Source organism: Pseudorca crassidens, chromosome 16 (genome assembly GCF_039906515.1).
Source record: "Pseudorca crassidens isolate mPseCra1 chromosome 16, mPseCra1.hap1, whole genome shotgun sequence".
Lineage (NCBI taxonomy): Eukaryota > Metazoa > Chordata > Mammalia > Artiodactyla > Delphinidae > Pseudorca > Pseudorca crassidens.
Window position 1 is genome coordinate 38,323,541 of NC_090311.1, and position 548,483 is coordinate 38,872,023.

At 40.5% G+C, this 548,483-nt stretch overlaps 2 protein-coding genes across 18 annotated transcripts; both read left to right on the forward strand.

Annotated features, from left to right (window-relative positions):
• Window positions 1-93,434: 93,434 nt before the first annotated feature.
• Window positions 93,435-384,070, forward strand: SGMS1 (sphingomyelin synthase 1). Of its 14 annotated transcripts, XM_067710131.1 has the most exons (13): window positions 94,387-94,656; window positions 129,559-129,653; window positions 178,167-178,297; window positions 185,753-185,841; window positions 194,522-194,615; window positions 234,695-234,734; window positions 241,301-241,444; window positions 277,025-277,105; window positions 345,489-346,339; window positions 362,230-362,347; window positions 379,753-379,906; window positions 381,453-381,619; window positions 382,334-384,070. In XM_067710131.1, exons 9-13 carry the CDS (start codon window positions 345,717-345,719, stop codon window positions 382,511-382,513), a joined length of 1,242 nt encoding a protein of 413 aa, XP_067566232.1. In that variant the 5' UTR covers window positions 94,387-94,656; window positions 129,559-129,653; window positions 178,167-178,297; window positions 185,753-185,841; window positions 194,522-194,615; window positions 234,695-234,734; window positions 241,301-241,444; window positions 277,025-277,105; window positions 345,489-345,716; the 3' UTR covers window positions 382,514-384,070. The 14 variants fall into 14 exon arrangements, with proteins under 14 accessions (XP_067566226.1, XP_067566230.1, XP_067566232.1 ...); XM_067710125.1 differs by lacking the exons at window positions 94,387-94,656; window positions 194,522-194,615 and adding an exon at window positions 93,435-93,454; XM_067710122.1 differs by lacking the exon at window positions 194,522-194,615.
• A 58,435-nt stretch (window positions 384,071-442,505) lies between these two features.
• Window positions 442,506-521,927, forward strand: ASAH2 (N-acylsphingosine amidohydrolase 2). Of its 4 annotated transcripts, XM_067710140.1 has the most exons (20): window positions 442,506-442,654; window positions 445,791-445,987; window positions 447,479-447,628; window positions 455,166-455,342; window positions 456,613-456,740; window positions 457,813-457,890; window positions 471,913-472,033; window positions 474,028-474,153; window positions 478,254-478,340; window positions 480,498-480,602; window positions 480,741-480,822; window positions 491,965-492,080; window positions 493,128-493,222; window positions 494,880-494,919; window positions 495,717-495,812; window positions 498,498-498,593; window positions 500,734-500,880; window positions 514,562-514,621; window positions 517,338-517,426; window positions 519,625-521,927. In XM_067710140.1, exons 1-20 carry the CDS (start codon window positions 442,528-442,530, stop codon window positions 519,815-519,817), a joined length of 2,310 nt encoding a protein of 769 aa, XP_067566241.1. In that variant the 5' UTR covers window positions 442,506-442,527; the 3' UTR covers window positions 519,818-521,927. The 4 variants fall into 4 exon arrangements, with proteins under 4 accessions (XP_067566241.1, XP_067566239.1, XP_067566238.1 ...); XM_067710138.1 differs by lacking the exon at window positions 442,506-442,654 and having other exon boundaries at window positions 445,887-445,987; XM_067710137.1 differs by lacking the exons at window positions 442,506-442,654; window positions 445,791-445,987 and adding an exon at window positions 519,266-519,364 and having other exon boundaries at window positions 446,553-447,628.
• The last annotated feature ends 26,556 nt before the right edge of the window (window positions 521,928-548,483 follow it).

Genomic DNA, 548,483 nt, shown 5'->3' on the forward strand with positions numbered 1-548,483 from the left:
CAAGCAAAAAGAAATTCTTCTGTCTTCCAACGAGAGAGTGGGCCACCTCTGTAGGTCCAGAGTGTTCAGGGGAAACTGGGTGATCAAGGTCCTCAAGTGTGTCTAACAGTGTTGGGCTGCACCCCTCAGGCCTACAAGGCCTGTACTTGCCCAGCTTCAAGACTGAAGAAAGAGCTCAGAGTCACCTACAGAGACATCAGTGGTTTAGTGGATGGGGGAGCCTATGTGACTGAAACAAAGTCTTGGTGTGACACCCCATCATCTGCGGCGGAGGGCAGACAGGATATGGTGGCAGTCTTTCCTCCACAGGGTGGGGGTGGGAGGAAGGGAGATTACCAGTTATGGGAGGAATTGATGTCAGGTTGGCTAATTGATTACCAGGGAAACTAGCAGAGGGGCATATCCCTCACTGCCCCTTTGATAAGAATAATCACTAACTGGGGCCTGGGGCAAGTATGTAGGAAGGTCAGTCATATGAATAGGGTATAGGTGAAGCAGGCACTGGTTGAGCAGGGGATGTACAGAGAGCAAGAGAACAGCCATCTTGAGTGACCTGACCAAACACTCCACCTCAACAGACCCTGCACGACCCTTACATCTTGGTCTGCCCCTCTTCCTCCATATCCCTGGGCTCAGGTATGTAGGGGTGAATTGCAGGTGAGTGGCCTGACCATGCAAACAGATATCTGTATCCCAAGTTTCACAGTCCCACTTTTTTCCTATGAGGGCCCTGACTCTGTAAAAGAGACTTGCCCAGGCTGAGAATTCACCTTCTCTGAAGTTCTGCCACTATTAATTAAGGCTTATGCCTGGTCTTCATCTCAGTCTGTCCTCTGGTTGCCAGTGATGAGGTTCTCTTTAAAAGCTGCCAAAAAGGCCCTTTGACTTGCATTTGGATTTCAATTGGTGCTTTATACCTCTGTTCCTGTCACCTACACTGCTCAATACATCAGTGGTGCTTAGCAACAGCCTCCCAATTCCATAATCTCTCAAGTTACTCTTTCTCCTGTACTATCAAATACTAGATACATGGCACAAGTTAATGCATCTCCTTCTACTTATATCCTGTCTGTCACCACAAGTGAAAGTGTTAGCAATTGCACTGTAGCGGTGTGCCACAGACTATCTACACTGAAGAGGTCCTTGTTGAACCAGCTGGCAAATGAGCAAACTCCAAAATTCATCCTTACACTCAGATTTATAGGACTACCAGTATCAACTGTCTTAGGTTGAGCTCTTGAAACAAATTCTTGAGACCAAGATTCCTGTCCAAGTGACTTACTAAGGAAGTGTTCTCCAGAAGAAACCTGAAGGAGAGGGAAGGAAGCAGTCGTATTCCATAGTGGGGAATCAATGGATAATACTAAAACCTGTAAGTCAAGAAATAAAAGTAAAGGCATGTTCTTTAGAGAGTGGAAATAGACACCAACATGACCAGTAAAAGAAATAAAAATTATTGCTTCAAGTGATGGGAGAAGGGATATAAGACTGATGCTTTCCCTAATAAACCATAAGAAAGTATTTGAAATTTTAAATTCTGTGCTTTAAAAAATTTTGATACAAACAAAATCTAACCACTTTACACCCATTAGGATGACTATCATTAAAAAAACAAGGTAACTAGTGTTGGTGAGGATGTGGAGAAATTATGCATTGCTAATGGGAATGTAAAATGTGGAAAAGTTTGGTGGTTCCTTGAAAAGTTAAACATAGAAGTGAAACCGTGCACCTGAGATTGGGACTTGAACCCATATGCTAGGACTCGAACCAGCCAAAACCCATGGTCTTCCAACTGAGATCACACACCTGGTTTCAGGACTTAATGAAGCTCATGTTCTTGATGTCTCATCACAGAAAGAATTCAGTGAGAGACAAAGTGATAGGTAAGATGTGGATTTATGGAGAGAAACACGCTCCACAGACAGAGTATGGGCCATCTCAGAAGGTAAGAAAGGCACCAGGGTATGGGGTTGTCAGTTTTTATAGGGGTGGGTAATTTCATAGGCTAATGAGTGGGAGGAGTATTACAGCTATTTCAGGAAGGAGTGGCGATTTCCAGGAATTGGGCCACCACCCACTTTTTGACCCTTATGCTTGGCCTTGGAACTGTCATGGTACCTGTGGGTGTGTCATTTAGCTTGCTGATGTGTTGCAGTGAGTGTATACTGAGGCTCAAGGTCTAGTGGAAGTTGATTTGTCCGCCATCTTGGACCCATTTGGTTCTAATCAGTTTATGTCATGTTCTCAGTCTATGTCATTCTTTCAAAGGTTGTGACCTGCCCCCTTCTCTCCTGTTTCAGAAGTACCATATGATCCAGCAATTATACTTCTAGGGATGAACCCAAAAGAACTGAAAGTAGAGACTCAAACAGAAATTTCTACACCAGTGATTATAACAGCAGTTTGTAATAGCCAAAAGGTAGAAACAACCAAATGTTCATACACAGATGAATGAATAAGCAAAATGTAGTGTATATACATACAACGGAATTTTTTTTTCCAGAGAAAGAAGGATTTATTTCTTGCAGCAAGTAAGAGGAAAACTTGCTTTCCCAAAGCAGTGTCTCTACAATGGAATATTATTTAGCCTTAAAAAGGAATGAAATTCTGATACACACTGTTAACAAACTCAGATTTGGCTGTTCACTGCTTAAAAGCCAGTACTCGAGAGACAGATGTTGGCTGGAAAAGAAAGGTTGCTTTATTCAAGAGGCCAGCAACCTGAGGAGAAGGTGGACTCTTGTCCAAAAACCAACTCCAAAGATTCTGCTTGACCATGAAAGTTTTTAAAGGAAGAAAGGGGGTCAGAGTCCTCGTTATCTTTGACTGTTTGTTGACTTTCTTCTAATTGGTTGGTGGTGAGATAAGAGGACACTATTCCAGGAATCTTGTGCTTAGCCTGACATTACCATCCTCCACAGGGGTGGGGGCCTTATTTCCTGCAGAAGAACTCAAAGGTGTTGTTATGTATATTCCTTGAGTAGGAACCAGGACCCTGCTCCATGGCTGCACTATTGTTGCTTGACTGCGCCTCCTTTGTTTCTGCATTCCCTCCCTTCCCTGATTAGCAACTGAATCTGCCTTTGGAACTTAGGGATGTGGAATGAAGCCTGTTTCCTACAAAAAAGAAATGGGGTGTGTGTGTGTGTGTGTGTGTGTGTGTGTGTGTGTGTGTGTGTGTGTATAAGGATTTGTACCCGGGAGGGCCCCACAGGGTCCTGCTCTGTTTCAATACTATGCCATGGATGAACCTTGAAAACATTACAATGAGTGAAATAAGCCAGACACAAAAGGTCAAAGATTATATGATTCCACTTATATGATGTACCTAGAATAGGTAAATTCACAGAAATAGAGAGTAGAAGAATAAACGTTACCAGGGGCTGTAGGGAAGGGAGAATGGAGGGGTGTTATTGTTTAATGGATACAGAGTTTCAATTTGGGATTATGAAAAAATTCTAGAAATGGATAGTGGTGACAGTTGCACAACATTGTGAATATATTTAGTGCTACTGAATTATATACTTTAAAATGGTTAAAACTAAATTTTTTTATGTATATTTTAGAAAAGGAAAGGAAAAACTAAATATAAAGACAAAGATGGAATGGTAACAAAATAAAACACTCAATTAAAAAGATTTTAATGGAAACTACTAAAGGATGGAAACAAAATATATAATTTCCAAACCAGTATTAGAGGAAAAAAGAAAAAAAGTGATCAACCTCTTAGAAAACAGGAAAGGAGACTAGAAGAAGCAAAGCAGAAACATGGTTATTAAAGAAAGAAAGAAAATGAAAGAATGAGATCTATCTGAAGTAACTAGGCAAGCCTCTGGAGAGAGGTTTAAGAAGAAAAGGGTTAAGAGGACTGCATGGATAATTGTCTGCAGTCAAATAAAGTGATTCCCAGCAGTGAAAGGTAAGAAGGACTCCAGCACTAAAGGGCCATAATGACCCTGAGAGAAGGTGACAAGAAAATCCCTGTGCATGAGCCCTGGGTACTAGACAGCAGGTGGTGCTATCTGCTCACATAGCAAATTTGCTCTCCAGAGCAGCAACTCAGTGAATGAGAAGGAAATTAAAGTGTAAAGAGCCATTCACTGATATGGGTCTTTTCCAGCTGAGTATTCATAACTTGAGAATTACATATGTTTCAGTATTCAAGACCTCACCCAACATTTCAATATCCAATATATCAACTAATACTTAACTATTGTTAATGATATGCCTCCATTGAGCAAAAGGAATTCTGGAATGAATTAAACCTAATAACCAGGGCCACCATTCAAAAAAAAAATCTGTAAAAGCACCAGATATCTATAAAATTGTTCAACTACCTCTTGGTATTCATTCAACTGAACATCAAATATGCTTTGTCTCAATTCCCAACATTTAAGATAAATTTTTAATTTTATTTTTATTACTTTTTAGTTGTGTTAAATTGTGATATTATATTTTACCATTGTTAAAGATGGAGAGCATTTCAGTAACGTTATAGATTAAATAAATATTTGCTGGCCAGTCTGGAAAGCCAAACAACTATTTAAAGATGAGGAAAAGATACACCAGAATAAACAACTAAATATTAAAAATAGTTCCTGATTACTATTTTTATATATAAGTTTTGTAGAAATATTTGATTATTTCAATTCTCTGTGTATTACTGATCACATTTTAATAGATTGGTTTAAATTCATGTGTATAAAAAAAATTGAAAGGAAAAAAGTAAATTCTCTTTGGGTGGTGAGATTAACTATGTTCTCTAAATAATCTAGAGATTAACTATGTGTTCTAAATAATCTAGAATGAATATGTGTTATTCTTATATTATTAATTAGGTTTGGTTTGGGTTTTGTTTTTTAAATTAGGCCAATATATTTTTTTAAGATTGGACCAGTATTGTCATGAAGGATATAAAATTCAATGGCCAAACAATATCTTAATCTATTTATTATGTGCCCTTACTAGGAACACTGTGAGCAGTTCTAGGTACCTATGATCACTTGACAGTGCCTCTCCTCAGAATAAAAGAATTGTTATGTGAAAAATAAAATATTTTGTCCTTCTAAATTTGGTAATGAGAAGTGATGAAGGGAGATGTGTGCTTGGCAACTAAGGCCTCCTAGAGGAATTTAAAGACATCAGGAAGAAAGATTATAGACTGTGTAGGATAACTCTGGAAAAAGAAGTTTAATAGTGAAAAGAAATATGAATTGTTTTAGAGAGACCATGGATTGAAAACATGGGAAACATGAGAAACAGAAGATGAGGACATGAATGAAGTACCTTGCTTTCAGTATGATGAATGTCCAAGACAGGCAGTATCTCCATCCAGGACAAGGAAGCTACTCAGTCTGGAATAAGGAAGCTAGCTGTAGAGAGAATCATTTAATCATGGAACAGAGTGGAAGACTTGGGATCCTTTTATCTCAAAGGAGCTGGGAGGAATAGCTCTAGAGTTAGATTAAATATATAAATAAGGATGAATCAGACAGACAGTCTAAAACTGAGAGTCATACCTATAAAATACCTGAATACATATTAATATTCACCAAGATAATGTGAAAAATGAGATAATGTCTATAATCATCTGAGCTATATTTGTATGTATGGTATATGGGATGTTGTTGGTTCTGGGCTACACCCTTGAGGCTCTGAGGCTAGCACTGGGAAGAAGGGAAGACTGGAGAAAAAGGGATATGGGAAGTCTTAAGGTTTGTGGGTCTTTGTTACTTGCTGGGATATGCATTAAGTAGTGAGCACTGGCATTAAGTAATGAGAGCACAGAGCTTTAGGGAGTTATTAGCATTGGGAGCCAGATGTATACCCACAGTAAGAGTTCACTGAGGATTTCCACTCTGAGAAAACTGCAGGACAGGTCATTTTCACACTCAAAGTAGCTTTCCTTCTGCACTTAAAGGGATCTTTTATGGAAGAAGATTCTGAAGGAAAGGTGAAAGAGAAAAGATTATGGCCCAGAGGTTTGGAGGAGGAACTCCAAGCCAACATTTCACAAGTCCTGTACCATCTCAGTACCACCACCCTTTTATTCCAGTGGGTAGAAAATTACTTAAAGGGTGGGTGCAGCATAAGCAAATATAATTAGGAGATTATTATCACCATCTTTATTTCATCATATCCCCAAGCATTCTGAGAAGGACAATAGTGGCCACCATCCTTCAACCAAGCAAACTGATGAGGGCAGTAGGACATTGCTTGGGGGGACAGCCTATACATTGGGACTCACTGATGTGAAAGGTAGAGATCTGAGGCATGATCTAAATCTAGACAGCCTTGAAAGGTATAGACAAAGAGGCATATTCTACTCACCAAATCCTAGAATAAGCTGAAGGGGCATCCCTAGAAGTTTGAAAACATTTTTGAGTAAATAAAATGAGAACAGAAAATTTAAGAAACTCCTTACTCCAAGTAGAAGTGCAGGCTGGAAATATGTGTTTATTTAGTGCAGCCTATGTGATAGCACTGGGAATAAAGTCAGTCCCTGCTCTCACAAGGCTCATGGTCTAAACGGGAAGATAGATATGAAAGAATTACATAAGTGTTTAGCTCAGTTGTGAGAAATCAGAAAGAAAGAATTGGACATTGTGATATGAAAGAAAATCTTTATAAAATATAACAACATCCTAAATACATTGCCATTGATTTTCATATTAAAAGGTTTTAATGCCTCCGTTTTTCTCTGTTTTCCAGGTTTACTAGAAGTAGATGTTGTGTGAACTTTTCAGATAAAAGAAATGTTTCAGTATAGATTTATCACTTATGTCTTTTTTCCTTGAAAAGGGTCATTATCAGGCAGGGGATTTAGGACGAAGGAGCTAGAAAATATTTATTAGACTCAGGAACAAGCTATTATTCCAACTGCAAGGTTTCATTATAGACAGTTAACAATATCTGTAAAACCAAAGATGCTGCTTACTTGGCTGGACCCAATCAACATTTGTTTACCACTATTTTAGTTTTTCTTCATGTACACAGGCACTTTATTTCTTAGAGGAAATCAATGCCCATAACCAAAAAATAATTAAATAAATAAATAACTTAATTGTGAAATAGTTCTATTTAAATCAGTCTTTTCTGGTTATTGAACATTTCATATGAATAAATTAATCTTTATGCACATGATTGGCTTATCTGAAATATCTTCCCAATTCTTTAAAATGTCAAAGACATCTTTTTCTAGCATAAAAATACTAAAGGCATTTGCTATTTATTAGCAGAATAGGAAAATTAATCTTAACCTGAGCAAAAGCAAAAATATAATTAGGTGAATCAAGAAAAGTGTGACATCTACCCATGAACTCTTCCTTCTGATAATATATGTGTTTTAAGAAATCATAAGACCAGAGCAAGACAAAAATATGAGAAGATATTAGGCTTCTCCAACTAGTTACTGCTAAGTATTAGGAAATGAATGTGGTTTTTATCTGTGACTCTTTCAAGATCTATATGAAAAGAATTAAAGAAATTATTAGCTATAAAGCTATGTCAGTTATTAATAGCAATTGTCTGTTGTACAGAAAGCAGATAGAAGTGTCGCTCATTGTAATTAGTGATAGATGAAAGACTGATTTTACCTGTTTTTTTCTCATGTTCTCACTCTCCTTTTCTAGCTCTAACCTGCACCTAGTATGGAATTTACCACACTGTACATGCCCCTAGAGATTCTGTTTCACTTCACTTGGAGCCCAGAAATTGTTTGCTTTAAAACATTAAAATTTTTAGAGCTGACGTCCCCAACCTGCTCCTCAACCCTAAACTTGCTGACCTTCTAGCTCTAGGATAAATTTGTTAAAAATGATTATGCATACATTTTAATTTGGGTCTCAGTTTGCTAGGCCAGAAGGTCTTTTGTTTTTTGTTTTTTTTTTTGCGGTACGCGGGCCTCTCACTGTTGTGGCCTCTCTCGTTGCAGAGCACGGGCTCCGGACACGCAGGCTCAGCAGCCATGGCTCACAGGCCCAGCCGCTCCGCGGCATGTGGGATCTTCCCGGACCGGGGCACGAACCCGTGTCCCCTTCATCGGCAGGCGGACTCTCAACCACTGCGCCACCAGGGAAGCCCAGGTCTTTTGTTTTTTATTTTTTGATGTTGAAACTGTTTACCAAGTTTATTACCTTGGAAAGCCTGATCCCGTTGCAAATATTACCCTTTTTTTAAAAAAATGATAAAGATATTTTTCACAGTGGAGACGGCTACTTTACAAGATTCATAATGTATTGGGGGGAAATTTGAGTGTCTGAAGTTTGTTTCATGTATGTGTTTGGCTTTGTGTATTCACCAAATAGTGAATAGCAGGGAAATCTTGCGGGAACCTGGAACACAAGGAGAGTTCAAGGTTAGATTTAGGAATTACTTGCACAAAAGCAAGCATTGGTTTAGACTGACTTGAACCTTGGAGGTCACCTGCAGTTTAAGGTAGGAAAAGGGAAAAGAAGCCACCTAAGCAGACAAAGGAAAAGTGGTCAGTGAGATGGAGAACACAGCAAGATGTAGTTGGCAAAACTGAAACAAGAAAGGTGAGATTTTCTCAAATGACATAAACTGCTCAGCCAGAAGAGTCTGGAGGGAGTTGAATCAGTACAGGGAGAAGTCACCCAACAATTGAATCATCTCTTGAAGCATCCTCCTTTCCTTATTTTTGCATCTAATTGCAAAAATACTATGATGAAACCAGTTACTCTCTGTTCAATTTGCTCTTCTGCCTAAAGGGATGCCTTTGACTTTAAACCTGATACCTGAAGGCCAATTGTTAAGGGTAATTAAATTAATTACCCCCAAAGCACTGATGGTAGATCAGCAATTGGATTAGAGAAAAGTTTACAGTCACTTATCAGGAAGTGAAACACACACACACACACACACACACACACACGCACACACTGTAAGAAGCCTTGCAAGTCCACCTAATTAGAATGAGGGAAACATAGGGTTTAATTCTCAAAGAAGTAAATGGAAACCTCAATCCAAGTCTTCTTTGCCTTTCCAAAGTTTTGTCATTTAGGGGTTGAGAAGCTGAGTTGAGTAAAAGGTTGAGTAGAAAATGAAAAGGAAAGCTAGACACATGTTGGAGAGGCAGGCTCTTCTACAGCTCCAAAAGCCTAGCTGAGGTACCATTTATTGGGCATTTCCTCCGTGCCAGCCACTGGGCTAACGTTTCACATCATTAACCGAAGTGATCCTCACAGGATCCTTGAAGTAGGTAATCTTATCATCTTAATTACAGCTGAGGAGACAGGGTGAGGGAGGCCAAACAGCTTACCCAAGGTTTTCTAGCAGGTTAGCAGCACAGACAGCTTATGTTTTGGGCGATCCTGATGCCTACGGTAGTTAGTGCTATCACTGTTATCACTGTTAGTGCTATCAAATTCGCCTCAAAACTATCTGCTTTCTAGAAGCTCAGGATAGCCATGAGATACCTGCCACCAAAAAGCGTGAAAGTTACAAATTAGCCAGAAATGAAAAGAATAAACTACTGGCACACACAGTGGATTAACCTTAAAAGTATTATACTAAGTGAAAGAAGCCAGACACAAGACTACACATACGATCCCACTTATGTGAAATTCTTGAAAGGCAAATTTTAGAAAAAAGCAAAACTATAATGATAGCAGATCACTGGTTGTCTGGGGCTGGGAGGGGAAAAGGGGACTGTCTGCAAAAGGGTAAGAAAGAACTTTTTGTCATAATGGAAGTATTCTATATCATGCATGTGGTGGTGGTAACAACTGTTTACATTTGTCAAAACTCATGAAACTGTGCATCTAAAATTGGTGAATTTTATTCTGTGTATATTAGGTTTCAATGAAACTAGCCAAAGGTTCTATTTTTAAAAATTTGAAGTATAGTTGACTTATTATATTAGTTTCAGGTGTACCACATAGTGATTTGATATTTTTATAGATTACATATAATAGTTATTATAAAATGTCGACTATATACCCTGTGCTGTACATTACATCCCTTTGGCTTTTATCACTGGTATTTTGTATTTCTTAATCCCCTTTCACCTATTTCACCCCCCCACCCCATCCCTCTCCCCTCTGGCAACCACTAGTTTGTTCTCTGTCTCCTTCTGTTTTGTTATATTTGTTTGTTTTTTAGGTTTCACATATAAGTGAAAACATACATTATTCGTCTTTCTCTGCCTGACTTATTTCATTAAGCATAATACCCTTCAGGTCTATCCATGTTGTTGCAAATGATAAAATTTTATTCTTCGTTATCAATGAATAATATTGATGTCATTATCAATGAATAATATTCCATTTTATATATATATATATATATATATATATATATATATAAAACCACATCGTCTTTATCCATTCATCTGTCAATGGACACTTAGGTTGCTTCTATTTCTTGCTTATTATAAATAATGCTGCTATGAACATGTGTTTTTCTCCTCCTGCCTTTAAAATTCTCTATCATTAACTTTTGCCAATTTACTTATATGTCTTTTTTTTTTTTTTTGCCTTGCCACACATCTTGCAGGATTAGTTCCCCCAACCAGGGATTGAACCCAGGCCACGACAGTGAAAGCCCAGAATCCTAGCCACTATGCCACCAGGGAACTCCCTTAATTTTCTGTCTTGATGTGGATCTTTGGGTTCATCTTGTTTGGGACTCTCTATGCATCTTTTTTTTTTTTTTCTTAGATAAAACACTATAAACCCCTCTTAACAAAATATCTAAAAGCTCACTTTTCTGACAGTAGAAAACCAGTAGGGTGTCTACTGTCAGTGCCAGGAGAGTTAAATTTATATATGAGAATTTGCACATGAGTGGGCTTATTCGTATATAATAAAGAGCCCACGGATGTGGAATCTTTTTTTGTTTGTTTGTTTGTTTTTATTTATTTATTTTGTACAGCACGTTCTTATTAGTCATTCGTTTTATACACATCAGTGTATACATGTCAATCCCAATCTCCCAATTCATCACACCCCCACTCCCACCCCCCACCGCTTTCCCCCCTTGGTGTCCATACGTTTGTTCTCTACATCTGTGTCTCAATTTCTACCTTGCAAACTGGTTCATCTGTACCATTTTTCTAGGTTCCACATATATGCATTAATATACGATATTTGTTTTTCTCTTTCTGACTTACTTCACTCTGTATGACAGTCTCTAGATTCATCGACGTCTCTACAAATGACCCAATTTTGTTCCTTTTTATGGCTGAGTAATATTCCATTGTATGTATGTACCACATCTTCTTTATCCATTCGTCTGTCAGTGGGCATTTAGGTTGCTTCCATGACCTGGCTATTGTAAATAGTGCTGCAATGAACATTGAGGTGCATGTGTCTTTTTGAATTATGGTTTTCTCTGGATATATGCCCAGAAGTGGGATTGCTGGATCATATGGTAATTCTATTTTTAGTTTTGTAAGGAACCTCCATACTGTTCTCCATAGTGGCTGTATCAATTTACATTCCCACCAACAGTGAAGAGGGTTCCCTTTTCTCCACACCCTCTCCAGCATTTGTTGTTTGTACATTTTCTGATGATGCCCATTCTAACTGGTGTGAGGTGATACCTCATTGTAGTTTTGATTTGTATTTCTCTAATAATTAGTGATGTTGAGCAGCTTTTCATGTGCTTCTTGGCCATCTGTATGTCTTCTTTGGAGAAATGTCTATTTAGGTCTTCTGCCCATTTTTGGATTGGGTTATTTGTTTCTTTCATATTGAGCTGCATGAGCTGTTTATATATTTTGGAGATTAATCCTTTGTCCATTGATCCATTTGCAAATATTTTCTCCCATTCTGAGGGCTGTCTTTTCATCTTATTTATGGTTTCCTTTGCTGTGCAAAAGCTTTTAAGTTTCATTAGGTCCCATTTGTTTATTTTTGTTTTTATTTCCATTACTCTAGGAGGTAGATCAAAAAACATGTTGCTGTGATTTATGTGAAACAATGTTCTTCCTATGTTTTCCTCTAAGAGTTTTATAGCGTCCAGTCTTACATTAGGTCTCTAATCCATTTTGAGTTTATTTTTGTGTATGGTGTTAGGGAGTGTTCTAATTTCATTCTCTTACATGCAGCTGTCCAGTTTTCCTAGCACCACTTATTGAAGAGACTGTCTTTTTTCCATTGTATATCCTTGCCTCCTTTGTCATAGATTAGTTGACCATAGGTGTGTAGGTTTATCTCTGGGCCTTCTACCTTGTTCCATTGATCCATGTTTCAGTTTTTGTGCCAGTACCATATTGTCTTGTTTACTGCAGCTTTATAGTATAGTCTGAAGTCATGGAGTCTGATTCCTCCAGCTTCTTTCTTTTCCCTCAAGACTGCTTTGGCTATTCGGGGTCTTTTGTGTCTCCATACAAATTTTAAGATTTTTTGTAAAATAAAAAATGCTATTGGTAATTTGATAGGGATTGCATTGAATCTGTCGATTGCTTTGGATAGTATAGTTATTTCCACAATATTGATTCTTCCAATCCAAGAACATGGTACCTCTCTCCATCTGTTGGTATCATCTTTAATTTCTTACATTAGTGTCTTACAGTTTTCTGCATACAGGTCTTTTGTCTCCCCAGGTAGGTTTATTCCTAGGTATTTTATTCTTTATGTTGCAATGGTAAATGGGAGTGTTTCCTTAATTTCTCTTTCAGATTTTTCATCATTAGTGTATAGGAATGCCAGAGATTTCTGTGCATTAATTTTGTATCCTGCAACTTTACCAAATTCATTGATTAGCTCTAGTAGTTTTCTGGTGGCATCTTTAGGATTCTCTATGTGTAGTATTATGTCATCTGCAAACAGTGACAGTTTTACTTCTTCTTTTCCAATTTGTATTCCTTTTATTTCTTTTTCTTCTCTGATTGCCATGGCTAGGACTTCCAAAACTATGTTGAATAATAGTGGCAAGAGTGGACATCCTTGTCTTGTTCTTGATCTTAGAGGAAATGCTTTCAGTTTTTCATCATTGAGAATGATGTTTGCTGTGGGTTTGTTGTATATGGCCTTTATTATGTTGAGGTAGGTTCACTCTATGCCCACTTTCTGGAGAGTTTTTATCATAAATGGGTGTTGAATTTTGTCAAAAGCTTTATCTGCATCTATTGAGATGATCATATGGTTTTTATTCTTCAATTTGTTAATATGGTGTATCACATTGATTGATTTGCATACATTGAACAATCCTTGAATCCCTGGGATAAATCCCACTTGATCATGGTGTATAATCCTTTTAATGTTTGTTGGATTCTGTTTGCTAGTATTTTGTTGAGGATTTTTGTATCTATATTCATCAGTGATATTGGTCTGTAATTTTGTTTTTTTGTAGTATCTTTCTCTGGTTTTGGTATCAGGGTGATGATGGCCTCATAGAATGAGTTTGCGCGTGTTCCTTCCTTTGAAATTTTTTGGAAGAGTTTGAAAAGGATGGGTGTTAGCTCTTCTCTAAATGTTTGATAGAACTCACCTGTGAAGCCATCTGGTCCTGGACTTTTGTTTATTGGAAGATTTTTCATCACAGTTTCAATTTCATTACTTGTGATCGGTCTGTTCATATTTTCTATTTCTTCCTGGTTCAGTCTTGGAAGGTTATACCTTTCTAAGAATTTGTCCATTTCTTCCAGGTTGTCCATTTTATTGGCATAGAGTTGCTTGCAGTAGTCTCTTAGAATGCTTTGTTTTTCTGTGGGGTCTGTTGTAACTTCTCCTTTTTCATTTCTAATTTTATAGATTTGAGTCCTCTCCCTCTTTTTCTTGATGAGTCTGGCTAATGGTTTATCAATTTTGTTTATCTTCTCAAAGAACCAGCTTTTAGTTTTATTGATCTTTGCTATTGTTTTCTTTGTTTCTATTTCATTTATTTCTGCTCTGATCTTTATGATTTCTTTCCTTCTGCTAATTTTGGGATTTTTTTGTTCTACTTTCTCTAGTTCCTTTAGGTGTAAGGTTAGATTTTTTATTTGAGATTTTTCTTATTTCTTGAGGTAGGCTTGTATAGCTCTAAACTTCCCTCTTAGAACTGAATTTGCTGTATCCAGAGGTTTTGGATCATCGTATTTTCATTGTCATTTGTCTCTAGCTATTTTTTGATTTCCTCTTTGATTTCTCCAGTGATCTCTTGGTTATTGAGTAATGTATTGTTTAGCCTCCATGTATTTGTGTTTTTTATGTTTTTTTCCTTGTAATTGATTTCTAATTTCATAGCTGTGTGCTCAGATAAGTTGCTTGATATGACTTCAGTTTTCTTAAATTTACTGAGGCTTGATTTGTGACCCAAGATGTGATCTATCCTGGAGAATGTTCTGTGCACACTTGAGAAGAAAGTGTAATCTGCTGTTTTTGGCTGGAATGTCCTATAAATATCAATTAAATCGATCTGGTCTGTTGTGTCATTTAAAGCTGTGTTTCCTTATTTATTTTCATTTTTGGATGATCTGTCCATTGGTGTAAGTGAGGTGTTAAAGTCTCCCACTATTATTGTGTTACTGTTGATTTCCTCTTTTATAGCTGTTAGCAGTTGCCTTATGTAACGAGGTGCTCCTATGTTGGGTGCATATGTATTTATAATTGTTATATCTTCTTCTTGGATTGATCCCCTGATCATTATGTAGTGTCCTTCCTTGTCTCTTGTAACATTCTTTATTTTAAAGTCTATTTTATCTGATATGAGTATTGCTACTCCAGCTTTGTTTTGATTTCCATTTGCATGGAATATCTTTTTCTATCCCCTCACTTTCAGTCTGAATGTGTCCCTAGGTCTGAAGTGGGTCTCTTGTAGACAGCATATATGTGGGTCTTGTTTTTGTATCCATTCAGCAAGCCTGTGTCTTTTGGTTGGAGCATTTAATCCATTCACATTTAGGGTAATTATTGATATGTATGTTCCTATGACCATTTTCTTAATTATTTTGGGTTTATTTTTGTAGGTCCTTTTCTTTTCTTGTGTTTCCCACTTAGAGAAGTTCCTTAAGCATTTGTTGTAGAGCTGGTTTTGTGGTGCTGAATTCTCTTAGCTTTTGCTTGTCTGTAAAGCTTTTGATTTCTCCATCGAATCTGAATGATATCCTTGCCCATCCAAGACTATTCTTGGTTGTAGGTTCTTCCCTTTTATCACTTTAAGTATATCATGCCATTCCCTTCTGGCTTATAGAGTTTCTGCTGAGAAATCAGCTGTTAACCTTCTAGGAGTTCCCTTGTATGTTATTTTTCATTTTTCCCTTGCTGCTTTCAATAATTTTTTTTTTCCTTAATTTTTGCCAATTTGATTACTATGTGTCTTGGCATGTTTCTCCTTGGGTTTATCCTGTATGGGTCTCTGTGCTTCCTGGACTTGGGTGGCTATTTCCTTTCCCGTGTTAGGGAAGTTTTCGACTATAATCTCTTCAAATATTTTCTCTGCTCCTTTCTCTCTCTCTTCTCCTTCTGGGATGCCTATAATGAGAATGTTGTTGCATTTAATGTTGTCCCAATTGTCTCTTAGGCTGTTCTTCATTTCCTTTCATTCTTTTTTCTTTATTCTGTTCTGCAGCAGTGAATTCCACCATTCTGTCTTCCAGGTCAGTTATCCGTTCTTCTGCCTCAGTTATTCTGCTACTGATTCCTTCTAGGGTAGTTTTCATTTCAGTTATTGTATTGTTCATCTCTGTTTGTTCTTTAATTCTTCTAGGTCTTTGTTAAACATTTCCTGCATCTTCTCGATCTTTGCCTCCATTCTTTTTCCGAGGTCCTGGATCATCTTCACTATCATTATTCTGAATTCTTTTTCTGGATGGCTGCCTATCTCCACTTCGTTTAGTTGTTTTTCTGGGGTTTTATCTTGTTCCTTCATCTGGTACATAGCCCTCTTCCTTTTCATCTTGTCTATCTTTCTGTGAATGAGGTTTTTGTTCCACAGGCTGCAGGATTGTAGTTCTTCTTGCTTCTTCTGTCTTCCCTCTCTCTCTATGCTTCTTGTACCTAGAAATTGTTTTCTTCTTCAGGTTAGGGAAGTTTTTAGCTATTATTTTATCAAATGCATTTTCTGCCACTATCTCTCTCTTTTCCTTCTGGGACTAGAATGCAAATGTTAGTTCACTTGATATTATCCCCACTTAAAATTTTTTTTTTCTTTTTGCTCTACTGATTGGATGAATTCCACTATTCTGTCTTCCAAGTCACTTATGCATTCTTTTGTATCACTGATCTGCTGTAGATTTCTAGTGTATTTTTTCTTTCAGTTATTGTATTCTTCAGCTCTGACTGGTTCTTTTTTCTTTCTAATTATTTGTTGAAATTCTCACTGTGTTCCTCTGTTCTTTTCTCAAGTTTGGTGAGCATTTTTATGACCATTGCTTTGAATGCTTTATCAGGTAAATTACTTATTTCTGTTTCATTAGGGTCTTTTCTTGGGGTTTTATCTTGTTCTTCCATTTGGAACATATTCCTCTGTCTTCTCATTCTGTTTGACTTTCTCTGTTTGTCTATATGAAATTAGGGGAAACAATTACTTATCCCAGTCTTGAAGGCTTGTTCTTGTGTAAAAGCACCTCTGCGCAGTCTGCATGTGTCCAATGGCATTGGCAGGACGGCTGGAACTAAGGCAAGCATGGGCTGGGGCTTTTTCCATGGTGTGCCAGGGCCATCACCTTGGCACAAGTGGACTGGAGCCAAGGGAGAGGGCTAGAGCTGAAGCGTGGCACAAACCAGGCCTTCTCCTAAGGGTGCAGTGGGGGCCACCTTGGCAGTGGTGTGCTGGAGCTGGTGGGGCTAGAGCTGGAGCCAGGCATGTGCTGAGGTTTTTCCTGGGGCATGTGAATGCTGCCACTTTTGGCGTTGGGAGAGTTGGAGGTGGAGCCTGGTGCGGGCTGGGGGCATGTTGCAGTGCTCTTGGCAGGCCGGGTAGGGCACTAGGTGATTTTCTATCTGCTGTCTCTGCCCTGGGTCTAGGAGCAAATAAGTTTGTGCGTGCACCCATTAAAAGTGCAGTCTGGTTTCCTACAGCACTCTGGTTCTCCCAATCATAAGCCCCACTGATTTTCAAACCCAGTTAAGGGGGCTCATCTTCCTGGTGCTGGACCCCAGGGGCTGTGGGACTTGAACCTTTGCTCCTTAGGGAGGAATTTCACGTTTGTGATATCTCCTTCCTCTTTTGGGTCACCCACTGGGGGCATGGGTCCTGACTCTACTTTTTGTCCCCTCTTACCTGTCTCCATGTGGTTTTTTTCTTTATATCCTTAGCTGTAGAAGAGCTTTTCTGCTAGTCATTGGATTATTCTCAGAGAGAGTTGTTTCATATGTAGTTGTAGTTTTGGTGTTTTCTTGGGAGGAGGTGAGCTCAGTGTCTTCCTACTCTGCCATCTTGATCCTGCCTCCTACCAAATTTTAGTTAATTTGTTTGAAGAGGTGTTGCCTTTAAGTTTTGCTTTTAAATTATTAGTGTTAAATGTTTTAGTAAAGAAGAGTATCTTCGTAATGGAAAACTATTATTTGGAAAACTACAGTGGTACTTCTGGTGACAATTTTGGACAAAAGGTGATCAAGTGAACTCAGGAAGAACAAACTGTAGCTACACACAAATGTAACTATGGTCTCCTGCTAGAAGCAACTTAAAATTTTAGTTCATTCATTCATTCAGCAAATATTATGTTGAACCATTTGAAACTGCCATTTTTGTAGGTCAAATATTATCATATATTAGCAGTTAGCAATAATATAAAGCAACTTCTGTGTGCTTAGGTAATATTGGAAACTGGGAATATAGTGTTGTGTAAAATGGACCAAGGTCCCTGCCTTCATCTTGGTTACATTCTGGTCATCCAAGACATGACTAAGCAAAGAGGTAAATTAACAAAATCATTCTAAACTGTGGTAAGAAATAAACAGCATAAAATGATTGGCACTTCCTTGGGGTAAGGTAAAAGCTACTTTTGATAGTATCAGAAATAGTGAGATAGTAAGAGGAAAATCATTCTAGATAAAGGGTGCAGCAAGTTGAGTATACATAAAGCAGGATAAAAATCCAGACAAGAGCTGTGCTGGATGAGGAGACTTGTTATCAGGGGAGTTCAGAGAAGTAAACAGAAGTAAGCTTTGAGGGCTTTGAGAAGGAGTATGGATTTTATTCAAGTTCAGAAGAAAGTCACTGAGGACCTTTTTTTAAACATAATTCAGTTTAAGATAAAACTTTAGGATAAAGGAAATATTCTATTCTTGATTGTGATGGTTACATGACTATATATATTCGTCAAAATTCATTGAACTGTATACCTGAAGAAAAGGTGAATTGGTGAGCTTTACTTTATGCAAATTATACCTTAATAAACCTAGCCCCCAAAACAAGACAGCTCTGAGCTGAAACACTTAAAATCATTCCTCTGGAAAAGGTTAATGGGAAGAGTTTAGGGCTTGGGTTTGTTTTGGGAGATTGGTTTGTTGAACACTTTGCCTACTTAAACTCTGTGCATGTATATTTTTTAGTAAAATAAAAATTAAATTTAAAAATGATAACTATGGCTACTGCATGGAGAAAAGGTTATAAAACAGCAAGACTAGAGACAGTGAGACCATTTAGGAGACTGTGGTAAGAGATATAATAGTGGCTTAGGCTAGAGAGGTAACAGTGGAACTAAGAGATAACATAAAAGTCTAATTTGGAAGTAGAACTGACAAGACTTGATGTGGGTAGAGGGGATAAGGAAAATGAAATCAAGGACAACTTTTAGAGTGGGGTGTTGGCATGGATGAGGCATGATTGGCAAAAGGGAACAGTTTAATCAAGGTTTTGTTTTGAACTTCTAATATTTGAGATGCCTATTATTTCTCCAAGTGGAGGTATCATGAAGGTAGTTGGACTCATGAGCCTATAGCTGTGGAGGGAAGAGATGAGGACTAGATTTGGGTGTCATTAGTATATACTGATATTAATAGTATATACATATTAGTATATGGTTTTTACAGCCCTGAGCCTGGTGGAATTAGAAGATTCAGGGAAGGAATATAAAAAGAGTAAAGGGGCTTCCCTGGTGGTGCAGTGGTTGAGAGTCCGCCTGCCGATGCAGGGGACACGAGTCCGTGCCCTGGTCCGGGAGGATCCCACGTGCCGCGGAGCGGCTGGGCCCGTGAGCCATGGCCGCTGGGCCTGCGCATCCGGAGCCTGTGCTCCGCAACGGGAGAGGCCACAACAGTGAGAGGCCTGCGTACCGCAAAAAAAAACAAAAAACAAAAAAAGAGTAAAGAATAGGGCCCTGCAGCACTCCAGATTTGAAATTTGGAGAGGCAAGGAAGAGACAACCAAGCAGAGAGAGCCACATGGCCCAAGTGGTATATATATTTAACCCTTTGGGTGTTGAACCTGTGTATTAGCTCAAACTGCCACAACAAAATACAGTAGACTAGGTGGCTTAAACAACAGACATTTATTTTCTCATAATTCTGGAGGCTGGAATTCTGAGATCACGATGACAGAATGGTCAGTTTGTGGTGAGATCTCTCTTTCTGGCTTGTGGATAGCTGCTTTCTCACTATGGTATGTTTTCACATGGTGGAGGCAGTTGGGGGGAAAGAGGGAGGGAATCTTCCTTTTCTTATAAGGCAAAAGTCCTATTAGACCAGGGCCTAGTCTTATGAACTTATTTAATCTTAATTATCTTCTAAAGACTCTATCTCTGGATACACTCACATTGGAGGTTAGGGCTTCGGCATATGAATTTGGGGAGGGGGAGACACAATTCAGTCTGTAGAAACCTGTGAGTAAAGATCATGATGACTTAGGATATAAACCATAGCTACAGTCTTGTCATGTGGCCAAACTGCTATGGCGAAATAACTACATTACAAATGGATCTTTAAATGAGTGTCCAGCAAGTTGTTGCAGCTGCGTGATGAACTATCATCCATGTTTGTTCCCCTTAAAACGGTATCAACCACACTTGTAATAATAGTCATAAAAAATAATATTATTAATTATTATTACTCTGCGGTACTCTTCTAAGCACTTTTGCATGAAGTACCTCAACCTATGCCCCCAACAACTCCATGAGGTAGATATTTTATTTTACAGATAAGGAAACAGAAACCCCAAGAAGTTAACTAACTTGCTGAAGGCCACCATGCTAATAAGTAGAAGAAGGGGATTATACATTCAGACATTTGGCTTTAACAGTCTACACTAGTAACCATTATTCTAGTTCTGATTTTAAGGGATCTACTTAACTTTTACTTAGATTCCATGAATCATTTGGGTTGTACTTAACAAATATCATAGTTTTTTAATCTCCTATGTGTGCTCAAAATTTGGCAAAATTCAGAAGAAAGATATTATTGGGCATTTTGGTGTCAGAAACCATGAGGCTGTTAAATGTGTTGGGGGCTATATAAGTTTTCTAGGGTTGCTATAACAGAGTACCAGAAACTAGATGGCTAGACGTCTGAAATCATGGTGTCAGAAGAGGCATATTCCCTTTGAAACTTGTAGAGGAATTCTTCCTATCTTCTTAACTTCTGGTGATTTGCCAACTATCTCTACTGGCCATTTAGCTAACCCCAACACAGAGTAAGTACATAAGAGGCTATTCCTTATCTTGCAGCTGCATAACTCCAATTTCTCCTCTCGAGTATGACCTCATCTTTTTTTCTTAAAAAAAACGAGATATAATTGACATATAACATTAGTTTCAAGTGTACAACATAATGATTTGATATTTGTATATATTGTGAAATGGTCACAAGTCTAGTAACATCCATCACCACACATGGTTACAAACATTTTTTTCCTTGTGATAAGAACTTTTAAGATTTACTTTCTTAGCAACTTTCAAATATATAATACAGTATGTTAAACTGTGGTCACCATGCTGTATGTTACTTTTACTTTTTAGCTGGAAGTTTATACCTTTAGACCCCCTTCACCCATTTCACCCATCCTCTCCCTGGCTCCTCTGGCAACCACCAATCTGTTCTTTATATATATAATTCGGGTTTTGTTTTGTCTTGGTTTGTTTTTTAGATTCCACATATAAGTGAGATCATAGAGTATTTATCTTTCTCTATCTGACTTATTTCACTTAGCATAATGCCCTCAAGTTCCATCCATGTTGTCACAAATGGCAAGATTTCCTTCTTTTTACAGCTGAATACGTATACATATATAAAACACACATCTTCTTTATTCATTTATCCATTGATGGACACTTAGACTACGTTCATGTATTGGCTATTTTAAATAGTGCTGCAATGAACATGTGGGTGATTATATCTTTTTGAGTTAGTGTTTTCATTTCTAAGTTTTTGAGGAATCTCCATACTGTTGTCCATATTGGGTGCATCAATTTACATTCCCACCAACAGTGAATAAGGGTTCCTTTTTCTCCACATCCTCACCAAACACTTGTTATTTCAAGTCTTTTTGATAATAGCCATTCTAACAGGTGTGAGGTGATAATTCACTGTGGTTTTGATTTGCATTGCCCTGATGATTAGTGATATTGAGCACTTTTTCATGTACCCGTTGGCTATTTGTATGTCTTCTTTGGAAAAATATCTATTCAGATCCTCTGGCCATTTTTTAATCAGTTTGTTTCTTTGCTATTGAGTTGTATGAGCTTTTTATATATTTTAGATATTAATCCCTTATCAGATATACAATTTGTAAATATCTTCTCCCATTTTTTAGGTTGCCTTTTCATTTTGTTAATGGTTTCCTTATCTGTACAGAAGCTTTTTAGCATGATGTAGTCCCACTTTAAAAAAAATTTGCTTTTGTTGCTTTTGGTGTCAGATTCAAAAAATCATTACCAAGATCTATGTCAAGGAACTAACTGCCTATGTTTTCTTCTAGGAGTTTTATGGTTTCAAGTCGTACATTCAAGACTTCAATCCATTTTGAGTTAATTTTTTTGTATGGTGTAAGATAAGGGTCAAGTTTCATTCTTTTGCATATGGCTATCTAGTTTTCCCAACACCATTTACTGAAGAGACTGTCCTTTCCCCATTGTATATCCTTGGCTTCTCTGTCATAAATTAATTGACCATATATGTGTGGGTTTATTTCTGGGCTGTCTGTTCTGTTCCATTGATCTATGTGTCTGTTTTTATGTCAATACCATATACTTTTTATTACTATAGCTTTGAAATATAGTCTGAAATCAGGAAGCATCATGCCTCCAGCTTTGTTCTTCTCTTTCAAAATTGCTTTGGCTATTTGGGGTCTTTATGGTTTCAAACAAATTTTAGGATTGTTTGTTCTATTTCAGTGAAAAATGCCATTGAAATTTTGATAGGAATTGCATTGAATCTGTAGATTGCTTTGGGTAATATGGACATTTTAACAATATTAATTCTTCTAATCCATGAGCATGGAACATATTTCCATTTATTTGTGAGGTATAACTTCATCTCAATTTAACTAATTACATATTTTCAAATAAGGTCACATTCTGGGGTATTTGGGGTTAGGACTTCGACATATCTTTTTGGGGGGGTATGTAATTCAACCCAAGTGGGGGCCTTGTAGATAGAGTTTAAAGTCTTAAAGATAAGCATCTCTCTACATATCTTTAATGCATAATTCCCACTTTTCTCAATCCTAATATCCCTAGAAAAACTTCCTGCCAGCAATGTGCCTTCCTTAGGCTTAAGGATTCTCAATACCAGATGTTAAGTCTACTAGAAAATCTGCAAATAGCAGAGGAGAAAATGCAAAGAAAAAAAGTTCTCAAATGCAGCTTGAAAAATTGCTAGATTTTACTTTAAAATAAAGTAACATTGGAAAATTTTCCCCTAAGTTCTCTAACTTCAAAAATCCTAGTAAACAGTGTTCATAGTCTTGGAGTCTATCATTTCCTATTTTATCCATTCTGAAAATTGAACTATAAAGTCAAATACTAATTATATAAAACATTATTCTCTGCTAATAAATGTTTGGAGCAGTTATGTCACCTCAAATAAACTCAAAGAAAATATTAACTTAAGGTGGCATTTCAAATGAACACAGAAGAGACGGATTACTTAATAAATAGTACAGGGGCATTTGGCTAACCATTTGGAAAAAATAAAGTTAGATGCCTACTTCACAAGTTAAACTCCAGATTTGTTAATGATTTATACATAATTGAATTACAGATAGATTTAAAAAATTAGGTAAAATAAATTATAAAATAACTATGGGAAAATATAAGAAGATATTTACTATATTTTGGAATTGGGAAGTCTTCCTAATTACAAATGCAAAGATATAATCCATAAGAAGAGATATGAATTGGTTTAAAATACACAAAAAAATTAAAACTATTTTTGTATATATTAAACATGGCATAACATGGCAAAAAGAAAGGTATGTACTGTATATGACAAATAATACATTTATGTTTTTTCATATAAAACACAAACTGCTAACAAATTCATTCTCCAGTAGAAAAATGGCAATGAATTTTTTTTTTTTTTTTTTTTTTTTTTTTTTTTTGCTGTACGTGGGCCTCTCACTGTTGTGGCCTCTCCTGTTGCGGAGCACAGGCTCTGGACACGCAGGGTCAGCGGCCATGGCTCACTGGCCCAGCCGCTCCGCGGCATGTGGCATCCTCCCAGACCGGGGCACGAACCCGTGTCCCTTGCATCGGCAGGCGGACTCTCAACCACTGCGCCATCAGGGAAACCCGGCAATGAATTTTAAATCGCAATCTACAAAAGGAGAAATACAAACAGCTTTTAACATATGAAAAGATGTTATTCTTACCTAAAGTAAAAGAAAAACCAATTAAATAGTATCTCTAAAGCCTTTTTCAGTTCTAATACACTATGATTCTGAATACATAGTATTTGGCTGGTACATTTTTGCACAGATTTACTGTTGAATTGATCTTCCAGTACAAAATATTTTAATCCCTAATATAAAGTTTAATTAAATCACTTCAATCTCATTTACCATATATCTGATACAAAAATCTGGGTCTTTTTATTATTTTTAAAAATTTTATTATATTTTTTTATACAGCAGGTTCTTATTAGTTATCTATTTTAAACATACTAGTGTATATATGTCAATTCCAATCTCCCAACACATCCCTCCACCACCATCCCCCGTCCCAGCTTTCCCACCCTTGGTGTCCATACATTTGTTCTCTACATCTGTGTCTCTATTTCTGCCTTGCAAATGGGTTCATCTGTACCATTTTTCTATAGTCCACATGTATGCGTTAATATTCAATATTTGTTTTTCTCTTTCTGACTTACTTCACTCTGTATGACAGTCTCTAGGTCCATCCACATCTTTAAAAATGACCCAACTTCGTTCCCTTTTATGGCTGAATAATATTCCATTGTGTATATGTACCACATCTTTTTTTTTTTTTAACATCTTTATTGGAGTATACTTGCTTTACAATGGTGTGTTAGTTTCTGCTTTATAACAAAGAGAATTAGCTGTACATATACATATATCCCCATATCTCCTCCCTCTTGTGTCTCCCTCCCACCCTCCCTATCCCACCCCTCTAGGTGGTCACAAAGCACCTAGCTGATCTCCCTGCACTATGTGGCTGCTTCCCACTAACTATCTATTCTACATTTGGTAGTGTATATATGTTCATGTCACTCACTTTGTCCCAGCTTACCCTTCTCCCTCCCTGTGTCCTCAAGTCCATTCTCTATGTCTGCATCTTTATTCTTGTCCTGCTCCTACGTTCTTCGGAACCTTTTTTTTTTTTTTTTAGATTCCATATATATGTGTTAGCATATGGTATTTGTTTTTCTCTTTCTGACTTACTTCACTCTGTATGACACACTCTAGGTCCATCCACCTCACTACAAATAATTCAATTTTGTTTCTTTCTATGGCTGAGTAATATTCCATTGTATATATGAGCCACATCTTCTTTATCCATTTATCTGTCGATGGACACTTAGGTTGCTTCCATGTCCTGGTTATTGTAAATAGAGCTGCAATGAACATTTTGGTACATGACTCTTCTCTTATGGTTTTCTCAGGGTATATGCCCAGTAGTGGGATTGCTGGGTCGTATGATAGTTCTATCTTTAGTTTTTTAAAGAACCTCCATACTGCTCTCCATAGTGGCTGTATCAATTTACATTCCCACAAACAGTGCAAGAGGGTTCCCTTTTCTCCACACCCTCTCCAGCATTTGTTGTTTGTAGATTTTCTAATGTTGCCCATTCTGACTGGTGTGAGGTAATACCTCATTGTAGTTTTGATTTGCAGTTCTCTAATAATTAGTGATGTTGAGAATCCTTTCATGTGTTTGTTGGCAATCTGTGTATCTTTTTTGGCGAAATGTCTATTTAGGTCTTCCACCCATTTTTTGATGGGGTTGTTGATTTGTTACTATTGAGCTACATGAGCTATTTATATATTTTGGAGATTAATCCTATGTCTGTTGATTCATTTGCAAATATTTTCTCCCATTCTGAGGGTTGTCTTTTCGTCTTGTTTATAGTTTCCTTTGCTGTGCAAAAGCTTTTAAGTTTCATTAGGTCCCATTTGTTTATTTTTGTTTTTATTTCCATTACTTTAGGAGGTGGGGCAAAAAAGATCTTGCTGTGCTTTATGTCAAAGAGTGTTCTGCCTATGTTTTTCTCTAAGAGTTTATAGTGTCCAGTCTTAAATTTAGGTCTTTAATCCATTTTGAATTTATTCTTGTGTATGGTTTAAGGAGTGTTCTAATTTCATTCTTTTACATGAAGCTGTCCAGTTTTCCCAGCACCATGTATTCCCAGCATTAAAGAGGCTGTCCTTTCTCCGTGGTATATCCCTGCATCCTTTATCAAAGATAAGGTGACCATATGTGTGTGGGTTTATCTCTTGGCTTTCTATCCCATTCCATTGATTTATATTTCTGTTTCTGCACCAGTACCATATTGTGTTGATTACTGTAGCTTTGTAGTATAGTCTGAAGTCAGGGAGCCTGATTCCTCCAGCTCTGTTTTTTTCCCTCAAGATTGCTTTGGCTTTTTGGGGTCCTTTGTGTCTCCATACAAATTTAAGATTTTTTGTTCTAGTTCTGTAAAAAATGCCATTGATAGCTTGATAGGGATTGCATTGAATCTGTAGATTGCTTTGGGTAGTATAGTCATTTTCACAATATTGATTCTTCCAATTCAAGGACATGGTATATCTCTCCATCTGTTTGTGTCATCTTTGATTTCTTTCATCAGTGTCTTATAGTTTTCTGAGTAAGATCTTTTACCTCCTTAGGTAGGTTTATTCCTAGGTATTCAGTTCTTTTCGTTGCAATGGTGAATGTGATTGTTTCCTTAATTTCTCTTTGTGTTCTTTTGTTGTTAGTGTATAGGAATGCCAGAGATTTCTGTGCATTAATTTTGTATCCTGCTGCTTCACCAAATTCATTGATTAGCTGTAGTAGTTTTCTGGTAGCATCTTTCTGGTAGCATTCTCTATGTATAGTATCATGTCATCTGCAAACAGTGTCAGTTTTACTTCTTCTTTTCCAATTTGTATTCCTTTTATTTCTTTTTCTTCTCTGACTGCTGTGGCTAAAACTTCCAAAACTATATTGAATAATAGTGGTGACAGTGGGCAACCTTGTCTTTTTCCTCATCTTAGTGGAAATGTTTTCAGTTTTTCACTGTTGAGAACGATGTTGGCTGTTGGTTTGTCATATATGGCCTTTATTATGTTGAGGTAAGTTCCCTGTATGCCTACTTTCTTGAGGGTTTTTATCATAAATAGGTGTTGAATTTTGTGAAAAGCTTTTTCTGCACCTATTGAGATGATCATATGGTTTTTCTTCTTCAAGTTGTTAATATGGTGTGTCACATTGATTTGCATTTATTGAAAAATCCTTGCATCCCTGGGATAAATCCCACTTGACCATGGTGTATGATCCTTTTAATGTGCTGTTGGATTCTGTTTGCTAGTATTTTGTTGAGGATTTTTGCATCTATGTTCATCAGTGATATCAGCCTGTAGTTTTCTTTTTTTGGGACATCTCTGTCTGGTTTTGGAATCAGGGTGATTGTGGCCTTGTAGAATGAGTTTGGGAGTGTTCCTCCCTCTGCCATATTTTGGAAGAGGTTGATAGGATAGTTGTTAGCTAAGCTCTAAATGTTTGGTTGAATTCACCTGTGAAGCCATCTGGTCCTGGGCTTTTGTTTGTTGGAAGATTTTTAATCACAGTTTCCATTTTAGTGCTTGTGATTGGTCTGTTTATATTTTCTATTTCTTCCTGGTTCAGTCTCAGAAGGTTGTGCTCTTCTAAGAATTTGTCCATTTCTTCCAGGTTGTCCGTTTTATTGGCATATAGTTGCTTGTAGTAATCTCTCATGATCCTTTGTATTTCTGCAGTGTCAGCTATTACTTCTCCTTTTTCGTTTCTAATTTTATTGATTTGAGTCTTCTCCCTTTTATTCTTGATGAGTCTGGCTAATGGTTTATCAGTTTTATCTTTTCAAAAAACCAGCTTTTAGTTTTATTGATCTTTGCTATTGTTTCCTTCATTTCTTTTCTTTCTTTTTTTAAATAAATTTATTTATTTATTTTTGGCTGCATTGGGTCTTCATTGCTGTGCGCAGGCTTTCTCTCGTTGTGGTGAGCGGGGACTACTCTTTGTTGTGGTACACGGTCTTCTCATTGTGGTGGATTCTCTTGTTGCAGAGCACGGGCTCTAGGCACATGGGCTTCAGTAGTTATGGCTCACGGGCTCTAGAGCACAGGCTCAGTAGTTGTGGCGCACAGGCTCAATTGCTCTGTGGCATGTGGGATCTTCTTGGACCAGGGCTTGAACCCATGTCCCCTGCATTGGCAGGCAGATTCTTAACCACTGCACCACCAGGGAAGCCCTCCTTCATTTCTTTTTCATTTATTTCTGATCTGATCTTTATGATTTTTTTCCTTCTGCTCACTTTGGGGTTTTTTTGTTCTTCTTTCTCTAATTGCTTTAGGTGTAAGGTTATGTTGTTATTTGAGATGTTTCTTGTTTCTTGAGGTAGGATTGTATTGCTATAAACTTCCCTCTTAGAACTGCTTTTGCTGTATCCCATAGGTTTGGGGTCATCGTGTTTTCATTGTCATTTGCTTCTAGGTATTTTTTAAGATCCTCTTTGATTTCTTCAGTGATCTCTTGGTTATTTAGTAGCGTGTTGTTTATCCTCCACGTGTTTGCATTATTTACAGTGTTTTTCCTGTAATTGATATCTAGTCTCAAAGTGTTGTGGTCGGAAAAGATACGTGATATGATTTCAATTTTCTTAAATTTACCAAGGCTTGATTTGTGACCCAAGATATGATCTATCCTGGAGAATGTTCCATGAGCACTTGAGAAGAAACTGTATTCTGTTGTTTTTGGATGGAATGTCCTGTAAATATCAATTAAGTCCATCTTGTTTAATGTATCATTTAAAGCATGTGTTTCCTTACTTATTTTCATTTTGGATGATCTGTCCATTGGTGAAAGTGTGGTGTTAAATTCCCCTACTATGATTGTGTTACTGTTGATTTCCCCTTTTATGGCTGTTAGCATTTTCCTTATGTACTGAGGTGCTCCTGTGTTGTGTGCATAAGTAGTTACAATTGTTATATCTTCTTCTTGGATTGACCCCTTGATCATTATGTACTTACAAGTCCTTCTTTGTCTCTTGTAATAGTCTTTATTTTAAAGTCTATTTTATCTGATATGAGTATTGCTACTCCAGCTTTCTTTTGATTTCCATTTGCATGGAATATCTTTTTCCATCCCCTCACTTTCAGTCTGTATGTGTCCCTAGGTCTGAAGTGGGCCTCTTGTAGACAGCATATATATGGGTCTTGTGTTGTATCCATTCAGCCAGTCTATGTCTTTTGGTTGGAGCATTTAATCCATTTACATTTAAGGTAGTTATCAATATGTATATTCCTATTACCATTTTCTTAATAGTTTTGGGTTTGTTATTGTAGGTCTTTTCCTTCTCTTGTGTTTCCTGCCTAGAGAAGTTCCTTTAGCATTTGTTGTAAAGCTGGTTTTGTGGTGCTGAATTCTCTTAGCTTTTGTTTGTCTGTAAAGCTTTTAATTTCTCTGTTGAATCTGAATGAGATCCTTGCTGGGTAGAGTAATCTTGGTTGTAGGTTTTTCCCTTTCATCACTTTAAATATGTCCTGCCACTCCCTTCTGGCTTGCAGAGTTTCTGCTGAAAGATCAGCTGTTAACCTTATGGGGATTCCCTTGTATGTTATTTGTTGCTTTTCCCTTACTGCTTTTAATATATTTTCTTTGTATTTAATTTTTGATAGTTTGATTAATATGTGTCTCGGTGTGTTTCTCCTTGTATTTATCCTGTATGGGACTCTCTGTGCTTCCTGGACTTGAATGACTATTTCCTTTCCCATATTAGGGAATTTTTCAATTATATTCTCCTCAAATATTTTCTCAGTCCCTTCTTTTTTCTCTTCTTCTGGGACCCCTATAATTCGAATGTTGGTGCGTTTAATGTTGTCCCAGAGGTCTTTGAGACTATCCTCAATTCTTTTCATTCTGTTTTCTTTATTCTGCTCTGCAGTAGTTATTCCCACTATTTTATCTTCCAGGTCACTTATCTGTTCTTCTGCCTCACTTTTTCTGCTATTGATTCCTTCTAGAGAATTTTTAATTTCATTTATTGTACTGTTCATCATTGTTTGCTCTTTAGTTCTTCTAGGTCCTTGTTAAACATTTCTTGTATTTTCTCCATTGTATTTCCAAGATTTTGGATCATCTTTACTGTCATTACTCTGAATTCTTTTTCAGGTAGACTGCCTATATCCTCTTCATTTGTTTTGTCTGGTGGGTTTTTATCTTGCTCCTTCATCTGTTGTGTATCTGTCTTCTCATTTTGCTTAACTTACTGTGTTTGGGGTCTCCTTTTCACAGGCTGCAGGTTTGTAATTCCCGTTGTTTTTGGTGTTTGCCCCCAGTGGGTAAGGTTGGTTCAGTGGGTTGTGTAGGCTTCCTGTTAGAGGGGACTGGTGCCTGTGTTCTGGTGGATGAGGCTGGATCTTGTCTTTCTGATTGGCAGGACCACATCCGGTGGTGTGTTTTGGGGGTGTCTGTGAAGTTAGTATGATTTTAAGCAACCTCTCTGCTAATGGATAAGGTTGTGTTCCTGTCTTGCTAGTTGTTTGGCATAGGGTGTCCAGCAGTGTAGCTTGCTGGTCGTTGAGTGGAGGTGAGTCTTAGAGTTGAGATGGAGATCTCTGGGAGAGCTTTCACCATTTGATATTACGTGGGGCCTGGAGGTCTCTGGTGGACCAATATCCTGAACTTGGCTTCTCACCTCAGAGGCTCAAGCCTGGCACCCGGCCCAAGCACTAAGACCTGTCAGCCACACAGCTCAGAAGAAAAGGGAGAACAAAAAAGTAAGAAAGAAGGAAAGAAAGAAAATTATTAAAATAAAAATATATATTATTAAAAATAAAAAAATTAAAAAGTAATAAAAGAAAGAAAGAAGAGAACAACCAAACGAAGAAACAATTCCACGAATGATAACAAGCACTAAACACTATACAAAAAAACAAAACAAACGAAGGAAAAAAACAGACAGAACCCTAGGATAAATGGTAAAAGCAAAGTTATACAGACAAAAATCACACAAAGAAGCATACACATATACACTCATAAGAAGAGAAAAAGGAAAAAATATATATATATATTAAAAAAAGGAAGACAGCAACAAAATCAATAAACAAACCTACCATTGACAATAAACTCTAAATACTAAACTAAGATAAACGTAAAACCAGAAACAAATTCGATGCAGAAACAAACCCCAAGTCTACAGTTGCTCTCAAAATCCACCTCAATTTTGGGATGATTCATTGTCTATTCAGGTATTCCACAGATGCGGGGTACCTCAAGTTGGTTGTAGAGATTTAATCCGCTGTTCCTGAGGCTGCTGGGAGAAATTTCCCTTTCTCTTCTTTGTTTGCACAGCTCCTGGGGTTCAGCTTTGGATTTGGCCCTGCCTCTGAGTGTAGGTCACCTGAGGGTGTCTCTTCCCCGCCCAGACAGGATGGGGTTAATATTAGCTGATTAGGTGGCTCTGGATCACTCAGGCCGGGGGGAGGGGGGGTATGGAATACGAGACAAGCCTGCGATGGCAGAGGCCAGAGTGACATTGCAACAGCCTGAGGTGCATCGTGTGTTCTACCAGGGAAGTTGTCCCTGGATTACCGGACCCTGACAATGGCAGGCTTCTCAGGGTCCCAGGAGCGGAGGTGTGGATAGAGACCTGTGCTTGCACACAGGCTTCCTGGTGGCTGCATCAGCAGCCTTAGCATTTCATGCCTGTCTCTGGTGTCCGTGCTGTTAGCCACAGCTTGTGCTGATCTCTGGAGCTCGTTTAGGTGGTGCTCTGAATCCCCTCTCCTCACATACCCCGAAACAATGGTCTCTTGCCTCTTACACAGGTCCAGAGTTTTTCCTGGACTCCCTCCCGGCTAGCTGTGGCACACTAGCCCCCTTCAGGCTGTGTTCACGCAGCCAACCCCAGTCCTCTCCCTGGGATTCGATCTCTGAAGCTGGAGCCTCAGCTCCCAGCACCCCCCCCAACCCCGGCGGGTGAGCAGACAAGCCTCTCAGGCTGGTGAGTGCTGGTCGGCACCGATTCTCTGTGAGGGAATCTCTCCACTTTGCCCTCTGCACCCCTGTGGCTGCACTCTCCTCCATGGCTCTGAAGCTTCCCCCCCCGCCACCCCCTGTCTCTTTCAGTGAAGGGGCTTCCTAGTGTGTGGACAGTTTTCCTCCTTCACAGCTCCCTCCCAGTGGGGCAGGTCCCATCCCTATTCTTTTGCCTCTGTTTTTTCTTTTGCCTTACCCAGGTACGTGGCGAGTTTCTTGCCTTTTGGGAAGTCTGAGGTCTTCTGCCAGCATTCAGTAGGTGTTCTGTAGGAGCTGTTCCACATGTAGGTGTATTTTTGATGTATTTGTGGGGAGGAAGATGATCTCCACATCCTACTCCTCTGCCTTCTTGAAGGTCCCCCCTCTGTATCTTTTTAAAACCAACTTTATTAGGATCTTTAGGTTGCAAAAGCCAGTATCCCAACTCAAACCTGCTTTAGAAACAAAACCAGTAGATGTCTACCACCTCCACACATTCCTGCACCTTTAACCTCCCTGTGTTTTGAAACTCTAAATGAGCTTTCTTAGAAATATAAGGTCAAATTGACCTAATTCTTCTTTCCAGCTGAGTGTCAGATAGTTAACTTCTCACACTTAGAAGTAGAACAGCTCTAAATAGAATAGACCTGAGGGTCAGCCAGGGCCTCCAGGGACTTCCCAGTTATTTAACCTTCCATTTCTGGAAGTTTCTAGAAGAAAATCCCATTTCTGGCTGAATCTTCCTGTCACATCTTGGCGAAACATGTTAAGAGCAACAACCACGTGTCTGGAATGGCTTATTCCTGTCAAGCTTCCAGGTTGTAGGGCATTGTGGTGGTTATATTTTTGTTTACCCAGCCCTCTCTCCCTCCTCCTCTTGGGTCCCTTGAGTAATCACTCTCTCTCTCTCCATGTTGTCCAGGCAAGCCTGTCAATCACAGCATATTCACCAATACCCCACCCTCTCGCCACTTCCTGCAAAGGATTATGACCCAAGCCTGTCAATCAGTGTGTTTCCCGGGTTAGACTAATGGATGTCAGGAGAGATGCACTCTTCCTCCTAAAGTAGGTAAACTCAGGATGAAAAGTTGGGCTACTGGTGGCCAAAGAAAGTCATTTGCCACAGGAAAAAATAAAACATGAAATATATAGGCAGAGCTAGAGATAATGAGGAAGACAGATCTGGTGACATCATCATTTAGGCCTGTGTAAACAACAGTCCTGAAGCTTATTCTACTTTGGGACTTCCCATGTATATGAACCAATAAATAGCATTTTTTGATTGTTAACTTGAATTGGGTTTCTCTCATTTAAAACCAAACAGCTCTAATTTATGGTACTTCTCACTTATAGGGAAGCTCCCACAGGCCTCAGTTATTCAACCAGTCTTCCTCTTATCTTCCGAGATACTACTCTCTACTCTCTTGGGAGAGTGTGTGTGTGTGTGTGTGTTTGTGTGAGAGGGTGGTGCTTAGGATTATGAAATGATTTTAATAACAAAGAACCTGGTTGTTTGTTTCAAAAATTTTTATTTTTAAAAACACACACACAAATTTCATCTCTGTCGGGCCTACTGATCCATGGATTCACCCTGACACTGAACATTCTTTTCCATTCTAATATTCAGTACAGAACCATTTTCAGTGAACTTGGAGCCACAGGTTCTTTGCTTAAAAAAGATTTTATTCCAGGAAAGTTGTGTTAGTTATCCATTGCCAAATCACAAATTAACCCCAAACTTAACAATTTAAGAAAAGAAACATCATCTCACAATTTCTGTGATCAGGAGTCCAGGAGTGCCTCAACAGGGTGATTGTGCCTCAGTCTCTTACAAGGCTGAAATCAGGGTAACAGCCAGGGCTCAATTCCGGGCAAGAATTCTCTTCTAAGCTCATTCCTATGGCTGTTGGCAGTCCTCAGTTCCTCACAACATGGGCCTCTCCACAGGGTGTCTCACACCATGGCAGCTGGTTTCCCCAATGAGCAATTTAAGAGAAAGCAAAAGAGTGAGCATGGACCCCCAAGACAGAAGCCACAGTCTTTGAATAATCTAATCTCAGGAGTGACATCTATCACTTCTGCCACATCTGTTAGAAATGTGTCACTAAGTCCAGCCCACACTAAGGAAAGGGGAATTAAGCCCTATCTCTTCAAGGAAGGAGTATCAAAGAACTTGTGGACATAGTTTTAAAACCACTGCACAGTGTTAGAAGTACTAACTTCCCCAAAGAGAATCTGAGTTCACTCTAAAATACCATGATCCTTTGCCAAAGACTAGACTGAGAAGTCCTAAGATTGGATGGAGGGAAGTGAGGGAATGCAGCAGGAGCAGGGAGAGAAGGTATTCCAGACAGAAACGTCTTGTCATCCACACACTCCTCAACATACCTAAAACTACCTTTAACCATTTTAAATGGTGAAAGGCTGAGAGCTTTAAGCTTTTAAATTGTGAATTAGAGAGCTCTTAGTAATACAATTCAATAAATCAGGATTAAAACACAGCCAGGAGATTATAGTAGGTAGGAAAATGGTACAGTTATAAAAATCTGCAAATATGTTGATGCTTTGAGTTGCAAAGCACCATCACCTGGCCAGTGGTATAAACAAGAAGGTTCAGAGGAGTAGAAGAGCTAGCCTCAGCTCAGCTGCTCACTCCTCTTGTCACCTATGCTCATACCACACCTGGGACTTCAGGAGTGCTGAGTCTTGTCCCATGTCCATTCATGTCCTGCATTCCTTAAGTATCCCACCTGTTGAGCTCTTCTGTAAACTCCTTAAACAGTATATTATTATTTGGTGATAAACCAAATATGGTTTGATTAACAGTTCTGCTTTTTAAATATTTAAAAATCACAATTTTTATTTTCTCGTTGTTGAATGACATTTGCAGGCAGTTCCCAACTTTAGATGCTTTGAATTCATCACTTGTCTCACTAGACCAGTGGTTCTCAACTTTGGCTACATATTATTATAGAATCACCTGGAAATTCCTTTCCATTCCAGGATTCAACACAGGAAATGAAAGAGAACCAGTTTCAACAAACTAAGAGTAACATTTTTTTCACTAAAAACAGATTTCCTTAGTGGGAAGTCAAGACTGAAAACTAACACTTTAGAATCTTTCTACTCAAAGTGCCCTATGCACCAACAGCATCCTTGTTATGTGGGAGCTTGTTAGAAATGCAGAATCCCAGACCCCACCTCTGAATCAGATCTGCATTTTTAACAAGATTCCCAGGTGATTCATATGCCCATTAAAGTTTTTGTTTTAGTTTTTATCCATTAATTTTATTTTTACTTTTTAAAAATTTTATTTATTTTTGGCTACATTGGGTCCTCGTTGCTGCACGCAGGCTTTCTCTAGTTGTGGTGAGCGGGAGCTGCTCTTCATTGCGGTGCGTGGGCTTCTTATCGCGGTGGCGTCTCTTGTTGCCGGGCACAAACTCTAGGCGTGTGGGCTTCGGTAGTTGAAGCACGTGGGCTCAGTAGTTGTGTCTCGTGAGCTCTAGAGTGCAGGCTCAGTAGTTGTGGTACATGGACTTAGTTGCTCCGTGGCATGTGGGATCTTCCCGGACCAGGGACCGAACCCATGTCCCCTGCGTTGGCAGGCAGATTCTTATCTACTGTGCTACCGGGGAAGTCCTAGCCATTCATTTTATTATGACATATTTCACACAAATAAGCAAGCATATAAAGAACCCCCATATAGCTGACATTTTGTCCTATGCCTTAAGATAAAGACTACAATGAAAAGCAAATTAGAAATAGTTGAGATCCCCTTTATATTCTTTCTAGAGTTTATTCATCTACTTCCCTTCCCAGAGGTGAGGTTGTTCTGAAACCTCCCATCTATGTTTTTATATCTTCATTGTATCTTTTCCTATTGCTTGGTGCTTCCAAACATTATATCTGCATTATTTCTCTATAATTTCTAATTTGTATGCTCGTTTAACATTCTGTGTGGAGAATATCCATGCTGACAGATGTAAATCTAATATAATTATTCAACTATAGTATCATATTCTATTATGTGAGTATACCATATATTATATAATTTATTCTGTATTTTAAATTAATCATTAATCCAAAAATTCAAATGGTTTTTCTTTTTTTTATGTAAGGTTTTTTTTTTTAACATTTATTTACCTATTTATTTGGTTGCGCTGGGTCTTAGTTGCAGCAGGTGGGCTCCTTAGTCACAGCTCGTGGGCTCCTTAGTTGTGGCTCACAGCCTCCTTAGTTGTGGCATGTGAATTCTTAGTTGCAGCATGCATGTGGGATCTAGTTCCCTGACCAGGGATCGAACCCGGGCTCCCTGCATTGGGAGCTTGGAGTCTTAACCACTGCACCACCAAGGAAGTCCCAAATGGTTTTTCATTTTTCACAGTTACAGTGCTGAAATAAACATTCTGGCTTCCTTTTACGCTTGTGAAAGTGCCTGTATAGGTCATATATCTACAGTAGATTTTCAACTTTAGCAATTTTATGAAACTCTGCTCCAAAACCATTGTGCAAATAACACAGCCACCAAATTCCAACATTCTGACCAACACTTAGTATTGTCTATATTTTTTCTCATCTGGAATAAGTGACATACAACATATATATTGATTTGCATTTCCATGATTATAGGTACAATTGATAATAATTTGTTGATTTATTGACCCTTTAGTTTTTGTTTTTCTGCCAAATATTAATCAAATTCTTTGTCCATTTTTTAACATATAAGTATTTAAAACTAAAAAAATTCATCTAAGAAGTGATTTGTCTGTATTCCACAAATTCTGATATATTGTGTTTTCATTTTTATTCAGTTAAAAAGAATGTCTAATTTTTTTTTGCGGTACGCGGGCCTCTCACTGTTGTGGCCTCTCCCGTTGCAGAGCACAGGCTCTGGACGTGCAGGCTCAGCGGCCATGGCTCACGGGCCCAGCCACTCCATGGCATGTGGGATCTTCCCAGACCAGGGTGTGAACCCGTGTCCCCTGCATCAGCAGGCGGACTCTCAACTACTGCGCCACCAGGGAAGCCCGAGAATGTCTAATATGTTTAAGACTTCTTTTTCTTAAGGTGAACAACTGGATGTTTGATACACATATACGATATGAAATCATCACCACCATCAAGTAATAAACATGTCTGAGTCACATAGTTACCATTTTCTTTCTTTTTTTTTGTAGTAAGAACACTTAAGATCTACTCTCTTAGCAAATTTTAAGTATACAATACAGTACTGTTAACTATAGCCACATTGCTGTACATTAGAACTCCAGAACTTATTCATATTGTATAACTGAAATTTTGTGCCCCTTAACCAACATCTTCCTATGTTCCCCTCCCCACCAAGTCCTGGCAACCATTATTTTACTCTCTGCTTCTATGACTTTGACTATTTTAGGTTGCACATATAAGTGAGATCATGCAATATTTATCTTTCTGTGTCTGGCTTAATCTCCTTGGCATGATGTCTTTCACCTTTATTCATGTTGTCGCAAGTGGCAGGATTTCCTTCTTTTTAAAGGCTGAATGATATTCCATGTATATACATATCACATTTTCTTCATCCATTCATCTGTTGATGAACATTTAGTTGGCTTCCATTTCTTGACTATTGTAAATAATGCTGCAATGAATATGGAGATGTATTTATCTCTTCGAGATAAAAATTTCACTTCCTTTGGATATATACCCAAAAGTGGGATTGCTGGATCATATGGTAGTTCTATTTTTATTTTTTTGAAGAACCTCCTTACTGTTTTCCATAATGGCTATATCCATTTACATTCCCACAAACAGTGTACAAGTGTTCCCTTTGCTCCATATCCTCAACATTTATCTTTAGTCTTTTAGCTAGTAGAAATTCTAACAGGTGTGAGGTGATAATTCATTGTGGTTTTGATTTACATTTCCCTGATGATTAGTGATGTTGAGCACCTTTTCATATACCTGTTGGCTATTTGTATGTTTCCTTTGAAAACAATGTCTCTTCAGGTCTTTTGTCTGTTTTTTAACTGGGTTATTTGACTTTTTGCTATTGCTTTGTATGAGTTCCTTAAAATATTTTGGATATTAACTCTTTATCAGATATATTATTTGCAAATATCTTCTCCCATTCCATAGCCTTTTTACTCTGTTAACTGTTTCCTTTGCTGTGCAGAAGCCTTTTAGTTTGATGCAATCCCACTTGTCTATTTTTGCTTTTGTTGCCTTTGCTTTTGGTGTCGTAGTCAAAATAATCATTGCCCAGACCAATGTCAAGATGTTTTCGCTATGTTTTCTTCTCAGGATTTTGTGGATTCAGGTTTTACATTTAAGTCTTTAATCCATTTTGAGTTGATTTTTGTATGTGGTGTGAGATAAGGATCCAATTTCATTCTTCTGTATGTGGATATCCAATTTCCCCAACACTATTTATTGAAGAGACTGTCCTTTCCTCATCATGTATTCCTGACACTCTTGCCAAAGATCAATTGACTATAGATATGTGGATTTATTCTGTGTTCTCTGAACTGTTGCATTGGTCTGTATGTCTGTTTTTATACCAGTTCCATACTATTTTGATTACTGTCACCTAAATGAGAGCCGAGACCCAGAGACACAGCAGCAAACCACAGAGCATTTTTACTAACTTAATAAACATTTGTCATTTAATATAATTTTTCTTTTTTAGTTTTTGTGCAAAGTTATGATATGGTAGATTTTTAAAATGTAACATATATGGTGTCTTTTATTCCCACTGCATAGGACATAGCCTATAACTTTGTTCAATATCATTGTACATATTGTATTTTCCCCTTAATAAAGTACATTATGAATCTTAGAGCATGATCCCTAATTATGATACTTTGGGGAATTTCTAGCCACTTTTAAGCTTTGTACTTTATGGCATAGTTTATGGCATAGTTTACAAGTACACATCATAGCAAAAGAAAAAAGGAAAATTTTCTACACTTCTCTGAATATTTCATAATTCCTATCACCAGGTGCCTTGGATGTAGACAATACAGGCTCAATCAATATGTGTTTCTACATTTTTTGTTTTTTAACTACTTCTATCTCTCAAGTTCTTGAGACCTAATGGAATGCTCTGTCATGATTGCAGGTTTTGGTGCAGAGAAGCAAAGACTTATAAACAGGGATGCTCATGGCAACATAATTTATGATAGCTAAAAATAGAAAGCATTGTAGATTTCAAATGGAGGGTGAATAGTCAAATAAATCACTACATATTCAAGTAGCCAAATATTACACAAGTATCACAAACCATGAATCTAAAGAATAAATAACATCTTAGGGAATATGCTCATGTAAAATGTTAAGTAAAAAAGTTTTTAGAGAGCTTCCCTGGTGGCGCAGTGGTTGAGAGTCCGCCTGCCGATGCAGGGGACACGGGTTCGTGCCCCGGTCCGGGAAGTTCCCACATGCCGCGGAGCGGCTGGGCCCGTGAGCCATGGCCACTGAGCCTGCGCATCCGGAGCCTGTGCTCCGCAACGGGAGAGGCCACAACAGTGAAAGGCCCGCGTCCCGCAAAAAAAAAAAAAAAGTTTTTAGAGATTAAGAAGAAAAAATCAGAGTGTAAAATCACATATACAGCGCAATCTGAATGTCCCGTAACTCCCTGCTACTTTGAGTAGTCTGTGGACTTAGCATCATAGGCATCAGTTGGAGCTTATTAGATAATCAGACTTTAGGCTCCACACCAGACCCACTGAATCAGAATCTTAAGGGGATTATTTGGCACATCAAAGGCTGAGAAACCTCATCCAGGCCTTATTGACTTGGGGAGCAGCATCAAGTCGCTTTAACAATTTGAACCAAAATTCAATGCCTCTTTAGCACCCATCAACCTAACATAAGACCACAGCCCCCTCCAAATACACATCCAGTGTCTCCAAAGGGGCTTCCATAAGTATAGACTCAGGCACTGGGGTGTTGGCTTTACTTCTCCCTCAATATCCCCAAGGGGGAGTGATCTTTGATAATGGTGATAATTTTAAAATTATGTCAGAGAAAGTAGGGGAAGGATGTATTGCAGTCTCTCATTGACTATGCCATTTGTATAATCTCTGCCCATTTGTTTTCCTTTCTGCTCCCTCCTATCCTTCACATGCCTCCTCTCTTACCTAAGAAGGGTCAAGGAGGAGACCCAGCATCCCAGAGTTAGGAGAAATGATTGTGCCCCCATGTGCAATGATGGATACCACCACAGAAAGCAACATGCATGCTATCCCATTCCTTCACACTAGGATACAGGCATCACTATCCCTCTTGACCATTGTCCTAATGGCCACTTTGTAATGGGGCCAACCTTGCTGATGTGGCCCACCCTGGTCCACTGCTAGTCAAAACTCCCCTCCAAGCACTGCCCTCATAGTTAGACCAGTTCACCTTGGGCCTAGGCCATGATTCTCACTGTTTTAGATTGCCATGTGGGGCTCTACAAGGTCACTACCCATATCATGGTTCCTATCTAGGTGCCTCTACTCACTTAGTTGCTGGTGTCCTCAGATAATTCAGTGCAGTGCTCTGGGCCACCATTAGAAGTGCCTATGAACTTTTTGTCCTTTGGGCTGAGGTCACCAGCCTTCTCCACACTGCAAATACCACACGTCTACCAAGAAGGGGAAATGGAAGAGGATATGGGCTTAAGCAGAAATTAGACAAGAGCAAAGGGGTTTAAACATTTCTCCTGAGAGTTTCCTAAGAAAAAGACCTTTCTGGTTATATTCAAGCATGTAGTATGTAATACAATAGAAAAGCAGAATAATGGGATTTAGGAGACCTAGTGTCTTATCCTAGTTCCCTGTGTGACCTTGGGAAAGTCAATCTCAGGTCCTCAATTTCCCTCTTTATAGAATGATGGGTAAAACTATTTGCATAGCCTATCTCCAAGTTCTGGTCAAGTTCAATGAGGTAATATTTGGAAAGAGACTTCAAAATCTATAAGATGTAGTTTTAGTACCAATAATATGCAGCATCATGGTAAGAAAAAAGATAATCTATGCCAAAATTGGCCTCAAAAAATATCATACCTGTTCACCTGGTAGAACCCATGGGTTGGTATTATATATTACAAGGTCAAGAGTAAACTTGGAGACTGGTCTAGATTAAAAATTAAAAGTGCATTAGAAAGTGATACACAACTACTACCTGGTAGGGGAAATTGAGGGCATCCAGAAAGAATAAAATGTTTATTATAGGGGGGAAAAAAGCATTTTGTTCTAAAAGCATACAATAAAAGAATATCCACGTTTTATTTTCTCAAACATCTATGCAACTGTTCAGATCCTAAATATAGGAGGTTTTTGCTTTTCATAATGTATCTTTCAGTCTACACAGGTTTGGAGCAAAATAAACACCATATATAGAGTATAATGGCTTTGTTGATTTGGTTAAATTAGCTGAAGGCATTGTTGACTTCATCATTAAAATTCATTTCTCAATGATTTTTACCTTTATTGACTCTTTCATCAATTCTTCCTCACTTCTGTCCTCATTCTTTTCCTCCTGTCTCTTTCAATTTCCTATCTAAAATGTTCCACAATAATTATTATAAAAGTTGGAGAAAGATGATGAAGTTTTTTATTGGAAAGAGATGAACCTTCCAAACTCATTCTCAGCTCATCATCACAGCACCTAGAATATGGAATGGAAATTTGTATCTTGAGAGTGCCTCGGTGCTTAAGCATGCAGAACAGATGTTTCATTTCACAAGTTTTCCCAATTTATTATACATGATATCTCTATCTGTGTGAGAGGAACACTGCTTTGGGGAATAGGACTTTTCATTTTCCCCAGCAAGCTGATGCATGGAAATGGGCTGTTGAGTCAGCTTCTATTCACCTCAGGAGAGGAGTTTTCTCAAATGCTGTTTATTTTCTTACAAGGACATCAAGGGGAAACATACTCCATACTCTCACCTCTGCACATGTCATTTCCCTACCCAGAATCCATATAATTGGATGCACCCATCTTGCAAGGCATGGCTTAATTTCACATCTTTTGTGAAATTGATGAACCTGCCTCGGAGTGATAGCTCTTTCTTCAAACAGCTAAACAGTATCTGTTGGTGTTATCGTTTTCATAGTTATCATTAGCAACGTAGGAGGGAAAAGGGTGGTATTGGTTAGGGAAGTGATATTATATTCACCTCTTCCTGTTGCACTGTAAGCTCCATGATGGCAGAACCATTTTTATTGCTCTTGGCCACCCCTCACAATGGCTAACACAGTGCATTTCACATGGTTAGTGTTTAAAAAAGACTGTTTAGTCAATTATGTAAAATGGCCTTGCTAAATTTGGTAGCCTAACTTTGCTCTTGCATTAAGGCTAGAAGAGAGGGGGGAAGAAGAAATAAGAAAATAAAAACCAATCCTGAAAGCTAGTGGGACAAAGAATTAGAAAAAAACCACAAAATTTAAATCAGGTAATCCTCAGGTCTGAAAGTCTAGTTTCTCTCCTGGTCTAGACACTCACCCACCTCTGCTTCTCTTAATTCTCTTTCTTCCCTACAGTGATTTTCCAAACAACCCTGAATTAGTCTTCTAATTTCACATACTTAAGAATGTCCAAACCACTTATTCTCAGACACTGCCAGTAGGTGAGTCAATTGATTTAACCCTGAATAGAAAGCAACCAGGGAGTATACACTAAGAGTTCTAAAAATATCATACCCATTGTCTCAGTAATTCTACTTCTGGGACTCTATCCTAACTGTGAACAAAGATGTATGGCTTAAAGTTTTCAATATGGCTTTATTTATACAGAAATAGGAACAATCCAACAGTTCTACAGCAGGGGAAGAGGTGAATAAATTATGACACAAGCCTCTTGCTGAAATGTTTATTAAAAAGTTATTTTAAGTTATGTTTTAAAGACATTTCAACCTATTTCATTTTTAAAATTAAGATACAATGAAATTGACTTTTTGTGTGACCAATTCAATGAATATTCGTGTCTATATAGATTTGTATAACCACCACCAAAATCAAGATAAGAAACAGTTCTATCACTGCAAAAAACTCCCTGCGCTATTCCTTTGTCATCACACCCTTCCCTGCCCCAGTTCCTGACAACCAAGGCTGTTTTCTGTATTTATAGTTTTGTCTTTTCAGGAATGTCATGCAAATGGAATCATCCGTATGCACTTCAGTGTTTTGGGACTGGCTTCTTTCACTCAGCATGACTTTGAGGTTCATCAGCGTTGCTGTGCATATCAATAGTTCTTTTCTTTTTTACTGCTGAGTATTATTCCAAATGCATTGATGTGGCACAGTTTATTTATTTACCCGTTGAAGGACATTTGGGTTGTTTCCAGTGTTTGGTGATGAATACAGCAACTGTACACATTCATGTATAGCTGTGTGGACATAAGTTATTATTTCTCTAGGGTAGATACTTAGGAGTGGGATTACTGGCTCATGTGGTAAGGACTAACTTCATGAGAAACTGTCAATCTGTTTTCCAGAGTTAAAAGCATTTTTAATAATCCAGAGAAGTGCTGATATTATAAATGAGAAAGTAGAAAATGAAATTGTATACACACTATAAAATATGCATAAGAATAAGACTGGAAAGAAATGTATCGAAGTGATAAAAAGTGATTTTCTTGCTGTGATTGGAGTATATGTAGGCTTTTGTTTTCTTCTTTTCTGTGGAAACTCGATGGCTCCTGACATCGCCAGTGAGTAAAAACGTATCCGATTTACAGTAATTACATAAATTCTGGTGCTCAGAGGTCCCACTTCCTCTATTAACTATAAATACCTAGTCTTGTCCAGAGAACTCCCTCCCTAGTTTTTTCTTATAGGAGCAGAGCCATGAAGTCAAGACTGCTTCCTGTATCTCTGAAGCTCCTCTACTGTTATGTCTGAGGGTTCTACTTCCTGCCCCTCTGTTGCCCGTTATGCTGTGCTACCCCCAACTTGAAGGCTGTGCTTCTGGAAGCTTCCTCAGAACTACTGACCTTTGTTGTTCTTTGACCTCGGTTACCAGGAGAGCTCCCGCTGCTTCTCTGGTGGCTCCTAGTGACAGCTTTCCTTCTATCATTCACAGGCATGGTGAAGTGAGGCAGGAGTGGCAGGGGAACAACCTAACACTGCTCCCTCTGACAACTGTCTTGCTGACACTACAGACCCTAGCCCCTCACTCACAGTGTTTTCTCTCAAGGGTCAATGACTTTCCCTCCATTCCAGCCTCTGGGAGAACCTAACACTATCAGGCATGCCTGTCCATGAGTGAAGCCCACTGGATCACGGGCAAAGTTCCCTCCCATGGAACTCCTTACCACAGTTGAAATCACCAGACATGCTTCAGCACCCACAAGCCACCAAAACCAGAAAGGAGCTGCAGGGCATTCCCTGGCAGCACACCACAGACCTCTAGGGGGCACTGTTGTCTCATACCACATGTTTATCTCCACGCAGTTTAACTCACTCTCAGATCTCACCCAGCCAAATTATCACTGCACCAGTATTTTCCAAATATTTAATGAGGATGCACTACTTTTATAATCAGAAAAAATAATAAATTACTAATAAGCTGAAGAAATCAGGGAGTTATTTAAACACCAAAGCAAAATACTCATAGAGGGCATTTCCTAAATTGTAAAATTAGCTTCCACTTTATAGCCTACTTTCTAGACTATCGCTTTCTCTGTTAACTTTTCTCATGATTTGAAGCCCAAAGTTATGTGTCCTCTAGTTAAGTTGCTAGATTATATGACTCTTGTTTTTAATTTTCCATATTTAAAATAGCATTGACCACCTATTTTTAAAGCTTCTAAAATAATTTTGGTATTATCCTCTAAGCTTTTCAGGGGAAACTGAGAGTAATACTTCTTCCCTTTCTGTTGTACAGAGATAGCAGAGAACTAAAGAGATGGATAGTAGTCTTAGTTTTTACAAGAACATCTATATATAAATGCAAAATATTCTTTTAAAATTTTTTAATTGAAGTATAGTTGATATATAATATTATATAAGTTACAGGTGTACAATATAGTGATTCAAAATTTTTAAAGGTTATGCTCCATTTATAATTATTGTAAAATTATAAAATATTGTGTTATACAATATATCCTTGTAGCTTATTTTATGCCTAATAGTTTGTGCCTCTTCATCTCCTACCCCATATTGCCCTTCCCCCTTCCCTCTCCCCACTGGTAACCACTAGTTTGTTCTCTGTATCTGTGGTCTGCTTCTTTTTTGTTATATTAACTAGTTTGTTGTATTTTTTAGATTCCACATATAAGTGGTATCATACAGTATTTGTCTTTCTCTCTCACCGAAGTAAAATGCAAAATATTCTAATAAGTAAAAAGATAATGCTACCAATTTATCCATATAAGAGCATGAGTTTTGAGTCTTTTGAGTTGAACAATTCAAATTAGGTGAGTTCACCTACTCCCTTCCAGTGAACCCCCCCTCCCCCCTGCTAGTGGTGAAGGGGACATGCAGATCTATCAACTGTGTGGCCAGGGAGAAATAGGCTGTACAGAGTTATGGGTTGGATATAAATATAACCAACCCATGCCAGATTCAGAAACCAACCCCACCAGAAGAAAACTTTATTCATTCACCAAGTATTTATAGAATGCCCTCTACTTGCCAAGCACTGTTCCAGGTGCTGGGATATAGGGGAAAACTACATAGACAAAATTCCTGCTCTCACATAGTTCACATTCTGGGCATGGGTAGAAGATAGCTACAAAAGAAAAATAAATAAGAAGAGTATTTATTTGAGAATTAAAATAGGATAGAGACTGACTTGTTGGGGCTACTTTATATTGGGGGGTCAGGGAAGGACTGTTTGAGGAGGTAGTATTTTAGTTGAGATCTGAGTGATAAGGAGCTAGCCTCGAGAGGATTAAGGGGTTTAAGGGAGTGTTTCAGGGAAAGGAAACACCTAATACAAAGGCTGGAACAAATTGAATGGGTTTAAGAAATAAAAGTAGGTAAGAGTGGCTGGAGTAGAATATGGAGGGAAGAAGATGAAGTCAGAAAGGTAGGTGAGAGTCTGGTCAAGTAAGTCTAGTGGGCCAAGGAAAAGAATTTGAATTTTATTTTAGTCCAATGAGAGACGCAGAGGATTTCACATAGAGGAATGAAACGATCTGATACAGGTTTTTAAAAACCACTCTTACTGCCATTAGGAGGGCAAGCTTGGGAGCATGGAGATGATGATTATTATTATTTTAATTGAAGTATAGTTCATTTACAATGTTGTGTTAGTTTCTTGTGTATAGCAAAGGAATTCAGTTATACATATATATACATAATCTTTTTTCATATTCTTTTCCATTATGGTTTATTACAGGATGTTGAGTATAGCTCCCTATACTATACAGTAGGACGTTGTTGTTTATCCATTCTATATATAATAGTTTGCATCTGCTAACCCCAAACTCCCACTCCATCCCTCCCCCACCTCCCTCCCCCTTGGCAACCATGAGTCTGTTCTCTATGCCTGTGAGTCTGTTTCTATTTTGTATATATGTTCATTTGTGTCATATTTCAGATTCCAAATATAAGTGATATCACATGGTATTTGTCTTTTTTTTAATTTTATTTTTTTATTGAAGTATAGTTGATTTACAATGTTGTGTTAGTTTCAGGTGTACAGCAGTGACTCTGTTATATATATATATATATATATATATATATTCTTTTTCAGATTCTTTTCCTTTATAGGTTATTAGTAAATATTGAGTATAGTTCCCTGTGCTATACAATTGGTCCTTGTTGGTTATCTATTTCATATATAGTAGTGTGTATATGTTAATCCCAACTCCTAATTTTTCCCTCCCCCTCTTTTCCCTTTGGGAACCATAAGTTTGTTTTCTATGTCTGTGAGTCTATTTCTGTTTTGTATATAAGTTCATTTGTATCATTTTTTTTAGATTCCCATATAAGCAATATGTGATATTTGTCTTTCTTTGTCTGACTTACTTCACTTAGTAGGATAATCTCTAGGTCCATCCATGTTGCTGCAAATGGCATTATTTCATTCTTTTTTATGGCTGAGTAGCATTCCATTGTGCATATATATCACAACTTCTTTATCCATTCATCTGTTGATGGACATTTAGGCTGCTTCCATGTCTTAGCTATTGTAAATAGTGCTGCAATGAACATTGGGCTGCATGTATCTTTTTGAATTAGAGTTTTTTCTAGGTATATGCCCAGGAGTGGGATTGCTGGATCCTATGGTAACTCTATTTTTAGTTTTTTAAGGAACCACCATACTGTTCTCCATAGTGGCTCCACCAATTTACATTCCCACCAACAGTGTAGGAGGGTTCCCTTTTCTCCACACCCTCTCCAGAATTTATTTTTTGTAGATTTTTTGATGATAGTCATTCTGACCAGTGTGAGGTGGTACCTCATTACAATTTTGACTTGCATTTCTCTAATAATTAATGATGTTGAGCATCTTTTATTGTGCCTGTTGGCCATTTGTATGTCTTCTTTGGAGAAATGTCTATTTAGATCTTCTGCCCATTTTTTGATTGGGTTATTTTTTGTTGTTGTTATTGAGTTATATGAGCTTTGTATATTTTGGAAATTAAGCCTTTGTCAGTTGCATCATTTGCAAATATTTTCTCCCAGTCCATAGATTCTCTTTTTGTTTTGTTTATGGTTTCCTTTGCTGTGAAAAAGTTTATAAGTTAGACTAGGTCCCATTGTTTATTTTTGCTTTTATTTCTACTGCCTTGGGAGACTGACCTAAGAAAACATTGCTACGATTTATGTCAGAGAATGTTTTGCCTATGTTCTCTCCTGGGAATTTTATGGTATCATGTCTTATATTAAGTCCTTAAGCAATTTTGAGTTTATTTTTGTGTCTGGTGTGAGGGAGTGTTCTAACTTCATTGATTTACACGCAGCTGTCCAGCTTTCCCAACACTACTTGCTGAAGAGATTGTCTTTTCTCCATTGTATATTCTTGTCTCCTTTGTCAAAGGTTAATTGACCATAGGTGTGTGGGTTTATTTCTGGGCCCTCTATTCTGTTCCATTGATCTATATGTCTGTTTTTGGGTCAATACCATGCTGTTTTTATTACTATAGCTTTGTAGTATTTGAAGTTTGGGATGGTTATGCCTCCAGCTTTGTTCTTTTTCCTCAGGATTGCTTTGGCAATTCTGGGTCTTTTACAGTTCCATGTAAATTTTAGGATTATTTGTTCTAGTTCTGTGAGAATGTCATAGGTAATTTGATAGGGGTCGCATTAAATCTGTAGATTGCTTATGGTAGTATAGCCATTTTAACAATTCTTCCATTCCAAGAGCATGGGATATCTTTCCATTTCTTTGAATCATCTTCAATTTCCTTTATCAATGTTTTATAGTTCTCAGCATATAAGTCTTTCACCTCCTTGGTCAAGTTTATTCCTAAGTATTTTATTTTATTTTTTTGATGCAAATCTAAAAGGGACTTTTTTTTTTTTAACTTTCCCTTTCTGATATTTCATTGTTAGTGTAAAGAAATGCTATAGATTTCTGTATGTTAACCTTGTATCCTGCTACCTTGCTAAATTCGTTTTTCAGTTGTAATAGTTTTTGTGTGGAGTCTTTAGGGTTTTCTTTGTATAGTATCATGTCATCTGCATATAATGACAGTTTTACCTCTTCCCTTCCAACTTGGATCCCTTTTATTTCTTGTCTGATTGCTGTGGCTAGGACTTCTAATACTATCCTTTTCTTGTTCTAGATTTTAGTGGGAAGGCTTTCAGGTTTTCACCATTGAGTGTTATGTTGGCTCTGGGTTTGACATAAATAGCTTTTATTATATTGGGAAAAGGAGCATGGGGATTATTTAGGCAGCTTTCACAATAACTGAGGCCAGAGGCAATGAATGTATGGAGTAAGAGTGTATCAGTAAAGGAAGATGACAAAGTCACTACATCTTTCAGAGATGGAGCTGTTGGGATTAGCTGATTTATTAGATATATATGGTGGAGGGGGAAGAGGTGGTGAGTCAAAGACTACTCTAAGCTTTTTAGTTTGAACAGGTAAAAGGGTGGTAGTTCCATTTCCTGAGATGAGAAGACTGAGAAGAGCATGTTCCAGAAGGAAAAATTGGTGTTGAACATGTAGGCCTACTAGCCAAGCCTTTGGGTGGCTTCAGGCCTGTCCCGTTGCAGCTGCTAGTTGGAAGGGTATGATGAGGCTGGCAAGCATTCTTCTGAGTAAGCTGATCTGATTTAAGTTTTAATCTAGAAGGGTAAATCCATGGCTGGGTTTAAGATCTGAAGTCAGCAACGTGTCACACCAACAAAGAAATGTTTCTTAAGGGGATCAATAGATATGCCTCTAGAAACAGTAGCTCCTCAAAGTGGCCTAATTCCAAGTAGGTAGCTATTACTCATTTGACTCCCACCTCTTGGCAGAGCTCTCTGATTATTTTTTTAGCTATTTAGAGTTATATCTTATATATATTCACATGAATTGAAAGCACATAGAGACTTCCCTGGTGGTTAAGAATCCACCTGCCAATGCAGGGGACACAGGTTCAAGCCCTGGTCCGGGAAGATCCCCCATGCTGCGGAGCAACTAAGCCCGTGTGCCACAACTACTGAAGCCCACATGCCCAGAGCCTGTGCTCTGCAACAAGAGAAGCTACCGCAGTGAGAAGCCCACACACCACAACGAAGAGTAACCCCCACTCACCACAACTAGAGAAAGCCCACGTGCAGCAACAAAGATCCAAAACAGCCAAAAATAAATAAATTTATATATATAAAAAAGAAAGCACATATATAACGTGAATTCTAAATATTTACTTTAATGTTTCAACATCCCTGTAATTTAAATAAATGAAGCTTTAGGTTTCCATAGAGAGAGCACACATGTTTAAAAGTAAGAAGTCTGAGATGAAGGTTAAAAAATGGTAAAGCTGTAAATAGCTCTTAAAAGCATAATATCTTCAGTCCCCCAAATCTTAAAATATAAGTAAATGCTTTAGCTTTTGACTCCAAAGCTGGAGAATTTTGTGTGCTTTGAAGAATTTTGAAGTGGTATGTTTAATCATAGAGATCTTGAATAGTCATAGTCCTTAATCATACTCGCCTCCTCTTCATTATTGTGAGTGTTTGTTAATCATTCCTTTTAGTGGAAAGGCTGCCACAGCTTCGGTTTCCTTTTGGGGAATTAGACCTTCCCACTTCAGCAAGCTCTTTCTACATTAGGGTCTGCAGGTAGAGTCAGATTCTCACGTTGTTATCAATTCTCCTGCCCGACTGCTGTTCTTTGTCTCTGCATGTTCTCACTCCTCTGATCATTAACCCTTAAGCCAGACTTTTTGAAACTCAGGGGGGGTTCAGAAGACTGAAATTTTTCTTTAAGCAAGAGGTGGGAAACACGAAGAGATCTGTTACCAAGAAAACCTGTCTGGGGATTGCTCAGTTTCAATGCCAACACTGCTGCCCATGCCCTAGACCAGCCACATGATGTCAGCAGCTTGTCTGGATCTGAAACTCTTCAAGTCTCAAAGTCCTTTCTCAGTCTATGCCTGCTGCCTGTGTTCTCGCTCCTGTCCACATCACTGCAGATATCCTCCTCTCTTTCAGTCAGCAACACCCCCCAGGGAAGACTGGCTGTAGGGAAGGGTGCCAGTTTCCCCAGTTGCCCTTTCTATGCTCCTCTGCAAGAGGAGCTTTTAATCCTTTGAAGATTTTTCTGCCAACCATTAGAGGGAAAAAGACCTGGGATAATATAAACAACGAACAAAGAATTTAAAAGGTTTTGAAACATAGAATTTTCAAAGTTGTGTTTTCTCATCTGTATTTCTTGACTTTTTTGAGACGTTTACATAGAATCATCTCTTTTCCTATGTACCTACTTTTGGGTAAAAAGTATTTTCAGAATTTCCCAATTATGTAAAATAGTAATGGAAAACATTTATTGAGCAATTACTATGTGCTTGGCACCATAATGCATCTCTGTACAAATTATCTCATATAATCCTCACAACATCTCAGTGAGATTGATGCTGTCAATCTTCCTGTTTTGGAGAGGAGAAAACTGGGGCCCAGAAAAGTTAAATATACTCCCACGGTTACACAGCTAGTAAGCTGAAGTTTCTAAATTTAAACTACAATTTATCTAATTTGAGAGTTCAAATTTTCAACCACTATAAAATATCTCTAATACATGCAGGAGGCTAAAAGGTGCTATTTTCTGAAACTTCTTTTATTTTCAGTAGCTGGTGCCATATGTTAGTCCATTGAACAAATGTTTTATTGAGTATCATCAACGTGACAGGTAATAGTGTAACCACTGGGGAAACAGGTGAGTGAAAAAACATGGCCCTTGCACTCATAGGACATTTGTTTCTTCTTAGAATCAAATTCCTGCAATAAGTATCAATAGACATTAAAAGGTGTATAACCTGGGGACGTCCCTTGTGGTCCAGTGGTTAGGGATCTGCCTTCCAGTGCAGGGCATGCGGGTTCGATCCCTGGTCGGGGAACTAAGATCCCACATGCCACCGGGCAACTAAGTCCACGTGCTGCAATTACAGAGCCCATGCACTGTGGAGCCCACTCACCACAACTAGCAAGAAGCCTGGGCACCGCAATGAAAGATCCCACATGCCGCAACTAAGACCCGACACAGCCAAAAATTAAAAATAAATAAATAAATATTTTAAAAAGTATTTAAAAAAAGAAAACAAGATGTACAACCTGTAACTAAGAATCCCATTTCTTTATTTTTTCAATTTATTTATTTTAATTTATTTATTTTTGACTGCGTTGGGTCTTTGTTGCTGCATGCAAGCTTTCTGTAGTTGCGGCGAGTGGGGGCTACTCTTCGTTGTGGTGCATGGGATTCTCATGGAGGTGGCTTCTCTTGCTGCGGAGCACGGGCTCTAGGCATGCAGGCTTCAGTAGTTGTGGCGTGTGGGCTCACTAGTTGTGGCGCACGGGCTTAGTTGCTCCACGGCATGTGGGATCTTTCCAGACGAGGGCTCGAACCCGTGTCCCCTGCATTGGCAGGTGGATTCTTAACCACTGAGCCACTAGGGAAGCCCAAGAATCCCATTTCTAAAAATGAAAATAATCTGAAATAGATACAAATAATTATATGTAGAGATATTTATCAGAGCACTATTTGTAATAGTTACAATTGGAAACAACAGATATGTACAGTAGTGGGGGAATCATTAGGTAAACTGTGGTACATCCACACATTAGAATATAATAGTCACTTATAATAATGTTTTCAAAAAGTTTTTTATTATGAACAAACACTTAAATTATCATGTTAAATGAGAAAAGCAAACTACAAAACAATCTGTTTAGTATGCTTTTAAGGATGTAAAATAATATGTATATGACATTGTTTAGGGCAAACCACATGAAATTAACATTTTTGTAGGTCAAAAGGATCATATAGCAGTAATTTCATGATGGAAAAAACATCTGAAAGCAAATAAGCCAAAATATTAATGGTGATTATTCTTTGGTGGTAGGATCATCAGCAATTTTTATTCTCTTCCTTATACTTTTCAGCATTTTCCTATTTTCAACAATGTACATATATTACTTTTCTAATAAAAACATTATTGTATAATAAAAAGAGAACAAATATTCTTCTTTTGGCCACTTTACTAAATCATAATGCTAAATGCACTCTGATTGAGTACCTATAATCCATCATGTCAGTAACTGTAGCAAATGTAACAATGAACTGTAATTCCATTTTATACATACTGCAGTAGAGATTCAGCCTAGAACAATACTTCATAGCAGTCTGAGGCAGGGAACTTGTTCAGATAAAATAAATGCCATACTGTCCACACTTCAGAGTATTGGGAAATGACTGTTTTATACTGACTGCCTTAGAGATAGGTTTCTAGGACCTGACTCATAACATTTCCAAGAAAGCCACCTGAATTTCTTGCTGATGAGCTTAAGTACTTCCAGAGAATTTTTGAAAAAAAAAATCTGTATATAGATATGTATATACATTTCTATATATATGGACCAAAGAAAAGTATGTTATAAAGTTCTAGTTCTTGAGGATAATGGGGACAAATTTTATATGCTAGAAAGAAGGTATCTTTTTTTTTTAATGGATGATCTGAAATAACTTATCAATCCTTCATCAGTTAGTGTTGATGAGCAGTCATATCTGTTATTATAGCCAGGAACAATGGAAAATTAAATATTTAAATAAAATAGGTCATCCTTTCCAAAATTTAATATAGCTGCTCTTTCTACACTTACAATTTTAACTGTAAATTTTACATTATATATACATTTTAGTGAGTGCTTGCTGTGTACCAGACACTGTTGAGACAAGGTATAGATTATTGAACAAGACTGACAGGTCCCTTACAGCCTAGTGGCAGAGACAGACAAACATGCAAATAAATGCAAAATTATCTATTGTGAGAAGTGAGATGAAAGCAAAGAACAGGATGCTGTAAGAAAAAATTAAGATGAGGAAGAATTAGACTGGGAAGAACTTGGAATCTAAATTAACACAGGATAGTCTCTCTGACGAAGGGACATTTAGACAGGAGGATGGGGGGAAGGAGAGCTTCCCAGGGTTAAGAAAAATATGAAGGCCATTACCTGAAAAAGAGCTAAAGGTACTGAGAGATGATGAGTCTGCCTAGGATTTTCTTGAGCAAGGCAGAGAGCATCATCAGATGGTGTTGGTAAGGTAGACCTGGGCCATGTGACTCAGGAGTGTGTAGGTCATGTTAAGGATTTATCCAAAGTAGAATAGAAATCTGCTAAAATATTTTCAACAGAGAATGGTATGATTAATATTTTATTAATATTATTATTAATTAATATTTTGCAAACATCATTCCACTGAAATGTGCTATGGGGTTCTATTGGTTCTATTTTACTGGGTAAAATTCTTGATGTCTGGGGTTTGCTTTAAAATACTGCAGATGAAAAGAAAAAAAGATGACGGTGGGAGGTGGGTGATTAGAGGAAGTAAAATTGTCAAAATGTTGAAAATTGTTGAATCTGGGTGATAGGTTCATGGGAGTTTATTATACATTTCTCTGTATTTTGAGGTATGTTTGAAATTTTTCATGGTAAAAAGTTATTTCAAAAAAAGATAAAGAGGGTGCTTTGGCTCTGAAATCATAATCTCAGTTCTGCCACTGTGTAATTTTTGGAAAACTTCTTTTTCTTCTATAATCCTTAGTTTCCATATGTGTGGAATAGTTATAATGATAGAATCTACTTCCTAGGCTTGTTAAAAGATTATTGCAATAATGGCAGAGTCTGGTTCATAGTCAACACTTGGGAAATGTTAACTATGACTTTATTATTTACTCCAGAAATATTGCTATATTGTTTAAAAAAATTCATCCTGGTGTATGCGTGGAGAATGAATAGGAAAGAAGAATGGTGATTTGAAAAGATCAGTTAAGGGTTATGCTAAGAGTTAAGAGTTCATCTGAGTGACAATAGAGCAATGGAGGAGTGAAGTTTGATGAAAATCAGGGAATCACTGGTGTAAGGATAGTGCTTAAAACCTTGTAAAAGAGCAGGACTGCCTGAGAGAGAGTTCTCAGGGATAACCCCTCTCCCTTTTTTTTTCTTTTGCCACGGACCTCTCTGGCAGTCTTGTGAAGCCTATGGACTCCTCAGAATCCCATCCATGTGTAGGGAAGGCAAAATTTTACCTCAGCTGTCTTAGGGTTTTCTGCTGGGCCTGAGAATTAAACTGACATAAGACAGATTAACAGGAGGAAAGCATATAACTTTATTTAACATAAATTTTATGTGACACTGGAGCCCTCATAAGGAAATGAAGACCCAAAGAAGCAGTTAGGGTTGAACACTTATATACTGAGCTGGACAGAGTAGTGAATTGTGAAAATGTGACAAGGCTGAGGGGCCTTGAGCTAGGGTAGTTAATAGTGGAGAAGGGGCTAGGAAGATGAGGGTTAGTTGATAAGGTTTTTTGTACAGATTTCGCTTGAGTTCGACCCCCCTTCCCTGGTGACAGATAAAAAAGGTTACTTTTTTCCTGGTATAGGGAAGACATCTTCTATATGGGGGTTTTATTCCCTACTTTCAGGAAGAAAAAGGGGGAAGTCAGAGACCCCTTCTTGCACCTCCTATTTTCCAGGTGCCTTTAGCTCAAAATAATCCTTATACCAAAGTGACATATTTTGGGGTGGCATATTCTACCATCCTTCACATACACAAAATGAAATTTAAGGGATGACAAAGAAAACCAATTATATTAGAATACAGTTACCAAAATATTAAAAACAAATTTTAACATAGTAAAATATATTTTTATTAATGTATTAAGTAACACAATCCAGTAGCCTAATAACTACTATAATGTTGAAATGGTGATGAGCATGTATAATATTTCAAGATATATACAACAGCTCTGATGTGATATGAAAATATTTTTGTTTTCCTCAGTGACTGCCACAGATCAGGTTCCCTAGGAAGCAGAATCTAAGCTGGAGATTGGCATTCAGGGAGTTTAGCAGAGAGGGCACCTGGGGAGGGGAAGGGAAGGGAAAGGAAGTTCAGAGCTGTCCTGAAACAGAGGAGAGGGCCAGGCCTGTATATCCCAGCACTGGTCAACCGATGGATGGAAGCAGCCCCAGCAAGGTGATGACCCAGGGTGAGATGGCTCTGCAGCTGAAGCCATCCCTGAAGGGTCTGACAGCTGGAGACACTTTGCCAACAGCTTTCCAGCAGCTGGGGGATAAGTCCTCATTCCTGAAAGAGAATCTGAGTGGCACATCCTAACATCCATCACAGTGGTGGAACTACAGCTACTGCAATTTCTACTGCGCTTTGTTGCCTATATTCATATTTGAAGAAAATAGATTTCAGTTAGAGGTTAGTGAAAATGAACATGTAATTTTTTTAATGCCATCCAAATACATGGACCCAGGTTAAGAACAGTTTTGAATGAGAAAAGAGCTCCCTATTCAGAGGTGCTGTTCAGGCTGTTTTGCTTGCTGGAATAAAGTAAGGCTATCTTCTGCTGTAGGCAAAAATGAGCCTGTTTTCTTCAGTGAGAATGGAGCCCATTCACTAAGAAAGTCAGGCATGAGAGAGCCTGCAGCCCCAGAGGGAGAGACACAGAAACTGAGATGCAGCTGCCTGAGTTTGCTTTAGAGTTCCAGATTTTAATCCCCCATGAGATGGAAATACACCTCCAGTTCTTGGTGTCCAAGAAACACCCCTGCATTTTTTAAGGGCTTAATTTTTTAGATGAGTTTTAGGTTCACAGCAAAATTGAGAGGAAAGTACAGAGATTTTCCATATACTCCCTGTCCCCACACATGCATAGCCTCTCCCATTTTCAACATCACTCACCAGAGTGGTCCATTTTGTTACAATTGATGAGCCTACATTGACAAATCATAATCACCTAAAGCCCACAGTTTACATTATGGTTCACTCTTGGTGTTGTACATTCTATGGATTTGGACATATGTACAGCAACATGTAGCCATCATTATGGTATCATACAAAGTATTTTCACTGCCTAAAAACCCTTCGTTCTACACCTATTCATCCCTCGCCAACAACCCCTGATCTTTTTACTGTCTGCATAGTTTTGCCTTTTCCACAGTGTCATATAGTTGGAATCATACAGTATGTATGTAGCCTTTTCAGATTGCCTGCTTTCACTTAGTAGTATGCATTTAAGCTTCCTCTATATCTTTTCATTTCTTTTTAGCACCCCTATATCTTTATAATGCATTTTTTTCTCACATAAGCTAATTTAAGTAGGTGTCTGCTGCTTCCAAGCTAAAGTACCTTGTTGGAGACAAAGAGATACTTTTTTTCTCCTGGCCAAGCTGTGCGACTTGTGGGATCTTAGTTCCCCGACCAGGGATTGAACCTATGCCTTGTCACTGAAAATGCTGAGTCCTAACCACTGGACCAGCAGGGAATTCCCCACAAAGAGACACTTTTAACTCCCCCTTTCCCAAATTCTTGAAATCTGCAGGAGTTTAGGATGAGGAGCATCTGGCAACAAACATGGGATTGAGAACGGCTGAAGCATTGGTGCCAAGGTGTGTCAAATAAGGCTTTGAAACCTCCATGAAAACATTGACTTTCTCATTGGAAGCCCTTGCTATATTCTATAACCCACCTACAAAAATGACTTTTTTTTAATATTCTGTGATAGACTTCAACATTTTGATGACTGCCACGCTTTAAATGGGCATAAAGATAGCTATTATATTTTTTAATTTGACTGACCAAGGCAGACAGTAATGAAATGGTATTCATGAGAATAGCAATCTTTATTTTTTTTTATTATTATTTTTTTTTTGCGGTACGCAGGCCTCTCACTGTTGTGGCCTCTCCCCTTGCGGAGCACAGGCTCCGGACGCACAGGCTCAGTGGCCATGGCTCACGGGCCCAGCCACTCCATGGCATGTGGGATCTTCCTGGACCGAGGCACGAACCCGTGTCCCCTGCATCGGCAGGCGGACTCTCAACCACTGCGCCACCAGGGAAGCCCAGCAATCTTTATTTTTAAAATCCAAAGGCAGTAAATGATGTGATCTATGTACTTTGCTATTAGGATGACATATAGCATATAAAATATTAAGTATGTCTAATATTTAATTCATTTCAATCATATCAGTCTGTCATTACATAATAAATGAACAAGTAAGTCTACCAGCAGCTCCCCACAAGCATTTCCTATTGAACTCTTAGCTTTTTTATGTAGTCTCGAAATCTGAAAATTGCCTCTAAGCTAGCATAGCTATTCACACAATATATCCACCACCAACAAAGAAATGCCACTGTAACAGTCACTGAATAGTTTTTTTTTATGCAAAACTGATGTTGGTAACAGATTTTTAAGCATGTAATTTGTCTCAACATGTGTCATTTTATTTGTAAAAACTCCTAGGACTAAAAAATGAAGTTTCAAAAAGTTATTTATTTTGTCTCTGTGCAGGGTAGTGTCAACTACAGATTGGCACTCACCATTGGCACTTGCCATCTACCTCTACAAGGATTAAATCATGTGCTGCTGCAGCTGCTGACTTTCAACACCCCCTGAAAGGAGTTCAGGGTGGAGAGCAGAAATGAGGCACTGTGCTCTGGGAAGGACAGGCAGAACAGGTCTTCAGATAGTTACATATTTTCAGGAGCTGATTTTATGAGCCCAATTCTTATCTCCTCATATCTAGAAAAGCACTAAAATCCTTCATGGTGATGACTGCTTCTCATGACTAGCAGAAACTTTCTGCAAAAATATGTGCTTGATTGCTTGTACTCCCCCTTCACCAAAATCACATACATACTAACCTTCCCCTCTACCTCTTTGGAGCAGTTTCTCAGAGATATCTGAGATGCTGTCTTCCAGGCTATAGTCCTCATTTTGCCCCATATAAAACTTAACTCACAACTCTCACGTTGTGCATTTTTTTAAAGTCGGCAGTAGAATAGATGTAAAATAATCAACCAACAGAGTTGTGTGATGGTCTGTTAGATTCAGAATCATACCATTGTTATAAAGGGAAAATAAAAGCTATTTCCCTTGTACCCCACCCCCATCTTAGGAAGAAGTGAAGCATCCCACCCCTAGTAAGAAGAGAAAAACAAATATGCCAAATGGACATAGAATTGTCCATCAGTATCCATGGGGGATTACTTCCAGGACCCCTTGAAGACACTAAAGTCCACGGATGCTCAAGTCCCTTATACAAAATGGTATAGTATTTGCATAGAACCTAGCGTATCATCCTGTATTCTTTAAATCATGTGTGGATTACTTATAATACTGAATACTATGTAAAAATATGTAAATAGTTATAAATACAATATAAACACTATGTAAATAGTTGTCAGCAGGTGGCAAATTCAAGTTTTGCTTTTTTGGAAGTTTCTGGATTTTTTTTTCAAGTATATTCCTTCTTCATTTGGTTGAATCTGCAGATTTGGCACCTACAGATATCGAGGACTGACTGTACTTGGATTTGATTTTATTATTTGGTTTGATGATGTAGCATCTTATAAATGGGAGCAAATTCCTAAAAAAAATTACTCTGCCAGCCCAGTTCAGCTCAGTTCTCCCCCTGCCCATTTTAAACAGTTGAGTTGCCTTACTGCTGGATCTAAGGGGAGTATCTTCTGTGGGCTACCATTAGCCTGCCCCAGCAGATGGATATCTAATTCCTTTCAAACATTTCAATCTCAGCCTCTGTCCTAGGTACAGAAGACCCAATAAGTTAAATGTTATGTTCCTTAAGGGACTCACAGTCAAGTATGAAAAAAGATTATTAGGGAAACAAAGGGTTGAATCTTCTAGTGGTTGTGACAGCAGAAAGGTGTGGTGCAACCAACCTCTGGCCAAAGTGAGCAGGGCAACCAACTTTGGTCAGAGGAATAAGGAAGCTGTTGTGCAGAACCCAAAGGGCTTGTAATTGGTGAAAAAGGAAGCAGGAAGTAGGGCAAAGATGGGTTGTCTAACTTCCCTTGATTCTACTCTCCCCTATGAAGAGAACAACAACCACTCACTCCTTGGGGCCGATCAAAATGTGTTTGCTCTTGAGATAGCTTTCCTCAGTGTCTCTGGGGGAGCCAGGAGACCAGACATGCTGGGACCACTTAATTCTTGCCTCTGCCAGAGCTTTAGCCAGACATCTGGGATTACACCAAACTCTTTCCTTTTGTGTTGATGAAAACAAATTGGTTGTAACACTCTTGAAATTTTACATTGATTAGATACTGTATTTATTGTTTACTGATTTCTTCATCTGTGAAATGGGGATGATGACAGTATCTGCTTCAGAGTTGTTTTAAGATTAAAGATTTTAAGGTTAAAGATTTTGTATATGTACATATTTGAGTATATATATATATATAGAATATATATGTATATATATTATATATACACTCCTTATATATATTATATATTCTTTACAACAATGCCTGCACATAGTAAACACTATCATGTGTTAACTATGTTTATTATATTTGAAATATACTTAATTTTAGCTTTTAGCAATTCAAATTATTGTGTGCTAGAATGTTCAATTAGTCTACGTCCATAGTGAGCTTCATGTGAATATTTGCATTAACGAAGACAATGGGAAACTACATTTCTGGACCACATGCCTTACAGTCCACAGAGTGGATTTTATCATTTTACCCAGGCACTAGTCATGCTTATGTCAAAATTATTTACACTTTGCTAAGTTGAATGTATCACTCCCTGAAGCATCTTCTACCATAGTTTTTTTTAAACTGCTTGTTTATGAGATCAATGAAGAAGGTCTAAATCAGCATTAAAAAAAAGAAATAGGAAAGAGAAGTCAGATTGCATCACACATAGCAATCTAAGTTGTTTTGTGTGATTTCAGTTTTGTTGTGTGTGTCACTATATCTAGGGTCACAAACCCTCTAATGTTTTCTCTCAAAGATAGCCAAAGTCCTGCTTTATCTACAAGTAGTTTCTATGCCAGTGCTTTTCAAACATTTTCTACAAAAGTCATTTATAAAAATTTAAATTCTGATTCGGGGCAGGGCCCAAAAATCTGCCTTTCTAACAAGCTCATAGGTGATACCAAATCTGCTGGTCCATGGATTGCACTTCTGAGCCCAGCTGCATGCTAGAATCACCTCAGTGCTCACCGTGCTTCCTGGTCTATACGTACTCCCCACCCAGTGGCCTCTCGGACCTCATCTACACTTGCTTGTCATACACACGTCCCACTCGAGCTGCTCCAGTCCTCTTGCTTTTCTCAACACACAGGTGTGGTCCTCCTCCCTGGCTTTGCCCTGTTGTTCTGTCTGCTTGGTACACTCCTCCTTTGGTCACCTGAATGGCTCACTACCTTACCTCCTGCCGGTCTTTGCTTCAATGTCATCTCCTCAGTGTGGCCTTCCCTGTTTGACACTGACCCTGGTTCTACCTCAGCATTCCCTCTTTCCTGTCTGATTTTTCTCTGCTAGTCTCATCTCCATCAACATACTTTTATTCTTTTTAAAAATTTATTTATTGCTTTTTCCTTCAGGCTGAAAGCTCCATGAGAATAGAGATTTTGGTCTGTTTTTATACTCTGATCTCTCCCCAGCACCTAGCACACAATACCTAGCACATGATACATATATTTTTTTAAAGAGTTAAATTGTTTATTATTTTTTAACTTTTCCTTTTTTTTGTAGGCTAAGCCCCCAAAGGGCAAGCATCTGAAATGTTTTCTCACCCTTATATGTAAGGAGAACTTGCTTGCAGCCATGTGTGATGGCCAATGCTGGGCTTTCTGATTACTTTATTACATTTTTTGTTGATTCTTTCTGGTGACCTTATTTCTGGGTCCTTCCTCTTCTGCTTGTGTACTATTCAGCCTACTCAGGGAGGTATGAGTCCCTTTAAGGTGCTCGTGTGTAACAAGACAGCTTACTGGGTAGATCTTCTCTAGACACTGGAAATAATTAGTTAATGAATGATCCAGACTAGAACTACATATAATACTGGAAAGAGACTTTAACTCAGGATTTTACAAGATAACTGTTTTAGTCTGTTCAGACTGCTATAGCAAAAATACCATTGGACTTCCCTGGTGGTCCAGTGGTTAAGACTCCGTGCTTCCACTGCAGGGAGCATGGGTTTTTTTGTTTGTTTGTTTTATATTCATAGAAGCTTTATTCAGGATGGCCCAAAAGTAGGAACAACGCAAATGTCCATCAACAGATTAATGGGTAAACAAATTGAGATATATCCAAAGAATGGAATACTACTCAGCAAAAAAAAAAAAAAAAAAGACACATTACTGATACCTGCAACATCATGGATGAATCTCAAAAACATGCCAGTGAAAAAAACCAGACATAGGGCTTCCCTGGTGGCGCAGTGGTTGAGAGTCCGCCTGCTGATGCAGGGGACACAGGTTCGTGCCCCGGTCTGGGAGGATCCCACATGCTGCGGAGCATGGCCTCTGAGCCTGCGCATCCGTGAGCCGGTGAGCCATGGCCTGCGCATCCGGAGCCTGCGCATCCGGAGCCTGTGCTCCGCAACGGGAGAGGCCACAACAGCGAGAGTAAAGCATTCCAATTCACAAAGATTTTACACCTGTGTAAGCCTCACATTAATATTTTGTCACCAAAGCCAAGCAAGTCATTTGGCTTTCCATTGTTCTATAGATGTCCAGAAAATTGAAAATTTATAAAAACCAGCCATAGAATAGAACTCCAAAACTCATGTTATTGTTATATGGTTAGTCATTTTTGGAACTTGGATTGTTAAATGAAAAATCTATTTCTACTAGCATAATATATTGATGTTTGTCTTGCCAATATAATTTAAGATGCAGCTTACTTGATAACAACTAAAATGTGTTCTTACACATTTTATAATAAAACACACTTTTGAATAAAGAGGAAATATCAAAGTCATTATATAACTACCTCAACAGAATTATTATGTTATGTTAGGAAACCATCTGATAAAAGCTTTTAATGACACCAAACCTGGGTAAACTTTTAAACACATTAGAGTTAGTAGTTATATTTCCTCATGAACATTTCTTTATGTTTTACTGTGAGCTATTCTCAGAAGAACACATTTTTTAAAAATTTTTGAATTTTATGTTATTTATTTTTTTATACAGCAGGTTCTTATTAGTCATCAGTTTTATACACAAAAGTGTATACATGTCAATCCCAGTCACCCAATTCATCCCACCCACCCCCCACTGCTTTCCCCCCTTGGTGTCCATACGTTTGTTCTCTACGTCTGTGTCTCAATTTCTGCCCTGCGAACTGGTTCATCTGTACCATCTTTCTAGGTTCCACATATATGCGTTAATATACGATATTTGTTTTTCTCTTTCTGACTTACTTCACTCTGTATGACAGGCTCTAGATCCATCCACATCTCAACAAATGACCTAATTTCATTCCTTTTTATGGATGAGTAATATTCCATTGTATATATGTATGAAAACTTCTCTATCCATTCGTTTGTCCATGGGCATTTAGGTTGTTTCCATGATCTGGCTATTGTAAATAGTGCTGCAATGAACATTGGGGTGCATGTGTCTTTTTTAAATTTTTGAATTTTTTTTTACTTATTTTTTTATACAGCGGGTTCTTATTAGTCATCCATTTTATACATATTAGTGTATATATGTCAATCCCAATCTCCCAATGCATCTCACCACTACCACCACTGCCCCACCCCCTGCTTTCCCCCCTTGGTGTCCATACGTTTGTTCTCCACATCTGTGTCTCAATTTCTGCCCTGAAAACCAGTTCATCTGTACCATTTTTCTAGGTTCCACCTATATACGTTAATATACTATATTTGTTTTTCTCTTTCTGACTTACTTCACTCTGTATGACAGTCTCTAGATTCATCCACGTCTCTACAAATGACCCAATTTCGTTCCTTTTTATGGCTGAGTAATATTCCATTGTATATATGTACCACTACTTCTTTATCCATTCGTCTGTCGGTGGGCATTTAGGTGGCTTCCATGACCTGGCTATTGTAAATAGTGCTGCAATGAACATTAGGGTGCATGTGTCTTTCTGAATTATGGTTTTCTCTGGTATATGCCCAGTAGTGGGATTGCTGGATCATATGGTAATTCTATTTTTAGTTTTGTAAGGAACCTCCATACTGTTCTCCATAGTGGCTGTATCAATTTACATTCCCACCAACACTGCAAGAGGGTTCCCTTTTCTCCACACCCTCTCCAGCATTTGTTTGTACATTTTCTGATGATGCCCATTCTAACTGGTGTGAGGTGATACCTCATTGTAGTTTCGATTTGCATTTCTCTAATAATTAGTGACGTTAGCAGCTTTTCATGTGCTTCTTGGCCATCTGTATGTCTTCTTTGGAGAAATGTCTATTTAGGTCTTCTGCCCATTTTTGAACTGGGTTGTTTGTTTCTGTAATATTGAGCTGCATGAGCTGTTTATATATTTTGGAGATTAATCCTTTGTCTGTTGATTCATTTGCAAATATTTTCTCCCATTCTGAGGGTTGTCTTTTCATCTTGTTTGTAGTTTCCTTTGCTGTGCAAAAGCTTTTAAGTTTCATTAGGTCCCATTTGTTTATTTTTGTTTTTATTTCCATTACTCTAGGAGGTGGATCAAAAAAGATCTTGCTGTGATTTATGTCAAAGAGTGTTCTCCCTATGTTTTTCTCTAAGAGTTTTATAGTGTCCGGTCTTAACATTTAGGTCTCGAATCCATTTTGAGTTTATTTTTGTGTATGATGTTAGGGAGTGTTCTAATTTCATTCTTTTACATGTATCTGTCCAGTTTTCTCAGCACAACTTATTGGAGAGACTATCTTTTCTCCACAGTATATCCTTGCCTCCTTTGTCATAGATTAGTTGACCATAGGTGCATGGGTTTATCACTGGGCTTTCTATCTTGTTCCATTGATCTGTGTTTCTGTTGTTGTGCCAGTACCATATTGTCGTGATTACTGTAACTTTGTAGTATAGTCTGAAGTCAGGGAGTCTGATTCCTCCAGCTCCATTTTTCCCCCTCAAGACTGCTTTGGCTATTCGGGGTCTTTTGTGTCTCCATACAAATTTTAAGATTTTTTGTTCTAGTTGCGTAAAAAATGTCATTGGTAATTTGATAGGGATTGCATTGAATCTATAGATTGCTTTGGGTAGTATAGTCATTTTCACAGTATTGATTCTTCCAATCCAAGTACATGATACATCTCTCCATCTGTTGGTATCATCTTTAATTTCTTACATCAGTGTCTTATGGTTTTCTGCATACAGGTCTTTTGTTTCCCTAGGTAGGTTTATTCCTAGGTATTTTATTCTTTTGGTTGCAATGGTAAATGGAGTTTTCCTTAATTTCTCTTTCAGATTTTCATCATTAGTGTATAGGAATGCAGGAGATTTCTGTGCATAAATTTTGTGTCCTGCAACTTTACCTAATTCATTGATAAGCTCTAGTAATTTTCTGGTGGCATCTTTAGGATTCTCTATGTATAGTATCATGTCATCTGCAAACAGTGACAGTTTTACTTCTTTTCCAGTTTGTATTCCTTTTATTTCTTTTTCTTCTCTGTTTGCCATAGCTAGGACTTCCAAAACTATGTTGAATAATAGTGGTGTGAGTGGACATCCTTTTCTTGTTCCTGATCTTAGAGGCAATGCTTTCAGTTTTTCATCATTGAGAATGATGTTTGCTGTGGGTTTGTCGTATATGGCCTTTATTATGTTGAGGTAGGTTCCCTCTATGCCCACTTTCTGGAGAGTTTTTATCATAAATCGGTGTTGAATTTTGTCAAAAGCTTTATCTGCATCTATTGAGATGATCATATGGTTTTTATTCTTCAATTTGTTAATATGGTGTATCACATTGATTGATTTGCGAATATTGAAAACTCCTTGCATCCCTGGGATAAATCCCACTCGATCATGGTGTATAATCCTTTTAATGTGTTGTTGGATTCTGTTTGCTAGTATTTTGTTGAGGATTTTTGCATCTATATTCATCAGTGATATTGGTCTGTAATTTTGTTTTTTTGTAGTATCTTTCTCTGGTTTTGGTATCAGGGTGATGGTGGCCTCATAGAATGAGTTTGCGAGTGTTCCTTCCTCTGCAATTTTTTGGAAGAGTTTGAAAAGGATGGGTGTTAGCTCTTCTCTAAATGTTTGATAGAACTCACCTGTGAAGCCATCTGGTCCTGGACTTTTGTTTGTTGGAAGATTTTCAATCACAGTTTCAATTTCATTACTTGTGATTGTTCTGTTCATATTTTCTATTTCTTCCTGGTTCAGTCTTGGAAAGTTATACCTTTCTAAGAATTTGTCCATTTCTTCCAGGTTGTCCATTTTATTGGCATAGAGTTGCTTGTAGTAGTCTCTTAGGATGCTTTGTTTTTCTGCAGTGTCTTTTGTAACTTCTCTGTTTTCATTTCTAATTTTATTGATTTGAGTCCTCTCCCTCTTTTTCTTGATGAGTCTAGCTAATTTTTTTTTTTTTTTTTTTTTGGTTACGCGGGCCTCTCACTGTTGTGGCCTCTCCCGTTGTGGAGCACAGGCTCCGGACGCGCAGGCTCAGCGGCCACGGCTCACGGGCCCAGCCGCTTCGTGGCATGTGGGATCTTCCCGGACCGGGGCATGAACCCATGTCCCCTGCATCGGCAGGCGGACTCCCAACCACTGCGCCACCAGGGAAGCCCTAGCTAATGTTTTTATCAATTTTGTTTATCTTCTCAAAGAACCAGCTTTTAGTTTTATTGATCTTTGCTATTGTTTCCTTTGTTTCTATTTCATTTATTTCTGCTCTTTTCTTTATGATTTCTTTCCTTCTGCTAACTTTGGGTTTTGTTTGTTCTTCTTTCTCCAGTTCCTTTAGGTTTAAGGTTAGATTGTTTATGAGATTTTTCTTGTTTCTTGAGGTAGGCTTGTATAGCTCTAAACTTCCCTCTTAGAACTGATTTTGCTGCATCCCATAGGTTTTAGATTGTCGTGTTTTCATTGTCATTTGACTCTAGGTATTTTTTGATTTCCTCTTTTGTTTCTTCAGTGATCTCTTTGTTATTTAATAATGTATTGTTTAGCCTCTATGTGTTTGTGTTTTTTACTTATTTTCCCCTGTAATTCATTTCTAATCACATAGCATTGTGGTCATAAAAGATGCTTGATATGATTTCAATTTTCTTATATTTACTGAGGCTTGATTTGTGACCCAAGATGTGATCTATCCTGGAGAATGTTCTGTGTGCTCTTGAGAAGAAAGTGTAATCTGCTGTTTTTGGATGGAATGTCCTATAAATATCAATTAAATATATGTGGTCTATTGTGTCATTTAATGCTTCTGTTTCCTTATTTATTTTCATTTTGTATGATCTGTCCATTGGTGTAAGTGAGGTGTTAAAATCCCCCACTATTACTGTGTTACTGTCAATTTCCTCTTTTATAGCTGTTAGCAGTTGCCTTATGTAACGAGGTGCTCCTATGTTGGGTGCATATATATTTATAATTGTTGTATCTTCTTCTTGGATTAATCCCTTGATCATTATGTAGGGTCCTTCCTTGTCTCTTGTAACATTCTTTATTTTAAAGTCTATTTTATCTGATATGAGTATTGCTACTCCAGCTTTGTTTTAATTTCCATTTGCATGGAATGTCTTTTTCCATCCCTTCACTTTCAGTCTGAATGTGTCCCTAGGTCTGAAGTGGGTCTCTTGTAGACAGCATATATATGGGTCTTGTTTTTGTATGCATTCAGCAAGCCCGTGTCTTTTGTTTGGAGCATTTAATCCATTCACTTTTAAGGTAATTATCGATATGTATGTTCTTATGACCATTTTCTTAATTGTTTTGAGTTTGTTTCTGTAGGTCCTTTTCTTTTCTTGTGTTTCCCACTTAGAGAAGTTCCTTTAGCATTTGTTGTAAAGCTGGTTTTGTGGTGCTGAATTCTCTTAGCTTTTGCTTGTCTGTAAAGCTTTTGATTTCTCCATCGAATCTGAATGAGATCCTTGCCAGGTGGAGTAACCTTGGTCATAGGTTCTTCCCTTTCATCACTTTAAGTATACCATGCCACTCCCTTCTGGCCTGTAGAGTTTCTGCTGAGAAATCAGCTGTTAACCTTCTAGGAGTTCCCTTGTATGTTATTTGTCATTTTTCCCTTGCTGCTTTCAATAATTTTTCTTTGTCTTTAATTTTTGCCAATTTGATTATTATGTGTCTCGGCATGTTTCTCCTTGGGTTTATCGTGTATGGGACTCACTGCGCTTCCTGGACTTGAGTGGTTATTTCCTTTTCCATGTTAGGGAAGTTTTCGACTATAATCTCTTCAAATATTTTCTCTGGTCCTTTCTCTCTCTCTTCTCCTTCTGGGACCCCTACAATGCAAATGTTGTTGCGTTTAATGTTGCTCCTGAGGTCTCTTATGCTGTCTTCATTTCTTTTCATTCTTTTTTCTTTATCCTGTTCTGCAGCAGTGAATTTCACCATTCTGTCTTCCAGGTCAGTTATCCGTTCTTCTGCCTCAGTTATTCTGCTATTGATTCCTTCTAGTGTAGTTTTCATTTCAGTTATTGTATTGTTCATCTCTGTTTGTTCTTTAATTCTTCTATGTGTTTGTCAAACATTTCTTGCATCTTCTCGATCTTTGCCTTCATTCATTTGCTGAGGTCCTGGATTATCTTCACTATCATTATTCTGAATTCTTTTTCTGGAAGGTTGCCTATCTCCAGTTCATTTAGTTGTTTTTCTTGGGTTTTATCTTGTTCCTTCATCTGGTACATAGCCCTCTGCCTTTTCATCTTGTCTGTCTTTCTGTGAATGTGGTTTTTGTTCCATAGGCTCCAGGGTCGTACTTCTTCTTGCTTTTGCTGTCTGCCCTCTGTTTGATGAGGCTATCTAAGAGGCTTGTGTAAGTTTCCTGATGGGAGGGACTGGTAGTGGGTAGAGCTGACTGTTGCTCTGGTGGGCAGAGCTCAGTAAAACTTTAATCCACTTGACTGCTGATGGGTGGGGCTGGGTTCCCTCCCTGTTGTTTGTTTGGCCTGAGGCAACCCAACACTGGAGCCTACCTGGGCTCTTTGTTGGGGCTAATGACAGACTCTGGGAGGGCTCACACCAAGTACTTCCCAGAACTTCTGCTGCCAGTGTCCTTGTCCCCACCATGAGCAACAGCCACTCCTGCCTCTGCAGGAGACCCTCCAACACTAGCAGGTAGGTCTGGTTCAGTCTCCCCTGTGGTCACTGCTCCTTCCCCTGGGTCCTGATGCGTACACTACTTTGTGTGTGCCCTCCAAGAGTGGAGTCTCTATTTCCCCCAGTCCTGTTGAAGTCCTGCAATCAAATCCCACTAGGCTTCAAAGTCTGATTCTCTAGGAATTCCTCCTCCCATTGCCACACCCCCAGGTTGGGAAGCCTAACGTGGGGCTCAGAACCTTTACTCCAGTGGGTGGACTTCTGTGGTATAAGTGTTCTCCAGTCTGTGAGTCACCCACCCAGCAGTATGGGAGTTGATTTTACTGTGATTGTGCCCCTCCTACCGTCTCATCGTGGCTTCTCCTTTGTATTTGGATGTGGGGTATCTTTTTTTGTTGAGTTCCAGTATCTTCCTGTCGATCATTGTCCAGCAGCTAGTTGTGATTCTGGTGTTCTAACAAGAGGGAGTGAGAGCACGTCCTTCTGTTTTGCCATCTTGGTTCCTTGGGGGTGGGTGGTGCATGGGTTTGATCCCTTTCCGGGAAGTTCCACATGCTGTGTGGTGCAGCAAAACAAACAAAGAAAAAACAAAGAAAGAAACGAAAAACCAAAAAAAAAAAAAAAAGAAAAAAACACCCTAAACTGGGTGGCTTAAACAATCAACATTTATTCCTCACTGTTCTGGAATCTGGGAAGTCCAAGATCAAGGTACCAGCAGATTGGATGTCTGGTAGGGACAAGCTTCCTCATTCATAGAGAACTATATTTTCTCTGTGTTCTCCATGGCAAAAATGATAAGAGAGCTCTCTGGAGTCTCTTTTGAGGTCACCAATCCCATTTTTGCGAGCCCCACCCTCATGATCTAATCACCTCCCAAAGGCCCCACCTCCTAATATCATCACATTGTGGGTTAGATCTTCAACATATGAATTTTGGGAGGATACAAACATTCAGTCCATAACAATGACTAAAGGATTTATCAATAATTACTCTATCTTTGGCTATGATATAGGGAGAGAATTATGTCCAATTTAATAGGAATACAAAACAAGTAGGAGAGTATGGTATAAGTTTTCTATCCTGTGCACTAAGGATCTGCCACAGCAAATCATTTGTGGAAGAAGGAAAGTTATAAAATTATCTTTCTCTCTCTCTTTTTTAAGGAAACTGGGGAAAATCCTTAGTCCAGTGTAGCTAGGAGGATGGGTTTCTGTTCACAGATTTTATGGTCTGGTTTTCTCTTCTGTTGTTCTTGTGTTTTGATTATGCCCGTGTTCCAGGCTGTTGTCTGCTGGGACATTCATTTCCCAATTGCAGGAAGTTCTCTATCCCTACCAATTCAAACTCATTCCCTTCACAGTGTTTTCTCTTTCATGATGTATGCTCTGTGAAATGCCTGCTGCTGATTCTTCATTACCCCAGAATAGGCTTTGCTTTCCTTTCTCCTTGTTCTCTTCAAGTACTCCCCCTAATGCTCAGTGCTAGCTATCTACAGTAAGTCCCCTACATAGGAATGAGTTCTGTTCCAAGAGCACGTTCCTAAGTCCAATTTGTTCGTAAGTGCAATACAGTTAGCCTAGGTACCCAACCAACACAATCGGTTATATAGTACTGTACTATAATAGTTTATAATACATTCACATCTTTGAAAGTTTGCAACTTGAAGGTTTGTATGTAGGGGACTTACTTTGCCTTCTTCTGGGGTTGCTTGTCATGAAGGGGTTAATCCTCCTTGTGTTTGGGATAGGGATTCAGAGTGACTTCCAGACCAGAAGTGGGATTAAAAAAAAAATGTTCTCTGCTAGGCAGAGGAGATCATGGCACTTCTTGGGGGTGTAGGTGTCGGGGGGACACTGGTATGCAAGGCCCAGATCTGTCTTCAGGAAAGACTTATTCCCCCTTAGGAAAGATTAAGTCTCTTTAGGACTTATTCTCCTAGCTGCTAGGAGTGCTGCTGGAAGAATGCTCTCTGGGTCAGCCCCCTTGGGTCTCAGCTGAAGAGAGCCCCTTGCCTGAGGTCATGCTCCCTGCTGGTGGCCTACATCCAGTGGCTGATGGACTAAAGATATAAAGGTTTGGCCCTTTTGCCTTGTCACCTCTGAAGGCTTATCCCATTTTCAGAACTCCCCACAGGATTAGCTCAGGCTTTATTTGGGACTGAATTACAATTGGACTTCTCTCTCTGCCCCACTGGCTTCCTTCCCTTCCCTTGCAACATGCTAATCTCCATCTTAGAGTTGGCTCCTCAGCATTGCATTGTGCTGTTCTATATCTTCTCTGATCTTACTTTTCAACCATTTGTCAGCAAGCCTGACATGTTCTTTCATTCTTATCTTTTTCTGAATTTTCCCCAAGAGAGCCCTGGAAAATGGAGTATCTGAGCAAATAATCAAGAAAGAGATACAAGCATAAGGGAAAATGGGCAAAGCTCAGTATGGGAACTGGAGATTGAGCTCTGGGAAGTAATCTCAGCCAGAAGGCAGAAGTCTATCCACTAGAACTGGGGTAAAGGTGAGGGTTGAAATAGCAATAGCCTTAGTATTGAGTGTGGAGCTTTTTCAATAAACATCCTCTGGCTGGGGTCAGGATTCATCTCAGATATGGGGAGTAGAAGGGTATAAAGGTGGGATAGGAGAAGAAAGGATATTTGGAGCCTAGAATCGGGTCAGTAGGTTAGATATAGAGACAAGAAATTAGGCAAGTTAGACAACATTTACACACACACACACACACACACACACACACACACTTCTGCTTTTGGGAAAAGAACTGAGCTTAAGGAGCACTATATATTTTAATTAGCTCCACTTACCAAGGCATTACCCAGCAAAATTAAAGACTAATTTTTTTTGGTCACTCCGTGTGGCTTTGTGGAATCTTAGTTCCCCTGCCTTAGTTCCATGACCAGGGATTGAACCTGGACCACTGCAGTGAAAGTGCTGAATCCTAACCACTGGACCACCAGGGAATTCCCCCAAAGAATAGTTTTCTTATTTAAAATTCTCCAATAGATTCATTGCATTCATTTTCCATAACATACATTATATATGGGTAACAAATCTCTAGGAAACTCAATGAAAATGTGAAATATAAATAAGACATCTATATTTATGAACACAGGAAGGAAGTGTCAGCCAACACTTGACAGGAAACAAGAAAAGAGATGTTACAGTCCAGAAAAGGAGCATCTAGACCAGTCTGGTGACTTTGCTTAGTTTCTTCAGGATTGGAGAATTTGCATTTTGAACAAGTCCAGCAGATGGTGCTGTGCCAGTAGAGAGCAGAAAAATCATTTAGTTTCCTAAGATGCAATCTATCCTGTTTACAATTTTGAACTGACAAGATTTTTGCCATAGTAAAATTCCAATCCTATGTCTTCAGCTGTTAATATGTATACAGAAGCTTGTGTTTATAGCAAATCCTAATCTTGGTTTCATGAATGGTTGCCTACCTGGGTCATTCTTACTTAATATAGTAGGTTTTTATCTACAAGGCCCCTGATTTTCTCTTGCTATTTCCTCCTGAGATAAAAGGCTGTTCAGTCAGTATTGCAGTAATTGCTATCACCATCACTTGCTCTGTCCTGTGTGCTTGCAAGGTAGCACACCAAAAATTATCTCCAGAAATGCCACTGTTAATGTTTTGTCTGCCTGTGTAAATATACTAAGCTATGTTTATATACTTTGTTATAAAATGTAGTAATATGAATAATGTTATACAGGGAGGAAATAAGTTAGTAAATCACTAAAAGACCACTGTCTTAGTCTACTAGGGTTGCCATAACAAAATACCATAGACTGGGTGGCTTTAACAATAGGCTTTATTTTTCTTACAGTTCTGGATGTTGGAAAGTTCCAGATCAAGGTCCAGCCTTTATTCCTGGCTTGCAGATAGCTGCCTTCTCACTGTGTCCTCACATGGAGGAGAGAAGAAGAAATCTTTCTCTCTCTTCCTTTTCTTATAAGACCACCTATCCTATCAGATGAGGGTCCCACCCTTATGACCTCACTTAACCTTTATTGTCTCCTAAAGGCTCTATCTCCAAATATATTCACCTTGGGGATTAGGGCTTCAACATATAAATTTTGGGGTTATACAATTCAGTCCATAGCAATCACTAACTACAAAAGGACTAAATACCAAGATGTGTCAGTAATGGCAAAATGCAGGTACTGTCATGTATTTTTCATCAGATGGAATACCCATTTTCTTTTAGTCTAAACCTAACCTGTTAAAACAAACATGCAAACAAAACTTTCTGTTTCTTTCTAGAATGACTGAAGATTTTTAGCCACTAAGTAGTTTCCTTTTTTGTTTGTTTTCCAACTTTAAAAAATTTTCAAACCTGAAGAAAAGTTGAAATAATAATATACCCATATATAGGCTTGCCTTTTTGCCACATTCTCTTACATTCCAATCATAGCCTCTTATCTTGGACTGTAAGTTAAAGGACTTTTGAGTCAACTCTCACCTCATACACAATTCAGTCCAAAGGGTCATCCAGCCTCTACTTCTAGATCTCTGGTGATGGGTAACTCGACTACCTTTAAGCCAGCCCCATCTGTTTTTAGAGGCCTCCTGTTGTCAATAAGTTGGTGCTTAGAATAAACTGAAACCTGGCCCTCCATAACTTCCCTCAGCTGGGCTTTATATAACCCTCTAGCCAGACAAACTAACTCTAGTTCCTTTCTCACATCACAGCTTTAAAGCATTTGAAGGCAGTGCTCATGTCCTCTTCCTTACTCTGAGGGAAGAAGGACTTACCAGCCCTGATTCCTTCATCCATGTTTCATTTAGAGTGGTAAAGAGTCCTTACTTGCTTGGGTAGTAGGTTCATATATTTACAAAGTGTCACTCAAAGTTGACAAGACAATGAGGCTTCTTTATTTCTCTAATGGATGTAATTTTCCTCACTGACCATGCCGGATGACTCAGTCTCTTTGGGGTGTATGGACATTGGGAGTCCCCAAGACCACCCTCAGGTTCAATAATTCACTAGAAGATTTGCAGAACTCACTGAACATTGTTATACTCATGATTGTGGTTTATTACAGCAAAAGTTTACAGATTGAAATTGGCCAAGGGAAGCGATGCCTGGGGCAGAGTCCAGGAGAGTTCCAAACACAAACCTTCCAGTTGTGCTCTCCCAGTGGAGTCTCTGACAGTGCTCACTCCTCCTAGCAATGATGTGTAACAATCCACACAGAGTGTTGCCAGCCAGGAAAGCTCACTTGAGCCACAGTAACCAGAGTTTTTATTGGTGCTCAGTTGCATAGATATGTTGACCACCTGTGTCTTATTTTCCAGCATCTCCAGAAGTTGAGCTGTTGAGGTGGCCCAAGGCCCCCAACCATAAATCACATTGTTAGTATAGACTATCTTGTGTGCCCTAAGGCTCCCAGGTAAGCAAAGACACTCTTATCAGGCAGAACATTCCAAGGACTTAGATATTACCTCTCAGAGTAAAGGCCAGACTTCTCTTTGGGCAAAATTATTTTCCAAAGAGGGTAGATGAGCCATTTTTTTCAGTTTCCTCCCTGTTCATTTCCCACTTCTCTGTCAGCATGGTGTCTGGGCATCTGCACCCCACTGTGACAGGAGAGATGGACCTTGATCCAAGTACAGGTCCTTTCCTGACCTGTGCCTCTGCTGCAGGGTAGCTGATCTAGTTAGGTTTCTGGAGCCTTGGAATGGTGATTCTCCAAATGCAATGTTATTCTTTGGCTTAGTTAGACCCACCCTACCCTATATCTGCCAGGATTACAGACCCCACCAAGTATCAGTCAGGTCTCCTCTCTGGCCCCTGGCTGAGAGGCATCTGCCCTCCATCCTCAACGTTAGGGTTACGTCACACCTAACCACCGAGGCCCTACCGTAGCAGGTTCCAAGGCTGCCAATTCTGTTACTTACCTTGTCTCCCACAGGGGATTGGGGGAATTACTGGAACTCTTCCATGACTCTGAAGAGCCAAGGCAGGCATGGGAAAGGCACACAGGCCCTCTCTCTGCTGAACTGTACCTCCTCGCCATCTTCATTGTACGATGGCAGTCCCAGGATGGTAAGGCCATTCTGTATGGCAGTCTCCTCTCAGAGTTCTAAACAGACTGTGGTACCCTCTGCTTCTGTGCCTGGTTCTCCCTCAATTTCTGTTCCATTTCTCCTTCTACCCTCTTTCAGATTGTGACCTGGAGGGGGCATACTTGATTGTCCCTCTTCCTTCTGGTATTTTTCCCACAACCCATCAGGCTAGAAGGAAGGAATTAATTCACATCATGTTTTCCTCTATCCTGATGAAGGATTTCCTCAGGCTATACTAGCTGAATGGCTGTAGGGAACCAGATTTATAAAGGAAGGGAAAGAAAAATATTTTCACAATATTACCTCAGTTATACTTGTATAAAGAGTTTGGCAGCAATGAGGGCCTGGAGTCACTGAAAATAGGCAAACCTATTTCTCTCCCATTTTCCTTTCCCTTTTTCCCATCTTCTTTATTGCCCAAAGAGATCACAAATAGCTTAGCAACTGCAAGGTCATGGTTTTGGAATGGGAGGCAGTTCATGATTCATTGGAATGTCACTTTCCATGGTAATGATAGTAGCTTCCATTTATTTGAATACTATATACCAAGTATTGTACAGACTTCACTTAATTCTCCCCAAAGTGCTATCATTATACTCGTTTTACAGATAAGAAAATGGATTCTCAGAGAAGTTAAATAATTTGCCCAAATTCTTATAGCTAGTGAGTGGTGTCACTAAAGTTTAAACCTAGCATCATCTGACTACAGAGACTGTGCACTAATTAACCACCACTCTGAACTGCCTTTTGATGAGGATTTCACATTTCTGCTTTCCTTGTTATTGCCATATGAGGGCCTTCAGTAAAGTGCAATTGCACTCACAGTTTTGCAAGCTTCCCAGGATCCCTTGGTGATAGAGTGGTAACTGTGGCATTTAAAACCTGGTCTGGTGTTGGCAAGCACCCTGAAAATGATGCTGGGATTACTGAGGGAATCTGCCACTTGGGATTCTACCTTTCTAATCACTTCTTAAGGGAACTTGTAATGAATCTAATTGGAAGCATCTACTTGATTCCCTACAGGATTATGTCACATAAACCAGTAGCAGAAAAGATACTAGTATCAATAAATGAGAAGGAGAGAGAGGAGAAAGTTGAAAACATAGAGCTAAGGGCAGGAAGGCAGGCAGGACACTGACTCTGTAGCTCAGGAGGGAAACCTGAGCACTTTTTGATTACTGCTATATGTGCAAAAGAAATTTATGATTTGGGTATGAGACCTTTGGGTACAGATTTTCCTTTTGACATTTGATAAGCTAAACTATGGGAATTTCTGTGAGTGTTGATTAAAAATGTGCAGTGGTGGTCTATTCATAGGGCAGCCCTGCCGGAGTACTTCAGGCCATACAGAGAATCTAGGCTACGTGACTGTGATCAAGATTGTCCTGAGGCCTCTATTCAGTTATTCATTTACCCATTGAAGAGTTGAGCTGGGCTTGAAGGATGGGTAGGATTTTGATGGGTAGAAATGATGGGGCTGGACATTATATGTAGAGTCAATAGTAAGCAGAGACCGAAAGATGGGAAAATATGGCATGTGTTTGGGGCACGGGGAGTTTTTTCTTCAGTCAGAATTTCAGATGGAGAAGAGAAAGAAAGAGATAAACCCAGAATAGTGGAACAGGATCAAAATGTGTAAAACGATGACTGTGAGGGCGCCAGGAATAGTTCTCAGCGTGAACCTCTGGTAGCACTGGGAAAGTCTAGGAGTAGGAAAAGCAGTGTGTTTCTGAGCTTGGGTGGGGCAAAAAGGAGAACTTCTTTATATTTGCTCCTTCACTGGCTACCGTAACAGGATGATCCTTCAGTCAACTCCTGCCTCATGATTGTCCCACCATGTGTTTTGCCGGTTCCTCCTCTTGGTGAGCCTCAACCATCCACCAGAGTTGTGTCTTTTGTCTTCCTCTCCACTTTTCTGTCCCCTCCCTTTTCATTATGTATCTTGACAATGTCTTTTAATCCTTTGGTTTCAAGTAACATTTCTGGGGAGATGGCCCTCAACATTCTCTAACAAAGAGTAATGTTGTCAGGATGGTGGTAGCAGTGGTCAGATTGCAGAGTTAAGAGAGCGACTCAGAAGTCGGGGCAGTACTGTCAGTGAAGGTAGAAGAGAAAAAGGTAAGTCACCCAATATCTTGGGGTTAGCAGTGTAGAAGGAAGTGAAGTGGAGTCTGGAGGAGGGAGTGAAGCTATAAGGTGCTACAAGGAGGTAATTCGTGTGCAAAGTAAGGGAGAAGGAAGCAAGAGTTGAAATTTATTAAATGATCAGGTTAAAAAGATAGTCTTATCTAAGTAGATTGACACTACTCAAAATTCACTTCTTTAATATCTCCTCAGGTTAAAAGGTCTCTGCCTCTGAGGAAATATCTCCTCAATTCTTTCCAACATGTCATCTCTTAAAGCAAAAACAACAAAAACCTAAAATCCATTTTGTCATACACTTAATAAGTCAATCATCTAGATGTTCAGTCTGTGTGAAATCAAATGTGCAGATGGACTGAATTGATAAATGAACTTTTCCATCCCATCAGTGTCTAATTTGTGTCCTACCATCTCCATGGAATCATCACCACTTCTGTGAATTCATAATACTTGCTGCTTCTCAGAGCTCCAAGATCTCTTTTTTTTTGTCATGCAATCTAAGTGGTAGCCTGAGGAGCACCTTTAAATCCACACACACACACACACACACCCCTCCACACACACACAAACCACACACCCCCACACACAAACCACACACACACACCCCCACGCACACACACCCACGCACACACACACACACACACACACCCAACCCCTCCACACACATGCACACCACACACATGCACACACGCACACGCACATACACACACACCACACACGTGCACACACACCCATGCACACACACCCACACGCGCACACGCACACACACACACACATTCTAAATTTGTTTTTCCTCCTTTTGGCACAACAAGGCATTTGGAAAGGAATTCTTTATTTCTCTTTAAGATGTAAGTATATGTAATGGGTATTTTTTTCCCCAGGCAACAGTGGCTGGGAGTACAAAAAAATCTACTGATTCAATATTATTCTAACTCATTTCCTTCAGGGTATGACTGTTCCTTTTTAACAACCACCACCATTACTATTAATAGAAGATTAATGAAGAAAGTCTTAAAATGCAAATATCCTTGGGAGGGCTTTTATTAAAAATGAACATTCCTATTAAGGAACAAATAAACAATACAGATAAGATTTCTTTTTAAATGTAAGATTTGAGAACAGAGGCTAGTAGTTCTGGAAAGGAGAGAAGAAGCAGAAAGAAAAGCTTAAATCAACTGATTATGCTCCCAGAAGGGTAGGGAAACTACAAACCAATCTCGATTTACTTCCCAGTTTTGCTTAGGGCCATCCATATTAAAGGTAAACATTAAAATTGAGTGCATTTCTATCTCTGTTTTCCTTTCTTTAAATTTGAAACCCAAGTTATCAGATATCTTCACTAAATGTGATGCTCTTTTGTTTTCACTGCTGTAACACAGACAGAGCTATATTTATGGTCTGCCAGTGGATTGGGATATATTGAGTTTAAAATGATTTTCAGAGATATTATAAAATGTGTTGACTGCTTTGAAAAAAACCAAAGCAGCTCTGAACAAAGCCCATGGAAAACTGCTTTATAGTATTTTAAAAAATTCATTTGCTTACAAAGAAATGTTTCTTTTTAAAATTGGAAACTGTATCATATATTTAGTGCTATGCACAGCTAGTTGTTCCTAAAAATAGTGAACTGTTAGCAAATTCATTAATTAGGGTCATGTTAGTAATATCTGTTTGTTTAAAATGAGACATCTATTCATTACTGCCCATTTCATAAAATAGACAGTTCTTTTAATTGCACAAGCATGCAGTAAATTGTAGTCTTGAAATTCCCTACTACAGGTATAATTTAGGTCAATGCTGAGATTATTGTGCTTCACAACTTAGCCACAGCAGAATCCCAATGAATTTGTAACAGACTCCATACACAGGGAACACTATCTCAGATGACAGGGCTTAAAATGACCAGCACTTTTAGGCAACCAGTGTCTTTCACAAACCCTAGGTGAAGAGTGATAGCTAATAGAACTGAAGCAATGAGGCTCAGAAGTTTAAAGAAATGTTTTGGTTGATCAGTTTCCATAATAACCAACATCTTAGCACCTGCTATTCTAATTCTTGTGGGGCATCTCTTACAGTAAAGCCACTTATTTAAATCCTGCTTCTAGACCTTGTCTACAAATATTTTAAAGCTGATGCCTAAATTCCTCTTCCAAGTTTTGATTTTATTGGTCTGGGGTGCAGCCAGGACCTCAAGATTTTTACAAGCTTCCAAACGATTGAAAAAAGCAGCCAAGGATGTGAACTTTAAAGATTTACAGTTCTACAGATTTGGCGGCAACCCCACAGCAGCTGATCATTTCCTTTTATGCCTAGTAATTCCGTTGCGGGTAGCCAGTGCATGATGATGTCTCTCTAGAAAATAAATATCCAAATCTGGTCCTCTCTTGGACTCTCTGAAAGAGAATTTTTGAGAGTGGGCCCTTGGCATGAATACTTCTTACATCTCCCCAAGTGGTTCTTATGTACAGCCAGCATTGCAGATTTCTGTTTGTAGTTTTCTAGAACCAGCCATGTGACACTCCTTCAATGTAGACAATGGAAGAAGCTACATGTGATTTTTAAAAATAAATTTATTTATTTTATGTTATTTTTTAATTTTTGGCTGCATTGGGTCTTTATTGCTGTGTGCAGGCTTTCTCGGGTTGTGGTTAGTGGGGGCTACTCTTCGTTGCAGTGCATGGGCCCATGCTTCTCATTGCAGTGGCTTCTCTTGTCATGGAGCATGGGCTCTAGGCACGCGGGCTTCAGTAGTTGTGGCACGCGGACTCTAGAGCACAGGCTCAGTAATTGTGGCGCATGGGCTTAGTTTCTCCGTGGCATGTGGGATCTTCCCAGACCAGGGCTTGAACCCGTGTCCCCTGCATTGGTAGGTGGATTCTTTACCACTGCGCCACCAGGGAAGTCCCTACATGTTATTTAAAAAAAAAATTATTTATTTGGTTGCACTGGGTCTTAGTTGCGGCTCGCCAGCTCCTTAGTTGCGGCATGTGTGCTCCTTAGTTGCAGCATGCAGTCTCCTTAGTTGTGGCAAGTGAACTCTTAGTTGCGGCATGCATGTCGGATCTAGCTCCCTGACCAGGAATCGAACCCGGGCCCCCCCGCATTGGGACCGCGGAGTCTTAACCACTGCACCACCAGGGAAGTCCCCATGTGATTATTCATTAGAGCATTTTTATTTAAAAATATATTTTTGTTGAATAACAATTTGATTATTGTTTATATTACACATATAATAGGTTATGATTAGAATAGGCTTCTTGCTCTAACTTAATAGTATGTGAGAGGTAAATCCTAGTACCTGGGCAAACTGCACCAAGGTAAAGGAAAGTGGCATCATGAATACATTTTAATTTAACAGTTTTCTTACCTAAACACGAATATCTGTCACCCAGTTGCCAAAACCAGAATTTTTTTTATGGCTGTAGGGTGTCTGCTACTTACTGTAGGTTACTTCAGGCTGCTCACCTGAGGGAAAGTGTTATTTCTCTTGTTAAAATCCACCCCTTGTTAACACTGAGAAGTTCCTGCTTGGTGGTTCCCCTGCTGGAAAAGTTTTTATATTCTCTCAAATGAGCCACACCTTGTCTGCTCTTCTGTACCTCTGGTCCTGAATATTCTTAATGCAGTGGGGCAGGACCCTAATATTTTCACTGTTCCCCCATCTGCATCAGGAGTTCTCTTTCAGTTAACATCCTTGTGATTTGTGGCACAATTTCATTCATAGCTGTCCTTTGGTTAAATAAAGGTTAATATTCCTTTTTTAAAAAAAGATTATTGAAGTATGGTTGGTTTATAATGTATTAATTTCTGCTGTACAGAAAAGTGATTCAGTTATACATATATGTACATTTTTATAAAATATTCTTTTCCATTATGGTATATCATAGGATATTAAATATAGTTCCCTGTGCTATACAGTAGGACCTTATTGTTTATCCATCTTACATATAATAGTCTGCGTCTGCTAACCCCAAACTCCCAATCCTTCCCTCCCCTGGCCCCCTCCCCCTTGGCAACCACAAATCTGTTCTCTATGTCTGTGAGTCTCTTTCTGCTTCATAGATATGTTCATTTGTGTTGTACTTAGATTCCACATATAGGTGATATCATATGGTATTTGTCTTTCTCTTTCTGACTTACTTCACTTAGTATGATAATCTCTATGTCCATCCATGTTGCTACAAATGGCATTATTTCATTCTTTTTTTATGGCTGAGTAATATTCCATTGTATATATGTACCACATCTTCTTTATCCATTCATCTGTCAATGGACACAAAATAATTATTCTTTATTTAAGGATTTTAGACTATCCTCATTCCTAAATAAATTCCCAGATGCTTCTCATACAGATGTTTGGCAAACCACACTTTGAAAAATATTGATTACTCAAAAGGTTGCTCATTGCTAAGGATAAGAACCTTTTTTGGTTATTGGCAACAGTTTTGGGCAAAGAACCTTTGTGCATAGTATATACTGTTTCATGAATAAATATCAGATATTTAAGGCCAATAGTTTTCCCCAAGATCATAAAATTTCCCTTTCCTTCCTCCATCCCTCCCTCCCTCCCTCCCTTCCTTCCTTCTTTCCCTTTTTTTCCTTCCTTCCTTCCTTCCCTTTTTTTCATTAGATGGTTTATAAGAGCTTGCTACAATTTGTAACAGATCTAGATGCTGGGGTTCAAAAGTGAATAAGACAGTCTAACCTGACTACAAGGATCATGTCTTCAATTATGTCTAATGAGTAGAGGCTCAATGGATCTTTTTTGTTTTTTTGGCTTCACCACACAACATGCAGGATCTTAGTTCTCCAACCAGGGGTTGAACCTGGGTCCCAGCAGTGAAAACGCCAACTTCTAACCATTGGATCACCAGGGAATTCCCCACAATGGATGTTTTTGAATGAGTGGATGATAAACAGCAAAGCAAGGAAATGAAGTGGTGAAAAATGGCCACCTCTAGGTTGAAAGATGTCAAGGCTCAGAAAGACCTCCTGATCTCCTCTTGTGCAAGTGCCTAGAGGCACCTTGACTATGTCCTATGACAGAGGCATTGACATCAGAGTATTAGGAACAGCTGTTTTCATAGGCGATGTTTTCAGAGGCATGAGCAAAGGGCTCCATCTGTGGCCCACTGTTCACTCTAAAGCCCAGTACAATTTTTTAAAATAAGTAGAATTCAATGATGTGAATCACAACTATTTAGTCTCAAAGTTAAAGCATTAGAAGGATGGTTATGTTCAAGAAAAGAAAACAATTGGACACTGGACAACTTTGTGATGTTCCTTTTATAAACATATTAGGCAAATAAAGTCTATACTGTGAATCCTTCCCACTGTAGTTGACATCAGCTACCAAGTGGTGGATTAAGTGCCCTTGAATTTGAACAGAATAAGAGCAGATTGATTGCTAAAATGTAGGCCTTGCATAAAATCTTTGGTGCATAGAAATTGTACCTATCACATTTTTCTTTATAGTAAATAATGTATTAGGAACATAAAGTCATCTGTAGATAATAAAACTGCTGTCCAGAGTAACTGTTGCCATTGTACAGTTTGTCAGTATTTTCTGTTGATTTGTGTTATTAGCCAAAAGGAAATATATCCTTCTACCTAGTTTCAGTACTTATTAGATAGCCACTATAGTCAAGACTCTATGGTATTGGCAGAGGAATAGACTATAGATTGATGGAACAGAACAGAAAACCCCGAGTTTGGCTCACAGAAATATGCACAACTGATGTTTTCACATAGGGGTAAAAGAAATTCAATGGAGTAAAGATTACCTCTTCAACAAATGGTGTTGAGCAATTCGTAGGCAAAAAAGTGAACCTTGACCCAAGACTCACACTTTATACAAAAATTAACTCAAAATAATTCACAGATTTAAATGTAAAACATAAAACTATAAAACTTTTAGTAAAACACATAGGAGAAAACCTTCATGATCTAGGACAAGGCAAAGAGTTATTATACTTGACACCAAAAGCATGATTCATGAAAGGAAAAAAATTGGACTTCATCACAATTAGAAAGTTTTGCTCTGCAAGACTCTGTTAAGAGGACGAAAAACAAGTTGCAGAATGGGAAAAGATATTTCCAAAATACATATTCAACAAAAAGAACTAGTATCTGGAATATAAAAATGAACTCTCAAAACCCAATATTAAGATCTAACAACCTAATTAGAAAATAGGCAAAAGACATAAAGAAACTGCACCAAAGAGGATATACGAAAGGCAAGTAAGCACACAAAAGATGTTTGGCTCATTAGCCGTGAGGGAAATGCAAATTAAGACCACACAAGATATTACTACATATCTATCAGAATAGCTTACATTTAAAAATAGTGACATTCATTCTATTACATACAACATTAACTGTCATCCTCCTGGGCAACAGATGCCCTGCCTGGCCCTGTGCTTTTTTGGGTGTGGGGTGAGAAGATATAAATATGAATAAAAGATACTCCTTTGTTGTCAGGAAAAAAAATAGTGACATTACATGCTGATGAGAATGAGGAGAAACTGGATCACACAGTCTTTACTGTTGGGAACGTAAAATGATGCAACTACTCTGGGAACAATTTGATAGTTTATATATGACAGATTCTACATGTTAATATCATACCATCCAGCAATTACACTGTTGAGCTTTTATCTCAGAGAAACGAAGACTTACATTCACACAAAAACCTGTACATAAATGTTTAGCAGCTCTATTTATAACCTCCAAACACTGGAAACAACCTAGATGTCCTTCAATGTATGAACAGTTAAACAAACTGGTACATTCATGGAACACTGCTACTCAGCAAAAAGGGAACAGACTCTTTGATATATGCAACAACCTATATGAATCTCTAGATTATTATGCTGTGAGAAAAAAGGCAATCCCAAAAGGTTAAGTACTATGAGATTCCATTATATAACATTGTTGAAATGACAAGATTATAGAAACGGAGAATATATTAATGATCACCAGGAGTTAAGGAGTTGGAAGGATATGAGGGAATTGGTATGACTATAAAAGGGCATCAAGAGGGATCCTTATGGTGTTGAAAATATTCTGTATCTTGATTGTGTCAATGACAATATCTTGGTTGTGGTATTGCATTATAGTTTTGCAAGATGTTACAATTGGGGAAAACTGGGTAAAGGGGACATGGGACCTCTCTGTATTATTTCCTTTTTTTAATTAATTAATTAATTTTATATTTGGCTGCATTGAGGCTTCGTTGCTGCACACGGGCTTTCTCTAGCTGCAGAGAGCGGGGGCTACTCTTCACTGCGGTGCACAGGCTTCTCATTGTGGTGGCTTCTCTTGTTGTGGAGCACGAGCTCTAGGAGCAGGGGCTTCAGTAGTTGTGGTACAGGGCTCAGTAGTTGTGGCTCACGGGCTCAAGAGCGCAGGCTCAGTAGTTGTGGTGCACAGGCTTAGTTGCTCTGTGACATGTGGGATCTTCCCGGACCAGGGCTCAAACCTGTGTCCCCTGCATTGGCAGGTGGATTCTTAACCACTGTGCCACCATGGAAGCCCCCTGTATTATTTCTTATAACTTTGAGTGAATCTATAATTATTTCAAAATAAAGAAAGCTTAATAATAATACCCAAATCCTACCATATCACCTCTTTTCAGTAACTTCACCATTGTTACAATGTAAAATCAAAATGCTTCAATGGTGCTTGATTAGAACTTGTGTGATCTAGCACAGGGATTCGCAGCCCTAGCAGCCTGTTAGAATTATCCTATGGAGCTTATAAAAAATACTGATTAAAAAAAACGGGGGAGGGGGACTTCCCTGGTGGTCCAGTGGTTAAGACTCCACCTTCCAATGCAGGGGACACCAGTTCCATCCCTGGTTGGGGAACTAAGATCCCACATGCCTCCGGGCAACTAAGCCCTCGAGCTGCAACTACTGAGCCTGCGCTCCACAACTAGAGAGCCGTGTGCCGCAACTACAGAGTCCATGTGCTCTGGGGCCCATGTGCCACAACTAGAGAGAAGCCCATGAACCACAACGAAGAGCCTGAGCACTGCAACGAAAGATCCAGTGTGCTGCAACTAAGACCCGATGCAGCCAAAAATAAATAGATTAAAAAAAATTATTTTTTAATAAAAAAAGAAAAGAAAAAATACTGATGCCTGGGTCCTTCTCCAGCTCAATTAGATCAGGATCTTCAGGGGTAAGTAGACACTAATTAGTGTTTTGTTTGATTAAAGTCTGTCTTACCACCAGACCATAGGCTCCGTGAGGGCAGGAACCAGGCTTGTTTTTGCTGTCAATTGTACCTCCAGCTCCTAAATCAGTGTCTGCCACCTAGGAAGTGCTCAGTAAGCATATGTGAAGTAAAATGAAAGAATGAATGAATAGAGGGAAAACATAAGTATCCTCCTCCCCTCTTTATTATTTTTTTAACATCTTTATTGGAGTATAATTGCTTTATAATGGTGTGTTAGTTTCTGCTTTATAACAAAGTGAATCAGTTATACATATACATATGTTCCCATATCTCTTCCCTCTTGCGTCTCCCTCCCTCCCACCCTCCTATCCCACCCCTCTATGTGGTCACAAAGCACCAAGCTGATCTCCCTGTGCTATGCGGCTGCTTCCCACTAGCTATCTATTTTACGTTTGGTAGTGTATATATGTCCATGCCGCTCTCTCACTTTGTCACAGCTTACCCTTCCCCCTCCCCATATCCTCAAGTCCATTCTCTAGTAGGCTCCTCCCCTCTTTTACTGCCTCTCTAAACCCAGAGAAAGAGAGAAGGAAGGGATAAGGTGCCTTCCCTGGTCTCATCCCCTTTTTTCCAGAGCATCATTACAAAACTGCAGTACAGATCACAACGTTGCTCCAAGAGAGATCTAGCCCATAAGTACAAAATCTGGTAATGATGACAGTGCCTCCTTCTTCACACTCAATCAACAAATTTAATGAAAGTGAAACAGAAGCTGACAACGGGGCTGAAATGACACATAGTCTTACTCATGCAGAAATAATAGAAAACATTTTAAATGCAGCTAAGAAAAGTTAAAGGCACTGGCAAAGAAATGAGAAAAGATTTTAGGGAAGGAGAAAAGCTGCAGGAAAGGAGGCTCCCAGCCTTACGACCTAGTAAGCACATTTACAAAACGTCTTTCTGGTGTGCTGCTCCTCAAGCCAGGGTGGTTCGCTTAATGTTCATGAGCAAGTGAAGTGACACCAACAGACACCAAATGCAGCAAATTCCAAGGTATTCCTCAGGCTTGTACTGATTTTCTCCTATTGCCCCCACCCCAGCATATATATCAACATTTGTAGTGAGAGCACAATGATTGTTTTAAACAATTGCCTTGAGGCATTGCAAATTCTGGAATTTTATACAAATCTCGGTACACAAATCTGCAAACACCAGTGTGTGGGAACTATAACTTTATTTTCGATAACTCCATTTAATTTCTGTTTGTATATCACTGTCTTCACCACCACCACCACCACCACTGCTCATTCTCCCTAGCTGATGGGAAACTTACCTTTTTATTTTTGGAAGGGGGAATGTTTTTCAAGAGCTCCCTGGAATTGTCAGGGTCCAGAGTGGTAGAGCATTTTGGGGTTGTGAGTGTATTGGCTCTTGAGTTCCCTTTCCACGCAGGTAGAAGGAAGCAAGGTCCTTTGTGTCTGGCAGCTCCACTATCTGGACCCGTGCTTTAAGGCTTGCAAATCTTTATTAGGCTGCCTACACTCCCAGCTGCCCAGATGTCTCAGTGGCTCTTCCTTCTCTGATCTTGCTTTTTCCCTGACAGCTGTGCTGGAAAGCTGATATAACACCCTTTTCTCTCTTCTCTTCTCCCTCCATCCAAACAAAATCTCTTTCTAGTTGGGGTGAAAAGAAGCCCCATCCATTTCTCTCTCCATTTCTAAGATGCTAAGACACCTTGTCTCAGTCTTCTGGGGCTCAGACTTCTATAAACAAAAGTCAGGAAGGCTCAGAGTCTCTCTCTTTCCTCACCAGAGGCTGTGAGAGCAGAACTGTCTGCTTAAGTGGGGCTTGGGTTGAGGGAAATGGAAAAGAAGGAAAAGGGGACATACAGTGAAAGAACATAATTATCCCAAAATGTTAACTTGGAGCAATAACTAACATTTATTACATGCTTACACAGTGTTCCAGGTGCTGTATTAACTGGTTTATATGGATTATCAAGTAATCCTCATAACCCAGAAACAAGTTGCTATTGCCCACGTTTTACAGGTGAGAAACTGTGTCTCCAGGTATGGTCTCTTGACCAATGTCACACAGCTAGTTAAGTGGCAGGGCCAGAGCTCAAACTCAGCATCTGATTCCAAAGCCCATTGCCTATGGCCCTGCTCCAATTTCTGGCTTCTGGTTCATGACGTGCATCCCAGAAGGAATTTCTGCTTCAATCTTGCAGTAGCCCCTGAGCGCCGATCCAGCAGACATTAGCTAGAGTACATGCCAATGGCTCCTCTGGGTTCCTTCATTTTTGCCAGTCAGGTTTTCCTGGAAATTTCTCCATTGCTCTTTCCCAGCTCCTAGGTGCCCACCATGCCCAGCCCTCCAAGGTTACTTGGTGGGTGTTTGAATGGTTAGGCTCAGCAGTACTCTGGGAGGGGGCCACCATCCCATGTTGCAACAAGTAATGAAAGTGTGTCCATGTATCTCAAACTTCTATATTAAGAAGCCATGTAAAGAACTATTCCATTTAATAGTAAAATATGCACCATGCACTGAGTGAGGCAGGGCAGCTCCATAACAGGGAGGGTTTTTAGCTCATAGTGAAGCCTATTATATTCATCTTGAGATGGATGAGGGGCTTAAAATGATTAGCTTGCCACATAGGCAAGCATGTTAAAAAAAAACACAAAACTGTCCTGTTTAACCTTGTTTTAGCCCCAGGAATAATAGAGCACCGTGTAACTACCCCTTTCAGTCTTTACAACTACCACTTTTAGTGTCATTGAGATAGCTTAGCCAAAAACACAGATGGGTCACCAAAGTACCTGTACTGAAAACAGGAAAAATGATTGGGGAGGGGAGGGGGCAGCACACAAAAAAGTGAGGGAATATAAAAAGAGAAAATAATTTAAATAGTTATTATAGAAAGACACATTGAAATTTTATGAATTTACTGAGTTTTGTTCTTTTAAATTTCCCCTTCCCATGAAGCCTCCTCTGGTTCAGATGTGATTATTGATTACTGATCCTCTGCCTTTTTTATCTACATGGTGTCTTTCAATCACTTTCAAAACCCTGTGGAGAGATAATATCATCCCTCGTGCAGACATGAAAAAATGTGGCCCCAAGAGGTTAATGAATATTTAGGCAGGTCTTGGGGGCCAGGAAATTATTTTTCTCTCTTTCTCTTATATCATATTGACTCTAGTAGGCCTTTAAAGTGTGGATTTAGAGATTTGAGGAACAGACCACGTATTAAACATGTTATGCCTGTCCATTTTGCCTTTATGTAAAGTTGACCTGGGACAGGAGTAGGAAGCATTATATTTGCAATGTCAGGAGCTTCTCATCCCTTTGGCATTTGAGAATAAATTCTGTAGAGCAATGGTGAACACTGAGAGCTTTAAAAAATCTTGATGCCTGAACTGCACGCTATACCACTTAGATCAGAATCTCTGGGGGGATGGGATCCAGATACCAGTATTTTAAAAACTCCCCAGGTATTTCTCTTCTGCATGCACAGTCAAGAACCAGGGCTCTAAAGCCGTGGTTCTCAAATTTGAATGTGCATCAGAATCACCTGGAAGGCTTGTTAAACAGCTGATGGCTGGGACCCACCCCTAGAACTTCTGTCAGTAGGTCCGGGTAGGGTCCAAGGTTGTGCATTTCTAGTAAGTTCCCAGGTGATTAGGAAGATGTGCTCTGCACTTCAGCTCCTCTTCTGCCTGCCTGTGAGGTTACAAAGGGTTTGTGTCTCAGTCTACTCCATGACTTCCCACACGCTGACTCACCAGACAAGAACACTAGAACACCATCATTTGCTGGGTAAACGCTAAGTGGCCTGTCAGCATCAGAAGTATTTTGAAATAAATCACACAATGAATCCCACTAGGCTTTGAGTGGATTCTAAGGAGTTACAGTTTTCAGGAGGAGAATATTTTTCAAAGGAAATTTACCATACTCAAATTTAGTTATGTCCCTCCTTCTACCAGCATTTCTTCTTCTTCTTCTTTTTAAAAAGTCCTTGCAATAACTCCTCTTTATTATTTTTCATGAAGTCAAGTTACAAATTTTATGGAGCCAGAAGTCAAGGAACAGGTATAAATTTTCAGGTCTATCAGGGTAGGGTTGCCAGATTTAGCAAAATAACAAAAACCAAAACCAAAAAATACATAGGACATCCTGTTAAATTTGAATTTCAGATAAATGATGACTAATTTTAAAATATAAGTATGTTTCATGCAATTTTTGACAATCCTGATGATGGGGCAAATATTAGGATGAGAATGACATATGTGCCTGCTGTGGAGAAAAGGAACATACTCCATCCATTTCTGTTTATGGATACACAGAAATACTTGATCTTGAGCCTTGTCCATCGAGAGCTGAACAATCATTGGCTAAATTAATGCAATATGGATACTTAAGGTATAAGTATAATACATAAAATTGCTGAGTGACTTCAAAGAAGGATATTTGATAACTCAAGATCCCAGGTTTTTTGGATTCTGTTACCCCACTTTTTTTTTTTTTAAGATTTAATTTAACAAAATTTTTTTTTTGGCTGCCTTGGGTCTTTGCTGCTGTGCGCGGGCTTTCTCCAGTTGTGGTGAGTGGGGCTACTCTTTGTTGCGGTGCGCAGGCTTCTCATTGTGGTGGCTTCTCTTTGTTTCGGAGCACGGGCTCTAGGTGCATGGGCTCAGTAATTGTGGCTCACGGGCTCTAGAGCGCAGGCTCAGTAGTTGTGGCGCACAGGCTTAGTTGCTCTGCCGCCTGTGGGATCTTCCCAGACCAGGGCTTGAACCCTTGTCCCCTGTACTGGCAGGCAGATTCTTAACCACTGTACCACCAGGGAAGCCCGATACCTAATGTTTTCATTCTGTTTACCTCTAATTAATTATAAGACACTTAATAGACATATATTCTGATTAAAGACCTAAATAATTTCCATGAAGCCCATGGAAAGCAAAGAGGGGGTGGGTTATATTAGTCTCATTTTAAGAGGTGATAATGAAACCTTGCTTGGAGTCACACAATATTTAAAAAGTTAGGAGTAAATTACAACTCTTGACAATGGTGCTGTGTCTGTCAGATAGTGCAGCATTCTGCTGATGGTATTGATTCATCACACCCTGGTTAGCGCCCAGTCATAAATGTCTAATTTCAAACTCCTCTTTAGATGTACACAGCAGATTGTGAAGGGTGGTTACTAATTAGAGAAGGACAACATAGCAAGGACATTTCCATTCCTAGTGGTTTACCCTTTTTAAACAAAAATGGTACAACAGAAAAGTAAAAAGAAGACTACACAGTTCAAGAAATATTTACTATGGGCTACTTGATGCTAAGTCTGTGCTAGGTGCTATGGAAGATGAAAAATAAATAGATATATTGTCAATGTCATTTAATACGTAAGTTGGAACTTACTTGTAAGTAAGTAAGTAAGACTTACTTGCAGGAAACACACAGAGAACTGTCAAAAAGACATAATGTAACATAAATAAGTGCCAAAATGTGTGTCTAGGAAGTTTCTGTGTCCTGGAAGGCAGAGAAGCTTTTATGAAAACAGGTGGACTTGGGGTGTTGAAATATTAATAGGATTGGTTCTAGTGGACAGTAGGAATCTGGGGAAATAGGCTTCAACTAGACAATGGGGATAATGAACATGGGTAGGGTCAGTCTTGCTACTCCCTGGAAGAGAAATAAACTTGGGAACTCTCAAGTAGTCATTTCCTGCTTTGTGAACGGAAGGTGTTACCCTGAAACTGGGTTTGCCTCTTGGTGGGCATTGAGCCAAAAGACACAACCAAGCCAAAGAGCATGAGGAGGGATTTATTACTTGCAGCAAGTACGGAGAACACCAAGGATCTTTCCCAAAGCAGTGTCACCATGACAGCAAATTGGGGAATTTTTAAGCTAAGGGTACATGCATATTCATGAAGGGTCTTGGGTGGTCCACAGAATCCAAGCTTTAGCTGATTGACGTCATGAAGGTCAGAAAAAGTCAACATCATCATCCCTTAAGGTGCCAGTTGATCTGGTGGTTGAGCGCTTCAGGCTAATTTTTACCATTGAAAGAGAACTGGGAGTCTTTACAAGTGATATATTATCTTTGCTCTTGTTACTTCTCTTGCCTGATGACACTGGTTTGTTTCTGCATTCTTTTGTTACCTTAAGACAATTAATTACTGATACCTGTTCAAGGGTGAGCATTGTGGCCAGGCTTAGATCACAAAATGGCTTAGGTCAAAAATGGCTTCTCTTATGTCAAGAAAGCCATGCCTGGTTTTCCTTCTCCGGGGAATCCCTACCTTATCTGCTTAAAAAGGTGGAAAAAGCCATAGCGTGAGGGAGAGAGTAAACAGCAGTGCAGAGGAAACAGAGGGAGACCTCCTGGGTTCCTGCCAATACTCCAGTTCCTTGTTCTGATCTCTGCCTTAGCCTCAGCAGCATCCCTGATTTACCCCAGTGTCTTCAAATAAATTCCAGTTTTTTGTTGACCAGGGGGAGAACCTAGGCAGTTACTGAAGCCAGGAAACCTCACCATGGCCCTAGGAACAGGCACAGAGGGTTGAGTGTTACCAGATCTAAGCCCCAGGGCAAATACTTGGAATCAGCCATTGTCTGCAAGCTGGCGCTTCTGATCAACCTTTGTTTGGAGACTGGATTGTGGATTGGCCAGATGAGTTTAAAGGGCTAAGAGGGCTCATAAGGTCTTGTTCCTGCTACTCAGGTTTTGTGGTTCTAGATTCTTCCACTGAGACAAATTGCCATGGACACGCAGAAGCCTCCTTGCTTCTTGAATACTATTTGAGTATTGTTTGGTGAGTGATGGATGCTGCTTACAGGTCAACTATCAACTGGATAAAACCACTACATTTTTGATCAGGTAGGTTAGCTTCTAATGGTAGAAGGAATAGCTGTTCTGGCAAGTGAACTGCTTGCCCTTGTATTTGCTCTTAATATTATTTTTAACATATTTTAGTGACAGATTGTGACTTGGAGGTGATTCATTTTTATTTCATAGTTGTCTTGACAACAATGTAACTTATGATATTCTGTGTACTTGAGAATCCTAAAATTTTACAACCAAGCAGTATGATGCTTATTAAAATTTTGATCAGAAAAATACACTGGTAAAATTCTTTAGAGTTGGGTGGATAGAGAAGGACAATTACTTATTTTTCTTAAAAAAAATTTTTTTTTGGTTACAAACAGTAGTGACTTAAGGACCATGACTAAATTGAATATCAAGGAGAGTCAACTATAGTGTTTCTTAAAATCACTTCACCCAGAATTTATTTTTACTGTCTTTCTTTCAATATCATTTTAGATATTTTACTGAGTTTATTATAGCTCTTTCTCTCTGAATTATTTTATGAAATTGGAAGAAATTGGAGTTTTATATTTCGCTTTTTTCCATGTGTCATATTATATACAGTCGTAAAATTACTCATGGAAAGCAATTTAGGAAGCCTTTTATTATGAAACATTTCAAACATACACAGAATTAGGAAAAAAAAACATTACAACGATCACCCTAGAAAACCACTTACAATCAAAAACCGCTAATATTTTACAAAATTCAGTTCAGCTTTACATTTGGGGTGTGGGGCATTTTAAAGTACAGACTCCTTGACGCAAGTCTACCCCAGCTTCCTACTTGAACCTCATTTTCTGAAAGTCCAAAGTCTGGCCATTCTGCATAAACAGCACTTCAGAGAAACCAGTCAGCAGTTTTCTGGCGCTGCCTTAGTTTGAAAAACTTTACATCATGAGAAAGCAAGCCTTTTCTTGCACTTCTTAGGTGTAAACTGACGAAAATTCTCAGTAGAGCTACAATGACTCAAAGAGCTTTGCCCTCTGTACACTCAAAATATGTAGTTGAACTGAATTTCAGTTGTTATTTTTAAAGCCGTAAGTGACAAAGGCACTTTCTTAATCTCCCTGAGAAAAGCAGTATAGTGACATAGGAGTGAAGCAGCCAGAAAAGCCAAAGTGGAGGGTGCGATAAAAAGCCCGCACTGGAGCCCACTGTCTTCACTCTCCTTTGGGATAAAATTTCGATGCCTCGTTTATAAAGTGAGCCGCCCTAAGGCTTAGTTGAAATAAGTAAAATGGTCATCAGAATCAGTGGAGGGTTTGAGGTTGCAGGATCCCTCCTCGCCCCCAGTAGTGTTTCCGATTCTGCAGGGCATTTTGCATTTCTAACAAATTCTCGGGTGATGGTGACCTATCTGGCCCTAAGGCCACAGAGACCCCAAGTGGTTCGTGGCAGGACCTCAATAAATGCTATTAACATCACCATCCAAGCTGTCCACCAGCAGGGGCCATGGGATATTACATCTCAGGGAAGAGCGACGGCCTCTGTCCAGATGATCCTGCCAACACGCCACGTCTCTGCACCGAATAGATTAGAACAGGGAGGAAGTTGGAGCAGCGGTCACTGCCTTACGGAAGGGGACCCCTTTCTCCAACTTCCGCCTCTGGGGAAAAATAGAGGCCATCCGCCCGCGGAGTCCTGCCCTCCCGATTTCGCAGCCGCTGTTTTTAGCCCGCGCGGGAGCCTGTCCTCTCAGAAACCCGGGGCCAGTGCCGCGATTCCCGCTCTCCCGGGCGGGGCGGAGGCAGGTGCGGAGCATATGGAGTCCGGCGGGTGGGCGTGGCGGGGAGCAGAGCTCTCTGCCCCCATCCCGCCAGCTCTCCGGTCCGTTCCGATCGCCCACGGACCGATGGCCGAGCGGAAGATGGCTGCCCGGAGCGCCACGGACAGTCACGTGCCACGGCGATGCCGCTGCACGCCCCCTCCCCCGCTCGCCGAGTCCCGGACCCAGCGGGACGCGCAGCCCCGGGTTGCCTCTCCGCCACCGGGGTACAGAACGGTACGGACACGAAGGGAGGGCCCCGAAGCGGAAAGCCAGTTCTCCCCACGGTCCGCCCCTAACCCGGGCGCTGGGGTCGCGCTTAGAGAGCCGAGAAAAACCTTGCTTCGGGCGACCTGCACCAGGTCGGGCCACTGGGCATGCGCAGTGCTCCGGCCCGGGCACGGCAGCTCTCCAGGTTTTTCCCGCAACTCCGCGGGGCCGGCAGGAGGTGGGGTCGGCAGGAGGTGGGGCTGGCAGGAGGTGGGGCCGGGAAGGGTCGGGGTGGGGCGGCCCTGTAGAGGCCTGAACCTCGCCCTATACGACTGGAGCTATTCGGGCCTTACTCGCCTTGATTCATTGTTTTTGGAGTGAATCTGTGAATAGAGATTTGAAAATGGGCTGTAGAGTCTGCGGTCCGCCCTTTCTACATTTTTTATTAAATTTTTTTTTAAATTTAAAAATATGATCAATTTCGAGTTAATTCCAAGTGCTGCACTCCTAGGCTCGGTGGGGAAGAGACTCGGGTAGCTCGCAAACTCGTGCCCGCGAGCCGGGTCTCCGGAAGGCCGAGTTTGCGTTCTCTGTTCTGACCAGCTCTAGCTCTTCAACTCTCCGGCTCTGCCCCAAATGGTATACTGCCCCCGACCGTAAAATTCGGCTCCCGTCCGGCCTGACTCAACGGCCCCCTAAAAATGTGCAAGCTGGGCCTTTCTCGTCGTTGGGGAACACGTCCGCCTCCCAAGCTTCCAATTACTTGAAAGTAAAATAACAGGGCGCCAAGCCTCGCCAGCCCCTAGGTGCGCAGTCTGGCTCGGGTCCCCCCTGGGTCCTGGGATGAGCTCCCCGCAGACCCCGCCCGCCCCGCCCTCCTGGCCGCAGCGAACACCCGGAGAAGCGGATTTGCGTCGCGCGGGTAGCTGGGCCGGCTCGTGCAGCGGACTGGGCATGCTCGGCAGCCCGGGAGGCTCGCTGTGGCAAGTCGGAAGCGTTCGCACCAGCTAGGCAGCGGCCGGGCAGCGGCGGCGGCGTCGGCGTCGGCGGGGGCCAGGACGGGAGCGGGAAGGGCCGGCCAGGGAAGGCTGCTCTCCCCTTGCGGCCGACGAGCCGGCCTGACAGCGCGTTCCGGGTGTGGAGCCCCAACTCTGCCCTGCCCCGGATTTCATCCCGCAGCGGGGGGCTCGGCGAGCGGAATTCCGGCGGCTGCCGCGACTCCGGTGCAAGTGAGTCGTGGGGCGGCGGGAGAGAGCCGCTCGCCGGGGGCCGATCGGACACCCCCGCTCCCGGGCCTGGGAAAGGTGTGCGGGCAGCCCCGGGGCGAGGGGGCGTGAGCGCAGCCAGCGCCTTGCCTCGCGCGTACCTGGCGGGCAGTCCCCCCACTCCGCCACCGCGCCAGGGGAGGAGTGGGCGCGGGGTGGGGGGCGGTCCCGCGGCCGGGCTCGGGGCTCCGAGCGGGCGGGGAGCCCGCGGGGCTCCCGGACCAAGTTGAGGCAGGGAGAAAGGCGGAGGCGTCAGTGGGCACCTTTTCAGAGGTCTTGCGTGCGGGCTGGAAGGCTGCCTACTGTCGGTTTGGGGCGAGCAGACGGTGGAGGGGCCGAAGAACCGCGAGGCGAGGAGCCTTCGGGCAGTGGCGCGGCGGGGGTCCGGAGACCCGCAGGGTCCGACCCCAAATCACGGGCCTACCCCCACCGCCCGGCTGGCGGCGTGACAGTTGGTACCTCTGGGTCCGATCGCAGCCGGCCAGGCGCCCTGGGTTTCGGGTACCCTCCCCGCCCCGCCTCGATGTCCCCGGACAACATAACAGGTGGGAACCCTTTCCCTGCGGGGCGAGCCCCCCTCCGCAGGCCATTTAACAGCCTCCAGGTTGGGGGTGGCTCTGACACCCTGCGGGGCTGTCCCCACGGGTGAGCGTGTTTACAGGTAAGGCCTGGAGGAGCCATCAGCGCAGCCTGGAACTGGACATTCTCTCCAGGACGCGGCCCTTCACGTGAGTGAGGGGTCTCCGCGGTTCCAAGGCGACGTGTCAAGGGCAGAGCAGCGACAACAGCGGCTGTTTCTCCCACCTTCTTAACCCAGACTCGGGCTTTCTGCTTCTTCTGGTGGACCGGGTAGGGTGTCCTGGTCCAGCTAACGGATTCACACAGGCGCGTTCTGGTTAAAGCTTGTTTCCGTCGTGGGAGTGTCAAGTAAAAATCCGGATGAGGGTTGCCAGGGCCGGAGGGAGTGAAGAGAACCCATGCAGGTGCTTCTCAGATGTTTCTTTTCACCTTCAGATAGTACCGACTTCAGCAGTACACACTTACGAAACCAAGAGTGAAGGCTGTTTTCTGAAAGGGAAGTTTGTTTTCTATGTTATGGGACCTGCTTACTATTCTAGCTCCCTTGACATTTACCTTGCTGGACCTTTAGAGCTGTTTGCAGGTTATTTTGCTTGCGGACTTGGGGGTGTTTGGGGTTGGCTGCCTGGGTGTGGAAGTGGCAAGTGCCCGTCATGGTGTGCTGTGAACTCCCCACGCTTCTTGGCACTGGGGTTTGAACATTCGGGGGGGACCGAGTGGACAGAAAGAGAGGAGTGGGACTGGTGACGTAGCGACGCGATGGGAGTTGCCTAGGGCTGCCCAGACATAACGAGGTTGGTTGGCTGTTTTGGCTTGGCGGAAGGGGAGAGGGCTAGGCGTTTCATTGGTTCGGGGAGGAAGGTGTTCACGGGAGAAGCCTGGCGGGGGATGGGTCCCCGTCTGGTCAGTGCTCCAAGGGAAGCCCAGAGATGTTTGGTGATTCAGCAGGTGGCAGCCTTCCAGCCCTGAAGCCATACCTTGGCCAAGCAAGCCAGCAAGCCAGCGAGCAAGCGGCAGCAGCTTCAGGGGAATCTCCAGGAGACTCTTCTGCCTAGAGCAGCTCACTTTCCTTATCTTGCTTTCTGTTTATGGCAGGAGGCCCTGGGTTTTTGGGTTCCTTCCCTGTCTCTCTTAAACTATCTAGCATGTTTTTGAATCTCTCCAGTTCTCTGACCCGTTGGATAGCAGGAAGTGGCAGCTGCCACCATGCACAGTTTAAGTAATTAATTAATGTGCAGAAAATGATAGCAGTATGTAAAGCAGAGAAAGTCTTTTCCTTCTGTTTCTGCTTCAGAGATTAGAAATTTACATTTTTAGTAAAATAGTAAGATGTATTTCTGCAGTTTTTCATTGCTGGTAGTGAGCTATTTCAAACATCAGAAAGCATTAAAAATTAATTCAAGGGATGGATAAATGACATTAAAGGGACACAGTTATTAAAGAAATGTCTTATTCATTGGAGGATCTCTAGCATCTTGAGCAGTGCCTAACTTGTAGATACTCATTCAACTGAAATTTAAATAATTTTTCGTATTAGAAGCTTGTCAGTAAGTTTTGACGTTTAAAGAACTTTGTATGTTTTCATACGTCAAAATTGCCTATGTTGACCTTAGCTTGAAGCCTCAACCCTTTTACTTTTTTCCTGGTTAAGTCCCTTAATTTTAAAATTGTGACAGATCCTGCATGTCAATGGAAAAAACATAAGCTTGTTTTGCTTACATATCTCATGAAAACCTAGAAGACTCTTACATATGACCATTATACATTTTTTTAAATTAAAAAGTGCTCCGGCTGCATATCAAATACGCTTTTTTTTATAAAACTTCATTTTATACAAAACAGTTCAGGAAAACTGTAGAATTCCTAAGCCTTTATCATCCAATGAAAAGTGCTGCCATAGAAGAGACAAAACAGTGTTTTGGGAATAAAAATTCTGGCTTGTTTGCACAGGGGGATAACCTGGCCCGTCTTTGAGGGAGGCCTGAGTGTTTGTCCAGCTCATTCTGCATTTTACCTTTGCTATTCTGTGCCTTCCTCCAGTTGTTAAGCTCTTTCTTCTTCCCCTAAAGACATACTTTCCTGGCATGGGCTCATTTACTTAAAGCTGCTGCATTTTCTCACATAAATTCTACTAGTGCTGACCTTTCTTTTTTCATCGTCCCATACACTTTTCCACCACTTCATATGATAAACTATTCGATGGTCCTAAAAAGCTGTGGCCAGCGTGACCTTGTGGGGGGCATGACAGATTGTAGTTGGCTCTCTCTTTGCCTTTTTTGTATGGTAGCTGTAGCCACAGCAGTCTCTTCTGGAAGAACTGGTAAGGCATACCTGGTCTTAAAGATTTTGGACTTTTCTGTTAAGGCCCTTGGTCAGGAACATAAATAGTCATTTATCGTCTCCTACCACATCCCAAGAATTTTGGCTGTAAAGTGTGTCACTTTAATAAGCTAGCTACCCAGTCACCAGAGGAGCATATTTAGATGTGGCAGTTAGGAAAAAGCGTTGGATGTCGGGGAGGAGAGGGTGAAGAAAAGGGAAGAGGAGGGTGGGTGGGGCCAAGAAGGTGGCTTGGTTTTGTGACTGTGACTTCTGGTTTCAGTAAAACAGAATCAAATGGCTGATCAACAGGTGTGGCTCGGTCTGTGCTGGAGTGCTCTGCTCCCCTCCCTAGTCCTCTTTCCCTCCACAGATACACACATCACACACACACACACACACACACACACATAGCCACACACAAATCCACAGACCCACACGTGCACACACACTCTGACAAGAGACACAGACACAGACGTAGACACATACACCCTTTGCCAAAAGCTAAGCATCCCAGCTTCTTTTTAAATACTAATATGTCACACAGGGAAAGTCCAGGGCTCAGTAGCAGGTTGAATTCTGGGGGCCTGAAATCACCCCAAGCTTGTATTTCAGGAAGATTCCCCTTCCCTCTCTCGTGGCAAGGTGATCTGCCCCCTTAGCCTGCAAAGCTTCCGAGGGCTTTCACTGGAGCAACCATTGTGTGTAAATATAGGTGAGGTAGTTTTCACCTTTGAGACTTCCTGGTGCTGAGGGTTGAGTTAACATGCTTCAGTTTTTGGCATAAGATCTCCCTGTGCAAAGCCCCTTTCTTGTTTTGTTTTTTCCTTCTTTCCCACTCTCATTCCCCTCTCCGTCAGAGGAACTTCCTCTCTTGTGTCGGATGTTCTTGGGTATGTCTCTGTCCTTGTTAAAGATGTTGTGTTCTTGTGTGCATGTTTTCAGTTCAGGTAAGTAGTGCTGTGCTGCTATGTTTTTATTCGGTTGCTTTTCCATTCAATATTAAAACTTTTTGTTAGGGAAATTTTCAGACATTCATAAAAGTCAAAAGAATTTAATTCAACATTTTATTGGAGAGATCTATGTTAGTATAGGTTTATCCAGTGCATCGCTATGACTGCTGCTTTTTACGGCTGGCCTGCTATGTACCCACTAGTTTTACTTACCCATTTTTCTAATGATGCACACTTAGGTCACCTCCATTCCTGCTACCATGAGCAAAGCTGTGATGAAGGAATATCCTGCAGCATCTCTTAACGATGCCTGTGAGAACATCTCTAGGGTGGTGGTTCTTACAGGGGTCCATACCGAGCAGCATCAGCCTCACCTGGGAACTGTTAGACTTGTAGGTGCTTGGGACCTAACCTAGACCTCCTGAATCAGAAACCCTGGGACAGACCCCATCAATTTGTGTTTTAGCACATCCAGCCCGGAGACTCTGGTGCATAGGAAGGTTTGAGGAACACTGCTCTAAGGGTATCTACCCAAGCGTGGGAGGGCTGGGTAAAAGAGAACAAACACACCTGTTTTTACTAAATACTGCCAAATTAGTCTCCAGTGTTGCTGGACTGGTTGACACTCTCACAGCAGTGCATCAAGTGCTCCTAAATCACCACATCCTCCTTAGTGGTTGATACTAACCATCTCTCTGATTTTACCAGTATTTGATGGCTTCTTATTGTTTTAACGTGAACTTATGTAATTTCTTAATGAATTTGAGCATCTTTTAATATATTTGTTAGCTATTACAATTTCTTTGGCTTTAGTCTGCTTTTCTAATGTATTGATTTGCAGATGTCTTAAATATCCTAGATATTAATCTCATTCTGCTATCTATTAACTTTATCAGTGGTAACTTTCAGAAATTTTAAATTTTGATATAGCCCAATGCCATTAATTTTTGCTTTTTGTAGATTAGGAATCTTAAGGTGTTCTTCCTTACCCCAAGATTACAAATATATTCTGTATTTTCTTCTGCCAACTTGCTGCTTTTACCTTTCACAGTGAGGGCTGTAATCTGTTTGAGGTTCGTCTTAATATACGGTATACGGAAAGAATCTGGTGTTATTTTTTCCTTTCCATTTTGTGAGCCAATTTTCCCAAAATCATTAACCAGTGTATTTTTTTTCTAGTATTTTAGGGATGAATGTGGAGCCACCTCTACCATACATCAGGTTCCCACATGCACATGAGTCTGTTTTTTTCTACTTTATTGAGTTATAATTTATGTATGGTAAACTTCACCTGTACCTTTAAAGTGTACAATCTAATGAATTTTGACAGATGTGCATACCTGTGAAACCACACAGTCAAGATCCAGAGCATTTCCCTCACCCTGAAACTTCCCATTTGCCTTCCATCCCTCCCTTTGTCCCCAGGCCCAGGCAACCACTGGTCTGCTTTCTGCCACAAATTGGTTAGTTTGCATTTTCAGATTTTGAGATTCCTCACAGGGTTTAAGTTCTCTAGTCTGTCCCAGTCATCTGTCTATTTCTGTGCCAAATTATTTTTATTATTATAGCTCTGCAGTGTGTCTTATATGGCAGGGTGAGCCCCTTCTATGCTCTTCTTTTTCAGAACTTAGTTATTTGTGGATCTTTTTTCTTCCATATACATTTTGGAATGCTTGTCAAATTCTCAACAAAGTCTTGGAAATGTGATTGGCACTGCATTGAATGGATAGTCTAACATGGGGGAGAATTGACATTTCTTCCTTCTTAATGTTGTAATTCTATCCATGAACATGGTTGCCCCATCTTTTTTAAATCACATATAATAGAGTTTAAAATTTTCTCTATCACAACATTTTTTACAAAAGTAATGTGTTGTTTCGAGGAGAATTTGAGCTTGGGCTTTTTAGTCTGAACATTAGAGGAAGGCAGAGTGTAGGGGCTTGGGGGACAGATGTTGTTTCAATCTCTGTTCTCCATTCACTGACCTTGAGTGACACTGGGCAAGTTCTCACCTTTGGTGGCCCCAGGTTCCTCGTTCCTCAAGCTAGATCCCAGCAGCCTCCTGTACAAGGCTGCTGAGCTGCTGAGGCCTTTAAATGAGATAATGTAGGAGAGGCAGGGAGTACAAATCTTGAAACATTTGCTGCTCAGTAAATGTTGGTGTAACACCTCCCCTAATGCTGGCTTTCAATAGCAAAAGCTTCATACTTTTATGCTACTTCTTAGAGATTGATAAACAAGTGTCAGAAAAGCAAAGTGAATAAGCCAACCAATTAACTGTGTAACCCTCTCCAATTCTGTACATGTAAGTCCATGCTTCTCCCTAATTTTGTGGGGTTTCACAGAAAGTATGGATACTTCCAAAGAATGTTACAGTCCAGTAGGGAAGAAAAGACCAATGTGTAAGAAACAGAGAACTCTATGTGACGGATGGCTTATAATTAAGGTTAAGTGGTGTGGTACCAGGGGAGTTATGAGTAGGGAGAAATGCTGTTCTGTGAGAGTTTTTTTTTCTTTTAATTGAAGTATAGTTAATCTATCATGTTGTGTTTCAAGTGTACAGCACAGTGATTCAGTTATACATACATATGTATATATATATTTTTTCAGATTGTCTTCCATTATGTTATTACAATATACTGAATATAGCTCCCTGTGTTATACAGAAGATCCTTGTTGTTTACCTACTTTATATATAGTAGTGTTTATATGTTAATCCCAAACTCCTAATTTATCTCCCCCTCTCCTGCCCCCCACTGCTATCCCCTCTGGTAACCGTAAGTTTGTTTTCTATGTCTGTGAGTCTATTTCTGTTTTGTAAATAAGTTCATTTGTATCATTTTTTAAGATTCCACTTATAAATGATGTTATATGATAATTGTCTTTGACTTACTTCACTTAGTATGATAATCTCTAGGTGCATCCATGTTGCTACAAATGGCATTTCATTTTTTTATGGCTAATATTCCACTGAATATATATACACACACACACACACATCACATCTTCTTTACCCATTCATCTGTCAATGGACATTTAGGCTGCTTCCATGTCTTAGCTATTGTGAATAGTGCTGCAGTGAACATTGGGGTACATGTATCTTTTTGAATTAGAGTTTTCTCCGGATATGCCCAGGAGTGGGGTTGCTGGACCATATGGTAACTCTATATTTAGTTTTTTTTTTTTAATAAATTTATTTATTTTTGGCTGTGTTGGGTCTTTGTTGCTGCGTGCCAGCTTTCCCTAGCTGCGGCGAGCGGGGGCTACTCTTTGTTGCAGTGCACGGGCTTCTCATTGCAGTGGCTTCTCTTGTTGCGGAGCACGGGCTCTAGGCGCGTGGGCTTTGGTAGTTGCAGCACGCAGGCTCAGTAGTTGTGGCTCATAGGCTCTAGAGCACAGGCTCAGTAGTTGTGGCACACAGGCTTAGTTGCTCCGCGGCATGGGGGATCTTCCCAGACCAGGGCTTGAACCCGTGTCCGCTGCATTGGCAGGCGGATTCTTAACCACTGTGCCACCAGGGAAGCCCTATATTTAGTTTTTCAAGGAACCTCCATACTGTTCTCCATAGTGGCTCTACCAATTTATATTCCCACCAGCAGTGTAGGAGGGTTCACTTTTCTCCCCATCCTCTCCAGCATTTATTATTTGTGGACTTTTTAATGATGACTGTTCTGACTGGTGTGAGGTCATACCTCATTCTAGTTTTGATTTGCATTTCTCTAATAATTAGCGATATTGAGCATCTTTTCATGTGCTTGTATGTCTGTATGTCTTCTTTGGAGAAATGTCTCTTTAGGTCTTCTGCCCATTTTTTGATAGGGTTGTTTGTTTTTTGATATTAAGCTGTATGAGCTGTTTGTATATTTTGGAAATTAATCCCTTGTTGGTAGCATCCTTTGCAAATATTTTTCTCCTAGTCCATAGGTGCTCTTTTCATTTTGTTTATGGTTTCCTTTGCTGTGCAAAAGCTTTTAAATTTAATTAGGCCCCATTTATTTATTTTTGTTTTATTTCCATTATTCTAGGAGACAGATCCAAAAATATATTGCTGCGATATATGTCAAAGACTGTTTTGCCTATGTTCTCCTCTAGGAGTTTTATAGTCTCTGGTCTCACGTTTAGGTCTTAAATCCATTTTGAGTTTATTTTTGTATATGGTGTTAGAGTATGTTCTAATTTCATTCTGTCACATGTAGCTGTCCAGTCTGTGAGACTTTGACTTGAGTAGAATTAGATTAGGGGGGAGTGAAGGGGCCTGAGAAACCAAGTATCATTAGCATTTCTGTCCAGGGCTTTGGGAGCCTAGTATTGAACTCCATGACAGTGGATTGTGTGCCTAAATTTAAGTGTCTTAAAAATCATTGCTTTGGAAACAGTGACAACAAGTGGCTAGTAGATACCTAGGTAACTAATAGCTCTCTGTCATATAATATAGAGGTTAAGAGCACTGTTCCTGAGTTCAGGTCTTGGCCTTATCATTTAGGAGCTGTAGGACCTTAGAGAAGTTATGTAAACCTTATGTGCCTCAGTTTCCCTAATCCTCATTGGTGGGTCTCATAACAGCAGGTACCTCAGAGGTTGAGGACTGTAAGTTAACCTTTGTCACGTGCTTAGTTCATGGCACAAGGTAATCACAATATAAATGTTAGCTGTTCTTATGACTACTTTTGTTAACATTCATTGCGTTCCTCCCGTTATCTCCCATGAGGTATTTGAGGCCTTATGCCCCGGAGTTGTTGGATGTCCAGAAAGACTGTCAGAGGCACAGTACTGGAGAGAGGATCCTTTTTCTGCAGGTTGCCGGGCATGTGGTGGGTGCTCAGTTGTAGACTGAGCAAGTAAATGCTTGACAGACAATGAAGCCAGGTGCTGTCTCTCGGTCCTGAATGTCCTCAGTCAGGTAGCTAGTGTTGACCTTAAAAATTATGGTTATTTTACTGGCCAAAGTGGGTTTATTTGGGAATAGCAGAGAATTGCAATTCAGGACAAGTAAGCCATGGCAAAAGTCATACGCAAGCCCAACAAACAAAGGAGAGTAATGTTATTTTATAGAGAAAAAGGAGGAAGTTGGAAAGGGTTGTTTTGAAGGAAAGTCCATTGGAAAAAAGGTGAGGGTTGAGGGTGATGATGGTTTCTCCTTGGCTAAATTGCTGGGGTAGTCGATTTCTTGTGGGAGGTGCAGTGTACCTCTTTTCCTCTTGGGGCCTGTAATTGGTGATTCTTTCCCATTGATGATTCTTCTGCTAGGGTGTGTAATTGACAATTCTTCCTGAAATTAATATCCAGTGGTACTGCATGGGTGCTCCCCCTTCAGGCCTTCTGACTCCATTTTAGTCAGGTTTCCCTTTATTAATTTTCACATCAGCATGCAGGAAGCAGGTTTTATTTTGCTGTATTCCTAGTTCTGATTTGACCTTTTGGCAAAGGTGTAGTAATCATAGGGATTCACACTTGTTGAGGATGAACCACATGCCACACTGTCTAAGCCTTTTCCCTTTCGGACAGTCCTGTAAGAGGCATGTTATTATTATCCCTTTTTAGAGGTGAGGAGAGTGGGGCACGAGTAATTTGCCCAACAAAGTAGGAGGGCCCTGAAAGAGTTTAGCGTCTGGAGCCTTTGCCAGTTGACAAAAATTACCAGAGTAAGTGCTGTTGGTGGGGCGCCATTGTAGTTACCTAGGATTGTGAAGCACACATTAGCCCAGCAGGGCATTCCCATGACCTTGGAGGTTTCTCAGCCCCCCTTGATGGTTCTCAGATTTCAACAGATATTAGAATCACCTGGAGTCTTGTTAAAACACCCTGTGCTGGGCCCATCCCCACCAGAGTTTTTGAGGCAAGTAGCTTGGGGTGGGACCTAGTAGTTTACATGTCCCAGGACAAGATGATGCTGATTCTGCTGGCCTAGGACCCCTCTTTGAGAGCCACTTCCATAAGCAGTACTCATGTCACTGAAGAGCCAGCGGCTCCTACTTCTAGTTACAGTCAGGTGAGATGATTTCAGATTGAGAAATTTTAAATACTGTCCACCTCATGAAATAAAAACTGAACTCACATGGTCCTGTTTGTGTATGCCAGCAGAGGGATGTCTGAGTCAGGGCAGCGCAGAAATTGCTTTCTGTCCTTGCCAGTGCTTGTGCCATGGGTTAGATGGGTGATAACCCGGGGTGGAGAGAAAATTTGGAAATGCAAGTCAAGATTTATTAGAAGCATGAACTGCCGTCAAATGCATCCCGCCTTAGGAAGATGACCTGAGTTTGTTTTTGTTTATAAATTTATTTATTTATGGCTGCGTTGGGTCTTTGTTCCTGCGCGCAGGCTTTCTCTAATTGCGTTGAGCGGGGGCTACTCTTTGTTGTGGTGCACGGGCTTCTCATTGCGGTGGCTTCTCGTTGCAGAGCATGAGCTCTAGGCACGCGGGCTTCAGTAGTTGTGGCTCGCAGGCTCTAGAGCTCGGGCTCAGTAGTTGTGGCACACGGGCTTAGTTGCTCCGCGGCATGTGGGATCTTCCCCGACCAGGGCTCGAACCCATGTCCCCTGCATTGGCAGGTGGATTCTTAACCACTGAGCCACCAGGGAAGTCCCGCCTGATTTGTTTTTATTTTGCTATTTTCCACCTTCCCCACTCCCTGCCATAGGCACAAAAAAGGCTTTGTGTCCACTGTTTAACCCCGTAGGAAAATTTAGGCACAGAGAAATTAAAAGTGTATGAAGATACATAGCCTGACAATAGAGAGACAGAAGCTAATCTTATCTGACGGGGCTAATTGTAGTAGAAAACTGTTTGTAGGAAGGCACTTAAAAAAAACAAAGAAAAGAAAAGAAAAAGAAGGGCTGTGTACCTGTCTCTAGCTGTTGTGAGGTAAAATAGCTACCGTGTGTCCAATTATAACACAGCCTCACACACAGGAAGCCCTCACCAAGCGCGGTCCACTGTTACTCCAGCCAAAGTTTTCTGTTGTGCAGTTGAGACTGCACTTCCCCCATCTGAAGAATGTTACACATAAAACTGAGGAATTAGAAATTTTTAGAATTGAAAGGTTTTGTAGGAAATGGGGACTTAGGATTACCTTAGGATTACAAGTCAATTGTATCTAGGAAGAAATGTTCCAGATTTTCCCTGTGCCAGTTGTCACGGCTCTCCTGTGACCCCAGTAGCCGGGATTAGCTTGTGTGCTTGGTGAGGGGACGTGGCAGGGCAGAGAGAATGGGGGAGGGCCAAGGGAAGACTGGGGAGGGCAGACAGGCCTGAGCGTATACGCCAGACCTCCTCAGCCAGGGATTTACAGCGGCAGGGAGTGAACACACGGTGAGGGTCTGTTATGGGCCAGACCCCTGTTAGGCCTGGAGATATAGAGACGAGTGAGATGGGGTCTGGGTTCCTGAGGGGTCAGTGGGGGAGACAGTCATGTCCACGGATAAATGTCATGACCAGGTAGTGGGTGCAGTATGGCAGCTGCACACCAAGCACCCTGGGGTGGGGCGGGAGCGCTGGATGGGGAGGTGGCCTGCTCCCGGCTCCCTGTGTGACAGCGCACACGACAAGGTGACTAACACCATAGGCTGGCACAGGTGGAACTGGAACTCGTGTATTCCGGCTTTGTTTCCTTCTTTCTTTTGGTTTTGGGATTTCCATTTTGAGGGAGAGAATTCTGACCGCAGAGAGGAGTCTGGGCACATGGGCACTGTAAGAATCCAGAGCTGCAAGTGCCCTTCCAAACCACTTCGGAGGTCAGAGGGGCACATTCTAGTTTACTTTTTTTGTCTTTGACAACTGTGGCTAATTTTTCGCTATTTCCTAGGAATGTAAAACCTGCAGAAGATTAATGCCTTTCTATCTTTAAGGTACATCAGCTTTTAAAAGAAAGATTCTTTATTAAAAGCAAGGTTTTATTTGCCCTTAAGTCTTGGCAAAGTGCTAAATTCCACTTTCAGTTTTGTTTCAGTGGTTTGCCACTTCTCACTTTCCTTCTTCCCTCTTCCCCCTCCTTTCCTTAATACCCGTGCAAATACCATGCGAGCTAAGGCATAGTGCCAACACTGTGACCTTGGCAAACTTGGGCCTTGGCTTCCTTATCTGTAAGTGGAGAGTTTGGATTAGCTGACGCGCATAGTCACCTGGTCCCCACATCTGTGAGTCCTGTGACTAGGGGACACCTGTAAAGAGGGGCTCACGAACTCCATTTCATCAGTCGTTTATTCTCCTGTTAATAAAAAAGAATCTTATTTCAGAACCGCCTTCCCCAATCCTGTTAGTTGCACGTCCAAACCACTTTCTAGAAGCAGCAGCAAGTGGTTGATTCTTCACTGTGGTGTTTCCCAGCCTGTGATTGATGCCCCTCCTGGCAGGCTGCTTCTATTACAGGTGCACGGTGTGGGCTGTTCAGTGTTTTAGTCACAGGCGTACTGTGTGGATCCGGGAAGGAGGTTAGGACGGGTGACAGAAGGACAGACCGTAAGGGGCGATCAGCCTGAGGTTGTGCGGTGGGGTGGGTAATGCTCAGGATCCGGAGGGAGCTCCCGAGTCACAGGGCAGGTGAAGGTTAGGGCTGGGAGCAAAGGTCCCGGGAGACGGAGAGAGAGCTCGAGAAACCATCCCTGATGGAGCGGGGGAGGGGCGGCTGAAGGGGATTCCCCCCTCCAGCTGTGGGGGCAGGAGCGGAGGCTGGGGACATCACCAAGGGGAGAGAAAGCGCAGCTGGGGGGAAGGGAGCTGCTTCCCGCAAACACAGGCTGAGGGTTTGGGCTGAAGTCTGAAAAGGGGGTGGGGTGCCCATCGGCCTGAGGCCAGAAGGGAGGAGTTCATTGCTCCTAAGGAAATCAGGAGGGAGAGGGACGGGCTGGGTGGGTGGAAGAGGAGAGGACGGCCCGATGGGCAGCGTGCTGGGATCAAAACGGAGTCGTGAGAGAAACATCTGCGTGGGGCGATCCATGGCCTTCAGCCCGAGCCAGGCTGCTCTTGTCACCTGAGACCGAGAGAGCAAGTGGGGACACGTGTGGCTGTCCTTTTGGACCACTGGCTTTCTCTCGTGTGAAATGGGAATAATCACTACGTCGCAGTGTTGTCCTTCTGAAGGCCCTTGGTACGTGCCTGCGGAGGTGACCTTGGGAGATGGCAGCAGTCTGAGAGGGAGGGGATAGTTTCCAGTTTCCCTTCCGCTCTGTGGCCAGTGTGTTGACCGTTCACTTGACTAGGTGGACCGCGAATGAGACTTTAAGAGATGGTGCCCTGGGACTGTCCATCTGTCCCCAACTTTGTGGCCGTGTGTTGTTGAGATTTTTATCACGTGGTCTCTCATCCGATCCCTTACGTTTCTTCCTGATCTTATCCCAGAGCCTGTCCCTGTTCTCCTGGCTACGAGTTCAGTCTCTGCACCCTAAGATCCCAAGTGCACAGAATGGCCCATGTGTGTCATGGCTCTCTGTGAAAGTCTTCGTGGTGGCCTCAGTCTCCAGCATGCGCCTTCAGACTCACTGGGACCAGCATTTCTGACTTGGATGAGGCTGAGTATACAAGTCTGGACAAAGCAAAGTCTCCATGTGCATGGAGTTTTCTTGGTGATGGGCAGACAGGACAATCAAGTCAACAAATGTGAGGCCCGCCGGGGGTCAGGAGGCAGACCCTCAGCGAGCCTTGTAACAGCTCTGCACCCGCGCACACGGTCGGTCATTTGACATTTGCAGTACTGCTGCTGTTTGTGTAGTGACACCTGAGTTCCTTTGAAAGGCCCTGCAGAGTTAGCAGCAGTTGTGCTGGGCCGAGTTCCAGGTTTCCATCGGGGCCCTGATCATGGCTGGCTTTCCCCTCTCTTTGATTTTAGAGACAGAGACAGGGTGGTGTGAACACCCCCAGGAATATCTCAGGCCTCCTTTTGACCGTTTGTTTGAAGGCCCGATGAGTGGCCCAGGGGGTTCTTACTGGGGTCCATGGATGGGTTTCATGAAGCCATTGAAATCCAGTTTATCATTCTGGGTGTGTGCATTTTTCTGGTGAGAGTGTCTAAAACTTTCATTAAATCCACCAGGAAGAGCTCTGAAATGTTTATTTATTTATTTAGGCCGCACGGCCCGCGGGATCTTGGTTCCCTGACCAGGGATGGAACCTGTGCCCCCTGCAGTGGAACCGCCAGGGAAGTCCCTGAAAGGTTTATTTTTATGAAAGTGGATGAAAAGATAGAATTGGGCCATTGAGAGCTTCTCTTTATTGCTGTCTGTCCCCTTTGTAGAGGAACTAACGTGATGTGATTTGCCTAAAGTGAGGAGGCAGACACAGGCCGAGAGCCTCAGTGCGCTTATCTGGGACTTGCCATTTCTGTGTCTTTTGGTGGGACACGTTCAGTTATTCCTCTGAGAAAAAAGAGAACCAAAATGATAAAGCTGGCATCATGGAAGACCAGCCAACTCAGTGGGAGAGAGCGCGGGAGGTGTATGTGATGCCGCAATGTGGTTTTGTCATCCACTCAGCAGGAGGAGAAGGCTGGGTCTCAGGAAGAGAGCAGAAGATGCTTCTCAGATTTCTGAGTCTGATGGGCACTGACCGTAGGAGAGAGGACAGTCTAGGACTTTGGCTGTTGATGTCAAAGTTACCAGTTTTAGGATATTCCTCTGCTTGAGAAGTCCATAATAGTTTATGTAAATAATAAAGTTCATGACAATTGTCCTTCAAGATGAGGGTATGGAGGGTAGCTTTTAAGAGGGAGGGTGTTGATACCTACTATTTGATCCAGCAGTTCTACTTCTTGGGGTTTATTTTAAGAAATAATTAAGACCATTATTCATCCCAGAGCTGTTTGTCATAGTGAAAAGTTGAAAACCTAAGTATACAACAATTGGGGGTTGGTTAAACAAATGACATATATCCAAATAATGGAATACTTGGCAACCCTAAAAAATAATATCCAGAGGAATATTCCTAGAAAGTTGTTCAAAAAACATTGTTATGTACAAAAAGTTACATACTGCCTTTGTAAAAAATAAATTATTCAGAAAATACTAGTTGGGTGCCTACTATGAGCCAGGAGCTCTGCTGGACGCTGGTGACAGAGTGATGAGCTAAGCAGTTATGTTTCCTGCCCTCAGTTAGCGTACAGTCTACTAGGGAAATAGTCAAGCCATATTGACTTTCTCATAAAGTTTTTTTTTTTTTTTTTTTTTTTCTCATAAAGTTTTATAAATACTCATAGGAGGACTCCAAAAACAGTGACTCCTTAACAGGCACGTTCAACCACCTGTGAAGTCCAATCAGGTATGTCTCTGCATACTTGTTACTGGCTACATCCCTGACCTGAAGACACTGATTTCTTAGAAAGCTTGAAGTAAGTCACTGAGATGTGTTACTGACACTGCCTTACTGTCTGTCTTCCTTTCTCCCCTGCAGTTCGAGGCTCTGTGGGGGGAAGGGTGGTGGAGGCACAGTCATTTTGGGAGTGGGGGATATTCCCGCCCTACTTCCTGGCTTCTGTCCTCAGTGCTGTAGTCATCACAAGCCTTGTCACCAGCTCACCTGGAATTGCCTCTTGTTCACTGTCGCCTCTCGTGGGCCTCACATTGTTCTGACTTGGGCCCCTGACTTGTCATCTGTGGTGTTTGCAGCCACGTGGAGTAGTGCTTCATTCTTAGAAATCATCTAGTTTAAATCCTTTTTTGGAGCCTGGCGAAGCCGGGACTGGAATCTGTGTGTCCTGCCTGCCCGATGGACATCTTTTCCACTAGGCAAGAGCATGGCCATTCCTGGTCACCACAGCGAGGGCTGTTCCAAGCAGGTCTGCGTTAAAAACCACATGCATTTCAAATCGGTGACCCCACAAAACTGCAAGAAAGCTTAATTCCTTCAAAGGCAAAAGGGCAGCAGATTTCTTGAGGAAGAAGAAATGAACCACCGTCTCTGCTAGCGTGGCTGCTTGTCACAGTATGGAGACCAAGTTGAATTGGTGTTGGCAGAGTTTGGCAAGTGTGTATAAGGGCTGTGTTCTTAGCCAAACTTTGGGATCTTCTACCGTGTGCCAGCCATGTTAGCTCCTGGGATCCACACAGGAAGATGACGTGGGGATCTGCTCTCTAGAGCCCCTCTCTAGAGAGAGCAGTGGAGAGATGGGCCCCATGACAATACACTGCAGTCTCATGCTGTGTGTACTAGTGACTGGGACTCGAGAATTTTGGCTAAAATGTTCAGGAAGTCAGTCCCTGGGGAGGGTGGGTTTGATCTGGACCCTGAGGAGGGGTGGGATTGCCAGGGGCACCGCTGACGTCAGAGTCCACGTGAGGGCACCTCCTGTAGACAGGCAGTGCATGGCCTGGGCTGACTGTTCAAGACCTCGCGGCGTTTATTTGCCCTTTAACCTAAATTTTGGCTTTTTTAAAATTTATTTATTTATTTATCTATCTATCTATCGCTATGCTGCGTGCTTGCGGGATAACCACTATTGTTTTTTTTCTTTTTTTTAATTTATTTTATTTTTGCTGCGTTGGGTCTTGGGTCTTCGTTGCTACGCATGGGCTTCCTCTAGTTGCGGCAAGCAGGGGCTACTCCTCGTTTTGGTGCGTGGGCTTCTCATTGCGGTGGCTTCTCTTGTTGCGGAGCACGGGCTCTAGGCACATGGGCTTCAGTAGTTGCAGCACACAGGCTCAGTAGTTGTGGCTCGTGGGCTCAGTAGTTGTGGCTTGCGGACTGTAGAGCGCAGGCTCAGTAGTTATGATGCATGGGCTTAGTTGCTCCATGGCATGTGGGATCTTCCTGGACCAGGGCTTGGACCCATGTCCCCTGCATTGGCAGGCGGATTCTTAACCACTGCACCACCAGGGAAGCCCCACCACTATTGTTTTGATGTATATACCTCCCATCTTTTTTTCTGTAAATACTAGATGTGCACCCAAATAGTAAAATAGTATTATTTTAACCAAATCTTAAAAGGAATAGTATTGCCAAAGCTAAATCTCAGCAGTTCTAGAATTGACTTCTAGGATACAAGTATAAATCTGAAATTTTATAAAAGTTATTAGTAATGCTATTATTAAAATCATAATAGAGTTTGGCATTATGGTATAAGAACTTAATTTCTTAGCATGTATGATCAGTATAGTGAACATTTGTGTTACTGGGTACATATGGACTTTCAGGAGGTGGAGGAGGGAGGAGCAAGGCTTTTATTCATGTATTTTATTATTTTTTAATTTTTTTCATTTATTTGTTTATTTATTTATTTAGGGCTGTGTTGGGTCTTCGTTTCTGTGCGAGGGCTTTCTCTAGTTGTGGCAAGTGGGGGCCACTCTTCATCGCAGTGCACGGGCCTCTCACTATCGCGGCCTCTCCTGTTGCGGAGCACAGGCTCCAGACGCGCAGGCTCAGTAGTTGTGGCTCACGGGCCTAGCTGCTCCGCGGCATGTGGCATCTTCCCGGATCAGGACTCGAACCTGTGTCCCCTGCATTGGCAGGCAGATTCTCAACCACTGCACCACCAAGGAAGCCCTTATTTGTTTTATTATTTATTTATTTTGGTTTTTGAATTATTATTATTATTTTGGCTAGCTGTCAGTATGAGACACTGTAAGTGGTCGTTCGTCTCCAACTTACTAAACTTTTGACCAATAACTGACTTCTCTCCTCTTTAACTCCTGGACCTAAAGATTTCCTTGGTGATGATGATGCAGTTTCGTTTGAAGTTATCCCTCACCCCAGCTTAGTGTGGTGATCAAAGGAGAATATGTCTGGGTAATATCAGAAGCACAAATAAGATCGTTGCCCTTATACAAATTTTTCCCTGATATTTTGGCCTGTGATTGCTGCTTCATGTAACCAGCTGAGAGAATAACACGTCCTTAAGCCTGGGCTCTGGAAGTGTGGCAGTGGAGTAGTGTAATTGGCTTTTAAGATAACAAAGCTGTTTTCCAAATCTCCATCTTCATCTCAGCTTTCACTGCCTGCACACCAATTTCAGCATCTCCCCTGGGGAAGAATGACAAAAGAATCTTTACAGAGGTAATATGTGAGAAATGTTTGCTCCTTCAAGGCACCTCAGTTCCTAACAATTGACTACTTTCGCTACAAGCAACCCTGGGTTGTCAGTAAGCATGCCTTTTGATATTGTTAGTAAGCATGCTATGTCGATGCAGTTATCGGCAAAGTACAGTGTTAGAAGTTTCTTTTATTCAAGCAGCCTTTTCAAATATGTAATAACCAGCCATCCACCCTGTCTTTGAATGTCTCGTGTAAGTACACGACAAAATCCCTTGGGTGTCACATAGTTTGCCTTTGGGTGGAGGAGAGTTTTATTCTGAGTTACATCTGGAATGCTCACCAACATTTGGAAATGAATCTTTGGATATTATCAGAGACTGTTTGAAAGATGTGCCTTGTTCATATGACTGATGTCGCCATGCTGATGTGTAATCTACGTGGTAATGCAATCACTGATCACATTGTCAGTCCAAGGATGCCAGAAATGACATTTGAAGAAAGCATTCTGCTCTTTGGCCTTCCATGTCGAAACCAAAGGTGGGATTTTGGCCAAGTATGGAAACTGGAGACAGTTTCAGTGGATCCTTAAATAAACATAGAAATCTCTATATATTTTATTTTTATAGGTTTAAAATTATAATATTTCTAAGATGTGACTGAGAATATTCCAAATCTATAATTTGCTTTTAAAAAGTACATTTTTCATTTATTATTCTGTTTTAATTATAGTAAAATATACATAACATAAAATTTACCATTTTAACCGTTTTTGAGCATACAATTCAGTCACATTAAGTACATTCACACTGATGTGTGACCGTGATCACCATCCATCTCCGGAAGTTTTTCATCATCCCACGCTGAAACTTTGTGCCCATTAAACGATAGCTCCCCATTCCCTCCCCACTCCAGCCCCTGGCAACACCATTCTGCTTCTTTTGTCTATGAATGGGACTCCTCTAGGGACCTCATTTAAGTGAAATCATACAGTATTTGTCCTTGTATGTGGCATATTTCACTTAGCATAATGTTTTCAGGGTTCATCCATATTGTAGGTTGTATCAGAATTTCCTTTCTTCTTAAGGCTGAACAATATTCCATTGTATGTATATACCACATTTTATTTATTCATTCATCTGTTAGTGGACACTGGGGTTTCTTCTACCTTTTAGTTATTGTGAATAATGCTGCTGCTATGCAGCATTTATTTGAGTTAAACGTCTTTAAATAGGATTTTTTTTTAATAAGGAAAAATCTATGCCTTCTTGTGGTCAGTTTTATCAGAGGGCTGCCATGTCCAAGTTAGGTCCAGGAAATGCCTACCTCACAGACATAAAAACACCCAAGCACTTTCAACAGTGTTCAGCTGAAAGCTTTAGTATTTGCCTGAGGTCAAGAGAGCAGTTTCATAATATTTCTGTGCAGCCTCAGCAGCGAACTTGGCAGCAACCTCGAGTGAGGCCTGTCAGGGTTCTTGGAAAACAGCCTGGTGTTTTCATATCTTTTGCCCTGATAGCTTCTGCCTGTCAGTACGTCAAGAGGGAAAATATGACAATAGCCTTGGTCCCTCAGCTCAGTCTTAGCTGGTGAAATTCTCATCCGAGCCCTTTCTGGATATGCAGATATGATTTACTTCAGCGGTTTGCTCTTCTGTGAGCCTGTTTCCCTGTCTGTCTGGGAGGGGAGCTAAGGGTCTGGGCTACAAGCTGTGTGCAGCCAGCTAGCACTTTTGATTTAAACTTGTATATTTTTCAAATCTGTGTGGCAGGGGAGGCCTGGTGGAGAATACAGAGCGGCAAACTCTCCCCTGACTCCGTGCGTGCAGTGGTCCCTTGGCTTAGTGGTGCATGGTCACACTGCAGTGACGTCTGAGGTACTTTTTTCTGGACATGTGGGAAACTGAGGTTAGCTTTCTGTTTTGTGGTAAGAGAAGTGAAATGTTTTGTTCCTTTACAGACTAGATAAGAATCGAATATGATTAACCGTGGTTTAAACAAGGCCAGTCAAGTCTGTTTGCTTATGCTGCCCACATTTTTTCAAGGCACCTGACATATCTGCAGTGGAGGCCTGTCCATGAGTTTACTGACAGCACCATGGATTATAGTTTTATACTAAAGGTCTCTCTTCTTGCTGTATGATCTTTCTCTTTGTTTAATCAAGTTTTGGCATCTCTCTGGGTCTTTTTACTGATATGTATGTATATAGATTTATAGAGTTGTGGAGTAGATTTTAAAAAGTCCTTGATTTAAATAGGTGTCCTCTGGAACAAAATAACAGACATGTTTGATCCTCAGTCATACGATTTATATATTTAGTTAGTCACTTTTGGCCATCAGTCAAATATTCTGCTTCAGAGAATAACTGATACTATCTGAATAAATTGTTTGATTCAGAATGCAAGATATAATTAGGGATGTGTCTCTTGGAAAAAAGATAATTGGGGTCTTTTTGTATCATTAAAATTTTGAGTGTAGCTAACTAATCTGGCACTGCGTCAGATATCTAGGCAAACAGTTGCCAGTTTACAGTTGAAGTCTGCTTTACATTAGGCACTTGGAGGCCGAGTGGGCCTGCTGTTTCTGAGGTGCAGAATCTGCTGTACTGTGGCCCTCTGGTAAGTCACAGTGGTGGTTCTGCATGGGCCAGAGCAGGTGGTGGTGGGGATGTGGCAGAGATGTGGGGCTCCTGCCTGTGTTCCCCTGATGGACCGGGATACCAAGTGATCTGCGTCTTCACTGCTTCCGCATGCGCTAGCAGAGATAGGGCTCCACTCTCTCGGAGGTTATGATCAAAAGAGGAATACGAGCAAATGTCTGGAGGCTGTTTATACTCAGCGTGCCTGTATGTATCTTCCATCCTCTACTGAGCCCCCTTTCTTTTTCTTTTTTTTTTTTTTTTGGCGGTACGCGGGCCTCTCACTGTTGCGGCCTCTCCCGTTGCGGAGCACAGGCTCCGGACGCGCAGGCTCAGCGGCCATGGCTCACGGGCCCAGCCGCCCCGCGGCATGTGGGATCTTCCCAGGCCGGGGCACGAACCCATGTCCCCTGCATCAGCAGGTGGACTCTCAACCACTGCACCACCAGGGAAGCCCCTGAGCCCCTTTTTATCTGAATCTTCCCTGATCGCTCCACTGAGATGGCCGTTCTGACCTTGCTTCTGACCCTCTGACATCGAAAGCTTCTTCGTGTTCCTCCTTGACTGTCGTGGAGCCCCCTTCTTTCACTTCCTTTTCCCTCTTTGGGTCTTTGGGACTCCCTACATTTCTGGTTCTCTTATCTTGCCAAGAGTTCCTTCTCTGACTCCTTCCCTAGTACCTCTGCCTGATCCGTATGTGTGAATGTTTCTCGAGGTTCAGCCCTCAGTCTGCTTGCTGAGCAGGTCTGTGCAGGCTTGTGCAAGGGGACACTTCCCTTTATTGGAGGCGGGGTGGCGGGGGTTGGATCCACCGGGCAGAAAGGACTCTGATTGCTTACAGTTTGGGAGACGTGGTCAGAGTAGTAGAGGTCCTAAAACTCAGGCTGTGTGGGAAGGAGTGATGGAGAAAGTGCAGAACCTTTTTTGCACTGAGACCTCTATTTTAGGAGTAAACTCTACGAGTCAGAACTATTGATGTATAGATTAAATCTGATCGTTCCTATTTATCTTTCCCATTTTCTGATTTGTATTTCATTTCCAGATTTGTTAATGTGACTCCTACTGAAATAAACAATGGCCTGTATTTCAAATTTTATGCTATTCTTAATGTTTGAAAATTCAGTCAATAATAAAATCTCAACCTGCTCACATAGGCTCTAGTTTGTCCTGTTCCTCTGTAGACACGTAGAGGACAAGTTTTGTATACTCTCCACAGTAACAAATGATTACAGTTAAATAGTATTAGAAATTGACTTTAAGAATTCATTTTTTTCTCTCATAGGTTTGTTGCCAGTTGCTTCTTTAAGATACATTGAAATGTTATGGCTGTTTAATTTAAAATAGTTACACAGCATTTCTTTTATGACTGTAGAGGTCTGCACAGCTTAGTTTTCTCTACCACTCAATTTTATTTATTGCTTTGAGTTAACATTTGGAGGTACTGTTTCTGATACCGTATACCTCAAGACTGTGGTTTCTTGGATTTTTTTCTTTTTTTTTTTAGTTTTCTGAACTGCCTGGTAGATGTCTTCTTTATCAGATTCCCTTGTTTGTGGAGCCCAGAAGTTTATGAAAAATGAGAGAGGGGATATCAGATATTGGAAGGCACACAACATGGTGTAGTGAAAAGGCTTTTGAGTCTTGGCAGAGGTGGGTTTGGGTGCCTGCTCTGTCCATCACTGACAGTGGGATGTTGATCAGATTACTTGAGTTATTTGAATCTTATTCCCTCATGTGTAAAATGGGGATAATAATGCTCATCTCACAGGTTTGTTATGGGGTCATGTCTGTAAATCCCAAGCACCCTGGTCGGCGAGTAAGTGGTAGTGGTTATTACTGGGACTTCCTCTCCCGAGGCTAAAACGTATTGGAAAGTGATTAGATTTCTGTTATTTTCTTTTATCATTTACCATTTCAGAGAATATGGAGGTAGAAATGAGGAAAGTCTAGACTGACTGAGAACCTCATTTTATTCTTGGATTGAATTCTTATCGTCTAAATTTGTACGTTTCTGTCTTTCCCCTGATTGCTTTTTCTGCTGTGGGATATGGTGTTAAAAACAAAATAGGGGGGCTTCCCTGGTGGCGCAGTGCTTGAGGGTCCGCCTGCCGATGCAGGGGACACGGGTTCGTGCCCCGGTCTGGGAAGATCCCACATGCCGTGGAGCGGCTGGGCCCGTGAGCCATGGCCGCTGAGCCTGTGCGTCCGGAGCCTGTGCTCCGTAACGGGAGAGGCCACAACAGTGAGAGGACCGTACCGCAAAAACAAACAAACAAACAAAAAAAACCAAAATAGTTTACAGTAAGATTTTTCTCTATCTAGAATCTTTGTAAATGAATCAGTCCTACTAGCCAGTTCCCTCTCCAGGGAGTGGAGGCTTTACATTTATTTTTTCTCATTTTTAAATGTTTTTATTATGAAAATATTTTGAACATTTAGAAATATAGAGAATAATCTAGTGAACATATATACCCAACCCTCAGTTTTATCAGATGTTTGTGTTTGATGTGTTTTGGTATACATATGTTATTATTATTTTTGAAACAAATATCCCATCTCTACTGGACTGTAAGTTCAGGGACCTTGCTGTCTGGTGCTTAGGACAGTGCTGGGTGAGGGGCAAGCTCCAAATAAACACTGTGTGTTCTTCTCCAGGGCCTTGCCCTCCCTTCTTCCCAGAGGTAACACTGTCACGGATAGGATAGCAAGCCACTGAGGAGGAAAAAGTATCATTCTAGATTCAGTCAGTGATACAAATGTGCGTAAACTCAGGACTGCCCTCGAGGAATTTTTGTACCATGATGTAAGATAAGACAGATGAATTCAGAAATAGCTCCTCTAGAAACCAGAACATTCTCCCTGCATTTGCAGAGCCACAGAGTGGCTGGTTATCAGAAGTAACTGTTGGGATGAACTTTAAGAAGCAGAGATGGGGCTGGGCTTTCTAAGCTGACAGGACAGTTGAGCCAGAGCTCAGCAGTGGCAACAATTCCAGGGATTGGAACTAGGTAGTTCAGGGTGGCCTGGACTCTGTTCTCGGAAGGGAGTAGCAAAAGAAGAATAAAGCGGCCACAGAACAAGACTATTGAGCTCTTATTACATATAACTAATAGTACTAGGTCCTTAATGGGCAGCATAGCATATTAGATGAAAAACCGACCTTCTGGAAGCATACCATCCTGGACTGAAGTTTAGTCCCCTCTTTTTCTGGCTGTGTGGCTGAGGTAAGCCACTTAACCTCTCAGCTTCAGTCCTGATGTGAGGGCTGTTCTCACTTTGGCTACTGAAGGTAAGAGCACTGAATTGAGTTCTTTTTTGTTTTTTTTTTAAACATCTTTATTGGAGTATAATTGCTTTACAATGTTGTGTTAGTTCCTGCTGTATAACAGAGTGAATCAGCTATACATATATCCCCATATCTCCTCCCTCTTGCGTCTCCCTCCCACCCTCCCTATCCCACCCCTCTAGGTGGTCACAAAGCACCGAGCTGATCTCCCTGTGCTATGCGGCAGCTTCCCACTAGCTATCTGTTTTACACTTGGTAGTGTATATATGTCCATGCCACTCTCTCACTTCGTCCCAGCTTACCCTTCCCCCTCCCCGTGTCCTCAAGTCCATTCTCTACGTCTGCGTCTTTACCGAATTGAGTTCTTGCCCAGACATTCCATTCTGTTTTAAGAAGTCATCTTGCCTGTGGGCATTCGAAATAGGCAGCTAAATGATGAGAAGTGTGACTTTTTGGTTGGTCACAAATGTACAGAGTGACCTCACGTACGTTAAGTCACGTACAGAGTGACAGTACAAAGGGAACTCAGCTAGCCTGCCAAATCTGCACTTCTCTAGTACCTTGTGAAAAGACCGTCCTCTTCTAAGTCATCAAGACCAGAACCAGGGAGGCACCGACAATTCCTTCTCCTTTACCCCTGTGTCCCTCCAGTCGCCAAAGCAAGGTCATTTTACCTCTTTATTATCTATTGTATTCATCCACAGTCCCAGGCCCTCATTGCTTCCTGCCTGGATTTCTGTATGTACAGCTCTCCACTTTCTGCCCTGTCTTTATTCCATTCTCCCAACTGTTGTCATAGTCCTTTACCTCAACTGCAAGGATGACCATGTGAGTCCCTGCTTAAATGTGTCAGTGGTTCCCATTGCCCTTAGGAGAAAGCCTGAGCATCATTTGAGCATGAGTCTCCATTGTTTGTCCCTTGTCACCCTCACTTACTCTTTCCCTTCCCTAGTGGGTCCTGCTTCCATGCCTTCTGCCCACTTAGAAGACTTTTCCCCTGCTTGGCTCATCTTGTTTACACTCATGTTTCAAGACTCAACTCAAGCATCACCTCCTCTGTGAGGAGCACCGCCTTCCTAAGCTGCCCAGCGGTCTGGGCTGGGCTTCCCCCCCCTGCCCCGCTGACGCCTGCCTCTGTTATTCCACCAAGCGCACTGGGTTGGGATGGGCCACTTAGCTGTTTCCAGAGTGAATGCGCTTGAGAGCACAGCCTGTTTTGTTAAAAAAAAAAAAAAAAATCTCATGCTTCTTCATGCCTAGCCTGGTGTCTGACACATATGAGACTCTCGAAAAAGATTAGTAGGATATACACGGATAAGAAATTACTTTTTTATCTTCCTGAAACCAGGAAGACTGAAGCTGGGTAACAGAAGCTTTCCTCCTTCCCACCTTTCTGTCTGTATCCATTCCAGCATCTGCTCAACAGCCCAGCTGTGATGGAAGAGAAGCATATGGTTGACTTGAAAGAGGCAGTTGGGATGTGACTGCATGTAAAATATATTCACCTGCCCCCCCACCCCCCCACCCCCGCGCCCCGTACAGGATGGCAGCAATGACACCTCATATTTGTCCTTTTATTTGCATTCTTCTCCTTAAGTGTCGCCACAGACGTGATCTCATCTGGTGCAAGGGGCTGGTAGCCTGAGTGCTGGATGGGAGCTTGCGATAATGCCAGCTTTGTAGATGCAGAAAGGGAGATAAGGGGCGAAGAAATTTGCCCAAAGTTAGTGAGTTGCTAGTGGCGGAAGAGACCAGACTTTGAGCTGAAGACGTCTGCCCTTTCTTCTCTTTTATAACCGGCAGAACTGAGTTGTATCAGATTGATGTTTTCACCTATCATCATTGAAAAGGAAGATGGGCAGAAGAGGTGGTGTAAAAAGTGTTCTGTGTATTAATTTTGCTTGCAGGTGTACTTTTTAACTGTTAATTTCCCTAATCTTCCTTCAGTTCTGGTTAAGTGCTCAGGGTGGTGGTGTCACTGGGTTCATTTGGCTGAAGTAGCTGAGGCCCATTAAGTGGTGTTCTGTGACCTGCTTTGGGCAGAGATGAAATTGCCAAACTTCACTTGGTCAGTTTGGGAATAGTATTGACTTCAAACAATTTTCCTGCTTCACAAGCTAATAAAGTGACAACAATAAAAGCTTAGTCCTTCTTAAATTGTACTCTTTACGTTCTATTAAATCCTTTAAAATGAATTTTTTTTTTCCGTTCTGGAATTGTGGAGTCTTTGCGTAAACTTATGCAGGACAAGAAAATGGCTCTCTAGCATTCAACAGTCACATTGTTAGCTTGCAGGAATTTATACATTTTGAAAATTGCAGCCTCTGAAGTGGGCTGTTGCAGGGAAACCACACCTACATGTTTAAATTAAATTCTGGGCTCCTGAAAGCAAAGATGAAGGCAGAGTGAGATTGAAAATGCAAAGGGAAAAACAATCAGGACTCAACCAAGATATGTTCAGACAGCAAGCAAGTCTTGGACGGTAGTCTTTCGGTTACTTTTTTGTGGCGGGGGGTGGTGGTTACTCTCTCCGTTGATCTCTGGCAAATCTGTCTAGTTTTGTTGTTTTATCAGTCCTCATTCTTCTTGATCACTGAGTTATTCCAGCCCCTCTGCCCGCTGCCTGCATGAAACCTCTCTTCTCTTGGCTTTTATTATACAAGAAATGGTATTCTCAGTCTCCTCCTGTCTCTTCCCTGCTAATGGCTTCTTCTCCCACCATCACTCTACCATCCACACTCATCAGTGGTTTTCACTTTATTTTGGTCCCTGATGGCGTTTGTGTGGGACATAGCGGTTTTTCCATATCTGGGTGTTTCTACTTGTTTGTCCTGCTGTCTTCCCAGACTCAGTAGCTTAAAAACAAATGGACTTTGCAGTGTTTGTGGTGGGAAAGATCATTTGTTTCATTATCTCGTGTTAGAATTAAGTAAATTAAAGCTCAGGGAGGAGACGTGACTGGTGTAATTTCGCACAGCCATCATTTGGCGAAATCAGGCTAGAAACCAAGGTTCTTGACCGTCTGTACATCTCAGAGCCTCTGCGTGGACTTCTTCTCACTCACCGACTCTTCACGGTCTCCTGTACCATTACTGTTTCCTCAGCAAGGAACTTCAGAGCTATTTGACCTTCACATGTCCCCTCCTTCCCCACAAACCAACTTACCAATTCTTTCTCCGATTTAAAATTTTATTCTTTAATAATTAAAGAAATTTACCAACAGTAAAATTCACTTTTTTGGAGCATGTAGTTCTGTGAGTTTTAACACATGCATATAAACAGCATTTAGAATAATCTATCGCCCCTCAAATTGCCTGGTGCTGCCTTTTTGTAGTCAAACTCTCCCCTCCCCCTGACTCCTGGCCACACCGATCTGTTCTCTGTCACTATAGTTTTGCCTTTTCCAGAAAATCATGTAAGTGGGGTTATATGGACCATATCCCTTGGAGACTGACTTCTTTCATTTAGCATAATGCATATGAGATTCATCCATGTTGTATGTATTAATAGTTTGTCCCTTTTTATGACTAAGTAGTATTCCACCACTGTTTGTTTACTCATTACACCAGCACTGTGTGAGAATCTTAGTGGCTCTGCATTTTTGCCAGCATTTTATATTGCCAGTTTTTAAAATTCAACCATTTTGATAGATGTGTAATGGTATCTCATTGTGATTTTAATTTGCATTTATTTCTCTAATGATTAATGATGTTGAACATCTTTTCATGTGCATATTTGATGTTCTTCTGCCTGTTAGGTATATCTGTATTCCTGTCCATCATGATGTTTACTTCACCCACGGTCATTGTCATAACCCTATTCCATGTGGTTATTGTGCCTAGCTTTCTGTGTCAGCATTGTTTCCCAGGTACCCCAGTATGTTCCAAGGTCAAGGCACTGAGCTAGGAACTTTATGTACATAGTCTCATTTTACTCTTACAAAACCCCTGTGAGATAAGTGGTGTCTTCTATTTTTATGGAGGAGGAATAAAGACCCCATGTTCAACAGATATTTATTGAGTACCTACTGTATGCTATGAGCCAGTTATTATACCCATTGACTAGTTCTGTGACTTTGGGCAAGTCATTTAATCGCTGAGTCAATTTTCTTATCTGTTAAATAGGGATCTATATATCACCGTATTTTCTCTCAGGGTGATTGAGCAGAGGTTTTAAAGAAGAACATAGACGGTCTGGCCATGGTATATACTGAGGAAACATTGGCAGTGGTTCTATTGTTCTCTTCAAACACTTCATACTGTCCTGAGGCTGTTTCTGCCCCTTGCTGGCTAACTTCCTCTGGAAAATTGCCCCTTGGCCGGTCTCCTCCTCCACTCTGCATCAATATCAGGACCAACACAAGATTCAGCCTTTTGTTTTTAAGAAATCTGTTTCTCTGGTTGCTCTGTGTAGCTCACTAATGAATTGGCATCAGTTGATCGAGAAAGAGATGGGATTGAACAAATTTTGAAAAGCAGACCTACAGTGCTGCAGTTACTCCTTCATCCCTCCTCTAAAGGCAGAGGACCAGTTACCATGGAGATTACTGGTAGCTAACCTGGGGGCTGTGTTCCTAAATTCACATTTCTTACTTTGAATACCTAACCTGAGGTATGGCAAAAGGGGTACTAGGGAGGGACCTTATCTCTCAGAGCAATGGTGTGTGTAGTGTTGCTGGAATGTTTGAAATTTGTCATTTACTAGTCATTTAATCAAGCTTTTTTTCTTTGTTAGCCAGATAATTGGGGATGATTTCCAGGAAACTGGAAGTACTTTGAAGAGGGGCTGGTGTTTGAAATGAGTGCTTAAGATTCTCTGAAGTCAGTAACAGAAAAGTTAAATGAGCCAAATGCTTTACTCTGAGTCCATTCCAGCTTCAGTGTTTATGTAAGAATGTCTTACTTTTACTAATACCATAAAGGGTTGATCTAGTTGGCAAGGTTATTCTGTTTAGGGTGAGACAGAAAGAGAAAATCATAATATGAGTAAAAAAAAAAAATCATCATGGTACCAAGATGGCATTTTACAAATTGTCATCATCCATCATGGAGTATGAGAGGCTTTGCTTGTGGAAGCAAGGGTGTGCTTAAAACTGGCTCCCTGCTTTTACCTCTTCGGTAGCTAGAGCACGTTTTCAATTGTTAAGCATGTATCCAACGCTTACCATGTTCCAGGTCTATGTTAGGTATTAAGTCTCCTTAATCTTCACAGTAACCATCTGAAATAAAAGATAGCCCCATTTTACAAAACATCGTGTGGAGAGGCCATTTGACTTATCCAGTGTGACCCTGTGAGGAGGTGGCATTGAGCCCTGGTTCTCTGACTGTGCCTGCTGCTCTTATTGGAACCCACTCTGCCTCAATCTGCCTGTCACGGAGGCATGACAGCTGCTGCCTGCTGAGTGCCAAGAAAGCCAGCACACCTTCTCCCACTGTCGCATCTGTTTCTTTCATGGGGGCTGTTTCCAAGACCTAAGGTCAACACTTGCCTACCACAAGCCCTGAGATCGGGTAATTTTATTTTGTCCAGAAGGCCCATTGTAGAAAGAACGTGAACTTTAAGTCAGAGAAAATGTTCAAGTGGTGTCTCCACCATTTTGTCACCATTGCAGGGCCTTCTGGCTGGTCTTGGGGGCCTGAAAAAGCTGCCTAGGGTAGTGGTTAAGAATGTGGATTCTGGAGTAAACTGGTTTCAAATCCTTGTTCTATCAGCTGTGTGACTTATCAGCTGTGTGACTGTGTACAACTTAATTGCTTTCTATGCCTCATTTTCCACCATCTGTGAAATCGGTGTAGCAATAGTTCCTACCTCACAGGGATAAATGATTGTAAAGAGACAAATAAGAACTGTCAAGAGGTTGAGTTGAAATAATCCCATTTTGGTCATCTTGGTCATCTAGTGCAATTGTTTCTTTCAGTGACATGATAACGAGCTTCCTTGAAATTTATAGTAACTTTCTTCTCTCCTTCTTGCCCAAAGTGAAAGAATTTCACATTTTTTTAATTTAATGCCAGCACAAATATTTGCTACCACGATTTTACTAGAAAAACAGATTAAATTATCACAAAATTACTATCTCCACCTAAGAAATTGAATTAGTAAATCTAAACAGGATGTTTTTTTGTCTAGAGAATACCTAAGTGTTTTTTGTAGAATTACTATACATAAAATTAGGTATAGTAAACAACAGTCTCATTTTTTAGGTGAATATATGAAAAACACAACCAATTCTATATTAAAAAAACAACAGCAACACCCTATTTCATTGAAATGATTTGACTCCCCTTCTTTAATCTTGAATTTGGCTGGGTTGCATTTGAATTAACTTTTTTTCCCCTTCAAGTTGACTGCCGTAAGAGGGGACCATAGCTGTGAGTCCACCAGGAGGACAGCAGTCTCTGAATTGAGCGTAGGTCTACAAGTCAAATTTGACTGATAACCCGTGGGCAACGTGGTGCTGGCTGAGTCTGCATCCTTATTCCGAAGTCTGTCCTGATGTCCTGTGACTAATATGTTCCAGCTGTCTGGGTCACTACTTTGGAGTACTATTTATTTGCAGCGGTGATGCTGCAAATAGGAAAAGCTTTCCCTTTTGTTGGTTGAAAGCTTTGCTGGTAATTAGCAAAACAGGCATGCCTCTTATTTGGAGAGAGACTGGAAAAGCGGCTGAAGAGTCAATTGTACGTAACCACTTTGGAAAACGATCTGGCATTACCGAGGAGAGTTGAACGAACATATGTGGTCCCAAGCCCAGCTCTCTTCTCCTAGGTATACGCCCTGGAGAAGTTTGCTGTGTGCACCGGGGGATGAGCAGTAGAATATAAATGCAGCATTATTCATAACAGCAAAAACTGAAAAATCCCCAGATGATCCTTAACAGTAGAACAGAGCAGTAAATTGTGGGTATGTTCACATAGTGAGAACTATATGGTGGTGAAAAATCAGCTACAGTCACATGAGTCAACAGGGATGAACCTCAAAATCAAAATCTTAAGAGGCGAGTCTGGAATACATACAGTCCTGGTTTCCTTTGTATTAGGCTTAAAGCCAGGCAGAACACAACAGCATATTGAGAATACAGATGTGGTAAAACCATACAGAGGAGGAAAGGATTGACTCAAGATTCAGGCCTGTGGTTATCTCTGGTGGGGAGAGTGGAGGGGTTGAGGTACAGGAAGGGGTACACAGGCCTTTTGTTTGTTTGTTTGTTTTAAACAAAAGTCAGAACAGAACCTAGCACCACCAACTGGGTATTAACATACATGGGATTCATTTTATTATTCTTTAAGCTGACATATGTTATTATATTAGTTATCACTGCATAACAAGTTACCTCAAAATTTAGTGGCTTAAAAGTGATAAATCTTCATCATCTCACACAGTGTCTGTGTGGGTCAGGAAACCAGGAGCAGCTTCGCTGGATGGTTCTAACCAGGGGAAGGTCACATGGGGCTGCAGTCAGGATGTCAGTGGAAGCAGCCATCGTCTGAAGGCTTGCCTGGCCTGGAGGATCTGCTTCTCAGAAGCCTTACTCACCTGGCTGTTGCAGGAGGCCTCGGTCCTTACCACGTGGGCCTCCCTCTAGGGCGGCTGGAGTGTCTTCATGACCATGACGTGGCAGCAGGTTTCCCTGCCAAGGCAGTGAGAGGGAAGCTGCTCTTTGGACCTGGCCTTTGAAGTCACACCCCATCCTTTCCCCAATATCCTATTAGCCACACATGCCAGCCCTATTCAGTGTGTGTGTGTGTGTGTGTGTGTGTGTGTGTGTGTGTGTGTGTGTGTGTGTGTGTTGGGGGTACTTCACAAGAGCCTGAGTGCCAAGAGGCAGGGGTCATTGGGGGCCATCTGGGAGGCTGGCTACCATGGTAGGCACTTTTATTTTTTTATTTTTTAAATTAAATTTTTTTTATTGTGTGTGTTTGGTCTTTGTTGCTGCTCACGGGCTTTCTCTAGTTGCGGCAAGTGAAGGCTACTCTTCGTTGCGGTGCGTGGACTTCTTATTGCGGTGGCTTCTCTTGTTGCGGAGCACGGGCTCTAGGCGTGCGGGCTCAGTAGTTGTGGCATGTGGGCCCTAGAGCACGCAGGCTTCAGTAGTTGGCACGGCAGGCTCAGTAGTTGTGGCTCACGGGCCCTAAAGCGCAGGCTCAGTAGTTGCAGTGCATGGTTTTAGTTGCTCCGTGGCATGTGGGATCTTCCCGGACCAGGGATCAAACCCGTGTCCCCTGCGTTGGCAGGCAGATTCTTAACCACTGCGCCACCAGGGAAGTCCAGCACTTTTAAATATATTTCACAATAAAAGTTTTAATTTAGAGACAAACTAAATTGGTCAGCTTATTTTTCTTTAGGAATGATGCAGGCATCCATTTAAATGAAAATTACTAGAGATGCTGAAGGTGTTACCAATCAGTATGGGTTGGAAGAAAAGTCAGTGGTTTAATCTGAGTAACTAAGTGGCGGAGCCTGCCTGACGGGAATGTCCAAGGGGCAGGGAGCGGGTGGAAGGGCAGTGAAGAGAGGAACTTCAGTAACACTCACACCAGGACGTGTGGTATAGAGATGGGATTGTATGTATCTAGACTTCATCCCACCTATACCTAGATCTGGCAAAAATCTGGGGCTCCTGAGTTTGAAGCGAATTCTCCAAAGCAGGGGCTATTGGGAGCTTCCTGGACGCACTGTGATATTAAAACCCCTACCAGCTTCACACGTTGTCCCAAGACCATCTTTAATGAAAAAGGAGATTCCATCCCTCACTCCCTTCCCCCGCATGTAAGGGTGTGGCTGGAAATGAGCTAGGCAAGTAAGGATAGGAGTTTTGGCTTTAAAATTCATGCAATGGGTGCTTCCCTGGTGGTCCAGGGCGGTGAGACTCCACACTCCCAGTGCAGGGGGCCCGGGTTTGATCCCTGGTCGGGGAACTAGATACCGCATGCCGCAACTAAGAGTTCGCATGCTTCAACTAAAAGATCCCACACGCGGCAATGAAGATCCTGAGTGCTGCAACTAAGACCCGGCGCAGCCAAAATAAATAAATAAATAAATATAAAAGAATTCATACAATGATTGCATTCAACTCCATAATGCATATCTGTTTCAATATTAACAGCTTTAATATTACTGATTCACTTGCTTATCTTTCCCTCACCAAAATCCGTGAGTAAAGTTGATGTTTCCAAAGATACATCATGTTTTTTCCCTTGGTTTTGTGTTGCTGTTGGCGTAACTTCTTGATCAGTATTCCTGGGGTCCAAGTGCTCTTGTTGGTGAATCATATCCTATCTTTTTTGTGAGTTGCAACATCCTTGTGAACAGGTGTTCCAACCCACAGGAGAGGTAGCTGCCTGGAGAGGTTTTCTCAATTTTTAATACTTTAAAAAAATAATTTAATACTTAAAAAAAATAATTTATTTATTTTTGGCTACGTTGGGTCTTCCTTCGTTGCTGCGCGCGGGCTTTCTCTTTGTTGCAGTGGCTGCTCTTTGTTGCGGTGTGCGAGCTTCTCACTGCGGTGACTTCTCTTGTTTACGGAGCATGGGCTCTAGGCGCACAGGCTTCAGTAGTTGTGGCACGTGGGCTCAGTAGTTGTGGCTCGTGGGCTCTAGAGCACAGGCTCAGTAGTTGTAGCGCACGGGCTTAGTTGCTCCGCGGCATGTGGGATCTTCCAGGACCAGGGCTCGAACCCGTGTCCCCTGCATTGGCAGGCGGATTCTTAACCACTGTGCTACCAGGGAAGTCCAGAGGTTTTCTCAATTTTTAATCAAGCTAGTGAGCGGAGGAGACAGGACTAAAAGCCAGGTGCAGGGGTCCCTGACTAGCTTTCCTCAGACTTTTGTACACCAGCATCTTCACATGGTAGACATCAAGACCTCTAAACCTTTGCGCATTGCGTGCAGAATTTTGGTGATCAGCAGATGAAGGGCAACTTCAGGCCATCATGCAGGGTAGTTTTGATGCTGCTTCCATCTTTATTGGCAGAGCAGTCAGTGTCTGTGCCATTATATTCTGTTGTATTTTGCCTTTTATAAAAATGAATGGAAAATCTTCAACAGCGAGTGGTAATTGCCTTTCTGTGTGGCAGCGATAAAAATTACCTGGGGTGCCATGTGAGCCTTGTTTTACTTTCTTTGGCCAATAGCGTGCTTTCTTGAGAAAGAAGGGAGAAAAATGAAATACATATATATAAAATGTCAAAAATACATTAAGGGTTATTGTGTTTCAAAGGGAAGTATAATGACTAATAGTCATTATAGTAATTAGTAATCATAATTATAGTATTATTGGTACTATTAAGAATGATTATTAATATATACTCTCAGGGAGTAAACTGCAGTGTGTGCGTGCCCCTCCCCCCCTCCCCGCCCCTTCCCCACAATGACATGCGGCTGTGTTGTTTGGCTGTTTGGCTTTGAGGTTGGTTTTCAGGAGGGTGTCATGTTATGGGGTAGGGAGCGTGGGGACGGCCTGTGAATTTATGTTCCCTTCCTAGCTGATATAAGTACTGTGCTTTCTCCTTTCCTAGTGAGATAAGCCCTGAGCTTGAGGTCAGAAGACCTAAGTAGCAGTTTCATGTCTGATGTTTTGAATGTCCTATATCATCTCTGACACTTAGCTGCCTCCTCTGGAAAATGGAATCAGTAAACACCGCTTGCCTCACAGGGCCGTGAGGTGTGGTGAGGTGTGGTGGAGGCCATCAGGCCCTCGGGCCACTGTGCCCTAGAGTACGTATTATAGTCGAGTGGAGCAGCATGTCTGGTGTGGTTCTGTGAGGGTACATGAGTGCCTTCTAAGTGTAGTCTCAGAATCCAAGGTCAGAGTCAAGCTCCGGTCCTTGAAGCCCCAGTTTTTGTTCACGTGGAAGTTTAGGCTACATCACTGCCCTGAAATTTATGTGAATTAAAAGAAACTTACTGAGGAATTCCTTTGTTCCAGAAGTTCCTTGAGTGGGTCAGGCCAGTGGTTGTTCCCTACATTCAGTACGTGATGGGATTATTTTTTTCTCTTTTCACTTTTCTCCTTGCTTAAAAAACAGTTTCAACAGAATTTTAACCTACAGGCTTGACATATATTAACACTGTCTCAACTGAAATGGCATTAACTTAATAAAAACCTTTGGTGGTAACGTGTTTTGCTTATTCTTGCAGGGCGAGGACAGCATGAACATCCATAAATGTGCCTCTGGGCATATTTAGCCGTTCGTTTTTGATTAGGAAAAAGAAGACGGCCATCCACTTGAAAGGTGAGTAAAGATTTCTGTGCGTCTTTTTATTATAAAAATGTTCAAACATACTGAAGAGTTAAAAAATGGACAGTGAGTTTACATTTAACAGTTGTTAGCATTCTGCCACATTGTGTGTACCTGTGTGTGTGTGTGTAGTAGGTTTCTACTGTTTTCTGCTGAAACATGTGAAAGTAAGTTGAAGAGATCATGACATTTTATCCTCAATTCTTGGGGATGCAGTTCCTAAAAATAAGAATATTCTCCCCTGAGGGACATTTTGGAACATTCATAAACTCCATGACAGAATCATTTAATTAAACACAGTTACAGTTTCCTATTAAAAGATGTAATTTTGAATTTATGTTCCCTTCCTGGCTGATATAAATAAGGTCAGATTTAAAAAATATTTAAACAGTGACTTACTTAATGGACAGACCTATATAGTGAATTTGTTTGATATGGAAAACATCTGGACATGAAGGATTGGAATTTGCACTACACGCGTGTGCCCTGTATAAGAGAGGATTACTGTGCTTTCTCTGTTCCTGGTAATCTGCCCATCTGGCCCGCTGTAGCTGATGTTTATTGTTAGGTCAGAGGATCTGATGACTACTCTTCCCTCCTTCCTGACCAGCATTCACAAGTAGACCAGTCTCTGTGATTTAATGTGATCAAAGGTCTTAATTGATTCTTTTAGCCTGCACTTACAAGGAGAATGGGAAAAGAATATGAGTGGTAATGTCCAGTTGAGGTTAGTGTATTAAGATCAACATTAGAATCAGAATGATTCCCAGCCCCAAAATTTGACTACCTGAGTCGAAACTTTACATAAAGTCTTAAAGATGTGTGTTCAGCTTGGACTGTAGTTGTAAGTATTACCCATGAGGGCCGTTTACACAGTCGGTCATTACAGCTCTGTGGTGCTTGCAGGGTTGCTGTTGCTGTTCTCCATTCTAATCTCAGTTACATTTTGTTTACAGTATCTTCTTCTGGAGGCCCTGAGTGTTGCAGCATTTCTTCATTCATGTTTATCAACTAGATTTACCCATTTAGAGCGTTATTTTAAAAGAAGTCTGTTTAAGTGAGCCATTTAGGGCAGCAGAGTCGTCTTAGTATTTTCATTTCTGATTTAGAACAAAAAGTTAGTGACAGCAGTAAAGTTTCTGAAAGACACTAACTTTCCGAAGACGCTGGGACTGGAATTACAGGTATCTCAAAATGATCTAGTTTGCTTTCTCACTGTTTGGCCTCTGTCTGGTTATGCTTAGAAAAAATGAGGAGGCGTGCCTGGGGCTCCACATGAGGCCAGAGGCTCTGCAGGATGGCGGAAGGGAAGGCATATGGGGCTCTGTGTGCGGCCTTCAGTTGGCTCTCTAGTCCTGGACCACTTAGAAATGGGGGAGTGTTTGTTTCTTAAACATTCTATTGAAATAGAATATATATACAGAAAATACGCATATTGTAAGTGTATAGCTCAATGCAGTTTCCAAACTGAGCTCACTAATGTAACCAGAACCCAGATCAAGAAACAGAACATTCTCCCCACAGCCTCATGCCTCCTCTAGACACTAGATTCCGGACATTACCCACTCGGTGGGTAATTACTCTCTTGACTTCTAGGAGCATAAATTAGTTTGCCTGTCTTTCTGTGTGTGTGTGTGTGTGTGTGTGTGTGTGTGTATGTATAATGCAGATCGTACTCTTCTGTGTCTGACTTTCCTCATTCAACAATGTATTAGAAAGATTCCTCCGTATTGTTGCATGTAGTTGTAGATTGATCATTTTCATTGCTGTAGAGCATACCATTGTGTGAGAATCCAGCAGTTTATTCCTTCTGTTAGATACAGGTGATTTTTCTGGGCTCATCCACTCAGAGCACCCTGTGGCAGAAATGAGGATTAACCAAGGTTTTATCCTCATTGTGGTTACCGTTGAAGTGTCCCGAGTTGTCCAGCCTCTGCCCAGCTTCTGCTGTGATACAAAGGAGGAATCCCGGCAGCCGATAGAAGGTTGAGACACAGTTGGAAGAGATTGGTTTTTCAGTCCTGTAATGATTCCTGTTGCTTTTCCTGTGACTCACCATGTCCCTTTTCTCTTTGTTCTCAGCTGGCACGTTTTTTCCATCCTTTTGTCTGTCATTGTAAGTCTTTCTGCACCCCCTCCAAGGAGACAGTAACTATATCAAACAGTAGGCAATCAGTAAATATTTAAAGTTCATTGGGTGTTGATATTAGGTGTTAGATGAAGGGTGAAGAGTTGCAAGTCATGGGCTTGCTCTTGAGGAGCCTGTGTTGTGGTTACAGTTTCATAGGTACAAGTATGGGCCACATCGCTGGAAACCAGTTGTACTGTAAAGTTCAGGATGTAAACTCAAAGGCTTGCATGGGCCAGGCTTATAACATGACGGAAATTAGTAGGGGGCGGGGTTGCTCAGTAAGGAGTGATGGAGCTGTGGGGAATGAGTATATATGCCCTGCCCAATTTTTGACCCAACAAAACAGAACATGTCTGGCTGAATTTAGCAAATCCACCAATGTCCACCCTTCAGGGAATAGAGTGTTCATTATAAGAAAGTGGTTCCCATGGGATTTGGGTGTTTTTATGGCCAAATTCTGTTTTTATAAATGAAGTTTTATTTGAACACTGTCGTGCTCATTTGTGTATGTATTGTCTATGACCGCTTTTGCGCTACGACAGCAGAGTTGAATAGTTGTGAAAGAGGTTGAGTGGAGCATTTGCAACAGTGACCATATGGGCCACAATGGCTAGAATATTTACCATCTGGCCCTTTGCATAAAAGTTTGTCAACTCCTGCTTTACTTCATCAAAGCAAGGACATAGTGATAATAACCTCTGTAGTCATGAAATAGTGTGAGCCCATTACTTTTAGTGTTAATACCTTTATTTATTCGTTTATTTATCCAACAGATATTTACAGAGTGCCTATTGTACGTCAGGCGTGAAATGGTGATAGTCAGATATGGTTCTTGCCCTTGTGGGCTTTACAGAGACCCCTGTGAACTTGAAGTTCCATTGTAGGGTTGTGCTTTCTGTGAATCAGAACAAAAGTGTAATATGGAAATAGATTTACAAAATCCTCAAATTTAAACTAATATATCGGCTATTTTTGTTAATTTTATAAATTTGATGAACACTTACTCTGTGTAATCTAATGGTTAATTCAGTTATAAAAAAGTATGTTGTATGATATCATATAAATAATTATGTGTTTAGAGGTCCTAATTGTTTACATGTTGTAACAAAGATTGTTTGAAAGCAGCCTGTCTGGATAGGGCTGTGATCTTTGAAGAGCTTACCAAAGCAAGCCAAGCAGACCTTCAGTCTTAGGCCATGATAATAAGAAAAAATAAGCCTCAGCAGAAAGAACAGCACACAAGGTAATAAAGTTTGGAATGTAGTTAAACAAACGTATCTTTGTTGGTATGCTTATCTGCTTGCTTACTCGAGGTCATTAAAGTTTGTTTCTTCTTAATAGGAGGCTGTAGAGTGCAATGTAATGCACATAGAAAATAGAGAAATATTTTTAAATTTTCTCCAAGAAGTGTGAAACTGGTTTTTAACATCATTTTCACTCAATTAGCATTTTTATATATGCTCATCTATGCTTTTCGGGTGGACACTGGGGCTATGACTGACCTGTCACCGTAGTTATTTAGCTGTGTGTAATAATTTGAAGATGTGAAAACGCACAAAGTCCTGACAGTGTTTATACACTGCCTTAGGAGCCATCTGATGTCAAGTGTCACGCTGCTTGCACCTTCTGAGGCTGTGGTCTGGGCGACCAATGTGTGCTTTCCTCTGAAATCTAATTATGAGGATTTGTCTGAAGGAACTATAGGGAAGGAATGTTAGCTGGTGCAATGAACAGTTCAATGAATATGGTTAAAACTAGTACTGATTTCTTCTGTTGGCAAAATTAATAAATAAGGTTAAGGTTTAGTTCCTCTTCTTTATGAGGAAGAAATGATATATACACCCATACACAACTTTCTGCTTCTTGTGTTTAAAATGTTTTTAAAAACCTCAATCTTATTCTTCATTTTAGTAATTTTTTGTAGTGGTTTGGATTTAGGGGTAACTGAAAAATGAGAAGACTGAGAGGAAGTAAATATCACAGTTGTTTTCCTTGCAGAGCTGAAAACTGCAGGCTTAACTGCTTTGGTTAAAAATAAAGTTTTACGAAACAAATTTGATGATAGGCCAGAACACTTGATCTGTGGCATTAAAAAAACTGGATCTTCTATTCTACATAATATGGAGTTCTTCTGTCAAGAACTCCAGCTCCAGGAGTGTTTAATTTGTCAAGGCTAGCTAATTAACATTCACTTTCTCAGTCTCTCAAGTTTTATTTTCGGAGAGGGAAAGGACTGAAGTGCAGCTGAATATAGCTTGATAGAGCGAAACGTGTTTTAGAAAGAGATCAGAATGATTCTCTTGGTTGCAAGTAACAGAAAACCCAATTCAAACTATCTTAAATAAAAAGGTTTATTGGTTCAGGTGGTTGAAAGTCTAGAGATGGATCTGACTTCAGGAAGGGCCAGATTGGGAATCCAAACAATGTTATGAGGATCATTCTTGGCTGCATGTTCTTGGGCTACAGGTGAGACCTCCAGCGGCTTCAGGTTGACGTCGTTGCAGTGACCATCCAAGGCACTGCACAGACGACGTTCTTGTTCTGGTGCCTAGCGCTGGACCAGTCACTGTGGCCAGGGACATGGGCCCATCCTGACTGGATTGCCCAGGTCATATGCTTCACACATAGTGTCTGAGGTGAGCACCTCTTCAAGCACTGATTGATGACAGCGGGGAATGGTTCCCACCAGAAGCACAGAAATTAGGGAGGGTCAGTGGATGCTGAGAGGCAAACTAATAATAATAATAATAAATGTATCTTTTTATGGTTTGCAGAGCATTTTCAGGTGTATTCACTTGTTTGACTTGAAAGAAGCATCAGGGAGGCAGGATAAAGAAGTGATTAAGAACATGGATCCCGGGGCCAGACTGTGTGGGCTCAGTGATTAGCCACATAAGATTTTGACAAATACTTAACCTCTCTGTGCCCTAGTTTCCTCACTGTGCAATGGGGATAAAGGTACCTACCTTATAAGGTTCTGGGAAGGATTAAATTAATGGGTATTTGTAGGGCACTTAGAACAGTACCTGATACATGCTGGTCCCTCTGTCCCTTGTTATTTTTGTTATCTTTGAGACAGCCCTGCGCAGAGTGACAGGTGAGCTTGTGGAAGTCCAGAGTCGCATGGCCTGTAAGGGGGCAGCAACATCAGTCAGGTCTCCTGACTTCTTCCCTGGCCCCACAGTTGCCTTTATGTAATGACTGTGGAGCGTTTGGATTAATAATCAATCAAAGAAGCAGAGAGGGAAAAACTCTTACAAAGTAGGCCTGTTGTTTGGATGTACCTACGTGTACAAGCAGGGCAGCGTTACTTACATATTCTATTTGCAGGCCGATCTTTAGCTTCCCAGGTACAGAGTGCCCCCAGGGATATTTAGAGGACATCAGTGGGAGGACGTTGGCACAGAATTTTTCCACCCTGGTGGGCACAGGCTTGGGACAGTCAGCCGTATCCAGGGTTAGCACTCACTCCGGAGGTGTTTGCTGATTGTTTAATCAGAGCCAGTAATTCTGAGCTTTAGAGGAAACCAAGATTTTTGTGGTTGGGAGGCAATTTGAACCCATCAGTACGGTGTGAGGACGTAATTTTTGACAGAGAGGCTCACACGGCCCCAGAATGCTGCTTCCAAAGGCCTTTAGCCAGTTCTGTCTAGAAAAAGACACCGTTTTCCTCATTAAGAATATATTCCCACAACGGTGAGACAGTTTTGTGGGGAAATTATTCGAATGACTTAATGAAGGAGGCTTGCCCCGGGGACTCAGACTTTGGTGTGACCCAGACATCTAAGGAGGGTCATGTTGCTTTCCGAGGAGTAGACAATGATTTCTTTGTACTGACTGTGGACTCAAGACGCTGTGTTACTGTGGATTATCTTTAACATCCCACCCCAAATATGCAGCTCTACATGAGAAGAAAAACTTAGCGGAAACCACAATTTTGGCTCTCCCTACAGTGCTTCTGAGGAAGAAGGGTGCGCTTCGGCATTCCCAAAGCTTGCTTCGTGGGCGAACCCATCCGCTTCCCTGCATGGAAAACTCTGCCCTGCAGTGAGCGGCCTGTCCTCCCTTGCTGCCCCTGTGCCTGGTATGTGGGAGGTGCTCAGATAGTTCTTGAATGAACAAACCTATTTGAACTATGCCTTTGTCTTCATTTTCAGTTTCTTTTGACAAGAAATTGTTTACCGTGTAGATGTCTTCAGGAATTTCGGCTCTGAGTCTGACATTACCTTCTGTGTGAACACACCGCATTATGTTCTTTCTTCAGATGAAGGTGGTGGTGTTTGAGTATTGATTCCAACACCTGCTTTTACAATGGTGTTTATACTCCAGATAACACCTATTCAGAGAGTAAAGGGATCAGCTACTAATTCTGTAGAAACGACCCTTGGTTTGCTAAATGCTTGTGGGAATCATAAAAGGTTCTTAGATTTAATCCCACTTACTTTGTTCTTAGGTCCTTGGGAGCTTTTTGTCTTGTTTAGTAGTCTGGGATTGAATATTAATAGATTCTTCCTTGTCTTTAACCTGACCCTGTTTTATAGCTGAAAAAACAAGGGCAACCTTGTTTCCTGTAAGTCAACAACAAAAGTAATAACATTATTATTCATTGTGTGATGGGTACTGCCCTGAGTTCTTTTATTGATTATCCTGTTGAATAGTCTCAACAACTGCGTGACCACTATTTTGTAGATGATGAAACGGAGGCAGAGCCGGAATGTGGCTGAGTGGCCCCAGGTCTGCTTGTAGCACTCAACACACGCTGTACTGCCCATTGGCATGGGTCACTGTCCAGGCCAGGGGCTCTCAAACTGCCTGCATATTGGAATCACCCTTAGGGCTATAAAAGCACTCCGTGTCCAGGTACCCCCTCCCCCGCTCATGTTTTTATTTACTTGGTCTAGGATCTCAGGTGAAGGTGCTGTGCGTTCAGGATTGAGAACCTTTGAGCCAGAGCAGTGGTTCTTAAAATTTGGTCCCCAGAACAGTGGCATCAGCATCACCTGGGCACTTGTTAGAAGTAGAACTTCTTAGGTCCCACCCAAGCCTACTGAGTTGAAACTGTAGGGTGGAGGTCTAGCCGTCAGTGTTTTAACAAGCTCTCTGTGATTCTTTTTTCCTTAAATTGTAAAATACATAAACTTCATCCTCGTAACCACTGTTGCGTGTACAGTTCAGTAGTGTTAAGTATATTCACATTGTGGGGAAGTAGATCTCCATAACCTCCTCATCTTGCAAACCTGAAACTCTATACCTATTAAACGGTTCTCCTTTCCTCTCTTCCCCTCCCCAGCCCCTGGTAACCACCAGTTTACTTTTGTCTCTGTGAATTTGGCTACTTTGGATACCTCGTATAAGTGGAACTCCAGGTGAGTGTTGTGGACACACAAGTTTGAGAACCCCGCACTCCAAAATTCGATTTGGCTTATCTCCCGTTAGACTCCTACCCACACCATTCGTATCAACCATACTGTGAATCTCAAACACACCTTGAGCGTGCCACTGTCTTCCCAGTTCTGCCTCTGCCCCCTTGTTGTCCTGTGTCACTCGTCAAGTTGCTGAACTTCCCTGAGCTAGTTCTCTCATCTCTATAAAGGAAATAACCGAACTTGCAGAGTCTGCTAGAAGTTAAATGATTAGACACATGTGAAAGTATTTTGTAAGCTATCAGGTGGTATACTAATGAAATATTAAGTATAGAAATATCTTTTTAAAGTTTAGTTTTTGTTTTTATTGAAGTTATACAAGCTTGATTTTTAAAGGGTTATGTAGTTCCACAAGGCCTCTCATCCCCTTTATGGTGTTGCGCCCTCCCTGCCCTCCAGTTTCTTATTTGGTATTTACCTTATACTGTGTAAACAGGATTCACAGGTATGCTATATAGTATAGTCTGATTACTTTAACTTTCCTGCACACAGATTTTTCTTGGATTTAATAATTGTCTTGTTTTTAAAAATTTTGTGCCCTTATCACTAAGTTAGCCACAAACAGCCTTCCATGTGAATCTCCTCCCAATATCTTAGGTATTTTATCAATTTTATCTTCTTGACATTATCTCACCTGGAGTCTTAGGCACTGCACCTGTCTAGACCATATCCTCTCCAGGCCTGCTGTGTACCACGCCTTGAGATGGACTCTTCCTTCAACACCATTCTGGGGATTTCTCTTATCTTGCTTCTCTATGGGCTTCCCTGTTTTCCACATTCCATATTCCCTTCTTTCTTGGTTTATTCCCTTATTTTGGCGTGTTAGTTTCTGCTGTATATTTATATTTACCATACAGTCTGGTTGGTGTAGAGTTCTAGACTGGCAGTCTCTGAACCTCAGAATAGTGAAGGATTTGCTCTTTGCCTCCAGGCTTCCGGTGTTAGTGGTGATAAATCTAAGACCTTCTGATTCCCCGTTCTCCTCAGGTGAACGATCTTTCTTACTTTTTCTCTCGGACTCCTAGTTCTTCACGATAATGTTCCTTGGTGGGGAGGGTCTATTTTCATGTATTGTGCTGAGATCTGAATGGGCATTTTCAGGCTGGAAACTCACCTCTTTCATTTTTAGGAATTTTCTTGACGTCTGTCATTACTGACTTTTCCCCCTCTTTTCTCTGTTCTTTCCTTCTGAAATTCCTGTTAGGTGTTGACTGACTTATACTGTTGACTGTGATCTTTACTCCTGTTTTCCACCTCTATTTTTAAGCTGTTTTCTTAGAATATTTCCTCAACTTTACTTTCTAATCTTTCTATTCAATTTTTTATGTTTGTTACCATGTTTTTATTTTCTGATAGTTCTTTTTTTTGGTTTGTTCTTCTCTGGATGCTTCTATTTTATAGAGTCTTGTTTTTTTATAAGAGTATTCTCTTAGCTCTCTGAGGAGATAATTATACTTTTTTTCTTTTCTTTTTTTTTTTCTTTTTGAAGCTTTCTTTTTCTCATGATTTTTATTAACTTGCTTTTTTTCCTGTTTGTTTCCGTCTTTCATATTAGATACTTTCTTTATATGGCTGATGATCCTTGAGTGTCAGTTCATGGTTAAGAATGGGGCTTCATAAATTGGAAGATATGGCTTCTTTGGGTCTGCTACGTCAATTGCCATTTTCAAATTGATTTCCAGCTTTAAAAAGTTTAAAATTTAAATCTCTCTCCTTGTGGATTTATGCCTTTAAAAAGCAGTAACTGGGGCTTCCCTGGTGGCGCAGTGGTTGAGAGTCCGCCTGCCGATGCAGGGGACACGGGTTCGTGCCCCGGTCTGGGAAGATTCCACATGCCGCGCAGCGGCTGGGCCCGTGAGCCATGGCCGCTGAGCCTGCGCGTCCGGAGCCTGTGCTCCACAACGGGAGAGGCCACAACAGTGAGAGGCCCGCGTACCGCAAAAAAAAAAAAAGCAGTAACTGTTGTATTGGGGGTTTAGGAGAGAGAGGAACTAAATATGTGTGTCTGTCCACTGTCTTTAACTGGAAGTCAATATAGAAGTCTTAAAAATCCAGGGCAGGATTTGTAGCGTTGGTATTTGGTGAGACACATACCTGCAGTGGTGAGCCTTAGCTGGTGTTCTTTTATTTTTAAGGCGTGATATATATTTAGATTGCCTCAGTAGAGATCTTGGCTTTCTTGTTAACTCTGAAGCAGCTGCCTCTTTTTCTTGGTTAAAGGCTTTCATTTCAGATGTAAAATACCAATAAATTTATAAATAATTGGGCTTTGAGATAAAAAATAAGAATCCTTAAAAAAAATCCTTATTGATGTTTCTAAAAGCAATTTTCTGAGGGTAAGCATCTAATTCTTAGATTAAAATGCAGCTGACACATTAAGCCTTCTTACATGAAAAGCCCAATAATAGGCTTTAATGCCGTTTGTCCTTGACCACCCACAAAGGGCACTGCCGCAGGCCAGAGGGATTGGACATAAATATGGCATGGGGAGTGAGGCTGTGTTTGTGACTTTGATCCCTAGTAAATGCTTCAACAAAGCATTCAAGCTCGGATCGTCAGAGAGTAGGTAAAAAACTAACCTTAATTCTGATAGCAGGTCTCTGCAAAAATTAAGCAGGTTTGGGGAGGGCAGTGCGGTTCTTTTAATATAGGCCAACTGACCTTGGGTTATTGGGTTATCTCCTGATGTGCCCCTTGTGGTGATAAATTCAGTTTCTTTCTGTCCTCTCTGAACATTGGGCGTGTCCTGTGGCAGATAGATACCCATGCTTCCTTCCCGCTTACTGGGGCACAGCCCCTCAGAGGAATGCCTTGGTCATTGGGTGATAACTGAGATGGTAGTTCCTGGCCTGGTGGCGATTAGATAACAGAAGTTCTTTTCAGAAGACTTGCAGCTCTGCACAGCAGCAGCTCTTCAATAGCTATAACTTCACCACTGGGAAAGGAAAGGAAAACCTCTCTGCTTCCGTGCTGATTGTTGTGGAAGCTTGCCCAAGATCCTTTTTTTGTGTGCAGAGCTGTGTGCAAAACTGAGAAATTGCTTTCTACTTAAAATATTGGCCTTTTATTACTCTATCAACCTTTGGGGAAATCAGATTCACAGTTTACCTAAGTTTAGAAAGTCAGTTACTCACTCTTATTGTTAAAGCCACCAACAATCTAGGGGTAATTTTAGTTACTGTCTTGAGGTTGAATTAAAATAATAGGAGCACGGTACTGTAGATCTTCCTTGTTAGTTTTTGAGTTTTTTTAAAAAGCTAAATATAAATAAATTATGAATTCTTGTCAGTTAGGAAGGGACCCTTTTTGTTAAATTAGAAACTCCTCTCTCTATATTTCTGTGTCCTTCTCCCTTAATATATATACAGTAGCAAAATGACCTCCTGGCGCTGTGTCTGTTACTTCACAGGCAGAGACCAGAGTTTTTAGTGCTAAGAGGGAAACTTGCAAATGATGACAAGTTAGCTGACCAATGTCCAGCCTGAGTTTTCTGAGTTTTGTCACCCTCGTTGATTATCAGCATTGCTGCCTCTGCCACGCTTCCACTTTTAAAGCTCTAGCCCAAGCATGAGCAGAATATTTCCTTGGTTACTCTCAGCTTAATTGAAGCAGCCTGAGTTTTCTATTTTCTGCATTCTGAGGGTCAGCAATGGAAACTAAACCTCTTTTTTTTTTTTTTTTTTTTTAATTAAAAGGAGAGCTACGACTGTTGTTTGCAGAAACTGCCAGCTTCTGATCTTGCTAGAGCTACTTCACTCCCAGGGCTTAAAGCCCCAGCTCTGTGCAGTATTTATAGATTCCTGAATAAAGAATCGAGGAAGAAGCAAATATGTATAGTTTCCAAGTGATTTACATTACATGCCCTGTGGCATTTTATTATTTAAAATTTCGTTCTGTTGCCAACATGATTTTGGCACTTAGTATGTGATAATTATGATTTGTATTCTTTAACAAACTTCTATTGGCAGAGGTTTATCACATACATACGTTACAGTGTAATGTGTACCATCAAAAGTGCTATCAAGAAATGAAGGGTTAAATTTATGAGACAGATAGTTTTGTGATTCAAAAAATGTGTGAGGCAGACTATAGCTTTGTCATTTGTGCTTTGAGATTGCCATGAATAGGCCCCTCATCTGGTTGAGAATTTTAACTACCCAGTTTCTCTATGGGAAAAATTGCTCTTCAGACAGAGTGTGAATGAAATATCCTATCCATTGTGGGACTCCTCATGCTCTTGGAGGGAGATGAGAAGAAAGGGTAGCATTTATGGCATTTGGCTGTTTCGCTGAAAGGGGGGTGTGTTCCTCCAGCTGCAGCTGTGGTGGCTGCTGGGAGGACAGTGAGACAAGGGTGTCTAAAGAGGGTCTAAGATCAGGTACTTGGTGAGGGTTTTCTGAGGTCGCTGGCTTTTCACGTGAGACCCCAGTATCTGATGCCTTTTGTGGAGGCCACGGTTATAACCTTGTTTGAGAGATTTACTGTTGGGTCCATAATGGGGACAAGCTGGCCATGCTTCTGTTGAAAGAAGTTGGGTCTCGCCTGCAGGGTGAGCTGCTTTAGCTCGTCCATCACCCAGCTTCTTGTGGGGCATCTCTGATCAGAAGCTGGGGCAGATCCGTGTTAGGTGGTGGGGTTGGTGGGGCTACTGTCTCCCACTTGGGAATTTTTGGAACCTTCTTTGGTGATATGGTGTGTAAAAGCCCATGTTTAGAATTAGACAAAACAGATCTGGTTGTATATCCTAGCATCTTGGCTGAGACCATGGGCGAGTTACTTCACCTTTCGAAACCCCAGTTTTCTCATCTGTAAAATGGGAATGTTGTTTGCTTCAGGGTTATTTTAAGGATTAAATGAGATTTTATATATATATATATATTTTTTAGTACTAATTATAATACATTAATATATTTATTATTAAATATATAAAATATATGAGCTTTCTATGTTAATATATAAATTTTTATATCTATCTTACATATATATATGTGCACAGAGACATGTACACTCTATACACATACAGTAGCACCTGGCACATAGTAAGTGCTAAATATTCAGAGGATTTTATTATCACACCATTATGTATTATTATGCTGTAATTATGCTCAGACATTGTGGTGTGCTGGGTACCGTATGGTACCCCCTTGGCTCCCTTCCTCCCAGATGCAACAGTGCTCACTGTGGGGAAATGGGAAAGATGCTAGGCTTTGCTGAAATTGCACCCAGATTCGAATTTGCTTTTCTTAGTTCTTATTCTTCCGACTCTTAAGCTTTTGCCTTTTCTTAATGTTCAGCATGTTCTCTTAAAGTATTAACTATTAAGATGGGCATGACAGCTCTCTGGGCAGGGAACATAGGCTGCCCCGGCACGGGCAAAGTGGCTTTATAAAGACGTTGTCTCTTCATCAGCTTTTTAAGGTTTACTTTTCCCTCCACTAAGGGAGAATTTGTTTATAAAACAGTTTATTAGGCAGCCATTAGTTTTTCTACTTTTTGTCAGTGATTTGACTCTTGGGCAGCAAGAGGTAGCTGGTATTTGCAGTTGGACGAGATAAAATTCTTGTTGAAGTCAGACCAATTTATCCATTAGCTCCTGCAGAAGGGTGGTGGGCAGAAGCAGTTTCTTCTTCCCTTTTTTGAAATACAGAATTGAAGGGCCCACTGTATGATGTGACTAGGACCCTAACAGGGAACTATAGTTACGGGGCAGTAGCACATAGACCTTGAATGTATCTCTCATTTTACTCATTTATTCTCACTTTGGAAAAGTATTTCATGTGTAATATAGGGGTACTACCTATACTTATAAGGGTCTAGATTATGTTGATGTTTTTCAGGATTATTAAAAAAATATGTTCAGAAAAGTTGAGGTCCACAAGAAATAACATTGGCAGAATTAACCTGAGACTTAATAGCTGATTTACTAGAAGGTGGTTTCTGTTATGTTCAGTGATTTTATGTAATTGAGCTCCAGTCCTTTATTACCTTTGCTACTGAGGGACCAAGAATCTAAAATGTTTCTTGTGTGACTTTTTCGGCAGGTGAGGAGGGCTGATTCTAATAGTAAAGATTAGGAGAACAATACCTTCCATTTTTCCTGAACTTCCTTCTGGGAATGAGAAGCCAGGAAGCCTAGGAAAGTTTTTCACTAGTTTTTATGGCATCTTTCCCTTGGAAGGTTCACAGTTTGCAGTGCTCTGCCAGTACGAAACTGTTTTGGGAAATGTGACCAGACATTCCTAGAAGGTCAGCAAAAGACCTTGAATACGTGTCATGGAGAAGATTAGCCACTGTTGCTGCCACTGTGGCACACTAGGTGCTGGGTGCTGTCTTGGGGCCTTGTCACACCAGCCGCCCCCAGTGGGGATCACCCCAGCTACTTCGGAGGGGATAGGAAGCCTCTGGGAGGTTCAGCTCAGGTTGCATAATAGTGACTGAGTCAGCCTTGATTCCAGGGCCATCCCACTGCAAAGTGCACACTTTTAACTACCATGTTTTATTTTATTGCCTCCTAGCTTGGAAAAAAAAGTACCGCCTCCAAAATCTGGGTTCTTTCTGCTATGTCATGCTGCCCCATTCCCTGGTATCCTTACTGTTCATCCCTTACCAAAAAAAAAAAAAAAAGGCTTCCAATTCACACACCATTTACTATAGGCACCTCAGGCAGGGCTTATAGCCCTCACTTCTTTGGGACAAAGAAATACCACCTCAGTACATTGTAGATTATTTCCCCCTATTTATGTAGGGGAAAAGTAATCATAGGAACATAAATATAAGTTTGTGTGTTGGTCTTTTTAAACCAACTTTTACACCTAGTAAAGGTTTAGGAAAATGAGGCTAGGGATTATGAATCCTAGCATATGGATGGCAGTGATGGGAGATCTGATGGGGGGTGGGTTTGGTCTGAGTCAAGGAAGAGCATTCAGGCAGCTGCAGGCCCTGGAGAGGAGATAGCAAGGGATCCTCATGGCTCCCTCTGGCTCAGAAATAATGTTATTTTGTTCTCTCCTATATTTGTTCCTTCGTTCATTTGTTCATTCCTTTCTTCATTCAAGCATTCAAGCACTCACCAGGCGTTATTGAGTGGCTACTGAAGCTCTTTGCAGTGCTATGTAAGAACTAAAGGTGTGAGAAATTTATCTGCCTCCTCTTAATGGGAGAAAAAGGAAATTTGGAAGAAATAGAAATATGTATATTCTGCTGTTTAAAAATATTGCTCTTGGGACCTCCCTGGTGGCGCAGTGGCTAAGAATCCGCCTGCCAATGCAGGGGACACGGGTTTGAGCCCTGGTCTAGGAAGATCCCTCATGCCGCGGAGCAGCTAAGTCCGTGCACTACAACTACTGAGCCTGCGCTCTAGAGCCCGTGAGCCACAGCTACTGAGCCCGTGCGCCACAACTACTGAAGCCCGAGCGCCTAGAGCCCATGCTCCACAACAAAGAGAAGCCACCGCAATGAGAAGCCCACGCACCGCAACGAAGAGTAGCCCCTGCTCGCCACAACTAAAGAAAGCCCGCGCGCAGCAACGAAGACCCAACGCAGCCAAAAATAAATAAATAAATTTATAAAAAAAATATGGCTCTTGTAGCACCAGTTGCTTTTTGCTCATAAAAATAGGATGTTTGATATATTATAGAAATACGATTGTTGAGGCAAGAATGTGTAAAGAATCATAAGGTTCTATCCCACCTGCTTGTTTTTCCTACTGAATTAGACAAATGTTCCGAGACCTTTCCCCACACCTGAAGGGTGGCATGTGAATAAAATGGGGATGCAGAACATTTTGTCATTTCCTGAAAACAGACATTTAAATATAAAACGTGATGCAATTAAGAGATTCAGTAACTTTATGAATTAATATTTCTGGAAAGTCTGAAATCCAGGGAATGTTTGAAGTAGGAAAGAATGTTTTCTTCCTTCTTTTTTCCCTTGTGGAAAAAGGAAGTTTTGAAGCATCTGAATTAAGTGTGTGTATCTATTTTTCATAAAGCCCACATTATGATGTGTCTAAAACAAGAATCCACAATGCCTCTTGGGACCAGGCAGGTAAAATAAATTTGCAAAGTGGGTTTGGTATTAAATAAAGTAGCAGAGGCTGGGCCCTGTGACACACGGGAGAGCTGGGTGCCCCTTATGGAAGGCGCACAGGCTGCTGGAACTCGGTCCATGTTGCCAGGTGGCAGCCTAGGTCGTGGGGGATGAGGGGCCAGATCTCCCAGTTTTCATAGAAATCCAGAGTTTTAAGTAACTGATAGAAAACTTGAACAACACCAACGCCATGTGGCTCAAACAACCTGCCTGTGGTTCGCACTGGGCTCGTAGGTCACCACTGTGAACCCGTTTGGTTTTGTAGCACTAGGATATATTGTATATAACCCTGAGCGCTCACAAAATAATTACCTTGGTGTTTTACATTTAAAATAAAAGTTTCAAGCATTAATTACAAAATTTCCAGTTGAATTTGATTTGAAACGTCTCCTTTTATTATGAGTTTAGCTTTAACATGTAGCATAGTGCTTTGCACGTAGCGTAGTAGGCCTTTAGTAAAGATTTGTTAAACTGAACTTAATGCTAAGGAGTTCAATAAGCCATCGCCTTCCAGTTTCTAAGAATCGGTGAGAAATTTGAAAACAGATGAAGCTGTCAACAGAATAAAAGAAAGAAAATGTGTTTTTTGCTTGTAGTATCCTCCACAAGCAAATAGAGACAGCATCTGTTTTCAAAAATGAAGGAGCTATCGTAAAGGTTAAGATACAAAAAAAGAGGAGGGCAAACTCATTGAATACCACTTTTGCAGTGTGAGTCTTTGCTCAGTCTTATTTTCTAAGCCGTCACTTCTCTGGTTTGACTTCTTTCGATGTTTTATTTTTGTCATTCTCTTGCACTTCTCAAAGCCGAAGGTTGTCAAAATTTTCCCACTTCTATCCATGTGTTCTTGGTGGCAAATAAGAACTGAAGCAGAAAAAAGATACACTGAAAGGATATCCAGCAGTTACCAAAGGAAGCTACGTTGCCAAAACCACAGCCAAAACCACAACATAGAGCAGTGACACCATGTGCTGTGAACACCCCAGGCCTTGGATGTAGGGTTACTGCTGTGCCACTCAGCTCCATTCTCCTCTTCCCTGTCGCCTTGTGTCACTCGCTCCAGATTCAGGGTCCTGGGTGGGAGCATCTGATTGTCTAGGGCTCGGTGCATGCACTAGGTGCCAGGGATGCGAGGGGGTGATGGTCTTCCTTCTCAGCATCTCTGATGGGGTGGGCTCCCCTCCCACCTGTGCTCACTTATTGAGGAGGACACCCCAACATAGGAGACGCAGCTGTTGGACACCAGTGTGTGTTAACTTTTTTTTTTTTTTTTTGTGGTACGCGGACCTCTCACCGTTGTGGCCTCTCCCGTTGTGGAGCACAGGCTCCGGACGTGCAGGCTCAGCGGCCATGGCTCACGGGCCCAGCCACTCCGCGGCATTTGGGATCTTCCCGGACCGGGGCACGAACCCGTGTCCCCTGCATCGGCAGGCGGACTCCCAACCACTGCGCCACCAGGGAAGCCCAGTGTGTGTTAACTTTTAAATCACTCCCAGAGGAAGAGGATGGAGACATTGAACCTTCCTAGAAGCAAAGGAGTAAGATGCCCTATCATTCCTAGGACCTGACACGTCGTGGCAGAATGGAGGGTTCAGAGAGGTTAAGTGACTTGCCTGGGACATTCAATGGTAGAGTTGGGTTAGATTTTAACCCTTTTGTACCCGACTCCCAAACCCAGGGACGTCTTTGGGTGCAAGGATGTTGCGTTCCTTCTACATTTTAACGTCATGTCGGATGACAGGTTATTGTGCTTGGCCCAAGGCTTGGTGTGGCACAGGGCCCTGGGTGGTGCCTGTTTCTCTTTCAGACCGAGCCCCTCTGGCCCCCTGTAGCTCTTCCCCTGGTGAGGTGTGGTGTCAGGCCTGGCCTGGGAGCCCTGGGAGCCGTCACCTGTGCACCTCTGGCACTTAGAGGTGGATTGTCAGTACCTTCGTTCCAAAGGATACACAAGTGTAATCAGAAACCCTGCACCTGTGGATCCTTGTAATTTAAACCCTCAGTCACTGAAGGACTGATTGCATAGGAAACGAGTTCCATAAAAAGAGTCTCTTATGTAAGATGATTTAACATGGTTTTCAGTATCATGGTATTTTAGCGAGGTTCATTTTAACTGTGGTGTAATACATTCCTTTAATTGAATTAGCAGCCTCTTGGCATTATTTTGTTTCAGTAGTCACAAGACTGCTTAGCCTGCGTGTACAGAATGCCCTTCCTATGGGCACAGTCTGGGAGTATGGCAACTCCAGTCTCCCATCTGGCCAGAGAATGATGGGTTCAAAAGCATTGATCGTCATGGGCTGTTCGAGGCCCAGGTGGCCCACCACATGCTCTTAGGTGCCCCATAGTGCCTGATAGAAGCTGGCATCTGCTGAGCTGCTTACAGCTCATGAGTGAGATTACTGCTCTGACGTTCTCAAGGCGGACGGTGGATGCTGGGAATGAGTTGGTGAAGCTGCCAGGAACTCTGCCGCTGAGGTTTTCTTTTGACAGGAAGTGCTAGAGCTCACCTAGTAAGGGCCACAGCAGTGAGCAGATCAGAGGAGGAAAGTGTGTTTTGAAGGTGGAGCCCTGGGAATCATAGGCAGATGCACAGGGAAAGGGGGACCCAGAGAAAACCCTCCTGTCCCTTGACAGTATGGAGATGATGTTTAGGCTGTGATTTAAAAGAGATGTAACTTTGAGTAGTGGTTACCAGAGGGGAAGGGGTTTGGGGGGAGGGTCAAATGGGTAAAGGGAGTCAACTGTAAGGTGATGAATGGAAACTAAACTTTTGGTGGTGAGCACGCTATAGTGTGTACAGCAGTCGAAATAAAATGTTGTACATGTGAAACTTTATAATGTTGTAAACCAGTGTTACCTCAATTAAAAAATAAAGAGGTTTAACTTTGTTCTTCCAGCCTCTGCAGCAGTGTTTTTCAAAGTCTGGTCTTCCACATGTGTACATGGCGGGGTACAGGGTGCTGGGTGTGTGTATGCGTGTGTGTACCTGTGCGTGAGGCGTGCATGCAGGGAGTGTTAGGGGAAATGTAGATTCCTGAGCCCCATACCAGACCCACCAAAACATAGTTTATGGATATAGAGGCTGGAATCTGCATTTTAGTCAGACACCTGGACTTCTGTGCACAGCTGAGTCCCAGAATCTCTGATCTAGAAAGTGGTAATTTCATTCATTCATTTGGGTGAGGGTGAGTTGACTGGTGAGAGGCTGGGACTTGAAAAAGGAAAGAAAAGAAAGGGTGGGCCTCAGACTTATTTGTTAATCTGAAAGAAAGAAATGCATGTGAACTAGGGTGGGTTTTTCTGATCCCAGATGAGGAAATGCTCTCTGGTGGCTTGGAGATGTCACTGCAGTCTCTCCTTCCTTGTTTTGCCTGGTTGTGGAGTGATGAGCAAACTTCTGGAGTCCTTAGTGGCGGGGTGCGGCGGGGGGGCATCTGAAATATTAGTGAGCGGAGACCAGCTAGTGAGCCTGGAAACCGTTTGTGGTTCTATTTCCAGTTTCACTTATTCCAAAAGCAAAATGTTTCTCTCTCTTGCATCCTTCTGCCTTTCAGTTTAGCTAATAACTCAGTTCCTCCTCCATCAGTGGAGAGTTGAATCGTCAAGAAGCATTTGAAGCGCCACATGGATTTCTAGTTTGTTTTAGGTTGACCCTTCGTTAAAGTCAGGGTCTGACGTCAGTATCTTGGTAGCTGCTTTAAATCTCTCGGTGTTTGAAGATGAAGGATTTGTTACTTGTGAAGGGCATTGGGCAACTACCAGAAAAACTGGCAGAAATGTGACCAACTGAGCACAGCTCATTCCTAGAATGTCAGAAAGATCGAGGGTTTGAGCTGGACGGAACCCCAGAAATCCTCTAATCTAGCAGCAGGGTCTGGCTCGAGGTGGCTTGTGTTCTGTCCTAGCTCTGCCAGTTGATACAAACTTCATGCCTCAGTTTCCTCAGCTGTCAAATGGGGGTGGTGACACTTGCTTCTTTGTGTTGTGATGGGATTACAATGAGCCGATGTATGCAAAATGCTTGACTAGTGTCCAGTGCGCCGTGAACACTCACAGCCCATAGCACAGGTGAAAAAATAGACCCAGAGAAATTTTGATTTGCCTGAGGTCATAAACTTAGTTCAAGTTTCAGAAACCAGGCCTTTTTACTGCTAGTCTTATTTTATTCCTATTGACTGTTCCAGTTAACTGGTTCTTAAACTATGATTTAAAAGTTTATATCTGCCCAATATAAGCACTAAAATGTATGATGTGCTGCTTAGCTCAGAGACTATTCTTGAATAACAAGGTATGATTATAACATAAAAACACAGCAGGCCTCTTCTATCCCAATGATTGTGGTCCCTTGCCAAATAATGCAACCTTTGAACATGACTGTTAGGAAGACTGTGTAGCTGGTTACAGAAACTATATGTGGACTCTGATCACAACTGGGTGAAACATGATGTGAAGTGTGGGAGGAAATTCATGAAAATGATGTGTAAAGGGAATGGGACTACTGGGTCAAAGAGTATGATGCTTTTTTTTTTTGGTGGTATGTGGGCCTCTCACTTTTGTGGCCTCTCCCATTGCGGAGCACAGGCTCCGAACGCGCAGGCTCAGCGGCCATGGCTTATGGACCCAGGCGCTCCGCGACACGTGGGATCTTCCGGGACCGGGGCACGAACCCGTGTGCCCTGCATCGGCAGGCGGACTCTCAACCACTGCGCCACCAGGGAAGCCGGATGCTTTTTTTTTTTTAAAAGTACTTTTATGTTGTTACCATTTAAAAAATTGATGTATAGCTAATTTACAACACTGTGCTAGTTTCAGGTGTACAGCAAAATGACTCATATATATATATATATTTATGTTTATATTTATATATATTTCTTTTTCAGATTCTTTTCCATTATAGGTTATTACAAGATACCAAATACAGTTCCTTGCACTACACAGCAAGTTCCTGACGCTTATCTATTTTATATATAGCAGTGTGCACATGTCAATCCCAAACTCCCAACCTATCCCCCCTGCCCTTACCCACTTCGGTTACCACAAGTTTGCCCTCCAAATCTGTGAGTCTATTTCTGTTTTGTAATTAAGTTCATTTGTATCATTTTTTTAGACTCCACATATGAGATCATATGATATTTGTCTTTCACTGTCTGACTTACTTCACTTAGTAGGATAATCTCTGGGTCCATCCATGTTGCTGCAAATGGCATTATTTCATTCTTTTTTATGGCTGAGTAATATTCCATTGCATATACATACCACATCTTCTTTATCCATTCATCTGTCGATGGACACTTAGGCTGCTTCCATGTCTTGGCTATTGTAAATAGTGCAGCTATGAACATTGGGGTGCATGTATCTTTTCGAATTAGAGTTTTCTACAGATATATGCCCAGGAGTGGGATTGCAGGATCATACGGTAGTTCTATTTTTAGTTTTTTAAGGACCCTCCATACTGTTCTCCATAGTGGCTGTACCAATTTACATTCCCACCAATAGTGCAAGAAGGTTCCCTTTTCTCCACACCCCCTCCAGCATTTATTATTTGTAGACTTTTTAATGATGGCCATTCTGACTGGTGTGAGGTGTTACCTCATTGTAGTTTTGATTTGCATTTCTCTAATAATTAATGATATTGAGCGTCTTATCAAGTGCCTGTTGGTCATCTGGAGTATTATGCTTTTATGGGTGCTGACAGATCTTTTACCAAAAGAATTGGGCCACCAGAAATTGGTGGAGAGGGCCTCTCTCACTCCATTGATTTGACTGACACTTGTCACTGATAATATTCTATCCTCATTCTCTCAGTACCTGGCATTAAGACTTGGCAGTTGTATTGCTAGAATCAGCAAGGAAAAACATAAAACTGTGTACACACACACTTCTTTACATATGTGTATGTATGAGTGTATGTATCTATAGAACATGGAAGGAAAAATTGTGAAAGTTCCCACTAAGAAATCACATTCTTGCTGAGCTATTTATACCTGCTTATTTCCTTTCTTCTGTCTTAAACTTCCTTTCCTGTGTTTAAGGAAGAGGTGTCAGATGCTTCCTCCTGTTTACATAGTCGACTTGAAATTCCTTATAGTTTTACATAGGAAAGAATGGATTTTATTTTTAGAAACTTCTAAGTGATGGAACATACACTGAATATAATCTTGCCCCCTGCGTGACTAAAAAACGCCCACTCCATGCTGTGGGTATCTCCCCAGAGCTTGCTACATGAGAAGCTTAATTCTTCTCTGCTGGTAAAAATGTTTCCTGTGCCTTTTGGGCAGGCTCAGCCTGTTGAGAAAGCCTGTTAGAACTGCTGATAATAAGACCTTTGTGACCATGGACAACTTACTTAACTTCTGTGGGGTTCAGGTTCCTTACCAGTAAAATGGGGTTAATTCTAGTGTGTATCTGATAGATAGATCTTCCATATTCAGAGATTAGGCCAAGATAGCTATTTTTAATCCTTTCTCTTTTTCTCCTTCACTTCCAAAGTAGTCTGGGTATGCACTCTATGTGACTGCCATGTGGACAGGAGAACAGATGTAGCAGCAGACACAGAGTATGGGTGATTGCAGATGACTTGGAAGGAGAGTTCTGGGTGCTCCTCTGGAAGCTTGACGTCTGGTTAGTGGTTAGGATACTGATGTTGCTTAAAGAAGCAACAGCAAGTTGAGGTAAAAGACTGTGGTCCCTAAAACAATAATTAGGGGTCTTCCTTGTTCAGCCCTTGTCGTTTTAGTAACAGGTCTTTGATATGTGATGTGTACTCTGTGACAAGTTTACCAACTTCCCTTAGCTTCATGGTCTGTTTTGGGTCAGAATTCTCTTTTCCAGGTGTTGTCTGAATGGATTGGTTATGGGGCTGCCCTCAATAGCCTCCAGACCAGTATGTCCTTACACGAAAGCAGTGACTGTTAGGTCCGAGGCCTTGAAATTTCATATCCTGGAACACTGACAGAATCCACTTCTCCAGTTAATCAGGAGAAAATGCCAGATGCCTTTTTTTATCGTGGTGTTTGGCTCATTCCAATTTGCTTATCTGGGATATTTCAAGCATGAAATTTAAGCAGCCAGGAGTAACTTGTTTATTTTTTTATGGCAGGAATGGGGAAGCTTCCAGTCTGGGGATTAGATTTGGTACATGGGTGTGAAAGCTTATGTGGTGCCTTTAAATAAAATGTCATTATAATTAAAAAAATAAGCAGATAAATAGTAATAATGATGGTGATGATAATGCTGGCGGTGATGATGATGTTAGTGAGAGTTCACTGAACCATTAGCATGTATAATAACACTCGCCAATCATACTCTGAAATCTTAGGGTCCAGTTGAAGCAGCATGGAGGCAGAAAGGTGTAGTGATTACTAACAAGGGCCGAGGGCCAGAATCCTGGTTTGAATCTGGCTTTCCCACTTACTAGCTGTGTGAGAAGTAGCTTAATTTCTCTGTGCCTCAGTTTCTTCATTTATCAGTTGGGAGGGCTTCCCTGGTGGCTCATTGGTTAAGAATCCGCCTGCCAATGCAAGGGACATGGGTTCAAGCCCTGGTCTGGGAAGATCCCCCATGCCGTGGAGCAGCTAAGCCCATGCGCCATAACTACTGAGCCTGTGCTCTAGAGCCCGCGAGCTACAACTACTGAGCCCACGTGCCACAACTGCTGAAGCCGGCGCGCCTAGAGCCTGTGCTCTGTGACAAGAGAAGCCACGACGATGAGAAGCCCGCGCACCGCATCAAAGAGTAGCCCCTGCTCGCCGCAACTAGAGAAAGCCACATGCAGCAATGAAAACCCAACACAGCCAAAAAAGAAAGAAAGAAAAAAAAAAAAGGATGGGAGGAGGTAATAAGAGTATTTATCTCTTTGGGTGGCTATGAGGATTATATAAATAAATATAAGTTAATTGGCAGGAATAGTTTCTGGTATTTAGTATGTCTGTGTTAGTTACCTCTGCAACCTTAAATCTTACCAAGTTCGACACTCTCCCTCTGTCTTTCCCTGTTGTCAACCTACCTACGATTGGGAAGCATTTCCCCATGGGTCTCTTGCGTGTAGAGGCACTGACTTCCCTTGTTTGTACAGAGAATATCCTTGAAAGATATAGTGTCTCTGGAGCAAAGGGCAGGCATACTTATTACTTTTTATAAAAGATTTGGGTTCTCTAAGTTCATATAAACTCATTTCCTTTTTTAACAATAAAATTATTTTTCTGGTTGCCTCGGTTTGGTTTTGCTGTTGAAACATTATTATTATTTTTGCTAGTTTAGATTTTAGATTAGGGGCTGATTTCTACAACAACATTTACATCTTTTCTTTGCATTTCTTCTTTTAAAACACATTTCTCCCTTAAAAATTTCCTCCTTTTATTAGAAATTTTACAACGTTTAAAACATATCTAGCAGGAAGCTAATTAATTTACTTAACCTTTCTTAAATTACTTCCAATGTTCTTATTGCTCTTTACTCATTATTATGGATATCTGAAAAATATTTAATAGTTAAGAAATACTAAGTTTAGTACTATTTACAAAGAACTGTACCCTATATTGAATATTCAAACACTAAAAAATGCTTCTGAACATTGTCTGGTAATGTTCGAATAATGTTAAGATTTGGGTCTTCTAGCAAGATTAACTGCACTAGAGAATCAGGATTTGTAGAAGCCATCCTATGTGTGGCTTATTAATACTGACTCTATTTGTGAGACTGGCTCAGCACTGACCGCAGACAGGACTGAGAATACACACTAAGAACATGGCGGCCGCTACAAGGAAGACTGAGTGATCGGATCTGGACAGCTTCACTTCTATGTGCTCCTGGCCCAATTCTGGAAAACGTTGGCCTTAACCTTCACCTCTGCACAGGAGCATTTTCTGCTCTTGCTTTGGATTTGATGTCACTGGGTTCTACGTTGATTGCTAAGCAAGCAGGAGAATTGTAATACTTTCCCCCTATTTCTCAACTCATTTTTCTCAAGATTATGGAGAACTATACATTTCCCAAGAAATCCTGGGAAGGAGTTGTCGCATGAAAGCACTGTTCCCATTTCACTCCAGAGGAACTCCCGGCTGTCGCTGTACGCCACACGGCCCCGTGTGTCTGCCCTTTGTGATTGCACCTCTGAGGACTGCTGCCCTGCTCGCCGCGCTCCAGCTGCTCTGGCCTCCTTGCTGTCCTCAGATGCACCAGGCTTGTGCTCCTGCGGGGCACCTGCTGCCCTCTCCACCTGGAATACTCTTCCCCCGACCTGTTTGTCCCCTCCCCTTCCTTCAGGACCTGCTCACACGACCCCTTCCAAATGGGGCCTTTGCTGACCGTGTAGATAAAGTAACCCAGATCTCACGCACTCTCTGTCTCCCGAAGCCCACCTTCTTTTTCTCCACAGCACTGATCACTTATCCGATGCTACTCTGGGGTGGTCCTGAGGGGAAGGACTTAATTGTGTGCCCTGCTTCACCCTCGTGCCTGGAACAGTGCCTGTCACATAGTAGGGGCTCTGTAAATATTTGTTGAATGAGTGAATGAGATTACTTGGGCAGTTTTATAGGGAACAAAGGGGAGAGGGGAAAGATTGGTGACAGAGGTGATTTAGTAAGCTGTTGCTATGGTTGCCCTGAGGTTTGGTGAGAACCTAAACCAAGGGGTTGGAGAGGAGAAGGGGGTCAAGAGACAGGATGGCTGGGGTGGTAGATTCCATTTGGCAGTGGAAGCGAGGGAAAAGGGGAGCCATCTGGAATATCCCCTGTTTCTAGCTTGGCAATAAAGTATACCAGAAAAAAGCCGTAAGCATTTCTTTTATAAAGCAAATCATATTAATAGGATAAGAGAATAATTTATTTCTGCAATTTGTGTTTCTCTGAAATATAGTTTCTCAAAGGCTGTAAGTAACGCTTGCCGAAATGCTGATTTTAATTTGAGGTCAAGTTTCCTAAAATGTTTTGAAAGCTAGCCATGCAGGGAGGCTTTGGCCTCCAGGGAGTTTATAACTTCAGATAGAGAGGTTTTTCTATATCTGGCAGCCAAACTGGAGTTTCTGAAGGTCTGAATGCTTAATTAGCTTTTTGGTATCATTAGTCAGTAACAATTAATATTTCAGATATGAAGTTTAGAGTTCTTCCTTTTAATAACTCTTTCCTTATATAAGGATGGCCTCTGAAGCAAAGGCCTCAACCGCATCCTTTGTTCCACTAGTGCCACTCTGGATTTGCCCATGAGCTCCAGTAATTGGCATCTTCTAGGTGACTGGGATAAGCAGCTTATTTACAGGCCAGGCCCTGCCCTGTTTCTTTAAGGCCTGGAGTCAAGAAGATCATCGTCCAGCCTTGAAATTCTGTATTCTAACTCTGGGTTTGGTAAAAAGAAAGCAGGAGATCTGAATGTACCGATGTGGAAGGATGTCCATGACATACTGATGAGTGAAAAAGGCAACTTTTAGAACATGTTGTGTGTCTAGAGTAAGAAGGATACATAGTGATCTGATTTGTTAACAGTTGGGGGAAGTAGAGGGGAAGGACTCTCACTTCTTCACTTATATTCCTTGGAACTATATTTCATTTACTCATTTGACTTGTATAATCTTAAAAGGAAAGCAAGCAGAGAGTCAGTGGTTCTGTGATTCTCTAAGTGGGCTGTGCTGGGGGCAGCCGTCTCACATGTCCCCCCGGGGTCTTCCTGCGCCCACGCTCCCATGGCCGCAGTTGGCTTGGTCTGAGTGGTGGCTGCCCTCCTGGAGGAGGCGTACGCCTTCTGGTTTCTCATACCCGCCAGCTGCAGCCGTTTGCTCTCCATGCCTGATGCCACTGGCATTTGGGTTTACAATCTCTATTTTAAAATTAAAAAAATAAAGGAGGTGCTTAAAAATCCTTAACATTTAAACCTTTCATTAGTTTAAGCTTGCTTCTTTTCGACGTAGCAGGCCTTACTGAGGTTTTGGTGGTCCCTGATTGACAGACCAGCACAGCTTGGCCATGTGTGTTTACTGACACGTACACCATATGATGTGCATCTGTTTGACACCGCCAAGCGAGTGATGTTATCTCTCTATGTCTTGAATGAGGTCAGAGGTGTGACTTATTTTCATTTTTTCCCACAGTCCCTCAATTGGGGTTGTTTCTACCATAACTTGTTAGTGTGACTTGTGCCTCTACAGTTCCTCAGTTGCTGGGGGTTGGACAGCCGAGGATGTGGAAATCAGCATAGAGATTCTGAACTTCCACCAGCTGTGCTCTGAGACCCCCTCCTCTCTGTGCTTCTTGCTAAGTCTCTGCTTCTCTCTGCAGGTTCCAGGGATGACTCAAGACCTTTTAAGTTCTTCCAAGCCTAGTCCCTAGAGCAGACCTGTGCTCGGCTGTCTCCTGGCCTTAGCTGTTGCTTCTTTGCCACTCGTAGGGCACACCAACTTGGACTGGCATTTAGGGGTAAGGTGGGGTGTGAACTGTGTGGTTGTGCTGATGTCACTCTTTTTTCATCCTTGCCTTATGTGACCTGGCAGCTCTTGAGAGGGACATCTCTGCCCATCTGTTGTCTGTCTCTTAGGCTCTGTCAGTGGGAGCCCTGTCTACCTGGGACAGCCCCCAGAAGTTGAGGTGGCCTTTTTTCACCTTTGTTGGAGGTTCTTAGTTCTAGTGTCCTAAGGAGGTCTCGATCATTTTTCCTGAGGTATCTGTTGGTTTCTCATGCAGATTCGAGTCTTCATGGCCCATCCTACTTCACCCAGAATTCCAGAGAGTTTATAAATTAGGTTGCTTAAGCTGTAATTGTCTTGAGAATTCTTGATTGCGACACCCAGAAGGATAGTGAAGGTTGTATAATTTTTTCCCATATCCTTTTTCGGAATCTTTCTACTTTCTTCCTTCAGCCCTACCTTTGCTTCTTTTACTCTAATGAGTGCTGAAGTATATAACAAAGAATGAAAATACTAACTTTTCTAAGGATTCTTCCATTTTAATAGAAGGGTCTTAAAGGCTTTAGGAATCAAAGCTCTGCATCTTAAGCACCTCGTGACCAATGGTGAGCCAATATTTATGACCAGGTATGTTGTAGGGTAGCTCGTAAATCACCCACGTAGGCTGGCGACACTGTAGGATGTTGCAGCAAGTGGTGCCTAGGTTGTCCGTGGAGAATAGTGGTAGGTGTGGAGAGACCAAGAGGTGGAAGACATGCCAGGAGGACTTTTGTATGTTGTACCAAGACCCTTATCTCCTTTGCTGTTTCCAGTCACCTTGTGACATCCCTATATCGAGGCCTATCAGAATCATTTCATCTGTTGCTCTGAGCATACCCATACATTAAGATAAAGACTAACAAATGGAACATCAGCAGCTTAATAATTAAGAAAATACGCCTTTGCTAGCTCTTTCTACAGGCTCCAGACGCACAGGACCAGCGGCCATGGCTCACGGGCCCAGCCGCTCCGCAGCACGTGGGATCTTCCCGGACCGGGGCACGAACCCGCATCCCCTGCATCGGCAGGCGGACTGTCAACCACTGTGCCACCAGGGGAGCCCCTTTGCTAGCTCTTTGACCTATAAGATAACCTGTACAAGAAGAGTAGCTTTAGGCTTTTTAGTGAGTGACACGAATTTAACGCATGACACTAAGCGCATGTCTTAGAGCTATTAGCTGTCATAATTTATCAAGTCACATACCTAAAAGCTATGATTCAGAGAGGCAAGCATGAATTTTTCCACTTGCCTTACCTTGCTGAGGTCATTTTAAATGTCCTAAGCTAGAAATTGTGTAACGACGTTTAGTTTGCCAAACTGAGAATAAAAGAGTATGAGATTTAGCTTTTGGTGAAAGTAGATTTTTCTTTTGCCTCTACCTAGCAATAATACTGTAATGTAAAATAGTAGTGTTCATTTAGTGAGTGAGTATTGTATGTCAGGAACTGCACTAAGTGCTTTTTATACATAATCTTATCTAATCCACAGAGCAACTCTGTGAATATAGTCCCATTTTACAGATGAGGCAGCTTAGTCACAGAGAGGATAAACACCCTGACCAAGGTCATATAATTAACTAGTAAATGTTAGAGCTGGCATTTAAACTTAGGTGGTTTAACCCAGGTCCAGATTCCTGACCACTGACTCATACCGTTTCCCTTAAGTGGATGATGGAAGCTCACTAGCTAAGGCTAACTGTGATCTAATTTGTGGACAGGGCTAATTTGACGTCACTTAAGCATATTTAACGTTAGCAAAGAGCACAGCACCATGATTGGCGTTGTGGCTGTATTAGTTTCCTATGGCTGCTGTAACAAATTACCACAAACTTGGTGACTTAAACAACATACATTTATTTTCTTTCAGTTCTGTAGGCTGAAAATCCAAAATCAGTTTCAGGGGGCTGAAATCAGGTTGTTGGCAGGGCAGTGCTCCCTCTGGAGGCCGTAGGAGGGAAACCGTTCCTTGCTTCTTCCAGCTTCCGGTGGCTGCTGACATTCCTTGGCTTGTGGCTGCAGTGCTCTGGTCTCTGCGTCCTGGTCACTTTACCTTTTCTTCTGTCTAGCGTCAGATCACCCTCTGCCTCCCTTTTATAAGGATACCTTTGATTGCGTCTAGGGCCCATCCAGATAATTCTCCCATCTCAAGATCTTAATCACATCTGCAAAGAGTCCTTTTTTTTTTTTTGGCCATATAAGGTAACATTGACAGATTCCTGGGATTGGGACATGGATATCTTTGGGGGGCAGTGCATTGTTCAGCCTACCACAGTGACAAATAGAAAGAATTGGAACTTTCAGTCCACCTGGTAGGAGTATACTTAATTTCAACAATTCCCTAACTGTTCTGCAGGACACAGATGCTAAAAATGTGAAAAAAAAATCCATGGCCTAACAGATTAGAGAGTTATTGTGTAATATATCCTTCTTTAAGGAGATTCACAATGTAAAATGAAGGCTTTGAAAATTTCTAGGACAGAGAGAGCTGCTTAACTTAGTTGAACCCAGAATTCCTCAGACTTAGTTGATTAAAAAAATTTCATTTTAAAGGGTACACCTGTTAACATGTCATGAAGTACTTAGAACACACTTTAGGAAGTACTAGTTCAGTTACTTATTACCTGCCAGTCTTTTGAAGGCATGGAGGATGCCTTTACTGACTTTGTGTTACTTAATAATTTAAACGTACTTGGAATTGATTGGAAAGAACAAAACCTGACAAATACACAAAATTGAATGATAATATATGATGATTTTTAATATTTTAGCTGATAATGTGCCAGATGAGTTATAGAGGTCCAGATATGCTGTGAATTATGATAAGGGAGAAGTTGTTTTTACGTGGAATGACCTGAAGACACTTCACAGAAGAGGGGCTGTAACTCACCTAGCTGGAGGGGAAGCAGGGGGTGCATCTGTGTGGGAGCAAATAACTTAGCCAAAGGAAGGAGGGCTCATCTGGAGAGAAGGGTCAGGGGTTATGTGGATTATACCTTGAATGTCAGTTTTAGAGTTTAGACTTGATTCTCTAGGCCTGGGTTTGACACACTATATATATATGCCCTGTGGGCCAAATCCAGTCCTCTGCCTGTTTTTTTTTTTTTTTTTTTTTTTTTTTTTTTTTGCGTTACGCGGGCCTCTCACTGTTGTGGGCTCTTCCGTTGCGGAGCACAGGCTCCGGACGCGCAGGCTCAGCGGCCATGGCTCACGGGCCCAGCCGCTCTGCGGCATGTGGGATCTTCCTGGACCGGGGCACGAACCTGTGTCCCCTGCATCGGCAGGCGGACTCTCAACCACTGTGCCACCAGGGAAGCCCCCTCTGCCTGTTTCTATAAAGTTTTATTGGAACACAGCCACATCCATTTTACATATTGTACATGGCTGCTTTAGCGCTATATTGGCAGAGTAGGGTAGGCTTGCTGAGTTTAAAATATTTACTATCTGGGCCTTGATCTAGGTAAGGGGTAGCTGTTGAAGAGCTTTGATCAGGAAGGTGTTACCCTCAGATTTACCTGTTAGAAAGCTTATTTTGGCAGCGGTGTGGAGGATGGGTTGGGGAATAAAGACTAGGGAGGGCAATGACCAAGGGAATGGGAGAGGAGGGAACAGAAAGAGACATTTTGGAATACAGCAGGGAAGATGGAGGAGCCAAAGATAATTTTTCAAAGCAAACTTTTAATTTTAGATTAGTTTTAGATTTAGAGAAAAGTTGTAAAGATAGTACAGAGAGTTCCTATACGTTCCCCATGCTCAGTTTTCCCTGCTGTTAACATCTTACATTAGTATGGTACATTTGTCATAACTAATTGTCCAATATTAATACTAAAGCCATGTTTTATTCAAAATTCCAAATATCCCTGTTCTGTTCCAGGATCCCATTCAGGGTGCCATATTACATCTAGTTGTCACGTCTCCGTAAATTCCTAGACTGTTAGACTATGGCTGTTGCTCAGATACTACTCGTTTTTGATGACCTCGATAGTTTTGAGGAGTACTATTTTTTTTTGTTTTTTTTAGGCATTTTGTAGAACGTCCCTCAGTTGGGATTTGTCTGGTATTTTTTCAGGATTAGTTTGGGGTTACGGGTTTTTATGAGGAATACCATATTTTATCCATTTTCATCGTATCTACAATACATAGTGTCAACATGTCTTACCACGGTTGATACTGACCTTGATCACCTGGCTGAGATAGTGTTTGTCAAGTTTCTCCACTGTAAAGTTACTCCTCTACCCCTCTTTCTATATTTTATTCTTTGGAAGGAAATCACTTTGTACAGCCCACACATAAGGAGGAGGGAGCTATGCTCCACCTTCTTGAGGGTGGAGTATTTACATAAATCATTTTGAATTCTTCTGCACAGATTTGCATATCCTCCCTCATTCGTTCATTCAATTCTATCAGCATGGATTCCTGGCCATTCAAGTTATGTTTTGGGCTATAGTCCAAAACTACATTGTTCTGTTGCTCAAAATTTCTCCAGCTTTGGCCATTGGGAGCTCTTTCAGTTGGCTCCTGTGCCCTTCGACAGGCTCCCATTGTTGTGTGTGTGTGGGTGTGCGCATGCACACGCGAGCGTGCATTTTAGTACTCTTTCTGGCCCTACAGCATCCTTTAGGCGCATCTTGTATATTTCTTGCTCCAGCCCTAGAATCCCCCAATTCTCTAAGGAGCCACGGCCAAAGATAATTTTGAAACTTCTGGCTAAGACAGGGCTGCCTCCATCTCTGACTCACAGACTCCTACTACTTGGATGAAGAAGGGAAAGGGGTAGGATCCTGGGAGATGGCTGTCCATTTAGGGGTTGGGCAGAGGTAAAAGTTGTCAAAAGCGGCTGAGGAGGAGGGGTGAGAGGAGCAGGTGGCCCCCAGGAGTGGTAACTAATACAGCCTCCCAGGCTGAGGAGTGTTTCAGGGCGGGACAGTGGTCAGTGTACCTCTGTAAACCAAGGAGAACCATGTTCAGGGGTTGATAGTGCAGGAGTCTGGCTGGAGTGGAGGGGTGGGAAGGAAGGGCAGTAGGAAATAAGGTGGGGCTAGATGTCTTGGCCTTGAAAAGCAGGCCAAGTAGATTTTGACTCTGTGTTTGGTAGGAGGGCTGGTAAGAGTGATGCTTTAGGATAATTAGTTTGGCAGCCATACACAGGTTAGATAGAGGGAACAGAACTTATAGTTGCTTCATTGGGAAACTGTTAGAAACGGATGCCTGGAGAAATAGAAAGGCAGGACCCTTAAGGGACCCTTAGCCCCCCACAGATTTTTTTGCATATACTAGGTTATTTTCATAAGCTGAGGAGAAAAAGAGAGAGGAATTCGTGATTGAGCAATCTGTTTGCTTACAAACAATAAGCTTAAACAATAAAAAACCAGGTTGTTTTAAAATACTTAGTGGCCTTGTAGTTATGTGTGTGTCTCCTTTTCTTGGAGAAGAGTCAAAGGTGAACTTGAGCTCCGCCCAGCTTGGAACGTCACACAATCCAAGTTAATGGGATATGAAGTTTTAATTTGGTTTTCAGAGGCTGTCTGCCGTCAGTTTCAGAATTATTTCCTGTTGAACTTCCTGCTTCATCCTCTTTTGGTGGTGGTTTTATTTTAAAAGTTGTGATGCTTCTGATAATTGATGGTGCAGAGAGACTTACTGAACCACAGCCTTGTGGAGAGACTAAGCCTGGGAATACATAGTGTTCATTGGCTGCTGGCATTTTGAACTTGTCACTTCTTTTGCATACGACTAGGAGGATAAATGTTCCTACATTAGAATCTACGTGTTTTATAAAATGGGAAGCGTATTCACCAAATCAGTGGTATGACGTGAACTTACAAAATTGCCCTTTACTCCTGATTCTGAAGTAGAGTCCTATTTTATTATTTAATTCAGCCAGCCTCAAATGTTGTGATTTGTGCATTTGGTTCAATAGAAGCAGTGAGTAGCTCTCCCGTGCCTTGTTTCCACATGAGTCCTCTTCAGGTGAGGGTGAATTAATTTAGTAAACCAGGTAATGCTCACTTGCACGTCCACAGGCACATTTCTGCCAACCAGGAGTCTCTGTTAGGCTCATTCCTGAGCAGTGATACCCACTATGTGGTGGAAACATTTCATTAAAGAGAACTTCCAAGTTATTTTTTTTATTTTTAAAATGAGGATAAAAATTCCTACCTTATGTGGTTCTTAGTAGGTATAAGGGATGGAATGCAAGTGCCGTGTGTTCTACGCAGAGTCTGTTGTTTTTTAAAATCCCGTCTCCATGGATTTTACTGCAGTGGCTATTCCTTGTGTGTGTTGCTATAGTGTGCTGTTTATTTAGCAAGAAAATCTTCTGACGCAGGACCACGAGGAAGGAAATCATTTGACCTCCTCTCACATCATCCAACCAACAAAATCATCAACCAGGGACACACCAGCACATCTCTCGAAACTCACTGCTTATAGAAACTTGGAAGGAGAAAGCATTTTTAAAAGCACTGTTGAGGATGGCTGCTTTCTCTGTGCCCTCCCTAACGCCAGGAATTTCAAGTATGCCAGGCACAGAGGGGCCCTGTGATTGCCTTTAATGTTACAAAACTCTCCCTACTGAGGTAGGTTCATGACGTTCCTTCTACACGTGCTTCAGTGAAACAGCTGCCTCGTCATCCTCAAAGCTGGTCACTTCCCCTTCTCTTGATTTTGTTAATACTGCACAGTGCTACCGTCTTCTCCTTAGAGCAACCATAGCCATCAGGGCTGTGTTCCTTTCGCCTCTCTTTTTCCTCCTCTCAGACCGAAACTGTGAATAATTTAACCAGATTATTTACCAGCTACAAATTGAAGATGAAGGTAGTTTCAGTAGTTTGAACACGTAAATGGCAATAAATGGCACATGCTTCACGTTTCTTTTTGGGCAAATGAAGAGGGATGGTTGTATCAGGTCCCCATCCTTGGGGCTCATGGCATGTTTGGACTGAGCTTACGGAACACAGGGCTGTGTGCTGCAGGCACTCCTGCTATCTTCCTGGCCCCCTGTTACACTTTCTATTTTTCCCTGTCTCCTTCACATCTTCAAAACATTTCACCCTCTAAAACCACAAGGTTGCGTTTTAGTTTATTGTTGAACAAAGGATCTATTTCAGGTTTACTTTCCTGGACTTTGCAGTTAGTCGGATCTGATGCATTATCTGTCTTAGCTTTTCAGTAAAAGCTTTTTTTTTTTTTTTGCGGTACACGGACGTCTCACTATTGTGGCCTCTCCCGTTGAGGAGCACAGGCTCCGGACACGCAGGCTCAGCGGCCATGGCTCACATGGGCCCAGCCGCTCCGCGGCATGTGGGATCTTCCCGGACCGGGGCACGAACCCGTGTCCCCTGCATCGGCAGGAGGACTCTCAACCACTGCGCCACCAAGGAAGCCCAGTAAAAGCTTTTGACATAAATTTTCTATTAAGGAAGAAACTGAATGTGAGGAAAAGCAAACTCTTAATTGCAACTGAGGATCTATCTTAGAGGTGGGAACACAAATGAAGTGAAGAAGACTCTTAATCCAGCTTTCCTTCGCTGCAGCAGGCTTGTGTCATGGTTAATGTAGCATTTACGTTTAGTGGTAGAAGTATGGGGTATACAGCTCCAGCCTCCTGCATCGGAGATGGTGTTTGCAAGAGTAGGCCTCCCTGTGTGACCCGTGCACCTCGCTTCACCTTTCTGTGCGTCAGTTTCCTCACCTGTGAAATGGGACAATAAAAGTAACCTTCTCAGAGTTATTGCGAGGCTTACTGGGTTAATTCAAAAAAACACCTCAGACACCCCCCAACATTCAATAACCATTACCTGATATCGTTGTTTTATTATCACATTCCTGCAAGTTAGGTCAGTACATGTGCGTATAGCAGACATTTAAGAAATAAATGCATCAGAACCTATACATCCAAATGGGTTATTTTCTTCCTCAGAATGGTCTCTGGTGGAAGGTAAGTGCTGATTGTGGTAGTGCTGCCCGTGCAAGCCATTTTGGGGATGCCCACCCTGGGATTGCCTGTGACGGCTGTAAAACTGCATTCTTTAAATGGCTCCTGTACTGGCCACTTTTCTGTTGCTTGAGTGAATGTGGGTTTGAATTTTATTTTTCTTTTTTTTTTAAGCTAAAAAATATTTGGAATCAAGTCAAATGAAAAAAATGCTTTGGTTTAAAAGCTCGTCTGTAAAGTATGCTCACAGCATGGTCACTGGACCACACTAAGTCAAGTTTTTGGTTGCAACATGCAGATTATTTGGCTTTGCCTTTTGGGAGCCAATGGTTCGTATCTACTTTTTGCTGAAGCGACTGCTCCATGCCTGGTTATTTTGTCCTCAGAACCATCTTCCTGTGCACCCTCTGCCACCTCTGGAAGTGGAACATCACAAACACTTTGTTTCAGGGGTTCACTCACCCACAGGTTACATCCCTACAGAAACTCCTTTTCCCTTGAATTGGTAGGATTCTTTTCTTCTTCACTCGCAGATTTGTTTTTACCTCAAACCCTTTTGTTCTAACGGTTAGCAGTTTTTACAGCTAGATATGTAACATGTATATCTACTCACCCTGGCTTTTTAAAATAACTTGATTGTCAGGCCTGCTGTGCAGACATGCTGGAGCACACTGTCTCATGTCTTCGGTCTCCCTTCCTCCCGGTGCATCCTCCCCGCCCCGGATTCCAAGTGATATGAAAATCAGCCTCTGATTTTAGAGTCACTCCTAAGTCAGGTTGCCAGCCCCGCTGAGAGTCAGTTTTTCCAGCTGCACGTTGTAATGGAAAATGTTTGTCTTGAAACATTCACTGCTCTGCAGGAAGTCAACACTTGGTCTCCAAGATAGTTTGGGTGCTGATGTAACTCTCCTGTGCTATCTGGATTGTAGCAGATCAGATGTGGATGCCTAATGTCACTTGTGTCCTGTAGACACTGTGTGTGGGTGGGGAAATGGGTTCGAGTCTAGACACTGCTGGCATTGCCTTTGGTCTGAAAAGCAGGGAAGTTGCATGTTAAAAACAGTAAAAACTGGGAGATTAGAAAAAACATTCCTTTTTCTTTTTTCGCCATTGGCATTACATTGCAACAACCCAAACCTCCAAAACTTGCTTGAATGGTTGCTGAAAAATAAAAACCAATTAACAATGAAGATTTGGGGCTTTCTGCATAATATACATCATTGTGATATATATAATTTATGGATAGCTAGCATTTTATATTTTATGTATAATATATGGAATATGTACATATAATATACGTGTTATATACATAATATACATATATAGTTTTATATCTATATTAAATATATATAGCTTTTCTGCTTTCTCACAAACTTTTCTTTATGGCCCTTAAAACAATGTTTTTGGTTTTTAACCATTTTACTTTGACTCGTATCATTTATAAATCCTCACTCTTTTGACCTTTATTTTTTATGGACAAATATGCCTATTTCTTGCTCTAGCCCAGATTGTTGAGATTATAGAAATTGTAGTTTCTCTTCTCTTTTCTTAGTCTTTCATGTGTCTCGTAGTCTTTTCTTAAACAGATGTCTAAGAATTAAATGAGTAGCAGCACTTCAGAACAGTGATTTGTAAATACATATGTGCATCGGATCTTTGTGAACTTATAAAAATAATTTTAAGGGGAAGATTAAATGTACTTCCAGCCATTTTAGACACACAGAACCCGGAAAATTTTGTTTATACCCCTGTCTTGGATGAAGTGCAAGCCTTTGAAGAATGAAAAGCGGAAGTTGTAGGGTGTGGTTGTCTTCAGCTTTCTTTCCCACAGGGTCTAATTTGGTTGCTGGAACTTCGAAGCTGTGCCTTGAAAATCTGATGTTAGTGGTGGTGGCTACGGGAAGATATTAAGAAAAAAATAACAGTTCCCACCAGGGTGATTTTAGGCAAAGGTGTGAGACACGCAGCCTTTTCCACGCCTGGATGCCAACATCTCGAACTTTTCCTATTAAAACCTGTTTGTAGGAAAGAATCAGAAACTCTCCTTGAAGTGAAATAACTGTCAGTTTTAGTGCCTTTGTCCTGGGAGATTTGTATTTTGTCAGACAGGAAAATGTCAGCTCCAGGAATAAAAGTCCTTTTTTTAGGTGGATAAGTCCGACAGTTTGGTCCTAGTCATGACTTTCGAAGGCTGTCCTCTGGTTCTCTTGGTTGAATATGAAACAAGCCTTTTTCCCCTGCCAAAACCTCCCAAGAGTGGATGGCTCTATTACAGTTTCAAGGATCTTGGCCCCATCTCCTGGCCTTGAATCCAAGTCTGGCAACTTACTACAGCTCTGTGCACTTAGAGTATGACAGGTGGAGCTAGGTGGTCCCCATTCCCACAGCCGAGGGAAGTTCTGGGAGGGGCTGAAGATCACTGTATAGGCAGAGCTCTGAAGGGTCAAATTAATGCCCCTCGTGAGGACGTTAGGGGATGTAAGGTACTTAATCTCCAAAGAAAGGTGAAATTATATTGATGTGCCATACTTTACAAGGCAGGAAAGTTCAAAACCTTTAGGAAATATTTTCAATAGCAGGAGTTTTCTTGTTGCTTGAATTAAGTTGCTACAAGAGGTAAAAATTGCAATAAGTGCTGTTATTTGGGAAATCAGAGACTTATATGATAATGTTTTGCTGTATTAAGTCTTTACAGGTGTAGCAGCATAACTCTTATAAAATTTAACTGGATTGGAAAGCAGAAGCTATGGAATCAATGCTTTTGGTCTTTTCTTCTTCTGTGCCTGCAACCCCCATATATTCAAATCTTCAGTCTCTCTTAAGATCTCCAACCGTGGTTGGTCCAGCTCCCTTGCAGAGTTTCCGGTTGAATGTGTCCAAAGCACTTTTATCACAGCTGCATCTTGGTCTTCTCCCTTTCTCTCATCCTCTATATTCTCTCCCAAACCGAGTCACTGTTGATTCTGTCTCCAAAAAGTATCTGAAATCCACCAACTTCTCCCCAACTCTTTGCCAGCCTGCTGGTCTGGTCACGTGGGTGACTGCAGTCACTCTTCTACATTTACTGGGATTCTTTCCCATCCTCTTTCTGAAATGAAAATCTGCTACCCCCCCCATCCCCCCCCCAAACCCAACCCAAAACAAAACCGGGAAACAAATAAACTGGCATCACCCACCCAGCTTTCCCATGATGCCCATGATCTTCAGTTGAAATCAGGAGTCCCACGTGACCTGGCTATTGCCGGCCTGCCCCGGTCCTCCCCATTCCCCCTCTCCCTGTCCGTGGTCCAGCTATGATTGGCTTGGTTTCAGTTCCTCAGAAATAGCATTCACTTATACTTTCCTCCCCACTTCTTAACATTTTGTGGACTCCTATTTTTTCTTTGGTTCTCCCCTTAAAATACCATTTTGTCAGGTAAAGCCTTAGGTTAGAGAGCGTCTTCTTTTATTTATTTCTTTATTTGGCTGCGTCGGGTCTTCATTGCAGCACCAAGATCTTTAGTTGCGGCATGTGGGATCCAGTTCCCTGACCAGGGATCGAACCCCGGCCCCCTGCATTGGGAGCGCGGAGTCTTAGCCACTGGACCACCAGGGAAGTCCCGAGACAGTCTTCTTGCATCATGTCCATCCCATTGGTAAATTTATCACTCTTGGTATATCCCTAGTACCTAGCGTAGGGTCTGGCATATAGTAGGCACTTAATCGTATTTGTTGAATGAAGGAAAGTAGTGGTGTTTACAAACAGGTTAAGTGCTTCTGAATCTGAGGTGTGGCATGTCTGGTCTGTGTGTGCACAGATGCCACCCCTTTTCTCACCTGTGCTCGAGGCAGACACTGCTCCTCTGTTTTTTGTTTGTTTGTTTGTTTGCGATACGCGGGCCTCTCACTGCTGTGGCCTCTCGCGTTGCGGAGCACAGGCTCCGGACGCGCAGGCTCAGCGGCCATGGCTCACGGGCCCAGCCGCTCCGCGGCATGTGGGATCCTCCCGGACCGGGGCACGAACCCGTGTCCCCTGCATCGGCAGGCGGACTCTCAACCACTGCGCCACCAGGGAAGCCCGACACTGCTCCTCTGTTATGACTCCCTTCCCCTGGGCTGGCTTTCTTAGCTGCTGTCTAGGCAGCTGTTTCTGCTCTGCTGGTCCCTCTGAATTGGCATGTGGCATGAAACCTCTGCCATTTCCAGTCTAGCAGAAAAAGGCATAGCATTCCAGATGTGTAGGTTCTTGTCTCTAGACATTTGTGGAAACTCGTTGTGCCTTAGTTTGCGTGCAGTCTGATGCAAGTAATCAGATGGTAATGTAAGATATGCTTTCATGAAGATAGAGTAAGAAACACTGAAAGATTCGTAAAGCTTATCCAAATAAAACGTTGTATAGTTACATTCAGTGTGCTTTGTATAACAAATACTCATCTTGTGATCAGGCACTTACGTGGAGAATAAAATGTAATTTTTTAATGCATGTAAATACAAGTTTTAATTGCAAGCTTACCATATCTGTATATGAGTCCTTTACAACAGGGACTCTAATTTTCTTTCAGAATTAAGTTATCTCTTGTTAAGTTTTTATTTCGCTAGTGAAAAATACATTTCAAGGAGATAGAGTGTAAAAAAAAAATCACGAAGATGCTAGTTTTTTATTTCGTTTACTGTCATTGCGTGGCAGTGTTTCATAAAGTTTCCCCATGGGTCACCTGTATCAGGAGCACCCGGGGTTGGTTAAATGGCACATTCCTGCCTCCACAACTTAACTGGATCAGACTTTCTGAGGCCTGGAAATCTGCATTTTAAATAAGCTCTGAAAGTTTGAACACCACAGCCATATAATACCTAGTATATAGTGTGGCATTAGTAAATATTGAGTAGGATCTATAAAAGATGTCTCATTCACTGACCTCTTCAGTCTTGCCTGAGTGTAACAGTGACATCAGAAAATATACCGCTGCCAGTGCTGTCCAGTAAAAGGTGAAGATATTGATGGTGGCCGAGGTTGAAACCAGTCAATGACCTTATGCAACCAGAGCACCAAAGATCAACAAGGGCATTGTTCCCAGAGGCTTAAACACACTGGCCCCCTGGGCACAATGGTCCTTTGATCACAGCTGACATGGGCAGAAAGGAGCCAGGCAAGGCTCTGGTCCCCTTGGTGCCTAGTGAGGGCCAGTCCTGCGGTGAAGGGGCAGTGCTTCTGGTCTAGTTCTCTGGAGCGGCCCAGCAGGGTTAGGCTGGCAGTGGCCTTTACCTTCAACAAGACTCCCTTATTTTCTGCCCTCCCTGACTGCCCAGGATGCAAGGAGAAAACTTGCCCCTAATCGGAAGGCAGAAACAATAACAGCATTTTAAAGTTGGCATTGCTGAGTGTGTAGGATGTGCTTTACTTGCAGTAGATCGTGTGATCAGCTTAAAGGAGGGGCAGTCCAGTGTGCTGGTGAGAGAGCATTTCACAACAAACTTTAACCCTGGACTGGACCCATGGGAGAGGTTATAGCTGTCTCTCTCCAGTTCCTATCTCCAGTTCCTATCCAGTTCTTGCTCTGCACCTTTAGCCTTCCTTGATCTCCTTCGACCCTTTATGGTACTTAGAGCTTGCACAATTCCGTATCCAGATTAATAACTGTTTTCTGCCATTTCGTAAGTCTTCATTCTGTCCCACCAAAAAGAAACAGATTCTCAGGGGGTGATGGTGTCCTCCCCACCGCCCCGCCCTCCCGGCCCTGGCATTTAGAAACCTGTAAGGACATTCGTGGTTGTCACAATGATGAGGGGTGTCTATATTATTAAGGTTGAACATCCCGAGGGTGTGGATGCTAAACGCCCCTTGGTCCTTGGGACAGTCGCACACAGTGAAGGATTGTCCTGTCGAGAATGCTGATGCACCGCCACGAGAAACACTGGAGCTCTTTGGGTTTGCCTGCATCTTGTTCAGTGCTTCCTTGAGAACAGACCCAGCATTTATCATCTGATGAATCTGCACGGCTTAATAGATGCAGTACGAGCTAAGTTACTTACTGGGAAAATAAACAAATGGTTGCAGCCATCTTCCTGGCTGGCAGTTGTGCTCTGACAGTGGAGCCATCACTCCTCTTGGATCCTGCTTTGCAGCTTCGCCCTTCCCAGTGGTACACTGTGGACAAGAGTTACGACCCAGACAGTAATCCTGAACTGCTGCTACTGTTCCACTCAGGAAACACTCTGATGGAACAAGATACTGCCGTCCGTTGTCCCGCTGGCACCTTGGTCTCCTAAAAATAAACAGGAGAGGGCTTCCCTGGTGGCGCAGTGGTCGAGAATCCGCCTGCCAATGCAGGGGACACGGGTTCGTGCCCTGGTCTGGGAGGATCCCACATGCCGCGGAGCAACTAGGCCCGTGAGCCACAACTACTGAGCCTGCGCGTCTGGAGCCTGTGCTCCGCAACAAGAGAGGCCGCGATAGTGAGAGGCCCGCGCACCGCGATGAAGAGTGGCCCCCGCTCGCCGCAACTAGAGAAAGCCCTTGCACAGAAATGAAGACCCAACACAGCCAAGGATAAATAAATAAATTAATTAATTAAAAAAAATAAACAGGAGATGCTAAGTAAATTGTTACATCATGAGGGGGGTGGGGACAGGGAATCCAATATTTTTTTATCACAGACACCATCCCAGGCAAGTGCTCTTAGCAGTAGGAGGGTTCGAGATTTGGAGGGACGTGTTCTGAGCTCCCAAACCTTCTGGAGTTATTTTGCCTGTGGATCAGAAAGCTACTGTGGGGAGGAAAAAAGTTTTGAACTAAGGATCAGACAAGGGTCCTGGAAAAGTTGCTGCTTCATATCAGTCATTCAGTTAGAGATATCAGAGAAGTGACAGATGAATACAAATTTAGGAACACAAAAGAGAGGGTGACATCAGATCTTATTTTAAAGGACTAAGAGTTAAGCCAGAAAGCTTGTTGACCTAAGGATGTCCAATAGACTATGGGATTTGAATATCTTAAAACCGGATAATAATTAGACTAACAGTAAAGACAATAGGAACAGACTGGGGAAATGCAGCTACAGGAAGTTGAGAGAAATGGCAAACTAAAATGAGTCAGAGGGCTGGTTTTTCCCTTCACAGTCTCCTGTGACCAGTTGAGAAACAGTGTGTTCTTCCTTTGACTCAGTGAGCCTACTTCTAAGAGTAATTTCTAAGCAAATGAGTAGAGCTTTGTTCCGAGATTCAGCTCTGAGTATTAGTGGGCACTGTTTGAAACTGAACATTGGAAGCAACCCAGATGGCCCCCCAAAGAGCCTTGGATGAACACGTTATAATTCATCTATACAATGGAATATTCTATAACCATGACAGTGATTTGAGGAGAAATATTGACATGGAACAAAATGTATGAAAAATAGGCTGTAATAGAATATATAAGGTTAATGTTTCAATAAAGAAATATGTAAACATAGAGGGAAAAAACATAGAGGGAAAAAGGCATTAATCAAAATGTTCACTTGGAGTATCTTTAAGTGGTTGAATTCCAAGTACCTGGAATTCTTTCTTCGGGCTTAAGTGCTTAAAATGTTTAATTTGAACATGTGTAATTATTTTTGTAATTAAAAAGTTTAATACAGTAAATAAAAACATGATCAGATTATTAAAGCGTGCTTTGTCAACCTGTTATCCAAGTATTTCAATATATAATTATTTTTAAATCCAAACATTACTGGTAGTTCTAAGAAGCTGTTAGTCCCTCACATTTTATTCTGGATTTAGTTGATCATTAGCACAGAGGAAATGAGGGTTCTGATTATGAGGAATAAATGTGATTGGGGGTGAATTAAAGAGTGGGAAGAAAGAAGGGATATATCAGTATAGTTAAGAGGAACATAGATAAACTGAGTCTAATACTTTAATAATGACTACATTTGCCTGGTTTGAAACTCTGCCTGGGAAATTCCCTGCTAAACATCATCATACACATCATACATCATACACTCTTAGGGTGACTGGGGAACACCCACTAAGCCTAGGCTTGGCTCCCTTGCTCCAGGAGTGGCTGAATCAGAGATGTGAGAGCCTCAGGTGCTATAAGGTTTCCAGCTAAAGGCCTAGTCCATGGTAGGCCTCCAGTTCTCAGAGGTGAGGCCACAGAGCTCCATGAGTGAGTCAGCCCATTAAGAATTTAGGTCTTATTTAAAGGAAATACTTTGCAGCAGCATTTCTTAGAATATACTCTGTGGGACACTATTCTTAGGAGAAGGCTCCATGGCGGAAATCATAAAAGGAGGCGGGACAAATAGGCTTGTGAAAGGAGACAGGTCAGCGTGTCCCGCAGCCCCTACGTTCCCCACTTGTATCTCGCAGTTAGTATACTGAGGCTCCAGGTGTCTGGCCTTAAAGACATCTTTTGGCTTTGGGTTAACCCTGAGTTTACTAAATTTAGTTAGCTATAGATTTTTTTTTTTTTTCGCATGAGGATTTTAAAAAACTATTTAGGCGAAGATGGATATTCTTATATCCTCTTTTGTTCAGAGGACCTTCATTCTAGCTAGAGTTTAGAGCTGAGAGCTTTGAGTATACACTGTGGGCGAGGCATTTAGAGAAATACAGAATCTTCTCCACCCATGTGGGGTCTGCTCACTCTTCTGGGAACACTGTAAAGTGAGGCCTAAGTTCACATAATACTGAGCAGTGTCTGTCTAGGTTGGCGATCTGCATAGTCTAGGATTCTGCTTTCGTTGAAATCTCAAATGACACAGGTTGGCAAGAAATACATAATAATGTTAGTGCCTTGTCCCCTCTCTTCTAATTTCCCTTTGGTGAGTATATATTACTCCTCCTCCCAAAGTTTTATTAATAAAACAATGGGCATACAGTATTTCCAACCCAGTTCCTCTTGGAAGGAACAGGGGAGACAGGCTGGTAGTCCACTCTGCAGAGGAAGGGTCCCTGGCTGCCACGTCTGGCCGCTCTCTGCTCTCCCATGCTGGTGGGAGGAGGTCTGGAGAGCAGAGGGCCTTGTGAGCCAGGGATGACTCCTGCTGATGCCCCTCAGGACCTGGGGATCCTGAGGTATCAGGAAAGCCAGAGGGGCGGTGAGGCTGGGAGCTGATGCTTGCAGGGGCACTGCCACTTCCTCGGGCTGCTGGCACTCTGTTGCGGTGGGGACACATGAGCAATTTTTTTTTTTTTTTTTTACATAAGCAACTGTTTAAGTCTGGGGAGGTAACTCTGAGTTAAGATTTTGATTTCTTTTTTTTTTCTTTTTTTCTGTTTTTTTGCGGTACGCCGGCCTCTCACTGCTGTGGCCTCTCCCGTTGCGGAGCACAGGCGCCGGACGCGCAGGCTCAGCGGCCATGGCTCACGGGCCCAGCCGCTCTGCGGCATGTGGGATCTTCCCGGACCGGGGCACAAACCTGTGTCCCCTGCATCGGCAGGCGGACTCTCAACCACTACGCCACCAGGGAAGCCCAAGATTTTGATTTCTTAAACTCCATTGTAGGGCCCCAAACTTGGGAGACCAGCAACATAGAGAGAGAGTATAGAAAAGAGATATTTTCAGTAAAAATTGTTTAGGCTTCTGTTAAAAAAGATGCGCTATAGACCCTTTAGTAGGAGAACGCTCATCTTGTGAAGATGTGGCCAGTGATACACGTGGAGAAGCCACAGAAGTGCGAGTAATGATAACTCTGGACAGTGTGTCTATTTTTTTGACGTGAGAGCGTTGGTGATGCACCTCAAACAAAACCAGACCTCTGGGCGGTTGACTGGGGTCCAGCCCCCCTCTGAGGCACATCATGGAACCAGGCTCCCTTCCTCCAGCCCTGCAGCCCTCACCTTCACGGCTCAAAGCTCAATCACATCCTCCTGTGGCTCCTGTAAAAGGAAGTGGGCCAACCATGGGTTTTGACCCAGGGGATTAAAAAGTTAAACTTTTCTGAGTTTAGCGGAGGAGCAAAGAATTTGTCCTGTTTTTGTCAAATGAGATCCATCTGGAAAATGAATTAGGAGAAAAATATTCTTGAAAAATAAACTTTTGATTAAAACTTTTTTTTTCCCTTCCAAGGTGCCAGTAAAACAAAGTGGAACACATTACCCACAAGGCAATTTTAGATAAGAAACTAAAATTTAGATGCCTCTTCCTTTCTTTAATAATTCTACACTGATTTGGTTCCTGTCACAAATGTGGGTGAATAAGATAAATGATCCTGGCATGATCAGCAACCTTTATATTTTCTGTCTGCTGAGAATACTTAAAGCATAGACTCTAATTTTGTAGATGGAATGAACCTTAGAAAGTCAGTGTTTGCTGAACATCAGAGTGTAGATTAAAGATAACAAGGACACTCATAGAAATTCCCAAGAACCTAACTCTTCAGTCACACCCAACACTGGTAAAGGGATGGAAAGGAGCATGAATATCATTCCTGCCAAGTGGTCTTTTTACCGACAGATGGGACAAAACCTCTCCCTCCCCATGAGTGATATTTTCACTGTGGTGCTCCAAACAGGCACCTCTTCTTAACAAATGTTTGACCTGTTTCTTGTGAATAGCCAGGGCACAAATAAAAAAGACTGGACATTTTAAAAAATGATATTTGTTGTTTTTAATGGTGAAAACGATTCATTCAGCAATGTCTGCATGCCTCCCATGACCTGGAAACTGTTCTAGTTGCTGTGGTTATAAAGGTAAATAAGAGAGGCATGAAAACATTATGCAGTCAACTTACTTGGTATATTTAACCTATTCCTTTCCTGTATATACATATTTTTATATTATATTATACTTAGAAGGATATTTTTGTATCCTGTTTTCCTCATTTAATATTATATCTTAAGCATTTCTGCATGCATATAATTTTTAATGGCTGCATACTGTTCTGTTTTGTGGATATTTCACAATTTCTTAAACCATTTCCCTGTTGTTGATCAATTAGGTAATTTTGAATTTTAGTAGTAAAAACATGATAAACATTGATGTATAAAATTTTACCCTCATTTCTAATTATTTCCTTAAGATAGGTTCAAACTGGAACTGGGTCAAAGGGTATGAACACTTTTAAGGGTCTTGATACATGATGCCAAATGCTTTCTTGTATGGGGCAAAGTAGTCATTTCACTTTATCCTCATTTCCTCATTAGCGTAGGGTTTTTTTGGTCTTTTTATTTAGTGCTGATGTATTAGAAAAAATTTTGGATTGGTTTTTCCTGGAAGATCTTGTTTTGGGGACCAACTTCTCTGTGACACCTTCCTGCCCGATGTGTTTTCAGTCATCTTATTTAGGACTTTTAAACTTGATAGAAGGAAAGGGTGTTTATTTCTATATTGTCATTGCCTCCCTGAGTACCTTCTCTGAGGTACACGTTAATATTATACTCATAGTAAAAATATAAGAAACCACATGACAATGCTGCTGCATGTATTATATAAGCCGTTGTTAAAAAAAGATGATCCTGGGGGGGTGGGGGTTAGGGGAGGGATGGATTGGAAGTTTGGGGTTAGCAGATGTAAACTATTATATATAGAATGGATAAACAACAAGGTCCTATTCTATAGCACAGGGGACTATATTCAATCTCCTATAATAAATCATAATGGAAAAGGAAAAAAAAAGATGATTCTCTTTCTCAGTACCTAGGGGGAAAGACCTTTTTCTGTTCTTCCTTTAATCAGAATTATGTGGCCTGCCTCATTTCCCTTTTTGCTCTGCCTATTAGAAATGTAGAAATTTTACTGTTCAAGTACACCAACAGCATTATCTTGTGGTTGGAAAATCAACTTCTTTCATTTCATGACTTCACATTTGTGACTTCTAAGTGCCTATGTATCTTCTATCGAACGTTGCCTCGAATCTTTCCTGCAGATGGGTAGCATGTAAATCATTTAATGAAATGAACTGCTAATGATGGTGTGATGATTTTAGATAAACAATTCATTTGGCTTATATCTTTAAGGTTTTTGGACAGAAAATTACATACAGTTTTAATTGGCTATAAGAAGGCCAGGGACTTTGGAGGAAACATTAGGGCCAGAAAATCCTGGTACAGCTTATTTAAACTCTGAAGCTGTGTATGTATTTAGCAACCAGTATTATGGTGTGGCTGGTCATTAATTGAGAAACTTCTTATTTAACTAGCGTGCATTAAAGTAATGTGCAGTTTTTCATGGGGGTGTGATGATGTTTGAGGAGCATGATGACTATTTAAAGTACTTAGTACGTAGATGGGTTGTGCTGCTTTATTGCTTTAAAGAAAATAATGAGGATTGGACAAGGAAATTGCAAAGGACTTTGGGAAAAGAAAGATCCTTCCTCACATGTGGGATTGAAATGCACAGCAGGCTTAGTCTTGCCCTCCTCTGCACCCTTCCACACTCAACTCGCTTTGCCAGAAGCTCTAATTGTATGGTATTGTAATTATTTGTTTACAGTCTGTGTCTCTATTAAACTCTAGTTGGCCCAGTCTTGGTCTTCTTTGTGTCGGCTATATCTAGCACAGTGCTAGCAGTAAATTTTTCACATATATGATTCATATTTCTGAAATAGCAGATTAGAAGGCATATTTTAGGCCAGTAAGTATTTCAAAATATCGGCAAGTATTCTGAATAGTTAAGAGGGGCTGGGAGGCATTTTTTTGCCCCCAAAGTTTAATATGTGTTCCTTCCAAAAAAAAAAAATCAGAAAATCTGAACTCCTAAAATCCTACATTTCTTAAAATTATTCAGTTGCAAGCAGCATTTTGGTGCTGAGTCCTGCTTGAATGGGCTAAGTGATCCTTCCTGGGGCAGCCCTTCTCACCTTTTCTCCCCTACAATTTTTTTTTTTTTTTTTGGCTGCGGCTTGGTTTGGGAGATCTATGTTCCCCGACCAGAGATTGAACCTGGGCCCTCGGCAGTGAAAGTGTGGAGTCCTAACCCCTGGACTGCCAGGGAATTCCTTCCCCTACATTTTTGTATTGTTCTGGGCGTGAACATCACCCATATTTATTGAAGGCCTATGGTATACCCATCCGTGTGTTGTGCTGAGGATACAGTGGCGATCAAAATGTGGACTCTGCTGTCAAGGATGGAGTTCAGATTCTGGAAGTATTAGAAGCAGACTCAAGTCTTAGAATTTATACAGGGAACTTTCTTGTTGCTTTCCTCTTTTTCTTGTGGGCGAGTTGACACAGAGAAAACCACAAATAAGAAAGTTCGGGAGTCACTGATTTCACTATGTGTGATAAGGATCCTCTGCTATAAACAAAACGAGAAAAGGATATTGCAATATACTTCTTCCTTCTTTAGTCTCACCCAGACACATACTTTGTGCTGTGCTGTGGATGTTCATTTTCACAGTGTCCCAGCTCTAGAACCCAATTTGTTCTTGTGGAAATTTAGTCACTTTTGGAGAGCCATAGCAGTTTGTAAATCACGCCTCTCTGATAATGTTCCCAAGGCCATTATGACTAAATTGGGTGATAGAATGAGATCTGTAGTAGTATGTCACTTTGATGGGTGACATATCCTAACCTTTCAGTGATTTGGGCTTCTTTAAAGCACAGAACACACCTTGGGGATGAGAGTTGGATTACATGGAATGTTGCCCAGTGAAAGTCCGGCGAGTGCCAAAGAAATGCTCTGTGGAGTGACTGCCTGATCCCAAGATTACGTTCCTGCTTGCCTCACGGGTGAGTCTTCTAATTTTTAGCAACAGTCTCCGCTGTCTATTGTGGAGCCCAATCGCTTAGTCTCTGGGATGCTCAGAATCCTCACCTGTAAAATCTGGATCATTTGACGAGCCTCTGAGTGGCTCTGAAGACTCAGTGACATCTGTGAAGTGACTGTTGTGCGACCAAGAACAGAGTCGGCCCTTAGTATACAGCAGCCCCTCTTATCTCTTAAAATGGAAGGTTTTTTTATTCCCTAGCATTTAGAAACACAGGCTTATAATATTTTTAAATTACAGTAGTTCATATTTATTCATGATGAATCCACAGTATATTTCAGATACTACAGATTGCATTCTTCTTGGTCTATTAACTTGGTATTGTCTACTTGGGGGTTTTTCCATATGGCTTAGGACTGAGTCTTGAAGCAAACCAGTACTTAATTAGTTAATTGATTAATTAATATTATTTTACATACATAGTCCTTAGTGCCAAGTACTAGAATGAAGTTCTTTGTATAAATTATCTCATTTACTCCTTAGTGAAGACACTGAAGCACAGAGAAAGATCAAGAAATTTGTTCAAGGCTGTATTGGAGGACTTGGGATTGAAACCCAGGCATGTCTGACTTCTAAGCCCAGATTCCGAGCGCTCCTCTTTCCCTTTAGCACGTGTTAAATCGCTGAGAAGAGGACCCTTCAGAGTGGCAGACACCAGTGCTTTATGGATGGCTTTCGGTCTGGTTGGTATCACGTGCCTGAACACATCATTCTGTAGTTAAAGGACTCGTACTCTGTGTTAGGTGTTAAGATAGCACAGCTCACTCATGAGCACTGCACTTTATTTATGTTCCTGCTGGGCCCTTATCATAGTCTGTCCTTGCTCTAGTTCTTAGTGGTCAAGTCTCGGAGGAGGCAATATATCGAGTGGTTAAGAGCCCAAGACTCTGAAATTGGACAGCCTGGAATTGAATCCCAGCTCTGTCAATTACAAGCTGTGAAAGATGGAGCAAGTTACTTATCTCTGTGCCTTAGTTTCTCATGCATAAATTGGGAATAATAAATAGTATTTACTTTAAAGGGTTGTTGTGAGGATTAAAAGAGTACACACACACACACACACACACACACACACACACACACACACACACGGCACTTAGGGTGCTTAGAACAGTTCCTGGCACGTAGTGAGTATTCTGCAGTGTTTGTGGTTAATAATAAGATGACCGTGTTCTTTGAGCATAGCTATGGGCCATGTCATTTTTGTCTTCGTATTCTGCACAGGCCCTGCCCCAGTGCTCTACACATGGTGGGCTCACTGTGAAACTCTGTTGAAGGAGCGGATGGATATGGACAGGTGAAATGGTTGAAGGCATGACCAGTTCTTTTTCATCTTGAAGTTGTATTTGCCTCATTGACATAAACTATCTTGACTTTAATAGGATCAGAGACTGAATAACTAGAAGAGGTTGACCCAGGCAAGGTTAAAATTATTTGTCAATCATAATAGCTAACATTTGTTAAGTGCTTACTGTGGGGTAGGCACAGGCTAAATATTTTATGATTAACTTACTGAGTCTTTCCAAGAGCCTCATGAAGCAGGTATTATCCCACTTTACAAATAGTAAGCCTTGTCCCTGTAGTTAAGAGATTGGATTTTGAACCAGGCAAGACTGTGTGAAGCCCACAGCACAAGCAGAGCTGAGCTTCTGTCTCAGGTCTCCCTGAGCGACCTTTAGCCTATAGCAAAGCACCCAGTAAACAGTTGTGTTACCTGTTATTATTGCAACTTCTCTGAGGCAGAATCATAACGCCAATACTACTTGAATACAAATATGAGAGCCCCAAACACTGGTAATTATCATAGCAAGCATGTCATGGGTATACAAACTACATATTCCTTTGTTAAAAATTCTGCCTTTAGGAACGTCTTCACATTGAAGCTAAACTTTTCATACTTCAGGTTAAAACTATTTTCTCTATGCTGTCTTTAGTGGGAATGGAAAAATGCTGTCCATGGCTCTCAGCAGGGTAGTGCTTAAAATGATGTTAAATGGTGGAGTCTTCCTTGTTTTCTCTTTCCTAGGTTAGACTTGCCCTGTGGGCTTCATACTTTTCATCCCTGTGGGTTTCATCTACTTTTGGTCCTTTTCTGTTTTGTTTTGTTCTCAGTTTTCTCTAGAAGTGTGGAGCCCAGCATTGGTCACTCTGACTCTGGCTGATATTAATTATGACCTGAAGTTGTACATCCTCCTTCACAGTCAGGGTCTGCATGTGAAGACGCCTCCCCTGTGTGAGGCGATGCATGGTACTGAAACACTCATACTGTCTGCTTTACACTGTGCCATTTGGGGGGCAGCTGGTCATGGGAGTCCTGTTCATGCCTCCTTCGTTAGGTCCCCAACTCCACAACCTGGGGCCAGGAATGAACATACTGGACCAGTGACATGCAGGGCCCAGATGGTCTACAACAGGATTTTGCCCGTTCCCCAGTCCTCACTTACTCGTGTGCTAGCTAACATGGAGCATCGATCCTACTGGTTGTGCAGTATACGAGCTTCTTGAGAATAGAATTGATTTAATTATACAAATATTCCAGATTCTTCCCTGTGAGAAGTCCTTTTAATCTTTGACCTAATACATTTTTTTGTTTGTTTCTTTTCTTTTTTTTTTTTTTGGCTGCACCCCAGAGCATGCAGGATCTTAGTTGCCTGACCAGGGATCAAATCCTTGCTCCTGCAGTGGAAGCGCAGGGTCTTAACCGCTGGACCGCCAGGGAATTCCAATTTTTGTTTGTTTCTAGTAAGAACATCCTTTTCCATTTCCCCCACTACTTTTAAATACTTTTTGCTTGAGCCATGTATATATTCCTGGATTCTTGAAATTGCTGGTCCCCTGTCTTGATGAAATATTTTGTTCTTTTATGAGCGTCACAGTTGATGTTAGTTTATGAGTGACTTTACGGCATCCTCTTCTAAAGAATTCTGATGAGTTTCTCACATCTTACTCTTACCCTTTTAATGCTGTCACAGGGTCATCATCTGTTGCCATTCTGGGCCTTTCCCTGGAAACACCAGTTATACTGTCAGTTTTTCAGTTAAATATGTTAAGTACTGTTTATAGAAAGCCTTTAAGCTCTTTGGCCCCACCCCTCACTGGCTGTGTGGCATGCGGGAGGCTGTTGACCCTCTCTGTCCCCTTGCTCATCTGCAGGGTAGACTGTTAACAGCTCCTACCTACAGAGGTGGTGTGAGCACTCAATGAGATAGTGCGTGCTAAGTGCCCCTAGTGCTTAGCACATGTAAGCGCTCAGTAAACATTGTTATCATTGTAAAGGTTAGCACAGGTGCAGTGAGGATACTAAGGTCGAGGCACTAACCCAGCTTTGAATGGTGATCGTGACATATTTCCCAGAGGTTATCAAGCCTCAGTGATTTAGTCAAGAGGAGAAAGGGAGGAAGGGGTCTTTCATGAAGGGGAAACGGCTCTTGGGTTTTCATTCACAGGACATAGCATGTTGTGGGGGGTGACGGGGAAAGCTGAGCAGGGAGCAGATCACAGAGGTCTTTCTTTGGGAAGCCCAGGGGCTCTGACTCTATTCCTGAGAAAGGGGAACCACTTGATGAGAGTGCTGGACACATGCTGACTTGAGGAAACAGAGCTCAGCGGGGTCCACACGGAGAAGCTGAGACCTGAGAAGACTGATGTAAGAGTCCCCCGAGGATGGGGAGTGCCTGCACGGTGAGGCAGGCAAATGGACAGATAAACACTGCGTTTACATCAGACGCTCGCCTTTAAGTTCTAGGGGGCCTGGAGTAAAACCGAAGAGAGATGTAACTTCCATGCACCGATTCCTTTAGAGAAAATGAATTAGATGGGCTGCAGTGTGCATGTCCAATATGGAGAAAGTCTGCTCAAGAAGTAGAAAGGGGTCGTCCCCCATTCTGCCTGGTGCGCCGTGTGGAAAGCTGCATGTGTGCACGCGCCCGTGGCTCAGATCCACTGGCTTGTGCTGGGAAAGGCCTAATCTCCATTTTCCTGTGATGGCAAACTCCTCTTTTCTCACAGCATGTGAGAAGAAAATACTGTTCTTGTTTGCCAGTTTCCTTTTGATTAACTTTGTATCTGGGGTTGCAGGTTTTCTTTTGGACTACTTTTTCTCTGATTATTTTCTCACCAGTGGTTAGAAGTGGAAATGGAAATATGCCAGAAAATGATTTATATGAAAAGGAGTCTTCTCCTCACCCCTAAGTACATGCACATAAACAAGAAAAATAAAGAATAGCAACTAACTTTGGATTCTTTGGCTAGACTATAGTGTTTTATTTTGCCATTTGGAGGAAGAGTTATGGAAATAAAGGGAAATATATGTCAGAGTGATAGCCAGCTGGCTATCTGAAGTGAGTATCAGCTTTCCGGAAGGAACAGAGACACTTTCTTGTCATTTTATTTAGAATTGCCTGACTGCTAGAGAGCGTTTTTCTTGCCACAGTGCTGCAATAAAAGTAAACACATAACGTTTCTAAGAAACAGATTGTTAGTTTCTTTGAAATGTTTAAATAAAGAGCATTTGTTACATGCTCCAAGTATTTGATTCTTAACTCTTCCCAATAGAGCAGCTCTGTGTCCCACAAGCATCACTTAGTGTTGAAGGCACCAAGAGAAATAGAGAGGTAACTGGTACTGGACTTGGCCCTCCTTCAGTAAACTAGAAAACTGGACAGTACACGAGCCAGTTACTGTCAGTCACGGGAAAACAGGCAGCCAGGACGTTGATCCTTGAGAGAAGAGAGTCACATGAGGTGAGACCCACATTTGCCCTAGTTTTCTGCTGGAGCGTATTCCCTGTTCCCTGCATTCCCTTCCTGGGGTACCAAGGAGGGGGAGCCTGTTACAGCACGGTGGGTCTCCAGAGTTCAGGGCTGCTGAAGAGGCTGGAATATGTATGGCAGGCTACTGGGGAGGAGGGAACTATGAGAGGGGAACCCAGAAGCTGAGATGTGTAGCCATACAGGGTGAGACCTAGCAGAGAGCAGCTGTTCCCAGGCAGGGAAGAGAATGGCCATAGCAAGGTTCATGCAGTATGGAGGGAAATGGAGAGTTCTGGGCTAGCCAGGGTGGAGAGACCTTGCTGAGCACCTTCACCATTCCGAGACACCGGAAAGACCATGCCTTATGATTAAGGGTCATGCATTAGGACCAAGGACGTATCTCAAATAGACCTATCTTAACCAATTATAAAACCAAGCCTGACGGAATTGAGAGGATCTGCCAGTAATTTAGTTGCCATCAGAACCAAACTGAACACCTCCCAGTTGTCAACCTTATAACAGAAAAACATGCAAAGAAGCAGGAAAATGTGACTCATTCAAAATGAAAAGTAATCAGTGGAACTAGACAATGCCTTTCAAACAGGGTTATCCTAGATCTTGGTCTGTATAACACCATTCTCCACTGAAAGGACCCAGGGCGTTTAGAGAAATGTCTGCATCTAGGGCAGAGACAGAGTAAGTACAAGATGAGCCTAGAACTTTTTTTTTAATGTCAGAAAGTAAGGAAATAAAAGTAGAAAAATAAAAAAAAATGATGGGGGCATGTCACAAAGGTAAAGGAGCCAGTTTAAAGGGTCGCCCACTGGCTAAATCTGAGACAGTTTGAGCACCAAAATTATTAAGTACAGTGATAAATTATAAATTGTTGAAAAAGTAGGACTTCATATATCCTTACTGATCATAAATTGACAAATAGATGAACAAATAGTGTAGACTGCTGAGTCCTGGATGGTAATGTGGAGGGAATGCTGGAGTTGGAACCATGAGCATGTTGTAGCCATGGTAGTAAAGTTCAGATCAGGCAAGGGTCACCAGTGGATGCTAAATCTAGGGGGACATTTTGATGGGGGACATTTTGATGGTCTTAAAGTGTCTCCCCACAGATTACTTATTAGATGTAAGGGAAAAAATAATAATTTTTCTTGGGAGAAATTGGACAGCACCTTGGCTGGGTGATCAAAATTTATATCGCCAGGGAGGGGCACATAGACTTCACATGCCTTCAGCTATGACACCAGGAGAAGAAAACTCTGTAGTTTTCTGCCTGATAATGCACAGGCTGAATTGAATCATGAGGAAATGTCAGACAAGTCAAAATGGTAATGTTTTATTAATATAAAAAAAGGGGAGGACTATATTCTTCTAAAGTGTCAGTGTCAGTGTCATAAAAGATAAAAAAGTGCTGTGTGTCGCAGATTAATGGCAGCTAAATATAATACCTCACCCTGGACTGGATCCTGAATTGGAGGAAAAAGAAATGCTATAAAACGCATTATTGGGTTAATTGAATATGGCGGTCAATTAAAGTATTGTATCGATATTACATTTACTAAGATCAATAACAACATTATGGTTTTGTAAGAATATCCCTATTCTTAGGAAATAAATTCTGAAGTTTTTAGAGCCATGATGTATGAAACTTATCTCCACGTGGCTCAGAAACAGAAAAATGTTAAGTGAGGAACTTCCCTGGCGGTCCAGTGGTTAAGACTCCGACCTTCCACGGCAGGGGGCACGGGTTCGATCCCTGGTCAGGGACCTAGGATAATGCATGGCGCGCGGCCAAAAAAAAAGCTTATAAAACAAATGTTGAGTGAATGTGTGTGTGTGTAGAGAGAGAGTGAATGATTAAGTATGTACGTTAAATGTTATTAGCAAGTGAACATGGATAAAGAGTACATGGCAGTCTTTGTACTATTATTATTCTACAACTTTTCTCTAAACTTGAAATTGTTTCCAAAAAAGAGAGAGAGAGAGAGAAATAAAGCCCAGCAACTATAACTATGACTTAAAGAGAAAAGGAGGGTATGTGGAAAAGATACATGTGTTTCTTAACTAACTTGGTATGGATTTTCTACCCTCTGTGTTGTCTCTGGTAAATAAACGTTTAATCCTATGGCAGTGTCTTTGTCATTCAGGAGGCAAAGCCGTTTCTATATCTGTTGCTTAAGACACTATATCTAGTGGAAGAAGAAATAATAATACTGCTTTTCAAATTGAAACCATTATATCATTTGGTGCCGTGGAAGAGTTTGGAATAAGGAGTCATAGAAGTGGTTCGAATTCCTCCTCTGATGCTTGCTGGCTGAATGATCACTGGAAAGTTCCCTAACCTTTGGGAAATTTGGCTGCTGCATTTTAAGATAATACTTGCCTAGTCTCAATATCTTACAGCTCAAATGAGAAAATGCATGTGAAATCTCTTTGTAAATAATGATGAATTCTTCTACAAACATTAAATTACTATTAATAGTTTCAGTTAAAGAAGAAAATTGGCTTAGACCAAGGTAGAGACTTTCCTTAATTCAGGTGGCTTTTTTTCCTTTTAAATGTCAAGATTGATTATACAAGAGAGTTTCTTTCCGCTTGGACCCTCGGTTCCTTCTGGTTGCCTCCTTTCTAATTTCCTGCCTTTATTATTCTAGGCAAAGCTGCAGTGACCGAAGGAGTTGTGGATTTTCTGAATTTCAAGAACAGTGAAGTAGGAGATAGCAGAGAGTGTATAAAAGAACACGTAAGTCAAACTCAGTGTTTCATCCATTCTCAAACATCTTATGGATCTGAAGTTCCTCAGGATCTCTCCTGCTTTGTTCTGAGATTGTGTGTGAGGCTCTGAAGGATGGAGGGATCTTTGAGGTCTTCAGCTTGCCCAAGGTCAAAATCAGCCAAGGAAAGGCCAATGTGGTTTGGGGAAGGAAGGAGAAAGGATTGAAGAGGCCAACTTCCTCATTGGAAGAGGAAGGCAACACAGGCCAGGGTGGGAGAAATGCGTAAAACAAAGGGCACAGGAAACAGTCTGCCTGAGTCACTGGAAATGACAGAAAAGGGCCCTGCCAGATCTGAAGTTACGTAAACCAGGGAGGAAGGCTCCAGGGAGGCCTGGGGGAGTCATTTCCTTTACTCTGGAATTGCTTTTGATTGAGACTCCTTATCTGGGAAGATTACAGTTATTAGGTCTTCCCCTTCTCTGGAGTTGAAGAGTCTAGGCCAGTGCTTGTCAGAGAATCAATCTGAGATGAGATGAAGAGCTTGTCATAGAACATAAACCTGGAAACTTTTTCACTGAGAAAGTCTTGCTACCAAAAGTAAAATTCAGCTGAATTAAACAGTGTTCTTAGTGTTGATAGTTGATTTCCATTCTGGAACATAATTACTATGCCCATGTATATATCCAAACAATATATTGCCTAGTTTTACTTGTTTTTAGGCTTGATAAGAATATATTGCATGTAATACTCTGCAGCTTTCATTTTTTTTCACTCAGTTAAATTAAGATTCACTTGTTACATTAATGGTACTAAATTAATTTTTATTGTTAAATAAAATTCTATTCTGAAAATCTATCATAGTTTATCTGTTGCTCCATTTCCTTCCAACATGTGGTATTTTGTTGCCGTTCTAGTGAGTATAAAATAGTATATCATGTGGTCTTAATTTACATTTTCCTAATTAATGGTGAAATTGAGCATCTTTTTTTTTTTAAGTGTCCTTTGGAGAACAGAGTTTATGACTTTAATGTAGAGAAACTTCTCAGTCTTTTCTTGCATGGCTAGTGCAGTTTTGTTTGTTTCTGTTTTTTTTTTTTTGGTTTTGGTTTTTGAAATGTAGTCTAACAGTCTCTCTTTTAACTATGTTGCAGTTTCATTGCTAACCTTCATCCTCTTTGATTGAAGTTTTTGTTGATTTGTGTTCTCATTCAGTATTTTTTCTCTGTTCATTTGGAAATTATGCATTTTCTTTCTATTCTTCTAATGATTACCCTGAAAGTACACTGTGTACACTTAATAGTTTTAAAGTTAATCAGTAGTTAAGGTCCTCTTATCCCCTTCCAGAATAATACAAAACTCATAGGACACCTAATGAAGACTGTGTTCTTCTGTACTTATGTGTTCTTTTCAGTCAGTTCTGTTATATGTTTCACCATACAAATTAGACAATTGTTATTAGAGATAGTATTTGTTTCACTTTATCTCTGTGTTTACTATATCTTGCTTCTCTTCCCTTCTTCTGTCCTTTGCCTTTTCTCTGGTGAGATTTGCCTTCTTTAGAATTTTCTTTCCTTAAAATATTTTGGTGGTAACTTCTCTCAGTTTTGATTTATGTTAGAATGTCTTTATTTCACTCTCAGAGTTCTTACCTGACAGTTATTTTTCTCCCAGCATTGTGAGTGTATAATATACCATTCCACTGTCTTATGGCTTTCAGTTTTGCTGTTAAATCTGTTAATCTTTCATTTGCCATTCTTTAGTAGATGATTTGGCTTACTTATTTGTTGTTGGATTACTGCAGTTTCACTACAACATGTTTATGTACAGCTTCCTGTTTATATTTGTTGTGATTTATGTATCTGTGAGTTCACATCATTCATCAGCTCTGAAAATTTCTCAGCTATTAATGCTTTGAATACTGTCTCTCCTACATTTTCTCTATTGTCTCCTTCTGGTTTTGATTAAATAGATGTTAGGACTTCTCTTTATTCTTCATGTCTTTTAATTCATATTGGATATCTTCTTCCTTGTCTTTCTCTGCTTCATTTGGGTAATTTCTTAAGATTTAGCTTTCAGTCCAGTAATTTTCTCTTCAGCTGTGTTGAATCTTTTATTTAACCCATCCACTGAGTTTTTAATTTCAGTGATTATATTTCTTCATTTCTAAAGGTTCTTCTGCTGCTGCAAACCTGTGTGAATATTTTTTTGATGGTGTCTTTTTGCTTACTCATTTTCTTTTTGCTCCATCTTTCATCTCTTTAAACAGCACCAAACTGAGCTATTTCATATTCTGTATTTGATAATGCCAGTATCTGAAATCTTTGGTGATCTAAATCTGTTTCTGTGGCTTGTTTCCTAGTGTGCATGGTGAATTTTAATTATGTATTTGTTTGATAATTATATCTTATTTGATATAAATTTTTTTGGCTTTTTTGATAATTATGTCTTGGAATCTTGAGATCTTACTTCTTGAAATTTGGAGCCAGGAGGATGCTACAGGACCAGGACCACTCTTGTTCCCTTTGGAATTCCTGGTTTCAGGTTGGGCTTTCCCCACCTGGCTGAAAGCTAAAGGTCTAGATGCCCTGTTCATTTCATTGCTGGTATTTGTAGTTGTCTCCAGGGTGACTGCTGCTCTCTTCTTTGCTTAGGTTTCAGTGCACTGTTCTTAACCTCTTGGGATTTGTTTCTCTACCTGGAGCTACCCAATGTGTTAGAAAGTATTTTTTTTTTTTTTTTTTTTTGCGGTACGTGGGCCTCTCATTGCTGTGGCCTCTCCCGCTGTGGAGCACAGGCTCCGGACGCGCATGCTCAGCGGCCATTGCCCACGGGCCTAGCCATTCCGCGGCGTGTGGGATCCTCCCAGACCGGGGCATGAACCGGCATCCCCTGCATCAGCAGGCGGACTCTCAACCACTGCGCCACCAGGGAAGCCCTATCAGTTTTCTTAAATCCTTTAAACTTTACATGGTAAATTACTTTATTTCACCAAGGGACTGGAAAATAATGAAATACTGATCTCTTTGAAAGCCAGGTAAACCACATCTGTATTCATATCACATACTCTATCCTTCCACTTTTGCCTGGGTTCTTTTTCTAGTTGATCCATTGAATATTTACTTCTTGGAAGTTGGAAGAAGACAGTATTCATTACTTTTAGAATAACTCATAAGAACAGAGTTCTAGTCTATTTTCTGTTAAAGTGTCATTTTTCTTTCTGTTCGGTATCTTAGATAATGTGGATCTCTGCCTGCAGATGGAGAGTAGAGAAAATAGATGTTTGCTGTTGTGAATAAGGGGCATCATCTCTGTAAACTCCATGACCTTACATTCTATATCCCCTTAATGGACATAGAAAGCAGCTTGAAGTTTTTGGTCTATAAAATGTTAACTTGCCTTGTGCTTTGGCACATGAAAAAAAAATTATTTCAAAATAGATGTCAACTGAGAATGCTGATTTGATAGTTTTTTAGTCATTCTGCAGCAGAAACATCACCTGTAGGCAATCATACCTTTTCAGAGGCTACACAGATTTGACAGGGTGTGTGGATTAGGATTTTGTGACAACAGTGACATGTTAGGAATGTTTCGAATCTGCAAAATCTTTGTAGGTTACAGGTTGTATTTTTGTAATACTAGTGTAATCCTAGAAAAAGCAGGCAGTGAAAACATTCCCAGGGAATGCTGAGCTCTGTGACTAGAGATTCTTTGAGGGACTGCCTTCTGTGGGACCCATACTTTCACTTGGAAGATATAAATACCAGATAATTCTGTGGCTTTTCCTCCCTTGGATAACAAATTCTAATGAGTGGTTACTTACTCTGTGTCCTCATATGCTTGGGTTATTGGCTGGCAGTTCAGGTACTACTGCTGGTTTGGCTTAGTTAGCTGAGCAGTCTAGAAACTTCAGCTGGAGAGCTGGGAAAGAGATGAAGTAGAACTGGAGAAGTTTACCAGGTGAGGCCAGTGGTTCCTGAGGAGGCCCTGCGTGGCCTTCTAGGCTGGAGAGCCATCATTCACAGGTGCACACTGCATGGGTCTGATTACCACCACCCCCAGTTCTGTGGCCTGGGCCAGGCAGTTCATTTGGTAGAGCAAGAACTGGTCCTTTGAGCCTCCCAGTTTCCCTCTTTTAACTGTAAATATGTATATTCCCTTGAAGGTTGTGATTTGGGTCATTAGCTTGATTTGAACACAGTTCACCTGAGTGCAGTTTCTTTCCTGCTGCAAAATTGTGGCTCTGGTTGTATCAAAAGGGTGCAGAGGGACAGCCCAAGAACGTGGTCTTTCAGGTGTCCTTTTCAGTTAGGCCGTCAAAACTGGGGCTTGGCAGACGTTGTCGAGACGAGTGACCATAAATCTGAGTTTGGTCACCAGGCCCCGTCACGTGATCCAGAGCTCTGTTTTGTTTCACACGCTCCCTGGGTCTCATGAGCTATGGTCCTGATCGTGCTCCTCTAGATGAAGAACAGTTACCTCTCTCAGGCTCGGCCCTGGAATACTTGGCCATTTGTAACATTTTCCTCCTTTCTCACGTGACATCATAAATTTGTGTATTTCTAAAGAAGGTTTTGAAAAGTAAGATTGTTTTAAAAACCTTCTCCTCCAACCTGCCTTCCCTGTTGCTCACCAAGTTCACATCTGAATGCTTGTTGTCACGCCCTTTGTCTGATGCCTGCAAACATGCTCACAAAATTAATTTTTATTTGCCGTTGTCTCAGTCCGGGTGTTCGGGGTGGGAAGCACGGCATAGAGGGAGCCGTACGAGGTTCATCAGTAGCCGGAACACCTGGCTTCAAGTTGAATGTCTGCTTACAGGCTGTTCGGCTTTGGTTAATCACTGAGCTTTTCTGTGTTTTAGTTTTCCCACCTAATCTATTCATATGCTGGAGCAATTGGTTCTCAAATGTTTTGGTGTAAGGACCCTTTATACTCTTAAAAATGACTGAGGGACCCAAAGAGCTTTGCTTGTATGAGTTGTAGCTAGCATTCTGTGGCAGGCAGAGAAATAGCCCCCAAAGATGTCTATATTCCTAATCCCCAGAACAGATGCATATGTTACTTTACATGGCAAAAGAGACTGTATGTGTGATCATTAAGGATCTCGAGGTGAGGAGATTATCCTAGATTATCCAAGTGGACTCAAGTGTAATCAAATGAGTCCTTTTGAGGGAGGCAGTGATCTCCGAGAGACAGCAGTGAGAGGTGGCTTGAAGCGAGGTCTTAGTTCCCGGCCCAGGAATTGAACCTGGGTAGCCTGGATGAAAAGCAGAATCCTAGCTGCTGGTCCACCAGGGGCTAGAGGCTAGAAGCAAAATTCTCCTGGCCCTTTCCCCCATTGAAAAATGCATTTCTCAAGGAGGCAAAAACTGTAAAAACAGGTAAAAAGTTTATTATTAGAGACATAGCACAACAACAAGTGGGACAGCACGCAGAGAAACAAGTTTGTTTAGTTAAGACAGAAGCAAGGCAGAGATGCACACCCGGAGAGAGAGGGTGTGGGCTTCCTTCCTAATGAGGGGTAGTGCAGTGAAGAGGCGGTTAAGTCACTTATATAGGTCAGTTCTTCCGGGTCTTTGTTTACCTTTGGCCAATTATCTGGTTTCTTTTTCCACCTGACCCGCCCTAGCCTCCCCAACATGCGTGCACAACTTTTTTCCAAGATGGATTCCAGCCCAGAGGCTTGTGGGGGGCCTTGGCATCACATATTATGGGGTGGTGCCCCCTCCTTTTTGACCCCCGAAGAGCCTTTCTGAGCAGGTACGGTGTCTCCTTGGCCCCAAGGATGGGAAATATGTGACCTGTTGATCCTTTACGCAAACAAGGGTTAGCCCCTCTCTGTCCCTGCCATGACTGTTACCTTAAAGCAGGGGTCCCCAGCCCCACCCCCCCGCCGGGCCGCACAGCAGGAGGTGAGCCGCGGGGCGAGCGATGCTTCATCTGCTGCTCCGCCTTCCTCCCCATCGTGGCCTCCAGCAGCTGGAAAAGGCAAGGGACACATTCTCCCCTGCTTCAGGAGGAACTCAGCCCTGCTAACGTCTTCATTTTAGCCCTGGAAGGCCCCTTTTTAGACTTCTGACCTCCAGAACTATAATTTGTGTCATTTTAAGCTACCTATTTGTCGTGATTTGTTATAGCAGCAATAGGAAACTAATGCAAATATTTTGTTAGAAATTAAAAGTGAGAAATTTTAAAAATATTAATTTATTTTAAAATAATAAACGATCACAGGTTAGCATAAATTACTTTTTTTGGGGGAAAATAACTATTTTCCAACTATTAGTGAGAAGACTACCACTGCTATACATTTTTATAAATCTCTTTTAATGTCTGGCTTCATAGAAAGTACCTGGATTCTCGAATTAGCTTCTGCATTCAGTCTGTTGTGGCATAATGTGTCATGTACCCTCTGAAAAACTCCCCCGATACTCACAGAGAAAGAACATTAAAAAGGCAAATATCATCTTAATATTATTATAAAAAATAGTTTTGGCCTCATGGATTACCTAAAAGATAGGCCTCTTGGGAGGACCCCACTTGGAGAACTTCTGGGCTAGAACATAGCCACATGGCCACACCTAGCTGCAAAAGAGTCTGTGAATTGCTTCTTATTCTAGGGGCCAGTTTTAAAAAGTGAGGGTTCTGTTATTAAGGAAGAAAGGAAGAATGGATATTAAGAGACATTTTGCAATTTCAGATTCTTTTTTTTATATATTTTTAAATTTTATTTTATTTTTTGAGTGTGTTGGGTCTTTGTTGCTGCACGCGGGCTTTCTCTAGTTGCAGCGAGTGGGGGCTACTCTTCGTTGCGGTGCACGGGTGTCTCATTGCAGTGGCTTCTCTTGCACAGCACAGGCCCTAGGTGCGCGGGCTTCAGTAGTTGTGGCATGTGGGCTCAGTAGTCGTGGCTCGCCGGCTCTAGAGCACAGGCTCAGTAGTTGTGGTGCACGGGCTTAGTTGCTCCGCGGCATGTGGGATCTTCCTGGACCAGGGCTCGAACCCGTGTCCCCTGCATTGGCAGGCGGATTCTTAACCTCTGCGCCACCAGGGAAGCCCTCAAATTCTTATTATATCAAAGTTTGGTACCCATGGTGGGTAGACAATTGCCAAAATGTTGGTTTCCCTTCTCCTTGTCCTCACATTAGCTGGGAAAAATGGGCATTTCACTTAGACTGCATCCTTTAGAAATACCTGTGAAAGGGACTTCCCTGGCGGTGCAGTGGTTAAGAATCCACCTGCCAATGCAGGGGACATGGGTTCGTGCCCTGATCTGGGAAGGTCCCACATGCCACGGAGCAACTAAGCCCGTGCGCCACAACTACTGAGCCTGTGTTCTAGAGCCCACGAGCCACAACTGCTGAGCCCGCGTGCCACAACTACTGAAGCCTGAGTGCCTAGAGCCTGTGCTCTGCAATGAGAAGCCACCGCAATGAGAAGCCCCCGGATTGCAACAAAGAGTAGCCCCCGCTTGCGGCAACTAGAGAAAGCCCACGCAGCAACGAAGACCCAACGCAGCCAAAAATAAATTAATTAATTAAAAAAAAAAGAAAGAAATACCTACGATGGAACACAATGGCATATAGGTGGAGTCATAACTGCATTTTTAGCATTTGTAGGTTAATTATATGAAATATCTTTTGTTTGGTGCTCACAGGCAGCTTTTTGATGTCATGTTTGGGTCTTTTGAACTTAACAATGTGCTTCCTTTCCTTGGGTAGGAGTACAGTTGGAAGTGAAATGCGATTTCAGCCCAGCTTTGATTCATAGTTGTTCTTTATGGGTTTGAAAGTACAAGGGGAGTGACATTTCCTCTTGGTCATTTTGTAAACAGGTCCCACTTCTCCCTGGCAGCATCCTGTTGCTGAAGAATAACCCACTTCCAATTTACGACGTGAAAGAGCAGTTAGGAATATTTGTGCTAAAGAGCTTATAGTTTAAAAAAATGTATATAAATACAGTAAAACTGTTGGGGCTTAAGTGGCATGGTTTGGAGCTTAATATAAAGCTTAATACTGATCTCATTAATTGATGGTATGCGTTTAATGCATTTTTAGTGCCATCCTCATCTTTAAATCAATTATTGTAATAGCTTTTGGGTGAATGAGGACTTAGGAGATATTTTAACATCCCACATACGGTTATTTCAACCTCTGAGGTGGGAGAAGCCTTTGTGTCTTTCACACCGTTGATTGTCTGTTTCCTGACTGAACTGATTGAGAAGGGAGTTTTGGGTTTGGGATGGGAGTGGGTTGGAGAAGAAGCAGAGAAGGTAAATTAGAGGCTCAAGCACTTGGGGAAAACGTGTGCCTGGTTGGAGGCCACGCTGGGGTGAGTACTGTGGACAAGAAGAATGACGCCTGCCATTTTATTAAACAAAGGATGTTGTGGCCATAAAGCCATTGGCCACTGCAGCTGCCCAGACCTCGTACCCTGAGGGGAACTCAGGATGGAAAAACACAGGCTGCCAGCCATCAAGCCACCAGCCTTCAGGGTGCAGTTACCCCCATGGTGCACCCTGAAGGGAATTCAGGATGCAGAAGAATAGGAACTGGCCCTAGATAGTTAAGATGCATATCAAAGGAATGATTTCAATAAGCCCAGACTCTTGCATCTTCCCCATGTAAATTAACCTGAGATGTCTGTTTTTTGTGATTAGTGTAATCTTTTGATGTTCAACTAGAATTTTTTTTTTTTTTTTTTTCCCAGTAAAATTTCCTGTATCTTCTGGCTCCTCCCTTACCTCTTTGAACGAGTTCCTCAGAGCTATCTGCGAGGCTGCCATCCCGGGCTATAGTCCTCAGTAAGGTTTCCGGATAAAACATAATTCTCAGCTTTTAGGCTGTGCATTTTTTTTCAGTTGATAGTACTCTGGGGGCCAGAGAGGGTCATTGCAGTGTCTGGTGACCTTTCTGAACTGGAGCTGAGAAGGGCTGTTTTCCTCACTTTGCTCTCTTCCCCAGAGGCCCCTGAAAACCACCCAGTGGTTGCCAGTTTCTGTAGTACCTTGTGGTATACAGTGTTACCAGGAATTGGGTTGAAACCCTGGTTAACACAGAGAGTGCAAACAATTTTTTGTAACCTGAACTTGCAGGACCGAGACCTGCCAGTACTAAGCATCCTGCATCTGGGGAGCTCAAAGTTTTTAGCAACTAGCATCGTAATGGTAGCACTTATTACCCATATATGAGCATAATAGAAAAATTGTGAGCAAAACTGATAAGAAGGGTATCCCTATTAGTTTTTGAATATATTTCACATCATCACCTGGTGACTCTCCGAGCTGGCTGCCCCTGAGAAGCGTGGCTGCCCGTGGTGCCCTCCCCTCTTTAGGGGGTTTACGCTCATGTCCACTCCACGTATCACCCTGGTCTGCCTTGGGGTGGCAGAGGTCAAGGTGCTGGTTAAGAGAAAGTCTTGGTTAAAAGCCATGTGGTCATTTATTGCAGCAGCTAGTGATTTTGCAAACATGGGCTAGAGTAGTTTTCTGATACTTTAAAATAAGGCCAAAACAACTGTTTTAAGATTGCAAAACAGTGAGTGTTTTGATTTGTCAGTTCCTGCATTTACTAATCACTGAATGTACAATTTCTCTGTGTAAGAGGCTCCACTAGTGCAGGGCCAAGAGCAGTGCTTTATTGTATTTTCTCATCAGCTCTTTAGTGGGCCTGGAGACTTCCTGGCCTCTTGGCTGGCTCAGGAGGCATTTCAGGATTGTAGCCAGCACTCCCAGGCCTTCAGACACAGGTCATTGCCTTTTGCACAGACGGCCCCAGGGTGTTTTGGAAGCCATGTGTGACTTTAAGGAAAAGATTAGAGTCTCTCTGGAAAGAGGCAGAAGCATGTACTACGAACTAGCTGCTTTGGGGAATTTTTTTATTCTCTTGCTCTCAGTTCTTCCTGATTTCCCGGCTGAGTCCCACAGCAGCTTTTGCACATGCCTACTTCCTTTTTGAATTCCTGGCCTCCCCCCCGAGCCCAGCTCATGGCACATGCCCTCGGAAGCAAGTCTCGGAGAAAGAGCCTGCCCTCTCCCTTCTTCCTCTCCACCAGTCTAGCTGCCGTTTTCCCGGCAAGTGTCATGCTGGGCTGGTCCTGAGCTTCATCGTGTGTGGGCACATCTTATCTCTTACTCCCTCACACATCTCCTTTTGTCCTGCCCTCCCCTCTGTCCAGTGCCCAAGCATCCTGCTGTTACATTTAGAACCTTGTGGTACAATTCTTGAAATGCACCAACTGTCTCATGCCTCCATGGGTGTCTTTCATGTTGAGACCCATCCAATCCCTCAAGGGCCCGCTTCACACATTGTAATCTGATAGTCGTGCCTTGAATATTCACAAAGCATTTGTTGACCACCTACTGTGTGCATGGGAGCTGGGGTGCAGATGCCAGGAGATACAGAGATGGGTCGGACTGTTTGTGCTATTGGTAGAGAAGGGGAGAGAAACGTGGGAACAAACAGAGATTACTCCTAATAAAAACATGAACCAGCTATAGTGAGGACCCAAGGGGAGAGGAAGCAACTGTGCCCTGGAAGATGTGGAAGTGGGCCCCCGGGACAGGAAGAGAGGGTCATACCAGTCATCAGCCAGAAGCCAGTGGGGGTTTCCTATGTCCCCCTTTGCTGATGGCATTTCACTGTGACTAGTGTAGAGCAGAGGGACACCTCTATAACTAAAAGATCTCTAATGGTGGATTTGGTTCACTGTGGCAGGTGGTTGGAAAGAAACATTGAGGGCTGTAGATATCCCTAAAGTAACACATGGGCAGGTGCCAATTCTCTATATCTTTGGGGCCAGGCTTTGACCTAAGAAGATAAGCAGTCCTTGGTATGGTTTCTCAGCGCTGGAGGGCTTCCTTATATTCTTCTGCTCTAAGAATTTGTTGGTTACATACTCACTGCTCAACAGCTCAGATACTTAGATGCCCTATTTCTGTGGAAAGGCCTCAAATACTAAGTCTCAGGATGAGGCTAAGTCACAAGGTCCTCCCAGTCCAAACCAGATCGTGTTTTAGTTTCAGTGGACCTTTGACTTTTCATTCATGGATGGTACTTATCTCAGTTTGTAATTGTGTGTGTGTGTAAATACCTCTCTACTCAAGTTATTTTAAAGACAAGAACTATTGCTTTCTCGTCAACCTTTTATCCATACTGCCTGCACTGGGCTTGGTCTATAATAAGGAAAGAATGAACAGGACAGACACCCATCCAGAGAAGTGAACTTCTCTGTCAACACACAGAGACTTTGCACAGCACAGTCTGAGAATAGATAACTGACTTTTTTTTTTCATTTTTTTAAGTTGAGGTATGGTTGATGTACAATATTATGTAAGTTTCAGGTGTACAACATAGTGATTCACAAATTTTAAAGATTATGCTCCATTTGTAGTTATTATAAAATATTGGCTATATTCCCTGTGTTGTACAATATACTTGTAGCCCATTTTATACCTAAGAGTTTGTACCTCTTAATCTCCTACCTCATATCTTGCCCCTGCCCCCTTCCCTCTCCCCACTGGTAACCACTAGTATGTTCTCTATATCTGTGAGTCTGTTTCTTTTTTCTTTTTCTTTCTTTTTAATTTTGGATAACAGACTTTTAATTTGGTCAAGGAAAAAGGGCAGAAGAAAGTCATCATTTACCAAAGTCCCTTCCAGCAGATGGTGTTTGCAAAACCGAAAAGGTCTTTTCAAAATAGAATGTGCTTTGATGGAACAGATCTATATCCGGGTTGTAGTAGTGTTTATATGAATCTATACATGTGATAAAATTTTATAGAACTGTATGCAAAAAAAGGGGACAGGAACTGTACATGTAAAAACTAATGAAATCTGAACAAGGTCTGTAGTTTAGTTAACAGTATTGTACCAATGTCAAGTTCTTGCTTTTGATACTTATATTGTGGTTATGTAAGATAAGAGGGGAATACATGGGAGCTTTCCACTGTTTTTGCAACTTCTGTGTGAGTCTAAAATTATTTCAGGAATTCCCTGGTGGTCCAGTGGTTAGGACTCTGCACTTTCCCTGTCAAGGGCGCGGGTTCAATCCCTATTTGGGGAACTAACCGTAGATGTGTGGCGTGGCCAAAAAAAATTTTTTTTTTTCAGAATCAAAGGTTAAAAGAAAAACACAATGAGATACCACTACATACCTATAGCTAAAAAAAAAAAAAAAAGGCAAATGAAACAAAAATAGATATTACCAAGTGCTGACAAAGATACAGAACAACTTGAACTCTCTTGCATTGCTGGTGGGAATGTAAAATGGTACAGCCACTTTGGAAAACATGTAGTTTTTTACAAAGTTAAATATATACTTACCATACAAAATAGCACTTTCATTCCTAGGTATTTACCCAGGAGGAGTGACCTCTGTTCACACAGAAACCTGTAGGCTAATATTTGCAACAGCTTTATTTTTTAAATATTTATTTATTTTGGCTGTGCCTTACTGCTTGCGAGATCTTAATTCCCCTACTAGGGATTGAACCCGGGCCCTCCGCAGTGAAAGTGCAGAGTCCTAACCACTGGACAGCCAGGGAATACCCAGCAGCAGCTTTATTTCTAACTGCCCATAACTGAAAAACACTCACATGTCCTTCAACAAGTGAGTGGATAAACAAACTGGACATCAATGGACTATTACTCAGTACTAACAAAGAACAAACACAACTATCTGGAAGAATCTCAAATGCATTATGTTATGTGAAAGAAGCCAAAAAGGTACATTCTGTATGACTCAAAAGGGTACTTACTGTATGATTCCATTCGTATGACATTCTGGAAAAGACAAAAGTATAGGGTTAGAAAACAGATCAGTGGTTGCTAGGGGCTGGGAATGGGGGAGAAGATTGACTTTCAAAGGGCATAGGGAACTTTTTGGAATGTATGAAATAGTCTGTATCTCAATTGTGGTGATGATTACATGACTATATGTTTTGGTAAAAGCTCATAGAACTGTTACCTAAAAACGACAAGTTATTGCATGTAAATTATACCCCAGTAAATCTGACTTTAAGATGAAAACACAACCACCAACAAAAATGAATAATTAATGATGTTCGTTGGCTTAAATACCCATGAAGAATTCAGTGTCTGTCACTTGTCCACGATTTGTAAGGATTTGTGAAGTCGTTGGTTATATAAGATGTCTCGTTCAAACACAGGAGCGTAACCTCTTCAGTACTTTGGCCTCTAATTGAGCAATGGAAATAACTGTCACCATAGAGATGGATGCTCTAATCTTTTTAAACAGAATGCTGCTGGGATATTAAAACAAAAGCTTCTGGTTCTTGCTTTAGCGGATGCAGTCTTTAGTATGTGAATATTTAATCAGATGTCACTCTGTCTCCTCTCCTGGCTTCTTTGCCATTAAAACAGTCATTAATGGAGTAGACTTCTGTTTTGGATTGTTTTAAATCTCAGCCATAACAACTGTGCTGTGATTTTTTTTTTTTTTTTCCCTAGAATGGATGAGAAAATATCCTATTGGGGAAACCCAGTGTTTTGATTTGATGGGAGGAAGGAAGGCTAACTTCAGCACTACAGCCAGTATAGTTTAAATATAACTCACAAATGTCTACAGCAGGAACTAGAAGATTCAGACTGTAAATTCAATGCCCTGGAGCTCTGAAGCAGTATCTCTTGATAACCACCATCCTTTGTAAATCGAAGTCAAAATTTGAGTTTTAAAAAAATTTATTTATTTATTTATTTTTGGCCGCGTTGGGTCTTCGTTGCTGCGTGCGGGCTTTCTCTAGTTGTGGCGAGCAGGGGCTATTCTTTGCTGGGGTGTGCGGGCTTCTCACTGCGGTGGCTTCTCTTGTTGCGGAGCACAGGCTCTAGGCGCGTGGGCTTCAGTAGTTGTGGCACGCAGGCTCTAGGGTGCAGGCTCAGTAGTTGTGGCTCACGGGCTCAGTTGCTCCGCGGCATGGGATCTTCCCAGGCCAGGGCTCGAACCTGTGTCCCCTGCATTGGCAGGCGGATTCTTAACCACTGCACCACCAGGGAAGTCTCCTCAAAATTTGATTTTGAAGGAGGATTTAACTATGATCTGTTAACTGTGATTTGTGAGGTTGAAGGATATAACTTCTACCTTTATGGAATAGATAGCTGGATAATGCATGTGAGGTTACAACAGTCTTTTCCCAGCAGAAGGCGCCTTGTTAATTTAAAACCAGGGTTTACTAGATTGGCTTGGATTTAATGTGATCCAGTAGTCTTTTTCAGCTGAGCAAACACTTAATCATTAACCACATGTTATGCGTGTTATGAGGAGTTGGGTTTACACAGGCAAATAAGCCTCAAGCCCTGTTTTTAAGGAGCTCACCATCCAGCAGGGTTGACAGAGCTCTGTGCAGCCCCCTTAAGGTCAGCTGTAGGGGAGACCCCTAAGGAGGAGGCCCTGACCTGGGATGCATCACTTGAGTCGGGCCTTGGTGTGTAAGGAGGCTTTTGTTTGGTCCTGAAAGAGAGCGCCCAATTTTTCAGGCAGGAGGAGACAAGTGCTGTATGAAAGCTTTTGTGATCAGGGAATCATTACATTGAAATGGGGCAAAGAATTTCTTCCCTTCCTCCCCAACTAAATAAGTGTTAAAGTAAAAGCAATATATTTGTATATATATAATGTATACAGTAAATATTCAGATTATCAGGAAAGATATAAAATTATAAGTAATTTACCCCCTCTATTAGTTTCTATTGCTGGTATAATTAATTACTACAACGTCAATGTTATGAAACGACACAAATTTATTATCTTAATGCTTCTGCAAGTCAGAAGCCCAGCATGGGTCTCACTGGGTTAAAATCAACATGTCCGAGGCTTTTGCCCTTTCCTGGCTTCAAGAGGCTGCCAGTGTTCTTTGGCCCATGGCCTCTTCCTCCATCTTCTCTCCGACCATTTTTTTGTAGTCAAATCCAGGAAAGGGTCTCTGATTTTAAGGACCCATGTGATTAGACTGGGGCCACCTGGATAATCCAGGCTACTCTTCCCATGTCAGTATCCTTAATTTATCACATCTGCAAAGCCCCTTTTGCTGTGTAAGGTAACATAGTCACAGGTTCTGGGGGGGTTAGGATGTGGACGGGGGGCCGTTATTTTGCCTACCACATCCTCCCACCCTTATTCCTTTTGTCCTTCCCACTGGTAAATTATTTGGATACCAAAGCTAGCATATATGTAATATATATTTATTTATATATGTTTATTTAAGTTTTTAATCCCATGTTTGATCATACTATGTAAAGCTATACTTTAAAGCACTTTCCTTTTATTAGCATTCACTGAGCTACCTGTTTTATTGTAAGTGCTGTAATTGGATTCTAGTTAGTAGCTGTTACTTTTTTTTGAAGGTCACAAATAATGATGGAGTGACCATCATTGGACATACATCTTGACATTCTTTTCCACACGTGTCCTTAAGGAAAATAAACTGAACTGCTGGAATTAGAGTAGTTGTGGGTTGTTAGTTTTGAAAGAAGATTTTGAGAAATTAATAAAAGGGAAAAGGAATGCATAATGCTGAAGAAAGTAAGCTCTTTAAAAGCCTTAAAGAAGGAAGCGAGCATTTGTTTATGGTTTATTATGTGCCAGTCACTGTGCCAGAGGGTGACTTCCTTTTTTTCACGTGATATTCCACTGTGGTACCGAGAGAGCGGTTGTTAACCCCAATCTGCCGCTGAGGGAAGTGAGCGGTAGAAGCTCGTGTAAGTTGCCCCAGGTTGCAGCTCTAGGGTTCACATCACCCTTCCTCCTTCAGGGACAGTGGGGACCTCTTAAAGTTATATCCCCTACATCTCAGTCCTCAAGTGTGGGCAGCATACCCAGATGGTGACCCTCTTGATACCCTTAGATTGTTTAGCTCTTTGAATATTTGAGGTGCCCTCATAGGCATTATTTTCACTTAACAGAAGGTCTCACAGAACGAGTGGCTTTTAACGAGTTTTAAATGGAGCACTGCTAGCGCACAGCACCCTCGGGGGCGTCACGCGTTGTGGCCGGTGGCTCTGGCTGGGCAGCTGGGTCTGCAGCGAGTGGGTGAGTCCACCTTCAGCCAGCCCTCCGTGAGTCGTCCCTGATGGGCTCTGTCTTGGCGGATGACGTGGCCCTCGTCCGTCCCAGGCTGAGCTGGGGCTCACGGTAACCAGGGCAGCTGCTGGTCTGGAGGCCTTGTCACAACAGAAGTTCTCCTGGCACTGGTTGCTCTGGGATGTTTGCATGTTGGTGTTTGAAGCTCCTGAAGCCCCTAGATGAGGCCATTTAGGGGTGATTCTTCAGAAGAGCTTCCACACACCAGGTGCATATAGTTGCTGCCTTGGTCTGCCCCGGCAGGCCCAGCGGTGGCCGGTAGGTGGTGTATACCAGGCTGCTGGCTGTTAGCCGCCTCATTCTGGAAGAGGGCAAGGGGGTTGGAGTCCACGGTAAACTGACCTGGATGCAGTGATGGTTTTGCCACCGGGATCATAAAAATCAGGGTGCTGTGTGCTGTTCAGGGTGCACAGGTGACTTCGACGGCTCAGGCCTTATTCCACTTGCTCTCGTACAGAAGTGTGTGCAAAATGGTGTGTATTGCTTCTCCAGAGTGAATGGTGGTTGATTAAAGGGTGTCAGAACCGCCTGCTTTTTAGCCTGTTTAGCTCGGCTCTAGCTGGCCTGGGCCCAGGGCCTCTGTGTTCCTGGGCTTCTGTCGCTTAGAAGAGCTGCATGGCAGCACAGAGACAAGGGGCTGTTTGTGTGAATTCAGACCAGTGGCAGCTGCAAGAAAGGAGAGTGATAAAGTCCTTCTGTTTTCCTTTCACTGAACTCTAAGGGCTACTTTAGGATTTTTATAACATTACAGCGTTCCTTAGGAAAGCTTGAACTTGGAGCATTTATTCTAAGGATTTTAGGGATCTTTTGTGAGGGGAGGTGCTGTCTGTCAGAAGGACCATCTGACAGGGATGGAACTGTTGGCTGGACCTAGCTACCATCGGGCTGTGTGATCTTGTGCCAGTCGCTCCCCTTCTCTGGTCCTGTGAGCCAGGGAGCTGGGACCAGAGCAGCCAAGTGATTCGCACTCAGTACCAGCACTTTGGGTACTGGTACACTGGTACTAGGACCCTGGGTCCCAAATGACATACTTTGCTGAGGATTTGGAGCCCAACAGAGCTGCTTCTGATTCCTGGGTCGCAGCACTTATTAGCTCTGTGAGCCCAAGCAAGTGACTTCACCTCCTCGGCCTCCGTGATCAGATGGGGATAAAGTCACTTGGATCATGGGGTGGTCGCCAAGATTCAGTTCAGTTAAATGAGGTGCTGCACGAGGAGAGCACTTTGCCAACTGGCTGGCTCCTGGTTAGGGTGCAGCTAAGTGTGGCCGCCGTTAACTGTAAGCTGCGTGGTATGAGGGCCTTGCAACACCCCTTTACTTCTTGTCATAGAGCGAGTGCCTCCCGTTAGCCTTAATTACAGTGAAAAAGATTCTGATAACTGTGGACCAGTGGGAAGTCCTTCCTCCCAGGGTTCTCTGTTCTTTCTTGTTACTTTAATTTGCTCCTTGAGGAGTTAGTGACCAACCTGTGAGGTCTGAGGAGTGGGTGGGCTCTGCTTACTGGGCTTCCCTTTAGGAAGATGATTCTATAACATGAAACAAAGCTAAAAACAAACATGGTCCAAGGGACTTCCCTGGTGGTCCAGTGGTTAAGACTCTGTGCTTCCACTGCGGCGGGTGAGGGTTCGATCCGTGGTCGGGGAACTAAGATCCTGCACGCCGAGTGGCGACGCCAAAAAAAAAAAAAAGTGGTCCAGATGGCTCAACTTGGGGCTTCTCAGTTTGGAACTTTGTTATTTCAACATGGCTTTTTCATGGTTCCTAATTTTTGTTATTAGAAGACAAATTTATGAGGCGTAGACGATGCAGAGGAAAAATGCAACTCTTTGTTTTCCTTGAGAGAGAATACAGGGATGTGTAAGGAGGAAGGCTTAACCTCTTCCCAAGTATGTATTGAACTCTGCTATTTTTAAGACATTTGGAGATGCAAAAATGAATTCAACTGATGTAGTCCTTGTCGCCATAGAGATTGGTTTATTGGAGCAGGGCAGCCATTAAATTATAGAAATAATGATTTAATTATAGTTGTGATGGTACTAGGAGAAATACTGTGTATAATTATTGTGCAGTGCAGGATCGCATGTGATAGGGAGATCAGAACATCACCCTGGGGCAGTGGCTTCTAGCTTGAGATCTCAAGGATGAGAGGGGAGTGTGCCAGGGGAGATGAGTGCGTCTCTCCAGACAGAAGGAACACATGGGCAAAGGCAGAAGGGAGCTAGGCTCCTTAGAGCGACTGCAGGAAGGCCAAGGTAGCTCAGAGGCCAGCAAGCTCTGGGAACAGAGGGGTATGGATCGTTCAGAGAGGTTGGCAGGGGCTGGACATCCAGGATCCAGATTTTTTTTTTTAATTTAGTATTTATTTTATATTGGAGTATAGTTGATTTACAATGTTGTGTTAGTTTCAGGTGCGTAGCAAAGTAACTCAGTTATACATATACACATATCCATTCTCCCTCAGATTCCCTTTCCATATAGGTCGTTACAGAATATTAAGTAGAGTTCCTTGTGCTATATAGTAGGTCCCCATTGATTATCTGTTTTTTATATATATAGTAGTGTGTATATGTTAACAGGATCCAGATTTTATTCCAAAGAGCAGTGGGAAGGATTGAGCTAGAAAAGGGCCTTGATGCAATTTCATATGTGTTTTTAAGAGATCACTCTGGTTTCTTAGTGGAGCTTAGATTTGGGGGCTAGGAGCATAAAAAATAATGGGGAGACCAGTTTGGAGGCTTCTGCAGCCATCCAGGTTTATTATGATGGCCTGTTTCTCAAGTGTGGAATGGAGATTAACATTTAGGAGGCACAGTGCACAGGACCACCAGATGGACAGGATGGGAGATGTGAGGGAGGGGAAGGAGCCCAGCTCAGTTCCAGTCCTGAGCAACTGGGAGAACTGTGGTACCATCTGAGCAGATAGAAAATTTGGGGGGATTGTGGTTTGGGCGGGGATGGAGATCTGCTGGACACACTCCTTCTTCTTTGGGGATGTGTTCCCCCCTAGATGTTGTGTTGCTTGCCCCCCATCTCCCTCAGGCCTCTGCTCAGATGGCCCCTTGTTAGGGAAACCTTTGCGGACCACGCAGTGGTCCTCCCCGCTGCACCTTTCACCGTCTGACAAATTGTTTATTTTCTTATTTCTTTAGAGTGTATATCCTCTTAGGAGGGTGTGCGCTCCTTAAAGGCAGGAATTTTTGTTTGTTTTATTCTCTGCTGTGTCTATAGCACCTAGAACAATGCCTGGCGTATAGAAAGCCCTCAATAAATACTCGTTGAATGAATCATGAGTTTGATTTTCATTCTGGTTTTAATATCCTTCTCAAACTTGAGTGACTTTTAATTAACCTGAGGCTAGAAAGAGGCGTAGTGACACTGTTCATTTGACATATCAAGTCTTTTTTTTGTTTGTTTAGGCAGGATGAGTAGAAAAGTTTGATTTTCTTCTCTTTTTTTTTGCTTTTTAATTTCCGTGTTAGAAATGATAGAAGAGGGCAGTTATGAAAATATTTGAATATCACATCTTTTAAAATTCTTTACAGATCAGTATAAACATGTAGCCCTCCATCTGATCTATTGTTCAGATTTGGGGCTCAATTATAGCACATTGTAATTCGTTTGAGCTAATTATTTTTCTGGGAGCGGTCATTGACTTTTTGATTGCATCTTTTTAATTGCTAGGGAAAGGTATGGAGATTAGGATCCAAACTTCCTTAAAGTAGAAATCTGAGGGCAGCACAGGATAAAAACCTTTTGTTAGAGATATTGCTGGATCCCTGGGTCTCTACACAGCCAGTAATTTGAAAGTACTAGTAGTTCATAAATGGTTTCCTGAAATCTTTTTTACTTTGGGTTCTAAATCAATTGCTATCACTTGTAAACAGGATCTATACTTGTGAAAGAGAAGGCTGTATATGTAAATAAAAGGTTACGGGTACAGCTGTTGAAGTCACACCTCTGTTTGAATCCCACCCCCTCCCCTCCCCCCCAATCACTTACTAGCTTGTGACTTTGTACAAGTTACTTCACCTCTTTCTTTAAAATGGGTATTACCAAAATTGTTTTATTATTTGAGGGGTTAGGGGAAGACATATTCATTATTGTTACCATTTATAAGCTTAACATAATTGATGGTATTACTAAATGGGATTTAAATGTAGACGTATCTTAAAGAGGACTGTGTTAGAGGGTATAATTGGCTCACTCCAGTGTTCCCCAAACTTGCCTGAACATAAGAATCGCCTCGAAGTGCTTGTTAAAAATATAGATTCTCAGGCAGCACCCAGATTTACTGACTTAAGTCTCCAGAGGAGGGGCCTGGGAATCTTGCAAAGTAGGTAGGGTGATGACACATCCTGGATTTTGTGAGACTGTCCTTGCTTCCAGATATTCTGCTTGGTAGATTCTAGACGTGTGTTTATACTTGTCAGATTATATCCCAGGTTTTAGACAGGTAATATGTCACCGTTTATATAGGCCACCTTATTCAGAATCTTCTCTCTAATCAAAGCAGACATAACATGCTTCTGGGTTCCCAGGAACATGAGAGGATTTATAGCTACAGCACAAGAGTGTTGGTGTAAGTTACTCAGCTTTCTTGGCTTTCTCTCTCTTTACAAAACCTATCTGATTTTAGTAATCTGCTCTGTGAAATATACTCAGGGACACCCTCAAGTATCTTGATGGCCTTCTGTCCTCCTGAGTCTCTAAGGCGTCAGTTACTCCAGGCTGTCAGAGTGGCAGTGACCGTGGACGCAGTGTCTCTGCAGGGGGGCGAACCCCAAGCTTTGTTCATTGAAGGCCAAGCCTGCAGAGCTGCTCTTTCCTCCTCTGAGAGCTGGGAACCAGGAAGGAACGTTTCACTCCACTGCACTTAGGACAGCCTGTTCTTAATCAGCTGTTATGGAAAAACAGCATTTTGTTGTTTTCACACAAGCCTGCAAGTTCATTTCCCTTCTCTGGCCCAGGCAGTAACTAATCATTTCCCTATCAGTGACAAAGGAAGATGAACATCTAAAACTTTTTATTCTGAAAGCTGAGCTTTCTGCAGACATCACAAGTGGAGTTCACACCTCTTTGAGGAATACAGGATTCTCATTGTCTCTAAGGCGGTACCTCTCCATGCCAGGTGGGGCTAGGGGTAGCTGTTTTTTCATATAAGTCTATGAAGATTTAAAGAATTTTCTCCAACAGCCATTTTTCATATGGTTTCATACTGATAGTTTATTTCAGGTTGGGCTTAATGGTATCTTTCTCTTTATATTATCATGGGAGAAATTGATTTATGGTGCAAATCTTACTTGGGTGATAAGTTCATTTTCTGACCTGCGACAAATCAATCTACTTTTTGGAGCGCTTGTTAAAGTGGAAAAGTTGATGTACGTTTGTAAATTTGCACATTTTTACTTTCTTAGCAAAAGCCTGTGAGGTCTGGAGGGCATCTACCTAAATACATTTAAAGCCGAGGACCTGGATATTGAAATGGAAGGCATTTCTTCCTTTCTTTTCTGCCCCAGTATTCTCACATGACAAAACTTTGCGCGGTATTAAGTAACAGAATCCTGAAATTTTAGTGAATTTAAGAACAACTCATTCAGAAACTGTTGTGAAATGCGGGCAGATATTTGTCATCCTGTGGGCGGACCTAAAGGACTGAACCTTCCCGGTATTAAAGGCAGGAGGCGGGTCTGTGTGCAGGTGAGTTTGCCGCCTTCTTCTGTCACGTGGGCAGATAGCAGGAAGCAGGAGGAAGCAGGCCCTCAGTGGGGACTCCCCTCGACTCCCTCAGGAGCTCAGCTATGGGATGAGTCTGGGCCTGCATCTTTCTTTCCCAACTTCTCTTGCTGTTCTGGCTTTTTTTTTCTTTTGTCATCTGAAAATCATCTTTGTGTGGGGAGAGGCTGGAGGTGGAAATTTAAGAGTCTTCTTTTCATAAGGAGTAGAGATGATTACCCAGGTAAGTGGTGTTCTGATCAGTCATAGCCACAGATTGATACCTTGTCAGGTGAGCTGCCTCTTGGGGAGGAGGGAGTTTGTGGAAGGACAGCCAGGCAGCCGGGCACTCCGGTCCTGTTGACAGGGAAGAGGCAAGGCCCACGCCAGGCATTTCTGAAGTGCAAATACAGCACGTAGTAAAGACGCCATCTTGGTCCACAAAGCAAGACCTCTGGTTAAACAAACTAAAAGCCATCCAGCCAACCAATTCCTCCTTTCCTCCAGCAAATATATGTATACATACACACAACAAAAATGGACAGTGATGGAAGAGGTGCAATTTTAACTTTGTTAAATACCCATACTTAAAATTGCAATTGTTTATGTAACTATGTATAATTATCTAAAAAATAGTTCCAAGGTTTTTTTCGCTAGGGTTTTAAAGATACCATGTAGTTTAACGTCTTTCCACATTGTCTAACCTAGGAACATAGGAACCCGAGGTTCCTATTCTACCCTTTTTTTTTTGAAACTCCTGCAGCACGGAATAGATGACAGAACACCTTATAAGGACTTAGAGACGACCTGTTGAATTGGATTGAAGCATGACTCAGTCCGTTTATGTAGGTGGAACTCTGCCTTACTTGCTTGTGGGTGTGCACATGTTCATGATGTTTATTTACAAGCTGTCTTAGCTAATTTTTCTTAGTCTGTGTGTGAATCATATGGAATTACCTCTGCCAATTAATTTCTTTAATTAACCCAGAGAAGAGGGAAAAATCAAACATGTTTCATTAAGTACTCTGCCTAGAGTAAGTTAAAAATGTAACAAAGTACCTTTGTGTATAATACAAAATTGTGTATAAAATGATGTCTAAAACAGATAATTGTAGATAGTTGAATTCTCAGATCATTTCATTTTGGTCAGAATGGTAGTTTGTGGACAGGTTTCCCTCCTCGTCTCTAGTCCTCAGTATTGAAGGGAAGGTCCCAGGGATGTGCTGTGAATGGACAGGGAGAGGAGTTCCTCCACGTGAGGTGAGAGGCACCGGAATGGGAGGCACATCAGGGCACATTAGAGGAAGCATAGGTGTTATCGCCAGTACATAAATCACGAGTGGATGACAAGAGATGAATGTGGCGAGGCTGGGGGCTACTCCATGAGGATCCTGGATGTCCAGAGAGCATGTTACTCTTTGGATTTTAAGCAGGAAGGGACAAAACACAATTTCTGCTTTAGAAGGTCTCTATACCCTTTTGGATTGTGGGCTGAAGGCTACGACAGCAGTAGCAGCTCCAATTGCTCCTCCCCCAGCCCTCCCTCCCTGTCTCTGGTTTATTTCCTTGGAAGCACTTGTCACCACAGTACACAGTGTATGCTTTATTTACTTGCCCTTCGTCTGCCTTTTCTAACTAGAATGTAAACTTCCCGAGGGAAGGGATATAACTTTTCCCACTGCAGTATCTCCAGTGCCACCACCATGCCTGGCAAGTAACAGGTGCTCAGCAAATAATTTATTAACCAATCAAATGCATGAGTCAGTTTCTGAAATCAAAGTGTGTCATTGTTCTCCTCACAGATTTTATAATTGATTACAAAAGGAAAAAATAGTAACAAATCAGTGGGAAAACTGGACAACACCGTAAACAAGGGGTCAAAATGAACATCACCAATGAGGGCTGGTGAGTGTCACATGCCTCTGGATGTCATATCCCAGCCAAGAAGGCCGAATCCGAATCTAATTGTGAATAAACACCAGAGAAACCTAAATTGAAGGATATTCTCTAAAATAGTTGGCATGTATTCCTCGAAAAATCAATGTCATGAAAGACAAAGAAGCTGAAGAACTGTCTCAGTTTAAAGGAGACCCAAGTTAAATGCAGTTTGTGATCCTATGCTGGGTCCTGGGCAAAAGAAAACTTCCATGAAGGACAGACATTAGGATACTTGATGAAAGTGAAATATGCAAAGGGGGCGGGGAAAACAGATTGTGAGCTAGAGTGCTTCAGTGTAATTGAACTCTGGATAAATTGTCATGATTCAGAAGCTATATCTCTGGGTGGCTTGAGCCATGCCTCAGGACCCAGGGAAGCAGAAGAAAGATCTGTAGGGGCAAGAACCCTAGAGTGGGATTCCGGAGACCTGGCTCTGCTACTGAAGCCGAGGGGCCATGTTTCTTCTCAGAGGTTGGAGTTCTGAGGCTCAGAGACTCTCTGGCTGTTACATAACTTTGAATCTGAGCAGCAGACTTAGTCCCAGTGCTGAGAATTTTAGGCAGAGGTGACAGGAACACCTACCGGTCAACTGTGGCTGCCTTTTGGGCTGGGATTCAAAAACCAATGAAAGAGGAAGAAATAAAGACAGTAACTGACAGGGTAACCTATTTGTTAGCACTGACGTTCTTCTTCTTACTTGTCAGTTTCTTCTTGGTGAATACTCAGAGGGAGGTGGAGACAGAGAGAAGAGCTAAGTATTCAAAACATACAGTTTGGGGAGAATGTATGATCTTCCTGTCATTTAGAGTGGTGAAGCTAATTGCAGGGATTTATTTTATAGGGCAGTAGCTTTTAAGCCCAATTCCTTCTGCCTGGTTCCAGGGATCACTGAGACCCAGTGACGATAGATACTCATTGACCCTGAACCTTTCTAGGATTAAAGAGTTCTTTGAAAAATCAGCTAAGACCCCTCATTAAATCTTTATATTTTTCTAACATCTTTATTGGAGTATAATTGCTTTACAATGGTGTATTAGTTTCTGCTTTATAACAAAGTGAATCAGTTGTATATATACATATGTCCCCATATCTCTTCCCTCTTGCATCTCCCTCCCTCTCACCCTCCCTGTCCCACCCCTCTAGGTGGTCACAAAGCACCGAGCTGATCTCCCTGTGCTATGTGGCTGCTTCCCACTAGCTATCTATTGTACGTTTGGTAGTGTGTATATGTCGATGCCCCTCTCTCACTTTGTCCCAGCTTACCCTTCCCCCTCCCTGTATCCTCAAGTCTGTTCTCTAGTAGGTATGCATCTTTTTTTTAATTTTTATTTATTTGTTTATTTATTTATTTATTTGCGGTACGCGGGCCTCTCACTGTTGTGGCCACTCCCGTTGCGGAGCACAGGCTCCGGACGCGCAGGCTCAGCGGCCATGGCTCACGGGCCTAGCCGCTCCGCGGCATGTGGGATCTTCCCGGACCAGGGCACGAACCCATGTCCCCTGCATCGGCAGGCGGACTCTCAACCACTGCGCCACCAGGAAAGCCCTATGTCTGCATCTTTATTCCCGTCTTGTCCCTAGGTTTTTCTGACCATTTTTTCTTCTTTTTCTTCTTTTTTTTAGATTCCATATATATGTGGTAGCATACGGTATTTGTTTTTCTCTTTCTGACGTACTTCACTCTGTATGACAGTCTCTAGGTCCATCCACCTCACTACAAATAACTCAGTTTCGTTCCTTTTTATGGCTGAGTAATATTCCATTGTATATATGTTCCATATCTTCTTTATCCATTCATCTGTTGATGGACATGTAGGTTGCTTCCATGTCCTGGCTATTGTAAATAGAGCTGCAATGAACATTTTGGTACATGACTCTTTTTGAATTATAGTTTTCTCAGGGTATATGCCCGGTAGTGGGATTGCTGGGTCGTATGGTAGTTCTATTTTTAGCTTTTTAAGGAACCTCCATACTATTCTCCATAGTGGCTGTATCAATTTACATTCCCACCAACAGTGCAAGAGGGTTCCCTTTTCTCCACACCCTCTCCAGCATTTATTGTTTGTAGATTTTTTGATGATGGCCATTCTGACCAGTGTGAGATGATATCTCATTGTAGTTTTGATTTGCATTTCTCTAATGATTAATGATGTTGAGCATTCTTTCATGTGTTTGTTGGCAATCTGTATATCTTCTTTGGAGAAATGTCTGTTTAGGTCTTCTGCCCATTTTTGGATTGGGTTGTTTGTTTTTTTGATATTGAGCTGCATGAGTTGCTTATATGTTTTGGAGATTAATCCTTTGTCAGTTGCTTCATTTGCAAGTATTTTCTCCCATTCTGAGGGTTGTCTTTTCGTCTTGTTTATGGTTTCCTTTGCTGGGCAAAAGCTTTTTTTTTAAGTTTTTTAAATTTTTTTTATTTTTTCATCTTTATTGGAGTATAATTGCTTTACAATGGTGTGTTAGTTTCTGCTTTATAACAAAGTGAATCAGTTATACATATACATATGTTCCCGTATCTCTTCCCTCTTGCGTCTCCCGCCCTCCTACCCTGCCTTTCCCACCCTTCTAGGTGGTCACAAAGCACCGAGCTGATCTCCCTGTGCTATGCGGCTGCTCTTAAGTTTCATTAGGTCCCATTTGTTTATTTTTGTTTTTATTTCCATTTCTCTAGGAGGTGGGTCAAAAAGGATCTTGCTGTGATTTATGTCATAGAGAATTCTGCCTATGTTTTCCTCTAAGAGTTTGATGGTGTCTGGCCTTACATTTAGGTCTTTAATCCATTTTGAGTTTATTTTTGTGTATGGTTTTAGGTAGTGTTCTAATTTCATTCTTTTACATGTAGCTGTCCAGTTTTCCCAGCACCATTTATTGAAGAGGCTGTCTTTTCTCCACTGTATATTCTTGCCTCCTTTATCAAAGATAAGGTGATCATATGTGTGTGGGTTTATCTCTAGGCTTTCTATCCTGTTCCAATGATCTGTATTTCTGTTTCTGTGCCAGTACCATAATGTCTTGATTACTGTAGCTTTGTGGTATAGTCTGAAGTCAGGGAGCCTGATTCCTCCAGCTCTGTTTTTCTTTCTCAAGAATTCTTTGGCTATTCGAGGACTTCTGTGTTTCCATACAAATTGTGAAATTTTTTGATCTAGTTCTGTGAAAAATGCCAGTGGTATATATATATTTTTTGCACTATGTGGGCCTCTCACTGTTGTGGCCTCTCCCGTTGTGGAGCACAGGCTCCGGACGTGCAGGCTCAGGGGCCATGGCTCATGGGCGCAGCCACTCCGCGGCATGTCGGATCTTCCCAGACCGGGGCACGAACCCGTGTCCCCTGCATCGGCAGGTGGACTCTCAACCACTGTGCCACCAGGGAAGACCACCAGTGATATTTTGATAGGGATTGCATTGAATCTGTAGATTGCTTTGGGTAGTAGAGTCGTTTTCACAATGTTGATTCTTCCAATCCAAGAACATGGTATATCTCTCCATCTGTTGGTATCATCTTTAATTTCTTTCATCAGTGTCTTATAGTTTTCTGCATACAGGTCTTTTGTCTCCTTAGGTAGGTTTATTCCTAGATATTTTATTCTTTTTGTTACATTGGTAAATGGGAGTGTTTTCTTAATTTCACTTTCAGATTTTTCATCATTAGTGTATAGGAATGCCAGAGATTTCTGTGCACTAATTTTGTATCCTGCTACTTTACCAGATTCATTGATTAGCTCTACTAGTTTTCTGGTAGCACCTTTAGGATTCTCTATGTATAGTATCATGTCATCTGCAAACAGTGACAGCTGTACTTCTTCTTTTCCAATTTGGATGCCTTTTATTTCTTTTTCTTCTCTTGTTGCTGTGGCTAAAACTTCCAAAACTATGTTGAATAATAGTGGTGAGAGTGAGCAACCTTGTCTTGTTCCTGATCTTAGTGGAAATGCTTTCAGTTTTTCACCATTGAGGACAATGTTGGCTTGTCATATATGGCCTTTATTATGTTGGGGAAAGTTCCCTCTATGCCTACTTTCTGGAGGGTTTTTATCATAAATGGGTGTTGAATTTTGTCAAAAGCTTTCTCTTCATCTATTGAGATGATCATATGGTTTTTCTCCTTCAATTTGTTAATATGGTGTATCATGTTGATTGATTTGCATATATTGAAGAATCCTTGCATTCCTGGGATAAACCCCCCTTGATCATAATGTACGATCCTTTTAATGTGCTGTTGGATTCCGTTTTCTAGTATTTTGTTGAGGATTTTTGCATCTATGTTCATCAGTGAATTTGGCCTGTAGTTTTCTTTCTTTATGTCATCTTTGTCTGGTTTTGGAATAAGGGTGATGGTGGCCTCGTAGAATGAGTTTGGGAGTGTTCCTCCCTCTGCCATATTTTGGAAGAGTTTGAGAAGGATAGGTGTTAGCTCTTCTCTAAATGTTTGATAGAATTCACCTGTGAAGCCATCTGGTCCTGGGCTTTTGTTTGTTTGGAAGATTTTTAATCACAGTTTCAATTTCAGTGCTTGTGATTGGTCTGTTCATATTTTCTATTTCTTCCTGGTTCAGTCTGGGAAGGCTGTGCTCTTCTAAGAATTTGTCCATTTTGTCCAGGTTGTCCATTTTATTGGCATATAGTTGCTTATAGTAATCTCTCATGATCCTTTGTATTTCTGCAGTGTCAGTTGTTACTTCTCCTTTTTCATTTCTAATTCTATTGATTTGAGTCTTCTCCCTTTTTTTCTTGATGAGTCTGGCTAATGGTTTATCAATTTTGTTTATCTTCTCAAAGAACCAGCTTTTAGTTTTATTGATCTTTGCTATCATTTCCTTCATTTGTTTTTCATTGATTTCTGATCTGATCTTTATGATTTCTTTCCTTCTGCTAACTTTGGGGTTTTTTTGTTCTTCTTTCTCTAATTGCTTTAGGTATAAGGTTAGGTTGTTTATTTTAGATGTTTCTTGTTTCTTAAGGTAGGATTGTATTGCTATAAACTTCCCTCTTAGAACTGCTTTTGCTGCATCCCATAGGTTTTGGGTCATCGTGTCTTCATTGTCATTTGTTTCTAGGTATTTTTTGATTTCCTCTTTGATTTCTTCAGTGATCTCTTGTTTATTAAGTAGTGTGTTGTTTAGCCTCCATGTGTTTGTATTTCTTACAGATTTTTTCCTGTTAATTGATATCTAGTCTCATAGTGTTGTGGTCGGAAAAGATACTTGATGCGATTTCAATTTTCTTAAATTTACCAAGGCTTGATTTGTGACCCAAGATATGATCTGTCCTGGAGAATGTTCCATGAGCACTTGAGAAGAATGTGTATTCTGTTGTTTTTGGATGGAATGTCCTGTAAATATCAATTAAGTCCCTCTTGTTTAATGTATCATTTAAAGCTTGTGTTTCCTTATTTATTTTCATTTTGGATGATCTGTCCATTGATGAAAGTGGGGTGTTAAAGTCCCCTGCTATGATTGTGTTACTGTTGATTTCCCCTTTTATGGCTGTTAGTATTGGCCTTATGTATTGAGGTGCTCTTATGTTGGGTGCATAAATAGTTACAATTGTTATATCTTATTCTTGGATTGATCCCTTGATCATTATGTAGTGTCCTTCTTTGTGTCTTGTAATAGTTTCTGTTTTAAAGTCTATTTTGTCTGATATGAGAATTGCTACTCCAGCTTTCTTTTGATTTCCATTTGCATGGAATATCTTTTTCCATCCCCTCAATTTCAGTCTGTATGTGTCCCTAGGTCTGCAGTAGGTCTCTTGTAGACAGCATATATACGGGTATTGCTTTTGTATCCTTTCAGCCAGTCTATGTCTTTTGGTTGGAGCCTTTAATCCATTTACATTTAAGGTAATTATCGATATGTATGTTCCTATTACCATTTTCTTAATTGTTTTGCATTTATTATTGTAAGTCTTTTCCTTCTCTTGTGTTTCCTGCCTAGAGAAGTTCCTTTAGCACTTGTGTAAAGCTGGTTTGGTGGTGCTGAATTCTGTTAGCTTTTGCTTGTCTGTAAAAGTTTTAATTTCTCTGTCAAATCTGAGTGAGATCCTTGCTGGGTAGAGTAATCTTGGTTGTAGGTTTTTCTCATTCATCACTTTAAATATGTCCTGCCAGTCCCTTCTGGCTTGCAGAGTTTGTGCTGAAAGATCAGCTCTTAACCTTTTGGGGATTCCCTTATGTGTTATTTGTTGTTTTTCCCTTGCTGATTTTAAATATTTGTTCTTTGTATTTCTTTTTTGATAGTTTGATTAATATGTGTCTTGGCATGTTTCTCCTTGGATTTATCCTGTATGGGGCTCTCTGTGCTTCCTAGACTTGATTAACTATTTCCTTTCCCATATTAGGGAAGTTTTCAACTATAATCTCTTCAAATATTTTCTCAGTCCCTTTCTTTTTGTCTTCTTCTTCTGGGACCCCTATAATTCAAATGTTGGTGCGTTTAATGTTGTCCCAGAGGTCTCTGAGACTGTCCTCAATTCTTTTCATTCTTTTTTCTTTATTCTGCTCTGCATTAATTATATCCAGTATTTTACCTTCCAGGTCACTTATCTGTTCTTCTGCATTGATCCCTTCTAGAGAATTTTTAATGTCATTTTTGTGTTGTTCATCATTGTTTGCTCTTTAGTTCTTCTAGGTCCTTGTTAAACCTTTCTTGTATTTTCTCCATTCTATTTCCATGATTTTGGATCATCTTTACTATCATTATTCTGAATTCTTTTTCAGGCAGACTGCCTGTTTCATCTTCATTTGTTAGGTCCGGTGGGTTTTTTTCTTGCTCCTTCATCTGCTTTGTGTTTCTCTGTCTTCTCATTATGCTTAACTTACTGTGTTTGGGGTCTCCTTTTCGCATGCTGCAGTTTCGTAGTTCCCGTGGTTTTTGGTGTCTGTCCTCCGTGGCTAAGGTTGGTTCAGTAGGTTGTGTAGGCTTCCTGGTGGAGGGGACTAGTGCCTGTGTTCTGGTGAATGAAGCTGGATCTTATATTTCTGGTGGGCAGGTTCTTGTTTGGTGTTGTGTTTTGGGGTATCTGTGGCCTTATTATGATTTTAGGCAGCTTCTGTGCTAATGGATGGGGTTGTGTGCCTGTCTTGCCAGTTGTTTGGCATAGGGTGTCCAGCACTGTAGCTTGCTGGTCGTTGAGTGGAGCTGGGTCTTGGCGTTGAGATGGAGATTTCTGGGAAATTTTCACCATTTGATATTACATGGAGCTGGGAGGTCTCTTGTGGACCAGTGTCCTGAACTTGGCTCTCCCACCTCAGTGGCACAGGCCTGATGCCTGGCTGGAGCACCAAGATCCTGACTGTCAACAGCGTCCACCACAGTTGACCACTCCCTGCTTCTAGCAGCACTCTTCCCGCCTAGGGCATCGTGCAGTCTCCTTGCTGCCTCATTAAATCTTAAACCACCAAAGAAAATTACATACCCATTTGCATTAATTATTGAAATTAGAAAGTAATTTTAAAGCGGTGTAAAGTAACAACGGTTGACACAGAATTTGCTGGTTAAATCTGAACAAACAGAAATAAATGCTGTTATCAGGGCATCCCAATGTTTTTAACCACTGCTTTGGGTGGGTGGCATAAAGAGGTTAGTATGAGCTTACATTAGCCAAGATAGAGAGATGAAGACCATCTAGAATAACAGTAGACCATCTAGTGTTATTTCACCTGTATATTTCTCAATGGAGTATATAAATAATGTGTTCAAATTTTAAGGAGTAATTTAAAATGCATTATAATATTAATGGAACCCAAATCAGAATCCTTTATAGATATTAAAAGTGTTAAATGTAAAGTGCTTACGTGCCCTGAGTGGTCTTCAAGTGTTTTGATGACAAATTTGCACACTTTTAACTGTTATTTTAAAATCCATTTCCATTTATTTGGTTTGCTTAAGTTTGAAGTATGCATACATCTTTTCCAACTGCGTCAGGTTCCCAAGGGTTTTGTATTTTAATGTAATTTATCGGTAAGTCGGTAGAAACATAACTAACTAACAGTGGTTATTTGGTGGGAATTTGGGTTGTATGATTTCTAAGTCTTGTCTCTCAGTTTATGTGAATTTAAACAAGAAGCCAGATAAAGTAAAAAATACCTAGAGATGCTTCAACAGATAAAGTTTGTTTTTTTTTAATATAGTATTTGAATTTAGTCTAAGCCATACTTCAAAAGATAGCCATTTGGCATTAACTCTTTAATTAATTGAGAGAACAGAGAAAAACAACCTTGTCTCAAAGTGTACTTCTGCTTTTTTTCTATAACTAGATGAAGTATAATTTAACCTACATGGCAAGTTGTTACTGATTTTTGAATTTTGAAAAAAGGTGCAATTTTGGACTAATGCTACTACTGCTTAGTTTCTGATATCCTGCCTACTCTGGAGAAGAATATTTATGTTTATATATTTATGTATAAGAAAATGCTATCTTGGTTACAGTGACACCTTTGAGATTTGAGGAGTATATGTATAAATTGTATAGAACAACATCTGAATAAATGAGGAAAGGGTATGCATATGTAAAAAGCAAAATAAAAGATCTTTTTGTGACTTACCTCTTAGTATTGCTAAGTATTAGTATTACTACTAGTATTAGTAGTATTCTAGTATAACAAAACTTTCCTTCTCCTTAGCATCATCTGTCATTCTTTTAGTGTTTATTAGGTGCTAGGCACATGCTAAGTACTTTATACAATTTTGCGATTCAGTTCTCCCACGACTTTAAGAAATGAGTATTCACAACTTCATTTCACAAATGAGGAAACTGAGGTTTAGAGAAGGTACTTTCCGTTCCTCAGCAGTGGCAATTTCAGATTTTAATACAAGGTGGTTTTGTGTCCAAAGTCTTTTTATCTTAGCTGCTTTCTTACAGTTACCTCCTCAGTGGATGACTATTCAACACACTCAGGAGAATCAGATTTGCTAACGTTCTTAGCCAACTGCATAGGTGGGACAAAAATTTAATTCAATTAACCAGTTTTAAAGTTAAATAAAGGATTGCTATTAGGACGGCTACTAAAAAAAAAAAAAAAACCCACCCAGAAATTAATAAGTGTTGACAAGGATGTGGAGAAATTGGAACCCTTGTGCATTGCTAGGAATGTAAAATGGTGCAGCTGCTTTGGAAAACAGTATTGTAGTTCCTTTAAAAAATATAAAATAGAACTACCATATAATCTAGAAATCTCAGCTCTGGATATATACCCCAAAGTATTGAAAGCAGAGTCTTGAAGAGATATTTGCACACCCATGTTCATAGTAGCATTATTCACAGTAGCTGAGAGGTGGAAGCAACCCAGATGTCTATTGATGGGTGAATGGATAGACAAAATGTGGGATATACTGACAGTGGAATATTATTCAGCCTTAAAAAGGAAGGAAATCCTGACACCAGCAACAACATGAATGGACTTTACGCTAAGTGAAATAAGCTAGTCGAAAGAGGACAAACACTGTGTGATTCCATTTACATGAGATGCCTAGAGTAGTCAAAATTATAGAGACCAACTAGAAAGGTGGTTCCTAGGCACTGGAGGGAGGAAGGAGTGGAGAGTTATTGTGTGATGGGTACAGAGTTTCAGTCTGGGTTGATGAAAAAGTGTGGGGATGGATGGTGGGGATGGTTGCACAACAATGTGAACGTTCTTAATGCCATTGAACTATGCTTAGACGTGGTTACGATGGTAAAGTTTATGCGTATTGTATCACAATTTAAAATAACAGCTTAAAAAACAGGGGGGAAGGGTTGAAGTGACTGCCTGTGAACTCTTCCCTGTGAAGGATAAAAGGGATTTTGATCTCAGTCACATATTTCTCAGGTTAAGTTATTCCAGCCCACTCAAACAGCATTGACTGGAAAAGCGAGGGTGGAGGAAAGCCATGGAGACCTTGAGTTTTATTTCCCTAACCCCCAACTTGCTTGGAGTCTTCATTCTCTTCATCTTGTCCAATGCACAATGAGTGGACTTTTCTTAGAAATTGAATTCCTTGGAGGGTGATATCAGCAGACTTTCACTCTGAGTGCTTTAGCAACAGCTTTCTCAGCCTGAGAGGAAAAGCCAAGGGCTCGCATTCAAATAGGTAAGCGAGATGCTTCCGAAATTGAAACCTGTAACCGTGTAACCGAGAGTCACGCTTTTCAGTTAAGCCTAGTGTTAGATGGTAGATGGATGAGTCATCTGGTCTGAGCGCATCAACTGAAGGATGTGGAATTTGACTATCTAGTTACCTTTGGGTTTATCTTACAGAATCTCACTGGTTCCATTCAGCTCCATATGGAAAAGTTTAACGTGATATAACAATGAAGCTGGGTTGTCCTGTCTTCCAGCTTTAACACTATTTTGGTTGTATGGATTTTAATGCTTGAAAAGAGGGGTTCTGACTTTTATTGTTGGTTGACAGCTGTTTGAGTTGTCACCGCGCAAGTAGTGTAGTGGTGAATGGAGCTCACCGTCTAGTGCAGAATGGTCCGTATTTGGCATCTTCCTGTTTATAAGTGGGAAAAGTTCAACCAAGTATTGGGAGCATCTGGCAGAGGCCTTTACCCTGTTTGTGGGGAGATAAGTGTGGGTGGAGCCAGAGTGCCCCTAGTTAAAGGGCTACCTTGAGAGTTTTGCACCCGGCTTCATTCCAGCAACATTGGGGGGCTGTTCTCACTTTTCAGTGGGCAGAAGAGTGTGGAGGTAACCAGGACTATTAGACCCCTCCCTGATTTTAAGGCCTCTTTTACTACTGGATAGAAGCTAGAGTGCAATTAGGGAGACCAAAAAGGAGGCTTGTGCAGGATTGTACCCAAAGATGATGATAATGATGGTAATGATAGTAGCCACATGGAGGGCCACCTGTGTGCCAAAAGCTCTGCTTGTCTTATCCTCACTCTATGAGCTGTAGGTCGGTGACATTACCGGTACCATTTCGCAGATGAGGAAATCCAGGGACAGAGAGGCTGATCAGTTTTTGTTAAGATCACACAGCTTGTATTGAATGCACCCAGGATGGTGGACAGGCCTGGGAGCTGGTAGGGAGGAGCTGTTTGCATTCTTCGACAGCCATGTGATCATCAGGAATGTAGTGTAGGAAGGTGCAGAGGCGGTGGATTGCCTTTAAACTGGGGTTCAGAAGCCACGGGGCATCCCTGGCTACATCTGTTTCTTCTCGGGATACATATGATAGCTGTTGTCCAGTATCAGCTCAGGGCTGGCCTGAGCTTTGTGGAGGAATGGGCCGGTTGGGGGCGTTTGCTGGAGCTGTGCGCTCCGAGACGCCCGGTTGCTTCTCTGGATGTGGCAGTGGTGGGGTGATGGGCGTAGTGTGTGTGTGGGGGGGTGGCAGAGTGTACAGTGTGGTTCTGAGTCTGAGTGAGCTGTACGTGGATCTTCGTTGACGTGAGCAGGTTCTGTCGGTCCCCTAGGCGTTTGGTTGGGGGATGAAGAGCAGCCCACAAGCGGCAGAGTGCTTTTTGTGATGTTTACTTTATGGAACATACTGTGCTTGGCACTACAACCTGTTTGACAAGGGAGGCAGCAGGAAATTCAGAGCCATTAGAGAATTATTTATACCAGAATACAAACACAGCCTTTTCAAGTGTTTTGTAGGCCTGTTTCCTGCAGGGGTCTGTGGAAAACGTGTGCCTCATCTACTAAAATTAAGGAAAGGTGGTTAGCAGTTTTGTAGAGAAGCAAGGAACTGTAATTCTCCACTTTGTTTTTAAAAATCTGCCTGCCTTGGTCATGCTTATTGTTTAATGTGTTGGATTCAGGATTAAAGGAAAATTGATAGGTAGGGAGCATCTGCTCTTTTACTTTAAAAAAAGAGTTAAATATGTAGTTTCTTTTTTTTAATTAAAAATGAAATACAGGGAATTCCCTGGCAGTCCAGTGGTTAGGACTCGGTGCTTTCACTCACGAGGCTGGGGTTCGATCCCTGGTCTGGGAACTCAGATCTCACAAGCCGAGTGGCACAGCCAAAAAAACAAAAACAAAAATGAAATACATGCCCATGGTTTTAAAAAATTCCCTAAACAACATAAAAGGATGTAGGAAATCCTCCTTTCATTCTAGTCCTCCCATTCCTTCCCCAGAGATAGTTTCAGTTTTCTTGTGTATTCTTCATATATGGGCTATGCAAATATAAACATATTCTGTATACAATATGCACACTGTTCCATGCTGTGCTCTTTTCACTGTGTAATACTTCTTAGAGATGATTTCGTACCAGCACATATAAATAAATCTATCCTGTTTGTTTTAATAGCTATAAAATTCCGATGAATGGAATGACTAGAATTTATTTAACCAGCCCCCATTTAGACCTTAATGCTTTCATAAACAATATTGAGAGGCATATCCTTCTGTATCCTTCATTGTTTCACACGTGTGGATATATCTATAAAATAAACTTCTCTGTCAAAGTATATTTAGATTTGAAATCTTAGGAGGCTTACTCTTGGGCATAGTAAAGCTAGAATTTGAACATCAATTGTGTGAAAGACCAGTCATTTTTGAGAATTTCGTTTGATTAACGTGGTTTTTATCCTGCCAGCAGTTGTGAAAAGATGCTGTTTAAATACATCACGTCTATGTAAACATTTACTTCTAAAAGTAAGGTATTTCAACCAAATGTTATTTCAGGCAGGTACAATTTAATCGTTAATTAAGCCCCTCCCTTGACAGATGGAATACAGTCTCGATTCTGAGCCCCCAGCCCCCCATTAAATTTTAAGAACATCAAGCTAAGCATGGTGAGTGTGGAGGCCATTCACTTCCCTGATGAGAAACCTCGTGATGCTGGAATATGGGGAATGTATGAGTGTCTGTTAATGGACCGTCTTAAGCTTCCGAGGGACCTGCAGTTTACTGTATCCGAAGGACTGTGCCGCTGCTCTGTAGCTCATCTGCACTTGTGTCACCAGTTCATGAGGCATTTTTCTGCCAGCTTCACACATGTTAACCTATCGGGTGGGCTGGGAGTTTAAACTTCTGATTAATGTCAGTGCATTTCTGCAAATGATGTTTGTTATTTTTCACCATCTTTCCAAAGTTAAATCTTATTAGCAGGGTGAGAGGGGTTTCAAGAAACTGATACTGGGTTTTTGTTTTTGTTTGGATTTTATGTTTATGTTTAGATTTTTCAGTATTTAACCAGGCGTGTGGAACCTGGATGCCTTTGGGTCTGCCGTGCCTCATTAGTCAATGTTATTAGTATGTCTTTAGAAAAAAACCACACACACACTAGAATATAGATTTGTTTTGCAAGTCAATTTGCTAAAATGTCAGTTAATATCACTAAGGAACAGGCCCTACTTCTTTTTTTTTTTTTTTGCGGTACGCGGGCCTCTCACTGCTGTGGCCTCTCCCGCTGTGGAGCACAGGCTCTGGACGTGCAGGCTCAGCAGCCATGGCTCACGGGCCCAGCCGCTCCGCGGCATGTGGGATCCTCCCAGACCGGGGCACAAACCCGCGTCGCCTACATCGGCAGGCGGACTCTCAACCACTGCGCCACCAGGGAAACCCCCTATTTCTTTTTACTGATTGTCCTTGTCAGTGGTGATCTGAGATGGATGTAGTTAATAAGCTTTTGAAAGTGTGTATCTAGGTTCTGTAATGTGGTCTTGTGTGGCCATGGAGTCGGAGTACCCACTGAGCACCTGTTAATAATTAGCCCTGCACTAATAATAACAACAGCTAAATGCACTGAGCCACAACTCATCAAAACCCTGCACTTCTTTCGCCTGAGTTTTATGGGTAAGGAAAGTGAGGAGGTTAAGCTGAAGCACAAGGGCCCACAGTTAGTAGAGCCAGGATTTGTATGTGGGCAGTTCGCTCCAGGCCCACACCATGATGTTTTATGTATTACTCTCCAAAAAACCCCTTTGAGGCTGATAATAATATTCCCATTTTACCTTCAGGGAACTTGAGGATCAGAATTAAATGACTTAACCACAGGTCATTAAAGGTCACAGCTACTGAGAAACCATGTGGTCTGAAATCCAGATTCTTCCCTATTGCTCACAGTTGTTATTTAAGAAAAGACCTCATGTGTGGGCCTGTCCCACATATTTCAGGACTTTTAGCTTCCCTACAACCCACTCACTAAATTCCACTAGGGACCTCAATGACTGTGCCAGCCAAAAATGTCCCCACATATTTCTAATGTTAGGAGTCATATTTACATTTCTTAATTTCAAACTTGTCTCTCATCCTTATACTGCATTGCCTCCCATGGCAATTTTTTAATCAACAGTAATCAAACTCAACTCTTGCTCATAATTTGGAATAGTTAGAATAATTGGAATAATTGTAAATGCAAATCATTTCAATACAAAATCACAGATGAGGGAGAGCGTCTCACCCAGATCCCTGTCTTATAGTTTACACACACACACACACACACACACACACACACACACACACTTTCTACCCACCCTGAAGCACAGAGGTGGCAGAAAAGACTTTCTCAAAGTCAAAAAAAATTGGCAGCTCACTGGACTCAACCCCTATTTGTGCGGAGCCTGTTGGCATTTCTTCGAATTCTCAGTTTGCTTCAGGCAAATGTATTTGATTGAGCTGTGTTTGTTTTCTAATGAGTGATTTTGACCTTTCAAAGGGCAACATTTGGAGGGTTGATGTAATTGAGTTGAAAAGGCCTACCATGGAACTGCAGGACAAGTTTGTGGCTATTTTGGAAAAGGTATCTTGCTCCTGGTCTCTCTCTTAAGTAGTTTTATAATGCTGAGGAAACTGGACACTTCTGGTGAGACTTGTCACTGTTACCTTAGCAGGTGTTTGTGCAGGCTCCCCCCAGATTTAAGTAGAATAGGAGGCAGGTTGAATAATCTCATATGTACTAACCCTGATGGTTCTCATGGAGGAAAGAATTTTTTTTTTAAACATTTTTATTGGAGTATAATTGCTTTACAACAGTGTGTGAGTTTCTGCTTTATAACAAAGTGAATCAGCTATACATATACATATATTTCCATATCTCGGAGGAAAGAATTTTTGGTGAATGAAAAATGTTATTGTTTGAGAACATTCACTTGTTCAGAAAATTTGTTCAGTGCCTGTTGTGTGGCAGATACAGTTTTCATTTCTGTGGATGAATTGGGCATAGATTTTGCCAGTTGTTTGTGGTGCTGATTGTTTCCAGACTCTTTCTGTATCTTCAATAAAAGACAAAAGATTACTTGACTACATCCACTTAGGACACTATACAACTGTATTGTCCATTGTACAGGATCAGGGTTAGAGGTTAGTTCTGGTAGCATCTTTGCCTGATGGTATCAGTCTCATTCATTTACGAGTATGCCTCTGGAATATAAAATGTGTTTTTGGGAACGGATTTAATGAAGAAGTTGATTCATTATGCAGGAGGGTCATCAGATGATTATATCTTTTAAAAAAGCATCTCTAATGTCCCGGAGTTCTTGGGCCTCAAATGTTGGTTAATCAGTTAAGTCACAGCACTTGAGGAAACTATGACCAATGCAGAAATGTCTTCTGATGAATACTGGGAGAGAATTTGCAGATGCTGGAGTGAACTTCCTCTAAATAAATGCTCTTACACAAATTTGGAGGTGTTGAGGGATGTGCATTTCTTACTGACTGTGGAAAAGTTCATTGAAACTGTTGACATACACCTTTCATTAGTGATTCAGAAATAGTAGAAGTTGTTTTGAAATCACCCAAGTTATAGTAACAGGAAAATAATTCTTCTCATCCTCATCTGCCTCTTCTTCCTCACTATTATTATTATTAGAGTAGGAACATGGCTTGGGAAAAATCTGTTTGAATCAATAACTCACTTGGCAGACACTTGAACTGATTGAGAGCTATTTTATGTCTCTCTTACTTTCATGGAAGAGAGACCACTGATTAAAAAGCTTGATATTGGAGAGCTCTTAAAAAACAAACAAACAAACCAACCAACCAATAAAACAGAACAGACTTAGGGCATCTCCTGATATCCTGATTTATGTACATATAGTGTATTACAATAATTGATGTTCTTAATGATGACCTTTGACTCATGACAATCATGTGAAATTGGGTTCTGAGTACTCTTCTTGTTTCTCTTTCAAAAATCAGTAAATAGCCTCGGAAGTATATTTGAGGAGGCAGGAAAATATTTAGGATATAATGTGAGTGAAAACAAGTTACAAAGTAGTATGTATATATATCCTCAAGTTGGTAAAACCCAACGGCATTTTCCAACATTTTACAGTGAATCTGGGTGACTCTTATAAAAAAATATTATTAAAAGTTGGGGTGGGGGGGAATTATAATTCTCCACAAAACAGTGAGTCAACCATCTCAAAATAGAGGAGGGGGCAGAGGGCAAATGCAGAAGAATATTTAATAGTTTAATAGCCTGGAAACATGTCCACATGTTGTGACATGAAAAATGATTATAAAACAATGTGTATAGTCCTAAATTTGTAAAATGAATGAATTTATAAAACAGGAAGTACACAAAAGTATGTATAAAAAGTATACAAAATACACGAAATTATGCCAAAAATACACAAAATTTATACAGGGAGGAAAAAAGTATTTATTTAAACTGTATATACACCAGTGGAGCAAACAGAAATCCTTGTCCTGGTGTTCTAAAGAAGGGCTGGAAAGAAATATTTCAAAATGGTAAGTGATTCTGACTGACGGCTAAGTTTACTGGTAATTTTTCTTGTCTGTGAGTATCTTTATTTTCTAATATCATTCAGGGAACATCTGTTACTTTTGTAAATGGGGAAAGTAAGAAAAAAATGTAATATATTTCAGGAAGATCTTCACTTACTAAAAGAGAAAACAAAAAATGAGCCTAGAAAGTCACTTTTCTCTCATCTGGGCAGTTAAGTCTCCACTTTATTGTTTGATAAATGAGCCATTTAAAGATTTTTGTTTTAACCAGGTCTCCTAAGGCAGGCGATGCTTTGTAGCCCATGGTTGTTACTACTTTAATGATGCAAACTTAAAACATCAGGGCAGCGAGTGAGTGGATGAATGAATCTCGGGCAGTTCTTCACGTCCTCAGATGACACTTAGGAGGCGAGGCCCCCTTTGTCTTTGCATGTGGCTGGCCTGGATGGACACTTAACTCTTGGCTGAGAAATAAACCCAGTGGAGGAAATTCAAGAACCAAGCCAAGTGCATCATTTTCCCTAGGATGTTAATTTCCGAGATCTAGTCCTTGGAGTTCAGAGAAGCGAGAGGAGTATGTTACTGCAGACCTTTCTTGGAGATTCTCAGTGCTCATTAGCATATTGAAGGTTCTGAGAAATTCTGGAGCAAAGGTAATTGCTGCCAAAGAAGGGTTTTTGTTTTTATTTATTTACTTATTTATTTATTGGCCCCCGCGGTATGTGGGATCTTAGTTCCCCAGCCAAGGATCAAACCCGTGCCCCCCTGCAGACCTAACCACTAGACTGCCAGGGAAGTCCGCAAAGAAGGGTTTTTAAAAAGTGGAATCTGACTGACTTCAGTGGAGTGGGGAGCCGGGTGGATGAGGCTCTGAAAGGAAAGAGTAGTCCTTGAAGAGGAGGAGCAAAGGACGTTACGCATTAAGGAGGTCTCTGCACAGATCTGGGAGTGGCATGAAACTTGGAGTTCTCCAAACCTAAGGATGTGGTTTCAACAGTAGTAGTTTTACATGTGCATGAAACTTTAAATGGTTTCCTGAATAGTTGTCCAAGTCTTGAAAAGTATATTTCAATCACATTTTATAAATTACAATGACTTATTTTAAGTCTTAGAGACTTGTGACTTGCAAGTGATTTCAGCTGCATAAATCATTAGTGGAAATATATTTTCATGCATCAAATTTACTTATATCAAGAAACTCCTATTGATTTGCATTTGATGGGTTTTTTTAAATAGCGTTTAGAAAAATGAATGATACAATTACTTCTACTCACTGTTTCTGTAAAGTAGAATCATTTGGCCCTGTTTTCTGCTAATGTCTGTACTTTTTCCTTTAAAGCAGTCATATCAAGTGATGAGTAGAGAACCTTAATTTAAGCCCCCTATTTTGAGGAGTTTAAAGGTTCCAAGAATTTTTTTAAAAAATTGCCTGCATATATGAGCCTTGCTTTGCTAATTTACATGTGTAGCTATTTAGCTCAGAACATTTAAGGACAAAAGCAACAGAATAAGAGCAACAGATTGCAACCAAGATTATTATTTTTTTCTGAATAAATGGAGTTGCTTAACTTGGTAGGTTATGTGTCCCACTTGTCTTTGTTGCATGGATCTAACTGTATTTTTTTTTTAATTGGGGTATAGTTGCTTCATAATGTTGTGCTCATTTCTGCTGTACAGCAAAGTGAATCAGCTTTGGATCCAAATCCATTTTGGATTTCCTTTCCATTTAGGTCACCACACAGCACCAAGCAGAGTTCCCCATGCTATACAGCAGGTTCTCATTAGTTATCTATTTTATACATAGTAGTGTATATATGTCAATCCCGATCTCCCACTTCATCCCCCCCACCTTTTCCCCCCCTTGGTGTCCATACATTTGTTTTCTACGTCTGTTTCTCTATTTCTGCTTTGAAGATAAGTTCATCTGTACCATGTTTCTAGATTCTACATATATGCGTTAATATACGATATTTGTTTTTCTCTTTCTGACTTACTTCACTCTGTATGACACAGCAACATGTAAAAGAATGAAATTAGAACACTCCCTAACACCATACACAAAAATAAACTCAAAATGGATTAAAGACCTAAATATAAGACCGAACACTATAAAACTCTTAGAGGAAAACATAGGAAGAACACTCTTTGACATAAACCACAGAGTAATGAAAATAAAAACAAAAATAAACAAATGGGACCTAATTAAATTTAAAAGCTTTTGCACAGCAAAGGAAACCATAAACGATACGAAAAGACAACCCTCAGAATGCGAGAAAATATTTGCAGACTAAGCAACTGACAAGGGATTAATCTCCAAAATATACAAATAGCTCATGCAGTGCAGTATCAAGATCTGACTGTATTTTTAGTTGTGTTTTTCTCACACACACACACACACACACGTGCGTGCACACCACTGTTTTCTATGTGGATTTACTTGGATTTTATTTACATTGTATCCATTAAGAAGTGGATGCATGATATACATCTACGGCATTGGGATTCAAGGCTTGCTACCCACTGATGTACATAAAAGGCTGAGAACGTAACTTGCTTTACTGGTGAAATTGCTGTGATGTCATTGCCATTTGTTTGTCACTGAATTGCAAGGATCTGGCTCCCAAATAGCACAGACCAGTTATTCATAGCCTGATAGGGTATGCTGTGACCAGTTGCTGTGAGTGATGGAAACTCTTTTCTAGGTGTTTATAACAGAGCGATTTTTAAAATGCATCATCATTGCTAAAGAGTAATTTTCAAAAAGTTAAAAAGTATTGCATGTAGGTATAAAATGAACGTATATCATAGTTTTTGTTCAACTTAGGGAATTAAAGGAGAATTTGAAGAACTGAAAAAAAAGGAATGCTATAATGAATTTATTAATAGATAACAAAATTGGTTTAGAAAGAGCAATAAAACATAACGTTTGGATTATCTTTCCTTCCAGGCAGATCAAATTTTATTTGCATTGCTAGGGATAAGAATTATTTGGAACTACTGTCTGTTTTATGGAGGTGTAAAATAATAGTCGGTCAAAGGTGCGTAGCCCTGTTGACTCAGAAAATCCCCAGAAGGCCCTCTGGGTGATGTCTAGCACTCACTGAAGGGACAGACACCTAGGACTCTCTTTTGTCCATTTCAAAATCTTGGACGATTTTTCCTGACATCATTAAAAAAATACTTTTCCAGCAATTTCGTTCTTTGAGTACTTATAGTTCCAGACTCTGAGATTAATGCTCTTCTAATTTGTTCAAAACTGAGTGACAAGAATATTTAAAATGGGTATTTGGATTTCCAATGTCTTGTTCTGTTACCATTCCTCCTCCAAGCCCCACTCCACCCAGGTGGAGTATTGAAAGTATTACGGTTAAGGTGGTAGCACCATCTGATCTAAGTATTTCCTCTAATGACCAATCAAGTAACACTCTCTGCTTCTTACTTTCTTTAAGGGAGAGGTAGGGCATTGTAGTATCATTTTATATTTTAAATGAAAAATAGAGCAATTGAAAACAATATATAAAATTCTAATATTCTGTGTACAAATGGGATAGCCTGGAAAGTGACACATTTTAAGAGTCTTTACAGGAAAATTTGTAGTTCCAATTATGAATTTAATAGATGAAAATTCATCATGTGACAGCCCCGGTAATACAGAATGTTTTCCACCACTGCTCAGAAACTGTGCCCAAAAGTAGAATCCTCCTTGGTCTGAAAGGGATGTTTTGATATTGCCAGAGGTTGCCTGTACTTATGAGACTTTCTGAGTAGTTAGGGAGAAAGTGTGACTGTTTCAGAGGGAGACTGCTTGGACAATGATAGATTAGATGTGGTTTAGATAATTTTTTAAAGGCGTTATAGTTTTTGATCCTATTTTACTTGAAACTTTTTTTGATAGTGACGTAAGACTGTGTAAAGATGGTTTTACTGGAAGGTAAATTATAATAAAATATTATGTGGACATAATTACCAATCCAGAATTTATTGGTGTGCATATAATATTTTGAGAAAAAAGTTCTTAAGTCAGAAAAGAGCATGTGGACAATTCCTTCATTATTGCAAGTATGCTTATTTCCATTGTTCTTACTAAGCCCCTTGACAGACATGGACTAACCGTGTGGGGAGCAGGGTAGGCGAAGGACATTATAGGGAACTGCAGGGGCAAACATTTAGCAATGACTAAGTCTTTCGAGGGTGTGTAGTAATCCACTTTTGATAATAATGACTAAGCGAGAAAAGTAAGGGTGCCTGAACTGAGGGCTTGATTTGTTATAATTGCTAACAGAGAAACATGATAGGGTTTTGTTGGGTGCTCACCAATGTCTGTCCTAGGTACTGAGAGCCTTATATTGGGTTGGCCAAAAAGTTCGCTCGAGTTTTTCTGTAACATCTTACAGAACACTGGTCAAGTGTAGCTCGTGCCCTCAAGGAGCTGTACAGTAAGAATGTACTGTAGCGAAGGGGAGAATAAGACTTCCCTGGAGTGTGGTTGAACGTGTTCTCCCTGGTGAAGAACACTGGTCCCAGCTGCTAGCAGAAGGAAGCCTTGCAGGATCTCCAGCAGGAGACTGCGACTTGCAGTCACCATAAACTAGACAGGATGCCTGGGGCTTTGCAACTGTAGTTGTTGTCTTCTTTTTTTTTTTTTTTTAATTATCATCTATGACTTTATTTTTTTTTATATAAATTTATTTATTTATTTATGTTTGGCTGCATTGGGTCTTCGTTGCTGCACCTCGGCTTTCTCTAGTTGTGGCGAGCAGGGGCTACTCTTCGTTACGGTGCACGGGCTTCTCATTGCAGTGGCTTCTCTTGTTGTGGAGCACGGGCTCTAGACGCTCGGGCTCAGTAGTTGTGGCACACGTGCTCAGTAGTTGTGGCTCACGGGCTCTAGAGTGCAGTGTCAGTAGTTGTGGCGCACGGGCCTAGTTGCTCTGTGGCTTGTGGGGTCCTTCTGGACCAGGGCTCGAACCCGTGTCCCCTGCATTGGCAGGCGGATTCTTAACCACTGCGCCACCAGGCAGGTCCCGCAACTGTAGTCTTAAGACTGTAAAGGTTCTTCTCCAAGCCCAGCCAAGAAAGAAAAGGTTCTATTAAACTGTGTTTACTGACAGTTAAATATCAGAGGAAGAAAGCACTAACGTTGTACTTTGGATTTTGAACTCTTTTAAAGTAAGATTTAATTTGCATAGCACTCTGTTTATGAGTGAGAATGAGGACACTTTCAGTGGTTTTTCCTATTCTAATAAAGTATAATTTTAATAGAAAATTTAATAAAAATAGGAAAATATAATTAAATTGGTCACGTGCTGTTACTGGTCTCACTATAGTATTCAAGTATAATTACACACCGTTTTCCCCCTGAGAAGAAGCAACTGAATTACAATAATTCAGTTTGGGACAGGGCTGCCAAAAAATGAAGCATACCTGCTGCCCTTTCTGTGTCTTATGTCTGTGAGCCACCTAGCAAGATGAACCACTGCCCTCCCTGACCTAAGAGGGAGTCATAAGCCTTGAAAGGACTGGCCTTCCTGCGAATACAGGCTTGTAGAGTAGGAGTTTGCCGTGCCTTAGAGAATGCTGTGAACTTGAGTCTTTTCCTTCCTCAGCTTTGCTCCCGAGGCTCATTCCTTTTTACTTTGAATCTTCTCCTACTTCAGTGTAGTTTTTCTTGGGAGGAAGTCAGCAGTAGTAAAAACACAGGAGTTTGGGTATTGCTATACCAGCATTATTGTAAATAAGGGAAGGGTACCTTACTCTGTCCCCACTCCCCCCAATATTCTTCTGAATGTCACTGGGTTAATGTCTACAAAGATTCTTGCCTTACTATACTCAGTCTTAGTTGAAAGTTTAAAGCCACGGCCATCTAAGTGTAATTTGGATAATTTTTTTCCTGCTTTACTGTGCAAGGTGAGCATAGTTAACTGTCTTACTCACTAGTCCCAGAAAGAATTCACATGGTATGTTCACAGCATGTGTCCACTGTAAAATCAAGCCTGCAGCTTTTCCTATGCTTTCCCTGTGCCAGAGCTGGTACAGACAATCACCAGAGAGCTCTCAGCTGCTTTAGCAGTTATCTAAATCCATAAAAAGAGTCCATCCAGACCTATTTTTATTTCCTGTCCTCAAGCCACTGGCTAACAAGAAACTTCCCCCCGTCTCGCAGAAGGAAGGCACGTTGATATCCTTTGCTCAGGACACATCAAAAACAATTGGAAACCGGAAAATAATGAAAGAATCACTAAATGATTTGGAATTGGAAAGCAGATTTGGTTGCTATCATCTTTAAGCCAGAACTGTCCTCTGTTTTTGGCATTCAACGCTACTTGATTTGGGACCTTTTCCTACTTCCTCGCGTTGAAGTCTTGGACAAGTTTTTGACCTTGGACAATTTTCTGACCTTGGACAAGTTATATGACCTGTTTGGGCCCAGTGTCTGCATTTGATAAATTGGTGATCCTAACCTTTCCCTGCTTGCAGGGTTCTTACAGGATTAAATGTGAAGACATTTCATGATGTCTGACAATCATAGTTATTGACATTGACATATTATTTTGTATTTATCAGTGAGGATGCAAGAAGGCCTTATCACATAGTCTTATAACAACTTTTTTTAGATATTTTATTTCCTCTCCCTCTCAAGTAGCAGATTAGAAAGTTCCCTTTTTGAAGAGTGTTCTCATTTTGGCCCCCGCTTTTTTGAATGTACTTATGATAGAATTAGATATTCATGCAGGTGTGGTGTATCGTTTGAAGGTGACATTATCATAGGTTCCTCAATAATTTTTGGTGGTAATTTGCCTTCTGTATCTGTGACTTTCTCTGAGGGACATCATGTTCTTTCGATTTCCACACTTGCAGTGACAAGGCATTCAAAGTGGATAAAACAAGTTAACATGTCAGAAATTTACACCTTGTGAAATTTAAGGATTTCTTTTGAAATTTCTCCTTTGAGGTACAGAAAGATGAGTACGCCTAGTTTACACGTAACAGAACCATTCAACTTTTTGGTAATTCAGCAGAAAGACTTGATGGAATTTGAATTACTTGGTTCTTTTCTTATAATGATTCATGGGCAAAGACAATACAATATATTCTGTATCCAATTACAATGGCTTCTTTTCTGTGAACATTTTCCTTTTTGTTTTTGGTGTCTGCATACAGGCTGTAAAGAGGAACAGCTTTGCGTCACCTACTGTTTAACTTTGTGCACTATACTTTGCTTTGAGACTTAATATCCTTATCTGTCTACAGGCAGATAAGATATGCTGTCTTCAGAGCAATTGGAAGATCAAATGAGATGATGCGTCAGTAACTTGGTCTAGCTTGTTAGACTAGTAGTAGACTAAACATACTTGTTTGGTAATTATCTTTATTTTATAGGTGTTTTTATACCTATAGAAAGGAGGTCCAAACTCCCTTGTCCCCCTCCCCCCTTCCCTCTGCTCCTGCTTCTCACATGTCACTTCCAACCGTACATACCTCCTGGACAATAGGAAGAAAGGCCCTTTCCCTGCTATTTATATCATAAAACACCTTCTGTTTCCTGCGGTCTCTGGAGACCCTGCAGGTTGACTTCAAACAACCATGCAACCAGTCAAAACATCTTCCTCAGACACATCAACATCTTTCTGAAATAATATCTTCTTGCAGTATGTGACTACTTGCTTCTCTTGCATTTTATTTTGGTCCAGATGCAGAGATTCTTAGACTCTCAGACAGATCCTTGATCCAATAGGCAAAACTAGTGTGTGGTGTTCAAAGTCATGGCAGTGGTGATCTTTGGGGAGAGTGGTGGTTACACATATGTGTTCACTTTAGGAAAATTAAGCCACTCAAGATTTCTGTAGTATAAAATATATTAATACAAATGTTTATTAATTTTTTAAAAGGGTACTTTTTCGCCTCTTTCTGCAGGTACCGTAATTCACATGTATATTCACATTTATATTGTCAAAGGGCTATATTTCATTTTTAGTTGAGAAAGTCTTTTGTGAAATTCAATGAGGAAGCATTTCTAAGCTTTTAAGATGAGGTGGATTAAAGTCTATTTATAAGCTCTTTGATCATAAACATTTATATGGTGTGTAGTTTATCCCAGGATACTGAATATAAACATGTTGCTACCTTTTTTACTCCTTTTTTACGTAATTCTTATGTTTTGAAAACATGCCTTCATGCTTCTTTATCTTTCTCTGTATTGTCAGCGGTTATTTAGCTGAATGGTGAGAAGATAATTTATAAAATATATGATTCTAGAACTCGTGATACCGTTAGTTACACTTGGAATGCAATTTTTTATTGGCTTGACTTTACATACTTGCATCTGCATAGCTTTGCTTTGTAAAGCTTACTCTGAGTACCATGACAGCCAGAAATTAGCTGAGAAATGGGAAAGAACAATTTTTGCTATGGCTAGGGAACAAGAAGTAAATAATAGTTTAAGTTTTTTTTCTTATAAGCAGCTCATGACCAGAAGAATGCAGTTTAATTTACTTATTATTTTCTTCTAGATTGGAAGGAAGACTGATAAAGAAAAATAACGGGATTCAGGTAAATGGAATTAATTTCTTTACGTACCTTTTATGTTAAGTTTACATTTTTCGTGTTTTCCCATGAGAAGAACAAAACAATTTTTGTGGTCAACTTGAACATATAAGGAATGTTTTGGGGATATAGATGTAATAGTCAAGTACATACTTATACCATTTAATTAATCTAGTTACACATGTATATTTAATAATCACATTTATATAAAACATAATATTACAATTAATACTTCTTTCCTACTTCAGAATAATTTTCTTCCAACTCTTTACATACATATTTGATGTCAGTGTCTTCATTATTAGAGTCACATTTTTGAAGCATCCAGTACCATTTGCCAAGCATGTTATCATTTTAGTTGTTTGTGATACAGCACTTTTGGAATTCATGTATGGTGCTATAACTGGAAATTTTATTCCAAGCCACAAGAAAGTATTTGCATAATGTTAGAATAGTTGCTATTTTCACTCTTTCTGTGTAGATGAACATAGGAGATCTCCACTGTGTAACAGTTTGTAGATTTGCCTTGTTAAATATTCTTTCCTTCCTTTCTCCCTTCCTCCCTTCCATCCATTTATTCATTTATTTTATTTATTTTGAGATAATTGCATGTACATTGTTTAAAATTAAACTAGTACTGTAGCAGCCGTTCCCTGTTGTTCTTATACTCCCATTACTCCTTTACCCAAAGATGGTACTTTTCAACTCTTTTAGTTATATTTTCTACCTATTTCTAAATAGCGCACTGTGTGCATTTCTTGATTTCTTTTAAAATTTTAGACATACACATTGATTTCCTGCTGAGGATTTACCTCTCATACACAACTCTTTACCCTCAGTACACATCTACTCTTCCTGTCTCTTGCAGTCATGTTACAGTCTGTGGTTAAATACATATTTAATGTTTGCTTTATTATGACTATACTTTGTTTATGACTGAGCTTTGCAAGACATACTAAAATGTCTCAGGCCATTCTGCTTTCTAGTTGGTTGTATGTGAACTATTTTGTTTCTCTGGAAAATGTTTGACTCTTTTCTTTATCCCCAGAATTCTGAACTTTCATATTGGAACATATGTCTTACGGCTTGTTGATGTTCATGGTCCTTTCAATTCAGAAACTCATGTCCTCTAATTTGGAAATTTTTCTTATACTATTTCTTTGGTAATTTTCCTTTTCCTCCACCCTTTTCTCTGTTTTCTGTCAGTTTGTTAGTTGGATATTTGGACCTACTGGTTTGATTCTGTAATTTTTTAATGTCTATTTCTTAGCTATTTTCTAACTTTCTGTGTTGTTCTTTTTTTCTGAGAGGTTTTCTTAGTATTTTTTGAACTTCTAATTTCTGTCAGCATATTTTTAATTTCAAATTTAATTTTTTATTGGCCTCTGAATATTTCTTTAAAAAAATGGGAACCTGTTCTTATTTCATGGATACAATATTTTCTCTTTTCCCTTGAGAATATGAATTGAATTATTTTGCAGTTTCTGTCTGCTTTTTGAACTTTTCTTTTTCCTCTGTTTCCCCTTTTTATCAACTTGTTTTGGCCCCTGGTTTTATTTTATTTTGTTTTTAAAGATTTTTGGGGGGCTTCCCTGGTGGTGCAGTGGTTAAGAATCCGCCTGCCAATGCAGGGGACATGGTTTCGATCCCTGGTCTGGGAAGATCCCACATGCCACGGAGCACCTAAGTCCGTGAGCCACAACTACTGAGCCAGCAAGCCACAGCTACTGAAGCTCGTGAGCCTAGAGCCCATGCTCCGTAACAAGAGAAGCCACCACAATGAGAAGCCCGTGCACCGCAACGAAGAGTAGCCCCTGCTCGCAGCAACTAGAGAAGGCCAGAGCACAGCAACAAAGACCCAACACAGCCAAAAATAAATAAAAAAATATATTAAAAAAAATTTTTTTTGATGAGGACCATTTTTAAAGTCTTTATTGAATTTGTTACAATATTGCTTCTGTTTTATGTTTTGGTATTTTGGCTGCAAGGCAGGTGGGATCTTAGCTCCCGGACCAGAGATCGAACCCACACCCCCTACGTTGTAAGGTGAAATCTTAACCACTCGACAGCCATGGAAGTCCCTTGGCCCCTGATTTTAATGTTAGAGGTTTTACTCAAATTAATGGTGAGACTTTAGTTGTCTGTTCATATTTGCGAGTGAGACTATAAAAAGTGGACTGGAAATTTGTTTACCTAGTGGACTTCACTATAGGCTTTTTGGACAGGAACCTGGACGTGTGAGTTACTGTCTCCAAGACATCAGAATCTGCAAATCTTTTTTCTTGGATCTTTCAGTTTCTCCAAAACGGAATCCTCTGTTCACTGTTTTGTGGGGTAAAAGCTGGCCTGTGAGGATTTGCGGGAGCCATGTGGGGGGAGGGGGCCAGACGTCTCACCATCCAAGCCTGTAATGCTGACTTCTTGATGCCTCTATTTCAACCTTATCTGATGTTTCTGAGTCTGAAGTCTTGCTGTATGGTTTTCTCCAGAGAGTAAACTGCTTCCTCTTACGGAAGTAAGGACGGTTAGGCTGGCTCTACTAGTTGGGGAGAAGATCTGGAGTTCTAACTCCTTTTTGGTTGTTGTTTAAATCAACACAAATGCATTACCTTGCAGTTCTGTAGGTCCGAAGTCTGACATGGGTCTTACTGGGCTAAAGTCAGGATTGTCTGCAGGGCTGCCTTCCTTCCCAGAGGAGAATCCATTCCCTCGCTTTCCCCAGCTGCATTCCTTGGCTCTCGGCCCCCCTCCTCCCTTTTAAAGGAGCAACAGCAGGTCAAATACATCTCATGTTGCATTTCTTTGACCTCCTGTCTGCTTACTTCTTTCACTTTTAAGGACACTTATGATTACATTGAATCTGTCTAGATAATCCAGGATAATCTCCTTAATTTTTTTACTGTGGTTAAAAACACAATATAAAATTTACCCTCTTAACCTTTTAAGTGTATAATATAGTAGTGTTAACTATATTCACATTGTTAAGCAGCAGGTCTCTGAAACTTTTTCTTCTTGCAAAACTGAAACTACACCCACTGGACAACTCTCCTTTTTCCCCTGCCCCAGCCTCTGGTAAACACTGTTCTATTTTCTAAGAGTTTGACTACTTCAGATGCCTCATATAAGTAGAATCTTATAGTATTTACTTTTGTGATTGGCTTATTTTACTTAGTGTAATGTCCTCAATCAAGGTTCATCCATGTTGTAGCATATGACAGGATTTCCTTTTTTTTTTAAAGAGTAAATAATATTCCATTATATGTATATACCACATCTTCTTTATCCATTCATCTGTTGATGGACATTTAGGTTGCTTTCACTTCTTGGCTATTGTGAATAATGCTGCAGTGAAGATGGTTGTGCAAATACCTCTTTGAGATCCTGCTTCCAGTTCTGGGCGAGGGGTAATACACCCAGAAGTGGGATTGTCGGATCATGGGGTAGTTCTATTTTTAACTTTTCGTAGAACCTTCATGCTGTTTTCCATGAAGTGGTTGCATCATTTTACATTACCACCAACAGTGCACAAGGGTTCCCTTTTCTCCACGCCAACACTTGTTGTTTTGGTTTTTGAGAGTGGTCATCCTCACAGCTGTGAGATGGTATCTCATTTGGTTTTGATTTTCATTTCCCTGATGATTAATGATGTTGAGGATACTTTCATATGCTTGTTAACCATCTGTACATCTTCTTTGGAGAAGTGTCTGTTCAGGTTTTTTAACAGGGTTATTTGGTTTTTGGTGTTGAGTTGTAGAAATTCTTTATATATTCTGGATATTAATCCCTTATAATATGTATAGTTTGCAAATATTTTCTTCTATTTCATAGGTTGCCTTTTCACTCTGATTGTTTCCTTTGCTGTACAGAAGTTCTAAAGTTTGATACAGTCTCATTTGTCTATTTTTAAAGCTTTTGTTGCCTATGCTTTTGGTATCATAGCCAAGAAATCGTTGCCAAATCCAGTGTCATGAAGCTTCCCCCTATGTTTTCTTCTAGCAGGTTTATATTTTCAGGTCTTACATTTAGGTTTTTAATCCATTTTGAGTTAAGTTTTATATGTGGTATAAGGCAAGGATCTAACTGCATTTTGTACAGACTTTAGTCAGCCTCCCTCTTCTCAGCTCCTTGCTGTCTTCTCCTGGGGACCAGAAGCTGCATGTCCTGAGCCTTTCTGGAGCATTCGGCTGGATTTTCGTTTGCTTCTCAAGCTTCGTTTGCTTCTCTTTCGTTTGCTTGCCTGTTCTGCTCTGCTCTGCTCTGCTCAGCAGTCATCTCTGCCTTCAGCTTCCAAAATGCCATTGATGTCTGTTGTCTTCACTAATATACTTTTCTGTTCTTTTTGTCCTTATGGATTTATATCTTTTGTCCTCTTTGCTGTAATTTTAATGGGGTTGAGAAGGAAGTAGAGATAAACAGACCTATTCCATTGGGCATCCATAATCCCCAAATCCATATTGCTTTTTAAAATGATATTTAAAAGACTTTTAAAAAATGATACCTCACATTTGCTATTGTTAGATCCTACCTCTGAAAATAATTGTTCAATCTATTTCTTTGCTTCTCTTTGTTAACCAGTTTCTGTCAAGGGACCTATAAGCATCCAAAGCTAGCATTAATTAAAGTTATTTTCCCAAACATTATTATTTAAAAAACCCAGATTTTTGTTTGTAATATGAGACAGTGAGGTCTTGAATATAAGGTGACACCCTATTTCCTGAGTTATACTTTTTTTTTTTTTTTTTGCGGTACGTGGGCCTCTCACTGTTGTGGCCTCTCCCGTTGTGGAGCACAGGCTCCGGACGCGCAGGCTCAGCGGCCATGGCTCACGGGCCCAGCCGCTCCGCGGCATGTGCGATCTTCCCGGACCAGGGCACGAACCCGTGTCCCCTGCATCGGCAGGCAGACTCTCAACCACTGCACCACCAGGGAAGCCCCCTGAGTTATACTTCTTTTAGGTGGGTGGAACCCTTGATTTATCTTTAGGTATATGCACTGTATGTTGGTATCATCAGAAGATGATGTTCTTTTATATAAATATATTTTACTCCGAAGCTTTTTAAAAAAAAATTAATTTATATTTGGCTGCGTTGGGTCTTCATTGCTGCGTTCTGGTTTTCTCTAGCTGTGGTGAGCAGGGGCTACTCTTCGTTGTGGTGCGCGGGCTTCTCATTGCAGTGGCTTCTCTTGTTGTGGAGCACAGGCTCTAGGCGCGGGCTTCAGTAGTTATGGCAGGCAGGCTCAGTAGTTGTGGCTCACGGGCTCAGTAGTTGTGGCACATGGGCTTAGTTGCTCTGAGGCATGTGGGATCTTCCCAGACCAGGGCTCAAACCTGTGTCCCCTGCATTGGCAGGTGGATTCTTAACCACTGCGCCACCAGGGAAGCCCACTCTGAAGCTTTAATTGAACACTTTTAAGCTAATGTAATGGCAAGAGAGTCCTTTTTGTTTGTTCTTAGTTAGTTTGTGACAGTGGCTTTCTATTGACTGTATTTGATTATTTACAAGGATAGTGCTATTTCTTACAGATAGGATAAAGGTTGGTTAAAATGGGAGATTGCTTGGTATGACTAGGTCCTTACGGACTATCAAGAGTAGTTTTTTGTTCCAAGAATTGTTTCCTCACAAAGTTTAGCCTGTTAGTTTTCTTAAGATAGGAACCCAGTTTGGTCCATGCAAATCCCTAGGATTTTTATCCTGGGGTCCAGGGATGGGCTTCAAAGAGTTGAAGATCCTCCTGAAATTTAAGTGGTAGTAGAATAGGCTTAGCTATCATCAGATATTCAATGATGAGGGGCTTGTGTGATCCTGAAAATAGTTGAGAACCCACTTCTAATACATTATTATAAAGAAAAAAATAGAATGTTGCTGATTAAAAGAAACACGATCAAAATGAAATGCCACCTTGCTAGATGCCATTAGATTCCACATTCTTTCACATGTAAGTACAAATGACCATAAATAGGGACTAAATGAACAACTTTCTTTGTTCCTTGTCAGATGCAAAACATTATCTCTATCTTCCTAGTTATGCACACACCCATTTACACACATATAACTATGAAAGGTATCATTCATGAGGGTAGTGTTTTAACCTAGAGAAATGACCACTTTTTTATCAGTCAACTTGTAAAGAGGGTAATTTAGGAGTTACCCTTTGTCTTCATAGTGAAACTGCTATACTTTATTTGTGAACATCAGTTATTTGTTACCAGTTAAAGATAGTAGATAAATATATAAAAGGAGAGATACCTCTCTGTGATAGAGGGTTACAGACTTTTGTTTTCAGTTAAGAAAAGATGGGATAAGTTTACGTTATGTATATTTTATGACAATTTTTATTAAAGATTGAGGAAAGAAAGAAAGAAAAAAAAAGAAAAAAAGATGGGGGTGACAAAAGATGGGGTGGGAGGTGGGGAAGGTCAGTTGTGAATTTTTGTTTCCAGTCTAATACTTGAAAACTTAAATGCTTTTCTTTATAGTGAGGTGTCCTGGATTGATAAGGTCTCTTTCAATGTAGGAATTTCATGATTCCATTTTCAAAGTGGTTAAGCTTAAATTGCTCTTCTATTCTAGGTACACCATTGAGTTCTTTGGGATGCACAAAAGTGTCTGGCTGAGAAGCTTATGAAATAGAAGACAAGACCCTGCCTCAGGAAGCGTACATGAGAATAATTTTAAAGGAACCCAGCGATAAATGCAAAACAGTAGCTGTTGGAGGTATGTCATGACTTAGAGCTTGGATTGAACCTAGTGTGGCACACTCTGTACTAAGTCAAGTTGAGCCATTCTCTGGGAACCTTCTTAGAGCAGAACCTCACCCTCTGGCCTCAGATACACTAGTGACTGTTGTTCTCTGAACTTGACTGTGTAACAGGATGTCACTCTTAACTCTTTCTTAAGCAACTCTGACTCAGCCCCTCTAGAGTCCTTCCTATTGCCTGGCATACAATAAAGATGACAGTAAAAAAAGGCAACATTTGACTATGGACAAATGAAAGCGATAGTAAATTTCTAGCCAGATACCTCACTGCTTTCTCTTCTGGGAATGGGGCAGTCAGTATCAAAGCTCAATGAATGTGTGTCCTTTGAATCAGCTGTTACTTACTGGCTTTTCTCTACCCTGTTTGACATCAAGGCCTTATCTGAGTCTGACTGGGTGGTAGCTGTATCTGATTCACTGGTTCCCTGTTAGTCATTGAATTTGACCTGCTTGTCTCCTTGACCCCTCAAGTTACAGTGTTAAGTGGTTACTTCATTTTCTTGCTTAGAGCAATAATTCTTTACTCCTCAACCAACTTTATCATCAAGGTCAGGGTAACGCATTATTTCACATCCTTCGACCTTCAGCGATGTCTGGCTTTTGATGCACTGGCTCCTTTTTTATGGCATAGCCTGTGCCATGTTGTGTGTCGTCTTGATCCTTCAGGCATTCTTTTTCCCAATCTACCAATATAGAACACTTTAAATATACCCTGTGCCAAATAGTTTATATCTTCGATCATCATACCGTCATGAGAACATTAAACAAGTCCCACTTTCTAGATGAGAATGCTGAGGTTCCAAGTGGTTGAATAACTGGCCTACTATTTCTCAGAGAGTAAGTGGCAGAAATGGGATTTATAGCATTTAACTAGTGTATTAAAATCAAGTATTTTCTAATTTTATAATTTCACTGAGAGTATATTATCGGTATGTGACATTATTAAAATATGCCCTCTTTCTAACATATGCTCTGACGTCTTTGTTGATACATTCTGAATTGATTATGAAGGCAGTATAGGAAGTATGAGTGGACTTTGATGTTTCTGATACAATCCTGTTGTGTCTGTGACATTTGTACCAGTACCCAGATCCTTTCAATATAGTTAGTGAAGATGATAAAGGCAAGGAATGATGAGATTTTGCTAGAAATCTTCTCATGTAGTTCACAAGCTTGTTTCAGAGTCTGAATCCTTTAAAATGTAGGACATCTATTCAAGTGCTTAGTCTTGGCTCAAGTGATCACTTTCAGTATGTATAGCTGGGAAGTTTCCCTGAAGGATGTGAGTTTTAAGTTTAAGTGAGTTTAAAAATAAATCGTATCGGGCTTCCCTGGTGGCGCAGTGGTTGAGAATCCGCCTGCCGATGCAGGGGACATGGGTTCATGCCCCGGTCCGGGAGGATCCCACATACTGCGGAGCGGCTGGGCCCGTGAGCCATGGCCGCTGAGCCCGTGTGTCCGGAGCCTGTGCTCCGCAACGGGAGTGGCCACAACAGTGAGAGGCCGGTGTACCGCAAAAAAAAAAAAAAAAAAAAAAGAATAAATCGTATTCACTTTTTGTTTTGTCCCCAATAGTGGGCAACATGAGTTGAAGATCTGTGTATAAAATCCTGGGAGGTTGGTGTGGTAACCTTCTTTGAAAGATGAATAACCTGAGGCTTGTGACATTATGAAACTTGCCCAAGCCCGTGCAGTTAGAGGATGGTAGAGCCAGAACTTGAACCTGGATTTGTCTGATTTCACGGACTGTGCTTTGGACAATTATGCTGCCTCACTGATTACACGGTGGTGACATTTAGATTGCAAATGTGGCCAAGGATTTTTTCCTGCTTTACATTAATACAAAGGCAGTCTTAAAGCAAACAGTTAAATAGGCCTCACCCTTACAGAGGCAGAGGCTTCTAGATAGCCTGGTGTAGTCACTGATGGGGTTGCATCCAAACAATGACAATTCTGTTAGGATGGACTGAAACCTGGGAGGTGTGCCTCCCCGGCTGTGTGTCCTTTCCCACACTGAGCCTAGTATGCTGCCGGGAGCAGTTAGGCTTGGCTCACCTGAGCTGTTGGTGAGCAGCTGTGCCTTCCAAAGCAGTTGTGGCTGGAGTTTGGCTACAGAATCACACAGCTCTTGCATTTGTATATGAGTCTCAAAATTTATGAAATATACAAACCTTAGAACTTCAGGTATATTGTACCAGTTTTACTAAAAGTAAAATTTCTTTTTGTTTTTAAATTTACTTTTTTCCTAATTCTAAACAGAAAATTTGATGAACATTAACAAGTTCAAACAACAAAATACAAACCACCACTCAGGTAGCTGCTGGTAATATTTTGGTGTGGATGCTGCCAGTTTTTTTCCTTACGACTACGTATACCTTGTAAAAAGTACAAAATTAGAATTACAGTGTTCTAGGTCTGTTTTTACTCAGTATAACTTCAGCGTTTTCCCCCTGTTTTTAAGTTTTCTTTTACAACATGCTAAAAAGTGGCTACAAAGTGTTCCATGTGGGTAATAACATAAGTTATTCCGTCTTATTATTAGGTAGACCTAATCCTCATTCAATTCAGTTAGTACCTCTCCAGATTAGGCCACAGTGGTAGGACAGAAGCATTAAAATAAACAAGAACTCCATAATTGCCACTAGTTTTTATATATCTTGTAAAATAACTAATGAGGGTTAAGATATGATGAGAAAACCCAGATCACTTCCTCTGTCACATTATACAGTGAACCTGACTTGTAAATTTCCCAGTACAAATGCATGAAGGGAGTACTGGAAATTTCCTTTTGACTTGTAAATTTTTAAACCTCCTTTTTCTTTCATTGAGGTAACCCATCTATGACAGGTAACTTCAGTTTTCCTGTGGTTAGAAGAAACTTCTCAAATTCTTATTTGCAGATAGGTTGGCGCTCCTAGTTCCGTAATGTACTTGATGCTTCATGTACTAGTTAACTAAACATTTTTTCCCCTCTTTTTTTTCGCAAGGAACCCCAGGCCTCATGAGTGATGCTGCTTTACAATCTCTTAACAAACATTCACCATGCAGTACAAATAGGGCTTCTCCTGAACTGAATTTCTGTGCTCCTAGGGGGTCAGAGTTCTCAAATGGTGATGACAGCCGAGATGGGTCGACATTTAATAGATGCATTCTACTTAGGCTGATACGAAGCCGGGACTATAATGTGTTGTTCCTTTTTATTCTTCTCTAAAGGCATCGCTGTTAAGTTAAATTATCATCATTATCGTTATATCATCATCCTCACCAGGCCAGTGCTTTTCAGACATGGTTCCTTATTGCCCTTGAAATTCCAACATACCTGGGAGTGGGTTACAGGTGAGGGAGGAAGGCAAGGCCTTTGACCACCTTCTTGTCTCATCAACCAACAGCTCTGCTTTTATATGTTTTATATAGTGAGCTTCCACAGAGTTTTGTTTAAAGAAAGTTTTGTTTACTTCCTTAAGGAAGTAAAGACTGAGAATCACTGTGGCGTAGTGAACCTACAGGAGGATGAAAAAGAGAAAGAAAATAGATGTTTGCACGGTATTACTTCCAGTGTTCATTATGCCTGCAATTCTCCTGCAGGGACACAATCCCTCTTGGGTTTGGTACTTAACCATAGGCCCTCCAGTTGCAATTCCCATAGACTGACCTGCTTTTAGGGCAGTGGTTTCCCTGGAGGTGCCTCAGAAGTTCTAAGGTTAGGAGAGATGGAGTGATAGCCTTACAGTCATTGGTGGTAGAAAGTAACTTTGGGTGATGGGGTCAGTGAATGGTACTAAGTATACCCCTGCAAGGTTAGCCCTGGGAGACTGGTCTCTATATTCTGGTTGATGTGGGTAGTGTGAGGGCATTCTTGCCATCAGAGTGATGTGGTGCGTGATATTGAGCCTGACAGTCTGTGAAATCTCCTTTATCTATTTCTAGATTCTTTTAGAACATTTTGGGTGGGCTGTCTTAAATTGTAGATTGATATTAATGAATCACAGAACTGACCCCTCTTGAATCAGGCACTTTAGCTATGTTTGTGCCACAGCTCAGTGGATTAAGTAAAGAATTTCCCTAAAGACCAGCTTGGTAATATTTTTTAAATAAAATTTTGCTCCTTTTCAAGTTTTTCTTTAGTGAGATATATTAAGTATGCTTATTTCATGCTGATAATTCCAGTATTCGAAGTCTTTTCAGATCTGATTTCATTTGCCTGTTTCTGTTGGTGCTCATTCATAGTATCGTATTTCCTTGTGTTTATGATTTATTGGCTGAACTCATGTTCCTTGTGATTTTTTTTTTTTTTTTTTTCCGGTACGCGGGCCTCTCACTGTTGTGGCCTCTCCCGTTGTGGAGCACAGGCTGCGGACGTGCAGGCTCAGCGGCCATGGCTCATGGGCCCAGCCGCTCCGCGGCATGTGGGATCTTCCCGGACCGGGGCGCGAACCCGTGTCCCCTGTATCGGCAGGCGGACGCTCAACCACTGCGCCACCAGGGAGGCCCCCTTGCAATTTTTATCTGTGTGAGTTCTTTAGGGTCAAGATTAAAGGTAGGTTTTCCCAGGGAGTATTTATGTTTGCTTCTGCCAGGTACCTGTAGGTACCATCAATCTAGACAGTCTTTAAATTAAATTCTCTACTTGAGCTTTCTTGAAGCATACAGTACGAATTTAGGCCACAAAACCACACGAGTACTAGTTGTTGGCTGTGAATTCTCAAGGGAGATTTTCCACCCAGACCACCGCCATGCCTCACCTCACCCCCCAAAAAGGTGCTGGGGATAAAAAGCATTTTCTCTTCTCTTTTGATGGAGCAAGTTTACTTCTCATTCATTGCCCATATCCTGAGGGTATAGTTCTGTAAAGTTCCAGTTTTATGCCAGGAGCTCTTAAACTCACCAGCTTGAGGAGTCTTGGTTTTATCTACTCTCTTGCTCCATGTAATCATTATAATAAGTTCAGGGTGACCAGGGTTCTGGTTTTGTTGCTTTCTTACTTCCCAGCTTTCCTACTTTTACTGTCTCTTACTTTATTGTCGCCTCACTGGTACATTTAAAAAGATGTTATATTTTCTTCTTTATTTTTATTTGGGAGGGTAGTTTAAGATATCTGTTGTGTCATTCTGCATAAGTGGAAGAATGAGTAGGTTTTTTGTTGAGTAGGTGCTTCTAATAGATGAGGTGGGAAGATATTTAGGGCAGAGCTCAAAAAATTATTAAAAATTTAGGTACAAGCCCAGCCTCCCCTTTTAATTTGAGTGTCTGCCGTGTACAGTTGGATTAGGTCAGGAATGAGGTGGAGAATAATTCCTTGTAATATGCTTTCTGAGTTGGTGGGGACTTTGATGTCTTTGACACATTATTTATTGAGATGAGATTTATTCTTGTTCATTGATTTGATTAATTAATTGTCCAATATTTTCCTATATCCTATAAGTTTACCCTTCTAGGAAAGATTCCTAAGTAACTCCCCCACTTTATGGGGGTTTATTTGTTACATTTTGTTATGTGATATCTGCCATAGGTCCACATGATGATGTCCTGAGAGGCTCTGGTGTATGTTGGTCCATTTATTCAATATTATTTCATTTGATTCTGAATTAGTGGAATATTGTTTGAAAGTGAAAATAGTTGCAATTAATATAATATTAATAATAATTAATATGCCAGTGATACTAAAAAGAAATCAGTCTCAAAAAGAAATTCTTAATGTTATGGTTTAAATGTACAATGTGCAGATCCTGTGGAATCAGTTTTATGATTTGAAAATTCAGCTGCCTTAGTACTCTTTGGGCACTAAATAGGAGTTTAGCAAGAAGCATTGCCATCTGACAGAAATATGTAATACGTACATGTGCCACTCACTAACCTAAATGAATTACACACTCTGTTGTGAACTTTAATTTTCTTGTTTTGAGACTCCCTTATTAGATTAATGTTGCAGAGGAGGACCTGCTATCAGGGTTACTGATCTAACAGAGGTAGCCTTTCCTGGTCCATCTGTCACTCTGCGTTGCTACATTAGAACACAGTTTCCTGGAAACAGCGATATATTTGGCATGACTTAAACTAATGACTACTTCTTTTGAGCATGTAGCATGGTGCTAAGCAAATGTGAAATGGAATAAATGTTGACTTAAATTGGAAGAAAGCTCAAGTTATGATGATTAGGGTAGGGATAACGATTGCCTGGAACAGTTATGTATTTTAGATTATGAAAATTAGTAGTGTGTTTTAAATATTTGCCATGGAAGGAATCAGAAACATACCATGGTAAGCATGCCAGCTGGATTAATAGCATGATTTGTCAGCTGCACACTTACGTAAGACCATATTATGATTAGAAATTTTAAGATTAATATTTGAAGGGCTTGGGGATGTTTATTTATTATGATTTTTTTGAGTAGCTGTGTTTGGAAGTTTTAATTTTGTAAAATGTGTTAGCTTAACAGATCTTCACATTTAGTTCTGAAAACATGGCTGTTTGTTTTTAAAATATTGTAATGTTTACTTTGAATTGGCATTGGTGGAAATAGTTTCTAAGGAGGAAAATGGTTTGCATCCCATGTTATAAATATTTTCAGGCTTTTAAACTATTTGATCCAAAGCATCACTATTTATTATTTTTTGCTCAAAATTTGAGAACTTAGAATTTTCCTAGTGTTTTTTTTTTCTTATCACAGTTATATTTTTCAGCAGAGTACATTTCTGAGAATTATATCATTGATATTTTTAATAAGTTGAATACATTTAGGTTGACAAGGAAAGCTCACTAATTTTAGAGGAATTCTTAAATCCTTTAGTAAAATGAAGAAAGCTTTCTTGATGTGAATAGTCTTCTCTTTTTTTTAAAAAAAAAAACTTTTCTCGTTTTTATTTTTATTTATTTATTTATTTGTGGTATGCGGGCCTCTCACTGTTGTGGCCTCTCCCGTTGCGGAGCACAGGCTCCGGACGCGCAGGCTCAGCGGCCATGGCTCACGGGCCCAGCCGCTCTGCGGCATGTGGGATCTTCCCGGACCGGGGCACGAACCCGCGTCCCCTGCATCAGCAGGCGGACTCTCAACCATTGCGCCACCAGGGAAGCCCGTCTTCTCTTTTTTATGCAGGGGTTTTTAATCTTGGGGTACTCTTCTGATAATTTTTTTAATATCACATTCAAAGATACATTGAGCATGTTTTTGACTGCATATATTTATTTCTACCTACATTAATTTGGGAAAGAAACCATAATAGAAACAAAGATTATATAAATAACAGCTCATTTTTAGAATCTTTTTCTTCCTAAATATTTGGTGGGAAAATGTTAATTATTAATGTATTCACTTTCAAACTTCCACACAGTCAGAAAAGCAATTGTTAAAACAAATATTTGAAGACATAATTATTGTCCTAACCTTCTCAACATTCTATTGCTTTTCTCTTCTGTCAAAGTGAATAATCAAAGTAAACTAAAACTTAGTTGTCTTTTTTAGTGATTGGGCCCTGTCTGGGTGAAGAACACATAAGTGTCATCTCTTTGTAATCCAGAATCTGTTTTTTTTTGGCTGCACCGTGCAGCGTGCGGGATCTTAGTTCCCCAACCAGGGATTGAACCCACGCCCCCTGCAGTGGGAGTGCGGAGTCTTAACTGCTGGACCACTAGGGAAGTCCCCAGAATCTGTTTTCAAACTCACTCCCCTCTTAAACTTTGTTTTCTGTACAGCAATATGTAATGTCTTAGGCTCATCATGTAGAATAATCCAGAGTGATCTCCCTCCCATGGATTTATAGCAGTTATTTCTTTTTTCCCTCTTTTGCTATTTAATCCTTAGCTGGCCTGTGCCATCTCTGACATTATTATTCTCATTATTTAAAATAAAAATTCTATTGACAGTTTCCGATAGTCTGAAACTGTTAGAGGATAATAATATAATAATATTATTAATAATAATAGGAAGATAATAATATTTGCTATGTACTGTGTGCCTTTTATATCCTAAGGTCTTTATTTATATGATCTCTAATGAGAAACCTGGAACCTTGCAGGGATCTTCATGAATTCCTTCATGCAGCAAACTTTGGGTGTTACATTTATGTTTTAGACCCTCCTTTAGACACGTTAGGTTGTGAACAAAGGGAAAAAAACCTAAACAAGCCCCAAACTTGTACCATGGAGCTTATAGCCTAGTGGGAGAAAGAGGCTAAACTAGATGAGTAACTAGCATACATGTGTGTTAGATGGTGATCAGGGTTCTGGCAAAAACTGAAGCAGAGAAGTGGGTGGGAGTGTGGGTATGAGTGAGGGGTGTGTGTGTGTGTGTGTGTGTGTGTAACGTGTTCGCCGTAGCACAAATTAGGGAGGGCAGGGAAGGCCTCAGAGGGAAGTGCATGTAAGGTCATGAAGGAGGGGAGGGAATGAGTTTGCTCATTCTGGGGCAAGAACTTCCCAGGCAGGAAGATAGTAAGTACAGAGGCCTGGATACTTTCTTTGTTTCAAATCCAGGAAACCAAAGCTCAGCCTTGCCCGAGGTAACACAGTTCCAAAGCACCGGTTCGCTGGTTCACACCCTGATCTGTCTCAGTCAAAGCCCTCGCTCTTTCCGCTACCCTGGGTGACTCTAAAAGGAAATTTGTATTCATCTTAGGATGCTTTCCAGCTCCTAACAAAGTGCATTGTACATCGTGAGCACTGAAGGTCAACCATGCTGCTCTCAAGCAAAAGTAATAGATAGGTAGGTAAACAGATAGATTAGTTTTCTCTACTCAGCTAGTAGAACCTCAAAATGATAACCTCTTCCTCAAATCTCTTAAGAGGATTAAGAAAAAACTTTTAGCAAACTACCCTTTCTGCTTTTTCTTTTCTTTCTTTGAAAAAATTTATTATTAGTATTTTGTTTTAAAAATCTCCGTTCTTGTTTATTTGTGAGATTTCAAGAGTACACTCCTAATTGTGTACAAACTGACACAAGCAGTAGTTTAGAAGGGAGAATATACAACAGTAACAGAGACAGACGGGATGGTTTCTTCTCTGTTCCCTTTAAGAGGTATTGCTCTTTTGTTGTTGTTGTGTACGTGGAGCCTGTGAAAAGGGAGTTCACTAGGATCACGGTATACAGTGTCATTTTTAAGTCTGAATAGTGAAAACATTCATTGGTAGCAGATTAAGTGAAGGTATCACGTGGGCTGTGAACCCAAAGACTTGCCGTTGGGGCATCACCTTGTACCGAGCACCGTTCCACCACTTGTCTCACGTTCCCTCCAAGAGGGATAGCAGATCACTGGTCATGACTGACATTTGGCACTGGCCACCTGAATTTGGGGTACTAGCTGCGATTTGAGGCCATGTGTGCTACTTTTCGTTCTTGGTCAGAATGAAGAAAAATAATTTTTAAAATTCTTTTTGGATAAAATATTTGTTAACCAGTGTGCTGTTTATGGCATTGTGACTTTGATATTAATTATGGTGAAGTAACCCTGACACTCATTCTTAGAATCCTGACCCAAGTGATCTGATGTGGGGTTTTCTGGTCAGACTCATTGGATTTTAGTGGCTATAAGAACCTAGTTTAATATAACTATTCTAGGGTTATCTCCCTCTTGGAACCAGTTTGTGAGGATGACTGAAAAGTTAGGGTGGAGGCTGAAAGTTTGGCAAGTAGGCTAAGTAGACTAATCATTTTCCTTTGTATGGGCCTTGCCTTCTTTTTTGTATAAGAAAAGAATTACGTCTGTAAAGAGTGTGAGATTGTACTGAATTGATTCAGGTGACATTTGAGGGAAACATTCTTGTTCCAAAGATGTCTGTGTATTTCGAGTGGATTTTAAGAGCTACTATTTGAGATAAATAAATGTTTGGTAATCACTTCGTTCTCTGGCCTTGGTAGCAGTTCTGTCCAACAGTAGTTCTTGTCTCCTTTTATTCATAGCCTCTATTTGGTGGTGCTGTTTTTTCCACTTTTATGGTATCTTCTTCTTCAAAGTGCTGCTTTGCATGTGGCTCTCCTGGCCTCTCCAACTCATCACTTTCACCTTCAACTCCCAATGCTACCTGGATCGGCATCTCTGTTGATCCACTCAAACAATACACATTGAGCACCTGTTCCCCAGTAGACACTGTTCTAGGTACTGGGATACAACATGGAGCCAGACAAATGCCCTCTTCTCATTGCATGGGGGCGGGGAGAACAGACAAAGAACAGACAAGCATGTCAGGTAGCGACAAGTTTTACGAAGAAAAATAAAACAGGGATAGGGTATGGAGTGATGGTGAGAATGGCATCTTCCACATGGTGTGTTTGAGTGCTGACTGCAGGAGCAAGCCTCAGTCGGGGGGCATCTGAGGAGAGTGGGCTTCAGGCAGAAGAAACTACAATTGCAGAGACCCTGACGGGAGAGTGTATGAGTGATGGCCAAGGGGCAGGGGTGGCTACAGTGCAGTGAGTGAGGGGAGAGGTTTTTTTTTGTTTTTTTTTTGTGGTACGTGGGCCTCTCACTGTTGTGGTCTCTCCCGCTGTGGAGCATAGGCTCCGGACGCGCAGGCTCAGCGGCCATGGCTCACGGGCCTAGCCACTCCGCGGCATGTGGGATCTTCCTGGACTGGGGCACGAACCCGCGCCCCCGGCATCGGCAGGCGGACTCTCGACCACTGCGCCACCAGGGAAGCCCTGAGGGGAGAGTTTTAATATATGAGTTCGGAAAAGTATTTGGGGGCCAGCTCATAGAGCACCTCTGTAAGCCTATGATGTAGAGTCTAGCTTTTGCTCTGAGTGAGGTGAGACGGTACCTGTGGTCTTAAGCAGAGAGGTGACTTACGATCTGACTTACGCCTTAAATCCCTCCGGTTGCTGTGTGAGGACTGTCCCACAGGGGACACAAGAGGATGCATGGAGACCAGGTAGGAGGCTATTGCCAAAGTCTAGGCCAAGATGCATAAGCCTGGACCACGGTGGAAGGAGTAGTGGAGGGATAAGACGTGGTGAGATTCCAGATATATTCCTGAAGGAAGCTCATAGAATTTGGTTATAAGTTAGATGTGGATTTGAAAAAAAGAGAGGCATTCCGGATTTCTTCCAAGATTTCGACCTGAGCTGCTGGTAAGTTAGAGTTATTATTTACTGAGATGGGAGAAGAGCACAGGAGGAAAATGTTGTGGTTATAGGGCGGGTGGGGAGTAAAGTCTTTATTAATTAAAATAACTTTAATTATTATTGTTAATAATTAAACAATACCTGTTAGATACCTGAGTGAGAATGTTGAGAAGGCAGCTGGCTATTTGAACCTGGAGTTCAAGGAGTCCAGCCCAGAGGTATCTTTTTAATTGAGAGTTGTCCTAGAAGAGGTGGTATTTAAAACCATGGGATTGGATGGAAGCACCTAAAGTAGTTCTCAAAGTATAGTAGGGACCCATGGGTTCCTTGGACTTTCATAGGGAGGTCAGCAGAGTTAAAACTTTCTATAATACTAAGACGTATAGTTCAGTACCGTTTTCTAGAGACTATGTGTGACATCATAGCAGATTGAATGCAAACACGGTTGTGGGAATCTGCTGTTTTCTGTTAAGCTAGGTATTAGGGAGATTTTAAAAAATGTAAAATGATGCTATTCTTCTTACTCATATATATGTTTTTATTTTGGAAAATGTATTTTCTATTAAAATATGTTATTATATATTGACAGGGCTTATAGTTGCTTTTAGATGAATTAATATTTAAAAGTTTTCTCCGTTTTTAATACAGTAATTATTTATAGGTATAACCCTCATACACAAAAATTTTTTGAGTTCCTTATCAGTTTTTAAAAGTGTAAAGGGGTCCTGAGACCAAAATGTTTGAGAACTGCTGACCTAGAAAGCAAATGATAATAGGGAGGAGAGCTGAGCATTGAATGAACCTCTGGGCACTTACAGAGATAAGGAAGAACCCACGAAGGGGGGTGAGAAGCAACTGCTGGAAGGAAGGCAGACAGTGGATAGAGTGTGAGGTGTTTCGGGGGCCAAGTAAAGAAAGAATTTCAAGTGGAAGCAAGAGAACAAGCGTGTTGTGCGCTGCCGAAAGGTCATATTAAATGAAAATCGAGAACCAACCATTGGCTTTCGCAATGTTGGAGGTCATTGTTGATTTTGAATTGGCTAGTTTAAGTAGAGGGGATAAAAGTAGGCTCAGGAGAGAACAGAAGAGAAGGGATTTGTATCACAATTAGAGTCCTGAGAGTGAGAATTCTCTCACCCCATCACTTCATGTTGAGGCATAGCCTGACCAGCCTTCAGATTTACCTCCGATGGGAACCCACGCCAGGCAAACCAGCTATGAGGTTGGGATGGAGGATGTGGGCAAGTGGTACAAGACGTAGTTATGTAATCCCCTGTGCTGTGGAGATAATTTCCTTTAAAAGGTGGAGGGGTTATTTTTCCTTGACTTAAGAAACATGTTTATATGGAGTTAGTTGCTGAAGATTTTTCTTTCTTAAAATTATTGTGTCCTTCAAAAGGAATAACTGAATTTATTATATTTACTTCTTGCATTTTATTGGTCAATATTAAATATTATGGTGTTCAAGGGAAAAGAAGTGATATATTTTTCCCCCAATGAGGTCTTTACCAATTTGTATTAAATTTATTTACTTAAAATTTACGGTAATTTCTCTTCCACCCAACTGAGAACTCTTCAACAATAAGGTGGAAGTTTTTCATTTTCATTGCCCTAGTGACTATCGTCTTGCCTGGAATACAGTAGGAATTTAATATTTTAGAATAGTAAGATATTAGAACATTTAGATTTATGCTTTATAGTTTATTTTTTGAGTGCTTTTTTCATTGTGTTGTTAAAAGTAAACTTTAAATTGTTAATGGGATAAATAAAATTAGATAAAACCTAAAGGGCAGGTTGTTTTTAATTCCTCTAGGTTGGAACAAATATCAAAAAGAGTATTTTGATAGGAAACAGATTTGATAGGAAACAGATAATAGTTCTTTTCCCTCTGCTTTGTTTGGGTGTATATTTCAAAAACAGCGTGACTAGGGACTTCCCTGGCGGTCCAGTGGTTAACACTTCGCCTTCCAGTGCAGGGGGTGTGGATTGGATCCTGGTCAAGGAGCTAAGATCCCACATGCCTCACGGCCCTAAAAACAAAACATAAAACAGAAGCAATATTGTGACAAATTCAATAAAGACTTTAAAAATGGTCCACATCAAAGAAAAAATCTTTAAAAAGTCATGACTAAACTAAACACACACACCTTCTGTTTTGAGGCTTTAGAATTTGTCCCCCAGGGTAATAAGAGAAATACTTTTGACCTGTGAGAGACCATATCTCCTTCAAAACTAATTCAAAGAAATTTTTTTGTGAACTATCTTTTTTTTTTAATTTTTATTTATTTATTTTTTATTTTGGGGGCTGCATTGGGTCTTTGTTGCTGCGTGTGGGCTTTCTCTAGTTGCGCCGAGCGGGGGTTACTCTTCGTCGCGGTGCACGGGCTTCTCATTGCAGTTGTTTCTCTTTGTTGTGGAGCATGGGCTCTAGGCACACAGGTTTAGTAGTTGTGGCTTGCGGGCTCTAGAGTGCAGGCTCAGTAGTTGTGGCACACGGGCTTAGTTGCTCCACGGCATATGGGATCCTCCCAGACCAGGGCTCGAACCCACGTCCGCTGCATTGGCAGTCGGATTCTTAACCTCTGCATCACCAGGGGAGTCCCTGAACTATCTTTTAATCTGGGTATAATTTTACATACTATACAAGGTACAAATTTTAACTGAACAGTTCAGGGAACTAACATCTCTTTCAAGATGTAGAACATTTCCGTCGCCCAGAAAATTCCCTTGTGCCATTTCCAGTCAGTTGTCCCAGCACCGAAGTAAATAGTAATGTGATTTCTATCAACAGAGCTTAGTTTTGCCTCTTGCAGAGTTTTGTAGAGTTATATAGAATGTACTTGTGTGTCTGGCTTCTTTGGCTTCACTTAATGGTGTTTTTGAGAGTCATACTTACTGTTATGTGTATCAATAGGTTGTCTCTGTGTTGCTGAGTAAACTTTAAATTGTATGAATTTACCTATTCACCTATTGATGGACATTTGGGTAGTTACAACTTTTGGCTATTGTGAATATAACTACAGTGAACATTATTATACAAATCTCTTTGTGGACATGTTTTCATTTCTTTTGGATATATGCTTGGAGGTGCATCACTGGATAAGTGTATGTTTAATTTTATAAAAAATTGTCAAACATTTTCCTAAAGGGGTTATATAATTAAACATGCCCATCAGCAATGTATGAGAATCTCCAATATGGTCCAAGCCTTTGCCAGCACTTGCTATTATTATCATTCTTTTCAGTATTAGCATTCTAGTGGGTGCGATGTGGTATCTTGTGGTGTCCTGACTTCCTTTATGATAATGATGTTGAAAATTTTTCATGTACTTATTGGCTATTCCGGTGTCTTCTTCCATGAAGTATCAAGTCGTTTACTATTTTAAAGATTGGGTTGCATGACTTCTTTATTCTTGAAGTATAGTATGGTGTAGTAGTTCTTTATGTACTCTAGGTACAAGTCCTTTGTCAGATATATGTACGGTAAAGATTTTCCAGTTGGTGGTTGCTTTTTCATTTTCTTGATTATGTCTTTAAAAAAGCAGAAGTTGTAATTCTGATGAAGTCCAGTTTATCAGCTTTTTCTTTTATCGATAGTGCTTTGACTACTTAATTGTCACAAAGACATTCTCCTATGTTTTTCTGCTCTATAGGTTTAGCTCTTACGGTTAGTTCTATATGAGGTGTAGAGGTCAGGATTCATTATTCTTTCCATATAGATATCTATTTGTTCCTGTCTAATTTGTTGAAAAGACCATCCTTATACCCACTGAATTATTTTGGCATCTTGGTAAAAAAAAAAAATCGATTGACCATATATGCGTACCTCTATTTCTGGCCTCTATTCTGCTGTGTCGTTCTATTCATCTGTCCTTACACCATTACGGTATTTTGTTAGTGTCTTTGCCTGGTTTTTGTATCAAGGTCATGTTGGTATATCCTTTTGCACTGTTTATCTGTGTCTTTGCATTTAAAATGCATCTGTTTTAGGTAGTATGTAGTTGAGTATTACTTTTTAATGTATTCTGACAATCTCTGCCTTTTAATTGGAATGTTTAGTCTATTTACTGTAATTATTGATATGGTTAGTTTTATATCTACCGTTTTGTTGCTTCCTATTTGTCCCATCTTTTAGACATTTCCTTTTAATCCTGTATCTCCTTTTCTCCCTTCTTTTTGTTTAGTTGAAAATATTTTGGCATTGCATTTTAATTTCTCTCTTAGATTTTCAGGTACACCTCTTTGTGTGATATTTACAGTCTCTCTGCAGATTATAATATTCATCCTTAATAAAAAGCCTTTTTGAATTAATATTTTACTACTTTGTATAAAATGTAAGAAACCGACAATATGGTTTCATTTGCCCCTCCTCATCCATTGCACCGTAGTCTTCATACAATTTATGTCCATATATGTTACAAAATATACAATTCAGTATTATACTTTTAATACAGTATATGCTAAGTATATATAAAGTATTTGTATACACAAACTATATTTTATACAGTATACCTAATAAGTATGTCATAAGGGAATTAAGAGAAATAGTCTTTCATGTTTACTTACACATTTACTATTTCGAAGGTTCTTCATTCCTTTCTGTAGATTAAAATTTACATCTGGTATCACTTCTCTTCAGCTGAAGAGCTTTCTTTAGCATTTCTTGCAATGTAGGCCTATTGGCAACAGATTCAGTTTTTATTTATATGGAGATTTAAAAATGTTTTCCTTTATTTTTGAAAGATAATTTTGTTGTAGATAGAATCCTAGGTTGATAGTTTTTTTCTCTCCCCTTCTTTGGGTGATTTGAAGATTTTTTTGTCTTCTGGCCTCTTGTTTCTGATGAGATGTCTGCCTTCATTCTGATTATTGTTCTCACGTGTAACATGTCTTTTCTGGATGCTTCTAAGATTTTTGTTGTTATCTTTGGCTTTGGCTTTTGTTGTTGTATCTTTGGCTTTTGTTGTTGTTGTTATCTTTGGCTTTCATGGCTAGGTGAGGTTTTCTTGTGGCTGAGTTTTCTGCTTTTGTGTATTGGTTGCTGTTTTTGCTCCATTTTGAAAATTTCTGGCCTATGTTTCTTTACACATATTTTTCTGCCCCATTCTCTCTACTGTCCTTTAACATGTAAATTAGACCACTTGATACTGCCCTACAGGTCATTGAGACTCTTTTAAAAACATTGTTTTTTTTCTGTACCTCAGCCTGGATTCTTTATACTGACATATCTTAAAGTTCACCAGTCCAGCCTGTTCACTGTTGTGTCCAACCTGCTGTTAATCTAATCCAGTATGTTTTTATTTCAGATATTGTAGTTTTAAGCTCTAGAACTTCCTTTTTTATTTTTTGCAGTTTCTATATGTCTCCTGAAATTTCCTATTTCTTTACCCATTATATCTATCTTTCTCTGCAGATTATTTTAATGTTTATCATTGTTAGAGTTCTTGTCTTCTAATTCCATTTTCGGGATTATTTGTAGATCTATTTCTATGCACTGATTTGTCTTTAACTATGGAATTGCATTTTCCATTTTCCTCACATATCTATTAATTTTTAATTGTATGCTGGACAACGCATATGCTACATTGTATAGATTTGGGATTCTGTTGGGTTTTGTTCAAACAAGTAATTAAGTTGCGAATCATCTTCGGTGTTACATAAGCTCACTTTTATGTTAGCTGTTTCCATTTTGCCTGTATTTCCCAGGAAATATCCTATAGTCAGGGTGTTCTTTATTTCTTAATCCATGTTGCTTCTGTGGTGTCACAGGAAAGTCTCAGGCCTTTACCAGGCTCCTGAAACCTGCCATGCCACATCTTGAGCTTTAAACTCCTCTAAGGTGGGCAGCTGTTTGAATCTGTCAGCTTTCAGAAAACTTTTCAACTGTTGTTTTTTTTCTCTGGGATCCTTGGAGTCTCATAGCTCTGGGTTTAGCCAGCAAGTGTAGAATTTATTTGCAAATTCGGAGCTTCAAATATAGGCCTGACTTCCTCATTTGGGAGATTTTTCTTGTCCATTTTTATAGCTACCTTGGCAGGTCTATATTCTGACCAATAAGACTGTGGTTTGCTGCTTGAGTTCCATCTGCTGTGACATAAACTTGGTTGTGCCCTCACAGAATAAGCTGTATAAATGTAAATTATCATTCAGTGTGGTTCCCTTATTTAAGGGCTATAGATTATCCACTGTCTGCCTGCTTTTGGTTATTTTCCAGCGCCTTCAAAGTTGCCTTTTATATTTGTCCACGGTTTATAATTGTTATTGGATGGAGGGCAGTTCTGCCATCATAAAGCCAGTCTCTGAAAGAATTTGTTTTGTGTGGTTTATTTCTGTCATTTGTAAAGAGGTGTTGAACCTCATTTTCATTTGGAGTTTAAAAATACCTTCAAGTCATGCATAATGGATGTTTGTTACTGGCCAATAACACATTGTTTAGATATAAGACAATATTTATGAAATGATTGGTATTTATGAAAAGAAATATAAGATATTAAAGCATACTCTAAGATGGGAAATATGGTAACCTTCTCTGACTTAGGCATAGGCTGATGTTAGATAATCACAAGAATTCTAATTAAATATACTTATTATATGTATTTAAAGACTCTAGGGTAAGCACTGGAAATAAATTTCAAGTAAGTACTTCAGCATTCCTAATGTCTGGCTGCCAATTTCTGACCTATATAAATAACCTTTAAGAGAGAAGATATCAGTTTTGAAGTTTCTTATCTGCCCCTGATGCATTTGGTCACTAAAATTGGCTAGGTAAGTTAGTGCAGTTCTCAGAGTCCAAGACTAGAAAGAAATTAGGCCAACTTAAAATATATCATGCTCCAGGAAAAGTGAGGATGTAGTTAGAAACTGAAATTAACACCCTCAGCATTGGTACTATTTTGCTTCTGTCTGCTGATGCACCATGGTAGATGTATCATCATTATGATATTGGTAGGAATGGGTGAACATTTAAGGAGGTCAGAAACTTTTTTTTCTTTACGCTGTCAGCAAAGCTATGTTAAATAATAACAGCATTGCCCTGTTTCACATTTTCCCTATGTATACTGTTTCTTTCAAACAGCTTTGAAGTATTGTTTAATCAGCAGGGATTTTGTTTTAAATAACTTTAAAAAACTCTTTAAAATATATGTGGTCATTGTATAAAAAGAAGAAAACACTGGTAAATAAAAAGGAAAACAATTAAATTAACCCAAATTCCTCTATCAGGTACAGCCACTTTGGGGGGCATACACCCTTTTAGTTATTGTCCTGTTTTATTTACAAAAAAGGATCGTACTCTATGTATTTTATCATCTATTTTTTTGCCCAGGTATTTCAGGCAGTTCCATAGGTATGTGAATGTTTGTGCTTCTGTACATGCTGTGTGTATTTATTTAAGCAAAAAGAAATTATGCAGATACTTGCTTTAAATCTATCCAGCTAAATATTGTTGAATATACTAGGGCCCAGTATACTGAAAATTTTATCATTAACTGAAACCACATTTGCATTTTTTTTAAGAAAAAACTGGTGGGCATGAGAGGAACTTCTTTGTAGCTTCTACTTTAACAAACCTAAGAATGGGTAGCCTGCTCTTATTCTTTTTAAACGTAAGGGCCGTTCGCTTACTGGCACCTAGTCATAGCCTTCCCTCTTCAGCTTTATCACATCGTACATTGTTGAGGCTGGAAAAGCCCCAGAGTTGCCCTGCAAAATCATGCATTGCTGTTCATCACCAGCTATATACTTAGTCACTCAGTGCAGAGTGTCATTTTCAAACAATCAAGCCTTCTATTTAATCAAGGTCTCATTGCCAGTGTTGTATCTGGATGTTGAACAAGGCAGGTTTCTGGAGTTTATAGTCTAGAAGGGAAGCAGACGTTAAACTAGGAAGGAATTACAGGTGCACTGAGAGTAATGAAGAAGTTCAGTGTCATAGAAGTGTATGGTAGGTGTCTTGACCTCACCTGGCACGTTTGAGAAGAGCTTCTTGGAGGAAAAGATGTTTAAATTGACACCTAAATAAGGAGCAAGATTTAGGTAGGAAAATGGGACAGGAAAAGTCAGGGAGAGTTTTCCAGGTGGAGGAACTGTCAGAGACGGAAACCATGATTCATTCAGATGCTTCTGTTCCTCTCAGTTTTCTTTCGTAGTTACTTTTGAAACGTTGGGATGATTTTTCCCATAATCACCCATGTAAAATATAGGGTAAGCTTGGACTTAACGTTCTGTGAGTCATGATCAACACAGTATTTTACAGATGCGTTGTTTGAATGTTGATAACTTTGGATAAGCAGCTACTGAACAAATGCATCACTTCAGTCTCTTAATGAAAAGGTCGTGCTGAGCCCCCAGCAGATTCGGTACTTACGGGAATGGCAGCGCTCAGGGTACTTGCTGCCAGTTGAATGGTTATGTTGTCCCTAGATTTTTCTCTCTGCTTCTTTAGTATGTCATACGGCCTCCTGTGAAGGCCAGGTGACTGTCCAGGCCAGGCTTTAACAAACTACAGCTGAAAGGCCAAATCTGGCCGGAGACTGGTTTTTGTCAATACAGTTTTATTGGCACACAGCTATGTCCATTCATTTTCATGTTACCTGTGGCTGCTTTCAGACTGTAATGGCAGAGCTGAATAGTTGTAAAAGATTATCATATGCCCTGCAAAGCCTAAAATATTGACTATTTGGTGCTGACCACTGGTTTAGGCATGATCTGTAACCAAATGCCCCTGCATCATTTCTCTGTTTTGGTTGGTGTTTCTTCCCATATTCTTCACGGCCAGTCTGCTGTTTGTTATTTCTGTTTTTCGAATTTTTCTTCCTTCTCTCCCTTCTTACCACTTATCCCGGGCTGTGCTAATAAATAAGTGAGGCTGACACATCTCATTGCATTCTGTCACACTGCATCATGGTCAGTCTTTGTTTTCGGCTCTTCTCCACTTAAATTTTGATCACTACTCATTCTCAGAGGCCTTTCCAATGACTTCTTGCTTCATGGTGGCCTAGAAGAGAAAAAGCACAAACTTTGGCTCCAATAGAAAAAAAACAGTGTGTTTCACGTTGAACCCTGCCACTTAGAAAGTAGGTTCACTTAGGCATGTCACTGTAATTCTCTGAACCTCAGGTTCTTTTTCTGAACATGGGGATAATGCCACAGCTGCCTTGCCTGCATCAGGAGTGCTCAAGGATTAAGGCATGGAAGTGCCTGTGTCTTCATTTGTCCTTTTCTGTGAAGTTGACAGTGCTGGATGACTGACTTCCTTTACTCATATGCATTTGTGAAAAAGTTAATTTTGCTTTTAAATTTACTGTGGAAGAAATGTGGTCTGTTTTTTATTTCCAAATTTTTGCTTCGGAAACTAGTCTTATTAAGTACAGTTTGAATAAGAAAGCATGAAGCTCAAACTATCTGCATTAAAATCTCTCTATAGCCAAAAGCAAATCAATATTACTGAATGACAGCCCTTTTAAATGTATGTTTAAAATCAGACGCATTGTATTTCGAGATTAAAGGAAAGATCAAATGATAACTCTAGAAATTAGAGACATTTTTATTCCCGGATGACAGAGTTCTGAGTAGTATTTTTGTCACTGTACTTTCTATGGTAGAAATTGATGCAATTGATAAAAATACAGAATTGGCCAGGCTGAAGATAATATATCTACCAATGTGGCTACCAATGCTAAGGAATTTTCCACTGCCTTAAATTAGGGTACGACAGTAAAGAAGGTTACCTGCGTGGTTTTATTGATCTGGAAAGGAGATGGTGGTTTGTGGTCCAACACAGATAAGAAAGTAGAGGAGTAGCCTTGTCTTTTAGATGCCACCTGACGGTGACTTCGAAGAGCAGGGTCACTAATGACCTGCTCTGCAGATACCTTGTTGAACTGTGTTATGTTCTTGTATCCCTTTGAGGAGGGTTTTTTTCTTTCTCTTTTTTTTGTAAAAGAAATATTTGCCTTTTTCACAAAGATCTTTCCACCCATTTCTGCATTAATACTTAGTGCCAGGGCTTGAGAGGATGGACAGTTGACGAACACCCTTCTTTCTCATCCAATTTTGGGACCAATGGATAGACCAATGAGAGGTAGACATGCAGGGGTTCATTAGGAATTACCCTGATTCCAGGACTGTGGCTAAGTGGGTTTTCTGATATTTCATGCAAGTGAGACCAATTTCCCCTCATAGTGTGGGAGGGAGCAGCTGGGACTTCCCCCGCCTGTGGGCAGGCCAGCTCTGAGAAGGGAGGTACTCTGGAGAGTCTGGGCCACGTTGTCCAGGCCCTTCCCCCAGACTCACCTTTCGCATAATCCACTTCTCTCCCAGGGAGGAGATTGGGAAGGAGACTGGACTGTTGGGCTAGTGGAAAGTCCTCCGCATGGAAGCATGAGGCAGGGGGAGTGGAGCTTTCCCTCTAACGCTTTATTGAATGTGTTGCATGAATAACTGTGCCTGCGTTCTCAGTAACTCTACCTCAGTTTCATCTTCTGTAAAACTAGGATAATAATAGTAACATGCCTCATGGTGCTCTTGTCAAGATTAAATGAATTAGTACCTGGGAAACATTTAGAAAAGAGCCTCGCGTGTGGCAAACAGTTGGTCTATTTTTACCTTGAGTAATACCAGTATTTTTAATACTGTGTCAAAGCGTTCAGATGCATTTAAAATGGGAGGGTTAAATCGTGTCCTAGTGAAGGTAATACCTGTAGAGGTGTAAGTTCATGTTGAGGAGAGAAAACTGCTGGCTGCGTGGGAGAAAATAAGCCCTATTTCTTTTTGGTTTGTTTTAAACATATATTTGTTCTTGGTGCTGAGAGGAAAAGATTATGAAGGAAAATGCTGAGTGCAAGACCACTTTCTTTTAGGCTACTGAGAGACTTCCCTAATGAGAGTTCTGGAAGGATGCGACCTGGGGACGTTAAACTCCTTTGTTTTGATAACTCCTACTGCTGCCTTAAAGGCAGTATTATTACAGAGAAAAACAAGTTGATTTTTATTTTAAATACGGAAATTTCTAGGAGAAAAGGGAGCTCCAGTCTGCATTCTTAATAGCCTACCAAAAAAAAAGGCTGGAAATCTCTCTCTCTGCAGTGGTTACTTGTTTACATGTGGTTACTTCTGCTGAAAATATTAGTAAACATTATTTATGTCCAAACATATGTCCAAACATGCTCCTTATATACAGCACCTACTACGCCAAAGCATTTGTGTAATGAATATCTGTGTAATGAATATATCTGTGCAATGAGTCAGTGGATTTAGGAGTGGGGATTTCTAAAGCAGTGGAATAAGCACGCTTGCACAAATGTTTATTCTATGCCTCTTTTGACTTTCTTCCCTACTTAACATTCATTAAAAAAAAAAGCAGATCATTCACAAGAAAAGGCAGCCTATTTTAGGGGCATCTCAGTTTACTTAGAAAATCCTGTGCATTGCTTTTGAAAATGGATTGAACACTTAATATGAATGTTTAATCAGTGTTATTCTTTCCTCTTGCCACAGGGCTTAGTTTTTACAAGTGGAAGCTTTGTAGAGTCAGGGGAAGTTAATCCCAGTTGTTTTCCTCACAGAATATTTGATACCACTGATTTCATTATGTCTGGAGTTGAAGCTAAAGTTGGGTAGACTTGAGCATAAAGAAACCTGGGAAATAGGAGGCCCAGGCCGTGCTGCTGGCTGACCCTGAACAGGTCATTTCAAGTCTTTTGGTCTATGTGTTATCATCTGTCAACTATGAGGCCGGGACGAGAAGACTAATGAGGATTCTCCAGCTTTCAAATGATGTGAGTGTAGGATACCCCCACCAGTTTCTGCTTTTAGCAAGACATCCTAGTCAAGTAGAAGGTCTCTGGCTCAGTGAGTTGTAGCTGTATGCTCTGCTTGAGAATTGTTACTTGAATTAATTTGTAGAAACTGTTGGTACTTGCTCAGAAGATTTCAAAATATATGTGTTTGATTTTTAAAGACCCTATATTAGCAACTGGATGGAACTTTAGATGTTTGGATTTTTATTCTGGTCTCAAAACCACCAGTATGGAAAATCTCTAATGTGTCTCTCCAATTAAGGGTTTTATAAAGTATTTAAGTCCATTATATCACATTTAAAACACACTTTTGTGAAAATTATTTTATGATAGGTAGGGTCATGGTATATCTCGTAAGATGGTCGAAGTCCTCTTGCTGTTTCTTTTCTTCTTGTTGTTATTTATTTATTTATTTATTTGAAGTATAGTTGATTTATAATGTTGTGTTAGTTTCTGGTGTACAGCAAAGTGACTCAGTTTATATATACATATATATATATGTATATATTATACACACATACATACATATTTTTTCAGATTCTTTTCCATTACAGTTTGTTACAAGATATTGAATATGACCCTGTGCTATACAGTAGGACCTTGTTGTTTATCTGTTTTATATATAGTAGTGTGTATCTGCTGATCACAAACTCTTATTTATCCCTCCCCTCACCCCCTTCCCCTTTGGTAACCATAAGTTTGTTTTCTATGTCTGTGAGTCTGTTTCTGTTTTATAAATAAGTTCATTTGTACCATTTTTTAGATTCCACCTATAAGTGATACCATATGATATTTGTCTTTTTCTTACTTGACTTAGTATGATAATCTGTAGGTCCAGCCGTTTTGCTACAAGTGGCATTTAATTGTGTCAGTGTTTGGCATGTTAAATAGCCTTTGCAGGCCAGCCAGGGAACCTGACTGCCATTTACAAGATTGTATTTTCCTTGGTCATTATGATCCACTTTGTCTTCCAAATGGTAAGAATAGGGTGACAGGATGTGTGTGGTAAGAGCGGAAACTGAGTGTCTGAGTCGATAGTTGAACAGGAGGATGCATGCCAATGTGAGGGCAGGAGCACCCTCCCAGGCCCTGGCCCCAGCCTTCTCCTTCCTTCCCCTCCTCTCTCAGAAGGACATGTGGTTGCATCAGGAACTTGTGCCTCACTTCCCTTCTGTATTGGTTATCTGTAGCTGCCTGACAACGCCACTACCAACTTAGTTGCTTAATCAGTGCAGAAACTACCTCACAGTTTCTGTGGGTCAGGAGACTGGTTGTGATTTGGCTACGTACTTTATAAGGCTGCAATCAGGGTGTCAGCAGGGCTGCTGTCTCATCTGAGGCTTGACTGGGGAAGGGTTTTCTTCTGAGCTCATGTGATTGTTGGCAGAAATTCAGTTTCTTGTGGGCTCTTCAGTTGCTTATTAACTGTCAGTTGGAGGCTGCCCTCCCCTGGCTCTCTCTGTAGGCAGCTCATCACTTGGCAGCTGGCTTCTTGAAAGCCAGCAAGGGAGAGAATCTCGTAGCAGAATGGACGATACAGTCTTACGTGATGTAACCACGTGTCTCATCATTTTGGTCTTATTCTGTTGGTTACAGGCAAATCACAGTTCCCACCCCCACTCAAGGGAAGGGGATTACACAGGCATGGATAATAAGAGACAGGGATCTCAGGGGCCGTTTTGGAGCCTGCCACACTTGAGGCTGGCCAGGAATATGGCTTCTCTTTATCTCTTCTCTCCTCTCTGGGCATTCTCCTACTTAGCTAAGGGCACAATTCTCATCCTTCTGTCTCCTTTCTTCTGACCAACAGAGAATTCAACACCCTGGTGGCCTTTCTTCCGCTTTTCCACTGTGGAAACGCAAGGAAAACATAGCAGGAATCTCAGTCTTGGTAAGAAACTCTCATGCTTTGGGGGCTGTCCCCTGACAGCTGGTATTTTGTGTGTGTGACGTGTTCCCTAGCAGGTGTTTCTAAGTCAGCATGAGGCTTATATAAACGATCTAAGTGGCATCTTCTCAGCTTTTATGTCTTCTGTTCACTGTTGTACTTAAGCAAGTGCTGAATCCCAACACTAGTTCACTTTCCCAGTGCCATCCTTTTAGAATTCTTGCTAGGACTGTGTTTTAGATTTTAATGTAGAATCATTAGTGGTTTGGGTCCTTTTACTCTTTGGCCCCATTAGCTGCTCTTTTGTGTCATTTCCCTTATTTCCCTCTTCTCTTCAGTCATCTTTAGGGGGTTTCTTGCCTTTCTCTGTCCTGCTCCTGGTCTGTGACTTGCTCAGTCTCCAGTTATTGCTCTTCTTCATTGCTGAGGAGGCAGCATGGTGTCAGTTAAGAACAAGGACTCCTATGTGGGAAAAGAATCTAAAAAAGAGTGATTATATATGTATGTATAACATGTCACTTTGCTGAACACCTGAAACTAAAACAACATTGTGAATCAGCTATACCCCAATAAAATTTTTTTTTAAAAAAAGGACAAGAACTGAAGCCAGGCTGCCTGGGTTTGAATCCCAGCTCTGCCATTTATTAGCTGAGGAATCTCAAGCAAGTGATTTAGTTTTGTTTCTGTGTGGGTGATACGAACAGTTCTGATTTTCTCACTGGCCAATAAGCCTCTGATTGCTGCTGCCGCTCTTACTTTGCTCCCAAGGTATGTGCACTGATATAGGAGCAATTTGTGCTTTATGACTAAATGAAACTTTAGACCAAGATTTTTTTCTGGTGAAGTGGGCCAGAACATTTCTGAACTCATGAGGATACCTCTTTTTTTTGTTGTTAATGTTGCCTTGGAACTTGCTTTGCCTCCTAAGGATGAGGATAGTTTACTTCTTCCAATAACAACAACATTTAATGAGCACTTACTGTGTGCCATGAGCTTTATTAAACTGTTTGCAGGCATTATGTCTTTAACCCATAGAACAACATTAAGCTGTAGTACTACTGTTAGTCTCATTCTATTGATGAAGAAACTGAAGCTCAGAGGAATTAAAGAACATCCTCAAGGTCTTTAAGGTAGATTGGGGAATGCAGTTTTGTGTGACTGCAAAGCACATGCTTTTAATGACCGTAGGACACTATCTCCCATAGAGAAAGTCTAAACCCCTCTTCATGAACTAACTCCTTAGGAGAAAAGAGGCTAAGAATCCAATACAACCATGTCTTACAAGAGCTTCTATCCACTTCTGCAGCCTTAGTGCAAGTGACATCCTCTAGCATCTCTCAAATGATCTTGGTTTTGATGCCTGCCAGTCTCCTTCCACCTTGTGGGAGCTTGGCCTCGCCCTAGAAGATAAAGTGTACGTTCAAAAAGGAGCATATTCTTTTTAGCCAGGTTCCTGCGTGACTGTTGTAGAATATTAACATTGTATGTCAGGTATGATTAAGAAATATTGAGTTTTTAACTGTCCCAGCCAGGATTTATACATCCACATTATTCTCCTTCAGTGCACCAGCTAAGTTAATTGCTTGTATTCTGGTAATACTGCCATTGCACTGCATTCTCATGAATGAACTTCATCTCAACCACCTTGTAACTCCTTCCCCAGCCCCAGGACTGAGCACAGTGTCTTCTGCCACATGGGTAGTTCATTAGTCAGTTGTTGAAATCACTTCTAATTCTTTCAAATAACCCTGGTGGTGGCAAGTGACCATCTTTGAGGATGAAATTGATTCCTTGAACCTATTAAAATATTTTCCATCATAGCAAAGAACGTGTGTTTGTTAAAAAATCAGGAGCAACTAAACTGTAATGAGACATTTTCTTGTGGGCATTGTACACAGGTTTTGAACGTACAAGAAGAGTACTCAGTTTACTCTGAGCAGTCAGCACCACTGGAATGAGTCCCAAAGCGATGAAGGGGTCAAGGAGAACTTTTTGTAGATAGAAAGTTCTGTTTAAAAGTTGGTAGTGCCGGGCTTCCCTGTTGGCGCAGTGGTTGAGAGTCCACCTGCCGATACAGGGGACACGGGTTCGTGCCCCGGTCCGGGAAGATCCCACATGCCGTGGAGCAGCTGGGCCCGTGAGCCATGGCCGCTGAGCCTGTGCGTCCGGAGCCTGTGCTCCGCAACGAGAGAGGCCACAACAGTGAGAGGCCCGCGTACTGCAAAAAAAAAAAAAAAAAGTTGGTAGTGCCTCACCCTGTGGTCTTTGTTTTTCCTGAAAACATAGCTGACAAATCCATACTGTTGTTGATGAGGCTGTGAAGTGAAGCTAGCCTTGGTGATAGGCTACTGGCATTCGCAGTGTGGCTTTTATTTTCCACAGATGTCTGCTCAGTACTTGGCATTACAATGCACACTAGAAGAATTAGCACTAGTGGAAAATTTTCATTCCCTTCTTCAAGAATTTATCATCAAAAAAAGAAACTCAGGGGCTTCCCTGTTGGCGCAGTGGTTGAGAGTCCACCTGCTGATGCAGGGGACACGGGTTCGTGCCCCGGTCCGGGAGGATCCCACATGCCGCAGAGCGGCTGGGCCTGTGAGCCATGGCCGCTGAGCCTGCGCATCCGGAGCCTGTGCTCCGCAACGGGAGAGGCCACAACAGTGAGAGGCCTGTGTACCGCAAAAAAAAAAAAAGAAACTCAGTACTGATATGAAGAATGCTAACAAATGCATAGCTATAACTTTTGGTTTGCATGTTAGTAAAGGCTACCAACTAAGATGGAGATTTTTATTTAACACTTCTTTCAGATCAGCTTAGAAGAGTTTCATGTTGTTGTCAAAAGTGTGATTTGAACCTCTTTCCGAAATGTTCACCTAGAGAAAGAGTCTGAATTTGATGGACTATCATACTTGCACTAGCAAACACAATAATTGTAATTATATTTTGGGGACATAGTCTGTGGTGGGCACTGTACATGCATGATCTCTAGTCTGCATAACTGCTCTCCGAGGTATGTATTATTGTCCTTATTTTACAGACCTGGAAACTGAGGCTTAGAGGATTAACTTACTTGACAGAGACCACACTGCTATTAAATAGCAGAGGTAGAGTTCAAGACTATGTATTTTAAACTTATATCAAACTCTCTGCATTTTCCATGCTCTTCAAAGCCTTCCATACCAAGTAACCTGGAGTATAAAGCTACAGCCAGCCGATGAGAATGTTCCTCGGTGTTGGGTACAATCTACAATACAAATCTTTGACTCTTCATTCCTTCCCTGCTATTTTTATTGGTGTTGACAAGTTCTTTCTTTGTTACCAGGAAGCTCTCTGTATTGATGGGGTGTTTTTCCATTCTCTCCCTTCTTTATGCCCCTCTTAAAGACACGCACACACCCTAATGGTCTGGATGACTTGGGGTTTCTGCCTGTTCTATAACTGAGGTGACACCGTCTCTCATGGTACCTCAGTGTATGGAGCCATTTTACAATTAATATTAATCTCTTCTCTCTGAATGCCTTTAACACTGAGGCTTCAGGTGAGGAAAGTTAACAGGTTCCTATTTTATAAGTGTTGTCTACTTGGAGCCATATGTTCTTCACATAAAATGAGCAATTGCTGCATTCTACTTGCTAGAAGTAAGATGTTTTCATTTGGGCTGTTCTGTGAAGAGAAAGAAATTGGAACTTCCTACCGCTTGGTTGGGGACCCTAAAATGTTAGGAAATTGAAAAACAGAAGTAAAACATCATTCTGAATGACTTCCTTTTGGAAAAGGGGAGCACTTTGCTGAGCATAGTCCATTATTCCATGAATTACATGAATCTGCGCTATTTGAATTGTATATATGGACTAAGTAGCAAGTCTGATCATTGCACTCTGGGTGTCCCTGGTGCTGGGGTGATACCCTTGTTAGATCAAAGTTTGACTTTGGCAGATCATGTCTTTCATTTTTTTAAATTCTCACAACCACACAGTATAGTAGGGGCCATTTGATTCTCTTTCAGAAATAAAGAAATTGAGGCTGGGTAAATGTGGATGGATTTTCCCAAGGACACGTGGCTAGGAAGTGGTAGGATTTTGAGCCAAGGTTTTATCTGGGCATTGTCCTTTGGTAGATGTTGGTGGTTTGGGTTGCTTTATCAATTACCTTTTCTATCCTATAATCTTTATTTTTATTTTATTTATTTATTTATTTTAATTTTCGATTTTATTTATTTTTTTATACAGCAGGTTCTTATTAGTCATCCATTTTATACATATCAGTGTATACATGTCAATCCCAATCGCCCAATTCATCACACACACCCCCACCCCACCCCCACCACTTTCCCCCCTTGGTGTCCATACGTTTGTTCTCGTACATCTGTGTCTCTATTTCTGCCCTGCAAACCGGTTCATCTGTACCATTTTTCTAGGCTCCACATAAATGGGTTAATATACAATATTTGTTTTTCTCTTTCTGACTTACTTCACTCTGTATGACAGTCTCTAGATCCATCCACGTCTCTACAAATGACCCAATTTCATTCCTTTTTATGGCTGAGTAATATTCCATTGCATATATGTACCACATCTTCTTTATCCATTCATCTGTCGATGGGCATTTAGGTTGCTTCTATGACGTGCCTGTTGTAAACAGTGCTGCAGTGAACACTGGGGTGCATGTGTCTTTTTGAATTATGGTTTTATCTGGGTGTATGCCCAGTAGTGGGATTGCTGGATCATATGGTAATTCTATTTTTAGTTTTCTAAGGAACCTCCGTAGTGGCTGTATCAATTTACATTCCCACCAACAGTACAAGAGGGTTCCCTTTTGTCCACACCCTCTCCATCATTTGTTGTTTGTACATTTGCTGATGAAGCCCATTCTAACTGGTGTAAGGTGATACCTCATTGTAGTTTTGATTTGCATTTCTCTAATAATTAGTGATGTTGAGCAGCTTTTCATGTGCTTCTTGGCCATATGTATGTCTTCTTTGGAGAAATGTCTATTTAGGTCTTCTGCCCATTTTTGGATTGGGTTGTTTGTTTTTTTAATATTGAGCTGCATGAGCTGTTTATATATTTTGGAGATTAATCCTTTGTCTGTGGATTTGTTTGCAAATATTTTCTCCCATTCTGAGGGTTGTCTTTTCGTCTTGTTTGTAGTTTCTTTTGCTTTGCAAAAGCTTTGAAGTTTCATTAGGTCCCTTTTGTTTATTTTTATTTCCATTACTCTAGGAGGTGGATCAAAAAAGATCTTGCTGTGATTTATGTCAAACAGCGTTCTTCCCGTTTTCCTCTAAGAGTTTTATAGTGTCCGGTCTTACATTTAGGTCTCGAATCCATTTTGAGTTTATTTTTGTGTATGGTGTTAGGGAGTGTTCTAATTTCATTCTTTTACATGTAGCTGTCCAGTTTTCCCAGCACCACTTATTGAAGAGACTGTCTTTTCTCCACTGTATATCCTTACCTCCTTTGTCATAGATTAGTTGACGATAGGTGCGTGGGTTTATCACTGGGCCTTCTATCTTGTTCCATTGATCTATGTTTCTGTTTTTGTGCCAGTAGAATATTGTCTTGATTACTGTAGCTTTGCAGTATAGTCTGAAGTCAGGGAATCTGACTCCTCCAGCTTCTTTTTTTTCCCACAAGACTGCTTTGGCTATTTGGGGTCTTTTGTATCTCCATATAGATTTTAAGATTATTTTGTTCTAGTTCTGTAAAAATTGCCATTGGCAGTTTGATAGGGATTGCATTGAATCTGTAGATTGCTTTGGATAGTAGAGTCATTTTCACAATATTTTCTTCCAATCCAAGAACATGGTATATCTCTCCATCTGTTGGTATCATCTTTAATTTCTTTCATCAGTGTCTTATAGTTTGCTGCATACAGGTCTTCTGTCTCCCTAGGTAGGTTTATTCCTAGGTATTTTATTCTTTTTGTTGCAATGGTAAATGGGAGTGTTTCCTTAAATTCTCTTTCAGATTTTTCATCATTAGTGTATAGGAATGCAAGAGATTTCTGTGCATTAATTTTGTACCCTGCAACTTTACAAATTTATTGATTAGCTCTAGTAGTTTTCTGGTGGCATCTTTAGGATTCTCTACATATAGTATCTTGTCATCTGCAAACAGTGACAGTTATACTTCTTCTTTTGAAATTTGTATTCCTTTTATTTCTTTTTCTTCTCTTATTGCCGTGGCTAGGACTTCCAAAACTATGTTGAATAATAGTGGCAAGAGTGGACATCCTTGTCTTGTTCCTGATTTTAGAGGAAATGCTTTCAGTTTTTCACCATTGAGGATGATGTTTGCTGTTGGTTTGTTGTATATGGTCTTTATTATGTTGAGGTAGGTTTGCTCTATGCCCACTTTCTGGAGAGTTTTTATCATAAATGGGTGTTGAATTTTGTCAAAAGCTTTTTCTGCATCTATTGAGATGATCATATGGTTTTTCTTCTTCAGTTTATTAATATGGTGTATCATATTGATTGATTTATGCATATTGAAGAATCCTTGCATCCCTGGGATAAATCCCACTTGATCATGGTATATGATCCTTTTAATGTGTTGTTGGATTCTGCTTGCTAGTATTTTGTTGAGGATTTTTGCATCTGTATTCATCAGTGATATTAGTCTGTAATTTTCTTTTTTTTTACTGTCTTTGTCTGATTTTAGTATCAGGGTGATGGTGGCCTCATAGAATGCGTTTGGGAGTGTTCCTTCCTCTGAAATTTTTTGGAAGAGTTTGAGAAGGATGGATGTTAGCTCTTCTCTAAATGTTTGATAGAATTCAGACATTTGAATGTGAAGCCATCTGGTCCTGGACTTTTGTTTGTTGGAAGATTTTTCATCACAGTTTCAATTTCATTACTTGTGATTGGTCTGTTCATTTTTTCTATTTCTTCCTGGTTCAGTCTTGGAAGGTTATACCTTTCTAAGAATTTGTCCATTTCTTCCAGGTTGTCCATTTTATTGGCTTAGAGTTGCTTGTAGTAGTCTCTTAGGATGCTTTTTATTTCTGCAGTGTCTTTTGTAACTTCTCTGTTTTCATTTCTAATTTTATTGATTTGAGTCCTCTCCCTCTTTTTCTTGATGAGTCTGGCTCATGGTTTATCAATTTTGTTTATCTTCTCAAAGAACCAGCTTTTAGTTTTACTGACCTTTGCTATTGTTTTTTTTTGTTTGTTTCTATTTCATTTATTTCTGCTCTGTTCTTTATCATTTCTTTCCTTCTACTAACTTTGGGTTTTGTTTGTTCTTCTTTCTCTAGTTCCTTTAGGTGCAAGGTTAGATTTTTTATTTGAGATGTTTGTTGTTTCTTGAGGTAAGATTATATTGCTGTAAACTTCCCTCTTCGAACTGCTTTTGCTGCATCCCATAGGTTTTGGATCTTCGTGTTTTCATTGTCATTTGTCTCTTGGTATTTTTTGATTTCCTCTTTGATTTCTTCAGTGATCTCTTGGTTATTTAGTAACGTATTGTTTAGCTTCCATGTGTTTGTGTTTTTTACGTTTTTTTCCCTGTAATTCATATCTAATCTCATAGTGTTGTGGTCAGAAAAGATGCTTGATACGATTTCCATTTTCTTAAATTTACTGAGGCTTGATTTGTGACCCAAGATGTGATCTGTCCTGGAGAATGTTCCCTGTGCACTTGAGAAAAATGTATAATCTGCTGTTTTTGGATGGAATGTCCTATAAATATCAAGTCTGTCTGGTCTGTTGTGTCGTTTAAAGCTCGTGTTTCCTTATTTATTTTCATTTTGTATGATCTGTCCATTGGTATAAGTGAGATGTTAAAGTCCCCCACAATTATTGACATTACTGTCGATTTCCTCTTTTATAGCTGTTAGCAGTTGCCTTATGTATTGAGGTGCTCCTATGTTGGGTGCATATATATTTATAATTGTTATATCTTCTTCTTGGATTGATCCCTTGATCATTATATAGTGTCCTTCCTTGTCTCTTGTAACATTCTTTATTTTAAAGTCTATTTTATCTGATATGAATATTGCTACTCCAGCTTTCTGTTTATTTCCATTTGTATGGAATATCTTTTTCCGTCCCCTCACTCTCAGTCTGAATGTGTCCCTAGGTGTGAAGTGGGTCTCTTGTAGTCAGCATATATATGAGTCTTGTTTTTGTATCCATTCAGCAAGCCCGTGTCTTTTGTTTGGAGCATTTAATCCATTCACTTTTAAGGTAGTTATCGATATGTGTGTTCCTATGACCATTTTCTTAAGTGTTTTGGGTTTTTTTTTGTAGTTCCTTTTCTTCTCTTGTGTTTCCCACTTAGAGAAGTTCCTTTAGCATTTGTTGTAGAGCTGGTTTGGTGGTGCTGAATTCTCTTAACTTTTACTTGTCTGTAAAGCTTTTGATTTCTCCATCGAATCTGAATGAGATCCTTGCCAGATAGAGTAATCTTGGTTGTAGGTTCTTCCCTTTCATCAGTTTAAGTATATCATGCCACTGCCTTCTGGCTTGCAGAGTTTCTGCTGAGAAATCAGCTGTTATCCTTATGGGAGTTCCCTTGTATGTTATTTTTTCCTTGCTGCTTTCATTAATTTTAGTTTGTCTTTAATTTTTGCCAGTTTGATTACTTTGTGTCTCGGTGTGTTTCTCCTTGGGTTTATCCTGTATGGGACCCTCTGCGCTTCCTGGACCTGGTGGCTATTTCCTTTCCCATGTTAGGGAAGTTTTTGACTATAATCTCTTCAAATATTTTCTCGGGTCCTTTCTCTCTCTCTTCTCCTTCTGGGACCCCTATAATGCGAATGTTGTTGCGTTTAATGTTGTTCCAGAGGTCTCTTAGGCTGTCTTCATTTCTTTTCATTCTTTTTTCTTTATTCTGTTCCGCAGCAGTTAATTCCACCATTCTGTCTTCCAGGTCACTTATCCGTTCTTCTGCCTCAGTTATTCTGCTATTGATTCCTTCTAGTGTAATTTTCATTTCAGTTATTTTATTGTTCATCTCTGTTTGTTTGTTCTTTAATTCTCTAGGTTTTTGTTAAACATTTCTCAATCTTTGTCTCCATTCTTTTGCCGAGGTCCTGGATCATCTTCACTATCATTATTCTGAATTCTTTCTTTGGAAGGTTTCCTATCTCCACTTCATTTAATTGTTTTTCTGGGGTTGTATCTTGTTCCTTCATCTGGTACATAGCCCTCTGCCTTTTCATCTTGTCTATCTTTCTGTGAATGTGGTTTTTGTTCCACAGGCTGCAGGATTGTAGTTCTTCTTGCTTCTCCTGTCTGCCCTGTGGTGGATGAGGCTATCTAAGAGGCTTGTGAAAGTTCCCTGATGGGAGGGACTGGTGCTAGGTAGAGCTGACTGTTGCTCTGGTGGGTAGAGCTCAGTAAAACTTAATCCGCCTGACTGCTGATGCTGGGGCTGGGTTCCCTCCCTGTTGGTTGTTTGGCCTGAGGCAACCCAACACTGGAGCCTACCTGGGCTCTTTGGTGGGGCTAATGGTGGACTCTGGGAGGGCTCTCGCCCAGGAATACTTCCCAGAACTTGTGCTGCCAGTGTCTTTGTCCCCACTGTGAGCCACAGCCACCACCTGCCTCTGCAGTAGGCCCTCCAACACTAGCAGGTAGGTCTGGTTCAGTCTCCCCTTGGGTCACTGCTCCTTCCCCTGGGTCCTGATGCGTACACTAATTTGTGTGTGCCCTCTAAGAGTGGAGACTCTGTTTCCCCCAGTCCTGTCGAAGTCCCGCAATCAAATCCCACTAGTCTTCAAAGTCTGATTCTCTAGGAATTCCTCCTCCCGTTTCCGAACCCCCAGGTTGGGAAGCCTGATGTGGGGCTCAGAGAACCTTCACTCCAGTGGATGGACTTCTGTGGTATAAGTGTTCTCCAATCTGTGAGTCACCCACCCAGCAGTTATGGGAGTTGATTTTACTGTGATTGTGCCCCTCCTACCGTCTCACTGTGGCTTCTCCTTTGTCTTTGGATGTGGGGTATCTTTTTTGGTGAGTTCCAGTGTCTTCCTGTCGATGATTGTCCAACAGCTAGTTGTGATTCTGGTGTTCTCGCAAGAGGGAGTGAGAGCACGTCCTTCTACTCCGCCATCTTAGTCCCTAATCGTATAATCTTTAAACAATTTGAGAAATAGAGCAACTCAAGTGGGAAGCAACATAGATAGTAGCTTAATTACTGATAAAAACAGGATTGGAGAACTGAGAATTGTCAATTACCTCCTTCTGTAAAGCATTAATTGGACCTTAGTAACCCTGACCTAGTCATCCTAGTCTGGTAACAGCTGGAGAGAAGCTGGCAGAGAGAGCTGGCTGGCCCTCCCAGAAGCAGGCAGCCCTTGTCCTGCTTACTGTGTGGAAGTTAGCTTGGCCCTAGGTGTTGGAGAGAACAAGAGGGAGGGCCTTGCTGCCCAGCTCTGTGTGCTGCCTCAGCACTAAGCCAGTGCTTACTCTAGCCTTCCCAGGTGATAAGTCACTTGCTTTTGAGAAGGGAGGAGGGGCTGGGGGGGGAGAGGTAGAGAGAGAAAGTGGCTTACTCTAATACTGCTTCCTCCCAAGAAAGACTAAAAATTTCTTCCTGAAAACATAAGGGAGGGTATTTTAAGAGTGTCCACCCCAAACCCCAAGAGTAGAAATACTGCTCTTTCAAGTTCTTTCTCTTGAGGTGATCTTTTGTGGTGTTCTCTCCTGCCTTTTTGATTTTGGAGAGAAATGGAGAGACAACTATATTTTTCTGTGTGTTTTGGGTATAAAGAAAGGAAAAGACTAATGTAGTAGAAACCAGGAAATGGTCTTTATGAGACATATAATCAGATTCTTTCTTCTCATGGCAGGTGATGGAAATGTACAGAAACAGTGGGAGAAGCCGGTAACTTATAGGAAGCCAAGATGACAAGAATTTTAAAAAATAATCAGTGAGTAAAATTTTGTTAGCCCTTTAGAATTCCGTTGACTACAGGGTGAATTTTCTGTAAGAAACCATGGTAAAATAACAGCACAATTAAATACCTCAAAAATTTAAAAGAGAAAATTTTGAAAAGTAAATATCCAAACACTACAGAAAGTTGGTGCCAACATTTGAGAAATTTTGCTTTTGCATTATTCTTTCTTGGTAGAATGTGTCATCTTAGGTTGGGTATGTCTGTTTGGTGGATAGAGCATAAGTATTTAAAGAGTTGAAAGAGGATTCCTTTTACATTAACCTTGGAGTAGCCCTTCTCAAATGCAGATCATTCTTCATTCCATTGGTTCTGTGGTCCCCATTTCTTACCCACTTTTTGTGGGTACATTTTGGAGGTAAATATGAATAAACTTGGTGAATATGAATAAAAGTCAGCTCTTTGTCTATTCCTCTTCATTACACCATTTTCTTTTACATATCAAAGGCCATTAGTGTTTGTTAATTATCTGACAGTTATAGGTGGTTGGTTTTGGTTTCGTTATGGTAATGATAACGTTAGTAAGTGGGGTAGTTACTGGAAAGATCATACATTTTTGAGTCAGACATTCATAGACCTGGTTCTTGCTGTTGTGCTTTTAGTAGTTACTTACTCAGCCTCTCAATCTCAGTTGACTCATCTGTATATTGGATTTGATAATACCTCTCATGAAACGAAATACCATGGGGATAGTACTTTGTGCTGTGACTGGTACATTCCAGGGCCACAATAAAAGTAGTTACTTTCTATCCTCATATTTGTATCATGATTTATAGTTTGCAAGCCTTTTTCTTGACTTAGAAGGCTGGCCAGCTGAACTTCCTGAGCTCCTGTCAGGCAGTGGTGGGTTAACATTGCAGGTAGTGATATGCAGGTAAATGTTTAGAGCCAGCCCTGATGGGGGGAGGGGGTTGTAGTGTTTGCTGATTTCCATGGTGTGAACACTCCCACCATAGCTGATTTCACACTACCAGCAAAAGTCACTGCCAGCAGAGTTGGGAAGCGATGTGCAGGAGCACACTGTTATATGATCTCCTACCAACCAGGTACAATAGTTGCAAAGAACATCAAGAGCATTGATAATAGTAAAACAGGAAGTGACGTGTTTTGAGTATTTATGATCTTTGTTCTTAGTATAGTTTAATTGTATGTTTATGTAATTTAACTTGTAATGATGGTGTGTTTAACAACTGCCTTGCCAAAAATCCTGAGAATATGCAATTTGTTCTAAGGGACTGGTATGAGCTGGCCCCAGCTCACCACTGATTGTAAGATTCCTATTGTGAAGACGTTTCCAAGCCACAAATCTTCAATTATCTTTCTCAGCCCTGGTGGTAAGAGTTTGGTTTGCTCAACATCATTAATCACTAGAGAAATGCAAATCAAAACTACAATGAGATATCATCTCACACCGGCCAGAATGGCCATCATCAAAAAAGCTAGAAACAATAAATGCTGGAGAGGGTGTGGAGAAAAGGGAACACTCTTGCACTGCTGGTGGGAATGTGAATTGGTACAGCCACTATGGAGAACAGTATGGAGGTTCCTTAAAAAGCTAAAAATAGAACTACCATACGACCCAGCAATCCCACCACTGGGCATATACCCTGAGGAAACCAAAATTCAAAAAGAGTCATGTACCAAAGTGTACATTGCAGCTTTATTTACAATAGCCAGGACATGGAAGCAACCTAAGTGTCCATCATCGGATGAATGGATAAAGAAGATGTGGCACATGTATACAGTGGAGTATTACTCAGTCATAAAAAGAAACGAAATTTGAGTTATTTATAGTGAGGTGGATGGACGTAGAGTCTGTCATACAGAGTGAAGTAAGTCAGAAAGAGAAAGACAAATACTGTATGCTAACACATATATGTGGAATCTAAGAAAAAAAAAAAGGTCATGAAGAACCTAGGGGTAAGATGGGAATAAAGACACAGACCTACTAGAGAATGGACTTGAGGATATGGGGAAGGGGAAGGGGAAGCTGTGACAAAGTGAGAGAGTGGCATGGACATATATACACTACCAAACGTAAAATAGATAGCTAGTGGGAAGCAGCTGCATAGCACAGGGAGATCAGCTCGGTGCTTTGTGACCACCTAGAGGAGTGGGATAGGGAGGGTGGGAGGGAGGGAGACGCAAGAGGGAAGAGATATGGGAACATGTGTATATGTATAACTGATTCACTTTGTTATAAAGCAGAAACTAACACACCATTATAAAGCAATTATACTCCAATAAAGATGTTAAAAAAAAAAAAAAGCAAACCTGGCCTGGTTTTGAATCCATGCTAAGTAAACCAAGTTATCATGTCCCCATAGCTTCTGGAATGAAGATAAGGGTCAGGATCAGTTTAGAATTTAGACTTATTTTCTTAAGAGTGTGACTGGCATTCTCACGTTGTTAACTCAGCTTTGTAACCGGCCCCTGGCACCCCTCACTTCTTCTGGCTTTCTAGTGCCAGTGCTTGGAGATAAGTCAGACTGTTCGCTCCCTTTTGAACTTCCTTCTTTCCCTTCTCTGTACTCCCGTGACTCTGCATTTCCTCAGGTAGTGACACTTTGGGGACAAGCAGCCAGGGTGCCCCTAACTAACCATGGCATGTAGCTTTGCTTTTGATTCAGAAATTAAGGAAAAGGAATTGTCTCCAGAGAGAGCGAAACAAAACCAAACAAAAAACCTGGGCAGTTTAAAGTTCATACTGGCTGGATTAAAATCTTAGGGAATAAAATGGAAGGAAGAAAGGAAACTGGATCAGATATCTCAGTGTTTCTTCTGGAAGCAGTTTCTTCAGTTTTCTCAGTTGCCCTTTAGAAGGGAACAATTGAAGCCTGAAATTGCTAAGTAACAGCTAAGATCGTGGTGGTTGTTTTTATTTTAAATCTCACCCACCTAGTTCTCAAAACACATTCTTTATTGAACCTTCAAAAAATGCCTTGGATATTTCAAAACATTCATTTGTGTCAATTCCCTGAATCAGACTTACATAATCTTAAAACATTTATTTCCCTTATTTCTTCCTAAAACAATAGGTATTTATATTTCCTACTGAGTCAGGATTGGACTTGGATTATTGCAAAAGTAGTTCTTGTCCATTTGAAGAGGAAGCTCATGGATAAAAATCTGAGAGACTTGCCTCTGGATTAAGAAATATTAACCCACGTCTTAAACAAGTTGAATAAGGGTGTCTTTGGTAACTTTGAAAGCAAACATGCGAGTAATGATTAATAGAGAAATTTTGCCACAGATAAAATATCCTGATTGACCATTTCTCTCTCCAGAATGGACCCTGTGCAATTTCTGAACATCCCCACTATAAATGAATGTTTGATTAGAGCACTACTAGGTGTACAGTCTTCAAATGTGTAAATTTTATAGCCTTTCTTTATGTTCAAATCAACACACTCAGTAGTTTCTGGATACTTGGGTCATGGGTTATTAGGGTAGATTCCAGTAAATGTAAAACAGGCTTATTCCACTTCAGGAGTTGATAATCAAGCCTGAACAAAGAAAACTGCCATTTCAAAACAAATGTGGTAAATGTTATAATAGATATATTAGACTCTCAGGAAACAGACAGGAGAGAGGAATTACCTGTGTGATAAGGGTGGGCTAGACCGGGGGGTGGGGGGAGGCGAGGAGGGTTTCAGGAGCAGATGATGTTTGAATTGGGTATTAATGATTAATGCCTTTTAATTAAAATACACTTTTTTAGATTATAAAAGTTAACAATGCTAATTGGAAAGAGCTTTAAAGTGTGAAAATTACTAAGATTCGAAAAATCATTATCACTACCCAGAGATACCATTATTAGCTTTGTTTTTGTATTCTGCCATACTCTTCCTGTGTCTAGATTAGATACATATTTTTCCTCCCTAAAATGGGTCATTATTAATATTGTTTTGAAACCTGATTCAACTGATAATATACTGAGACCATGCCACCTCAATAGGTATAACCTACATCATTTTTGTTATTGTTTTGTAGCATTCCATGTATATGTGGTCTGTAATGGATTTAACCATTTCCCTATTAGTGGGCATTTAGGTTGTTTTCAACTTTTCATTCTTGTAAAGCACACTATGATGAACATCTTTGTGTATGCACTGTGGTGCACTTACCTAATCGTTCAGTATTTGGGCAGGATCTTTGAACAGAGTTGGGGCAGTGCCTAGGGAATACTCTAGGTAGGACAAACAGTTTGAGCCAAGAGGCAGAGGTGGGAAAGGAAGATTCCATTCTGGGGAAAGGCTGGAACTGTAGTTTGGTAGAATGCAAAGAGCGAAGGCAAGTAGTGCTAATTAGGGCCGGAGCCTTTGATGCTAAGTCCTTTATTCATTCTCAGTTGGGAGCCACGCGTGGAATCTATATCATACTTGAAATGAAGACTGGGTGTCTTCAGTTTTCCTTAATTTCTCTTGTTTGGGAAGAAATAAAAATTATTAATAGTGCTGCCTTCTGAAACTTCCTGAGAATCTTAAGAAACTGATCAGTCAGGGAGTAAACAAGTAAGAGAAGTCATGGGGAAAGTGTGTATGTACAGATAAAACTCAACTAGGGGAGCTTATGGTTTTGACAGGGGGAGGAAACATCATTAATAAATGCATTTTCTTCTTAAGGAATTTAAACAAACTATTTGTGATTAAATTTAATTTGGGAAAGACATGGGTTAAGACATAGATATCATAATTTAATAATAATACTACCTTATATTTGTTGAGTACTTTTATATGCTTATGTGTTTTAAATATGTTGTTTTACTTAATCTCTCAGCAACCTTCTTAGGACGTGTCAGGGATTATCTCCATTTTGCGGGTGAAACAGAGGCCTCAAAGGCTCCTTTGGTGAGAGGTCACCAGACTTGGGGTTCCAGTTCAGGAGCTGCTGGGGCCTTGGGCAAGTCCTGGGATCACACCGGGTTGGTTGTAAGGATACAGTGAGACAATATCTGAAATATTATGAAAACACCATAAAGTACCACAGACATGGAAAGACTGCTTTTTTATAATAGGACATCTTCTTCTATCACTACTGAAGGGAAGAAAGCACTTCGCTAGCCATTTTCCATTTCCTTTGTGGTAGATTATATTATTGTCAAAACATTTGCTATTCCTCCCTACCCACCCTCCATCCTGTGAGAGGATATTCTTTCCCACCCCACTGAGGGCTGAGCCCTGTGGCTGGCTTGCCATAGGCCTTGCAAATAATAAGAAATGTAAATAACAGTGATGTGCCATTTCCAGGCAGAAATGGAAGAGACATTGCCTGATTCTGCCGTCTTTCTTTTCTCTCTGCCGTGAGATCAGCCTGTCCCAGTTAGGGGTGCTCCTTCTGCCTTGGTCGCAGAGTGAAGACAACATGGAGCCCAGCCTTGGCTCACCTGCAAAGAACCAGACAGGACCAGAAATAAACCTTTCTCTGTTGTTGGCCTCCAAAATGCTGGTGTTGTTACTGCAGCATATTTCAACCTGAACTGATCCGCTCCTTTTTCACCCATTAGGTACCACCCTGTCTCCCTTTCAGGACACACACACACACACACCCGCCTTGTACAGAGAACTTCCTTTTAAGTTGAGAAACAGTGTCCCCATCATCTGTTGTACTACACTCTTCCTCCTGCATTGAAGAGGCCAACCTTCCTCAGAGGTTATCACTTCAAATAAGGCATTTAAATAAGGTATTGAGGGTTGACCAACTTGACTCTTAATTTTTTTTTTTCTTCAAACATTTGTAGAACATGTCCCATGTCAAGGTCTGGACGTCTGGAGGCTTAAAAAATCCAAGCCCTGGACCCAGCCTTCAGGAATCTTAGAGTACGATGCAATTGGATGCTGTGTATCCCAGCAGCTATAAAACAAGGCAGACAGTGTCGGGTGCTGAGGGAGAGTGTCACTTTGATAATTGGCAAACTGTGTTCATGTAGGTGTCCCCACTTTGTTGTATGCCATCCTTAAGATGGTCTTTAAATGTCATTGCTTTCTTAGTTAAGCTTATCTTCCCTTTTCCATCTCCTCCTTAGCATGTATTTACTGTACCATTTAATTTGCATTGCGTGTTAGACTTCCTTATTCTCAATATGTAGTTTTTAGTCACACAATTTATACTGACTCTCTCACTAGCTTAGTGTATATGTCCTTTCTTTAGACGTATATTGTAAGCTCTTTAATTTCTTTATCTTAATGCTTCCCCATAATATAAGCTGTTTAACTCCGTGTTACAACAAAATTATTGACTATTTTCTTTGATTTTCCCCCCTCAAGTTATTTGTCCTTTTCTCCATGATGCATGAAGTTCGTTGTTATTAGTCCATGTGCTCCTTTTCTTTTTCTTCTTATGGTGTCTGATGTGTTTGAGGCTCTGCATGGGAGAACCAGTTTGTCTTGGCTTACTAATACCTTACCTCAATTTGGAACAATTTCCAGTTGACCTGTCATATTTCAGGTCATGTGCCTAGTAATCTGTCTAATGACTACTCCTGGCTTTGGACCATGGAGTAAAACCAAAAGCTCCTACAAGTCTGTCTGATGAGCAGTTTCTAGATTAAGACAATGTACAGTTTACCTGTGCCCTTCCTTTATGATTGAATTCAGCTGTTCTGTGTCTCATTACTCATGATCACTTCTCCAGTTTAATTTCAGAAGGCACTGGGTTAATTTATTATTAGAGCCCCATCTTGGACCAAGGGCTTTCAAACTTTTTGTCCAACATGCACAGAAAGAAGCAATTTTCAGCCTCCATCAGATAGGATGGAACACTCAGGGAGCTGCCATGGTTTATCGCTAATGGTCTGCCTTTAGGTTGGGCGGTGTGTTCATGATTGTTCATGTTAATATTATTTTTCCTGACAAATAAGTTAAATATTGTGTTGGCCAAAAAGTTTGTTTGGGTTTTCGTAACAGAAAAACTCGAACGAACTTTTTGGCCAGCCCAATATATTCTCTTGTATGTAGTAAATACTGCATAACCAAAAACATTTTTTTAAATGTGAAATACAGTTAAAGCTGTGAAATGCATCCATTGCATTTATTTTGGCAGAACTGAGTCACCTTAGCTAATTATTTTTGCAATTTTAACTTTCTTCTAAAACACCTAAGTGCCCTCTAAGATAATGGTCTCTTTTTTCAACAGGGCAAAATCAATTTTTTATGAAGATACTATTTATAGACCCTTAATTTGCAGACGATCTTCATGTCAGTACAGGCATCTGTATAATTTAAGGTTTACCCAGAGAAATATTTTCTTTTGTTTTGCCACAGAGAAACACCTTCTCTTGGGAAGATATACAAAGTTAATGTCTGGCTATTGACTGTGTATGATGCCCACTAGTTCCTTCTCTTCTCTGCAGGGAAATCTAGATGCTTTCACACAGAGTCTGAAATGTTAGCTCAGCTCTTAGTCACCTGAACTGAAAGCCCGCTCTTGTCTGGCTGCTACAGATATCAGAGAGAATAGTCCCAGCTTTGGGGTCAAACATTCATATCTCTGAAGCAGGCTCTGACTTGTCTTCATGATTGACCTTAGGCTTCAAAACCTTCTCGAACTCCCAGTTTCGTCGTGTGTTCAGTTGTTAATACCTGCCTTGCTGTATTGTGTACAGATTAAATGTAAAGTGATATGTGCACAATGGAAGCCACTATCATTACTGGATACTCAGTAAATGAATTAAATTGAGCATGTTTTTCTTGCTGTAGGTGGAATTTCAAATACATTTTCCTATAGGAACAATGTTATGAATGGGGTTTGAGTATAGTGTTAGAAATATTATTAACATTATACTTCAGATAAATCATGAGTTCAATAGGCCTTTAAAGTCTGGCAGAGAAGCCAGTCTCGCTACATTTGGTCTCTAGTGAAATGCATTTCAAGTGCCACAGAAGTGTTCATGAACTTTAGAGTTCATTAAACAACTTTCAGAATGTAATTTATTACCAGGTTGAGGACTGCTTAGATAAGCTTTTGCGTTAGACTTGAAGTGGAATTTCTTGATAGGTGGTGATATTTTGGGGGCAGACAAATGAGCCCCCCTTTCCACTTCTGGGAAGTAAACTCGCCTATCTTCTGGAGGACTTACTGCTCTTCCCGCCAGTTCAACAAGGTAGTTCTAGTGTAGACCAGTCAGTCATGGGACCTTGGCCACTGGAGTGGCTACATGGCCCCAAGCTGGACCAGCATGAGGTTTTCTTAAGAATTTTAAGAATTATAACTATGGAATAGTCCCTCTTAGTGGCAGAGCTGGGAGTTAAGTGGAAGAAGGCAGATTCTAGGAAGGGAGAACAAAGCCAACCTGTAGAAGCAAAGATGTTCTCTTGTCCTGGTGGAGTTCATTTTGAGTTGGTCCTAAAGCCTAGCCACCCCCGTGGCTTTTGTGTTGCTAGACTCAGTGAGTCTGTCTTGCTTCTGCTCTGCTCCTTCAAGTGCCCTTTCTGTTACCTGCAAGTTAAAGAATACTGAATAATTCATTTGGTTGTTTGTACTTGGAATATTTAAGAAGTCTGTGTCTTTGTCATGGGCAATTATAATAAATGTAATTGCATAGTAGGTTGGCTGATTTATCACATAGCTTTTTGAGAACAACGGTAGCGTTTATTCCCATCTCATAAAAGCAGAAATGTGTTAGCACTCATCAAAGGATACGAGTGACTCCGTGTGTGTATGTATGATAATGACTCTTGGACAGAGGCTTGCTCTAGTGCAAATGTCATATAGCTTTTGATTTTAAACCATATAAACAAATGGAAACTTATGATGGTTCTAGTAGTTACAAGTTGCCTCGGAGAACTGCCATTTGCTACCTTTTATGCTTAGGAGCACTTGTAGGTAAACAGGTAGATGTTTCTATTTAAGGGGGAATTGGTACTTTGGTAAGATGGTCAGATATGTATGTATGTGTTCCTTACTTGAAACGGATGATAGAATGACTTAGTCTCTCTGTTCTCGTGAGTGGGTTAGTATTTGGGGAACTGAGATTGTATGTGCTGACACTCTTCTGTAAACTGTACTTCCCTTTAGGAAGTATCAGATTTGCTTTCTCAGTAGTGGCATTCTTTATTGTTGGAACGTGTCGTAAAGAGCAAAGACACGCATCTGCCGCTTGGGTTCTACTTGCCAACTGGTTTGAACAGCTATAATATTTGTGTATTCTTGGTGTGTCAGCAGTGAAAAGGAAAGTTTTCCTTTCTCCTTTGTGGCTGTTATATAACTTAAACGTCATTATCTCAGCAACCATTCAGAATCTGCTAGGTCCTGCGGGATACAAGGCCTCTGAAACACCATCTCTGCCTCCGATGGACTTTTGTCATCTGCCAAGAGAGAAAAGTCAGGAATTTCAAAAAGAAGGAAGATACTAAGGCTCTCTAAGTCAGTTTGAGATGGAGGTATAAAGAATAAGGTCTGTAGGCATTTGGAGGAGAGGAGAGTTCCCTGGGGCTTGAGCCAGTGAGGAGGGTTCCAGGAAAAGGAAGGGGTTTGAGTGGGTCTGGAAGGTAATAACTAGTAAGAAGAGTGAGAAAGGCCATCTGACAGAGGCCATGGCATGGGCTCAGGTGTGGAGGTGATAATGTGCCCATTGCATTAGGGGAACAACAAGTAGACCGGTGGGGTTATTTGGCCGAGGGTTTTTTAAGTGGAAGATGGGGTTGGAGAGGTGAAAGCCAGCTTTTGAATGACAAACATTATGGCACTGGGGCCGGAGCTAATCGTTCCTTTTTTTTAACCATAGATTGACAGGCTTTGTACGTCGCATTTTAACTTTAGGCGACTAAGATATCCTAGAAATAGTGAGCCTTTTTCTATTGTGAGGATGTTCTAATAACATTGGTAATTATGTCCTTATTTCCGAAGCATAAGGATCATTGTAAACATCTCTTGGGTGCTTTGAGTTATGATCTCAGGTGCACTTATTTATGAAGCCTTCCTTCTTCTTGAACGGAGCACCCACTTTATACATTTTCACCTTGACTGCATCCTAGACAATAGAAACAAACTAGGTTATCTCTCTCTTTCCTGTATGGGCTACCTTTCCCTTTTTCACTTTCACGTATCTCAGCATATCTATGTATGGCTGCACACATGCGTACAATTGCGTATTTAAAACTGCAGGGTCACGAAGTTTATTGAGTTGCTCATACACACATAGTTCTTGATGTAACAGCCAACATATTATCAGTTTGGCCAGTATAATTGATGGTAATAGTTTCATAAACAGAAAATCAATGTGCCTTAAAATAGGTATGTATTTACATGAATGTTTGAAGAAAGTTGCTTGTAAAGCAAATGTTTTCCTCTTGATCTCTACTATAGAACTATACTAGTTTAACTGATAGAAAGAGGACCCCCGGTTTATGACATGATGGCACGCTGGACTCTGACATTTATCACATGATGGTGATGATGACGTGTTGGGAGCACAGAGGATGGGACTCAGTGACCCTGGCAAGAGGGCATGGATGACTGAACCAGGATGGAAAAGGTGTGAAAGACATTAGGAAGGTGTCATCATGCCTGGGGATAGTGAATTGTCAATAGAGAGGGAGGGAGCTCAGATGACTCCAGAATTTAATTTACAGTGTCTAGGACAATAAGATTACCTTTATGAGGAATATGAGAGTCAAGAGTGATTTATCGGTTTCATCATCTAGGATATAGGCCCAGTTAATGCCTGTTGCTAAAGTTAAATGTTAGGTTATAGGCTTATCTTCTGCCTGCTCTTTTGGACCATAACTTGGTCTTAAAACTGGAAGAACGCTTAGAAATCTGCAGAGGGAGATGAAGCAGTTTATGTAGGGCAATATACCTGATCACTTATTGGCAGAGATTAGGACAGGAGCTCTTGACTCCAGGTGCAGAGTTCTTTCTATTCTTCTATGATGGTTCGAAGAAAAGAATAGCATTTTAGAAAGGGTCCTTGATCTCACTTAAGATTTTATCTTTGGTTTAAAGAGTATTTTAAAGAAATCTTGGCCTATGGAATGACTGGTTTTAAACAAATATGAGGAAGTTAAACTCAGGAGATTGTCTCCAAAGCCAAGATAGTTTAATTGGTAACTTAAAAAAAATTATTCCTCTGCAAAAACTCTCTTCCCTCACTAGTAACCAACTCTTAACTGGTGCTCAGGACCTAGCACTTCTGTGGTCTCCTGTAATTTGCCAATTCCAAGCTACTTTAAGTTTCTTTTCATTACTTCTATTCCAAAATGATGTTTAGGGTACAGTGACCGAGATAGAATGAATATTTCCAAAATCACTCTTACTTTTTAAAAGTTGGTTTAATTGTGGCATAAATGGAATCATTCCAATTTTAAGCCTTTTTTTCCCCTGCTACTAATAAAATTTCTCTTGTATAACAGGAACACCAAATCCAAGAATCCTAAACCAAAAGCTTCTTCAGTTTTCTATCACTTAAATAAGGGACTCAGACCATGCAAATACCAAAGAACTATTTCAGCTCGAAAATTCTTTGGATATTTTAACATTGAAAAGAATTTAAACAAAAATTATGGGCCAGTTTGTCTACAGGTTTGGAGATTTTGATTCAGTAATCAGAGGGACAAGACAGCATTGTTTGAGTGCCCACTCTATGTCATGCACTGTCCAAATGCTTTGCATGTATTATTACATATAATCTGTCCAGCAAACTGTTGGGTGATCATTTTGTCCCTTTCACTGCAGATAATTAACCCGCGCAAGATCATACAGTGTCAGAGGTTAGATCCATCTTGGAGGTTAGATCCCAATCTGCTTTGTCGCCAGATTCCACGCTCATTACCTCCAGGATCGCTGCCTAGCTTAAGAACTTTTACTAAGTAACAGAAATTAACATACATCCACTGATCAAGTATCTATCATAACAAAATTAATCCTTGTTTTGTAAGAGTTGTAAGGCCATCTACCATTTTCTTGACGTTGTTAAAGGCTTAAGTTTAAAAAAAAAAAAAAAGTCTAAAAGGCTGCTAAGCCTCATATAAATCAAGAAAGGAAAGTTCCGCCTTAACCGACAGTGAACAAGCTCATTGGTTAGGATCACACGGGCTGACTCATTTCTTTTTTGCTGTGTTAGAGGGCCACACCCCGCATTCCAAAAAAACCTCTGCTGCCCGGCCACACCCGCGGCCTCCCTGCTGGAGCCTCTGGGTTTGGACCCGGCGTGCCCGCTCACAGCTGCTCGAGGGAGAGGATCCTCCCGCCGCCCGCCCGCCGGGGCGTCGGCTGCTCAGCGCTGCGGTCCTTGCACTCCGACCCCTCAGGCCGCGGGAGAAGGCGGCCAGGGCCCGCCGAGGCGCGGGCGCACCCGAAGAGCCGGGGTCGCGGGTCGGCGCGCCTCCGGCCGCCTTCGCCTCTCCGCCGGCGTCCGGGCGGGCAGCGCGCACCCTGAGCGTGCCGGCGCCGCGCGCAAACTTGGCGCCCCGGGAAGTTTCCCGAGACTTGGCCTCCTGGGAGGAGAGACCGTAAGTACTGCTCCTTCTGGGATACTAGGTTTCATTAGTGTGCTCTCTGGGGGACGCGTTGTAGCAGTCACAGACGGTGGGACCTGGTTAAAAGCCGGGAGAAACAGCCTCCCTTGCCTTGCAGAAGACACTCGGTACCGCAGTCGTTGCCATTCCTTCTACAGCGAAGTAAAGGGACTCTTAGTTTTTACTAAATCCGCCTTGATGATCAAACAGGCACTAGCTATTGACACCTGAGAACGCTCACAGGGTAGTTGATAAAACAGTGGATCGGGATAGGCTGCGTCAACAAATGCTCTGAATGTTGCGGGGTGCTTTGACAGCCAAGGATCCAGGGGGTGGTTTCGGTTTGGGGTTATCCGGCTTTCCTAATGGAGGTTTTTGAGGTAGTGGGGTTATACTTACAGCTTGGTTACTCAGTTTTGGGGAACTACTCACTTTCTCAGATTCCAGTCCCTGTACAAAAAGGTCCTTCAGCCAACTTCTCTGGCTGGTTCGGAGCGAGCTGGTGAGTGAGATCTGCGCTCAGTGCCAGAAGGAAGCACGTGCTCTCTGTGATTTGGAGTGGGCATGTTTACTCCACAGCCATGCTTTCTATTTATTATGGCCAGGTAACTGCTCTTGTGGAATTTGCGGAAGTAAATACACCGAGAGAATGCATGGCACTTGCTTTTTTCCCCCCTCCCTCTCTTATTTGAGTTTGCTATGTGTAGATGTTACTTAGGTTGTAACGGGAACCAGGAGACCTAAGGTCTATTAACCCTGTTGAACTGATTGTCACTTTTAAATTTATGTAGAAATAGTGAGCTTCTTTTAAAAATCTGCTCTTAATTAAAACTGCTTTTTAATGTAAGAAGTTAGTCAGCAAATGCATAGCAGTTTGTATGGTGCAGGCAAATTATTTTCTTCCAAGAGGGATGGGGAGGTAGAGGGCAGGAGAAGCATAGTCTTGTGATTATTGCTGTTTTACTAAGGACATAGTGCAACAGACAGGTATCACCACCAGAAACACTGACTGTGCTGAAAAGGCAGGCTGAAGACTCCCCTGTAGCATAAAGGATGACAGGAAAATGTAAACTGAATTATGAAGTTCCAAATATGAATTATAGAGGTATGAAGAGTATCTTTACACTTCCTTCATTTTTGAAGATACAGACTCTAATGCAGTAGACAAGCTCTGTAACAGAAAGAAAGAGTAAAGTGCTTTGCAACTGACTTCTTTAGCTCTATAAAGGAAACTACTCTAGAAAGAAATCACTTACAAGTGGAATAATTAAAATGTTTTTTAGCATTTTTAATGAGTTACACATTGAACTCCTAGTACCACTGTTTTTGTGCTCATGGGCTAATGGGTAAACTCAACTTGCTTTGAGTTTAACTGATCAAACACCTCCTGTGAGAGGTAACACCTTGGGATCCCATTTCTTTTGGGAAACAGACTGTGATATTGACAGAAATGGCCTTAAGTCCACTGGGGTACTTGGAACAGCCCCCTCAGGTGGTGAGCATGGGAAAATATGTCTAAAATCTAAAGGAATAATTAAATTTTAATTTTGATTCAAGTTTTACCTAATAGTTGTAGCAGAGCTGAACATTTAAGTGAGATGCTTTGCACCTGCTACCTCATTCTGTTTTTCCCAATAATGCTGAGAGGTAGAGGTATTATCATCTCTGTTTTGTGATGAAGAAACAGCCTCAGCAAGGTTACATAATCTCCAAATTTCACAGTTGGTTAATTTAATTTATAATACAAGGTAACATTTAAGGTTTGTAATTTTTCCCATGTGGCCCCAATTGCTCCTAATATAGTGTTGATTTTTCTGTGAGAAATAATGCAGAGGTGGTTCTGGGTTCAAAGAAGATTTTTAAGGAGTTTTAAAAGCTCTGCATTGCCCCAGTACCAAAATATCAAAGTTCAAGGAATAATGCATTTACTTTGGAAGCTTGTGGTTTTCAAATATTAACTAACATGAGCCTGTTGATACCTGAGGCTGCCTAATAGTTGCTGATTTGGAGGGACTTTCTCCTGCCTTCTTCCCTGAAGCCCTTCTGGTTCTGGATGTGCAGATTCTTCTCCTCATCAAGGACAGCTTGGCTGTTCTCTAATTGTAACACCAAGCAGCTGGGTCCGTGGACGTCCAGTGGTTGAATGTCTGAGTGCACTCCAGCAGTATTTTATATGCTATGTGAAATGATTTTAAATTTCTGCTAGCACTTAGGTTAATGTTGAACCTGTTTGTTAGGAATGGTAAGGTCATGAAAGGCACACTCTGAACGCTAAGCTTTTCTTGTTAGACGGGAAATCCTCAGTGTGTCTCACCAGGGGCAGCCAATTCTGAGAGTCCATCTGCTGGATCATCTGTTGGGATGTCATATAATATACAAGAGAACATGCCACCTTCTTAGAAGACCACAGACTACAATATCTATTCCAGGACCGAGTGTGGCTCACACCCTCCCTCATCATTTTTGCCACCTCTATGACACTGAACACCCACCCAGCTTCCCAAGCAAAGCAAGGATGCCTTGGCCTCCTCCTTAAATCTCTCTAAACCCTAGCTGCTTGAAGTGACTGGAATTCTTGAGGATGTTGAAAGGACATGCCAGTGTGATGATAAAACCATTTGGGGGTGATCCTGAGAAAATCATGGAGAGAAGGAAGTATGCCAGACAACTTAGGTTTTGAAAACCGGGGAGATGGTAAATTCTGGAAACTTTAGCTGCAGAGTGTATGTTGCTGTTTAGCAGACTAATAGATCACATTTTTGAAAAGATAGATTGGGACCACTTAAAAAATCGTGGTGGTGATCAGTATCTAGCATCACTCATCTCCAGTTGACCTTTCTTTTTCGATAGTTGCTGAACTAGTATATCAGGACATGCCATAGATACGACATGTCTGCTCTGGAAAAACATTTAACAAAGGGCTGTGTGTGCTTTACTCAAGGTGGACAAAGTGAGTGGACAATAGTATAGGTAAGTGGGTTTGTGTCTTATACCTGAAGAGGGCTGATCAGTAGGGTGACGTCAGACTTGAATAAGGTGCCTGCAGTGTGCCTTAATGAGGGAGTTTGATACAGCTGGACAACAAAACACACACTAGTAGAGACAGAGAATTTAGAACCAAGGAGGTGATAATCCCACAGTTCTTTGAAGCACTGTAGATAGTGATTAAGAACAAGGACTTTGGAGCCTGCCCTTGGGCAGGTTATTTGAGCGCTCTGTGCCTCAGTCTCTTCATTCATAAAATGCAGATAATAATACTTCCCTCCTACGGCCATTGAAAATGTTAAGGATCAAATTAGATTATTCAGGAGAAGTGCTTGAAAACAGAGCCTGACTGTAAATTGTATGTGCCGCCTTTTAGTCTTTCGTTGTTGCTACTGCTTTTTCTTCCTGTGGCAATGTTGTGCATATTTCTGGGTTTATGTTTAAGTGTGTGTCCAGAATGGAGTAATCAGGTTTTGGAGAGGGTCTAGAAACTATGTGAACAGTGGTTGAAGACGCTGGAGACGTATACCTTAGTGTAAAAGCTGAGAGAGAGTAATCATATACTGTGAAGTGAAGCAGAGGTGGTCACATTCTGAATTCTGAGATATTTCATCCAGTCTAACAAGTGCTTTCTCTTAAGGAGCTGTAGCTTGGTATAAGAGAAATTTCCATTAAACTAGGATTTAGTAGAATTCTTTCCTGGTTATCAGTATAGCCTTTAACCAGGCAGTTAACTCAGTCGCTTTCCTTGGGGTGTGATTTACCCCTCAAGGGACGTTTGGACATAGTTTTGATGGATGCAGCTGGGGTGGGAAGATGTGCTGCTGGCATTTGACGGGTAGAGGCCAGGGATGCTGCTAACGTCCTGCAATGCACAGGACAGCCCCCAAACTAAAAATCATCCTGTTCAAATGTCGATAGTGCTGAGGCTGAGAAACCCTGGCTTAACTCTTCAATATGTGTGTTTCTCTTTGTGAAGTTTGAAGACTGAACTTTGCTTTAGGGACATCACAGAGTAGATTTAAGAGTATATTTGTGAAAGGGCCTTTGAGAGTTAATGTATTCTGAAATCTGCAGATGTATACAGCATATACCTTTTATCAGCAGCGGCACATTAAAATATTATTTGCTCCGTTCCAGGGAGGAATATATTACAGTGGTTTGAGAGTCCAATAAGCCTATGCTTGAATCTCAGCCCTACCAATTCAACCTGCTGTGTGATTTGGGGCAAGTTTCCTTATGTGTGAAAACCCAATTCATGTTTCATAGAGTGTGGACTGTGCTACCAGATTTACATTCATGCCTTGTATGTACTCAGCCATGTTACAATTAACTTTTTTGGCAATGGAATTGAGTGGTGCTTATTAAAATGTAAGATTTGGAAAGAGGATGAATAAAGAAATTGGATCTTAATATTAAAAGACAGAAAACAAAAAGTCTTCTTGTCTTCAGAAATTAGGAGAGGTGAATGTCTTTGCAGGTGTTGATTTGGCCTTGTAGGTAAGGACCATAATATGCACCAAGGTGACAAGCACTTATCTGAGGAAGAGGATGAGTTGCATGGAAAACAAGAGTTACCTATGTCATATTAGTATGGAACTAGCCAGGATATAGTTTCTAGGTTTGTGAATTGCTCCACTACAAAAACTTGTAATGTTTGTTCTTAAGCAGTGTAATTCGCTCTGTTTTTTCATCTTACTCTTGATATTACGGTTTCTTAATATATTTTCCAGTGCCTTAAGATGTAAGCAACACACCCAGCCACTGAATGTGCAAGTGCGTCAGCTTTGCAGTCTTAGTGATTTCTGTACCTTCTCAGCCTCCCCCCAGAAGATAAGGCAAAGCTCTCATGTGATCACTCTTCCTGTCACCTCCACTTGTGCACCAGCTGTGGACCTAGAAGTCTGGAGTCCATCCACAAGGCCCACTGTTTTTCTGCTGCTATGGCAACCTATGTCAGTATGTAGCATATCCATAAAATCAGTTGAAAGTTAATGTATTTGACTTACAAGTGTGATTACGTGTGTGTGTGTGTGTGTGTGTGTGTGTGATAAGGCTTGGGTGGAAAGATCCCCAAGTGTGTACAACCCACCTGCTGTCTACTTTGTAAAGGCAGAATGTTTTGTAGCAATGTTCATCTCCCAAGGAGGTAGCAGTCAGAGACCCAGCAATGAAAAGTTCCCTGAGTTAGAAAGAGGCTCTTACTCAGGTTGGAGAGTGGAAGTTAGTGATTTTTTAAAGAGAGGCTACTCCTAATTTTCTTTCTCATGGTCCTTAACCGCATTGGAACTGAATTGTTTAAACCTTACATAAACATGTGACTTCAGCCCTCAGATGGAAGAAGTGTTAGTCCCCCAGCAGCTTGCCTCTCTCTGGGCATCTGGAAACTTTTCCTCCTGGAGCAGTGGGGAGAGTTCATGGCTGGCTCATACCAGGAGAGCGATGGCAGCCCCAAGGTGAAGTGCAGCAGCTGCATGGAGAATGGATCAAAGGGGATCAAAACACCCTTTGGAGAATTTATAACACAGACTAAGCCCTGTTAGTGCTCGGAGGCTTTCATTAAGCTAACGTTCAAGCTTGCTTAACTCTCCTGGTTGTGCAGAAATAGAAGGTGGCATTCGAGACCCTCATGGTCTCAAGCTGCCCCTGATTTTCTGGGTAAGCATTCTTGGCAAAAACTCAGTGCTTCTAACGGAGAATCCCGAATTGGTTACACAGAATTGCATACCTCTGTGGGGTCAGAAGGCAAGAGTTTGATATTAAAGCAAAGCTGAAAGTCAGGTTCATGATAAACTAAATGGGCTTGATAGATGCATCACTATTTTAGATGGTGCCATTGACCACAGTTCTTGAGACCTGACAGATGACTGCTCCACTTTAGGTACATCCTTATATGTATCATTTTGATTTCTCAGAGGTGGATGAGACTAGAAAATTCCATGAGCTGCCGAGAAAAAGTGTTGGAAGGCTGACTGTGGATTTACAAAGGCCCCTGGGCACCGGCTTGGTGAAACTCTTCGGTATTTGATACCAAAATCCAAGTTCTAGCCTTGTGCTGAGTCAACAGATCTAAAGATAGATTTCTTTGGGTTTTGAAACTAGAGTCTCACCAGAAGGCCCCAACACATTTTAGACATAAAAGGAACAAAGAGATTTAAAATGTCAAAGTAGAGTGTAATAGGATAGCTCATTCTCCATGTCTAAGGTCTGTTAGCTTGTATTTTTGGCGTTTAATGGTTTTCTAAAAATATGCTTCTTTCAATATCAGTTGTGGTTGGAGTTTTCTGTGCGGCTTCTTTTTTTTTTTTTTTTAAAGCTGTCTGTCCCCCTTCCCTGAAAGTCGTAAAGACTTCATCTCCCTGTGGAGTTGTTGGCTCCTACCCTAAATGTGGTGTGTGTACCCTCATGAGGGCCAACAGGGAGATCCCTTCCACTTTCTGACTTGGATAAAAAGATAAGACCCCCAAAGAAACTATAAAACACCTCTGTAATGAATGAATCACAGCAAAGATAGAGAAAGTAAGTAAAGAGATTAAATGGCTTCTAGGGCAGAATTATAACTTAGTTAAAGGTACTGGCATGCTAGTCTGAGAAGGGATCTGTTTGAAGGGGAATTTAGCAGACTGGAACTTGGAGAGGCCATGCTGGCCTCTCTACGGGAGAAGGTCCCCTGCCCCTCGTATAGTATCAGCAGGTCTCCGTATGGATCTTATCCCAGTGGTGGGGCCGTCTGTGGGCTTTTGAAATCAAATGGTTAGGTTCCCAACCTGACTCAGACTGTGGTCTTGCCCTCCCCACTGAACACCCCTGAGCCTACCTTTTTTTTTTTTTTTTTTTAATATTTTTGGCTGTGCTGGGTTTTCGTTGCTGCACACGGGCTTTCTCTAGTTGCCGCGGGCGGGGGCTACTCTTCATTGGGTTGTGCAGGCTTCTCATTGCGGTGGCTTCTCTTGTTGCGCAGCACGGGCTCTAGGGGCGTAGACTCAGTAGTTGTGGCGCACGGGCTTCGTTGCTCCGCGGCATGTGGGACCTTCCCGCATCAGGGCTGGAACCCGCGTCCCCTGCATTGGCAGGCGGATTCTTAACCACTGCGCCACCAGGGAAGTCCCCCCCACCCCGAACCTACCTTAACCTCACAGTGCAGTGTCGGGCCATACAGGAAGCCACAAAACACATTACCCTTCCATGCCCGTGATGCATCCTTCTGATTATAATTTGGGTTCCTCATGAATTATACTTTTCAGGAGACACAGGATCAGCAGATATCAGCATCCACCATCCAGTCTACATGATGGTATTAAATTGACATTTTTACTTTACTGTCACCCTGAGTTTGGTTAGCCTGAACCCTCTCTTGATCACCATATTTATGAATTGCAAGGTTCAAGGGCCAGCCTTGGACTGTGGTAAGTCCACCAAGATGCAATACTCTGCACGGACTAGCTGGCTTCCCCACTGTTGCTTGTCTTCACCTTTTCTTACGTTGTGACTGGCAACATAAGAGTGTGATTCCCATCCTAATGATAGTATATTTTTTGCTTTTTCGAAAATGTTGAGAAGAAAAATGAGTGTAACGGAATGCTTATTCATGCTGGAAGTGTGATGGTCTATTGTGAGTGACTCATGTAAACATGAGTAAAGCAAACTAGAATACATTGTTATCGTTACAGTTACCATGTAAACTAACTACTTCCTACTTTGCTAGTTAATCCTGTAATTCTCATTTAAATTGCACAAATTACTAAACAATTACGGAAGTCCCCAATCACAGCAGTTCATAGCCCACATTTCACAGTAGAATTTTTCAGTACGGTTTTGTATTGCTAAGATTCTTGTACATTTATGAAATATACTTTTATTTGGTTCTCAGGATAATATGGCCAAGTCTTTGGGGCATTAGGGTTCTGGAAGCTGTGGTACTTTTAAAGTCTATTCATGTAAAACTGTCCTTTTAATATTTTTATATTCCCACGGATATACTGAAACGATTCCCTGCAGTTAAGTACTGTTGATAGTAAGTGATTTTGTGCTATTCAGCAATGGTTTGATAATATCAGTCTAGTGGGCTGGGAGAGTCACCTTCTTAAACCTTTAGCATTTACTTCTGGGAGCAGAATTCTCAGGAGAAGCAAGAACCTGATGTCATTTACTTTGATGATGTCCACATAAAGGTCAGAGATGTGAAAGTGAATGTTTGTAACCCAGAAACTAGCCATCACCGGTCTAGATCAAAGGGAATGCCTCTTACAATTGGAGCAGTTCCGGGATAGGTGGAGATATGTCGTGTGAAAACCACACGGCCCTGGGAAGACTCTAGGAGAATCCTCTTGGAAAGAAAGTAAGGATTGGACTGGGACAATGCAGTAGGGAATAAGCAGGAGGTTATTCCCATTGGGTTGAAGAATAGGGAACACAAAGCAAGATTCTAATGTTATTTACAATTCCGGAGAGCTCCTCCTCTTAATGGACTGAGCCCTATACTTCTCACCAGCCAACATTTTCTCCAGACCTTCATTCTCAAGCTACCATTGTGTTCAAAGGAGGTTTATTCTCTGAAAGTTTGTTAACTAAGTTATCTGAGTAAATTGTGTGTTCCTGTGGTTGGAGATCTGGTAGGCCAGGGGTTGTTATATTTTTAAATCGTAAATAGAATGAACAAAAGGGCTGATAGTTCTACAGTGCTTCTCTCTGTATCCACCTGTTCCCTGCCAACGCCCACAGAAACACCCGCAGCAGGAGTTCTTCCCCACAATGGAGATGACCATATGCTAGACCTCTGCTGTCCAGTCCTGCAGCCACTGGCCACTTGCAGATATTTAAGCACATTAAATAAAATTAAACATTCTGTTTCTTAGTCATGCTAACCACATCCCGGTGCTCAAGAGCTACACATGCTTGGTGGTTACCATGGTGGGCAGAACAGATACAGAACATTTACATCATCGCATCCCAGGAAGGTGATTCAGCCTTAAGGAAAATATGTATTAAGGCATTGGATCCATTTTCAAGGAATTCCTGTATAAACCAAAACATTTCTAGGGTTTAACAAAGTTGACTCTTTTAGGCCAAATGAAGGTATTAGTATTATTATTGAAAATCTTAGCTTTCCTCAAGTTTCAACTTTGAATTCCAGCGGAGCATGACTGCTTTTGAGAGTCAAAGTGAATTATCAGCACATTATAGTGTAACTGGCTAGTCAGGGCCTAAGTAGGAAAACAGAAGCCACTTTTATTTACAATAGAGGGTATTTAGTGAAGTTCCTTCCACAGGTGATGGTGCAGCAGGGAGCCCACTGAAGAAGCCTAGAGATGAGCCCCAGCAGGAAGTCATTACTAGTCTCAGGCTGGAGGGACAAGTTGTGGAGGCTGTTATTGGAGCTCAGGGGCAGATAAAAGCCAAAGCCACAAAGGAGATCCGGGACAGGAAGGTGAGAAGTACCCCTGGCAGCTTCTGCTCTCCAGTCTTCTGCCAGCGCTTCCCATTGGTTGAATCCAGCATGTTGATCCCCTGTGACAACGCAGAGCAGAGTCGGGGACCAGAAGGGATGGATCTATCAGCCCAGGACCAACACAGCTGGTATCTGGTGAGCTGAGCACCTCTTATGTATTGGGTTCGCCAAAAAGTTCATTCGGGTTTTTCCGTAACATCTTACAGGAAAACCTGAACGAACTTTTTGGCCAACCAATATAAGGTGACCTCATGCGTCCTGGCCTCCAGGCGTGCGCAGTCATGCTCTTTTCCATACATCACTTAGTAGATTGCATTACATGTTTCTCCCTTGAGATGGACTGTGAACTCCTTGGGGCAGGGACTGTGTTCCACGCATCTTGGTAGTCCAGGTCCCTGGCACACAGTGAGTACATTTTTACGTTTTTAACAGATTGGTTCAAAATTTACTGAAGTGCGTTGTCTGGAAGATTTTTTCACGGAAAGCTTTCACTTTTTTTTTTTTTTAAATAAAGAATATGTTTGTAGCCACCAAATTAAAAAGGTAGAAGCCAGTGCCCTCTCTAAGTGGGCAGGGAAGATGAGGAACCTAGGAATGTAGTATCATGAGTAAGAAGAATGAGTGGGAGAGGGGAGGGCCTGGAGATAGGGAACCAGGGCAGGAATCTTCTGGGGGAAGATTATTAGGGACTAATAATTAAACGTCTGGACTAGCCCAGTTATCCTGAGTGCTATCTTTTCAGAATCCCTGTGGTTTGTCATTTTGGCTCAAACTAGGGAAAAGCGGAGCCTCTGAAAAGAGCATCCCCTGGCAACTAAAAATACTATAGACACTGATTATACAGAAATAGAAAATAAATCAGTTCCTGGTATGCCATCAGCTTTGGATCATTGACTTTTTTCTCCCAACATTTTAAAATAATACTGTAATCTTTAATATTGTAATAATATCTGTAATCTCATAGAGATTTTAAATTCAGTTTAATTATCCTGTTTTCTACACTGAGTCCACTACTGTCCTGACTCATGTGATGGTTTATGATAAAAGTAAATTTGCACCTAGCATAAAGTAAGCATTCGATAAATGTTTGTTCACCAAGTGAATGGCTATATGATTAGGAATCATAATGTAAAGCCTTCAGCTATTTTTCATAGCATGAAATCATTGCAGAGAGCTCTGATCTAAACCTGTATATTTCATTATCTGTATTATGTCCTTTAGCTGCTCACAATGGTTAGGCCTTGTCTCTTTCCTTCACAGCTGCTGCATAAGGTAGGTATTATCATTCCCAGTCATGAGTAAACTTGCTGCTGCTTCCATGTAATGGCCAGACGTTCAAAGACGAGTACGAGCTGGTCTCTGCCCTAGAGGAGCTCAAGATCTGGAATGTAGGTCCATTTCAGTGGAACTAATCCTGTCTTCAAGGAGACCTCTGCCAGGGGCCTTAGGGTGAGCAGGACTTGCCAGGGAACGGGAGTGGGGCCTACACGAGGCATTCTAGGCCAGGTTCACAGCCCCTGTGAAGACTTGGAGCCCTGAAACAGCCTGACACTTTGGGGTTCCTTGAGTCACTGAGGGAGACCAGAATGCAGAGGCTGGAAGAGTGGTCTCCTGTAGGAGCATGATGGTGTCACAGGGGCTGGGGGGAGGTTTAAATAATGTTATCCTATCTTTAAGCTACTAAACTTTGATGGCAGGGAGGATCTTATATCTCCCTGGATTGTAATAACCCACTGGATTGTAATAACCCACGTGATCCCTTCTGAAGGCCAGGGTGTAGGCAGTGACAGTGGTTCCAAGCAAGAGAGGACATATTCCATTTAGGAGAAGTCTGTGGAATAGAATTGGTGGGACTTGGTGACCACGTTTATGTGAGAAGGTGAGGGAGAGGTGCGGAATGATGACAACCCTTAACTTACAAGAGAGTGCCTCTCCCTACTGTTCTTTTCCTTCCTCCCACCATACTCCAAAAAAAGTCTTTTTTTTCATGACGTGGAATTTAACCTTAAAATTGCCCAGGTCTAATCTAACCAGGAAATCCTCAAGGAATAACCAGATTTTCTCCCTGAAGTGATTTTCATCTAAGTGGGAGAAGTTTTAATACAATGAAAAATCAGTGCTTCTTACTTTCTGCCCTTCTATGACTGTTACTTAGAATTTTATTGTGAAAATAACTTGAAAAGTGAGGAGTATGAGTATGGGGTTTTTTCTTTCTTTTTTTGCTGTGTTTGTTTTCTGAACGGATAACCTCTCCTGATCTTTGGAGCATGGAGTATTCGGCAGATTTGGGCTCAAGCTCTCCATGTGTCAGGGTGCTGGGTGTGGATAACTCAAGACATGTCAAATTGTCTGGGCTGGGTACTGGATTCCTGGTTTGCCTATGCTAGCTTAACTTACTCCTCACAGCATTAATATTATAAATAACACAATGATACATCATATATACATATATATATATATATATTTTTTTTTTTTTGAGAGGTGAGCAAACTGAGGATGAGAGAATGTAGGTAGTTTAAGGCCATGCAGCCAGGGACAGAAATGGAAAAATGCAAATTCTTGCTCTTTCTTTCACTTGTGTAGTTTGCCACGGGGCCTGCAGCAGGAACGCTGGTAGACAAAGAGAGTGTGTCAGTCAGTGCAGTCGGGGGGCAGATACCATAAAGTAGTTTGAACAGGGCAGCAGTTAAATATTGAGAGTTATTAGCTATGACAAGGGGTTGGAGCAATGATGCCTGGCTAATAAGAAGTAAACAGAGCTCCAGAATACAGAAATAATAGGTAATAGGGAGCAACCACCGGCCCTTGGGCCCCTGAGGCAAAGGCCACACCTCATACCCGATCCAGACCTTGCTGGAGAGAACGCTCCTGGCTGCGGCCCACTGTATGGCAGAGAAATTGCTGTGGTGCCAGGCTGGTGGAACTTGCTGAAAAGGCACCATCCATCCTTTGGGGTGCCGGGGAACGCTGTGCACAGGGAGATGTGGACGGGGATACTCCACTACAAAAGCAGTAGACGGGTGCCAGCGAAGCTGCTCATACGGCAGGAGGCTGCCAAGGAGTGCGCCGGAACCAGGAGGCACGGGGCCTTCCTCCAGCAGTGTCTTTCCAGCATCTCTTGCTGACACAGGTTAACAGCATCATGCAAGCGAGCAAGTGAAAAAATTTCTCAGGGGCCCAGATCCATTTATGCAGATCAGGCAGTAAAGGGTGAACTTATGGCAGACAGACAGTAAATTCATAACTGGCACAGGGAGAAAAAAGCTCACCCTTTTCTCAGAACCTTTATTTTTCTTTCATTCAGCCAAGCAGTAGCACATGATGTGTATATTTTGGAGTGGTTTTTATTTTTTCCCTTGATGGTACTTAATCATTTTCCTCAGACTTTGAACACTGTATGGTTTGATAACCTGTGTTATCCATATGGTGACTTATCCCTAAGGGACTGTTGAAGATTAACTTTCTTTCATTTTCTTTTTTATTGTTTGCCTCTTAAACCTTAGATAAATTCCTGGATAATCAGGAATTGGTGCATGCTACATTTATGAAATACCATCCAACCAGATGACATCCCAGGCTTTTTGTTGAATGCTTGTGAAAATATTTGGTACAACCTAGAATTGTAATTGCACATGAAGTAATTCAATCTGAGATTTATCTCTGACGCTTTATAAATATTTGCCAAAGGATTTCACAATATATAGGGTTATGGTTTTATGTGTGTGTAGTGGTTGTTTGCTAGTGCATTTCTTTACTGCCTTCTTGTGAATTTAGAAGAGTAGACCTTCCAGAAGAGCTTTTTAAAGATTTTTCCCTCCGGGTTGTTTTCTGCATTCCATGGCTATGAACTGCTGGATTTCAGAGCAGTTTCTTGCTCCCTAACACCATGCAATGCATAATTCATCATTTTGTTTAAAACATTAGAAAGGGACAAGTACTCAGCCTTGACCTTGAACCCAAGTTGATAACTTGATCTGTCTGTGCTGCCTTCTTTTTCTCTACTTCATTTCTTATTTTGAGTTTTTCTCCCTCAGAACTCTCCTGAAAAACCTTTTAGCTCATTAAATATATTTTGGGAGGTTCAGGAGTTTTAAAGGCTTATAGCTTTAACACTTTTTTAAATTAGATTTCAAATGTAAAGAGAGAGAGAATTGTCCATAATCTTACATTCAGGTAACCCATGATGACGTTGAAAATAAATAAAAAACAGTGCGTGTACATGGCTAACATACAAATGGTATCAAAAGGTACAAAAAGAGAAGTAAAAGCCTCTCCTCAAATGTGACTGTTGTTACATTTTTTGTGATTTCTTCCAGGAAAAAAAATGTTTTGGGCATATATCTGCATCTTTCTGGCTCTCTGCTTTTTACAATTTTATAATAAAGGGATTCAGTTGTACATATTTTCTATAGCCTTTTTTTTTTTTTTACTTTTCCTATTACTTTTTTAGAGCTCTTTCCCATCAACGCACAGATCTTCCTTATTTACTTTAATATGATATGTACAAGATTTCATTATTTCATCCACATTATGGACGTGTAGTAATTGATTTTACCTTTGTCTTCTGGCTAGTTTAGTAATTGCCAAGTATTTGTGGGGAGGAGTTGTAGTTACCTACTGGAGTTATTACAGTTCGCCTTTTTGTAAATAAACCTCCTGATGATATGTCAGTAGGTTACATTCCTAGCAGTGAGATGGCTAAGTCAGAGGATGTGGGCATCTTTAACTTTGGTAAGAATTGCCGATTGTACTCTAGAAGGGCTACACAGATTGGTTTTCTCTTCCCAAGGTTGTGTCTTTCCCACACCCCCATCACCACTGTAAATCACAACGCTTTAACATTTTTGCCAATCTGATAAGTTAAAAATGCTACCTCTATGTTTTCACCTGCTTATCTTTAATAACAGGTTTCGTATCTTTCTATAGGTTCCTTGGGCATTCATATTTCTTTTTGTAAACTGTCTGCTCTTATGCTTTATTGTGTACTGTCTTCTTCCTCTTCTCCTTCCTCTTTCTTTTTGCTCCTTTTCTTCCCTACAGGGTTCTTTGTCTTTATCATATTGACTTATATGAGCTCATTTTAAATTAGGGAAATTAGTCCTTTCATATATGTATTGCAAATATTTTTTCCCATGTTACATATCCTGTCTTTCATTGTTCACTGAAAATATTGTTATTCTGGTGTAAGGGATATAAAACATGTTCTTTTTAAAAAGAAATGAAAGAAGGTTGGGGGTTAAGAAAAGTTGGCCACACTATCTGCTGTTTTTGAGGCCTGGTAGTTGTAGTTTGGGACGAAAATTATTTCCATGAATCCTAGTGTGTCTCATAGCCCTGGAGACCCCATACCATCTTATTTACACCAAGACCACTGATACCAACCTCCTTCCTCTTTCTTTGTGTTCGCGTGGTTATCTGTCTAGACCAGCCAATCAGAGATAATTATATCCATTCTCTTGTGAGTGGAGTGTTGCTAAAACAATATTTTTTTTAAATCCAATTTTAAAATAATAGATCAAGAATGGATATCCCTCCAAATTTCTTCAAAGAACAGACTTCTCATTTGAACATTTAAAATTTAAGATTCTGGTTAACAAAAATTGACTGTATGAAAGCACGTTACATATACTATAAACTATGACTCAGCCTAAATCCAAGGAAAATACTTGACTAGTTCTTTCCCGGAGAAGATTTTAAGGATTTCCTGAAATTTCGTATAATCTATATTTATGTACTTATTCATACATGTGGAAAGCCTTTTAATGGTATCCTATAAAGGGCAATATTATGGTACAGTATTTTCCTGGTTTGACCAACAGTCCTGTTCTCTGAAAATAGCAATAAATCTTAATTTCCAATAGGATCCTGGCCTCTTTTTCATGCCATTTGACCTGAGATGAGGTGTCTAATGGCTTTGTGTACTCTTCATAGTTCTATGAAGGCAGTTGATTCCATTAAGGTGAATTTACTGAAATAAGGCCCTTATAATAGGAAAATGGATTTATTTTTGAGAAAGCTAATGCTAAGCTTTGACTTCTGCAACTATTCAGTAACATTCAGTGCAAAAATAATTGGACATCAGAACATTAGAGAACCAGCCATTGTTATTTTGAATGATCATGGTGCTTATTAAGCCTTCGTTTCAATGCAGACTGCTGAAATAATTGATGATGTCATTAATTAGTTTCAACCAGATAAATTTTTGGTAGTTTGGTAATGGCACCTTTCTAAATAGGATGTCAAAATGAAAGATAAATGGAGATGTTTAAAAATGCCTAGCTGTGTCAAAGGAAAGCTCGCAAATGATTTCTTAGGCACAATAGTTTTGTACCACTTCAGTCCACCTTGCATCCTTAGCTTTAGCTTATAAATCAACTTGACTAAATAAGGCGGACAGAAATTCATTTGTGACTTTGTCTTTGACATCTTATACAGGAGGATAAATGAATAAGACGAATGGAATCTACTTTGAAGAATGAGTTTCTAAAAGCAGGAGTGTCTGTCATTAGTTCCACTCAGTGAGGGCGGGTCTGCAGGTGAGACCTTGGTGCCTTGTCGAAAGGCTCCAAGCCGGCCCTGGAGAAACTAAGCAAATGAAAAATAAAATGCTAATATCAACAGTGACTGTTGTTAAAAAAACAAAAAAAAACTTCAAGAAAATACAGAACCTTTTGTGGGGTATTTTTGATTAGGTGGTATAAGTTTTCAGTGGTGTGTAGACTTTTTGGAGGAATGCTTTGCAGGTGAAATGAAAAGTGTGAACCACTTGAGGATAAAACTAGGAGGCTTTACAGTGAGTGGGAAAGCAGAGGCTTTGGAAATGGAAGTTTCCGCATTTGGTTCTCATGCCGTGAGTGGCAGCTCACAGGTGTTCCCGAATAAGGAATACACGCTCTCCAAGCCCCAGTTTTTTTAATTTGTAAAAACGGAGATTAAAATACCTACTTCGAAGAGTTTTGAGAGAAATAGATGAATTTGATAGATAATAATCACTCGACGAATATGTGTCCTGCCTTTAAGGAGGTTTCTGGTATTGTGCAGATGGAGAGGGCAGCTGTTGATAAAGACCTCCGGCATCGCTGATGTTGAAAGTACCTCTTACAACATCAGGTATGGGAAATGGGGCTAGTTTAGAACTTGCTGTTTTTCAGGAAGGCAGAGAGATGTGCTCTTAGAATGTGACAATTAATGATTTTTCCCACTGCTGGCTCAAGTGTCACATAATTCACCCTGGTTTATGTTGTATGTCTCGAGATGTGGCCACAAGTCCCACTGAGGTCAGTTATAGGCGTAAGTATCTATATTGGAGCGTTTGTGTTTCTGGAGTCCTCTGCCGTTGGTCTGGTCACACACACTAATTATCGCCACCGGGAGACAGTGAAGTTCCCTTGGCGGTGGCTGCATTATGAATTGGTCACCACACACTGAGCCAGAGCACTTGGGAGCTTCCTGTCCAGGTACCCTCTGGCCTCGGTGTAGCTCACAGGGAGGTTGGTTACATCATTATTGGTCATAAGACAGGCTCTGATGACTGTCCAGACTTTGATCAGTGCCTGGTGCATCCTGCTCCCATATTCACATTGAACATACTTGAGGCAATGGAACAAAAGGTCAGTGCATGTGATTTTTTTTTTTTTTTTTTTTTTGCAGTACGCGGGCCTCTCACTGTTGTGGCCTCTCCCGCTGCGGAGCACAGGCTCCGGACGCGCAGGCTCAGCGGCCATGGCTCACAGGCCCAGCCGCTCCGCGGCATGTGGGATCTTCCTGGACCGGGGCACGAACCAATGTCCCCTGCATCGGCAGGCAGGCGGACTCTCCACCACTGCGCCACCAGGGAAGCCCTAGATAGATCTTCTGAAATGCAAACATCCTAGGGAAAAGAAACACCATTGTAGTGTAAGTTGACCTTAGCCTTACTTTGCTCAGCTCCTAGCTGAGCATACTAGGACTTGAGATAAAGGCGGTTGTAAATGCAAAGGAGAGAGAAGAGGCAATGTTTAACCTGGGCCACCAGGCAGGCAGCCCTGGGAGCCTCCTTTGCAGAGCCTAGGGAAGTGCAGACTCCAGAGAACATGACCGCTGAAAGGGGGGTGAGATTTCATCAAGGCAAACTGTCTCCCTTTCATTTTTGTTCAAGTTCTTTATCAAGGAAAGAAGAAAATAGAGAGGGAGAGTCCAGACCTTGGTTTTAGTTCCTTAGAGAAAGCTTTATCAAGTACAATTAGGACCACCTAGTTGGATGATTAATCATTTGAGAGTGGAAATAATGAAAAATGACACATGCCCACCATAAACATTTTATTAAACTTAGAAATATCAACGCTCAGAATCGGTTAGTCTTTCATTTAGTGTCAAGAGTGTTGCTTTGGATATGGGTTCTCTGTTTTGTGTTCCATAATTGTCTTTCCCTCACAAATCATAGTCACGACACACCGTCGGTGATGTCCAGTCTTTATTTCTTTAAATCCAGAACATCAAAACTTTCCAAGCAGCTCAGTACTGAATCCGTCTAGATATTGAGAAGTCATGTTTTCCCCTTAGAATATTAACATTATCTCGAATACACCTAATTTTTCAGCATTTTTAGCTATTTTCATTTGTCAAGTGTTTCTAAAGCATTCAGTTTAATAGAAACAACAGGTCACTTTTTTTCAGATTCGAATTTCATTTATTACTTAATATTTTGTTAAATTATATAATAACAGAACCAAGTACAAGCTGCACAAACAAGTTGAGAGCAAATGTAACTTAAGTCTTGATAAGCATTGCACGTCGACCAGTGGGAACAGAGTTGTCAGGCTTGTCTTAGCTAATTCCAGTCAGTGACAGTAACTGGTTACTTAGCCATCCACATGCTTTAGTGTGTTGTGAGGGAGGGGTTAATCTAGTCCCAGATTGGTGAAGGTATCCAGGGGACCCCACCAACCCATTACTATGCTTTTTACTATGAATTGCATCTCGAGTTGTAAAAATTCAATATACTAATCATAACAGTAACCCATGAAGGCATTTTTTGGTGTCTAATCACAAAAAAGTAGCCACGTGGCTAGAGAGAGCAGGGCATGGAGTTTGCCATCACTCAAGGTTTGCTGTCTCTTGATATCCCTGGATTCAAGGGATAAGCTCATGAGTTAGATATGAGCCGAAACTCCCAGCTCACTCAAGTGCTTCTGCCAGGCTCTTCCTGTTACGTAAAAGCTAAAAGGAGTCCGTGCAGATTACAGTATTATTCTATATATGATAATTAGTTCTCAAAGTATAACTAGTTCATGTAGTGATTTGTTAATTTGGTTCATTACTTGATTCACTTTTAAGAAGCAGTCAGAAAAAATTCATACCAATCATTACTTGCTAAACCATTTGGTGTTGAATGAAAAGCAAAAACCTAGAAAAAAAGCAACTTTGGCTCTAACAGCCTGAACGTTGGGGTCAAACTTGTCTTGCTTTCCTGCCCCCCAAATTAAATTAGCTATGACTTAAAGCAGAAGGTGTAGATAGCTATAAAAAACTTGGGGTTTTTTTTTTGCTGTTTCATGTTTATTTCGCATTACCTCAGATTTATTTTGATTTCCATTTCATAGTGCCTGATACCAGAATTTGTACAGACCTCTTGAAAGACCATGCCCTCCGAGAAAATTCACACTATTGAAAGTTATGGATAACTGAATGGCAAGAGGAGTTTCTTAGTGGATGTGGTTCTTGATCAAGTCTGGACAAATTCTGCCCTGTCGTGTGTCATAAACTATGGTACAGAACGCATCCGAAGTGCCAGGGGAAAACCAGCATTATGCCATCACCCGTATTCCCATCCCTGACTCTCGTCTCTCTTGAAGAAGGAATTCACGTGGCTGGTGATGGACGTTTTGATTTGAGATCCACATAACAGACACTTAGACTCGTTAGATATAAGCACTGAATCTTTAGGTTCGGTCCAGTTTTAGATTTGGCTAAGGGATTCCTGGTGGGCACAGCAAAATGAGAAACATCATAAGATTCATGTTATCCATAAGATAGGAACTGACCAGTTTTTAAGAAAAGCAAGCTTCTTTTAAACATTCAGAGAGGAGCTTTCCTGGAGATCCAGTGGTTGAGACTCCACGCTTCCACTGCAGGGGACACAGGGTTCCATCCCTGGTCAGGGAACTAGGATCCCACATGCTGCTCAGTGCAGCCAAAAAAAAAAAAAAAGTTTCAGAGAGGAAGGATGTGAGAATGGAATGTAAATAATTTCCCCCCTTAACCCAGAGGATTGGCTTACGTGGCAGTTTTCCCCCTGCTTTTATGTGTCCATGTAGAGAGAAGATACATGACTCAGGGGGCAAAGGTCAAGAGTCTGAACATCTGGGTAATGAGTACCTTGCTCTGGGAAGATGACTGAACACAGTGTCCCAAGGACATGTAAGATCAAAAGAATCTCCTTGTTTTGGGGGACCTTTATCAGCTCACCTGCAAGATCTTCGTAAGCTGTACTGTTCAGCCACTGATTTTGTTATCTGTATCGTGGATGTCCATACTAATAAAAAACATTTTGCCCAGAGAATCTTTTTTCTTGTTGAGGGACAGATATCAGAAAAGGTCCACAGTCTCTGTAACTATCCCTAGTAATTAGTCTCAGAACTCAGTGCCTTTATCAAAGGGAATTTCTAGAACAGTGTATTATTGCTTAACCCACCTCCTTATCTGCCATTCATGGAGTTTCTCAGGTATTTCCTGACTTTCTTGTCTGCCTCTGGATCAAAAAAATGAAATGTAGAGCAAGTGAGGACATAGTTTAAGGAAAAAAAAAAGGAAGAACAGAAAAAGAAATACAGAATAAAGCTTTAGTATGTATCTTCCCAATAAATGGGATGCGGTGTTTAGATTTTTATCATCCATCTAATGTAAGGTGTTCTTGCGTGTCACAGTTTGATCTTTCTGCCTCTTTTTTTTTTTTCTCTCTCTTATTGTTGACTTGACCTGGTTTCTTTACGTAGAGAATCTGGAAATGTTTTCGTTCTTTGAGGAAAGAGCTATGCGTGAAAGCCCCACTGCCTGTGGGGACTGTAGGGTGGGTAATATTTGGGTGTACTTTCAGGGTCAGGTCTTAACCTTGCTCAGGGAATGTTGTATGTGTGGGTAGGTTATTAAAGACATGGTGGTTTCACAATGTATGTGTATATCAACTCATCGTATTGTACAGCTTAAAAAAAATTTAAAAAAAATTAAGCAGTGGTAGCTCCAGTAGCTGTTAATGAATGCCTGAGGCTTGGTGGAAAGAACTTCTGTTTACTCTGAGTACTGGCTCTCTGATTAGCACTTGTGTGTTTCATCCCACGACCCAACATAGATTTTTTGATGTATTTACTTTATTTTTATTTCTTTTTTCTGGGTGCCTTATGTTTTTTTTGTGTGTTCATGTGTAATTTTCAAAACAAAAATTGGGTTCATACCAAATTACGGCTTAAAAAACATTTTATAATGACAATTCTTGAAAATGTGGAGTGACTAGTAGCACACTCTATATCCTTATCACCCAGCATTAACAACTATCGGCTTTCTCTGATTCTGATTCTACCTTTCCCTCTGCCCTACTTTGTTCAGGGTCAGGAGAGCGAGAGAGGGGCCCAAAGCAAATCTCAGCCATCATACCATTTCCTTCCCAATACTTTGTTCTCATGTTTGTTATTCAATTATTTACTTTTTGTCTGTTGACTTTTCTTTCTCTTGTTACTGAAACAACTCTTGGACTGTGCCCTGGTGGAGTTATAAAGGTAGACTCTTCTGGAAGCATTGTCCTCTGCATGGTGCTTGATGGGCTGGTCTTCAGGGATCCTGAGGAGGACAGCCCTGCTGGTGTGAAGTTCATGGTCCGGTTACTAATAGAACCCAGAGGTATGACTGCTGCCTCCTTAGCCTGTAGAGTCCGGTGTAAGGCTAGGCCTTCGTTGAGTGATGTTATGTTTAGAAGAAGTAGACCCAAATCTAAGTCATAATGATTTGTATTATTTATTAAACCCATGCAGAAACCATAGCTTTGGATAAAACTGTCTAAAGGATTGTGTCTAGATCCTTTTTTGTTTCTGTAGCTACTTAGACAGGAAACTGTTGATATTACAATTTAATCATTTATAAATTTGCCATCCTTTGGGTAATATAGTAATCTGTGCAGCATTTCATGGTTTTGAAAGGTTTGTCATATTCAAGTCCAACAATAGCATTGTGAGGAAGGAAAGATATTATATTTCTGCCCAGTTAAAAGAGAAGCCGAAAGATGGGAGGGGGTAGTCATTGAGTTGACTTTAGGTCTTATGTCTCCTAGTCTAGAAGTCTTTCTGCTTTGGATGGTTTTTGAGTTGCTTTAGAATGTGTTGTGAAATTGGAACTTGCCTTTTCCTTTATACTTGAACATTTTTGTATCAAATGTTTGAAATTCACGCCACCTCGGATAAGGTCTTGGAGATGCTTGGGGAAGACTGTCCTCTTATTGGGTCTTATTCCAAGGCGGGGCCAGGACAGCAAGCACAGCGCTTTTGGAGCTGATTCCTAACACCACGGTCTCTCCCCCATGACATTGGTTTTCACCTCTCTCCAGTGCTGTCCCAGACCCAGACCCAGACCATGACCATCACCATCTTTGCCTTCATGCACTGGTTACTTTTGTGACAGAGTGGAATTAATTTGATCCTAAAAGCTCTGAGATTTCTCCTGGGGACTAGAGATATGTGATCCAATAGAGAAATTGTTTGGACATTCATTCACCCCTGTAGGAATTTGTACAGGCATCAAATTTCCCAGTTCCTCTTAAAACATCTAGACATGGACATTCTGTTGGCTTAAATTCCCTGAGGGAATAGAGTGATTCTTCAGAGCTGATGCTTCAGGAAATTTTTATAGTAGCAGTCTAAAAATGTGTATACTTGTTTCTCCCAGAGATACTTTCTTTTCTTTCACCAGTTAAAATTGGTTTCCTGCTGAAGTGTCTTGTCTGCTGCAGGTGTCTTTTGTAAAACAGGATTTATGCATTTGATTTATGGACATGACATATATATAAAGTATCAAGTGTTCTGAGTAAGAATTGAACATAATTTCAGCGCAGATATTTTAACCGATGTTTATTGTTCAAGGAATTCTTTGTGTAAAATAGGATAATCTAATTTTAATATGAAGTTGCTTTGAAAAAATTAAGGGAAAGCCAAGCCAGCTAAAATCAGGGGGATGTGTATTATGGAAGATGTTAAACAACAGGCAGTACTGTTTTCAAACTTTTTTTGTTTGTTTGTTTGTTTAACATCTTTATTGGAGTATAATTGCTTTACAATGGTGTGTTAGTTTCTGCTGTATAACAAAGTGAATCAGCTATATGTATACATATATCCCCATATCCTCTCCCTCCCACTCTCCCTGTCCTATCCCTCTAGGCGGTCACAAAGCACTGAGCTGATCTCCCTGTGCTATGCAGCTGCTTCCCACTAGCTATCTATTTTACATTTGGTAGTGTATATATGTCAGTGCCACTCTCTCACTTCATCCCAGCTTCCCCTTCCCCCTCCCTGTGTCCTCAAATCTGTTCTCTACGTCTGCATCTTTATTCCTGTCCTGCCCCTAGGTTCAGCAGACCTTTTTTTTTTTTAGATTCCATATATATGTGTTAGCATACGGTATTTGTTTTTCTCTTTCTGACTTCCTTCATTCTGTATGACACACTCTAGGTCCATCCACCTCACTGCAAATATCAAACATTGTTAATCAAAATAGTTGGTTAGGGCTTCCCTGGTGGCGCAGTGGTTGAGAGTCCGCCTGCCGATGCAGGGGTCATGGGTTCATGCCCCGGTCCGGGAAGATCCCACATGCCGCGGAGAGGCTGGGCCCGTGAGTCATGGCCACTGAGCTTGCGCGTCCAGAGCCTGTGCTCTGCAATGGGAGAGGCCACAGCAGTGAGAGGCCCGCGTACCGCAAAAAAAAAAAAAAAGTCGGTTAACCACATGTTGTCATACCAAGGTTCTGGTCTTATCAAATAAATAAAAGACACAGATCTGCAATGAGTGCATTAACCAATATGCAAATGGTGCAGCCAAAATAATTACTGAAGTGCTTAGAAACAGTTTCGTTTATAAAAACAAAAAGCTTCATACAAAGTCTAATGAGATACAGGGCTTGTTAGAGGTTTTATGTTTTGTGGGCATAGCTGGACTAAGCAGTTCTGCAAATGGGGGTGGGCTTCCAGACCCAGGCAGCTATGGGAGGGCTTTTGTTTTGGGGAGCCGGTAGTAGCTGTGTGCATGTTGGGTGGAGGTGGGGAGAAAGACACACAGAAAGACTTCAGTCAAATCTTAGGCTCTCACTGAGAAACTGCTCTCACAGCCTGGTCTCAGCTTTGCTAGCCTTTGCCGTGTGATCTTGGGTAAAGCACTTGCTTTGATGACCCCAGTTTGTTTAGAATTTGAAGATTCAGCTAGAATCTAATTTTACAGTTGGGGTGCTTGAATTCCCCCATATGTGAGGTAGTAGGTCAAGAGGTGTGAAGTAACATGATAAACACATATTTCTTAAAGATTTGGGCAAAGAAAGTGGTTTTTGTATGAATATAACCATTATTATAGAGAATACAAAAATACAAAATTTACATGTAATTTTAAGGTCAACTAAACATAAAAAATTGTCCTTCTTAAAAAGTCTATGCATCCAGACTTTTGAGTGGCTATGTTTATCCTCTCTCTGCCCACAGGAGTCTTGGGAGAAAATGTTCAGAATGGTGGTTGATATCTTTGCCAGTTGCTAGATGCAATCTAAAATCTTCTTTCACTCTTAATTTATATTTACTGTTCCTCTTATAAGAGCCAATCATGGTCACTTTCCTTGTCAGTAATCAAGTGTTTTTGTTCTTTTGTCCTTGTAAGCTGGTAGGTGACTTAGAACAGGGTGTGTCCTGTGAGCAGAGTAATTCCTATTAAATTGGAAGAGATAGTCTCATTTGTTTCATTCATTCTGCAAGATCCATGGAGTGCCAACTCTATGCTAGGCACTGTTTTGGGCTTTTAATAAATGCATTTTCTCTGTTTCAGTATTTAACTCTGCCTCTCACTGTTGTGGTCTCTCCCGTTGCGGAGCACAGGCTCCGGATGCGCAGGCTCAGCGGCCATGGCTCACGGGCCCATCTGCTCCGCGACATGTGGGATCTTCCCGGACAGGGGCACGAACCCGTGTCCCCTGCGTCGGCAGGCGGACTCTCAACCACTGCGCCACCAGGGAAGCCCTCTGTTAATATTTTGAGTAGATAATATATTCACATGGTTTCATGTTCAAATGGTAAGAAAGGATGTACAGTGACAAGTATACTTCTCATCCTTGCCACCCAGGGCCACTCCCTGGAGTAGTTCATATGGACTATTTTGAAGCTTTCAAGTCATATTTTATGTGTATATTGGCAAATTTGTATATATCTCCTTCCTTCCCTCTCTTTTAGACCCATGGTATTATACAATACATGTGAATCTGCTCCCTTGCTTTTTTCATTTAACAATTATATTTGCATTTTTTTTAAAGTCCTGAAGCATGTACATCAGACTGTTAGCACTAGTTATCTCTAAAGGATGGAGTTGAGGAAGCTTGCTTTCCCTCCCTCCCTCCCTCCCTCCCTCCCTCTCTTCCTTCCTTCCAGTCTAACTTGAATGTACTTCTCTATCGTTTGAATCGTTTATAAGGAGAATATATTGTTTTTGTAGTAAGGGGGAAAGTCCTTTTTGAAGAAAGAAAGAAATACCTTTGCCTAAGTGTTGAGGAAAGTGAAACTGTATGGAACGTCCTTCTCTAGGAAATTTATCCCCTGATGTGACCCACTGCTTTGTAGACGTGATTTGTGTTCAGGAATTGTCTGCGTGGTACATGCAGATGGCGCCCTGGAGCGCGAGAGGCACTCCAGGAAGGAGGACCGTGTCCGCAGCTCAGGCTCCGCACAAGCCCTGATGTTGTCTCTCAGCTATTGGAGCCAGGCTGGGCAGTGGACATGTTAGCCTGGGCAGAGGGCGGAGGAGGTGGGAGAGCCTTGTGTTCGTTAGGGGCCTCCCCAGTGGTGGAGCGTTTGACCCAGAAGGATGCTCCTGAAACCGCTCGGAAGGAAGAGAGACGAATTTGTCGGTAACAGGGCTTGTGGTAACAGTGCACCTCCTTTTAAGGAACTGAAAACATGTTCCAGAGTCTTCTCTCAGCTTTACCCTCATGGTTTGAAGGGAAGGGACGGCTTCCCACTAGGAGGCGTACTGCTCAGTAGTGGAGCACACAGACGTTGGAGCCCAGTGTCGGAGCCCTGCTCCAGTGTGCGACCTTAAGTGTCTCACCTCACTTCTGGGGCCTAGGTCCTCACCTGTCAATAGGGATTCTTCATCCTTTTCGTAGGATTGCTTTGATTTCAGTGAGCTTATAGTGTAAAAAGTTTAGGTCCTGGTAAACTCTCAGTAATGTGAGCTAGGAGGCAGAGCAGGAGGGTGAGAATGCAAGTAAGTAATGGACCTTCCCTCTCACACGTGGGCCAGAAGTGTGCTGAGAAGAGACCCTGGACTCTTGATCCCGCTTAGTTCTCTGCTTAAACCGCCCTCTGAAAATTCAGTGCTCTTCAAAGCCATTTATAGATCACTTGAGCCAGTGGTCCTCATCCTGGCCTGGGAGCCAGAGCATCAGTATCCATCTGGCAGATTGGTTTTTTCAGAGAACTACACATGCATGTTATTTCACCTCTGTGGCATACAGGTTCCCACTCTGGCACAGAGAGAGCTTGGCAGGTGGCTGTTAACTTCCTGGTCTCTAAGGTACAGGTGCTGTAGAGCTTGGCTGGTAATAATAGTATCCTATAGAAGACTGTTGTATCACATTATTGATTTTCTAGTTATCAATACTTCAACACTTAATGATGCTCTAATGCCTTTGTAATCAACATCTAAGCTCTATGGAGTAACCCAGTACATATTTATTACTCTCTCATGTCTATGAATAATAATGTGGTTTTCCAAAGCTGAGGTTAAATCCACAAAGGCCATGGTGCAGTAGTTTTATGATCCTTCATATGGTCTGACGGAGAAGTATTTAAAATCCAGATCCCCCCAGGATTAATTTTACATTTATTTTTGGTTTCTTTAGGGTTAGGCTTATATTTTAAAAGGAGGGATATATTTTAACTACCGTATGTTATGTGTGTCCTAGAATTGCCCTCCTAGCTGTCTACACCTGAGTATAACAGCAGAGGCAGCCATAGAAGAAAAAAGTTTGGTGTCCTATGTCACAGCCTAAAAATCCCTGCAAGAGAGCCCAGCAAGCAGAAGGTAATGATTTTACAAGAGAGAACAAATGAGGGAGAAGCCTCCATGGCGTATAGCAGGGAATTGGTTCTTGCATCATGGGGTTAACGTGTCAGAAATCAAGCACAAATGCCTTCATGTGCTCTGGCTGTACTTGCAATGCCAGTTTTTGCAATGGAAAGATGAGATGGAGTAAGATGGGTGTGCTGTTGGCTCTTCCATGCCTTCCCCCCTCATCTGACATCTTTCCAACCTACTCCCACAATGCTCCAACCCACATTTTCCCCCAGGTCTCAGATTTCTTTATCTTAAGCCATAGTGATTATTTTGCAGAAAAAATAGTAACTTACTTAAAAAGTAATAATAGTGATTGATTTCATGGAACATGCATAAATTGCAGGCACTGAGTGCTTTACATATTTCATTTCATCTTCTTAACTTTATAACAGCTTCTTAACAGCTTTACAGGTAGTTTTGTCTTTATTGGACACCGCGGGAACTGGGGAAGTTAAAAAAACTTGTCCATGGTCACATGGCAGGAACCAGTAAAATGGGCATTGGAACCCAAGTCTACCTAATTCCAAAACTTCTGTTCTTAGTTTGGATTTTACCGTAACAATAGCTGCCACTTGTTAAAGACAAGTTCCAGAACCACCACGTACACAAACAACTTTCTGAGGTTACCGACTTAAACAAGAGATCAGGTTAGCATTACACCCGATATGACATATAAACATCATGTACCCTTTGAAACGATGTACTGAATAGGACACAACATCACTTCTGGGTGTTCCTGCCAAAAATGTATAACTTTAATCATGAAAACATCTGAGAAACCCAAACTGAGAGACATTCTACAGAATAACTATTATTCTTCAGTAGTGTCAAGGTCGTAAAGGCAAGGAAAGATTGGGGAACAGCCATGTATTGGAGGAGATTAAGGAGACCCAATAACTAAAAGATTGTGGGAACAGAAAGAGGACATCCGGGGAAAATTGGTAAAATTCAAATAAGATCTGTTTTTAAGTTAATAATATTATAACATTGTTAATTTCCTGATTTTGATAAGTGTGCTATGGTTATCTAAGTTGTTAACACAGGAGTAATGGGGTGAAGGGTATACCTCAGTTTTCTGTTCTGTTATTGCAACTTTTATGTAAATCTAAAATTATATCAAAAGAAAAAGAAAAAAATGTTTTAAGCCAGCTGAGATCGATATTAATTCTCATTTTAGAGATGAGGCAACAAGAGGTTCAGATGTTAGGTAACTCACCTAAGATCATACAAATGGTAGTTATTATTAGTGAGGGAAGGTGGAAGAATTTGACCCAGTCTAAGAGATTCCAAAGCTCATTTTAACCACTATGCCGTATGGCTGCCTCATGTTTAAATACGTGTGTTCAAGACATTAGCCCTGAGCCAAACTCCATCCCCATTAGACACTCCTTATACTGGGAGAAGAAAAAAAAAAGAAGAATAACAACTTTGTGCCTGTTGAAAAAAAGCAATGTATGTATTTCATTACTATTATAAAATTATATGATATATTGATATTTGTTTTGTATATAGAGAGAGCAATATTAATAGAGAATTTTATATTTCAGGCAATTTAAAAATCACATGACGCAGCCAAGTCAAAGTTATATAAATTTTTACCAACAAAAATGAACTATTCATTATAAAGCTGTTCTGATCTTTTTCAAATAATTTCTACATCCTGCATCTCCAAATTATAAATACCATGTTTCTGTCTCTTCTTGCTGCCCAGCTCTCTCAAACTTTTCTCTATAAATACCGTTGGCACAAGTGAAGCTTATACTGTTTAATGCAAAAGATACAAGAAGAAAACCATCTTTTTGTCTTACTGGAAATTGATATTTTGGAAAAATGAGATTGTTTTAAAAGTTCAGGCCAAAGAGGAGAATGCAAACAAAAAAAAATTGTCTATAAATTTTAAAAATCTTAATAAAATATAATTACAATGGAAGTCTTTTTAACTTTAAAGGAAAAACAGAAGTGGATCATTTGGCTCTATTCAAGTCTAAATAACTTAGTGATAAATTCTGGAAAATTCTTTGATGTAATATAATTGTAGCACTATTTCAGTGCTGAAGATCTAACTTGAGATCACTTACTTTTGGAGCCTCCATGTCCTCACCTGCAAAATTGGTACAATAAACTTCCCCCAAATTTTTGCTTTGAGAATTGGATAATTTTGTAGTTTATTAAGTACCTTCACATAAGAGATTTAAGCATTCATTTTTTTTAAGTTTTTTTTTTTTTCCTTCTTAATAAGAATCTATTGTACTGTTGATTGTAACTCCTGAAGTTAATAACCTACTTCTGAAGACTTTGACCTTTGTTATTTTGATTTACATGTATTAAGTGTTTCACAGAAATGCAGAAAACAAGTTGCTCTTTGCCAAGAAGTTACACCAAACAGCATACTGTGGTGCTATTTTTAATAGTATGTAGTTCCTGTGGCCATTTGATAAAATCAGAAGCTCATAAAATGAAGCCCAGAGTGACAGAGTGAGGAAGTTCAGTTTCATGAGACCAGAGCTATTTCCAGGAGTTCTTTGAGAGGAACTCTAACTTGGATCTGTCTGCTAAATTTAGTCTACCAGCTCCACAGTTGCTCCTCTGTTTCTGTTGATAACAGAAGACAAAGGTTGTGTCTGGAGTTTTTCAGTAGGAGGTGGGTGGGGAGAGAGGGCAAGTGTGTGTGTGTAATTGAGGGAGGGCATCCACTTTTAAAACAGCTATTTATTTATTTATGTTTGTTTATTATAGCCTTGTATTGATTAGAAAAATAATATGTTCATTATAATGAATTTTGAACTGTAAGAAGATAAGTAGAATTGTTAAGTCACCAGAGGTAACTGTCATCAGTTTGGTGTGTAGACCTAAAGTCTTATCTTCTGTGCGTAATGTATTCTATCTGCGATACAGTTATCACAAAACCACGATCATGCCATATATATATACTGAACAGAAACTTGCTTAAAATTTGCAATATAGAATATCACATGCATTCTTCCACATCATTGAACATTTTCCAAGAAGATATAAATTATAATTTTGTGGAATTACTTATAAGGGTACTGATTCATTTAGTGTGTTTCTTATTGTTGAACACGTGGACTCCTTTCTTCCCCCTGAGATTGGTGCCAACTGAAACCCACAGGTCAGAAGTCCATTAACTGTAATCCCAATTCTTAATTCCCAAGTTTAGTACCGTGTAAAATCTACCTAATATGAAAGGTACATATACGTGTATCCCTCTAACAATCCAATTTTATCTGATAGTTTTAACCTGGTAGTACCAGAGAATTAAAAAGAAGAGGAAGACGAAGACCTGTCTCCTACCCTTGTGCTTTACAGATGGAGAGCAGGGTTGCCTGAAATGCCACTTTCTTCTTCATCACACTGTACAGCAAAGGGATGTGAACATTTAGCAAGTGATGGGTTAGGATTTCATTCCTTCCTGAACCGCCCCATGTCCCCTTCCACACTGCAGTTAGATCCCTGAAAGGTGAATGGGAAAAAGACAAGAGGCAAAGACAGAGGGATTCACCAGGGCCATGCACACCTGCCCTGCCCCACCTGAGCCTGCGGCGGGGCCACTCATAACTCCATTCAGCTCAGTGGCTGAGCATGGTTGGCTTTTTGTTTTTAACATTTGAAAAAATTTGTGGTAAAATATACATAACATCACATTTACCATTTTAACCATTTTAAGTGCACAATTTAGTGGTGTTAAGTATATGCATTTCTTGTACAACCATCACCAGTGTCCATCTCCAGAACTTATCACCCCAAACCACAGCTCTTTAGTTATTTTTTAAATGTTAAAATTCAGAACAAAAACAGGTTCCTAGGGGCAAAGCAATTTGATTTGAAGGAAATTGCAAATAGGGATGGAGGAAACTCACACGAGGACTCCCCCCCCCCCCCCCCCCCCGCTGTCCCTTCTCTCTCCACTTGCGATTACTTTCTTAAAGACAAAATCTGTGGTCATGGCAACACCACGCATCTGCATAGGTAGTGCTCCCAGAGTTCTTTGCTCTTGTTTGCACCTCAATACACTTTCCCAGAATGGCTTTTTCAGAACACTCTTCTCAAACTGTTTTACATACCATGGGAATCAGGCAACACTGTTAAAATTCTCAGTTATATATTTGCTTTAATGTTCATTAGTTTAAAAAGAATTGCCAGTACATTAAATGTCTGTTTTCATGGATATTATTGCCTAGGACAAGACAGTGTTTTGTGTTTTTTTTTTTCAATTTTCTTTCATTTATTTTTTTATACAGCAGATTCTTCTTAGTTATCCATTTTATACATATTAGTGTATGTATGTCAATCCCGATCTCCCAATTCATCCCACCACTGCCACCAACCCCCCGCCAATTTCCCCCCTTGGTATCCATATGTTTGTTCTCTACATCTGTGTGTCAATTTCTGCCCTGTGAACCAGTTCATCTGTACCATTTTTCTAGGTTCCACATATATGCATTAATATACAATATTTGTTTTTCTCTTTCTGACTTACTTCACTCTGTATGACAGTCTCTAGATCCATCCATGGCTCTACAAATGACCCGATTTCGTTCCTTTTTCTGGCTGAGTAATATTCCATTGTATATATGTACCACATCTTCTTTATCCATTCGTCTGTTGATGGGCATTTAGGTTGCTTCCATGTCTTGGCTATTGTAAATAGTGCCGCAATGAACATTGGGGTGCATGTGTCTTTTTGAATTATGGTTTAATAAGGGCATATGCCCAGTAGTGGGATTGCTGGGTCATATGGTAATTCTATTTTTAGTTTTTTAAGGAACCTCCATACTGTTCTCCATAGTGGCTGTAAAACTTAGATTCCCACCATCAGTGCAAGAGGATTCCCTTTGGTCCACACCCTCTCCAGCATTTGTTCTTTGTAGATTTTCTGATGATGCCCATTCTAACTAGTGTGAGGTGATACCTCATTGTAGTTTTGATTTGCATTTCTCTAATAATTAGTGATGTTGAGCAGCTTTTCATGTGCTTCTTGGCCATATGTATGTCTTCTTTGGAGAAATGTCTATTTAGGTCTTCTGCCCATTTTTGGATTGGGTTGTTTGTTTTTCTAATATTGAGCTACATGAGCAGTTTATATATTTTGGAGATTAATCCTTTGTCCGTGGATTCGTTTGCAAATATTTTCTCCCATTCTGAGGGTTGTCTTTTCGTCTTGTTTGTAGTTTCCTTTGCTGTGCAAAAGCTTTTAAGTTTCATTAGGTCCCATTTGTTTTATTTTTGTTTTTATTTCCATTACTCTAGGAGGTGGATCAAAAAAGATCTTGCTGTGATTTATGTCAGAGTGTTCTTCCTATGTTTTCCTCTAAGAGTTTTATAGTGTCCAGTCTTACATTTAGGTCTGTAATTCATTTGAGTTTATTTTTGTGTATGGTGTTAGGGAGTGTTCTAATTTCATTCTTTTACATGTAGCTGTCCAGTTTTCTCAGCACCACTTATTGAAGAGACTGTCTTTTCTCCATTGTATATCCTTACTTCCTCTGTCATAGATTAGTTGACCATAGGTGCGTGGATTTATCTCTGGGCTTTCTATCCTGTTCCATTGATCTATATTTCTGTTTTTGTGTCAGTACCATGTTGTTTTGATTACTGTAGCTTTGTAGTGTAGTCTGAAGTCAGGGAGTCTGATTCCTCCAGCTTCTTTTTTTTCCCCTCAAGACTGCTTTGGCTATTTGGGGTCTTTTGTGTCTCCATACAAATTTTAAGATTTTTTTGTTCTAGTTCTGTAAAAAATGCCATTGATAATTTGATAGGGATTGCATTGAATCTGCAGATTGCTTTGGGTAATATAGTCATTTCACAGTATTGATTCTTCCAATCCAAGAAAATGGTATATCTCTCTATCTGTTTGTATCATCTTTAATTTCTTTCATCATTGTCTTATAGTTTTCTGCATACAGGTCTTTTGTCTCCCTAGGTAGGTTTATTCCTAGGTATTTTATTCTTTTTGTTGCAGTGGTAAATGGGAGTGCTTCCTTAATTTCTCTTTCAGATTTTTCATCATTAGTGTATAGGAATGCAAGAGATTTCTGTGCATTAATTTTGTATCCTGCGACTTTACCAAATTCAGTGGTTAGCTCTAGTGCTTTTCTGGTGGCATCTTTAGGATTCTCTATGTATAGTATCATGTCATTTGCAAACAGTGACAGTTTTACTTCTTCTTTTCCAATTTGTATTCCTTTTATTTCTTTTTCTTCTCTTATTGCTGTGGCTAGGACTTCCAAAACTATGTTGAATAATAGTGGTGAGAGTGGACATCCTTGTCTTGTTCCTGATCTTACAGGAAATGCTTTCAGTTTTTCACCATTGAGAATGATGTTTGCTGTGGGTTTGTCATATATGGCCTTTATTATGTTGAGGTAGTTTCCCTCTATGCCCACTTTCTGGAGAGTTTTTATCATAAATGGGTGTTGAATTTTGTCAAAAGCTTTCTCTGCATCTATTGAGATGATGATATGGTTTTTCTTCTTCAGTTTGTTAATATGATGTATCACATTGATTGATTTGCATATATTGAAGAATCCTTGCATCCCTGGGATAAACCCCACTTGGTCATGGTGTATGATCCTTTTAATGTGTTATTGGATTCTGTTTGCTAGTATTTTGTTGAGGATTTTTGTGTCTATATTCATGAGTGATATTGGTCTGTAATTCTCTTTTTTTTTAGTGTCTTTGTCTGGTTTTGGTATCAGGGTGATGGTGGCCTCATAGAATGAGTTTGGGAGTATTCCTTCCTCTGCAGTTTTTTGGAAGAGTTTGAGAAGGATGGATGTTAAGCTCTTCTCTAAATGTTTGATAGAATTCACCTGTGAAACCATCTGGTCCTGGACTTTTGTTTGTTGGAAGATTTCCAGTCACAGTTTCAATTTCATTACTTGTGATTTTTCTGTTCATATTTTCTATTTCTTCCTGGTTCAGTCTTGGAAGGTTATACCTAAATAAAAATTTGTCTATTTCTTCCAGGTTGTTCATTTTATTGGCATAGAGTTGCTTGTAGTAGTCTCTTAGGATGCTTTGTATTTCTGCGGTGTCTGTTGTAACTTCTCTGTTTTCATTTCTAATTTTATTGATTTGAGTCCTCTCCCTCTTTTACTTGATGAGTCTGGCTAATGGTTTATCAATTTTGTTTATCTTCTCAAAGAACCAGTCTTAACTTTATTCATCTTTGCTATTGTTTTCTTTGTTTCTGTTGCATTTATTTCTGCTCTGATCTTTATGATTTTTTTCCTTCTACTAACTTTGGGTTTTGTTTGTTCTTCTTTCTTTAGTTCCTTTAGGTGTAAGGTTAGAGTGTTTATTTGAGATTTTTCTTGTTTCTTGAGGTAGGCTTGTATAGCTATAAACTTCCCTCTTAGAACTGCTTTTGCTGCATCCCATAGGTTTTGGATCTTCGTGTTTTCATTGTCATTTGTCTCTAGGTATTTTTTGATTTCCTCTTTGATTTCTTCAGTGATCTCTTGGTTATTTAGTAACGTTTTGTTTAGCCTCCATGTGTTTGTGTTTTTTATGTTTTTTTCCCTCTAACTCATTTCTAATCTTATAGCGTTGTGGTCAGAGAAGATGCTTGATATGATTTCCATTTTCTGAAATTTACTGAGGCTTGATTTGTGACCCGGGATGTGACCTATGCTAGAGAATGTTCCGTGTGCACTTGAGAAGAAAGTGTAATCTGCTGCTTTTGGATGGAATGTCCTATAGATATCAATTAAATCTGTCTGGTCTATTGTGTCATTTAAAGCTTGTGTTTCCTTATTAATTTTCTGTTTGGATGATCTGTCCATTGGTGTAAGTGAGGTGTTAAAGTTCCCCACTATTATTGTGTTACTGTTGATTTCCTCTTTTATAGCAGCTAACAGTTGCCTTATGTATTGAGGTGCTCCTATGTTGGGTGCATATATATTTGTAATTGTTATATCTTCTTTTTGGATTGATCCCTGATCATTATGTAGTGTCCTTCCTTGTCTCTTGTAACATTCTTTATTTTAAAGTCTGTTTTATCTGATATGAGTATTGCTACTCCAGCTTTGATTTCCATTTGCACGGAATATCTTTTTCCATCCCCTTACTTGCAGTCTGTATGTGTCCCTAGGTCTGAAGTGGGTCTCTTGTAGACAGCATACATATGGATCTAGGACAGACAAAAAAGGCAGAGTACAAGCCAATTTGAAGAACACTGTTAAATAAATAATAGTCCAGGTAATATAGCTGGTAAATTGGGGCAGAAATAAGTAATGTTTTGGAAATGGGTTCTGAATGTTCCTTGAGCAGGCCACACATCACTCCATTGAAGCCTCTGGCAGCAGGATGAAGCCAGGTAGGCAGTGACCTGTAGATGTCTCTACGGATTCTGCTAATGGGCTGGTTAGGAGCTCAAGGGCCTGGAGAAACAGGGGAAGTCCCTGCGTCTTTCTAGTCTGGATTCCCGGGAACATGTTCCAGACCTGGGTAGCCCCATTTCTATAATTGTGTTCTTCTGCAGGTCATGTTTTTACTGCTTGCAAGATCAGAAAGAGAGAGGATTAAAAAGTCTGCATTGTAGAACCCTGTCTGTATTCAAATTGTGGATAAAAAGAGAAAGGTTTAGTTTGGTGACCATGTCAGTCTTGGTTGGTGGAGCTTTCTGAGGAATGCCCAGGCTGGGTGAGTCTGATGTGAATTTTGTCACTTACGCAAGCATCAGGGTTAAGGATGAAGGGTGGTCTCAGCTCTAGGACAGAACAGCAGTACCTGTAGGGGGCTTCGGAAGGGAGCAGGGAGCTGCTCTCCCGATTCTTCTTCCTTTCTGTTTTTCTTTACTTTTATGCTTACCAGAACTGCCACTACCAGCAAGGTTGGGGCAGGTCCCAAGCAACATGGGTTTCCAAAGAGGGAGAGGAGTTAAATCCCAAGAAGATACAGCTGCAAGAGAAGGTGAATTTCATGACCTCCTGGCTTGGGCAGCTGATCCCAGATGGACACTTATATTTTAAAAGACGTATGTAACTCTGGACTTGAGAATTCTTTGGTAAACATTTTTCCCTTCCCTTTTCTTCTCTTTCTCCTTTTTCTCTTGTGCTCTCTCTAATCTTTTTAAGTGCAGACTGACATGTGATTATTGAATATACACCATGTATAAACAAGTGAAATTCCCTCACCCACTCCAGTTCTCCATACCTGTTCCCCCATAGCCTCTGTGTTGTATATACTTCCAGACTTTCTATGCTTATACATACACATACACATATACAGCAAAATATACACATTTTACTACACAGGCACCTTAATCAGCTAAGCCATGGAGCCTGCCTTGAAATATATACATTTTAAAATGAAAATAATAAGTATTTCTGTATCACAGACACACTGCTATCTACAGATACACCTCATTCCTTCCTACACCTCATTCTTTGAAATGACTGCATGGTATTCTGTTGTGAGGAGGTACCACGTTTATTTATCCATACCACAATGAAGGATGTTTAGATGCATTTGGAAATTCTGCTGTGTGAACCGGGCTGCAGGGAACCTTTTTGAACGTATGTCTTGACTCAGTTGTTAATATTTCTGAAGGAAGATTCTTAGAAATGGAATTTCTGGAGCATAAAGTATGTTACAGATTTTGATAAGTAGTGTCACATTGCCTTACATAAAGGTTGTGGCAATATTAACTAATTTTTTAAAATTGTTTTTGCCTTTACTGAATCTTAGCATGTATTATTTGTACTTACCTCCTATTTCACACTTTGAGCACTTTTTGCTCCATATATCCTACCTTAGCATGTTCTCTTTGCTATGCCACCTGGATTATGAATTGTCATTGTCAGGGATACATAGTGCTTTAAGAGTAGGTGTTCAATACAATAATGAGCTTTAGAAACAAAAATAAATAATTCCACTCCTTCATTCATTCATGCATTCAACAAATATTTATTAAGAGTCTGTTCTGTGCTAGATGTTATAGTAGTCCATTGAAGGTTTTAGGTCTGACTATTTTTACTCAAGTTTGGAGTATTTCTGAATAAAAGTTTCCAGTTAGTTCACAGATGCTTCTTTGAATATTATTGGTCTTATGCTGTAATGGATTGGATAGGGGCAGAGAGAGCGTGCCAGCAAAGATTCTTTGCCAGAGCATGTGGTAGGATGGAATTGCAATTTACTAAGCTGAAGGAGGCATGCAAGGGGAGTAGGTTTGGAGAAGAGTTGGAATTTGATTTTGGGTCATTTTAACCTGGTAAAGCAGGAACAGTGCTGCTGTATGTGTCCCAGTTTCCCAGAATGCCTGTGACAATGCTTTATGCATAGTAGGTGCTTAATAAATGTTTGGTTTTATTTGGATTCAGTGATTTGGCTTTTACTAATATGTATAATTTTCAGTCCTTAGCTCTTCAGTGCTGGCTTTGTTTATGCCAAAAAGAAAAGCTCATTAGGAATATAAATAGAAGATAAATTTGAGCTGTGTCTTCAGTGAAGTTAATGTGCCTGTTGCCTTGCCAGAGTGCGTTGGTAATAGGCTCTCTGAATGCTGATCATCAAGTTCCTTTAATGAACAGGATCTCTATAATATATACTTAGCTCTATACAAAAAGAACTTAATTTAGATATGCGGATCTTTTATTATGTATGTAGTTTAATTTTTCTAGCGTAGGTGTGGAACATGATCAGATATGGAATGGACACCCATGGGGTTTCCACTGTTATTTTATGGTAAGAATGTAGTTTTCAGAAGTAATCTGGAACGCCATTGTTGGTGTACTGGGGCTAAATTTTACCCCTCCCCATTACTGAGACATTGAGAGTTTCTTTTCCCCTAGATGTAGTACATAATTGTTCTTAGTCATTTTTCCAATGTCGATCTTCATGACTGGTGTTTGGTTCTTCTACAGATTAAATCCGTATTTTCCCTTGCTCCTTGTTTCTCTTTTATACTGAAATAACTTGTGGCATTTGAAAGTTAAATTCTTTGATCTCACAGTTTACATCTTTAGATCATTTGACAAGATTCTGAAATTCTTTTAATGAGCTATGTCACCTTTTCAGGTTATGATAACATAATGTTCTCATTGTATGTGAAACTGACATTTTGTCAAATGGTTTAGGTGTTAATGCATACAGAATTTTGAAAAAAAATGAGCACTACATGATCTGAGCATTAAAAAACACAACTCAGGACAGTGATACTTACAGTTCTGTTTTAGTGGCTAGGGCCTGTTGAGGAATGAATAATTAGGGACATGGCATCTCCATGCCATGTTGCTCAGATGTGCCTATATTATTGTTCCAACCACAGTCTCAACAACTAATACAGATTAATGAACAACTCATCTATAAAGGATCTGGGAGTTATCGTACCTTCAGAAGCATGTTGAAAAACATCTGTAAGGTTTCATATTTAGGCTCTGTTTCTTACTGTGACACTCTTAAAAATCTGATTAAACATACGTACTAAGGAGGATTTTGATAACTTTGAAAAGTGTGAGGGCTTAATTTCGGGTGGAAAATGGCTGTGTACACAATTTGAAAAAAACAAGTATTTCTGCTTTAATTATTGTATAAATGTGAAATTGTAAATTTTGTTTGAATACTTTTGGTTTTTCTGTTATAGCATTGACTCTGCATTTTCTTTTAATTTACTTATAACAAAGAATACAAATTAAGGAACCTCTCCGAGCCTTCTCTTTAGGCATAACAATTGGATAGAGATTCCTTTTACATGTTTAAGAAATTAAGTTCCTACCTACAGGGCTCAATGTTATTTTCTTCTCTTACTAAAGTAAGTCTAAAAGGAAAAAATGGTATGATTAAAAGAAATGTGTTTTCCCATCTGAAAATCCTAGCTGTACTTCTTTTCAGGAGATTTTTTTTAATTAATTTTTTGATGAAATGGTTTATGGATTTATTCTTTTTTTAATACTTGGGAGTTTAAAAGAAAATACATGAGTTTTATTTAGAATGATCTGGTCATCCCCACATTATGGACAATCTGGGTTTAAGACCTATGTTCTTAGAATCAAATATAGTCAACTACCTTCCTTCTCTAGTGTTTATTTTTTCACTCATGAAACAGATATTTATATTGAGTGCCTACTGTGTGCTAGCTCTCAAGGATACAATAATGAAAAAACACAAGAGAACTTCCTTCTATCCTGGAGCTTCCGTTCTGGCAGGGCAGAAAGACACTCAACAAGTAAGATGATGATGTAGGTAAGAGGATGATCATGGAAGGCTTGGTGAAGAGATGACATATAAGAGTGGAGGCCTGAATATGTGGCATATATATTGTATTATGATGTGTTAATAACGTGGATCAGAGAGAAGCAAAAGTCAAGGACAAATGTAATTTTTTGTGAGATGTACATTTGATACTTTTGAACATTTAGCTGATAATACCTTTGGATGCCAATTAAACATTATACCCCCTTCAAAAAAAAAAAAAGAGTGGAGGCCTGAAAGTTCAGTGGAAGCCAATAGTGAAGAAAGAATAGGGTGAAAGTGTCCCAAGTAGCTGTAACAGCATGTACAAAGGTCCTGGGGTGGTTAGGAACTAGAAAAGATTAGCATAGTAGATGTGTAGTATGTGGTGGAGGTACTTGGCCATACAAAGGCAGGACGAGTCTTGTAAGCTGTATGACAATTAAGTGTAGATTTTATTCTAAGAGCAGTGGGAAGCACTGCAGGATTTCAAAGATGGGAAGCACACAGTTGAAGAAGTTCTCTTTGCCGCCCTATGGAGTACGCACTTGGCGTTTGGACACAAGAGTATCATTGAGGAGGCTGTGGCAGTAATTCAAATGAAATGTGGTGTTGGCTAAACCATGGTGGTTGTATGAAGTAAAGAGAAGTAAATGGATTCGTGAGGAACTTCACAGGTACAATTAGCAGAACTTAGACCCTTGGTGAACTGTTGTTTTTTTAAAATTATGGTTCTTTGGGCTTCCCTGGTGGCGCAGTGGTTGAGAGTCCGCCTGCCGATGCAGGGGACACGGGTTCGTGCCCCGGTCCGGGAAGATCCCACATGCCGCGGAGCGGCTGGGCCCGTGAGCCATGGCCGCTGAGCCTGCGCGTCTGGAGCCTGTGCTCCGCAACGGGAGAGGCCGCAACGGTGAGAGGCCCGCGTACCGCAAAAAAAAAAAAAAGAAAAGAAATTATGGTTCTTTTTCATCTTTGCCAACTCAATAGCTGAAGAATGGCACTTTGCTATAATTTTTCTTTTTCTTCTTCTTTTTTTTTTTTAAACTTGTGAGATTGGTCTTTTTGACTTTGTGTGTGTGTTTGGCCTGTTTGTAATCTTTGTTTAAAGTCTTTTTCTTAACTGATTTTTAAGAGCTCTTCATATTTGTAATCTAAGACAGATTTAAAAAGTATTTTGTCTGGTGTTGCTTGACTTTTAATTTTAATTTAATCTATGGAGTATTTTGACTGGCATTTTTATGGTTATTTGTTTAAAGCTATATTTTATACACTTAGTGTCACGTGTGTTAATGTTAGAGACTTCATAAATGCCTGTGAACTTGCATTGAGTTGAGAGAACACTTTATATATGACTCATTTTGAATTTAGTTCACTGTGACATAACACAGTGATATATGTTCAAGCCTTTTTAAGAGCAAAGAACTTGGAACTTCCCTGGTGACGCAGTGGTTAAGAATCGGCCTGCCAATGCAGGGGACACGGGTTCCATCCCTGGTCTGGTAAGATCCCACATGCCGCGGAGCAACTAAGCCCATGCACCACAGCTACTGAGCCTGCGCTCTGGAGCCTGCGAGCCACAACTACTGAGCCTGTGCCCCTAGAGCCTGTGCTTGGCAACAAGAGAAGCCACTACAAGGGGAAGCCCACGCACTGCAACGATGAGTAGCCCCCACTCACCGCAACTAGAGACAGCCCGCGCACAGCAACAAAGACCCAACGCAGCCATAAATAAATAAATGAACAAACAAACAAATTTATTTTTAAAAAAAGCAAAGAACTTATGTCACCTAATGCCTGATAGCCTAGCTGTGCTCATTCAGATCATTTACTTTTATCATGCCTTAAAAAAAAAGTTGGGCTTCCCTGGTGGCGCAGTGGTTGAGAGTCCGCCTGCTGATGCAGGGGACACGTGTTCGTGCCCCGGTCTAGAAGATCCCACATGCCGCGGAGCGGCTGGGCCCCTGAGCCATGGCTGCTGAGCCTGCGCGTCCGGAGCCTGTGCTCCACAATGGGAGAAGCCACAACAGTGAGAGGCGCGCGTACCGCAAAAAAAAAAAAAAAAAAAGTTAACTAATTTCACAACTTATGTAATTTTACATATTTTTACATCACTGACTTAGTTGCAAGGTTCTGATTTTGTTGCATTAAGTTATGGTAGCTAGAAAATAAAGCTTATTAGGTTTTTATATAAACCGAGAATAAATATTTAAGTGATTGTCTTAAGGTTAGTGCTTCTGGTAAACTGTGTGGTTTTTATATATTTATTTTTCTTAATTTATTTTTGGCTGCGTTGGGTCTTCGTTGCTGTGCGTGGGCCTTTGTTGCTGGGCGCAGGCTTGCTCTAGTTGCAGTGGGCGGGAGCTACTCTTTGTTGCAGTGCGCAGGCTTCTCATTGCGGTGGCTTCTCTTGTTGCGGAGCACGGGCTCTAGCGGCACGGGCTCAGTAGTTGTGGCTCGTGGGCTCTAGAGCACAGGCTCAGTAGTTGTGGTGCACGGGCTTAGGTGCTCCGTGGCATGTGGGATCTTCCTGGACCAGGGATCGAACCCGTGCCCCCTGCATTGGCAGGTGGATTCTTAACCACTGCACCACCAGGGAAGTCCCTATCTGTTCTTTAATTGTAGGGTTTTGTATTTCTTTGAGATCCTACACCCCAGACAAGGTCTTGTTTAGGTGAGATTGCAGGATAGTTCAGATATGCAGTGTGTTGTCTGGAAAACCATGGAAATGGCCGTATTGCTAATTGTAGTCACTAGATCCACGTTATAATCACATGGGTATAGTGTAAGGAGCATCACCTGGTGATTTAGAAAACAGGGGTTCTAGTTCTTGCAATTCTACACATAGCTGTATTGCTTAGGTGTAGGGTCTCTGTTGGAAGATGTCTCTAAAATCCTTCATAGTCTGGGCGAGGTGCTGGGATGAGTCTGTAATTTGATAGACTTTCTGCTGCCCCCTGGTGGTAGTCTACCTTAGCCAAAGCAAAAGCTTTTACAGGTCCCTTTACAACCTGAGACTGTGCTCCAGCGCTGACCAACTTGATGGTTGAGGAGCATCCCTTCTGTGCAGCTGAGCTTTGCTGCTGCTAACCATTGGTCAGTTGATAAAGAAGCTCAGTGAAGATTGGCCCTGTAAGTTTGGGAAATTATCAGATCGTTAGAACCAAGAAGACATGGTCAGTGATGCCCAGAGAAAAGTCGATGAGTTGATGGGTATTCATTTTTAAGAGTTGGTATACTTGCTGTCAGAAAAAAATGCTTAATGTATTTTGTTTTGAGTGTGGAGATAAGGGTAAAGAAGACGTACACTTGCTTTCCCTGAAATCCAGGAGACCAGGGAAGGAGACTGGCACAGGGGGCCATTTGGGGAAGAAGAATAGAACATGGTGGGAACATGGACAGCACCTTTACAGCTATGGCTGACCAAAGGATGCACATTTAGGTGCCGTCAGTTTAAATTTACCCCTTTAGATGATCCCTAGCCTGAAGATAGTTTAAACTGCTCTAGCTATCAAAGTTAGTATTAGAAATTTATTTTGGGACGTAGGCTTGAACTTGATTTCCCCTATCCGGGCCTGTGAGTTGTTGCCAATTTTGCAACGTGGTGTTAGTCCCCAGGGTTGTGGTCTCTAAATTAGCTTTCCTCTTACCTCAGTGAGTAAAATTTATTTTTATAAGTATAGATTTAGAAGAGATTAGATAGACCTTTTCTCACTGAAATGGAAAGGCTTTGGTTTCCCAGCCAGTGGGGATTTCTAATCCTCGGTAGACTGTAAAAACTTACTTCACTTTAGATAAGGCTTTTTATTTTATATTAATCAAGAAACTGTGTTTTCTCTCAGCCTGCTATTAATCCGTTACCAATACTAGGTAGTCCCAATTTAAACAGCAAAGGTGTACTTTAAATTAGTTGTGTTTTATTATTACACGTGGTGATTAGGGCCCCAATCAGTCTTCCAAAGTCTGCAGATTATTAAAAGCGGTGATGCTTCTGAGTAAAATCATCAGCACACATCTAACTAAAACCTCTAACAATTTCTGGGTAGTGGAAGCATTCTGGGAGAGAATTTAGAAACTGAAATGTTAAACCTTCTAAGACATTTTGATGGTGTATGAGACGAGAAAAATATATTTGAAACCTGAACTGCCTTAGAAAATATGGGATTGTGGTTACTGTATATTAAATGTATCTAAATTTTATGGTACTGTTATTCTCATCACTTCTTTAGTATTAAAGAGGTGCCATTGCCTATTACAATAGTGTGACTAAAACTTCTACATTTAGATACTGTAGGGAGGGGAAGAATCTTCCTCTTCCACCCATGTTAGGGTCTCTGGCAGGGGCCCCACAAGTTAGACTGACAGAAGACAGATTAACAAGAGAAAAGTAAGCAAATTTATTAATGCTTGTGGCATATACACATGGGAACAGTAGCCATGAGTAACTCAGAAGGATGGTAAGAACTTGAGTTTATATAGCGTCTTAACAGAAGAACAGCAAATTTTTAGAGTAGTGACGAGACAAAGGAAAAGGACTTTGAGCTTCTAGGGGAAGCAAACGTGAGAAGGCAAATATGTCGGAAAGCTAATGGTAGAGAAGGTCTAGTGTTACCAAGGTTGGTTATATAGATTCCCCCAGTGCCATCTCTGGGCTGATAAGTTTTTAGACTCTTAAAGTTGTCTCCAGTGATTAACTTCTGTCCTTCCTGGTAGAGCAGGGAGAGGGAATACTTTTACAAACTTATGTCCTACTTTGGGGCAAAATAGGGGGAGAGCAGAGAGCTTTTCCTGTATCTGCTTCTGTTGTTGAATAGAATAGTTTGTATGCCCAATGCACAGTGAGGCCAAACGACAACATTGGAGTGTGGAGCACAGAAAGGTTTATTGCAGGGCAAAAGCAAGGAGAACGGGTGGCTCAAGCTCGAAAAGCCTGAACTCTTCTTCTCGGCAAAGAGTTTTTATAGGCAAAATTGGGGTTGGGGGGGAACTGCAGGGCGTGTAACCCTCCTCTGGTTGGTGGTGAGCTAACAGGGTGCTGTACCAGGAATCTCAATCATCAGCCTTCTGGTTCCAGCCAGTCTGGGGTCCACCACTTGGGCCCAGCCTGAGTTATCATCCTCCACCTGGGTGAGAACTCTAGTTCCTGCAGAAGAACTCAGAGGTATGTATCAAAGTATCATGCACGTCCCCTCAGGAGGAACCAGGACCCTGCCCCATCCTGCACTGTTGTTCCTTTCTGTATTCCCTCACTCCCCTAATTAGTAACTGTTTGAATCTGCCCTTTGGAGCTCAGAGAAGGTCTAGGAAGCTTTCCTACAAACAAGAAGGGGACACGGAAAGGCTTTTCTGCCTGGGAGGACCCCACAGCATCCTGCTTGGTTTCACTTCTCAGTTGCCTTCAGCTCAAAATAATCCTCATGCCAAAGTAGCATATTCTGCTACCCTTCAACACCAAAACCGTGGCTTTGTGCTTTAAGCCTGCGGTGGTCCTTGTGGACAGGGACAGAAATACCAGTAAGGAAGGTCAGAGATGGAGATAGGCAGCTGTGGTTTGAGGTAAGATGGAGGAAAGCATAGCCAGGATGGTGAAAAGCAGGATGGGGCTAGAGCATTCTTCAGGGTCTCCTTTCCTTTAAAAAATAAGTTAGTACAGAATAATAATAACAAACGTATTTTCAGTCATTGTTCTTGAATATGTGATGAACTCTCTCAGAATAGCAGTTCATATCCCCTTGAGGTCTGGAAAACTTTCTTGAATGCTTGCTTTGATTATAACTTTCCTGTTTTTTTCCTGTGCTCTTTCTTGAGCTCCTACTAGTCACATATTGAATTTTCTAGATGACTTTTTTAGTGCTCTTACCTTTTCTCTCAGTTTTCCGTCTTTCTGTCTTGTTCTACTTTCTGAGATATTTTTTCCAACTTTATTTTCTAATTACCATGAATTTCCAAGACGTTTCTTTTTAAAAATTCTCTGAATTTTTTTTTTGGTACCATTTTGTTCTTGTTCAGTATCTTTGAGAATGTTAATAATAGTTTTTCTTAACATTATAATTTTCCTACTTAGCTTGTTCTTCCAGGTTCTTTTTTGTTTTAAGCTCTGGCTTTCATATTTATTAGAGTTTCTTCAAATGTCTGTAATTTGTGGGGGGGGCATCCATTCTTATTTTAAAGAAGGCACTTAAAAATGCTGTCTGAAAGCACTTTGCATGAGTGGAGCTTGTTTGTGTGGGTTTCAGTGCAAGATGATCAGTGCTCTTCTCTTTTAAAATGTCTGGAGTTCCCAGGGGGAAAAAAAAGATCTGCCTGGAAGTTTTCATCCTGGCTCCCAGTATTCTGGGTGTCTAATAAGGTAAAGGGCTAGGGCAGGTCTGACTTAACATCTGTTTACAACTTTTACTTAATCCATTGTAGTTAGTATGATGGCCCTACTTTGAACTGTGTTCCTGTCCCCTGTTCTAGCAACTCTCATTTCCCTTTTCCAGACAATAAACTTTCAGTCTTCTCTGGTGTGGAGGACAGCTAGTTGTTCCACTGTGCAAAGTGAGAATCTAAAGGTAACTTTTTAAATGGTCTTTCGACCAGTCCTATTTTTAGCTCTACCTTCACCCCCATTTTGCAAGTTATCTGCACCTCCAATTCCTCATTCTTTTAAGGCCTCTGTTAACACAGTTTGCTTTTCATTTTTCCTCCTTACTGGCTTAGGGTTCTGTTTTCTTGGGATTGCTGTCAGTTACCACTAGTCCATCTGCTTCCCAACCTCCTAAACTAGTTGTCTCTTTTGTTCTCTTTGCTTTTTTTTTTCTTTTCTTTTTCATCCCTATATTATCATTTGAGGAGAGTTTTAAGAGGCGGTGGAAACTAATGCACATGTTTAGTTAGCCATCTTTTTAAACATAAGATTCGTCTTTTGATGGAGTGGATTCCATTTTCCCCTCCTTTTCTCCCTGCAAAAAGACTATGTGGATGCTGGATTGCTTGAGTTTGGGGGATTTGAAAAAACCTGTCAATTGCCTTTAAACATATACTTTATATATTTGTTGATTTCCCTTCCTCTTATGACCTCCCTTTAACCTTTTACTCTCCCTTTCGTCCTGAGGTATCAGCCCACCACAGGCCAAGGAGAGAACCTGGGATTTTCCTGTATTTTCTTTAAAACACCTGTCCTTTTTTCTTTTTTTTTTTTTTCCCCTACCATGTCTTATTCTTGTATTAATGTTTTACTTCTTTCTTTTATATCATTAGTATACTCACTTCACCACTCTTCAAACTTACTTTGTTTTCTCAAGTTCATGGTTTGGTGAACTTCCTGTTTGTCACACCTGCTAGCTTTACCTCTTGGTGGATTATTTCCTCATATGGTTTATACTTTTCAATTACTTGTTCATTCTTAACTGAGATTACTTTTTCCATGGGAAACCTGTGAACTCTTGCTTATTGAAGAGTCTCTAAGGGGCTATTTTGCATTTACTTCTCTTTTGTAATTTACATTAATTTCTTGAAGTTTCTTAAAAACACAGGATGGGAAAACATGGCTTCATCTTTTTTCCCAAGCCAGTGACTTTTTTCATAGCCCCGATTTACATTTATGATAGATTCAGAGGTACGTGCAGTCTTTTTAATTCCAGCTGAACAAGCAGTAAAGTGGAAGGGTTTTAGCTTTTATTTTAAAAAAAGAGGAATAGGAAAAAAGGAAGAGGATGGAGTGAGGTGTGATGGAAATAAGAGCCTGTGTTCGCCCTTCCCAGGTTTCTTGGGGCAGATAAGATCACCGTTGTGCACAATAGCTGGACATGAGAGCCATGGAATTTGGAAACATTGATTATGTCCTAACATTCTTGAGTTGCCAGATTGAGTCTTTGTCTCAGGACTACAGATTAACTTGATGAATATTATAAAATAGCCCTGCTGGTTTCAGACCTAGAGAGGCAGTTCATCAGCTGAGTGGGAATAAATCTCTTCAGAGTTTTGGTAATTGGGTTCTAAGAATGAAACCCCAGGGGAAAACTATAGTGATTAGTTGTCATTAGAGTTATGCAAAGTTTTCCTTATTATAATGACAACAAGACAGAGTTTTCAAATGGTTTTTACATTTGGCAGTAGACTGGATAGATGGATACTGAAGAAAATCTAGATGATAGAAGAGTTGTCATTCTGAGGGTTTGTTGTTGTTTTCTCTCTGGAATGATGGGAAATATCTGAGACTGGAATTTCTTTATGCACTTAAGTTCAGATTTCAGCTTCATCTTTGTGGGTGGTTTGGCTCTTATCCTGAGACCATTATGTTTGGTGAATATGATGGTTTTGGAACCTAATTATACACAGAGGGCAAAAGTTCCAGTTATTTAGGGAAATCTGCAAGCCCATTTCATATTTTTAAAGAAAGCAAATGTAGGAAGCATCTATTTTTAATTTTACAATGCAGCCTATGTGTTTAAAAACAATATGCTTGAAAGAAAAACGTTTTTCTTTTCTAAACACAAGTAATATGTCTTTATCAGAGAAATTAGAAAACACTGGAAAAAATAAAGCCAAAAATTATTTCATAATTTTATCTCCCAAAGGTAACAGTTCAAAGGTGATATACACCTTCTAGACGTTTTTCCTATGGATGTTCGTGATACATGTGTGTTTCCAAAAACGGTATCATTCTCTTTTGTAACCTGTTTGACAAAACTGTATATACACATATATATAAATATGTATCACAGTAAATATAGAAGTATAGTCTAGTCTTTAGTGGAGGCTTAGTATTCTGTTATATCATGATGTATTTAATTCTCAATTTTAGGTTGTTTCTGATTTTTGCCACAATAAATGATTCTTTGAATTTTCTGGTTACTAAATTTTTTATATATATAAATTTATTTATTTTTGGCTGTGTTGGGTCTTCATTTCTGTGCAAGGGCTTTCTCAAGTTGCGGCGAGCGGGGGCCACTCTTCATCGCAGTGCGCGGGCCTCTCACTGTCGCGGCCTCTCTTGTTGCGGAGCACAGGCTCCAGACGCGCAGGCTCAGTAGCTGTGGCTCACGGGCCCAGTTGCTCCGCAGCATGTGGGATCTTCCCAGACCAGGGCTCGAACCCGTGTCCCCTGCATTGGCAGGCAGATTCTCAACCACTGCGCCACCAGGGAAGCCCTGGTTACTAAATATTTACATTCCTTCAGAGAAAACCCAAACGGAGGCCTGGTGTATAGGAAATGGAACGAGCTAGGCTTGCTGGTGGTAGGACTTTCCAAGAAATAGATGAAACGGTTTTGTATTTCACACTGTCAGAGAACCACTGGAGTCATGATTTATAGCATACAGTTGACATGGCTGGTTTCTTGTCATTGTGTTATATATACTACCTTTGTCAGCCAAAAATCATCTTTCCCTCTGGAACACTGAGGGCTACTACATTGGAATGGGTCATTAGGGAGGGAGATACAAAAAGGGAGGCTATCAGTTGGGTTAGTTATAGGGCAACTGCAGAGAAAGAATACATTTCAGATATTGCAGAATCAAAATATTAAACATCATTAAATAAACAAGGCAGAGAGACCCAAAGATGTCCATATGAGGCTCTTCTAACAGTTTAAGTGGACCATGAGGCAAGTATGTTTACTTCAGCAAGCTCTTCTTTCTTGTATCTCAGCCAAATAGGCCAGCATATACTTAGTTCAAGGAGCCATTTCAAAAGGGATGGTTTGCTAACCAGAGTTGACTATGGAATTGTGAACATTTCACGTAATAGCAATTTAAAATAAATTACAATTTAAAGGTTAAAGCATCAAAAGTCATCTAAAATCTCCTCAACAGTAGATTGAAACTGTGTGGTTCTTATTCTAGCCATTTTTTCTTCTTCAGATAAATACAATTTTATGAATTCTGCCTATTTAAATTAATTCTTTACTTGTTAAATAACAACCAAAAAATCTTACAGCTAATTAGATTGGTTTGGAGAAAAGCATTCAGGAGCTATCCAAATTGAGTCAGAGAAGACTTAACACCTACCTCATGAGTATTTCAGTGGGCTGCATTACCCTAAAAGGTCCATTAGGTTACTGTTGACTTTTATGGAAAGTTCTAGTAGGTGTAAAGACCTTTATGTGGGCTTGAAGCGTTTACAGAAAGGCAGTTCGTCTGTTTCACAATAAAATAGTATGAATTCTTTTTTTTCCTATTTCTTTATTTTTTGGGGGGGCTGCGTTGGGTCTTTGTTGCTGCACACGGGCTTTCTCTAGTTGCGGCGAATGGGGGCTACTCTTCATTATGGTGTGCGGGCTTCTCATTGTGGTGGCTTCTCTTGTTGTGGAGCATGGGCTCTAGGCTTGTGGGCTTCAGTAGTTGCAGCATGCGGGCTCAGCAGTTGTGGCTTGCGTGCTCTAGGGCACAGGCTCAGTAGTTGTGGCACACAGGCTTAGTTGCTCCGTGGCATGTGGGATCTTCCTGGACCAGGACACAAACCCGTGTCTCCTGCATTGGCAGGCGGATTCTTAACCACTGCGCCACCAGGGAAGCCCCATAATATCAATTCTTGATTTTATTTCTCTTTAACAAAGTACCCACACGTACTTTCATGTTGTAAAGTCTGAGCTAAATATCACATGCTCACCAAATTTTGATTTTGCATCAAGTTGATTATATAAGCTAGTAGAGTAAAATCATGTGTGTGCCCCACGTTGCTTTTGTTCTTAGAGATTTGATACATGGAGCGTGGAGCGGAAAGTTTACTTGGCAATTATGCTATGTACTGCTTCCTACTTTCATTTGGCATTATCAGCATTTAGAAACATCTGGAACTTCTCTATAGTTTCTTCACTGTTATGGCAGCTATGTTTGTTCAATCTTGGGTCCATCGTGCCTTAAAAAAATCATGAAAATGCAATTCTTAATTTCATGGCCTTTGTTTTAGCAGTTCATTGAATCTTCAAAGGAGAATAAATTATATTCAGTATAATCATTTCTTACATTTTAATGTATTGCTCTATGTTATCCAAACCACTGTCAGGTACATGTGAATTCCCTTAATTAATGGAACAAGCAAATGGAATGAACTATTCCACTATAGGAAACTGAGGCCCTGATATTGGAGTACAAGTTAATGCCAGAATAAGCATTAAAACTCAGATTTTCTGAGCATTTTCTGTGTGGATAGTTGTACTGTGTATTTTGTGGTATTCTAATTTTTGAAAAATTGTGTTCAGTGTGTAATTCATATGGTTGCTTTTTGTTAATGCAACAATGTCTTGTTCCTAGACAATGTCAGGTAACAAGATAATATAATAGATTCTTTTTGAATAAGGGTAAATATTCATAAATGAGTTATTTAGTGATTTTGCTGGTGAATGTTTTTTTTTTCAGTACCAGGATAATTGCTTTAACTTATTTTTTCTTTTTTTAGACATCTGGCTTTGATGATTATTTATAGAGGTTATAGTGTGTGGTGGAATATTATCTAATGCCTTTTTTAATATTAAAGCCTAAAATACCTATTTTAAGAATTGGAGCTGAATTGTATTCACAGATTTATTTTTTATTTAGTTAAAACCTTGGTGAGTTTAGAATATATAATGAAGTGTTCTTCCTGCCCTTTATCTTCTAGGACTCCATAAGTTTTAAAAAGACTTTTCAGATTATCTTTCATACATTCTCAAATCTGTGAGACCATTGACTATTTATAGTGGGAAAGCCCTGAAAAGCATCTTGAGTCTCTGCCTAAACCCAGAACTAACTCTTTGCTGTGTATGAGATTTTAGACAAATCACCATCTCCCTGGACTGTAGTTTACTTATGTCCAAAAGTTACAGATGCATGAGAGTTCCAGCACCTCTTCCACCTCTCAAATTCTGTAGTGTTTTGGAATAAAGAGGTTATATACAGCTTTTTTTCTTCTATGACATCTTCCCAGTTCTGAGAACTAAGTCTAATGATTTGAGCGCTACGTTATTTCTTAACTTTCTCCCAGTAATGGATTCAGAGTGGCTTTTCTGGATGATGGTGGTAATAGTTGTTTTCTGAGTCCAGCCTAACGTACAGTCTTCTGGGTCTAGATATGAAAGCAGTTTGCCTTTCCCTTCTCAGAAACACCACAGTATGTTCTAAGTTGAGTGTATGGGTCCAGGGGGCAGTCACTGTCTCACCTCTCCTCCTACAGCCAGACTCTGGGGTCAGTGAGTAAGTCCTCATGTTTTAGCTGTGGCCTTTGAAGTACTGAGTAGCTGCCCAATAGTTACTTCCATAGAAATGAGTATTTTCCCTATCACGTGATTTCAGCATCAGCTGCAGGAAAGCTGCGTGTATGCCTTCATTTTCAAGCTTCAGATCTTGCTTGAAATATAAATTTTATTTTCTCATGAAATTCGGAAAGATGTGTTTCCTCATGTGTGTCCGAATGATTTGGGCTTTTAAAAATGCCATTTGGAAGTGGCAGCTTCATTAAATAGTTATGAAATGTCACTATGGGCCCTGTTGGGCAAATAGAAAGGAAGCAGGATATTACAAAAAGAGCAAGACGTATTTCTTGGAGTAATTAATAGCTTTCATTCCTTTTACATGCTCGTCACAGCAGTAGCAGCCCATGGGAAGGTAGGTAAGGTAGTTGTTAATCCCATTTTCCAGAGGAATCTGAGCTTGAAGAGGTTAAAGGATTTTGTCAAGAAGAGATGTAGCTGAGTTGGGTCTCAACTGCAGGCTCCTGGCCTCACACAGCTGGTGCTCTTTCTACCACATCGTGCACACAAGACAGTGAAAAGATATTTTGTGGCACAGATAACAGTGACGTAGGAATTCAGAGAGGGGGGAAAGATTGTGAAGGAGTGGCCAGGAAAGGCTTTGCAGAGAAGGACCTTAAAGGCTAAGGGAAGAATCTGGAACTTGTTGAAGAGGATTCGAAGGAGCATTCCAAACTGGGGGGAATCACAGGAACTGTCTTAAGGAGTGAACAGTTTTTTGTCCTAGTCAATTAATGGAAGCTATTGGGTTATCTTGCTGTCTCTTAAGAGTTCTACTGGCTATCTCAGACTGCCTGACGGGCTTGCTTTTGCAAGATTAGTGTTTCTTCATTTGGATAGAAGCTTGCGGTGCCAGAGAGAGAGAGAGAGAGAGCGTGTGTGTGTGTGTGTGTGTGTGTATGCGCATGTGTGTGTCTCATGGCCCTATATGGTCTCCTACCATCTGATATTTTTCTATTTTGAAGATGATTGTGTCTGAAGAGGAGATTATCTGACTTTCCTCATCAAAGAGAAGTGAAATAGTACCCTGGCCCTGGTCTGTTCTTTGTGGTTCTGAGGGGCTTTCCCCTCCTGGTGGACTTCTGCATCAGGCAAGGGGAGAAATGAAGAACCTGTATGAAAAGCCCATGTTCATTTCCTTGGGCCTGAACATTCAATCGAGAATTTTTCTTTAGAGTTCTCATAACCACTTCAAGCTGTTGAGCGTTCCCTCGGCTCTTATCCTAATTCTGCTGAGGAATATTTGGAGAGAGGTTTGGGGTCTGATGCCAAGAGATTTCCTTTCGTACAGGACATTCTGCCAGGACTCCCATTTGGTGAGTTTCTTCTTGTCACTCTAGGTAGTAGTAGTGATGATTGAAGCCCCTCTGTAGTGGTTTTTAAGTGGCCAGAGACTCACTTTGGTTTCATATTTCTTTCTGGAGGATGCCCATCTTATTCTCCTTGACCATTCAAGTTGTTTGAAAGCAATTTTCAGTATCAGTGCCATTTTCAGTAGTTTTACTTTCCATTAAACCATCTACATGTTGCTAGTTATAAGGGACAGTCCCTTAGATATTGAGTAGATATTGATTGAGTACCTTCTGGGCCCTGGGAAGGTAAGATACATGGATGCTTAAAGATTGTAGCCCTTCCATGGTCACTCATAGCCCCCTGGGAGAGTCTAGACAGACACTTGACCACAAGGGAATATGTCGGGAAGGTGCACAGCACTGTAGATGCTCAGAAGAGACAATGCCCAACTGTTTTGCAAGGTCTGGAATAGCTTTTAAGCTTTACTGCCATTTGGTTGATTGTTATTTGGTCTGGGAAATTGGAAGTTGGACATACTGTCCATTTTCATTCCAGAGTCAGATTTGGGGGTTCAGTAGGGACAAGTTTGGACTTTGAAATCAGAAGACCTGAGTTCAGGTCCTGTTTGTGCCAGTACCTCCCAGTGTGTCCATAGGGAGTTCATAGTTACTAGGGAAGAAAAGGGATGGAGAGCAGGACAGCCTTGATGAAGTCAGTTTAAGAAATCCTGGTAGAGTTTCTTTACTGGAGGATTTCCAGGAGCTTCTAACATACTAATGTGTACTGCTGGCCCTAGGAAGGATTATGGTATGCAGTTCCTAGGCTCATTTGATTTTTTTTTTTAAAGCATGGAGCCCTTTATCAGATTATTATTCCGCAAAGCATACTTAGGAAACACTGCCGTCACTGATTTCTATCTCTTAAACCTACGAACTTGTGCAGGTTTTTTTGCAGTTAGCACAACATTATTTTATTTTATTTTGTTTTTTACTTTTGGGGCACGCCCTGAGGCATGTGGGATCTTAGTGGCCCGACCAGGGATCAAACCCACGCCCCCTGCATTAGAAGTGCAGAGTCTTAACCACCAGACTGCCAGGGAAGTCCCAACACAACATTCTTTTGAGATTAAAAAAAAAGTTAGCCCACTATTGGAGAGTGTGTTTTCATCATGAGCTATAGCGGACAGTTAACTATTGGATATGATAGAAAATTTGAGAAAGAAAAAAAGACCCTACCTTTTTTTACTGAGGCATAATTGACAAATAACCTTAGTTTTATATTCTACAATAATTTGATATGTGTGTACCCTACAAAGTGGTCACCACAATAAGTCTAGTTGACATCGGGCACCATATAATTGACTCCTCTTTCACCGATTTCACTCACCTCCAACCCTCCTCTCCTCTGGTAACCACCAATGTCTTCTCTGTATCTGTAAGTTTTGTTTTGTTTTGTTGTGGTTTTTTTTTTTTTTTGGATTCCACATATAAGTGGTATCAAATGACTTATTTCACTTAGCATAATACCCTCTAGATCCATCCATGTTGTCAAAAATGGCAAGTGTACACTTGGTGGGAATGTAAATTAATGCAGCCACTATGGAAAATAGTATAAGGGTTCTCAAAAAAGTTGAAAGAGAACTACCATGTGATCCAGCTATTCCCCTTCTGGGTATTTATCTGAAGAATAGGAAAACACTAATTCAAAGAGGCATATATACCCCTTTGTTCATTGCAGCATTATTTACAGTACCCAAGATATGGAAATAACCTGTGTGCACCCATGGATGAATGGCCAAAGAAGATGTAGTGTATATATTTACAATGGAATGCTACTCAGCCATAGAAAACAAAAACAGAAACAAAAAAGCAGACCCTTTTTAGTGCTAGGTTGTGTATCATCAACTTTCGCATGTGGTGTTTAAAGTACTGACAACACCCCTGTGAAGGAGATATTTGATTATGTCCATTTTAGAGATTAATAAGCTGAAGTTCAAGTAGTAGGTTATCCATGGAGATGCTGAAAGTCAAACTATGGTCTGTCTTTTGCCAAAGGCCATGTTTCATTAACCATGATGCTTTGTTAGAGAGCTAGGTCTTTTATTTTTAACTTTTCTTTTTTTTTAAATTTTAAATGATTATTACAAAATTAATACATGCTTATTAAAGAAAAGTAGGTGGGAGAGAAGTAGAAAATGTCCCCAGGCCCATCATCAAGTAGAACTTCAGTCAGTATGTGATATATTTCTTTCCCATTATTTTATGCAATGTTATGTTCATTAACCATAATTGTGGTTAAATATATGTATATATAATATATACATTTTTATACATATATTTATACATAAATAAATTTATAAAACTTCGAATTCTGCTTTTGACTCTCCCCTCCAGATGTGCATTTTGGTTACTGCCACATCACTGGTTAAGTATTTTAATAAATAAATATAGTAAACCAGGACTTGGAAACTTGTAGCTCTTTTATGCAAGCTGCCACTTGACCACGGGCAGGTTCCTTGACCTTCTGGTACTCAGTTTCCTCGCGCATAAGTGAGGGAGTTGGTTCAGAGCACTGATTTTGAAACTATGGTATCCCACGAAACCTCCTGGAGGCTGGGAGTAAAGATATCATCAGAGCAAGGAGGACCCTGGCCCTTCATTCCATCTGTTTCAACCTAAGCATCTACATTTATAACTCTTTTATAGATTTGGGGTCCAAGCACATTTGGAAAAAGGAACTCATTGACTTTTTATAGAACAGGATAAAATTGTTGGACCAGATGATCCTGAAGCTCAACATTTCTGTGATTCTCTTTTATGATATCTATTAAGTTGTGTGCGTTCTTAATGTTTTAAAACATTTCTTCACCAGATAGAGTGGTAGATTAAGCAGATTTGATACATTCTTTAAGATGATCTCAGGAACCATGTAATAAGCACAAAAAGAATCACTGATCAGGGCTTCCCTGGTGGCGCAGTGGTTGAGAGTCCGCCTGCCGATGCAGGGGACACAGGTTCGTGCCCCGGTCCAGGAAGATCCCACATGCCGCGGAGCGGCTGGGCCCGTGAGCCATGGCGACTGAGCCTGCGTGTCCGGTGCCTGTGCTCCTCAACGGGAGAGGCCACAACAGTGAGAGGCCCGCGTACCACCAAAAAAAAAAAAAAAAAAAAAAGAATCACTGATCAGTACTGAGCAATGTCTAAAGTGCTGTCGAATTATTTCTTAGCAAATCTACCACTGCCTTTGACTTGATCCATCTCAGGTCCAATTTAATGCTCATTTAGGGAAGACTAACCAGGGAATCAGTGGTCCCTTAAACTAATACATGTTTGAAAACTATGGACTTTTACCAGTACCTGATTTTCCATTTTCCTTATGCATGTTAAGGTTTTGCAATTTGAGGGGATTGATTTTCGAGTCCCAGTGTCTTGACTTTTTTCTCTTGCCTCCACAGAAGGAAGAATCTTGTTCAAAAATGAGGTGAATTAATGCTCAAGCACTCAAGAACCCCGGACAGCTACATGAAGTGTTTAAAAACTGCCCTGACCATCTCGCCACACAAGTCTGTCATGAGGCCTGACAGGATGAGTGCACCACGGAGGCACAGTGTCCTGCCCTGCAGGAACGGTGACTGCTGACCTGCCGGGAGCAAGCGGGGGGCCGCGTGTTGTCTGCCAGTACAATGAAGGAAGTGGTTTATTGGTCACCCAAGAAGGTGGCAGACTGGCTGCAGGAGAATGCTATGCCAGAATACTGTGAGCCTCTGGAACATTTCACAGGCCGCGACTTGATCAACCTAACCCAGGAGGATTTCACAAAACCCCCCCTGTGCCGAGTCTCCTCCGACAATGGGCAGCGGCTCTTGCACATGATAGAGACCCTGAAGATGGAGCACCACTTGGAAGCACACAAGAATGGCCACGCCAATGGGCACCTCTGCATTGGCACAGACGTCCTCGCCCCTGATGGCAGCTTCAGCATCAAGGTCAAACCCAAGGGGATGCCAAATGGGTATAGGAAGGAGATGATAAAGATCCCCATGCCAGAGCCAGAGCGCTCCCAGTACCCCATGGAGTGGGGCAAGACTTTCCTGGCCTTTCTTTATGCACTTTCCTGCTTTGTTCTCACCACAGTGATGATCTCGGTCGTCCATGAACGAGTACCTCCTAAGGAGGTGCAGCCTCCACTACCGGACACGTTTTTTGACCATTTTAACCGGGTGCAGTGGGCCTTTTCTATTTGTGAAATTAATGGCATGATCCTTGTAGGACTCTGGTTAATTCAGTGGCTGCTCTTAAAATACAAGTAAGTAAAGCAAAAGCTTGCAGATTCAGTGATTGGGGTTTCTCACTGCAGATGTTTGATATTCATTATTGGGAAATGAAATTTATCAAGCAGTAGGAATCAAAGCACATTTCTCTTTTTTTTGTTTGTTTTTAAACCACATATTCTGTTGAACCAACTAAAGCTCTGGCAACTTGCAGAAAGTTCTGTGCTTGTTGCCTGTTTTGTACAAGATTCATACAGAATGATGAGTAGAATTGTTAGAGGTGAGGTTTTTCTATTTTCACTTCACAGGAAGGAAAACCCTCAGACATCTTCAGAGAGTACAGGCTATTGAACCACAGAAAAACTACCCAGTCTTGGTGTTTTTAACCCATCACATCAGTTGTCGACAGTTGGCCTATGGGCCATGAGTGGCTGTGTAGCTTTTCCCACACAGAGTCAGATATCTAGAACTTAGCAATATGTATTTAAAGATGTTTCACACAAAGAATTTAGAACAGCTAGTCCAGAGTGGCTTGGACTAGTGGGAGAATGAGACCCACAGGGAATGACTTTAGGTGGGATGTGGATGAACCTACATGGCTTTCCACCTTTTATAGAATGTGTGGCATTTAAAGCAGTATTCCATTCAAGTTTCTCAGGGTTTTTGTATTTTATTTTTTTGTGGTACGCGGGCCTCTCACTGTTGTGGCCTCTCCCGTTGCAGAGCACAGGCTCCGCATGCGCAGGCTCAGCGGCCATGGCTCACGGGCCCAGCCGCTCCGCGGCATGTGGGATCTTCCCGGACCAGGGCACGAACCCATGTCCCCTGCATCGGCAGGGGGACTCTCAACCACTGCGCCACCAGGGAAGCCCTCTCAGGGTTTTTAAATAGGTATCTCCTTTCAGTTTCAGGTGGATCCAAAGTGGCTTTCATGTCCCAAGCTCTAAACTCAATGCAGACAAGCTGTTTGCTTGGGTTGCCTGTAGCAAACTAAACACCTACATTGTCCTCATCTTTGGTGTCTGATTTTTTCCATTAGCGGAACATCTTTATGGCTTCCATGCATGGGAGTTGGAAACTGGTTTGCTAAGGATCTGAGTTTCTCTCTGGTGGACTGTGTTTCATGACCCACAGTATGGTTGAATATTAAGGAGATCATCTTAAATCAAGAAAACAAAATGCAGACTGAGAATTTATGTTGAACTTTAACGGAAATGATGAGTTTTTTCCTGGTACGTTTCATAAGGTCTGTGTTTTTTTTACCTTATAAATTATGTATCTACAAGTGGAAATAAAAGCAATTCCTGACTCTTTGCCAGGAAAGGGCTATCTTAACCTTGTATAAAGGAAGTAATTTAAGTGGCCAGTTTTTTGGGGGGCTGGTTTGGCAATCCTGGAGTTTAAGCTAAATTTGAAATAGGAGCAATTGTCTGGGATGCATTTGATTTGGTGGAAGACTGTTTTTTGTTTGCTTTAGTTTTAAGAGGCTAAATAGATAAGAATAGGCCTTAGAAATATGAGATGCTCAAAATTTATTAACTACATTCTTCCGGCTGTCAAACTTCAGTTCTGCTTTTGACTTTCAAGCTTTTTTCCCTAGAAGCTCATTAGAAAACAATGCCCGCACGTTTTGCCGCTTCAGAGCCAAGGTCAACTCAAATTAGGTTTCCTGGGGTCTTCCTGATTTTTGTTGTTTTGTTTATATGAGTTTGTTTTCTGGTTTTTATCAAAATTCTTACATGCAAGCTAATAATTTACTGCCCCAGAATATATCATTATGTACTTATACATAATCTGTGCAAGTTCAAATCTTTCACAGAGCTGACTTTTGAATAATTTTATTCTTGTTCTAAGAAGTGTCCTAACCATAGGGATAATTTCTTTAAAGTATATTACTGTTTATATTTCTCTCAGCAGGGACTTTTCCTCAAATCTGTTTCTCTTTAAGCTTTCTAATTTCATGTTTTACCGGTATTTATTGCTAATACTGTAGTCATTTGTATATTTAAATTGTTCTACAGCCATAAATCAGTTGACTCACACCTTGGGCAAAATTAACCCAGGGCTAGGACACAGGCAGCCTGGGCTCCAGCCCCAGCCATGCCCTCACATGGTGGGTGGTGTGGATGAATCTCCAAATCTCAGGAGCCTTGTTTCTCTCACAGATAAATAAAGACCCTCTCAGTCTAGATGATTTCTGTTGTTCTATACAACTGTGTTTTATTTGATTCTAACATTATTGAATGGGCCAGTTATGTTTGAGTATTATTAACCGCAGAGCATTTTTCGTCCAGAGTACATCCAACTAAGGATTCTTTAAGGTCCTCTCTCTGGTTTCCATGTCAGCAGGATAACTCAACTGTTGTCATGATAATCCTAAGCATCCCCACCCTTGTCCTGCTACTGGGACACATCTCTGGCTTCCCATCTCCGTCCTTGAGACCAGTCTTCAGTGTGTGTGGCACACCAGACATGGAAGAGGTAGGAAGAAAGATAGAGCTTGACACACCAAGCAGTGGGTATTAATGAGCTCTCTTTCCCTGGCCTTCATAAAGAAGATTAAACTGTTGCATACAGTCAGAGATCCCTTGTTTCTAGTTATTCGGCTACGGCAGTGTAACAGGTTTATTATTAGGTATGTTGGGAAAATGGATCCTTCTGGTTATGGAATATTCTGTTTAAAAGTGACAACCTCTCATTTTGTGCTTGACTCTTCTGACACTTGACCCCTCTCCCCAACCTCCACCAGGAAGTTTGCTACTTAGGAGTATGTCCAGACCTCCTAGGAATTAAACCTGCCTGATCAGTAATTTCCAAAGGGACATTTTAATTTTACTTTGACTTTAAGAGTCTTGGAGCCTTAAAAAATCAGCCTATTCCTTCTTGCTTCTTTATCTTCTACTTTTTAGAGAAGAATCAGGGGCTGAAACTGTAGAGGATGACTTATTGAGAAATGATATGCCGGAATTTGAGCAACATCTCCTGACAGCAAACCCTTCAGCCAGATGTTCAAGGTGCTAGCAAACATGGGTGCCCGAATTTATGACATTGTGACATTTGGTTCTATCCTTATGCTGTATACAGTTGTCCTTTACTGTTAAACATAAGCTTTGTTTTTTGTACTTAAATTTTTTTTGCGTCCTCTCATTCTTAACATCTCCCCCTCATGTCTATATGTACATATGCTGATATATACATAGGTCCGCATGGGGCTTCCATAACGTCGTGAAGTTGGAAAGCAACAACAATGCCTGTCCTTGACAACTTTTTGATTTTTAAAATTGTAAATAATGTTGTCTCCCCATTTAGAATTGGACTTTCAAGCCACTGACTAGGAAAAATTCCTGGGAAATCTCTGCATTTGTGTCAGACTTCACTGCAAAACAGGTATCCCTTGTTTTAAGAAAGTGTGATTAAAGAATATGTTAAAGGGACAGATTTGGTAGGGACTTTCCATGCATGGCTATATCGTAGCTGACACGATGGCACCCAAATGGGATACAGGTGGCTCAGCGCTATTAGGACGTTGTAAACGCCCACCAAGAAGAAGGCCAAGGAGCAGGGTGGCAGAATTTCCAAGCCAAGAATTTTCTAGCCACTCGAGAAAGCACTATGACTTAGTATGGTGGTCATAGGTACCTCAAACTCAACTTTTCTAAAACCAGATTTGTCATTTTTTTCTTTCAACTTGTTCTTCCTCCTATGTGGGCAGTGACATTTCCTAGAAACCTAGAACTTCTCAGTTCCTTTCATATAAATAGTCACTAAGTTCTGTCCATTCTAATTTCAGATTCATTACCTCTTTCCATTCCTACTTAGTGATGAATAGCGGGTGCTCAGATGGAGGCCCAGTTCCTTAGCCTGAAGCCTAGGGTCCTTCATAATCTGACCCCAGGCTGTTCGACCTCATCTCCAGCTACTCTACTCCACGGTTTTCCTTGAACACTTCAAGCTCATATCACAGTCCATTCTATTCATTGTGTGTGTATCTCCTTCATTGCTACACTTTTAAGTTCCCCAAGGGAAAAGACCAGATCCTTTTTGTCATTCATCTTTATATCCCACTGCCTGATACAGAGTCTGGCACATAGAAAGTGCTTGTTTAAAATTCATTCATTCATTCAACTTGTATTCACTGAGAACCTACTGTGTGCCAGGCACTGTGGTAGACCCTGGGGGTGCTGCAGTGAGCAGAGGCCCCTGATGTTCTCACATCAGCTTGTATTCTGACCAGGGTGTAACAGTCCTGAACAAATGAATATATAATACCAGGCAGTGATAAGAGAAATGGAGGAAAATAAAGCATTCTAAAGGGTTAGAAAGTGTTGGGGATAGTGGGGAGGAGGTGGTATTTTAGATTGGGTGATCAGGAAAGTCCTCTAATGAGGTGACAGTTGAGCAGACACCCGAATCAAATGGGGGTGTACCAAGTAGGTGTTTGGGGCAGGAGCAGTCAAGACAGGAGGCACAGCAAGTACAGAGTCTCTGAGGTTTACCTGGGGAATAGCCACGGGCCTGTGTGGCCAAGCGAGCTGGGAGGAAGCAGTGACACGGGGTCAGGGAGGTATGGATGGCATCGTGGGCTGTGGAAAAAGAGGCAGAATTTTTGTTCCAAGTGTGATGATGTCATTAGGGGAGAATGATGTCAACAGATTGGTATTTTAAAAGAAGCCCTCTGGCTGCCGTTTAGAGAATAGGGAAGCAAGAGTGGAAGGCGGGGGATGGGTGTTAGGATGCCATTACAAATGGTCCAGTTGGAAGATGACCGCGACTTAGACTCACGTTTGGCCAATGAATACATTTTGTGCTGGGCTGTGGGGAAGGGATAAACTTCCTAGAAGCTGTGGCTTCTGTTACATTTAGAACTCCTTAATCTTTTATAAACACAGGGCTGACTTCTGTTACAGTATCTCATACAGGGTTTTGGGGTCTCTCTGTGAATCTCTGAATTTTATTTGAAATTTAATGAGGAATGAACCATAGATTGAGATAGAAATCACTAATTTGAGAGCTCCCTCAACGTTGCTTGAATATATTTTACTTCAGAGCAAAGTCAGGTGATGTGTATATTTGTTTTCTGTCATGGCTGCTTTTAGATCAGATATTTGCCTAAAAGGAGTAGCACAAGTCAGGTGGGGAGTGAGGGTAGATAGTAAAGCGATGAATTAAATATTGCAGGATATATTGATCCACTGGTGGTGTAAAGATTTGAAGAAAAAAGAAAAGGAGCCATTGGGTAGTTGGGATGTGGGGTGGAGTTGAAAGAGCTTTGTGGTTGAGGCATTTGGGGCATGGAGTAGAACATTCTGGCATAAACAGTTGTATAGAGTTATGGAGAGAGTGGTAGAATGGTCACCAAGTAGGTTCTTTGAAAACTGATCTCATACCAAAAGGAAAGGAACTAGAGAAGGAAGTGCTGTTGGCAGATCCTGCTTAAGACTTGACATCTCTATTCGGAACTGTTTCTGGGGGCTTCCTTGATCCCGAAGGAAGGAACAGATACGGTTTTCCAGTGTGGCTTTCCCAGGATTACACTCTGAGAGTACTGCAGTGGATTTTTAGGTGTTTGGCAGCAGTACGTTTTTTATGTTGGGAGACCGCTTTGGAAAAGACTTACTTTGTATTTTACCCTTTGGTAAATGCCCTGGGTTTGGAGGCCTTATCTGTTGGGAGGGTGTCTGCCAACAGAAGAAGGTTTATCTACAGTATTTGCCTCTCTCCTGTGAATGGAATGTAATTTCCAAGGACAGAAGCCTTGTGCTGATTGGCAACTGCTGCTGTCAGGTGCTAATTTGATTTTTTTGTTTGTTTCTTTTGTGTCTTATTCAACAGGCTAGACTCTCCACTAACATTTATCTTTCATTTTACCCCAGTTTGATTCCATCAGTGTTTCTTTTCACATTAAGTTGATTGGATCAAAGTACTTATCTCTTTCCTCTTCTACTCCCCAAGGTAGTTTATGACCACAGTTACTGTCAACCTTTTTTCAATTGTTTTTAAGTCTCTGATGGTTGTGACTAAGTTACGTTCTTAAAAGCTGTTGATGTAGAGCATTTGAGATGAAGCAGGTCCCTTCAATAGAGTTTATTTTCCAAGTTCCAGAAGAGCCTTTTTTTTAAGGCTGTTTCACTTCATTAGAAATCGACGGTACATTGTGGGCCACTAGGCTAGGCTGGTCTCTAATGGAACTTCAGGGCATCTTTACATTTAGTAATTTGTCAAGAATTATTGAAGACTGGTGCTAGGGATGTAGCAGTGAGCAAAACAAAGCTACATAGAGGTTATCTCCTGGGGAATTTTTGTTTGTTTTCACAGTAACATCTCAGGTTTTTAAAGTGTGTGTTGTCCAGACTCTATCCTAAAGTATAAAACTCATGAGGACAAAAATTCCCTCATGTTATTGCTTTGGGGGCATCTAGCACATTATTTAATTGGCTGACAGACGGTCATATTCCTCTCCAGCCATAAAGCAAGTTACGAGCTCATGGATCGTCCCTTCCCTTCCTCTCTCTCTACACATGTACCTGCATCTATTATATACTTACTCAAAGTCTGTTTTTTTCTGCTTCTTTTCATCCATGTTGTCAAAAATCATTATTGCCCTGTTTAAACGGCAGATTCCAAACATTTGAGTAACGAGAATTTTTTTTTTTTTACGTGCACTGTCATTTCATCCAATCAACTCTTTAAGCAGTGTGTTCTCTTGTCTCAGTGAAGATACCTGAGACACAGAAAAGCTGTTGACTTGCCCGAGATGCCACACAGAATATTTTGAGGATTGAAGGCTTTTCAGTATAAATCCAGCCTCATAGTGTCCTGGTATAATAGGCATCTGTCCTCTGGAAATGTGTTTTCTTAACAGATAGAGTAGCATAGATTCAACATGCAGAGGACAGATAGAATGAAAACAGATCAGTCCTGTGTTGGATAATAAGGTTTATGTGTCATAGACCATCCAGGAGACATTCATACTTGCCCCAGGGTGGACCTGCCAAACCTGAAAGCTATCCCAACTTGGCTGTTCCACAGTAGTTTGTAGAAAGCGTACTGAGTTCTGTCCTACTTGACTGCTGTCCTGTGACCTTCTAGGTGTGGTGTGGCATGGGCCCTACTCACCATGCGTCTGGGAAATGCCCTCTGCGTCCATGCAGTCACGCTTTTCCACTGAAGACTGCTGACCAGGCGCGCCCAACCTTAGACTTTTTCTTGCTGTTTCTAGCAAGTTTTCTCCCCTTGATTCTGACCCTGGGCAGCAGAGCCCGGGGTTAAGATCCTGTTTTCCTTCCTGAGGCCTTCCCTGTCCCATTATCTTCCCGTGTAATCTGGGTGTCCTAGGCTTTTGCAGGCCTCTGCTCGCCCTCCTTGGAGTGGGGAAGGACAGTCACTCTAGGCACTAGATTCGGTTCCAGGCTCTACCTCACTTCTCATTCTCACTTTGTTAGCTCACAGATGGTCTTACCAGCTTTCACCTCTTCTAATTTTTACCAGTTTAGGTCTCAAGACCTAAATACTAGTCTAAACCCTAGGAATTGTAGGGAAACTAAATTCAGTAATTCCAGCAATTTAGGTTTTAAGTTAACATAAATATTATAAGAGGCTTTTTAAACTGAGACTTAGGATAAAAGGGAGAGAAAGCACAAAAAAAAATTGCTGCAATAAGTTAGTTTTCATGAGTTAATTTTTATTTATGACATTAAAGGAAAAACTAAGTAGTGTATCTTGCCTGTAGGCCAATTAGAAGATAAACAAAAAGAAAAAAAATTTACTTATGTTGCCTGAGATAAATAATGCTAACATCTGGTTTCATATTCCTTTTCATATTTTTCTGTATGCTCATATAGGTGTAATCTACATATGTGTGTATTTTTAAGTAGTATCACATTTGCCTTGTATTTTACAGTGTTCCCAGGGATCCTCTCTTTCCGTCTTCTCTTAAAAAACCACCAGGGATGTCTGTCTAAGTATTCATGCTCTTATTTAGAAGTCATCACATATGTCCCCCCTCAACCTGTTTGTATCATGGTAATGGTAGTTAAGCATTCAGTTATACTGTAAATCTTACTGGTTTGTGATCATCTTATCCCTACAGCCACCTACTAACTGAGGTGAATTTGGTCAAATCACTTAACTACTTATAGTAGCGTTGTTTCCTCACTACAAAATGGGGACAATAAAATAGTGTCTTATGTCAACGTTGTTGTGTGGATGGAGTCAGATAATGTGTATAAAACACTTAACTGAGTCCTTGGCGTCCTCCTGGTTCCCAAGCCTGCCCCGCCCCCGTCCCCATCTTAGTAAATGGCATCTCTGTCCTGCCCCATTCTCAGGCCAAACGCCTCGGTTTTGTTGTTGGTATTTGCTTCCACCCCACATCTGGTCTGTTAATCCCACCACTTCTCGCCACCTCTGTTGTTGCCCTGGGTCTAACCAGCGTCATCTCTTACCTGGGTTGTTGCAGGAGCTTCCTACTGGTCTCTCTGTTTCCATTCTTGTTTCCCTTAAGTCACTTGTCAACTCGGCAGACAGAATGTGTCACTGTACAGTAAGCTGGTGTATGTCACTCTTCTCCCACTTCATACAGTTTTGTTTTGTTTTTTTAATAATTAGTTTCAGTTTTACTTTTTCTTAAATTTTATTTATTTTTGGCTGCGTTGGGTCTTTGTTGCTGCGCGCAGGCTTTCTCTAGTTGTGGCGAGCGGGGGCTACTCTTCGTTGCAATGCGCGGGCTTCTCATTGCCGTGGCTTCTCGTTGCGGAGCAGGGCTCTAGGCGCGTGGGCTTCAGTAGTTGTGGCTCGCAGGCTCTAGAGCGTAGGCTCAGTAGTTGTGGCTCACAGGCTTAGTTGCTCCATGGCATGTGGGATCTTCCCGGATCAGGGCTCGAACCTGTTTCACCTGCATTGGCAGGTGGGTTCTTAACCACTGTGCCACCAGGGAAGTCCCCTCATACAGTTTTTAGGTCAGAGGTCCTTATGGTGACCAAGGAGGTCCCTCCAGACCTCGTGTCCTCATGCACTCTGCTCCCTGACCCCTCTGCCAACACCCACACATACTAGCCTCTGTTTGGAATCTTCTTCCCCAGATGTCCTCATGGTTAACCCTCTCATATACAGGGACACCATCCCTGATCAACTTAGCCCCAAATTGTAACCTCCCATCCTCCAATGACACTTTTGCTTCATTTTAGCCTTTAGCATTTACCTAACATACTGTATATCATCTATCTTGTTTATTGCCTGCCTCTGCCCCTAGAATATAAGTACCACAGGGCAGGCTTTTTGTCCATTCTGTTCACTGCTGTATTTCCAGTGCCCAGAATAATGCCTAACATATATATATATATATATATATATATATATTTGTTATGAGAATACATAAATAATAATAGCAGCAGCTAACATTAATTGAGTATTGCACTATGATGATTACTGTGCCTAGAATTCAGTAAATGTTAGCCATTGCTGGTGAAGTATGTGCTTATTATGTTTTTAGAATCCAACCCCCTGTTAAAAAGAAAATGTTACTTTTAAGGGTAATCCTTTAGCTTAAGAGCAAACATTCATTGTTGAGTTCTGCCCGCTGTGACTGAACAAGCCTTAAGAATGTGATTCAAGGTAAGTTTTGATGAAGGGAAGGAATGGAGAAAGATCTGTATACATATACGTATTTGTGTTATGTGTACACATACATATTTGTATTATATATACACACACATATGTATATATGCACACATACTATTTTTGTTAATAGCCTAAAATACTAACAAGAAATGTAACTTCTTTTGTTTGGTACTTACATATGCAGCAGTTTCTGGAGGATACTTGATTTTAACTCTTCATAACTCAAGTAGATCATATTGATGTCTTTCATATCTTATAGCGTAACATTTTTTCTTTATGTTACAATCTATATTTAACTCAGGAAATAATATTTTTTAAAAAAAGATGGCTTAAGTGGGGACAATTTTATAATATGATCTGTTCTTTGTAAATTCCCTAAACTAGTATGGATCATTTCCTGAACTTAATTCTTGCGTTATATTGCAGACCTTTTACATGGGACTTAGAAAAAAATATAAGCCACTACCTTTTTTTTTTTTTTTTTCCTTTTAACTTGACAATTTCATTAGTGAAAAGAGGAACTAATTAAAAATCTGGAGACCTGGGTTTTGTTGTGGCTGTCTCATTGACTGACGCTCTGGCCCCAGGCTAGTACTTAAACTCTTTACATCTTACTTTTTCCTTCTGTAAAATAGTATATGCTAAACAGGAATGTGGTTAACATAGTTAATACCAAAGATGCAGAACTCTCTTTGAGTTGGATTTTTTTAAGGCAAAGAGGCACCGTGCGTGTACAGACACATTTCCGGGCCGGGTACGTGGGTCCCTCTCGTTCTCCTGATTCATGAACTGCCATCCTCCTGTGTGCACACCCTGGAAGTACTAGGCGAGTCTGGATCTCCCGGGAGAGCATATGTTTTTACTTTTCTGTTTACTCTACAGCATTTATTCCTTCCTTTTTGTTTTACAACCCTTTCCTTGGGATTTTCCTTCTTAAAGTACCGAATTAAGCCCTGGGTTTTCATGATTCACCATCTGGAGCAGTTGAGACTCCTGTGATGGGTAGAAAGCCCAGACAGGGCAATGAGGAGACGGGGGAGGCAAGGGAGGAAGATGGTAGGACTCACAGTCCTTACTTGGATGAATGCTGCCATCTTGGCAGGTGTCATCACTTAAAATATAAGTGCAGAAATGATGCAAGGTGAAGGATTGGTGAGCGTCAGCAGAGGTTCATTCTGGCAGATAAATTAAAGAGTTTAAAGGACAAACATTTGTGGGAAGAAGCAGGGAAGCACTGTCAGAGGGAGTAAAAAGTGAAGCTGTTAAGCACAGAACTGCAGGTGTTGCCCATATTACCGGTACCATCATGAGTCTCACTGGGACGAAAACATAAGTAAGGAGCAGCTTTCTTTAAGAGCTTTTCCTCTAACAGAAGGAACGAGGGCCTCTGTTGGTAATGGTGATGCCAATCTTACTATTAAAAATACCGTAAAATACAAAACAAGTTCTGAAGTGATTTGGAGGATGAGGTAGCTCTGCCCAGTTGGGAACATGTAGGAGGCTTCATGCAGAGGTGGTATTTGAGGTAGTGGATAGAGTAACAGGAGAGGCCAGGGAAAGAGATTTGCTGGCAAAAGCAAGAAACTAGGGTTTTAGGGAACGGATGAGTGGGGCTCGTTTTGCCCAGGGCAGTGGAATTCAGGTCTGCAAGATAAAACAGTTAAGGTAGCTTGGGGTCATGTTGAGAAGTTGGCGTAATCCAGGGAATCCACGGACTAGTAGCAAGGAACTAAAGGGAGGAAAACAGATTTAAGAAACTCTTTGGAGGTAGCTTCAGCAGAATGTGGGAGTGGGAGTGGGAGGCCGTGAAGAAAGTAAAATGGAGGCCGGCACCAGGCACCTTCTTTAGAGCAGGTGGCCTCTCAGAGACCTGAGTGACAGGCATGTTCCAGGGGTCCAGGCAGAGGGAATGGCTGGCACAGAGATCCTACCTAAGGCAGGAGGGACTTGGGGTGATGTGTTCAGTTGCACGAAGGGCATCGGACTGGAGTTGAGGAATGGCGGGGAGAGTAGTGGGAGGTGAGCTTAGAGAGAGGCAGGCCAGATCATCCAGGGCCTCACGGGCTTGGCAAAGGATTTGGATTTTATTCAAAATATATCTGGCAACTACTGGAGGGTTTTAAAGGACATACTCTGTGTAACTGTTTCAAACAAAGGATGATTCTGGCTGCTCTTTGTAGAAAGGATTTTAGGGAGGCACAAGTGGAATTAGGGACACTAGGTCAAAGGTCATAGTGGAAGTTCAGGCGAGATAGAATGTTGAGAAACGGATGACATTTCAGAATGACTGACCAAACACTGGGGGGGACGTAAAGCATATCTAACTGGGCACGGACTGTGCAAACGATAATGAAGAATGGACAGTTTCCTTCTGGATACCTAGAAGGATTTTTTTCAGTACTTTAATAACTAACATGGTTATCATTAAATAACTGTCAGAAGTGCTTATTTTGTAGAGGTCTGGGTCAATACGAAATATGACATAAAACACTAAGTGAAAAACCTGAGTTAAGTGGATTTTGATATGTAGCTTAAATGTGATCGGATGTTGGCTCATCGATTGGTACGCAACAGTGTAGTCTCAAAATGAAATTGGGCTTTCTTACACAATTTGAAGCCATTTCCTGAATCTTTTTGTCTTGTGTAATGTATTTATATTTCACCTTAGACTCTCTGAAACTGCTATTTCCCCATCTGTAAAATAAGGATCATAGCCTTGCATTGCAGGTTATTTTAAGAATTAAATGACACAGAGCTTGGCGTAGAGGAGGAATTTGGCAAAACCCTAGTTACTGTTAATAACAGTCTGGGGAAATTCCTCAGTAGCATTTCTCTGAATCATTAAGAAAGATACCGTTTTGCTGGCGAGGAAGCCAATTTCCAAAGAAGTTAATTGAGATGATTCAAATCATCACGCGAGCCTTTGCTAAAGGTAGAGCCAGCATCTGTGTGAAGATAAGCTGGAGACGCCTTGTCCCTGTGGCATATACTGGAGGGACCTGAACTGCGCACTGGCCTCCGTGATTGCTCCAGAGATGTGGGCCTCCCTGATCCTGGTCCAGATACATGTGCTGTCCCCCGTGTTTATCGCCTCCTACTTTGGGATTGTTGCTTAGTTCCACTGCTATGTCTCAGGACCTGTTTGTTTCAAGAGCTGGCAGAGCAGGTCTGAACACTGAAAGAATTGTGCGTCTTCTGGCTACAGCTCAGAAAGAGACAACTTGCGGGAAACAAAAGAACTTCCCAGTATTTTAATTTTACTTTCCAGTATATTCATTTCTTTCATCGTTTTTTCTTTAGAATTTTAGACCATTGTATCAAATGCCAGAAACAAAGCAGTACTGCTGTTTTAAGCCTGTATTTGGTAGTAATTAATCAGGTTCTGTGTACTTTTTCCTCCTTAAGTAGGGATAGTAAAATGTTTAATAAAGTTATCCTGGACCTAACATAACATACCATTCTAACAAGTCTTAATGATTATCTATAAAATATTAACACTTTTATTCATATTTCCTTATCGAATTTAACAATAATGAAGAATGGACAGTTTCCTTCCTCTTGCATTATATTGCAGACCTTTTACATGGGACTTAGAAAAAAATATAAGCCACTAAGCCACTACCTTTCTTTTTTTTTAATTTAACAATGTTTTTCTTTTCTGTCAGAGCAAGTAGTAATGAGCCTGTTACTCAAATACTTGAGAGAAGAATAATCGTGACCAAGTACAAGCGTCTGTGACGTGATAGTCATTGCAGAGTGCAAGCAGATAGGAAACAGGCTTCTTTCCAACGTGAAAGGAGAGATGTATCCCATGTGAGAAGAACAGCATTGTGGTTTTGAGAATTATAATGTGCACATTGTCCTTGGCATTTGCTTAATCTCTGGAAATACCTCATTAGTGTTTCCTCTGTGGCTTTTTTGTTGTCTTGTTACATTTTTAACTACTTTAAACCTTTTTTCTTTAAAGCACATCTTGAACTTTTAAACTTAAGTAAGAAAGAATTCTAATGTGTGAAATTGTTTGATTAAGGAAAAATACCTTAACAGGATACAAGTTTTTGAAACACTTTTATATCCTGCTTTTTAAAGTTTATGGTAGGAGATTCTTGTTTAAAATTATACATTGAAGATATTCTAAGCTTACTTTCAAAAAGATTAATACCAAAGATCAGAAGATTCTTATTAATAGTCACTTCCAGCTTGTCACCATGTGAATATTGATGGAGTCACATTGATAAAATCATTTGACTGTTTCACTTCAAGTCAAAGAGTAAATGTGACTGAATCTTTAATGTTTGATACTTTTAAAGTATTTTTTGTTAAAGAATTTGCCTTTTCTCATCCATTATCATTTTTTCATATACCTCATTCTCGGGTAATCCTACGTCTTTTCACTGCCTCTCAAATGTGACTCAAGTTTGAGATATGGAAATAGTTACTGGTGTTTGTGTGTGCGTGTGTGTATCTTATGTGCACCATGAAACCATCAGGCAAAGGGATTTAAGATAGTAATCTTTCCCAAAATGGAGTGATAGGAGTCATTTTATTTGTTTCTCTTCATCTAAAGAGATTAACATATCTAAATAGACTTAACAGTTTTCTGTTGTAGATGTTTTTCGTATAGTTCAAGTAAAATGGCAAGTAATTTCTGTTTGTTTGAACAGGATGGTGAGAGAGGGCATTTTCTTTTTGAGAAAAATGATCATTGTGTCTTACAATGTAAAATTCACGCGGGTATTTCAAGTTATTTTGGTAAGACATTTATAGTCTAGTAATATTCTCTAGTATTGTCCCTCTTTATATTGTTTAATTATACTGTGCTTTTCATCAAGTGAAATTAGAGGCACATACCTTTATAAAAGACAGCTTTATGCTGAATAAATTCTTGCCCTTGGAGGTGGCAAGCACAGCTTTAATAAGAGAAAAGGAGACATTCTCTGTGGTAAGCAGTTTTGACCCAGTTTCTAAAATCTGGGTAAAGAGGCACAACACCCAGGCTCTACCCGTACAACCTAAGGACCTTACATGAACTGTGTAGTTATGAATGAAATGCTAATCCAGTTATGTGGGTTATTTTTTAAATTAATTTCTAATCACACAGGCGACATATCACTTCACTCCTCTTGTTAAAAAATACAAACGATACAAATTCTCCTCCAGTAGGAATGTCCATCCTGCATAAAAATAGAGGCACATTGTACAATTATAGAGTGAATGTTCAGTATCCTCAGAGGAAAGCCTGTTCACTGTTTCTAAAAAATGTGTGTTTATTTATGTCAGGTTGCCCTGGGCCAAGGAAAAATTTGAACCCCTCAAGGTTGAAGAGGAGGAGACCCACAGGACTGTGATTCTGGCCTGTGGTAGAACAAGATAGAACAGGTAGAATTAGAAGGGAAGGAACATTCTTGTTCAAAGATACACTTAAGTTTGTACAACTTAATCTAGTTAAAGCCAAACCTATGTGGAAATTGCTATCAGGAGAAGTTATCAAACTCAATATACATGTTCACGTATACATATCAAATAATTTCATTAGAACCACCAATAAACTTGAAATGGAAGAGATGTGTGATTCTAATTCTTGCTTATTTTGTGATTCATCCACAAAATGTATACATTTGTTGACTGCCACTGTGCATGGATGGCAGGAATTTTCCGTACATTATTTCTAATGTTCTTATTTCTGGTTTACAGATTAGGAAACTGAGACTCAGAGATGTCAATAGTCTATCCCAAGGCCACATAGTTAGCAGAGAGAGGTTGGATGCTATCACTGAGACAGGCTCTTCTCTTGGCATCATGCTACCTTGGAGATCTGCTAAGATAATCAGTTTCTGGGATGTACAAGTATAGTGGTTTAATGTCTTTGGCTCATTAAATGCCAGAAAAGTTTTGAATTCTCATTTTAATGTCATTGTAATTTTCTGAACATCTTTTTTATGACAGAAAAGACACTCTCTAAATGTTTAACCACAGGTACTGAGTCAGCTCTGACCCATCAGAATAGGCCCTACTTGTACATCAGTTGAATGTCAACTCACGTTTAAGGCCTCAGGAAGCCCAATTAATAGCAATGTAGAGTGTTTTAAACTCCTCTGGCCTTAAAGTTAATATTTAAAAAGAAAAAACAGAATCATTCTCAAAATCCTCACCTTAATCTGCTCTTAGCTCTAGTTATAAAATTCTGATTTCAATCTCTCAGGTAGTTTTGGGGTTTGTTTGTATTGTTGGGTCATTGAAAACTTGAAGTAAATGAACCTGCGAAATTTCATGACTGAGTGTCTGCCCTGTTTTTCCCTTTTTCTAGGTCTATTATTAGCAGAAGATTTTTCTGCATAGTTGGCACGCTGTACCTGTATCGGTGTATTACAATGTATGTAACTACACTCCCAGTACCCGGTATGCATTTCAACTGCTCTCCGAAGGTAAACCATTCCTTGCTGTAATTTCCCTTTTTGTTTGTTTCTCATCTTGCCCAGGGGTCCTTTGATGTAGGCCAAAGGTAAAAATTTCTTTAGAATAGAATCAAGTCCCTTTGCCTTCATCTGGGAACGTTACTAAGCAATACAGCTAGGTGGCCCCACCCTTCTTAAAATTCCCAAACCCCAGTGCTTCGCAGCTGGGGAAATATGTGGTCTAGTTAGTGTGATGGAAGCAGTTAAGCTTTGTGTGTGGGCATAGCTCTTTGGTTTCCTGCCATACTTTTAAAATATCATTCGCTCCCTTGATACAGATCCAGAAGCTTTTATATGCGTTTTCCCTCTCTTAGATGGAAGGTTCTGTTTCAAATGATATTTTTTCCTTCTTTCTATTAATCCCTACAGTGGGAATCCGTAACAGCAGAGCTAGAGACACTATTCCTGTCCCTTTGCACCCTCCACCCACCCAAACAAGATCTCTCCTCCCTGGCGGGACATCTTGCTGTATTGATCTTCTCTAGTAGCATAGAAGCTTTTCTTTAAAATAAACTTTATTCCTCTTCTATTGTCTCTACCTTTCCATCAGATTCACGTAATACTCCATACCCCAACTTTTGCCTTGGAATAATTTCAACTGGGGAGATCATCGGAATTTTATGAAATAATTAACAGGAGATTTAGTTTTAAAAATGTCTACCTACATTAAAGCTTTTTAATGTAATAAGAAGTAGAAGAAGCTCATTTCCTCGATTTGGGTGGGAGAAAAAATGGAATGCTGTGTGTTTGGAATCATTTCTTCACATCGCACTTGTGCTAGTGAAACATCCTTTCAATTTCATCCATTTGTACTTTTGTTACTTCCAGAAGAGACATTCTCTCTGATAGAACCTTGGAAGAGGGCTGAAGAATCCAGTCCCTTGGAAGAGGGATTTTTTTTTTTTTTTCGGTACGTGGGCCTCTCACTGTTGTGGCCTCTCCCGTTGCAGAGCACAGGCTCCAGACGCACAGGCTCAGCGGCCATGGCTCACGGGCCCAGCCGCTCCGCGGCATGTGGGATCCTCCCGTACCGGGGCATGAACCCGTGTCCCCTGCATTGGCAGGCGGACTCCCAACCACTGCGCCATCAGGGAAGCCCCGGAAGAGGGATTTTTAAAGTGGTGTCTTTATCATTTGAAATTCTGGATCTCTTTAGGTTGCTTGCTTACTGTGGTCCCCTTCCTTCCTAGACTTACATACGTGCTCAGAGAGGTAGCTAGTTTGTTTCTGCCCTCTTTCCGTTTTTGCTACAGTCTATTTCCGTAACTGGAGAATTCGTCATAAGGAATGAATGATCCCAAGGTTCTACTCATCTCCATCAGCAATCCTGCCTCTCTGCATCTCCTTGCTCTTTCTTCAGCCCTTCCAAAGAAAGCCAGCCTCACATCTTCTTTATCCTCTATGAAAGCTCTCAGGCACTTGCCTACAGCTCCTGACTTAGACGAAATACCTTGTTGTCACTGAGGACCCAGTGATGTAGACTCCTGCTGGGAGGCTGGCTTGATAAGCAAGTGTGTTCTCAGTAGTAGTTCGGTTCTTAAAAAAGTCTGTGCCTGGGAAGTTTCTCCACCAAGGAACATGTCATACCAGTTTAGGTAGATGTGGGATCTGGTCCAGCCCATGTTGAAGGTGGACCCAGCATCAAGGGGTCGTGCTGTGTGTGTGGCCTTTCTCCCTGATCTGGTTCCAGCCTTGTTTCTTCTTAGGACCTCTGCAGCTCCACCCAGTTGCCGGCAACCCCACGCTTGGTTAGTATTGGCACTTACAGAGTCAGCTCGAGTCATCAGCACATCCAATCAGGATCCCATAGCTAAATATAGCTTGTGGGTTTTCTTGGTAAAGACAGAGGTAATGGCAGGGACAGCATGCAAAACCAGACCCCAGTGTGTCGCTCATGTATCATGCTGCCAGAAACCCCGACTAGGGCCATCTTTCTGTGACAGTCTTCTGGAAATTAGAATCTTTAAAGTATACAGGAGGGGGTAAAATGTTAGCAAAAATTATTAGTAAAAACTCACTAAATCTAATTCTTTTGTAGAACAGAGTTCTTGGAAGAATGGGTTCAAAAACACAGTTTTTTGTTCTGAAATTTTTCAGCTGTATTCCAGAGAGAAACCAGTATAAGGAACCACCGTGTGCCAGCACCCAGACTCAGTAGTTACCAAGATTTACTACATTTGCTTCATCTTATCTTCTGTTTTTCTTTTGAAGTATCTTAAAGCAAACCCCAGACAATGTTATTTCATTGCTACATACTTAATATGCATCTAAAAATTTTGGACATTTTATCTCATAACTTTAACGCTGTTGATACATTCGGCACAATTAACAGTAATTCTTTGGTATTGGCAATTACCAACTCGTGGAATATCTTGATTGTCTTAAAAAATGCCTTTTTAAAAAAAACAGTTGGTTTGTATAAATTAGGATCCACTGTCTTTATATTATATTTAGTTGTTCTGTCTGTTAAGTCTCTACATTCTAGAGCAGTTCCTTCTCTCCTCCCCACCCCCCGTTTATTTTTTTTGGCATGCGGGATCGAACCTGTGCCCCCTGCAGTGGGAGCTTGAAGTCTGAACCGTTGGACCGCCAGGGAAGTCCCCCCACCCCCTTTTTGTAAACCCCATCAGTAACCTACAGAGATCAGAGCAGTTGTCCTGTAGAATATCCCACATTCTGGACTTATCTGTTTGCGTCTTTCTAGTGTCAATTAACTTCTTCCTTTCTCCTCCATATTTCCTCTAAATAGAAAGTTGGCTCTGGAGACTTGATTCAGTTGTTCTAATTTCTTTGGCAAGAACACTTCACAAGTAAAACAGAATGATTTCTGAAGCTAGACAGAAGACTTGGAAAAGGTCTTGAAGGCTCAGTGCTGCCTCTTGGAGATCAAACTTAAGAAACTGAGAGGTCAGACAAGGGTCAGAACACTGCACTGGGGAACAGTGTCAGAAGGGAGCGAGAGATAGTGCTCGAGAGAGATCCCAGAGACCACCTCTGCCTTCCTTAGAGCCCTACCCAGGGCTTGGTTAGTCAAAACGGAAAGGAACCTTACTGAAAGTCATCCAGTCCAGTGTCTCAATATCCTCGCCACCAAATCTTGATCAAACTCTCTCTGAACCATTGCACTGAGAGGGGACTCATTACCCTGTAAAAATACAAACCTACCCAGTAGTGGAAAGAACACTGAGGTCAGAGTGAGGATGATGTCGTCCAGCACTTGCTAGCTGTGCAGCAGTTGCATTTAACTTCTCAGAGCCGCAGTCCCTTTGTTGGCAAGACAGGGCTTATGGCACTTTTCATACCATCTTAAGGAGTTGCGAGAGTGAAAGAAGGCAGTAAATACCCAGGGCTCTGTAGATGTAAGATGCTGTACAGAAATAAGAAAGCTTGGTGTGGCCATCACGCCTTAACGCCTAGACTCTTATTCATCCAGAGAAAATGTATTTAACGTGCATTAAGCACCTGCTGTGTCTGAGGTACTGGAGTGCAAGGGGGTGAGCAGAGTAGAAGCCCCTGCCTTTGTGGAAAGTGCTTTAAGACCACCTCATCCGAACTTTCATCTTATATAATGTGGAAAATGCTGTGATATAAGGACCTTAAGCTAAGCTGCTGGCCGTAGGGATAAGAGAAGTGGAGACAGATTTGAGCAATATTTAAGTGGCTGAATCAGTACAGCTTAGCAATACATTTGATATAGGGAATAAGGAGAGAAAGGAAGGATTTCAAAGGCAACTGGCTTTTACCACTGGCATAATTATAAGGTAAGGAGGAAAACGGAGTTAATGACTTCAGATTAAACAAATAGAGTCTGAGGTACTTGTGAGATATCTAAGTGGTGGTGTCCAGGCCAACTAGCAGTCTACATCTGAAATTGAGGGAAAAATCAGCGCTAGACATTAAATATTTGTGATTCATCATATTCTCGGTGGTGTTAAAGCTGTTGGTATGGATGAAAAGGCCAGAGACAGGACATTAACGTACGATGCTTCCAGAATTGGTTATCCCCTGACTTGAGACACCATCTAAGGCCTGTTGGTTGGTGGATATTCTTATGGTTATCAGTCATCATTAAACTCCAAGGGAAGAGAGTTGAGCTTTAGAATACGACTTTGTTTAACATGGGCGCGTGAACTTAAACTTGGTTCTGCCAACATGCAAAGCCCCATAATTAGTGTACTTAATTCTTCCCTTAACACCAGTATTCAAAACGCATGGCTTCTAAGAAAAATGTTTCAACAGGTATGCAGTAGTAATTAAGAAAATTGTTCCTAGTGTTCATTCACTTGATGGCAGTGTACTCTTTACTTCACAAAATGTCATGGCTTAGAGAAGTAATCGTCATGTGAAATGATGAGGTGAGAAGAGAAGGGGGCCTGTCATCAGATGCTCCTGCAACAGAGATGAGCTGCTGGGGCGTGAGAAGGGAAGGAAGCATTCAGTTCCTGGAACAGAAGCTTCTGGGAAGCACTAGTCCTGTATCCCAGTGGGTGTGCGTGGTGGGCTTACGAGGCTGCCAAGTTAGTGCAACCTTGATTACCCCTTGTTAATCTCAACACAGCTTTTCTCCAAGGAGCATGTGTCCCAACCAGAAAACACCTTCTTGTCATCTTGTTCTAACTTTTTAGGATTCAGTTTTTTAAAATAAAAAAGGCAGAAACATTTGAGAATTCTTCTATGTCCTAAGCTTTATGTAAGAAATTTTTGTTGTTGTTGTTTTAGCAAACTCCACAAGAAAAAAAAAGAAAGAAAAAAAAACCTGCCCCAGATAACACAGATACACTAATGTTATTGGAAGAGAAGGAATAACTTATGCTGTTTTCAACTCTCATTTTAATAATCACTTGAGTTAATCTAATGCCTAAGCATTAAAGTGAGATTCATGTTGGTTCTGGTTTTTGGTCTCCATGGTGACCTTAGATTTGAAAACCTTCAAAACGAGAGAGTTACGTTACATCCTGGGTACTTAGCTGGCTAACGCATTAATCTGACATGGTGTTTTCAGTGGAATGATTTTCTTGAACTTCAAAAACGTGTCTTTTTATTTTTCCATCCAGCATACTTGAACATAGCCCACTGTCGGACAAGGCTGAGATTAATTGGACATCTGAGATTAATTGTTCAGTGGAACAATAAAATACAAATATAATAACAGAAAGACTTCCGTGTTCTTTCCTGCCACTGTCAGTTTTTTTGCATTGCACGCATTAGGAAGATCAAAGCACCTCCTTCAATTCGATGCTAAGCTGTGATGTAGTAATCCTCAGTCTCAAGGGTCTCTTTACTGGCATGTGTTCAGTCTTACAAGGCACAAGACTCACTGCTTTTTAGGATTTTATAACCTTTTTAAGTTCTTTCCTACTTTCTTAGGTAACAGCTTGAGTGCTCAAAAGCTGCCCTCCTCGCTGACAAATGTTGATGTTCTGATTAGCTCCTGCTAACCTTATCAGCATTTCAGAATATGGCTTGTGTTCTGTTACCAAAATAGCTTCATGTCATCCTGTTGAATCGTGTGGAATTTAAATTGTCAGTGCTTGATTTTACCTAATTTTCTGCTTGCCTCCCAGTTTCTTATCATTTTGTTCATTCTCATTTTTAAAAAAATTTCTTGCTTTATAATTTCCGGTAACCTCCCCCATCCCAAGTCTCTTCTTCACTTTCCCATTTTTCTCTCCACTGTTCTCTTCCCTTTTCAGGAATGAGAAAAAAAGAAAAAGAAAAAAGAAAAATGTACTAAGTCACTTCTTTCTGTCTTAAAAAAAGGTTATTTTTCCCCATCTTAAAGAAACTCTACATTCATTATAGATACATTGCAAAAATGTAAAAAGGAAAATTTTTACACTCATGGTTCTATCTACTGTTCATGTTTCAGTATATTTATTAGTTCTTTATGTGTATTTTTCTTACATAGTTCTGATCATGCTTTTTGTGCAGTTGTTCCTGTGTCTTTATAGTTAACATTTGTTATATGCATTTTTACATGATTTTATAAACTTTCTAAATGGTTTTCTTATTTATGGGAAGTCTCCAGGGAGACAGGGATTGTGAGGCAGAGAGATTATAGATGTGACTTCTTTTCACAAACAAGCGGATTGCTTACTTCTGAACAAACATTTCTAGAGGACCTGTCTTGCGTGGGGTGAATTTTGAGGATACACAAACACGTAAGACAAATGGGCATCCAGAAGCTGTGACAGACATGTAACACATAAGATTATTCTCTGACTACAGCCTTCACTGTAATAGGCGTGAGGTGCTCAGTTGCCATGGAAGCAGAGAAGAAGGTGGCAAACTTTGCTGGGAGTGTTGGCTGCACTGAGGAGGTGCCGTCCAAGCCAAGTCTGAAAAGGATGAGTAGGTGTTTGCCAAGTGGAGTTAAAGGGAGAGAACAGAAAGGGTGTGAAAGGAAGTCTGAAGGCGCAGGTAAAGTTAGAGACGCCTGGTCATGTGGTCCTGTGGGCTGAGTGGCAGAGAGAAAGCCAGAGAGGCACGTTGTGGGCAGGTTTTAAGGGATCTGGTCACCCTTCTAAGGAGTCTGGCCACAGGAAGCCAGGAAAGGTTGGAGCAGTGAATAGGATGTGATCACATCTGTCTCTTAGAAAGCCATCTCTCCAGTGATACAGAAAGTAAGCTGTTTGGGAGAGAGGAGGGGAGGTAGACTTCGAGCGGTGCTAAATTACGTCTACCTGTTTCGTGCCAGGTATGATTCTCAATGTTTTTTCACTGAAGTCTCACAGTCATGAGTGGGAGGAAGTTGCAGTTGGTCCAGAGATGCTTGACTTGCCTGTTGTCTTGCAGGTACTAAGTGGCAGAGGCAAGAAGTTCAGCCGCATCTCTGTTCTTGGTACTCCACACGAGGGAGGCAGATGAGGCTGCTTTTGTGCGGTGTTTCAAATTTAAAGATGAGGAATGCCTAGACCAGGGCAAACATTGGGAAGGTGACAGAGGTTTCCTACATGGCAGCAGGCATCTAGTGTGAAGAGGTCACCAGGGTGAACAAGCATTCACTGAAGAAATCCAAAGAGCCTCGGAGGTGACGCTATATGACTCTACACGAAGCGTGATCCACTGTGTCAGAGTACAGGCAGATGGACAGCAGGACTTTTGTCCTGAGGAAGGTTCCAGAGCTTCCCAGACACTGCAGGCCGGTGGGTTCCATTCAGAAGCCATACTGTCCTGCTTGAGAGGCTCCCACTGGCCACGTGTGAGACAATTGGAGCACCACAATGAAATATGACAGTAATTAATTATAATACGTTAATAAGAAACATTTTAAAAATTAGTGCTGGTGAGAAAAAATTAACTGCTAGATATAAAAGAAATATTAGAAATAGAAAATCACCATTTTGCAACCACTGTAGTAATAATTCCAGCAAGAATCATCAACAGATGCTAAAGCCACTGGGTGAAAGGTGGGGCACCATAATATTTATATAGTTTCAAAAAGTCACAAACTGCTTGTTAATAATAAAGGGGCAAAGGTGTGTATTCGGAGGAGAAATCTGGCAGACACTCTGGCAGCCAAGTGATCAAACCAGCAACAGAACAAATGATATCGGATGCTTTTTGATCTGATGCACTGGGTAGGACACATCATTTCTGTATATTCCTGCCAATAACATTTAACCTGAGTTTAAACATAAGGAAACAGTCAGATAAAAGCCAAATGGAGGGACATGCTCTTGATATAAAAAAACTAGACTGGACTCTTTAAAATAAAATGTCAGTGTCATTTAAAAAAAAAAAAAAGGACTGAGAAACTAGTAGACTAAGAAAAATTAAGAGTATGACAAGTACCCTCAATATGTCTCCTCTGATTGAATCCTAGATTCCGGGGGGAAAGCTATACAGGACATTGTTGAGACTATGGGGGCATCTGAATAAGGATGTCTATTAACCATGAGAGTATTCTATCATTGTTAAATTTCGTGAGTGTGATTACAGAAGAAAATGTCCTTGTTTGTACACTTAAGGGTAAAGTGTCATAATGTATTCAAATTAAATCTCAAATGGCCCAGGAAAAAAAAGTGGGAGAAGAAGGAGAAGCAAGTGTGGCAAAATATTGATAATTGATGAGTCTAAGGATGTTCATTATTCTCTTCTTTAGATTTACACATTTTCAAAGCAAAAATTTGAGGGAATTTTTTTTCAATTTTCACCTCATGACCAGGTAGGCTACAGAATCTCTCAGATATAATTTTTGTTAAAGGGAAATCTTGCCTGACTGAAATACTGGATTTCTTTAATGTGACAAATAAGTATCTGGGTAAATGGAAATCCATAGCTGATCTTTATTTAAGATTTTATGAAGGCTCTGATAAGTCTCCTTACTAAAGGCCATGAAAACATTTTTACGTTTTTACTGGGGGAAAGGGAGGCTGGTAGGGGATGAGTGCTTTATTACTGATGATTATTTAGACACCCCTCCCCATGAAAAAAAAAAGCCTGCCTGGTATAGGAACTCTTGGATACATTGGATAATGGAGCAGTGTGGAGAGCCAGATCCCTCAGAGCTCAGCGGAGGGAAAAATGTTTTTAAGGTTGTATATCTGAGTTCTAAGAGGATGTGTATAGGGAAATCTCCCTACTTCAGATCATTTGAGATGGAGATAATATTTGCGGATGAAACTAAATCTTCCCAGGAATGAAATGATAACCATCTGAGGAAGAATTCATAAAAGTGATCACAGATGAACATCCGTGAGGGCTGTGGATTTAAGGAGAATTTCACTTCTTGGCTGCTAAGCATTGCGTTCTCACTTAAGGAACTCCTCACCCAAAACATGGGCCTAACTTGATCATTGTAATGTGGTCTGATATTTGTATAGCGCTTTATAATTTTTGAGCAATCACTTTTATAAACATTACCTCCCTTTGGCAGTGAGGGTTGAGGATGAGGTGGTGGTATTCTCGCCATTTTACAGATGAGAGAACTGAAGCTAGAATGGGTAAAATGGTTCGTCCAGAGCCACCTGGATGGTTAACCCAAAACGGGGGCTTGCGGCTGGATTTATCCTCATTGTTGTTCTTATGACATAAGCTTAGAGGTCTTTGGAGCATCCCTCCTACGCAGCACAACATAAAGCAAGGAAAGTTAAGATCAAACTGAAAACACCTTGCTCAAGAAGGTGGAAAATGTGTAATTTGTTTGTGAAAGATTCCCATGGAAATAACTTTTTTAGAGATGGGGAAATTTGATTTAATGGAAAAAACACTTACGAAAAATAGATCTTTAGTGAATAATGAATAAAATTTTTAAACCGTTCAACTATATTTAAATGATTTATGTAAAATGGATTCAATTTCATTAGCATGACAAAAACAACAAAAAAAGTGAACCTGGAGACATTGTCCAGCCTTTGTTATTTGGAGAAGTGTTTGCACCAATAGCTGCTCTCTCCAGGGAACCAAAAGGCAAGATCCTTTAGTGAGAGGTAAGACATTTGGATCTGATCCCAACTGAGTCACCGTGAAATAGAAAAATAGCGCCTCTATTTGCTTATCTGTAAAATGGATATAATTACATATACGCTAACCACCTGATAGGCTTGTGAGGCTACAATGAGCTAATTGACAGGAAAACTCTGTTAAAAAGTTGGAATCTCTGTACAAACAAAATGTAATATTTTATTATGTACAAACGACCCTACATTCCTTTTTGTTGTTTTTTTTTACTCCTCAATCGACAGTCACAAAAAGGTATGAGAAATTATAAGGGACAGTTTTTTTTTTTAATTGGCATATAATTGCTTTACAGTGTTGTGTTGGTTTCTGCTGTACAACGAAGTGAATCAGCTGTATGTATACATGTATCCCCTCCCTCTTGGACCTCCCTCCCCACCTCCAATCCCACCCATCTAGGTCATCACAGAGCACTGAACTGAGCTCCCAGTGCTATACAGCAGGTTCCCACTAGCTAGCTACTTTACACATGGTAGTGTATTTATGTCAAACCTGATCTCCCAATTCCTCCCACCCTCCCCTTGCCCCACTGTGTCCACACGTCCATCCTCTACCTCTGAGTCTCTATTCCTGCCCTGGAAATAGGTTCATCTGTACTATTTTTGTAGATTCCACACATATGCTTTAATATACGATATTTGTTTTTCTCTTTCTGACTTACTTCGCTTTGTATGACAGACTCTAGCTCCATCCATATCTCTACAAATGACCCAATTTCGTTCCTTTTTATGGCTGAGTAATATTCCATTGTAGATATGTATCACATCTTCATGGTATATATGTATCACAGAAGGTCGGAGAAATTATAAGGGGCAGTTTTGAACCTCTCACTGCTGCTGTGAAATCTAAAACATTCATCAAACTTAGCAACACACCATCTTCCCCTCAGTCTTCAAGGTCATGCTCAAGGACATTCCATGCCTCAAATTAGTTCTTAAGTGTCCATCACTGGTTAGGAGCGCCGTGTGCCTGTTGAAATTCAGGAAGTGGCATAGTTTTGCTGCTTTTGTTTGGGAGTTGAAGTTGAGGCGGGGACTGCAGCACATAGCGTGTGTTTCCCAGTTGCAGGCTGCGCAGGACATGGATTGATGGGGATTCCATTGATCCTGCTGTTCCCTGATGCTTGATTCCCTTAGCGGATCTGACCTGTGGTCTGGGTGTTGAAGAACAGCTTTCTTTTTTTTTTTTTTTTTTTTTTTTTGCGTTATGCAGGCCTCTCACTGTTGTGGCCTCTCCCGCTGCGGAGCACAGGCTCAGCGGCCATGGCTCACGGGCCCAGCTGCTCCGCAGCATGTGGGATCTTCCCGGACCGGGGCACGAACCCGTGACCCCTGCATCGGCAGGCGGACTCTCAACCACTGCGCCACCAGGGAAGCCCCAAGAACAGCTTTCTTTACATGCCATGGATGGTAGTGCATTTTCTGTTTTGGAGGAAGACTTTTCTTCTGGAACAAGACAAGAAGTTATTTGCCCTGGTGGTAGTAGCTAGATTCATTGAATGCATGAATGAGGACAGGTCCACTGAGAGACATCTGACTGTTCCTGGTGGTTGGTATGGGGCATGATGGCATGACGTTACCTTTGTAAGGAACCTAGGCTGCTCAGAGCAAGGTTGCTTCATGTGTATCCGGTTCTTGGTTTATGCAGGCTTGGGGAGGCGCTGGCAGTGTACAGGTAGCGTGCAGTTTGCAGATAATACATACGCGGAGTCAGAGGACTTGGGACCCATTCCAGCTCCCAAACTGAACAGCCGGGGGACCCAGGACAGAGTTAAGACCTGCCTCGCTGATTTTTCAGGGCTGCTGTAAGATGAAGCATTGGTAAGACTCAAGGATTATATTAAATAGCATTTCTGCTCTTTAGCACTCACTTTCAGCCCTTCCTCCAAGTTATACCAAAGCCATTGATTCGTGCAGCATTATTTGATGAGTTTGGGTTCTAGGTTCTCCCTCTCCTGCCAGAAGGGGATGAAGCACAGTCAATGTCCCCACTTTTCAGATGCACTTAAGAGAAAAGGCAAGTGCATGAGGCCATCTGCAAACTGAATGGTGGTGAACAGCCTATCATCAGAGCACTGTGTATTCAGCATTGAAAACATACTGGGGGGGGGGGGCTTCCCTGGTGGCGCAGTGGTTGAGAGTCCGCCTGCCGATGCAGGGGACACGGGTTCGTGCCCCGGTCCGGGAAGATCCCACGTGCTGTGGAGCGGCTGGGCTCGTGAGCCATGGCCGCTGAGCCTGCGTGTCCGGAGCCTGTGCTCCGCAACGGGAGAGGCCACAACAGTGAGAGGCCCGTGTACCGCAAAAAAACAAACAAACAAAAAAAAACATACTGGGGGAACCTGGTTTTTAGTAACCAAAGGCTCACTGGTTTGAACCCTTCTGGAGTGGTCTGTCTCTTTCAGAAGCCTCTCCGTCTGTCTTCTGCTCTCCATTTCTTTCTATGTCTCATATTGCTTAAGTGATTTAGCCAGTTAATTTCTTGGCCGTTTATTAGAACTTGAAGAAAATTGCTCTGTTTTTACTGAAAAGTGATTTTTCTCTGACCCTAGGAGATCATAATTCACATAATGATGCAGATGCAAGACCTTGTCACATCTTTGTAGTGCCCACTGAGAAAGTGTTTGTGTGAATGTCCCCCAAATATCTCTGCTTTCAAAGATGAGCACTCAGAAGTCTACTGATGGGGAGGTTAGAGCTCCAGGTACACACTCCATCCTCTTTCCCACTGAATGCAACCCAACACACAGGCCACAGTGTCTGGAGCAGCCCTTTGAGGACTCTGGAAAATGGTAGCAGGCAGAGTGCAGAAGGAAACTAAAATGAGAAGGAAGGAAGATGGAGCTGGGAGCTTCCTGTTTCTGCTTCTTCCTCTTCCTCCCTCCCCCCTCCCCCTCCTCCCTTTTCCTCCTTTTCCTCCTCTTCTTCTGTTTTCTTCCCGTGTCTCCTGCCTGTACTCAGAAGTAACCTAAATCTCAGAACTGCAGAACTCCACAGGAATCCCCTCCTTTCTAGCCCAACAAGCAGGGAACTCCTACCGGTTTCCATGCAAACCATGCTAACATGCAGTGTGTACATCCTAGATTTTTCCTGTGCATGTTTTTTTAAACAGTTATAATTATACCAAACATTTGGTTTCATTTTTTTCCTCTTGGTAGAAGAAAATATGATATAACTTACTACGAAGTCATTGTATGCTTATTTTTAAATAATGTATTAAACAATTATGGCCTAGTTCAGTGCATTCGAATCACTATAGTGTGCATTAGAATCACCTCAGATTCTGGCTCAGTAGGTCCTGAGGGGGTACAGGCACACGTTATTTTATTGAGCATTGCTTTATTACACTTTATAGTTATCGCAGTTTTTAGAAACTGGAAGTTTGTGGCGATTCTGGGTGGAACAAGTCTGTCACCACCATTTTTCCAGCATCATTTGCTCACTTCATGTGTGCGTCACATTTTGGTAATTCTTGCAGATTTTCAGACTTTGTATTTGTTATGTGATCTGTGACCAGTGATCTTTGATGTTACTACTGCCACTTGCTGAAGGCTCAGATGATGGTTGTCATTTTTAGCACTAAAGTATTTTTTTAATTAAGGCACGTACATTGGTTTTTTAGACATAAAGCTATTGTACGCTTAATAGACTACAATATCCATAACTTTTTATGCACTGGGAAACCAAAAAATTCGTGAAACTCGCTTAATTGGAATATTCGCTTTATTGCTGTGGTCTGAAAGCGAACGTGAAATATCTCCGAGGTATGCCTGTAATGACAGGCAACCCCTGGTGTTGCCATTGCTCCCCTGGCCCAGGTTCTGAATGGCAAGGGAACAGTTATCTAACAATTCCCATTTGGGTTGTTTCTAGTTTGTTGCTTTTATAAATAATATTGTGCGTAAAGGTTTTCTTCATGTGCGGGATCACTTCTTGGAGGTAGGTGCCTAGAAACAACTAAGCACTGAGTCACACACAGGTCATGGCTGTTTGGATTGGTGGTCAATATTGATGATGATTTTTGCAGAGGATTTTGCCAGTTGTAATAAATATATTACTCCCCAGGTTGGTGATGAGGAAATTGAGGCTTAGAGTGGTTCGGCTGCCCAGGGTCACACAGCTAATTGGTAGGAGAGCCATGCTTTTAACCCAGCCTGTCTGTTTCGGAGGCCACTGCCTCTTCCTCCCTGCACTGCTGGCTGCTGCATTTACCACGTTCCTTCCCTCCTCTTTAAGGAGCCTGTTTGAGAAGATCAGTGACGTTGTCCCTGCCCCACCATTGGCTATCTTTTTTTAGCTTTGCTAATTTGATATGGGAAAGAATGAGCTCCTGTTAATGTTCATTTTTATTTCTATTTGCTTGACAGAGCCAGTGCCTCCAGCTGGTCACATCCTTTGTCCTTTGATAAATTTTGTTTCCTAAATGGTCTTATTTACTTGACTTATGTGTACCGTGTACACGGTAAAGATGTTAAGTTGTTTCTGCTCCAGTTGTGTTGTCATTTGCCTTAGAGTTTGTTTACCTTCTTAGAGTGTAATTTAAAAATTTTATGTAGCTGTAACCATCCATCTTCTTGTCCTGTTCCCCACTGAGCTTTTAAAGAGCCTTTCCCCTTGCAGAGGTTTGACAATCATGGAAAGATATTTTTAAAAGAAAGCATAGATGTGTTGAGGGCACTTGTAAGAAATGGAGCATTAATTTTGGGCTGTTTTTCCTCAATGCCATGTTTACCTCATAATCTCTCCCTCTTTTCCTACCCCTACAGTTTCTCCACAAATATTTTCCTACCAAAATGAGAGGGCAAATTGAGGGGGAATGGTGCTCAAGAATATGATGTATAGTTTTCAAAACACAGAGGGAGTTTCGAAAGGACAATTTGAAATAATGTAAACTGAAGAACTACCTAAGCTTTTTTGCCATAATTTTCTTCCATTTATTACCCGTTGTTATGACAGAACCAGACCAAACTTTCAATTTAAAACTCTCAAAAAATTTTTATCATGTTCATACATGCGTGCAATTTAAGAAACAAAATGATCCTACAGGACTTATTATGAAAACCATGGTACGCAACCCTTACCCTAATCACACTCAGCCTGCTTTCCTACTCTCTTTAGCTCTTTCAACTGAGTCTCGTGGTGTTTACCTTCATTTCTTTAACTCTTTTTACAGAATTTTTGTGTGTGTATGTGTTTATCCTCAGGTCTCTAAGTGCCATGGCAATATTGTTTCTTTATAATTTCCAATACAGGCTGTTGCTGACTTCCTGCTGGGGAAGGCCAGGATTCAGAGCCCTCGTATTCCCCACACAATCCTCCCCTGCAGCTTGTATGTGTTCTGTGCCTTTTCCTTCCCTTCTTCCCCTCCCCCACCATCCCAGTACAGTAGTTTAGGCTTCTTATCCCATCTTCCCAGTGTCATTTTCTGTCCTTGATTTAACTCAGTATTCAGAGCTTACATTCTTACAGTTTTGTAGATGCTATTCATAGCCAAGTCATATAGTTTCCTATAATTACTTTTCAACACAATATTTCATTTCCTGTAGAGTCCGTAATTGCCTTGCTTTTTTGCTCTGTTAGTTTTCTGTGTACTTACTCGTTCCCATGTTGTGACTCAGTGCAGCCGCGGAATTAGGTGTTCTGTTAGCCTCATCTCCAGAGCTCTGACTCACCCATTTAGGGGGCTCCCTCTCTTAGGCCTACAGCACAGCTCTCAGTATTCCCTTCGCTGGCATCCTAGCAAATCCCGTTTCTTCTTTTTTCTGTTTTCTCCTTTGCCTTGTAGAGTACATCTTCTGTAATTTCCCGCAAAAAGAATACATAGGTGGTAAATATTGCGAAATCTTGTATATATGAAATGACTTTAGTTTATCCTTGGTCTATTTTTTAAGATTAGGCTCAGTTAATAATATGGCTGCGTGTAGAATTCTAAATTGGAAATCATTTTCCCTCAGAATTTGGAGGCATTTTTCTGAAGCCTTTTCTTTTCCAGTATTGCTTTTGAAGAAGCCTGATTCTTGATCTTTTGTGTGAAGCTTGTTTTTGATCTCTGGATGCTTGAAGGTCCCTTGTTAGCCCCAAGTTTCTGAAGTTCCATAATGCTGAGTCTTGCTATGTAGATCTGTTTGCTTCTGTTGAGCTGGACTTTCAGTGATCCCTTTCAATTTGGAAATCCGTATCTGCTGTGTGGTATGTTCAACCTGACGTCCTTAACTAGAAATCTTGATCAGTTTTTTTAAAGGGAAATTATAATGAAACATGTTTCCCAGAGCTCAGAATATTATCAGTTAAATGTTGAAAAGGGGTCATGGTGATTAAATTGGCTCACCAAAATTTAAAAGAATGCTGACAAACATAAAATATAGACAGTCACACATTTTATTTGCCAGAGCAAACAAAAGTTTCGGTGAATGACTTGTTCATGCCATTTACCACTCTAGTATCCAGCCCAGACTTGTATCAGAGACAGGTAGACTTATTTGTAAACTTTTTGACTCTTATTAAAAGGAAAAACATGCAGTTCTACCCACATAATTTCAGAAGATTGAAGGTACATCCTACTCAGTCCCTTGCTTCAATTTGGTCCCCCAAAATCACATACCAAAAAAAAAATTCATATATTTGACTTTCTAACCTCCAGCTGCTTTAGCTAATAAGTTAGTAGAACATTTGTCCTCTAGGCCAAGCGTGTGAAATAGATCTTTAAATTTTTCCCAGAGATTTTCCCCCAGATGGCAGTTATGGTAGTAAATCAATCAGTCAGTCTTTAACAGTGTAGTGAAAAAAAACTTTAGTAACTAAATATCTGCTGACATGTGCTCTAAAAAGTGCCAACATGTAAGGGGAGCTCTGAAGCTGCCTGCTTCATCTCTAGGACCACACTCTTCCAAGGGCTGTCTGAACAGCAGTGAATGTTGAGTGGGCACACTTCATGGTGGGGGGGGGGGCGGTGACTTTACATGTCTTAATATAAACTCATAAAGCAAAAACACTCCTGTGCATCTCCTGTACTCTGAAAACCCCACTGAATACTTCTGTGACTAGGTATATGGGTTTCCCCACACACGCACACACACACAAGCAAATCTCTAACCCTCTTTAACTCCATTCTGGCACTGTCTACCTGGAAATAGCATCGGATCCCACAGGGTAAGGGCTCAATCTCACACTGACTGTCAGCCCCCAACCACTTCAGACTCTGATCACAGGTTCAGATTGTCACCTATACTTCTTACCGACCAGCTTTAAATTGGAAGTTCCTATGACCCCCCTCCTTGGGTTCAGTTAATTTGCTAGAGCTCACAGAACTCAGGAAAATATTTTACTTACTAGATTAGCAGTTTATTGTAAAAGGATATAACGTAGGACCAGCCACATGGAAGAGGTGTGTAGGGCAAGGTATGTGGGAAGGGGCGTGCATCACTCTCCCCACATCTCCTCACGTCCACCAACCTGGGAGCTCTCCAAACCCCTGTCCTTTTGGATTTCTGTGGAGGCTTCATTATAGAGGCATGATTGATTAAATCATTGGCCATTGGTAATTCACTCAACCCCCAGCCCTTCTCCCCTCCTTGGAAGTGGCGGGAAGTGGGAAAGAGGTTCCAACCCTCTAGTCGCCTGGTTGGATCTCCTGGCAACCACCCCCATCCTTAGGGGCTTTCCAGAAGTCACCTTGAACTCATGAACATGAACCTAGGTGTGGTTGAAAGGGGCTTTTATGAATAACCAAAGACACCTCTATCTCTTCTCGGGAGATTCCAAAGGTTGTAGAAGCTCTGTGCCAGGAACAGGGGCGAAGGCCAAATATATATTTCTCATTATAAATCACAATATTACAAAGCTTAATTCTGAATATAAGTTATAATCGTAGCAGACTTTTATGTGGGCTAATAGTCTGATTTTTTCTTTTCCCACCAGCTCTTCGGAGACTGGGAAGCCCAACTGAGGAGAATAATGAAGCTCATTGCTGGTGGCGGCCTGTCCATCACGGGCTCCCACAACATGTGTGGGGACTACCTGTACAGCGGCCACACGGTCATGCTCACACTCACCTACCTATTTATCAAAGAGTGTAAGTCGAAAGCAGCCTTCCATGAGAAATGTAACTGGGCATGGAAAATGGGAACAGAACAGGCCTGATGTCAGCGGCCCTGGGGGGCGGGATTCCTAACCGCCTGCTGGTTGGTACCTGCAATACTTTAATGGGGTTAAGCCTTATCCTTGGAGATGCCATATTGGAAGACTTGGGTCACAAACTGATTTTGAATCCTGGTGCTATTACTTGCTAGCTCTGTGACCTTGGGGAAAACCTCTAACCTCTGTAAGTCATAGTTTCCTCATCTTTAGAATGAGATACTGATAGCTCCTTCATGAGCTATCAGCTTCATGATAGCTCTCTCATGAGGGAGAGGTTGTGAAAATTAAAATAGATGGCATATAGGGACACTAGTAGAGGTGCAGGGAGAATGAACGGTAGCCGGTCTTTGTTGTTGTATTGTTAGAGTACCAAGTACAGATTTTCCTGGAAATGGAACATGGAGCCCTGTACATACTCTTAAGACCCTACCCCCAACCGTGACCACTCCATTTAAACTGACAAACCTCCCTTCACCCTCTCTACTGCTGATCCTACTTATTTGGTTCAATTTTTTACTTTTCCATAGGCTTTAACACCTTCTAACATAATGTATAATTTACTTTATTATAATTATTATTTATTGTTTCTCTTCAGTACTAGGAAGGGATCTCCCCACAAAGGCAGGCTCTTTGCCTATTTTGTTCATTGATTCCAGTGACTAGAGCAGTTCCTGTCCTGGGCACATCGTAGATGCTAAATAAATAGTGGTTGAATGAATGATGGATACTTGGACCCCTTGAAAATTCTGTAAAAGCCTAAACTGTCTTCCCCAGGGTGAGAAGGGTAGATCACACTCAGACAACATTATTGCCTAAAATTTCAGACCCTCTGAAGCCCACTCAGTGAGAATACAAGGTAGGAAGGCCTGCACGAATAGAGATTTTGAATCTCCCATCAGGTGACTTCCCAGACACTGCCCTGCCCTTGGGAACGTACTTGGGCTTGAATTCCCAGGCATTTGGATCCTCTCTTATTTGTATTTGAGAAATGGAGATCTCAAAGACTTTCAAATTAGTGTATGGTTGCAGAGCTTGGAAAGCAAATAGGGCAGTTGTATCAATTATAATTGCCTAGTCTGTGTATAAGGATCAAAAGGTACTGATTTTTGTATAGAGCATTAATCCCAAATTATTTCCTGGTAAATTTAATTGTCAGTGGGCGGTGTTGTTTTGTATTTTAATGGAGCATGATGCATTAACCTGTCCTTATTTGTCCTTTTAAGCTACACTTATAATTACATGAATCAAGTAATAACCAAATATAAATTACTATGGCTAAGAAAATCACTTTATGAAATAAGCTGCTTCCCTTCTAACCTTCGTTACAGAGAAATGAAAGCCCTTAGGTTTGCTACCCCAAAAGCTCTGTTTTCAGAAGGAAAGATCCAAGGTAATTGGATTCAGAAGTAGTAGTTGAGGCATGGTCGGGTGCCCTTAGTGGCACTTGAATAACGGGACTATTGCAAGTTTCTCCTTTTCAGATTCCCCTCGACGACTGTGGTGGTACCACTGGATCTGCTGGCTTCTCAGCGTGGTTGGAATCTTCTGTATTCTCTTGGCGCATGACCACTACACTGTGGATGTGGTGGTGGCATATTACATCACCACAAGACTCTTCTGGTGGTACCACACTATGGCCAATCAGCAAGTGAGTTTCTCTCCCCATTTGATTTTAACCCCTATTGCTCTTGGCCTGCCGTCGCTGGCGTGGCAGGGGGAAAAGCGCAAAGAACCCACAGATGTCTTCGGTTTCTCTTGTCTTAAGAGGTAGTCAGCTAAGGTTGTGTTGTCTCTTGTGATGCTGATCCACTTCTGAATCAAAGATGAGCCAGAAATGTGTTAATATAATGACATAGGAGACGGCATCCTTCTAGAACAAGAGTCACGCTCTCATTGTCCCTGGAAAATATTTTTTAAGCTGTACCTACCTCTTGCTTGATTTGCAGTCCTACCTTCTTTTCTATCTTTGGCCCCTCAGCAGCTTAATACTTAACATTTAATTAACTCTCTCTGTTTTCATCGTAGAAGAGTAGCTAAAACACTAATTGAGGTATTTCTTTATAGACAAGAGAGTGAGTAAGCCGCATGTTCCCCGTGTACTCCCGGAATTGGAGTTACTTGTTTTTCTGCTAGGGTGTGGCCCGGTTTACAGCTGAGTGCAGAGTGTAGAACGGTGGTGGGAGTGTGAAACTGTGGCTATGTAGGTGGTCATGGGGCGGGTCTGGGGGCCTTTGTGAATTTTAATATGGAAACTATTTGAACCTAAAGTGAAAGGTTATGAGAAACATGTGTATGTTCCTTTTGGGGCTGGAACCATCAGTTGTTCTTCCTGACTTGGTTTTCTCTTTCTGTGTTCTCTTAGGTGCTAAAAGAAGCTTCCCAGATGAACCTCCTGGCCAGAGTATGGTGGTACAGGCCATTTCAGTACTTTGAAAGGAATGTCCAAGGAATTGTACCTCGATCTTACCATTGGCCCTTCCCCTGGCCAGTAATCCACCTCGGTAGGCAAGTTAAATACAGCCGGTTGGTGAGTGACACATAACAGCTGTACACGGTGGGGAAAGAGGAGCTGTCCGAAGTGCTAAGAACTCCATGAGAAAAGATGCCATAAAATGAACACCTCCCTTATCCTGTTATCTTTCAACAGTTACCGTGACTTAACCGATTGAGTTACCTGGTCAGCACTGTGATCCTTTTTTTCTCTCCAAAGGACCCGCGTTGGACAACAATAAAGAAAATTTAACCTGTCGTGCACTGTACACATTTCCTGTTCATAGGCTTGGGATTTACATAACCTTGCAACCACCGTGTTCCTTTGTATATGATGCAACAGCATAAATGTAAGCTTTTATATCATAAGTTCTGGTCTTTCCAGTCACACCTGGAAATAAAGCGTATTATTTTCTTGGGAAAACATACTTTTCATATCTCTTGCCCCAAAGATTGGGCTGTAAGCCATTTTCTAGCAAATGTCTCTATGAAGGTTTCTAAGTACCTGAATGGGGTTCGATTCTGAAATCTTTCTACCTGTTGCACCGATATTCAAATAAAAATGACAGACACAGAAAGGTTTGGTAACTTTGGATTTTGTAAAAATCAGCAGAGACAGTGTGTCAAAAAGTACAAAAAAAAAAAAAAAGATTCTGTTATAAAGTGATTTTCTAAGTATTTCCTAACTTTATTTTTCAAAATGATGTTATGAAAACCAAATTTAAAGATTTTTACATGTCAGAGAAAAGAGAGTTAAAATTTAAAAATGTTTCTTGGGAGAGAAATTTGTCTATGTTTCTAGTGCCTTTCTTGTCTTGATTGTATGGTCAGTAGGCAATCTTCAATGTTTTTATTTAAAATAAAGTATTCCATGAAAATATAAATGTATGTATTACTACTAAATTTTGCATTATAGCTAAATTAAATCAGAAGACTGCTTATGGTTTTTAAATTGCTATGAATTAAAGAATGGGAGAGTTAATTAGAAAGTCAGAGCCTGTTCCCATATTGTGAGCAGGTGGCAATGACAGGTACCACTTCAATTATTTTATCATCTATTTGGTAGTTTGATTTTAACTATACAATGAAAACAGCCATGAATACTTTGTTTTTAAAAAGAGAGTTTTGAAAATGATCACTTAACTAAAAATTGAAAGCTATAAATTAGTTTTCCATACTCTCATGGCAATTTTGTTGGTAAACAACAAAGAAGAGATCTATTTCTTTAAAATATATTTGTGCAGGAACTGCATGTAACTCTTAAGTTTTACTCCTAACATGAGTATGTTTGGGGAAGTATTCTATTCTATACTTGCCAATGTGGAGAACAAAATAGTTTTTTAAGAATGAAGAAGTATATATATCCATTCTGTATTTTATGTGCAGCAGAATTATCTTCCGTAGGGTTTTTTTTGTGTATTCACAAGGTAATATTTGTATTGTAAAACAATAATGGTGAAGGAAATAAAAAGGCTTTTAAAATTTTGTTTGTTTTAAATCTTTGTAAAGTTATTATTCCAGAGAGTATACTGATACCTTATTAACAGCTTACCTAGATCATAAAATAATCAAAATGCACTTTTTAATAAAAACTGATACTTAAAATAAATGGCTGCTATTTCTAATGTGTTCACATTCTTCACAAAAGTCGTAAATGAAGTCATTAAAGCAAGATGAAAAACTGAGTTTTGAAATTTCCTTGCTGAGTTTCTTTGAGAGAGGGCCTTTATAATCATGTTTCTTTTCCCTTGAGATTCCTTAAAATGTACTGTAAAGTTCGGTAACCTCTACAGATTGAGTGTATTTTTAAAAACATATAAAAAGACTTACAGATAAGTTTAAGTCAAACTGCAGACCACTGTTCACCAATAATTTTGAATTCTCTAATTCTCAATCAAGTCACTTAACTTTTTCCCCCTATAACTGGAAGTAATATGACTTTTTCAGTTTAGTTGGAAAGGAAAAGTAAATTCTGAAATGAGAAATACAGTAATACTACTTTGCTAATCGATGGTAATGCAAAAATTTTTAAAAAAGAAAAAAAATATTGTTCCTGATGTGGGAAAGAAAGGAGGATGTTAACAGTCAAAGCCTGTCTTTATTAAGGGAGGCTGTTATGTAACCAGGGAGGCTAGAACTGTAAAACTAGGAAGATTTCCTGCCTGGGACCAGATGCCACAAATTGAAAGGGAAGGTATCTTGAGTAATGAAAATGAATTCTTGGCATATGCTAAAAATAGGATCTTTTTTTCCTAGGTCAAAATAGTTACATAAAAAAATTCATTATGTTAAGTTTACATACTACATATGTACCAAGAAATTCACTTGGTGGTTGTTCTTCATGCCTGACTGTACAGAATCATGAAGTGACATGTCTTGTGGCTCTCAAGTCTGCAACTTCCAGGAAGGACAAGAGAAATCTCGTGTTCTGGAGAATTGTAGTACAGTTGATAATGCCTGCCTGAAAAAGGACATGTGCTTTTTTGTGCTTCGGTTTATTTAAGCCAGAGCCCTAGACAATAGCTTCTTTGTTTTACTCTCTTTAAGAGTTTGGCAATTCACATGCATTATCTTGTTAACCCTCACATCACCACAAGGTGTATTATTATCCCCATATTATGGGAGTTGACTCAGGTATGTTAAATAACTTTCCCAAGGGCATGCAGCTGGTTAAGTGGTAAAAATCTGATTGGAGTCCAAGTTTTCACCCACACCTCAACAACCTCTCCACCCAAATACTGTGAGCTTTCGTAAATTCTTCAGTAAGAGTCCACAGTGAGAGAAATCTGCCTACGGTGGTCAAGCTAAGCAGGGTGACTTACTGTGAACCGAGTAGTAGGAAATTCACACCATGAGGTGGAGAGACTAATTTTGCCCGTTTCCTAATTGCTGTATGTTTTGTTTGTATCCCAAGCAAATACCTAAATTGATAAATTTGATAAATATCTCATAAAATTTATAAATATCACATAAAATGAGAGTGCCTGCTAGCTTTTTAAAAATTCTTATTGATGAGTATAGTTTTTATTTTTTAACATCTTTATTGGAGTATAATTGCTTTACAATGGTGTGTTAGTTTCTGCTTTACAACAAAATGAATCAGTTATATATATACATATGTTCCCATATCTCTTCCCTCTTGCGTCTCCCTCCCTCCCACCCTCCCTATCCCACCCCTCCAGGCGGTCACAAAGCACCGAGCTGATCTCCCTATGCTATGCGGCTGCTTCCCACTAGCTAGCTACCTTACGTTTGGTAGTGTATATATGTCCATGCCTCTCTCTCGCTTTGTCACAGCTTACCCTTGCCCCTCCCCATATCCTCAAGTCCATTCTCTAGTAGGTCTGTGTCTTTATTCCTGTCTTACCCCTAGGTTCTTCATGACAGTTTTTTTTTTCTTAAATTCTATATATATGTGTTAGCATACGGTATTTGTCTCTCTCTTTCTGACTTACTTCACTCTGTATGACAGACTCTGGGTCTATCCACCTCATTACAAATAGCTCAATTTTGTTTCTTTTTATGGCTAATATTCCATTGTATATATGTGCCACATCTTCTTTATCCATTCATCCGATGATGGACACTTATGTTGTTTCCATCTCCGGGTTATTGTAAATAGAGCTGCAATGAACATTTTGGTACATGACTCTTTTTGAATTATGGTTTTCTCAGGGTATATGCCCAATAGTGGGATTGCTGGGTCATATGGTAGTTCTATTTGTAGTTTTTTAATGAACCTCCATACTGTTCTTCACAGTGGCTGTATCAATTTACATTCCCACCAACAGTGCAAGAGGGTTCCCTTTTCTCCACACCCTCTCTAGCATTTATTGTTTCTAGATTTTTTGATGATGGCCATTTTAACTGGTGTGAGATGATATCTCATTGTAGTTTTGATTTGCATTTCTCTAATGATTAGTGATGTTGAGCATTCTTTCATGTGTTTGTTGGCAGTCTGTATATCTTCTTTGGAGAAATGTCTATTTAGGTCTTCTGCCCAATTTTGGATTGGGTTGTTTGTTTTTTTGTTATTAAGCTGCATGAACTGCTTATAAATTTTGGAGATTAATCCTTTGTCAGTGGCTTCATTTGCAAATATTTTCTCCCATTCTGAGGGTTGTCTTTTGGTCTTGTTTATGGTTTCCTTTGCTGTGCAAAAGCTTTGAAGTTTCATTAGGTCCCATTTGTTTATTTTTGGTTTTATTCCCATTTCTCTAGGAGGTGGGTCAAAAAGGATCTTGCTGTGATTTATCTCATAGAGAGTCCTGCCTATGTTTTCCTCTAAGAGTTTGATAGTTTCTGGCCTAACATTTAGGTCTTTAATCCATTTTGAGCTTATTTTTGTATATGGTGTTAGGGCGTGATCTAATCTCATACTTTTACATGTACCTGTCCAGTATCCCCAACACCACTTATTGAGGAGGCTGTCCTTTCTCCACTGTACATTCCTGCCTCCTTTATCCAAGATAAGGTGACCATATGTGTGTGGGTTTATCTCTGGGATTTCTACCCTGTTCCATTAATCTATCTTTCTGTTTTGTGCCAGTACCATACTGTCTTAATTACTGTAGCTTTGTAGTATAGTCTGAAGTCAGGGAGCCTGATTCCTCCAGCTCCGTTTTTCGTTCTCAAGATTGCTTTGGCTATTCAGGGTCTTTTGTGTTTCCATACAAATTGTGAAATTTTTTGTTCTAGTTCTGTGAAAAATGCCAGTGGTAGTTTGATAGGGATTGCACTGAATCTGTAGATTGCTTTGGGTAGTAGAGTCATTTTCACAATGTTGATTCTTCCAATCCAAGAACATGGTATATCTCTCCATCTATTTGTCTCATCTTTAATTTCTTTCATCAGTGTTTTATAATTTTCTGCATACAGGTCTTTTGTCTCCTTAGGTAGGTTTATTCTGAGATATTTTATTCTTTTTGTTGCAGTGGTGAATGGGAGTGTTTTCTTGATTTCACTTTCAGATTTTTCACCATTAGTGTATAGGAATGCGAGAGATTTCTGTGCATTAATTTTGTATCCTGCTACTTTACCAAATTCATTGATTAGCTCTAGAAGTTTTCTGCTAGCATCTTTAGGATTCTCTATGTAGAGTATCATGTCATCTGCAAACAGTGACAGCTTTACTTCTTCTTTTCCGATTTTGATTCCTTTTATTTCCTTTTCTTCTCTAATTGCTGTGGCTAAAACTTCCAAAACTTTGTTGAATATGAGTGGTGAGAGTGGGCAACCTTGTCTTGTTCCTGATCTTAGTGGAAATGCTTTCAGTTTTTCACCATTGAGGACAATGTTGGCTGTGGGTTTGTCATACTGGCCTTTATAATGTTGAGAAAAGTTCCTTCTATGCCTCCTTTCTGCAGGGTTTTTATCGTAAATGGGTGTTGAATTTTGTCAAAAGCTTTCTCTGCATCTATTGAGATGATCATATGGTTTTTCTCCTTCAATTTGTTAATATGGTGTATCACATTGATTGATTTGTGTATATTGAAGAATCCTTGCATTCCTGGAATAAACCCCATTTGATCATGGTGTATGATCCGTTTAATGTGCTGTTGGATTCTGTTTGCTAGTATTTTGTTGAGGATTTTTGCATCTATGTTTATCAGTGATATTGGCCTGTAGTTTTCTTTCTTTGTGACATCCTTGTCTGGTTTTGGTATCAGGGTGACGGTGGCCTTGTAAAATGAGTTTGGGAGTGTTCCTCCCTCTGCTATATTTTGGAAGAGTTTGAGAAGGATAGGTGTTAGCTCTTCTCTAAATGTTTGATAGAATTCGCCTGTGAAGCCATCTGGTCCTGGGCTTTTGTTTGTTGGAAGATTTTTAATCACCGTTTCAATTTCAGTGCTTGTGATTGTTCTGTTCATATTTTCTATTTCTTCCTGATTCAGTCTTGGCAGGTTGTGCATTTCTAAGAATTTGTCCATTTCTTCCAGGTTGTCCATTTTATTGGCATAGAGTTGCTTGTAGTAATCGCTCATGATCTTTTGTATTTCTGCAGTGTCAGTTGTTACTTCTCCTTTTTCATTTCTAATTCTATTGATTTGAGTCTTCTCCCTTTTTTTCTTAATGAGTCTGGCTAATGGTTTATCAATTTTGTTTATCTTCTCAAAGAACCAGCTTTTAGTTTTACTGATCTTTGCTATTGTTTCCTTCATTTCTTTTTCATTTACTTCTGATCTGATTTTTATGATTTCTTTCCTTCTGCTAACTTTGGGGGTTTTTTTGTTCTTCTTTCTCTAATTGCTTTAGGTGCAAGGTTAGGATGTTTATTCGAGATGTTTCCTGTTTCTTAAGGTAGGATTGTATTGCTATAAAATTCCCTCTTAGAACTGCTTTTGCTGCATCCTATAGATTTTGGGTCATCGTGTCTCCATTGTCATTTGTTTCTACGTATTTTTTTATTTCCTCTTTGATTTCTTCAGTGATCACTTCGTTATTAAGTAGTGTATTGTTTAGCCTCCATGTGTTTGTATTTTTTACAGATCTTTTCCTGTAATTGATATCTAGTCTCATAGCGTTGTTGTCGGAAAAGATACTTGATATGATTTCAATTTTCTTAAATTTACCAAGGCTTGACTTGTGACCCAAGATATGATCTATCTTGGAGAATGTTCCATGAGCACTAGAGAAAAATGTGTATTCTGTTGTTTTTGGATGGAATATCCTATAAATATCAATTAAGTCCATCTTGTTTAATGTATCATTTAACGCTTGTGCTTCCTTATTTATTTTCATTTTGGATGATCTGTCCATGGGTGAAAGTGGGGTGTTAAAGTCCCCTACTATGAATGTGTTACTGTTCCGCTTTTATGGCTGTTAGTATTTGCCTTATGTATTGAGGTGCTCCTATGTTGGGTGCATAAATATTTACTATTTTATCTTCCAGGTCACTTATCCATTCTTCTGCCTCAGTTATTCTGCTACTGATCCCATCTAGAGTATTTTTCATTTCATTTATTGTGTTGTTCATCGTTGTTTGTTTCATCTTTAGTTCTTCTAGGTCCTTGTTAAATGTTTCTTGCATTTTGTCTATTCTATTTCCAAGATTTTGGATCATCTTTACTATCATTCTGAATTCTTTTTCAGGTAGACTGCCTATTTCCTCTTCATTTGTTAGGTCTAGTGGGTTTTTATCTTGCTCCTTCATCTGCTGTGTGTTTTTCTGTCTTCTCATTTTGCTTATCTTACTGTGTTTGGGGTCTCCTTTTTGCAGGCTGCAAGTTCGTAGTTCCTGTTGTTTTTGGTGTTTGTCTCCAGTGGCTAAGGTTGGTTCAGTGGGTTGTGTAGGGTTCCTGGTGGAGGGGACTAGTGCCTGTGTTCTGGTGGATGAGGCTGGATCTTGTCTCTCTGATGGGCAGGTCCATGTCTGTTGGTGTATTTTGGGGTGTCTCTGGACTTATGATTTTCGGCAGCCTCTCTGCTAATGGGTGGGGTTGTGTTCCTGTCTTGCTAATTGTTTGGCATAGGATGTCCAGCACTGTAGTTTGGTGGTCGTTGAGTGAAGCTGGGTGCTGGTGTTGAGATGGAGATCTCTGGGAGATTTTCGCCGTTTGATATTATGTGGAGCTGGGAGGTCTCTTGTGGACCAGTGTTCTGAAGGTGGCTCTCCCATCTCAGAGGCACAGCACTGACTCCTGGCTGCAGCACCAAGAGCCTTTCATCCACACGGCTCAGAATAAAAGGGAGAAAAAGTAGAAAGAAAGAAAGGAGGGAGGGAGGAAGGAAGGAAGGAAAAAAGATAAAGTAAGATAAAGGAAGATAAAATATAATAAAGTTATTAAAATAAAAAAATAATTAACAGAAGAAAAAAAAAACGGATGGATAGAACCCTAGGACAAATGGTAGAAGCAAAGCTATACAGACAAAATCTCACACAGAAGCATACACATACCCACTCACAAAAAGAGGAAAAGGGGAAAAAATCATAAATCTTGTTCTCAAAGTCCAGCTCCTTAATTTGGGATGATTCGCTGTCTATTCATGTATTCCACAGATGCAGGGTACATCTAGTTGATTGTGGAGCTTTAATCCGCTGCCTCGGAGGCTGCTGGGAGAGATTTCCCTTTCTCTTCTTTGTTCTCACAGCTCCTAGGGGCTCAGCTTTGCATTTGGCCCCGCCTGTGCTTGTAGGTCGCCGGAGGGCATCTGTTCTTCGCTCAGACAGGACGGGGTTAAAGGAGCCGCCGATTCAGGGGCTCTGGCTCACTCAGGCCGGTGGGGGAGGGAGGAGCATGGAGGGCGGGGCAAGCCTGCAGCGGCAGAGGCCGGCGCGACGTTGCACCAGCCTGAGGCGCGCTATGCTGCGTTCTCCCGCGGGAGTTGTCCGTGGATCCTGGGACCCTGGCAGCGGCAGACTGCACAGGCTCCCCGGAAGGGAGGTGTGGAGAGTGACCTGTGCTCGCACACAGGCTTCTTGGTGGCGGCAGCAGCCGCCTTAGCGTCTCATGCCCGTCTCTGGGGTCCTTGCTGATAGCCGCGGCTCGCGCCCGTCTCTGGAGCTCCTTTAAGCGGCGCTCTTAATCCCCTCTCCTTGCGCACCAGGAAACAAAGAGGTAAGAAAAAGTCTCTTGCCTCTTCAGCAGGTCCAGACTTTTCCCCGACTCCCTCCCGGCCAGCCGTGGCGCACTAACCCCCTGCAGGCTGTGTTCACGCCGCCAACCCCAGTCCTCTCCGGGAGCTCCGACCGAAGCCCGAGCCTCAGCTCCCAGCCCCCGCCCGCCCCGGCTGGTGAGCAGACAAGCCTCTGGGGCTGATGAGTGCCGGTCGGCCCTGATCCTCTGTGCGGGAATCTCTCGGCTTTGCTCTCCGTACCCTGTTGCTGCGCTCTCCTCCGCGGCTCCGAAGCTTTGCCCCTCCGCAACCCACAGTCTCCGCCCGCGAAGGGGCTTCTAGTGTGTGGGAACCTTTCCTCCTTCACAGCTCTCTCCTTCTGGTGCAGGTCTCGTCCCTATCCTTTTGTCTGTGTTTATTCTTTTCTCTTTTTCCGTACCCAGGTACGTGGGGGGTTTCTTGCCTTTTGGGAGGTCTGAGGTCTTCTGCCAGCGTTCAGTAGGTGTTCTGTAGTTGTTCCACGTGTAGATGTATTTCTGGTGTATCTGTGGGGAGGAAGGTGATCGCTGCGTCTTACTCTTCCGCCATCTTCCCGGAAGCCATTAAGGGAAGCCATTAAGGGTCTTTTTTCTGTATAGTTGATGTATATTGTTGTGTTAGCTTCAGGCGTACCGTAAAATAAATCAGTTATCCATATATATATATATATATCTCGACTCTTTTTTAGATTCTTTTCCCAAATAGGTCATTACAGAGTATTGAGTAGAGTTCCCTGTGGAATACAGTAGGGATAAGTTATTATCTGTTTTATATATAGTAGTGTGTATATGTCAATCCCAATCTCCCAATTTATCCCTCTCCCCTCCCTTCCCCCCGGTAACCGTAAGTTTGTTTTTGACATCTGTGACTCTATTTCTGTTTTGTAAATAAGTTACTTTGTACCTTTTTTTTTTTTTTTAGATTCCACACATATGTGATATCATATGATATTTGTCTTTCTCTGCCTTACTTCACTCAGTATGACAATCTCTAGGTCCATCCATGTTGCTGCAGGTGGCATTATTTTGTTCTTTTTTATGGCTGAGTAATATTCCATTGTATTGATATATCTGTACCACATCTTCTTTATCCACTCCTCTGTAAAGGGACATTTAGGTTGCTTCCATGTCTTGGCTATTGTAAATAGTGCTGCTATGAACATTGGGGTGCATGTATCTTTTCAAATTATGGTTTTCTCTGGATATATGCCCAGGAGTAGGATTGCTGGATCATATGGTAGTTCTATATTTAGTTTTTTAAGGAACTTCCATATTGTTCTCCATAATGGTTGTACCAATTTACATTCCCACCAACAGTGTAAGAGGGTTCCCTTTTCTCCACACCCTCTCCAGCATTTATTGTTTGTAGATTTTTTGATGGCCATTCTGACCTATGTGAGGTGATACCTCATTGTAGTTTTGATTTGCATTTCTCTAATAATTAGTGATGTCGAGTATTTTTTCATGTGCTTTTTGGCCATCTGTATGTCTTCTTTGGAGAAATGTCTATTTAGATCTTCCATCCATTTTTGGATTGGGTTGGTGGTTCTTTTGATATTGAGCTGCATGAGCTGTTTGTATATTTTAGAGATTAATCCCTTATCAGTTCCTTCATTTGCGAATATTTTCTCCCATTGTGTGGGTTGTCATTTTGTTTATGGTTTCCTTTGTGCAGAAGATTTTGAGTTTAATTAGGTCCCATTTGTTTATTTTGGTTTTTATTTTCATTATTCTAGGAGGTGGATCCAAAAAGATATTGCTACGATTTATGTCAAAGAGTATTCTGCCTATGTTTTCCTCTAAGAGTTTTATAGCATCCAGGCTTACATTTAGGTCTTTAATCCCTTTTGAGTTTATTTCTGTGTATGGTATTAGAGAATGTTCTAATTTCATTCTTTTACAAGTAGCTGTTCAGTTTTCCCAGCACCACCTATTGAAGAGACTGTCTTTTCTCCATTGTATATTCTTGCCTTCTTTGTCAGTCTGCTAGCTTTAACTTGACCATCACTATACAAAAAGTCAGGTTTTGAATTAACTAGGATATGGGATATGCTACTTGGATCCCTTCATACTGACATACTTTATCTTTTTTTCCCTTTGGTGGGAAAACTCACTTTGAACAAATCAAAACTGCTGTCTTGAAATTCTGCTTATCAGCACCTTAAAAATTCTTACCTGTCTTCTGGCTTAGAGTACAAATAAGAAAATTAAGTGGTGTCTGCCTTGAGGGCCCAGACTCCAGCTCCCACAGGAGGGCAGAGATGGGCATGACCATCATGATGAGAGAGCGACTGAGAGTGAGGGGAAGTCGCAAGAAGAAAGGGGGGCTTCCCTGGTGGCGCAGTGGTTAAGAATGTGCCTGCCAATGCAGGGGACACAGGTTCGATCCCTGGTCCGGGAAGATCCCACATGCTGCGGAGCCACTAAGCCCGTGCACCACAACTACTGAGCCCATGTGCCACAGCTACTGAGCCCGCATGTCTAGAGCCTGTTTTCCCCAACAAGAGCAGCCACTGCATGAGAAGCCCATGCACTGCAACGAAGAGTAGCCCCTGCTCACCGCAACTAAGGAAGCCCACATGCAGCAACAAAGACCCAATGCAGCCAAGAAAAAGTAAATTTATTAAAAAAAAAAAAAAGAAGAAGAATCGGGGGCTGGAGCTAGGCCCCAGGATGTAGAGGGTTTGGAAAGTAGATGAGGCAGCAGCATTCCAGGGGAGGGGCAGAAGGACAGCACAAATGGCTCTGGTTTGCTCTTGGTGAAGAGAATGTGAAGTGAGGATTTATCGTATGAGTTAATGTTTATTGTACGTTTGAGAAATCCTTTGAATTCTTGGGCCCTGATGTGACACAGTGGTATAGTTTAGCATCAAATGACTGAGAAAATACATGCAATGAATTAGAAATGTCCTCAAGAAAACTTGTGGTTTATTAATCACAATAGCATATGTGTAACATTTGGTCCATGGGAGTAGTACTTCCTTATAAGAGCCATTTTTCCATTATCATACCATGGTTGGTGAGTGTAAAGATTTGAGGGTCTCTTGAGAATTCTCAGGGAAAGTTTACTGGAGATTATAAGGCAGAGATTGGTGAAATAGAGTCCATTTTTTCAAAGTTTAGCAAAAAAAAAAAAAGGTAGGGAGTCCAGATCCAGAGGCCTATGCAACATCAAGCATCGCGGTTTCTGTGTCAGAGGATGTGTAGGGCGTGACCACAGGGAGCAGTAGTGGCATTTCAGGTGAGGAGAAGGAAAGACTGACGCCCAAGAGGGGGCCAGTCCAGAGTCCCCTCCCAGCCCCGCTGTGGCCCACAACCACATGTACTTTGCCGTTCTCTTGTTAGGTGCATACACATTAGGATTGTTTTGTTTTCTTAGAGAACTGACCCCTTTATTATGTCTCTGTCGTCTCTCTTTATTCCTGATAATCTTCCTTGTCGTGAAGTCTGCTTTGTCTGAAATTAAGCTAACTACTCGAGCTTGCTTTTTTTTTTTGGCGGTACGTGGGCCTCTCACCGTTGTGGCCTCTCCCGTTGCGGAGCACAGGCTCCAGACGCGCAGGCTCGGCGGCCATGGCTCACGGGCCCAGCCGCTCCGCGGCATGTGGGATCTTCCCGGACCGGGGCACGAACCCGCGTCCCCTGCATCGGCAGGCGGACTCTCAACCACTGCGCCACCAGGGAAGCCCTTGAGCTTTCTTTTGATTAGTGTTCGCATCTTGTTTTTAATCTGTTTTGAAAATCTCTGTCTCGTAATGGGTATATTTAGACCTTGGACATTGAAACTATAATAGATATATGCTTGAATTTATACCTACCACATTTGTAACTCTATTCTATTTGTTACATTTATACAGTATTTTCTGTTTGTTTAGTCAGTTGCTTATTTCTTTTGATGAGTACTGTTTTTAGCTTTGGCTAAAATAAGTTCTAAATATTTTAACTTGGTGACCCAAAGCATTCTTCCAGTGTGAGTAGGAAATAGCAAGCGTTATTGTTCTTTTAGTCTTTTAGATATTCCAATCCACGTTAGTTGTAGCAAGAACTTCAACCAGGATATTACACTTACCTTTATCTCCCAATTAGAGTTTTGTCCAACCCCTCTCTCGTGAATTTCATCTAGGATGCTAGTGCTTGGAGAGACTTAGTAAAGCACATTCAAATACAAACCCAGGGTAGTTCCTGAAAGGATAGGAATCACTTAGGTCATCGTTAGAGTAATCTAACCTAGAGACATCCTGATCCTAACAAGCTGCTCTAGTTCATACTTTCTCAACTAGAAACCTTTAACAATGTGACCATCTACCTTTCTGCCGTTTTGGAATGAAAACTGTGCAACTGTGAAAAGTATGGACTCTGAAGACCATAGTGGACTGTGTAGGTACATGCTTGTGGGAACCAGAAAGCTTTGGGGAGTAGATGTAGAGGAAAATAACAGCTTCAAAGGAAGTGCCTTCTCTTTAGGAAGTAAACTAAGCACTCCTTTCTGTTTATCTTTTGTACTAGGTACTCCATAAACGCTTGATAGTTGAAAGGGTCAATGAATGAGTGGCTCCACTGTTTTATGAAGAGTGAGAATAGTTGTCGAGGGGGAAAAGAGAAACTCCAGGAGAAGATATGGTGTATCAATAGGGGCATGGATTGGGGACTCAGATGTGTTCAAGTCCCAAATCTGCTGCTTATTGGCAATGTGTGCCTTGGCCAGTTTTCTCTGAGCCTCGGTTTCCTCACTTGTAAAATAGAGATGATTTTACTTATGTTCTGGTGTAATGTGGGGCAGTGATGAGGCATGCATACAAGTTAAGTGCTCAGTAAACAACCACTGTCATTCTAGAGAGGAAGGTGAGAGAGATGAAAAGAAGACCCCTGCGGAGCCAAGAAAGAAGTCCCAGTCAATGAAAAGACTGACCCCACCGTAGAAAAACTGGAGAAAAGCCAAGCACAGACTCAGCCTTTATTTGAACTTCTGAGTGAGTATACTTATTAGTAGTCTGAACCTATTTACACCTTATTACCTTTGGTAAGATACTTGGTCTAGCATTCTGAACATCGGATGTGCATGCACAATGGTTGCTAGAGAACTGGTCGACTCATGAAATAGCATGACACAGTCTTCTTCGGTGATGAGCCAGGGCAGCAGAGACATGCATGGCTACCCTGATCTGTTGACACTTGGTGTCTGCTCACCAAGCCAGCTCTGTGTTGTCATGTGGAGGAACCAGTATTGTTTGAATTGCTTTCTGCTAATAGTATTTATCAGCATGAGAGGCGAGGGGAAAAGGAGGTTTCGGTCAAAGTTGTCTGTCTTTTATGCATTCTTTTTTTAATGAAGAGCCTGTGACCATGGAAAGGCACGTATCAGGTTTCCCATTGGGATGTGTAGCAATACTCCCTGATATTTTAGGATGGTTCAGGAAAAAAAAAATTATTTTGGAAAAAGCGTGATCTGACTTCAAATGAATGTTTGTTTTGACGTCGTCTCTGAAATCATTGGCTTTGAGGGGTTTTGTTTGTTTGTTTTGTTGGGTTTTTTCTCTTTTTTACTTTTCTTTTTTGGCTCTGAATTCTAAGAGGCCACAGGCTTATGGGAAGTGTGTTCATTACGAGCCTTATTGGCCAAGGGAGACTTCTGACCTCTGGCTGGTTTTAGCCTCTGACCGGGACCCCTGGCAGGGGTATGAAGTGAGGATACAGAGTGTTTGCAGCACAGACTTCCTTTTTGCAGCAGGCAACAACATTACAACTCCTTCAATGAGCCTTGCAGGCTCCCTACCAGAGGCGGGCAGATGAAGCTGCAGGCGTTTGCTAGCTCCATTTCTCCACAGGCTCCAGGGATGAACTTGTAAACGGCTTGAGAGGAATCGTGTCCAATTAGTGCTGCTGGCGCATGTGTGCTCTGGAAGCATTGCTGGCCCGATTCTGGAGCGCGTTCCTGAGCTCGGGAGCTGGCACCAGATGACTCCACGGAGCTTGTCTCCCTGCCCGCTCAGCTTGCAGCGGACATTCAGAGCCCTCAGGGCCAAGCGGCTGCCTGATCAGCTCTCCCCTGGGGCTCCTGGAACAGGAACTGAATCCGGGAACAGAGCCAGAAGGTCTTGTTCCCTCTTCTTGCACAATCCTTTGCACCAATGGCACACAACACACAGCAAAAGCTATATGTTTCTTCCTTCAGGAGAGAAAATGTCAGTGTGTTCAGCACATGCAACACTCCCGTGCTATTAACATTCACACAAGTGTGAATTCAAACAAAAAGTCACCAAAATTAGACTGGAGGGGAGCAGAAATGTCACTTTAACACATGGTGAGTATGGAGAGCTGTGACAATTTGGCTTCCTGTAGATCTGGGCTATCGAAACAGGCTTAATTTCTCAAGATGTTCAGGGCTTAATCACCAATTAAAATCAGTAACAACAGTGCATTTGTTCAGGCCCTAGGAGATCCATTTTCTTCTTGAGAATGAAGGGGGCCCAAATCCAGGTCTTCTCATTTGACAAAAATGATGAGGAATGGATGGCAATCTTCCTGCTGCTAAAAGGAGGTCAGAGCAGGAAAGGCAGCCAAGGTAGCCAGAAAGACCTGCTGGCTTCTGTTCTGATTTAGAGCAGCTTGTCTTATATGCCCAGGACTGAAGGGAAATGAGCTAGTGAAATCCAGACTGAAGCCCAGGGGACGAGAGTCACTTGGTGGTGGTCCCTGGAAGGCAGGGGAATGTTGGGGACTGGAGAGCACAGTACTCTCTGTTTCACAGTTCTCTCTTCCCTTTCAGTTTTTTTTTTTTTTTTTTTTTGCGGTACTTAGGCCTCTCACTGTTGTGGCCTCTCCCGTTGCAGAGCACAGGCTCTGGACGCACAGGCTCAGCGGCCATGGCTCATGGGCCCAGCCCATGTGGGATCTTCCCGGACCGGGGCACGAACCCGTGTCCCCTGCATCGGCAGGTGGACTCTCAACCACTGCGCCACCAGGGAAGCCCTCAGTTTGGGTTTTATGTGGGGGGAATCTAAGTTAGGGAATACACACACACACACACACACACACACACAAACACACGTGCGCACGTGTGCGTGTGTATATAAATCCAGCATTCATATCAGTATATTTAAGGCTCTAATAAATCTTCCCCTTAAAGAAACCTACTTAAATTTCATTAAACTAATATTTTCCAAATTTATTTGGCCTTGAGACCCTTTTTATACAAACCCTTTTCCTGCTAATGTTCTATCATGAAAAAAGTTGTGTACACTAAATTGAGAATTTCACGTTGAGAACCTCTAGAGGCACCACCCAGTTTATACTGTAATTTTTTTAACTTGCCATTTCACATATCAACCCATTTGTCTATATTTTTATCTATCAATTACTCTTATTTTTAAAAATTCATTTCAAAGTAAATTGCAAATATCAGTTCACTTCTACCTAAATACTTTGGCATTCATATCATTAACTAAAATTCAAAATTTATTCAGTTTTTTTTCGAGGTAAAATTTATAGATGACGAAATACACAAATCTTAAGTGAATATTCACTGATTTGACAAATGCGTGGACCTATGTAACCTACTGTGACCTAGAACATTACTATCTTCCCAGAAAGTTCCTTTATGTCCCTTCTCAGTCAATCCTGGCCGGCCTTTCACTCTCCCACTCCCAGAGGCAAACTCCTCTATGTACCCTTTTTCCACCATTGATTTTTTTTTTCCCACCACGTGTATGGCTTATTTCACTTTGCGTAACGTTTTTAGATTCATTCATGTTTTCACGTGTATTGGTAATTTATTCCTTTTTATTAGTGAGTAGTATTCCATTGAAAAAATATACCACAGTTTGTTTATCCACTCTTCTATAGATTGATATCTAGACTGTTTCCAAATTTTGGATATTATGAGTCAAGGCAGGTAAGAACATTCTTGTATGTGTTTTCTGTGTGTGTGCATGTGTGTGTACACATGTGCCTGTATATACAGGCATGCCTCATTTTATTGTACTCACTTTATTGCGCTTCACAGATACTGCTTTTCTACAAATTGAAGGTCTGTGGCAACCCTGCACTGAGCAACCATTGGTGCCATTTTTCCAACAGCTTTTGCTCACTTCATGCCTCTCTGTCACATTTTGATAATTCTTTAAATATTTCAGACCCTCCACCAGCAAAAAGATTAGAGACTCGCTGAAGGTTCAGATGATGGTTAGCATTTTATAGCAATAAAGTATTTTTAAATCATGGTGTATACATTTTTTAGAAATAACACTATTATTGCACACTTAATAGGCTACAGTATAGTGTAAACATAACTTTTATAAGCATTGGGAAATTCATGTGACTTGCTTTAATGGTCTGGAATTAAACCTCCAGTGTCCCTGAGGTATGCCTGTATGTATATATGTTTCCATTTCTCATGGGTAAATAGCCAGGTGTAGGATTGCTGGGTCAGGGTAGATGTGTGTTTGATTTTATAAGAAATTACCAGACCTACTTTTGGGAAATTTTTCTTGCTCTTAAAAAGGGACCCAAGGATGAAAATACTCCCTTCCTCTTGGCAAGGTTGTGTCTACATATAATGCCCAGAACTTCTGCATCTCTGAGGACAAAACTGACATAATGTCATTGAGGAACGGGGTCCTTAACGATATTACTGGACGCTGAAGTAACCAGTTCTGGGGCTGCCCTCCTTGGAGTTTTTATGTGAGTTAATAATGTCCTTATTATTTAAGTCAGTTTGAATCCGAGATACTTTAAAAAAAATTGAAAGAGGGAAACTATTTTTAGAAAATTTACCAAAGTATTACATACATACAGAAAAATATACACAGATTAATTTTCACAAACTGAATGTACCTAAGTAGCTGGCCTCCAGGTGGAGAAGCAGCATTACCAGTAACAGGGGCCTTGAAGAGACAGGGCTATATCACACACTAATTAATTAAAATTAGATGTGAAAAAAAACAAAATTGGAGGCCCAGTGGAGTTCACTGGTGAATTCTACCAAACATTTCCGGAAGAAATTATACCAATGCTCCACAAAGACAAAATAGATACCCCTATTAGAAACCCCTCACTCGATTGGGATTGACATGTATACACTAATATGTATAAAATAGGTAACTAATAAGAACCTGCTGTATAAAAAATAAACAAAATTTAAAAATTAAAAAGAAAAAAAAAAGAAACCCCTCACTTCTCCTCAAGTTCTCTCTCCTGGCTTCTCTCTCTCCCCCAAACCTCCTCTTGCAACCATTGGCACAGGTTTCTCTTCTGTATTCTCTCTCCAAATTCCTCTCAGTTTGCACACTTCATTCAGCAAGGCAAAAGCCTTATCGTTAGCTAAAATAGTAATCACTGAATCTCCCCCAACTTGTCCTGGGTGTAGGGTGAGGGAAGTTGGAGAGGAGGTGAAATTATGATGAAGTGACCCCGCAAAGTGCTTGTTGTCTCCAATGAACAGTGAAAAACTAGGGGTCAGAAAATGAGTTGTGTCACTTACCAGCCACATGACTTTGGATGTGCTGCTACTTGAGCCTTGGGTGTTACTTGTGAATATGGTAGATTAATGGTAGCTACTTCACGGGGCGGTTTTGAGGACTGAATGTAAAGGGCTTACATGTATTCAGGGGGTGCAGTAGCAAGGGTCATATTCTGGGGTTCATGGGATGACTTCTTTCCAGTTTCTACCCTAAGCAGGAAGGGATTCTTCCCAGGAAACACTGTGAGCTGCAGCACTGAAGATCACTGGTGTTGCAGAAGCCGCCTGCAGACTCAGGTGGGCCCACTTGCTAGGGTTTGAGGGCAAGGGGTTAAGGTAGGACTTATGAAGGAAAGCATATTCTTTTCCAGAAATCAATCAAACTACAAGAACAGCAATTAGAGTAAACTTTGAGTAATTATATATGATCACTGAATGAGAATAATCTACAAATGCTATTTTTGGCCTTTGATATAGAACACACCACTCCTGAACTAATCTCACGTGAAAAAAAATATGTGGTGGTGGAATCACAGAAGACAATTAGCCAACTGTAAATGAATAACAATTTGGATGGATCAGAAAAGACTCAATGGTTAAGGCTTCTCTTCTCAGAGACTGACCTTTAAAGATACTTAAATTAATTGGATATTACATTATACACCAGTATTTCCCGAAGTTCATCCATTATTTGATAGCTGACGTGATTTTTCCCTGTAACTATTTATCACTTGTACTATTATTTAATTAACATTTTTCTTGCAATAAATTCCTTAAAAATTGCTTTTGCCTGACTCTAATTCATGGCAAAACCAACTCATAACTATCAAAAGTGCCCACTTTGTACCACTTGAAAACCTATCACCCTCTGGGATAGACTTTTGTCTATCATTATCTTTGCAGCTATTAGATCACTTCCGACCAATCTCCGCAAGTCATTTTCATAAGGTCTTGAGCTAAAGAATCCCTCCAGAATTATTTTGCAGAGATACCCAATGCTTGATTCTCTTTAACCAAACCTACTTCTCCCATACTCTTCCCCATCTCAGCAGAGGTCAACTCCACTCTACCAGTTCTAGAAAACTTTGGAATCATTCTTGACTCCTATTTTCTCTCTTATCCATCTAACCCCACCAGGAGATCCTGCTGGCTCTGCCTTCAAAACACATCCATGTTATGACCACTTCACATCATCTTCACGTCTAGCTTTCTAGTCTAAGCCTCCAAATCAGTGTGCTTCTAAAACTTGTGCTTTGTGTGTGCTTTCGCATAGCATCCAGGTGATAGATACTAGTGTAAGCTTTCTGAAGCCCAGGTCATGCCATTGCTCTGCTCAAAACTCTCTAATGACTTTCTAATTCAGAGCAAAATCTCAAGTCCTTACCTTGATCCCCAAGGCCCTTCCTGACCTCCACACCCCACATCTTGACTGTATTTCCAACTGCTCCCTCTCCTGCTCTCTCTGCTCAAGTCACCCTGGCCATCTTTTCTTCCTTCATCTCGTCAAGCACACTCTTGTCTGGGGACCTTTATGTTTGCTGCTTCCTTTTTCCTAGCATACTTTTCCCCCAGGCGTAAGTAAGCATGACTTCTACTTTCTTCCCATTTCCTTCAGGTGTCTATTGAAATATCACCTTATCAGAGAGGACCCTTCGGTTTATACTGTATAAAACAACCTTCTCTCACCTCTTAATGTGCTTTATTCTTATCAGCACTTATAACCTAATCAATTTTATTTAATTTTATTTTTTGTTTGGCCGTCTCCATTGAGAATGGAAACATCAGGACTAGAAGGACTTGGCTGTGTTTACTACTCTATCATCAGGGTCTAAAAGATTGCCTGGTAAATAGTAGGCACTTAATAAATATATGAATAAATGCTGGGTTGGATAAATACTAGCAGACCATTACAGTCAAGATTCTGATGCCCAGAAAGAACAAAACCGGGTAGGGAACACTCCCTCCTCCAGCCCGTGTCCCTCCACCTTACAGTTACAGATATGATTCATGTTACATAGGTACTGTTCTTATTAATTAACAAATCCATTCATTATTACATAAGGTGCTCCAAAGAGATAGAGTGGAGCAGACAACTCAGAAATTTAAGTGGCTAGAATGGTCAGAGAAAGCCTCTTGAAAAATATGGAGCCTGTCTTGCGCCCTGAAGGAGGGCATTCCAGTTATGTTTGCTACATAACAAATAATTCCAAACATAGTCACTTAAAATGACAACTGTTTTATTATGGCTGATGGTTCTGTGGGCCAGGAACTTGGGGAGAGCGTGGCTGGGTGATACTTCTGTTCCATGTGGCATTGATGGGGTTCACTCCACAGTATTCAGCTGGCGGATAGACTAGTTTGGAGTCTAACACTGATTCGCTTGCATATCTGGTACCTTCGTGGGGATGGCTGGAAGGAGTTCAGTTGAAACTGTGACTGAAGCATCTACCCAGGGTCTCCCCAGTTTCAGGATTTCCAGACCTCTTACATGGTGAATCAGAGTTCCATCAAAAGCCAGACAACAGGCCCAAAATGGAGTCACTTATGCTAAACCCCTTGTCACCAAACCGAGTTAACTTACAGTTTTGGCTTTCCCAGAAATGGAATCTTAAAGCAGCTAGTCAGAAATTACCTGATCATCACTAGTTAGGTACTCTGCCTGATAGATGCCTACAGTCCTTTAAAGGAGAGTAACCTGGCAATAACCAACCTGCTTGTTGGCCTCTTATAATTTCCTGTTCCTGCTCCCTTCTGCCTATAAGTCTTTCACTTTGTACAGCTCCTTGGAGCTCCTTTCTGTCTGCTAAATGGAATGCTGCCTGATTCATGAACCGTTGAAGGGAGCCAGTAGGATCTTTACAATGTACTCAGTTGAATTTTGTTTTCTTAACAGTTCCAAGAGTGAGTGTTCTAGGAAACATGGATGCTGCATGACTTTTTGTGACCCGGCCTCAGAAGTCACATGGCTTCACTTCTTCAGTCTCTACTGTCAGACACAAGCAGTGAGTAGCCTGTCCAGATTCAAGGGGAGATGACATAGATCCCCACTTTTCCACGGATGACTTGTCAAAGGACTTGCAGCCATGTTTTCACACTGCCTCAGCAAAGTGTGACTCCGTTAAGTGGGGAGTAGTGGGAAAGTGTTCTGAGCGAGGGGAAAAGTTTGAGTAGGGGTGAGGTAGGACAGGTACATTTAGGAACCATAAAGAGACCCATGTGCCCAGAGTGGGAGACAGACCAGGAGAAATGTCAAAGACAAAGATAAAGGAAAGGGTGTGGGCCGGGGTGAGTTTGAATACCTGGTTAAGGAGTCTAGTCTTTTCTCTGTAGACAAGTGGTCTTTATTTTTTTAATTTTTTCTAAATTTATTTATTTATCTATTTTTGTCTGCATTGGGTCTTTGCCGCTGCACACGGCCTCTCTCTAGTCGTGTCGATGGGCTTCTCATTGCAGTGGCCTCTCCTGCTGCGGAGCACGGGCTGCAGGCGCACAGGCTTCAGCAGTTGTGGCGTGTGGACTCAGTAGCTGTGGCTCGCGGGCTCCAGAGCGCAGGCTCAGCAGCTATGGTGCAAGGGCCCAGCTGCTCTGCGACATGTGAGATCCTCCCGGACCAGGGCTGGAACCCGTGTCCCCTGCATTGGCAGGTGGACTCTTAACCACTGCACCACCAGGGAAGCCTGACAAGTGGTCTTTAAACTGTTTTGCTTACATATCTCTAAAAGAATTTTGAAAAACACATTTTTAAGGTTTGTCCTCCAGTTCTTTTCCTCATAATTTAAAAGTACAGGCATACCTCAGAGATATTGTGGGTTCACTTCTAGACCACTGTAATAAAGCAAATACCGCAATAAAGCAAGCCACATGAAATTTCTGGTTTGCTGGTGCATATAAAATTTATGTTTACACTATGCTGTAGTCTATTAAAGTGTGCAACAGCATTATGTCTCAAGAACAATGTGTATTCCTTAATTAAAAAATACTTTATGGGGGCTTCCCTGGTGGCGCAGTGATTGGGAGTCCGCCTGCCGATGCAGGGGACACGGGTTCACGCCCCAGTCTGGGAAGATCCCACGTGCCGCGGAGCGGCTGGGCCCGTGAGCCATGGCCACTGAGCCTGTGCGTCCGGAGCCTGTGCTCCGCAGCGGGAGAGGCCACAACAGTGAGAGGCCTGGGTACCACACACACACACACAAAAACATACTTTATGGCTAGAAAATGCTAACCATCATCTGAGCCTTTAGTGAGTTGTGATCTCTTTGCAACAGTAACATCAAAGATCACTGATCACAGATCACCATAATAAATATGATCATAATGAAAAAGTCTGAAATATTGTGAGAATTACCAAAATGTGACACAGAGACAGAAAGTGAACAAATTCTGTTGGAAAAATGGCGCCAGAGTCTTGGTCCTTGCACGGTCCACACAAAGCTTCAATTTGTAAAAAACACAACATCTGCAAAGCACAATGAAGTGAAGCACAATAAAATGAGGTATGTCTGCTCTTACAAAAGTCAGCAGCTGTCTCTAGGTGGTCATTCAGGCTGATGGAGGCTATTCAATTTCTTCTTCCCATAACCTCCAAGGTCACTGTGGATATCTCCCTCCAAATCTGTGCCTGGAAGATCACACATGGGGAAGGTTTTATAGGCAAAGAATGGAATTGGTGCATATCACTTCTGCCCACTTTCCATTGGCCAGACTTCGGCTCCATGGCTATTCCTGACTGCAGGGGAGGTGAGGAAGAAGAGAGGAATAGAGATTTTGTGCAAGAACTAGCGGTTCTTGCTACAGAGCATATGTAAGGCATTTGGCTCATTTGCTGGCAGACAGTAAGCATTCAGCATAGTAGCTGCTGCTGTTGTTACAATATCACCATTATTATTATTACATATTCAGTTTGCAGGCTGTGTCTGAGCACAGATGGATTCGCACTGCCTTTGCTGGAGCTTACAGGCCCCTAGGGTGGAGGCAACTTCAGGCAAAGGAGGCCCCAGCGCCTTGGAGCCCAGTTAGTAGCTAATAACCCAAGCTGGCAACTCTGCAGCTGCAGTCAGTGGGGAGAAGAGGGAACTCTTGCAGTAAATCCCTAACGCCAGATTCCCACACAGCTGCGCGTCGATTTCCTGCCTGCCTGCAATAATTCATTTCTGACCAAACGCCCCTCCCTGTACCACGCTCTGTACTCCTCCTCCGTGCCTTGCACCTGCCTTGTGCTTCCGTGTTAATCCTGGGGTGGACTCAGCTAGAGCCTGAAGGAAACCAAGGACTTGACCTTAGGCTGGGGAGCAAGTTTTTGCCCCATAGCTGCTAGTTTAAGGGACCTACCGATAACTAGAAAGCGGCACTGGTTTCCTTTAGGAATTCGAAGTTCCTGTACTTCCTGCATGTGACGTGGGTGCAATGACATGGACTTCAAAGATCTGATCAAACATCAGAAATCTTTGATTTATTTTCCCTGCCTTTGATACCTGCTAGTCTGGGCCTCAAAGGGTTAGAAGAGTGAACAACATTTTCTCTAAGGATCCTAGTAACCATGTGATGAAAACTGAGGCACTATTGCAGGAAACTCATGTTTGGTTTAGCCTGGGAAGGACACCAGGGAAAATGTAAACACTGTAAATGCTTCCATAAACTACCAAGGTGACTACGTGTAATCAATTTTCTCCGTCCGGTTACAACCTTCCTAGGAAAGAGGGGGCATCCCCTTGCCCAAGCTGAACTCATTTATCCAACAAGGTCCTAACTTACATCTCTGTGCTGATTTGTCCTGCAAAGCCTCCTCTGAGTGGTGTGTAGTTGATGTGATCGAGGAAAAATTTCATATTTTCCAAATCAAATGGGAGAAGCAGGTCAGTGTGAGGTAATGAATGATCCTTCCTGGGCTGCGGTGCCAGGTACAAAATGGCGAGATGAGCTCCAGGTGTGACCTTCCAAGGATGGTGCGGGGCTTCAGCCCATAAGCAGGCTCAGCTGGGGTACGTCCTGCCCCGTGCGTGAATCAGCACGTAAGCAGTTAAGTTGGCGAGCCTTGGCTTCATCGGTAAGAGCATTCAGCGCCTCCAAGCGTTAACCTGCAGCCCTGCTCAGAACAGGGGCTGAGGATTCAGAAGCGTCCTGGCACGCGGGCTTGAAGGAGCAGTGACATGTGGCTTTGAACAAGCAGCTGCCCCAGCAGATCTGGGTACGTAGCTCTGCTTTGATTGATAGTGTTTTGTTTTCTCCCGAGAGAACAAAGTGATGGTTGTTCATGTTTGCAAACAAGATCCCTTTGACACTGAAAAGGAACAGATGTTTATTAGCTGCTATTTATCATGAAAAAATGTAATAGGGATGGAGGGGGCCAGGGGAGCAGATTCTTCCTACTCATTTACATTTCTGATTGCAATGGCCGAGTTTCTTTAATTTTATCTGAATTCTGATGCTGTGTGGTCAGGTCATTTGAATGTCATGGTTACAGTAATTCAAAGGGTATCTTTTGGCTGATCTTTCTGTAAATCGTCATATCTACATTCAGAGATATGGATTGAGTTTGCAGAATTATTTGTCAAATTGATGAAGCCAAGTGGCAGAAATCCACTTTCCTACCTTATTTTGGAAAGCAAGATTCATATTCTTAGGCTTAAAGAACAAACTTCTGCAAATTTACCATATGCCTGAGTGAGAGCAGTAGCATTTGAATATGGTCTTTTTCTTTCCTACAGCTTGACTTTCATCTCAGGTGTATGCAGCGTGATGTGAAATAAACTTTAGAATCTCAGTTCTCTTTTTAATGAGTCTTATCTGGATCACCTGGGCCTTTCCATCACTTTCGGTGACTTTCTCTATTCTTTTGATTTTAGAATAGCTGAGATTTAGAGTAGCTTAGAATTACTCCAAAAGCTTGGATTTGATTGAATTTCCAAGGATATAGGAACTTAAGTTTGGCTGGGTCTCATCGCATCCCCATTCTGGCACTGCAGCAACATCTACCAACTGACCCCGATGACCTTTTCCCCAGCTGGCATCTCCTGCAGGTTTAAAATAGGGGGGTGCTGCTTCTCTCAGGCTTAGACGCTACTTAACAAGTTACTGCTTCCCAGCACAGTGTTCAAAACTGGTCTTTAATCATCTTGGAATTATCTAGAATATTTCCTCCCCGGTGCCCATAGCTTCTCCTATATCCACCTGGATTTCCAACCCATGGGAGGCTCCTTTTGGTAAACAAGTTTTTCTTTGAAAAAATGCAAACACTACCTTAAAATCTGGGTAGGCTATCAGTCACTAATACCTTCATGCAAGTCAGTTTAGTGCATCTTTAAAATCACTCTCCCTGAAGTAAAGGTGTTTTTCCAGACTGAAGGAAAGGTGGTGAGAATCAGGAATTTGAAGCTTGGATTCTGAAGGTGGAGAGAGGAAAATCTGGATGGGCGCTGCAGTAGCGCCCAAGGAGGCCAGTTTGAGAATCCTGAGTCACGAGAAAAGGGCGGGACCCAGAAGGCATTGCTCACAGTGGTGCAGGTGAAGGTGCCTGAAGCCTTCAGGGTCACCTGGGCATAGTTAGAATCTAAGGAATTAACTTCCAGGTGCTCAACTCCCATTTGAACCGCTTCCCAAAAAATTTTCTGCTTGGAGGATCCATATGAGTTCTGCTTCAGAAATAAAGAGAGACTTCTCACTCATCTGGAATCTCACTCTGGGCTTACAGTCTCACTCTGGTCCCAAGGTACACAGAAATCTCCTGGGCATCACACACACGGATGACTTCAGAATACGTTGTTCCAGAGGGAGGGCCCGGTAAGAGCAAAGCAAGCAGAAATTGACCACATCTCATTTCTCTAGGTTTCAAGCTCATGCCAAAGACTGTGCCTTGTTTCTCTTAGAGCTGCAATTAAGGAGTGAGAAGGTTATCACGAAGACAAAGTGTATGTATGAATACATTGATTGGAACTGAAACTGAAGTTTGATATTTTTTAATAGTAATTCTGGTTTGGTTGCCTGATTTGATGACAAAGTTGGTTTGACTAATTAAGTTCTGTGGATGTTTTCTGTAAGTTTAACACGCTGATTCTGCTGCTTAAGCTTTTGGCCAAAATAAATTTAAAATGTGTACAATATATAGAAAATTAGAAAATACAACTTTTCCAAGTATTTTAGCATATAAAAGCTTTAGATGGTACCTTTTTAAAATGCACAAGGGAGTAGAAAATGCCTTTAGGGGTTTCAGGAGCAAAAACCTGTGAAGACCACTGGAGTGTATTATCCTTGAGGTGAGGTGCGCCTGCCTGAGAGCGAGTGCCTTTGCCCTCAGGTGGCCCCAGAGTCCACTCCTTGTTTTGTGCCTCTGCATCTACTTCCCGCCCCCAACTTCAGGATCCTGCAGTTTCCATCACTCAGCCCCCGTACCGCTGCCTCTGTGAACCAGCTGGTTGATATATTTGTGTTGAGTAGTTGCCTAGTGATTTGAAGATAGCGTGTGAATGGCAGAACAAAACTTCCATGAGGCAAGGGTTGAAGAAGAGGAGGGTTTACCGGGCATTTTTTGGGATCTCCTCTCTCCTGCGTCAGGGAGATGAGGTTGGAGCCACTGGAGTAGAAAGATGTGAATTCAAGTCCTGCGTCTGCAACTGACTAGCTCTTTGAACTTCCTTGAGCCTCAGTGGCTTCGTTTGTAAAACTGGGATCCTGTGCGTGAACCTCTGGGATGATAGGATGGGACTCGAACAGTAAATTGACACCCACTCGTTAAGTAGTAGTTCCAAGGTGGAGGAGTGTATAAAGTTTAAGGGGAAGAAATAGGTTAAGTCATTGACTCTGTCTGGGGGATCACTGTTATGAGAATTAACAACTTTTTAGCACCCTGCCGTTTACACAGAAATATACACATCCTCTCTGTATTGCTTCCACAATCCTGTGAAGCAGATTCTTTTTTTGTTTTTTTCTATTTTTTTGAATTTTTGAATTTTATTTTTTTATACAGCAGGTTCTTATTAGTCATCCATTTTATACATATTAGTGTCTGTATGTCAATCCCAATCTCCCAATTCATCCCACCCCCACCCCCCACCCCCCACCACTTTCCCCCCTTGTTGTCCGTACGTTTGTTCTCTGCATCTGTGTCTCAATTTCTGCCCTGCAAACTGGTTCATCTGTACCATTTTTCTAGGTTCCACATATATGCGTTAATATACAATATTTGTTTTTCTCTTTCTGACTTCACTCTGTATGACACTCTCTAGATTCATCCACGTCGCTACAAATGACCCAATTTCGTTCCGTTTTATGGCTGAGTAATATTCCGTTGTATATATGTACCACATCTTCTTTATGCATTGGTCTGTCAGTGAGCATTTAAGTTGCTTCCATGACCTGGCTGTTGTAAATAGTGCTGCGGTGAACATTGAGGTGCCTGTGTCTTTTTGAATTATGTTTTTCTCTGGGTATATGCCCAGTAGTGGGATTGCTGGGTCATTTGCTAATTCCATTTCTAGTTTGTTTGTTTGTGGTACGCGGGCCTCTCACTGTTGTGGCCTCTCTCGTTGCGGCGCACGGGCTCTGGACGCGCAGGCTAAGCGGCCATGGCTCACGGGCCCAGCCGCCCTGCGGCATGTGGGATCTTCCCGAACCGGGGCACGAACCTATGTCCCCTGCATCGGCAGGCGGACTCTCAACCACTGCGCCACCAGGGAAGCCCCTCCATTTCTATTTTTTTAAGGAACCTCCATACTGTTCTCCATAGTGGCTGTATCAATTTACATTCCCACCAACAGTGCACTCCCTCTCCACTCCCTCTCCAGCATTCATTGTTTGTAGATTTTCTGATGATGCCCATTCTAAGTGGTGTGAGGTGACACCTCATTGTAGTTTCGATTTGCATTTCTCTAATAATTAGTGATGTTGAGCTACTTTTCATGTGCTTCTTGGCCATCTGTATGTCTTCTTTGGAGAAATGTCTATTTAGGTCTTCTGCCCATTTTTGGATTCCATTGTTTGTTTTTTTAATATTGAGCTTCATGAGCTGTTTATATATTTTGGAGATTAATTCTTTGTCCATTGATTAGTTGGCAAATATTTTCTCCCATTCTGAGAGTTGACTTTTCATCTTGTTTGTAGTTTCCTTTGCTGTGCGAAAGCTTTTAAGTTTCATTAGGTCCCATTTGTTTATTTTTGTTTTTATTTCCATTACTGTAGGAGTTGTAGCAAAACAGATCTTGCTGTGATTTATATCATAGAGTGTTCTGCCTATGTTTTCCTCTAAGTTTTATAGTGTCCTGTCTTGCAGTTAGGTCTCGAAACCATTTTGAGTTTATTTTTGTGTATGGTGTTAGGGAGTGTTCTAATTTCATTCTTTTACATGTAGCTGTCCAGTTTTCCCAGCACCATTTATTGAAGAGACTGTCACTTCTCCATTGTATATCCTTGCCTCCTTTGTCATAGATTAGTTGACCATACGTGCGTGGGTTTATCTCTGGGCTTCCTGTCCTGTTCCATTGATCTATATTTCTGTTTTTGTGCCAGTACCATACTGTCTTGATTACTGTAGCTTTATAATATCTGAAGTCAGGGAGTCTGATTCCTCCAGCTCTGTTTTTTTCCTCAAGACTGCTTTGGCTATTCAGGGTCTTTTTTTGTCTCCATACAAATTTTAAGATTTTTTGTTCTAGTTTTGTAAAACAATGCTACTGGTAATTTGATGGGGATTGCATCGAATCTGTAGATTGCTTTGGGTAGTAGAGTCATTTTCACAATATTGATTCTTCCAATCCAAGAACATGGTATGTCTCTCCATCTGTTGGTATCATCTTTAATTTCTTTCATCAGTGTCTTATAGTTTTCTGCATACAAGCCTTTGTCTCCCGAGGTAGGTTTATTCCTAGGTATTTTATTCTTTTTGTTGCAGTGGTAAATGGGAGTGTTTCCTTAATTTCTCTTTCAGATTTTTCATCATTAGTGTATAGGAATGCCAGAGATTTCTGTGCATTAATTTTGTGTCCTGCAACTTTACCAACTTCATTGATTAGCTCTAGTAGTTTTCTGGTGGCGTCTTTAGGATTCTCTATGTATAGTATCATGTCATCTGCAAATATTGACAGCCTTACTCCTTCTTTTCCAATTTGTATTCCTTTTATTTCTTTTTCTTCTCTCATTGCCGTGGCTAAGACTTCCAAAACTATGTTGAATAACAGTGGTGAGGGTGGACATCCTTGTCTTGCTCCTGATATTAGAGGAAATGCTTTCAGTTTTTCACCATTGAGAATGATATTTGCTATGGGGTTGTCATATATGGCCTTTATTATGTTGAGGTAGGTTCCCTCTATGCCCACTTTCTGTAGAGTTTTTATCATAAATGGTGTTGAATCTTCTCAAAAGCTTTTTGTGCATCTATTGAGATGATCATATGGTTTTTATTCTTCAATTTGTTAATATGGTGTATCACATTGATTGATTTGCATATATTGAAGAATGCTTGCGTTCCTGGGATAAATCTTACTTGATCAAGGTGTATGATCCTTTTACTGTGTTGTTGGATTCTGTTTGCTAGTATTTTGTTGAGGATTTTTGCATCCATATTCATCAGTGATATTGGTCTGTAATTATCTTTTTTTGTAGTATCTTTGTCTGGTTTTGGTATCAGGGTGATGGTGGCCTCATAGAATGAGTTTGGGAGTGTTCCTTCCTCTGAAGGAACACTCCCAACTCTTTTGGAAGAGTTTGAGAAGGATGAGTGTTAGCTCTTTTCTAATTGTTTGATAAAATTCACCCGTGAAGCCATCTGGTCCTGGACTTCTGTTTATTGGGATTTTTAATCACAGTTTCAATTTCATTACTTGTGATTGTTCATATTTTCTGTTTCTTCCTGGTTCAGTCTTGGAAGGTAATACCTTTCTAAGAATTTGTCCATTTCTTCCAGGTTGTCCATTTTATTGGCATAGAGTTGCTTGTAGTAGTCTCTTAGGATGCTTTGTATTTCTGTGATGTCTGTTCTAACTTCTCCTTTTTCATTTCTAATTTTATTGATTTGAGTCCTCTCCCTCTTTTTCTTGATGAACCTGGCTAATGGTTTATCAGTTTTGTTTATCTTCTCAAAGAACCACCTTTTAGTTTTATTGATCTTTGCTATTGTTTACTTTGTTTCTAGTTCATTTATTTCTGATCTGATCTTTATGACTTCTTTCCTTTTGCTAACTTTGGGGTTTTTTTGTTCTTATTTCTTCAGTTCCTTTAGGTGCAAGGTTAGATTGTTTATTCCAGATTTTTCTTGTTTCTCGACGTAGGCTTGTATAGCTATAAACTTCCCTCTTAGAACTGCTTTTGCTGCATCCCATAGGTTTTGGATCGTCATGTTTTCATTGTCATTTGTCTCTAGGTATTTTTTGATTTCCTCTTTGATTTCTTCAGTGACCTCTTGGTTATTTAGTAACGTATTGTTCAGCCTCCGTGTGTTTGTGTTTTTTACGTTTTTTTTCCCCTCCAATTGATTTCTTATCTCATAGCCTTGTGGTCAGAAAAGATGCTTGATATGATTTCATTTTTCTTAAATTTACTGAGGCTTGATTTGTGAAGCAAGATGTGGTCTATGCTGGAGAATATTCTGTGAACACTTGAGAATAAAGTGTAATCTGCTGGTTTTGTATGGAATGTCCTATAAATATCAATTAAATCTATCTGGTCTACTGTGTCATTTAAAGCTTGTGTTTCCTTATTAATTTTCTGTTTGGATGATCTGTCCATTGGTGTAAGTGAGATGTTAAAGTCTCCCACTATAATTGTGTTACCATCGATTTCCTCTTTTATAGCTGTTAGCAGTTGCATTATGTAATGAGGTGCTCCTATGTTGGGTGCATATATATTTATAATTGTTATATCTTCTTCTTGGATTGATCCCTTGATCATTATGTAGAGTCCTTCCTTGTCTCTTGTGACATTCTTTATTTTAAAGTCTATTTTATCTGATATGAGTATTGCTACTCCTGCTTTCTTTTGATTTCCATTTGCATGCAATATATTTTTCCGTCCCCTCACTTTCAGTCTGTATGTGTCCCGGGATCTGAAGTGGATCTTTTGTAGACAGCATATATGTGGGTCTTGTTTTTGTATCCATTCACTGAGCCTGGGTCTTTTGGTTGGAGCATTTAATCCATTCACTTTTAAGGTAGTTATCGATATGTATGTTCCTATGACCATTTTCTTAAGTGTTTTGAGTTGGTTTTTGTAGGTCCTTTTCTTCTCTTGTTTTTCCCACTTAGAGAAGTTCCTTTAGCATTTGTCGTAGAGCTGGTTTGGTGGTGCTGAATTTTTAGCTTTTGTTTGTAAAGCTTTTGATTTCTCCATCAAAGCTGAATGAGATCCTTGGCGGGTAGAGTAATCTTGGTTGTAGGTTCTTCCCTTTCATCATTTTAAGTATACCATGCCACTCCCTTCTGGCTTGTAGAGTTTCTGCTGAGAAATCAGCTGTTAACCTTATGGGAGTTCCCTTGTATGTTATTTGTCATTTTGCTCTTTCTGCTTTCAATAATTTTTCTTTGTCTTTAATTTTTGCCAGTTTGATTACTATGTGTCTCGGCATGTTTCTCCTAGGGTTTATCCTATATGGGACTCTCTGTGCTTCGTGGACTTGGGTGGCTATTTCCTTTCCCATGTTATGGAAGTTTTCGACTATAATCTTTTCAAATATTTTCTCTGGTCATTTCTGTCTCTCTTCTCCTTCTGGGACCCCTATAATGTGAATGTTGTTGAGTTGAATGTTGTCCCAGAGGTCTCTTAGGCTGTCTTCATTTCTTTTCATTCTTTTTTCTTTATTCTGTTCCACAGCACTGAATTCTACCATTCTGTCTTCCAGATCAGTTATCTGTTCTTCTGCCTCAGTTATTCTGCTATTGATCCCTTCTAGTGTAGTTTTCATTTCAGTTATTGTATTGTTCATCTCTGTTTGTTTGTTCTTAAATTCTTCTAGGTCTGTGTTAAACATTTCTTGCATCTTCTTGATCTTTGTCTCCATTCTTTTTCCGAGGTCCTGGATTATCTTCACTATCAGTATTCTGAATTCTTCTTCTGGAATGTTGCCTATCTCCAGTTCATTTAGTTGTTTTTCTGGGGTTTTATCTTGTTCCTTCATCTTGTACCTAGCCCTCTGCCTTTTCATCTTGTCTATCTTTCTGTGAATGTGGTTTTTGTTCCACAGGTTGCAGGATTGTAGTTCTTCTTGCTTCTGCTGTCTGCCCTCTGTGGTTGAGTCTATCTAAGAGACTTGTGCAAGTTTCCTGAAGGGAGGGACTGGTGGTGGCTAGAGCTGGCTGTTGCTCTGGTGGGCAGAGCTCAGTAAAATTTAATCCACTTGTCTGCTGATGGGTGGGACTGAGTTCCCTCCCTGTTGCTTGTTTGACCTGAGGCGACCCAACACTGGAGCCTACCTGGGCTCTTTGGTGGGGCTAATGGCAGACTCTGGGAGGGCTCACACCAAGGAGTACTTCCCAGAACTTCTACTGCCAGTGTCCTTGTCCACACGGTGAGACACAGCCACCCCCTGCCTCTGCAGAGACCCTCCAACACTAGCAGGTAGGTCTGGTTCAATCTCCTATGGGGTCACTGCTCCTTCCCCTGGGTCCTGATACACAGACTGCTCTGTGTGTGCCCTCCAAGAGTGGAGTCTCTTTTTCCCCCAGTCCTGTCGAAGTCCTGTAATAAAATCCTGCTAGTCTTCAAAGTCTGACTCTCTAGGAATTCCTCCTCCCATTGCTGGACCCCCAGGTTGGGAAGCCTGACGTGGGGCTCAGAACCTTCAGTCCAGTGGGTGGACTTCTGTGGTATAAGTGTTCTCCAGTTTGTGAGTCACCCACCCAGCAGTTATGGGATTTGATTTTACTGTGATTGCGCCCCTCCTACCGTCTCATTGTGCCTTCTCCTTTGTCTTTGGATGTGGGGTATCTTTCTTTGTGAGTTCCAGTGTCTTCCTGTCAATGAGTGTTCAGCAGTTAGTTGTGATTCCAGTGCTCTCGCAAGAGGGAGTGAGCGCACGTCCTTCACTCCGCCATCTTGAACCAATCTCCTGTGAAGTAGATTCTTGGTGGGAGGAGGAGAAGAGGCATGTCCACCCCCTCCCCCCACCCCCATTCTTGCCCAATCATCTTTGCCAAAAGGACACCGTTGTGCTGTGAAGTGATACCAGGAAACCTAGCCTTATTTGTTAAGGCAGAGATGTCAAGAGTTGGCTCTAAATGTTCTTCCAAATGGGCACCTTTCCAAGCCCTTCTGCAGTGAGACCTTTACCAGTTCTTCCATTTTCCCATCAGAGAAGGAAGTGCCTGCTTCTCTGCTAAGAGACAAGGTCAAGTCAACAATGGGTGAGAAAAATGGAGAACACGTCAAATGTCCAGTGCAAATACTCTGTTGAGAGGGAGAAAAGAACCAAGCTAATCTGGACCATCTCAGGGCAGGCATCAGAGGTTCTGCTAGCATCAGGGTAGAAGGGTATCCTTGAAAAAATGGTAATAGAAACTTTGAGATGGCCAGTTATCCATCCCCAGGATCAAGACTCCAAAACAGGAGGATAGCAACTACCCCATATCTCTGGAAGTGAATGTCAGAGGTCATGCTAAAGAGACAGATCTGTGCTACATAGGCTCCCTGCAGTGCAGGAGACTTTTGGCTGTAACTCTAAGTTGCACCACTCAGCTTATTTCCCATTCAGATGAGGGAATTTGTCCCAAACTTTTCCAAAAATGTGAGATCCAATAACATTTGTACACAAGGTTCATGAGGCTTTTCATCACACCTTGCTGAGAACAGCTTCATCCAGAAATAAGACACATGAAGAGGAGGAAAGAAGGTGGTCAGGGGTTAGTCATCCCCCGGTGATGGAAGCCACTGAAGCCACAAGAGAGAACAGAGAATGGCACTGGTGACTGGGAAGGAGCGTAAGTTTATGTTCAAGAGGGTAACATGTGCTTCTTGGGGTTCTGCCAAGAAATGAGGTCCCTGAGAGCCTCAGAATCTCCTGGAACTGTTTTCAATACTGTTTTTATTGCTACCCACATCTCCTGATTTCTCTTCCAGACTTGCCTGGTCTGGGAAGAGCAGCTGATGTAAAGAGAAGCCTCAACATGTATTTAGGAAACAAAACAAAGCAGTGTGTGTCAGCTGGACATTGTTTTGACCATCACCTGGAGGATCCAGTCACAACTCCTGCTCTACATTGTCTCCCTAGCTCCCAGGACAGCAGTGTCATCTGAGACTATACTTTAGAAATGCCTCATTGGTGGCTTACGAGTTGGTTTGTGTAGTGACAATGATGTGTTGAAGAAAGTTCGTATTGGCTCATCAGAGCCAATTGTGTATAGAACTTCCCAGCATCACGATCCATGACTTCCTTTGGCTGCTTGAAATCAGCCATAGTAGGAGTATTTACACCACAGAAATTGGTGAATGTTACACACCAGGGCTTCTTGTTCCTGGAGAGCCAGTTGTTAACCATTCAGCAGCACACCACTGCCAATACTTGTTGCAGAAAATTCTTTGATAAGGAAATGATGTGCTGGTTTAAGACATTAGGAGAAAAAATAGCCTTAGGAAGAAATTACTTTCTACTGTTAGAGAATGTTATGATAGACCCAGGATCAGGTTTGCTTCGCAGAGCAACTATACAAGTTTGCAAATAGGGAGTATCCTGTCCAGGTCACCTTTCCAGGGGAGGCTACTACTTTCCTAAATGCTTAGACCCCTGAATTATGCTAATTGAATCACATAACCCCATCTTTATGTCACTATATTAATAAGAGGAAGAATTTAAGTAAATCTTTGGAATGAAAGTGAAAGAGTATGCTAATCCTTTTTCCAGTTCATTTACCTTTTTTGGATTAATAGAAGTAGAAACAAGAAATTTGCCAAGCCCAAATGTGGAAGATCATTTGTTGAGGTCTGTCAGCCTAACTTCCTTCCTTTATTTATTTTATTTACTTATTTATTTTAAAAAATTGAACTATAGTTGATTTACAATGTCATGTTAGTTTCAGGTGTATAGCACAGCGATTCAGTTGTACACACACATATATATTCTTCAGATTCTCTTCCCTTGTAGGTTATTACAAAATATTGAATACAGTTCCCTGTGCTATACACTAGGTCCTTGTTTGTTATCTATTTTATATACAGTAGTGTGTGTATGTTAATCCCAACCCCCTAATTTATCCCCCCACCCTTCCCCTTTGGTAACCATAAGTTTGTTTTCTTTGTGAGTCTCTTACTCCTTTGGAAATAAGTTCACTTGTTTGTTTGCTTTTAGATTCCACGTATAAGTGATATCATGTAATATTTATCTGTGTCTGACTCACTTCACTTAGTGTGATAATCTTCAGGTCCCTCCACATGCTACAAATGGCATTATTTCATTCTATTTTGTGGCTAATCGTCTGCCTAACTTCCTATACAGGGAAGGCACCTCACAGGAGATTAACTCTATGACTAGCGTTTCCTTGTGTTTTCTGAGTGGGGAAGCCTCTGAGAATTCCCTTTACAGGAGGCATTCATTAATTCACAGGTAGTTCCTTTTCTACTCATGCTAAGCCAAGGGAAATTTTTGTTTTAGAAAATAGGAGATCTCTCCATGGATTATACTGAAGTACAGTATAAGAGGAATTATACATTAGTGCTTGGTAAAAGTGTCTATACCAAAAAAATAGGGTAATTGTGAAGCTGTCATGGAGGTGGAGACTATGATTATCCCCATTTTACAGGTGAGGGAATAGATGCATAGAGAAGTCAAGTGACTTCCTCCAGTTTGGGCAGTGCTGGGATCTGAACTCAAGAAATCTTAATCCAAACCCATATTCTAAACCACAATTATTTATCCTCTCCCTGTGAAGAGAACGGCTAAAAATCCAATCCAACTCCTCTTCTCTGAACACGGGCCCCCACTTTTTTTGCGTGAAAACCTATTTCAACCCACAGCAGAACAGCAGATTTCATAATTTAATCGAGTCTCACGTGTCTCATTAAGTCAGAACTTCAGATACAGAGCAGAGGTTGGAAGATGGAGCAGGAAACATCAGGTTTCAACTTGCACAGCTGTGGCTCAGTAGGCAAAGCAGGAGTTATTCCTCCCAACTGCTTCTTATGTGAAAGTATAACAAAACTCTTTTGCAACCATGTTGTCACCTTTCTTCCTCTTCTGAGTTGGGCCAGAAATCTTCAACAGTGTTGTAATACTTTTAGGGTAAATAAGAAGTCTGTTTCTCTCCCATATGCTTTTTTTTTTTAATTTGCTGGAATCTTGGAAGAAATGCTATATTCATGAGATTTTTGTTTTGTGTTGTAGTCATAAACATTAGCCTCAGGCTTCATTCTAGTGCTTTTAGACCTGATGTTTATAGCTGATACTCAAACTGAATCCATTTTAACAATCAGTTTGTTTTCCCAAGTCTCCTTTGGTTAGCAGCATCACAATTCTCTCTCAATCTTAAAAAAATTGGAGTGATGTCTGGTTTTCCCCTCTCCTTTACCTCCCATATTGAGCAAGTGTCAACTTGCTAGTGACAGACATCACCAACACTTCTCAAATGTATTCCCTCTCTCCGTTCCCACGGCCACCTCCACACACCACCTTGGCTCTGCTTCCCTCCCAAATGGGGTCTCGCCTCTTAAATGGTTGTCCATCTCTAGATCCAGGGTAACCATTAGCTTCCAATTTGTTTTTCAGCTCTACCTCCTTTTCTTTTGTATTACTGATTTTTTTAATTGAAGTATAGTTGATTTACAGTATTGTGTTAATTTCTCCTGTACAGCAAAGTGATTCCATTATACATATATATACATTCATTTTTTCATATATATTTTTTCTGCTGTGGTTTATCATAGGATATTGAAACTAGTTCTCTGTGCTAGGCAGTAAGACCTTGTTTATACATTCTATGTATAAAAGCTTACATCTGCTAACCCCAACCTCCCTCTCTATCCCTGCCCCAACCCCCTCCCCCTTGGGAAGCACCAATCTGTTCTCTATGTCCATGATTCTGTTTCTGTTTCATAGATCATATGGTATTTGTCTTTCTCTTCCTGACTGACTTAACTTCACTTAATATGATAATCTCTAGTTGCATCCGTGTTGCTGCAAATGGCACAATTTCATTCTTTTTTATGGCTGAGTAATATTCCATTTATATATGTACCACATCTTCTTTATTCCATTCACCTGTGATGGACATTTAGGTTGTTTCCATGTCTTGGCTATTGTGAATAGTGCTGCTATGAACATAGGAGTGCATGTATCTTTTTGAATTACAGTTTTGTCTACATATAGGCCTAGGAGTGGGATCGCTGGATCATATTTCTACTTCCTATACCAGTAGAGCGCTAAGTTGGGAAGAATTTGGAGGATCTATCTGGGCTTCTCATGAAAAAGTCCCTTGATCCATTCGTGATATCATGACCAAAGAATCGGAAAGAAGCATCCTTTCTTAGCCTCTCCCTGCTCCATTTTACCCACTTTTGTCAGATGAAAGTTTGCAAAATGCAACTGAATTTATGTTTTTATCTTACTCAGAAATATTCAGGGACTCTTTGCTGCCTTCAGTAAGTTAAAATTCCTCAGCCTGGCATTTGAGAACCTCCAGGTTCTGCCTGTCACTTATCTAAGCTGCATCTCTCATTGCTTTCATTGCATCTTTCACTAAGCCTGCATTAGTGGATCTCAAACTCAGTGTCACAATGGAGCAGTGAGCGAGAGAGGGTAAGCTTATAACCAGAGATCTGGCGATCTTACATAATGAAATAAACTATCTAGACTCTGGCACAGCCGGGGTATGAATCCTGGAGAGCATCACATATGAACATTGTGTTTTGGAAGGTTAAGATTGAGAACTGCTGCCCTCAGCTTGGTCAGACCATCCTGCTTGCTATTGTGTATATGTATTTGGACTTTCCTTTCCCTGCACTTTAGCTGTCACTGATATTGTCATCTCTATATCTCTACCTGTCAAAATCTTTTGCTCTTCAAAGTTCAGCTTGAATTATACCTCTTTTATGAAACTGTCCCTAATTTTTCAAACTTAGGTATGATGTCTCCTTTTTATGGGTCCCCAGAGCATTTTATTAATGATGCTGATGTTTAAACTTGCATTGTGTTGATTTTGCACCTGTCTTGTATTCCCCCTTATAGATAATCAGCAGAGGGAAGTTGTTTTTGTTTGTTTGTTTAAATCTTTGTTTCACTGGATGCACACATGGTAGGCCTTTCATGATCTGGCTACTTAGGTTTTGTTTTGGTTTTCCATTTTAATTTTTATTTTATTTCCCTTCCACTTCCATTGAGAAATAATTGACATATAGTACTGTATAAGTTAAGGTGTACAGCATAATTTGAATTATTGTGATAATCATTTCAAGATATATATAAGTTTAGTGAACACCCATCATCTCATATAGATACAAAATGAAACAAAAAGAAAATTTCTTTGTGATGAGAACTCTTAGGATTTACTCTTAACTAACAACGTGCATATATAACATACAGCAGTATTACTTATATTAATCATGTTGTACATTTCATCCCTAGTACTTACTGAGCTTATAACTGGAAGTTTGTACCTTTTGACCACCTTCGTCCATTTCTCCCCCCACCCCTTATCTCTGGTAACCACAAATCTTTTTCTCTGAGTTTGTTTTCTTGAAGCATAATTGACCTACAACACTGTGTAAGTTCCTGGTGTACCACATAGTGACTTGATATTTCTATACATTACAAAATTGCTCCGGCTACTTCTGATCACACTTGTCATTTCTTTCCTCAGTACCTCTGTGTCATTCTCTGCTCTTATCCTATGAAACAACTTAGAATTTCCCAAACTCCATGTGTTTTCTTTTATCTTCAGGCCTTTGCACATGCCAGGCCTTCTTATCAGGTGAAGTAGGTTGCCAAAATGGCCCCGGTTCTTCACCCTTCCCTGAATCCACACCTTCCACCACATGACTTCCCATCAAGAGGCAGAGACTGTTTCCCCTCCCCTTGGATCTGGCCCTGAGACTTGCTTTTGTCACTGCAATGCAGGGGAAGTTACAGTGTGCCAGTTCTGAGCCTAGGCGTCAAAAAGGCCTGAATGTTTCCACTCTTTCTCTTGGAAACTAGCCCAGCTGCCGTGTGAGCAGCCCTGGGCTAGCCTGCTGGAGAATGAGTGACATGTGGAACAGAGACAAGCTGCCCCAGCTTAGGCCATCCTAATCCAGTAGCTCCCAGCCAACCCTCGACCAACCAGCAGCTCTCTGTCTATGCATTAACAAGTCGCAATCAGCAGAAATGCCCAGCTGGGCCCAGCCACATTGCTAACCCACAGAATCATGAGCTAAACAAATTGTTATTTTTAAGCTATTAAGTTTTGGAGTGGTTCGTTAGCCAACTGATATACTAGGTTAACAGTTACCTTTGGCAAAGCCATTTCGGATCCCCTTCAAGTTTGGGTTAGCACTTGTAGTTCAATATTATTACTAGGGAATCACCTCTATCTTACACTGTAAGGTTTTTGAAGGCAGGCATTTTGTCTTAGGTATTGTGTCCTTTAGGCCACAGTACCCAGTACTCTGTAGATGCTCAGAAAATATTTTTGAATAAAGGAAGCAATGGATTAAATCAGAAGTTGCAACTTGTGGTCTACATATGTTCAGTTTGTCATACATAGTGTTAACTGAAAGAATGATAAAAAATTTTTTTCAGAGTTGTTTGCCAATATTTCAAATCAAAAAATTAATAAACACTGATAGCCTACTGACTCTTTAGGACTTAGACGTTATCATACTAAGCAAAGTCTGACAAAGACAAATATCACATGATATCACTTATATGTGGAATCTAAAAAAATGGTACAAATGAACTTATTTACAAAACAAACTCACAGACATAGAAAACAAACTTAAAATAATATTTTTCTATTTATTTGGCTGTGTCAGGTCTTTGTTGTGGCATACAGGATCTTTGTTGCGGCATGTGGGATCTTTCATTGTGGCGCGTGGGCTCCAGAGAGCACGGGCTCTCTAGCTGTGGCACAGGGGCTCTAGAGCGCACGGGCTCAGTAGTTGCGGCGCTGGGGCTTAGCTGCCCCGTGGCATGTGGGATCTTAGTTCCCGGACCGGGGATCGAACCCACATCCCCTGCATTGGAAGGCAGATTCTCAACCACTGGACCACCAGGGAAGTCCCCGAAAACAAACTTATGATTACCAGAGGGTCAGGGAGGAGAGGGATAAATTAGGAGCTTGAGATTAGCAGATACACACTACTATATATAAAATAAACAACAAGGACCTGTTATAGCACAGGGAACTATATTCAATATCTTGTAATAACCTATAATTAAAAAGAATCTGAGATATATGTGTGTGTGTATGTATGCATATATGTATAACAGAATCACTTTGCTGTACATCTGAAACTAACACAACATTGTAAATTAACTATACTTCATTTAAAAAATATTACTGACTTTTCATTAAAAAATGAGAAAATCCATCAATACTGGGCCTTCGTCACCTTCAGGTGGGCACACATTTTCTGACTGTGGCAGTCCTCACTGATCGCCATTGTCTCCTCAGCACCCAGTGTGGTTATCATTGCATCTGTGTAGTTCTCTTGCAGACATCTGCAAGCTTCAGGCAGCTACGTACCTGCTGTAAAGCACACCGCAACACTTGGGAGAGCTGCTGATAAATGTGTCCACTTATTTTCTTCTGCCTTTGGTGTGAGTGTGACGTAGGCAGTCTCCTTCTTCCTGGGAAGATTTTAAGCATTGTTTAGCATTTCATTTTCTCCTCTACAAATTGGGTTTGTTGGCTTTTCAAGGATACTTCGGCTTATAACCTGCCTAAATTAGAGCAAGATGTTTTCTTTCATTTCATAATTCAGAGTCTTATGGCAGGAATTGTGGTTTGGCTGGACGTATCCTCACCTAGCAGTGTTGGCAGGCCTGTTAGGAACATCATGCCATTTTTCTGACGTTTTTTTCCCTTTAATGGTTCTCTTAAGGGCCTACATAAAACCTGCTATTGGTGACCTGTCTCTTTCATAATGGATTGAGGTAATTTTTCAGTAGCGTGAGGTGAGATTGGAAGCCCTTTTTTTTTTTTTTGATGACTACTCATTCTATTTATAAGGTTTATAGCTCAATGGTTGGGTCTTTGAAAGAAGAAATTCCCCAGCCAATTCATAATTCCACATTTAAAAAAGAAACTCACTAAGGCTGACTGATGTTCAGCAAGAATGTATTGATACAGGTAGACCAGTTGTTTACCCTGGCATCTGTTCAAATTGGTCAGTGCTTCGACTGAACCAGTAGTTAAATCTTTTGAACATATCAACCCTGGAATTGACACACTGGGACGGAAAAAATGCTAGTCTTCAATCCTGTATTTATCTTTGGACTCACTGGCTAGACAACAGGGTGAACAACTTGGTCACAGCTCTATGTGGTATCAGTCCTCTTAGGGAAACACCAATACATTATCCAATTCAGAAGAGCCTTTACCTCTTATGTTACATCCAGGGTTCAGCTCAGCTGGGCCTGAAGAGACAGCTCAGCCTGTTTGCTGATTAGAGCATAAGCAGGTACAACCTGCCATGTTCTATTAGTCCTGACTAAATTAGTTGATGCCTCGTTATTTCTAAAAGTCCCATATGATCAGATCACTGACTTAGGAGCTCAACCAAGATGGAGTCTGGGGTGAGCACAGCCTGCCTCATGCAGCCAAGAAAAGAAACAAACTGTTTTCAGTGGTGGTTATTCATTTGATGATCCCTAAGAATAAATAGATTAGCAGGGTTGACACCTTTTTTAACCTAGTTGGAGAATTAAAGTATTTACTTGGTGTGACTTTTTCATATCCTGCATTCATCCTTTAAAAAAATTACCTTAGCGTCACAAGTAATATACAAGTAATATGTGATCATTGCAGAAAAAATTTAAATATGGTTAAATAAAATGCAGAAGATAAAATTTCTACAAATCCCAACTTAATAAAACATTGTAGCATTTTGAAACAGATTAGTCTAGTTATGTCTTTGTCTCCCTCTTTATATTTTTGATAGCTTTAAAATGTGGAGTTCTTTCTTTTAAACACCAAACTTAAAAAAAGAATCTTGGAGGAAAATGTTTTCAAATATGTTACACATGCTTCTGCTGTCTTAGAGATTATCAAACAAGAACGACTCAAGTTCTTTCTCTGACCACTGATTACTGTCATAGACTGAGTCATTTTCATTTGAGCCTCTTTCAGCTATCACTTTTGCTACCTGTGTGCCTGCTTCTAGAACAATCTGTGATTGGAAGAAAAAGAACGGTTGGTTAGAACTATGTGTAAATTAGAAGTTATCAAGCCCTGCATGAGCTGAAGAGCCTCTCCTATGGTATAAAATGCATGGACTTTATTTCACAAGTTTCTGTGACCTGGGGGCCTTTTATATTTCTAAATATTTTAAACTATGTCTTAGAGTTGGGATTACATGAAACGTGATCTCTAAATTAGAGAGATTTTAGTATATTTTGAAATGTACTGTTGAGCATCCTCTTATATACCTGTTTGCTATTTGGAAAAAATGTCTGTATTTACTCTGCCCATTTTTAAATCGAATTGTTTGTTTTTTGTTGTTGAGTTGTATGACTTCTTTATATGTTTTGGATATCAACCACTTATCTGACACATGGCTTGCAAATAGTTTCTCCCATTCTGTAGGCTGCCTTTTCACCTTGTTGATTGTTTCCTCTGCTGTGTGGGGCTTTTTCATTTGCTATAGTCCCACTTACTGATTTTTGCTTTTGCTGCTGTGCTGTTTGTGTCATATGCAAAAAATCATTGCCAAGATCAATGTCAAGGAGCTTCTTCCCTATATTTTCTTCTAGGAGTTTTATAGTTTCAGGTCTTATGTTTAAGTCTTTAATCTGTTTTGAGTTAATTTTTGTGAGCGTTTTGAGATAGGAATCCAATTTCATTTTTCTGCATGTGGAAATAAAACCATTTGATTCATAGCATTTATTGGGCTGAAGGAAATTTTAAAGAAGATTTATAATTTGGGTAAGGAGTCATCTTCATTAGCTGGTATTAATTAGGTGGCTATGTTAATCAGGGTGGGTGAGCGGCTTGCTATGGTAAAATCTTCATTGCTTAACACATAAGCATTTACTTCTTCTTTATGCAAAGCACACTCTTGGTCTGATGACTCTGAGTTAGATTTCTTCCAAGTGGTGACTCAGGGACCATGTAACCTGTCATCTGGGACATGCAATTATCAGGTCACCACAGCAGAGAGATCATGGAGAACTCACACCCCCTCTCAAATGCCTCTGCATTAATACTTTAATCCAAAGGTGACACATGTCATTGCCATTTGTAGCCCATTGACCAGTGACTACCAGGGGGTTGGAAAGTATAAACTTCCTGTGTGTCTGCAGGGGAGTGGAGGACCAGATATGGATGAGTGCTAAAAGTCTCAGTGACAGTGAATTTGGGCAAGTAACTTATCTAGATGACATGGGGGCTGGACTAGATGATTTTAGTAATCCTTACCTCTTCTCACAATTCCTGAGTCTAAATATTTGACTTCCTGTTAGCCTTGTGTTTTTGACTACTGTTGTAGGCATTATTTGATTGTTACCCTAAGGATGTCAGGTATAGCAATACTAGTAAAAGGCTTTTATTGCCTGGGGAAGCTGGTGGTCAAGCTGGAGAGCCCCGAAGGCAGGTGATCTGGTTTTGAATCCACTTTGGCGTCTTATTGGCAGTATGACCTTTGGCTACTTGTTTAACTTATCTGATGTTTTTTCTTTTAATTCAAATGTAAAATGGGGATAGGAATAATACCATCCTCAAAGGATGACTGTGAGTATTAAATGAGGCAGATCGTGTAATGTTTTTAGAACAGGGTCTGGAACATATGAAGAGTTTAATAAGTTAATTTCATTTTATTTTTTATTAGTTTAAAAAGGTGATGTGTCCTCCTTGCCCTGGTTTAATAAGTTTCTACATGATAACATCCCAGTAAGTTGTTGTTCTTCATGTGCTGGCATGATTAGCCATCCCAACCCATGCAAATCTCTTTAATCTACTGACTTGCAAAATGGAGTCATAAACACTACCTCTAGGTGATCTGGGTCTTTACCCAAGACCACCAACCTGTTGGGACTTGTGCCTCATCTGTTTTAGCTTAGATTTCATCCCCGCCTGGCCCTGTCTTGGCTCCATATCTGAGTTGGATCCTGCCTTTGACTCCTGCAAACTTGAGGTTCCTGCCTGATTTCCTGATATCATCAAGCCTTGGCTTTCTCTCGTAGACTTCCTGGGCTGGCCTCTTTGATTCTTGGGGAACCTACTGACCTCCAGCAGAACCTCTCTACCCTCATGTCAGTTCCTCAGACCAAAATCCTTCCTCAGCTTCTGGCTCACACTGAGGCTTGGTCCTGGCTTCACATGGTGGAGGGAGCATCAGACAGATATCCCTTCTCATTTCATTGGCCATACCCTTTGAACCTGGATATCTCAGATGCCACCTAAACTTATAACGATTCCAAATCAATGACAAACCCACAATGTTAAGTTCTCCTGCAGACATTATCACTCCAGGTAGAACACATGAGCAAGAACTTTTTCTTCTTCCACCTGGACCTTAAGTGGATTATCCTTAGAAACAAGTCAGAAAAATTGCAGCAAGAGAGAGCATGAGAACTGATGTGCATTTACTCTCTAGCATGGGGATGATCTGTTTCTCTCCCCTTTTGCTTTTTGGCTGATCTAATGGGGGAATCCTCTGTGAATGGTTTAAGTACATTTGCTCCAGGCAGGGAAGAGAGCGGTCCTCACCAGGCAGGCTTCCTCCTCAGGCTGGTTCTGCCCAATACAAGAAAGACATTGTGCTTTAGTGTCAAGCTCCACTCAGGTCGTCCTTTCTCCCATTGGCCCAAGAGAACACTGAGTCCAGATGGACTTTGATAGAAGCAAGTTGCTTTCTGTTTCTCTTGGTCCTTTCTCTTCCAAGTTCTATCAAAGGACAGTGTGGTACTTTTCCCACAAGTGCACAGTACAGGTGGGAGATGCTAAGCAGCTGAGATTTATGTGGAAGGGAAAATTACATCAAAGATATTGTCACCCTGTCCCTGAAATCATGATAAATGCAGCTGTAGCCTGTTTTCCTCCAATCTGCCTTCATAATCTTGTATGGAAAACAGGTCAAATTTGTCACTGCCAAATGCAATAGATTCCTATCTGTGGTTTTGGAAAGAGACAAATCATCAGAGAATAATTTCCAAATACTCTGCAAAGGTTATATAGCCCCACACTGTTTATCTAACAGCAGAGAAGTAGGGAAGTTTTGCAATTCCAATTTTATCTAAATTATAAATCCTCTGAATGTTTTGAAAATAGCAAAAGACACTCGTTCTCTCCAAGGCTGAGTTTTTCAAACTCTAACAGGGAGATCTGTAGAACCAAGCTTGAGGAATACACCAAGAAAAGAACTGTGCTATAAGGTCAAAAAGGCATGGAAGCTGCCACTCTTGGGAGTCCACATTCACTTAATTAATGACTCATTTGCATCATACTGTAGAGTTAGCAAAGAACTTTTTAAAAACTATTGTCTATGTGAATCTTTCAATAAGGTGTTTTTTTGTTAGTCTCTAGTTTTCACACAAGGAAAATGAGACTCAGAGGGATTAAGGTCACTGAGAAAGCCTCAATCTTCAGATTCCAAATTGTAATCTTTTCCATACCCTCAATATCTCTCTGTATCTTTTGCCCTTTGTGTTGAAGGTAGGACTGGGGTAAATTTGGGGAGAGGAGCTCTGTAGCCCTGCAGTAGTTTACCCTTTTCTCTGAGAAAAGCAGGACTCTCAGTATTGCTGGGAACATGGGGTTTGGGAATCCCCAGGGGAAGGAGAGCCATGGTGCATGTGCTCCTCTGTCACCTGCCATCTTCCTCTCACTACAGTCAGAGCTGGGACTTCCTTTATAGAAGGAACTTGGGCTCCCAACTGAAGGGAATAACATCCCCTAGTTGCATTCTCAGGCTCAACATATGACAGGTGCATAAGGGAGTTAATAAGAAACGTTCTCTCCAGTTTGGAACAGAAAAGACTCTGTTCTCTCTTCTGTTGCTTGTGGTTTGAGATCAATATTCAATTGAGACATTATGAATCTGTAAATAGTCAACTGATGATGGGACTGTTTTCGGGTTCAAAGGGGTATTTTAGTCCTTTGTAAAACCCATAAGGTAATAAGGTACCACTATGGCAGTCCTGCGTACTTAAAATTAATTTCTTTTCAGGCCTGATGAAAAGTTCATTGTGCCAAAATGCTCATCACTTTTAACTTCAAAAGTGTTCCCAGAGGTGGCTTGGCATAGAGTGTCCAATGACTGAAATGCATATATTCTCCAAAGAGAGATCCAATGCTCACTTCTGTGAGATTTAGCTTAGATGAGTTCGTAGTTGGAGATAACAGAATCCAATCCTGCTAGCTCAAGAAGAAAGGGCTTTATTAAGGGATAGAGGTCACTTGCAGAATGTTTTTGAAGGATGAAGTCAGAGCATTGAGACTGAGCTTCTAGGAACAATCCCCCCAACTTAAACTGCAGAACTGAACGGCCAAGGGATGAGCTACCTTGGTCACGGTCATGGAATAAGGGAGCAGCTGCATCAGCTGGAAGCAGCCACTGAGGAAGCAGCTCAGAGTCATGCCGCCACTTTACACACTGTAAGATGGATGTCCCATGCCCTGCCTCTCTCCCCAAGTAGCTCAGTTCTGAATCAAGGTCTCACACTAGTGCATCTGAAAGGTAGAACCTAAACTATATCTGGCACTCAAGGCAAATGAGGGTCCAGCCTCTGCACACTAGGTGGGCTTAGAAATGGTGTTGAGTGAAGTACTCCACAGTATCTGCTGCAGTGCTTTTCACTGCCTCTCTGCTGTCCACCGATATATTAAATAACAAAGCTTATTTCCCATTCATCTCTCCTATCTGTTCATCACCCATCCACTGATCTGAGTTTTGCACTTTTGGTATTGTTTCCTTTTGTAAAAAATCTGTCACAGAATGTATCTAAAAGAGAAAGATTTAAATATATAACCACAACAGCATTATCTCACTAACATTCTAAATAATAATACCTTAATATCACATATCTAGTTAGTGTTCAAATTTTCCCAATTGTCTCATAATTCTTTTTTTAAATTTTTATTTTATTTTATTTTCTGCTGCGTTGGGTCTTCATTGCTGTGTGTGGGCTTTCTCTAGTTATGGCGAGCAGGGGCTACTCTTCGTTGTGGTGCACGGGCTCTAGGTGCATGGGCTTCAGTAGTTGTGGCTCATGCACTCTAGAGTGCAGGCACAGTAGTTGTGGTGCACGGGCTTAGTTGCTCCACAGCATGTGGGATCTTCCTGGACCAGGGCTCGAACCCGTGTCCCCCGCATTGGCAGGCGGATTCTTAACCACTGCGCCACCAGGGAAGCCCTCAATTGTCTCATAATTCTTAAAAACCGGTTTTGAATCAGGTTGCAAATAGCGATGGTTTGGGATATACAGCATACAGTTGGCTGATATGTCTCTTCAGCCTCTTTTAATCTACAGCTTGCTTCTCCTTTCCTCCCCTTCCTGGCCCCGTCCCCCTTCCCTTGCCTGTCTCTCTGCTCCCCATTCTTCTTCCTCCTCATATTCTCTTCTTCTTCTCCCTCTTCCTACTCTTCTACCTCCATCTCCATCTTTCTTTCCTTTTCCACTTCCAATGTGTCTGTTAAGGAAACTGGCTCATTTGTCTTACAGAGTCTCTCAGTCTGGATTTTGCTTACTGTATCCCCACATTGTCCTCTAAAATACTCGGCTGTCTCTTGTGTTTCCTATAAACAGGCTCTGAGATCTAGAGGCTGATCCACTTTAGGTTTAATATTTTTGGTAAGAATACTGGAAAGGTAAGGTCATGTATATCATTCAGAGCCTTGCAATATCTGGTTGACTCTTTTGGTGACCTAAGCAGCCAGCCGCTGATGGTCATTGCCTATATCCATCATTTCATTCGGGGTTTGCAAAGCATTTAGATTCTAAGTTGGTCATTCCTTCCTCATTTTTAGCTTGAATACTTCCATCGTGAGAAAGTGTCCCTCATCAATAATTTCGCTTTCCCAAGTTACCTTTTTCTCCCTCCTTTCTTTTTTTTTAAAAATTATTTATTTGTTTATTTTTGGCTGTGTTGGGTCTTTGTTTCTGTGCGAGGGCTTTCTCTAGTTGTGGTGAGCGGGGGCCACTCTTCATCGCGGTGTGCGGGCCTCTCACTATCGCGGCCTCTCTTGTTGCGGAACACAGGCTCCAGATGCAAAGGCTCAGTAGTTGTGGCTCACGGGTTTAGTTGCTCCGCGGCATGTGGGATCTTCCCAGACCAGGGCTCGAATCCATGTCCCCTGCATTGGCAGGCAGATTCTCAACCACTGTGCCACCAGGGAAGCCCCCCTCCTTTCTTTTTTCATTTTCTTTTTTTTCTCCCAGTTTTATTGAGATATAATTGAGTTACAGCCCTGTGTAAGTTTAAGGTGTACAGCATAATGATTTGATTTATATACATCATGAAATGGCTATCGCAATAAGTTTAGTGAATATCCATCATTTCATATGGGTACTAAATTAAAGAAATAGAAAAAATTTTGTTTCTTGTGATGAGAACTCTTAGGATTTACTCTTGTAACTTTCATATATAAGGTACAGAAGTGTTACCAAATGTAAAATAGATAGCTAGGGGGAAGCAGCTGCATAGCACAGGGAGATCAGCTCGGTGCTTTGTGACCATCTAGAGGGGTGGGATAGGGAGGGTGGGAGGGAGACGCAAGAGTGAGGAGATACGGGGATATATGTGTATGTATAGCTGATTCACTTTGTTATACAGCGGAAACTAACACACCATTGTAAAGCAATTATCCTCCAATAAAGATGTTAAAAAAAAAGATACAGCAGTGTTAATTATCTTTATCATGTTGTACATTCCATCCGTAGCACTTATTTCTCTTATAACTGGAAGTTTGAACTTTAACTGCCTTCCTCCGATTCCCCGTCCCCCCACCTCTGCCTCTGGTAACCACACATCTGACCTCTTTTTCTGAGTTTGTTTGTTGGTTTGTTTTTGAAGTATAACTGACCTACAGTACTGTGTTAGTTCCTGTTACACAACATAGTGATTTGATATTCCTATACATTTCAAAACGATCACCACAATGTCTGGTTACAGTATGTCACTATACAATGATATTATATAGGTATCGACTGTATTCCCCATACTGTACATTTCATACCCATGACTCACTTATTTTGCAACTGGAAGTTTGTACCTCTTAATCTCTCTCACATATTTCTTTCCTCCCCACCCCTTCTACTCTGGCAACTACCTATTTGTTCTCTGTATCTATAACTCTGTTTCTGTTTTCTGTTTGTTCATTTGTTTTTAGTTTTTTAAAGATCAACATGTAAGTGAAATCATACAGTATTGGTCTTCCTCAGTCTGACTTTTTTCACTTAGCATAATACCCTCTACGTCCATCTATGTTGTCATAGATGGCAAGCTTTCATTCTTTTATGTCTTAGCAATATTCCATTATATATCTATATCTACCTCTATCACATCTTCTTTATCTGTACATCTACTGATGGGCACTTAGGTTGCTTCTGTATCTTGGTTATTGTAAATAATGTTGCAGTGAACATGGGGGTGCATATATCTTTTCTAATTAGTGTTTTCATTTTCTTTGGGTAAATACCCATGAGTGGAATTGCTAGATTATGTTGTAGTTCTTTTTTTTTTTTTTTTGCGGTACGCGGGCTTCTCACTGTTGTGGCCTCTCCCGTTGCGGAGCACAGGCTCCGGACGCTCAGGCTCAGTGGCCATGGCTCACGGGCCCAGCCGCTCTGCAGCATGTGGGATCTTCCCAGACCAGGGCACGAACCTGTGTCCCCTGCATCGGCAGGTGGACTCTCAACCACTGTGCCACCAGGGAAGCCCTGTAGTTCTATTTTTAATTTTGGGGGGAATCTCTATACTGGGGGGAATCTCTATATCTGCACCAATTTACATTCCAACCAACAGTGCATGAGGATTCCCTTTCTCTACATCCTTGTCACACTTGTTTTTTTTTTTTGATAACAGCCATTCTCACTGGTGTAAGTTGATATTTTACTGTGCTTTTGATTGGCATTTCCCTGATGACTAGTGATGTTTAGCATCTTTTTATGTGCCCGTTAGCCATCTGTATGTCTTCCTTGGAAAAATGTCTATTTAGATCCTCTGCTCATTTTTAAACCATGTTGTTTGTTTTTTGAAGTTGAGTTGTATGAGTTCTTTGTATATTTGGGATATTGACCCCTTGTGAGAGACATCACTTGCAAATATCTTCTCCCATCCAGAAGGTGGCCGTTTTGTTTTGTTGGTAGTTTCCTTCACTGTGCAAAAGCATTTTAGTTTGATATAGTCCTATTTGTTTATTTTTGCTTTTGCTTCCCTTGCCTGAGGAGACATATCGAAAAAAAAATTATGAAGACTGATGTATGAGAGAGTACTGCCTATGTTTTCTTCTAGAATTATTATGGTTTCGGGTCTTACAATTAAGTATTCAATCCATTTTGAATTTATTTTTGTGCATGGTGTGAGAGAGTAGAATCTTTCGCGTGTAGCTGTTCAGTTTTCCCAGCACCATTTGTTGTTTTTTCACCAGTGTGTATTCTTGCCCCTCTGTTATAGATTAATTGCCCATATAAGTATGAGTTCATTTCTGGGTTCTCTGTTCTGTTCCATTGATCTATGTGTCTGTTTTTGTGCCAGTACTATACTGTTTTGATTACTATAGCTATGTAGTATAGTTTGAAATAAGGGATTATGATACCCTCTAGTTCTATTTTTTCTCAAGATTGTTTTGGCTATTCGAGGTCTTTTGTGTTTCCGTGCAAATTATACAATTATTTGTTCTAGTTCTGTGAAAAGTGACATTGGTATTTTGATGGCAATTGCATTGAATCTGTAGATGGCTTTGGGTAGTATGGTCATTTTAACTGTATTAATTCTTCCAACCGATGAATATGGTATATCTTTCCATCTGTTTGTATCATCTTCAGTTTCTTCCATCAATGTCTTATATTTTTCTGAATACAGGTCATCTGCCTCCTTAGGTAGGTTTATTCCTAGATATTAATATTTTATTCTTTTTGATGCGATGGTAAATGGGATTGTTCCTTGAATTTCTCTTTCTGATCTTTTGTTGTTGGTATATAGAAATGCAACAGATTTCTGTGTATTAATTTTGTAACCTGCAACTTTACCAAGTTCATTGATGAGTTCTAGTAGTTTTCTGGTAGCATCTTTAGGATTTTCTATGTATAGTAGCATGTCATCTGCAAACAGTGACAGCTTTACTTCTTCTTTTCCGATTTGGATTCCTTTTATTTCTTTTTCTTCTGATTGCTGTAGCTAGGACTTCCAAAACTATGTTGAATAAAAGTGGCAGGCATGGACGTCCTTGTCTTAATCCTGATTTAAGAGGAAATGCTTTTAGCTTTTCATCATTGAGTATGATGTTAGCTATAGCTTTGTCATATATGGCCTTTATTATGTTGAAGTATGTTTCCTCTGTAATATTTAATCTACTTTTGATTCCTTCTAGTGTACTTTTCATTTCAGAGAGTGTTTTCTTCATCTCTGGTTGGTTGTTCTTTATATTTTCTCTTTTTAAAAAACTTTTAATTTTCACTCTATACATTCAATCTTCACCTGAGTTCTTTGCATCTCTTTATGATCATTACCTTGAACTCATTATTGATTGAACTCATTATTGGGTTGATTGCCTATCTGTACTTCACTTAGTTCTTTTTATGGGGTTTTTTCTTGTTCCTCTGGATCATAGTCCTCTGTTGCCTCATTTTGTCTAATTTGCTATTTTTATTCCTATATATTTGGTGGGTTGGTTATGTTTCCCAACTTTGGAGAAGTGGCCTTTTGTAGGATACGTCTTATGCATTCCAGCAGCACATTCCCGTCTGGTTATCAGAGCTGTATGCCCTAGGGATGTCCCCTATGTGGGCTGCATGCGTCCTTCTGTTGTGCCAGGCTGACTACTATGGGTGGTCTGGTGTGACTGGCCCCTGGTCTGGTTTATTGCCAGTATCTGCCTTGGTGGAGACTGCCAGCTGCTGCTTGGTGGGGCTGGGTCATGAGGTGACTGGCTGTGGAGCCCCAAGGGTCCTGGGGCTAGTGTTGCCCACTGTGGGGAGCAGCTGGGTTCTGTAGTGTGTGGTTCCAGATCTAGTGTCAGCCTGCTGGTGGGCAGGGCCTATTCCTGACATAGCTGGCTGAAGAATCTGGAGTTTCCCCAAACTGGTGCTGGCCTGCTGGTGAGTGTGGGTAGATCCTTGGGTGGCTGGCTGAGGGGTCCAAGGTATCTTGGAGCTGGTGTTGGCAGGCCTAGGCTCAGTGGTCTGGGACTAGTGTCTGCTCACTGATGGGTGGAGCCAGGCCCTGGGGGTCCTGAAGCTGGTGTCAGCTCACTAGTTTCTGGGGTGGATCCCAGGGCTGCTGACTGAGGAGTGCAGGGTGTCCCACAGCTGGTAGTGTCCTGCTGGTAGGCAGGACTGGGACCCAGGAAGTCCCGGGGCTGGTGCTGACCTGCTGGTATGTGGGCTGGATCCTGACTTGGCAGGCTGCGGGGCTGTGTGGTCCTGGGGCTGGTGTCCACCTGCCGGTGGGTGAAGACCAGTCCTGGAACTAGTACCAGCCCACTAGTAGGTGTAGCCGGGTCCCAGTGTCTCTGCCTACTGGACCCTAGGGGTCATAGAGTTGCTGTATCAGCCCATTGTTGAGTGGGGCTGGAACCCAGGGGCTCCTTGGTCTGGTGCCATCCCACCGGTGGTGGAACCAGGTGTCAGCGTCTTTGGCTGCAGGGCTCTGGGGGTCCCGGTGCTAATGTTGGCACTCTGGTTGCAAGGTCAGTCCCGGGCCCTCTGTTGGACAGGGCTGGGTAACAGGGCAGCTATGGGCTTAAGGGATCTTAAGGCAGCCAGCCTGATGGTAGGTGAGGCTGTGTTTCTGCCTGACAGGTTGCTTGGCCTGAGGCATCCCAGTATTGCTGCAGAGAGGCTATTGGGTAGGGCTGGGTCCCAGAGCTAATAAACTAAAGGATTCCAAAATATTCACTTACCAGCCCAGTGTCCTTATGGTAGTATGAGCTCCCCCGATTGGCTGCTGCCCATGTGTATGTCCCCAGCGTGAGCTCCAGTTGCCTCCTGCTTCTCTGGGAGACTCTCCAAAATCAGCAAGTGGGTCTAACCTAGGCTCCTTTCACATTACTGCTGCTGACTTGGGTCTCAGAGTGTGTGAGATTTTGTGTGCACCGTTTTAAGAGTGGCATCTCTATTTCCCACAGCCTTCTGAGTCTCCCAAAAGTAAGACCTGCTGGCCTTCAAAGCCTGTAGGACTCCTGGGCTGGGGAACCTGATGTGGAGCCCAGACCCTTCATTCCTTGGGGAGAAACACTGCAATTTTAATTATTCTCCCATTTGTGGGTCGCCCGCCCAGCATTATGGGTCTCGACTATACCACGACTCTGCACCCCCTACCCATCTTGTTGTGGTTCCTTCTTTATATCTTTATTTGTAGATCTTTTCTGATAGGCTTCCACTCTTTCTCATCAATAGCTGCTCTGTAAATAGTTACTCCTTTCCCTGAGTTACCTTTGTACAGCAAAAGAAGAGTACATTCTTACTCTATTTCTTGATCCTTCCTCCCACTTCCTGTTTTTTTCTTACCAGTTTTCAGAAAAAAACAAACTAGTTCCCTAGCATCTTTTAAAGGTAATCAATGAGATTTTTAAAAATTTCATTATGACATCATGAATTTAAGCAAAATTGATTTGCTTATCTACTGCAGTTATTTTTTAAATTGCTCAAATTGACCCATTTTTGGCTAGTGGGAAACTCTAGTTCTTTTTGAAACAATTATAATCATCTCGATGACTTCCTTGATTTCTGGTATGAAAAAATATTTCAGATTTATGTGTTTCCTGGCCCAGACCCCAAACCAGCCATTGCGTCAAGGATCTCTTTTTCCTTTTAGCAAGGGATTATATTTAGAGACCACAATCTGGGTGCTATATGAAATACTATATGGTTTTTAAAAGTAATTTATTCTTCAGTTATTCCAAGAATTAAAGAATGAAAAAGGATGTGACCAGAACCTAGTTGCAGGGCAGGAATAAAGAGGTAGACACAGAGAATGGACTTGAGGACATGGGGTGGGAGGGCGAAGCTGGGGCGAAGTGAGAGTAGCATTGACATATACTCATTACGGAATGTAAAATAGTTAGCTGGTGGGAAGCAGCTGCATAGCACAGGGAGATCAGCTCGGTGCTTTGTGACCACCTAGAGGGGTGGGATAGGGAGGGTGGGAGGGAGGCTCAAGGGGGAGGGGATATGGGGACATGTATATGCATATGGCTGATTCACTTGGTTGTGCAACAAACTAACACAGTTTTGTGAAACAGTTATACTCCAATAAAGATCTGTTTAAAAAAAAAAAGCAATTAGCATCAAGCCTTTTAAGGCCCCTATTCTGTAGGCATAAGTAAAATGAGAGAATTCGTAGTGCTAGAATATTGGTTAATGTTTGAGGAGTTGGGCATTTGGGAGAATCTTCCTCAGTGTTAGGATGTTAAGAGACAGAGGACATGATTTGCTTCATCATCTGCTAATGAGGAGAGAACACATGACTTGTCTGTGCCCAGAGGCTGCCATGCCAGGGCCAGAGTTGAAGTGATGTAGACAGCAAGAGTTTGGTGAAAGGTAAGCAGTCTTGTCTGGGAATCTGGGGACTTGGGCTCACATCCTGGAATAATTATTGTTTAATCATGCTCACTTTTAACCATCCTTTCCTGTTCTGGAAGCCCTTTAACCTTTCTGTGTGTGTTTGCTCATCTGTAAAATGGGTAGAACATGAGTGAGTGTCTTGGGGTGATGAGTTGAGAAGGACAGCCATCCTTATCCTAGCAAACAGGATTTGTCTGATGGTCATTCAGACAGAAATAAAATACACGCATGAAATATTTACAATGATTACGTCTTCCCCTCTCCTCGAGGTAGTCTATTTCTGGCTGTAGGAGTCAGCTGTCTTGATGGGCACCACAAGTCCCCTTGGCCCAACATTTTTCCTTCACTGACTCTGCCACGGTGCTTGGAATCTCCTTGATTCTCAACCCCTTAGTGTTCAGGAATGGGCCTTCAAATGTTGTCTGGGAGAAATGATATATTATGCCATGATTATCTACTGAAACCCCGGTTAAAATGATTTTCGCTGACCCAACCGTGGGACACCTAGGTAGTCTCAGTGGGAATGAGCTTGGCGTGGCTCCTTCTTACAGGGAGAAAGATGACTGGAGAGGTCCAGAAGAGACCACATTTTAGATCACAGGGCCAGTTTAGAGGACCTCCCACGTAAGGGAGAAGGATGGGAGAAGGAAATCCAATGGCAGGTCACTAGTGGCTCTCTGTTGTTTCTATTTTACCTTGATTTTATTTTGGAGAACTGTCCTTCCCTCTTTGGGTATGGTCTTTTTAAATATCCTCTCAATGGAAGGGATAGGTATATGATCTGAGCTAGGTCAGTCAGATGCTGTCTTTTATTTTTTAATTTTTTTATTATTATTTTTAAAGCCTTTATTGAAGTTGTTACACTATTGCATCTGTTTTATGTTTTGGTGTTTTGGCCGTGAGGCCTGTGGGATCTTAGCTCCCCAACCAGGGATTGAACCTGCAGCCCTGGAATTGGAAGGTGAAGTCTTAACCACTGGACCGCCAGGGAAGTCCCCAAATGCTGTCCTTTAGGAACTGAATCCAGAGTGGAACAAGGTAAAGACCTAAAGTAGTTGGAGAGCATCCATCTTGATGACGAAGCCCTGAAGAGATGGCTCAGTAGAGCCTGCCACATAGACCCTCAGAGCTGACCTCTGGCCTTCCTGAGCCTCTGCATCTTCAACTTCTTTTGATGCTTTCTAGTGGATTTTCTTCTCTTTTTCCCCAGCTGCCTTAAGTTAGCTAGATTTGGTCTCAGAATTCTTGGTGTCAGGCAACAAACATATTTGCACGAAAAGAAAAAACAACTTGTCTAATACCATAATTTAACCTGTTCCCCTCTTTTGTAGCAGAGAGGTAGCTAAGACACGTTACTAAATGTCCTATCTGAAAGTACTTTAATATTTCCATTGGAACTTTGGGGCTGGTCTCTCTTAAAACTCTGTGTGGAATTCAGCAGCCGATGTGGTCTTCTTTAAATTGCTTCCCGGATAGTTTGGATTTACTAGGAAAAAAGGAGGACTTTGGTCTATGTATTTCTCTCTTTGTCTTCTGTGGGCCATTGCTTAACTTCATGCTGTTATACAGTGTACATTCTCTGAGATAAGCTAAAACATTTTATTTTCCTCATTACAGAAATGCTACGTGGCTGTCATAGAAAATGTCAAGAATCAAAAAGATGAAAACAAAACTCACCCATGATCTTATCACCAGATAATTGCTTCTTAACATTTTTTGCTGTATTTTCTTACAGTCTTTATGATCACACACATATAAATAATGTATACTTTACAAAAATGGGATCATAATGTTTTGCAAACTTAATTTAATGACATGAAAAAATTACTAAATATTATTTCCTTCAATATAATTTTTAATGTTGCATACACTCTTCTCTTTTGTATACTCATTATTCACATTCTTAGTTCATCTAAAACTTTGCATTCTTTTTATACATGAGAATCTAAAAGTTCACTTTTCTGTTCTGAAATTATTGTAAATGTTGCCTAGTGGGGCCCATAGCCCACACTAATGTCCAGCATACATTATCACTTCCTCTTGAGCACTGGTTGAGTGGCCAGGGGTAAATAAAGCAGGTGCTTTTTTTTGTGATCCAGGTTGGAGCTTTGCACAGACCTTGCTGTGCTGGAAGAGTCGTGTTGAACTCTGAAATGTCCTTCAGCCTGGCAGGCCTTCTGCAACTCAGTACCTCACTATCAGGCTGTCCCAGGGGAAAGTTTGCTAGTAAGTCGTGTGTTATCAGTACACTTTAATCTCTTCCATATGCCAAACCCACAAAGCTATGCTCGTGGGAACTCTAACTCTCCTGGACATGACTGTGGAAATCTTTCCTCGGTAGGTTTCAGGAAGTGCTAAGAAATCCCAGCCAAGCGGTGTTCCAGAGGAAGGGGAACACGATTCTGGACCATCATTTGCTTTACCAGGATACACAAGTTCTCCTGAGTGGTTGAATCAGGTAAGAATGCCTGTATTATCTTGGAGAAGGAGGGAGGGATCTTGAATCACCCCATTGTCTCAGAGATCTTGATGAAACCTCATTTGCTTAGCTTTGGAAACCCATTTTGCCAAAATATTACTTTTTACTGTCATAGTCTTGAAAAATGGGGGACCTCAGGGTGGTAAAGATCTAACAAGTGGCTTGTTACGGTGTCATTAGAGCCTCACTGTTGACCTTGCAGGATTATGCTAGATTAAGTGGGAACTATTTAAATATGTACAGTCCTTTAAAATGTAATCATTGGTTCAGCTCTCCAAGGTACATTTGCCTTCTGAAGGGAGATATAAGGCATTTGCTTTCATGTTTAAATTCAGATTCTAGTCATTTACAAGAAATAGTGCTAATGGTTTCAAAAAGAATGGTAATATGCTGGTGGTAATTCTGGCAACTAAATAGAGTGGTGAAATACACGAGGTACGTGGTTGTAATCCAAGTAAGAGGTGGAAATGCTAATGTTAAATCGAGTGCCATTGTTGACTTGTGTAAAAGGCCAGTGGTGACAGCTAGTTCAGCAGAGCAAAACCAGCAAAGAACAAACAAACAAACAAACCCAGACACACATGCATACACATATATTTCATATCATGTCTGTCACATAGGCTCTTACCACATAGCCACATTTACATACTTCATCTGCATGTACACGCTTTGGGGTTCAAGGGTCCACCTGTCAGTCATCCATTTTTAATAGCCTTATTTGTGCAAAAGCTGTCTCAGCTGGCAGGAAGGCTCACAGAAACCAAAGCTTTGGGCAAGAACTAGGTCTACAGGGTTTGAAGTTTGCTACTGAAACAATAGCTAATGACTAGTAAACCTTTTTGACTCATCGAAGTTTCAGAGACATATCTTACATGTGCTTTCTGACTCAGGGCTGATAGTGAAAGTTGTTTTGCCCTAAGTTTGAAGCTGTCCCTACCGATGGTGGTGAAGGTGATCATGCTGGTGATAAATGGCTGAGGAACGCCTGCTAACAAAAAACTAGGAAATAGGGAAGATGTTCCAGGCTCTTGGTCCTCTCCCAGTTCAGCCCTACCTCTGAAGTGTTTGCTGTCAGACTGATATTTAACCTTTAGTCTGTGGATTGCAAAATAAAATGACTACGAAGACCGGATAGATAAGGCCTACTGGGTAGAGGCAGTGGCCGGTTAGAGAAGGGCTGCCGCATCTAAAGGGAACAGCAGCTACTAAGTTTTACAAAACTCTTGGTGCGTGGGAATGCTGTCTCCGTGTTGCCATATTTTACAAAATATTTTGAAAGAAAACCGAAGTTTCATATTTGTAAAAGTAGATTCTATTTTTACGGATAAATTGTAAGCTCTATCTTTTATCTTGTTGACTAAGTCACATTGAAATGAAAAATTGGGCCATACTAAATACATGTGTTTGTTGCCAATTTACAGCTCTTGGGGGTAGCAGCATCTTAGCCACATCTTAGCCATTTGTGGGGCAAGTCTTGGGACCACAGCCCCATCTCACTGCTCAAGCTTCCTTGAGGTTAAGAAAACGGACTCTAAAGTTCCCACCTGTGATTCATGATTCTTTAATACAAACTCATATAAACTCCCCTTAATGCTGCTGAGGAGCACAGAGTCTTTGCTATTTTAGAACCTCATGATAAATGCTGACATTCTGAACGCTTATCCCATTCCATGAAACAAACTATTACTGTGTCATCTTGTCTTATTTTTATAAAACCTCTATGAGATAGGTACTAAAATTATCATCATTGTCACATCCCTACTTACAGATGGGGAAACTGAGGCTCAGTGATGGGGATGATTTTCCAGGGTCACCTAGTAAGTGGCAGAAATGAGATTTGAACTCTGGCACCAGACTTCAGAATGCAATTTTTAACCATCATATTATCCTTTCTCATGCTACATTATGTGAGTTTTCAGCTTCTGTAGTCCCTCTGAGTTATGATGAATTCTACTCCGAAAATATCTTAAGGAATCTGTAAGGACATTTTCTGCTTTTGTAGCACACAAGGGCCATTGTCTTTATCCTCATACTTCAACATGGGGTTTGCAGAATGTGTGGGATCCTCCTGACCACTGAAGAGGGAAATTTTACAAATGCCTGGCTTGAGATCAGAGATGCCAATCTCCTTTTCCATGCCCTTTTCTATTCAGGTAGTAATTGAAAGTTAGAACAGGAAGCTTAAAGGCCAAAGGTCCGTTTCACCTCCTTGTGGACAAGATACTTAGTCCATGGCCACAAAGTAAAGCCCTAACCCCAGCAAGCTTTCTCACAAGTACAAGCCATGTGGGTACATCAGTTATCCCTGTTGACAGAAATGCTCCAATCTAGACCCATGTACAGAGAGCATCACTGCTATAAATGAAAGCAGTATGATGTATCCAAGGAATACAGATAGGTTTTAGCTTAGCTGCCAATGCCAAATGATGGGTGGTGGCTTCCAGCATGAGCACTGTGCTGAGAAGCGTTTGGAAACCCCATGTGAATTCATCAAGGACTGCTGTAATTGACTGGTCTTTTCTTCCACAGGCTTGGGATATGGACCTAGTGGCAAATATGCCCTGTACTTGGTATTCTTGGTATAGTCTATTCATATGAAAGAGCTAAGACAACTTAGCCTCGGACAGCTTGAAGCATGTGTATTTTAATTTGTTATTCTGTCTTTTTTCTGTCTCTTCCGCAGTTGTTCTTCTGTCTCTGCTTTTCCTCAGGAGAAATGGCCAAATGTACCTTTTCCACATTAGAGATATTCCTGATTTTCCTCTTTGTGATGATGACAGGGATCACGGTGGCTCTTCTCAGCCTGTTGTTCGTCACCAGTGGGACCACTGAAAATCACACAGGCAAGTATCATGGGTTCTCTTGTATGCTATTCCCAGCCTGCAGGAAATTTCTTCATTTTGGGGGACATCAAGGCAAGAAACAGTGTCTGCTGATAATGCTGGTAACAGGGCAGTTCAATGTGTACTTAAGCAGCCTGGGATGGTTATCTAACCTTTACCTTAGTTGCCCTTTATGCATTGATAGCAGTTTTTATCAAGTTTACCTTTGGCCCAAATAGCCAGTGCTGCATTCTGACATGCACTTATTTGTCTCACTTTGCCACTGATCTAAGTACAGCTCAGGATTCTTCAAGGCCCAGTAATGTGAGCTTTTACCCTGAGCCTCTTCTTTTTCTCTTTGCCTCCTTTCTGGCATCATCTTCTCTAGGGGGTGGGGGGCAAAAGGAGAAGGAAAGACCCACTGAATGTCAATTAGCCTGTGAAAGCTTTAGAGAAGGGGATCTTGAACTCAAATCGCATGAGGGCCAATCAAGTTCCATAAATGGGGTGGGGGGCGTGGCCCAGGGTGGGGACAGGTGTCTCTCTGGTGAAGAGGGTCCACGGGCCCTCCTGAGTGCCAGCTGTTTTTTGTCATGATGTCACATCGACTCAGCCCTTCTGAGTTTTCAAGGGAAGCTGGAAATTGGGGGAGGCGGTTTAGACATCTGGGGGGTTTTTTTCCTGATTTTTTTTTTTAAATGTTGGAAATTAACTTAGTTTTTGAAAACCACCTAGGCTAAATTTACAGGCAATATCGCGTTCATGGGAGCCTCTCCTTTGATGATAGGTTATATACCTGATAAACAGTAGGGAAGACAGGTGGGGACTGAATGCTTTCACCAAAGTAAAGGGAGGGCTGGCCACAGGCCCAATGGAGAAGGAGAGGCAACATTGTTCACCTTGGTTTTCTCTTTTGCGGGCTCTTCTCTTTTCTAATGTATTCTCTACCTGTCCCTATGTTTTTTTGTTTAAAGACGTATTTATTATTTATTTTATTTATTTTTGGCTGTGTTGGGTCTTCATTGTGGCACACAGGATCTTCATTGAGGCATGCGGGATCTTCATTGAGGCATGAAGGATCTTTCGTTGCTGCGTGCGGGCTCTTCGTTGTGGTGCGCGGGCTTCTCTCTAGTTGTGGAGTGCGGGTTTTCTCTCTCTAGTTGTGGCGCGTGGGTTCCAAAGTGCTTGGGCTCTGTAGTTCGCGGCACACAGGCTGTAGCTGAGGCATGTGAGCTCGGTAGTTGTGGCGCGTGGGCTTAGTGGCCCCGTGGCATATGGGATCTTAAGTCCCTGACCAGGGATCGATCCCGTGTCCCCTGCATTGTAAGGTGGATTCTTTACCACTGAACCACGAGGGAAGTCCCTGTCCCCATGTTTTGAATTCACTGCCCACAGACCCAGAGAAACAGAGATCCTCTTTTCTGGGAGCGGGCAGAATGAGTTTTAGACTGCTAGAAATGAAAGAATGCATAGGACTTAGTTTTCTCTTTTAAAATTAGAGAATCCAGAGCCTGAGGCTCAGGGAGGTAATTAATAACTACAGTCACTATTTTCATAGTAGAAGTTGCTATTTATTGAATGGTTACTTTGTGTCAAGCACTATGGTAAACATTCTATGTAAATTTCTCATTTAATCCTCACAAACTCCCATAAAGGTAGGTGCTAGCCTTAGTACTGCTTTACAGATCTGAGCCTCTGAGATCGAAAAGAATCCTTTGGCTATGTGACTAGATTTGGCGTTGGTTGGCACTACATTCCTACATTGGAACAAATGAGGCAATAGCAAAGGTGCCTGATTCCTTCCTTGCAATACTTGATGTCTTGTAGAAAACGTGGGCTTGGGGATGGGAAAACATGAATTCTAACTACACTTAGAATGTGGATGAAAGAGCTGCAGATTCTGAGTTGGAGGATCTGGGTTAGGCACCTGATTCATCATATGCTCTCCATGAAATCTTGCTTAAGTCATTTCTCTGGGTTTCAGTTTCCTTATCCGTAAAATGGAGGAGATTGGATTATGTGATCTCTAAACTTTCTTGAGCTCCAAAATTCTGGAACCCAGAAGAAGTCTTCTGTTAATCTCTTGCCTAAATACTTTCTGACCACTAATGCACGGTGACACTGACATGTGTTGCCTTGGCCACCCCTCGCTGTTGTCTGGGGTGGAAACAAACAAATAAAATATATAAGTAAGATGTCTAAATATGTAAAAAAACAAAGCTATATTCCAGCCATCGTTTTAAATTTTGAATATGTATTAACATATTTATTGTCAATCAACCCTCGGAAGTAGGATATTATCAGCTTCTTGTTATGAGAAAGTTATGTTACTTTTCTTCATAGATGAGAAAAGTTGAGGTAAAACAGGTTAAGTTATTTGTTCAGCTAGTAAATGATAGAGTTAGTTTTCAAACCCGGGCTGTTTCTGGCACTTGCTCTTTTAGTCTCTATCCCATTCTGCATCCTTTGATACTCATGTGTGTGTGTGATGTTGATGTAGAATATATGTATTAATATGCATACATATAGGTGATATAAGAATAATTAAAATAAACAGAACTATGTTAACTGGTGTAGAGTGATCTAGGTAGCATTAAGAGTAGAAGATTTAGAAGGTCGAGGAGGACAAGAGCAGGGTAGAGACAGCTGGGGTGGCATCCTGAAGGTGAGGGGTTAAGCTGGATCTGGCTGTGATGGAACCACACCTACTCTGAAGGGGTAGAGGAGACTGATTGAGGGACCAGAAAGGGGTAAGGTCTCTGGATGGAGAGAGTGGTAGACACAAATCCCCAGAGGCTGGATTTAGTGGGCTGTGTGCCAGGAACCTGGCACCTGATTCGTTTGGCTGGAATAGAAGTGCAGGGTGAGTGAATGAAGAGTGACAGGTTAGACAGGAAGGGCTTGTGAGGAGAAGTTGAAGGACATTTGACAGAGAGCTTGACTGTTAGGCTGAAACATCTCCACTCCGTGAAAAAGATCCTCCTTGGGATTACGCTATAAAACATGTTCCTGAGATGTTTCTCACCGTGTATGTTAGATGTAAGAGAATATACAAAGGTTCATCCTTAGGAACCCGAATCTGTGTGTTCTAAGTGATGCTGACAAGTGCATGGGCTGAAATGTTGTTTCTTAAATATCTTACTGTTTTTTGATTCAGGTTTTCCAACCACCCAGATCCCTCCAGCCACCCAGATCCCTCCAGCCACCCACCCTCCAGCCACCCAGGGCCCCACAGACATCCAGGCATCTCCAACACCCAGCACCCCAGAGCCTACTCTATTTCAGAACTTCAGTGGCTACCATATTGGTGTTGGGCGAGCTGACTGCACGGGCCAAGTAGCAGATATCACTTTGGTAGGTAAATCATGGGATCCTTGAGGAGACTGTGAAACAGGTAACTTTATTATTTTGCACCCTGTATTTATTCCTAAATATTATGTCATAATCTCCTTCTCACTTTTTATTGACTTCACTGCTGTCTAACATCATGGATATTGTACTATGAGGAAGAGGGGACCTTTTATTTAACCACAACTCCCTTGTAAACTCAATTGGCCTTTTTTTGTGAGTGGAAGTGTCAAGGCGGACGAACTCCAATACTACAGGGGATGGGCAGGTACCATAAATGACTGAAGAAGGCCAGTGTAAGATGATAAATGTCTAGTAAATCCTCAGTTTTTTGGGGGGCAATAGAAAGTGGTGGTGACTGTGGTACAAGTAGAAAGTTGCATGGCTTTAGCTGATTGTTCCCATGTAAGAGTGTGGATCTAGGGCTGCCCTACCTTACGGTTTTCTCAAGAGAAGCCAGAGTATTTATGGATTGAAGATCTGAGGATTTAAGTCTCTCCATTGGAAAATGGAAGCAACTCTAGTTAAAACTGGAAATCTAATGTGGGCCAACAGTGTGTTAGCCAAGTAAAACACTTCTCTGGATCAGTTGTGGCTAGGGGCTGCTGGCATGCAACTTCCGGGCTGTGATGCTAGACACACATTTCTAGCCACCCTTCGCTAGGTAACCAGAGCAGGAGGTTGCCTGATGGGATTTTTCTGTCTCCTACCAAATAATCTTTAGATTCTAGGAATTATTCCCTGTTGTCTGTTCTGAAAAGCGACTCTGGAATGTAAACCTTAAATGACCACTCACATGAGAGGTAAAACAAGCAGTAGAGGGACCATGCTGAAGACCTGGGTGCAGCTTTTATGGGCGGGCTTCATGACGTGGTGAGAGAGGGACTTCAAGATAGGTGTATTTGATTTGACTTGGCTGAGGGAGGGACAACATGATGAAAGCCAGGGGGAGGCACCCTCAATAAGTATTACTTAGTCATAAGGAAACCATTTTCTTCAGGAAAAAAAAAAAAATCACATGCCAAACAACCAAAGTGAAGGGGCCTCCAGTCTTCAGGGTATTCCTGGGAATGTGGAATGATGGCTGGGGAGCGATTTCTTCTCTAGTACCTTAGATAGGCTGGAGAAACGGTCCTGTTTCAAAGAACAGAAGAGCCATGAAAGGTCTCCAGCATCGTGATGGAATTCCTAAGTCACACCAGCTCCCTCCTTGCCCACAGGCCAGTGAATAGCTACTGCCAACCCAACAACTACTTTGCCTTTTTCTGCACAGAAGAGTAAAGCCTGTTTTGTGATGTTGGCTTTACTCTTGAAAACACATATCCTGTCTCACTCAGAGCCACAGTGTCATGTGGATTGTATTTCTTTGCCTTTCCTAAGTAGTCTATTCTTGTGTGGTTGTGCCTGGTTTCTGGTAACAGCGGGGTGAGAAGGAGTGGAGCTGCTTTCTGGTAACAGCGGGGTGAGGAGTGGAGCTGATTCTCTCTTCCTCTTTAGATGGGCTACAGCAAAACTGGCCAGAATGCACAAGGCATCCTCACGAGGTTGTACAGTCGTGCGTTCATCGTGGCGGAACCAGATGAGTCCAGTCGAGTAGTGTTTGTCAGCATTGAGATTGGCATGGTGTCCCAACGACTCAGGCTGGAGGTAAGTGATTGAGGAGGGAAAGAGATGACGTGATTTAAAGGCAAAGTCTGCAGGTGAACGTGACAGTAACTAAGCTCTCCTGGTTTCACATCCAGTGAGTTTCTACTACCCACAAGGTTATAAGCTCTTGACAATCCAGCAGATGATCGAATGGGGAGAATGAGCCTCATTCCACGCCAAGTCATCTTGGTCAGAACTTGCTTTCCATGCTGCTGGTCGCTCACCGTCATTATTAATGCTATTTTTTTGCAAGCTTATTATGTCCCAGTGACTTTCACATACACGCTCTTGTAATCCTCCTTGTTAGAAGTCTGAGAGTGCCAATTAATCACTAACCCTCCCCTCAAGTTTTTAGACAATTAAGAATAGATGCAAGGAATTAAAGAGAATTAAAAAGCAACTCTGAAATGAGGTTGGCCGTAAATTGCTGAAGTTGGGTGAAAGGCACATGGGGGTTTCATTATACTATTCTGATGATTTTTGTACATGTTTGAACTTTTCCATAATAAAATTTTAAAAGAATACAACATTAGCACTCTTAAACTCTAAACTGTTTTGTAGAATATGGCAGGCTTTTCTATGATTTTTTCTGCCAATTTTGACCATGTAACCCACCTGTGGGGAAAGTTGAGCTTAGCAGAAAGGTGCATAGGAGGTCCTGGACAGGCAGCTTGTAAGATGCAGAGAGCGGGTGGGGAGGGAGAGAGAAATAGTTATAGACACATGGACTTCCAGGCGTCTCTCTCTCAGCCAATTTCTAGACCTTGATCTGGTTATATTTTCTGCAGGGATCAGGTCACAGAAAGAAAGTGTATTCTTAGTATCTGCTCACACACTTACAAATGTGAGAAAGAGGAGAGTCTGGAATCTAGAATAATGACCATTAAATGTCCATTATTCAGTGTCATGTTCTATCAACCTCACCAAATAAACACTTTCTCCTCCTGCGGTGTGAAGGGGGCAGGGAGAGGGATGATGAGAGGGCCTAAAAGCATTTCTTTAGTGTCACCCCCTCACGAGGAGTAGAATGTAAGTCTCTCCCATCTATGGAAACGTAAGGAGCAGAGGATTAAGTACTTTCCCCTCACCTACACTGACAACAAAACTGTGAGGTCAGCCTGTTGTTATCCCCATTTTGCAGGTAAGGAGGCTGAGTCTTAGAGAAGGTTAAGTAACTTTCCCAAGTTCACACAGTTAGAAGAAGGTAGAGCTGGTTTCTGAACACATATATGCCCGACACCAGAGCCTACATTCTTAAAAGTGAGGTCATTCTATTATCTTGGAGAGCATTGATCACCTGCTTTTTGCAAGACACTTTGTTAGGCACTTCAGGGGCACACAGCTAAGTGAGTCATAACACATGTTCCTATGAGCTCAGTACCTAGTTAGGGGATTGGAGGAAGGACTGTACCAGAAATACGCAAATAACTATGATTTACTGGAATAAAGGACAGTGATATATTAGTTATCTATTCATGAGTAATAAATAGCCCCCCCCGAAATAGGGACTTAATTAATATTTGTTGTTTTATCTCACACTTCTGTTGGTGAGGAATTCAGAACTGGCTTAGCTAGGTGGTTATGACTTAGGGTAGCTTGCAGTCGAGATGCTGGCAAAGGCTGCAGTCATCTGAAGGTTTGACTAGGGCTAAAAGATCCACTTCCAAGGTGATTCACCCATGTGGCTACTGACAGTTCCCCCACTGTCCATATCTCATGACAGAGCGGCTGGCTTCCCTTATAGTGTGCAACTTAAAGGAAAGAGCAGGGATTTTCGCCCACTCAGTAGGTTGTCTTTTCATTTTGTCAGTGGAAATATTTGCAAATGATATGACCGATAAGATGTGAATATCCAAAATATATAAACAGTTCATACAACTCAACATCAAAAAACCACAAACAACCTGATTAAAAAATGGTCCGAGGACCTGTATAGACATTTTGCCAAAGAGGACATGCACATGAAAAGATGCTCAACATCACTGATCATCAGGGAAATGCAAATCAAAACTACACTGTGATATTACCTCACGCCTGTCAAAATGGCTATCATCAAAAAGAACACAAGTAACAAACACTGGCGAGGATGTGGGGACCCACATATATATTGGTTGGAATGTAAATTTGTGTAGCCACTGTGGAAAATAGTATGGAGGTGTCTCAAAAAATTAAAAATAGAACTACCATATGACCCAGAAATTCCACTCCTGGTTACATATCTGAAAAAAATGAAAACACTAATATGAAAAGATATATGCACCCCCATGTTCATAGCAGTATTATTTACAGCTGCCAAGATGTGGAAGCAACCTAGGTGTCCATCAATAGATGAATGGATAAAGAAACTGTGGTGTATATACATATATACGATGGAATACTACTCAGCCATAAAAAAGAATGAAATTTGTAACAACATGGATGGACTTGGAAGGTATTATGCTAAGTGAGATAAGTCAGAAAGACAAATACTGTATGATATCACTTGTATGTGGAATCTAAAAAATAGAACAAACTAGTGAATATAACAAAAAAGAAACAGACTCAGATACAGAGAACAAATTAGTGGTTACCAGTGGGGAGAGGGAAGAAGGGAGGGGTAATGTGGGGTTAGGGGATTAAGAGGTATAAATTATTATGTATAAAATAAGCTACAAGGATATATTGTACAACACGGAATATAGCCAATCTTTTATAATAACTATACATGGAGCATAACCTTTAAAAATGGTGAATCACCATATTGTATGCCTGTAACTTATGTAATATGGTACATCCACTATACTTTAATTTTTTTAAAAAAAGAGCAGGGAAGAAACCACAGTGCCTTTCATAACCCAGGCTCAGAAGATGCACACCATCACTTTCACCCTGTTCTGTCCTTAGAAGCAAGTCACCAAGTCTAGTTCACACTCACAGGTGGGAAAGTTATACTTCACCTCTTGAAGCCAGGGGTATTGAAGAATTTGTGGACATACAGTACTTTAAAAGTACAACACAGGGATTCAGGAAATGGAAACTAGAGGAAAATTCAAAGTGGAAGTGACACTTGAATGGGGAGGATTTTAAATGGTTGACATGGGGAGGAAGAGCTATCAAATCGAGGGGACAACATGGACACAGAGAGGCACAAGGGAGAAATGTAGATGTATTTGAAGAGACAGATTAGTTCTATTAGGACACATGTAGGCATGTAATTGGAGATGTACTTGGAAGGTGTGTTGGTCATAATTTGTAGGCTCCTGGGATGCCAGGTTGTTTTTAATTTTGTGGGTGATGGGGATTCTTAGAAAACTTGTGCGTGGAGGAGTGATGCAAACACAGTTGTGCTTTAGGATGATTAATCAGACAGTGATGTTCGAGGTGGATTGTAATAGGCTAGAGCTAGCGGCGAAGACACAAATTGGCAGATTCCTTAAATTAACATCAAGGCTCTATTGATAAGAGTCCAGTGGGAAAACAGTAATCACACTAGGCATTTCAAACAGGGGATTTAATATGGGGGAATTTTACAAGATGTTAAAAGGCTGAAAGAACTAGAAAGGGAAACTAGCCTTGCAGGAGGGATTTAAACTTTGCCTGGCCATTTCCCCTATACTATGTAATGCTGGCCTAAAAGTTTTAAACCAATGGGACAGCAGTGAGACTATATGGTGGTAAAAAGTCAAATTAAATGCTAATGAGATTTGGGGATGAATTGGCATAAAAGCTAACACTTGACGTAGTTCCTGTGACGAGTCAGGTATTGGTCTAAGTGCTTCATATATATTAATTCATTTAATCCTCCAAACAACTGTATGAGGGAGGTACTATTATTATGTCATTTGACAGACTGGGAAACTGAGTTGCAGAGGACCCAGTAACTTGTCCAAGTGTACGCAGCTAGGAACTGTCCGAGGTGGGATTCAAACATTGACATCTTCCTGCCAGAGCACATGCTCATTACCATAGCACTATACTGTTTTTCTGAGGAATCAAAAATGGTTCTGATTAGGAAATGGTGAGGTCATTAAGTAGAAATAGAGTTAAAACAGACACTTTGGGGTGGAGTGTGGAGGGGATAGCAGGTTAATGTATTGGGTTGTAGACCACTATGAAGTTAATACTGGGCACCATTTAACCATCTCCTCCTATTTTTACTTCCCCTTACAATCTGAGACCCAGAGGAAAGACCTATAAATGAACCCACTTACTTATCCCAAGTTAATCCAAGGGGAAAGTGTGAAAAATAAATGTAACTAAACTAGTGACATTAAACTTATTGTAACACCTGGTTTTTTTTTTTTTACATCTTTATTGGAGTATAATTGCTTTACAATGGTGTGTTAGTTTCTGCTTTATAACACAGTGAATCCGTTATACATATACATATGTTCCCATATCTCTTCCCTCTTGCGTCTCCCTCCCTCCCACCCTCCCTATCCCACCCCTCTAGGTGGTCACAAAGCACCGAGCTGATCTCCCTGCATAACACCTGGTTTTAGTCAGATTCTCTGTCTCAGCTTTGAGATTGATGAAATTTCCAGCATGGAATAAAGATTAAAGAAGATCCCTGAGCAGTGAGGCAGGGCAGGAAAGCAGAATGACTTTTCTAACTCTTTCTATGTCATGTTCCCAAGAGTGTCAGCAATAGGAAATGGAATGGAAACTGCAGTTGAAGAAGTGAGCGATAGACATTAATGTCACTTCTTTGCTCTATGTTAAAATAGCCCTCCTTTCATGAAGTAGAAAACATGCTACTTATAATGGCTATTGGCAGGCATTGTTATTACATGACTGAGTTTTTAATTTTTTTCTTTTTCCCCAGAAGTCCCACATGTCTGACTTCATATCAGAGACTGTAGTTTAGGATAAGATTTCTGTAAGCTGTTTGTAGTCTTTTTCTTTTGTTTTAAAATTCAAGATTCATAATTTCTATGTTTTCAAGAGCTTGATTCTTGCGTAAACCTGAAAAAATGCACCGAATTCTAAAAATCCTAATGTTACAGTTCTTTAGGAATAAAAATGTGCGGGACAGGGAGCTCTAAAGTTGACTGGCAGTTCCTTCTTTTCCAAGACCTTCTTGTCTTGGTTACAGAATTGTAAGAACATCAGCTTTTGACTTTAGTTAAGCTTTCATGGTGTCCATTCATTGATTGTTTCCCCTTCTCCCTACAGACATTTCTTTTTCATGAAGCAGTAATATTTACTGTGTGAAAGAGTACGTAAGAGTGCTGAAGAGTTGGGGCTGGAGTTAGGATCAAACAGAAGGAACATGGAACCTTATGGGGATGGAGAGTGTGGGCTGGTAATGTTGGTCTAGTTATATCCTATTTCCTTTCCACATTTGCCTGGTATTACATGGTTGCTCATGTGGATGTGGCAACCTAGGAATCAGTGTTTGGGGCATGGAGAGGTTAATGAGGCGTGAAGATGGTTTGTAAGATCTCTTTCCTGATTCAATGACCATGTGACTTAGAATGAAGGTGGTGGAGCTCTTCACCTAAAATAGAAAAGGTTGAATGGATGTCTTTATGTATTTTCAGTATATAGCACACCAGTTGCTGCTGCTTCCTTATGTACCATTGGTGTGCTGGAACAGGCTTGTACCAGCTCATGAGAGCTGATTGTTAAATATTTAGGAACTTTGTGAGTTAGTGTTTAAACTTTTGGTAGCTTGAAATTCACTATGGTGAGTGTATTTGCGCCACAGAAATTGACAGATGATACAAATGAGGGCTATTCTTTTTTCTTTCAGAGAAACAGTTTATCAACATACTACTGTCTATACCATACTCAAGGTGGACAGCATTGCTAATCAAAAAAGGCACTCTTTTGGGACTTCCCTGGCCGTCTAGTGGTTAAGATTCGGTGCTTCCACTGTAGGGGGTGTGGGTTCGATCCCTGGCTGGGGAACTAAGCTGCTGCATGCCTCCCCCTCCCCCACCAGAAGGCACTCTTTTTTTGCTAAGCTCAGATTTGGATTCAGAATCCTTCTCAACACACTGCTTTGGATAGCAACCACCCATGAATAGGACTGAGTGCATGAGATGAGTAGTATTTGCCAGCTCTGCCATGAAAGAGTTTCCGCCATTGTCCCTGTTATTAGGTGACAGTATCTTACACTGAGGAAGGTTGCCTGGGGTTGACACTTTTGCTGGAACATTTTAGTAATTTTTGACATGAAGTCAAGGCATCTTCCACAGAGAAACCACAGTAATACCAAACTTTAGTTGCAGTTGATTAAAGCATAATCAGATATAGGTATTCAGCACTAATGTAGCCTTTGAAGTCAACTATACTTCAATAAAAAACAGAAAAAAAGCTACCCAGCAACATCACTAATTCTTTCTTTTGTTTTCTTGATGTGTCTATACCACCCCAAACATTAATTATTCATCTGGATGTTCATTGATTAATTCAATGAACATTTACTGAGTCTCTTTGGATTAGGTATCTATTGCTGTACAGCAAGTCATCCAGAAAACTCAGTGGCTTAAAACAATAATCACGTATTAGTGCTCAGGATTTTTGTGGGTTAGGAATCCTAGAATGGCTGGGTTGGCTGATTCTGACATATTAGAACCACAGTCACATATCATTACTTTTGTATCATGAGATTGAACTTGGATGTTGGCTGGGGCTGAGGTTGTTTGAAGCTTGCCTGCGTCTGAAGGGTCACCTTCTATGGTTGTTCACCAAACGGCTAGCAAGTTAGTGCTGACAAGATGGTTCCTTTCCACATGGGCCTCTCCACAGGATTGCTGGGGTGTCCTCAGGTCACAGTGGGTGGCTTCCCCAGGCCAATAAGTGTAAGTGTCTGGGAATATTGAGTTCTTCATTTTGGGAAGTGAGGCAGTAAAGAGGACTTCGCACTGCTCCTGAGATGCTTTCCCCCCTGGTATTGCATGACCAGTTTGCTCTCTTCAGTTAAGCCTCTGATGAAAGGTAACATCTTTGGGAAGATCTTTCCTCACTAACACCTATCATGTTCTTTTGCCTTACCTAGCTATATTTTTCTTCATAGAGTTTATCACTGTATAATATAATATCGCATATTTATTTATCTTTCCCTCACTAGAATAAAAACTTCTCCAGGGTAGGGACCTCATATGTCCCTAGTGCTTAGAACAGTGTCTGGAAATGAGCAGGTGAGAATACTGGTTGTATAGTTAGACTTGGATATAGACTCTGACTCTGCTCTTTATTAGACCTGTGGGCAAATTATTTAACTTCTGTACATGTCAATGTTTCCAGCAAAAGATAAGATTAAAAATACCCACCTCTTGGTGGTGTTATAGAGATTTTTAAGTGACATGATGTATGTAATACTTAGCATTGTGCTTGTACACAGCAAGAATCTATAAAATGTTAGCGACTGCAATTATTGTTGCTGTTGCTGTTACTGAGATGATAAACTCAAGCATAGAGTGAAAGGTCACTTGACAGGGATGTCACTGATATGGTTCAGTGGTTAGACTCATCAGCGCTTTTTCTCAGGCTGTGCTCCTATGTTATTCCTCTTCTTAGTTTTGTTTTGTTTTGTTTTCCTTTCTTAAAGGTCCTGAACAGGCTGCAGAGTAAATATGGCTCCCTGTACAGAAGAGACAACGTTATCCTGAGTGGTACTCACACACACTCGGCTCCAGCAGGATATTTCCAGTACTCTACATTTGTGATTGCCAGTGGAGGATTTAGCAATCGAACTTTTGAGTACATGGTTGCTGGCATCATGAAGGTAGGCAGGGGACCCCAGAGGACCCCAATGTTCTTTAGCATTGCTTACAGTGTTTTAGGAGTGGTGTGGTGTGATACGGAGAGTCCCTATAGGATCTCGGTCTGAGCACAGTCTTAGCACCTACTTCCCTTTCTCCTTTTTGACTCCCTTGTAGCTTCTGGTTCTGAGCTGTGGGATGCTAGTCCTGAGGCGCTGATTGATTGGGAGAAGAGGGTTCTATGGCAGTAAGCCTCATATGGTCACCCAAAGACACAGAAAACATTTTGTATCTATAACCCTTATAAATTATAGGGTCCCACATAGTCAGTTCTCTGCACAAAGTCACCTGAAAAGAAATCCACCAAGGGACTCAAAGTAATTACAAATAATTTCGAGCCTTCCTTGTATTTCCCAAAGAGCATAGAAGGGGATCCAATTTACACCACACACCCTTATTTCTCAAGTCCTCTATTGCAGCTCTAGACTGACGTGGGGCTCTGAACTGATACCCTCAAACTCTTATCCCATTCCTGGTTTGGGTAGCTTTTACTACTCTCTCCTGTCTTCCAGGTAATTATTTTCTCTCATAGAATCCTTGCTAATGTTTTCTTCATTCCTTTGTCTCTCAGGTTTTGTCTCTCTCTACCTGTTCTCATAAAATTACCACCATCCACCGCCCCCAAATCCAGGGATCCATCTGGCAAAGGAAGAAATGTCTTTACAACAATGTTTTTCAAAGAGCAAATAACAGTCTATGAATGGCTTTATGAAATCAATTTCATACGTTGTGATAAGCTTTAAAAAAGGAACTAAAAGAGACTGGAAAATAACATAATGCATGACACACAGGGTATAGTTTGTATTGTGAACTTTTGTTTTAGGATACATATCTTGATATGTATTGAGTTATGATGAAAAATGTATCAATTACTATATTTCTCAGTCCAAAAAGTTTGAAAAGCTCTGCCTTAGAGGGTGTGAGCAGGAGGATGGAGAGTTGTAAGGTCAAGTCTCCCATTTTGGCCATCTGAAATGGCAGACAGTTCCTGACTTGGCAGTCCTGAGACACTCAGGTCGTTCCCTATACACAGCATTTCCTCATCTCAACCCGGAAGGTCATGTCTGTTACCCTCAGAATGACACCAGCTTTGTGGTTCTCCAGCTTTCATCCCTTAGCAGGGACAAGTTGGAGACAAAAGAAATTTTCCACAGGGTTCTTCAGTTTATATCAACTAAGTCTTAATGCCCACCAGGATTTCTAACTTTACTTTTTTTTTTTTTTAACGTATAGAGCATTGAGATAGCACATGCAAATATGAAACCAGGCAAAATCTTTATCAATAAAGGGAATGTGGATGGTGCACAGATCAATCGAAGCCCTTCTTCGTACCTTCGGAATCCACAGTCAGAGAGAGCAAGGTGAGGGTGCGATTATCTAGATAAAATCATGTGTTTCCTTTAGGAACCAGCAACAAAATCTAAGAACAGGGTTGTAACTTGATGGGTATGGTGAGATCCTGAAAGGGTATTAAAGCTGAAATAATTTAAAAACATGCTGATAATCTAAGACAAGCAGAAATAAAAAGAGAATGCAGAAGCACAGACCAGCCTATGCACACGTCTTCCCCCTTTGCTGGTTGTGAGAGTCAGATGTGAATGTTTGAAGGACTCTGGGCTTTCAAAGAAGGCACAACTGTGGTCTCATCTTAGCTTTATCACTTCCTAGTTGTGTAACCTTTAGAGATCCACTTAAATCTTAATTTAGGGGTTCTCTGCTTCTCATCTGGAAAATATAAAAATGTGCATAACGTATATTTGTTCGACTAATGAATAACTCTTTCAAGACATAAGACATTATGCCAGCAAGACATAAAACTGGCATAATTGAATGGGACAACTAAGGAAGCCCATTATTTTTTAATTTTTTATGTGATGAACGAGGTTTTTGACAGAAGAGAAGTACTTGGCTACTATAGCAGAGTAAAATAATATCACAGTTCAACTTGACCACTTGACATTTCATATTTGTCTCTATATTTTTTAAAAGATTTCAAAGGAGTTGATTTTTAGAAAATATAATCTGATTTCCCTTGAAAGGACATAAAAGAACCCTTTAAATTGTAGGTCGGGAATGCTTTTGATTTTGCACATTAAGAGATTTCACTAAAATTTAGTATGAGTAGATATTTCAAAGACAAAACCTTTTTTAAAGAAATAATATATGCTACATAATATTGCATATTTTACATAAAAATGTATATTTCATCTCCAGTTAGCTGACCTAATGCCCCTTTGCTCACAGTTGCAAATCATTTCTTTAGCTGAGAAATGAGATCCTGGATGCAGTTTGTAGAACTAGAGTGTCAGGGAGCCTTGCTTACTGAGAGTAATTTTGGTTTTGGTTTTTGTGTCAGCTACTGGCTGAGGGGGTCATACATGAGGGCCAGGCTCTAACCTAGAACTCACTAAGTTCCTCTGTTTTGCTGACTAGGTATTCTTCAAATACAGACAAGGAAATGGTACTCTTGAAAATGGTAGATTTGAACGGAGACGACCTGGGTCTTATCAGGTACTCTATTTACTTAAAAAAAAAAATTTCTGTTTGAATGATTTTCCTTAATTACAGGGGGGAAAAAGAGACCAGAACAGTGACAGCAGAGACTGAGAATAAGCTGAGTGGTTGAATCATATCTGGGGTCCGGCCATGGGCCCTCACGCAACGTTCTCAGCATCCCAGGGCTTAGTTCCTCACCTGTAAAACAGGACTAATAAAAGGATTATGTGAATGAGGGATCTGGGTGAAGAAGTTTAGCATAGCGTCTGACATATAATAGATTCAGTAAATGCTAGTGGTTATTACTGTATCAAGATCTCATATGGTGGTAGACAATGATCTCTTGGAAATGAGAAAACAATCTGACCAACCAGCAAGTGATTATGGGTTTGAGGTTATTTCCCTGTGCTTTTCTGAAAGGATTAAGTCTAATGTAGGACAATGCCAATTAGTGATAAAAGCAGAACCGAGATCACCTAACAGAAGCAGATGAGGCAAAATTACATCTTGGCACAGATTTTAGCTCCATTTTGTACGTAAGGAAACACATGAATTTTGTTTTCTTTGACAAGAAAGCATTTGCATTCACGTGTGATTTTGGTTGCTGCAATTGAACTGACTCAGGAATTGTCTGGATGGGTAACAGTTTCAGACACCTTGACCCGTGGACTTCCAAACTGACACAGAAATGTCCTAAGGAAGCGGATGATAGCACGTAGGTGCAAGAGTCAAATGGCTTGTGTTCATTCCGGGCTCTCATTCTTAGTGGCTGTGTGACTTTGGTCAAGTTACTTAACTGCTGTGTCTCAGTTTTCTTACTCTAAAATTGAGGGATAAAATGAGTCCTTAAATGTTGATAATAACTGTTCTTAAAGGGGGTAGGAGTCTTCCGGGGGATTATAAAATATTTAAGTAAAATTTCTATGTGAATAAAATTAAGTAAATTGAAAGTAATACGAGGTGAAGAAAAACATTGAAGACTGACCCACAGTTCAGATACTAGGGTTGGTCCTATAACTGGGTAGAGAACAGCATGGTGGTAAGGAGTTTGGGTTTTAGCATTTAGGTTTTAGATATAGGTTTTAGGACTTGAATTCAAGCCCCAGCTCTGCCCCTTACTAGCCCTGTGCCCTGGGGAAAGTAATTTATCTACTTGCACCTCAAGTATTTTGTTTGAAAATGGGAATAATGATACCTCATGGGATTGTTTGAAGATTAAATGAGATAGTGCATACAAAACTCTAGTTCTGTGCCTGGCATAAAAAGAGTTTAATAATTTTAGCTAAAAGGTAAGTAGTAGAATAACATTCTACCTCTTCTAAAAATGCCATTATTGGCATCTCAGAGTGCTTGAAACTCTTAGCATTCGTGTTACTTCTTTGGGGTTAAAGTGAGGTCACTAAAAATTCCCTGATAAAATAACCTTTATTATGTGGGTTGATAAAATAGGACTCATTCTTTGTTTACAGTTAATTCATCTACTGATTAGTTGCCACCTAGCATTTAACTCAATAGGCTTTCTAAATGTCAGGCATGCAACTGTGTGCTTGGGCTATATTATTATGAATAAAGCATAGTCCCTATCTTAGTTTTATAGGCTAGTGTGGTGATCTGGGCAGGAGACAAGAGACAGACAGACAAATGATCATAACATAATCAGATGGCCATCAGTGCTGTCACCTGGGCATAAATAAATGCTGTGGGAATTTGGAGGTGGTAGCACTGAGCTCTACCTGGGAGCATCGTGAAAGGCTTCAAAAAGGAAATGACACTGAACTGGACCTGAAGGAGCCATGGGAGTTCTCATGGAGCTGTGAAAAAACTGCATTGTGAGGCCAGATTATGGTCTTAGGTCAAGGAGTGGCTGAGAGATGAATCTAGAAAGCTAACCTACCTCTTGATTTTAGATCACTTTAATGGGGAATTTGGTAAGGAGACAGGATAAGGACATGTATGTATGACTAGTTAGAGAATTCGCAATTTGTTAGGAGAAGAAAGTGCCTTTTCCCTTATAGTTTCTACTTAACTCTTGGCTGAATAACTGAGACCATTCATGATTTTTTTTTAAAATTTTATTTTATTTTAAAATTTATTTTTAATTTTATTGGATTATAGTTGATTTACAATGTTGTGTTAGTTTCAGGTGTACAGCAAAGTGATTCTATTGTACATATACATACACTCGTTCCTTTATTTTTTATTTTTTTAACATCTTTATTGGAGTATAGTTGCTTTACAATGGTGTGTTAGTTTCTGCTGTATAACAAAGTGAATCAGCTATACATATACATATGTCCCAATATCTCTTCCCTCTTGTGTCTCCCTTCCACTCTCCCTATCCCACCCCTCTAGGTGGTCACAAAGCACCAAGCTGATCTCCCTGTGCTATGTGACTGCTTCCCACTAGCTATCTATTTTACATTTGGTAGTGTATATATGTCCATGCCACTCTCTCACTTTGATTTAGTTTCTGAATCATTGAAGAATGCCAAGAGGACACTCAAAGTGCTATTTTGGGGACCAGATTCTCTTTGCTTCCTTGCATATAACTATATAACATATCTGGCAGTCCCAGGGTCAACTGTCAATGTTATAACAATGCTTTTCCATCTGCTGTGCTTAACAGCCTGCAATAACTTTCTGCTGTTTCTATAGCCGCTGTATATTATCCTTGATGAAATTGCCCCTGCAATTGCCTCTTGTTGCATAGGGATAATTGCTCTTTGAATACAGTAAAAATGATCCAAAGTGTAAAGTCAAATCTGGGCTGCTAAGTAACTCAGCCACCATATGTAGGTACCTGCTATTAGGCAGGATGCCAAGGTATGAGGAGTTTAGAAGCACAGAACCTCAGATTTGCAGAGCATGAAGATCATCGAAGTTTAAACCTCAGCTGAGGCCTGGAAAGGTGATGTGACCTGCCCAATGTCGCAGCCAAGACTATTCTCTTCACCCTGAAAACCATGTTGAAGTTCATAATTTATTCCTTGCTACTTTCATTGTTGTTTTCATTTCTTCATTCAACAAGTCTGCACCAGACACCTACTATGTGCCAGGAAGGGCTTTCCAGTCCTTGGAATGATGCATTTCCAGTAAATGGTCATAACGTCAGGAGTCAAATACCTGTGTCTGTGCTCCTTGAGCAAATCCTTTAAAATCTCTGAGACTCAGTTTCCACATTTCTCAAATGTAGATGTAACATCTCTCCACATAGAGATTATTATGCATTCATTCATTTATTAAATATTGTGGAAGATGTGTGTCATGAACTGAACTAGTACTATACAGATACACTGAGAAAAAAATTGGTTGTGGTTCTTATAGAACTTATAGTCTACTGGTGGAGACAAAAGGTAATCATATAGTCATACAAATGCATGTATAATTATAATTGGGTTAATTGCTAAGAAAGGAAGGTATGAAGAGCTATCTTAAAGGGACTTGACCTGGTCAGGGAGATTGGGAAAGGCTTCCCTGAGGAAGAGACAATGGAACTGAAAACCAAAGGAAGGGTAAGAATTAACTGGCAAAGTGGGGGGTAAAAAAGAACATTTAACACAGATGGGAAAACATGTGCAAAAGTCCTGTGGCCTGTTTGAGGTGCTGATAGTTCTGTGTGGGTGGAGTGCGAGGACAGTGGGGCATGGTGTTGTGAATTAAATTCAGAGGTAGAGATTAGATGCCATGATAAAGATTTGGGTCTTTAAACAAAGGGGAATAGAAAATCACTGAAGTGTTTTCAGCTGGGGTTGGGAGCTGGGGGCTCTTGAAGGGTTAGGAAGAGTAGTGACTTGAAGGATGAAAGAATTATGTGCATGAAACTATTCCATAATCCATCAAGTCCTCTACAATTGTAAGGCCAACATTTGCCTCACTTGATCTGTCTATAAGGAAAATATTTCTTTTTGACTGATACTACTGTATGAAAAAACAGTAAATGATTTTTCTCCAGACGTGGAGAACATGTTTGGGATGTTCTGTATTAAAATATAAGCTGTGTGGCAGTCACAAAATTCACTTAGGGAGATTCTGGAAGGCACCTCAAAGAAGGAGTCTGTGGAGTGGAGTTCTGGGAGATCCTGATGTAGTAAGATGCTATGGAACGAAGAAACGATGAAGGGAGAAAACAAAACAGGTTTCAAATATCTGTACCAAGAGAAGAATCACAGGGATGGGCAGATAATCTGAATGGAGGCTCTGGGAGTGGCAGCTGGGAACACTGACTCATTTCCTCAAGTGTGGTGCAGCCGGACAGGCTCTGTCTCACTTCTCTTCCTTTCTCCTATCTTTTCCCGTCTGCCAAGTTTCCTTTCTCAAGTTTGTAGGAGTGGCATGGACCCTTCTTTTTTTTTTTTTCTCACCTCATTAACGCTTTAGGAGTCAGTATCGCACGGCTTCCTTCAGAGCTGGAAGGAAGGTCTGAGCAGATTTTTGAATAATTTCTCTATTGTCTTCTGTTTTACACATTGCAAATCCTTTTATTTTTACAGAAAGGGGTTATCCTTTCAAGGCACATTTTCAGAAGACAACAAGGGGCAGTGATTTGTGCAACCTATTTGAATAATTTATGTACACACTTAGAAAAACCCAATTTATGAAATTAATTCATTCGAATGATACTGACTTATGGAACTCAGTTTGAGGGGTGTGTGTGTGTATAAATCTTCTCTATGATTTCTGACTATGACTTCTTGAATTATAATTTCTAACTGTTTATCCTCTATGGCTCTCTATTCTCCCCCCTACATTCTCTCCTCAGTGTACTTAACCCCACGCCGAGAGCAAATGTGGAAACCTCAGTGACTGCCTTTCACCAGCCATTCTTGACCTTTTCTCCATCTCATCATCATGTCTTTATAAATACCTTCTCCATTAGCCTTCGCTCTGGTTTGTGAAGCCCCGCTCTGTTTCTACATCCTGAATTTCTCTTTCCTATTCTGCCTCTTCTATGTTGTTGTGAAGCTTGACACCGTCTTCTTGCTCCAACTTTCCTACCAGCTTTTTTGTGCTCTCCCTTTTCAGTGCAGTGTAGGCCTTGGTTATGTAGTGAGTTTTCGTTCTGTGTCTAGTCCATGCCCATGTAAAGTGAAGGTGCTTAAAAAGGGCTTTCTGATGACGAGGGTGATGAGAGTTGACTGATAGCAGAGATTAATCATACTTGTTAATTTAAATTGTCCCAAGTTTAGAAACCAAAGCTGTAACAGCCAGCTGTCATAACTAGCAGAAGACATTGGACTTACTTTCCAAAGTCAACCATGGTTAATATTCAGGTACATTTTCTTCTGCCTATTTTCCTATGTGGAATGTATGATAAGAAATAAACATGACAAAAAGTCATTCTTTCAAGGTAGATGCTCTCTTAGTTTCATATACTATGGGTACTAGAAGCTTTAAAATACTATAAAAAATATTAACAATGTTATCTCCATGTATCTGAAGTGCTTTTTATTTGTTTTTGTAGTGATTCTCTTTATACCTAATAATAAATTTTTTGCCTCAAAAATCTATGTATTTTCAGTTAATATAGCTAACTCAGCTCTCTGTAGGTTAGAATATGCCATGTATATTTTTTCTATCATTTTCTTTCAACTCTTATTTGTTCTTACATTTTAGAAGTGTCTGTTATGAATATCATATAGCTTTATTTATTTGTTTTTTACTCTGATAATCTTCATCTTTTAATGAGTGAATTTAGTTTATTTTTATGAATTATGATTATTATGTATCTGGACTTGTCTATATCTCTTCACTTTGCTATTTATCTCACTTTTTCAGTGCTTTTTATTCCTTTTGGGATTGATAGACTAAAAAAAATCTTTAAATGGAAAATTATAGTTTCCAAAGATGGTGGCAACAATAGCTCTTACCTTATGTATTCTATACAAAGTGACCTTGCCAGTCCCCTTCAAGAGTGGAGATTTTTCCAGCCCTTGAAACTTGGCCAGCCCCGGGACCACTTGGATCAATAAAAGATGAGAGAAGTGACACTATGCCAGGGCTGGCAAAGTTGTTTTTTAATAGACTTTATTCTTTAGAGCAGTTTTAGATTCACAGCAAAATTAAAGTACAGAGATTTCCCATATACACCTGCCCCCAAACATGCACAGCCTCCCTCGTTATTAACACCTCCCACCAGAGTGGTACATTTGTTACCATCCATGAACCTATGCTGACAGGTCATTTTCACCCAGAGTCCATAATTTACATTAGAGTTCACTCTTGGTGTTGTACAGTGGTTTTTAAAAAATCTTCCTTTTGTTCGTGTATTTCCTAAAATTTCTAAGGTGAACAAAAATAACAATTTAAAATCATCTGGTAATCCTGGGCCTCAATAACTTCTAATATTTTGTTATATAGCCTTTCAGACCTTTACCTAATCATGTTTATTTTTCTTTATTTTTTGAAAATGACACTTTATTGTATATACAATTTGGCAACTTCTTCATTTACAATTACCTTATGAATATCTTTCAGTGCTACGTAGTATTTTTTATTTTATTATTATTTTTAACATCTTTATTGGAGTATAATTGCTTTACAATGGTGTGTTAGTTTCTGCTTTATAAAAAAGTGAATCAGCTATACATATACATATATCCCCATATCTCTTCCATCTTGCGTCTCCCTCCCTATCCCACCCCTCTAGGTGGTCACAAAGCACCGAGTTGATCTCCCTGTGTTATGCAGCTGCTTCCCACTAGCTATCTATTTTACATTTGGTAGTATATATAAGTCCATACCACTCACTAACTTCGTCCCAGCTTACCCTTCCCCCTCCCCGTATCCTCAGGTCCATTCTCTACGTCTGTGTCTTTATTCCTGTCCCACCCCTAGGTTCTTCAGAACAATTTTTTTTAGATTCCATATATATGTGTGGGCATACGGTATTTGTTTTTCTCTTTCTGACTTACTTCATTCTGTATGACAGACTCTAGGTCCATCCACCTCACTACAAATAACTCAATTTCATTTCTTTTTATGGCTGAGTATAGACATTTCTCCAAAGAAGATACACAGGTTGCCAACAAACACATGAAAGAATGCTCCACATCACTAATCATTAGGGAAATGCAAATCAAAACTACAATGAGGTATCACCTCGCGCCGGTCAGAACGGCCATCATCAAAAAATCTACAAACAATAAATGCTGGAGAGGGTATGGAGAAAGGGGAACCCTTTTGCACTGTTGGTGGGAATGTCAATGGATACAGCCACTATGTGGAAAAGTATGGAGGTTCCTTAAAAAACTAAAAACAGAACTACTATACGACCCAGCAATCCCACTACTGTGCATATACCCTGAGAAAACTATAATTCAAAGACTCATGTACCACAATGTTCATTGCAGCTCTACTTACAATAGCCAGGACATGGAAGCAACCTAAGTGTCCATCGACAGATGAATGGATAAAGAAGATGTGGCACATATATGCAGGGGAATATTACTCAGCCATAAAAAGAAATGTAGTATTTTTTAAATCACCATTTTAAAATTTTTGTATAGTTCCATTATATGTATGATAATGTACCAAACAAATCACCAATCATTTGACATTTCAGTTTATAGCTTTTTTCTATCATAAAGTACACTGTGCTAAGCATTCATGAGCAGATATCTTGTATATATTGCCAATGATTTCCCTAAGCTAAATTCCTAGAAGTGGGGTTGCTGAGCCAATAGAGGGATATTAGTTATTACAGCTTTTCTCATAATTTGCCAAATGGTCCTCTGGAAAACTTGCTGGTTTACACTGCTTCTACCCAAGCATGAATGGAGCGTTGTTTCCTGTGCTCTTGCCAATTTTGGTATTAACATGCTTTACAAATGTTAAGTAATAGACCCAAAAAAGCCAAATCATTCTTGTTTTCCTTTCAATTTCTTCAGTTCCTGGGTAGGCTGAATTAAAAAAACTATTCTTATTGGCTACTTCTTGTTTTACTTTTGTTGATTACTTAATCATACTATTTGGGATGCAAGAATTTTGATTGCAGTAACTTAATGAACTTAATGGAATCCACCCAAACCAGATATCTCTCCAGTAACATTATTGAGAGGGTATTTTTGTTTTTTTTTTCATCCAGGACTTTTGAAGATAACAAAATGAGTAGTTGAGAATGGACATCTCTTCTCTTGAGCAGAGATGGTAGAAAGGTTCTCCAGGATGCAGGCCACCAAGTTTACCTGTAACTTTAGAAGGGGTCCTCTGGCTACAGCCCATTGTCCTTTAATCTGAGTAGTCTGGTCTGGAGTCATTGCTTCTGCTTGTTTCAAATTCAGGTTGCCGTTTGGGTAAAATTCCGGGCCTAATAACCCTTACAGTATAACACGATGCAACACCCTTTGCTTTCCTTTTCCCAGTAGTCTGTAGTGGGGTGAGGCCAGGAGGATGGTAAGGCAAGTGAAAAAGTGGTGTATTAATTCGGTGTGTGTTAAGAGGTGTTCATTAATGCCAGGCGATGCAATAGACCATGAAATTCCAGTGGCTTAACACATTAAAGATTTTAATGTGCACGTTTCCCACTCATGCAAAGTCTAATCAAAATTGGGTGGTCCTTCTTCACATATGTTATTGGTCAGATTCACATGCCCCACCCTGCCAGAGGGACTGGGAAGGAGAGGACACGTTGGTATTTTGTAAGCCCTCAAGTCTCTGCCACAAGAGGGCAGCGTTTCCTCATTTAATTATTTAAAGCTCATATTATATGGGGTGAATATACGCGTGCTGAATACACACATGCACACATATCATATATTTTAATTTTGTGTTTACCTTATGAAACACACATATACACAGGGCTTTGGATATCTTTTTCCCTTATAGTCATCATCACCACCAGCTGCAGCAGTATCAAAATCAGCATCAACATCATCATAGTGATGATTTATTCCATTCTTAGCACAAACCAGTCTTTGTGCTAAGCACTTCAGATGTTTTTGTTCCTTTAATTGTCAAATGCCGTGAGGTAGATAATACTATTATCATTATGTTACAGATATGAATACGGAGTTTCAGATAGGTTAAGTAACTTGTGTCTGATTCCAGAGCTCTTAGCCACTAAGACATATGGCCTCTATATTAGTTTCTTAGGGTTTCCATAACAAAGAACTACAGAATGGTTGGCTTAAAACAGCAGAAATTTATTCTCTCACAGGTCGAGAGGCCGGAAGTCTGAAATCAGGGTGTTGGCAGGCTTGGTTCCTTCTGGATGCTCTGAGGGAAAATCAGTTCCATGTCTTTCTCTTAGCTTCTGGTGGCTGCCAGCAATCCTTGGCTTGTAGATACATCACTCTGGCTCTGTCTTCATGTTCACATTGCCTACATCTCTATCTCTGGGTGTCTCTCTGTCCCTTTCCGCTTGTTATGAGGACACTAGTTGCTGGATTTTAGACCCAACTTAAGCCAGTATCATTTCACTTGATCTTTACCTCGTTTACACTCTAAAGACCATGTCTAAATAAGGTCCCATTCTGAGGTTCTGGTAGATGTGAATTTTGGGGGGGACACTATTGAATCCACTACAGCATCTTCTATTGTATTTGTCCTAAGGGCTCCCATGTTATTACACATCTTCATGAACACTACCTTTGAATGGAGGTACAATATTCTCTTCCCCTGTTGGTGGGCACTTAGGTTGGAGATGGCCACACCTAGCACATAGGACTCGGTGCACAGCACACAAAGGCGCTCCCTTCTCTGCGCTGACTAAGGTGCCTCGTTCGGGGAGCTGAGAGGGGGCTGGATTTCAGCCTCCACTTACCCCTTTGCCAGTCACCTTTGTGCGGAGCATGACCTCCATATGAACAGGGAGGCTCAGGTCTGAGAGAATGGAACCAGGGATGGGTTGTTACTGTTTTAGAATATTTAAGAAGCTCAATTCTGCATTTGGCTTTTCTGCTTCAGAATAGGAAGTACACAATGTCTGAATTGAAAGAGACACTAGAAAATGTCTCAGTTACATAGGAGAGAATAATTATACTATTCTGTATTAATTTGCTGTTTAGTGATTCACAAAGCATAGTTGAAATCTGTTTTTCAGTCTTAGGAAACAGGGATCTAGAAAGTTTAGCTAACTTTGCTCCTTATAATGATAAGATCTCAAATCTCTTGACTTTCCTCAGCACCTCGATTCCATCATGCTGACTCAAGTAGAGCCCTGCCCTAGCCCTGACATAATCATTATTTTAAAAAGTTTATTATGAAAGACATAGTCATCCTTTTATGTCTATATTCTAACTTCTTTTGAAACTACCTAAACCTTTCTTCCTCTCTCTTGAACTTTGCTTTGATGAATACTTTTTGACCAGATAAAATAAACTGTAAGTAAGCATTCTTAAATTAAAATGACCACTTTTCTGCCTATCTTTATAAATATTCATCTCTTACCAAAGTACTTTGGTTGCTGTGACAAGCCTGATATTTTTATAGCATATATTTTAAAGGGCAGAGAAGGAAAAACAGTATCTTCTTATTCTGAAATGCAAATAACTTTTTTGAATACATTTTTTTTTCAGTTTTGTAAAGAAAAAATTCAATTAATTTTCTATGGTCTAAAATAAATGAAAATAAATAAATAAGAATTCAAGCCTATAGTCTAATTAGAGACCAAAATTCTTAGCATTTGCTTTCGCCCAGGTATTTATTGTGGTTCCTTGATGGTAGAGAACACACCTGATTCCTCTCTATGTTCCTTGGGGTTTAACATAAGGCCAACCACATACTTGGTTATTAATACATTCATATTGATTGAATGAATGGAGCAACCTCCATCTCTCCTTGCCCTCATCCATTCTGCTCTGGTCATGCTGGTTATCCAGTCTCTGAACACACTGCACTCCTTTCCATCTCCGTACCTTTGCTACGAATGTCTTTTCTCCAGTCATCCCCTTGCCAAGTTCTTACTCATCGTTTTTTTCATTTTTTTTTAATCTTTATTGGAGTATAATTGCTTCACAATGCTGTGTTAGCTTCTGTTGTACAACTAAGTGAAACAGCCATATGTATACACATATCCCCATGTCCCCTCCCTCTTGACTTACTCATCTTTTAAGACCCAGCTCAAATGTCACATCGTCTGTGAAGCATTTTTCAAGGGTAAGATGATGCCTTGTGCATCTCTATGTCCCCAGTGTCTGGCACAGAGTCAGAGTTAACTAAATGTATATTGAATGAGCGATTGAATGAACAGAAGAGACAGAGCCCACATCCCATAGCAGATAAGAACATGGGCTTATGGTCTGACAAACCCAGATTCATAGTCCTGCTTCGTGACTTACAACTCTGTGACCTTGGTCATGTTACTTCATCAGTCTGAGCCTTTGTTTCCTTGGTTTGAAATGGGGATAAGGAAAGCATCTGACTCAAAGGGTTCTTGTGAGAATAAAATGAGAACCTATATATAAAGTTTTTCACCCAATAAGTACTAAATGATAGTCTAACATTGATAGAATTGTTCTGTGGGTTTCCTTTGATTGCACTGGAGAGGTTGCATCTGGCTGACCTCAGTGTGACCATGTTGGAAATATTTTGGTTGGAGAGCCTTGGAACTGTCAGGGCCACCACCTCGTTTTCCTTCCAAACTAAATGGAATAAAACTACAAAAAAGCGTATTTCAACTGACTGGAAAATACTAGTTGACTAGAATATCCCTTGGCACTTGAGTCTTAGGAGAAAGAGAAAAAAACACAAAAAAGAAACGAATATAAGGGTTTTAAAACATATAGAAACCTTGCAAGTAACTTCTAGAGAATGACCTTAGAACTGCCTTCAATCCAAACTTCTGTACCTTTGCACCGTGACAAATACACACCTTGGGGGCCGAATGCAGCCTATAGACTGGTGATTTGGTCTAACACTATTAAAAAAAAAAATTGAAAAAAATTGAAATAGATGAAGGCCGTCAAAAAGTACTACAAACTTCCACGTATAAGTACTAGGGATATAATGTACAACATGAAAAATATAATCAGTACTGCTATATATTATATATGAAAACTCTTGAGTAAATCTTAAGAGTTCTTATCACAAAAATTTTTTTCTTTAATTTTGTATGTGTATGAGATGATGGATGTTCACTAAACGTATTGTGATAATCATTTCATGATGTACATAAGTCAAATCACGCTATACACCTTAAACTTACACAGTGCTGTATGTCAGTTATCTCAAAAAAATTGGAAGGAAACATTTTTCAATGGATGTCAGCATAACAAAAAGCAATTATGGAAAATTTCAAATATATGCCAGTTTAGAGTGATTAGTCTAATGAATCTCCATGGAACCATTATCCAGCTTCAATAATTAGCAATCCTCTGCCATTCTGTTTCATCCCTCCTTTCCTTTTTGTTTGTTTGTTTTGCTAGAGTATTTAAAAGCAAAAATACCGGATATCATTTTATTCATGAATATTTCAGTGTGTATCTCTACCAGATAAAAACTTAGACAGATATAACTACAGTCCATTATCACAATCAACAAAATTAAAAATAATTTCTTAATATGATCTAAAACCTAGTCTGTGTTCAGTTTTCCCTGATTGTATCAACAGTCTTTTTCCAGTTGTTTTGAGTCAGAATCCAAACACAGTCCACAAACTACATTTGTTGGATTTGTGTCTTAAGTCTCTTAACTTGTAACCATTCTTCTCCTTGGTCTCCATGCCATTTACTTCTTTGAATAGAATTTTTAAATCGATACATTTTCCCAAAACCATGGATTTGTGGAAGATCTGGCAGCACTGGCTTATGCTCCCATCAGGCAGCATTTGGCCGCAGCCCAGTAGAGGCGGTGGTCCTTAGACTATACGAATGCCTCTGCAATTCACAGTCCCTATTGTACCAACCAGATTAACTCCTATGCTGCCTACCCAGCCCCCGTGGGTGTTGTGCTGGCTACCTCTGACCTACATATTACATCTGTTGGGTAACGAGAACTGAATACTGAATGATGACTTGAAGCCCCAAAACATCCCTAGTCATTAAGTCGATGTTCAGTTTTGTGTACCGTATTACTTAGGTAGAAATGTTTTGAAAGCCTTCAGCGAAGAAAAATCAACAAAAGATTTTTAAAAATCCTAAATTAGCTTGAAAATTTATTGATTGGCATCTCTCTTTTCTTGAGTATTCTTGCTAGTCTGCTTTACAGCCTTCTATCCTGTAAACACCTTTTTCACCTGTGTCGAGGTTTGATCCTACAAAGGCCACTGAACAAGGTGTCACAAGACCCACACTTAGCCTTGGTCCTGTATGACAAGTGGGCTTCCATCTTGCTTCTCCGAGACACCTTGTGAGGCGCAGGTAATACCAGCCTGTTTTTCAGGGTTGTTGTGAAATTCAAATGAAATAACAGATGTGAAATTAACTTGTGAACTCTATAAGCTCTACACTTAAACAAGGTATTACTATGCATGAGGATATACTGAATTATGCATAACATCCTCTTTCACACCCCTGTGCATTTACTCTGCTGTTCTTTCTCTCTGGAATGCGTTTAAGAATTAATTGCTAGTCATCTGTGGTCCTCAAACACTTTATGCCTCCTTATTTATAACATTTGTCACACTGTATCAAAGCCATTTGTTTACATCTTTGTCTTCTGCAAGATTCTAGAGTAAATTGCAATTTATTCAGTGCTTGGCACAGAGCTGACTCTCAGTAAATGTCTACTGAATTGGATAGGATTGATTTGAATAATTATTATGTGTGTACCTGTCTTGAAAGATAAAGTCTATGTTGATACAATTCTTTAGGTATATCACCTGGTAACTAACCAGTATTGGCTCTTGTTAAAAGCTTATGATGAAGATGACAATGATGAAATATTTTTAATTTAAGTAAGTGGTCAGACTTCTTGAGTATATTATTAGTAATTTAAGTTTCATTAACAATGAAAGAACCTAAATGTTTTGATAGAATGCCTATCATCAAAAGATTTTTTTTTTTTTTTTACAGCTGGAGAAACCTTAAGCTCCCAGTCATCATTTTTCCCTCCAGTTACCTGGTTCTCTTCATTAACTTAGGGCTGCCTGTTCTTTTACAGCTGGTTTGCCATCCACCCAGTCAGCATGAACAATAGCAATCATCTTGTGAACAGCGACAATGTGGGCTATGCCTCTTACCTTTTTGAGCAAGAGAAGAACAAAGGATATCTACCTGGAGAGGTGAGAATTTATGGCATTGAAAGCTTCATCTTAATTCATTGAGTATCATCATTCATTCAGTGTTCAGAATAGCTGATTCAAATCTTCAGAGGAAAGTGTCATCATGGATGCCACATACTGACATGCTTGGATAGAAAGAATTCTCCATCCTCCCTAAGAAAAATTTTAAATGACCGTTAGCTTTGTGTCAAATACTACTGATGTGATGATTTCATAAAGTTACAATTAGTTGGATAAGGAAGGGCAAATTAATATATAATAACTTTTGCCATATATAATTTTTGATTAACTTGGAAATATGATAAACTGTGTTGTGTTTATATCTCTTGTTTTCAGAGATATAAAATCATTAAGCACCTTCTTAATGGTATAGGAATCTGAATGAGGACAGGGAATGAGTCCTTTTCTGTGGTCCAGACTTCCCTCTTAATTTCCTTTCAAGGAATTTCTACTTTCCTGCAATATGGCCTAAGTCAGAGACAACCCTAATCCATTAGAGTTGTCTTTGTAACTTTGAAATGTAGTGAGTGATGGGATCAGAGTTGGGGGTGTCCAGGAACCCAGTCCATGTACTCCAGGAAACTCGTCAGCTTTGTGTAAATTACCGACTGCAGATATTTGGCGAGGAAGGACCCTGCTCTGCTTGACCCCAGCATCTAACCCCTAATTGCAGAAGAATATATGATGGGATGAGAACCCCAGGCCCTTGCCTAGAATAAGTGTTCTGTTACAAGATATCGTGTTGGCCAAAAAGTTCGTTCAGGTTTTTCTGGCGATGTTATGGGAATATTAGCCCATGAACATCTGGTCTGATTTTTTAGCTCCTTTGTTGACAAATCTCTATTTTTTTCATTTTAGCCTGTGTTTTAGGGAAAAGAAAGGAGTTTCCCATTATCTTTTTAGTATAAAAAAAGACACATAATCTCCTATATTTGATTATCTCTTTCCCTAAGAAAATTTAAGAATTTAAGGTAGAATTGCAGTCCAGTTGGTTGAGGTTAAGGTCTTACCCTACTCTATAAGGTTTTGTGTTGTTATTTCAGGTTGAAGAGATAGAGAAAATATACACAGAGGGTACGTCTGGGTGGTGGAGGCTATGTTTAGGTTCAGTTGTGCAGCAGAAAAATCTGGACTGGCTCTTCACTTTTTAAGCCAATAGGCTATTTATTTTTAAAGGGAAAATGGATATCTGAGCTCCAGGTACAACACCAGACACTAGATTGATGGGTCAGCATTTTATAACTCGTTGCACACTGTATTTCTTGTCAAAATGTTGCTGTTTGAGACACAAATTTGAAACTCTCCTACTTGAAATAGCTTTATTGATAACTGGAATATCACAAGTAACAACACGTATGCTGACGGCAATGTGATCCTTTTCAGAAATAAAAAATTCTCTCAGAATATTGTGCATCCTCCTTTTGTCGTATGCAGATGATTTTGAATAGTTCACCAGAGTGGGTTGAATGTTTGCCTTTTTAATGAACTCATTGTGGTAAATAAGAAGGAATAGGCCTTTCTCACCTTCGGAGATGGCCCACACTCTGTCTGTGGAGTGTGTTTCTCTCTAAATAAATCCACTTCTCACCTATCACTTTGTCTCTCACTGAATTCTTTCTGCGATGAGACATCAAGAACCTGAGCTTCATTAAGTTCTAAAACCAGTTGTTCTACAGGAACTGAGACCCCCACTCAGGTGGAGGATGGCGACTACCTGCTGAGCACAAGCACTAGACCCCAGACTGTTTGGAACCAGAAAGTTGATGATTAAGATTCCTAAAACACCACACTGCTACTTCACAACATATCAGTGAGAAGAAAGTCATGAATCCTGCAGCCTTCACCCCCAAATGTTGCCTTTAAAAATGCTCCCCTGAAAGCCACTGGGGAGTTTGGGTCTTTTGATCATGAGCTGCCTGTTCTCCTTGCTTGGCCCTGAAATTAAAAAAAAAAAAGAGAAAGAATAAACGGCAACTGGATGTTTCTTTTGGCAGGGACCGTATGTAGCAGCTTTTGCTTCATCGAACCTGGGAGATGTGTCCCCCAATATTCTTGGCCCGCACTGCATCAACACGGGAGAGTCTTGTGATAATGCCAATAGCACTTGTCCCATCGGTGGGGTAGGTAATAATGACGTGAAATCTGTTTTTGCATCTCAAGTACATTTTATGTTTAACTATTCAACATTCATGTACAATTATGTTCTCCTCAAGTATACTCTGACCTACTTACTGCTAGCATTTGCTCTTCTCAAAAGCACCCACTAAATTGTGATTGAGTAAAATTGTAGTTTTCCATTTGATTGTTAAATTTTTTGAATGGTAAGACAATTTAGTAAATGTCAGAGATTAAATATCCTTCCCCAAAATTGGACAGCCTGAAACATTTTCCCTTGGCATTTCTGAAGTCACAATTTAGTACAAAAACTGCCTGCCTGAGACATTTCTCAGTGATTATAAAGTCTATAGGGTTTTCTAAAAATACAAGGTCAGAGTTCTTTTTCCTTTCTTATAAATTACAAACAAAACAATCTTGGTGTAAAAACTCAAACCACATGGGAAGCATAAAGAGCAGTAAAAAGTGAAAGTCCCTGTTCACCTCCTTCCCCTCTACCCTCTCCCTTTCCCCAAAGTTACCACTCTCACTCCTCTTCATATGTTTATGTGTTCATGAACAACATTCTATACCTTATTGATTTTTTTATTGGTATAGGATTTGAGTTTTCTACCTAATTTGTCTTAAAAAAATCTCTTTATGACTATATACAATGCTATGTGATAAGTTTTAAAGGTAGCAAGTAAGGCTGTCCTCCCATCTTCATTTAGATTTTTGCAACTTTGACATGAGCAGCAGATTCTAGCTTCTGGGTTCTTATTCTTTGTGTTTATACGGTATTTCACCTGCCATATTGCTTTTATTAAACACTATTCCTGGGCTATTTATTTTATCCCAGTCAACCCCACTCAATGAGAAATATAGTTTTAACAATTATACTTTTCCATTGTATATTACTATTTTTATATAGAAAGTCTTCATACACCAGAAACTAACATAACATTGTAAATCAACTATACTACAATGAAAAAAAGTCTTTGTTACCATTCACTTCCAAAATTTTTACACATCATTAATTCACATTAGATTTGAGGATTACTTGTTAAATTCCAAAATTCACAGATGAAATGGTTAAATAAATTATAATACTTATTTGCAATAGAATATTATGCATCAACTTCATGTCTTATGTTGGAATACTTAATGTGGGAAAGAGCTCATAATACTAAGGAACTCAGGGTTTAGTATTGCATATTCATCATGACTGCAGTTTTGAGAATAAATGTATCATAGTAAAAAGACAAAATGAAACACACTGGTATGTTAACCACGATTTTCTCTTTTTGGCACTAGTATAGGCAGTTTTCTATTTATTTTTTGTTCATTATTTTAATTCTATTTATACTTTTTAATATTTTTTCTACAATAAGTATATTTTACTTTATAATCAGAAAAAATTACAGCAAAATCATACCCCCTTCCACAACACAATTCAGTTTCTCTTCCTTTCCCTTCGTGTTGGATTAGCTTCCCTCATGTCTGCAAGATACCAGTCATCATTGAGGAAGGTGTGTGCTTTTTTCTCTCATACCCAGTAGGAGAGAGAGCGAGCCTCTCTTCCAACCACGGAATAAGAATTCTCTTTAGTCTGACTGTCAATTTATGTCACATGTCCATCCCTGGACCAAAACAGTTGCTGGAGAAATGGTATGTGTTGATTGGCTTAAGCTGGGTTCCAGACCAATCTTTGGCAAAACCTAGGGAATTTCCATGATCGCCTTAGACTTATTTGGAATGAGGAATGGGATCACTGCAAGGGGAGGGATGGCTTTCTGAACAAAACCAGAAAACGCTTGAGAAAAAGAAAGAGGGAAATGGACAAATGTTGCCGTGTCTTCTGCTTTAATGTGGTTTCTTTAAAAAGTTTTTTTAATTTAGAAAATAGCTTTAATGTTTTTTAGAAAAATGATATATGGTTGTTAAAAATACACACAGAGCTTCCCTGGTGGCGCAGTGGTTGAGAGTCCGTCTGCCGATGCAGGGGACACGGGTTCGTGCCCCGGTCTGGGAAGATTCCACATGCCGCGGAGCGGCTGGGCCCGTGAGCCATGGCCACTGAGCCTGTGCGTCTGGAGCCTGTGCTCCGCAACGGGAGAGGCCACAGCAGTGAGAGGCCTACGTACTGCAAAAAAAAAAAAAAAAAAAACACAATATTGAAAAGTTCAGAAAATGAAACTTATGTAAAGGAGCACCCCTTAATTCCACAATTAACCTGTGAAAATTTTAATAAACATCCTTCCAGACAACTTTTTTTTTTTCAAAGATGTTGGGGGTAGGAGTTTATTAATTAATTTATTTATTTTTGCTGTGTTGGGTCTTCGTTTCAGTGCGAGGGCTTTCTCTAGTTGTGGCAAGCGGGGGCCGCTCTTCATCGCGGTGCGCGGGCCTCTCACTATCGCGGCCCCTCTTGTTGTGGAGCACAGGCTCCAGATGCGCAGGCTCAGTAGTTGTGGCTCACGGGCCTAGCCACTCCGCGGCACGTGGGATCCTCCCAGACCAGGGCTCGAACCCGTGTGCCCTGCATTAGCAGGCAGATTCTCAACCACTGCGCCACCAGGGAAGCCCCCCAGACAACTTTTTATGCACCTGTACACATATATATGTACAGTTTTACATAGATGGGATCATATTGTAATGCTGTTCTATACCCTGCTTCCTTATTTCCAGTAAATATACTTTCAAACATTATTTAAACTAACTTCGTAATCTTTATTTTTAAGTACCATAATTTGGTTAACCAATCTCCTACTGCTGAGTATTTTCTTTCCTTTCCTGCTTTTCTCCTCGCACAGTCTCTCCCTTCTTATTTTCTTCCTTCATATAAGCATGCTATGGTCACTACGCTTGTCATATATTTTTTCACATGTGTGAGTTTCACCTTAGGACAAATTCTTTCAAGTGAGTTGGTTCTTTTTTTCAAAGCGCCTCTAATATACACTACACATTGCTCAAATACTCTCAATCACGTTTCTGCCCACAGTGCATGAGTGACACTTTCCCCAAACTCCTCCAGCAGGTTTGTCAATCTTTCAGTTTTTTCTAGCACAAATGTGAAGAGTTCTCTCTTCGTAGTTTAAACTTAGTAGTTTAAATTCATTAAGATTGAACTTATTATAACGTTGAATGGCCATTTACATTTTGTGTGTGTGTGTGAATTACCTATTTCATCTGCATCCATGGTGTTATCCATTAGGATGCTTTTTTTTTTTGCTTTTTTTTTTTCCAGCTTTATTGGGATATATTGACATCCAACACTGTCTAAGTTTAAGGTATACAATGTGATGAGTTTTACTACAAATAAGAGAATACCCAACTCAATATGAATGAACCAAAATGTATTAATAAGGGTATTTTTTTTCTTGCTGACTTTTTAAAGCTCCTAATGTATTAAAGTCTTAGTTTGTCATAAACTGCAAACTCATCCCTCAACACCCCATTTATCAGTTATCTTTCAGTCTTATGTTTTTCCCCCCGGTATGGATGTTTAAACTGTCAAACTGTGTTCCATATAATTTTTAGAAGGGCCTTTCACATCGTTAGACTTTAGAATATATTCATCCATATTTTCTTTTAATATATTTTGGGTGCCATTTCTAATATTTAAGTATCCGATCAGTCGCAAATTTTTCTGGTTTAAGAAGTAAAATATAGAGCCAGATGTATTTACTGATTTTTTTTTCCAGAGGGTCAGCTAGTTGTTCCAATATAATTTTAACTGAGTTTCAATTGAAGGCAATTATGAGCAAGCACCATAGGCAGGAACCAGCAAAGAGAAAGATGTGCAGCAAATGGAAAGACCTGGCTTTAGGTAATAGCTCAGATATCAGCTACCTGTATAATCTTCAGTAACTCTAACCCACCTGAGCCTCAGTTCCCTTATTTTTAAAAGTAAGTTTCTAGAATAGAGGATTTCTAGCAACATTCATTGCTCTGATTCCGTGAATGATTTTGCTTCTCATAATCTGTAAATTAAGAGAACACCTGAAAAGAAATGCTGGAATGTGGCTTTAAAAAATTCTATTTGCTTAGATTCACTTGTCATTTTCCATTCCTTAAAAGAATCGCTTATTTCACTAAGAACACATCTTGTGTCATTTTGTTCCAGCCTAGCATGTGCATTGCTATGGGACCTGGGCAGGATATGCTTGACAGCACACAAATCATAGGACGGATAATATATGAGAAAGCAAAGGTAAGCTGTGGGCCTGCTTCTTTCATCTTCATTCAAAACTATGCTTTAAAATCCACTGACATTGTTCATCAGGAAGCCCGTAATTGTAAGGAAGACAGCAGGAGCTTAAGCTGCACCAGGGAGTCTGGAAGACTGAATGCTGTTTATTGTCAACCAGGAAGGTTGTTTTCACAAACCACACAGGAACCTCTCTGTGACTGCTTGTGTCTGGCTTCTTATGGGAAGAACATTTAAAAGAAAGTAATCAGGAAACATTCTCTTTCAGCCAGAATGCTTGCTTCAGGTGGTTGGATGATAGATTGTAAAGTTTTCAATTCATGTGGTATGACCAGATGTAACCAGACTGACCCAAATTCTCAGAAGTCTCTCAGGCCTTGGCCTGCCAAGTCACCTGACCATTTCTTTCTTTAAAAAAAAAAAATAATTAATTAATTAATTAATTTTTGTCTGCGTTAGGTCTTCGTTGCTGCGCGCGGGCTTTCTCTAGTTGCAGCGAGCGGGGGCTACTGTTCGTTGCGTTGCGGGGTTCTCACTGCGGTGGCTTCTCTTGTGGAGCACTGACTCTAGGCGCGCGGGCTTCAGTAGTTGTGGCACACGGGCTCAGTAGTTGTGGCTCGCGGGCTCTAGAGTGCAGGCTCAGTAGTTGTGGAGCACGGGCTTAGTTGCTCTGCGGCATGTGGGATCTTCCCGGACCAGGGCTCGAACTCGTGTCCCCTGCATTGGCAGGAGGATTCTTAACCACTCCACCACCAGGGAAGCCCTACCATTTCTTAACTTTTCCTTCGGTGACAAGGTAAAGCTGAGTGGCACCACTGCCAATTCTTGCAATTTGGATTCAAGTTAGTCCCTGGTCTTTTTTGATATGGAAAGATCATCCATCTTACATTTTCCTTTCTTTTTAAAAGATTTTTTGATGAAGAGAGAATCTGGTCTCCAGTGAGCTTACTACAAGTTACTCTACCCTCCTTCCTCTTCTAAATTTTATCTTCCATTTTGCTTACATATTTTGTATCAGCTCCTATGGAGACATTTCTGATGGAAAAAACAAAAGATAGCTTTGGGCTGAGCCATCTCTGACAAAGATAGCTAAATCTCTTCGTTTTTATAGCTTACCCATACCTTTAGTGAGCATGGGCTTGAGAGAGGGTGTGTGTGTAAATATTTTGTCTCAAGGGTTCTAAAATGTTTCAGGAGCAATTAAGGAAGAACAAAAACACCTTGAAAACATCAGACACCAGCCAACCTAATTGCTGCAGTTTCTTTTTAATTACTGTGGTATTATCAGTGGATTGTTCTAAATTAACAGATTCTATTTAGGGTGTGCACCCCTGACACAATCTGGCGTCAGAAATTTTGTTACCATTCTGAGCCCAGTCGACATAGAGATCTGTCCCACATTCTGGATTCTCTTCTCAGCAAGGCACAACTTCCCTCTTAATGAGGAGACGCAGGCTGGTGTTACTGACAACTTGAGCGTTCCCATGTGGCTGTGGAAACTGACATGGCAATAGAGTAGAAATGAGTTAGGTGTCAGGCAAAGGCATTGGTGCTGAAGCAGGGTTTGCCTCTACTGTATGATACAGTTCAATACAAACAAACCTTCCTAAATATGTTTTGACTCACAGTGCCCCTAAGATTAAAAAAGCATCAATTGACCATACTGGAAAAAAAAAGAACATCCAAAGGTGAACAGTGGGTGGGGGAACAGATGCAGATGAAGTGGGTCCTGAAGACTTTCAAGCCCCCCTTTGGCACCAGCCCTGCCAGAGGACTACAAGGACTGTGAGAGGGAAAACTCCATGAGAATCCCCATGGAGGCGCCCTTGTTCTGGCAAAGAAGGTAATTTGGCCCACCTACTCCTAACCTTAAATTTTCTTGGCTGTCTTTCTAGCGAGATTGGAGCATTTGTACCATAGCCTGCATCACTGGAATTTCATATTTGTGGGAAATAGACACAGATCAGTGGTCTCAGGGCCTTCAAGTTTCTGGGAAGCTACAGGGGGTTTGGTGGAGAGATGCGCATGCTCTGTCTAATCAGACAGCAAAACAAAACTTGACTGAAAGACTCTTTTCCAAATTGGCACTTCCTAGGTACGGTTGCTGGTATTCATTTTAGCTCTTTTGCTTTTAATGGTAAGGCTGTGTGTGTTTTCTAGGAACTGTATGCCTCCGCCTCTCAGGAGGTAACTGGGCCACTGGCTTCAGCTCATCAGTGGGTGAATATGACGGACGTCACCGTCTGGCTCAATTCTACACACACAGTAAGTGTCACTGAGTCACACTGATTATGCCACAAGGGTAAAGTTCTGGGCTGATCTCATTATTGAAGTTCAACTTCTGTTTCTTTTTCTGTTTATGTTTCATTTTTGTTTTGTTTTTTTTTCAATTTTTTCCTTTAGGCAAAAACATGTAAACCAGCCTTGGGCTACAGTTTTGCAGCTGGCACGATTGACGGATTTGGAACCCTCAACTTTACGCAGGGTGAGGTGCAGTCTGATGTGATTTATGGTTCCAGGTTCTGAACTTCAGGGTTCTGTTCTCAAACAAGGTTTAATGTAACCAATACATTTACTATTTTTATTTTTTAAATTTGGGCGTATGCAGGCTTTCCAGGTTTGTACATGATTTCTCAGGGGTAGGTATCTTTTATAATTTAGCTTTCCACCGATTCAAGTAGAATCAGAGATTCTCTTTGCATTTCAATCTATGAAAGAATAGTTTTAGGGCTTCCGTGGTGGCGCAGTGATTGAGAGTCCACCTGCCGATGCAGGGGACACGGGTTCCTGCCCCAGTCTGGGAGGATCCCACATGCCACGGAGCGGCTGGGCCCGTGAGCCATGGCCTCCGGGCCTGCACGTCTGGAGCCTGTGCTCCGCAACGGGAGAGGCCACAGCAGTGAGAGGCCCGCGTACCGCAAAAAAAAAAAAAAAAAAGAATAGTTTTAAATTGGGCTGGAGCCTGGGGTGGAGTTGGAGTGGTGCAGAGCGGGAGTGTCATTGTAACTTCGACAGTATGAGTTGGCCCTTCCATCTGGTTGTTAGTGTCTCTTTCCCAGATTCCTTTATTGGAGCCCAGATTCCTCAGAACAGAAGCTTTTAGGAACCTAAAGCATATGGTCCTGGGTCTTCTTCCTGTGTGTATTTCCATGAATTTATAACTGATTATTATAGGTTTTATACTTTTATCCTGATTATCACTGTGATAACATGCACTGGTAAGTAGAGAAAGTTAAAAAAAAATTGAAGAGTATCACCTACAGGCAATATTTTGGCTTATTTCATTCTTGTCTTTTGTATATATATATATTTTGGAACCATTAGTTAAATTAATAAATACAGTTGTAATGTGATATAGTTGGCATCATCTTTCCTGGTAATATTTCATCTAGTTTGGTCTACTGTTCTAAAATAAATAATTTTTCACAGGTTTATTGAGATATAATTCACAAAACATAAAATTCACCCATTTAAAGTGTATAATTCAGTGGTTTTTTGGTATATTCACAGATATGTGCAACAATTTCCACAGTCAATTTTAGAGCATTTTCATCACCTCAGAAAGAAACCCTGTACTCTTCAGCTATTACAACACAGTCTCCGTCTCTCCCAGACCTAAGCAACCACTAATCTCTCTATCTCTATATTTTCCTGTTCTGGACATTTCATATAAATGGAATTGTAAAAAAAAAAATGTGACTTTTTGCATTGGCTTCTTTCACTTAGCATCATGTTTTCAAGGTTCATCCAAGTTGTAACATGAATTAGTATTTCATTACTATTTTTTTCTTTTTAAAAAATTGTTTTATTGAAGTATAGTTGAGTTCAACGTTGTGTTAATTTCTGCTGTACAGCAAAGTGATTCATTTATACATATCATACATTCTTTTTCATATTCTTTTCCATTGTGATTTATTACAGGATATTGAATATAGTTCCCTGTGCTATACAGTAGGACCTTGTTGTTTATCCATTCTTTGTATAATAGTTTGCATCTGCTAATCCCAAATTCCCAGTCCATCCCTCCCCCACCCTCCCTCCCCCTTAGCAACCACAAATTTTGTTCTCTATGTCCGTGAGTCTGTTTTTGTTTTGTAGATAAGTTCATTTATGTTATATTACGACTGAATAATATTCCACTGTATGGTTTTACCAGATTTTGTTTATGCATTCCTCAGTTGATGGACATTGGGGTTGTTCCACTTTTGGACTACTAGGAATAATGCTGCTATAAATATTCATGCCCAGGCTTCTGTGTGAGCATATGATTTCATCTCTCCTCTTTGGTATATGCTTAGAAGTAGAATTGCTGGATCATATGCTCACTCTATGTTTAATAATTTGAGGAACTGCCAGACTGTTTCCAAATTGTTGCACAATTTTACATTCTCATCAGTAGTTCTGAAGGTTCTGATTTTTCTACATCCTCACCAATACTTATTTTTATCTTCCTTTTGGATTCTATCTACCCCCTGGGTGTGGAGTGTTATCTCATTATGGTTTTGATTTGCATTTCCCTGAAGATTAGTGATATTGAAAACCTTTTCACGTTTATTGGCCATTGAGTTTCTTCCTTGGAGAAATGTCTGCTCATATATTTTTCTTATTTTTAAATTGGGCTACTTGTCTTCTCATTACTGAGTTGAAAGGGTTCCTTATGGGTCCCATATATGCTCTAGGGATGCCCGCTAGCTGGGCTGCTTGGGTCCTTCTGCTGTGGTGTGCTGACTACTGTGGGTGGTCTCGTAGGCTTGGCTCTACCACCCGCCCCGGGTCTGGTTGGTTGCCAGGCCCTGCCTTGTGCAGAGTCTGCTGGCCACTGCTTGGTGGGACTGGGTCATGAGGCAGCTGGCTGCAGACCCACAGGTGGCCCCTGGGCTACTGCTAGCTCACTGGTGGGCAGAGCTGGAGTCAAGGAGATCCTGGGCTGGTGTCTTCCCACTGGTGGGTGAAGCTAGGTCCTGGGGCTAGTGCCAGCCCAACTGGCAGGAAGAGCTGAGTCCTGGGGTCTGGCTACAGGGCCCAGGGTCCCAGAGCTGGTGTCAGACTGCTGGTGGGTGAGGCTGGTTCTTGACATGGCTGGCTGCAGAGTCCAGGATGTCCTAAAGCTTGTGTTGGCTTGCTGGTGGGCCGGGTCAGAGCCCACCTAGTCCCAGAGCTGGTGCTGGTCTGCTGATGGGTGGACTGAGTCTGCAGGCAGCAGGGGTACCGTTGTCCTGAGGCTGGTGTCCGCCTCACTGGTGTGTACGGCCTGATCCTGCATCCTCTGGTGGGCAGGGTTGTGTCCGGGGGTGGCTGTGGGTTCAGGGGGTGTCTTAAGGCAGCTCGTCTACTGGTGGATGGGACTGTGTCCCCACCCAGTTAGTTACTTGGCTTGAAATGTCCTAGTACGGGTGCCTGTGGGTTGGTGGGCATGGGCCTAGCTGGGTCCTGGAGCTAATAAGCTAGAGGGAGGATCCAAAATAGTATGTGGTAGAATGAGCTCCTAAAAATGGCTGCCACCAGTGTCTGTGAGCTCCAATTGACCACTGTCTCTCTGCGAGACTCTCCAAGATTAGCAGGTAGGTCTAACCCAGGCTCCTTTCAAATTATTGTTTCTGAGCTGGGTCTCGGAGCATGTGAGATTTTTGTGTGCACGCTTTATTAGTAGAATCTCCATTTCCCACAGCTCTCTGGGTCTCCTGCAAGTAAGCCCCACTGGCCTTCAAAGCCAAAAGTTCTAGTGGCTCATCTTCCTGGAAGAGAAATGCTGGGCTGGGGACACTGATGTGGGGCTCAATACCTTTGCTCCTTGGGGAGATGCTCTGAAATTGTAATTATTTTCCTGTTGCTGGGTCACCTACCCAGAGGGTATGGGTCTTGACTACCTATATCACTGTGGTTCTTCTTTATATCTTTAGTTATAGAAGATCTTTTATGGTAGGTTCTGGTCTTTTCCATCAATAAGTGGTCTGTAAATAGTTGTTATTTTGGTGTGGCCATGAGAGGAGGTGAGCTCATGGTCTTTCTACTCCACCGTTTTGGCTGATCTCCCTACTGTGGGTTGTGTTTCCACCTTCTTCATTGTGTCCTTTTAAGCACAAAAAGTTTTAATCTTGATGAAATCAAAATGGTCTATTTTTGCTTTTGTGTCTCATGCTTTTGGTGTCATACTTAAGTATCCTTTGCTAAATTTGATGTCATGAAAACCTACCCGTTTTCTTCTAGAAGTTTTATGGTTTTAGCTCTTATATTTAGATCTTTGAGCTATTTTGAGTTAGCTTTTATATATGGTGTGAGGTAACAATCCACCTTCATTCTTTTCCTTGTGGCTATCCAGTTATTACAGCACCATTTGTTGAAAGGCTGTTTTTTTTAACCCATTGAATGGGCTTGGCACACTCATTGAAAATCAGTTGACCATAGATTCATGGTCTTATTTCTGGATTCCCAATTCTATTCCGTTGATCTGTGTTTATTTTTTGTGCTAGTATCACCCTTTAAAAAAAGAAAAATCATTCCTTTTTTATAGCTAAGTAGTATTCCATGGTTCGTATCCCCCTTTCTTCATTACTATTGCTGTGTAGTAAGTTTTGAAATCAGGATATATGAGTCCTCCTACTTTGTTCTCCTTTTTCAAGATTGTTTTTGCTATTCTGAGTCCTTTGCAATTCTATTTAAATTTTAGAATCAGTTTGTCAACTTCTACAAAGAAGTCAGCTGAGATTCTGATTGCAATTGTATTGAATCTGTAGATTAAATTGAGGAGCACTGTAATCTTAACAATTTTAAGTCTTCTAATCCTTGAACATGGATGTTTTCCTATTTATTTAGGGCACGGAGTAAAGGGAGAACTCTCCTGTGCTATTAAAGTGGTATATCACATTCATTTATTCACATTTTTTGAACCATTCTTGCATCCCAGGAATAAATCCCATTGATCATGGTGCATGATCATTTTAATGTGCTATTGAATTCAGTTTGCTAGTATTTTGCTTGGGATTTTGGCTTCTATATTCATCAGAGATATTGGCCTTTTTTTTTTTTTTTTTTCTCATAGTGCCCTTATATGGCTTTGGTATCAGGGTAATGTTCGCATCATAAAGCAAATTTGGGAGTATTCCCTCCTCCTTAATTTTTGAGAAGAGTTTGAGAAGAACTGGCATTAATTCTTCCGTAAATGTTTGGTTGAATTCACCAGTAAAACCATCTGATCCTAGTCTTTTTTTGTTAGGAGGTTTCTGATTACTGATTCAATCTTCTTACTCATTATTAGTCTGCTTAAAGTTTTCTATTTATTCATGATTTAGTCTAGGAATTTCTAGGAATTTACCCATTTCTTCTAGGTTATCCAATTTGGTGGTGTATAATTGCTTATAGTCATCTTTTTGTATTTCTGAGGTGTCATTTGTAATGTCTTACCTTTCATTTCTAATTTTTTGAAAAATTTGAGGCTTCTCTCTTTTTTTTCTTAGTTAGTCTAACTAAAGGTTTGTCAATTTTGTGTTTTCAAAAACCAGCTCTTCATTTTGTGGGTTTTTTTCTATTGTTTTTCTGGTCTCTATTTTATTTATTTCTACTCTGATCTTTGTTATTTCTTTCGTCTGTTAACTTTGTGCTTAGTTTGTTCTTTTTCTAGTTCCTTGAGGTGTAAAGTTAGGTTGTTTTTTTGAGATCTTTCTTAGTTCTTAATGTAGGGGTATATCACAATAAACTGCACTCCCAGAACTTATTTTGCTCTGTACAGTAAGTTTTTGGTATATTGTATTTCCATTTTTGTTTTGTTTGTTTTGAGGTATTTTTGATTTCTTTGACCCATTAGTTGTTCAGGAGTATGTGTTTTAATCTTCACATATCTGTGAATTTTCCAGTTGTCCTGTTACTGATTTCTAGTTTCATGTCTTTGTGGTCAGAAAAGATAGTTGGTATGATTTCAATCTTCTAAATTTGCTGAGGCTTCTTTTGTGACCCTACATGATCAATACTGGAGAATGTTTCATGCATACTTGAGAAGAATGTGTTTTCTACTGTTGTTGGGTAGAATGTTCCATATGTGTCTTTTAGGTCCAGTTGGTCTAAGATATGATTCAAGTCCAGTGTTTCCTTGTTGCTTTTCTGTGTGGATGATCTAACCACTTTTGAAAGTGGGCCATTGATGTTCCCTACTATTATTATATTGTTATTTATTTCCCAGTGCTTATAAAAGTTATGTTTGCATTATACTGTTAGTCTATTAAGTGTGTGATAACATTATGTCTTAAAAATGTACATTCCTTAATAAAAAATACTTTTATTGCTAAAAATGGTAACCATCAGCAGAGTTTTCAAGGAGTCATAATCATAATCTTTTTGCTGGTGGAGGGTCTTGCCTTGATGTTGATGGCTGCTGACTGATCAGGGTGGTGGTCGATGAAGGTTGTGGTGACTGTGGCAATTTCTTGAAATAAGACAATGATGAAGTTTTCTGCATTGATTGACTCTTTCACAAGTGATTTCTCTGTAGCGTGCAATGCATTTTATAGTACTTTACCCACAGTGGAACTTCTTTCAGAATTGGAGTCAGTTCTGTCAAACCCTGCCGCAGCTTTATCAACTAAGTTTGCATGACATTCTAAATCCTTTGTTGTCATTTCAGTGGTCTTCAGAGCATCTTCACCAGAAGATTCCACCTTAAGAAATCACTTTCTTTGCTCATTCATAAGCAGCAACTCCTCATTTGTGGAAGTTATCATCATGAGATTGCAGCAGTTAAGTCACATCTTTAGGCTTTGCTTTTAATTCTAGTTCTCTTGCTGTTATCACCACCTCTTCAGTTACTTCCTCAACTGAAGTCTTGAACCCCTCAAAGTCATCCATGAGAGCTGAAATAACTTTTTCCAAGCCCTTGTTAATGTTGATATTTTGCCCACTTTGCATGAACCATGAATGTTCTTAATGGCATCTAGAATGGTGAATCCTTTCCAGGAAGTTTTCCATTGACTTTTCCAAGATCCATCAGAGGAATCACTTTTCATGGCAGCTATAGCCTTCTGAAGTGTATTTCTTAAATAATAAGACTTGAAAGTCAAAAGTACTCCTTGATCCACAGGCTTCAGAATGGGTATTGTGTTAGCAAGCATGAAAACAACATTAATCTTGTACATCTTCTTCAGAGCTCTTGGGTGACTTGTGCATTGTCAGTGAGCAGTAATATTTTGTTTGTTTGTTTTGTTTTGTTTTTTGCGGTATGCGGGCCTCTCACTGTTGTGGCCTCTCCCGTTGTGGAGGACAGGCTCTGGACGCGCAGGCTCAGCGGCCATGGCTCACGGGCCCAGCCGCTCCGCGGCACGTGGGATCTTCCCAGACGGGGGCACGAATCCGTGTCCCCTGCATCGGCAGGCGGACTCTCAACCACTGCACCACCAGGGAAGCCCAAGCACTAATATTTTGAAAGGAATCTTTTCCTGAGCAGTAGATCTCAACAGTGGTGTTTAAATATTTAGTAAACCATCTTGTCAACAGACATGCTGTCATATAGGCTTTGTTGTTCCATTTATAGAGCACAGGCAGAGTAGATTTAGCACAATTCTTAAGAGCCCTAGGATTTTCAGAATGGTAAATGAGCATTGGTTTCAGCTTAAAGTGACCAGCTATGTTTATCCCTAACAAGAGAGTCAGCCTGACATTGACTTCTCCTCTCTAGCTAAGAAAGTCCAAGATGGCATCTTATTCCAAAAGAAGATTGTCTTGCCTACGTTGAAAATCTGTTTTTAGTGTAACCACCTTCATTCATTATCTTGGCTTATTCTTCTGGCTAACTTTCCTCAGCTTTTACATTAGCACTTGCTGTTTCACCTTGAACCTTTATGTTATGGAGATGGCTTCTTTCCCTAAAGCTCATAAACCAACCTCTGCTACCTTCAGAGTTTTCCTTTGCAGCTTCCTCACCTCTCTCAGCCTTCATAGAATTGAAGAAATTTAGGGCCTTGCCCTGAATTAGGCTTTGGCATAAGGGAATGTTGTGGCTGGTTTGCTTCTCTATCCAGACAATTAAAACATTCTCCATATCAGTAATAAGACTGTTTCACTTTCTTATTTGTGTGTTCGCTGGAATAGCACTTTTAATTTCCTTCAAGAACTTTCCTTTGCATTCACAATTTGGCTGACTATTGGTGCAAGAGATCTAGCTTTTGTCATATCACGGCTTTCAACATGTCTTCCTCACTAAGCTTAATCATTTCTAGCTTTTGATTTAAAATGAGAGATGTGCGACTCTTCCTTCCACTTGAATACACAGAGACCATTGTAGGGTTATTAGTTGGCCTAATTTCAATATTGTTGTGTCTCAGGGAATAGGGAGGCCTAAGGAGAGGAAGAGAGATGGAGGGACAGCCAGTCAGTGGAGCAGTCAGAACGCGTACATTTATCAATTAAGTTTTCTGTCTTAGATGGATGTGGTTGGTAGTGCTGCCAAACTATTACAGTAGTAACATCAAAGATCACTGATCAGAGATCACTGTAAGAAATATAACAATAATGAAAAAGTTTGAAATCTAGTGAGGATTACTAACATGTGATGCAATGTCATGAAGTTAGCAATTGCTGTTGGAAAAATGGCACTGATCAACTTGCTCAATGCAGGGTTACCACAAACCCTCAATTTGTAAACAAAACCCCAAACAAACAAACAGAAAAACACAATATCAGCAAAGTGCAAGAAAATGAGGTATACCTGTTCTTTCATATCTTTTATGGGCTATTAGTATCCTTGCATTTCAGCTTGAAGAACTCCCTTTGGCATTTTGTGTCTCATAATTCATGTAGGCTTTCTTCATTCTTTTTCATTTTTTTCACTTTAATTGAATAATTCCTAATGACTTGTTTTGAGTTCACAGATTATTTCTTCTGCTTGATCAAATCTGCTGTTGATGCTCTCTACTGCATTGTTCATTTCCTTCATTGCCTTCTTCAGCTCCAGAATTTGTTTGGCTCTTTTTTATGGTTCTGCCTTTCTGTTGAACTCTCATTTTGTTCATAATTATTTTCTTGATTTTGTTAAGTTGTATATATTTGTTCTCTTGTAGCTTGCTGAACTTCTTTGACACAATTATTTTGAGTTCTTCTTTGACAGTTTCTAGATCTCCAATTCTTCGGGTCAGTTATTGGAAAATTATTGTATCCCTTTTGTGATGTCATGTTTCCTTGATTTCTGTTGTCTCATAGAATTGCATTTGTCTGTGCATTTGATGGATCAGTCACCTCTTCCAGACTTTACAGAATGGTTTTGGTGGGGAAAGGCCTTCACCTTTGGGTGGCTGCAGAGACATTGATTGGGTGACTGTGGTTGTTCCAGCTCCAGGGCAGCCCAAGTGGCATAGTCTCCATGCAGCTCTGTCAGCTGAGGTCATCATTGGTGAAGATTGCATGTGTCCTCAAAGGCCAGTACTAAGGGTATCTGCAGCTGCTGTGAGCGCTGTTGTGATCTTCAGTGGTGAAGTCTGCTGGGGACATCCTGACATCCTTTTCTCCCTTGGAGGATGTCATGGCCAAGGGCATCACTTTGGGTGCTATGTTTGGCTTCAGGTACATTCACAGTGGTGGTGGCACTGATGTCTGATATGTCGCATTCATGGAACAGTGACATACCTGAGATCTGGAGCTTGGGTGCTTGTGGAGCAACCATGCCTCCAGGGTCCAGGACACTGGCTCACCAACAGCTCTGTGCCTGAGGTATGGGCACATGTGGAGCAGCCATGGAGCTGGGGACTAGAACACGTGCATTTGCAGAGGAAAGTGGTTCTGGGGTTCAGGTCCACTTGCAGTGGCTCCAGTGCCTGAGTTACAGGTACTTGCAGGGAAGCTGCAGGTCTGGGGTTTGGAGCTCAGGAAAACATAGCGTGGTCACAAAGTTGGGGTCTGAAACATGGGCGTACATGGAACACCCATGGCTCTGGGGTCAGGGTCATGTATGGGTTTGGGGGTGGGGGACTGACAGCCCTGACTCCAGGGCAGTGGAACAGAAGCTTCTCATGAGGGAGGTACAGCATCACGTCTCTCTTCAGTGATCCATGGTAATCCATCATTGGTTACCTCAGTCATAGAAGCTGCTGGTGTCTCTGTGGAGCAGTCTTCTGGGGTTTGCACTGACAAACAGGGTCCTCTTTCATGAAAGCTGTAGAGAGTCTGTTGCAGAGGCTGTTCAGGTTCTCAGTGGCAAGGGTTTCCAGGGTCTTCTGCAGAGCAGAGGCCACTGCAGCAAATGATGGCATCTGTTATGTGGCTGGTACTGATATCTTCTGCCCTTCTTCGTTCCTAGCCATCTTGAGATGTCTCAGATAAGCCAACCTTCCCAGTGACCCTTTTCATGTGGTTATTCTGTTTTGCTCCACTGTGTTGCTGTAGGTTTTTAGTTGGACTCTTGAGCCTTCCCAGAGCTATTTTCTTTTGTGGATAGCTAATTATTGTATTCTGTGGGGAGATGAAAGCTGATATCTTCTACTTTGGTATCTTGCTGAGGTCATCTCCTTTCTTTATAAGGGCATTTAAAGCTATCAATTTCCCTACGGGAACTGCTTTCACTGCATTCTATAAGTTTTGATATACTGTGTCTTCATTTGCATTCATCCGAAACTGTTTTTATATTTTCTTTTGATTTCTTTTTTGACCATTAGCTATTCATAATCATGTTGCTCAATTTCCACATATTTGTGAGTTTATCAAATTTTCTTCTGTTATTTATTTCTAATTTCATTACATTGTGGTTGAAAACATACTTTGTATTATTTATACTTTAAAACATTTATTGAAGTTTGTTTTATGGCCAGCATATGGTCTATTTTAGATAATGTTCCATATGCACTTGAGAAGAATACATATTATGCTGTTGTTGGAGGAGCCCTTTGTTAGTATCTGTTAGGTCTAGTTGGCTTCTAGTGCTGTTCAAATTTTATACTTCCCTATTGGTCTTCTCACTCGTTGTTCTATCTGTTATTGAAAGTGAGTTATTGAAGTTCCAACTATTATTGTTGATTGTTTCTCCCTTCATTTCTGTCAGTTTTGTTTCATGTATTTTTGTACTCTGTTATTAGGTTCATATATGTTCATAGTTGTTATATTTTCCTAATGGATTATAGGTTCTATGTTCTTAGGTTTTGTAGTTAACATAGCTTTTCCCCAGATTATGGGTGTTACGCTTGATGGTTGTTTTTATTGCTCGTGTGTGTGTGTGTGTGTGTGTACATAATTAAGTGGAGATTCAAGAGTGGGTCTTTAGAGACCACAAGTCAAACAACTGGTACTTCACGTTGGAGGTGTTTTTTTTATAGTTTTCAAAATAAGAAAAAGGTGATTCAGTTCATAGACCTACATTTAATTATATCGTATTTTTTATTTGCAAAATGGTTGAGAAAGAGCAATAAAAAAAATTAAGGTTGTAGAACATATATATTCTTTTATTCTGTCAACCACACTGAGGTCTAATTAAACAACGGCTCCTACTTTAGGATGTACAGGAAATCTTGCCTCTTCTATTATGCAACTGTTTGGAATCATTGAACAACAACCTCGATAAAATCTCTCAAAGTCCTAAAAGCATTGTTGTACAACATTTGTCAAAATGATGATATTTTTCAGAGGGTTGGAATCATATTAATCATAACATTCCTAATAGGGACAACAGTAGGGGATCCATCGTGGGACAGTATTCGGGATCAGGCCCTGGGCAAGCCATCTGAAGAAATCAAAGAATGCCAAAAACCAAAGCCAATCCTTCTTCATACTGGAGAGGTAATACATTTTGATTATCATGGTGAAATTAGTATATCGTTAATTTTACATTTATGAATTATCAGATATGAATAGTAGCTCTGTGTTGAATAGTAGATCTGTGTGTTATTCAGATGTTCCCATACCAAATTTTTAATATTAAAAAATATGGATGCTATAAGTGTAACTCTAAGAAATAAGGGTTATGATTATTAAAGACACTGACTTAGAGTTTTACATCTATAGTAAATAAATGAAGCAATTAGAACAGTGGAAAAGGAAGAATAAGAGTAACATTTTTCTTATTCAGGATTTGTTTATGTTGACTCCAGGATAGGAGTGAACACAGAATTCTTTGCAGAGAAAAATATCTCAGGTTATTTTCTCACAACTCAGGCAACATTATTAAGTAAAGCAATATTCTTTAAATGCTCTTTGGAACATAGATTTTCATATTCATACAGTGTTCATACTATCATGGATTTTTGATGTAGAAGAAATTTTTAAATAGAGTTTTTTCCTAATATTTAATTAAAATTCTCCAGGAAGAAGAAAGAGAGGAAACAAAGGATTAGAGGGAAAGATTCTACTAATCTGAATATGGTAAAGGATAGATTCTCTTGGAGAAAACCTAAAAAGTAAGGCAAGACTTGGTAACTGAAGATTTAAAGTAAAAAGAAATCATTAACTTATGCTATTCCAAATGATGGTAATTTCTTATTCATCTTGTATAAAGATAGTCACCATGGTAATATAGGAGAACACTTGGTTATCTATTACACGTTGTGATTCCACAATGATAAATCCATTAGAAATTTCATTGATGAGAAAATAAGTCCAGGTTAATGGGACACTGGTATATAAGATTTACATCTTATTATTATTGAATAGATAGAATATTTAATACTACATGAATTAGAAAAGAAATATGATATTAGGATAAGACACCCCAAAACAGCTGGAAACATTTAAAATCCTTTAATAAAGGAACTTCTATGAGCAGCGTCAGTCTCTTGACAATAGAAAGAATAATATTCTTAACACAGTTTTCATGCTTTTGGTTCTTAGCTGTCAAAACCTCATCCCTGGCACCCAGATATAGTTGATGTTCAGATTATTACTCTTGGGTTCTTGGCCATCACTGCCATCCCTGGGGAGTTTACGTAAGTTCCTGTTTTTCTTTTTGTAGTTACACATGTAACTGTTGTGGATGTGTTTCTGTTGGGATCACTTCTTATCATGGGCAGATAATTCTGTACTGACTCCTTTGTATCCTACTGTGCTATGTTTGGCGACGGTGACAAATATTCCCACCCTCTTTTGGTGGGGCCTCTGAAGAATGAATCTCTCTCTGCCTGTTACTAGTGGGTAACTTGAAGTAAACAGAAAAATTTGAAAAGTTATCATTCCAATAAAATTATGCAGTGATTTATTATGTCAGTAGAAAGACTTTAAATAATATTAAAACATAGGGTCGTGAAACAATCGATTTAGGTATTAGAAGCATGGAAGCATATTTTAAATCCGCTCCTTATGCCATATTTCCTATCTTAGTAAGTAGCAATTTTTTATCTTTTCATTGCTCAGGCCCTAAATCTTAGAGTCATCCCTGAATTCTCTCTTTTTCAGTTTTCCCTGCTTTCAATCCTTCAGCAAATTCTGTATGTTCTATTCAACAGTTTCCATCATTCTTCCCCTCCCCACCCCCCAGCCCCAACCTGGGTCTAAGCCACCATTATCTCTCCCCTGGATTTTACTGCAGTAACCTCCTGTCTCACCTTCTTGCTTCTCCCTCACTCCTCTATAGTCTTTCCTCAACATTATAGCCAGAGTAATCCCTGTAAAGCATAAGTCAAATCATGTCACTACTCAAAACCTTTCAATGGCTTCTAACTCTCCAGAGAAATTCTCAAACGCTTGTAATATCCGACAGGGCCCTATGTGATCCTCTCTTCAGCAAGCTCTCTGATCTGATTTCATACCACTCCCCCTTGATCACCCCTGCTGCAGCCACCTTGGCTTCAGTGCCGTTCCCAGACTACCAAGCACGCTTCTATTTTAGGGCTTTCGAATTTACAGTTCCTTCCACCTGAAACACTTACCCTCCATTTATCCCCATGGCCAAGTCTTTTATTCCTTCAATTCTCTGCTCAAAACTCTAACAGAGATGCCAGTCTTGCTTACATGATATAACATTGTCTTTACCCCCCCACCACTCCTACCACCACCACATCACTACAGCATCAGCACGAACACCACCATCCCCACAATGACCACCACCATCCTCTTTCATCCTTATCCTACTTTATACTCTGCATAGCACTTACAGTCATCTCACTTTTTTATTTGCTTGTTGACCATCTTCCCTCCCTAGAATGTCAGCTTCATACTGTTGAATCCTTAGCAGTTTGAAGTGGGTCTGGTATGTGGTAGGTGTCCAATATTTTACTGAAGGATTAAATGAATGAATGAAATAGTAAGTTCTTTGTAGGCAGGAACAGTACACTCTCTACTTGCCTCAGCTGTTATTAAATAGAATGCAACCTATTGTTGACTCAGTGAATGGAAAGTGATTGGGATCTTTTGCCAGTGATAGTCATTGATTCTGTTTTCCTCCTTCAAGTTGTCTGTTTTCACTTTAGGATTTGTTTTGAAGATACGGCAGTGAGGAAAAAAGCTCAACTTTAACTTGCATTGTTTCTGTACACTTTACTATTGTTAGCCAGGCTAACATTTTGGCTTTCACTACAAGTCTTTCTGTGTACCTTGTGTACATTCTGAATAGGAAAACACTCTGATAATTCTGCTTTCTTGACTCAGGACCATGTCTGGACGAAGACTTCGGGAGGCAGTTCAAGAGGTAAATTAAAAACGAAATAAAATATCCATATGCATTTTTATTTGGAAAAGAGAAAAAAATTCCCTGTCCCTGTGATCTGGCACCTTTTAAATTATTCTTTGCAAAGATGACGAGAGTTTTACACATCTTGAAAATAACGGCTGGAGGTGAAAATGAAATATTAATGGCATAAGAACAAACTTAAAAAATATAAGAGAACTATAGTAAGATTAAAATATTTCATTTGTATTTATGTACGAATAATTTAAAAATTGATAATGGTTTTATGGATTCAGTAGTAAATGACCCCAAGTACATTAGTATCTTATAGTCCTGTGTAAATAAAAATCTAACACATGTTAAAAATGCTGTATTTTATTTATATTTGTGATTTTCTTTACATTCAGAAAGTATTGTAAATGGTTCTAAGATGACATAATCAACAAATGTTTTATTATTTGGAGCTGGAAATAACTCCTGTGGTTAGCTAATATGTTCCCATTATACTTTTTTGGAAATTGATAAAATATCTGTATTTTGGTAATAAGAAGATTCTGCATCTGCAAATGCAATCGTTAAGATGTTTGGAGATCCATTGACTTGCCCAACTATAGTGCAGAGTTATGGCTTTAAGTTTTCCTAAGGGATCCTTAGATACTCCTGTATTCCTAGGCAGTTTAGATCATTAGGAAAAATATTGTTAAGATATTTATCTTACACTAATGATTCATATTTATAATTGTATGTTAAGTATAAGTAGGATGATAATACACTATAAGATGAAGAGTAATTTTATTGCACTCTCCCTTTCCCCCTAGGAATTTGCAACTTATGGGATGCTGAATATGACTGTTGTTATTTCGGGTCTATGCAATGTATATACACACTACATTACCACCTATGAAGAATACCAGGTAAAATTAAAAGTTCTCATCATTTAAATGAATTATACCCTGGTCAAGACTATTGCATCAAATGCAGAATTTCTTTGTGGACTTCCTCAATCATGTTTTTGAGAGGTGATTTTGTTTTAGGGCTGGTAAGAGAATGATAAGCCAGAGGTTGTATTTGGGAGTTCTAGGTTGACCATTTCCAAGTTCAGGTCAAAATTCTAGTCTCACTGACTTCCACTTTCCCTGAAATAAATTACTCTGTCAGGGGCACTGATAATAAGCCTGGGTTATGGCATACAACATTCCTAACTCTATCCTTAATACTTCTGGTGCCTTAAACTTCTGTAGAACCTGGGAAAAACTCCCATTGATAGCTTCTGTTTATTGAGTGCACTGGCTAAGCACCTTGCAAATGTGATCTTGCATAATCCTCACAGTTAGCCCTGACTGAAGTAGGGTATTATTATATCCATGATACAGATTAAGAAACAGAGCCTCAAAAAAATTAGGGAGGCTGCTGCCTGGTAATGCGTTTTTGTTTACAAATAGTACAGAAAGTAGCCCAAGTACTTTTAAACAACAGTAGTTAAAAATGTGAAAATGGTGTAGAGTTCCACAATTAATGGTTTCTAATACATCTGCAGGTATAACTTGGCAATCCATACTGTGGCACACAGGCTACCCCTTGACAAATACTCAGTAATTCCAGCAGTAGAGTCTGCCCTGCTGCCCTCTGTTGACTTTACTGAAGGGTCCCTGCCTTCTAGGAAATCCTGTTGAATAAAGGTTCTTAACTGGGGTAAACTTAGATGTGAATAAGTTTTCACGTATCCACTTTTTCATTTATCTGTAACTGTCTTTTAGCATCTCTTTCAATTATGAATGTAGGCAACAAATGACAGAATATTAGCTGTACCTCTGACTTTTGTCACCAGTAGGAACCATGAATATTTTTCATATCACAAATAGTTACTGCACGTCTGGAAATACCTTTTACTCTCATTGCTATTTTAAAATCACAGTAGTTATTAGATCTGCTACTAGATCTTGTTATTCAGTAGCATCATACAGAAGCACAAACATTACTCTATTGCAAAATTGGTTTATTATTGTTTGATTTCAGTTGAATGGGTTTCCTTTGTCAATCCATGTATTTTATTTTATGTGTTTAGAAATGTTGCTCTGAAAGGGGTCCATAGGCCTCAACGGACTGCCAAAGTAGTCCAGGGTGCAAGTAAAGTTAGGAACCCCTACTAGCTAGTCTCCTGGTTAGGGACATGAAAAGATTAGTATTAATTAACTAATTAGCTTATTCAGTCAACAGATACGTTTTGTGAGAGATACTGTACTAGCCACTATCTGGGCATAACAATGCCTTGCCCTCAAGACCACTAGAATTTATGGGCCAGTAAAAGACATAGAAGAAAGCAGACGATTACACTTCTGTGAAAGGGATGCACAAGGTGTTGTGAAAACGAAGAGAAAGAGCACCAGTTTAGACTGGGTATTTGAAGTTGGGGACTGGCAGATTTTCACGAAGATGTAGAATTTGTCCAAGTTATTGAGAGTGAGTAAGGACTAATTAAGCAAATAAAAGTTAGGGAGGGTGTTCCATATTGAGGGAGCTACATACACAAAGGTCCAGAGGGGCAGACTTAGTATATTTAAGGGGCCATAATTAGTTGAGTACCATGGAATTAGCATGATGACGGTAGTGAGACAGGGGCTAGGGTGGGAGGCAAGGGTTAGATCGATGGAGAGTCTTTTATGCTGTGCCTCAGAGCTTTGATTCAATAAGGAAGATTTTGGGGAACTGCAGTAGAATTTAGAGGAAAGAATGCTCTGTTGAAATCTGTAATTTAGAAAGCTCACTAGGCTGGCAGTGTAGGAAATGAATTGGAAGGACAAGTGTAGAGGCAGAGAACTGATGAAGAAGCTGTAGTTATGATCTGGGTGAGAGCTAAGGGTTTGACCAAGGTAAAGCAGTAAAGAAAGAGGAAAATGAAAAAATTCAAGAGATGTTAAGTAATGATGACTTGGAGACTTATAGGATATAGGATGAAGGAGAGAGAGGGGTCTAAGCTGACTGCAAGATGATCCTGGCATGGGAGACTGGAAGGATGGCCTTCACTGAGATGAAGAATGTTGCAGGGAAAGCTGATATATTTGGAGTGATGAGTTCCAGGTTAGATTTGATGAATTGGAGGTTTCTGTGGAACAACCAAAGCCTTGGCGCTCAGGTAAAAGGAGTTGTATTTGTTTCCATTTTATAGTTCTATGATGGGTTAAATGTCCTTCTCCAGATAGTTCCATCACCCCCCAGTTTATCCAGGAGTTACTAAGACTCTTATTTTTCCTCATTTTTTTCTCCTGCTGTACTCTTTAGGGGAAAACATTTATATTACAAGTACTTAAGATACACAAAAACTCAGGAGCTATTACTCTCTTTCAGGTTAACTGGACGGTTGGTCCAAATGGCATAAGCCAGGAGAATTCTTCACTGCCTTGAACAAGCAGTTGATGGGAGCCATTTACTTTTGCTGGTAAATGGAAATGCCCACTCTCCTTTGTCATAAGTAGTCTTGAATTATGTCAGTTTGGATTATGCAAGATGTGCAGTCATCACCCCTCACTAAAATGCAACACCTCTGTAAATGGATCGAAATAAGCAGAATGGTATAAGACTCTGTTCTGCCTCTCCTGCAGGCTCAGCGGTATGAGGCAGCATCCACAATTTATGGACCACATACTCTGTCTGCTTACATCCAGCTTTTCAGAGTCCTTGCTAAGGCCATTGCTACGGTAATCAAAAATTGTATGTTTATGTGTCTCAGGGGTGGGGAGATGCAGAGGGAAGCAAAAAAGACCTTAGCTTTGAGTGTTCAGTTTCTTTGAAAATCTTTATATTTAAAAATATTGTAGCTGTGAGGTATCTCTAAGAAGTGAAACTGGTAAAATAAATTCAGTCAGTTAACATCTTTTGGTAGTGACCATTTTTCATACCTATTATCCTCCCAATCACCTTGTGAAGTATGGAGGTATTTTTCCCCATTTTTCAGATGAGCAAATAGGTTCAGAGATGAGAAGTGACCAAGCTTACTATAACTGTGAGTTGAACCAGTGCTCTCTAATCTTGGTCATTTTCTCTCCAGTTGCTTCCTGAATTGAGTGGTTTATCAGTTCTGAGATGCCCATTTTCCATATTATAACATCTCTGAAATTGGGATGTATTGGTTTGGCCAAAAAGTTCATTCGGTTAATGAATACGTTGTTTGATAAAGTTCTTGGTGAAAATGAAAAATGTCTTTTACTTTTACCTAAAACTGAAGAAGCTTTTTGGCCAACTCAATATCTTCCAATCAAAGGAATCTTACAATTACAGTTAGTAGCATGTTTTCACTTTCTTGGTGGTTCAAAAATAATAATAGTTATTATAATCAATAGAGCCTTAGGTTTGATAAAGTACAACAGTGTCTTGGAATGTACACACACATTGTATCTACCTAAAATCTGTACACCTAAATAAGTTTACTTAAAGGAACTCCACTTGTGTAAATCTTCCCTCTGGCATATAGTTTATGTATGAAGCTTCACTCTGGTGTCAAAAGATTAGTCAATAAGCAGGATAAGGACTTTAATGTGATAAATGGACCCTTGTACAATACCACATAAGCCCCAATAAAGGCTGTGAGGCAATGATGGCATAGCAAAGACAATAAAGCCCTTTCACAGAGCTTGGATATATTAAATTGAAACAAAACTGCTGTTTCTGTAGGTCAAAATAGTGAAATATGGGCAATTTCATATGTCTCCATCTAATTAGTTATTGACTATGTATTTGAAGTTTCAGTACAAGGTATTTACTTCAGATATATTTTAATTATCAGGTTATTGTTTTATCATAATATTCTTTTCAATTTTAGGTCTGATACTTTTTTAAAAAACAGAACTATTTTTAGTTTTCATCATAAAAGCTAACTATTTGTAGAATATTCAGATTATACAGAAAAGTATAAACCTCTAACCCATCTCTAGAGATAACCACTGTTTAACTTTCATGCAATTACAGGTTTATAGCTCTTCCCATGGAAGTAGAGTCATCAAATTTTATAGTGATATTTAGGAAGAAAAGTGTGATTCATTTTGTGGAAATTTGTTTCAGAATTTTACAGTTACGTGTCTAAGAATATCTATGTGATCTTGGGAAAAAAAAACCCACTGAGTATCTGCAAGCTTATCTTCCCATTTGCAAAATAAGAATGATAACGAGTAGGTTATGTGGCTGCTGTCAAGATTAAACATATAAAGCAAGGATTAAAGTACATCAAATCCATATGAGGACTATTTAAAATTTGAGATTAGAATTTTGGTGACACTATTAAAGGTGGCAAATTTTGTGGAAAGTATAGATTAAACCAGTCATGATACAGGCTGATCTTAACTTTTAAATTAAAAATATATTTATTATATTCTTTAATGAGCACAGAGAAGGATTTAGGAAAAAACTTGGTAGTGACTTTGGATAAGAGAGACTCAACACTTTTTAAACCTTAAAAGAATGATTACAGTGTCATGTTACAGAGGCTTATCATGTGTTTCTGTCCAGAGTCATACAGTTAAAGAATGGCTGTCCCAGAATCTAAACTCGTGGAGCATGATTCCTAGCTTACACTCTAGATTATACTGCCTAGGGGAGTGAAAGTGTTACCTGTGACTGACGCTTTCTTCTAGTCACAAAAGTTAAAATTATGGACATCTAGGCTCCTATTTCAGCAGAGTTCCGCTCGCATTTTGTTGCAGTTGTTAGCTCTTGGGAAGAGGGAGAGGGAGTGGGAAAGTGAGTGTGTATGTGTTTGCTTTAATGAAGGCATTTTTGGGAATCTGGGGGGAAGGGTCTTGACGCTACATTGTATGCTTCTTAAGCAAATGCTCTCTGTTCTAGGATACAGTAGCCAATCTGAGCAGCGGTCCAGAGCCTCCATTTTTCAAAGACCTGATGGCCCCATTAATCCCTAATGCTGTGGATAGAGCGCCTGTAGGCACAACTTTTGGGGATGTCCTGCAGCCAGCCAACCCTAAATACAGAGTGGTAAGACTCGCAAAGAGGTCTTAGGATCCTTCAGAAGACTGTGTGGGGATGGGGGGAAAGATGTTTAATGTCACCACCTGCGTCAAATCATGCCTCGGACCAGCTGTTAGCAATAATTTAGAAAATTGTTCTTATCTCTGCAGAGGCTCTGAAAACATGAAAATGGGGAAGTATTTATTTTTCAGTTGGTAATTGTGGAAAATTGAATTTCTAAAATTCAAATTATTCCTTTTCTTTTTAAAGGGATTGTCCTGGAACCATTCATTGTAGCATAGAAAAGTTGTCTATGATATGTCAAGGATAGGAAAAGCACATAGAAATGAAACAGGATTTCTACCACTACTATCTGATATAGATCTTGTGTCTTGCAACTTTGCTAAATCATTTATTAGTTCCAATAGATATTTTTGGTGTGGATTCCTTAGAAATGTCTATGTATAGTATGTCATCTGTGAATAAGAACAGGTTTACTTATTCCTTTATGAATTTCTTTTGTGGATGCCTTTTAATTATTTCCTTATTGCACTGGCTAGAGTCTCCAATGCAATGTTGAAAAGAAGTTGTAAGACTGGACATCCTTATCTTGTTTCTAATCTTAGGAGGAAAAGTATTCAGTCATTAAGTATAATGTTTTCTTTAGAATTTTTGTAGATGCCCTTTATCAGGTTAAAAAAATTCCCTTCTATGTCTAGTTTGTTGAGAGCTTTTATGAAGAAAAGGTGTTGAAGTTTTTCAAATCCTTTTCTGTGTCTACTGAGGTGATCATGTGGTTTTTGTTTTTTATTCTATTAATAGGGTGTATTGTATTGGTTGATTTAAGATATTAAATAAATACCCTTTAGTAATGGTATATAATACTTTTTACATGTTCTTAAATTTGGTTTGCTAACATTTTTCTAAAGAGTTTTGTACTCATGTCCATGAGGGGCATTTGTAGTCTTCTTTTCATGCGTCGTCTTTGTCTGCCCTTGGTATCAGGGTGACACTGGTCTCAGTAAAGGATTAGAAAGTGTTTCCTCTTGTATTTTCTGAAAATGTATGCAAAAGATTGATGTTATTTCTTCCTTAAATATTGGATGAGATTTACCAGCAAAGTCATTTGAATTTGGGCTTCTTTTTATGGCAAAATTTTAAATCACTAATTCAGTTCCTTTACTCGTTTTAGGCCTATTCAGATTTTCTGTTCTTGAGTCAATTATGTGTCTTTCTAAGAGTTTACTTTGTCTTTAGGAATTTTCCCATTTCATATAATTGTCTAATGTGTTGGGATAAACTTGTTCATAATAGTCCCTTATAATTCTTTTAATTTCTGTAAGGTCAATAATGATGTCCCCTCCTTCTGCCTGATTTTGCTGACTTATGTCTTCAAAGAGCCATCTTTTAGCTCCATTGGTTTTATCTGTTTTTCCATTTCACTGATTTTTGGTCTAGTGTTTCATTTCTTTCCTTCCGCCTGCTTTGATTTTATTTTGCTCTTCGTACACCCTCTTCTTTTGCATTTCTTAAGGTGGATGCTTAGGTTATTTTTATGTTTTAGTGTCCTTTTTTAATTCCTCTGTTGGTTTTTTACTATGTACATTTTTAGCTGTTTTCCTGGTAGTTATTTTAGGGACTTGAAAAAGAACTCTGTTTCTTCTCTTTACACTCCACTCTCAATACTTCTGACAGCAGATGTGTGGAGGTTTCCACCCACCAAGTAACTCTCCAGTTCTCTGTGGACACCAATTTGATGTCCTACAATTCAATTCAATTCTGATGGTATTTACTTGGGGTTGGCACAGATCCCACAGGTTAAGGGCTCAGTCCCACTAGACTGCACCCTCCCCCTCACCTCCCGCTCCCCATACACACATATTTCAGACACCAGTGGCAAATCCAAGTTGTCACCTGTGCTTCTAACAGCCTGGCTATAAATTGGAGATTCCCATGACCTCCTCCTCAGGTTTAATGACTTGCTAGAATAGCTCACAGAGTTTAGGAAAATAGTTTACTTACTAGATTACCAGTTTATTATAAAAGGTTACAACTTAGGAACAACCAGTGGAGAGGTGCATAGGGCAAGGTATGGGGGAAAGAATGCAGAGCTTCTTCAGCCATGCCACCTTCCCAGAGTCTCCACATATTCACCAGCCTGGAAGCTCTCCAAACCGAAAACTTTAGGGATTTTTGTGGAGGCTTCATTATGTAGCCATGATTGACTAAATCATTGGCCATCGGCAGTTAACTCAACCTCCAGCTCTTTTCCCTTCCCTGGAGATCAGGGGGTTGGAGTTGAAAGTTCTAACCCTCCAATCACAGCGTTTGTTTGCCCCCATTCTGAGGTTATGCATAAGTCTGCAGCCACCAGTCATCTTAATAGCATACAAAAGACACGTTAGCGGAGATTCCAAGGGTTTTATGAGCTGTGTGCCGGGAAATGGGAGCAGAGACCAAATATATATATATATATTTATATCTCACGTCACAGAGCTATAATATGCATCTTAACTAACCACAGCCGACTTTAATATAATACTAACTTAATTCTAAAAAATACAAAAAGATTCTTCCCAAATATCTTTTTTCCCTTTCCCATTTTTGGTGATATTGTCACATATTATATCTACATGTAAATGTAATAATACAGTGTTACAATTATTGTTTTATAAAAGCTTATGTCTTTTAAAGACATTAAAAAAATCTATGAAAAAGTATATTTAGGGCTTCCCTGGTGGCGCAGTGGTTGAGAGTCCGCCTGCCGATGCAGGGGACACGGGTTCGTGCCCCGGTCCAGGAAGATCCAACATGCTGCGGAGAGACTGCGCCCGTGAGCCATGGCCACTGAGCCTGTGTGTCCGGAGCCTGTGCTCCGCAACGGGAGAGGCCACAACAGTGAGAGGCCCGCGTACCGCAAAAAAAAAAAAAGTATATTTATAGAAAAATTTTATTTACCTACATATTTACCAGTTCTGGTACTCTTTATTACTTTTTAAGAATTTGTATTATCATCTAGCATCATTTTCTTTCAGCTGAAAGGACTTCCTGTAGTATTTCTTGTAAGACAGTTATACTAACAACAAATTCTCTCAGCCTTTGTTTATCTGGAATGGATTTATCTTATCTTTGAAGAATGGTTTTGCTGCATTCTTGATTGAAAATTTTTTTCTTTTATTACATTGATATGTTATCCTGTTACTTTCTGTACTTCACTCTCTAATGAAAAGTCAATTGTTAATTTTATTGTAATTTCTCTGTAAGAAATGAATCACTTTTGCTGCTTTCAAAATTTTCTTTTTGTCTAAGTCTACCACTAGTTTGCTACAATATATCTAAATGTGAATCACTTTGTGATTATCCTACTTGGAATTTGTTGAGTTCCTTGGATCTATAAGGTAACATTCATCAAATCTGGGAAGTTTTCAGCCATTATTCCTTCAAAAAGTTTTTTGTTCCTTTCTCTCTTTCTTCTAGTTTTGGAACTTCTGTTTTGTGAATGTCAATATACTCGGTGTTGTCCCACATGTTTCTGAGGCTCTGTTAATTTTACTTCAATCTCTCTTTCCCTCTCTATTCTTCATATAAGATAATTTATGTTGATAAATTCTAGTTCACTTATTCTTTCTTCTGTCATCTCACATTTGCTGTGAAATCCCTTTAGTGAATTTTTCATTTCAGTTGTTGTGATTTTCAACTCCAGAAAATTCTCTTCACTGTGTCTCTGTTTGTTAAATCATTATCATCATACTTTCCTTTAGTTCTTTAAACCTGATTTATATTAGTTCTTAGAACATTTTAATAACAGCTCCTTTGAAGTCTTTGCTAAATCTAACATCTGGGGACACAGAGAAGCAGTTTTGATTGTTCCTTTTTTCCGCTTAGTATGGGTGATACTTTCTTGTATGCACATCTCATTTCATTGTTGTTGTTTGAATACTGCATGTTTGTTGATATATTGTAGCAACTCTGGATTCTAGCTTCACTTCCCCACCCCAGAGTTGTTATTTTCGTTTATTTGTTTGCTCATTTAAAACTTGACTGGACTAATTAGTAAAGTCTGTCTCTCTCACAGTGTATGGCTGCTATATCTTTGCTCAGTTTTTTATACTTGATTTTAAGTCTCACTCTCAAGTGTTGCTTCTGTGATCACAGAACTTAATGTTCAGCTGGATATTGTTCAGAGTTTGTATTTAGGTGGCTCAAGGAGTAAGAATTTCAATCTCTGCTGATGGAACTGTGTGGGCTAGGGTTTGCATTCAAACTTCAGACCATTTTCAGTTTTCCCCAAATTTTAATTTCCACTGGGGTCTCTTGTATCTCCTCTGCACATACATCCAGACATTAGCCAGGGATATATGAGTGGTTTGGGCCTGCTCTCTTCTCTGTGTATGATCATAGCCTCTGATTAGTCCAGGATAGGATAAGAGCTTATTAAAACCATGACAGTTATCTTCCCCACAAACTATTAAATCACCAATTACCAGTCTAGCCACTATCCCTCAATGTTTGCCTTCCACTGAGATCACCACTTTAAATGGCTATGTTCCAAATTAAGTAAGTTCCTTCTGGCAGCAGCAGAAAAGCTGTTGATTTTATGGCCTTCCCTGCTCTGGTTGAAATATAGTACTACAGAGGATGAGAGCAACCCTGGTAAGAACACCAAAAACTTGCACTGTGCTTACCACTAAGTTTAGTAGTTTTAATGAACAAACATTTCTCAGCTTTTGGTTGATAATTGAAGTGCTAAAATGGTTATTTTTAGAGTTACATATGATCCAGCAATCCCACTCCTGGACATATGTCCAGAGAAAACTCTAAAATGATATAGGCACCCCAGTGTTCACAGCAGCACTATTTACAATAGCCAAGATATGGAATGGAAGCAAACTAAATGTCCATTGACAGATGAATGAATAAAGAAGATATGGTATTATATAATATACAATAGATACTACTCAGCCATAAAAAAGAACGAAACAATGCCATTTGCAGCAACATGGATGGACCTGAAGATTATCATACTAAGTGAAGTAAGTCAGACAGAGAAAGACAAATATCATATGCTATCACTGATATGTGGAATCTAAAATATGATACAAATGAAATTATTTACAAAAGAGAAACATACAGACATAGAAAATAAACTTTTGGTTACTAAAGGGGAAAGTGGGGAGGGAACAAATTAGGAGTTTGTGATTAGCAGATACAAACTACTGTATAGAAAACAGATAAACAACAGGGTCCTACTGTTGCACAGGGAACTATATTCAGTATCTTGTAATAAGCTATAATAACCTATAATGGAAAAGAATATGAAAAAAAGTATATAACTGAATCACTGTACACCAGAAACTAACATGACATTGTAAATCAACTATTTCAAGAGGTAAAATAAAATTTAAAAATGGTTATTTTTGACAGTGTTGTCTATTTACATAGTTGCTTTTTAGGGAGGGGACCTACTGACCTCCTCACTCTTTCATGTCAGAAACGTCTGTTCTATACCACTGCTGTTTGAATTGGCACATTATATTTGTAGTGGGGTTGTCTCTCATAGTTAAGGTGAGTGTGACTAAGCAGGAAATTGTGATGGTAAGAAGAAAAATCAAGGACAAGAACGCTTTTAAGGATTAGGAAAATTTGGCTAACTGGATACAAATTTTATTTTTTTAAGTGAACCATGATATTGGCTGCAGGACTGATTGCTCTATATAAAGAATATACTGATTTTTGCAGAAAATTCTAATTGTTGTTGAAACATTTTGCTAACCATTGGTGAGACTGGCTAATTTGATAATCTCACTGGTGAAAATGAAGAAAATTAGAAAAAATAAATTAATGCTAGTTATTCAGGGGAGTTAACAGTAAAGTAAATAATTGAACAGCACATCTCAGTTTAGATGGTCATCATTGATTATGAATCCATGGACTGTTTTTATTAAAAAAATGTTTTTAATATGGGCTAGGTCTTAGAGGATGAATAGGAGTTCACAGAGCCTGTCAAGACATACCACCTCTAGGTATATGGACTATAGAGGGCCTAAGGTGGAGCAGCAGGTGGGAAATTACCTGTAAAAGGTCTTGTGTGCCATAGTAAGTCATGTGAAGACTTACTTGTTTGTTGGTTTGTTATTTTAAAAAATATTTTTATTGATATATTATTAACATACAATAAACTACATATTTAAAGTGTACAGTTTGGTAAATTTTCACTATTAAGGCCATTTACTTCTTCTTGAATGATATTTAGTAGTTTCTGTATCTCAAGGAATTTGTCCATTTCATTTCATCTAAGTTATTTGAATTTGCAGGTGTAAAGTCATTGCCAATTTTTCCTTATTATCTTTTACATATCTATAGAATCTGTATTGATGTCCCCTGTTTTATTCCTGGTACTGATAATTTGAGCCTTCTGTTTGATTTTTATCTCTTGATCATTCTGGCCAGTGGTTTTATTCCATTGATATTTTTCTGGTCTTTGTGTTACTGTCATATATTTTACTTTTATATGATTTATCAACTCCATCATGGATTGTTGTTATTTTTAAACAGTAGATTATTTTTAAAGAGACTTAAATAATAAGAGAAAAATATTATATTAACTCACAAATTAACAACTGACCCTTCATTTCTTTTTGTAGATCCAAATTTCCATTTAGTGTCATTTTCTGTTTGCTTGAAGGACATCTTTTAACATTTTTCTTTCTTCTTTTATATGTTTGAAAATGTCTTTACTTTCATTTTCATTTTTAAGAATATTTTTACTGTTTATGGAATTCTTGGTTAGCAGTTTTTTCTTTTAAGACCTTAAGATTTTGCTGTACTGTCTTCTGGTTTGCATTGTTTTCAGTGGGAAAAAAAATCTGCTGTCATCCTTATGTATGTTCTACTCTGTGCAGTGTGTCTTCTTTTTCCTCTTGTTTTTAGAATTTTTTTCTTTTTATTTCTAGTTTCCAGCAATTTGATTTTAAAGATCCTTGATGTCATTTTTTTTTTATGTTTCTTGTGCTTGGAGTTCATTGAGCTTCTTGGATTTGTGGGCTTAGAGTTTTCAGCAAATTTGGAGAATTTTGGCCATTATTTATTCGTTATTTTTTTCTGAATTTCTTCCGCTCTTCTATCCTTTGGGAACTCCAATTACCTATATATTAGGTGGCTTGAAGTTGTTCCAGGGCTCACTGCTGCTCTGGTCATTTTTTTTCAGTCTTTTCCCCTTTTGAATTCTGTATGGTTTTTATTGCTGTGTCTTCAAATTCAGTAATCTTTTCTTCTCCAGTGTTTAATTTGATAATTCCAGTGTATTTTCTTTATAGATACTGTAGTTTTCATCTCTAGGGGTTTGGATTAGGTCATTTTAAATAAAAAATCTTCCACATGTCTACTTAACATGTTCATTCTTTCTGCTAGATTTTTGAACACACAGAATAGTTATAAGAACTGTTTTAGTGTCCTTGTCTACTAATTCTATCATCTAATTCATTTATGGGTCAGTTTTGATTGAGAGTTTTCTCATTATGAGAAGAGCTTTTCTTTCCTTTGTATGCTTGATAATTTAGATGTCAGACATTGTGAATTTTTATCTTGTTAGGTGTTAGATGTTCTCCTATTCCTGTAAATATTTTTGAACTTTGTTTTGGGGTGTTATTGAATTATTTGGGAAGAGTTTGATTTGGGTGGGTCTTCGTAAGTTTTTAGACAGAGCTGCTTTTATTCTAGGGAAAATCTCTCCACCATGCACTTAAGGTAGAATTATTTTGAATTATGAGTTTTCCCATCTGGCTGGTGGGAACAGGAACTTTTCACAGTTCTCTATGAGCCTGGGATTTTCTCTCTATTTCTTTTAAATGATTCTTTTCCTAGGTTCAGGTACTTTCCTTACATGCATGCAGAGTTGAAGGGAGCCTTCTGCAAATCTCCAGAGTTCTCTCTCTGTGTACCTCTCCTTTCTATGGTCCTCTCTTTTCTCTGATACTCTACCCTGTGAACTCAAGACCACTTGGTTGTCTTGGACTCCCACATCTATTCCTTAACTTACATAGACTGCCTAGCATTGCTTGATTCTGCCTCCTTATGCTGTGGCCTGTAAACTGTCTGAAGGCATAAAACTGAGGCAATTGTAGGGCTCATCTTTTTCATTTTCTGTCACTCAAGGATCACTGTTTTCATGCCTACTGTCTTTAAAACCATTCTTTAATACATATTTGTCCAGTTTTTTTAGTTAGGAGAAAAGTTAAATACACACCTTGTCAATCCATCTTGTATCTTTTATATGTAAGTGTATATGCAAGTATAAGTCATCCGAATAAACCACATTCACAGAAAGATATACAAGATGAAAAGGCAGAGGGCTATGTACAAGATGAAGGAACAAGATAAAACCCCAGAAAAACAACTAAATGAACTGGAGATAGGCAACCTTCCAGAAAAAGAATTCAGAATAATGATAGTGAAGATGATACAGGACCTCTGAAAAAGAATGGAGGTAAACATCGACAAGATGCAAGAAATGTTTAACAAAGATCTAGAAGATTTAAAGAACAAACAAACAGAGATGAACAATACAATAACTGAAATGAAAACTACACTAGAAGGAATCAATAGCAGAATAACTGAAGCAGAAGAACGTATAAGTGACCTGGAAGACAGAATGGTGGAATTCACTGCTGCGGAACAGAATAAAGAAAAAAGAATGAAAAGAAATGAAGACAGCCTAAGAGACCTCTGGGACAACATTCAACTCACCAACATTCGCATTATAGGGGTCGCAGAAGGAGAAGAGAGAGAGGAAAGGACTTGAGAAAATATTTGAAGTAATTATAGTCGAAAATTTCCCTAAAATGGGAAAGGAAATAGCCACCCAAGTCCAGGAAGCCCAGAGCGTCCCATACAGGATAAACCCAAGGAGAAACACACCAAGACACATAGTAATCAAATTGGCAAAAATTAAAGACAAAGAAAAATTATTGAAAGCAGCAAGGGCCAAACGACAAATTACATACAAGGGAACTCCCATAAGGTTAACAGCTGATTTCTCAGCAGAAACTCTACAAGCCAGAAGGGAGTGGCATGGTATACTTAAAGTGATGAAAGGGAAGAACGTACAACCAAGATTACTCTACCCGCCAAGGATCTCATTCAGATTCGTTGGAGAAATCAAAAGCTTTACAGACAAGCAAAAGTTAAGAGAATTCAGCACCACCAAACCAGCTCTACAACAAATGCTAAAGGAAATTCTTTAAGTGGGAAACACAAGAGAAGAAAACGAGCTACAAAAACCAACCCAAAACACTTAAGAAAATGGTCACAGGAACATACATATCGATAACTACCCTAAATGTGAATGGATTAAATGCTCCAACCAAAAGACACAGGCTTGCTAAATGGATACAAAAACAAGACCCATATATATGCTGTCTACAAGAGACCCACTTCAGACCTAGGGACACATTCAGACTGAAAGTGAGGGGATGGAAAAAGATATTCCATGCAATGGAAATCAAAACAAAGCTGGAGTAGCAATACTCATATCAGATAAAATAGACTTTAAAATAAAGAATGTTACAAGAGACGAGAAAGAACACTACATAATGATCAATGGATCAATCCAAGCAGAAGATATAGCAATTATGACTATATATGCACCCGACATAGGAGCACCTCATTACATAATGCAACTGCTAACAGCTATAAAAGAGGAAATCAACAGTAACACAATAATAGTGAGGGACTTTAACACCTCACTTACACCAATGGACAGATCATCCAAAATGAAAATAAATAAGGAAACACAAGCTTTAAATGACACAATAGACCAGATATATTTAATTGATATTTATAGGACATTCCATCCAAAAACAACAGATTACACTTTCTTCTCAAGTGTGCACAGAACATTCTCCAGGATAGATCACATCATGGGTCACAAATCAAGCCTCAGTAATTTTAAGGAAATTGAAATCATATAATGCATCTTTTCTGACCACAATGCTATGAGATTAGAAATCAATTACAGGGAAAAAAACGTAAAAAACAGAAACACCTGGAAGCTAAACAATACTTTAGTAAATAACCAAGAGATCACTGAAGAAATCAAAGAGGAAATCAAAGAATACCTAGAGGCAAATGACAATGAAAACACGATGATCCAAAACCTATGGGATGCAGCAAAAGCAGTTCTAAGAGGGAAGTTTATAGCTATACAAGCCTACCGCAAGAAACAAGAAAAATCCCAAATAAACAATCTAACCTTACACCTAAAGGAACTAGAGAAATAAGAACAAACAAAACTCAGTTAGCAGAAGGAAAGAAATCATAAAGATCAGAGCAGAAATAAATGAAATAGAAACAAAGAAAACAATAACAAAGATCCATAAAACTAAAAGTTGGTTCTTTGAGAAGATAAACAAAATTGATAAATCATTAGCCAGACTCATCAAGAAAAGAGGGAGAGGATTCAAATCAATAAAATTAGAAATGAAAAAGAAGTTACAACAGACACCGCAGAAATAAAAAGCATCCTAAGAGACTACTACAAGCAACTCTATGCCAATAAAATGGACAACCTGGAAGAAATGGACAAATTCTTAGAGAAGTATAACCATCCAAGACTGAACCAGGAAGAAATAGAAAATATGAATAGACCAATCACAAGCAATTAAATTGAAACTGAATAAAAATCTTCCAGCAAACAAAAGTCCAGGACCAGATGGCTTTACAGGTGAATTCTATCAAACATTTAGAGAAGAGCTAACATGCATCCTCCTCAAACTCCTCCAAAATATTGCAGAGGAAGGAACACTCCCAAACTCATTCTATGAGGCCACCATCACCCTGATATCAAAACCAGACAAAGATACTACAAAAAAACAAAATTAAAGACCGATATCACTCATGAATATAGATGCAAAAATCCTCAACAAAATACTAGCAACCAGAATCCAACAACACATTAAAAGGATCATACACCATGACCAAGTGGGATTTATCCCAGGATGCAAGGATTCTTCAATATATGCAAATCAATCAGTGTGATACACCGTATTAACAAATTGAAGAAGAAAAACCATATGATCATCTCAATAGTTGCAGAAAGAGCTTTGGAGAAGATTCAACACCCATTTATGATAAAAACTCTACAGAAAGTGGGCATAGAGAGAACCACCTCAACATAATAAAGGCCATATATGACAAGCCCACAGCAAAATCATTCTCAATGGTGAAAAACTGAAAGCATTTCCTCTAAGATCAGGAACGACACAAGGATGTCCACTCTCACCACTGTTATTCAATGTAGTTTTGAAAGTCCTAGCCACAGCAGTCAGAGAATTAAAAGAAATAAAAGGAATCCAAGTTGGAAAAGAAGAAGTAAAACTGTCACTGTTTGCAGATGACATGATACTATACATAGAGAATCCTAAAGATGCCACTAGAAAACTACTAGAGCTAATCAATGAATTTGGTAAAGTTGCAGGATACAAAATTAATGCACAGAAATCTCTTGTATTCCTATACACTAATGATGAAAAATCTGAAAGAGAAATTAAGGAAACACTCCCATTTACCACTGCAACAAAAAGAATAAAATACCTAGGAATAAAACTACCTAGGGAGACAAAAGACCTGTATGCAGAAAACTATAAGACACTGATGAAAGAAATTAAAGATGATACCAGCAGATGGAGAGATATACCATGTTCTTGGATTGGAAGACTCAATATTGTGAAAATGACTATACTACCCAAAGCAATCTACAGATTCAATTCAAATTACCAATAGCATTTTTTACAGAACTAGAACAAAAAGTCTTAAAATTTGTATGGAGCACAAAAGACCCCGAATAGCCAAAGCAGTCTTGAGGGAAAAAAATGGAGCTGGAGGAATCAGACTCCCTGACTTCAGACTATACTACAAAGCTACCGTAATCAAGACAATATGGTACTGGCACAAAAACAGAAATACAGATCAGTGGAACAGGATAGAAAGCCCAGAGATAAACCCACACACCTATGGTCAACTAATCTATGACAAAGGAGGTAAGGATATACAATGGAGAAAAGACAGTCTCTTCAATAAGTGGTGCTGAGACAACTGGACAGCTACATGTAAAAGAATGAAATTAGAACACTCCCTAACACCATACACAAAAATAAACTCAAAATGGATTCGAGACCTAAATGTAAGACCGGACACTATAAAACTCTTAAAGGAAAACATAGGAAGAACACTCTTTGATATAAATCACAGCAAGATCATTTTTGATCCACCTCCTAGAGTAATGGAAATAAAAACAAAAATAAACAAATGGGACCTAATGAAACTTCAAAGCTTTTGCACAGCAAAGGAAACCATAAACAAGATGAAAAAACAACCCTCAGAATGGGAGAAAATATTTCCCAACCAATCAACGGACAAAGGATTAATCTGCAAAATATATAAAGAGCTCATGCAGCTCAATATTAAAAAACACAACCCAGTCCAAAAATGGGCAGAAGACCTAAATAGACATTTCTCCAAAGAAGACATACATATGGCCAAGAAGCACATGAAAAGCTGCTCAACATCACTAATTATTAGAGAAATGCAAATCAAAACTACAATGAGATATCACCTCACACCAGTTAGAATGGGCATCATCAGAAAATGTACAAACAACAAATGCTGCAGAGGGTGTGTACAAAAGGGAACCCTCTTGCACTCTTGGTGGGAGTGCAAATTGATACAGCCACTATGGAGAACAGTATGGAGGTTCCTTATAAAACTAAAAATAGAATTACCATATGATCCAGCAATCCCACTACTGGGCATATACCAGAGAAAACCATAATTCAAAAAGACACATGCACTCCAGTGTTCATTGCAGCAATATTTACAATAGCCAGGTCATGGAAGAAACCTAAATGCCCATTGACAGATGAATGGATGAAGAATATGTGATACATACATACAATGGAGTATTACTGAGCCATGAAAAGGGACGAAATTGGGTCATTTGTAGAGACATGGATGGATATAGAGACTGTCATACAGAGTGAAGTAAGTCAGAAAGAAAAACAAATATTGCATATTAACGTCTATATGTGGAATCTAGAAAAATGGTACAGATGAACCGGTTTGCAGGGCAGAAATTGAGACACAGATGTAGAGAACAAACGTATGGACACCAAGGGGGGAAAGCGGCGGGTTGGGGGGCGGGTGGTGGTGTGATGAATTGGGAGATTGGGATTGACATGTATACACTGATGTATATAAAATGGACGACTAATAAGAACCTGCTGTATAAAAAAAAAAAAGAATAACAAAGTATAAGTCATCCATGGAAAGTTTTGGCTTTCCTTATTTAATTCAGTCCATTTCCTAGATGTGTATGGGAGGGAGATGTAAGAAGTTATCCAAGGCTGAAGAAGCCATTTTAATGTGCTGTCACTAATTTGAGCTATAGCTCTAAATCTTCACCTATATCTGAATCTACCAAAAGCAAATCCATTGGCCCAAAATTCTGAAGTAATTTGTTGCCCCCAAATTCCTGTGTCCATTGTTACAAGTGTATTTTCTCTAATATTCTCAGAAGACAACTTCACTTGATTAAACAGAATACAATCTCTACAGGTACCCAAACTCCTAGAAACATTTCCTAAATAATGGCCCAAATATGAGCATGGCATAAAGTACTTTTATTAGAAGTCATAAAATGAGTTTTTATTTTCAGGGAGAAGTTGTTGAAGTTACATTTGTAGGTGCTAACCCGAAGAATTCAGCAGAGAACAAGGTAAGCATCATTGATTCTTTGTACAAATTTAAGTCCACTTTTTAGCCTTTCATTTACTTAAGTATCCCTACAGAGCTTAACAAAATAAAGGTAAAATATTCCAACTTGCTTTTCATCTTATTTTGTAGGTGTGAGAAAATTTTCAGTGGGAACAGTTAACGTAGAGTTGAGTCTGGGAAAAAAGCCCACAGGAAACATTTAACTGGTTCTACTTACGATCACATATAGCACAATGCATAGAGAATGGCATTGTCTCTTGAGATGATGAAGATTTGAATACAGTTCCTATTTACATATTCCAATTTTAAAACTCTATTGAATTTGGTAAAATAATCCTAAGGCCAGTGTGACATGTATCTTTGTCTCCTCTCCTCTTCTCCTGCACTCCTGACTCTGGTCCTGCCTCTACTGTTGTGGAATGATCATGGATCCCTGGGTGGACGCTCTACTGGCTTGGAGCCCTGGCCCATGCACTTTACTTTTTCTTGCATTGGCCATTTCCCTAGTTTTTGCTACTGGCACTAATACGGTATTTATTTATTAAGCTTGAAAAATGACACAAGAAATACAGATCCCATGTAAAAACAGACAGTATAGAAGTGCTTAAAATAGAATGTGAAAATACCTCTCTTTTCATAAACATTTTTAGAGGTAATCACTGTTGACAGTTTGTTACATATCATTTCATAGTTTTTTGTTTTTGTCATGTATTTATATATGTATATATGATAAAGTATATATAATATATCTATGAATAAAGTAAAGTAATTTTACTCCTCTGTAACTTCCTTGGAATGTTCATATGACTACACAAGCAATAACCAGACACATTCTAGTTGTAAAAATTCAAACAACAAAGAAATATATAGAGGAAAAAGAAAGTGGGTTTATGAAAGTGATTTCAAGGTCAGATTTTTTAATAGGGTGGAGAATGCATTCACTTTATCTATGAGCCATTCTTCGCAGAGCCCACTGTCACTTATAATCCAAAATACCTTTCTTCCAAATAAGCCTTCCCATCTCTGTTTATTAAAATATGGTTATTCCTTTGATAAAAATTGTGACAATATGACATTTTCAAATATGATATTGGGGAAATTTTTTCTACCGCTTGGGTAGTCAACATGCACATGTTTGAAATAACTTCTCTAGGCAGTCAAGTCATGCCAGAATATTTACATGTTTACAACATTACTTTCTAAAGATATTAAAGTGCTATAGCAAGACTGCAGGATTAGCTGTAATCTGACATCCTTAGGGTAGAGAAATACTGTCATCATTATTGCCGTGGAGAAACAGTAGACTAAACTGCTTAAAGCGCTATAATGAGAATAGAATTAATTTCTAAGAATGTTTTGGGACTTGGCATAAAACAATTTCTGGTGCCCTTTATTATTAGTAATCATCACTTCCTCACCACTATTTATTGAGTGCTTACTCTTTGCAGGTACGAGGCTAAAGTTTTACATACATCATCACATGAATCTAATTTAATCCTCCCTACTGCCCAATGAGTTTTGTTTTATTATCCGTGTTTTACAGGTGAATAAACTGAGGCTTAGAGAGATTAATTAACCTGTATGAACTAATTATGTATCTGAAAAAGATTAAGGTTGGGAGGTGGGGAGAGGATGGTCACATAGTTCACACATTCAGCATCCTAGCCTTGTCCTCTGATCTGCACTCTAGACCTATACACTGGGTCCTACTCCACCCTATCTCCTACTCCATTGAAGGCCTTCCCAATGTCACTCTCCCCTAAATGGCCACGAACAGTTCTCTTTGAGAGTCACTGTGGTTATGAAAACTTTTTTTTATTGAATATAATCCATTAGGTGAGTAATTGAAGAATTTTAAATAATCCCATGGCCCAGCTATAAGTAGGTGATCCGTTCAGCATTTATTTGAACACCTGTAAATTACAGGGCTGTGATGGATAAAGATAAATTAGACACAAGTCCTGCCCTTAAGGGCCATAATCTAAAGATTTTTAAGGAAAATTGGAGATTTATGGCCTTTGTATATTTTAATTTATTATGTTATTTAAATATATGCTTTATTTGAAGCTGAATTCTTGGCCTAAAACAAATTACTATAATTTTCCACCAATGTGGAAATTTTTATTTTCCACTGGGAAAATAAAATCTGCTTATGATGTGGGTTTCTAGGAATCCATTATGACAAAATATAAGGGTCGCTTATAGCACCCTAGGAGTAGGAAGATTTATGCATCCTTTTCAATTCTTTCACTAAGGCAGGTATATTTACTAATAATTCGTTTACCTGGAGATGAAAAGATGAGGAAATTTTCCCATTTTCCCTCCTAAATCTTGAGGTGAATAGAGAAGGTCTTGGAATACAGATCAGTAAACATGTCATGAAACTGTTTGCTGCCTTTTCTAAATCTTGTTTTATTTCATTTCTTCTTTGCCCTAATTTCCAAAATTTGCTCTCAGCTCTAAAATTATGCTTCATTCAGCTTTCTAAAGAAAAGCCGTGCTTTTTAATAGACTGGATGAATTAACACTCTGAAGACATTGCATAGAATGTTAAGAGGAACACCTAAGGATTTGGATGAAATTCTAATACACGTTCATATCAGATATTGGGAGGTTAGCAATGGTCAACAAAGGGGAGTATGGGGTATGTACAATGTACAAACACGTTTCTTCTGTGACTGTGCAGTGTCTGATCAGTTATATTAATTGCATTTCAGACCCATCAGACCTTCCTCACTGTGGAGAAATATGAGGCCACATCAGCAACATGGAAGATAATGCATAATGATGCCTCCTGGGAGACTCGGTGAGCACGTTTATTGAATATTTTGTTTTTCAAGCCCTGAAACGAGTTGGTTAGTCATGCAGAGAAGACAAATGGGAAGACTGGCTCAGTACATGATATTAATGGTACCAAATTCCCAAGGAGCCTTCTGGCCATATTTAGTTGATTTATTAGATTTCATTTTGATCCTCTTTTTCTACAAAACAATGTGGTGTGTGCTTCTGTAAGATTAGATGCTAATGAGGTTATGACCTCAATTCTTATAAACATCTGTTAGTTTTGTCTTTTTCCATGGTCACAGACATTACCCCTAAGAACTGGTTAGCCTTCCTGCAAAGTGGTTGAAAGGGGTGCTGGGTGCAGGTGTTGAGATGGCTCTGTAGAGCCCAACATTCCTTCTGGGAAAATAACGAGTCCATACCTACCATGTGTTGCATGTTTGTATATGGTCAGTGATTCTTCATTTGAATTACTAAAACACAAGAAGCTTGAGTGTTTAATTCTTACTGACCCAAGGAGGAAAGGAATGTGCTTATGCAGTTCCCTCAGAGAAACATCTCTCTGTGCTTTCTGTTATCAAATACCTGAGCTGAATAGATAATGTGAAGATTTGAAAATATATTTGAAGTAAGAAAATGTTTCCGTTCCTAACTCTGTAAACTTCATACCACAGGACAGTAGCATGGACATGGGCAAAATTTTTGGCAATTTGTGTCTAATTCAAATCACTTCAAGCTAAGTGATTATTTGTATGTTGGTTTGGTTCCCATGGTTAACTGAAAATAGAGATTTGGCCTTGTTGTGGCCTATTTGATAGCCATTCAAAAATATGGGCATAATGTTTCTTCTGATCTTTAGGACTCTAGGGTATAGGTAATCTTTAAACAAGTAATACATACATATTTATTGCTAAAATAAAGTTATACAGATGACAAAAAAGGATGATTTGTTTTCAAGAGCCCACAATCAGAATACCATTCAACATGGAGGATATGTGTAGTCTTCAGCCTTGTTCAACAGCAGCAGTATCACCAGCTATTTACTGAAAGCCCTGGACCTGTCACTGAGGAAACATAGGATGCTGAGCACACCCTCTCTGCCCAGGGGATTTGCCCTCCACATAACTGAGAGTATCAGTTAGTTAGCCCATGGTACCTTGCTGTATCTAGAAGAGTAGCTGAACTTCCTGCCATGGTCTACAAGGACCAATGTGATCTGACTCCATCTGTTTCTATCATCTCAGCCACTCTTCTACAGTTCACTCTGCCCTGATCCTACTCACCTGTGTCCTGTTCCTTGGATGTACCAAGTCTGCTCCTGCTTCAGACACTTTGCATTCTCTCTTCCTTATTCCTAGAATATTCTTCCTCTAGACGTGTGTGGGTTCAGTTTAAATGACATCTCCTTAGGGCTCCCTCTGTCTTACTTCTTTTTTTTCTTTTTTTTTTTTTTTTGTGGTACGCGGGCCTCTCACTGCTGTGGCCTCTCCCGTTGCGGAGCACAGGCTCCAGACGCGCAGGCTCAGCGGCCATGGCTCACGGGCCCAGCCGCTCCGCGGCACGTGGGATCTTCCCGGACCGGGGCACGAACCCTTGTCCCCTTCATCGGCAGGCGGACTCTCAACCACTGCGCCACCAGGGAAGCCCCCTCTGTCTTACTTCTTCATTTCACGTATAAATTTTAAAATTATTTGTTGGTTTACTTGTTTATTGCTTTCTTCCTATCTCTGCCCTAGTAGAACATAAACTCCATGAAACTTTGGACCACGTCTGTCTCACTCACTATGGTATTCTCAGTACCTCCAGCATAGAGTCTGGCACATGAGCTAATGAAATATATATTTTGAACAAATGAATCTAGATGCAAAAAGAAGTGTCAAGTTGAAGCAGAGGATGACAAGGGCGAAAAGGATGCTATAACAGTTTTAAAGCAGGGGACATCCTGTGTTCTGAATATCAGGTGAGGCTACCTGGGATGGATAGAATTTAAGTAGCTAGGTAGAACAAGTGAAGATATTTCTACAAATGGCTGTTTCTTAAAGGTCTGCTTCTAGGAAGTATTTACTGTTTTGTTCATTGCTATACTCTCAATATCTAGCATAGTGCCTTGCTTTATGGTAGGTACTCCCTTCCTATTCATTTAATGAATAATCATACACTTTTCTAATCACACATTTTTAAGAGTAAAATTGGGTTTGTTTGTTTGTTTCCTGCCAACAGTTTCTATTGGCACAAGGGATTACAGGGTCATAGCAATGCAACGATACAATGGCATATTCCAGATACTGCCCAACCTGGAACCTACAGAATAAGATACTTTGGACACAATCGGAAAAAGAACATTCTCAAGCCCGCTGTCATACTTCCGTTTGAAAGCACTCCCTCCACTTTTGATGTTGTAACTACTTGGTGAAAAGTTGACAAAGAGCAGCTGTACTCTGTATGATTTAAATAATCAATTTCATGTGAATGTAACCTATTATGATGACTTCAATAATTGTCCTTGTTTGGGAACAGATAGTTTACTGCTAATGGGACAGGTGTGTGTGTGTGTGTGTGTGAGAGAGAGAGAGAGAGAGAGAGAGAGAGAGAGAGAGAGAGAGAGACGTGTGTATGTGTCCCATTTACCTTTGCTCTAGTAGATTTTACATCATGGTCTGCTGCCTAAAGCATGATTTCCCTTGGGGCCCTGTGGTTGTTTAAAGAAACAGTTCCCCTCAATATGAAACCTCTGAAATGTTAGTGAGAGTGGTTAAAGATGTGTGAACAATGTTTAAACTATTTATTTATAGAATTATGGAATGATAGCACTTAAAAAGTTTAAAGAGGTCATCTAGTTGGATCCTTCATTTTACAGATGGGAAAATGAAGTTTTATGGATTTAAGATTAGCATAAGGCTAGGACCTTGTCCCTCAGTCACATTTTAAAAATATTATATAAACATTGACCATAAATGTATAAGCCCAGTTAGAGAAAATTAGCATGCCAGTTTTTCTATACTGAGTGTAGCTTTTCAAAGCAGCCACCCTGGAGTTGATATGGCTGATCCAGAGTTTTGTTGATGTTCAAATCATTTCTGGAATTGCCTTCAGAGCCCAATTATGAGAAAGTCAGACTTGTAATATTTTGGTCATGCCTTGTGTTTCCCTAGGTGCCCTTATCCCACTGAATTGTGTCCCGTATTCCCAAGACTTGTTCTAAGTGATTTTTGATTGTTTCACTAATCAAATTCACCCCAAACCCACAAAGTTTTGCTCTTAGTGTAGATACTAAAATGAAAAAAGAATGAAATTAGAACACTCCCTAACACCATATACAAAAATAAACTCAAAATGGATTAAAGACCTAAATGTAAGGCCAGACAATATAAAACTCTTAGAGGAAAACATAGGCAGAACAGTCTATGACATAAATCACAGCAAGATCTTTTTTAACCCACCTCCTTCAGAAATGGAAATAAAAACAAAAATAAACAAATGGGACCTAATGAGACTTAAAAGCTTTTGCACAGCAAAGGAAACCATAAACAAGACAAAAAGACAACCCTCAGAATGGGAGAAAATATTTGCAAACAAAGCAACTGACAAAGGATTAATCCCCAAAATATACAAGCAGCTTATGCAGCTCAAAATCAAAAAAACAAGTAACCCAAACCAAAAATGGGCAGAAGACCTAAATAGACATTTCTCCAAAGAAGATATACAGATTGCCAGCAAACACATGAAAGGATGCTCAACATCACTAATCATTAGAGAAATGCAAATCAAAACTACAATGAGGTATCACCTCACACTGGTCAGAATGACCATCATCAAAAATCTACAAACAATAAATGCTGGAGAGGCTGTGGAGAAGAGGGAACCCTCTTGCACTGTTGGTGGGAATGTAAATTGATAACAGCCACTATGAGGAAGAGTATGGAGGTTCCTTAAAAAACTAAAAATAGAACTACCACATGACCCAGCAATCCCACTACTGGGCATATACCCAGAGAAAACCATAATTCGAAAAGAGTCATGTACCACAATATTCATTGCAGCACTATTTACAATAGCCAGGACATGGAAGCAACCTAAGTGTCCATAGACAGATGAATGGATGAAGAAGATGTGGCACATATATACAATGGATAAAGAAGATGTGGCACATATATACAATGGAATATTACTCAGCCATTAAAAAAATGAAATTAAGTTATTTGTAGTGAGGTGGATGGACGTAGAGTCTGTCATACAGAGTGAAGTAAGTCAGAAAGAGAAAAATAAATACTGTATGCTAACACATATATATGGAATCTAAAAAAGAAAAAAAAATGGTTCTGACAAACCTAGGGGCAGGACAGGAATAAAGACACAGACGTAGAGAATGGACTTGAGGACACAGGGATGGGGAAGGGTAAGCTGGGATGAAGTGAGAGAGTGGCATGGATATACATACACTACCAAATGTAAAATAGATAGCTGGTGGGAAGCAGGTACATCTCACAGGGAGATCACCTCAGTGCTTTGTGACCAAAGCACTTTGTGACCAAAGAGGGGTGGGATAGGGAGCGTGGGAGGGAGACGCAAGAGGGAGGGGATATGGGGATAAATGTATACATATATACACTGATTCACTTTGTTATAAAGCAGAAACTAACACAACATTGTAAAGCAATTATACTCCAATAAAGATATTTAAAAAAATTAAGTGGAATTCTAGAACTGAAAAATCTGTATTTTTAAAATTTTCCCTGTATGGCTTTTGTCCATATTTCTATTGGGTGGATAGTCATTTTCTTATTTATAGAAACTTTTTAAACTTTAAGGAAATTAGCCTATTGTCTGTTGTATGTGTTGCAAAATTTTTGTTGTTGTTTGCCTTCTGACTTTGTTTACAGTTTTTCCATGCAGCAATTTAAAATTTTTATTTAGTTGAATTTAAAAATTTTTATGGAAAAAAAAAGAAAGTGATACTGGCTTTAAACGGAGTCCTCAGAGGAGAGGCCCTGAATTCATTTATCTGTCATTTCTTATTCACTCACTCATGGACCCGTTCAATCATAGAATATTTATTAAGGCTTACTCTCCTACCCAGCAATGCACCAGTGCGGCTCTGACAATTAGTGAGATCATATTTAGGATAAATGTATGTGTCAAAAGGTGACTGTTTTGTTTTTTTTTTTTTTGCTGTACGCGGACCTCTCACTGTTGTGGCCTCTCCCGCTGCGGAGCACAGGCTCCAGACTCGCAGGCTCAGCGGCCATGGCTCACGGGCCCAGCCGCTCCGCAGCACGTGGGATTCTCACGGACCAGGGCACGAACCTGTGTCCCCTGCATCGGCAGGCGGACCCTCAACCACTGCGCCACCAGGGAAGCCCAAGGTGACTGTTTTAAAGGAGAAAATATTCAATTCAATGTATAAATTTTGCAGAGGCATTGAAAAATCAGTAATCTTCAAGTCACATCTTGTATATCGCCTATGTTGGGTACTCTAATTTGGGGGTAAATAGGCTCCAGAAAACTTGGAGAAAGCTGTTCTGAAAGTTATTTTGGGGTATTGTGAAATACCCAGTCTAATATCTGAAAGAATGAGATATGACAGTCTGACATCGATTGCCTGAAAGTATTAATTGCATTTAAAATTATCCAAGTTAACTAGGAGCTCCCACTCCGCAAAATAAATTTCCAAAAACTGAGTCATGCTTTTGTATGTGTGTAAAAGCTTTAGCATTTGGGGGAAAAATCAACTTTTAGTTTAAAAAACCTTTCAAGTTTGAAAATAATACTGATATTAATAATAATATTTGCATCCATTTAGGTAAGACTTAAACATGCTATATTGTATTATTAGAATGAACCTGGAACATATTTTGAGAATCAGTACTCTAGAGGCTGTTTCTGTGCAGGTTAACTGCTGGAGAATTAACTGATTAGGATTTCAATGGGTGGTGATCATTTTTCCTAATGATACCACACTTTTTAGGATAAAAGTTCAAAGGGCTAAAAGAGCAGGTGCTTCTGAAAGTAGTTGATCCCAGAAAGACCAATTATATTAGAACCTATGACAATATTTTTAAAAGTATTTCTTATGACTCAGAAGAGGTTTTGAATTATTTTCTATCCCCTCCATGCCTCCCATTGAAGCTTTTCTCAACCGGCCTATGATTCCCTATTATTTACTTGCCACTATGCCAAGACAACCATTGTCTTACCTACCGCTGATCCTTCGGCACCCCACCCTCTGCCACCAGTGCTATTGGCCCCATATAACCCACAGAAACCTGTTTTCTCACTGCCTGCCATCTCTTCCAACTGATAAAGTTCCATTTCTGCAGTTTGCCTGTAAAACTAAGACCAGATCTCCACATCATAAATACTATAGTTATTCACTTGAGCAGAAAAGAACAGCACATAGAGGCTGATCTCATCTGTTAAGATAAAAACAGATCCAATCTCTGTGGTTCTGAGTGGCTCATTGGAGCCAAAGCACGTGGAGAAAACTGAAATGGGTGGAGAATGTATAAAAGGGGGTTCGGTGGGTGGGAGAATTCTTTTGGAGAAGATTTTTTTTCTCATGTCAAAGTGTCTGTTTTATTTGCTGTACTCTGTCTACTCTGGTTTTAAGGATGCTATGACTTCAAAAAGTACTGAATGATCCACCTCTATTTTTCAATGAGTATTATGTAAAGTGTCAGTATTCAATAGAATGTTTAAAAAATTAATAATTACACTTGGGACCTTATTTTCTAATGAGAGGTGTAGACAAATGAGCCATTCTTTCTTTTTAAGAGATGGAACAAATGGTGGTAGATTACATGTAAATCAGGTTGCAAAGTGATATAAATGACCTCTGTAAGTAATCACCCAAACATAAGGGATGTTTGGATGACAGGACTTGCTTTCTGTATTGCAAAATGTAGGCATTCATTTCAGCAAATTTATATTGAGCACTTACATACTTTTTGGCAGGCATTATACTAAGCCCTAAAGATATAATAATGATGAAGGCACCATAAGTTCTTATCATCAAAGAACTTGGAGTTTAATGGAAAAAGCAATTCTGTGCGGAGTGGCCCACGCTACTACAGTAGTCTAGGGTGTTAGAGATGGCACCGTAGATGGTCTCGGGGATATTGCAGTAGGTTTCCTGGAAGAAGTAACATCTAAGTTAAGACCTGAAGGATATTAGCTAGGAGAAAGGTAATGGGGTGTGTGTGTGTGTGTGTGTGTGTACTTGCATGTGTGTAAGAGAAGTAGACTATTCCAGGTAGAGGGAATATCAAGTAGTTTATCAAGGCTGTAGTTAAAGTGCAAGGGAGGAGTGGTCAGAGATGTAGCACTGGACTTTGCTTTCATAAATAGCAATTTGGTTTTATGTTTGTATTAGCATTTTTCCTCCTTGAGACTCTTCACTTATGACACAAATGTGCTTGAATGTATTTTCCCTTTGCTATACTAGTAAAACACATATTTTATAACCAAGGAAACTGATTTTGGTTTTCAGTCTCCAGTGATATTGGGTTTCACCCTTCTGTCTTCATGGGCTGTAAACCTGTCTCTCGGAATTGAATTTAAGATACTTCTTTGCTTCTGTACATTTCATGTTTTCAAATCTTGAGTTCCTTTTGCTTTTTTATACCTGCTGAGTTGTCAAATACAGCCAATGAAGACCACTCTCTTCCTTTGTCAAATACAGCCAATGAAGACCACCTCTCTTCCTTACAACCCAATACTTGTAAGTACTTATAGAACTCTTCCAGAGTTCTATAAGTACTTACAAGTATTGGGTTAGCCACAAAGTTCATTCAGGTTTTTCCGTAAGATGGTATGGAAAAGCCCAAACGAACTTTTTAGCCAATCCAATGCTAAACAATTGACCCACCCACATAAATTTCAAAGTACCTTGGCATGCATCATTTCCTGTCTGTATTTTGTTGTTGTTATTGTTGTTGTTTTCTGGCTGTGTTTCAAGATAATAAGCAAACTAGAAGCTTGGGGTATTGACTCAACACTAGTTAGAGGAGAACAGACAATGTACCACCCCACTACTTGCCTGGGTCTGTGATAGTACCTGATAGTCAAATCATCCCTTGACAGCTTACTCTCAGATGGTTAACTGAAGAGAAAATAAACTTTCACCTCATCTTTCACTGTTACATTTCATTGTTAGAACAAATGAAACATGCTATATTCTAACTGCTATACTGATTATGACCCCCATGAGGGCTATAATTTAGGCCTTTTCTTCTGCTGTGGCTAGAACAAATATCAACATATTTGTATGAAATCAGAAAGCAGATTTTTACTAGCTCACCTGGAGAAAATGGTATGGTGACCTATTTCTATTTTTTGACTCTCTGGCTGTTATGGATTGAATTGTGTTCCCCAAAAAGGTATGCTGAGTCCTCAACCCCAGTACCTCAGAATTTGGAAATAGGATCATTGCAGATGTAATCAGTTAAGAGGAGTAGGACTCTAACTGAGAGTACTCTACTGGAGTAGAGTATGTCCCTAATCCAAAATGGCTGGTACCTTTCTAAAAAGAATGCCTTGTAAAGAGACGTACACAGGAGACTACAATGTGAACACGAAGGTGGAGACCAGAGTGCTGTGTCCATAAGCCAAGGAATGCCAAAGATTGCCAGTAAACCATCAGAATCAAGGAAAGAGGTACGGAACAGATTTTCTCTCACAGCCCTGGGAACAAACCAACCCTGGTGACTGTTCAGTCTTGGACTTGTAGCCCCTAGAACCATGAGGCAACAAATATCTGTTGTTTAAGCCACCCATTGTGTGCTCTTTAGTTCTGGCAGTCCTAGGAAACAAATACACTGGCCAATGGATTAATTTCCACCCCTTAGGCACCTAGCCAAAATAGACTCATGGGAGCCTCCCAGTTTAGAGGACTATGTCCTTTATTCTCCTGGATAATGTGGTCACTTTTTGGCAACTGGTCTCATCTATCATTGATTGCCTATGAGTGTCATCTATCACTGTCAAAGACTAGTAAATTCTGAAACTAACTTACATATAATAAAAAGCCAAATGAATCAGCTATGATGTAGCTCTAACTAAAAATTTATGGAGAATAAACATTCTATAATTTGAGAATTGATCTTTTATGGGTTGTGGGTAAGACTGAATATCTACTATATATATTTATAAGATGACAGAATGAGGACACATATAGTTATGCATGTTTATTCTCAGTTCCTATTGAACTGAGTTGGTTTTTTCCTCTCAAATTTATTATGCAAGTATTATAATCTCAGCAGCGAATAGGGGACAGGTCAGTGTAGCGTCCATATTTCTGTTTACATGGAGGCAAAGCTAGAAAGGAATCATGATATACTTCAAGAATTTGTGTCAATTTTAGATTAAGGTAGAATATGGTTGTATTCACGTTGTAGACGGTTATTGCAAAAAGTAGTAACTGAGTTTTTTCTCTCTATGGGTGATTCACTTCATGTTTAAATAAATGAATATTTAAACATGAAATTAAAAATGAATATTTTTATTCATTAAAAATATTTTTTTAATGAAAAATGAATATTTCTATTTCAAGACATGTTTTTATGATAAGAGAATGCTTTCAAGACTATTGAAGAGAAAGCTTCCCATTTTTGGAGGGCATTTTATTTTCTTTGGATTAACCAAATAGCATCTCAATGCCCAGTTTTAGCATAAAATTTATTGGGGTCCTGTGGGAAATATGTTTCCTTCTGGTGGGGACTGTGAAACCCACACAGTAAAGTCCGATAATCTTCTCCCATAGGGATCATCCTCCCTGTGCCTCCACCGTGATTCCAAGGTTAGACTATCATTGAATTTCTTGAGGTCTTAAAAAAAACTTTTATGGAAAATTTGAAACATATAAACACAGAAAGAGACTAGTACAACAATACCCCATATACTCCATCATCTAGCTTCAGATATTATAAACAGTTTGCCAATCTCATTTCATCTATCCCTTCACATTTTCTGGGGTGGGGATGGGTTCAAGCTGTACTATTTCCCTTTTAAATACTTTATTATATTTCTTTAACAGAAAAAGATATTTTTCTTTTACTCAACCTCAAGGTCAGTCTCATATCTAACAAAATGAACAATAACTCCTTAATTTCACATACTATTCAGTCTATGGTCAAATTTTCCTGATTGTCTAAAAAATGCCTTACAGAGGGTTTGTTTATTAAGGGTCCAAACAAGTTTGGTATATGGCATTTAGTTTACTTACCTCTTATGTTGCTCTTAATATGTAACATTTCTCCCCATACTACCTCCTCTGCATGCTGTTTGTTTAATAAATAAACCGTGGTGCTTGTCTAACATATTTTTCCCATATTCTGACCTTTTGCTTTCTCATGGTGTGTTTTAACTTTTTTGTCTATCCTTGCTATTTCCTATAAACAATAGATAGATCTAAAAGGTTGGTTAGATTCAAATTAATTTTTTTTCTTTTGGCAAGAATACTTCCTTGATAGGACTATTTTATGAAATAAGAGATACATAATGTCTGGTTGTCCCATTTATGTTTGGATTGACATGACATTCAAGAGTTGTCAGCCTGATCCATCCATCTTAAAAGTCCCTGTCAACCTTCAGTCTTTGGTTTTCACAGCCATGGATGTGTTAATTAGATCCATTATTTCTTTAGGGATTACAAAATATTAATTTTATTTTTTATCTTTACTGGGGTATAATTGACAAAATTGTAATATATTAAAAGTGTACAATAAGATGCTTTTACATATGTATATATTGTGAAAGAATTCTCACCATTGTATTAATTATATCCATCACCTCACATACTTACCTTTTTTTCCTTTTTCTTTTGTTTTTAGTGAGAACACTTAAATTCTACTCTCTCGGGCTTCCCTGGTGGCGTAGTGGTTGAGAGTCCGCCTGCCGATGCAGGGGACACGGGTTTGTGCCCCGGTCCGGGAAGATCCCACATGCCGCGGAGCGGCTGGGCCCATGAGCCATGGCTGCTGAGCCTGCGCGTCCAGAGCCTGTGCTCCCCAACGGGAGAGGCCACAACAGTGAGAGGCCCGGATACTGCAAAAAAAAAAAAAAATTCTACTCTCTCAGCAAATTTCAACTATGCAACACAGTGCTATCAACTATAGTTACCATGTTATACATTAGATCCTCAGACTTTATTCATCTTACCAGAATTCACCATTTTACTCTGTTTCTACATGTTCAATTTTTTTTTCAGATTCCACATATAAGTGATACTTTTCAGTATTTTTTTTCTCAGTCTGGTTTATTTCACTTAGAAAAATGCCCTCCAGGTCCATCCTGTCATTTGCAGATGTTAAAGCATCCTTGCATCCCAGGGATTAATCCCACTTGATCATGGGATTTGATCCTTTTAATGTGCTTTTGAATTCAGTTAGCTAATATTTTGTTGAGAATTACTGCATCTATGTTCATCACGGTTATTGGCCTATAGTTTTCTTTTCTTGCAGTGTCCTTTTTGTGATGGTGTCAGAGTAATGCTAGCCTTGTAGTATGAGTTCGGGAGTGTTCCCTTCTTATTCATGAGGTAGCATGTTATACATTCTCCTTTGCGTCTTCCTTATTTCACTTAAAATACACCAAGAGATAATTCTATTTCAGTATATTGATATTTTCCTCTTTTTTAATTTTGTAAACTTTTATTTATTTGTTTTTAAATTTTATTTATTTATTTTTGGCTGGGTTGGGTCTTTGTTGCTGCGTGCCAGCTTTCTCTGGTTGCAGCGAGCAGGGGCTACTCTTTGTTGCGGTGAGCAGGCTTCTCACTGTGGTGGCTTCTCTTGTCATGGAGCATGGGTTCTAGGCATGTGGGCTTCGGTAGTTGTGGCTCGCGGGCTCTAGAGCGCAGGCTCAATAGTTGTGGTGCACGGGCTTAGTTGCTCCGCGGCATGTGGGATCTTCCGCGGATCAGGGCTCGAACTGGTGTCCCCTGCACTGGCAGGCGGATTCTTAACCCCTGCGCCACCAGGGGAGTCCCGATATTTTTCTTATTTTTTATAGCTTCCCAAACGTACCATAGTTTATGCATATGCTGTAATGTATTAATCAGTCCCCTGTTGTTAAACATTTGGATTGTTTCCAGTCTTACATTATTACAAATTAAGTATATTTTTGCCAGTATATAGATTCCTAGATATGAGATTGGTAGATAAAGATAAATGCATATGCAATTGTAAATTGCCAAATTTCTCTCCACAGGGTTGGTATCATTTCACATTTTCTTCAATATTCAATGAGAATGTCTGTCTTCCTAGAGCCATGCTAACAGTATATAGTGTCAGGTTTTTAAATTCTTGCTAATCAAATAGGTAAATGGTGGTATTTCAGTGTTATTATTTTGGATTTCTCTTATTAAGGCTGAGATCACATTTCCTTTACATTTTCCCCCTATTCACTGTTCATGTTTTTTCCATTTTTTTAACTGGTTGTATGTCTTTATTTTTCTTAGTTTTATTTTATTTAATTAAAATTTTTAAATTAAAAATTTAATTATTTTATTGAAGTATAAATTACATTAATATATAAATATATAAAAATCATGTTAGTTTTAGGTATACAGTGTATTGTTTTGGTATTTGTGTGTATTGTGAAATGATCACCAGAAGTCTAGTTAACATCTGTCACCATACGTAGTTATAAAACTATTTTTCTTGTAATTAGAACTTTTGAGAACTATTCTCCTAGCAAGTCTCAAATATGCAATACAATATTATTGATTAATAAAATGTGGTATACGTGTATATATATATAAAATGTATACCACATTTTATTGATCCATTCATCCATTGATGGGCACATAGGTTGTTTCCATATCTTGGCTATTGTCAATAATGCTGCAATAAACATGGCCATGCATATATCTTTCCAAGTTAATGTTTTCATTTTTTTGGATAAATACCCAGAAGTGGATTTTGCTAGATCATAGGGTAGTTCTATTTTTAATTTTTTGAGGAACATCCATACTGTTTTCCATAGGGACCACACCAATTTATCTTCCCACCAATAGTACACAAGGGTTCCCTTTACTCCACATCCTCGCCACACTTGTGGAGCTTACTGCATGTTTTCTTCTAGGAGTTTTGAAGTTTCAGGTCTTACATTCAAGTATTTAATCCATTTTAAATCTATTTTTGTGTATGGTGTAAAATAGTGGTCCAGTTTCATTCTTTTGCATGTCCAGTTTTCCCAACACCATTTACTGAAGAGACTGTCCTTCCCCCCTTATATATTGGCTCCTTTGTTGTAAATTAATTGACCATATATGCATTGGTTTATGTCTGGGCTCTGTGTTCTGTTCCATTTGTCTATGTGTCTGTTTTTATGCCAATACCATATTGTTTGATTACTATAACTTCGTATAGTTTGAAATCAGGGATACTTTCCTAATTTTTAGACAATGTTTATATATTTGGTATACTGGCCCTTCATCAGGAATTTAATTAGTTAAATTTTTCCCAGTTTGTCACTTGTCTTTTGACTTATAGTAGTTTTTTCCATGCTATTTAAAATTTTTATTAGCCATATATTACTTTTTATTTTATTGTGCCTGGATTTTGAGTGAAAGTAAAGAAAATTTTCTCTGCTTCTAAGCTTTAAAGGAATTAAAAAAAATTTTTCTTCTAGTCCTTGCCTGCCTTCATTATTTACATTTAGAAATCTAATCCATTTGGAATTTCCCTTGGTGTATGGGATCATTTCTATCTTTTCAAATGACTGTCCAGTTGTCCTAATACTCACTTAAGAAGTCTGTCTTTTCTTCACTGTTTTGAGATTCTGTCTTTATTAACTACTAAATCTTTAATACCCTTGGGTCTGATGCACTAGGACTTCTAGATATTTGTTGAGAGTTTAAAGTTCTCCATTATATTGCTGCCTTGACATCCATTTTGTGTGGCCATGTGGCCTGCAGGGGCCATCAACTGACACTAGACCCTTCAGCGCATGCTCTAGATAATTTACAAGTAAATGTAAATTCCTGATATGACTCCCCCAATGGCCCTTTTGATAGACAGTGATGTCCCTCACCTCCCAGGGCACTTACATTTTGTGCTTCTTAGGTAAAACCCTGCAGAGTTCACCAAAACCCCAGTCTTCCTGGTTTTAATTAACTAATCTGGCTTTAGCCTAGGCATTCCAAAGCACTCCATCGAAGGACCCTAAAAAAAGCATGTGCCTCAGGTCCTACCACTCTTTCTCCTGCACCCAGCCCTGACTTCCTTGCATGGCCCCTTGAGGCATGCCATGAACTTTTCCCAGGATGTGCAGAAGTAATAAACATCCTGTTTTATTTTATTTTTTATTTTTTTGTGGTATGCGGGCCTCTCACTGTTGTGGCCTCTCCCGTTGCGGAGCACAGGCTCCGGATGCGCAGGCTCAGCGGCCATGGCTCACAGGCCCAGCCGCTCCGTGTCATGTGGGATCTTCCCGGACTGGGGCACGAACCCACGTCCCCTGCATCAGCGGACTCTTAACCACTGCGCCACCAGGGAAGCCCCCTTGTGATCTTTTGTTGAAAGTTGATGGCTCACCATTCCACACCCCAGGGTCTACTTAAGTGTTAATTTAACAAAGTCACAACAATATTCTATTCCACTCATCCTTTTTTTTATGCTACAATACCACAATTTTAAATATAGAGATTTTTATAATACATTTTACTGGCTGGCAGAGTTAGCTCTCCATTTCATTGTTTTTCTTTTTCAGTATACTCCTGGAGATTCAGGCTTGTTTGTTTCTTCTATATGAGCTCTGTAGTCAACTTGTTTAGGCTCCTGAAGAAAGTTGAAGGTATTTTATTGGTATTCATTAATTTTATAAGGAAGCTCAGGGAGAATCAACATTTTTATGATGTTGAGTCCTTCTATCCAGGAACGTGGTAGGAATTTCTATTTTTCAAGTCTCTTTTTGTGTCTTTCAAGTAGAGTTTTCTAGTTTTCCTCAAGAATTTTACACATTTCTTTTTGTTGTTTTTGTTTTTCTCTTTCATTATATTTTCCAACTGGTTATTGTTCTTATATGTGAAAGCTATGGATTTCTGTATGCTGATTTTACATCCTACTACTTTACTAAATTTTCTTATCATTAGTAGTAGTTATCCATTAATTACTTTGACTTTTCTAAATATAAAAATATCATCTGCATATAGAGATAATTCTATCTATCCCTTTCTCATTCTTAATGCTTCTGATTGCTTTATCTTGTCTAGTTGCATTGGCTAAGCTCTCCAATACAGTATTAAAGAACAAGGAAAAAGAAAGCATTCTGGTCTTGTTCTGGTGTTGCCTTATGTTGTTTCTTTGCTGAGGCATATATATTTATCAGGTTAAAGAATATACGGCAATTCTTATTTTATTGAGTATTCTTTACATGATTTTTTTTTTTTTTTTGGTCAAATGTCTTCCTGACCTCTATGAAGTGATTGTATAATTTTCCTGCTTAAATAATATTGAGCACCTTTGTATTCCTGAAATAAAAATAATTTTGTAATGATGTACTTTTTAATATACTGTAAATTTGTGTCCTCAAAATAAGATTTCTGCAACAATATTTATAAATGAAATTGGTCTGTATTGTGTGTATGTTTTCAGTATTTGTCTGGTTTTAGTATCAATGTTATACTAACTTTATAGGAAGAATTTTGAAAATTTGAAGCTGTTTTTCTTTTTGTACTCTGGGCCATTTAAAGTATTTCAGGGATTATATGATATTTAAATGTTTTATATAATTCTCTTGTGGAAACATCTGGGGTTGGTGGATTTATTTTTATTTTATTTTTTTAAATTTGTGGGAAGCTCTTTGATGACATTATTTCTTCTATGGAGATTGGTCTATCTCTACTGATTTCCTAGGAAATTATCAATTTTATCTAGGTTATATTTATTTGATAGCATTTTACAATGCGTTGTCTCATGTTATTTGAAAAATTTCCTTTGGTTTTTCAGTAATTTATTTTTGCATTTGCTCTTTTTATTATTTGTACTCTAATATTTCTTTCTTGTCTTGTAATTGAATTCCACCTTATCAAAGGCACCTTCCTTGAGCACCCAATCTAAAGTAGCTCCCTCTCCTTTTTTCTCTAGTCTGTATTATTTCCTTCCCAGCAATTATCACCTTATGAAATTGACCTATGAAATTGTCTTGTTTATTCTTGTGGTCTTGGTACCTAGAACATGGCCTGATTAATAACTTTTCTGAAATGAATGAGTAAATGAATGAGTGAATGCATCTTTTATGTGCCCAGAGACAAATGCAAGCTTTAGGAGAAGAGAAGATTACTACAATTTCTGTTGCATTTTTTGGTGCCTTTCTCCAGGCAGAAATTATATAATTCCTTAGTCTTCTGTAGAAGAGAGAGGTCAATCTTTTGTACAGGGCTTGGTATATCTTTGAAGTTGAAATTCTTTCCAAATACAAGGGTGTTCATTTCAAAGTGTAGTCACCTGAGATTGTGGGCTAGCTCTATGGACAGCTAGGTAGGAAAGAAAATGGAAGAATGCTCAAGATCCTGGCAAAATTGGATGCTCTGTCAGCTGCCCCCGATAATTTGTTTAGGTACATCTAGGCAGAGAGAACAAGGCTGGTCAAGGCAACACTGGGGCTTTGGACCCTAAACCCTAGCGACCAGGACTGGACCTTTTGTGAAGTGTGGGAGCTCTAGTGCATTTTTGCTTTTAAGTCTACATCAATGTTTATCAAACTTGAGTAATAAATTAACTGCAGTTAAAAGGAAAAACATTTATTATGTATACCATAATTTTACTTAAAGCCTGTTAATAAAATATTAGCTAAGTATGCAGAGACAAAATTAGGCATAAATTTGTTTTACTTATCAATCTTACACACCTCTAAAAACTAAATAAATTTTAAAATTTCAAATATAATGAAAAGCCACAAACCAGTAAGAATCAAATAACAGCAATTATTAAATGTGATGCCTGATGCTGTTTTGCTGAAGTTAAATTGCCACTTGTAATGTGATTATGGTTCTCACTACTTTTGTATGGGCTCTTTTGAGTCTGCCTGTCTTTGCTATGGTGAACTGTGATGACTCACTTCTAATCATCACTCTTCTCTGTTCTACTGCAAAGTTTGTATTTGAGCAAATGCTGTGGCATCAGTTGGTCTTCACATGGCACAAAGAACCAATTACATTTAAGCCCATCTTTTCTTAATAACTGGTACCAAAGTAATACCATTCTATTAATACTTCAAGTAGCAGCATAAACTATTGATTACAAGGTGAAGCTGGGAACTACATGGCTTGGGTTTGAATCGCAACCTCATCAGGTGTCAGCTGTGCATTTTGGGGCGAGTTAATAAGTGTTCTATTCTTTTCCTTCATCTCTAATAGGATAGAATACTTTATGTCATGGCTGTTGTGGGGATGAATAAGGTATGTGTGTGGAACACTTACCAGAGGGCCTATCATATAGCAAGCACTCAATATAGTCCATCGCTGTTCATGTAAATATTGTAAGACTTTGCTTGGCATCAAAATACAAAATGTAAAATTCTTAAAGGTAATTATCGAACTCCTGGAAAGACCTCAGTTTGAAAAACACTGACCTACGCTAAAAGCAGACAAAGTAGACATTTTGATTCATTTTTCTTCCTACAACCTAATATGAGCCATTTGGATTGTGGCTTCGAACCTTTCAAGATTCACAGTATATTTAGAATACTAAAAGTTTTGGGAATACATTTGAAGAGATTAAAAAGTAATCACTGGTATAGAGAAAGAACAAATTTCAGGATGAAAAAAAAAAACACTTGTATTCATTCCGGAACCTGAGATTAGACAACACTGTATACTTTGATAAAAGTGTACAATTTATTTTTACTACTGACGAGAAAACAGCCATAATGATAACACCTGTCAGGTAGAACATTGAGTTGAGCGAGGATTTGTGTGACATGTTGTAGAGCAGTAAAGGGCTTTTAACCTTCTGCAGGTATGAGCTATCGACAAAATTCAGCTAACTCCAAAGAAATACCACATGATCAGTGGAACCCGGAAGGACTTAGCTTTGGGAGTATATAAGTACACAGGGCAGTAAACAGTTCTATACAGATAATGATAGGCTGCTAAAGGTGATCAATTAGAGTAAGAATAATATGTATCTTTACCTGGAGCCCGAATAACTGTGCGCATTGACTGACCAACATTTAGCAGAGAGTTCAGCGCAGCAGTGTGCAGTGGCCCACAATTTGAGGCTCACCACTGCCCTAGCTAAGAGGTTCTCAACATTGTCTGTACCCAAGTAACACTTTAAAAATGCACTGACGGTGAGAGGCCCGCGGCGATGAAGAGTAGCCCCTGCTCACCACAACTAGAGAAAGCCCTTGCACAGAAACGAAGACCCAAACACAGCCAAAAATAAATAAATAAATAAATAAAATTAAAAAAAAAAAAAAAAAAAGAATGGGGGAGCAGTATAAGGCCTGGAATAGGAACATTATATATATATAAAAATACACTGACACCTTGGACCCACCCCGACATTTTCATTTTATTGCTGTGATAAGAGGCCCAGAGTCAGTGGGATTTAAAATCTCCCAGGTACTTTTAATGGTCAGCCAGGGTTGAGAAGCACTGTTCTAGATATTATTACTATATTGGTTAGAAGAATAAGGGAGTGATGGACTCAGGGAAGTTTGTGCTAAAGGTAACAAGCGATATCTTGCACCAATTCACCTTGTTTACACTTCTTCCAATACAATCCCATCTTTTAGTAATGGGGCACAATTTTAATTTTATCTTTGTAATATGTAAATTCTCTTCTAAAGATATCTAGGGGGTCTGGAGCTCTCCCTACAAGCTAAAGTAGTCCACTAATAAATTTCTGGTCAACCTAGAAAACGCTAGAAAATTCAAGAGAGCACATATTGGCTGAGCTCCTAGGAACAAGGCACTGTACAAGTATGGGAAGTAGGGAAGAAGCCATATGAATATGATACTGGCGAGAAGGGCTATTCATTACAGTGTTGTTTTAAATTGTGAAAACTTGCAAAATAACCTGACTGTCCTTCAACAGGGAAAATGGATCAATAAGCTATGGTGTTCCATACAAGGGAATGCTGTAGAAAAGTTAACGTGAGTGAACTAGAGTGGCCTGTCTCAAGGTAATTATCAAAATATGTGGCAAATATGGTAAGTTGAAGATCATATGTACTGCATGTTAGTACCATTTAGAAAAAGTTTGAAAATGTGCAAAACAACAATGTATACTATTTTTGGGTATACACAATGGGATAAATGAGAAAAGATGTGAGAAAAAAATTGGAATGGTGATACTTCTGTGTGTGTAAGCTCCGTGAAAGCAGGGGTTTTTGTTTCATTTACTGATGTACTTCCATTCCTAGACCAGTTCCTGGCACTTAGTAATGCCTGAGAAATATTTATTGACTGAAACAACTGGTAAGTGGGAAAGAAATGGAATCAGGAATGGATCTGCAAGGTCTTCAAATATAAATGGTACTTTTATTTCTTAAAAAACATTAGGTAATAATGGCAAAACACAAACATTTGATAGAGCTTAATGGTGGATACATGGGCGTCCATTATGTTATTCTTTTGACCTTTTCTATATGCTTGAAATATTGCATTGAGAGTTTTAAAAAGAGTAGATGCAGAACAGACAGAAATTAACGTGACTGATGAGAATGACTGAGATTTCAAATCTGGGTGACTGGAGAATAGCAGTGCCTCTAAGAGTTGCAATTACTAAATGGAAATCAGGAATGAAACAGAGGGTGACAGCACCACTTTTGGATGCATGATATTTAAAATTCTGGCTGGATTTCATGTAGAAATGCCCCCAAACCTACTGGAAATGTTCATTCTGATGTCATCAGTTTTGAGAAAAAAGAATCAGGATATAGTTTAAGGGCTTCACATTCAGTTTTTCCTGATGTACTTTTAGAGCAACACAGTTAGAAGCTGAAAAACCATGGAAAGTTCCTGAAAAAGCAATATTAATGAAGGGACCTGCCATTTGACTCAAAATTAATACCTGATTGCCTTAAATGCTAAGGGATTAAAAGCCTTGGCATATGGAGGTGGTGAGCTCTGGGGTAGGAGTAGCTGGAGGGCAGTGATATTCTGGGCCAACAGAGCAGGCCTTTCTTGTACTGAGATAAAATTGGCCTTTGAGATTGGTGGCACAAATAATACTAGGTCCCCACAGACAGCTTTTGGGTTTAACTTCTGACTCCTTTCCCTCCTCTCTCTCTCCAAGTGGGTAATTGGTCCACATGAGACCAGACAGACCCCTAGCACTTAATTATCTGGATTTGGTCCTCAGGGCTTGTACTTAAATAGCCTGGCTCTTAGCAGGAGGAGATGAAGACTGGGTGAAATAAAAACTCTTCAGTGAGAGTCAAAAGGCCTGGATCCCTGTCCTGGTTCTGTCATAAACCATCTGGTAAGTTTTGGATAAGTTCCTTAGTATTTCTGAGTCTTATCAAGGATTTGATCTTGAAAGTCCCTGAACTCTAGGGCTGCTGTTATAAATAGATTTCATCTTTATTGCCTTTATAGACCGATTCATAGTAGCTACTTGGAGAAGTGTATGGAAAAGAATTGGGAGATGGTGTTTGGGTCCAGTGGGAAAGTGTGATCTCATTGATTTGCATTGTCTGACATGTGTTGGGTCCAGATTAGCAGCCAGATAATGGTCTTTGCCCTTCCTGATCTACAGAATTCTATAAATGTGCCTTTTCAGGGATAAGATATATAGGTAGAGTTTCCAGAAGGTGAAGAAAACCATTTCTTACCCTACTTCAACCCTCTTCCTCTCCAACAAAATACACAAGTTCCCCTCTTGGCTGATAGATAACATTGGACGCTAGAGAGAGCGGGGGAGAAGGCAGGATATTTATCCCAGGATGAATCTACATACACTCTTTGGGGTTTTCTCTGTGTTAAATCTGCAGTGCCATCTACTGAATCAGGTAGGAAATAGTACAAAGACTGTAAAAGCATTACAGATGACAATGAAAGGAAATCTGCTTTTCACGTAAGAGCACATATTTTAATCTCATAATTTAGCTGCACTTTCATTATAATAGTTTGATAGGTGAACCCTTTTGAGAAACTCTCACACCAGTTTTAATTCCATGTAAACAACAGTCATGAGTAGGTTGTCAATAAATGTTGAATCACTTGTTTCCCTTTTATAAAATGAGTATTTTAAGTGATAGAGTTGAAGGTTAAAAACTCAAAGCCCCAAAGTACATTTCTGATGTCCTTGTAGCCACAGTAAGTTTTGTTCAGGGTCTATTAGATTTTGCTCCAAATTAGTATTCCCAGTACTGTTTATACTAGTGTCATGAAAAAAGTTTCATGATCCAATAAATTTGGGAACTACTATATGCTCAACCCCTCTTTTACAGATTCACAATGTACAGTAGGATAATAGAAGTTTTTAGACACTCTGAAGGTAAGAAATCTATTTAAGTTTGTCTAATTCAATGTTTCCTAAATTTAGTTGAACATAGCTTATTTATTTTAAAGCATTTCAAATATTGGTCTTTCATATGGCAGACGCAGTTCTAGGTGCTTCGTATGTGTTAACTGACTTATGCTTCATTACAGGCATCTGATTTTACTTCTGTTTTACAGAGGAAATTGTTGAAATGTTAGAAGCAACTTTTGAAGAGCATATAGTTAGAAAGTGACAGTGTTAGACTTAAAACCCAGGCCTGCCTGGTTCCTAAGAACATGTTGTTTCCAATTGTATCACATGGCCTCTCAACAGGACCTTTCAGGTATCTAATGGCTGAGGACAGAATCTTCTGCTTGGCAAGGAGGTGGGAGTCACAAGAGCGCTGCTTTCAGTTGGCTCTTCCCTTGGGTAGAGACACTTTTAAAGTACACTCATGTAGAAGCAAGTGATTCTCTTCTCCTGGAGGTAAGAAATTGTGGCCTGCTGTGCTAGATGGTCTTTTCATGCTGCTCCTCAAAAACGTAACCATCTACTTCCAAAGCTGCTGTTGTTTTGGAGAATAACTGGAGAGAATGGATGTCTCTAGATAATTCTTAATTTGCATAAGATGCTTCACCTCTAGTCTCTTCCCAGGTCTGTACTAGGCACTGGGTTTCTTAGCCATGAAAGCAGAATTTATAGTCTAATTCTCTGAGATTCAACTTTCAAAGTCACTTTCCTGAAGGGATCATAGATTTTGTACCTTGCCAGTAAAGAACAGCTATTAAAGAACAGATAACTCCAGAAGGTCACTCATCCAGAAGCTATTTTTAGGCAGACTATTTTGGGTACTTTATATAGAAAAGCTGGATGAGAGCAGGCTTTTAGAACAGAGGGCAGGGAAAGATGGGCCCTTTGACTCCTGGCTCTGTCTCTCGCTTTCTGTGTGATTCTCAAAGTCTCAGTTTCCTCAGGTGTTAAAAGGAAGTGAATGTACCTAGTTCTTGAGGCTTAATTGAGTACCAAATGAGATCCTGAATATCTATATTCTCCCACTCCAAATTCTTATGAGTCTATAAAACCCAACAAAGACAATGACATAGGAATACAATTGACAAGATTTATTAACATGGTGGAGGAAACTTGTATGTCTGACCCATGTTGTAGAAGGCGTTTTGGATGTCCCGCCATCTTGAAGTGGTAGATTAAAAAGAAAGTGAATTTTAACAGTTTGATCAGGAGAGAGGTGGCCAAGATGGTGAAGTAGGAAGACCCTGAGCTCCCCTCCTCCCATGGACGCACCGAAATTACAGCTACTTATAGAGCAACCATCTATGAGAATGACCTGAAGACTAGCAGAAAAGATTTTCCACAACTAAACACATAGAAAGGAATCATGAGACAGGTAGGAGGGGTTAGAGACACGATGTAATCAAGACCTACTCCCCTGAGTTGGTGACCCACAAACAGGAGGAGTATGACAATTGTTGAAGTCCTCCCCAAGGAATGAGGGGTACAAGTCCCCATCAGATTCCCTACCCTGGGAGTCCTGCACTGGGAAGACAAGCTCCCAAAATGTCTGGATTTGAAAACCAGCAGGGCCTATGTTTGGGAGAGCTACAGGGTTATAGGAAATAGAGACTCTGCTTTTAAAGGGCACATGCAAAATCTTGTGCTCTCAAAGTCCCAGCTCGGAGGCAGTAGCTTGAAAGAAGCCTGTGTCAGACCCACTTGCTGATCCAGGAGGCAAGAGGGACCACCCCTGGGGATGGAGATGCTAGTGGCAGCCATGTTTGAGAGCTTATTCTACCATAATAACACTCATTCTGGCAAGCACCATTTTAGAATTCTCTCTCTAGACTATTGGCCCTGGGGACCCAGTCCCACCTTCCAGAAGGCTGGCACCAGCTCCATTCCCCACCCCCACCCCCCATGCCCAGACAGGCCACACAGCCAACCATGCAGGAAGCCTACCCTTATCTCCAGCAGCCACTGCACAGGGCACAGCCTCACAACCAACCAGACCCGAGGCCAGCCCTGCCTACGAGCACACCCAGAGTAGTCAGCCCACCACAACAGAAAGGCACATGCAGCCCACATAGAGGATACCCCTAGAGCACATAGCTCTGGTGACCAGAGGGGAGTATGCTATTAGGCCACATAGGATGTCTTCTACATAAGGCCACTTCTCCAAGATTGGGAAATATAACCAACCTACCTAATGCATAGAAATAGACACAGAGAATTGGGCAAAATGAGGACACAGAAAAATATATTCCTAATAAAGGAACAAGACATAACCTTAGAAAAAGAACTAAAAAAAAGTGGAGATAAGCAATCTATCCGATAAGGAGTTGAAGGTTATGATCATAAAGATGCTTATTGAACTCAGGAGAAAAATGGATGAACATTGAGAATGTCAACAAGGAGAAAATATAAAGAAGAAGCAAACAGAGCTGAAAAATGTGACTGAAATAAAAATACACTAGAAGGAATAAACAGTAGATTAGATGATAAAGAGGCATGGATCAGTGAACTGGAAGACAGAGTAGGGGAAATCATCCAAGAAAAACAGAAAAAAGGAAAAAGTATTTTAAAAAATTAGTGTAGTTTGAGACCTCTAGAACAACATCAAGTGTACTAACATTGGCATTTTAGGGGTCCCAGAAAGAGAAGAGACAGAGAAAGTGGTATTTCCTCTTATCTGAAGAAATAATAGCAGAAAACTTCCCTAATCTGGGAAAGGAAACAGACATCCAAGTCCATGACATACAGACAGTCCAAAACAAGATGAAGCCAAAGAGGTCCACACCAAGACACGTTATAATTAAAATGGCAAAAATTAGAAAGAGAGAATCTTAAAAGCGGCAAGAGAAAAGCAACTAGTTATACACAAGGGAACTCCCATAAGACTATGAGCTGACTTTTCAGCTAGTAGATCAACCACTTATGCAGTTAGTAGGAAGGTTAAAAGACAAGAGTAGCAAAATCATCCATCTCCACAATAAGTAGTTAAGGGATACACAAAACAAAAACATGTAAAATATGATGTTGACAGTAGTAAATGTGGTGGAGGGAGAAGTAAAAATGCAGGGTAGTTAGAATGCATACGAATTAGATTACCAACTTAAAATAGTTATATATAGGTTGTTATATATGAACCTCAGGGTAACCACAAACCAAAAACCCATAATAGATACACACATGAAAAAGAGAGAGGAATTCAAGCATAACACTAAAGATAGTCATCAAATCATAAGGGAAGGGCTTCCCTGGTGGTGCAGTGGTTGGGAGTCCGCCTGCCAATGCAGGGGACACGGGTTCGTGCCCTGGTCCGGGAAGATCCCACAGGCCGCGGAGCGGCTGGGCCCGTGAGCCATGGCCGCTGAGCCTGCGCATCCGGAGCCTGTGCTCCGCAACGGGAGAGGCCACAACAGTGAGAGGCCCGCATACCGCAAAACAAAAACGACAACAGCAACAAAAAAATCATAAGGGAAGTGAGCAAAAGAAGAAGAAAGAAACAAGAACTATAAAAAGAACCAGAAAACAAGCAACCAAATGGCAATAAGTACAAAACTCCAGAGATTCAAGGTCAAACCTGCCAGAGGTCTACTTGCCCAGGGAATCCAGGTGCTTGGGGTGAGGGAAAACTGACCCTTGCCATTTAGCTCCTCTCCAAAACTCCTCTTGGTTCTGGGGGAATCATTGAAACACCAAAACCTGCACTTGATGGGGAAGGAGCTCACTCTGATGGGGGTTACCGTGCACCATCTTGCTGGGGAGATAATATCAGTTGCAAGGGAAGGACTAAGGAATGCCTCAAGGTGTGCGGGTCATCAACTTGGCTTCTAGCCTAGCTTCCTGCAGACCATCTCTTTGTCCGCGGAGGAGGAGAGCTGTAACAGATGACGTGATTTAACAGAATGGTTGTGTTAGTTTGGATCCGGCATTTCATCTTTACCAGGACCCAGTAACAAGCCCAGAGCTGGTTCTTCACTGCAGATGACACGGCCTGGCTCCAGACCCCCGCAGACCTGCATTGCAGATGCCTCATTAGGGCTTGCCATGCACTGCACACTACGTCTTTTACCACCACCGACCCCAACACTGCAGGGTCTTTTGGTTCATATGGCCCAAGGGACAGGGTTGCTCATTCTTCAGCCTGGACCTGCTGCAGAGCCCGTTCTTACTCCAGGTCCCACTCCAGCAGGCAGCCTCCTGACACCTTGTATGTCGACTAGAGCAGTATTTCTAAGTGAACGTTGTCCTGTCTCCAGAACCCAAAGAGGCCTACCAGGCGTTACATGTTTTTTTCTTTCTTTGCCCAGAAAGCCAGTTGTTCAGCACCCCTGGCTCATGTGAATAGCAGTAACCAGTGGGTGGGTCTGTGGACCTGGTAGAGGCCCTATAAGCCAGACTTCAGTAGGTCTCCATTTATTACCTGACACCTGATAGGCCTCACTTTAACAGGAGCCAGTGATGCCTTTGGGGGTCTCTGGGTATCAATGTCAACTCAAATTCTGTGTCCAATAGTCTTCAGAGTCTCTGGGTTCTCCTCTCTCCAGTCTACAGTCACCTGAGTAAACAGCCGTAGGTCTCATCTGAGAAGTGAATCATAGTCAAGTCAATAAAAAAAACCTTGAGGGACTTCCCTGATGTCACAGTGGTTAAGAATCCACTCGCCAATGCAGGGGACATGGGTTCGAGCCCTGGTCAGGGAAGATCCCACATGCTGCGGAGCAACTAAGCCCGTGCGCCACAACTCCTGAGCTTGAGCTCTAGAGCTCATGAGCCACAACTACTGAAGCCTCTGCACCTAGAGCCCGAGCTCCACAACAATAGAAGCCACCGTAGAAGCCCATGCACCGCAACGAAGAGTAGCCCCAGCTCGCCACCACTAGAGAAAGACTGCGTACAGCAAAGAAGATCCAACACAGCCAAAAATAAGTAAATAAATTTATATACATTAAAAAATTCCATCTGTATTAGGCAAAAAATTCACCCCCGCCCCCCAAAGTCTCTGGAACCTGATAGTATGTTATCTTACCTGGCAAAAGAAACCTTGCAGGTGCGATTAAATTAGGGGCCTTAATTTAATTAAGGTTAAGGATGGGGAGATTACCCAGGTGTATCTCAGTGTAATCATGTGTTCTTATTAGGGAAAGATGGAGGCAGGATGGTCAAGAGAGAGAGGTCTGAAGATTCTTTACTGCTGATTTTTAAGATGGAGGAAAGGGCCACGAGCCAAAGAATGCTGGCAGCTTCTAGGAGCTGGAGAAAATAAGGAAACAGATTTCCCCTTAGTCTCCGGAAGGAATGCAGCCTTGCCAATACCTTGATTTTAGCTGGTGAGATCCATCTTGGACTTCTGATTATACCGGTAAGATACTAACTTTGAGTTGTTTTAAGCCATTAAGTTTGTGGTCATTTGTTACAGCAGCACTAGGAAACCAATTTACTCTCGTAAGTATGAGCTTGCCCTTCTCTAGGAATCTTTCCCAAAGCGTTAAATCAGTTCTTTCTTATCCAGCCTCACACTTTGGCCCTTTGAACAAGCGCACTCACGATCCAACCCCAGGGTCCTCCTTTGGCTTCTGCTTGTACCTACTAGGTGATTCTTGCTATTCCTTCTGGAGGTATAATTTCTTTTCTCTCTTATCAAACCCAGCATGGTCCAAGCTGAGTTATGCTGGATTGAACCCTGTCTATCATCCTGGCCATCCTGGAGAGGAAGTGGGAGCATCACCTTAGGGAGTTATCTGTTGCCTTAGGAAGGAGAAGCTTCTGCAGTGTCTCCCCACACAGGAGAAATGCTAGTTCTTATTGTGAAGGCAACCTCTGGAAGCTCTTGGGGGAAGGAAGGTCTGCAGAGTAAAATCCTTGAGGGAATCCACCCGAAAATCTCCATCCCATATTCTAGGGTCCCATGTTTTCCCAACCAGAGCCCAGGCTTTAGCTTAGCTGACATATTTTGGCTGTGTATTTAAATGTGAGTAACTGTATAAATCCAAGGATAGCACTACAAGAGTCAGCAAAGTTCTATACTGTGCGTAGTAGACACAATATTAATGAAATAAAGAGATATAGAGTGAACAGCCTACAATAGTTCCAAGAGTAATATGTAGACGTGAAGAAAAGATGAGAACAGGCTCTAGGGCCACCAATGCTGTTTTGTTTATGAGTGAAATGTCTCTGGAATTCTGCAGTTCTATTAACTTCTGAACGTGCTCCTCAGCTGTGTTTGCTTTTTTTTTTTTTACATCTTTATTGGAGTATAATTGCTTTACAATGGTGTGTTAGTTTCTGCTTTATAACAAAGAGAATGAGTTATACATATACATATGTTCCCATATCTCTTCCCTCTTGCGTCTCCCTCCCTCCCACCCTCCCTATCCCACCCCTCCAGGCAGTCACAAAGCACCGAGCTGATCTCCCTGTGCTATGCGACTGCTTCCCACTAGCTATCTACACTGCAAGAGATAAGCTGCCAAAGAGGCCCTCTTGCTTCTCTCTCAACCGGTAGCTGCCAGACCTGTTTCACATTTTTCCTTTGTGGAGCATTAAAACAACTTGGTAATGACTAACTCTCTTGCCTTTGTAGGAATTTTTCCCCAATATCTTTCAAATATCTGAGTTATTGTACCGTTAAGAGCATTTCCTTCCAACAAGGCATTTCCTGGGTCAGCACCAGTGAAATCTTCAGCAACTGGGCTGCCACCTGTGCCAGGGACTATCTATACCCTGCACAGGATGGAGTCATTCCTGCCTTTTGGGTAGTGAATGAGCCAGTCCTGAAACCTCATAATACTACCTGTTTTCTTGGACCACTTGTGGTATCACCTGTGTCATCCAAGATGCAGATACCCAGATGAGATTAGACATGCAAGAGATTTTATTGGGGAAAATACCTGTTTAGGATTTAGGGGAAGGGAATAGAAGCAGGTTAGAGAACCTTCAGACTGTGGTGCAGATCTGGCATTTGTGAAAAGAGGGAGGGAAGGAAGGAATGATTGCATTGGAAAATCCTCAGACCATGGTGCAGCCCTGAGAAGGTCTGGGTTAGGCTAACAGGGAATCTCTGAGGAAAGGTTGCTTGACAGAGGGGTCCTGTGCTGGGCAATGGTGGCCCAGTTCTAATGCCTCTGCTTTGCCCATTGTCTGGGAGCACCCCAGGGGAAGCGTGGCCTTGTCACACCGCACGTGCTTGCTGTTCTCTTAAAGGAGGTCTGAGTGGCAGCCCTCCATGGCCATGACAATGGTTAATAACCTCAGCTTTGGAGCCAGGGGGCCAGGGTTTGAAACTTGACCGTGCCACTTATTTGCTATATGGTTATTCATTTCTCTAAGGTAGTTCATTTCTCTAAGCCCTAGTTATCACATCTTAAATCATGAGGTTTACAGTAACTATCTCACAGGCAAACTGTGAGTCTTCAAGTGGTTAATACATGTGAAATACATAGAACACAGATTGGCACACAGAATAATAAATGGTAGGTAAACAAACAAAACAAACTGGTGGCTCTAGAACCTGTGCTCATCTTTTCTTTGAGTCTATGTATTGCTCTTGCAAATATCATAGGGTGTCCACTCTAGTCCTCTCTAGTTATTTTACAAGTATTTACTGAGAGTCTCCTAGGCATGGCATATGACCTTGCTGACTCTTGTAGTGCTAATTTGGGATTCATGCAGCTCAGCAGTGAGTTCTCTGAAATCCTCATAAACTTGAACTGTGTGGCTACCACACAGGGTCACTTTCTAGTTCTTTCCTAGATTCTTTCCTTCTGTGGTCTTCATGAGGTAGAGAAAAGTCTCATTCGTGCACATCAACATCTCAAGTAGTTCTTTCTAGGAGTTTGAAATTTAAAGCTATTCCTGTCTCCTGATACTACGCAAAGCCAAATTAATTCACATGTTTTTTTTTTTTTTTTCGGTACGCGGGCCTCTCACTGTTGTGGCCTGTCCCGTTGCAGAGCACAGGCTCCGGGCGCACAGGCTCACGGGCCCAGCCACTCTGCGGCATGTGGGATCTTCCCGGACCGGGGCACGAACCCGTGTCCCCTGCATCGGCAGGCGGACTCTCAACCACTGCGCCACCAGGGAAGCCCCAATTCACATGTATTCTTTTTCATTCCTCAAATGTTTATTGAGAGCCTCGTTAGTCGTCAGGCAAATAAGGATAAAATATTAGTAAGATGATGATTGAAACACTCAGAAACTCTAGTCTCCCGGGGAAGATAGATAAGGGACCTACTCAGAATTTAATGTGAAAAGCACAATTAAAGGAACAGCCATGAACAAAGACAAAAGGATATAGTGAGAAGTTTCCCAGGCGACTTCGAGGAAAAGATGGCAGCAGGGACAAATCCAAAATCACATTTAGAGAATGTCAGGAGATTCTGCCGGACTGCAGTTCAAGCATCTCAGAAGACTTCATAGCAACAGCACATTCCTCTTAATGTATTTCTTCCAAAGCCCCTTTGCAAATAGTTATCTTGGGAACAGTGCTGGGGATGCTGTAGCTTACAAAGAGTATGCAAAGTGGCTCTGATAAGAGTTTAGGGTCGTATGTATACATGTGTGTAATGTGATTTAGCAATACAAGTAATACGTGCTTCCCATGTTTGTTGGTGATATCTATAGTGCTTCCTTGAGCACTGTTTGAGCTCTAAATTATTAACCAGTCAACCTGCTATCACTTTTGCAGAGATGGAGTAAGGAATCCCTGGTTAGAATTAATAGGAAATGAATAAGAGCAGTCTTATATCCAAAGCCAGAATGGAGTAGCACTTGTGAAATTTATACCCCAATTGATTAATAATAAAATCCCTGGAAAGCACTGAGTTTTGTGCTAGAAATAGGCTTTTGACTTTTCCTAACTGGCCCAACACAGTGCAGTTCTCCAATTAAACAAGTTAAAGGGGCCTGGGTGGGGCATTTCTTCCCATCAAAGGAAATTCTAGACAGAGTTGTTTTCTTTTTTTTTTCTTCTGTTTTTGGCCAAGCCGTGTGGCTTGTGGGATCCTAGTTCCCTGACCAAGGATTGAAGCCGTGCCCTCGGCAGTGGAAGCGCGGAGTCCTAACCCCTGGACCGCCAGGGAAGTCCCCAGGTAGACATTTCTTAGCAGAGAGGAACACATAAGGACAGGACCCTGAGCAAAACTACCGGATTCACATGGGGTTATTTTTATTCTTCTAGATGGCCAGGTTTTTCTTGATTTAAGTTAGAGGCGTGAAAAGCATATTGAAGCATATTAAAAATTGCTTGAAGCAGTTTTAAAATTGAAGCATATTAAAAATGTTAAGAGTTTATTTGAGCAGAAATCAATTGGAATTGGGCAGCACCAGACTGGAAGTGGGCTCTCTGCCCACACAGGAACCAGGAGAAAGACTCATATAGAAAACGTGCCAAAGCAAATTACCTGATTGGCTACAGCTTCAGCTTAATGGGCTGCTTGTGATTAGTTTTGTGTAGTTTTCTACTTCAAATCTGGGCATTTACGGGCTTAGATTTTGGTTTGCTTACATAGACCTCCACAGCATTAGAGCCGCCTCAGGGCAATGGCCTCCTTGTTTAACTTTTTTTTTTTTTAAATTTTGAAAAAATGACAGCCTTTATTTTTTTTGTTGTTTTTGTTTTATTTTTTATTT

Excerpts from the sequence above, each read along its gene's own strand:
- SGMS1 (XM_067710125.1), top strand. The coding sequence starts at position 345,717 with ATGAAGGAAGTGGTTTATTGGTCACCCAAGAAGGTGGCAGACTGGCTG. Across the intron at positions 362,348-379,752 it reads ATTTCAACTGCTCTCCGAAG|CTCTTCGGAGACTGGGAAGC; the intron begins GTAAACCATTCC and ends TTTTCCCACCAG. Across the intron at positions 381,620-382,333 it reads ACACTATGGCCAATCAGCAA|GTGCTAAAAGAAGCTTCCCA; the intron begins GTGAGTTTCTCT and ends GTGTTCTCTTAG.
- ASAH2 (XM_067710140.1), top strand. The coding sequence starts at position 442,528 with ATGGCCAAATGTACCTTTTCCACATTAGAGATATTCCTGATTTTCCTC. Across the intron at positions 456,741-457,812 it reads CCACAGTCAGAGAGAGCAAG|GTATTCTTCAAATACAGACA; the intron begins GTGAGGGTGCGA and ends TTTGCTGACTAG. Across the intron at positions 517,427-519,624 it reads GATGCCTCCTGGGAGACTCG|TTTCTATTGGCACAAGGGAT; the intron begins GTGAGCACGTTT and ends TCCTGCCAACAG.